The 555,734-nt window shown below is 44.9% G+C and overlaps 11 protein-coding genes, 1 long non-coding RNA gene and 2 pseudogenes across 39 annotated transcripts; 6 read left to right on the top strand and 8 right to left on the bottom strand.

Annotated features, from left to right (window-relative positions):
* The first annotated feature begins 80,825 nt into the window (after nt 1-80,825).
* Nucleotides 80,826-97,979, top strand: LOC123845500 (annexin A8). Its single transcript, XM_045876249.3, has 12 exons — nt 80,826-80,981; nt 85,631-85,721; nt 86,572-86,666; nt 88,038-88,151; nt 88,868-88,958; nt 89,713-89,792; nt 90,293-90,352; nt 90,885-90,978; nt 91,199-91,294; nt 92,983-93,041; nt 94,159-94,281; nt 97,185-97,979. The coding sequence occupies exons 1-12, from the start codon at nt 80,961-80,963 to the stop codon at nt 97,242-97,244; spliced, it is 984 nt and encodes a 327-aa protein (XP_045732205.1). The 5' UTR covers nt 80,826-80,960; the 3' UTR covers nt 97,245-97,979.
* A 42,291-nt stretch (nt 97,980-140,270) lies between these two features.
* Nucleotides 140,271-141,398, bottom strand: LOC123845499 (neuropeptide Y receptor type 4-2). Its single transcript, XM_045876248.1, has one exon. It carries the CDS (start codon nt 141,396-141,398, stop codon nt 140,271-140,273), a length of 1,128 nt encoding a protein of 375 aa, XP_045732204.1.
* A 40,950-nt stretch (nt 141,399-182,348) lies between these two features.
* Nucleotides 182,349-187,228, bottom strand: GPRIN2 (G protein regulated inducer of neurite outgrowth 2). The gene has a single exon (XM_045876247.3). It carries the CDS (start codon nt 187,226-187,228, stop codon nt 185,855-185,857), a length of 1,374 nt encoding a protein of 457 aa, XP_045732203.2. The 3' UTR covers nt 182,349-185,854.
* A 26,705-nt stretch (nt 187,229-213,933) lies between these two features.
* Nucleotides 213,934-222,043, top strand: LOC123846616 (synaptotagmin-15-like). 3 transcript variants are annotated; one of them, XM_045878268.3, is made up of 8 exons: nt 213,934-214,073; nt 214,984-215,176; nt 215,670-215,812; nt 216,998-217,293; nt 218,412-218,582; nt 219,170-219,290; nt 220,301-220,480; nt 221,323-222,043. In XM_045878268.3, exons 1-8 carry the CDS (start codon nt 214,067-214,069, stop codon nt 221,463-221,465), a joined length of 1,254 nt encoding a protein of 417 aa, XP_045734224.1. In that variant the 5' UTR covers nt 213,934-214,066; the 3' UTR covers nt 221,466-222,043. The 3 variants fall into 3 exon arrangements, 2 of the variants coding, with proteins under 2 accessions (XP_045734224.1, XP_064450994.1); XR_006791327.3 differs by lacking the exon at nt 221,323-222,043 and having other exon boundaries at nt 219,170-219,889; nt 220,301-220,439; XM_064594924.1 differs by lacking the exons at nt 213,934-214,073; nt 214,984-215,176 and having other exon boundaries at nt 215,671-215,812; nt 216,975-217,293.
* A 10,914-nt stretch (nt 222,044-232,957) lies between these two features.
* On the bottom strand, nt 232,958-321,471 carry SHLD2 (shieldin complex subunit 2). Of its 15 annotated transcripts, XM_064594914.1 has the most exons (12): nt 321,401-321,471; nt 292,040-292,086; nt 269,080-269,272; nt 267,157-268,686; nt 263,203-263,310; nt 258,625-258,819; nt 258,328-258,462; nt 252,411-252,617; nt 245,616-245,844; nt 239,416-239,531; nt 237,338-237,558; nt 232,958-237,115 (listed from the first exon to the last, which is right to left on the bottom strand). In XM_064594914.1, the coding sequence occupies exons 3-11, from the start codon at nt 269,213-269,215 to the stop codon at nt 237,359-237,361; spliced, it is 2,856 nt and encodes a 951-aa protein (XP_064450984.1). In that variant the 5' UTR covers nt 269,216-269,272; nt 292,040-292,086; nt 321,401-321,471; the 3' UTR covers nt 232,958-237,115; nt 237,338-237,358. The 15 variants fall into 15 exon arrangements, with proteins under 15 accessions (XP_064450984.1, XP_064450986.1, XP_064450987.1 ...); XM_064594916.1 differs by having other exon boundaries at nt 232,958-237,558; nt 269,036-269,272; XM_064594917.1 differs by having other exon boundaries at nt 232,958-237,558; nt 267,157-268,683; nt 269,036-269,272.
* LOC123847085 (annexin A2-like) lies at nt 300,010-301,606 on the top strand (annotated as a pseudogene).
* An 86-nt stretch (nt 321,472-321,557) lies between the features above and the next one.
* GLUD1 (glutamate dehydrogenase 1) lies at nt 321,558-358,496 on the top strand. Its single transcript, XM_045878261.3, has 13 exons — nt 321,558-322,281; nt 338,493-338,573; nt 339,040-339,095; nt 339,979-340,042; nt 344,576-344,670; nt 348,505-348,684; nt 349,405-349,542; nt 349,748-349,885; nt 350,291-350,371; nt 351,267-351,390; nt 352,565-352,656; nt 356,119-356,181; nt 357,083-358,496. The coding sequence occupies exons 1-13, from the start codon at nt 321,822-321,824 to the stop codon at nt 357,200-357,202; spliced, it is 1,692 nt and encodes a 563-aa protein (XP_045734217.1). The 5' UTR covers nt 321,558-321,821; the 3' UTR covers nt 357,203-358,496.
* Nucleotides 358,497-366,795: 8,299 nt separating this feature from the next.
* Nucleotides 366,796-369,511, bottom strand: FAM25A (family with sequence similarity 25 member A). The gene is made up of 3 exons (XM_045876246.3): nt 369,338-369,511; nt 367,923-367,985; nt 366,796-367,327 (listed from the first exon to the last, which is right to left on the bottom strand). The coding sequence occupies exons 1-3, from the start codon at nt 369,408-369,410 to the stop codon at nt 367,194-367,196; spliced, it is 270 nt and encodes an 89-aa protein (XP_045732202.1). The 5' UTR covers nt 369,411-369,511; the 3' UTR covers nt 366,796-367,193.
* Nucleotides 369,512-371,565: 2,054 nt separating this feature from the next.
* Nucleotides 371,566-377,692, bottom strand: LOC135364782 (uncharacterized). The gene is made up of 2 exons (XR_010412497.1): nt 374,268-377,692; nt 371,566-372,111 (listed from the first exon to the last, which is right to left on the bottom strand). It is a non-coding gene; the product is annotated as an uncharacterized LOC135364782 (long non-coding RNA).
* A 205-nt stretch (nt 377,693-377,897) lies between these two features.
* On the bottom strand, nt 377,898-380,266 carry ADIRF (adipogenesis regulatory factor). The gene is made up of 3 exons (XM_045878260.1): nt 380,102-380,266; nt 378,293-378,355; nt 377,898-378,091 (listed from the first exon to the last, which is right to left on the bottom strand). Exons 1-3 carry the CDS (start codon nt 380,160-380,162, stop codon nt 377,988-377,990), a joined length of 228 nt encoding a protein of 75 aa, XP_045734216.1. The 5' UTR covers nt 380,163-380,266; the 3' UTR covers nt 377,898-377,987.
* A 4,009-nt stretch (nt 380,267-384,275) lies between these two features.
* On the bottom strand, nt 384,276-389,143 carry SNCG (synuclein gamma). Of its 3 annotated transcripts, none has more exons than XM_045878256.3 (5): nt 388,631-389,143; nt 387,747-387,788; nt 387,290-387,417; nt 384,829-384,988; nt 384,276-384,586 (listed from the first exon to the last, which is right to left on the bottom strand). In XM_045878256.3, exons 1-4 carry the CDS (start codon nt 388,749-388,751, stop codon nt 384,833-384,835), a joined length of 447 nt encoding a protein of 148 aa, XP_045734212.1. In that variant the 5' UTR covers nt 388,752-389,143; the 3' UTR covers nt 384,276-384,586; nt 384,829-384,832. The 3 variants fall into 3 exon arrangements, with proteins under 3 accessions (XP_045734212.1, XP_045734213.1, XP_045734215.1); XM_045878257.3 differs by having other exon boundaries at nt 384,829-384,909; nt 388,631-389,122; XM_045878259.3 differs by lacking the exons at nt 384,276-384,586; nt 384,829-384,988 and adding an exon at nt 385,010-386,356 and having other exon boundaries at nt 388,631-389,140.
* Nucleotides 389,144-389,770: 627 nt separating this feature from the next.
* On the top strand, nt 389,771-408,205 carry MMRN2 (multimerin 2). The gene is made up of 7 exons (XM_045878252.3): nt 389,771-390,033; nt 398,126-398,254; nt 398,348-398,454; nt 398,555-398,635; nt 399,396-399,560; nt 399,720-401,450; nt 404,390-408,205. The coding sequence occupies exons 1-7, from the start codon at nt 389,870-389,872 to the stop codon at nt 404,773-404,775; spliced, it is 2,763 nt and encodes a 920-aa protein (XP_045734208.1). The 5' UTR covers nt 389,771-389,869; the 3' UTR covers nt 404,776-408,205.
* A 1,880-nt stretch (nt 408,206-410,085) lies between these two features.
* On the bottom strand, nt 410,086-554,948 carry BMPR1A (bone morphogenetic protein receptor type 1A). Of its 10 annotated transcripts, none has more exons than XM_054508253.2 (14): nt 554,815-554,948; nt 507,575-507,728; nt 475,947-476,061; nt 448,227-448,445; nt 441,181-441,343; nt 438,875-438,977; nt 434,254-434,350; nt 433,991-434,090; nt 425,878-426,022; nt 421,384-421,576; nt 419,606-419,903; nt 417,768-417,943; nt 416,382-416,512; nt 410,086-416,294 (listed from the first exon to the last, which is right to left on the bottom strand). In XM_054508253.2, exons 4-14 carry the CDS (start codon nt 448,291-448,293, stop codon nt 416,169-416,171), a joined length of 1,599 nt encoding a protein of 532 aa, XP_054364228.1. In that variant the 5' UTR covers nt 448,294-448,445; nt 475,947-476,061; nt 507,575-507,728; nt 554,815-554,948; the 3' UTR covers nt 410,086-416,168. The 10 variants fall into 10 exon arrangements, with proteins under 10 accessions (XP_054364228.1, XP_054364226.1, XP_064450982.1 ...); XM_054508251.2 differs by lacking the exon at nt 554,815-554,948 and adding an exon at nt 553,955-554,145; XM_064594912.1 differs by lacking the exons at nt 507,575-507,728; nt 554,815-554,948 and adding exons at nt 471,901-472,008; nt 553,955-554,145.
* On the top strand, nt 467,499-469,760 carry LOC123847084 (ATP synthase subunit f, mitochondrial-like; annotated as a pseudogene).
* Nucleotides 554,949-555,734: the final 786 nt, after the last annotated feature.

Below are 555,734 nucleotides of genomic sequence, written 5' to 3'. Positions count from 1 at the left end.
AAATCAAAAGGAAAACACAGAAACATTTTGAAAAACATCATTGGAAACACAGTATACCAAAATATATAGCATGCAGCAAAAGCAGTTCAAAGAAGGGAGTTTACAGAAATAAAGGCATATACCAAGAAAAAAGGAATACAGCATCTGAAAAACCTTACCTTACACCTAAAGAACTATGAAAAAAACTAGGTGCGAAGTTAGCAGACCTTATAAAGAAATAAAGATTTCAGTACAAATAAGTAGAGAACAATAAAACTGTACAAAAGGTTAAAGAAATGAAGACTTGGGTTTTTTTTGAAAAGATAAACCACATTGGCAAACCTCGGACTAACCAAGAAACTAAAAAGAGGACCAAAATTAAAAAAAAAAAATTATAAATGAAAGAGAAGACATTACAACTGATACAGGAATACAATAGATCATAAAACACTATGAACAACTACAAGCTGCCAAATTGGAAAAATTCGAAGAAGTGGAAAATACAACTACCAAGACTGAATCACAAATAAATAGGATATCTTAACAGACCAATAGTGAGTAAGGAGATTCAATCAGTAGTTGAAAATCTTCCCAAGAAAAGCCCAGAACCAGATAATTTCACTGGTGAATTATACCAAGCATTTATAGACTTAACACCATTTATTCTCAGACTCTCCCAAAACACTGCAGAGGAGGGAACACTCTTAAACTTATTTTTCAAGACCAGTGTTACCCTGATATTAAAGCAGATAACAACACTACAAGAAAAAAATAGACCAATATCCCTGGTGATTATAATACAAAAATTCCCAACAAAATACTAGCACAGAAAATTCAGCAGCATATTATAAAGATCATAAGCCATGATCAAGTGGGATTCATTCCTGGAATACAAGGATGGTTCAACATACATAAATCAATAAATGGGATACATCTCATTAATAGAATGAAAGAAGAAAATCATATGATCATCTCAATAGATACAGAAAAAATCATTTGACAAAATCAATATCCATTCATGATATAAACCCTCAACAAATTAGGCATGGGAAAACCATACCTCAACATAATAAAGGCCATGTATGACAAGCCCCCAACTAACACCATACTTCAACACTAAAACGTTGAAATCCTTTCCTCTAAGATCAGGAACAAGATTGCTAGCCCATTCTCACCACTCTTATTCAATACAGTCCTAGAAGTCCTAGCCAGAGCAATGAAGCAAGAGAAATAAAAGGCATCTGAATCAGCAAGGAAAACATAAACATGTCTCTGTTTGCAAATGATGTGTTATATGTAGAAAATCTTAAAGACTCCACCAGAAAACAGATTTCATTAAATTCAGTAAAGATGCAGAATACAAAATAAACATTCAAAAATCACTAGTGTTTCTATATACTAACAAAGAATTACCTGAAAAAAATAAAGAAAGCAATTCCATTTACAATAGTATCAAAAACTATAAAATACTTAGCAAAAAGTTTAACCAAGGACACGAAAAGATCTCTACACTGAAGCTACAAGACATTGATGAAAGAAATTAGAGCGTAAGACATAAATAAAAGCAAAAATGAACTATTGGGACTTCATCAAGATAAAAATCTTCTGCACGACAAGGGAAACAGTCAACAAAACTAAAAGGCAACCTATGGAATGGGAGAAGACATTTGCAAATGACATAACAGATAAAGGGCTGGTATCCAAAATCTATAAAGAACTCATTAAACTCAACACCCAAAAAACAAATAATCCAGTCAAGAAATGGGCAGGAGACATGAATAGATACTTCTCCAAAGAAGACATACAAAAAGCTAACAGACACATGAAAAAATGCTATACATCACTTGTCATCAGAGAAATACAAATCAAAACCCCCTTATACCAGGTAGAATGGCAAAAAATAGCAAGGTAGGGAACAACGAATGTTGGCAAGAATGTGGAGAAAGGGGAATCCTCTTAACACTGTTGGTGGGAATGCAAGCTGGTACAGCTACTCTGGAAAACAGTATGGAGGTTCCTCAAGAAGTTAAAAATAGAGCTACCCTATGACCCAGCAATTGCACTACTGCGTATTTATCCCAAAGATACAGATGTAGTGAAAAGAAGGGGCCCCTGCACCCCAATGTTCATAGCAGCAATGTCCACAATAGCCAAACTGTGGAAGGAGCTGAGATGTCTTTCAACAGATGAATGGATAAAGAAGATGTGGTCCATATATACAATGGAATATTACTCAGCCATCAGAAAGGATGAATACCTACCATTTACATTGACATTGATGGAACTGAAGGGTATTATGCCAAGTGAAATAAGTAAATCAGAGAAAGACAATTAGCATATGGTTTCACTCATATGTGGAATATAAGAAATAGTGCCAAGGATCATAGGGGAAGGGAGTGAAAACTGAAGGGGAAGAAATCAGAGAGGGAGACAAACCATGACAGAGTCTTGACTCCAGGAAATACACAAGGTTGCAGAAGGGGAGGAGGATGGGGAGTTGGGGTAACTGTGTGATGGGCATTAAGGAGGGCATGTGATGTGATGAGCACTGGGCATTATATGCAACTAATGAATCACTGAACACTACATCAAAAACCAATGATGTACTATATGTTGGTTAATTGAATTTAAATTTTAAAAAAAGAAACACAAATACCACAAAAAAAAGACATAAACACATGGAAAGATAACTTGTGTGAATGGATTGGAAGAAGTAATATTGTTAAAATGACTATGATTCCTAAAGCCATCAATAGATTCACACAATCCCAATTAAAATTCCACAGGCATTTTTCATAAAAACAAAGAAAACTTCTAAAATTTATTAGGAATGACAGATGATTATAAGTAGCAAAAGCAACCCAAGAAAGAGCAAACTGTGAGGCATTACAATTCCTGATTTCAAACTATATTACACAGCTATAGTAATTAACATAGTAGGTACTGGCTTAAAAACAGACAAAGAGAACAAAGGAACAGAATTGATTCCCAGTAATAAACCCTTGGGTGTACATTCAACTAATATTGAAAAGAGAGCCAAGAATACTTAATGGAGGAAATATAGTTTATTCAATAAATGGTGCTGGGAAAATTGGACATTCAGATGCAAAAGAATGGAAATACACCTCTAATTTACACCACTCACAAAAATGAACTTGAAATGGATTAAAGACTTAAATATATAAATTCTGGGGAAGATGGAAGAGTAAGAGGACCCTAAACTCATTTCATCCCATGGTTACAACTAGATAGCACATCAGAGCAAACAAACCCAGAAAAGGACCCAAAGACTGGCCAAACCTCCACAACTAAATGTAGAGAAGAGGCCACACTGAAGAAGGTAGAAAAGGCAAGGACTTGTTGGGAACCTAAACCTTGCCAGTCTCACCATTGGAGGGAGGGAGCCACAGGTGCAGAGAGGGGTGAGAAACAGACTAGCACACCGGTGAGCCTACATGTGGAAGACAAATTCCCATAGCATTTGGCTTTGAAAATCAGAGGGGCCAAATTGCAGAATTTCGTGAGTGCTTACAACCAGCCAGACTTAAAGCCTGGAACTTTAAATCAGCCTGCTTGGCTCTGAGAGAGCCCAAAAGGTGTTAGGAAGCTGAGCCCCTGCCCTTAAAGAGAAGAGACAATATTGCAAAACACCCACAGAGCTACAGCTCGAAGTGACTGTTTGGAAGACACCAAGGGCTTACAGGAGGGAAAGTTAGTTACTAATCTCAGAGTTCACTAAGGGACTTCTCCGGAAACGAAGGACCTGGTAGGTGCCGTTTCCCTCCCCCACCCCTCATCACAAACACACGGTCACCTGCGGGAACCAGTGCTGCACCTACTCTCACTACCTAACTTGCTTACACCACACCACAGCCCGCTAGCCAGGCCTACCTCAGTCCCAGTGCTACAGATGCCCTCCCCCCAGAAGACCTGCACAAACCTTGCCAAGGCTGCATCTCCTGACCTCCCATGGAGGACGAGTGCACCTTGTCAAAATGGCACACACTGCTCATGCTTTGATGAGCACCCCAGCTGGCCCAGGCCTCTGTGATGGCTGTGCATCCCTGGTGGAGGAGGAACATCACCACCTAGTTAAAGGTGCATGTCTCAACCACTACTTCGAGAGTAAAAGAGGTAGCTGACTTTCCTAACACAAAGAAACAGACAGAGAGGTAGGTAAAAGGAGAAGACTAAGGAATGTGTCACAAATAAAAGGACAGGACAAAACTACAGCAAGAGACCTAAGCAAAATGGATATAAGTAACATGCCTGATAGAAAATTTAAAGTAATGATCACAAAGATACTCACTGGACTTGAGAAAAGAGTGGAGGACATCAGTGAGACCCTTAAGAAAGATAGAACACCTAAAAAAGAACCAATCAGAGATGAAGAATATAATAAATTAAAAATGCACTCTGTGGAATAGAGAGCAGGCTGTAAGATGCAGAGGAACAAATTAATGAACTAGAGAACAGAGTAATGGAAAGTAAGCTGAATAAATGAGAGTAAAAAGAATTATGCAAAACAAGAGTAGACTTAGGGAATGCAGTGACTCCATCAAGCCTAGTAACATTCACATTATAAGGATCCCAGAGGAGAAGAGAGAGAAAAGGGGGCAGAAAACTTATTTGAAGAAATAATAGCTGAAAACTTCCCTAATCTGGGGAAGGAAACAGATGTCCAGGTCCAGGAAGCACAGAGATCCCCCAACAAAATCAATCCAAAGAGGTCCACACCAAGACACAAAGTATTCAAAGTAGCAAAAAGTAGTGATAAAGAAAAACACTTTTAAAGCAGCAAGAGGAAAGATCATTACTTACAAGGGAAACCCCATGAAGCTCTATCAGGTGGATTTTTCAGCAGAGACTTTGCAAACCAGAAGACAGTGGCATGATATATTCAAAATGCTAAAAGGGAAAAGTCTACAACCAAGAATACTCTATCCAGTAAGGCTATCATTCAGAATAGAAGGAGAGATAAAGAGTTTCTCAGACAAAAACTAAAGGAGTTCATGACCACTAAAGCAGCTCTACAAGAAATATTGAAGGGGACTCTTCAAATGGAAAGGAAAGATCATAAGCGAGTGTGTAAAACATGGGTAACAAGAAGCAGTAAAAATAAATATTTCTGTAAAAAATCAGTCAAGGGATTCACAAAATAAAAGGCTATAAAATATGACACCATATACCTAAAACATAGGGGAGTGAGGAGTAAAGAATGGGTTTGAACTTAAGCAACCATCAACTTAATCTAGACTGCTATGTGCAGAAGATGTTATATACAAACCTAATGGTAATCACAAATCAAAAACCACTAGTAGATATGCAGAGACTAAACAGAAAGTAATCCAAGTATATCACTAAAGGAAACCAGAAAACCATGAAAGACAAAGAAGATCAGAGAAAACTGCAAAAACAACCACAAAACAAGTAACAAAATCATAATAAATATTTATCAATAATTACTTTGAATGTAAATGGACAAAAGACACAGGTTGGCAGAATGGATTAAAAAACAATAAGACCCACCTATACACTGCCTACAAAAGACTCATTTCAGACTAAAAGACACCTACAAATTGAAAGAGAGGGGATGGAGAAACATTTATCATGTAAATAGACATCAAAAGAAAGCAAGAGTAATAATACTTCTATCAGACAAAATAGACTTTAAACAAAGACTATAAAAAGAGACAAAGAAGGACACCATATAATAATAAAGGGGACAATCCAACAAGAAGATATAATCATTGTAAATATTTATGCACCCAACATGGGAGCACCCAAATACATAAAACAGTTAATAACAAACATAAAGGAAGTAATCCAAAGTAATACAATCATAGTAAAGGACTTTACCACTCTATTTACATTGATGGACAGATCATCCAAACAGAAAATCAACAAGGAAACAATGACTTTTGAATGACACACTGGACCAGACAGACTTAACAGATATATTCAGAACATTTCATCCTAAAAAAGCAGAAAACACAATCTTTTCAAGTACACATGGAACATTCTACAGAACAGATCACATATTAGGCCACAAAACAAGTCTCAGCAAATTCAAAAAGACTGGAGTCATACCATGCATCTTTTCTGACCACAATGCTGTGAAACTAGAAATCAAGCACAAGAAAAAAATCTGGCAACAAATTAGACAACCTAGAAGAAATGGATAAATTCCTAGAAACATATAAACTACCAAAACTGAAGCAGGAAGAAATAGAAAATTTGAACAGACTGATTACCAGCAAGGAGATTGTCTCGGTAATCAAAAACTCGCAACAAACAAAAGTTCAGGACTAGATAGCTTCACAGGCAAATTCTACTAAACATTTGAATGCAAAAATCCTCAACAAAATACTAGCAACCAAATCCAACAATACATTTAAAAAATAATTTACCATGAACAAGTAGAATTTATCTTGGGACGCAAGGATGGTTCAATATTTGCGAATCAATATATATATCACATCAATAACAGAAAGGATAGAAACCATATGATCATTTCAATAGAAACAGAAAAAGCATTTGGCAATGTACAGCATCCATTCATGATAAAAGACCTCAACAAAGTAAGTTTAGAGGGAACATACCTCAACATAATAAAGGCCATCTATGAAAAACCCACAGCAAACATTATATTCAATGGGCAAAAACTGAGAGCTTTTCCTCTAAGGGCAGGAACAAGACAAGGATGTCCACTCTCACCACTTTTATTCCACATAGTACTGGAAGTTCTAGCCAAAACAGTCAGACAATAAAAAGAAATAAAAGGCATCGAATTTAGTAAGAAAGAAATAAAACTTTCACTATTTGCAGATGACATGATACTCTATATAGAAAACCCTAAAGACTCCACCAAAAAAACTAGAACTGATAAAAGAATTCATTAAAGTCACAGGATATGAAATCAATGTGCAGAAATCTGTTGCATTTCTATACACTAATAATGAAGCAACAGAAAGAGAAATTAAGAAAACAATCCCCATTTACAATTGCACCAAAAATAATAAGATACCTAGGAATAAACCAAAGATGTGAAAGAACTGAACTCTGAAAACTATAAAACACTGATGAAAGAAATTCAAGACAACACAAAAAATGGAAAGACATTCCATGCTCAGGGATTGGAAGAACAAATATTGTTAAAATGTTAAAATCTATACTACCCAAAACAATCTACAGATTTAAAGCAATCCCTATCAAAATACCAATAGCATTCTTCACAGAACTAGTATAAACAATCCTAAAATAAATATGGAACCAGAAAAGACCCTGAATAGCCAAAACAATCATCAAAAAGAAAAGCAAAGCTGGAAACGTCACAATTCTGGACTTCAAGTTTTATTACAAAACTCTAGTAATGAAAACAGTATGGTACTGGCACAAAAATAGACACATAGATCAATAGAACAGAATAGAAAACCCAGAAATGAACCCATAATGATATGGTCAATTAATGTACGACAAAGCAGGAAAGAATATCCAATGAGAAAAAGACAGTCTCTTCAACAAATGATGTTGAAAAAACTGGTGAGCTACATGCAAAAGAATGAAACTGGACCACTTTCATACACTGGACACAGAAATAAACTCAAAGTGGATTAAAGACCTAAATGTGAAACCTGAAAGCATAAAAACCCTTGAAGAAAGCTCAGGCAGTAATGTCTCTGACATCAGCCATAGCAACATTTTTCTAAATACGTCTCCTGAGGCAAGGGAAATAAAAGCAAAAATAAACTATAGAGACTACATCAAAATAGAAACCTTCTGCACAGCAAAGGAAACAACAAAACTAAAAGGCAACCTATGGTATAGGAAAAGATATTCTCAAATGACATATTCAATAAAAGGTTAGTATCCAAAATATATAAAGAACTTATAAACCCAATACCAAAAAAACAAATAATCCAGTTAAAAAATGGGCAGAAGATATGAACAGACATTTCTCCAAAAGGCACACAGATGGCCAACAGACACATGAAAAGATGCTCAATAGTACTCACTACAAATGCAAATGCAAATCAAAACTACAGTGATAGATCACCTTACACCTGTCAGAATGGCTAAAATCAAAAACACAAGAATCAAGTATTGATGAGGATGTGGAGAGACAGGAACCCTCTTGCATTGCTAATGGGGATGCAAACTCTTGTAGCGGCCTCAAAAGGTTAAAAATAGAGCTATCCTATGACCCACAATTGCACTACTGGGTATTTACCCCAAAGATACAAAAAAGTGATCCAAAGGAGCACCTGCACCCCAATGTTCATAGCAGCAATGTCCACAATAACCAAACTATGGAAAGAGCCCAGATGTCCATCAACAGATGAATGGCTAAAGAAGATGTGGTATATATATACACAATGGAATACTACTCAGCCATCAAAAAAATGAAATCTTTCCATTTGCAATGAAGTGGATGGAACTAGAGGGTATTATGCTAAGCAAATAAGTCAATCAGAGAAAGACAATTATATGATCTCACTAGTATGTGGAATTTAAGAAACAAAACAGAGGATCATAGGGGAAGAGAGGAAAAAGTAAAACAAGATGAAATCAGAGAGAAAGACAAACCATAAGAGACTCTTAATCATAGGAAACAAATGAGGGTTGGGTGCCTGGGTGGCTCAGTTGGTTAAGCGACTGCCTTCAGCTCAGGTCATGATCCTGGACTCCCCGGATCGAGTCCCGCATTGGGCTCCCTGCTTAGCAGGGAGTCTGCTTCTCCCTCTGACCCTCCCCACTCTCATGCTCTCTCTATCTCATTCTCTGTCTCAAATAAATAAATAAAATCTTTTAAAAAAAAAAAGGAAACAAATGAGGGTTGCTGGAAGGGAGAGGTGTGGGGGGATGGGGTAGATGGGAAATGGACGTTAAGGAGGGCACATGATATAATGAGCACTGGGTATTATATAAGACTGATGAATCACTGACCTCTACCTTTGAAATCAATAATACATTATCTGTTAATTAATTGGATTTAAATTTTAAAAAACCACAGTGAGATATCACCTTGCACCTGTCAGAATGGCTAAAATAAAAAACACAAGAATCAAGCATTGATGAGGATGTGGAGAGACAGGAACCGTCTTGCACTGTTAGTGGGAATGCAAACCAGTAACCACTGTGGAAAACAGTATGGAGTTTCCTCAAAAGGTCAAAAATAGAACTAGCCTACAATCCAGTAATTCCACTACTAGGTATTTACCTGAAAAAATACAAAAAAACTCTCTGTCAAATAAATAAATAAAATCTTTAAAAAAAATACAAAAAAAACTAATTCAAAGGGATACATACACCCCTATGTTTATAGGAGCATTATTTACAATAGCCAAGATATGGAAGCAGCCCAAGTGCCCATCAATAGATGAATGGATAAAGAAGATGTGGTGTAAGTATAAAATGGACAATTATTCAGCCACTAAAAATAATGAAATCTTGCCATTTGCAATAACATGGATGGATTTAAAGAGCATAATGCTAAGCAAAATAAATCAGTCAGAGAAAGACAAATACCCTATGATTTCACTCATGTATGTAATTTAAGAAACAAAACAAATAAGCAAAGGAAAGAGAGACAAACTAAGAAACAGACTCTTAACTATAGGGAACAAACTGATGGTTACCAGAGGGGAGGTGGGTGGGGGATGGGTGAAATAGGTGATGGGTCTTAAGGAGGACACTTGTGATGAGCATCAGGTTTTGTTTTGTTTTGTTTTTAAAGATTTTATTTATTTACTTGAGAGAGAGAGAAAGAGAGCACAAGCAGGGGAAGGGGCAGAGGGACAAACAGACTCCCTGTGAGTGGGGAGCCCAACACAGGGCTCAATCCCAGAATCCTGAGATCATGACCCGAGCCAAAGTCAAACACTCAACCAACTGAGCCACCCAGGTGCCCCATGAGCATCAGGTATTGCATGAAGTGTTGAATCACTATATTGTACACCTAAAACTAATATAACACTGTATGTTAACTATACCAGAATTAAAATTAAAAGACTTAAATACAAGCCTTAATACGAATAAATTTCTAGAATCAAAATAGAGAAAAAACTCCTTCACATTGGCATTAACAATGATTTTTTTGGATATGACCCCAAAAGCACAAAACAAAAGCAAAAATAAACAAGTGGGACTACATGAAACTAAAAGGTTTTATCCATGAATTGTTTAAGTTTTTCTTTGATTTCCTGGTTGACCCAAACATTCTAGAGCAGAGTTGTGGAAAAAGGGGAACCCTCTTACACTGTTGATGGGAATGCATGTTGGTACAGCCACTTTGGAAAACAGTGTGGAGGTGCCTCAAAAAATTAAAAATAGAGCTACACTATGACCCAGCAATTGCACTACTGGGTATTTAGCCCAAAGATACAAATGTAGGGATGCGAAGGGGTATGTGCATCCGATGTTTCTAGCAGCAATGTCCGAAATAGCCAAACTGTGGAAAGAGCCAACATGCCTTTCAACAGATGAATGGATAAAGAAGATGTGGTCCATATATACAGTGGAATTTTACTTAGCCATCAGAAAGGATGAATACCCAACTTTTACATCAACATGGATGGGACTGGAGGAGATTATGCTAAGTGAAATAAGTCAAGCAGAGAAAGGTAATTATCATATGGTTTCACTTATTTGTGGAACATGAGGAATAGCATGGAGGATATTAGGAGAAGGAAGGGAAAAATGAAGAGGGGGAATCGGAGGGAGAGATGAACCATGAGAGACTATGGCCTCTGAGAAACAAACTGAGGGTTTTAGAGGGGAGGGGGATAGGGGGATGGGTTAGCCTGGTGATTGGTATTAAGGAGGGCAGGTACTGTTGGAGCACTGGGTGTTATATGAAAACAATGAATCATGGATCACTACATCAAAAACTAATGATGTATTGTATGGTGACTAACATGACATAATAAAATAAAATTTAAAAAATAAAAAATAAATAAAAAGCTTTTATCCAGAAAAAGAAATGATCAAGCCTACAGAATGGGAGAAAATATTTGCAAACCACATGTCTGAGAAGGGATTAGGATCCGTAATATATGAGGAACTCATACAACTAATAATCCAATTTAACAGTGGGCAAAGAAACTGAAAAGACATTTTCCCAAAGATATTCAAATGGCCAATAAGTACATGAAAGCTGCTCAGCATCACAGTGGATCATCAAGGAAATGCAAATCAAAACCACAGTGAGCTATCAGCTCCTGCCTATTAGAATGGCTATCATTAAAAGTGGAGTAACAAATGCTGGTGAGGATGTGGAGAAGAGGAAACTCTGGTGCACTATTGGTAGCAATGTTAATTGGTATATGTACTATGGACAACAGTATGGAGATTCGTTTAAAAAAATATGAGTAGAACTACCTGCAATTCCACTTTGGCGTGTATCTGAAGGAAACAAAATCAATAACTCCAAGAAATATCTGTACCCTCACATTCATTGCAGCATTATTTACAATAGCCATGACATGGAAACAACCTACATTTCCATTGATGGAAAATGGATAAAGAAATGTTCATAAACACATACAATAGACTACTATTAAACTGTGAAAAAGAAGGAAATCCTGCCATTTGTGACTTCATTGGATGGATCTTGAGGGCATTATGATAAGTGAAATAAGTTAGAGAAAGAAAAACACTGTATTATTTCACTTACTGTAGAATCAAAAAAAAAAAAAACCCAACTCATAAAAACGAAATAGATGGGTGGTTCCCAGATGCAAGGTTGGGAGGTGGGAGGTGGAAGAAATGAACAAACATGTTACAAACAAGTTATAAACTTCCACTTATAAGATAAAAATTCTGGGTATGTAATGTACAGCATGTACAGCTCAGACTCTGAAAATACCCTTCCCTCAGGTGACGGATGGACCACACTGATCATCGCTTAAGAGGGCAGATCTGCCTAATGGGGGAATGAAACAAAATTGTCCATTGCAGTATCATTTGTAGTGGTGAAAATGACAAATCCCTAAATGCCTAAGTCCAGAGACTTGGCAGATTGTGATGCATATATCACATGGCTTCATGGGATTCACCTCCACATCTAGGTTCTGCTGATAGGTGTGGCTGCTTGGAGACATCCATATCAATGTCCTGTGCCCTCCCTGCAAAGGGTCTGAGAATTGAGGATTTAGCTTTCCCACCAGGGAAGCCAAGTAGAAGGGGTAACAGAGAGTTCTTAATTAAACCAATGGACAACTGCCAATGTAACACTGAATACAACTCACCCCACGAGGAGGCCAAGGGGACACAGACATACAACTCTGTCCCCAAGTGTTCTCCTCTCCCCCGCTATTCTCTCTGAGTCAAAGAGGGGTTTTTTTGGCATGTGGCCACTGGTGGTTTGTCATGTGGCCACTCAGTGGTTCCTGAGGTTTTTAGGAATTTTGTGAGCCAGCTATTTTAACACAGCCATTAGTAAAAACTAAATTATGTAAACTTAAAAAGGAAATTATATTTAAAACAAATGGAAGAAATGCTCAAAACTCAGTACTTCTTATTCTTTTGCTATATTTTACTATTTAATGGTTAAAATCCATGCTTGGAATGTTACTGCATCTATCAAGGTTGCTAAGCCAAGGCTCAGGGCTCATGGAGCACAGTCCACAGCAGGCCCTGACCCTGCTGTCACACTTAATACCCAGCTGGTTACTCTCCCCATGGAGAGAGACTGTGTGTCTCATTTATCTTTATAGTCCTGCAGGGCATCACAGTGTGGCTGGTAGCAGGCTCTCAGGAAATGTTGGCTGCAGTGGACAGAAGTGCCCCTTTGTGTATCCAGGTTCCTAAACCAGCAATTGGGAAGAAAGAACTATGTGATCTGTTTGACATTACAGCAGGCCTCAGGTGGTTTGCTTGCAATTTGTGCAATTTGGCATCCTTCTAAGCAAACTCGGAACTCTCTGAAGCAGCTCAATCCCCATGTTTTCCAAGCTTTGTTCTCCAGTCCTGCCATTAATACTGGGATCTACTCTCCCCTCCCCAGCCCCACCACACCTCCACCCTAGCCTTCTAATTAATCTTCTTGACTAAGTTTGCCAGTCAGTCTTTGCTGTGTGCATCCAAAGAAGCCTGACTACTAAGGATGCAGCAGCTCACCCTAACTTGGAGCACTATGCCACCTGCTTTCACCTCCAGGACTCCATCAGGGAGGAAGGACCATGCCACGTGACCCTGCCACCCAGGGGCGAGGCTCAGCACTGCCCCTGCACCTGCCAGCATCCAGGCAGCAGCTGCCGTGTTCCCACAGCACACGACGTGTCCACCGGGCAGTTCCGACCCAGCTGACAAATCTAACGTGTTTGCACCCTGACTTAGGAAAGTTTTCATTGTTTAGAGTAGTCTTGCTGCTCAGTGTGTCCATTTTTCTTCCACAGAATCAGACATGACAGGACACCGAGCACCTGGGAGTGGAGCTCCGGCAGCACAGGCGGCCAGAGGGTAAAGGCTGGACAATAAAATGCCCAGGCATGCCAGGGTGGGTCTGGGCCCCGCTCCCACTCCTGGGGGGCAGCCCCCTCTTCTCCACCTGGCCCCGTCCCTGGAGCAAGCGTGGGTCTGCCCCGTAGCCACTCGCCAGAGTGCCCACACTTGGTTTGCCTCAGACATTAATCCATTTCCTTCTCCTCTGCTCACCTGTCAACTGTCCTCTTGTGCCAACCTGCTGGACCTACTCAGGTAGACCAGCCTCCACTTTGCCCTGGAGGTGCTCAAGTCTTGGAGGAAAGACACTCACGGCCATATGTGAGGTGGCACTGAGGAAGAGAGAGTGCCATCAGCCCTGCTGGGGAGGCTTTCCTCCCTGCCCTTCCCTAATCAACTCCACCGGCCAGTTCTTGAAGCTAGGACACCCCTCTTCAAGCCTCCCCCCGCCCACTCTCCCCCAGCTGGTGAGCAGCACTGGCTGAACCAGACTCCACTGAGTGTTCTGTGTTTTCATAATTAGAAAATAGTTATCCTCGGGCCCAGGAGGACCCTGATGAGGGGGCAACCAAGCCCCTTCCTCATAGGGACATCCACAGGCTTGTAATACATAAACATCACTGGGCTCAAGTCAGCTCCTGCCCCACCTGTAAAAGGAAGCACAGGTACTACACCCTCCTCCTTTCTATCTCGGTGGCAGGAGTCTGGGACAGGGGCTTTGCATGTGATGCCTCCTTCCACCTTCACTACACCTGGAGGATCGTCACCCTCTTTGACAGAGGAGGAGGACATGGTTCTGGAAAGCTCAACACCCTGCCCGAAGTCCTCTGCAGTATGAGGCACAGCTGGCACTGACACCCAAGAGTGTGTCCCCAAAGCATGCTTTGGTTGAACTGCCCATGTGACCCTCACAGTGCCCCCAGTGGTGAGCACCGTGTCCAAACTGTGTGCCTCCAGGGTAATCTGAGCCTCTCTTAACATCCTTTCCAAATTAATTCTCAAATGGTGTGCCGTTGACATGAGAGTTTCATGCCAGCCTGTTTCTTGAAAGGGGCAGAGGCAACCACACCAGTCAGCGAAGTGACCCTGCCCTGACCATCCCTCCTCTCTCAGCCTCAATTCCCCATCTATATACTAGGATTGGTGCTAAATCATCTCACCATGATTTCCAGATCTACCAGAGGAGGATTACTTGAGACAAAGCCAATTCTCCCCCTTCCTAAAAGAATAGCTGGTCTTGGGCGCCTGGGTGGCTCAGTTGGTTAAGCAACTGCCTTCGGCTCAGGTCATGATCTCGGAGTCCTGGGATCGAGTCCCACGTCGGGCTCCCACCTCAGCGGGGAGCCTACTTCTCCCTCTGACCCTCTCCCCTCTCATGCTGTTTCTCTGTCTCTCTCTCTTTCTTTCAAATAAATAAATAAAAATCTTTAATAAAGAAAAAAAGAATAGCTGGTCTTCTCAAAGCCCTATTGCTGAGCTTCCATGAGCTCATGAAGACACATACACACCCAGATATACTCACACCCTCACACGCACACACACACACAACTTCACGTACACAATGAAATACACATACACTCACAAATACCAACACATACACACACATACATACTCTCACATATACACACACACATATATACACTCACACTCAAATACTCATACACACACACACACACACACACATATACACACACATATTCCCTCCCAATCCATCACTTTCTCTCCCCAGCTCTTCCTCAGGCAGCCCTCCAGATGACAATTTAGAACCACAGGATGTCTTTCCCAAGCCTGGGCAGGCACCCATGCTACTGTCTTCCGGGTCCTGCTGCACCCTGCACCCCTCTGCAGACAGCCCCACTGGGCTGCCTTCTCAGCTCGGGCAACCTCTGCCATCCACAGCCATGTAGACCCAGTCATCAGAAATGTCCAGAGTGCCCTGAGCCACAGATGTGACAACTCTGCTTTCAGCATTCAAATCTGGAACGTGGGATCTTACTGCACGATGAAATATTTACTACCAGGGATGCTTCATCATGTAAACATAGAAGTGACCATTTATAGACTATGTAGGTGAACACATGCCAGAGATGCCAGAGGCTTCATATGCCTTATTGCGTGGAATTTTCACAGTAACCACACGAGGAAAGCTGCATGATTCAACCCAAGGGCATCCATCTCCAACCTGCCAAATGCCACATTGCTAAATGCAGCGCTGCCTTCTAGCTTCTTGAGACCATTGTGGGTCTGAATTCTGCCAATCACTATATTAGATATCCATCCAACTCCATGTTCCATCAATTTTATTATTCAAATCTTAATAATAATAATGGCACCAACAGGAGGAGGAGAATGAAAAGGAGATATAATAATAATAATAATAATAATAATAATAATAATAATAATAATAATATTGAGAAAGAGAAGAAGAAAAGAAGGTGACAAGGGTACTGCACTGACTGGGGACCTTTGGCATGACCTAGCTCCCTGAGGCTCACCTCTCTCCCATGCATCAGCACTGCTGGGCTAAGGTCACTCAGGCAAGTGCAAATAATGTCCTACAACACTCTCTCTGGGGCTCCATCTAACCGGTCCACTCTGTCTGTGACATTGCCAGATGGAAGCCTCTCAAAGAGGAAAATGATGTGTGTCTGACGTGGCCTGTCCCAAGTGAACCTGTGCCAGCTCCTGATGCTCATCTCTTCCTGTCAAACGACTCACAGGCCCTTTCCCAGGGTCAACATCAGACTCTGGGTCTCATCCAGCTCCAGGCTTCATGCACCTCTCCTGTGATCCACCTCTCAGATGACCTGTGCAGATGCATGATGTCATCTCTGGGGTCACATCACGCTCTGGCCGGTGAGTTCTGGGTCAGGAGACCACATGCACAGCTGCTCAGTGGTGCCTAGCTCCTTCTTCCTATGTGGACTGACTAATGCCCTTTGCAATTGGAGGATGGTTCTCTGCCAGACATTCCAGTGAATCTATGCAGCCCTTGTTCTCCTTGCTCCCATGCAATATTAAGGGACCCTTTGCTGTCTCTCCACTCTCCTCAATAGTCTCAATTCATTCTGAGCTCTCACTCCCTGACACGATCTGCTCATCCTCATCACTCTGTTGTGTGTGTCCTGAAAAGGGTTCTCTTGTCCTCCTTGGATCTTTTCAGTCTGAGCTTAGTAAGACAGTCTTCTGAGTCACACAGATATGTTTCAGTACCACCCCATGATCTTCCTATTGAGAGATTTTGATCCCAGACTCTCCCAACATTTCTGAGCCCTTAGATCAAGGGATTATGAAGTGATGATCTCTGAAACCTTCTGAATCTGAGCTCCCCAAGTTGATGGGGTGTCTGACCACATCCAGCCTTCCTTATCATAGGGGATCCTTCTCCCTCAGGACACAACCCTCCTGGAGCACTAACCATTCTAATGACCAATATAAGAAGTACTGCATTCTAAGGAATAAACCATCACACACCCCTTGGTGTGAAAAGCACATGCTTTGTTGTTGTTGTTGTTGTTGTTGTTGTTGTTGTTTACACACTCCAAGGCTCTGGAGCTGTTCTGCTTCTCTGTTTTTCCTAAACCTCCTGCCTGGTGAAATGGCAGCACTGTGCCAGATACTGATGAGGTCTGTGACTTCACAGAATTCAAAGGTGTCATGGAACTTAACTACCCATAGAGGGTTGGACTGGAAAAGATAGAAATGCTGGAAATTAGATGGAATGGCTTCTGATTAGGCAACCTTTGTACCAGAGCTTGAAAAACCTAGGATTTTCCCTTATAGTGAAGGAAAAGAAATATGGAAATAAAGTCTCACACAACTGAAATTGTTGGTACAGTTGCAATCAAGCATGTGGGTTGTTGTTTGAGCTGAGCCAGGGATGCAGAGAAGATGAGGTTAAGTAAAATCCTGGAGGAACTGAGAGGAAAATCAGCCCTGAGTCCTTGTTCCTTCTTCAGTGATTCAGTAAATGTTCTGTATGGCACTGGAGCCTGGTCTGCTTCTACCCCAGGCATGGGAACTGAGTCATATCCCAGGCTACTGTTGAATGTAGCTCCCAGCCCCACCTGATCAGAGAGCCTGTCCAGAACACCTAGAAGCTGCATAGCCCAATAACACTTGAGCAGAGAGTATAGCAGGCAGACCTGATCATCTGCAGATCAAAGCCAGAGGCACCATTCAGTCGGCAAATTTGGAGAGCAAGTTGGCTTGATTTAATGCCACAAAGAACCCTTCTGGCCTGGAGCTACTTCCCATGCTCTGCTTAGTCGTGGAACTAATTCCTGGTCCTCAATCCCACCCAATACACTCTGCTGAGTGTAGCTCCCAGCCCCTTCTGACCAGAAAGCCTGCCCAGGAACACCTGGAAGACTATTCGGAGCTGGACCTTCTATTCTGCCCAGGCAGGAGTTCATTCATAGCCCCACACACTGCTGAGCATAGCTCTTTGTCCACCTAACCAGCTAGAAAATCTAGCTGGAATACCAAAAACCTGCATAGCACAGCAACACTTGAGCAGATATTCTGGCATGCAGAGCTGATCATCTGCAGAGCAAAGCTAGTGACACATTTTAGCAAGGGAACTTAGAGTGTGGGCTGAATTGAGCAGAGATCACATCTAGTAAGCCTGACTAGAGAACCCAGGCAACTGCAGACCCATCCCACAGTCTCACTTGGGGAGATAACTAGGCCAACAATCCTATCCAACTGTTCTCAGCCACTAGCACAAAACCCCTAATCTCAGAGCTCAGTCAGTGGCTTTGCCCTGATAACAAGCCTCACTTGTCCAAGGACATGACAGCAGACACATCCAGAAACCCAAACTGAGTTGGCTGGTGAAGAACTATCTCTGCCAAAGTAAACTAGTAAAGTCTGGAAAAGGAGATCACTTACTCCAATATGCAGATACTAACATAAAAAATCAAGAATCACAAAAAATCAGGTAAACATGACATCACCAAAGGAAACTAATAAAACTCTAGTAACTGATCCTAAAGAAATGGAGAACTATGAATGTCAGACAAAGAATTCAGAATAATCTTATTAAAGAAGTAAACTGCAAGAACACACAGACAATTAAATAAACTTAAGACAACAATGCATGAATAAAATGAGAAATTCAACAACAAAAAAATAGAAACCATCAAAAGAAATCCAACAAAACCTAGAGCTGAAAAATACAATGACTGAAATGAAGAATTCAGTAGGGACCTTCAAAAGAAGACTCCACCATGCAGAAGAAAGAATCAATGACCTAGAATCCAGGGCATTTGAAATTACCCAGTCAGTGGAGCAAAAGTTAAAAAGAATGGAAAGGAGTAAGGAAAACCTACAGGACTTATGGAACACAATCAAAATGTTACAGAACCTGGACTGGATCACTCAACAGAAGAACCAAGCGGCACTCGGAGATCTTGGAGGATAGGAGGTTTATTTAACGCCTGTGGGCTCAGAGGAGAGTGATCTCCAAAGGTCTGAGCCCTGAGCACAAACAAAGGGGGTAATTTATACACTTCTACCTCTGCATACGGGGCACTCTTGGTGCGTGCGTGAAGCGGGGCAGGGAGAGGAACCCGATTGGCATGCGTGGGAAGCAGAGCAGAGAGAAGAACCCAGAAGAACCCCGCCCAGGGCAGGGGCTGGGACTCCCTTGCTGGCTCGGTTGGCCATCTTAGGACACAGATTTTTCTTTATCATTCCCCCCTTTGATGCCCCTTTAAACAGCTAGTTTAGAGGGCATCATTTTCATTCTCTAAGAGGTGATAGTGAGTAAGGAGTAACTGGAGTCTGATCTTAGCAACTTGAGCAGTGATAAACCTAGTAAGGGCATTAAGAATACAAGGACCAAATGCTGTGAGGAGGAGCATTAGGAGGGGGCCGATGAGGGGGGTGAACCAAGGGAACCAGCCCTGTATCAGGTTCAGACCATTCAAAGGCAAACAGTGGCTGGCTCTGGGTAGCTAAGCAGAGGCAGAAGAAGGCATCCTTCAAATCTAGGCAAATGAAGCATCTGGCTGACCCTGGGATTTGTCCGAGGAGGGCGTATAGATTCAGGACCACTGGTGCAGAGAGATGGTCACCTTGTTGATGGCCTGAAGGTCTTGAACTGGTTGGTATCCCCCTCCTGGCTTCTTGACTGGCAGGAGTGGGGTATTCCAGGCCGACTGGCACTCGAGTAGAATACCTGCTTCTTTGAGTTTGGCCAGATGTTCTTGGATGCTGATCTTAGCTTCTTGTGGAAGGGGGTATTGCCTTTGCCTCTGAGGTTGGGCTCCTGGGATCAGTTCAACAATGATAGGCACCCAATTCCTGGCTAGTCCAGGTGGGTTGTTTTTAGCCCATACTGAAGGGAAGGCGAGTCTGAACTCCGGTGGGCTGGTCAGTTGGGCCTGAGCACAGAATAGCCTCCATTCTTCTTCCCTCAGCATGGTAATTGCTACCAGAGACCCGGTCTCCTCTTGCCTTGGGTTCAACTGGAGGCTAGTGTGTCCAGTGGGCTCAAAGGTTATCTGAGCCCTAAGCTTGGAGAGTATGTCTCAGCTCAGGAGAGGGATGGGGCAATCAGACAGATAAAAGAATTCATGTCGGACCTTGTGGCCCCTGAGTTTGCACTGGCAAGTCTGGCAAAAGGGCTGTTGTATCACCCATGTCCCGGTGGCCCCAAGGATGGTCGCAGTCCTTTTGCTGAAAGGGTCCACTGAGGAGGTGACAACAGAGTGCTCAGCCCCAGTATCAACCATAAAAATCACTGGTTGGCCCCCCACCTTCATTCTGACCATGGGCTCAAGGGGGCCAAGGAGGAAAGAGCCCAGTTCCCCTCAGTCTGAGTCCATTCCTGCAAGGCCTATGAGGTCTTCCTCTCAAGGTTCTTCCTTGTAGTGGCTGGTCTTCTGAGCCTTTCCCCAGTTGGGACATTTGTTTTTCCAATGCCCTTTCTCCTTAGAGTAGGCACATTGATCCCTTGCCAAGGGGGTTCTGGATCTCCCCCCTTTTGGTGGTCAGGGTCTGCCCGCCTTTGTGTTGTCCTTTTCTTTCAGGGTAGTGGCGAGGAGACTGACTTTTGTTTTTTTTAATTTATTTATGTTTTTTATTCTTATGTTAATCCCCATACATTACATCATTAGTTTTAGATGTAGTGTTCCATGATTCGTTGTTTGTGCATAACACCCAGTGCTCCATGCAGAACGTGCCCTCCTCAATACCCACCACCAGGCCAACCCATCCTCCCACCCCCCTTCCCCCCAGAACCCTCAGTTTGTTTTTCAGAGTTCATCGTCTCTCATGGTTCGTCTGCCCCTCCGATTCCCCCTGCTTCATTCTTCCCCTCCTGCTACCTTCTTCTTCTTTTTTTTTCTTAACATATATTGCATTAGGGCGCCTGGGTGGCTCAGTTGGTTAAGCGACTGCCTTCGGCTCAGGTCATGATCCTGGAGTCCCAGGATCGAGTTCCGCATCGGGCTCTCTGCTCGGCAGGGAGCCTGCTTCTCCCTCTGACCCTCCCCCTTCTCATGTGCTCTCTGTCTCTCTCATTCTCTCTGTCTCAAATAAATAAATAAAATCTTTAAAAAAAAAAACATATATTGCATTATTTGTTTCAGAGGTACAGATCTGAGATTCAACAGTCTTGCACAATTCACAGCGCTTACCAGAGCACATACCCTCCCCAGTGTCTATCACCCAGCCACCCCATCCCTCCCACCCCACCCCCCACTCCAGCAACCCTCAGTTTGTTTCCTACAATTAAGAATTCCTCATATCAGTGAGGTCATATGATACATGTCTTTCTCTTTTTGACTTATTTCGCTCAACATAATACCCTCCAGTTCCATCCACGTCGTTGCAAATGGCAAGATCTCATTCCTTTTGATGGCTGCATAATATTCCACTGTGTATACATACCACATCTTCTTTATCCATTCATCTGTAGATGGACATCTTGGCTCTTTCCACAGTTTGGCTATTGTGGACATTGCTGCTATAAACATCTGGGTGCACGTACTCTTTCAGATCCCTACATTTGTATCTTTGGGGTAAATACCGAGTAGTGCAATTGCTGGATCATAGCGTAGCTCTATTTTCAACTTTTTGAGGAACCTCCATACTGTTTTCCAGAGTGGCTGCACCAGCTTGCATTCCCACCAACAGTGTAGGAGGGTTCCCCTTTCACCGCATCCCCGCCAACATCTGTCGTTTCCTGACTTGTTAATTTTAGCCATTCTGACTGGTGTGAGCTGGTATCTCATTGAGGTTTTGATTTGGATTTCCCTGATGCCGAGCGATATTGAGCACTTTTTCATGTGTCTGTTGGCCATTTGGATGTCTTCTTTGGAAAAATGTCTGTTCATGTCTTCTGCCCATTTCTTGATTGGATCATTTGTTCTTTGGGTGTTGAATTTGATGAGTTCTTTATAGATTTTGGATACTAGCCCTTTATCTGATATGTCATTTTGCAAATATCTTCTCCCATTCTGTCGGTTGTCTTTTGGTTTTGTTGACTGTTTCCTTTGCTTTGCAAAAGCTTTTTATCTTGATGAAGTCCCAATAGTTCATTTTTGCCCTTGCTTCCCTTGCCTTTGGCGATGTTTCTAGGAAGAAGTTGCTGCGGCTGAGGGGAAAGAGGTTGCTGCCTGTGTTCTCCTTTAGGATGTTGATGGACTCCTGTTTCACACTTAGGTCTTTCAACCATTTTGAGTCTATTTTTGTATGTGCTGTAAGGAAATGGTCCAGTTTCATTCTTCTGCACGTGGCTGTCCAATTTTCCCAACACCATTTGTTGAAGAGACTGTCTTTTTTCCATTGGACATTCTTTCCTGCTTTGTCAAAGATGAGTTGACCATAGAGTTGAGGGTCCATTTCTGGGCTCTCTATTCTGTTTCATTGATCTATGTGTCCATTTTTGTGCCAGTACCATGCTGTCTTGATGATGACAGCTTTGTAATAGAGCTTGAAGTCCGGAATTGTGATGCCGCCGGCTTTGCTTTGCTTTTTCAACATTCCTCTGGCTATGCGGGGTCTTTTCTGGTTCCATACAAATTTTAGGATTATTTGTTCCATTTCTTTGAAAAAAGTGGATGGTATTTTGATAGGGATTGCATTGAATGTGTAGATTGCTCTAGGTAGCATTGACATCTTCACAATATTTGTTCTTCCAATCCATGAGCATGGAACGTTTTTCCATTTCTTTGTGTCTTCCTCAATTTCTTTCATGAGCATTTTATAGTTTTCTGAGTACAGATCCTTTGTCTCTTTGGTTAGATTTATTCCTAGGTATCTTATGGTTTTGGGTGCAATTGTAAATGGGATCGATTCCTTAATTTCTCTTTCTTCTGTCTTGTTGTTGGTGTATAGGAATGCCACTGACTTCTGTGCATTGATTTTATATCCTGCCACTTTACTGAATTCCTGTAGGAGTTCTAGCAGTTTTGGGGTGGAGTCTTTTGGGTTTTCCACATAAAGTATCATACCATCTGCAAAGAGTGAGAGTTTGACTTCTTCTTTGCCAATTTGGATGCCTTTGATTTCTTTTTGTTGTCTGATTGCTGTGGCTAGGACTTCCAATACTATGTTGAATAGCAGTGGTGATAGTGGACATCCCTGCCGCGTTCCTGACCTTAGGGGGAAAGCTCTCAGTTTTTCCCCATTGAGAATGATATTCGCTGTAGGTTTTTCATAGATGGCTTTTATGATATTGAGGTATGTACCCTCGATCCCTATACTCTGAAGAGTTTTGATCAAGAAAGGATGCTGTACTTTGTCAAAAGCTTTTTCTGCATCTATTGAGGATCATATGATTCTTGTTCTTTCTTTTGTTAATGTATTGTATCACATTGATTGATTTGCGGATGTTGAACCAACCTTGCAGCCCAGGGATAAATCCCACTTGGTCATGGTGAATAATCCTTTTAATGGACTGTGGGATCCTATTGGCTAGTATTTTGGTGAGAATTTTTGCATCCATGTTCATCAGGGATATTGGTCTGTGATTCTCCTTTTTGATGGGGTCTTTGTCTGGTTTTGGGATCAAGGTAATGGTGGCCTCATTAAATGAGTTTGGAAGTTTTCCTTCCACTTCTATTTTTTGGAACAGTTTCAGAAGAATAGGTATTAACTCTTCTTGAAATGTTTGGTAGAATTCCCCTGGGAAGCCATCTGGCCCTGGGCTTTTGTTTTTTGGGAGATTTTTGATGACTGCTTCAATTTCCTTAGTGGTTATAGGTCTGTTCAGGTTTTCTATTTCATCCTGGTTCAGTTTTGGTAGTTGATACATCTCTAGGAATGCCTCCATTTCTTCCAGGTTATCTAATTTGCTGGCATAGAGTTGCTCATAATATGTTCTTATAATTGTTTGTATTTCTTTGGTGTTGGTTGTGATCTCTCCTCTTTCATTCATGATTTTGTTGATTTGGGTCATTTCTCTTCTCTTTTTGATAAGTCTGGCCAGGGGTTTATCAATCTTGTTAATTCTTTCAAAGAACCAGCTCCTAGTTTCGTTGATCTGTTCTACTGTTCTTTTAGTTTCTATTTCATTGATTTCTGCTCTGATCTTTATTATTTCTCTTCTCCTGCTGGGTTTAGGCTTTATTTGCTGTTCTTTCTCCAGCTCCTTTAGGTGTAGGGTTAGGTTGTGTACTTGAGACCTTTCTTGTTTCTTGAGAAAGGCTTGTATTGCTATATACTTTCCTCTTAGGACTGCCTTTGCTGCATCCCAAAGATTTTGAACAGTTGTGTTTTCATTTTCATTGGTTTCCATGAAATTTTTTAATTCTTCTTTAATTTCCTGGTTGACCCATTCATTCTTTAGTAGGATGCTCTTTAGCCTCCATGTATTTGAGTTCTTTCCGACTTTCCTCTTGTGATTGAGTTCTAGTTTCAAAGCATTGTGGTCTGAAAATAGGCAGGGAATGATCCCAATCTTTTGGTACCAGTTGAGACCTGATTTATGACCTAGGATGTGATCTATTCTGGAGAATGTTCCATGGGCACTAGAGAAGAATGTGTATTCCGTTGCTTTGGGAGGGAATGTTCTGAATATATCTGTGATGTCCATTTGGTCCAGTGTGTCATTTAAAGTCTTTATTTCCTTGTTGATCTTTTGCTTAGATGATCTGTCCATTTCAGTGAGGGGAGTGTTAAAGTCCCCCACTATTATTGTATTGTTATCAATTTGTTTCTTTGCTTTTGTTATTAATTGGCTTATGTAATTGGCTGCTCCCATGTTAGGGGCATAGATATTTACAATTGTTAGATCTTCTTGTTGGATAGACCCTTTAAGTATGATATAGTGTCCTTCCTCATCTCTTATTACAGTGTTTGGTTTATTTTTTTTTAAGATTTTATTTATTTATTTGACAGAGACAGACAGCGAGAGAGGGAACACAAACAGGGGGAGTGGAAGAGAGAGTAGCAGGCTTCCTGCTGAGCAGGAAGCCCAATGCAGGGTTCAATCCCAGGACTCTGGGATCATTACCTGAGCTGAAGGCAGATGCTTAACAGCTGAACCACCCAGGCGCCCCTACAGTCTTTGGTTTAAAACCTAATTTGTCTGATATAAGGATTGCCACCCCAGCTTTCTTTTGCTGTCCATTAGCATGGTAAATGTTTCTCCACCCCCTCACTTTCAATCTGGGGGTGTTTTGGGGTCTAAAATGAGTCTCTCGCAGACAGCATATCGATGGGTCTTGTTTTTTTATCCAATCTGATAGCCTGTGTCTTTTGATTGGAGCATTTAGCCCATTTGCATTCAGGGTAACTATTGAAAGATATGGATTTAGTGCCATTGTATTGCCTATAAGGTGACTCTTACTATATATTGTCTGTGTTCCTTTCTGGTCTATGTTGCTTTTAGGGTCTCTCTGCTTAGAGGACCCCTTTCAATATTTCTTGTAGGGCTGGTTTCATGTTTGCAAATTCTTTTAGTTTTTGTTTGTCTTGGAAGCTTTTTATCTCTCCTTCTATTTTCAATGACAGCCTAGCTGGATAGAGTATTCTTGGCTGCATATTTTTCTCATTTAGTGCTCTGAATATATCATGCCAGTCCTTTCTGGCCTGCCAGGTCTCTGTGGATAGGTCTGTTGCCAATCTAATGTTTCTACCATTGTAGGTTACAGATCTCTTCTCCCAAGCTGCTTTCAGGATTTTCTCTTTGTCTCTGAGACTTGTAAGTTTTACTATTAGATGTCAGGGTGTTGACCTATTTTTACTGATTTTGAGAGGGGTTCTCTGTGCCTCCTGGATTTTAATCCTGTTTCCTTCCCCAAATTAGGGAAGTTCTCTGCTATAATTTGCTCCAATATACCTTCTGCCCCCCTCTCTCTCTTTCTTCTTCTTCTGGGATCCCAATTATTCTAATGTTGTTTCGTCTTATGGTATCACTTATCTCTCAAATTCTGCCCTCATGATCCAGTAGTTGTTTATCTCTCTTTTTCTCAGCTTCTTTATTTTCCATCATTTGGTCTTCTATATCCCTGATTCTCTCTTCTGCCTCATTTATCCAAGCAGTTAGCACCCCCATTTTTTATTGCACCTTATTAATAGCCTTTTTGATTTCGACTTGGTTAGATTTTAGTTCTTTTATTTCCCCAGAAATTATTTCTCTAATAAATTCCATGCTTTTTTCAAGCCCAGCTAGTATCTTTAAAATCATCATTCTGAACTCTAGGTCTGACACTGTACTAATGTCTGTATTGATTAGGTCCCTGGCAGTTGGTACTGCCTCTTGTTCTTTTTGTTGAGGTGATATTTTCCATCTTGTCATTTTGTCCAGAGGAGAATAGATGAATGACAGAACAAAATGCTAACAGGGTAACAATGTCCCCAGAAAATATACACTAAACAAATCAGAAAAGACCTGGAACTGGGGGAAAAGAAAGGGAAAGAAAGAAAAAAGAAAAAGAAAAAAAAAGATAAAAACAAACAAAGACAGAACAAAACAAAAAAAAACAGAATATGATCAAATAAGATCAGGCTGGTGCAGAGATCAGTACCACACACTAGATTTTGGGCATATTTTGGTCTGTTAGAAGAAAGTGCCTCCCAAAATTTTAAAGAAAGCAAAACTTATATATGTACAAAAATAAGGGTTAATACGATGAAGGGATGGAATGTGACTGTAAAGATGAAAATTATAAAAGATTTTATAAAAGGAATTGATCAGATAAGAAGTTGTTTGAAAAAAGAAAGAAGAGGATTAAAAAAAAAAGGAGAGAATGTGAGCAGGCAGGAGACTAGAACAAAGACATATACTAGAGATTTAGGGTATATTTTGATCTGCTAGAAGAAACTGTATTTCAAAATTTTAAAGTGAGAACAACTTATATATACCAAAAATAAGGGTAACTACTGTGAAGGGATAGAATATGACTCTAAAACTGAGAAATAAAAAATATTTTTTAAAAAAGGGATTGATAAGATGTTGGTTGAAGAAGGGAAAAAGAAAAATTAAAAAAATATATATTAACTTTGAAAGACTAAAGAATCATGGTAAAAAAGCCATGGATTCTATGTGCATTATCCCCTAGCACTGGAGTTCTGCCATTCTCAGTGATCGGTAAACTTGGTCTTGGCTGGCTGTTCTTGCTGATCTTCTGGGGGAGGGGCCTGTTGCCGTGGTTCCCAAATGTCTTTGCCGGAGGTGAATTGCCCCATCCTTGCCGGTCAGGGCTAAGTAATCTGCTCGGGTTTGCTCTCAGGAGCCTTTGTTCCCTGCAAGCTTTCCGTACAGCTTTGGAGGCCGAGAGTGAAAATGGCGGCCTCCCAATCTCCGCCCAGGAAGAGCCGAGAACTTGGGGCCCCACTCCTCAGTGAGCCCCCAGAGAAAAGCAGTCAATCACTCCCATCTCCCCAGTCTCTGGCCGCACTCTGTGCTCACCCGGCCTGTGACCGAGCGTTTCTATCTCTGGCACCCAACCCCATGTGGAGTCTCCAAACCCAGCAGATCCCTGCGGTGTGCTCCCGCGCCGCTCCTCCCTGGGGAGGAAGGAGAGTCTCCCAGGATCTGTCGCTTGTTGGGTCACTGCTGGAGGAGCAGTGGCCCGACTGTGCCACGGATCACGGTTTATGGCAACCCTGAGCTGAGAACCCACACCTCGGCTCCGTCTCTGTAGCCGGCTTCCCTGCTCCAATACCTGGGAGCTCTGCCGCACTCAGGCACCCCCGGTCTTTCTGTGACCCCAACGGTCCTGAGACCACACTGTCCCAGCGAGGGTTCCATCCCCCGCTTAGCCACTGGAGCGATGTCCCTCAGCAGACCCAACTTCTAAAAGTTCCGATTTTGTGCTTCGCTGCTCTATCACTTGCCAGAAGCGGCGGATGGAGGCCCCTCCCCCGCCATCTATCCTCCCGAATATCGCCTTGGATTCACTTCTCCGCACATCCTACCTTCCAGAAAGTGGTCACTTCTCTGTTCAGAGAGTTGCTGCTATTCTTTTCTTCGATCTCCTGTTGAGTTTGTAGGTGTTCAGAATGGTTTGATCCCCTATCCAGCTGAATTCCTGGGACCAGGCGAAATCCAGGTCTCCTACTCCTCTGCTATCTTGCTCCGCCCCCCCATAATGTTCAGTATATTTTAAATAAATGATGGCTCTAGTTTATTGACGTCCCATAAAGAAAACACACACAGATGATGTAATACCAAATATTCAAGGAGTAGGTTATTGTGATCATTTTCAAAGTCTTTCCAAGAGAAAAGAAAGTAAAAAACACTCTCAAGTGCATTTTATGAAGCTAGTATTACATAATATCCAAACCAGATCAGGACAGGACAAAAATAGGAAATTATAAAACAATCTCTCTCATGATTAGAGGTCAAAAATAAAGAAAAAATTCTAAACTAATAGTAAACTCAATCTGGGAGTGTTTAAAAAAATTACCATGGTCATGTTAGGTTTTGTTTGTAAAATGTTAAAATTAGTTTTACATGTATTGATGTAATTAATCATAGGAATAGATTACTGGTGAAAAATATATATTCACAAAATATGCAGAAAAAGAATTTAATTCTTTTGAGGATAAAATTCATCATTCATGCATAATTTGTAACAAACCAAGCAGAGCAAGGAAACTCCCCAATCTGATAAAGAATTTCCAGGAGACTTTTACATCAACCTGGATGGGACTGGAGGAGATTATGCTAAGTGAAATAAGTCAAGCAGAGAAAGTCAATTATCATATGGTTTCACTTATTTGCGGAACATGAGGAATAGCATGGAGGACATTAGGAGAAGGAAGGGAAAAATGAAGGGGGTGAAACCAGAGGGAGAGATGATCCATGAGAGACTATGAGCTCTGAGAAACAATCTGAGGGTTTTAGAGGGGAGGGGGGTGGGGGGATGGGTTAGCCTGGTGATGGGTGTTAAGGAGGGCACGTAAGGCATGGAGCATTGGGTGTTACAAGAAAACAATGAATCGTGGATCACCACATCAAAAACTAATGGCTGTATTGTATGATGACTAACATAGCATAACAAAATAAAATTTTTTAAAGATTTTATTTATTTATTTATTCATGAGAGAGAGAGAGAGAGAGAAGCAGGCTCCCAAGGAGCAGGGAGCCTGATGTGGGACTCGATCCCAGGACCCTGGGATCATGACCTGAGCCGCAGGCAGATGCTTAACCATCTGAGCCACCCAGGCGCCCAACAAAATAAAATTTAACCAAAAAGAATTTCTACAAAAGCTTTTCATAAATAGTATTCTTAACATTGATATGTTAGAAGTATACTTTTTAAAGTCAAGAATGCCTCCATCAGGGGAGCCTGGGTGGCTCAGTCGGTTAAGCGTCTGCCTTCGGTTCAGGTCATGATCCCAGGGTTCTGGGATTGAGCCCCGCATCAGGCTCCCTGCTTGGCAGGGAACCTGCTTCTTCCTCTCCCTCTGCTTCTCCCCCTGCTTGTGCTGTCTCTCTCTCTCAAATAAATAAAATCTTTAAAAAAAAAAAAAAAAGAATGCCTCATCACAGGTTCCAGACAACATGTCATTGGAGAACCAGAACAATGTTTTTTGGTTTCTGTTTTTTATAGAAACCAAAACTGCTCTACAGACATACGTGAGAATAAGGGAATTTAGCAAGCTGTATGAACTATCAATAAATTAATAAATCTGCCCACAACACCAATAAACAGTTTAAAAGCTTTATTCTAAAAATGCCATTTACATTAACAGCAAAAATGTAAGGTATTTAGGGAAGGCACTTGACAAAAAACATCAAGATCTTCATAGGGAAATTTATATGCAAGGCCCTGGAAAAGGTATAAATAAATGGAGACATTGCCAGGTTCGTTGATATTGGGAGTTCAGATAGCAGATTCAAATCGACCAAAGTGTATCTATAGATTTAATGTTACCGTAATCAAGTATTAAGAAATTTGGGAAAATTTTAATAAGATCAGGCAACTAAAACAAATGGCCAATGGCCAAACTGAATTTGAAATTGGACATGTTGAAAGTATAGCCCGTAGCAGTACTGTTCTCAGAGGCTGCAATGTGTAAAGTTATCCAGAGCCAATTTAGAAAAATCACAAGCCTGTGATCTACATGAAAAGTAAGAGGTCTGAAGAAGAAGAAGAAGAAGAAGAAGAAGAAGAAGCAGAAGAAGAAGAAGAAGAAGAAGAAGAAGAAGATCTAAAATTTATATGAAATTTATATAGTAGTGCTTCTAAAATTTATATGAAAGAGCAAATGGGTTTTCCATGTTTTTCCATGAAGCAGAGACAAGCCATCCCCAGTCAGACCTCTCTGCATTTCTGATCCACAGAACCTGTGCATGTACGAAATGGTTTTTGTTTTATGTCACTAATTTGGGGGTGGTTTGTTAAACAGCAGTAGACAACCAGAATGTCCCTCGTTCACAAAGGACTTTGGAATGCTTGTACAAACCTTCTAGACCTTCTAGATCTTTCCATGTCCATGAGTGGCTTCAGTGTTCACACCAATGACCATTATTGTACTCTAGTCTCCCAGTTCCTGGACCTCCTCACCCACAGGGATGTCCCCATCTAAGCCATCTCAGCTGCCTGCTTTGAGTTATAAAAAGGCAGGATCTTGAGGATTTTAATGGCCACCTGTGAGGGTTTAGGATAAGGGACAATGGCAGCCAAAGGGATAATGGCAGCCTCATCTTACCACCACCACCCCACCCGGGGCAAAGATCCCAGCACTCCTGCCTTGGGTTGTCAGCAGGCAGGACACTGAGCAGAGCTGCAGGTCACAAAGTCACCATGCCAACCCTCCTGTCCATCATAACAAGGCCTTTTGCCCCGGGGGCGTGGGGGAAGGGCCACGCAGGTAGTGGGGCCATCGCCCCAGAGCCAGCCACTTGCCTCTTCCGCCCAAAGGGCAGGTATCAGGTGGAGGCTTGAAGTGCGTCTTGGGAAAGGGCTGGAGAGGCGGAGGCCTCCTTGGCACGGGAGGAGTGCAAGGAGACAGCTGCTTGAGTTTACCTGAAGTGGCCAGCATCCAGCAGCGCCGCAAGGGCGGCCCAGAAAATGGGAAGCCGCAGCCTGGGCTTGCCAGGCCCCGCACTTTTCCTGATGCTGGTGCTGCGGCCTCTACCGCTGAGAGCCGAAAGCTTCCTGCAGACCGTCCAGAGCTCAGAAATGTATGACTACGATATGGACACTGACCTGGACCCAGAAATATATGACACTGGTCCGCAGACCGTCCAGAACCCAGGCAATCAGAACAAGAAAAACCAACACCAACACCTCCGCCCACCTGTGAAAGTCCCCAAGCCCAACAGCAACCCGAGCCAGTATTCCCAGGAGACCCCAGCAGAAGAGTCGAAAAACTGCAGAAGTGAATTTGATCTTTACTTCCTCTTGGACAAGTGAGTGGCCCTCCTGCCCTACCCAGTGCCCCAAGGGCAGAGCGGTCCCTGAGGTCAATATGGGCAAGAGGCGGCCAAAGGGGATTCCAGCTTCCGGGAGGGGGAGGGGGGGAGTCTTGGTCCGACCCAAGAAACCTCTGCAGCCTCCTTGTTCCTGAGGCAGAAGGAATGCCCCCAAAATTTGTTCTCTGGGACTTTTCCTTTTGGAAAGGAGAAAAGGCCACTATAGGGTTTCTGGCTGACTCTCAGTCCCTCCTCTGACATGGCCCAGAAGTGTGACCTGCATGCCCCTTAAACAGCTGGAGGGGCAAGTGATTGCTAGAAGCTCCCTCTCAGCAGTTATTAGAAGCTCGCTGGGTTTCAATTTCTGTTTGTGTGGTTTTTTGCTTGTGTTGCTTTTCACCTACGTGGATTCTATTTTTACTGGGCACCAGAGAGATTGCCCTGTTGTTTCTGTTGTGCGTTCCCTGAGTGTCACTGCTTAGAAAGTCCTTTGCTTTCCTGCCAAGACTTTTGCTTCTTTCTTCAACCACTTGGAGACCACATTCCGGATTGTGTGCACTTCCAGAACAGCTAGGTCTGACTGGGTATTGTCCTGGAAGGTTGGCTGTGAATGAGGCACCCTGTGGCCCTCAGAGAAGGAAAGGGGGTGGATCTTCACGCTTGGAGAGATTGGAGACATTGCCTTGTTTCCATTTCCAACTTGTCTGTTGGGTTGAGAATAAACTTTACTGGGTCAATACTATCAGTGGTATGACTCCATAATATCAATGAAGCACATTTTGGTTTCCAAAACCCTTCCACTGCACTTCCATCATCCTCAAAACCACCCTGGGATATAGAGTAGGGAAGACATTTGCACTTGCTATCTCCTGGGAGAGGGGTGGGATCTGGAGGTTGGATGAAGTAGCCCCCAGGCTCGTGGGGGTGACAGGTCTCAGGCTTCCTCTGTGCCCTGGTTATAGCATCCCAGGCTGTACTGCCTCTGATTCCTCTCATTCTCCATGGAGGCTGATGACTGGGGGAGCGTTGGGGGCGGGGGGGAATGTGTGCCCAGTCACCAGCTTCTAAACAAAGCCAACAGAGCTGAGAGGCATTCTAACCACTCTGCCCCCTGGAATAAGTCCCTCCTCACTGTCTCGTGGAGGGACTTCTGAATTGCCCTGAACAGGTCTTGCCTCAATGATATTGGCACAGCCCAGGGGGATGGTGATTTCTCTCTTAGGCATTAGGGTTGGGGGTAGGAAGACTATTGTTTCTTGGGAGATTTTTGATTACTGATTCAATTTCTTTGCTAGTTATGGGTTTGTTTAGGTTTTCTATTTCTTCCTGTTTCAGTTTTGGTAGTTTATATGTTTCTAGGAATTTATCCATTTCTTCCAGCTTGTCTAATTTGTTGGCATATAAATACTCATAATATTCTCTTAAAATTGTTTGTATTTCTTTGGTGTTGGTTGTGATCCCTCCTCTTTTGTTCATGATTTTATTTATGTTGGTCCTTTTCTTTTTCCTAAGTCCGGCTAGGGGTTTATCGATCTTGTTAATTCTTTCAAACAGCCAGCTCCTAGTTTCTTTGATCTGTTCTTTTTTATATATATATATATATATTTCTATATCATTGATTTCTGCTCTAATCTTTATTATTTCTATTATTTCTCTTCTCCTGCTGGATTTAGGCTTTATTTGCTCTTCTTTTTCCATCTTCGAGGTGTAAGGTTAGGTCTTGTATTTGAGACTTCTTTTGCTGTGTTGCTATATATTACCCTCTTAGGACCACCTTTGCTGTATCCTAAAGGTTTTGAACTGTCGTGTTTTCATTGTCATTTGCTTCCGTGTATTTTTTTTAATTCTTCTTTAATTTCTTGGTTGAGCCATTTATTCTACAGTAGAATGTTCTTTAACCTCCATGTATTTGTGGTCCTTCCAAATTGTTTCTTGTGGTTGACTTCAAGTTTTATAGCATTGTGATTTGAAAATATGCAGGGAGTAATCCCAGTCTCTTGGTACTGGCTGACACCTGATTTGTGACCTAGTATGTGATCTATTCTGGAGAATGTGCACTCGAGAAGAATGTGTATTCTGCTTTAGGATGAAATGCTCTGAATATATCTGTGAAGTCCATCTAGTCCAGTGTGTTCTGCTTTGATGATCTGTCCATTTCTGTGAGTGGGGTGTTAAAGTCCCCTAATATTATTGTATTATTATCAATAGGTTTCTTTAATTTTGTTATTAACTGGTTTGTATATTTGGCTGCTCCTAAGTTAGGGGCATAAGTATTTACAACTGTTAGATCTTCTTGTTAGATAGACCCCTTTATTATGATACAGTGTCCTTCTTCATCTTTTATTACAGTCTTTGTTTTAAAATCTAGTTTATCTGATGTAAGAATGGCTACCCCAGCTTTCTTTTGATGTCCATTAGCATGATAAATGGTTCCCTACCTCCTCACTTTCAATCTGGAGGTGTCTTTGGGTTTAAAATGAGTCTCTTGTAAGCAGCATATCAGTGTGTCTTGTGTTTTTTTTAATCCATTCTGATACCCTATGTCTTTTGATTGGAGCATTTAGCCCATTTATATTCAGAGTAATTATTGAAAGATATGAATTTAGTGCCATTGCTGTTCCTGTTAATTGTCTCTGTTCCTTTCTGGTCTTTGCTACTTTGGGGCTCTCTCTCTCTCTCTTTGTTACTTTTGGGCTCACAGGATCCCTTTAATATTTCTTGCAGGGCTGGTTTAGTGTTCACACATTCCTTTAGTTTTGTTTGTCCTGGAAACTCTTTATCTCTCCATCTATTCTGAATGATAGCCTTGCTGGATAAAGTATTCTTGGCTGCATACTTTTCAATTTAGCATGTTGAATATATTATGCCAGTCCTTTCTGGCCTGCCAGGTCTCTGTGGACAGGTCTGCTGCCAACCTTATGTGTCTGCCCTTGTAGGCTCAGGACCTCTTGTCCCCAGCTGTTTTCAGGATTTTCTCTTTATCTTTGAAATTTGCAGGTTTCACTATTATATATTGGGGTATTGACTTATTTTTATTGATTTTGAGAGAGGTTCTCTGTGCCTCCTAGACCTGAATGCCTGTTTCCTTCCCCAGATTAGAGAAGTTCTCAGCTATAATTTGTTCAAATAAACCTTCTGTCCCTTTCTCCCTCTCCTCATCTTCTGGGACCCCTGTTATCCAGATATTATTTCACTTTATGGAATCACTGAGTTCTCTAGGTCTCTCTTTGTGATCTAATAGTTTTTTTTCCTCTCTTCTTTTCAGCTTCCTTATTTTCCATCATGTTATCCTCTATATCACTGATTCTTTCTTCTCCTTCATTCATCCTCATTTTTATATCCTCCACTTGGGACTGCATTTTGGTAATAGCATTTTTAATTTTGGCCTGACCAGATTTTAGTTCTTTTATTTCTACAGTAAGGGATTCCTTAGGGTCTTCTATGCTTTTTTCAAGGCTAGCTAGTATCTTTAGAATCATTTTAAATTCTATTTCAGACATCTTACTTATATCTGTATTGATTAAATCCCTGACAGTGAGTACTACCTCCTGTTCTTACTTTTGGGGTGAATGTCTCCAAAAGAAAGAAAGAGAAAAAACAATAACAACAATAATTTAAAAAGACAAAACAAACACTAAAGACAAAAACAAACAAAAAAGACAAAACAAAAAAACAAACCTGATCCTGGGTGTGTTTTAGTCTGCTTGTTAAAGGAAACTAGATCCATTTACATTGACATGGATGGAACTGGAGGGTATTATGCTAAGTGAAATAAGTCAATCGAAGAAACACAATTATATGGTTTCACTCATATATGGAACATAAGGAATAGTGCAGAGGACAATAGGGGTTGAGAAGGGTGGAAACTGAATGGGAAGAAATCAGAGAGGGAGACAAACCATATGAGACTCTTAACTCTGAGAAACAAACTGAGGGTTGCAGAAAGGGAGGTGGGTAGGGGGATGGGATAACTTGGTGATGGGCATTAAGGAGGGCATGTGATGTGATGAGCACTGGGTGTTATACTGAACTGATGAATCATTGAACATTATATCAAAACCCAATGATTGACTATACCTTGGTTAATTGAATTTAAATTAAAGAATATAAAAATTAAAAAATAGAAAAAACAAAAAATGGGTAGAAGGCATAAACAGACACTTCTCAAAAGGAGACATACAAATGGCTAACAGACACATGAAAAAATGTTCATCATCATTAACCATCAGGGAAATTCAAATCAAAACCACAGTGAGATACCACCTTACACCAGTTAGAATGGCAAGAAACAACAAATGTTGGAGAGGTTGTGGAGAAAGGGGAACCCTCTTACACTGTAGATGGGAATGCAAGTTGGTACAGCCACTTTGTAAAACAATGTGGAGGTGCCTCAAAATATTAAAAAAGAGAGCTACCCTATGACCCAGCAATTGCACTCCTGGGTATTTACCCCAAAGACACAGATGTAGTGAAAAGAAGAGGCTCCTGCACCCCAATGTTCATAGCAGCAATGTCCAAAATAGCCAAACCATGGAAAGAGCAGAGATGCCCTTCAACAGATGAATGGATAAAGAAGATGTGGTCCATATATACAATGGAATATTATTCAGCCATCAGAAAGGATGAATACCCAACTTTTACATCAACATGGATGGGACTGGAGGAGATTATGCTAAGTGAAATAAGTCAAACAGAGAAAGTTAATTATCATATGGTTTCACTTATTTGTGGAATGTAAGGAATGGCATGGAGGACATTAGGAGAAGGAAAAGAAAAATGAAGGGGGAGGGGAATCGGAGTGGGACACAAACCATGAGAGACTATGGACTCCAAGAAACAAACTGAGGGCTTTAGAGGGGAGGGGGATGAGGGGATGGATTAGCCCAGTGATGGCTATTTAGGAGGGCACGTATTGCATGGAGCACTGGGTGTTATACACAAACAATGAATCATGGAACACTACATCAATAACTAATGATTTACTGTATGGTGACTAACATAACATAATAAAATAAAATTTAAATAAAAATAAAAAAATAAAAGAAACTAGATCCAAAAATAAGAAAGAAAGACATATAAGTGAAGTACAATGAAAGGAAACAAAAAATAAATATGTATACAACATATACATATAAATAAAAAATTTAAAACAATTTAAAAAACCAGAAAATATTAGAAATAATATATCAGTTTGTTTCTCAGAGTTAAGAGTCTCATATGGTTTGTCTCCCTCTCTGATTTCTTCCCATTCAGTTTCCACCTTCCTCAACCCCTATTGTCCTCTGCACTATTCCTTATGTTCCATATATGAGTGAAACCATATAATTGTGTTTCTTCGATTGACTTATTTCACTTAGCATAATACCCTCCAGTTCCATCCATGTCAATGTAAATGGATCTAGTTTCCTTTAACAAGCAGTTTCCTTTAAGGGCGCCTGGGTGGCTCAGTTGGTTAAGCGGCTGCCTTCGGCTCAGGTCATGATCCTGGAGTCCCGGGCTCGAGTCCCGCATCGGGCTCCCTGCTCGGCAGGGAGCCTGCTTCTGCCTCTGACCCTCCCCCCTCTCATGTGCTCTCTCTCTCTCATTCTCTCTGTCTCAAATAAATAAATAAAATCTTAAAAAAAAAAAAAAAAAAAAAACAGAAAATAACTGAAAAAATAATACTGAAAGACTAAAGAATAAAAATACCAAGAATGCTGTATACTGTTTTCCCCAAGAGCTGAAGTTTTGCAGCCCTCTATGATCAGTAAACTTGGTGTGAGACAGTTGTTTGTGCTGGTCTTCTAGGGGAGAGGCCTGTTGTACTGATTCTCAGGGGCACTTGCCCTGGTGGAAATGCACCTCCAGTGTGCAGGGAGTTAGGGCTCGGTGTAAGCAGCTCTGGACTCCACTCTGTGGCGCTGTTTTCCTCCCTGAAGGCTTTCAGCACTGATTGGCCCTGCTCTCTAGCACCAGAGCTGAAACTTCGCTGCCCCCACTCTTCAGTGAACCCTCACAGAAAAGTAGTCAATCACTCTAGTCTCCCTGGTTTCCTTCGTAACTCTGTTCACCCAGCCTATGACTGAGCACTTTTATTTCGGGCGCATGACTGAGTTTCAAAACTCCAAATTTTTCAGACTCCTGCAGCTCAGATTCATGCTATTCCTCTCCAAGGGGGGAGGGAGGGTCCTTGTCTCACTTTTGCCTTTTGCTGGACCCCTCCCAGGAAAGCAGTCACACTGTGCAATGGTTCGCAGTTTAAGGCATCACAGAGCAGAAACCCAGAACCTAGACTCGCTGTTCTCAGCCGGCTTCCTCGCTCCAATGCCTGGGAACTCTTCCACACTCAGGCACCCTTGTTCTTCCTGTGATCCTGGGGATCCTGAGATCACATTGTCACACCAGGGATTCCACCCTGCTTTGCAAACTGAGCACCTTTAAGCCAGGGACATACTCCTCTGTAACACACTTCTAGAAGTTCTGATTTTACACTCCACTGCTTATAAGACTTTGCGGTAGCCTCCTTAAACAGGCTCCTCCCCATGCAGTATCCTCGGCTATTTCACCCTGGATTCAAGTCTCTGCACCTCCTACCTTCCAAAAGATGGTCACTCTTCTACTTGTAGACTTGCAGCATTTCTTTTCTCAGATATTCGATTGACTTTTCAGATGTTTAGAATGATTAGACAAGGTGTTTTTGAGGAACCAGACAAACTTAGGATCGCCTACTCCGCCACCATCTTCTTTTTGTATATTTTCATTGGAGAAATGTCAATTGAAGTCCTTTGCCCATTTTTGAATTGAGTTATTTGGTTTTTATTGCTGAGTTGTAGGAATTCCTTATATGCTCTAGATATCAATCCCTTTTCAGATATATGATTTGCCAATGTTCTATCTCAATCTGTAGGTTATCTTTTCATTTTTTTATAGTATCTTTTGCATAAAAGTTTTTAATTTTGATGTTCGGTTTATCTATTTTTTCTTTTATTGCTTGTGTTTTAGGTGTGATATCCAAAATACCATTACCAAATCCAACATCATGAAGATTTTCCTCTGTATTTTCTTCTAAAAGTTTAATATTTTTAGCTCTTACATTTAGGTTTTTTATTCATTCGAGTTAATTTTTGTATATGGCATAAGGTAAGAGCCCAACTACATTATTTTGCATGTAAACATCCAGTTTTCCCAACACTATTTATTGAAAATAGTGTCCTTGCCCACATTGAATGTTCTTGGCATCCTTGTTAAAAAATTAATTGAACAAATATACGAGGGTTTATTTCTGTGCTCGTTATTCTATTCCATTAGTCTATATGTCTGTCTTTATGCCAGTACTACACTATTTTGATTATGTAGCTTTGTAATAAATTTTGAAACCAGAAAATATGAGTCCACAAACTTTGTTTTTATTCAAGACTTTTTTTTAAGATTTATTTATTTATTTGAGAATGAGAGAGAGAGCATGTACGTGGGTGAACACAAGCTCAAGCAGGGGGAAGGGAAGTGGAATAGAATCTCAAACAGACTCCCTGCTAAGGGCAGAGTCCGCAGGGCTTGATCCCACAACCCTGAGATCATGACCTGAGCTGAAATCGAGAGCTAGGCATTTAACCAACCAAGGCACCCAGTCACCCCAAGATTTTTTTTTTAACTATTGGAGGTCTCTTAAGAGTCTATACGAATTTTAGGATGGAATGTTCAGTTTCTGAAAAAAAAATTGTTGAGATTTTGAGAAAGATTGCATTGAACCCATAGATAGCCTTGGCTACTATTGCCAGCTTTAAGATATTAAGTCTTCCAGTCCATGAATATGTGATGTCCTTCCAAAGATTTGTGTCTTTTTAAATTTCTTTCAGCCATGTATTGTAGTTTTCAATGTACTAGTCTTCTGCCTCTTTGGTTAAGTTTATTCATAAGTATTTTGTTCTGTTTGATAATACTGTAAATGGATTTGTTTTCTTAATTTCCTTTTTGTTATCTTCATTGTTAGTGTATATCAAAATGTAACTGATTTTATATGTTAATTCTGTATTCTGCACTTTGCTGATTTCTTTTATTAGTCAATTTTTTGTGTGTGTGGAATCTATGGGGTTTTTTACATGTAAGATCATATCATCCAAGAACAGAAACAATTTTACATCTTCCTTTTCAATTTAGATGCCTTTATTTCTTTTCCTTGACTAATTGATCTGGCTAGAATTTCCAATACTCCATTGAACTGAAATGATGAAACTGGGCATTTCTGTATTACTTTTGATTTTAGGAAAAGCTTTTAGTCTTTCACCATTGATATGTTAGCTGTGGGTTTTTCATATATGGCCCTTACTATGTTTATCAATAGAACTTTTCTCTATTCCTAAAAAGAGTGTTTTTATGAAGGAGGTATGTTGATTTTATCAAATACTTTTTCTACATCAATTGGAATGATCATGTAGTTTGTTTTTTGATCTATTAAGTCTATTCTATTCTATTCTGTTAATTACATTGTTTGATTTTTGCATTGAACCATGTTTCCATTGTGGAAATAAATTCTACTTGGTCATGGAATATAAATCTTTTAATATGCTGCTAAATTCAGTTTGCTAGATTTTTTTGTTGAGGATTTTTGCATCCATATCCATATGGGATATTGATCTGTACTTGTAATATTAGTCTGGCTTTGATATTGGAGTAATGCAGGTCTCGTAGAATGAGTTTGGAAGTGTTCTTCAATTTTTTGGAAGAGTTTGGGAGGGATTGGTGTTAACTCTTCATTAAATGTTTGGTCACATTAACCTATGAAACCATCTGGTCCCAGGATTTTCTCTTTTGGGAAATTTGTGATTACTGATTCAATCTCTTTACTAGGTCTATTCAGGTCCATAGGTCTATTCAGATTTTATGCTTCTTCATGTTTCAGTTTTGGCAGGTTGTATGTTTCTAGGTATTTATCCATTTGCTCTAGGTTATCTAATTTGTCAATATATAATTATTCAGAGTAGTTTCTTATGATTCTATGTATTTCTGTAGTACCAGTTACAGTATCTCCTCTTTCTTTTTAATTTAAATTAAATTAATTTATTTCAGCATTAATTTATTTTGTTTCTTCTGCTAACTTTGAGCTTCATCTCATCTTTTTTTCTAGTTCCTTGACATGTAAAGTAAGATATTTTATTTGATATTTTGTTAATTCCTTAATATATGCATTTCTCATTTACATTTTTCTCAGAACTGCTTCTACAGCATTCTATAGGTTTTGCTATTTGTTTCCATTTCCATTAGTTTTAAGGGTTTTTTCTCCCATTTGGTTCTTTTTCCCATTATCATCTTCTTTTACCCATTGGTCATGCAAAAGTATGTTTAATTTCCACATATATGTGGATTTTCCAGATTTCCTCTTGTTTTTTTATTCCATGTTGTTGGAAAAGATAGCTGCTATGGTTTAAATTTTCTTAAATTTGATAAGACTTGTTTTGTGTCCTATCATAGGACCTATCCTGGAGAATAATCTGTGTGGACTTGAAAAGGATGTGCATTCTGCAACAGTTGGATGAAATGTCCTATATATGTCTTTTGAGTCCACTTGGTCATAGTATGGTTCAATTCCAAAGTTTCCTTGTTGCTTTTCTGTCTAGATGATCTATCCATTACTGGAACTAGGGTATTAAAGTTACCTGCTATTATTGTGTTGTTATCTTTTCTCCCTTCAGATCTGTTAGTATTGCTTAATATACTTAGGTGCTCAGATGTTGGGTATGTATATATTTATGATTTTTGTATCATCTTGATGTATTGACCTTTTTATCATTATATAATAACTTTCTTTTTTTTTAAGATTTTATTTATTTGACAGAGAGAGACACAGCGAGAGAAGGAACACAAGCAGGGGGAGTGGGAGAGGGAGGAGTAGGCTCCCCACTGAGGAGGGAGCCCAATGCGGGGCTTGATCTCAGGACCCTGGGATCACGACTTGAGCTGAAGGCAGACACTTAATGACTGAGCCACCCAGGGACCCTTATATAATAACTTTCTTTGATTCTGTTACCGTTTTTGGCTTACAGTCTATTTTGTCTGATATAACTATAATTTTTTTAGTTTCCACTTGCATGGAATACCTTCAGTCCCTTCACATTGAACCTACATGTGTCTTTAAAGCTGAATGAGTCTCTGGTAGGCAGCAGTTAGCTGGATCTTGTTTTTTTTATCTGTCATTTTGCAGATTTTTCTTCTGGTATTATGATGCTGTTTCTAATACCATGCTAGTACTGATGCTGTTTTTTGCTGTTTGAGATTTACTCATTCTCTATTGGCTTCTTATTATGAGGGAAGAAAATTTAGCTTTCTTACAGCTCAGGTTCCCTACATGACTTTCCCCATTCTTTCCACTCTCCCAGCATAGTTATATCACTAGCGTGTTTTGGCCTCAAGCTTCAATGATGGAGATGTCTTCAAATGTCTGCTGATCATCTTCATTCTCATTAAGAGTGAGACACTAGAACATGATTGGAGCTCTGTGTACTGGAAGCCCACATAGTTGCTGTTCCATATTGCCTCCTTCCTAGGGACCTGTAGTCCCTGCAGTATTTTCCACTGCCCAGAAGCACTCATGTTGGTCTAAAGGTTTCTTTTTTTTTTTAAGATTTTATTTATTTATTTGACAGAGAGAGTTAGCGAGAGCAGGAACACAAGCAGGGGGAGTGGGAGAGGGAGAAGCAGGCTTTCCGCCAAGCAGGGAGCCCAATGTGGGGCTCGATCCCAGGACCCTGGGATCATGACCTGAGCCAAAGGCAGACGCTTAACGGCTGAGCCACCCAGGCACCCCGGTCTAAAGGTTTCTAGAGTCTAAACCTTTCTTCAAACTCATCACAAACTGGAAACTTCCCCAGAGTAAGTGCATGAGTTGAAGATTCTTGTTTTCTGTAAATCTTCTTTGGAAGACCCTCTTCACTCGGGCAAAACAGAGAGAAAAGTAATGAGAAGGAGAGTGGATAGGGTTTCCATTAATTAAGGAAGTTGTCTTGCACTTTAGCATGGAAACTTCTGAAAGAAAGTCTGCATTGCGGGTTGGTTGTCAGAGTCTTGTACTTTCCTATTCAACAACTGTCCTACTCAGCCAGAGTCACCCTGATCTGCCTAGTGCAATGAGTAGAACATGGGTTTTGAAGCTAGATCTGGGTTCAGATCCATACTCACTATTGATATTGTGGCAAATGCCATGACCTGTGAGTCTCATCTGTAAAATGGGAATATGGCTGATATCATATAGGATTTTTCTGGAATTGGAAATCATGCATGTAAAGTGCCTGGTATATACTTGCTCCATGAATGATAATCCTGACATCATTAGAAACCACCCACTGAAAGTTTTAGATATAGTCTAGAGGAAGCAAAAGGAATGATATAAAGGAAAAGCCAGGAGCATTTTGTTGGGATGTGGTGCCAGAGAGCTCTGCCGCCCACCCAACCACACACACCTTCAAGGGGCAGGGGAGGAGCAGACATCTGGGAGACAATGGGCAACCAGGAGAGCCAACAAATCAGAATCACAGGAAGCTTTACCAACCAATGCATCCTCCCTCATTTCTTGTCCAACAGCCCCACCTAGCATGACCAAACATCCTGGTTTGCCACCAGAAGTCCCTCATCCTTGGAAGTTCCTCAGTCCCAAGCACACAGGTCTCATTAGACAACCTTCCCACAACTCACACTGATGAATGTCACCACCAGGGTGACCCACTGAGGTCACTGAGGGTGTGTGGCAGGCTTTGGTTATGTTGAGGCGAGTAGGGGTGAGGAGCTTGCTAAAGGGCCTGCAGGAAGGCAGATAAGGCAGTAACTATTCCTACACAACAGATGTGACTCATCTCTCTGACTCATGTTTCTTCATTTTCAGGTCGGGCAGTGTGAACAACAACTGGATGAACATTCACAACATGGTGGAAGATTTGGTCAATAAGTTTGATAAGTATGGCTTCTCTGTGTTAGTAGGGTGTTTTCTTCTGCCAGACACAGTACAGAGCTGTTTAGACTCAGTGGGCATGGAAGTCCCTCCAGTCAGGAACACGAGCCCAGAGTGAAGTTCTGAAGCAAGAAAGGACAGATCACAGTGATTCCAAGGTTCTCAGCACCTTTACTTGGCTCCTGCCTAAGAGTCAGGCCATATTGTTGGGGACACAGTAATATGCCCTGAGGACCCAACAGATTAGGAAATAGGCAAACCAGTAACACAGTAATTAAACACCTGATTAAAAGGTGTAAGGGGCCAAAAGAAAAAGGCAAAGGACTTATATGACAAGCTTAAGGAAAAGGGAAGAATTTTAATTCAAGGATAGCTTCCCAGAAGATGTGGCGATATTAACTAGGCTTTGATAGATGGGAAAGACAGGGTAACAGGAACCATCAAGGAAACTTCTTATGGAGTGAGTGGTCTGTTTGGCTGCAGAGTAGGATTACCTCAAGGGAGGGCTAGGAGATGAGGCTGGATATGTCAGCTTGGAGCCAAGGCCATAATAGCTCATAGTGCCAGGGCATGGGGCCTAGATTCTGTGCTGTGAAAAATAGGGAGCTACAGATGATTCTTGTTTAAGGGTCTGACATGATCAAGGTTGTGTGTCAAAGAGAAAAGTCTGACAGAAATGGGTAAAATGAGTGGGAACAAGAGCCAAGAGCAGTAGGGAGCTCAGCTAGGGACATATGGTGCCAATTTAGCCAAGGATAATGAGGGTCAGCAGCCCAGAAGACCAAGGTCAGGAGCAGGAAAGGGAGGGATATAGATGAATGGCTGCCAAGAGGGCAAATAATTTCTTTGAGAGGAGGGGAGATGAGGTGGGGAAGACAGGCAAGGAAGGAAGGGCAGTGAAGTTCCAAAGAAAGTTGGAGAAGAGAGGCCAGGTGGGAGACCCTCCTGCAGGAGTGTGCAGATGTTTCTCTATCTCCTTGTGCATGCAGCTGTCTGTATGAGCGTCTGTGTGTGTGTGCACCCACATGCACACACACATAAGAGAGACAGAGACAGAGAGACAGACAAACACTACTGGGGTGTTGTTAGTGTAAGGATGGATCAAGATGCCATTCTGACACAATCTTCCAGAAAGGCCAGGCATCTTACAGCCCTCTGAATTCTTTACTAAAGTTATGGGAAGTTCTGGGGTTTGGGAAATGGGCCCCAAAGGAGAAGAATTGGGGTGGGGGCAGGGAAACTGTCATGTATCCACTCCCTGGCTGCTCAATGGCATCATTTTGAGCCTGAGACTTCTCACAAGCACATGCTTCCTCTCCAGCCCAAATCTGCGGGTGTCCTTCATCACCTTCTCCACAGATGGCCATACCCTCATGAAACTCACATCAGGCAGGTAAGTGACATATTGGCCTCCAAGGCAGGCCCAGTAGGTGAGACTGCAGAAAGAGTCAGGGAGGAAATGGGTTCCCTGAGACCACAGTGGGGAGCCCACTAGAGTGCAGGCTGGGCAGGCTTGGGCTCCCCTCATTGCACTCTGACTCCCAGCTCTGGCTGCCCAACCCTCTCCTACCCCTGGTTGCCCTGACATTGGCAGCCCTATGCTACTAGATCTTCTCCCCCCAACCCCCAGCCCAAGCCCTGCCTTTCACTTGTCCTGAGTCCTTGTTTTGTCATTCTTCCTGTTCTTAGAACAGGCTGGCTGTGAGGACTCCCAAGACTGTAGGGAGCAGGTGTGTGGTTCCTTTACAAACAGTGACTTGCATTAAGAATCTGTTGTCACGTGTCACTCTCAGCCCTGGGTCAGTGGGGGTGACAGTGAAACTAAGCCATAACCAGGGAGGAAAGGATGAGCAGCACCAAATTATTGATGGTCTCAGCCAAGGGGATCCTGCTTCCATGGTGGGTCTGAGACAGGGGAGCCCATGAGTGGGGTCCTGAACATCAGGCCTGAGGAAGGCATGACATGCCCAAATCCTAGGTGGGCCATGGTGGGCCCAACAGTTTGCCCAAAAGCCTGCAAGCTGCTGAGTAGCTGGCTAAGGAAGTTAAGATTCTTGAAGGCACAAATGTCTAGAGCTCAACTCAGAGAGAGTTAAGCAGCAAAGAGAGGTTCAACATCCTTAGGACTGGATGGGCCCCGGAATTTGAGACATACAGCCGCCATTCAGGACCATGGAGAGAAGCCAGGAGCAGCAGAGTGAGCAAGAACGGGCCAGCCTGCAGGGGAGGGGTATCATAGTGTCAGTGCATGGAGACAGCACTCTCATGCCTGACTCCAGGACAAGCAGGGAGGGGGCTGGCTGCTCCAAGCACTAGTGGAGGCACGGATTTGTGCATATGTGTGGTTATGTGTTTAGGACAGAGAGACCTGAGTGCATATGAGGTGGAAGGAAGCAAGTCCATTGGGGGTGACGCTGGCAGGTGGCAGAGAGATGCAAGGCTGCTGGGCAGGGGGCTCTGGTGGAGGAGCTCCCCTTGGGGAGGAAGACCTCTGCTTTCTCCAAGGTGGGAGTCTCAGGGCCCAGTTGTGCGAAGCTGTGTGGGGGCTCAGGGAGGGCCTCCCGGATGTCTCTGGATGGAATATAATGACATCTTCCACAAGCGAGGGTTCAGGAGTGGGAGTGGTACCCAGGGGAGTGGAAAAGATGTGGAATTGGGGATGGGGCAAGATGTGCAGCTGGGAAGAGATCTCATACTCATATCAGGGCCCTAAGGCTACCAGCTCCTGAGAAACCCACAGGATCTTGACTGGAGCTGGGCTCAGCCTGGGACTGGGCCTTCCCAAATGTGCCCCACTGCCTAAGAGTTGAGGAGGCCTCTGGCCGAGAGCCCGGGTGGGCCCTGGCATGCAGAGAGAATCCAGGAGGGGACATGTTACCTGATACACGTGTGACTCTGGAGGGTCTACAGAGAATGTGGGACCAAGGCTAGGACCTTGCTTGGTGTTTTCTGAGCCCTTTCTGCTAAGATCGAGTAGGCTGAGGAGACACAGTCCAAGAGGGGTTTGTTCTGGATGCTGGAGAAGCCAGATGGCACAGGGGCTAGGAACACCCCAGGGGTGTTGGCCAGGAGGGTGACAACGAGGAAGAGATAAAGGACTCCAAGGAGTTGAGATGGGTATTAAAGAGGAAGAGAGACTGCTAGGGGACAAGGAGTCTGTTGTCCCCTCCATGGACAGAGCTGGGAGTAGGACTAGAGGGGCAGCACTCCCTGGAGGGAGCCTATCAGACCAGAACAATGCGTGGCCTGGGGGCTCCTAGGCCAGACACTGGGAAGAGCTGAGAGTTCCCCCATACTTGGAGTGCTGTCGCAAAATACAAATCTTCCAATGTGTGATGAGAGAGGAGGAGACAGTCCTTCTGCTGGATGAGCAGTGCCTGGTTTGGCCTCCACTGGCCACGGGTCCCAGGCCTCTCCTCCTGGGCTGGGCTGGGCTGGGCTGGACTTGACCCGGGGCTCTCAGGTCTCCCCCAACAGCAACATCTCCACTACCCACAGTGAAAAGCCTTCTCAGAGTCCACACTTTCCTAGCTTGACTGTGCCAGCTCAGCTCGTCACATGGGATTGGCCTGAACCTAAGCCCCCAGCCCCTCTTGTGTCCCAGTCCCACCCCTGAAATCTGCCTTCACAGCAGCTGTCTGGCCACATACCCATGGCAGCCAGGGGATCACTCCTTGTCCACCTGCATGAACAGCCCTCAGGGCCACTTCCCAGCCTTTGGCCTTTTTCTTCAAGAGCACATGAACTCAGGAGCTCTAGCACTCTCATGAAGCAGCTTGCTACTTCCTTTAGCACCAGTCCAGAAGGGGAAGAAGCTTGGGGGGGCCGAATCAACCTTGGGGGCCTGTGACAGGAGAGGATGGGACAGGGCAGGAGTATCAATCCACAGGATGACCTTTTCCAAACTCAGCCTTACCTGTTGGAGGATAGTGTGCCTTCCCAGGGGATGCGTTAGCTTCTAGCAGCCCTGCCAGTCACATCGCGAGTGGGGATTCACAGTGGCACATCCATGGGTGTGCCCCATGTTCACCGTGGATGGTCAAGGCAGGGCCTTGGGGCCCTGAGACAGTGACGAGTGCAGAGAAAGCCAAGCCATACCCATGGGACCATCAAAGCAGCATCTCTCACCCTCTGCTCACCCAATGGGGGACAGAGAAGGCCCGAGCGAGGCCTGTCAATATCAAGGACAGAGGGCAGAAGGTCATGACCAGACTACTTGACTTGTGTCCTGTCCCAGCCAGACAGGTCTACTCAGTGCACAGTGGCTCCAGGATGGCTTGGGGCTGCTTTATTTTGCTTTTCTTTCTTTTTTTTCTTTTTTCTTTTTTTTTTTTGAAGTGTAACTGACACACAAAGTTGTATTAGTTTTAGGTATATAACATAGTGATTTGACTATTCTATATGTTATGCTATGCTCACTACAAGGGTAGCTACCATTTATCACCATACAACATTATTACAATATCATTGACTATATTCCTTATGCTGTGCCTTTCAGCCCTGTGACTTTTTCATTCCATAACTGGAAGCTTGTATCTCTCACTCCCCTTCACCCATTTCACCCCTCCCTCCAAGCCCCTCCCCTCGGACAACCATCAGATAGTCCTCTGTATTTATGAGTCTATTCCTGCTTTTTCTTTATTTGCATCTTTGTTGTTTTTTTTTTATTTCACATATAAGTAAAATCATGTAGTACTTATCTTCTGTCTGACTTAATCGTTTAGTAGAATATCTTCTAGATCCATCCATGTTCTTGGAAATGTCAAGATCTCATGTTTTTTTATGGCTGATAATATTCCATTGAATACATAGACCAAACTTCTTTATCCATTCATCTATCATTGGACACTTGAGTTGCTTCCATATCTTGACTTTTGTAAATAATGCTGCAGTGACCATGAGGGTGCAGATATCTCTTTGAATTAGTGTTTTCATTTTCTTTGGGTAAATACCCCATTGTGGAATTACTGGATCATATGGTAATTCTATTTTTAATTTTTTTGAGGAATGTCCATACTGTTTCCCAGCATGACTGCACCAGTTTGCATTCCCACCAACACTGCACAAGAGTTAGCTTGGGGCTCTTTTGAATAATCCACACCTCATACCACCACAACCCTTTTTCTGATTTTTTCAGAAATGAAATACGTGAGGGTCTTGCTAAACTCCAGAATATAGTGCCTTCTGGAGCCACAAACATGCAGGAAGGATTTAAAAAGGTACTGAATCTAGAGCTCTGAGGACTTCTGCATTATGGGGTTCTTAAAGTATTCCTGGGTCCTCCTACTGCCCTCCCCCAACACTCCTTCATTTCCTTACAGGCAAATGAGCAGATTAAACAAGCAAACACTCGAGGTAAGCTGCGTGGTGACTTCACTGTGGGCAGGTGTGGGGACAGAGCCAGGCCTGGGCCTCAGGGAGGTCTGATGCAGTCGGCCCCTTCCTAGCACGGACTCTTGGAGCAAGGTGCTGTCCTCTCTGGGCTATAGGTCCCTCCTCTGTGCAGTGAGGATGAAACCACCCCCAGTGATATGTCTTAGAACAATATGGGGCCATGCATGGACCTTCTAGGTTCTTGGTAACTGAGAGGTGCTTGACCTACACTTGGGCTGCCTGAACAAGAAAACAGAAAAGCCAAGGGACCTAGAGCAGACAAGATTCTGTTTTCAGAAAAAAGCACTGGATTCCCCCCCTGCTGCCCACACTTTGTCTCCATCACATTTCTGGCCCTGGCTCCTTTCCCTTCTCTTCCTTCCCTTTGGCTCATGTCATCCTGTGCCTGTGTCTCCAACACTGGAAAAAGCTGTGCTCTGCCCACAACCATGTTCTTCTAGAGTGTAGGGCTGCAGCACTCGCCAGGAAGGAAGCATGGGCCTGGTGGGGAAAGGCACTGAGCTGGGCATGGGATCCGCAGCCCGAGAGTCTCTACCTCGCCTTCTGGACCCCTGGGCCCGCAGATAGAGCAGGACTTTCTGTGGGCTCTGCCCTGAGCCAGAGCCAGGCTTTCCACTGTGCTGTGAGACATCTGGTACAGTCGAGTCTGGCAGTCCGATCCTTTGCTCATCTGAAAGACTGACGCTTGTCCAGTGAGGGAGCTGGAGTTACCTTTCAGGGCAAAGGTTATACATACACCTGGTCATAGTGATGGTTCGGTGGGAAGGGCCGGAGCAGGGCTCAGTGCTGTCGTCTGTAATGTGGGTCCTGGCTAAGATCCCTTCTCCCTCCAGGGCTGGGCTGCTAGCCCTGCAGGCACCCCTGATGGTGGGTGCTCGGGTTGGGGTGCCTCCCCTCTGGGGAGGAGGTGTGGGGAGCAGTGCTATGGTTCCAGCAGCCTACAGAGAGTCACTCTGGGTGCCTTTACCGATCAGGCCACTGTGTGCTTCTTCTGCAGAAAAAAAGACTCCCAGCATTATTTTCGCTCTGACCGATGGAACTCTGCTGCCACAACCCTATGGAAAGACCAAGTCGGAAGTGAGTCCTGTCCACTGTTACCAGTATTTTGCTCCACATATTTGGTGATTTATGCTCAACACTTTCATTCTCTTAGGCTGACAAGGCTCGGAGGCTGGGGGCAATTGTTTACTGCATTGGTGTAAAAGACTATAGGAAAGACCAGGTAATTCCAAACAGGTAACCCGGTGCCACCTGTAAGCCTAGATGCAAAAAGCTTTCCCAGGGTTGCCTGAGATTGCTCCTCTAACCGCCCCCCCACCCAGTGTCTGGACAGCAGATAGCCACTGCAGAAATGAATGACAAGTGTGTAAAACCTGCCACGGGAGGTGCAGGTGGAAGGGCTTTCCCTTCCCTAAGGGTGGGCTGCTGGCCGATGCCAGGGTCTGGCCATCGGAGTCCAACATGGCATGAGGGAAGAGACTGTCTCCTGGGATGGGGACTTCTGTGTCCTCAACCCTTGGCCCTGGGCCCAAGGCACCTCCTCTGTCTTGTAGCTGTTGGACATTGCAGACAGCCCAAATCATGTGTTTGGAGTGGACAATGGATTTAAGGGACTACGAAACATCGTAGGAAAAGTGAGTGAGGGATGAGAGGAAGGGGATGGGGTGACTTCTCACCACAGCTGCCCGTTCACTGTGCTGACCTGCCATCCCCTCTCTCTATTCCAGCTCGTAGCTAAGTCTTGTATTGATATTACAAACTTGGAGCCTTCCTCTTTCTGTGCAGGAGGTAAGAGCGGGAGTCACTGTCATAAACACTGGGGTGTGCGTTGTACGTGCTGTGTGTGTGGTGTGTGTGGTGTGAGCATGGTGTGAGTTTCAGTGTGTGGTGTCTGTACGCATGGGGTGGTTTAGAGACATGTACAACGGGTACAGAAGTAGGTATATCTTTTTGTGAGGTGTGCATGCCAGGGATTTTGGTGCAGGTATGTGTGCGATTCTACTTTTTTAGTTTTTGACATAATAATATACATACGCCTCTCTACATAAGTTTAAGATATTACCATGATTTCACATACGCATATAGCAAAATGATTACCACAATAAGTTTAATGTAATAACTTTTTTAAACCTTAAAAGCAAAAGTTCAATATGTAACAAGAAAAAAATATATTTAAAAACCTTCAACAGAACACTGTAAAATGAAATCCGAGAACATATAAAAAGAATAGTACAAGACTAATTAGCCCTGCAATGCAAGGCTGATTCAGTATTTAAAGTATCAGTTTAACTTGCCACGTCAGCAACGTGTAGAAGAGAAACATGATTATCTCCATGGATGACTAAAGCATTGGACACAGTTCAATGGCCACCATCATACTAGGAACATAGCCAGACAAAAGGCGTCCATACAAATACAGCTAACATCTCATCCACTGGTTATATGGGGAACTCCTCTCTCTGACATCTGGAACTTCACAAGGGTGACTTCTCCCCCTCCAGGGGTCCCTGTGTCAGTCTGGTGAGGACTCCTATTCAGTGACTTCTGTGACAGAAACCCCCTCTTTGTAATGAGCTCTGTGTGTGCTGGCTTATATATCTTATCGTGGGGATTGGAACAGTGGAGGTGAATGGATAAGCACATTTCTTCCACTGCTAACAGCACTCAGCTGGATCAGCCAGATGCAGACCCAGAGGCTGGGTCTGGCCTCTGTGCTCTTAACTGTAAGGCCATAGTGCAACAGACCATGGGGTCAGACAGAACTGTGTTCACATCTGGCTGTGCTGCCCATGGACGTGCAACCTGGAGCCAACTACTGAACATCTGCGAGCTCCCCTCTTGTCTCCAAGAAGTAGAAATAACAACACCCACTAGCAGATGTGAGAGGTAAGGCTGGGGGATTTTACAAGGACTGGCACAGGATCTAGAAGCTGGTCAGCCTTAAGCAGGAGTAGTGGTACTAATATTCCCATCACCATGGTGCCCCCCGCCCCAGTGCTGAGGCCATGTGTGGAGGGCATGGTGAAATCATCAAGGATGAAAAGCATCTCCAGCTGAACCAGCTGTGGGCCGCAGCTCTCTGACTCCTCCTGTCTTCTGCACCGACCTGCAGTGAGAGGCTGGAGGTGGGCAACAGACCCCCACACAAATAGGCTCTTGTCCTGCTTCTGTTTTAAAGCACCGAGCCGTGTAGCCGACCTGACAGCTTCATTTCTCTGATTATGCCCCCTGGACACACACAGGCCATGGTGTCGCAACAGCATGTCAAACTGCAGGGGCAGATGTCAGTCATTGTGCCTCCCCCACGGCGGCCAGGCCGGGGTTACAGGTGCCTGCCACACACCCGCTGACAGCTTAACTCAGCATTTCCTGCTCTGACCTTTTCAGTTGTTGCCCTCTTGAGGAAGCTGTCACAATGTGACAGTCACTTGGAGGCCACGCTCAAGGCAGGAACCTGGACCCCAAATGAAACAGAAGGACACATTTCATCAGGCTGTCATTCGAAATAAATCAGTGGGTCAGGGAGCCTTGGGAAGCAGATAGGGGATGAGCATGAGACTCTGGGCTTTTTCAGCCTCTCGGGGTGCTCTCCAGGGTGAGGCAGAGGCCTCTGCTGGCCTTCCTGCCTCTACGCCTGAGCTCCAGCCCGTCCTCCGCTCAGTGCCCTCAGGCCCTGTCTTAGTGTGACTGAGTGTGTGTTTGGTGTTAGTGTGACTTGTGTGAGTGTCTGGTCCTTGCATGGTGAATAAATCCCAGGGCCAGAGCACCTAGAAAAGCAGACAGGGGTGAGCATGAGACTCGCAGCCTCTTCACCTCTGTGGCTCAGGCTGGCATCTTCTGCACAGGGCCCGAGGGCACGGAGCAGGCCCCTTCCCGAACCCCAGCCTGGCCTGGGAGTGTGAGGCCCCTAGCCCCCAACAGGGCTAGGCTGGGGGAGGGGGGGAAGGCACTGGGCTTCCTGCAAGCCCCTCCCTCCGCTTTCCAGGGTCCAGCCCACCCCTCCTTTGAGGCCTCACTCTCAGGAGTCTCCCCCTTGCCCCTTCCCTGGTTCACCGGCCCCTCTGGATTCCCACAGCCCTTGGTCTGTCCCTCTCGTTAGTCACTTGTCACTTTGTATGTGCCATGACTTCGGCTTGGCTCTGTCACGGTTTATTTTTATCATTCTGTTTGGTTTTTTGTGTTTTTTTTTCTGCTGCTTCTTTTTTTTTTTTTTCCCCAGCCTTTTGTGAAGGAAATTTCCAAACCTACAGCAAAGTGGAATAACTGTACAATGAACAGCCTTGTCTCCAGTACCTGGATTTTACAGTTAATATTTAGTATCTGACCATATTTTTTATCGTTGATCCATTTAGTGCACTTGTTCTCTCTCTCTCCCTCTCTCTCCATCAATCCATCATATTTCTGTTACATTTCGAAGTAAATTATAGGCATCTCAAAACCTTCATTCTGTATATGTTGACTAGGGACCAACTTTCGCTAAGAATTCTTTTCAGAAATACAGTCAACTTCAGTGTATTATTACACGAGTTCAGACAAATGAATGCAACACATGTGTGACCTCAACCTCTCTGTAGACACAGAGCATTACAGTACCCTCTAAAATCTCCTCAATCCCTTGACAGACAAAAGCTGCCTCAGGAACCTGAACGAGATTAATGTTCTGATTTTCCTTCCATAGCCTAGTTTGCTGTGCAAAAACATCTCCTAATGGACTCAGGTGGATCAACACTGTGTTTGGTTGATGCACTAGGCTCGGTGGTTTGGAAATTCATCCCTCCTGTGTGTGTGCTAGGTGGACTTGGATTTTTGTATCAGGGAGGATGGCTGGAGGGGGCACCTTGTCATTCTTTTTCCTGTCTGTGACTGGCCCAGAGAGAGTGTCTACGAGAAGCCCAACAGACAGGGCACATCCGTAGTGGCACATAGTAGGACCCAGGACAAAGGAGGGCTTTCCTAGAGATCCAGTGAGCAGGTCCTGTGGGGTGGCCAGGAGACTCACTGTGTGCAGAGGGCAGGGCAGGCTGTGTGGGGCAGGAGGACCCAAAGGGGGAAGGCAGGACCCACAGTGCAGTGCAGAGACACTTTACCACCAGCTTAGGTAGCTGCTGTCCATCTACGATGATCAAGTTCCCCTTTCATCCCATCCTCTGTCTCCCAGAGATACCTACCACAGACAGTTCATCGTGTATATATATACATAGCTCTCTACATATGCTTTTCAAGGATATTTTATATTAATGGGATCATGCAGTGCATAACATTTTCCAACCTTGAGCACATATTCCATTCTACAGATGGAGGAAATTTCTTTCACTCGTCTCTCTGGTCAATATTCTGGTTGTTCCTAACATGTGACTACAGCAGGCTGTGAGCACCATGAGGCTCACTCTCTGTGGGCATGGGTCAGGATTCCCTGGGTCAATCCCAGAAGTAGAATTGCAGCATGAAGAGGACACAGGTGAAACGTTGGTCAGGGAGCTGCCTGCCTTTCTAGCTCCTCTCTCTGGAGCTCCGGGAGGCCTGCTGTACAACTTCTCCAGAAGGAAAGTTCTCCATCCAGAAGGACCGGTCTCTCTGCTGGGGGCTACGGGTCCTCATGCCACTGACCGCTGCAATGCAGTGCCCCCCTCTGTAGGAAATGCAGCTCCCACAAGCTGACGTTAGTCTGTCCTTGGCTTCATTTTCTTCGTGTGCTTGTTACTGTTGGAGGAATTGGGTAAGGGGTGTTGGAGCAGAGGGAGCAGCTACTGGACAGAGCAAAATCCTTTAACTCCATGTCTCTTCTGCTCAAAAATCTGAAACCATCACCCTGCTTTCCACTTACCGAGTCTTGCCAAAGTGACAGGACCCTCTGAGAGTGGCAGTGCCTGGGGACACAGATGGCACTGCTTCAGAGGTGGAGTGATGACTGAGGAGGGCCCCGAGCGCTGCGGTGCACACCTCGTGGGAAGGGGGGCGTCTGGGCAGGACAGTGTGCAAGATTCCCAAGGAGTGCAGGCCCTGTGAGGTCCCGGGCTGTCAGGCGGCCCTGCCCTCAGCAGCTGCCCTACATCCTGGGCAACAGGGTGATAGCTGCTCAGAACAAAGAGAAGAGCAGAGGGGGCAGAAGTGAGACCTGCCTTAGTCACATGAGGTCAGATCCTAGCCCTGAATCTGCCGGGGCTCTGAGGAAAGCCACCTGCCGTCTCTTAGCCTCAGCTTCCCTCTGTGTAACCTGGGGAGTAATGCCTAGCTCCTGGGTTGGGAGGTGAAGGAAAGTATAGATCAGCCCATAGTATATGCTCAGTTAGTGGGGAGTGTCATTTTGGATGAACACCGGTGTTACATGCCTTGGCCTGGCACAGATTTGCCCACTTCTGGTTCCTTCTGCCCTTTTGCTAGTGGCAGGAAGACTCTACTCGCTGTTTTGGCCTCCTCTGGAGCCTGATCTCCCCACATGCAGCCAGCTGAATTTTCCCTTCTCTGCCTGTATCTAATAACAATGTGGGTTATGAGTTTAATAGTTCTGCCTTGCAAGGAAATACTTCTTTGCAATAAAATCCTAGAATGTAAATTGCAAATGACACTTCCATGAGACTGAGGGGCAGCAGCTCTGCTCAGGATGACCTTAGCTGCAGTGGCAAAGTGTTCACAGGAGACAAGTCCGAGTGCTCCTGCCAGGCCAATCTCAGAACTCTGTGTCATGGTGGGAAGGGTCCTTAGAGAGTGTGAGCAGTGAGCAGGCAGCTTGGCACAATCAAGTTCAAAGCATCATTGTGGCATTAGGCTACTGTGTGTGGGAGAGGACATGTCACTTAGAGACAACAAGCCAGCCCTGAGTGGGCCAATTCCATCAGGGGCTGTCAGGGGCCAGGCTGGTGCCATAGCAGGAGGGGTGAGTCAGGCCAAGCCAAGGATGATTGGCTGCAGGGGATGGTGTACTGGAGTAAGGCAGGTGCTGTCCTGGGGTGCAGCCCCAATCTGAGCAAAGCAGTGGCCCATGGCCAACCAGTGGTTGACATGCAGAAATACACAAACCCACTAATACCAGCTGTTCCTGTTTTCCAAGAAAGCTAGTGATCTGAATTACTAGGGAAAATGTGCAGGCTTTACAATGTTAACTCTCATTTTTGGAAAACACTTGAAAGCCTAAAAACCCACATCCGCAGGCCAGCGTCAGGCCATGGGTCTAGAATCTATTTTCTTCAAAGCAGAGCATTTACAGACACTGCCCTGATTAATGGGAGCTTCAGGGAGACTGGAAGAAGGAGGAATCAGGACAGCCTGGTCCCAGGTTCTGCTAGTGTGAAGAATTATACCTAGAGAGTAAATTGAGCTAGGGCAAACTGAACTTCAGGAAGGGGAATTAGCCCGGCTGGGACAGGAGGCAATGGTGGAGGCTAATGCTGAAGACTGCATGTTACCCTAGTGAATTCCCAGGGGGCCGGGCCTACAAGCTGCCCTCTTTGTAACCCCTGGTGTTTGCTTCAGAGGCCAAGAAGCACCAGGGGAGCCCCAGCAACTTGTTGAGAGTCTCAGACCTTAACCTGTCTCCACACTGATAGAGGAAGTGTTTGCTGAACCCCACATGGATTGGTTGTAGTCCATGAAGCCTCAGGAGGAGGCGGGGGAAAAGCAATCAACTGCAGACTTCCAGAACCACATTTAAGACAGGACTTCTCCTTCTCTGGGGGATTCTTCTCTGCAGGGTCACAGAATCATAGGATATGTAGAGCAAGAGACAGGGGCCTTTAATGGGTTCCAAATGTCAGGAGTGGAGGTGAGAGGCCCTCCAAGAACCTAAGGCTCCCTTGACACTCAAAGTGGACGCTTGGTGACACCGGGTGAGGATCTGGCCCAGGGGGATCACACATCTTGGTTTTGACATGTTTGCTTCCTCATAGGAATCCCTAAGAATTCCATTTTGGGGGTGACCTGCCATGGAAGACAGAGGTGCCCTCAGCCCCGCCTCACACAGTCCTTTGAATGTTGCCTTTGCAGAAAACTATGAATTGAAGGTTACTGGAACAGGCTTTAATAACGCAAGGAACAAAAACGAAGTTATTTGTAGATTCATCTTCAGCGAAAATAAATTCTTCGGTAAGTAGCCCCTTTGGTGCCTCCAAGTAACAAACTCCCCACCTCAGGCTGCCTTCCCCTCAGCCAGCCAAGCCTTCAACGCCCTTGCTGACATTGCACTGTGGACACTGTGAGGATAGATCTGTGTGGACAAAGGGAAGGAGGGACCTGGCTGGGAAGTTGGGAAGTCATCAACCCCCAAAGCACCAGAGCCTGTTGGAGCAGGGCTTTACCCCTAATGGCTCTGGGTGCTGGGTCTGCCCCAGAGCTGCATTCCCCCTCCCTTGGCTCAACACTCATTTGCCTTGAGCCACAAGGACCCGAATCCCTGGAGACTGCTGGTAGAAACGAGGCAGCCCTGGGGCTCTGAGTCTGGGCCAGGTGCACTGGTAGCTTCCTGGAAGGGTATGTGCACCTGGGATGGAGAGAGGGTGCCACCTGCCAGACCCAGGCCCTGGGATCTTGGCACAGGCACATGTCACATGTGTGACCTTCACCAAATGAGGATTCTGTTCTCGGCCTCTCTTTTCTCTACTGTAAAATGGGGCTAATATGATAGTTGAGCTAACTAAGCCATATTGCCTATATAAGCCAATATTTGGGGAAACACTCGGGCTCAGGTGTACCTCCATATGGCCGAGTGGCCTGAGGAAGTGCACGGGTGGGCAGGCAGATGTGCCCTCGGTGCTGAAGTGGGTGTGATCCTCCCCAGAGCTCTGGGGGACAGGAGGACTTTCTGTGTCTTCCTTGTCTCTCCCAGTTAGCCCCCTGATGCCGTCATTTGACCTCATTATAGTATGTTCAGTGACATCTTCCAGGGCCATCTGGTCAACCTAGAGCTACCTCCAGCCAACATATCACTGCAGGATGAATGTTTCAGTCCCCTAAGGGAAATGGTGTCTCTAAAGGTCAGGACAGGCCCCCCCATTCCTAAGCACCTGCCCCTTCCCCTCCACTCTCTGTGCCTTCCATTGCTTCTTGTTGTTCTCAGCACTTGTCACTCTCTGCATTTATTTTGTTCTTTGTTAGTTAGTTCTTTGTCTGTCTCCCTCCAGTCCCTCAAATGTAAGGCCCTTGGGAGCTGGGACTCAGCCTGCCTTTTCCATTCCAACCAGAGCACTGCACAGGGCCTGGTGCATGGTAAGGGCTCAGAGGAAGGCGGGCAAAGAGAAGCTGGTGTCTGCCAGAGTGTTCGCTCTCCTTGCCGAGGGCCGGCAGAAAGAGAGACGGATGAACGAACATGCCATTGACAGTATTCTCTTGTGATTTTCCCTTAGATAAAAAAGCCACCTCTGTGGAGGACACCACCATTATGTGCCCAGGAGAAACGATAGATAATCCAGATCAGTAAGTGCCCAGGTCAGGGGCCACATGTACCGTTTTGCAACTGTGAAGTATATAGAATGTGGGATGCCACCTCCACCGGGGAAGCACATTTCTCTCCCAGAAGGCTCAGAGCATTCTCTACACTTGACCTTGTTGGTGGTCACACAAGATGCTCACGGATTTGCTGTGGCAGGGTCTCTACGGAAGAGGGAGGATACTGGAGATGATGACTCCAGGAATGATACCTTTGCTCCAGACAGCTGTTGAGAGCTAAGCCAACATACTCTGTAAATGGAGAGGAATTGGGTGACCCCAAGCCACCCCCCCGGAAACTTAGCCCATGGCCACGAGGGCATCTGAACTCATGTAAGGCTCCTCATGCCTGGTCAGCCTTCACTGCAGAGGTTGACCTCAAGTGATTAGGGTGAGCCCCCCCAACCCATGCCATGTGCTCACTGGTGGCCCCAAGGTGTGATGAGCAAATCATTACAATGAGAAGAGCCATGGGCTGTGGTTTGAGCAGAGTGGAAGAACTGTGCCTATCTGGGCTGGTGGTCACTTTCTGTAATTTCTGTGCTTTAGGGTGGTCTTCATTGAAGTTAGCCTGAATAATGGCATCAACTTCATCAGCAACAGTGCTAACATCACCAGCAAGAACTGTGTGAGTGCCAGGGTAAGGCTGCAGCCTCCCTCCTGGGCTGTCCAGAGCATCTGCACAGGAAGAGCACACACCCGGGGAGGCAAGATGTGGGGGACACAGTGCCGAGGGCCTGAGCAAGTAGCTCCTGCAGACAGGCAGCTGGGGTCCCTTCTCACAGCCAGCTTGGGGCCCTCAGCGCTTCATCGGCAAGCCGTCCCCACACTCAGGCTTCTGAGGTGCCCTGGGAGTGCTTCCAGAAGATCCCCTATGGTGCAGCCACCTGTCCAGGCCCTGTAGAAGCTCTGCTCTCTGTGTGAACCAAGTGTCATTGGAGGCACATGAAAGGGGACAGTTAAGCTCTGAGGAGACTCCAGAAATAGTGCTGAGCCTCTGACACCTGCCTCTCCCCTTGCCACCTCTCCTGGCCCAGGTCTAGTGGTGGGGAACTCAGGGCTCCACCCTGCATTCCAGCTAGGCAACTGGGAGAAGCTGGGGGGCTGTGTGCTAGGAGACAGAATCCAGGACCTCTGGGACACTGGAACACTGCAAATCCAGGTCCCAGACACAGGGCATCTGGAGGGTGGGACCAGGTGTGTTTCCACTGTATGGATGCAGTTGCTGGTATGGCTGAACCCACACACGCCCATCACTGGCCCTGAGACCCAGCCCACATGAAGAACACCCACTGTCATTTTGCAGAGAACATCAGCCTCCCCTCTGCCTCTGCTGCTTTCTCACGCTCCTCAGCTGCCCTCTCTGCTAACTTTTTCTGACCTCTGAAGGACGGTGCTCTCCTGCAGTGGGTGGGGAAGCGGGCAGGGCTGTGGGGAGAACCTGGGGCTCAACTCAGGGACAGGCAACTCAATGACAGGTGGGAAAGAAGGTTCTGCTCCCAGGTGCCCCTTCCTCAGAGCTCTGTGTCACCTGGACACCTGGCACAGGGCAGCATGACATGGGCGACAGCGTCAGGATGTGGAAGACAGCTGCCTGGGAGGAGGGCCAACTGTGCCTAATTGCCACCACCCTATTGTCCAGTCCCAGCCTGGGAGGGTTCCAACAGTGCTGACAGTCCTCCGACTGTGTCTTTGCTTGTGCCCGGACATACACTCCTGGATCAGCAGACTGAACTCACCCATTTGCCCACCAGGAGTCCCACCAACTGACAGCCCGGCCTCAGCAGACACATGTCAGAAAGACCTCAGGAGGAGCCACACCACCATGGGCCCTACCCTGCCTCCCCCTTCAGCTGCTTTGTTTCCTGGACACAGACCCTCACCCCTCTCCTTCTCCTGCCTCTGGGAAAGCAGACCACTTGGCTTAGGGCAGGGCTGTGCAGCATGTCAGCCGAGGCATGCAGTGAGGACTGGCTTTGTGCCACCACGGGGATTCCACTCCCTTGTCAGGGCTCTAGGACAGAGCCTGTGAGCAGGGCTAGTGTGTGCTCTGTGGCCCGGGGTTCCACAGTGGCTCTCTGGTTACTGTCCCTGTCCTCCAGCCCCTCAGTGCTCCCTAGAGGTGGGGAAATCTGAGGTCCAAGGCAGCAGGGGGATGGAGAGGCCTCGTGTGGGGTACTAGGGTGTGCTCCCAGTGAGAAGTCATGCATGCCCACCCCAGCTCCGACACGTGTGCTTTCTGTAGAATGTGCCAGAAGAGACTCCAGTTCCTGTTCCAGATGTTTCTCCACCAACCGAGCCTCCCCCACCACCTAGCAAAACATATCTTCCAGATATCAACCCTCTCTGCTTGGCTTTGCTCCTCCCAGCCCTGTTCTTAACCCTGTTTACTATCTGGTGCATCTGGCGATGTTGCTGCAGAAGGGTAAGTAACAGCTTGAACATAGTCCCATTTCCTGGGACCATGCCAACAACTTGAGGGACTCAGCCTCCCAGACTCACCCCGTGATTCTGCCTGTGGGCAGGTTCCCATTAGCAACCAGGTCTTTGCATGAGCAAAGAGAAACACAGCCTGCCTTGTATTCCCGGGCAGAGACTCAACCTGTGTGTGAGGGACTGCCTGCCTCACACGTGTCTCTAGAGGGGACCTAAGAGCTGCCCTGGCCTCTGGGGAGAAGCCACCAGGGAGGCCACACAGCTGCCAGGCTTCTGGAAGACTCAGGGAGGCCAACACCAGAAGAGGCCTCTGGTGCTGAGGGAAGAAGGAGGGCCCTGCGGGAGGCACTGAGGGCTCCAAGGGAGAATCCTGCCAGCTGGGAGGATCCCTGACCTCTGGGGCAGCTGAGCCTTGGACACCAACAAGGATCTCTGCCCTCGTCCAGTGGGTCCGGCCTTCCTTCCTCAGCCATTACTCAGGGCCAGGGCACGCTGGGCCACAGAAGGACAGGAATGGAGCTGCCACCAGCCTTGCCCTCAGGAGCTCACAGTCTGGTGTCTGGTCTGGATTGGTACCTGGGGGTGGAGGGTAAAATGTCACCTTCATAGGGTGTGGCAAGGAGAGCCCTAGCAAAGGACAGACACTGGCCTTGGGGGAGGCAGGAGGGCAGATGCACTGGCTGCTGGGTTTGCAAGGGCCCGGGCCAGAGCTGGTGAAGGAAGAGGAGATGGCAGAGGTAGGAAAGGACAGAGCAAAGCTGCAGGACACAAGCAGGTCCCATTGCTGCGGAGGGGGAGCTCTGAGGACAGAAGGTGGGGTTGGGCGCTGCCATCGCACAGGAGGGGCCAGAGAGGGCTACGGGGACTTGGGAGGTAAGGGGTAGGAGGCGAAGTGGGGCGAGTTCTCCTGTCTTCGTGTGATGGAAGGGCTGCTGATGAACACTACCAGCTGGGGTGCCTCTGCCGGGGACCAGGCAGCCTAGTTCGGCTGTCTCCCAGTGCACCCTCCAGGGAGGTCCGATCCCCTTTGATAACCCAGGAGCCTGGGGCTCAGGGTGGTGCAGCTGGTTGGGCAGAGACCCATGGGCAGTGGGCTGGTAGATTGACACCCAAAGCCCACGTTCTGTCCAGCTGCTGCTGAGTAGGGTCCCCTCCTGTCTGCATGGTGGAGCCTGCAACCTCCATGCCACTCTAGCCTGTGTTCATGTCTCTTTAACATTCTAGACTGACAAGGAGCCACCACCAGTGCACATAATACAAAGGGTAAGTCATGATTTTGGTCCCGAAGTGGTCAGCATGCCCGATGCCCACATTGAACTTCACACGAAAGGGCCCCTGTTGCCTACGGGATGTTTGTACTCCCGGCCCCAGCACCTCCCAACTACCTGGCAGAAAGAAGAGGGTAACCGAGGGACAGGGAGGGGACTTGGGAGGACTTGGGACTCAAAACACCCTTCCCAAGTATGCAGCTCTGCTGATCCAGGGCCTTTGCCACCGAATTAGCAACTTGAGGTAGCCTGTTTCAGCAAGTGCTCTGATCCTTATTAAAATATAGGGACTTTGGGTCAATTTCCAGAGGACTGTTTGAGAGACTCAGGTGAACTTTTAGAAAGGGAGCCTTAGATTTCAAAATTTGGTCCTCTGCTCAGGCTCTGATGTATGTTGGGCTGCATATCATTGATCTCCATCCCGGTCCCCTGGCAGGGCCAGGGGCTTGGTTGGAGTTGGGGATGTTGGAGGGTGTCTTGCCTGGCATTGAGCTGTGAGGCAGGCCCAGACCAGGTGAGCACAGAAAGCCAGGGTCAGGGGAGCAGGCTGTGGATCCCCCAGGGTGGGGGCCCAAGCCAGGTCCCAGAAGAAGGAGTTATAGTGGGGACACAGTGTCCTGAACAGGGGCACCTGAGCCTGAGGGCTGGTGGGAAGCAGGCCTCACTGCCCAGGGCTGTGCAGGGACTAGGTGCAGTGCTACCTGCTGAGAATGGATCTGCCAGGGTCAGGTGAGTGCAGCCCTGTCCCCTGCAAATGCTCCCACATGGACAGCCCTCCTGTACACTGCGCAGTCCCAAGACCGGGCTTCTCCATTAAGGGCCAGTAAAGCATTTCTGCAAACCAAAGGAGTTTGCTTGTTTTCACATGGAGAACACTGTCATGGTGCAGGGTGCTCCTCATTTGTCCTTGAAAACTCCCTTGTGCCTTTTTGAGTGGCCAGTGCTTGACAGGTGCTGGAGCAATAGATGTCATGTGTCTGCACCAAGGAGCTGCCAGACGAAGGAGCAAACTTTGCTTTCTCTTCCTAGGAGCCGGTGAGGAAATGCATACAGCCATGCCCAACAATGATTATCCCCTGTGGGTGCCAAGATGGCGGGATAAGACGGATAGAGGTGAGAGGCACATTGGGGAGGGTGCTGTGACCTCCAGGCTGGGCTGAGGAAGAAAAGGGAGCAGCCCGTTCGTGGACCATATGAACCGTGGCATTCAGGGAGATGACGTTTATGGAAAGCGACATTGATCCCTTGGCACTAGAGAAAAAGCACAGGGCATCCTGATCCCCAGGCCCAGAAGAGAACAAAAAGTAAGGGCTCCTGCCACCACCACCATGTGGGGCCCAGCACTAGGGTCTCCCCCTTGGCACAGGCCCAGGTTTGCAGAAGCTGGCGGCTGGCTACAGCCTGCCGGTCCCGGGCTCTCTCAGAGCTTGTCAGCGGCTCCAGCAATGGCTTCAGTCTCACCCACCAGCAGGTGCATGAGCAAACACAGGCTCAATCATAAGCAGGCTCCTGTGGGTCAGAAACAACATTTTCTACAGGAAAATTCTGAGCAAGGTTTGTTCACTATTAAAAGTATCCAGAAACGCCCGTGGCTCCTGCGAGCCTTGCACGAGTCCGCTCAGCAGAGTGAGGGACTGAGCTAACTCCATTGTCCTTGGGGCCCAGTGACATGGAGGGACCAGGGCCTCATGGAGGAGGAGGCCTGAAGGAAATGTCCTTACCCCAGGATGCACTGGGCCCCACCCAGAGAGGGAGCTCCGAACCCTGCAGAGGGTGGTGTGAGGGCAGGGATGAGGAGGCCCCAGGCAGCACATCGAGAGGAAGACATGTTCCAGATTCCAAAGCAATCTGCAGTGACACTCCTGCCCTCAAACCACAAGGCCACCAGGCCCCTGCCCCAGGTAGAGGCTGCAGTGCTGTCTCAGTGTGTTCTTGGGGACAGAGCCCTCTGGGACCATCTCAAGTCAGAGAGGACTCTACCCCTCTCGAGGTGACCACCATGCCTAGAGTTTCCTCACGGCCACTTCTGCTTTTCAGGGCAAACTGGACACCCTGTATGACTTTGTTCAAAGCTGCAATCACCTGCCGTTGATGTGGTGTCAGCCTAGGAACAAGGTAAGCAGGGGCACAGGGATGCTCCCCATGGGGAAGGCCTTTGCTCTTTGCCCTTGACAGTTGCACTCAGGGACTGTGGGTCAGGGATTGTGTCTAGGCATCTGCCAGGGAGGATGCCAAGACATGGAGAGGTGGTGCTCAGGAGCCTCCCGGGCTGACTCTGGGCATGATGCCTGCATTTTCATGCATATCCTCTCCAGAATAACAGGAAACTTTCTTATGACCCAGGGCTTCCAAACTTAAGTCAAAGAAGCTGTAAAGGGAGGCCAGCCAGAGAGTTCTTCTGGCCCCTATCCATCATCCCTCCCTATTGAGTGCCACCACCCTCCCCTGGGGGGTCTGCTGGCTGCCCTCATCCACTGAGACTCTCCTGTGTGGCTCACTCTTATGCCAGGACTGGTGGAGAGCCTGGTGGAGAGCATGTTGTTGGCCAACGCTGACTGCTTGTACCAGGTAGTAGAGTCCCTCCTTATGTCATTGCCTGTGACCATAGGGAGAAGCCAGCTTGTTGCAGGTGTCCTCCATGGAACTGAATAGCAGTGACGGCTCCATGTTATAGAGCTCCTCCTGTGGGCCAGCTGCCAGTCTAAGAAGTTTGCATATTTTCACTATTTACTCCTGCGAGTAACTCTATGTGCAAGTACTACTAATATGCCTATCTTACCAAGAGGGGAGCTAAGGCACAGAGAGGTCTAATGACTTGCCCCAGGTCACAAAGCCTGGGAGTGGCAGAGCTGGACTTGAACCCCGGGGCCTGGCTCCGCCCTCTTCACTGCCCTACCCCCTGTCAGGTCAGCATCAAGATCTCATGATGGTTACCCCCACAGACCACCACAGGGTTCGGACCTAGGGCCCATGAAGAGCATGCTCCTGGCTCACCTGGCTTCCCAGTACTCAGACCTTTTGCTCAGACTGGCCCAGGTGCCTGGAAGACATTGTAGTCCCCAGTAGCTCCAGTGAGGGCTGCATTAGTCACTTCTTTGGATCAGGCGAGCATGGCTCTCCCTCGCTGCCAGGTGAGCATTTAGGAGGCCTGGGCAGGCCTGAGAGGCTCGGGACACTGCTGAGGTGACACCCCCGATGCATGCTGACACCCAGTAGGGCCAGCGTCTGGTTTCAGAGGTGCCAGGGCTCCTCTGGGGCTGAGTTCCCAACTCTGGGTCTGAACAGGGCTCTCAGTCCCAGCCATGCTCACACAGAAGCCCCTTCTCCATCTGATTCTCCTGGAGCCTCTTCCCAGAAGCCCAGCCCCATGATGGTCACTTGAGCACCACACCAGCCTCGTGCCCCAAACCCGCCCAGCGGTGCCCACTTAGGGCGGAGGGACAGAGATATGGAGAGAGGCCTGAGACCAGATGGAGGACAAGGGAGAGATACCAGAAAGGGCCGTCCTACCCATCCAGGTGAGGGCAGAGTGCTGACTGACCTTCCAAAATGGTCACTTTCCCAAGACCCCAGTGGGAGGGTGGCAGAATTCAGACTCATGCATTGTGGGGCACTTCCAGCTGCCCACGGCTCTGCCAGGCTCCTGCCATGCCAGCTCTGGAGTTGGCCCAGTCCTCTCTGGAGCCAGGAGGCGCCCTGTTTGTGTGCCAATGGCAAATAACCATCCAAGAGGTCAGGAAAGGAATGGAGGCCACCCGGAGAGCAAGTTTGGCACCCAGGGCTGTCTAAACTCAATCCGCTCATCCTGAGCAGAGCTGGGAGCCCATAACTAGGCCCTGTGGGAGGGGGCCCCCTTCCCACTCCTCTGTCCCCTCCCACCTGACTTTGTCCCTCCATCCATCCTCCTGGAGTCCCGAGTGTTGCTGGACCCCCAGGACTGCAGTAGGTGCAGGGTTCTGGCACCTTCTCTTTAAGCCTTCAGTGCACTGGTCCCAGGCCTTAGTCAACCAGGAACCAAAGGGTCTGAGTGTCACTGGGACCTGCATCTCTGCACACCAACTCAGTCCCAAGCCCAGTCCTGAGTGTGCAGCCCCAGACCCCCAGCCCAGGCTGCTTGGGGTCGGTAATGGGCGTGGCCTGGTGCTTCCATGTAGGAAAGCAGATACTTTAAATGTTTGTAAAATGACTGCGACTCTGTGCACACCCTCCCCCCGCCTTTAAATCCCCAGAGGACTTTTTCTAAAAATGTTCCCTTCTAGACTGGCTCTCCCTATACACATATACAAAATGACACGGCAAGACTCAGTCTAGTTTCTTTTTTTTTTTTTTTTTAAAGATTTTATTTATTTATTTGACAGAGAGAGACACAGCGAGAGAGCAAACACAAGCAGGGGGAGTGGGAGAGGGAGAAGCAGGCTCCCCGCAGAGCAGGGAGCCCGATGCGGGACTCGATCCCAGGACCCTGGGATCATGACCTGAGCTGAAGGCAGTCGCTTAACCAACTTAGCCACCCAGGCGCCCCTCAGTCTAGTTTCTTAATCTTGAGCCAAACCCTGGCTCCCCTCTGAGATCCTGAGTCTCTTCCTTTGTTGCCTTATCCCAGGGCAGCCCACTAGTTCACAGTTGGTGGTACTGCTAGATCCGCCAGGAAAATCAGGCCACCTTACCTTCCCCCACTGCAGGTGCTGCCCACAGTCCGAGAACTGTGTCCCAGTGCGTGTAATCTGCGTGTCCCCCTCGAGAGGCTCTATGCGCAGCAGCTCCTTTCCTTCTCACAGCCACCTCACCAGGGATGGCACCTGTCATTTACACAGAGCCCCCAGACAGCCAGACACTGTCCTCAGGGCTTTATACAACTAACACCTCCATGGGGGGAGAAAGCCAAAGCCACACAGTTAAGTCACCTGCCCAGACGGGCCTAGGTGTGAAGCTCTAGGGCCAGCACCGAAAGCCCAGTGCCTCGCTGCCATATGACCGCCTCTCTATCCTGCAAGGTGGTCACGTCTCTGCATGTCACAGCTGTGGGAACTGAGCCTCTGAATTTAGTGATGGACTCAATGTGACAGGGTTGTGGAGGGGTATGGCAGGGCAGTGAATGACCCCGGGGGAGGCTCACATCCAAGTCCATGCTCTGACCCGTGTACCATACTGTCAGGGTGATAGGGAAACACGTGGAATGTATTTCTGTTCACAGTGCAGTGTGTTAGATGTGCAAACAGTTGTGATGTCAACATCTTACTTTCCTAATACGCTGATTACAGACCTTGGGCATGTTTGCTGGGAAAGGGTTTCTCCAGAGAACAATTAGAGCTGGATAGAGATGGGCCTTATGATACATTCATGGTCGCGGAGCTCCTGAGCCTTTGACCCTACCTATAGAGGGAGCGCCACCAGGGAGGAGTGTGTGACAAAGCTGGGACACGACTTCCCTCCTCCAGGAAGGCTGAATTTGACAGCCGACTATCAAGCCAGTGAACTTTGGGAAGGTCTCAGATGATAACTCTGGGATTATGACGGCAGCTGGCTCCCCGGTGTTCTGCCACCCTCCCTCCCCCGACCCAGAACTCACACAATCTCTCTCGCACACACACACACGCAGAGGCATGCCCAAGCACGGGCAAAGACATGCGCACACACGTACACATTCCTCGTGAAGCAGCAGGAAATGCAGTAATGGAGCAAATACTGCAAAGCACTGGAGATTAGGGCTAGCGAGCCGCCACTGGCCAGCAGGTTCAAGGTTAGTCCCTTCACTGGGCACCCCGGAGCTGATGGAGGAAGGCATTGGTCACTGGCTTCGATCATCAAATAGTCGGAAGGCAGAGAGGAAGGAGATCCCCCTCAGCCCCCAGCCCCCCCCCCCACCCTGGACACTTGCACCACAGATTCAGGGTCTCTGTTTCCCTCCAGGGTCCCCCGCCACACGGGACCCCTCGCTCCTCCCAGCTGCCCCTGGCAGATCCGGCCTGCAGCTCCCAGGCACAGGCTCAGGCACTGGGGGGAGGATGGGCCTCAGCACATGTGCCCCACAGTCATCTCTTGACCAAATCAGAGGGCTCCCACAGCAGCTGCTAGGTCTAGAACAATCTATTCGCGTTCTGGAGTAAATAAGCAGAAATAAAGAAACTAGAAATAAAGATAAAAGATTCCAGTCTATTCTCGAAAGCAACACATCCATGCACCTGTACCATCCAAATGTACCGACCTATAATGAAACCATAAACCTTTACCCACTGCTAGGAAAAAAGATTTGAGAACATAAAAACCTAGACCCCAGGGCGCCTGGGTGGCTCAGTTGGTTAAGCGACTGCCTTCAGCTCAGGTCATGATCCTGGAGTCCCGGGATCGAGTCCCGCATCAGGCTCCCTCCTTGGCGGGGAGTCTGCTTCTCCCTCTGACTCTCCCCCCTCTTATGTGCTCTCTCTCATTCTCTCTCTCAAATAAATAAATTAAAAAAAAAAACAAAAACCTAGACCCCATTGTCAGCTCTTCCCAGAGGAACTCATGGGCTTAGTTCTCCTTTAGAGGAATTGTAACGAACATGTTTAGGGAAAACTGATTTTAAGTTCACGCACAAACACACACACACACGCACACACACACACACAAAAAAACAGTTAAGAATAGTTTAGGAGTTTTTGATGTGGTCCTGGGGCAGGGATGGTGAGGGTCCTGCCAGATGACCGAGGCCCTGCCCATGGACCCGAGACACACTGACCACAGTATTGAGAAGAGACGCACTGCAGTGTTGGAATTCAGCTCAGGAATGTGATGTGACAAAGGGGGCATTTGAGAACAGGTGGGTCTGGATGTGTGAAAAGGAGAGGCGGGGGGTGGGGGGGTACAGCCCTGGAGTTCAGGAGCGTAGAGGGCACAGCTCAGGGTTGCCTGGGTCCGTGCAGGGCAGCTTGGCACTACGCCAGGAGCCTGGTGCTGGCGAGCACGCCTGGCAGTGGGAGGCACAGGTCAAAGTGGGAGCTGGGGGGATCCTCTCCTCAGAGATGATCCTGTGCAGCCTGGACTAGGATAGTGCAAAGCCAGGTGACCAGGGGAACCGACACAGTTGAGTTGGCCTAAAAGGGAGCCTGAGGGCCTGGATGGTCCGTGGGTGCGCAGGAAGGTGAGAATGGATAGGTGGCCAGAGACACAGGTGGCTCAGGAAAGGGTCTGACCCTGGCCGAGTAGATCCTGAGGCTGGGCCTGGTGACCTGGAGGCTGGGAAGACCTGAGGAGAAGGAGGCAGGGAAAGTGAGCAGGGATAATGTGGGTAGCCAGGTGGAAGGTGGCCGCAGAACGCATGCCTGGGCTATGGGTCTGGAGGTGAGAATGGCCAGCTAGGGAGTAGAGATCATAAAAGGGATTGCTAAATAAATGATCAAAGAACTTGCTATATGCAGAGAGTTCAAGATTCTATTCAGAGTGGTCATCGTGGGTGGTTGGAAACAAGCAACTTCTATTTCCTCATGCATGTTTGTCTGTATTGTCTGGGTTCTCTGCAATGGGAAAGTGTTACTTTTATGATCAGGGAAAGCAAAAATACTTATCTATGAAAGATAAAATATTAACTTGATGGACACTAAGGTGATGTTACATAGAATGTGGCCTACAAAGTGACAGTTCACAAAGTATGTCCACCAGGGAAAGTCACTGAGAAGAATCCTTGCCCATCTCTGGGCTCGGCTCCACTCTGCACAGAGGGGTGCAGGTCCCCAAGTGTGTATTTCCCGAAAGTTTCATTGGCTCGACATCCTTGTGGGTGTGAAAAAGGACGAGGTCAGGCTCCAGGTGTCCCAGGTTTGTTAAGAACATACTTAGAAATCCAAGGGGTCTTAGGAGTTTTAGGTATGTTGTTTTTCTAATGTGGCTACATTAGGAGGGAAAAACCAAGATCATTCTAAGGGGTTCGTAAGGATTTTTAAAATTAGAGTGATGATGATGACAGTCTCAGTAAGAGAAAGCAGCAGTCGGCTCCCTTTTTGACTCACAGGAACTCAAGGTAACCCTCTGAATGAATGAATGAATGACAGGTTCACGGAAGCCCCAAGTCTGCCCACTACATGGAGCACCTGTGGGGACTGAAGGGGCTTTCTGAGACCAGCAGGTCCCCACAGATCCAGCAGGGGGATCAGCGGGGTTCTGGGCAACAGGAAAAGCACGGGCTTAAGTAGACAAGCTGTTCGGCAGGCCCAGCAGCTGGAGAAACCATAGCTTTCTGCTCCAGTGTCTCCTCAGCTACCGTCTCTCTCTTCTCTTCCCTACAGGGTCGGTTCTTCAACTTCACCCTAATGAAGTCCCCCTGCAGGCAGTTGCCCTGCTGCCCAAAGATCTGCCCTCCACCCACCCAGACATGCCTCCCCCTCAACAACTGTTGCTCACGGTACCAACACTCCCCACCCATGTGCTCCCAGATCCCCTCCAGAATGCTGCCGCTGATCTCTCCCCCTACCCGAGCAGTCTATGGGACCACTTTGTCACTCCCGCCCTCTTAGCCCAGCCTCTAATGCACCAAAACCCCAAGATTATTAAGAGCCCTTTGTGCACTGAATTAGACATACGTATCGAGTCTTGGTTTACAGTCAAAGGAGTTGGAATCTGTTGCTGATCAGCAAACGAGGTTGTTACCTGGAGAACATCGCTCCACTGTGTGAGACATACAGTCTATACTGCTCCTGCCAGGACAAAGCACCTTGGTGTCCTGTGGATGCAGACATGGATGCCTCCCACTCCCCACAGCCTGCTCTTCATCTGTCACCAAGGGCTGCGGCGCCTGGGGTTTTGGCCAAAAAAGTCCCAAATGTCTCTGAAATATGGATATGATGCTGTGTCTCGTTCCCTAACTTTATGCAAAGAGAAAGACTAGTTTCTCCCCTCCTTCACTCCACGTTCTTGGTTTTCATAGTTTGGCTACCCACTTTTGAATGTGTCCTAGAAAGAGGCAAACACCCCTAAAGCTCACCAAGCTGCCAGGGCAACTTCTCTTTCCAGACACCCCAAATGGTCCCTAAGCCCAGAAGAACTTTAGAGGATCCTCTCCATTTCCCTCGAGAACGTAAACCCTCCCTTATTTGCCGTTAGCTGTTGGCAGGACATAACCAGTCATCTCCAACCCACGCTGATAGGAAATTAAAGTCCTCTCCGCCTTCATCCTCATATCCTTGAATGTCAAAATTATGCTTTTCTGTGGAATTTCTGTAAGACAAACATAGGGAAAAATATGTCAGGTTTGGGTTTTTAATCTGTATGGATTAAAGTGGCTGGTTATCAATGACCATCATTTTTTTAAAAAAATAAAAGGTTTTCCTGGCATGGCTTGTGTGTATGTATGTGGAGACTGTTTGCAGCGTAACTCTCCAAAGCATTTGTATCTGGAGCTGCTCTTTCTCGTGGACCCCTTCCCCACCTCCCCGTCCCCCCCAGATCTGTGTCCCGCCACCAGCCAGGATGGGAACCGTGAGAGAGAACATCTCCTGCCCCATCGTGGGCTCTTTGCACATCCACCAGCACAACCGTCTCCCAAGCTGTTTATAATAGGGCTTTTCCTGGCAAAATGCCAGGCATACGGTGTCTCAGAGAAATAAGCCAACTCGAAATGGAGGAAGTAGAAGAAGAGGCTTAACCCTGTGGCACGGGTCTTGGTAGTTCCACTGGAGCCCCGTTCCGCGACCCGTTCCAGAGCAACTCTATAGGTGCTTGAAAGAGAGCAAGCAACTGCTCCATGACGTCCCTCATGGAATGTGAGGCCGTCGTCAATGTTTTGGTTCACTCTGGTGTTACAAGAGTGAAAATCACGGGCGGTGTAAACACAGAACGTGGTAAGGAGGGGCGCCAGACGCCTGGCTAGCAGGTGGCCCCACCCGGCTCAGCCACAGACACCTTGTGCGGCCCCGTGGGGAAGGGTCCAGACAGGTAGGTCACAAATGCCTGTGCAGTGTGGGATGAGTTCCACTGGTTCTTCACTGAGCTGCTGGTGCCTAGGGCTCATGCACAAATGAGCCAAGAGCCGCCACATCCAGCTTTAAAAAGCTGCCTCGACTGTCAGTCTTTTGAGGATTGGGAAAAGAATGTCTGTTGTACTCATGATACCAAGAAAAGTTTGTGAAACATTTTTTTATTGGACATAAAAGGAGTTAAAACAACATGAAAGTGTATAGAGAGATTTCATCTCTTCTCGAGAAGTGGAGTATTTTGTCTGTAACTGGTGAAAGCATGACCCCGGCCTGAGAGGTCCAAGGACACTTTTCTGAAACTAGCTCCGTGCTCCGACGTTATATCCATGTAGAACCATAAGGTGGCGCCCGTCTCAGAGCCTCTGTGACCCTGCGTGGAGAAAGGTATCGTCCTGACTGAAACCAACATGCCTGTTCGTTACCGGACGCTGAGAGCCTTCTTACTCTTAGCCAATATGAAATAGGGCTCATCACTCCTTCCTCATGCCTGAGCTGAGGAGGGAAGTAGGCATGGACATCTGAGAGGAACACTGGCCTGCCCCTGGCCCCCCCGCAGCCACTGACCCTTGCCTTGCTTCCGGGGCTGACAGTATCCGGAGGCAGCAGGAAAAGGGAGTCTCTTTGGAGTCCCCTTCCCGGGGCCCACACTCCCGCCCTGTCGTCCCAGGTTCTAGCTCAACAGATCTTCTGGCTTGTCATCAACCGGGGGCTCCTCGCCTTCTCAAAGGGGAAAGGGGCATAGCCCACCACTGACAGCTGACTTGCAGGTCACCTGTCTCCACCTCCTGCCCGAGGTTTTTGGGCAGGGTAGGACATTTTTAGAAAGTAAGTCTGACATCGGATCTGTCCTGAGCTGAAACGTGTACAAGGCGGAATATACTGGGCAATGCTTACTCCTTACTTTAGACATTTTCTGAGTGCCTCTTGGTGTCACGTGAAGTGGCCCCTGTAGACACAGAGTGGACCTCTGAGCCTGGGCCAAAGCGTGTGCTTCTGGAAGCCAGGAGCCTCCCTCAGACCCCACCCGGCTCAGCCACAGACCTCCTTCATGAGCGTGCAAGCCGCGGCGCACGCACGCCCGCCTCCATGTAAGAGGGTGCACACGTAACAACTCCTCCCCTGTCCTTGTCCGTGCAGTGGGCTCGGGATGTCAAGGCGGTCAGGGTGGCAGAAGGAAACTTTATTTCTCAAGCACTGCCCGGTGCTTCTCGCTGTGCTGTGCTCGGCGATCTGCTCCCGTGGTAAAGTAGTCTACAGAAACCTCCACTCAGTTCCCTCGCTCTCCCTGTTTCCCATTCCACACTCCAAGCAGGTCTCCAGGCCCTTGGTACGGCCTGTTTGCAGTGGGAAACAAGTGGTCTGAGATCCATCTGTCTTCCACCTTGTGTCAAGGCAGCAGCTCCTGAGGGGCGGTGCTTAGTGTCTCAGAGAGAGGGGGTAGAGTGGACAAGGAGTGAGGACAAAGGTCTGGGGCCATGGCCACCTGCCAGAGGGGAGGCTGGGTGGTGATGGGCCCTGGGACCCAGCCTCGCCAGCGCCACCAGGACAGAAGGCTGGCACTGGGTGGCTTGGGGACAGCCATGCAGGGCCTCCTGCAGGACAGGACTTTGGCCCAATGCTGGAGGAGGAGGAGCCCTCATAGCATATGACATCTACACTCTTCAATACGCAGAATTCTAGTGTGAAATTGTGAATCTTTCAGATAAACCACAAAGCTTACAAAAATTTCACAGACCACTTCAGAGTGTGCCCTCTGCTTGTTCACATCCCCTGTCAATCGAGGAATTTCCATGGAAAAGTTGGAGGCATCCTGCCATAAGGGCCCTGCCTGCAGGAGACCACAGCCTGACCGCACACCAGAGAGCAGCCAAACAGAGCAAAAACAGCTGCGGGTCCGGACCTGCGGTCAGAGAGGCAGCCAGGCCCCGCGGGAGCAGACCCTGGAAAGCCCGTGGGAACAATGCCTTCTCTCTCGGGCTCTCCTGCAAACGTGGCCTCCTCTGGGCCTTGTGGTCTCCGGGCTCTGTCCCTCCAGCACTCTCGCCCCCGTCTCCACCTCCCTGTGCACTTAGCTGTCCAACAGCCCCAGTCGTTGCCGGTCCTCTGCTCAGGTTGACTGGCTGCTGTCCAGTGTCGCGTGGATGCGGGAAGGATGTGCATGTGGGCACACGGCTGCTGTGAGGCCCAGCACCGGGTGTGGGAGCAGGGTGGAGGGTGTGACCATGGGCTGAGCAGGTGCTTCCAACGTTGTCTGCCACATGCTGGGCAGCCTGATCCAACTGTCCCTCCGTGAGTGGCGCCCTCGTTGCCCTACATCCTTTCTCCCACTTTCTTTGTCTTCCTGATGCCCCAAGAAGCTGAGCCATGTGAGCAAGTAAGAGCCCCTCGGGGTCCGCTCTCACCTGCCCCCGGCTCCTGCCCCTTCTCTTAGGGTCCCACGCCTTCCTGCTGCCTCTGACCTACAGCCTGGGCCTGTGCCAGCTGGGGGAGGGAGGCTGGGCTTACGCAGTGTGGGGAGACGGAGAAGTCTGGTCCCTCACGTGCAGTCTGAGCTCAGTTAGCCGCAGACGGGACGTGCAGTGCGTCTCCATCCAGCGGTACTGTGTTTGCACGGGCTGCATAACAAGGTGCCAGAGACTCGGCGGCTTAAACAGCAGAAATTCATTTTCTTACAATTCTGGAGGCTAGAAGTCCAAGATCAAGGTGTCTGCAGGTCTCATTCTTGCTGGGGCCTCTCTCCTTGCTTGGTAAACAGCCATCTCCTCCTGCGCCTTCACAGGCTTCTACTTTGTGTGTGTCCGTGTCCTCATCCCCTGTTTAAGGACACCAGTCATATTGGAACAGGGCCCACCCTAGTGACCTCATTTAATTTTATTATCTCTTTAAAGACCCCATCTCCATATAGTCACATTCTGAGGTACTAGGGGATTAGGGCATCCACAGATTAATTTGGTGAGGACACAATTCAGCCCATAACAGCCATTTACCAACTGATATTGTCAGGAGTCCCTTTTCAAGGGGTGGGTTCTGGGGGACACGGGGGATCCTGTGAAAAGATCCGTGGTTAAGGACAAGCTGGGTGACCACAGGCAGGTCACTCTCCCCTCTGTAGAGACGACAGCTATGTGGAGATTGAGCGTGATGATGTGCGTGGTGCCCTGCACTCACCCACCCAGTGAGGGCTCCCACGTGGCAGGTCCTGCGTGACAGCTCCCTGGGAATTTGAGGCAATGCTGGGTCGGGACCCAATTACTTAGGTCAGACAGCAAGATCGGGAAGGGACCCTGGGGACTCACCATCTCCTTTGACAAATGAAGAGCTGAAGAAGAGCGTGTTGGTGCCTCGACATTCTGGGGGCCCCTGCCCATGTTCATGACCCTTATGGCAATTCTGGGGCTCCAACGACATACAGAATGCCCAGTGTTGCAGCCTGTGAGCCCAAAGGTCACCTGGGATTCTCAAGTCCAAAAATGCAATTTCTTGTAACTAGAAATCCTGAATTTCATTTTTTTCTTTCCCGCTACCCATGGGCGGTGGACATCCCTGGGAAGCAAACTCTGGCTCAGGAAGCAGATGGCTGGCAGTGAGAGGTGCTGGCCACACAGACAGGAGGCCATAAAGGGGAAGAAGGTTAGGGACAGGGGCCCTGCTTTCAGTGGGCCAGGGCCAGGAGCACCCTCCAAGATGGGCTGGGGCTCAATCAGCGCAAGTCCCCTGGGCACAGGAGGCGATGTGCATCTCCTGCAGGGCCCCCCTCCCCAGGGGCCTTCCTGCCTTGTAGCCTCAGGCATTCGGTGCTCAGTTGCCTCATTGAGGATGGGCATGAGGATGACGGGAGGTCAGTGTGATGTGGTAGATTGTTCCAGGAGATGGCGCTCAGAGCTTACATTCGTTTACTAGTCCCATTCAACCGTCAGGGTTAAGAGAGCCGTAGAACAAATACGGAGACTTCTGTGTCACTACTTAGTTAATTGCATGTCCGGTAGGTGTCATTTTCTGTCACACCGTCAATGGTGACACTGTTTTTCTCTTTTCTGGAGACTGCTGATATTTCTTTAAAACCTGGAGAAATGGGAGGGTACTTGGCAGGGGGTGGGGGGGACCCTGCAGTGCCCTAAACCCTCAGCATGCACTTTTCCAGCCCACAGGCCTCCCACATCGCCTCCTGTTCTAAGAGCAGACTCCCAGCTGGGGCGGTTAGGTCTGTGCCAGTGGCCCGCTCCAGCCCCTGTGCCAGAGCCCAGTGGGCCCCAGGGCATGGACCCCGCTCACTGTCAAGGACTCAGGGAAGAACCCTGCCACTCTGCTGTGCCACTCTCTGCCCTCTTCCCCCAACCATCCCTCTCTTTCCCTTTAGCTGTAGACCTCATACTCAGCTGACACAGCCATGCAGCCCAGTGCCTGCTGTCATCCCAGCAAACCTTGACCACCATGGGATGTCCCTTCCAATGTCATGACCTCTTATCCTTGACCTCTCAGCCTCCACCTCCCTGCACTGCAAGCCACCTGCCCACCCCTGACCACACCCTGAGCCTTGTAATCCACTGACCGCACAATTAAGACACCTGCCTCTCACCAACACCATGTACACATCCAGTTTATTGACTTAATACTCCCACCCCGTTGTTTTTTAACCCCATCAGGACCTGCCACCCATAGTCATTCCCATTTTCTTTCCAGCACAGGCCCCAGGGCCCAGCGCCTAGGTCAATCTCACTCCAATATGCTGCTCTTCCTTGGCCCCATTTCTTTGTGTCACACACTCAGGGTAAAACCTCTGAGTCAACTGGATGAAACCAATTGTTTGCCTTTCTTGTGCCTGTCCTGGGCTACTGAACGCCACTGGGGGAAAACATACAGCCCTGCCAGGCTGGTGCCCTCAGAAGTTAATGCCCACCCGTCTCCACTGAAGCCTCAGTGCTTCACAAATTCCAGCTAAAAAATAAGAAAAGCCATTTTCTAACTGCCAGAAATGTAAGAAGAAGAGGAGGAGGAAGAAGAAGAAATCTGAAGTTAAGTCAATTCACAACAGTGAGTGGTGCTTAGGCATTGAACACTTGAGCACAAGACTTATGGCTAAAGAGTCAAGGCCCTCTGACCCAATGAGTTGAGAGGTGAAGTCTCAGCTCCCAGGCACATGGAGAGCTGGATCTGCTCCCTTTTATGTCAGAGCTGCTGAGGGCAATGCTCCCCATAAAACAGGATGAAAATCTTCAGCCCGAGCCCAAGCCAGGGCACAGAGGAGGGCCACGTGCCCCAAGCTCCAGTGGGAGATGAGGGTCCCAAGTCAGCAGTGCGGTGTGCGTGGTGTGGGAAACCTGAGCTGAGAAGCTAGCGTTAAAGTCCATCTGGACCTAACAGAATCTCCAGCTTCCAGCAAAACCAAATATGACCTTGTCCCTCTGGGATGCCTCCCCCAACCAGAGTACTGGGGGGTCTCATGGGAAACATTTCCTGCTAAAGAGGAGCTCAAGGGGGGGAAAGAATCCTAGGTATCTAGCCAAGGAGAGCCAGCAGATAAAAGAAACAAATTCAGGGCCCAGAAAGCAGAGATAATAGAGCAACCTAAAAGGGAAATTAAAATAAGAGTGGGTGAAACGTTCAAACAAAATAAAGAAATAAAAACTATAAGACAAGAACAACTAATTATGAAAATGGTAGAGTTTAAAGACGATCAAAGTTTTAAAATGGCACTAAATTAGAAATCTAATATGACTCGACATAATTGAAGAGAAAAAAATGGACTAAATCGAGAGATAGATCTGCAGATGCCGTCCCTGTTGACTGAGACGGAAACCAGAAGAGGGAAATTAATAAATGAGGAAAGAATGAGAAGCTACAGCCATGGCAGCTCATTCTTTTATCCCCAGTGGTCAAAGGATAAAACAAAAGCACTGGAGCTCAAACACACAAAGGAACAAAACCACATTTGCTGACTCACCAGGCCAGAGAGCAGACACCAGGAGAGAACCCCACTGAGTGGTCTGTTAAGAGGGAGATTCAGCAGACTCTGTAGAAGGTTCTGGAAGGACTGGTGGGGCTGATCAAGGATGGAGAACTAGCGCTCTGGATGGGACAGAATGAGTCCCTGGGTCTGTACACAACTGGTTAAAACAAGCTCCGTGTTCCTGGACCAGGGGTGTCTTCACTCAGGCCTGACTCATCAGGGTGACTCCAAGTCCACGATCAATACTCAAGATGGATACCAGCCATAGGTTAATTTTTTTTTTCCATAGGTTAATTTTTATCCCAATGATGATTTCAAACCTCTGCCTACCTCTGACCTCACTACTTCACCCCATGCTCAGCACCTGCAATCGCCCCCAGACAAAAACAACCTCAGAGCACATGGAAAGAATGCCCTCTCTTTTCTGACATGCCCCCATTCCCAGCCCATTTCCCTTAAATGTCACAACAGAGGGTTTGGGTTTTCCTTCCTAGCTAATGTCAGAGTCTCTGCTTATGCCCTGGCTCCCATTCCCCACCTGCTTCTTATGGAACTGGTGTCCCTGTTCTGTTCTCTCTCTTGCATTTTCACTCCTTCTCTACACCCAAAGAGCCTTTAAACACGTTTAATGCCCTCCTTCCTTAAAAACCCCTTCCTTGGCCCACACACCTTTCCAGAGAAGGCCACCCTCTGCGTGTGTTGCCTTCATACCAGCCCCAAGGCTCCCACGGCGCCCACGCCCACGCGGTACCCTCCCACACCCTCTCTCAGCTGAGTGGAAACACAGCAGCTCCCGTCACCCTTTGTGCCATGAGTGAAATATGCAGCCGGGGATCTTGGTAGCCCACAGGAAGATCATAACATTGCTCAAGAGAAGTCTAGCTCAGCCTGGCTAGGTATGCAGCACCCCCAGGTACTGGGCCAGCTTCTGCCAGCCTTGTGGCTGGGTGTGGTCTTCACACCGTCTGCCCGGGCTGTGGGAAGGACAGGCTACCATGATTTCCCCCATGAGGAGCCCGCACAGAGTATTCAGATAGGCACCCCAGGGGGTGCCTAGCTGTCTGTTCCATCTGACCCCCAGGCCAGGGCTCACTCATCAGGGCTCAGGGAGCAGTGTGGTTTCAGACACCCTTTTCCTGCCGGACTCAGTGACACCACGGGCCATCTCTGGCCAGGTGATCCAGAGATAGGGGTCCCTGCGGATGGGATGGAAGCCCACATCCAGGGCCAGCGAGCTGCCCACATCTACCCAGGAGTGAGGAAAGGCCATTCAGGAGGGGGAAATAAGCACAAGGGCAAAATGTGGGTACAAGTGGGCAGGTGAGAGGCTCCAGAATTGGCATGAGGACAGGGGCCCACGGTATGGGGGACCCAGTGGATGATCCAGGGATGGGGCTGTGGACCCCAGGGACCCTGCAGGGGCAGGTGGGGGTCTTGGGCTTTCGTCTCTGGGGTGGGAGGCGCCCAAGTGATTCCAAAGGGCAGCCAAGGTTCAGAACCACTAACAAGGAGAGGGAAGAACAGAGGGCCTAAGAAGGAGGCCTGGGGGCCAGTTAGGGTGGTAATAATGAGACTAAAATGGATGGCAAAGGGTGTGGGATATCCCAGAAGGGAAGCAAGAGATGGGCTTGGGAAAGAAGGTGAGGTCCTGGCTGCTGGAGAGGTCAGAACAGAGCCTGAGAAGAGAGCACAAGCACTGTTGGGGCCTGGTCTCCTCCAGTGACCTCCTGGGTCACTGTGCACCGTAGACCCTCAGAGGGCCAGGTCTCTTCTGCACCAATCTCTGTGGCCTGTCCTGGTCTCAGGGCCCGGCATGGCTCTCCGGGCTCTGCTCAGGGCCCACCAGGCTAGTCCTATCTAAGGTCATCCTCATAACTAGACTTTGACTACAGCCTCCTGGAGGGTACCTACTTCCCAGACACACTCATGCCATGGTGCGGGCACCTCCCCAACACGCACATGGGCATGGGCAGCTGAAGTCCCAAGACGCCCCACCAATGAGGGCACCTTGCTTCTGACCCAAGGACTGCCAAGGAAGATGGGGAGTCTGGGCCCCCAAAGGCAGGAGTAGGCCCTCGCTCATTCCGCGTGACCAGAGGCAGGCCGAAATCTTCCTCCTCTGACGGCATCCCACGATGCTGTATAGTAGCGATCCCTAGGCCTCTGGCCACTCTGGGTGGTGGCTGTCCTCCCCGCCTCAACCCCAGCCTATGCAGGCCGGCTCAGCTGTCCCCACCCACCCCAGCCCACACTTCCAGAAAGAACAGCCTGGAAACACTGTGTGTGTAGAGCAGAGTATTGGACTCAGGGTCAGGAAACCAGAGGATTTTGCATCAAGGGACAACTCTCGTCTGTTACTCTGGAAGGTCTCCCTGAATATAAAACCCTCACAGCACCATGGGGCTGGTTTTCACTCAGAGGCCAGGGCGTCCCTGAAGCCCTGGGGGCGCCTCCCCAGGATGGAGGGGCCTCGGGCGGTCCCTGAGGCACTGGCGTTTACCCTGAAGGGCGGGTTAAGAGTTGGCTAGAGAGAGTGTACTGCAGAATATTCTAGTCAGGGGACCCAGGGAGGGCAAACTGCAGACAGGAAAAAATTAACCTCTTCCCTGGGGAGCTGGCTCCCTCCCTCGGCTGGCAGCCGTGACGTCCTGCGGGACCCCGCACAGAGCAGGCCCACAGCGGGTCAGAGAGAGCTGGTGGGTGACAACTCTGTTTCTCACGAGCAATGGGGCTTGTGCAAAGTATCTGAGCACTGGAGCCTGTTTCTTCCTGCAGTCCACGGAACTCACACTTGCTTCTTAGGGTTGAGGCAAAGAATAAAGGGGACAGAAGGCACACAGTGATTAAAGAAGCTTCCAGACTTAAGAGACACCCCAATAAAGGGAAGCTGCTCGTACTTATGTCCTTTGCCGAGCTCCCCACTGCATGGTTAGTGGTGTAGAACCTGCACAATAAAAGAAAGGGAAACTTGCTGTCCTTCCTTTTTTTTCTATAGATCAGGTCCAGCAAAGATGGTCTGAAACTCCAGCCGCATTTACTAAGTGAGGCCGTCAAAGTTTGGGACTCAGAATTTCCAGTCTACATAACAGCGACAGCCCAGATGTTTGGCAGTGAGTGGCGGAATTCCACAAGCAGGCTCCGGGCAGTGCCTGGGTGCGGCCAGGGAGCCCCAGGAGGGACCCAGAGCCAGGCGGAACCCAGAGGGGAAGGGGTGGGGCCAGAGGCGGCGCTGGGTGGGGCTTGGGGCCCCCGCTTTTGCCACCACACCCAACATCCAACCCCAAGGACCTGGCGTGTGGGAGCCAGTCCTGTGGAATCTCAGAGTAGAGGGAAGGCTGACCGGTAGATCTTCATCTCCCTGGGGAAAGGCGATCAGGAGGAGAACAAAATGGCCTGGTGGAAAGCCTGGGTAAGTGGGGAGCAAGCAGTGGCAGAGGGTAGGGTTCCTGCAGGGTGTTGGTGGAGAGAGGTCTTGCTCAATCAACAGTCACGCTGTCGGCCGGCCAAGCACCAGGCTGCCCACTGAGGAGGCAAGAGAGAAGAAACCGCCCCAGCCCTAGAGATGCTCATGGCTAGGACAGACAGATAAAGGAAACTTTTTTTTTCTTTTTAAGATTTTTTTATTTATTCATTTGAGAGAAAGAGAGACAGAGAGAGCACAAGCAGGGGGAGGGGCAGAGGGAGAGGGAGAAGCAGACTCCCCTGCTGTGCAGGGAGCCCAACATGGGGCTCCATCCCAGGACCTGGAGATCATGACCTGAGCCAAACACAGACACTTAACCAACTGAGCCACCCAGGCACCCCCAGATAAAGGAACCTTGAAATGCACTGAGGGAAGCTGAGGGGCTGGGGGAGCCCAGAGGAAGAGCCACTGCAGGGAGGCGTTAGGCTGCTCGAAGCTAGAGGGTATCACGTTTGAGCGAGATGTGCATGTGTGTGGTATGTGTGCACATGCGTGTGTTTGACGAGAATCAGGCAGGTAATTCCTTGCAGAGGGAACAGTATGTGCAAAGGCCCAGAAGGGTGGGAAGCTTGGCTTCGGAGAGTAGTTCCTCATGGCTTTAGGGCCATGGGTGGAAGGGCAGAGGAATGGGGGGAGATAGACCTAGAGAAGCAGGCAGGGCAGGTCCTAAAAACCTCGCATGGCAGGCTAAGGGGCTTGGGTTTTACCTCAAGAGCAATGGGGAGCCATTGAAGGTCTTTGAGCTGGTGAGCAACATGATCAAATCGGCTGATGTTGGAGGCTTCATCAATGCCCACACCTTAGGGCACGGGAGGGCAGGCAGTCCTCCAGGAATCCATGGTGTTTATTTGTCAAGATTGAGGAGAGAGGGCAAGAGGACCTGGCCTACAGGGGTCTCAAGTGTCTGAAATCTATGCTTTATAGAGTGATGGAGGACTGAGATGGGGAAGACAGCACAGCCTGTCCCCCAGTCTCCCACCTCCCCGCTGAATGAACAGATTCTTGGGAGTGTTTCATCTGGGTTTGAGTCGGAGGCCATCTTGTGCTAAAGAGGCACAAGGAGGCTCAGCAGATGCCCAAGGTTGCCACACTAGCAAGCGTTAGGGTCTGGGTTAGAATCTGAGCAGCCCAATTCCAGAGCCCGAACTGTGGGCCACAGCCCATGGGAGAGCAGGCTTGGGGCAGTAAGATCACAGGCAGGGCCCGCCTGTGACTGGCTCAGGACCAGATGTCCTCTGGGCCCCCAGTTGGGCCAGGACCAGGACTGGTGGCGGGGGGGTGGGGAGGGGTGGTGCGAGGGTGTGAAAGATCAGCTAGAGGGGCCCCCTCTGTGCCTCTCTTACAGAAATGAAGGTCTGTCTCCCGGGTTCCCCAGGGCAGCCTCGTGACGGGGGGAGGCAAAGGTGTGGTCTCCCCAGAACAGAGCTCTTACCGACAGAGTCACAGGCAAGACTGAGTCACCTTCTCAGTGCAAATGTTCCTGTCTGGACAAGCCCGCTCCGGGCACGGGGCCCGGGTAGATTCTCTAACAGTGGGGCCTTTCAGATAGGAAGATCTGGAGCCCTACCCCTCCCTGCTGATATTCAGGGGTCTGATTCCAGATAATTGTACTTTCTATCCCCTAAAACCATGGAGTGGGAAGAGAGGCTGAGGCTCCTCAGCGCCTCAAAATCACAACCCCTCAGGGAGCGGGTTGACAACCATTCCCCACGGAGCCGACCCCGGACCTGCTGAACGGGCTGCTCCTAGTCACTCAGTCCTGTGGTCTGGCCGGTCCCTGCTGCACAGCGCCTCGTGGCGGCTTGGGGGGGCAGCGAGAGAGCCCCTCGCGGGTGGTCCCCAGAGCTCACACTGCCGGACCACCTGCTTTCCTGTGGGCAAGGCTTCCTTCAGTGCAGAGTTCCAGGAAAGTTCACTGTCCCGAAAAGGTTGAGTCATCAATAGAGTGGGGGGAAGTAGAGAGAGCTCAGCTTCTGAGTCAGGCTGTGGGTCAAGAGCTAGCGCCCCCAACTTACTAGCCATGTCGCCTTGACAAGCCTTCTGAGCCCAGCTCCCTTGCCTGTAAAATGAGGCATTCATGGTTTGGAGAAGTCAAGGAGTGTGAGCATTACACTTCTGGTCCCTGAAGCCTCTAATACAGAGGCCTGGCACAAAGGAGCTACTCAAATGGCTAAGGGTAGTAAGAGCAGCTCAGACTCCCCAAACAAAGGACACTGTGTATGCGTGCACGCAACTGGGCCACCTCTGGGACCACACAGGCTCTTTGGAGGGAATTTGCACAAAGAATTATTTCTAACACTTCTTGCTGAGAAACAAGGTGCTAAAAAATGAAATAAGAAAATTTCGTTTGAAATTCAAGCAAAGGAAATAGAAAAACTTTTCACCTCTTACTCAAAAGCAATATCCCTATCTATAGATAGCCCCACAGATGGTAATCGGCCAGGTATTTTCAGGATCTAATCGGCGCTTGAAGGATGCGTGGATGGATGGATAGATAGATATAGTGATTAAATGGATGGATGGAAGGGTAGTTAGATGGATGTATGGATGGATAGAAGGAGGGACATGGTGATAAAATGAATGAATAAATGGATGGATAGATGGAAAAGTGGATGTGGCCATTGAGTGTCTGGGTGGAGAATGGATGAATAGATGAGTGAATGAGTGGGTTGGTGGGTAGGTAGGTGGGAAAGCAGATGAGTGGATTAGGGCAGACAGAAGAAGTAGGTGAATAGGTGCATGGGACACCAAACACAATGGGACTAAACTCCTTTCCATTGAGGAATCTCTGAGTCTTCTTCAAAATCAATGCCTATCTTCAGTCTCCCTCCACTCCTCTACTATCCCTCTCCCAAAAACACATACTTAAGAAAGATCATCTGTTTTCATCTGAGAAATTCTACAAGGAACAAGTCTAAAGAGCCCTCAGACAAACCCTGGATTAGAGAGACTTGGCTCAGGTCAAGGGCCCAAGTATTTTGGTTATCGTGTTTATTCCACAATTTTCAGAGCATCATGCAGTTCTTTCTAAACCTAACCTTCTGTCCTCCATGAGCCTGTGGACTTGCAAAGGCCCTAGGCTATCAGGATGCTCAGCCGGGTGCCCTGGGTCTCTACATTCTTGTGACTTCTCAGAAAGAAGGCAGCTTGAGCTCAAACCATGCCTCTCTTCCCAAACTTGTTGCACACTCTCAAAGCAGTACACTCAGCTCCATGAAGCCTGTCCTTACTCGCTTATTGTCCTTGTGCTTTGGGGGTAGGTGGTTCTTTCCCACTGACGGCACTGCCTGTCGATGGTGTTGGAGGGAGCTCGGGGGGTGGGGGTGGGCAGGGCCTGCTGCTTGCCCTCAGATGACACTAGCTGGGAGAGGCTTGGCCTGATCCAGAGCCCACACCCCAGGGCGGAGGCAGGGGCAGGAGAGGTTTTGTGGCTTCTGTGGTTCTGGCTGGTGCCAGCCTATGAATCAAAGAGCCATTCTGTGGAGGTGAATAGTAGTCCCACAGAGCCCAGAGGGGAACCAGCAACCCCTCACAGCCAGGCCAGGCAGGCTATGGTCTCTCAGGGTACCCTCACTTAATGGTAGCTTCCCTACACAGCTGACTCCTCTGAATGGCTAGCCTGAGCCACAGACCCCCAGGAGAATTGATGCAGCCTGCCAAACCCCAAGAAAGCTACCTCCTAGAGGACATACTGCCCTTCATGTTCCTTTGTACCCCCTGCACTCACACCCTGCGGTGCCCCCACCGCTCCTCCTCCTAAGCTCCTGTTACTCCAGGTAAACCTCCCCCCAGCCTCCGAAGTCTCATCACAAAAGATCCAAGAACAGGGCTGGCAAGAAAGCTGAGGCAGGGAAAACTGCAGGCCCCTTCTGAAGACCACCAGGTGGCCAGGAGAGCACAGCCGTGCTCATTATTGTGCCTGTCACCCCAATAAAACCACTGCAGGTCCTCTCTCGGGCCAGCTCCCCCTCCTAGGACTTCCTCCCGCTTCTTCGCTCCTCCTGACGCCAAAGGCTGGGTGGTGGCTCTGAAAGTGGCCACAGTGTCAGCCACTTTCCAGAGTCGGCAAACCCCAACTCCGCAGGACCGGCGCTGGTGCTGAAGGCTGAGATTCCTCTCCCAGGATGGCCCTGGATGCTCACCAGCTTGGCCCTGCCTCACCCTCCTCAAGAGGCACCTCCTTCCTCCTTGAGGGCCGAGCTGACAGGACAGGCCTCCCCTTAGCCGAGGCAGCTAATGGGCACATGGGGCCTCCACCCCCACCCCCAGGCTTCCACAGCCCCGATGTGAGAGAGCCATATGGCAACTTGGTGCCAAGTGGACCAAGGTGCCCCTTCCTCAACACATATCTGTTGGTAACTGTCACATCCAGAAGCTGCAGACCCCCTCGGGCCTCGCTTCATCCAAGGTGGACGGTCAGGGAGAGCCATGCCAAGCAGGGGCAGGAGGGACACGAGCCTCAGCCGCTGGCCTGCAGGGGCTGAGCTGGTGCTCACTCTGCAGGACAGGCCACACGATGGGCTGGTGACCTGGTCTGCCCCCTGTGCCCCCACCCCCAGCATTCTCACTTTGAACAAGCCTGCGTTCTTTTGCAGATAGAACAGGAGGGGGTTACGGTGAAGGGCAGCCCCCACTTTAATCCGGACCCCGACGCAGAGACCCTCTACAAAGCCATGAAGGGGATCGGTAAGTGGATGTCTGCAGACCTTCCTCCGGAGCACTGGGCCTCTCTGGGGTCTGTCCGCTCTGCTCAAGACCGCGAGCCTCACAGCTCTGGAGGGGGGCAGCCAGGGGACACCATGCTCCCGAGACGGACTCCCAGCCCACGCGGGAGCCCCCACCCCAGTACTGGTCTACACCTCCCCACCAACGGCTGGAGAAGAGGGAGGGTGGCTGTGCCTCCCTGAGTCATAGGGGTGAGAAGGGGACGCCATCAGCTGTGCGTGCCCGTGCACCCTTATGTAGGCAACTTTACCCCACTTGTCCGAGCTTTCGTACTCACAGAATGGCCTCAGGAACTCTGGACCTGTGTGTCACTGTGAATTCTGGATGGGATGAGTTTGGGAGTTCTGCGGGGCTAAACTGGGCTTCCCGGCTCTGCTTGGGCTGGGCACAGGCAGCCTCCTTCCGGTCTCCAGGAGGCACATTCCTGAGGCCAGCCAGGGCTTGCCATCCTTTCTAGATGAACCTTGGCAGCATGTTCATGACCTCTACTTCCTGTGAGATCACTGCTGTTACCTCCACTTCCCAAAGGAGAGAGCAGATGCTCTGGGCGATGAGGCTGCTGGGCCAGGACTCAGATCCAGTTTTCTGGGCCCTCGGTCCTGACCAGCCACCACTGCCACCAGCACGAGAGAGGACCAAAGGCCCCGGGGGATGTCCGGAGCAGATCAGATGATCAGAGGGTCCTCAGATTCTACCCTTCTGAGCCTGGCCTTGGGCAGCACCTTACTGCCTGGCCACCAAGCAGCTGCCCTCCCTCCTCCTCAGCCCCCTTAGGGGACAGTGGGAGTGCTCACACTGTGCACCCCTGTAGGGACCAACGAGCAGGCCATCATCGATGTGCTCACGAAGAGAAGCAACGCCCAGCGGCAGCAAATCGCCAAGTCCTTCAAGGCGCAATTTGGCAAGGTAAAAGGGGGACAGGAGGCTTTCCTTGGGGGGCTAGGGGCACTGCTGCGGCCAGAGACAGCCCGGGAGGCAGCTTCGTTCTGGACAAGGCCCTTGTCTAGAGGCCAACTTCTAAAAGCGTGGGGCATATAGGGCATACTGATACTAAAAATATTCTTAACTGTTTATCTGAAGTTAAAATTTCTCAAGCCATCCTGTGTTTTATCTGGTTACATTACTTAGGGCTCCCCACAGCCCTGGCTTAGCGGCAGGCCTTCTGCGGTCCACTCCACCTCTCCGCCCCTGTCTCTCTCACCAAGCTCCTTTACCTTGGCTCCATGGCCCCATCCTCGAGCTGCGTCCCTGCCTCTGCGCTTTGCTCACCCTGTTCCCAGAGCCTGGGATGCTCTTTTCCCCCACGGGCAGAGGTGCCAGCCAGGCTCTGTTCCATCCTGTGGCGTGGAACGCTCTCTTCATGGCAGAGCTTCTGTGTCTGGGCCTGCTCCCTCTGCCTCAAGGGAGCTCCAGAGGCATGGAGCACACACGCTGGACCCTTTTCTCTCTTCCCTCCCTCCACCACCCCGGGATAGAGCCAGGCATTGGGGGTACAACCTAAACACAGGAACAAAGGCACACATAGCCGTGGCTGCCAGAAGCCTCTGTCACCGCGTGTCTTTAGTTTGGAGATTTAACGCAGGAGGGTGAATGAGGAAACCCAAACATTCCAGGGGGTGCCAATGTGCGCTTTTCTTTTCTTTTCTTTTTTTTTTTTTAATTTCTTTCTCTCAATCTTCACACCTGTGCATTATTCTTTACATTCAGCATTAGGGGAAATTGATGTTCTAAGAGTAAGCTCTAAGAGTAAGTGCCCAAGATCCCATAGCCTGTAAGCAACAAGGTTGGGATTTAAATCCAGGTCTGACAAGGCCCTTGGTCCTTTGCTGTGCTGTGCAGATCAGCAGGGTGTGGCCTTGTGGCTTCTTGTGGAGACCAGGGCCCTTAGAAGGAGGCACGCATGAGATAGATTCCTTAATTCATTCCTGCATTTATTGAGTGCCACGGGCTATGACAGGATTTGATGGTGAGCAACGACAAACATGTATTCCGGGCTTATACTGTGCCCAGCATCGCCTTGAGAGTGGAGTCGAGCCACACACATCTCTGCACCAGTCCCCTAAGAAATGGTATAACGCAGGAGTATCACTGTCTCCATTTCATAGGTAAGGGTAATGATGCTCAGAGAGGCTATGTTGCTGGCCCGAGAAACTCCAGCATCAGCTCATGGTAGAGCCCACAGGAGTTCCGCCTGAGCCTCCAGGACCGGTTGCTGCCCAGCTGCCTGCACTCAGGGGAGCACAATGTCCAGATCATTGCCTTTCCTTCTTGCATTAGGATCTCACTGAGACCTTGCAGTCGGAGCTGAGTGGCAAGTTCGAGAGGCTCATCGTGGCCCTCATGTACCCACCATATAGATATGAAGCCAAGGAGCTGCACGATGCCATGAAGGTAACTAAGCAGGTGGGGTAGGGGAGGATTGGGTGGGGTCACTGCTGGGGATGCCTTCCTCAAGAGAGCCTGGCACTGGGACCTCTGAGCTCCCCTTGAGCCACCCTCTGGAAGGCCCAGCCCGGGGACCCTGCAACGTGCTGACCAGGCGGGCCGCCTTCAGCCCTCATTCGGCCACGAGGAAGCCAGAATCAGCACTTCTCAGGACAGCGCCAGACCAGGTGTGCAGGAACGACAGAACGACATCTGCAATCTCTGTCCAGTCCCTCGGATCTCCTATGACCCCCACCACTTGTTGAGCACTCGCAGAGAATGAGGAGGGAGTCAGGGTCCAGCAACTCTAATTATCTCCATTGAAAGGACACTCACTGGGTGTGCATGCCCGGCATTTCCCATCTGTTCCCTCTAATCCACCTTTGGGGTGGGCTGGCCCCAAGGACTGACGAGGGCCCCTAGGCTCAGCAAAGTGGAGTGACGTGCTTGAGACCACCCAGCACAGAGGGCAGAGTTGAGACAGAACTCTGCCATGGCCTCACCTGCCCACAGGATCAGCCCCTGGAGACAAACACGGGCGATTTCCCCCAGTAACACCCCCCAGCAGAGGCCCCCATCGGAGGGGGCGGGTACTGACCGGGTCTTCCGGAGGCTCTTCCTCTTGCCTCTTGACAGAAGAGCCCAGGCAGAGCTCTCCAGCAGACAGAGGTTTTTGTCTATAGGGCTTGGGGACCGAAGAGGGTGTCATCATTGAAATCCTGGCTTCTCGGACCAAGATCCAGCTGCAGGAGATAATGAAGGCATACGAGGAGGGTAAGGGGGGTGCAGGGCCTAGACATAAAGGCTCTCTTGGGAATGGCCACAAGCTTTGGCAGACTGGTAGGGGATGAGGGACAAGCAGTGCACTGGGCCTCACTAAAAAAGACCCTTTCTGGGCCTTTCTACATATGGGTGCTGAGGACCTACTGTGTGCCCAGTCCTGTGCCTGATGGTCTCTAAGCTCCCTGAAGCCCACGGGCTGCTGGGGAAAGCGACATGTATCCTTAAACTCTCTGCCCCTCGAGGGCCTGGCAGCACTGTGGGTCCCGGGCTGTGTCAGTACTGGATGGGTCTGGCTCCTTCCTGGCCAGGCACACACTGACCCTGGGGACCGTGCAGGGCCCTGTTGCAGTGGGGGCTGTGGACCACAGGCCAGCTATCATGGAGCCTACGGGATGCAAGGCAAGCAGAGGCCAGCCTGGCCACCATGTGGTCTGCCTGGCAGACAATCTGCCTGAAGGTTCTGGCTTTGCCAAACCACAGATGAAGCAGAGCTCGGTAGGCAGCCCCCGGCGGGGCTCTCTGGCCTGACCTATCCCTGCACTTGGAGCCAGATTGGCAGTCTGTGTTGCTTCCTCATTCTGAATGACCGCCAGGTGGTGGGGCCTCTGCCATTCAGACACCTGGGCAGTGCGTCCACTCCACTGACTAGTCCTTACCAGACGCCTTTAACTGGGAGCAGTGTGGGAAAAACAGGGCTGGGAGGAGGAAAGTGGATCTGTGCCTCATGGTCCTGTTTCCCCTGCAGACTATGGGTCCAGCCTGGAAGAAGACATCCAAGCAGACACCAGCGGCTATCTGGAGAGGATCCTGGTGTGCCTCCTGCAGGTAGTAGAGCCCAGGCTCCTGGGAGCCCCTTGCCTGAGGGACCTGAACATCTGGGCTCCAGGGAGCAGTTCTTGGGGAGAGCTGTTGGGGTGGAGAGGGGTCAGGGCCTGGGTAGAGCCCCAGTGGCCTGGGCTTCTTGGATACCTCTCAGCGTGGCTGGAGGATTCTCACACCCGCGCGTCCCTGACACGGCCACATGGGGGCCCCCCAGAATCGGGAGGAGAGTGCCCTGTCACTTAGAAGGTCCTACACACCACACCCCATGCCTGGCACTCCGCTTACCTTAGCTCACTGAATCCCCCAGCTCCCTACGAGGCCACCCTTACTACTCTCATTTGATAGATGACAGAATCGGGCCCTGGAGAGGGTAATTAGCCTGCTAACATCCCCATGGCCAAAAAGTGGTCGAGCCCTGCCTGCCCTCCTGCCCGGCTCTCCCTGCTGCCCCAGATGTTCTGCTGGGACAGCCTGTCTCACACAGCCACCCCTTCTGCTCCTAGGGCAGCAGGGATGATGTGAGTGGCTTTGTGGACCCAGGACAGGCCGTCCAAGATGCACAGGTGAGGCTACGTACATACACCCTTGACAGCTTCCGCCCTGTGGGCCACCTGCCCCATCCTCTGGGGGCTAATGCCTGGAAGCCTCACCCAGCCCCTCTGTCCATGCGGGTTTTCTTTGACACTAGGCTTGGCTGAGACCCAGATCAGCTTTCTGCAGACCTTTCCCCTCTGGTGTTGCAGAAGGAAAGTGAAAGTGTTGGGGAGACTCAGGAACAGGAAGGGGAGTGACTTGGGAGGGGTCCACTGAAGCTCTGTCCTAGCAGGAACAGCCCACAAGCCTGGGGACCAGATGGGACTCTTCAGATCACTATAGTTCGGTCTGCTGGCAGAGTACTTGGAGATGTCCAGAGGCAGAGCAAAGTCCCAGGGGAGGCAGGGGAGTTCCCAGAGCAGCACCTGGCCCAGTATCCAGAAGGGATTTAACCTCTCAGGGATAGCAAGAGAGGAGAATGCTGACCTGGTGGGTGGAAGGGGGCTGACCCTCACCTCCTTGCTCTCCTTCACTGGCTTCTTGCGGCTGCCCCAATGCTAGGATCTGTACGCAGCAGGCGAGAAGATTCACGGGACCGACGAGATGAAATTCATCACCATCCTGTGCACACGCAGTGCCACGCACCTGATGAGAGGTACCGGGGAGGGAGGAGGCACGGTCCTTCACACGGGCCATCCAGTGTGCATCCTTGCCTGGTCATGATGCTGGGAAGAGAGCCAGGGAGACTTGGACCTTTTCCCTGGCAACCAAGTGGAGGTCAGGGGGTACACACTGATGTGCAGTCTCAGATCTGAGACACTGGGGGCATCACACTGAGATCTACATATCCCTTAAGAGAAGACGTCTCTCTACAGTGTTTGAGGAATATGAGAAAATCGCCAGCAAGAGCATTGAGGATAGCATCAAGAGCGAGACCCACGGCTCCCTAGAGGAGGCCATGCTCACAGTGGGTAAGAGATGGGGCTTGGTGCTCAGACACACAGGTGTCCGCAGCCACGGGGCCCGGCAAGGGGGCAGTTCCCTGGGGTGGCAATAGCAAGTGACTGGGTCCCTACGTCCGCCGTCAAGGGACCCCTCCCCCTCCAGGCCACGCACACACGTACCCTTCAGCCCAGGACACCGGGACTATCCTACCCTCGTGTCTTCCATATGCCGCGCCCTGCCCCCCATAATCCCTGCGCTGTGTGAGTATGCGAGCATGAGTGTGAGCATGGCGCATGTGAGAATATGTGAGTAGGTGAGTGTGTGTGCACATTTGCAGGATTATGCCTGACCCAGGGCCTGTGCTCATCCATAGCAGCCACACAGGGAACATTCTGGTTCTGATTATAAAGCCCTAAAGAAAGTCTCCTGTCTTGACCTTAGCCAGAGGCCTGGTCTCTCTCAGTTGCTCACTGAAGAAATGATGTATAGTTGGAATCCAAACTCAGTGATTGATGGTCTGACGCTGGGGAGCACTGAGAACCTTCCCTCAAGCACAACGTCAGGTCGACCTAGGAGGACCTGTTCCAGACCACATCTTGGGGTGCAGAACTGAGGTCACAGTGAGGAGAGTCATTGTGCAGTGAGGAGCTGAGGCCCAGGGGCAGAGGGACTTTTCCTCTCCTCCTTCCCATGATGGAGCCAAGGTCAGGGCCCTAGGGCTAGGGCACTCACCTCCACACCAGGCTGTCCCCATTCTGTGCTGGGCAGCCAGGGGAACTCCACGTGTCCAGGGCTTTCGGAGTGGACTGGGACATCTGACCGTCCCCAGCAGGCTGTGACTGCTGTGATAAAGACCAGTCTATGTTGGAGCAGCTCAGCATGCCCCCTGCTCCAATCTCAGCAAATCAGCCCCTGCATTGAGTTTGAACAACCTCCTGAATAAATCTTCAGGCAGGGAAAAGCAAAGGTGCGCAGTGCCTCCTGTACCGGGCATTTCCTATTCACTTCTCCTTGAAGACTCCCACCCTTCACCCCGTAGACAAGGACAGTGCAAAGCAGGAAGGTCAAAGAATGAAGTCACACCATGCTATCAGGGGAGAGTCAAACACCTGCCTCCTTCACGCAAAGCCCACGCTCCTTCTGCTGCCCTGAGCTAAAGTGCCAAGCTCCCCGACCCAGATGCAAAATCTCTGAAGCAGCATCCATGAAAGCAAACAGGGGCCCACCCTCTGGGCCAGATGTCCCTGGGTGCCCTAGTGCTCCAGGGCTGGACCCCATTGTCACGTGGAAATTCAAATGCAGGGACCTTCCTGAGAAGTGAGGAGTAAAGTGGACACCCCGAGGCCAGTGGTCACCATGACTATGGCTCCTCTGTGGAGCTGAGTGGCTGGATTCCTGGCAAGGCTGGCTCTGGGGTGTAAGAGCCCAGGGCTGCGCTAGACGGAGCCATGCTCAGAGGGGCCAGCCTCGCATTTACTCCTCACCCTCTGCCTGCCCACTTTGTGCCTTCGGACCTGTGCCCAGTGCCCCAGGCTTCCTTCCCTGTCCCACCCCACCCAACGCCAAGCCTCTCGTTTTGGAACTAGGCAACACATAAATAAATAGGCCAAGAACTGCATAATGCTCATGCTTAAGATCCAAGGCAAGACATCAATACACATGTACACAATGCCATCTACAACATCTAGTGTTAACAGAGCTTTCCTGTTGCCAGTGAAATGCACCCGGAACCTGCACAGCTACTTCGCAGAGCGACTTTACTACGCCTTGAAGGTAACTCTTCTGTTCGGTGCCCCCTGTTCTCAGCCCTCCTCAGCACCAGCTGCCAAACCCAGGCGCTCGGAGCCACCACTGCCTCTGACCCTTGTGTCTTCTCTAATTCTTGTGAACAGAATCCTAGAGCTCCCCAGGGGTAAAATGAGTCTGGGGAAGGGAAGCCACAGCTCCTGGGGGCTGGATTGGAGCAGGTTTTTTCTCAGGTGTGCATCGCACCGACCTCTTACAACAATCCTGTGAGACCCGTGTCGTAACTCCCACCCTAGAGATGGTGAAGCAAAGGCTTGTGGTCAAGGTCACCCAGCTGAGGACTGGCTGAGCCTCCATTTGAACCCAAGCCAGGCCAGCTGTCCTTTTGATCCCACCACGTGACCTCCTTGAGCGAGCACAGAAAGTCAAGGTGCCCTTGGAATGGACGTTCAGACGGAGATGGCTACACGTGGCACTCAACTTCCATGTGCCTGCCAGGGATGCCAAGCTGGCTTTATCTTTGTCCAAGAGGCTGTGCTGGGCATTCAAACAGACGTCCCAGCCATTTGTACTGGGTGGAGTTTCTGGCACCTGGAAGCCAGAAACTGGAAGAGAATCAGAGGGATTCCCTGAGCCTGAAGTCAGTGCCCACCTTCTGTGTGCTGACACCACTGGAGCTTAGAACCCCAAGTTCTCTGGCCAGGAAGTGAGAGAGGGCATGGGGTGCCCTTGGCCATTGGCGCCATCCAACAGGAGACTAGTCAAAGATCAAAGTAGGCAGAAGGTCCTGCTTGAGAATTGGCCAAGTAAGCTGAATTTCCTGACGTTGTTCCTCTAGGAAGAAGGCTTACTCCTAGAGCAGCGAGTGTTCTGTGTCTAGAATCTGATGTGGCAAACCAAACACACACAGCACTTTGGGGCATTTAGCTCCCAATAAAGACAGACATGTGGGCAATGAGGGAGAAGAGATGAAGGGAACAGAAACCCTGAGTCACTACAGCTCCCCTCCCAGTGCTTCGCCCCCTGAAGCAGAGGCTCATTCCCACATCTCCGGCCCCCTCTGAAAGCCCCCTGGCCCCAGAGCACAGATTTGTCCATCATCACAGAGGTGGGCAGTGACTGTTGATTGCTGTGTCTTGTCCAGGGAGCAGGGACTTGCGATGGGACCCTGATAAGAAACATCGTTTCGAGGAGTGAGATTGACTTAAATCTTATCAAGTGTCAGTTCACAAAGATGTACGGCAAGACCCTCAGCAGCATGATCGTGGTAAGTCAGGGGTTCCCAGATCTACCCCCAGTTTGAAGCAGAGGCATTACTTGGAGACCTGGATGCTGGGACCAGAGTCCTACGTCACATGTGTCCATCCCTTCCCGGTGGGGGTCACACCCATGCATTCGTGGCCATACAGTGTGTATAGAGATCAGCAAGGGGGTCAGTGTGGCTAGGGCCCAAAGGGGGCTTGGGCAGGCGCACAGAGACCAGACCATGGAGGCCCTGGACTTGGCGCCCAGAGTTGGCTTTGCATTTGAGTTATGGTTGCCCCTTTGGAAATGACACAACCAACTTTGCTGAGGAGACCATATCTGAATGTCAAGGACGGTAAAGAGTTCAGTAGGAATCAGGCAGCTGCCTTCAAAATCCAGATTGAAGTAGTCCTAGCAGCATGATTTTAAGGAGATAAATCAGACGGGCTCCAGTGGGTTACCTACCCAGATGCCAGTCAGTGAACATTCTGGAGCTGAGAAAATGTACCATCACACCATCGCACTGCCGTTATGGTGAGAGTAATAGTTCTTCTAGAAATTAATGCAAATGAGGCCTTGACCATTTCATCAAGAGAAGTCAAACCTCGAGAAGTAAATCCCAAGTCTTCATTGGCTCTAGTTAAGACAAGTCTCTAGTTACTCTACAGATGTCTGTTGTCAGCCACACTTTCCAAGACACACATAGCTCACAATATGTTAAAAAGACATTTCTATTTTAAGATGTTTCAGAAAGGGGCAATGGGTAGCTATTAGGCAGGTCCTGGTAGGTCTGGCTGGTCCGGGATCCACACACAGAGCCAGGGGAAACAGAGGAGGACATATCACCCAACTCCTTTTTTATGTGCTTGGGGATAATGGGAGCAAGAGGACACTGAGGGATGGTGGAATTATTCTTCGCTTTGTTTTTGGCTTTCCAGCCAGTCTTGTCAAAAGACAGGAGGGCTACCCGCAGACCAGCCCAGGCTGTTGATGGCTTTGCCAACATCCAACCCCAGCTGAGTGTTAGGAATTTTTTCTCCCATCCATAGTTTCTGTGGCATCAGGGAGATTCCTCTACCTTCTCACCATCACGGTTAGATTGAGCCAGAGTCAGACTTGAGAGGAACAACCACACTGAGTAAAAAGGATCACTTTGACCCATCCAGGGTGTAGACTTCACGATGGAGAAAGGCTTAGCAGGTTAATTAGCACATGATCAATATAATCAATAAAAGAGTGCCCTGTCTAGACATACAAGAAGCCCACCCTCTTTAGGTTTTGCCTACGATTTTTGTTTAAGAAAATTGAGTTGGAATTGTGACTCAGGTGGCCAAATATTTTTTTAGTATAGACCACTCTCTGTAGATGTCATCAAAGCAAACATGATTTCCAACAGTGATACCAGCATTAAAAACTCCTGCATAGAAATTAATAGGAAAATTTATAAAAAACCCATGCATAACTTTAGACCCATGCATTTAAAAAGATAGACAAAATGAATACAGTTTTCTAAAAAACACAAAACAACACAAAAACAAAAATACCTTATTATAAACATTGTGTTGAAGAAAGAAAGAAAGAAAGAAGAAAGAAAGAAAAGAAAGAAAGAAAGAAAGAAAGAAAGAAAGAAAGAAAGAAAGAAAGAAAGAAAGAAAGAAAGAAAGAAAAGAAGGAAGGAAGGAATGGAATTTAAAATGTGGTTAAAAATCTACCAGGAGAGGGGTGCCTGGGTGGCTCAGATGGTTAAGCATCTGCCTTCGGCTCAGGTCATGATCCCAGGGACCTGGGATCAAGCCCCACATCAGGCTACCTGCTCAGTGCAGAGCCTGCTTCTCCCTCTCCCGCTGCCATTCCCTCCGCTTGTGCTCTCTAGCTCTGTCTCTCTGTCAAATAAATAAAATCTTAAAAAAAAAAAAAATCTACCAGGAGATTTCAGGCCCAAATGATTGTACAGGCAAATTAGACTACAAGCTAAGGACCAGGTGATTCCCATGAGGCGTAACTGCTACAGCGCATAGGACAGTGGAACTAGCCAGTGCTATCACTTACCAAGTGGCCTTAATGAACGGTGTCCTCTTGCTCCCATTCTCCCCAAGTACATAAAAAAGGAGTTGGGTGATATGCCCTCCTCTGTTTCCCCTGGCTCTGTGTGTAGATCCTGGACTAGCCAGACCTACCAGGACCTGCCTAATAGCTAAGGGGGCCTGGTAGACCGCGGAAATGGGGTTCAGCCCTTGGCCATGTGGGGTCAATCCTATTGGGACACAGACACTGCCTGACCCCTTCGTGAGCCAGCTGCTGTGCAGGCAAGCCCACGCTTCTCCTGCTATTTATGCCTCACCACATCTCAGCAAGGCTCAGATCAGCATGAACATCATTTGATAGACGAGAAGGAGTCTCAGGGTGGTGACAGGACTCGTCCCAGCCACAGGGTTAGTGTGTGACAGAGCTTGGTCCAGGTTCTGCATGGACCCAAAGCCCGAGCTCTCCCCACTGCACCCCCTGCCTCCAGGTGTGGCACTGGCCACCCTGCTTTCTGCCTCGGTTCCCTGATCTGCAGCAGTAGGTGCTGAGTAAATGATGGGTCATGACGAATAAACGAATGGTTGGGCACTTTGGGGTCCTGAATGGAATATGGGGAAGAGCCCTGGGGCAGCCAATCAAAATGCCTTCCTTGCTCCAGAGCAGAGCTGTGTCTGCGATTCATTTCCTACATTAAGCTCCCCTGTAGTTAGTAAGAGAATCAAAAGGAAATACAGAGAAGTATCCTGAGATGGCAAACAAGAAGACAGGTGACACAGTGTGGGCCCGCATCATAGGAACCGCACAGAGATGTGCCAGGCTTCTCCCCAAGGAGCACGACTCCTAGTAATAACCGCAGCTGACAAATACCCCTTGTGACTCCCCTGTCCCTCCTGTCCTCAGGGAGACACCAGTGGTGACTACAAGAACGCCCTGCTGAACCTGGTGGGCAGCGACTCCTGAAGGCTCAGGATAGAGCAAAGGCCAAGAAGCTGGAGCCACTGGGCCCTGCCTGCTCAACCTTGGCCATGGACTGGGGGGGTGGGGGGACCAAACTTGCTTTTCAGTCTTCTATCTCCCAGCTTCTGGTGCTTTCAAGTCAGTTCCAGGTGTGAGCACAGGGCCAATCTTAGCATAATCTGGCCTGACAAACACCTCGGCTCGAAGGGGTTGTTTCTTCCTCCCGACCCAGGCGTTTTCCCGAGCTCAACTAGTCACAGAGCCGCCTGGGCCCAGCTTACACAGATACCCACCCCATCTATTAAATCAGGTCTGCAGAGAAGAGACCAGAGAATAAGGAATTTTAATAAGCATCTCAGCTGATGAGCCTCCTGAAAGGCCTCCAGTGAGGCTAGGAGAGCCCATATGTTTCAGAGCACACACATGTGAGCAGCTGAGAGAGAAACACATGCATTTGGGCCCACTGGGATGCCACTAACATTCGTTCGTCTAAACACGTTAGGCTACAGGCAGAATGAACATTCTCTCCCTGTCTAACTAACAGAGAAAGTTGCACATCAATGTCCCGACCCAAGGGCACTGTGCTCTAAGGGGCCCCGGCTTATCCAGTCCTTGCTCAGAGGAGCTGTTCTTTCCTTTCCTGACACAAGTGTGGAATATCTCTTATTCCAACCCGATGCCAAGACACGGAGGCGCCTCTGCTGTGCTTTTCAGAATAATAAAGTTTGTACATTCGAATCTAAGTGCCTTTGGATTTTTAGCAGTGACCAGAGTAGGACCAATTTAATTTGTCAGTGTTCATAAAAGAAATGTGATTATAAAAAGCTTTGGGGGTGGGGGGAATGAATCCAACCTGAGCACACAGGTGGGCATTTCCCCATGGGGACACGTTGAGCAGACTGTGCCCACTGTCGCCCTGGGGACAACTCGAGTAAATGAGGATCTTACCTATCACCTAAATCCTGATCTCTCAGAGGTGGGGGGTGGGGAGCTTTAAAAGTCTTGTGCCCCTATTCCAACCTGTGGCTTTCCTCGCTTCCATGGCATCCACCCAGGGGGGTCCAGCTGCCCTCGGCTGCCTCCAGGGATGGGGAATCCCAACCTCCCTGGACAGCCCCGTCTTCTTCCAACAGGAGTGATCAGCAGAAATCTTCCTTTAACTGAGTCAAACCCGGCCCCATACAGCCCTCTGCTCTCGACTCCCCATCTAGGGCCACAATGCCTCCTTCCTATCCTCCCTGCCTATCTGAAGACGACCCACAGATTCCACTAAGACATCTTCTATCAAAGCTAAACATCCCTAGTCCCTTCAACTGTCCCTCCTGGAGCCTGGTTTGGGGCCATATCCTCTGAACATGTTCTAGTTTGCAAACTCCCTCTTAAAGTATGACCCCAAGGAGCCAGGGATATCCAAGAGATGGAACAGCAGGGCCTTTGCGCTCATGCAGGTGAGAGGTAGACCTGGCTCTGTGACTGGCTGTGTGACTCTGACCTAATCACGTCCTCTCTTCCTCTGAGCTCAGTTCCCTCACCTTTAAATGCAGGAATGCAGCCCTCCTTACTTGCTGCATTTCAAACCACCCTAAAGCTGGTATAAAACCATCATTTTACAATGGTCATGGGTTCTGCAGGTCAGGAATTCAGCCAGGGCCCTGGGCAGATAACTCAGCTCTTCTCCAGCAAGTCTGGGGACTCAATGGGGAAGACTCAAAGGTTTGGCGGAATTCTACGGCAGGATCCGGAAATCATCTGGAGGCTTCTTTCACTCACTGGGCTGGAAGGCTAGGCTCAGCTGGAACTGTCCCCTAGAGCTCCTACGTGCAGCCTCTCTGGTATGCAAAGGGTAGTGGGGCTCCTTATGTGGCAGGTGAGTGCTGCATTGCCTTCTGGGATGCACCTCAAGAGTCACACAGATCACGATCACCATGCCCTATCTGTCAAAGACATCACAGGCCAGCCCATCTTCAAGGAAAGGAGACACAGTCCCCCGCTGTCCATGGGAAAAAGATCAAAGAATTAGGGGCCATTGTCCTAAATCATCAACAAGTAGTTTAAGTAACAGAACAACGGGTGCAGCACCCCCAAGCCCGAGAATGCAGCTGTGGGTGGGGCCGAAGCAGGGTTCCAGAGGCCCCGGCAGCATCCTTAGGGCTACCTGTGTGGTCCCAGGTCAGGCTCTCAGGTGGTCCTGATTCTTTAATTTTTTTTTTAATTCAAGTCCTGCTCTGAACTTTCTTTCAGTGCTGAGTCGTTGAGTCCCCTTATGCCTTTAGAAAAGACTTAGAGGATTTCTCTGCCCTGCAATCCCTTTGGAATGACTGTTCTCTGGGCACAGGATTGTCTTGAGGCTCACCCCAAAACTAGCCTGATGTGGCCACACAGGAGCCTCAAGAAAAGTTGCAGCCAAGGAGACAGTTCAGGAAACTCTGTTGTGTCCAACTATGCGCCCGGCAGGGGAATCTATTTTAGCGGAAACATGCAGTTCATCCATCATTCCGGAAGGAGAGAATGGAGCTCCCTCTGGCCCCATAGGGCAGAAGCAGGTCTCCTGAGATTAGAGGGATGCTCTCTGCCCCTGGGGTCACAGCTAGAGCAGCATGGGTAGTCGTGTGGCATCCCCGTGAGGTGGCTCCTGTCTAGCTGAGGGCGTTCACCAGCTGGGTGTTACCAGTTGGCTCTCATGGAGGCTGGGGGAGGGGTGCTGGCTGGCAAAGGGACTTAGCCAGGACACAACGTGTCCTCAGCACCTCCAAATCATTTTTGCTAGAATAACCTTATGGGCTTCTCTGATAAAACAGACAGGGTCCTAAGGTACTTTTACAATTGCTCTAGGATTTTTTTCTTTTTTTCTTTTTCTTTTTCTTTTTAATGCATCTGTGTCCTTAAAGATAATTTAGGGTCTGCTCAGTTTGATTTCAGCAAAAGAGAAAAATGAGAAGCTAGGAGCTCCCTGCTTGTGGCCTTGCCATAGGTCTATAATGAAAACTGTGGTTTCCAAACTCTCTACCAGAGATACTCGTTTATATTCATAAACTCCCCTTCTATCCTCAAATCCAAGGCGCCTCATCCTCGGACGCTAGACCTGCTCTCTCTCTTAGCAATGCCGGCTGGTAAGGGAGGAGGACCTGATCCAGTACACTGAGTTCAGGGTTTGTCATACGGCATGATTGAAGACATAATTTTCATTCGGTGCAGGATTCAGGGAGCTAACCAGTGGCTTTTCATAAATTCCTTTTCTGCTTAAACTATCCAGAGTGGATGCTCTTGTGAGCAACTCAAAAGTCTATTACAAAGAATCCATGCCCTTACAACATCAGAGGATAATGACTTACTTGTGGGTCTCCCTCAAAAAAAGCTGGGAGCCCAGGAGAGCAGGAACCTGGTTTTATTCATTCCTGAACATTCAGTGCCTATCATATAGCAGATGCATGATGAGTATTTTTGAATGAACAAAACCAAACAAGATGACAGTCTTTGGGGATGGAAGACCATCTTGCCAGGGCACCTGAGCCCATCCTTCATCATCTCTGATTCTGAGCAGACGCTGGCCTCTTGGACTCTTGGAGGAGGGAAGCCTACTCAGCCAGCCCTAATGAAAATAGTCCTGAAAAGATCTAAGGGGGGCAGGCAGCTTCTCTCCACTCCTACTTGGCACAGGCCCTATTTCAGATTAAACACTGCGTGACAAACAAGCCCAGCAGGATCCGTCCCTGCCTAAGCCCCTTTGGAAGCGCATGCCGCCCCCTCCCCCAACAACCACCAGTCCAGTGGGGAGTGCAGACAAGACCAGAACCAGACCCGTGTCCACCAGCATCGCTTCGGGCTGCCAGAGGGTGAGGACTAGCATATGGGGCTTGGCTTCTTTCAGGTTTATCCTTGAGCAGGGGAAGGATCACCTTGCTGAGGATCAAATACTTGGGCAAAATCAGGATCATCTCAGCAAAGGAGTAAAGGGGGGAATGGATTTGTCCTTAACACCCATCCTACACTTCTGTTACCACGGCCACGCATTGCACCTGCTGCCAGGTCGGGGCAAACCAGGGAAGGCTTTGTAAGGAAGGTAATGTTTGAGCAGAGTCTTGAAGGATGACTCGGTACTTATCAGGTAGACTAGACAGGGGAGAACAATTCAGGCTGAGGGAGGAATGCAAACACAGCAGGGTATCTGGTCTCCATCAGATTACAGGAATGGTATGTTCGGGCCTCCTGAGGTGGGAGAGTCAAAAGATAAAGGTGCTGTCAGGAGACAGGTCAGGGCAAACTTAAACTATCAGACTGAGAAGCTCAAAGTATTTCCAGGGACAATGGGAGCTTTTAAGGAGTCAGGCAGGGGAGCATCTGGGAGGGGTCTGGGGAAGATTCCTGGCAACACCACAGAAGAGGAGTTCGCCTGCATGAGTCTGGAGGTAGGGAGCCCAGCGCTGAGGCTGGTCCAACAACCTTCCAGCCTAGTCCTCTGTGATCCTGAGGCGATTTCCCTAGGAGGAGGCTGGCCTTGGCTACTTCTTGTCCTGGTTTGGGGCGGTCTTTCACATAGTTTTGATGTAGCCCTTAGCCACCCTACTTTTTTTTTTTTTTTTAAGATTTTATTTATTTATTTGAGAGAGAGAATGAGATAGAGAGCATGAGAGGGGGGAGGGTCAGAGAGAGAGGCAGACTCCCTGCCGAGCAGGGAGCCCGATGCGGGACTCGATCCCGGGACTCGATCCCGGGACTCCAGGATCATGACCTGAGCCGAAAGCAGTCGCTTAACCAACTGAGCCACCCAGGCGCCCCGTGAGCCACCCTACTTTTGACCCCGTAGTGAGGAGCAAGGCTGACTACCACAGCTCCCACTTTAGCATGTTCATCGCTGAACTAGCTCAGCGGGCCCTGGGCCTGTGTGTGAGGGTCCAGGGACTTTCATGGCCCTATGTAGGTGTCCAAGTTCCCCCATGGGTTTGGCCCAAAGTTGCCTAATGCCCCAGTGGCCTGTGACCACCTTGTTCCTCTCCTTCCTGGCCGTTGGGCTGTGATCCAGTACCATTCTGGGGCCACCGCCTGGGAGGGAACGCACTGGCTGGCCCTTCCACATCACGGGTGAAGCCACTGCTCCGGCCTCCCCCCCGCCTCCCCCATGTGACCATACGTGACTTAGAAAGCCCCCCGCTGCCGCTGGAGAGCCAATACTTCTTGCTGCAGGGACCCAGCACCGCATCCAGGCTGCCGGCAGCACCAAGCTGGCCAAGAAACCAGCTCACACAGTGCCCTCTTGTGGCTGCAAGGCTGACTGTCAGCCTAGGGCCTGATCCCCGCAGCCCAGCAAAGAAGGCTTCGGGGCCCTGGAGGAGGAATCCTGGCCCTCCTCACCGCTGGGTGGGGCATGTCTATGTTTTCTTGTACACCAGCTCTGGAGTGCTGCGTGCACTCAGCTTGCTCCAATTAGGTTGCAAACACACTTACCTGGGGCTTCCTGTGTGGCTCAGTCGGTTAAGTGTCTGCCTTCGGCTCAGGTCCTGATCTCAGGGTCCTGGGATCAAGTCCTGCATGGGGTTCCCTGCTCAGCAGGGAGCCTGCTTCTCCCTCTGCCTCTGTCCCTCCTCCCGCTTGTGCTCCCTCTCAAATAAATAAATAAAATCTTAAAACACACACACACACACTTACCTGTACTGACACTCAGTGAGTCATTGCTGCACCCCTTTGACCCATTTTGTTCCCTGGGGAGTGACCTGCCTAAGGCCACCTGACTGGACACTACCAAGCTACACCCTGAGCTCCAATGCCTAAATGCTGTTCCCACTGACTCTCCTACATGTTTTCCTCTAATTCGTTATTTTTTTAATATTAAATGTAACATCCACATCTGGTTAAAAAAATTCAGAAGTAGATCGAAGACATACATTTAAAAGCTTATAGAATAAAACAGAATATCTTAACCACCTTAGGATTGGAAAACATTTCTTCGATAAGACACAGAAAGCAGAAACTCCAATGTAAATCATTGATAAATTAGACCTTATCAAAATCTTAAATTTCATCAGTAAGAAAATTAATAGACAAGTCAATGACTAGAGGAAGGATTCACAAAATATACCAAATAAGGGATTTAATGCCAGAATATTTAAGAATTCCTACAAGTCTTGGTCAAAGAGTATAAACTCCCAACTACAAAATGAATAAGTTCTGGGGATCTCATGTACAGCATAATGATTATAATTAATAATACTGTATTATATACTTGCAAGTTGCTAAGATAGTGGATCTTAATGTTCTCATCACAAGAAAGAACTGGTAATTATGTGATGTGTCAGCTAATCCTAGGGTGGTCATCATTTTGCAATATTTAAGAGTATCAAGTCAACACGTTGTTCACCTTGAACTTACACAATGTTATATGTCAGTTACATCTCAAAGCTGAGGAAAAAGATTTTTTACAACTCAAAAATAAAAAGCCCAGTTAAAAAATGGACAAAAGACTTGAGCAAACACTTCCACAAAGAAATATATACAAATGGCCATATGCACATGAAAACGGCATGCTTATTAAAAATTTCAAATAGAGGGGGGTGCCTGGGTGGCTCAGTCCGTTAAGTGTCTGCCCTCAGCTCGGATCGTGATCTCGGGGTCCTGGGATCGAGCCACATATCAGGCTCTCTGCTCAGCAACGAGTCTGCTTCTCCCTCCCCCTCTGTGACCTTTCTCGCTCTCAGTCTTTCTCAAATAAATAAATAAAATCTTTTAAAAAATTCAAATAGGCCCATCTATTTTGCTGTGAGAAAGTAAATGATGTAAAAGCTTTAGAAAAAAAGTTCAGTCAGGGCACCTGGGTGGCTCAGTCAGACACTTGATTTCGCTCAGATCGTGATCTCAGGGTTGTGGGATTGAGCCCCCACCATCCCCCACCGTCAGCTCTGCACTCAGCGTGGAGCCTGCTTGCAATTCTCTCTCTCCCTCTGCCCCTCTTCCTGCTTGTGCTCTCCCTCTATCTCTCTCTAAAATAAACAAATAAAATCTTTAAAAAAAAAAAAAGTTTAGTCATTTCTCATAAATTTAAACATATGCCTTACTGTATGATCCAGCAATTCCATTCTTAGGTTTTTGTCCAAAAGAAGTGGAAACTCTTCTCTTACAAAAAGATTTACATGGCTATGTTCCTAGAAGCTTTATTCATAAAAGACAAAATGAGAAACAATCCAAACATCTATCAATAGGAAAATGAATAAATAAATTGTAGTGTATCCATGCAAGGAAATGTTAGCGGGCAATTAAAAAGGAAATTAGCTATTGATGCCCATTACAACACAGAAGAATCTCAGCTACTTGTTCCTGAACAAAAAAAGCCAAACATAAAGGAGCATATAGTGCATGATTCCATTTATATGAAAACTAATCTATAGTGAGAGAAATCAGACTAGTACTTGCCCTGAGATTTGGGGGTGGGTTGAAGGGGCAGAGATAAACTGGAAAGGACACAGAGGAACTTTCTGGGATATTAGAAATATTATAAATCTTATAAAAGTAGGGGATCCAGGCAGGCGTAAATTTGCCAAAACATATCAAATTGTAAAACCTAAGAATTGTGCATTTCACTGTATGTAAATTACCCATCAATAGAAATAATACCGATAAAGCTGTTATGAACATTTGTGTGCAGATTTTTGTGTGAACTTACATTAATGTCTCTGATTAATGCCCAGGAATGTGGTTGCTGAGTGACACAGTAAATACAAGTCTTTGCTCAATGGACATTTAGGGTGGTTTTGGTCTTTTGTTATCGGAAATAATACTACAATAAACATTCTTGTAAGAACGTCATCTTAACAATATCGAGTCTTCAAATCCATGAATACAGGTTATCTTTCTATTTATTTAGGTCTTCTTTAATTTATTTTAATAGTGTCATGTGGTTTTTAATATATTAAGTTTTGTATTACTTTTATGAAATTTACTCCTAAGCATTTTTTGATGCTGTTAAAAATGGAATCGTAGGGCGCCTGGATGGCTCAGTCGGTTAAGCGGCTGCCTTTGGCTCAGGTCATGATCCCAGGGTCCTGGGATTGAGTTCCGCATCGGGCTCCCTGTTCTGCGGGGAGCCTGCTTCTCCCTCTCCCTCTTCCTGCTTCTCTGCCTACTTGTGTTCTCTCTCTATCTCTCTGTCAAATAAATAAAATCTTTATTAAAAATTTTTAAAAAAAATAAAAATTTAAAAATTTAAAAAATGGAATCGTATTCTTAATTTTATATCTGGATTGTTTGTTGCTAGTGATACAAATACAATTACATTTCTTGTATTGATTTTGTATCTTCAAACTTGCTAAACTCATTTATCAGTTCTAATAGTTATTTTGTGAATTCCTTAGATCATATCATCTGTGAATATAGCTCTACTTCTTCCTCTACAACCTGGATGTAAATTATTTCTTTTTATTTATTCACTTACTTATTTACTTATTTATATAATTGCCCTGTCTTGGACCCCTAGCACCATGTTGAACAGAACTGGGGAGAGTAGATTTCCTTGCCTTCTTCCTGGTCTTAGAAGGAAAGCATTCAGTCTTTTTCCATTAAGTTGGATATGGTTTTTCATACATACCCTTTTTCAGGTTTCAGAAGCTCCCCTCTATTTCTAGTTTGTTGAGTGTTTTTATCATAAAAGGGTATTGGACTCTGTCAAGTATTTTTTCTGCATCTATGGAGATAAGGTAGTTTTGTCCTTTAACAGTAATTTCAATGTCTGGGCTTCCCCTGTGGCAGTTTCTAATGACTACTATTTTTTCCTGTGAATAGGCCATTTGTTACTGTTTCCTTGCATCTCTCATAATTTTTTTCTTGAAAATTGACATTTTAAATAGTATAATGTGACAACTCTGGACAACAAACCTCTTTCAGGGTTCATCTTATTATTATTGCTGCTGACACACTTTCTGTTTGTTTCTTTGTTTGTTCAGTGATTTTGCTGGACCAATTATCTAAATTCTATATCCTTTGTCACTTGTGGTTACTGATTCTTTTCTTGGTTAGTTTAGTGGTCACCTAATGATTGGACAGAGACTTCCTTTAGTACCTGAACCACTAAGTCCCCCGACTTTTGCTATGAAAGTGTGTGTGTGTGTGTGTTGAGGTTTGTCTTCAACATGCCAGCAAGCAACTTACAACCCTGTCTCGTCTTTACTTCCTGCTTGCTCAGAGCCTCAAGGTCAGTCAGAGGTTAAGCCCTATATAGGTCTTTCTTGGGCATGTGTACGCCCCAGCACATGCATGTGGCCTCCTAAAATTCCAGGAATATGCCAGAGCTTTTCCAAGTCCCTATGAATATTTCATTCACCTGTTTTTCATTTTAAGTGTTTTGATCAGCTTGTTAGCCCCGACTCGTATTGCTACCCTAGGCTGCTGATTGTTTTTGACAAATACCCTCAGGATAGGGCTGTTTGCACAGAGCAAGCACTGAGCCATGTCAAATAAAGATAATCCCTAAGAAGGGAGCTTTTCCAGGGAACTGTCAGATCAAATAGTGATAATTCTCTGGGAATGGGGTTTTTTGGAAAGCTCCAAACCCATTCTGTCCTCTCCAGTGATTGCCAGGCTGCTGGTTTTCCCTACCATGGCTGTGAGAATTTTGGTTTGCAATGCACCATGAACCATGAACCTTAAAAGGAGGATGGGAGCAAGGCAAGTTAAAACACCACAAAGCTTGACAGTTCTTACAACAACTCATCTATTTTTCTTGAATCAATTATACTCAGATAGTTGAAAGCCTTTGGTTAATTTCCAGAGCTCTGAAGAAGTTGATTTTGACAATTTTCATCAGTGTTCTCCTTGCTTTTATGAAGATGTATATTTTCAGAGGTCATTATTCTGCCATTTTGGAATGGCTTTTCTTGGTCTGAGTTTTTGTGTGATCTTTCGATTTGGGTTTTTGGTGGTGTTTTTTTTAGCCTGGATTTTGGAGGGATGGATTTTCACTACACCGCCTTGGAATTTTTTTCTTTGACGTCAAACATTCATTTATTAGTATCTTTTTCAGTGTTGACCACTCTGAATCAATTTTCCTTTCAGCCAATAAATTCAAGTCTACTTTTGTTTCGGGAAAGTTGTTTTGAATTTTGACCCTAATATTTGTTTTTCTATTCCATAGTTCAGGTTTCCCTAACCAAGGAACAGAATGTCCTCCTCTCTTTTGAATGGCTTCTGCCTTCTACTACTGAAGGTTACCTGTATACCACTTGCCGTTCAAAACAAGGCCTCTCTGTGGAGACTTCTCTGTACCCAACACAAAATTTAGAGACCCATCTGTGCTTCCACACCAATGACATTTATAATAGTAATCATTGTTATAAGGTAAGCATCTAATGTTCCAAAATCTGATGTCATTTAATGACCCACAACTACCTGATGAGATCAGTATTATCTTCATTTTACATTTGAAGATACAGTGGCTCAGAGCATTTGATAACTAGTCCACTGCCACCCAGCAGTTAAGTGTCAGGAGCAGGATGTGTATTGGGGAACATCCAATCCAAAGTCCACACGCTTCAACAGGATGGCATAGTTATACTTCCACCTGTCTCGACCAGGGCACCCACCATTGATCTGGGAACCCTTGGCAGCTCATCATCCCTGCTACACTGTGAAGAGGTTGAGGGCCAGTCCTATTTATCTTATTTAACGGGGCCCCTCTCAGAGCTTAGAAGGATTCAGTGCAAAGATAGCAAACAATGTGACCCCCATGCCACTACTCACCCTCTGGCAGGCGTGGAAGGCTTTGCTAAATGAACATGGCATTCCTCCCCTCTGTGCTCAGTTAGGTCAGAATCCTTCTAGACCCAGTTTTTAGAGCAGCCACTACCAATCTATTGGAGCTGACATGCAGGTTGAAAGATATCCCTTATCTAAATAGTTCATTAAATGAGGCTGAACCGGAGGCTGGGGGAAACGTAGCAGGACTACTGAAGCTCTCATAAAATGAGGAGGCTGAGCGCATGGAACAGATGTAGTCCGTCAGAAATTTCCAGGAAAAAAAATCCTCAATATTCCTAGAACTGGGGAGGTGAGTATGAATCTCAGAAACATCCCGAAACTTCTGGTTATGCCCTGAGGCCAAGTCATGGAGCCCTTAGCCAATAGCACATTTGCACTTTTGTATGAGTGTAACTGACTAAACCTCTTTGGGGTCTGCTTTCTGTGTTGTTAAAACCCTCATGTCTGATTTTCTAACAGTCTCTGCTTTAACATTTGGTGCCAGTAAGTAATCCACGCGGCCTCACGCAAATGGCTGTCTGGTGGGTGGGTTTTGAAAATACCCAGGACCTCCGAGACTATGTGGGATTAAGATAATGAAATTCCTCTAATCACTGACAGCCTGGGATTGTCCTGAGTGTCCCAGTCCCAGGGAGCAAGGAGAGCCCGGCCCCTCGAGCTCTGATTCCAATACCTGAGGCTCCTGTGAGGATGAGGAGAGCAGCCCAGGCCCCTGATGGGAGGGTCAGAAGTCCACCCTGCAGACCTCAGGGGGCCTTCAGCTGGGAAAGATGGATGGCTGGGGGCTGTGGAAGGCAGTGAGGGATAAGAAATGATGCAGCCCTTAACACTAATTGGATTCTGGGTTTCCGTAGAGTGTGCCATCACTGCTTACAAATGTGGCCCAGCCACTGAATTGAGTTATCAACTAAGCAGATTCCTGTGTCACGGATCATCCTGTCTTCCGCAACGTGATTAAAGACTGAACGACTGCTCAGGAAGATCGCAGCTGTGGCCTTGCAGGAATGTCTTTTTCTGCTAAAGCATGAGAAAAAAAGAGGCCAACAAATAGAATCCTAGGTCTGGCCATGTTTCTCACTAACCCCAAAAGCAGGTGTGTGTGTGTGTGTGTGTGCGTGCGTGCGCGTGCACGGGTGTGCATATGTGTGCACGTGTGTGCATGCACACGTGTGCATGCAGGATCATATAATCAGGGGGGTAGGGGAAGGTTGATTCCCTCTATACCTTCCCCACCTCCAGGTGTGTAAAGAGTGTACTTTGAGTATAAGTAAGTAGGAAGGAGCACATCTCCACACCTCAGCATTCATGCAATTAGCAAAGTGCAGCAGAGTGCCCACAATGGGCAAGGCCCTGAACTCAGACATCATGTCCCAAACAAGGGGATGAAAGGAAGGGAAGCAACCACTCATGGAGGCCTTGCCACGTGCCAGGCATGTGTAGTTTCCCAGTGTGTTGTGAGTATGCGGGGTCCGTGCCACACACATCACTCACTCCCACATTCCATGAAATTACATCCTTAGTGATGTATTCCTTTGTGCCCCTATAAGTTTGCCGGCAGGGAAAACAACCACAATAATGGAAAGAGCACTGGGGGACTCCTTGGGAGACGACCCCAGGTCAGCTGTGTGACCTTAGGCAAATCACTCACCCCCTCTGTACCTGTTTCCTCCTTCCTAGAATAAAGAGTGGTGTTCATAAGTTCTCCTTTACAATCTGACTTCTCCTCAGTCATGTCTCACTCCTGAGCCCACTGGAGTAGAGCCAGGAAAAGTTCAGGGAGTGCAGAGGGGGACAGGACACTGGACTCTGAGTTATTCCTTTGAAGGCTGAGGCTGGAGGCCTGCATGAGGCCCTTAACCTTCTCCACTGGGGCCACACACCCTACTGCCATAGTTTCTGCCCCAGCTCAGACCCTGGTCCCAACGGGTAGACCTAATGAGGAGGGCAAAGCAAAGAAGGACAGCCCATTAGCCCTGCTATGACCAGCAGGTGGCCTTAGGTAAGTAACTTCACTTCTCTGAGCCTCTGCTTCCTCTTCCTCACTCCTCCACAGAGACCACTGTTCATTGCCTTTTCCTTTTCCTTTTTTTTAAGATTTATTTATTTTGAAAGAGATAGTGCGCATGTGTGTGCCTGAGGTTGGGGGCGGGGGGGGCGGGGAAGGGGCAGAGGGAGAGAATCTCAGACTCCCCACTGAGCATGGAGCCCAACACAGGGCGATCCCTTGACCCCAAGATCATGACCTGAGCCAAAATCAAGATGCACACCCGAATGAACCACCCAGGTGCCCCTCATTTCCTTTTCTAAAGTCTAACCATCATTATTTACTCTCCATCTCTTGGTTTTTCTCTTCCGGGAAGTTACTACATTTTGTATTTGTCTGTGTGTTAGAGGAAGGGATATCTATCCCCACCTGGAATATGAGCCTCATAAGAGAGGCACTTTGCCTGTCATTCATGTTTAATGTCCAAGGCCCACCCCAAAGAAGCTCATCGTGTGTTTCCAATACTTGCAATAATATAACAGCAATAACAACCCTACTAGTTTTGCCCTCTCCCATCCTGACCCCCATACCTAGATGTCACTTTCAGAAGAGAAATAATTCCTGGCTTGGACCCACCCATGCTGGCAGGGGCACCAGGCGATAGTGACCCTGTGACTCTGGACTCTGGCCTGTGGCTCTTGTACCAGCCTGGCCTTTCTCCTGGGCCGCGTGCTGGCAGCCTGGGTATATTCCCAGACAGGGCCCTGTCTTCTTGGGCACAGCCCTCCCACACCAACCCTTTCAAACCCCCAGCAGGCCAGCCCGAGAAACAAACACAGGCAGAAGCTTCCAGGCCCACCTCTGCCTCCCTGCTGGGTCTCAGGAAGACTTTCCAACAGTGCCTGCTTTTTTCAAGCACCTTGGTGGGAGGCTGGGGAGGTTCCAGCTGGCTCTCTTTTCCCTTCACCCAAGGACTATCTCAGTCTCCCTCACTCCCATCAGCATGTGTCAGGCCAACCTGGAGGCTTAAGGCTTTAGTAATTCAGGAGTTGCAACAGGAGAGATAAATGGAATGTCTCCACTCCCAAAAAAGGGGTGTGACCCTCATTCTCTATAACTCAGCACCTTATCTTCTCTCTCCACTTCCCTTTGCCAGTAAGACAAAGGCACTTCTAGTGCAAGTACCCCTCATTCCTTCTGCACGGTGGGTTGGGTTTCCTCACAGCCTCAAAGTCAGAGTGAGGAGAGTATTACAGGAATCCCCCCCTTTAAGTGCACACAACCACCCATATTTGAGAAAAAGAATTAAATAAAGGGCAGCAACCAACTAACCAGAATCTCTTGGCCATTCTGATCCTAGAGGTTTTAGCAGTAAAAGGACCTTAGAGCATTCGAGGATCAGAGTGGGCAATAACATGACTAAAGCCACACAGCCAGAAGGTAACAGAGCCAGGATGTCAACTGCCAGTCCCCCAGAAGCCTTTCCTGCTGTACCTACTTACCAGCCAGTTGCTGCGGGTTCTGTGGGATCGGTCCAGCTGAAGGTGTGTTCAGCAAACTGATCACTGTGGCGCAATGTGGCAAGCACCTCAGCAAACCCGGCCCCCACCATCCTCCTGAGAACACCGCAGGGCTGTTTCATTCACCATGAACCCAAAATGCAGGGCCTTTTGGCTTTTCCAGGGCCTGTAAAAATGTCTGAGGCATGGGAAACTACTGGGAGCTCTGAAGTACTTAAATGAAACTGCGAAAAATACCTTATTAATGAAATGTCTTACAATATGTGGCATTATGTTAACTCGTGAACTTGCTTTATAGTAGTTATATATGTTATATATAATTTCTGTCATTATATATAAACTGCATTTAATGATGTTGGATGTGGTGGTTTTATGGGGTGGGTAGGGCTTCCCAAAGACAGTGTGTAGTGGCCAATGACTTTCTTGCAATGGCCTTAACCCACTCCCTTGCTCTCAGCTCAGCCACCAGGAAGCTGTCCTCTCCAAAGGGGGACATACCTCCTTTCCTGGGACATTCCTTGATACCAAAAGTGGCTAAGTCAGACCCGTTTCAGAAGCCAGTGGAAAAGGCCTGTGGTCACCCCACAGGGCTGAACTGCACCCTCCCAGCCCTCAGCTTCGAACCAGGGTGCAGGCATGTAGATAACGAGAGCCCTTTTTGAGCTGCTCTGTGCCAGGCCCCGAACCTGACTCTTCACACATGCCGTCTCGCTCATCTTCCTGCAACACCCTGTGCTGCCCAGGAGGACGCTGGAGCTCAGTGTGATCACACACTCACCCAGGCCACACAGTGAGGAGTGCTAGCTCTTGACTCACCAGGTCTGCCCAGAGCCAAAGTCCAGGCTCTTCCTACTGTCTGTCTTTAAAAGGGTCTTGGAGCTTTCCATTCCTTTAATCCTTTGCCTCTTATTTTTCTGAAGACATCACTGAAATTGAAGCTTATAAATTCAAAATGGAAGAAAAGCTCATAAGGCAGAAGCAAAAGGAGAGGAGGGCCATTAATAAATGAGAGAGTCCAACAGAGTTCTGGAAGACAGAAGGTTCACAAAGTGTGGGGGGAAGGCATAGAGGAGGGTCTGCAGTGCCAAATGTATTACTGAGGATCGCAGGGGAGGTGGTAGAGGCTCTTTTCACACACTCAACAGGCCTGACAACAGCTGCAAACAGGCAGGGTTTCAACGCTTCACTGGAAGTGGTAAAATGTGGAGACTAGTAGACTTTGATAAGACATGCGAGTGCACTGTAATGTCCAGAGCAACCACTCTGAAATCTGTACAAAGAGATATACTCTTAAACATGATAAATTAATCACGATGGAATCCTCAACAGTGTTCAAGTAACCCACGAGAAGACCCTTCAAAAAAGAGAAACAGAGGAATCCTAGGAAACAAACATAAAGCAAATAACAAGATGGCAGATTTAATCCCTAACATATCAGTAATTGCCCTAATGTAAATGGTCTGACTACAGCAAGCATGAAGAGAAATTGGCAGAGCAGACTTAAACAACATTCTATGCTGTTTACAAAAAGTCTCACTTCAAATTCAAGGACAGAGGTAGGTTGAAAATAAAACAATGGAACAAGATACACAATGCATACATTAATTTTTAAAAATTAGGTGTGGCTCATTAATGTCTAATAAAGAAAAATTACTAGAAACAAAGAGAAACATTATAAAATGACAAAAGGATCCATTCAGGAGGAAGATACAACGATCCTTTATGTATACACACCAAACAACAAAGCCTCCAAAAACATGAAACAAAAACTGATGAAGCTGAAAGGAAAAGTACACAAACGCAAAATTATAGTTGAGGACTTCAGCATCTGTCTCAAAGAACTGCTACCCAGAAAATCAGCAAAGATACAGAAGATCTGAACACCACAATCAATCAACAGGATTTAATTGACGTATATAGAACAATCCATCCAACAATAGCAAAATACAATTTTTTCATGTGTCCCTGGACTGTTCACCAAGATAGACCATTTCCTGGGCCATAAAACAAACAACAACAAATTTAAAGTAATTAAAATCTTAGAGTGTGTTCTCTAACCACAATGGAATCAAATGAGAAATCAAAAACTAAGACAACAGGAAAATCTTTAAGCACTTGGGGACTAGACAATACACTTCTAAATAATCCCATAGGTGAAAGAGGAAGTCTCTAAAGAAATTTTTAAAATACACAGAACTGAAAGGAAATTAAAATACAACATATCAAGATACCAAAAGACATAGATTACAGCATATTTTAAACAGTACTGAGAGGGAAATATATAGCACTAAACACTTACATTAGAAATGAAGAAAGTTTGGGGCACCTGGGTGGCTCAGTCGGTTAAGTGACTGCCTTCGGCTCAGGTCATGGTCCCAGGGTCTTGGGATCGAGCTCCGCATCGGGATCCGTGCTCGGCAGGGAGCCTGCTTCTCCCTCTCCCACTCCCCCTGCTTATGTTCCCTCTCTCGCTGTGTCTCTCTCTGTCAAATAAAGAAATAAAATCTTTAAAAAAAAAAAAAAAGAAATGAAGAAAGTTCTCAGCTCAACAATCGAAGTTCCTACCCCAAGAACATAGAAAAAGAAGATAAAATAAGCCCATAGCAAGCAGAAAGAAGGAAATAAAAATGAAACAGGAGATGCCAGTACAGACCCTATAGCCATTTAAAATATCAACAACTTGACACTCATAAATGTGAAGCTTAGAACAAATAGACCAATTCCTCAAAAATCAGAAACTATAAAAACTAAGCCAACTGGTAATAAACAATCTGAATAGCCTTATAACAATTAAACACATTTGATTAAAAATTAAAAAGCTCCAATAAAATAAATCTCCAGCCCTAGAAGTTTTTCTCTGAGTGCTCTATCAAACATTTAAAGAAAAATTAATATTGATTTCACACAATATTTTCCAAGACATAGAAGAGGGAACACTTCCTAACTCATTTTATGAAGACTGTATTACTCAGATACAAACCAAAGACAAAAAGAAAAAGAAACAGCACATTAATATCTCTTCTGAACTTACACCCCCAAATCCTAAACAAGACATGAGCAAATCCAATCCAACAATGTGTGAAAAGAATTAGACACCACAGCCAAGTAGGGTTTATTCCAGGTATGGGAAGGCAAGTTTAACATTTGAAAATCCACTGAGGATAACCACCACATCAGTAGGCCAAAGAAGAAAAATCATATGATCATACAAACTGATGCAAAAAGAGCATTTTAAAAAACCCACACACATTAATAATAAAAGCTCTAAGCAAGTTAGGAATACAGGGAAATAACTCAAATTGATAAAGTGCATCTACAAAAAGCTATAACTAACATCATATTTAATGGCCCAACAGAATATTTTCCTCTTAGGGTGCCTGGGTGGCTCAGTTGGTTAAGCGACTGCTTTCGGCTCAGGTCATGATCCCAGAGTCCCGGGATCAAGTCCCACATCGGGCTCCCTGCTCAGCAGGGAGTCTGCTTCTCCCTCTGACCCGACCTCCTTTTAGGCTCTCTCTCTTTCTCTCTCAAATAAATAAATAAAATCTTAAAAAAAAAAAAAGAATATTTTCCTCTTAGACTAAGAACAAAGCAAAGATGTCCACTCTCAGAACTGTATTCAACACAGTACTAGAAATCTTATGACTGCAATAACTCAGGGAAGAAAAGAAACACAGATTGGAAGGGAGGAAATAAAACTGTCTCTATCTCAGATAACATGACTGTCTATGTAGAAAATCTCAAAGAACCTAAAAAACAAATAAAAACAAACAAAAAAAAACCCTCCCAGAACTAATAAGAAATTTTGGCAAGATTATAGGATATAAGATCAACCCAAAATCAATCTCAAAACTCAACAATAAAAAAAAACTCAATTAAAAGTGACAAAAGATTTGGACAGAAGAGAAAGCATACAGATGGCAAATAAGCACATGAAAAGGTACTCAACTTCATTAGTCATTAGGGAAAAGCAAGTTAAAATCATGTGGTTTCAATGTCTAAAATTTAAAAATCTGATATTGCTGCTGGTAAGGATGTAGGGCAACTGGAGCTCTCCTATATTGTTAGTAGGAATGCAAAATAGTACAGTCATTCTGGAAAATGGTTTTCAGTTTCTTATAAAATTTAACATATACTTACCGTATGACTCAGAAATTCCCCTCCTAGATATTCACCATGCAGAAATAAAACTTTCATTCATCTGTGTACAGGTGATTAGAGAAGATGATTATGGTTGATCCATAACTGCCAAAAACTAGAAACCCTCCCCTCCAACATCCTTCCAGCAGGTACGTGGATAAGCCGTGCCACATCTGTACATGCAATTCTACTCAGTTAAAAATGAATGAACAACCGATACATGAAACAACATGGATGAATCTCAAAGGCATTACGCCAAGTGAAAGAAGCCATCTCAAAAAGTTACATACTGTATGCTTTCATTTATATAACAATCTAAAAAAGGGCAAAACTATAGGGTCAGGGAATAGATCAATTGTTGCTTGGGAGAGGTTCAGCAGACAAAGGGGCAGCACAAGGGAACTTCTGGGTGATGAAAGTGTTCCATGTCCCAATTGTGGTGCTTTAAAACTCATAGAACTGTAACTACCCCAAAAGTGAATTTTATTGTCTGTAACTAAAATGAATTCTAAACCATGAGTGACTCTGGACTCTGGGAAACAAACTGAGGGTTACAGAAGGGAGGCGTGTGGGGGGATGGGGTGACCGAGTGATGGGTATTAAAGAGGGCACATGTTGGGATGAGCACTGGGTGTTATACGCAACTAATGAATCATTGGACACTGCAACAAAAACTTATGAGGTACTTATATGCTGGCTAACTGAACATAATAAAAAAAATAAAAAATAAATAGAAAGTTAATCATATGCCTTCTGATGCAATGCAAAATTCATAGAACATCTATGAAGAAAAAAAGGTTAAATATACACCTGCCATATGCTCTAATCATTTCATTCCTAGGTATTTTCCCAAGAGAGATGAAACTGTATGTCCACATAACTGGAACAATTCAACATCCATCAAGAGCTTTCACCTTACATGGAATGCTCTCAATTTAAAAAACTAAAAATATTCATACAATGGAAAAGAATGTACATGCAACTACATGGATGAATAAATCTCAAAATAATCATGCTTAGTTAAAAAACAAAAAGACCAGAAAAACCGGCATACATATAGTATGATTCCATTTATAAATGTCTATAAACTTCTAAAAAATCCCTGTTGATAGGGGTGGGGAAAGGGGGAAGAATAGATTATAACTGGACACAAGGACACTTTGGGGGGAAATGGATATATCTTCATTTTTTTTTTTTACTGTGGTGATGGTTTTATGGGTGTATATATATGCTAACATTCATCAAATTATACGCTTTCAATATGTGCCATTTATTGTGTATCAATTTTATACCCAATGAGCTGTTTAAATTAAAAAAAAAAAAGAAAAGTAAATGTGTATTTAATGGGGGTTGAGATATGAAATTTCATTTAAAATGTGAAGTCTGGTAGGCAGAATAATGGCCCCAAGTTGGTGTCAGAGAACCAGAGATTTGGTGTTGATATTGGAGAATCAAAGAATTGATTGGTATTGGAAAAGACACCATACATTAGATGTCAGAAGCAGTGTCAGAAAGAACATCACAATGGCAAAGGGAAATTAAGGTAGCAGATAGAATTAGGTTGCCTAATGAACTGACTTTAAAATAGAAAGAGCATCCTGGATGGTCTAGGTGGATCCAATGTAATCCCGACGGTCCTTGAATGCGGAAGATGGAGGCAGAAGAGGAGCTGAGAGTGATACCATGTCAGAAGGACCCCACTCACTGCTGCTGGTGGTGGACATGGAGGGAGAAGTCCTCAAACCAAGGAAGCAGGCAGCCCCCAGAAGCTGGAAATGGCAAAAAATTAGATTCTCCACTAGAACCTCCAGAAGGAACATAGCCCTGCGGACACCTTGACTTTAGCCCAGGGAGACCCATTTCAGACATTGGACCTCCAGAACTGTAAAATGTGTAATGTTGTAAGCCACTACGTTTGTAGTAATTTGTTACAGCAGCCGGAGGAAAATAATGCAGGGAGCAGAGTTGTTGATTCTCATTTCATCTTATACATGATGGGGTGTTCGCTATGCTGTGATTAACGCTGTAGTAGTCAGAAAGCTAATACAACTGGTTGAAGTTAATAATGAAGTGTTCAGGATCTTGTAGCCGTGAAGGTCAAGAGGTGAACTAGCCTCCAGAAGAGATGGACCAGCAGTCTTTGTCATCATCAGAACTCATCTCTCTCCCAGTAGCTCCGTCTCTCACCACTGTTGACCTCTGGGTTGGTCTTCTCAGGCAGGATCTCTGTATGTCGTGGCCCAGAGGGACACTAAAACAGTGGGAATGTTCCATTTCCTTGCTGGAGGTAACCCCAGAGAAGAAGAAAGCAGTTTTAGTAGTGAAAGTAAGGGGGAGACGATTCTTTTCTTCTAATTTTTTAAATTCCCATATAACTAATGTACAGTGTAATATTATTTTCAGGTATACAAAGTAGTGATTCAACAATTCTATACATTACTCAGTGCTCATCACAACGAGTGTCCTCTTAATCCTCATCACCTATTTCCCTCATCCCCCCACCCACCTCCCCTCTGGTAACCATCAGTTTGTTCTCTATAGTTAAGAGTCTGTTTTTTGGTTTGTCTCTTTTTTTTCTTTGTTTTGTTTTTTAAATTCCACATATGAGTGAAATCATATGGTGTTTGTCTTTCTCTGACTGGCTCATTTCACTTTACATTATACCCTCTGGATTCTTAACAGCCTGCCTCGGGGAACATGCACAGGGTTCAGGCAGTTGCCATGGCTGGGGAGGTGGGGTGAACTTGATGGGCCAGCCGGGGGCACGCTCACACACACCCAACGCTCACACACACCCCACACTCGCACGCACCCCTGGGAGGGAAGGGAAGAGTCCTTCCCAAAAGAAAGAGGGGTGGGAAGTATGGGACCAGGCCAAAACGGCCTGCCATGGTCCATTACCCTGACTGAGGTTGACAAAAATGCAGAATCAAGGTATACTATACCTTGTATAGTATGGTATACATGGTACGCTATACCATGTATAGATTCTTATACATGAGAATCTAATGTATAAAGTGTAAAGTATAAAACTAAATAATGGAAGAAATAAAAATAATTGTGGGAAAACTACGAAAACTTGGGATAATGAAGGGAGGAAAGAAAGGCATATACATGGAGCAATTTCTCATTTTCCATTGTAGGGGATCCATAAGCTTTCTACAGACAGTAAGTCAAGAACTAAGAGTACATATACATATTATTTAGAGTTATGGAGGTGCCCACCAGAAGTACTAAAAATGGAATGTTTAAAAGAAGCTTGCTGGAGAGTGAGGGTGGAAACTGCTTTCCTTCATCATAAACATTTCTCTCCTGTTTGATTTGTCCCTATTTGTAGGCATCGCATCGATGACCAGACACTGTGATAGCAAAAGATTTTTAAAGCTTTGAAAAGGATTTGATCAGAATCTAGTATGGGTGACTCCATTTGGGATGAAATTTTAGGATCATAAGGAAAAATGTATAATTTGGAATGATCTTTATTAATATTTGAGTTGTGCTTTTTTAAATTTTATTTTATTATGTTATGTTAGTCGCCATACATCATTAGTTTTTGATGTTGTGATGCTCAGATTCTTGGCCTAGATCCCCTCCACTCGCCCAGAATCTAGGTCTGGCTTCCTCATACCTGAATCTCTTATTGACTCATAGGTCACAGTTTCCTGAAGCCCCAAGGTCATTTAGGTCCCAGAGGTTATCTGCATTCCTTCTTCATCAGCCAAGCTTCCAGAAGGCCTTGAGAACCTGCAGTGACAAGGACACTATCCCTCCCTCCCTGGTGGCTGCTCGTTCTCCAAGTAAGTCAATAATCATTGCCAGGTTTCCATTCAACCCAAGAGGCAGCACTAAGACCAAGTTGTGGAAACCACTGAGACAGAACTTGGCCTGCCCTGTGTGCCGACCCTGAGGCAGTCAGACCACAGCCCTAGGAGGCTCATACACCATGACCTAGGCTTGACGCTGACTTCCAGTTCCCCTCTGGATTCCCGTTCATCCACACAGGACTCTTGGACTAGACATTCAGAGGGTCACTCTCCACCCTCTTCCAGGGCCCAGGTCATTTACTTATACTGATGCTGGGTGCCATATAGAGCCGTAGTTGATCCCACCCGGGTAATCTTTGGTCACCATCCCAAAGGCAAGCCCCTGGCTACCCACCATCTCCTTCTCTCCATCCTGCTCAGGGACTCCTCTGTGCCAAGCTCTTCCCCCATGGCTGACTCCAAGTCCTTGTCACTATACCCTTGGGAGCCCCATTCCAGAGCAAACAAACCCACCATCATCAGCCTCTTTGCAAAGCTCCCTCCCTCCTGAGACTCTTTGCCCTCAGTCAGGGGTTTTCACTCTCCCACATCCAACTGGGTCAAGGATGGAATCGGGCCCAGAGCCTTCCCCACTTTCCTCTGTCCTTCTGAGGCATCATCTGCTCTCTGAGGGCTGGGAGAGACAGCCTCCCCTGAGCTCCCCACTCCCAGGTTCTCCCAGGTCCCCTGTGCTCTCCACCTGAGGAAGGACAGTGCCTATGGGGACAGCCTCTCCCATGTTCTGCCTGGAAGCCCCTGGACTTCCCTGGCTTCATGCCAGTCTCCCTAACCAGGAGCCCCTCTTTTGTTTCAGCTACAGTCCCTCTCCTTGGAGGACCCCTCCTCATGGGAAACCTCAGTCAAAAGTGGATTTAGCATCTAAATTATTTGGACTCATGGCAGGAAGTAGAATTCATCCCAGATGGTTCAAATCCTGAGACTTTAATGACAATACTCCAAAAGAAACGTGGGCAGGGTGCGGAGAACAAGTAAGGGATTTGGAGAACAGGGGGGCAATAGCTGTAGGGTGCTCTTACCACCCATGGGGCTGAAGAGACAAAGAGACAACAGAGCTCCCACTGCCAGGAAAGCTGGAGGTGTGGAGGGGGGCTGCCGGCTGGAGTGGGGTCTTGGAGGGACAAAGCCCTGACCGGTCTCTCTTGTTATCCTTTCACCCTCCAACCAGAGCTTCCCATTGGCTGAACCCAACCTACGCCCTGGAAGAAAGCCCTGGCGAGGCAGCCTGAGGAGGTCTGGTTCCCAGGCCAAATGGGCCAGAGAAGGACAGCAGGAGGTGGAACAAGGGCTGGGTAGACAGGTGGGAACAAAAGGGAAATAGCAGAAACTGGGGCCATCGAAACCATTCTCGGAGTCCAACTCCCTTGTTTCACAAATGGAGGATTGGAGCTGGGAAAGGGGAGCTGCATGAACTCCTAGTTGCACAGAGTTTGTGGCAAGGCTGAGCCCAGACCCTGGGTCATCACGTCTCCTGCTGCCTGTCACATGACCAAGTCCATGACTCCAGTTCTCCCTCCTATGTAGTCTTTTGAAGTGTTCTGCACTAAAAATAATTTTTAAACCATTTTAATCGGGTACATTGCTTTGAATCCCTTCCCCAACAGGAAATATGCTTGCTGGCTGGTGGGAGGCTTGGCAGCTGGCCTTGAACTCCCTTGACCTCCCCACGCCCCGGCTGAGGTTTTCCATCCAGTGCTGTTGCCCGAGCCCAAGCTCAACAGTGGGGCTGGGATTCAACAATCATAACCCTTCTAGTTACTGCTCTGTAGCCAGCAGCTGGATTAATATTCAGAGAGGATGGGAGGAGAAATCTAATTGAATTCAAAACATAATAAATTGAAGGCAACCCATTCGATTTATGGCAGTGTCTTCTGGCATCTTTTAATTTTGCGTCACATTCATTTGGAGCCAATCAAATTAGGGCGCTCATTAGCAGCTGAGGTGGGCGAGCCTGGAGCCATGCTCCCTCTCCCAGCGGTAATGAGATCTGTGCAGCAGAATAATTCAGGAGTCAGTTTGGGGGTGGGGGATGGAACGCCGTGAGGGCACAGTGGTCACGGACTCAACATTAGGAAAACTGACTTGGGGCGGGGGCAAGTGTGGACTCCAGATCTGGCTACTTGCTTACAGGATGGCCTTGGCCTTCACCTTCCATAGCTTCGCCTCCTCCTTGGGATAAGAGCATCCGCACCTATCTCTGACGGCTGAGCATGAAATGAGCTCAAGATGTAATAAACATCTTCTTCTCCAGTCCTCAGACTCTGACCTCTGCTCTCTCCTCCCACCGTGCCCCGAGGAGAACCATCGATGGGCTCCCTTGGTGCCTGATTCTTGCACACGGGCCTCTGGCTTCGGTGACCACACTGGATTCACCCCACCTCTCAAGAGGAGCTCTGTCAAAGATTTTGTGACCATCTTTAACTTTCCACAAGGACACATGACTTAAAGCAATCTTATTGGCTTGTCTAACTGGGAAGCCCACCACCAGGATTTTGAGGTAGAGTTGAGCCCAGGAATTCAAGGCACAAAAGGAATCAGAGTTCTTTTCCTCCCTGCCTCTCTGTGGTGTGGAGAGACAATGACTGAGATGCCACCTTTGGACTAGGAGTCCTCAGCTTTGGACGTCCATGTGGGCCAGACCCTGGCCTAGCACAAGGAAGAATGGTGGGGTCGAGTGAGGGGGAGGGTGCTTCTGCCCTGTGCTATGGATGGAAAGAGCAGTCCCTTCATATAAGGTAAAACCCAGAGTCTTCAGTCTAGGTGACCATAAGCCCTGCTTTGCTGGGAACAGTCCTGATATAATGTCTTTTGTCCCAGTATGATTATCAATAAAATCCTGTAGTGGGTTGAGTTATGTCTCCCAAAAAGTTGTGCCCATGCCCTTACTTCTGTAACCTGTAAGTGTGACCTTATTCAGAAAAAAAGGTCTTTGAAGATGTCATTAAGGATCTCAAGATGAGGGGCGCCTGGGTGGCTCAGATGGTTGGGTGTCTGCCTTCGGCTCAGGTCATGGTCCCGGAGTCCTGGGATCGAGTCCCGCATCGGGTTCCCCGCTCTGCGGGAAGTCTGCTTCTCCCTCTGCCTCTCTCTCTCTCTCTCATGAATAAATAAATAAAATCTTAAAAAAAAAAAAAAAAAAAAAGGATCTCAAGATGAGATCATCCTGGATTATGCAGTGGGCTCTAAATCCATTGACAAGTGCCCTTATAAGAGAGAGAAGAGAAGATGCAGACACAAAGGAGAAGACCATATGAGGATGGAGGCAGAGATTGGAGGGATGCAGCCACAAGCCAAAGAATGCCTGGAGCCACCAGAAGCGGGAAGAGTGAGCGAAGAATTCCTCCTAGAGCCTTTGGAAAAGACAGTCCTGCCAGCCCTTTGTTTGTAGACCTCTGGCCTCCAGAACTGTGAGAGAATAAATATCTATTGTTTTAAGCCCCCAAAGTTGTAGTAATTCATTATATAAGTCATAGGAAACTCATACAAATTCCCCTTTTATTTTCAAAGTATCCAATTTCGCATAATTTTATTATGTTCTCCCCCCTACACACACACACACACACACACACACACACACACACACACTCCAGAGGGAGTCTGAGGAGAGGGAACATGGAGCAGGTCTCCTAGGCCTGTGCCTACCTTACACGCAGGACCAGAGGCTCAAGGGGACCAGAGGCTCAAGGGGGGTGCTGGAGACTAGCAGGGCACCAGCTCAGGTCACCAGCACAGGATATGGGCAGGAACAAAAGAATATGTGTCTGACTCACACCTTCTGATTTCAAAACTCACTATAAAGCTACGATAACCAAAACAGTGGGATACTAGCATAAAGATAGACATATAGACCAATGGAATAGAAGTGACAATATCCAGAAATAAACCCATGCTTCTGTGGCCAATTGGTTTTGACAAGACTGCCATCAGTGAGGCCGTCCATTCAGTGAGGAAAGAATAATCTTTCAACCAATGGTGCTGGGACAATTTGATTTCCACATGCAAAAGAGTGAAGCTGGAACCCTACCTCCCACAATATACAGACATGAACTCAAAATGTATCAAAGACCTAAATGTAAGAGCCAAGACTATAAAACTCTTAGAAGAAAATATAGGGGAAAATCTTTATGACCTTGGATTTGGCAATGGATTCTTAGATATGACACCAAATGCATAAGCAAAAAAAAGGTATGAATAAACATTCTTCATCAAAGTGTAAAAACCTTAGAGAATCAAAGGACATTATTGATAAAGTAATAAAGCCTATAAGATGGAAGAAAATATTTGCAAATCATGTATATGAAGGTTCAGTACCCAGAATGTATAAAGAATCCTAAAACCCAACAACAAAGAGATAAACCCAAATTTTAAAATGACCAAAAGACTTGCATAGGTATTTCTTCAAAGAAATTATATACAAATGGCCAATAAGCATGTGAAAAGATGCTCAACATCTTCAGTCATTAGGGAAATGTAAATCAAAACCACGATGAAACACCACTTCACATCTATTAAGATGGCCATAATTTTTTAAATGGAAAATAACAAGGGTTGGTGAGGTTGTAGAAGAAACTGGAACCTTCATAGATCGCCAGCGAGAATATAAAACGATGCAGCTGCTTTGGAAAAGAGTTTGGTGTCTCCTCAAGAAGGCCAACAGAGAATTACCACATGACCCAGCAATTCCACTCCTGGGAGTATAACCAAAAGGACTGAAAACATATATGGCAATGTTCACGACAGCCCTAGTCATGATAGCTAGGTGTGGAAACAGCTAGCCAAGTGTCCATCAACAGCTAAACAGATACACAAATGTGGCACATACATATAATGGAAGAGTATTCAGCCATAAAAAGGAATAAAGTTTTGGGGCGCCTGGGTGGCTCAGTCAGTTAAGCATCCGACTCTTGATTTCGGCTCAGGTCATGATCTCAGGATCATGGGATCAAGCCCTGTATTGGGCTCTGTGCTCAGCGGGGAGTCTGCTTGGGATTCTCTCTCAGTCTTCCTCTCCCTCTGCCCCTCCCCCACTCTCTCTCTTTCTGTTTAAAAAAAAAGGAATGAAGTTTTTATACGTGCTTACCACATGGATGAACCTTGAAAACATTATGTTAAGTGAAATAAACCAGACACAAGCAGGCAAATATTGCATGAGTCCACTTGTATGAAATATCTAAAATAGGTAAACTCATAGAGATAGAAGGTAGAGATTGCCAGGGGCTGGGAGGAGAGCAGAAGAGGGAGTTAGTGTTAATGGGCTACAGAGTCTGGGATGATGAAAAAATTGGAGAATAGTGGTGATGGCTGCTCAACAATATGAATGTAGTTAATGCCATTGAACTGTACACTGAAAAATGGTTAAAATGGCAAATTAGATATATAAAACTACAATAAAAATAAAAAACAAAGGATATGTATGAGAGGAATATGTCACGCAGTCTTCAGGCACCTGGCAGAATTCAGCAGCTAGTTGAGGTCTTGGGGGTCTTATCCTCAGAGACCCAACTGACAAGCATCTTAGCCCATCCTTGGCCTGACAGCCCTGAAATCCCTCTCTTCTGAAAAAGAAAAGGAAGTCCAGGGCACAGACAGACTCATGAATATTCATAAGCTGGTATCAATGGCCCGCTCACTAAAAATACTGTTCCTCTGCACACCACCAGACCCTAAAGCCGATAAAATCCATGAATCTGCAGCAAGAATCTGCAGCAAGGACACGTCCACAGCCCAAGGCACCGCGTTCCACATCCACGATGTGCCTCCCTGGGGACAGTTGCTGAGACACCAGGGAAGGGCGGGGTGTGGAGACTTTGGAAAGATGGTTATAGCTGTGCCAGGAAATTCAAGGAGCCACTGAGGGGGGAACAGAGGGCTCAAGGCAGTTCTGGGCCTCCCAAAGGGAGTGGCATGAAAGCTGTCCATGGCAGGTTAGTTGGGGATGGGGAGAGTGCAGGGGATGAAAATCATTCCAGGCAGAGGGAACCGTGTATTCAAGATACGGGGGGGCAGGAGGGCGCATGGAGTGTTTAGGGAAGCCCACGTGGAGCTGGAATGGGGGTGGGGGAGACAGAAACCCAGGCGAGAAGAGATGGGGGAGGAGAGTCCCTAGCTATCAGGAGATCTGGCGGGACCTCCCCGCCCAGCCTTTCCAGGACTCAGACGGCAGCAGAGTCCAAAGGCCAGCACGCGGTTGGGGAGGGGCTGTGATGAATGAAGTGCCCATGGAAAAAGAGAATGTCTACAGCAGAAGCTTCGGGCCAGGCGCTGTCCCCCACGAGAGGCCTCCAGCCCTTGCCAAATGGAAAAAACAAGGCTCGGGGTTACAAGTGGCCTGGTGGACTGCCTTAGAGTAAGCAGCCGCATTTACACGGGCGACAAGTAGAGGTGCTGGGGCTGCTTACACGGCAGAGCAGGGCCCTGAGCCCACACCCAAAGCCCTCCCTTCCCACTGTACCAAGCTGCATCCCCCATCCCATTCTGTGGTTCAAGTGCAATTCAAGAAGAGACGGCAAGGCCGAGGGACCTGCTTCTAACCCAGGCAGCCAACCTGCTGGACACTTACGGAGAGAAATCAACTGCCGTCTCCCCACCCACAGCCCCACCGTGACACCCCAGGAGCTGCGTCTTAGTGGTGCCATCAGCCTCAGTGACCAGGCTCAGAGGGAAACACAAGAGGGCTGAGACAGCCCATTCCTGGCCCTCCCTCTCTTCCCACTTCCCGCCCCATGAATAGCCCTGGCCTTCCGCTAAGAGTCTGGCAGGGCCCTGGAGGGATAGTCCCCTTCTTTTCTTTCTGACACAGTCCTGGAGTTTCTCCTTGGGGGCTTTTGATCCCACAGCCCCCACACAAACCTCTTCGAGGCAGAAAGCACTTTGCTCATCTCGGCCTCATATGGCCAGCACATTGCTCATCACACATGTGAGGAAATCATGCTCAGAAGTCCCAGCTTGCTCTGCTCCTCCGCGGGAGGCAAGCTCAGACATGAAGTCTCAGGGAAGCAAGGTGGTGTGAGGGGCTCCACATGGTCAGGGGAGCCTCGGGTGTCCTCTCAGCTGACCTCCAAATGGCCACGGGGCTTCAGGCCGCTCCATTCTACTGGGTCTGTTTCCTCATCTGTAATGGGAGAGTCTTAACCCAGCCAGATCCCAAGCCCTAACTCTCTGAGCTCAAACAAGCCCCGATCTCTAGTCCAGGGCCAGCGAAAACTGGGAACCCTTAAATGACACCAAGCAAACCCAGTGGAGTTTTGCTGGGTCCCGGGGGTGCCCTGACACTTGACCTGGCATCTCCTTATACCAGAACATGCAGAACAGCATGTCACAGGTGAGGAAGCTATGGCCCGGGACAGGGCAGTCACTTGCCCAGGGTCAACGACCGCCTGGCTCCCCACTCCGGGTTGTTTCTGAGTGCCCCCTTTGCTTCCTGCCTCCTGTATTCTTAGGAGCATCTTAGCGACAGACAGCTGACAGAGCCAGCCTCCTGCAAACTTGATGTCGTCTCTCCGGACATAACAGACCATTCAGGCAGACTCTGACGCTTCCGACTGAGGCAGGGGAGAGTCCATAGCAAGGACAGGCAGGACAACTTTGCTCTGGGAGATAGTATGGCCAGAGGATGACTGAAGAGCGCTCCAGCCTTTTGTCAAAATGCATGTATTTCTGATCTCTTAACCAGGACTGGATGTTTGCAGATAAGATGGAATATAAGCAGGAGTCTTGGTGACTCGATCAGCAAGTGTGCTATGCGAGGCAAGTGGGCCTGCCACCAAACGTCACCCAGACAGAATACCTGTCCCCTCAGGACCAAGGCGTAGCCCCTTAGGCTACAAGACTTTGTACTTGTCCCAGCGGGTATTGGAGAAGGTGAATCAGCCGGCCTTGTTGGAAAGTAGTGTCGCAAACACATCAGAAGCTTCGAAATGGGCACATCCTGTTTGCCCTTCATTTTGCCTTTAGGTAGCTCTCCTACAGGAATTGTTAGAACCAAGTTCTCCTAACAGAAAAGCAGAACCCAAGAGACCTTCATGAACAGTCTTTTTGACCCAGGCACGAAGACTTGTAAGAGTAGCTTTTTCTGATTATAAATGCAATGGCTGCTTATCATAGAAACCTTGGAAAATGTGAAAAATATAAAGAGAACAAACAAAAATATCACTACAATCCCGTAATCACCGTAGTTTTTCCTTCCAGGGCTATGGTTTGGTTTTTTCTATGAATGCATAAGTGCACTTAACAAATAGTGGGAAGTATACTGTATGGTTTAACATCCTGATTTTAAAATATTTAACAGATCACGAACATCCTCGATGCTCCTTAAAAATCTCCCCTAGCAGCCAGTAGCCCATCATACCACGTTATTTAGCCTTTTCTGATCGCTGGACGTTTGCTTGTTCCCTACATACGATATAGTACACAGAAAGGCCTTTTCGTACATAAATCTTACCATCAAATATAGGTTTCCCTTACAAGCTCTGAATTCCTCCAGGCCGCCTTATGCACATTTGCAGTCCTACCTTCCTTGGGCCCAGGGCCCGGAATGTGCCTAGGCATTTAATGATGTTGACTGAATGACCCTCATTCATTGATGACTCACACAGAGTCCATTCCTTCTCACTGGTAAGTGAGAGAATACATGCATCTGGCACGCACCCGCTGAAGAACGTGTTAGCTTCAACGAACCTGACAATGACCATTGAAATGCTCAGAGCAACACAGGGGAGACTGATAAAAACAGATGGGTCTATTTTTTTTAATTGAAGTATGGTTGACCTATGATATCAGTTTCAGGTGTACAACTTAGTGATCCAACAAGTATATACATTACAAAATGCTCACCATAATAAAGTATAGTTACCATCTGTCACCAGAGTTATTACCATGTTATTGACTATACTCTCTGGGTTGTACTTTCATCCCTGTGACTTATTATTTTTCCCTGTGACTTATTTATCACTGGAAGTTTGTGCCTTCTGGTCCCCTTCCCTATTTTGCCCATCCCCCTAATCCCCCTTCCCTTTGGCAACCATTTATGAGAGTGTTTTGCTTTTTTGTTGTTGCTATTGTTGTTTGTTTCCTTGTTTTATTTTTTAGATTACACATATAAATGGAATCATATGATATGTCTTTGTCTGTCTTATTTCACTTAGCAAAATACACTCCAGGTCCATTAAAAAAATTAAATTAATTAAATACATTAACAAAGAATAGAAATGAAGAATGTTATAAAAGACTCTAGGATAAGTTAATTTTAAAAATCTGTGTGAATAAATAAATAGAATTCAAAAGGGAATATGGATATAAACTAAAATGGAACGGTCATTATCTATAGTTTAGTTTTCTTTTGGTGTATCTGTATTTCTGAATTTTTGTTTAAATTAGACAAAGTTAAATTTGGGTTTTTGTTTAAGAATAAATATAAATCATTTGTATAGCATTTGTTTCAAGAAAAGCTAACTTACAAAAAAAGAAACCAGAGGGGTCTGGGCACCTGGCTGCTTGGAGCGGGGTACAGCAGCTGACATCTCGTCCACCACCTCTATTTGTTAAGTATTTCTAAAGACCAAATATTTCTAGGCCAAATGTCTGTTTACCCCTGTCTGCATAAGGAAGTTTCCATATTTACACAGGAACATGTGCATTTGTTAATTGGTCTCTGTTGATATATACAAATGTTGTAGACTCCTGTGTCAACAGTTCTGCCTGGGGAAAAGTGAAGGAAGTGTGATCAGCTGATAAAGTATGGAGTCCAAGATCAAGAACTTGCTTCCATCATGCCCAAGGAAATTACAAGGAATAGTTGCTCTGCCTAGGTTCCTTTCTCTCTTCTCTCTCTCTCTCTCTTTATTAATTTATATTATAGTGTCCTACTTACTTAAATACAAAAAATAGACAGGCCCCGAGACCCCAAAGCCTAGTTTAAATGCTCTGTATGGAGAGTTGCTTTGTGCATGCTGGAGTTGGAGATGACTGTAGCCCCGATTCGCTGCACTGTAGGGGAAAAGAGTTTGCCAGCCCAGCAATTCCTGATCTCCCCCCTGAGGCCTAGCTCACCTCTGAATTTCCAAGTTCATTTGTCTGTTCTTCATGGGGCATTTACCCAAGGCCAGGCATTATGTTGGCTATCCAGGAGATGAAAGCAGTCCCTTTGCTTGAGGGGGCTACAGCCAGGTGGAAAGCAGAGAGACACCCTTTCCTCTGTCCAGTTCTAAGACTCTTCAAGTGGCCAATTGAGACACTGCAAGGTATTCTGGGCATACAGACAATGAGACAAGGCAGCTGCGGAAAGTTTTCAGAGAGAGTAAACTTAGACAGTGTGCAGGGATTCAACATCAATCTGGGCAAAGTGTGGCATGTTTGAGGGGCAGAAAATAAGGAGTCTGATGGACTGGAGCAGAGGGTGGGTCGGTGGGTGGGTGAAGGTTAGAACAGAGAATGAAAAGGCCAGCGAGAGGTGGACCACAAATGGCCCAAGGGCCATGTAAAAGCATTGGGACTCCATCCTATAGGTGGTGGGAACTACCAAATGAAAAAGTCAAGGTCAAATTTGTGACTAGAGTAAGATGAAACCACTGGACAGCAAGACTGAACATGGAGATACCATTGAAGGAGGTTCTTGCAATAGTCCAAAGGAACAGAAATGAATCAGATGCACTGGGTATTTACTCCAAAGATACAAATGTAGTGATCCAAAGGGGCACCCGCACCCCAATGTTTATAGCAGCAATGTCCACAATAGCCAAACTGTGGAAAGAGCCAAGATGTCCATTGACAGATGAATGGATAAAGAAGATGTGGTATATATATACAATGGAATATTATGCAGCCATCAAAAAAAAAATGAAATCTTGCCATTTGCAAAGACGTGGATGGAACTAGAGGGTATTATGCTAAGCAAAATAAGTCAATCAGAGAAATACAATTGTCATATGGTCTCACTGTTATGTGGAATTTGAGAAACAAGGCAGAGGATCATAGGGGAAGAGAGGAAAAAATGAAACAAGACGAAACCAGAGAAGGAGACAAACCATAAGAAACTCTTTTTTTTTTTTAAGATTTTATTTATTTATTTGAGAGAGAGAGAATGAGAGAGAGCACATGAGAGAAGGGAAGGTCAGAGGGCGAAGCAGACTCCCCGCCGAGCAGGAAGCCCGATGCGGGACTCGATCCAGGGACTCCAGGATCATGACCTGAGCCGAAGGCAGTCGCTCAACCAACTGAGCCACCCAGGCGCCCAAACCATAAGAGACTCTTAATCTCAGGAAACAAACTGAGGGTTGCTGGAGTGGAGGGGGGTGGGGGGATGTATTATTTGTTTCAGGGGTACAGGTCTGTGACTCATCAGTCTTACACAATTCACAGTGCTCACCATAGCACATACCCTTCCCAGTGTCCGTCACCCAGCCACCCCAGCTACCATGATGTGACAGGGCTTCTGTGACACCCGGTCGCCCCTCTGGACAGCAAACTATACCGTGTGTGGCTCAGAACTGGACACAGAGCCCTCTGACTTCTGGGCCGGGGGAGGCCTGAGGGCGAAGCAGGTGGACGCAACAGTCCAGGCCCCCACCCTCGAGATGCCTGTACACAGCCTCATCACCCTCCCCCATGCCCATGTTTATCAGGACTCAGTGTTTATGAGCGAGAGGGCCTCCCTTTAGCAAGCTAAACCAAAAAGCTATGGAAATGGCCTCAGGGCCCCAACTCCTTATGCAAACAAGGGAAAATTACCTGGCGGCCCATGTACTGCCTGCTGGAGCAGGGTTCAGTGGGGGAAACCCACAGAGATAAGCTCAGGAACAAATGTGTTGACCCATTCCAGGGCAGTGCATAGGGCTCTAGCTAGCTGATGTCAGACTCCGGGAAAGGGACCCCAAACCTCAGGCTTTTATGATTACAGAAGCACCAGCCCTCTCCTGGTGGGATCAGGACTTGGGGTCTGATCATGGTGTGATGTGGCAGAACTCTGGTCATCCGCCCTGCTCTTCTAGCTCAGCATTCCTAGTTGGGGAGCACCAGCCCCACTCTGGCATGGCCAAGGGTAGGGCTCCAACTTATGACAAAGCAGTGTTCCACCAAGATTGACCGCTCTCAGGATTCAGCTGGAGCCAGCCTCCTGGGAGCTCTGCAGGAGACCAGCCCCTCTGTGAGGCCAGCCTACAGAGAAGAGCTAAACCAGAAATGAGCTGAGTACATTAGCTATCACTCCCCTGACCCTTCTCCTCACTGCAGTCAAAGGCAGCTTTTCTAACCTCCAACCCAACCATGGTACCCCCTGCTAAAATGCCTTAGTGTCCTCCCCTCACCGGCCTGATATAGTCAAACCACTCAGCAGGGGGGATGCAAGCCTTCTGCACCGGAACTGACCTCTCCATCCAGCCTTGCCCTCAACACCCCCATCCCCAAACACACCGGATCTGCTACCTCCTGCGGTTGATCACTACTGATTTCAGCCTTTTCCATCCTGCCTGCCTGTGAACTTAAAGGCACATCCTCCCAAATGCCCTCCTGGAGAATGACTGGCCCGTCCTCCCCCGTGCCCTGACTCTGTGATGGCGCTCATGGCACTTGTTTTTATACTTACCCTTCTGAAGGTGTCTCAATCATGCCATCCGCAGAGAAGGTGCCAATGAGTCAAGATGAAATGCACCGGCTGCATACGCCTCTTCCCGAAACTCTGGCTCCAGGCTTTTCTGCCCTGTCCATAGCCATAGACCCCAGATTTCATAGATGGGGTCATAAACACCCACCACCTTATATAAACGGTGTTATATTTAACTGTTTTAAAGCTATGTACTGGGGAAAAAAAAAAAAGTGGTGCAGGCCATTACCTCTGAATTTTTAAACATACTGATAAGAGACCTCAGGACTCCTTTTGCCAGGATGTGACTGAGGCCCCACGGCCAATTAGCAGCACAATCTGACAGTGCCCAGGAACCCGGGGAAAAGACTGGTGCGCACACCTGCCCAGGTAAGATACAAGTCTCCCACTTGCCCCAGGTATGTGGGTTGAAGAAATGGGTCTGTAAAAGAAAAAGTAGGAAAAGGAGGTCTCTTTGGGGGAAATCCTTTCTGGTGCCAGACCACCCCCACCCTCCCCCACACCTAAAGTGATAAAACCCAGAAGGGGTTGCAAGTGATGTTTACAAGGTGGCAACGGGCTGCTGGCCATCACAAGGCACACTATCTGGGGGGGAGGGAGATAAGGCTATCACTGGGTTTTCGCCAGCGAGGTGAAGCTCTTTGTTCCGAATGCGTGCCCTACTTTCAGTATGGTTTCCTTGGCAGTCAAGAGAAAGACTAACCAAATGCCCATTAACAGCTTTATGAATGAAAGGAAATGTATTTTAAGAGAGCTTTGTGCTGATACACAATTGCAGTCTGTTTTCAAAGTCTGACAGGAATCAATTTCAAATAAATGGTGACACTTAAACAACTAGAAACCTCAAAGGTCATGAGTACACAGCCACATTCACAAGAACCCTCCCACTCTGTGATTCATTGGCAAGTTCACCCTGCAGATGCCTTCTCAGCTGCCCAGGGTAGGAAGTGCTGGGTTGCTGTCAGTGAGGAAAGCATCCTAATCTGCTCTGCAAACCCCTTCCCACTGTCTTCTCAAGACCTAGGGGCCCCAGGTTGGTCTATGTCTATGTATTTGCAGCAGTCTTGAAAAACATACCAGAACCTTGAAGAGATATCCTAGGGAAAAGTCCCACCACGAGACAAAGTCAAGCCAAGAGCTCTGTCACCAAAGGATGTCTGTCCAAGTCAGCATGACCCACTTTAAGACAGAGACGACGGCTACGTTCATTCCTCCACCATCAGACCTTCCCCTCCACACGCTGTAGGAATCAAAGATTTCTTCATTGAGAACTTCCAGATCTTTTCAGCCTTTTCTCAGGCATTATTGTATCCCTGCAAAGCTGGAAGTCACAGTGACAACTCCCAACTTCCAGCCAAGAAGCTCGACCTTAAAGCTGTCCTTGGTTCTCTAAAGAACTAGGGCCACAGAACAACTTACCTGGTGAGGATAACTTGCTTCATGTCATAACTTGCCAGGCTCAGCTCTGAGAAATAGCCCCTGTGTCTGACTGATGCTGCCCTGCCCACCGGGCCTCCTTGCTGGGCACTGTCCCACCCCATGTCCTAGGACCCCTTCTTGTTTGCTGACCTCAATGTCCTGTCACCAGATTCAGCTCCAGGTAACTGGAGTAACTTTTCTTCCTGCCTTCAGTCTTACCTCCTGTACTAGTCTGCTAGGGTTGCCATAACAACTGGGTGCTTTCAATAACAGAAATGTATTATCTCAATGGTCTGGAGGCTAGGAGTCCAAAATCAAGGTATCAGCAGGGTTGGTTCCTTTGAAGGCTGTGAGAAATAATGTGTCCATGCCTTTCCCCTAGCTTCTGATGGTTTGCTGGCAATCTTTGACCTTCCTTGGCTTGTAGAAGCATCACTCAGACCTCTTCCTTTATCTTCACCGTGTGTGTGTGTCTCTGGATCCAAATCTCCTCCTTTTATAAGGATACCAACCATATTGGATTAGGGGGCCACCCTCCTCCAGCCTGGCCTCATCTCAACTAATTATATCTACAATGCCCCTACTTCCAAATAAGGTCACATTCTGAAGTACTGGGGGTTAAAACTTCAACATATGAATTTGGGGGTGGGGGAGACACAATTCAACTGACGACACCAGCCATCCCTCCTCCAGCTCTGCCCCAAATCAGAAGCCGCTTATGCCCACCTTCAGATCCTCTAGTCTTCGCCTGCTGCTTGGACCAGTGGTCACTGCAGCATCCAGCTCTGCAGGGCTCTGAGCAACTTCCTGCAGGTGCAACCTGATGCCACCTCATCTTACACCCTCACAGCACATCTTCTCACCTCTCCCCGGAGCTGCTCTATTCATGTAAAGGTGTGTTCAAGGTCTATGAATGCACAACTCCATGGGGAAACACTTTGGCAAGTGAAATACAGAGATTAATGGTTAAATTCTTATTTTTTTCTCCTTCCCAACAGACTGTCCTGAGAGTTATACAAAAGATCGAGTAATCAGCTGCCTTTGAAAAACAGCCAGTTCAATAACACATCTTCAGATGGGCTCTCTCTCCTTCCCTATCTCATTTCCCGTGTCCTCACTTTGTTCCTTGGGATTGCATTCTCCAATAAAGGAAAAGCCTATAAGCCTCTGCCTCAGCTTCTGCTTTAGGGGAACCCAGGTCAATTCAGCTACACTGACCTCTCTAAATGTAACCTGACCATGCCATTCCCCTGCTTAAAGCCCTTTATGGTCCCTTCATTACCCATAAAGTTCAAACTGTCTAGCTAAAAGCTGGAAGGTCATCTGGTTAACCTTCTTCCCTGCTGTAACAGTCCAAGTCATGGACTTCGGAATCCATCAGATTGGGTTTCAAAGCTGGCTCTTTTTGAAAATTTGGATGAAGGTTTTTTGCCCCTCCACCCATTTCTTCATCTATCCACTCTGAGGGTTGAGGAGAGGCAATCTCTAGAGTGTCTAGCACAGTGTTTGGAACTCTAAGTACATAGTAGCCAGTGTCATTACAGATGGAGAATCAGAAACCAAGATGCAGAGGCGGCCTCTCAAGGTCACACAGTCAGCTAGCAAATACAACCAGCTGGTGCCGCTGGTACTAGACCAAGTATCAAAATCCTACAAAACCAAATGCCTGCACTCCACAAATAAGAAGTTAAAGTAGCACCCCCCCACTGATTAACTACAAAATTTTTTTAAATGTATTCACTCTACAGATACTTCTTCTGCACCTCCCATATGTAGACACTCTTCTAAGAACCAGACAGTGAATAAAACATACAAGGTCCCTGCCTTCATGGGGTTTACATCCTAATGGGGAAGTAAGGCACTCAACAATGGAACAATAAATGTGTGCAAGCATGTCACAGGGTGCTAAGTCCTATAGCATAAAGGAGGCATGCAGGGGGAGAAGGTTGTATTTCCATAGCACGGCTGAGGAAGTAATCTGCTGATAAAGGTTCACTTAAGGTGAAGGGAGCAAGGGAGTGAAAATGTTGATATCAGAGGGTAGCAGCAGGAGTAGGAAGTACAAAGGACTGAGGTAGGAGCAATTTTAGAGTGTTCAAGAGACAGCAGGGAGGCCAGCGCTGCTGAAGGGGGTGAGAGAGGGGAAGAGTGGTAGCAAGTGAGGTCAGAAACAAGCAGATGGACAACTCAGGTAGACCATGGACTATGAATTTGGCTCTGAGAGTGACAGAAAGCCAGTAAAGAGTTTTGAACAGAGGTGTTCAAAGGATCACTCTGCCTGAGCGAGAGCAGAAACAAGGCCACTTCAAGCATCTTGGTAGAGATGTTGATGGCTTGGACCAGGTGGCAAAGCCAGGGGAGGTGAAAAGTGGTCATTCCCAATACATTTTGAAGGCCGAGCTTACAGAACTCACTGTGGATTGGAGGTGGGCTGTGAATGGAAAGCTGATCCTAAGACTATGACCCAAGCAAATGAAATGAAAGAGTTGCCATTTAATGAAGGGGGGAGGGAAACTGAGGGAGAAGAGGCGAGGCAACAAATCAGGAGTCTGCTTTTGAACATGCCAAGTTTGATCCAGTCAACACAAAGCAGTGGCTGGATATACAAATCTGAGAGCAGAGAGAAGTGCAGACTGGCGATTCACATTTGGGAGCATTAGACACTTAAACATTCGGTGGTGTTGAAAGCCAGGAGACTGGGTGAGCCCACCTAGGGAATTAGAGGTGGGCCTTCATGTCTTCTGGGGATGTGCCAATATTCTAAGGGCAGGGAGACCAGAATCCAAGAAGGAATCTGAGAAGGACTGCCCAGCAGAACCATTAGTGTGGTGTCCTGAAAAAGCCACATGCAGAAAGAGATCCAAGGTGAAGGGATGGGCCAACTGCCAAATGCTGCTAATTGGTCACAAAAGACGAAACTGAGACCTGACCATGGGATCTGGCAACCTGGGGGTTACTGATGACCTTGGCAAGAGCTGTTTGGATGCACAGGTGAGTACAAAAGAACATGGGAAGAGAAGAAGCAGAGATGTCAAGATAAGACAAGCCTTAGGAGGAGTTCTGTGTAAAAGAGAGCCCAGAACGGAGGATGCTGGAGTGACATTCAGGAGGTGAGCAGGGACAGGATCTAGTGAACAACGGAGGTCTGCTTGTTAATGGTAACCCCTCAACCGTGGCCGGGTTACAGTAAAACAAGCACTAGCCACAGAGCACAAACCATTCCAGTCTCTCTGGAAATCAGTTTAGCAGTACACATCATGAGCCTTGAAAAATGTCCACGCCCTTTGATCCATTAATTCCACTTCTGGAAATCTCTCCTAAGGAAATAATTCCAAATACAGAAAAAGTTCTCTGCAGGCACCTGGCTGGCTCAGTCAGTAGAGCGTGTGACTCTTGATCTCCAGGTCATGAGTTCAAGCCCCACATCGGGTGTGGAACCAACTTAAAATATTTTTTAAAAATATTTTTTTTTAAATAAAAAATTAGAAAAAGTTCTCGCGGGGCGTAGAAGTTCATCACAGAACTACAAATAATAGCTCTAGAAACATCTAAATACGCCACAACAGATGATGATTAAGGAGGCAGGATGGATCTAGTCATTGGACTATAAACTCCATGAGAAGAGGGACAATGTCTATCTTATTTACCACTGTATCTCCAGCCCCTACCATGTGTCTGACGTATCTATTGAGTGATTAAAAATTCTTACAAGGTCAAGCAAAAAAAGATATTTAAAAATATTTTAATATTATACATAAATATGCAGACACTTACAGTATGATCTCAACCATGTTTTTCTAATAAAACTAACACTATGTACACAGAAACTAAAGAAATGACTCCCAAAAAATGTAAACACTGAATATGGTTGGGTGACAGAACATGATTTCCTTTTTCATTTTGTTGTTGCCTATTTCGTGTATGTTCAAGAATGAACATGATTAACTTTTATAATGGGGAAAAAACAAGCCAATGTCATTTCTGGGAAAAGGAAGTGCTGGAGTGAGGCAGGATTTACGTTCCCACCACCAGGGCTGGGTCATGCTTTGCTCCCTCTAAGGGTCCCCAGGTGGTGTTTGTGGGTGGGCAGCTCCAGTTCCAGCCCCAATGCTCCTTGGAAGATGGGCTCCTCCCACTACAGTCAAGGACATGCCCATGAGCTGGGACCCAGGAGCTAGAGCTATTTCCTAAATTCATAATCAGCCGTCAAAAATGATAGACAGCATCATGGAAAACCGTGACGACAGTTTTAAGTGAAGTCGAGCAGAATACAGAGGGGCACATTCACTAAAAATGTAACTGCACGAACTGTTCATTCAGTAAATATTTATTGAAGGAATGAAAAGGCGTCACATGAATTATGTCCACATGCAGAGATGAAACAAACAACCAGAACCAAACAACCTACCTTTTCAGCAATACCATTGTAAAGCCTAATCTCTGGAACTAGGATTCCTAGAGCTCTCTTCGAGATCCCAGAGTGGGTGTCCTCAGGGCTCGCTGACTGGCTCCAGGCTGCAGGGCACTCTGTTTCTAGAGCAGAGCCTCTCACACTTGAATGTGTACACCAATAACTTGGAGATTTTGATCAATTGCGGATTCTGATTCAATACGTCTCAAGTAGGAATAGAGATCCTGCATGTCTACCAAGTTCCAAGTGATGTTGAGGCTGCTGGTCTTCTGACCATACTTTCAGCAGCAAGATCCCAGGGTGCTGGGGAACCAGACAACTGCAAGGGGCATTAGGAACTGGGAGCAGGAGATAGCCATCCTGGCAGGTTGTGTCCACCCAAGCAAGGCGAGGGGAGCACAGAAGATGCTCAATGAAGTTTTCACCCACTACTCCAATTCCTAATGCCAAGCACCTTCGCCAGATGCCCAGCCCGGTCCCCCTGCCCTCAAGGGTGTGGGCACCCTAAAGTATCCTTGTCCCTAAGCATCCCCACTGAGATGGGCAATGAGGCATAAACTCTAGGCAATTGCACAGGCTCTGGACGGACCTGAGGCCCCCAAATTCCTTGGGAAGCTTGGTCAATGACATCGCACTGGGATGAGCCCCAGGGTCTGGGCTTTGCTGGCAGGTACCTGGAGCTGCCAACATCTGATGGCACCAGAGGGCCAGCACAAGCTGCGCCCGATAGAGTGGCTCAAAATCTATCCCAAAAGCCAAGGTAAAGGTCACCAAAGGAACAGAATGAACGCTGTCACCAAAAGCTGGGACGAAACAAACAGCTCCAGGAAGGGAGCTGGTGGCTCAAAGAGCACTTGACTTGGGTGTCGGCTGCACAAGTTCTTGGTCAGGGGCCAGGTCAGAGAGACAGTCAGACGTGGCTGTTCAACCTCCTGCTGCGTGGCCCTCTGCCAGACTTCCTGTGAACAGCAGTCCTAGTAGCCTGCCAGTGAGACTCCTCGGGGGCTCTGGGCACCTGAATACCCTGCCCCAGGAGGCCATGGTGGGTCTAGCCAGTGCCCACTCTGCCCCAGGGTGTGTTGGGTCTGAGCAGGCAAGAGCCAGACCTGGGCCTCCCATCAAAAGTGGCCCAGAGGCAATCTTGACCTGTCTGTCTAGTCCACAAAAAGATAAAGCCTTGGATCTGGGTCGGCAGCCAGAAGACTGGGGCATGACCTCCATGGGTGAGATATTCGTATTCATTGTAGCCCTTTCTCCATTTTCCCTGGTGGGCTGGAGGAAGGGGAACCCATACTCCTGTCAGCCAGTGTCCCATTACGCCAAACGAAAGAACCCCCTGTCCCTACCCCTACTGAAGGCTTGGCAAGGCTTTGGAACAATGGTGCCCATAACCTAGAGCAAGTCAGCTTAGTGGTCAGAGTGCTACTGGCCTTGGCAGTGGGTTAACGCTGGGGAGGGTCACAGATTTCCTGGACTGCTGCCTTGTCAAGAGAAGTCCTGCAGGTTAGGAAGGGGGGGTAAGAGCATGGCTGCAGCAGCCTGAGCCCTTCCCATGCTGGACCGTGGTGCAGGGCGTCTGTGCTCAGCTGAGTACTCAGCAGGGGCACGTTTGCCATCAGCCTCCCTTGCTGGAGCCCTCTCCCTGCACCAGGGCCTGTCCTCGGTATGGAGGACCAGCTCTAAGACAATGCAGATGTCCCCCTCAAGGTGCTTTTCAAGGGGAGATACTTGCAGGCTTGTTTCCACCTAAGGTGGCAGAGGCAGTGAAAGAGAAAGATGGAACAGGATGTGAATCCTGGGATTCCTGTTGCTCAGGCTGGACTTTTCCTCCTACAGAGGAGCACGAGGATCCAAGATTACCAGGATCCGTGTTCTCCAACACAATATGCTAATCACATGACAGTAATCCCTCTATCTTGCCTTCATAGACTTCTGTACCACCAACAACAGCTCTCCCAGAGGTGAGGGGTTGACCAAGGTCCAGAGCTCTGACCCCACGGGCTCCTTCCCTCAGCCCACAGTGACCTCACAGTCTCGCTGGCAGAGGTGAAAGCCTTGGGTTCCCAGGCTGAGCATCTGTTTGTGAATTACCAGAATGAACTCTGCCTGCTACAAGCGTCTCTGCTTCTGGCACCTGCTCAGGCTGCAAGGCATGCTGTGACCTGTGGAATCCAGACTCAGATTTCTCCCAGGAACAAACAGCTGGACCATCTGAATGTCAGGCTTCACAAGGCAAAGGGGTGCAAAAATAGGCTCTGGCCAGCCTCTCTGGGTTCCAGAAAGCCAGTAGTGATGGAGTGCCACCAGAATGCCAGTAACATTGCCAGTAATGATGCAATTGGCCCACTTAGCTAAATGGTGGAGCCTGTAATGAACATGGCAGGGAGAAGCTTTAGACCAGACTAAATGGGGTTAGACCTGCCACTGAGCCTCAGAGACACTTTGGAGACCTCCGTGTGCACTGTGGACAGGGGCAGATGCTCGCACTCTTCCACACGGGCACTCTGCTGACATGTCAGCACCAGGGCCTTGACCTCCTTCTTGAAGTTGGTGTTGAGAAAGCCATAGATGAAAGGGTTGACACAGGCAGAGGCCATGGCAAGCAGGTGGCACACCAAGAAGATGAGGTTGCCATAACAGATGGGGATGGCCTCATGGTACCAGTCCTCGAGGCTGTTGAACACGTGCAGGGGCAGCCAGAGCACGGCGAAGACACCCACCATGGCCACAAGGATCGCATTGATCCGCTTCATCTGCCACACCTGCGAGCTGTAGGTGCCCTTTCGGAACACCCGCTTCCGCTTCCGCAGGTGCCTGTAGATGCGCACGTAGCAGACCAGGATGAAGGCCAACGGCACGCAGTACTGGAAGAGCAGCAGGGAGGTGGTGTAGATGATGCGGTGGTGGTGCAGCGGCCATGACTCAGTACAGACCACCTTATCTGCCAGAAACTCCACAGCCTTGGAGTGGTTCCTGTGAAAGACTTTCTCTAGGACACTGTTGACCAGGAAGGGCAGGGAGAGGAAGCAGGCGACAAGCCAGATGACCACAATCCCCAGGTAGGCCTGGGAGACACTGGGCTTCCAGCCTGTTGGGTTGATGATGAGCTGATGTCTCTCCAGGGCCACAAGGACAAGCGAAAGGATGGAGACTGTCACCGACATACACTGGATGAAGGCGGACATCTTGCAAAGGGCCTCCCCAAAGACCCAGTAGTCCATAAGGGTGTAAATGGCTGTGAGTGGCTGGCAGATGAGGCACATGAGGAAGTCAGAGAAAGCCAGGTTGGCGATGAGCAGGTTGGTCACATTGGCCTTCTCCTTCTGCCTAATGGTCACGTATATGAGGCAGAGGTTGCCCAGGACCCCCACAACAGTCTCGATGCTATAAGAGGTGACAATGAAGACCATCAGGTCTACAGAATCCTGGCAGTGGTCCGAGAAGTTGTACGGGATGCTTCTTGATCTGCTCCTGTTTTGACCCTGAGGGGATCCTGGGAGCAGCAAGGCCAGGAAGTGCGAGATGTTCATGGTGCAGGTGAGAAGATTCTGGAAGATTCAATGACGATGCCTACAAAGCAAACAGAGCAATGGTACTCAGGGATCCTGCCTCCTGTGCGGAATCCAGGGAGAGGTGGGAGCCACATAGAGAGGTTCATAGCTTCTGCCATCCCAAGGCTGCTGGGACCTGGAGGACCTGAGGCTCAGAGATGTAAAGCAACTTGCCCATGGTCACACAGCTAATCAGTCAAAGAGCTCAGATGTGAATCCTGGTCTGATGCCAGAATTTGTCATACACATTGCCTTTGACCTCAGGCTTCCAGGCTGTTTTAATGATAAAGAAACTAGAGTTTTGTACGCAGAGTACAAAGACAGAACTGTTTAGGGAGTATGGGCAGAAATCCTCTTGTCACATTTTATCCAAATAGAGACAGCAGCAAATGCCACTGTGTGCTCAGGTCCTTCCACAGAGCCCCCTGCCCTTGAGGATAAAACCAAACCTCAGAGCTCAACACTCAGTACACCCTCCTGGTCTCAGGCCCTACCTGCCCTGCCAGCCTTGTTTCTCAGGTGACACACGGCAGAGTTGAAGACTGCCACGGATGCAAAGACTGGGTCATCTGCACACCAGGTCTCTCCTCCTGCCCATCATGCTGCACACGTGCAGGGCCAAGATTACGGGCTGCCCACTCACTGCGCTGCCCATGCTCAAGTCACCTGAACTAGCTTGCAGATCTCAAGCACACCAGCCTGGTCCACAGCTCCATGCCCTGGCACGGCTTATCTCTTTTCCCCTGCTGTCTCCTCAACACAAGGGACCCTCTGCTAAGACCAAATTGGAATTTGGACTCTAGAATCTCCAGGTGGTAATGCCAGTGACAGATACTCTGACTTAGAGAGTTCCCAGATCTTTCCACATACCACTGTGATTCACCTTCGTCACGGGGTCTCTAGCTGTCATTAATCCCCCAGGGCAGTTCCCAACCCTCAGGAAGCATCAGAATCCTTCTAGAGGCATGTCAAAAGTGCAGACTCCAGAGCCCCTCACCAGGAGATGCAATGAAGTGAGTCTGGGATGGGGCCCAGGCACCTGTATCTTAACAAGTGGCCCAGATGATTCTCATGAACGTGCTCCTCGAGTTCCACTGTGATATACACCGTTCACAGAGGAAGACCCTAGTTCAGATATTCTTTAAGTCCCACAGAATGCTCAACTCCATTTGTGAACATATATATATTCTTCATGATCAAGTGCTAATTTAAAAGCAGTTTTTACAGAGTATGGCCAAAATTAACCAGAGATCAGGAAAATCTGTATGTCTCGTGTCCTAAATGTCACTCACCATGCGTTTGATTTGGTTTATAAAGATGAGCTACATTTGGCCATTTACAAGATCAAGTCATAAATTCAACTGACAGTTTATAGTCTGGTTATTTTGGCTACTGAATATCAGAGGCAGGAGGATTTTTCTGGCACCATAGTCTTCTGGCAGAAAGGACTGTTTGGAATAGAACCTGACAAAATGAAATGTAGCAAGGCCAAATGCAAGGCCCAGTATGTGAGTCCAAAAGCAGCCAAAGCTGCACAAAACGGTGGTGGGTGCACTGTGCTTAGAAGCAGCCAATGGGAGAGACACCCCAGGCTCTGGCTGACCATCAACCAGGGCTGGGTCAATGGCAGGAGTAATGCCAGAGGCTCCAAACTAGCCAAGGACAGCATGATCAGAGCAGAGTTCGTGGATGGGGAGGGCTCCAGAAAGTCCTCACGTCTTCATTCACTCAATAAACATGTGCCAAGCCCCATGCTAGAAACAAGGGTGAGGATGACATACAGCCATGTCCCTCCCAGACCACAGAACTGCCCCCAGGAACACAGGTGAGCCTCAAGGTCATATCGCCATGGCCAAAGCCAGTATGAATGCAATGCCCGTGAGCTGGGAGATCGGAGAGGAAACAGGAAGATGAGAGAAGATGTGACATTGAGGCACAGCCCCAAAGTTGAAAAGGACTCAGCCATTCAGTGGACCAAATAGAGGAAGGAATTCAAGGTGCAGGGAACAGCATGCACAAAGATAGGGAGGCAGGGAAGAGCAGAGACTCCTCAGAGAACAGCAGGCTGTTCAGAATAACCGGAGCCCCGCGTAGGTGGAAGGCAGTGGTAAGCAATGAGACTGGAGAGGTGGGCCAGAGCAGGAATGCTGGCCAACAAGCCCACGTCCATTCTAGAAAAATCATTTGGATGTAAAGAATAGACTGAGGAAGAGGTCCAGGACAGGAGGAAAGGGAGGGCCGAAGAAGACAGCACTGGGGTTCTGCCTGGCTTGCAGGCCCCTTCTTAGAGAAGCCATAAAGGGCTAACACAAGGGATGGGCATGTGTGGCCCGGGACACCCCACACCTGTCACTGCTGACTAGACCACACGAATACCTGAATGCAAATCAGCCGATCCCAGCAGCTGGTGGGAACAGGCAGACGAGGGAAGTGCTGGGACTGGGAGAGCAGCAAGGCAGGAAAGTGAGCATGGGGACAGGACCAGAAAAGGAATGGAACTGTCAGCGGCCTCTGCATGTTTCTGCAGAGGCTGAGAGGGGCCCACCAGGAGGAGACTCCATGAGCCCCCACCCCAGAAAGGCCCTCTGTGCACCAGGACTGAGGATTTCCAGAAGCACACTCCAGGGTCAAGGTGGCAGTGACTCAAATCCAAGAGCCCCAGGTCAGCAGAAAAGCTGGATTTCTTTCATAGAACATTCTGAGAGGTGGGGGGTCTCCGGAACAGAGGATCTCTTGGGGGAGGTGCTCCTGAGCAGAATCAAGTAAAGAAGGAGATAGGACTTAGATGCCACCAGAGCCTGGTGAAAAGCTATCATGATCCAGCCACAACTCCACCAACTGGGACTTAAGAGTTCAGGGTTAAGAATGGTCCCAGTGAGACCATGTGGTTGAAAGGAGTGGATCACCTTGCTGCTGGCAGGAGAGGGGGAGCTTTTCACTCAAGAGCAGGCTGTAGCCCTGTCTCCCCAGTTGTCTGGGGGCCAAACCAACACTGGCATCTGGAAAAACAGTAGAGAAACATCAGGATCCTAGGGAGGCCAGCAGGCCATGTACTTGTCCTGGGTTCCAATTCCAGCCCTGCCACCTATCAGCAGGGTGGCTTTGGGAGAGTCACTGAACCTTTCTGAGCCTCAGTTCCCTCAGCTATATGGGGGGGGGGGAGCAATACTTATCTTACAGGAGGGCCTGGTTCCTTCCTAGGTCAGGGGATGAAATGGGAACAAAAGGAGTCTGAAAAGTAGGACCCTAGAGTTCTCCCTCCCATAGACTCTTTCAGGTTCAGTCTCCATCTTAGTTCCTTGGACAAATAATACAATTCAGTGGACCAGGTCCTGTTCAGGAACTCTCTCTGCCACCTCCTGGGAAGTTGAGCTGCCCATTTTGCAACAAGACCAGCCTGGCATAGAGCAGGTGCTCATCGAACGTCAGTTTCCTTCTCTTCCCACGCATCCCACCAACTCCACCCGAGGGGACCTCACTCTCTTCCACCATGAGGAACTGGCCACAGTGATCATACAAACCCATGCCCAGGCCTCCGAGTGCACCTGGCTCCAGCTCTGACCCAAAGCTTCTTTAGGAAGTCCTGCAGGGGGGCACAGAGCTGGGAGCAATCACCTGACTCTAATGCTTTGCCCAGCGCCCAGCCTCCAAACGGCACCAGCCCTATTGCAGAGCGCTCCTGCTCTGAGCCCCGCCCCACGGGGGAGTACCCGTCTCTATCCAGGGCCAGAAAGGGCCACACTCCCACTGCTTGCCTGTCAGAGCCCAAGGCTGTGCTGTCCACAGGCCAGCAACTAGCCCGAGAGATATTCATGACAGGCCTCACGCTGCCCCTCACTCACACTGCCCCGTCTATAGATGAGACCCCAGGATTCTGAGGGACACAGAGGCAGTCAGCCAGCATGTAGACAGATAAGACTCTGTTTTGAGATTGGTCCCCTGGACATCCCGGGAGATGCCCAAACAGCCCAAGAGGCTGCACCTGGGGAGGGGCAGGATCTGAGCCTGGTGCGCCCAGGGCAGCAGGGGTGGGAGTTTGGAAGGGCAGGCAGGAGAGGGCATGAGGGAGCCCAGTCTTAGAGGGGAGAGTCCAAGGAGGGAGGGGCTTGCCTCACCCTGGAGAACACACGCATTCCTGGGAGACAGAGGGCAGAAGGGACATCAGCTGTCCCTGAGCTTTGGGCACCTGATACCCCACTGAGCATTAATCCACACCACAGCCCTGCAGGGAAGGCATTACTAGGCTGAACCACATGAAATTGCCAGTATCCAACCATTGTTGCCCTGCAAACACGGCAAATTCATGTGGTTCAATCTCCTATCTGCTCCATTTTCAAGAGGGGGACGCTGAGACCCAGTTAGAGGAAGGGACCTGACTGACGTCCCACAGCTAGTAAGTGACGGGGTTTGAAACCCAGCAGTCTGACTCTGAAATCCCTGCACTGGGACCTGCCAGACAGATGTTGAAAAGGGAAGTGGAGCCCATGCTTAAGCAAGACACAAGCTAACATATGGGAACAAAGGGGCAGAGGCAGGGTTGGAGATGAATATCCAAGGTCCCTGACAAAGCTTGACAGAGCCCAGGGTCCCAGTGAGCGCCCAAGGGTGCTGGGAGGTGGCTCAGCCAAATGAGAAGGTACCCCAGGGGCATCTGTTGGTCAGGTGGAGTGCTTTGGCCCTTGGTCCCAGCATGCTGGCTCCCCTGTGGCGCCAAGGACCACCCAGCCCCTTCAGGTCCTCATCCTTCCCAAGGAGACCTGCGCTGGGGGTCCCCAATGTAATGACACTCTTAGAGTTGCCTCCTTACTGACACAACCTGGAACCTCAGAGGCCTCCCCCACAGTGACAGAGCACAACCCCCACCCCACCCCCCCAGGAGGAGACACAGGTTTGAAGGGCTATGACTGAGCAAGGACCCATACCTTCCAAGGGTCAGTCCCTCGCAGCCTCCAGGGGACCACATCCACTCCCCAGGGTTGCTGAGCTGGGGCCACAGTGACCACTTCAGACCTTTCTGGGAGACTGCGCCCCCCTACCCGCCCCCCCACAGGGGACCTCATACCAAGACTGTCCCTCACTCCCCACTGCATACCTCAGAGATGCCCAGTGAGGAGGACCAGAGCTCAGATCCTCCAGGTACACCCCAGGGGTGGTGATTCGGGGAAGGAGGGTAGGGGATCACTGGATGAGGGCAGTAAAATGGTGACTCCGGATTTAGTTTCCAGGCGGCTGTCGAGACAAGGCGGGAACATCTGAACCTCTGGGAGAGGTCTCCCCCCTCGCCTGCGTTCCCCATCAGTCAGAGGAAAACTAAGAACGAACACAAATAATATCAATTTCCTGTGAAGTAAGAATGGAAAAGGACGTCTATTTTGTTTCCTGAAATTTCAGCAGGCAGCTCCTGGTCTCCTAATGCCGCAGGTGCCCACTTTCCATGCGCCCCTCACTTCTCTCCTCGCAGCCCACAGGGTGAGCTCGGTAGCGGGCCATGCACGTTTCAGGTGAGGACACTGCGGGAGCCCGAGTCCACACGAGCGGCTGGGGGCTTCCCCCCACCCCCGCCCTCCACCCCTGACCCCACCCCCTCCCGGCCGTGTGGCTCCCAGCCCTGGGCTCATCTGAAGCCCACCCGGCGCCCCCTCCCCAGGCGCCCGGCGGCAGGCGGCGCGCGCGGCTTCCCGGAGGACTCCCGGCCCCTGAGCCCCCCGCACCCACGGGGCCCGTCGCGGGGCCCGCGCCCACCTACCCGCTCCCGCGGCCCCGGCGCTCTCTGCGTGCGGAGCCCAGCCGCCCTGCCCGTCCGCCCGCTGGCCGGCTCGGCTCGGTCCTGCGCCGCCCGCCGCTCCCGCGCGCGCCCCAGTCTGCCCGCCCACGAGGGAGCCGCGCCCGCGAGCCCCACCGCCCGCCCTGCCGCGCCGGCCCCGCACGCGGGCCGCCCCACGTCCCGCGCCCGCCCGGCCCCGCACGCCACCGCCTGGGACTGCGCTGCTCTCCCTGCCTGGGCCTCGGTGTCCTCATCCGAGAAATGGGCCTTTCGGAAACTGGTTCTCGAATACTAATTGCAGGCCTCCTATGAGCCTGGCTCTCCTGCTGGGCCCAGAACAAGACGGAGTCCCTGTCCTGTGTCATCCTGGAGCTCCTGGTCCTGGGAGGGAGACTAACAAGGGACAAGTAAATGAGTTTCCTCAGAATGGGGAAATAGGTCAGCTCTAGATGGGTGGTCCAGGCAGAGGGCACAGCAAGGGCACAGGCCCTGAGGCTGGAGGCCTTTGGCCCCTGGAGAGAACGGGAGGCAGTGTCGCTGGAGAATGTTAGCAAGGAGGCTTCCAGAGGCACGGGTGGGATGGTCAGGAGGGACTTAGGGGTGCTGGAAGGGCCTCCAAGGTAGTTGTAATGAGAATTAACAGAGAAAGCACTTCTCCATCAGAGCCCAGGTGACGCAGGACTTGGCCGGAATGGAACAGGATTAGTTTACAAGGGCTGCTCCTGTTTTAAATACACTAACTTGTCATTTTCTTCCCCGAGGAGGCCACACAGTAAAATTGAGTATGTGCTTGGAGGACCTCCTGAGAGTAACAGATCTGCTTCAAGGGAACGTCCTACATTTGGGACAGGCTCTCCTATAATATGACCCACACCTCCAGCCGCTCCTCCCACACACATACCAGGTAACCCCAGAGGTACCATTCATCTATGGACATGGCCCCGGAGCTGTGAGCAGTGGCCCTTTCTAGAATGGCACCTGCCATTTATGGCATGTGTGGACTCTACAAACATGGCCTTATTTGATCATCACAACAGCTCCAAGAGGTAGGCATTTTTATTCCTACTTTACTGATGAAACCAAGTGAGAGTCCAAGATCGAGCAACTCCCCCAAAGTCACTCGGCTAAGAAATACTCAGATCTGGCCTGCCAAACCCATGCCTCTGTTCACAAGGGCTTTCCAATGACCCTTCTGCTAGGATGCATTTCTGCAGCCCTCCATGCTCAATGGCAGAGGCAGGTGGCTCCCCAGCATCCTCGTCTCCCCACTCCCCATCTCGAGGGCACCAGTCTTTCCTCTGCCCCCCAAAGCCCAGCATGGGTCCACACACAGAGGCAGCATCCAACAAAGGAAGGAAGGTATGCATTTAACGGGACCTAATCATAATTGTGGCTTCCTGGAGTCTAAAGTAGAGAATATTTCCTATCCAGAAACCACTCACCTGGCAGGGATTTTTATAGACACCTGCTCTCTGTGCAGGCAAGAACTCAGACGCTGTGTCGGCCTGGGCTGCCTGTAGCCTCTGAGGCCTTGCTGGGGAGCTCTTCCAGGCAGGCTGCCACATGTACACATTTGAGAAGCACTGCCCGGGGCTCAGGAGTCTGAGCCCTAACCCCCGTGGGTCAGAGAACAGCCAAGCAGCTGAGACAGCAGGGAAAATTCAGGCAGCGTTGGTTCCTCTTCAGCCAGTGAAAGGAGCACCTGCTCTTACTCCCTCCTCATGCCCACCTGGTGAAGTGCGATCATCCCATTTCTCAGTGAAAAAACTGAGACCCAAAGAAGTAGAGTGACTTGTCTCAGTCACCCAAATTGTAGATGGCCAGCCTGGGATCTGAACGCAGTCTGAGCTCCTTCTCCAGCCCTGTAGTGCCCCTGAGAGGGGGAGGGAGCGCCTCACCGCAGAATCCCTAGTTAAACCAACACTACCGGAGCAGGCTGTCAGACTCTCTGCCTCTGCTGGGGAAGGAAACAGCACCCTCTGGCGGCAGCAGATCTGGGCAGCCAGCATAGCAGGAGCATCGGAAGCTCCCCCCAAGAAAGCAAAGGCCACAAGCAAGAAATGGGGCACTGTACTTCCCCTCTCGTGGGAGTCTGGGGCCAGGACCCCAGTCTGGGAGGGCCTGCCAGCCAGGCAGGCTACATTCTGCAGTCTCTGGGGAAGGGGCTCAGTAGGGTTCTTCCTGCACCATAAAAGTGGCTGGCTTTTTGTCTGACCTCCTAGACATTGAGCCTTCTTAACAGCCTAGTGATGGACCTCACTTCCCACCCCCTTAGGCATGTTCTATGTGAATCATCTTGGAGCTAAGTGCAAGCACTAATCCCTCAGGCATGGTCAGCCCTCCATGGCTTGCAGTTTGACCCCTTGGTCCACTGCAAGGTCTCCTCGGGCTAACGAGAAAGCTGAGGGTCAGGAAGGAGGGATACACCCCAACCACCCTCTTGCTGGCAATGTGCTGAGATTAGAAATCAGAACTGTTACTGTCACCACCTTAAGAGCCAGTATGGTGACTGGTCAAGAGCTGGGAGCAGGGACCAACTCTCCAAGCCTCAAATTCTCTTCTGTAAAATGGAGCTAATAATAAAATCCACCTCGGGGGCTGTTGTAAGCAGAAATGAGATGAGATGCAAATGGCTCCTAGCACAGGAAACATGCCCTCAAGATCTATTGCCCCCAGACCCCCTGTGCTCCTCCACCCCCCTGAGTGCCACCCCTCCCCCCAAAAGCTAATGAGCAGGCTCCGGCAATTCTAGTTTGAAACCTCTCCAGACCCACACTCCCACCTGAATTAGTCCAACATGTTCCTAACGGACCCCACGCTCCAACATGGTGAGTTTCTCAAGTCAGTCTGCTTCTCCTTAAACCTTCTAAGGTGTCTCCCCCAGACTCCTTCCCCACTCAAACTCTACATTTTAGGGAATATCATTGCATTTCACATATCCAGGTTTGGGTAGATGTTGCTCCCACAGCCTGGATTCACTGAGCTCATTCTCCACTTGGAAAACTCCTACTCATTCTTGGAGACCAAGCCCATACAACCAACCCTCTGTGAAAAGTCCCTGCCATTTCACCCCGCCACACATTTATTCTAAAGGGAGGCTGGCGAGTGTGTCCCCCACACAGAGAGCTTCCAGGCAGCTATCCTGACTTGTTCCTGGAAGAGCCATAGCAAAAGGAAGCCATGTTAGCTATCCAGGAAAATCAGCTTATTTTCCCATTCCTATGAACAGAGAATCAAAGAATCCCATACATTTAGAAAATCAACAGCACAAAGGAGATAGGTCAAGATAAATAAACAAAATAATTGACCCCACATAAAACTGAAGTAACTCAGGGACTGGAAAAGAACTTTAAGAGACCAGTCATGTTCATTAATCCTCAGATTAAAGAAGTTACTGTATTTGTAAAACAAGAGCAGATTGCTAGGAAAAGAGAGATAGAAAGCAAGAAAAAACCCTTCAATATTAAATATATGATTGCTAAAGTTGAAAAACATTTTATTGGAAGGGATGGGGGTGGGGACAAAGTAGGGAAATGTCCTATCATGTGGAGCCAAAACACAAAAAGATGGAAAACCTAAGAGCAAAAACAAAAGACATAGATGATTAATGCAAATAATCCATTATCCAATTAATAAATGTTCCAGGAAGGGAAAACCAAGAAAATGAAAGGTAGCATATCAGTCATAGACTCAGCAGGAAATGGAATTCACCCCCAGATAGTCAAATGAAGAGACATTAATTGAAAGGTAACATGGAGGAGTGGGCAGGAGTAAGGGGAAAGACAATAAATGGTGCGGCACCCAGACATTGGCAGGGCAGTTACCACCCTACAGCTAAAGAAGTGAGGGGGAAAAAAATCATATCATCAGAGCCAGGGGACTGTGGAGGAAAGGCCACCCAATGAGCTGCTAGAGTCTGGAGACATGCCACTGTAGCCAGAGACTCAGCATTGAAACAGAGTGAAGTAGGAAAGAAGTATACCAACTTCTCTCCATCCACTTCCAGTCTCCTATGGGTTCTTGCCATTGACCAAAGCCACCTGGAATCGAACCAGCAAAGAATCATCCAGCCTCTCTGGGCTTAAAGAAGGCCAAAACAATGGCGGAGAATGGATCTGGGTGGAGTGTAAAAAAGTACCCAAGTACTCAATAATAAAAGAAACTTTCCCAGAGATGTAGATTGAAAAGATCTACTGGGTGCTGCTCAAAATAAAAATTTCTGAAGCACTTATGCTGTCGCTCTTCCATTCCCTTCCTTTCTGAATATCCATATCCAGAATTAGTTCCAAATACTTCCATGGTACAGGGAACAATATAGTCCAAAAGCCATTAGGTAGAGCTGAGCAAGATGGTGTCCCATGAGGGTGAGGCCAGGGTTAGGGAGACTGGTGGCCAAGAACAGGGAGTTGGAGCCCAAGTTGAGTGAGAAGATGTCCCCACAAGGGGCAAGCCAACGGGTGTTGGAACCCAGCGGGCAAGGAGTACATCTGCACAGGATAGGGTAGCAACCCCAGCAGCCCAGCATGTCAGAGCCAAGTACAAGGAGAAGAGCATCCCATGGTGGGGGGGTGCGCGACATAGTGTGTCAGAACAGGACAAAGACAGTGTCCATGTGAGGAGGCAGGGAATTGGCAGCCCAACACAGGGTGTTAGAGCTCAAATACAACGAAGAGGGTATCTGTGTGAGAGAAGAGGACAGCCAAGGTATAGAGCCAGAACCAGAGTAGAAGGAGGTCCCGATGGAAGGGAGTTCTGCTATGGGAGACACTCCACGCACGGCAACCAACCAAGTAAAGCAAGTATATTAAAGATAATTGGAGCCAGTTTTCTCACCAATGGAGAAGGTAGTTACAAACACAGAAGGGGGAACAAAAACCAGAATGAGCGCTGTAGTTTTAAATCAGAATTGAAGGTATTGTGTAAACTCAGGGTTTTCAATAGACACATGGTACCCCACTTACAATGGTTCGACTCAAACAATTTTTCAGCTTTATGAGGGTGTGAAAGCCATACACATTCAGTAGAAACAGTTCTTTGAATTCTGCATTTTGAACTTTTCCTGGGCTAGCAATATGTGGTACCATACTCTCGTGATGCTGGGCGGTGAGCAGCTCCCAGTCAGCCGCACAATCACGAGGCTGAACAACGGCTATCCATACAACAATTCTGTTCTCATGTTCAGTACAGTATTCAATAAATTACATAGTATTCATCATTTTATTATAAAATGGGCTTTGTGTTAGATGATTTTGCCTAACTGTAGATTAATGGAAGTGTTCTGAGCATGTGTAAGTTAAGCTTAGCTAAGCTATGATGTTCGTTAGGTTAGGTGTATCAAATGCACGTTCAATTTACATTACTTTTAAAGCACAACAGGTTTATCAGGACATAACCCCATTGTAAGTTAAGGAAGATCTGTATATAAATAAATATGAATGCAATTGTGAGATACACACACACACACACGCATCTCCTTACTCTGTCCACTGAGAGAGCCTTGGAGTAGTGATCAATAAGGGTGAGCACTCCTAGCACCCATACTTGGCTTCTAAATGCCACTTTCCATTAAAAGAATTCAAGGGACAGGGAACATACAAGATGAGCCTGAAAGATCTTTGGAAGCTAGAAAACAACAGAGTGCTCTAAGAACAATGGAGCATGTTAAAAAGACCCAGAATCCAGCTGGAAGGGTCTCTTACTGGCCAAATCTGGAACAATGTGAGTATTAAAATAAATAATGGTAGTAATAGATACTAGCCCCTTGGATAAAATAGTAACCTGTGAGTCCACTCCAATATAAATAATTGAATGCGCAAAGTGAAAGTTTGATGAACAACAGGATATTTACATGGCTTCAGTGTACCTCACCATAAAATAGTTATTAATTACAAAGAGAAAATTAGTTACTTTTCAGTGGAGATGCCTGGAAGTCACCACGCTAATCAACATGATCAAAGCAACCACCATCACTAACGCTACAAACTGAAATCACGTGCCCATAATAGGATGCAAGAAGAACACATCATTGCTTCTGTCATATTTCTGCCAAAGGTGCATAAAAATGAACCCAATCCAGAGGAAACATCAGACTAGCCCAAAGTGAGGGACATGCTACCAATACCTGGCCTGTAGTCTTAGAACATGTCAAGGCCATGAAAGTCAAAGAAAGACAGGAGAACTGTTTCAGAATAAAGGAGACCAGACTCGTGAGAGCTAAACCTAAGCATCTTGGGACCACTGGTAAATGGAACCTAGGGGTGAGAGGGTAGTTATGTATCAGTGCTAATCGCCTGAATCATGATGGTTGTGTTTTTGGGTAAGCAGAAGAATGTTCTTCTCTATAAGAAATAAACAATAAAACTACTCTTTGGGGGAGATGAGCATCTTGTTGCAGCTTACTCTCAAATGGTTCAGAAATTTTTTTTAATGTTCTCTATACTCACTTGTAAGTTTTCTGTAAGTTTAAGATTGTTTATATATTTTTAAATAATAATAAAATTTTTCACCTTCATGGAATAAAACAGAAATAAAAGTTGAAATTTGCAACCTCTAGAAATAATCAGGGTGGGGGGATGTCAACATCATTTATCTAAGCAATAGGAATATAGCCCATTTCTTTCTATTAAAGAAGAATAATTACAATTATTAAAGAAAAGAATAAATAAAAGAAATGAAATAGCATCCACAGCACAGAGGATAAAGAAGCTTGGTAACAACCACCCAGCCTCAGTGTCATCATCTGAACATGGAGCCAAGACTGGTTCAAGCTCATGACAAGCTGGTGAGGATGCAAAGGTTGAAAGGATCGGGATGCATTCGAAGTCTTTTTCAAGACCACATGAAAGGGAGACATGAAGGAGAGACCTCTAGGTCAGGCAGCCCCTAAAGGTCTGGTCTTCCACAAAGCTCTCCAAGTGGCAGGCACATCTGCTGTGGGAGGAGGCTCCCCAGACCCTGAAGGATCACTTGTTCTTTGTTTGCCTTTGTTCCCTACTGAGGCCATAAAGAAGATGGGCTATAAAATAACCTCCTCTCTAGCTACAGGAAAGGAAGATAAGGGAAGTCAGCTGGCAGCCAACACCTTTCCTGCCTCCCACCCCAGACAGCTGGCCTTTCCCTGGCTCCCTGCCCCGGCCTCTCTCCAAGTGAAGCTAGACTTCCAGTGCCTTTTCCCTGCCCCTCCTTACCAAGGCTTCACTCCTCTACTCCACCTACGGCAATACAAAACATGCCCTCCAGCCAGAGAGAAAGGAGGAAGAGGGCACAGTTGCCACTTGTCACTAAAACTCCATTTCTCCAGTACAGTCTATGATCTTGAAGCTGACCAGCTGAGGACAGCATTTTTCCTCCTTAGCAGAGAGTAAGAGAAAGACAAGGACAAAAGGGCATCATTCCCCTAGAGACCTATAGTCCCTGTCTTCTGCTACCCCAGTGCATCACCTGCCCCTCTGTGGAAGACAAAGGAGAAATACCAAAGCAGTCCAGCCTACACTGTTTTTATCCCCTGCGTTCTGGGACCTTCTGGGACTTCCTGGGATGCATTCAAACAGTCCATAGTCAAACAAACCATAGTCTAATAGGTTTTTTTTATTTTATTTTATTCTATTATGTTATGTTAGTCACCATACATTACATCATTAGTTTTTGATGTAGTGATCCATGATTCATTGTTTGCGTATAACACCCAGTGCTCCATTCAATATGTGCCCTCCTTAATACCCATCACCGGGCTAACCCATCCTCCCACACTGCTCCCCTCTAAAACCCTGAGTTTCTTTCTCAGGGTCCATAGTCTGTCATGGTTCATCTCCCCCTCCAATTACCCCCCCTTCGTTTTTCACTTCCCACTATTTTTTTTAACATACAATGTATTATTTGTTTCAGGGGTACAGTCTTATACAATTCACAGTGTTCACCATAGTACGTACTCCCCCAATGTCCATCACCCAGCCATCTCATCCGTCCCACCCCCCACCACTCCAGCAACCCTCAGTTTGTTTCCTGAGATTAAGAATTCCTAATATCAGTGAGATCATATGATACTTGTCTTTCTCTGGTTGACTTATTTCGCTTAGCATAATACCCTCTAGTTCCATCCACGTCGTTGCAAATGGCAAGATTTCAGGGGTTTTGATGGCTGCATAATATTCCATTGTATATAGATACCACATCTTCTTTATCCATTCATCTGTTGATGGACATCTTGGCTCTTTCCATAGTTTGGCTATCGTGGACATTGCTGCTATAAACATCGGGGTGCACATACCCCTTCGGATCCCTACATTTGTATCTTTGGGGTTAGTACCCAGTAGTGCAATTGCTGGGTTGTAGGGTAGCTCTATTTTCAACTTTTTGAGGAACCTCCATACTGCTTTCCAGAGTGGCTGCACCAGCTTGCATTCCCACCAACAGTGTAGGAGGTGAACAAATAGTTTTAAGTTCTATGTGTGCTGGATGCTGGACATAGAGTTCAACTCCCCAAGACATGTTATAAAAGGAGTTTTGAGCCAGAAACTCCTCAAATGGGTGCAGATGGGATTTTAGGTAAAATAGCCACCAGATTACCATATGCCTTGGATGAAGAACTCACTCTATTCTATTCCTCATCTCAAACTGTGCTTAGCTGTGCTGTCCTAGCACGTTTACCTGATATAATGTTGTATGGGTCAGCTATTGCTGAGTAACAAATAACCACAAAATGGCATACAAACAGTGACATGCAAACAACTACAGGTCACCTGGGGTTTAGCTGACCTAAGCTGGGCTCAATGGGCCAGCTCTGCTTTGAGTTGCAGGTCCAACAGGACTTGGCTCCGAGGTTTAGCTTCCTCCACCTGTGCTCATTCTGGGACCCCCCCAACTGAAGGGCAAGTTCAAAAGCTTTACTCACGCAGACGGCAGAAGTGCAAGAGGACAAGCCTGGCTCTGCAAGTTCATTTCCAGTCCTATCTGAGTCACATTTGCTAACATCCATTGGCCATAGCAAGCTGCGTGGCTGAGCACAAAGTAAAGGGGCAAGGAACTGCATTCTGCCCACCCTAAAGCCAGAACAAGACACAGAGCTACTACCAACATTAATAGAAGCAAAAACTAGACTCTTCTGATGAGATGTGGGTGAGAAGAGTAAAATATATTTGAACAATAATTTATACCCCACCCCAAACAAGAAGAGAACCTTAATACCTAAGATAAACAAAATTCTGAATTGGATTGTATGTATAGAAATTCTCAAATGCACAGTTTTAATTGAAACTTTTATTTAAAGGGCGCCTGGGTGGCTCAGTAGGTTAAACGTCTGCCTTTAGCTCAGGTCATGATTTTGGGGTCCTGGGATCAAGTCCCTCATTGGGCTCCTTGCTAAGCGGGGAGCCTGCTTCTCTCTCTCTCCCTCCCGCTCCCCCTGCTTGTGTGCGTGCACTCGCTCTCTCTCTTTCTTTCTCTCTCTCTCTCACACACACACACATAAATAAATAAATAAAATATTTTAAAAAATAAAATAAAATAAAAAGAAAGAAACTTTTATTTGAGATCACTGTAGAGTCACATGCAGTTCTAAGATGTAATACAGAGATCCCTCATGCCCTTTATCTCTATCCCTCATGGTAACGTCTTGCAAAACTACAGTATAATACCACAACCAGAATATCAACATTGAAATAGTCAAGATACAGAACACTTCCATGGCAAGGGTTCTTCTGTTGACCTTTTATAACCACGTATACTTGTTTCCCACCTTCTGCTCCCACCATATCCGTAACCCCTGACAACCATTAATATTCCTCCATGTCTATGACTGTGTCATTTCAAGAATGTTATATAAATGGAATCACGCAGTACATAGGCTTTTGGGATTGGCTTTTGCGTTCAGCATAATTCTCTGAAGAATCACCTAAGTTGCTGCATGGAGCCATACTTTGTTTCTTTTTGTCACTGAGAAGTATTCCACAGTATGGATGTACCGCATATTTAACCAGTGACTTGTTGAAGGACTTCTGGGTTGGTTCCAATAGTTTGGGGTTATTACAAATAAAGCCACTATAAATATTTGTGTAGAATTTGGGGGCGAAAATAAGTTTTCATTTTGGGAATGAATATAGCAGGAGTACAATTCCTGGTCCAAATAGTAGTTCCAAGTTTAGCTTTGTTTGGTTGGTTGTTTGTTTGCTTGTTTGTTTTTTAAGAAACTGCCAACCTGTTTTCCAGAGTCCCTATGCCACTTTACGTTCCCACCAGCAATGCACGTGTGATCGAGTTTCTCCACATCCTCGCCAACATTTGATATTGACATCATTTTTTTCCCTTTAGCACTTGTTTTTAACTCAAGTTTATATTTAATAGATACAGCAGGGAGAACTAGCAGAATAAACGATTTCAACTCCCAGTAATAACACTGTGGGGAACCAAAAAATTCAGCTCTAAACTGGAAGGAATGAAAGGAAGTGAGTCAGTTATAGGTGGAGTCATTAACTATAGGTACAATTGTTGAACACCACTGTCTCCTTTGCTCGTGGTCATGTTTTACAAAATCGAGGAAAATATATTTCAAAAGCCATGATGTGCAGACGCATTTGTAAGTTAAGAAATTACACTTTTGATGAGTAAAGACATGCTTTGTGGAAAAACAACTGAATAATAAAGGACATCGTTATAACAAAGATAATTGTTGTATCTTTATATTTAGCCTCAGGAAACAGAGCAGGGAGGATCCATGACTTGTGATACAGTTAGAGCAGAATAAAATTTCATTTCACTTGAGTCCTCGACATCAATCAGATTTGTCAGCAAAATGATTTTATGTTTTAGTTCACAGAGTCATAAATATACTATATCATTCCATTTTCATAGTAACCCAGAGAAGGCAACTTATAATACATTACCTGAATAAACAAATCAATTTTAGGTCCAAGTGATTTGCTTCATAGTTTCCCTTTAATTAAATGTGACTCCTCTCTTAAAAAGAGACTTGCATTTCTGATTTCATATTTTTTCCCTTTTTGAAAAAAGGGGATTTTTTTTTAAGATTTTTTTTTTATTTATTTATTTGAGAGAGAGAGAGCATGAAAGGGGGGAGGGTTGGAGGGAGAAGCAGACTCCCTGCCGAGCAGGGAGCCCGATGCAGGACTCAATCCAGGGACTCCAGGATCATGACCTGAGCCGAAGGCAGTCGCTTAACCAACTGAGCCACCCAGGCGCCCATGAAAAAAGGGGATTATTATCTCCATTTTTAACACGTTTTTATCTTTTTCATCACTTCCCCCAATGTTGAGGTTATTTAGAATCTTTGTTCCAGGTTCTTATAATATTATATATATAATCGATATAGTATATTGACAGTATCCTTGATTATTTGGAATGACTAAGTCTTACTGGTATCTTTCATCACATATTTCTTGTAACACACATCTTTTTCTTGGATTCACATTTCATTTTGCTGAAGTACATCTTCCGGCAATTCTTTCAAATAAGATTCACAGACAATAAGGCCAGTGGTAAACAGAGCTTTCTGCCTTCAGATGTCTTTACTTCACACTCACACTTGACTTACAGATCAGTTCTGTATAGCCTTGTCAGTTCAAAGCCGTTGTCCCCCAGAATTTCAAAAATACTGCTCCATTGTCTTTTGTATTCAGTGTTGCCAAGTGAGAAAACTGATATTAGTTGAAAACTCATTTCCTGAGTTTATTTATTAATTTCCTCCCCTTCTTAGGATGTTCTCTCTCTCCTTGGTGTTTCGAAATTTCATAGCAAGGATTTAAGCCAGGATTTCTTTTCTTTTCTTTTTTTTTTTTTTCCTTTCATCCTGCTTGACACTGCGTGGGCCCTTAAATTTAGTCTTGCCTCTCTTCACCTCTTTGATATTTTCTTCCATTTTCTACTTGATGATTTCTTCTTCCCCACCTGGTGGTGAGAGAGAAAAGCAACAAAGAGAGAGACCCTCAGTCCGGAGGGGACCCAGCCCCTCCTCTTTTGCATTCATTGGACAGAATTCAGTCACGTGACCACACCTCGCCTGTGGCTGGGGACTGGAACCATGGTCCCACCCGTGCTCTGGAAAAGGGGGAGGCTGGAATTTGGTAGACAGCTGACAGTCTTTCTAGGATGTTTGCACTAGGTTCTAGAAGTATTCCCTGCCCTGTTTTTCCAGCTCACTAAATCCCCCTCCACTTGTGTTACGGTGGCTAGTAATCCCATCCCTTTAGTTTTTTAAATATATTTTGATAATCATATTTTTCATTGCCAAAACCTCATTATTTTACTATAATTTTTTTTTAAGTAGGCTCCATGCCCAGCATGGAACCCAGCAGAGGGCTTGAACTCAGGACCCTGAGATCAAGACCTGAGCTGAGATCAAGAGTCAGACACTTAACCGACTGAGCCACCCAGGCACCCCTATTTTATTTTAATTTTTAAAATAAAATTGCTTGCTCTTGTTTAATGGATTTGATAACTTCGTCCTTCTTAAGATTTTCTTTTTTTTTTTCCTTAATCTCCTGTTTGCTCATGTAACTCGATTTCCTTGGTGTCTCTATTTGGGTGTGGTTTTTTTCTGCAAATGTGTGGAGGGTGTTGTTGGAAGGCCCATCTTAGACTTAGTTAGACTATGAGCCTGCAGCGAGCATTATTAGTTTTGTTGCCTGGAGGTAGTGAAGGCGGCCTCTGGGGCCGGGGTGTGTGGGGAATGTTGCTGGACTGGACGTGCCAAAAGTTAGCCTTCTGGGGTGCGATGCTCCCCACTCCTCCTGGGTGCTACCCTCATGCTCCCACCCTAGTGTCCGCTCCCCCTTATTGCCTGCTGTTCGGGGAGGGAGGCCAGAGACAACGATCCCACGTCTGGTTCGCAGGCAGCCTGCCTGTTGTGTCTCCAAGGGCCGCTGCTCCCTCCGGGAGTGAGAGTTCTCCAGCTGGAAGCACGCCGAGAGCCTGCCCTGGCCCTCCTAGTCCTCTGCCGCACACGACATGGGTGGTGGTTTCCTCCACTCACCAAATCCCATCTCTTACAATTCAGGGAGTCCGCACACTTTCTGGGCCATCAAAGGTAACATGACATAATGATATCTGGGGATATAGGTAATGAGTCCAGGATGCCTCTGTTTTGATCTCATCTCCACCCCATAATAACGTTTAGACCAGCATTTCTTTTTTTTTTATTATTCTTATGTTAATCCCCATACATTACATCATTAGTTTTAGATGTAGTGTTCCATGATTCATTGTTTGTGCATAACACCCAGTGCCCCATGCAGTATGTGCCCTCTTTAATACCCACCACCAGGCTACCCCATCCTCCCACACCCCCCTCCCCTCTAGAACCCTCAGTTTGTTTTTCAGAGTCCATCAAGACCAGCATTTCTACCGCCAGCCAGACCTTGGTAAATATTTGGTGCCATGTTGATAAGGGGTCAGACGGAGGCAGTGAAAAGAGCTCCTTGGTATCAGCTTCACCAGGGTGCCAGTCAACGCATAGCAACTGCCAGGATCCCACCCAGCACTTGCAGGCTTCAAGCTCACCACTGGAAGAAATGTCCTATCAGGAGGATAATGGTAACATTTTGCCTTTATTCTGGAGGTCACTGTCTCCACTCTTAGAGAAAGCATCTGAAAGACTCCATATGAAACAATTTAGAAAAAATAATAATAATAAGGTTCAGAGAGGGTAACTCACTTGCTCAGAGTCACACAGCTACAATGTGACAGAACCCAGACTCAAACTTTAGGCCTCTTCTGTTTCCTGGTGGAACGCTCTCTCCACTCTCTCTGCCCTCTATGTTCAACATCCCATAATAAGGCCACGCAGAACCACAGTGCTGGTCACACTCAGGCATCATCCGTCTGGGCTATCTCCTCTCGGGGGTCAGGCGGAGAATACGGAAGGGCAGTCTCCGTGTTGCGAGTCTCTGTAATGTGCCAAGCGCTTCACACGGTATCTCTCACTTAATCTTCACATTATCCTGGGAGTTGCTGTGATTACCCCCATTTTACAGGTGGAAACAGACTCTGTGAGCAGAAGTGACGTGTCCAAGCACAGTCAGTAAGCGCCACCCTGGAGCTGCGGCACTTGGGGTGCCCCCCTTGGCCCACAGCACCAACAGTGTGCAACCCCATGCTGCCCGCACCCCTGCAAACAGTGGAAGCACCTCCCCTCTCCAGGGGCACTGCTGGCGCTCTTTCTTCCCACCTGGCAGGGCAAGTGCTCTGGAAAGAGCCCGCGTCTCCGCATCTGGCCGTGAGGAGGAAGAGCAGGATGCTGGGAGGGACCTTCACAGGATGCAAAGGGAAAAGATAGAGCACTTTACGCCCAGCTACAGGCGTGGATCTCCATGCCCCTGGGGTGCTCCCTTGTCCTTTTCCCTCCCGCCCTCAGCAAGGTGACTCCGTGCTCCTGTCCGGGTACTCCTGCCCAGGCCCTGTGTCCGGTACTGAGGACTCAGAGGGGAGCCCAAGGGCCCCCAGAGGACTCGTTGTCTGAAAGCAGAGACCTAGTAATGAACCGTTCACTCTAGAAGGTGCTCAGTGCCCCAGGAGAGGGGCAGGAGGCCCTGTGGGAACCGGGCCAAGGCCAAACCCAGCCAGCAGGTTGGGGCGGGGGAGGGGGCCGTGGTTCAAAAGAATTATAGCTAAAGACCAGTTAACAGAGCTGTCAAATGAGATTCCCTGATGTTCAAACCTGCAGACAAAAGGGACTCATCCTGTTCTGCATTCTGTCAGGATGGACAGATAAGAGCTTCCTTCTGTCCTAAACAAACCCCAGGAATACATGGTGTCTGCCACACTCTGTCACCACGGCAGAGGGTGGCTCGGCCGCTGGCCCAGGGCTTCTCCTGTGGCTCCTTCCTCCCGCTCCTGCTGCCTCCCTCCCCCGCCTCCACTGCACAAAGCCTTCTTTTCTCCCTTCCTCCCATTCCCGCTATTAAGTAGCATTTTCTCTGCAAGTAAAACTGCACTCAATTAGATGAACCAGGGGAAGTCCAGTCTGACTTTGAGAATGTGTGTGTATAGAAACACTGAAATACAGCACCTCGCTCAGAAACCACAGCCTCGGGATGGTCCCAAGGAGACTGCTCCGATCAATGGACGGTGGTGAGCTTCAGTCACCACCTAGAACTTTCCACCCTGCCTGATTTCTCCCCCGTGGCAGTGAGCTCCTTGTGGGTAAGGCCTCCCCTTAGTCATTTCCAGGCACACAATAAATATTTGCTGAATGAGTCGTTCGCACATAGGTCAACTGATTATTTTAAGAATAGACGTTTTGGAAAGAGAAGCTGTCATCAACTTGCACACGTTCCACGTGCAAACAACCTGCCCTTGAGTCTATATGGTGTATGGTCTTGCATGTGCCCGATTCAGATGGGACTCAGGAAGAATTCAACTGAAATGAGAGTCTGGGTCTTCAGGCATGCCAAAGCAGGAGTCCTTAGCCTCCCTTGCGGGCCCACGGGTCACACGTGAAGGAAAAGAATAAAATTAAAGCCTGTGTATGAAATGCCAGCAGTGCAGCCTTGAGTGCTGTATCCAGACGTGGAGGAGGAAGCAGGGACTGTATCATCTCTCATCTCTTCCTTACCTCCCTGAAAGGGTCCCCCTCACCCCCACACACATCAGTCTGTTCTTGTGTCCATACATCCACTTCCTGCCCTCTCTGTGGAGGCGGGCGGGGAAGCCCCGCTCCGCGTTTGAGGATTGCTCGTACCTGGGAACACATTACACATGGCCGGCTGTGCAGGGCTGTATACATTCTTCAGTTACTCAGTAAACCCTTTGTTTCTGGGGAGCAAAGGTCCCGGGCAGCCCAACCTCTGCCTGGACAAGCAGGAGGGCAGAGGTTGGAAGAGCACGGGACAATGGCCAGAGGCCACTGCGCAGAGCCCTGGGTCTGTCCCCAGGTGCTCGGGGATCTCAGGCGACTTGCTCCAATTCTCCAAACCTAGTTTTTCCCAGCCTATAAAATGATTACACAAACAATATCCTGTGTGGGTGTTAGAGGGATTAGATGAGATAACAAACGTGAAGCACTTTGGAACCCGTGAAGTGCCGTATCCATATTTGATCATGCTGCTTTCAAGTTATTCTTCTATTAATAACTCATCGCTAATCACATATTTATAGAGAATGAGTTTGTACCTCTACTGGGCCAGCCACTCTCTCCAGGGAAGCCAGAAAGATCTCCAGGGGAAGCTGGTCCTCACACCTCCCTGAGCGCCGAACGCGGTCTGAGTGGGCTCCCACCAGAGGGCTTTTACACCCAGATTTCTAATCCATTCTTTCCCAAAGCCAACCTGTTCTCGAGTCACTTCTCTCAGGCTTTATTTTATCATTTCTTGTTATTTTTGCAAACACTGTTTTTTGCTCTATGGAGGTCTCAAAATGATTAATTTTTTTCTTATTTTCTCATATTTCCATTTCCTTGGCAATGAATTCATCTCCTCGTGGTTGATTTTTATCCTCACTCTTCTTATGATTAGTTTTTCCGAGTACTTTGGGATTTTAGTCTGCAGGAGTTCTGTTTTCTTTGTTGTCCTCACTGTATTCATCTCCATGCCCATCCCCACCTCCCCAGATCTTGTCATTGCTCCCATCTGGCTTTCCAAAGTGCTCAGCCCCAAAACAAGTTTTGCAATGGCAGGTTAGGCTTCCAAAATGCCAATATGGAGGACACGGCCCATCCAGTCTTTGGCCCAGGGCCTGTCTTCCCAGCTTTCTCTGCACCACTTGCCCTCTTAGGGATGCAGGTTTTTCAAGCTTTAACCCCAAGTAGCAGTTCCAGTTTGTTCCAGACTCCTTTCACAGGTGACTGGACCTGCCCCACCTCCCAGTTCCTGATGTCCCCACCACAAACAAGCTGCCTTTTTTTTCCCGGTCCTGCCCATACCAGAGCCCAGAGCCCGTAAATCCATGTCCTCATTGCTCGTGCTGTGGGATCCCAGAAGACAGAAGCACTAACTGTGCAGGGGAGTCAGAGGAGGCTGAGAAGAGAAGGCAGGTTGGTATAAAGGTCCCTACTTTGAGCCATGGCCAAAGCAGCTGTGACCTGTGGAATGGACCTATTAGAAGCACACCAAGGGAGAAGATGTGAAAACCAGGAGTGCCTCTCAGTCCTTGGATGGGGAAACAGCATGAGGTGTTTGACACCCCAGAGTTGCGGAGGGGGGGGGGTCCACACAGGTTCCTTAGCCAGGTCATCTGCCCCAAGGCGGGAAGACGAGAAAAAACCTATAATTTGCGAAAGCACCAGGCGGCTAATGGCGACACCATGAGGCCAAACCTAGAATTGCACAGAGGGGCAGCCCTCTGCCTACCTGAGAACTCCCTTCATCACCCGGCACATCATCTTGGGCAGGCCCTCGGTCCCAGGTGTGTAATGACATCTGGGTTAGCTGCCCAGATCATTCACATCTGTACCGATCATGCATGTGTCATTGGTTAGTTGTCATTTGTATGACATTTTTCTGTAATACATGTGGGCCAACAACCATTTGGGATGGATCTAAAGGATAAGCAGGAGTTCTCTAGGTTTGGGTTGGTGCATGTCGGGAAGAGAGAACACCAGGACTTAGAATACTGGAAAGATGATGAGATCAGAGAGGAGTAGTGTGGGGTAAAGTGGTTCACAGCAGAAAAGCAGACATGATCCAGAATTCTGAGATTTGTCCTGCATTGTTGAAAAGCCTTTGGAGCCTTTTTAGCAGGGAAGGAACAAGCCAATATTTATGTCTTAGAAATAAAACTAGAACAATGGAATATTATGCAGCCATCAAAAGGAATGAGATCTTGCCATTTGCAACGACGTGGATGGAACTGGAGGGTATTATGTTGAGTGAAATAAGTCAAACAGAGAAAGACATGTATCATATGATCTCACTGATATGAGGAATTCTTAATTGCAGGAAACAAACTGAGGGTTGCTGGAGTGGGGGGTGGGGTGGGAGGGATGGGGTGACTGGGTGATAGACACTGGGGAGGGTATGTGCTCTGGTAAGCGCTGTGAATTGTGCAAGACTGTTGAATCTCAGATCTGTACCTCTGAAACAAATAATGCAATATATGTTAAGAAAAAAAAAAGATAGCAGGAGGGGAAGAATGAAGGGGGGGAAATCAGAGGGGGAGACGAACCATGAGAGACGATGGACTCTGAAAAACAAACTGAGGGTTCTAGAGGGGAGGGGGGTTGGAGGATGGGTTAGCCTGGTGGTGGGTATTGAGGAGGGCACGTTCTGCATGGAGCACTGGGTGTTAGGCACAAACAATGAATCATGGAACACTTCATCTAGAACTAATGATGTAATGTATGGGGATTAACATAAGAATAAAAAAAATTTTTAGACAAAAAAAAAAAAAGAAAACTAGAGGATGTGTGGGTGAGCTGCCAGAGGGGAGAGAGAAGAGGTAGGACAGCGGCTACGGTCTAGATGAAAGTGGATGAGAACCCACCGTCCTGGGGATTTGGGGAGAGAAGGAAGAGAAAGAGGGAAGGGGAAGGAGAAGTGGGAAGAAGAGGCAGGAGAAGAGAGAGGAGAGGAGACAGGATAAAGTGCCTGACCCTCCACCAGCATGGACAGTGTGTCCACTTTCCCTTGGTAACCACACCCTGTTTCTCCCCATTATCTCCAGTCTCCTGGCTCAAAAAGCAGCTTCCAGGCCAACCCTCATCAGGAAGTGGCCTGTCACATGCCTCCCCCGGAATCTGGATCTGGGTCACAGAATCAGGGCTGGAAGGGGTTGGTGTTTCTCCAGTCACTTCTTCTAGTGTCTCTACATCCTGACCAGACCCCTCATGAATGAGGCCATTCCCCAGGTTCCCTTCCGTAGGTGCCTTGGTTCCGACCTGGGGCCAAGGCCCAGTTCCCCCATCTCCCTGATGACTCTGTGAGTGAAATTCCTACTTAAATTCATCAACGTTTCCATGGCTCAAAGGCAAAGAGGTCTAACAGATACAGTGCTTTATGTATATTATCTCCCTTAACTGTCACGTCTTCACAAAGGAGGAACTCGAAGCTGTAGAGAGCTAGTCACTTGCCCAGGGACGCAGCTGTCAGACAGATGTGTGGGATTCTGAATCGTTGCACTCTTCCTCCCTCTCCCTGACGCTCATGCTGAGGACAGCAAGCGAGGGGTTTTCAATGATGATGTGGTACTGCTGTTGCAACCTCCGGCTCCTGTTCAGCTCCAGGCCCTGGTTTTGAACCAAGACCTAGGACAACTAGAGAGGCCCTGGTCAGCCTCCCAGCCTCCACTCCCTCGCGCTCATTCAGCCCCCGCCCCCAGCCCAGGCCACGTAGCTGCACCTCTGTGCTTTGCTCGGGTCCTCTGCCTGGGCTGCCCTCCGCATGGACCCCTGGAGAACTCCTGGATACCACAACTTCTATTTTCAGGCTCTGGAGCGGGGAGGTAGATGCTACAGATGTGGCCTCTGCGGTCGGAGAGATCGGAGTTGGAATCCCGATTCAGCCGCCAATGAGGGATGCAGTCATGGTCACGTGACTTCGCCGACCCTCAACCGTTTCATCCGTAGAAGAACAGCAAGAGCTCTCCTGGAGTGGTATTAAGCTGCTGCAAAGTGCTCTGTATTTGCTAAGAACGACTGGCATCTGCAGAGTTCAGGGTTAACAGCTTCGGTGAGCGTCCACTGTTCGCACACCCTTCCCCGACCCGCCTATGACTTCCTAAGAGACAGGAACCACATTTGATTCGCATTTACAAGGCACATACCTCGGAACTGCTCGTTAAACAAATCAAGAAAAGCACAAATACACAGTCAAAACTCTTTTTGTCACAAATACACCACCAGTCAAAGCACTGATGGTGATGCCCTTGGGAAAACGGAAGGCAATATGGTGACTTTCATCAGGCACAGGAACTAGAGTGGGTTGCTTCCTTCTGCGCTTTGATGGGTGAAGAGCAAACCTGGGCAGAGCTGAGAGCGAGGACTGCTCTGGTCCACAGGCTCCCCTTCAGGAGCCCTTCTTTCCCCCCTCATTGGATCTCTGGGAGCACATGCTCCAAGAAGGTTCTGGGCTTCTCCTGCTCCCCAACTACCCCAGAGTGACCAGCCTCCCCCAACTCCCACCTATGGAGAAGGTAACTGGCTCCCAATCTGTGTCTTCTCTGGGGTGGAAGAATTGCCCAGGCTGGGCCCTGACAGTCTCTGTCCTTGACCAAACTCTAGTCAGTCTCCCCTAAGCCCTCAGGGCCTGGACCTGTCCTTGTCCTTGTCCATCTGTCCTTGTCTGGCCTGCACTGCTCAGTTGCACAAAGAGTCTTGCTGAGTCAGTTCAGCAGGAATCCCACACCCTTGGTATCTGATCACCCTCAATATCTGATCAAATTCTTTTTTTTTTTTTTTATTTGACAGAGAGAGAGACAGCAAGAGAGGGAAAACAAGCAGAGAAGTGCGAGAGGGAGAAGCAGGCTTCCCGCTGAGCGGGGAGCCCGATGCGGGGCTCGATCCCAGGACCCTGTGATCATGACCTGAGCCGAAGGCAGATGCTTAACAACTGAGCCACCCAGGCACCTCTATCTGATCAAATTCTTGATGCCCTACCCTTGGTATCTGCTCACCCTGGCCTGCCTTCAGCAGAATCCTGTCAAGTTGGTTTTAGCAGAACTTCCCTACCCTGAGGCTTCTTCTCCATAACGTTCCATCCACTGACCCCCGCCCTGCTCCTTGGTGGTAAATCCCACTTGTCCATGTGGCACTTGGAACTGAGCTCACTTCTCTATACTAAGATCTCTTTTCCCCAATTGCAATAGTTCCTGAATAAAATCTATTTTTTTAACTACTGTCCAGCGCTGGTTGTCTCTAGCAACCCCCACAAGCCCTGCCCAAGAGGTCCTTTTGACAAAAGCACAAGTCCCTGCTGGCGTGGGATGCCCAGCCTATGGCCGGGGCAACTCCCTTCCATTGAGGACTCAGGTGAAGGCAGCCCAACCCTGCATACCGCACCCCGGGCTCTGGCAGAAGGGGCTGGCCTCTCCCTCAGGACAACTGAGCCACACTCCCTAACTGTCCAGCCGTAGGTACCCAGAGCAATACCGTCTTAGTGGCCTGCCTCCCACCCTGGCCCCATCTCCCAGCATCCATCCCCCCACCAGGTGTCCAACAGCCCATGGGCCCCCTTTCCCCCACGAGCCCACACCACCAACACACTGCACTCCCACTGGCCCTGAGCCTTTGCACTTTCTAGGTTCTCTCTTCAGAACCCTCCCCAGCCTATCTCTGCAGTCTACAAGCTTCTGTCTCCTCCTAAAAGCACGCTTTCATCAGCAGGACTGACCCCTACTTTCCATGTGGTCAGAACCTCCCTGGCATTGTCAGAGTGGAGATACATTTCTTTTCTTTTCTTTTCTTTTCTTTTAAAGATTTTATTTGAGAGAGAGAATGAGAGAGAGAGAGCACATGAGAGGGGGGAGGGTCAGAGGGAGAAGCAGACTCCCTGCTGAGCAGGGAGCCCGATGCGGGACTCCATCCAGGGACTCCAGGATCATGACCTGAGCCTAAGGCAGTCGCCCAACCAACTGAGCCACCCAGGAGCCCCATGGAGATACATTTCAATGTTTGTCAGGTGAGACTTGTCACCTTATCCTCCTCTCTGGAAGTCACCCAAAGCTTCAAATACCAGCAGCTTCCCTTTACCCCTGAGTGCCACATCTGTAGCCAGGGTACTATGGATAAGCCATAAAATATGTTTACACAGGGATTCCCTTTCTGGGATCTCAATGATCCCAGACACTCCCAGCTGGCTGGAGGTTGTTACGGCCCGCGGGAGTCTGGATACCCCTCTTAACCTAGGGGCTGTGACCATCACACCTGCTTCACCTGGGCATCCCACCTGATCATGCCACCTGGATATCTCACCTGGACTTCCCACCTATGCATCCCACCTGGGCCTGGCAGTCCTTTAATGGAAACTGTTAGCTCTCGTTGTCCTGGGTGCCATTTGCATTGAAATGAGAACCCCCCCCCCCCCATGCCTTCCATGTCTCTCTTCTTCATCTAAATGATTAACCTCATAAACCAAGTGCCAGCAGGCCCAACCCCAAGCTGACAAGGTGCCCCCTTCTGTGTCCCCCAAGCCCCTGTTCACCCCACATGGATCACCCCTGCGAGTGGTCAATCATGGGCACAGCTGCCCACAGATCATCCAGAATAGTCTCCCCATTGCAAGATCTTTAGCTGAATCCCATCTGCAAAGTCTCTTTGCCATGTAAGGTAGCATATTCACAGGGTCTGGGGATGACGACCTGGACACCTGCAGGGAGCCATTACTCAGCCTACCAGCTCTGAGTCAGGAAGCTTTAAAGATGGTGAAGGTTCCTAGCATGTCACTTCTCGTGCCAGGAATGTCTTTGCCTGGTGTCCTCTGCACCAGACTCTCCCCCTGCTGCCCCTCCACACCCACACGCTCTTAGCGGGGAATGGGGAAGAAGCCATCATGCACCAAGAGACTTCCACTTGCCAGGCATGTTAATACATGTTGCTCTCAAAACCACTGTCTGGAGAACCTTCCAGGAGTTCCCCTGACACCCCGTCCAGCCCAAGTCCAGCTGGCCTGCTCAAGCCAGCCCCCACGCACCCCAATAGGCCACCCGTGGGCCCTTGGCCTCCTCAGTGAATATCATAGCCAAGAATAGAGGAAGTACCAAGATGCCAAGCAAACACGAGCTGCCTCACTAAGGACCCGCTCCACCCAATCCCACACAGGATGCCTGCCTCGACGCCACAGTCCTGGGCTGGGCTTTCCAGCAGTCATTGTGAACCCCTTCTTGGCCCCCAGGCCCCATCTTCTGGGTGTTCTGGGCCTGAGAGCATCCATCATGGCCATGATGTGTGGGAAGAGCTGCAGAGAGACGGGAAGGGTGAGAGAAGGAGGAGTGGGGGGCGGCAGGGAGACACTGGGGTCTCTGACCCCGAAACTTGATGGAGAATAGAGAGAAGGGATCTCACATGGGCAGCAGGAGAAGGAAAGACTGGGGAGAAGAAATGGGCAAATAGGGGGTTTAAAGCACACGTTCACGTTGGGGGCAGTGGCACCCTATGGGGCGCCCTACAGCTTCAGTGAAGTCAAGCTTTCTCACCAGTGCTTTGGAGAGAAGAGCTCCTTCTGGAGACCGTGAGGAGAGGAAGAACCTGGTGCAGAGCGAGGCAGAAACTGCCCAGGGAGACATGGGGACCATGTTGCCCTGGCTCCTTAATGTCTCCCCAGCCCCTGGGAGGTGGGTGCATTTAGACCCATTTTACAGAATGGCAACTGAGGCTCACAGAGGTTTAGTGATTCATCCAGTTTCACACAGCAGTTGGGGAAGAGGGGGAGGAGGGCAGGATCCAAGCCCAGGGCCATCAGGCTCCAAAGCCTATGCCCCCAGCCCTGCACGGTGCTGCCTGGGACGGCTGTTTGAAAGATGTTTGTACAAACACATCTAGCAGGGCAGGTACAAAGTTGGGACCCAGGAATCCCTGCATCCAGCTCTGCCACTGCCCTGGTATCAGGTCCCACCAGAATATATCCAGCCCTCAGGAGGTACCTCCGAGTCCCCAAACCAGCGGACACAGGACACTGGGGCCAGGCTGGGGACAACAGATCCTGCAGTTTCCAAGGGGCTGTGCCAGGGGATCACCACTCCACAACTGGACCACATCCTGGGCTAGCCCCTGCAGATGGAAGTGAGTGGTCTGGAACCTGTTCTGTGGTGAGGGACAGTCAGAAAGCAGACAGTGATAAGAGGGCAAGAGCAGGACTGAGCGAGGGGAGGGGAGGAAGCCCTTCCACCCAAGGTCACAAAGGAACTGCACTGCAGCCCCTCCACCACTCCCTGAGAGAGGCCATGGGAGCCCCTCAGGCAACATGTTGACACGAGGATGCTTGAGCCCCACATTCATCCCAGCCTTCGGGGACTGGGGGCCACACCCAGACCACAGCCGCAGGAGGCCTTGATGTCAGAGGGTGAGATGACCCATCCCAGAGTGGGGGTCAGAAGCAGCAGCAGACCAAGGGGGAACCCCGGAGTACCCCGCCAGGGAGAGGGCTGAGCTGGCCATGGCGTGGGCTCACAGCCGCCTGAACCCAGACACCAGACCCCTGTGAGCAGTCCCTGCCGCCTCCACGTGCCAAGCGTCAGGACCTGAGCCTGCCTGTGACCCCGGCACTCCCTTAGGCCTGGGCCTGGGACCCCGAATTTCAGCTGTGGGTGGGCTGGGTCCTTGCTGCCTGAGACCCTGCCTGGGGTCTTGGCTGCTGGCAGAAGTTCTGCCGAAGCCCATAGGGGCCCCGCCCGAGTACGCGCCTTGTCTCATCGACAGAGACACTGCCAGCCACCTCTGTCTTGCCAGCAGAACCCTCCCCACCCATAGACAGCTCTAACTGGGCCCCAGGACTCCATCTGAGGCCGAAGTCACCGGTCCACTCCCGGCCAGGACCCCAGCTTCCCTGGGGCCAGCTTCTGACTCACTGGTACCTGCCACCCTACTACCAAGGGCTGATCCTCCGAGTGGCCAGCTGCTGTGGGCCCTGGCACCCCCACCTCTCGGGCTTGCCCTTTCTCCACCCTGCTGCCAGAAGGATCACTGCAAAGCCCAAACCTGTGTTTCTCCCCTTCTCCATAGCCTTCATTGACTCCCCATGTCCACAGAATAAAGCCTGGCTTTCAAGACGCTCTTGATCTGGCCCCTATCTACCTCCAAAGCTTCAGCTCCAAAGACTCCTTATTCCACCTGCTGCATCCTAGCCCCACGAAACATCTCCCTGGTCCCCGGAATCCGGAATTCTCTGAATCATCCTCACCTTTGCACATGCAGTTCCTCAGCCAGGAATGTGTCCTCTCCCTTCCCAACACATCCCTCCAACCACCACCCATTCATTTTCTCTATGACCAACTCCTGTTCATCCTTCAATGTCCTAGTCAAATGTCACCTCCTTTGAAACTTTCCCCAATAGCTTCAGAAATTTAGTGGGTTTTTTCCTCTAAGTTCCCACAGTATCCTGCTGGACTTACTGCTATTTTAGTGCTTCGGAGTACTGTTTCATTTTGTTTTCATTCCATCACCCCCTTAGAGTGAGAGCTCTAAGGATAGAAAAAGTTTATTTCTTATCTCTTGTTTTCAAGACCTAAGACCTTCCTCATCATAGTACCAAAATATAGAGTGTACTTGCTAAATGGATAGATGGAGAACTGGGACAGATGGGACAGAATGGATGGGTGGATGGGTGGATGGACAGATGAATGGATGGATGGATGGATGGATGGATAGGAGGAGAGTCAATGATGGATAGTGGATGGGGACATAGATGAATGGATGGATGAATGATGGTAGTTAGATGGGGATGGGTTGTTAAGTGATAAAGATGGATATACAGATGAATGTCTGGATTGTGGTGAATGATGAATAATGTATAGGTAAGGAGATGGATGACTAATGGATGGATTGTGAATAGATTAATGGGTAGAGAGATAATGGATGGATGGACAGATGGATGGATGATTGATGGATGGGAAGATGAATGATGGGTAATGGATGTATAAGTAGATGGATGGGAGTATCCATGGATGAATTGAGTGGATGGGAGAGAAAACAGCAATAATGAAGAGGGAGGGGCTAGCAGAGAAACTTTGGCTGGAGCCAGAGAATCCATCTATCATTGCCAAGATCCCGGCTAAATGGGATCAAACTCAGCACTAAGGCTTGGTGTTAGAACAAATCCCATATTTCACATCCAATATTTCAGAAACTGACTATAAGCATGCCCAGCACTTCCCAAAGTCGGTAAACAAAGTCAGAGAAGCTGAGCAAGGTCTGCAGGTTGGAATGATTTTTCTTTTTTTTTTTTGGATTACTAATCAACTGGTAATCAACAGCAAACAAGATTACATCACCAATAAATAAATCAAACAGAGAAAGACATGTATCATATGATCTCACTGATATGAGGAATTCTTAATTGTAGGAAACAAACTGAGGGTTGCTGGAGTGGGGGGTGGGGTGGGAGGGATGGGGTGACTGGGTGATAGACACTGGGGAGGGTATGTGCTCTGGTAAGCGCTGTGAATTGTGCAAGACTGTTGAATCTCAGATCTGTACCTCTGAAACAAACAATGCAATATATGTTAAGGAAAAAAAGAAGAAGAAGAAGGTAGCGGGAGGGGAAGAATGAAGCGGGGGAAATCGGAGGGGTAGACGAACCATGAGAGACGATGGACTCTGAAAAACAAACAGGGTTCTAGAGGGGAGGGGGGTGGGAGGATGGGTTAGCCTGGTGGTGGGTATTGAGGGCACGTTCTGCATGGAGCACTGGGTGTTATGCACAAACAATGAATCATGGAACACTACATCTAAAACTAATGATGTAATGTATGGGGATTAACATAAGAATAAAAAAAATGTTAAATAAAAAAAAAAGATTACATCACCAATAACCTGGCTAGGTCTGAGTATAGGAGGCAGGAACTGACAGGAATGTTAAATCACAAATGCACTCAAAAGAATAAGATTCTGAGTCCAGTGGCCAAAGGGGAGAGGCAGTCCCTGGCAGCACCCCGTAGGAGCAGGTGTGCATGCCAAAGATGGCCATCCAGGGCAGCATGCTGTAGCCCATGGGATCAGAGAAGCTGCAGAGAGACAGGTGGCACTGGGGCTCTGAGGACCACCACTCATTGCACTTGGGAACTGCAGGTGGGACACACGTGGGGTCTGCGTGGAATGACACAAGGCTCCAGGGAGGGCCCTGGGCTGGGATGGAGAGTGTAAGTGGGTCATAACTGGGAGAGAACTAGATCATGGACAGAAGCCAGCTGTCAGGAGAAGAAACAATGTGGTGTGTGGTCACTCCTACTCCTCGGTCCCCTCACCATCACTCTCCTTCCTGCCTATGACTCACTCCTCTCACTCTACCTCCATCTGTGTCCCTGGCCTCTGGGTGCCTCTCTCTGACTTCCCATCAGTTACAAACTGACCAGTGTCCCCCAACTTCTGTTGAAGTCCTAGCCCCCAGTACCTCCGAATGTGCCCTTATATGGAGACAGGATCTTTAGAGAGAAAATCAAGTTGAAGCGAGGTCATTAGAGTGGCCTCTAATCCAATTTGACTGGTGTCCTTACAAGCAGGGGAAATTTGGACTCGGAGGCAGACATGCACAGAGGGAAGATGATGAGAGGACACAGGAAAAAGCCCCTCTACACGCCAAGGAGGGAGGCCTGGAACAGATCCTTCCCTCATGGCCCCTGGAAGGAACCGACGCAGCTGAGGCCTTCATCTTGGACCTCTCACCTCCAGCACCAGGAGACAGTATGTGTCTGCTGTTTAAATGACTCAGTCTGTGGTGCTCGGTGACAGGAGCCCCAGCAGCGGAGTCCGCCACCTCTCAGTGCCCACCTCTTTGCTCTCTGTTCCTTGTTCTGTCTCTCCCTCATTGTCCCTCCTTGAGGAGTGGCTGACGGTTTCTGTTTTCCCGAGCCTGTGGGGGTCTTGGACCCCGGATCTTGGAGATTAAAACCAGGAAAACCAGGACAAGTTGGTCATCCTACATCTTTTCTCCCCTTCACTGCCTCTGTTCTCCATCTTTTCCCCTTCTTGCTCTTCCTCCTCTCGCATTCTCTTTCTCTCCCTGTCTCTCTCTCAGATGCTCATAAACCTGTACACACGGTGTCTAGGCCTGCAGGTGGTGTCCGGGATTATCAGTCAGATAGGTGTACCTGGAGGGCAGCAAGCTGACCAGGGCAGATGTTGTTATGCCTTGGTGACCACAGTGCTGCTCAAGGTGGGCAGGGCCCACCATATGCTTGCACTGCCCACCCACGTCCCTGCCCAGGACAGGCCTCCTTCACATTGCAACTCATAAAATGCTCTCTGATGCTGGTATTAGCAGACTCCCCAGCTGACGGGAACAAGATGGGCCTTGTATCTTAAGCTGAGGCCACTGTTTGCAAAAGGCGTGAGCTTGACATAACAAAAAGTGTTTATTGAATGAATGGATGAATGGATCCATTAACTCACTGGATTGATTAATAATATGGGAAATCTCGGGGTGCCTGGGTGGCTCAGTCAGTTGAGCATCTGACTTCGGCTCAGGTCAGGATCTTGAGGTGCTGGAATCGAGCCCCACATCAGGCTCCCCACTCAGCAGGGAGTCTGCTTGTCCCTCTCCCTTTTCCTCTGCCCCTCCCCCCACTCATGTGCGTTCTCTCTCTCTCTCTGTCTCTCTCTCTCTCCCTCAAATAAATAAGTAAAATCTCTTAAAAAATAAATAATATGGTAAATCTCTGTACCTTCCTCTCAATTTAGCTGTGAACCTGAAATTGCTCTAACAAATAAAATCTATTAAAATGTAAACAAAAATACTGGTAATATATGTAAAAGGAACATGTTATTAATATACAAAGAGCTCTAGCAAATTAATAAGGAAAAAAGAATCCAATGAAAATGGAAAATAGATATGAATGGGCAAATCATAAACAGACTCAAATTGTCATTAAATATATGGGCTAATAATAGCAAACATTTACTTAGCCCTTATTTTGAGCTAGGAACTCTGCTAGCAATTTATGCGTATGATGCTATTAAATCCTGAACACCAACTAACAAGGCAAGTACCATTGCTGTTTTACAGAGGAAGAAACAGGGGCCCAGGGAGGTACAGTAATTTGCCCAACATCACACAGCTTGAGAGCACCAAAGAGGAATTCTCACCCAGCAGCCTTGCTCAACACAACCTTACTCACAGTAAAGGAAGTGCAAATCAAAATAATCATCAAGATATTTTTTTATTTATCAAATTGGCCAAAATATTAACGTGTGATAACACTCACATTTGGCATGGGTGTGAGAGAATAAGCATTTTCATGTATTATTGGTGCAATCCTTTTGGAGAGCAATTTGCCAATTATCCATAGACATTTTGTATATACAATCTGATAAAAACTTCATCCGACAGGTATTCTTACATATGGCCACAAAACTATACATACAAGGAAATTTATTTTTATGTGTTTGTTATAAAAGTAAAAAAAAATATGAGAAATAACATAAAGTCCAGCAGAAGAGAACTGGAATAATAATTAACAATAATAACTTTTGTGTTCTATGCAATACAATATACCCAAGAGAACAAAGGAGGTGGACTCTATATATGGCAAAATTACTAGCAAGATGCATTAATTTTTAAAAATGAGTGCAGAATAGTATCTAAATTGATCTCATTTGTATAAAATATTTAGAAGCCTGAGCTTGTGACTACAGAGGAAATTTCCTGGAGGACTCACAGAAATTACAGTGGGTACTGCAAAGAGGGGCTCGAGGCAGATCTTCACTGTACCCTTTACACTATTTGAAATTCTTATCATGAACATATACTGTTAAAAATCCAAGGTCTGGATTGTTTGAAATTCTTATCATAAATATGTAGTCCTTTCATTTTCAAAAAGCCAGACCTAGGGTCACACAGATTGGAGTTTGAATGCCAGCTCCCTCATTTCCTGGTCAAAAAACAGGGCAAGTTACCAGACGTCTCTGAACCTCAGCTGTCATTGTGAAGTGGGGCTAATCATGAGAAGTGAAAAAGATAATGTATGCAAAACATAGTCACTGCTTCTGCCATTTGTTTAGGGTCAGAATATGTCAGCCTTCATTCATTGGCAGGCTATGAAAAGCTGATGTTTTCAATCAGTTGATCGTGTGCACCAATAACCTCTTGTGGCAGATTTTTGGCTTCTTCCTTCCTATCAGAATGTGATAGCTGGAGGTGCAGCAACCATCTTTTGACCATGAGGACAGCTCACTAATACTCTGAAGATGACAGAGCAGAATTATGGAAAGCACTTGAATCCTTGATGTCTTCACTGAGCCACTGAGCCTACTCTAAAAATGACCCAGTAAATTCTTAAATGAAATTAAGAATTAAGTGGGAAATTAAACATCCTAATTGTTTAGACAACGTTTGGTTCATAATTCAGTTACTTGGAGGCAAAAATGTCCTAAGGGATGTACCACCCCAGAGAGTCCCTGTGGGTATGGAATGAGAGAAGAGCACTTGTCGAGGACACAGCCACTCCCCTTCCCCTCCAGCCCCCAGCCCCATACCACTGAAGAAGGGAAGCCCAGCCCCTCTACTCTTTCAGTCCCATGCACACCCCTCAACCACACTTCAGTTATGAGGCTCTTCCTCCAATTTCTCTCTTGACTACCATCACCTCTAGCATGCCCAACTGGCTTTGGGGACCACACAGAGTCAGTGAAGACAGGAAATAACAGAAATAACAGGAAATAAGGGGGGGCTCTCAGGACAGCCCCCACCGCAGGGAACTTTAGACTCCAGCCCCTCTCTGACAGTCAACTCCAGCTCAGACTTCCCTTCTCAGCCCCCTGCCCCCCATCCTCCCTCTGCCAGAGAGGGTCAGTGCCCTGTGAGGGAAGGCACAATCCTGGCTGTCTACACCTGGTCTCCCCACGGCCCAGGAAGAGGACCCTCTTGGGGTGGGACCACCCAGAACGTTTAGAGGCTCCAGGTAAATTTTAAGACAAAGGCAAGCCAAAAAGGGTTATGAAAACACACCCGAATTTAGGGTGGAATGACAAAGGCTCCTACATCCAGCCCCCTCCGGTTGTATAACTCACAGCTGGAGTCTAGGGTGTAAGTAAAATGAGGCTGCATTCCCCTCCAAAGGCCGAAGGTGCCCTCCCTCCCCCAAAAGCACCCCCCTCGCCAACCTCCACCTCCGCCTGGACTCCACCCCCTCCACCCTCTCCATCATCCCTTCGGCAATCTTCTGCTCTGGTGGTCCTGAAGCATTCGGAGGAGGGGCGGAGGGGGAGTGGGGGGCAGGCACTGGGGCGCGACAGGCGGGAAGTAGCTCCAGGCTGCTCCGGGAGGGGACAAGGTCATTGGCTCCCAGCCTGCGTCCCCAGGTGCTTCTGAAGGGCGGGTCCGTGACCACTAGGGGGAGCCCGAGGTCCTCCCGCGGGCCGCACCGCGGGTGCCCTCCCAGCACTGGAGCCCTCGGGCGTGAGCACACCCGGCCGCCGGGGACCCAGGCCGCAGCCAGCCCCACCCACCAGCCTCTGAGAGCCCCCCCCCCCCCTCCGCCGCCCAGCACCTGCCAGAGGGACGGGTGTGGGGCTGGAAGAGGAAAGGGGGCCTCTTGGCCCTAGGACAGAAGGAGGACACCAGGCAGGGACTAGGTGCAAAATGCTCAGTAGTCAAGATAATGTTTTCGTGAATATTTTAAGACCAGAATTAATGCAAAAAATGAATGACAAAATATCAAAAATTCATATAAAAGCAGGATCCCACATATAAATATATCCCATATAAAAGCAGGAGCTTGGGGGTCTGCCCTGGTGCCTTCAGTAGTGCCCAGTTGGGTGTCCCAGCCTTCCTGGGACCACAGCCCTGCTGGTTCCTGTGCAGGGATGTGACCAGGAAGGAGGCTGAGCCACACCCTGGGGACTGTACCAGAGCAGAAGGGTGTTCAGGGGTTGGGAACTTCTCAAGAAGCCCTATCCCCTCTCCCTGAATTCCCCCAACTCTGCAGGGAAAGAAATCAAACCACATAGTCTTCTTCAAGGGACGTGGGCTGGGCTTACAAAAGCCACAAAGCCTGAATACAAAATGGCCCCCTTGGCCACCACCTCCCCAGACCCTTGACTGCTAAAAATGAGAAGTGGACAGAGGGAGGGCAAGGCAGAAGGCTACAAGTAAGGGGCCCTGTGGGCATGGGGGGGGGGACAACTCCACCCCTCCCCAGCAGGGCTCCAGCACCACAAATTCAGTTCCCTGGTGAGCCATGGAAAATGCCAGCCCCAACTGAGGCTCCCTACTTGGGCCTTGCTCAGGCTTTCTCAGTGGGCGTCTTCTCAGGTGTTAAAGACAGAAGTCTCCTCGCCCCTCCCCAGTCCTGGCTCCTAGACACAAGCCCACACAGGAGAGAGGCACAGAGATGAGACAGCACAGCGTGCCCCCACTGAGGCCCAGGCCATGCCCCAATCTAACTACAAGCCAAGCAAGAAGAGTCTGAAAACGTGAAAGAGGAGATGGCCTACCCAAAGCGAGCAGATGGGCACTGCACATCCAGTGTGCCCCTCAGGTGACTTATCCAGCCAGGCCGCAATAAGGGACACCAAAACTGAGGACTGATGGGGTGCCATCCAGCCTGAAGAAAGCTCCTCCACTCACCCAGCAGGACCACGAACAACTGATTTCTCTTTTTGGGTAAAAGTGATGGAAACTTGACAAAGCAACCCCGGGTTAGCCCAGGGAGGCCTCCTTCTCTGGGGAGAGGCTCAGAAGCTTTTTGGCAAGTTCAAATGATTTGGTTTTCACCCAGAGAGAATGGACAGGTGGGAAGGAAGAGCCCAGACTCATGAAAGTCAGGAATGCTGAGACCCAGACTCAGCCTTGGCAGGGGGAGAAATGGCACAGGCCGTAAGAAGAGCAGGACTGGGGCGCCTGGGTGGCTCAGTTGGTTAAGCGACTGACTTCAGCTCAGGTCATGATCCCAGAGTCCTGGGATCAAGTCCCGCGGGGAGCCTGCTTCTCCCTCTCCCACTCCCCCTGCTTGTGTTCCCTCTCTCGCTGTGTCTCTCTCTGTCAAATAAATAAATAAAATCTTTAAAAAAAAAAAAAAAAAAGAGCAGGACTGCTGTTTGCGGCAAGGGGGGGTTGGGCAAGGCAGACCCTTGGCCGCAGGGGATGGAAGCAGGGGCAAGGACAATGGGACAGTGGGGAGACACAAGTTTTCTGGAGGGCAGAGAGGACTTGATACAGAAAAGGAGAAAAAGGGAGAAACTGAGATTCAAGAAAAACAGGAGGTGGGAAAAACATACACCGAGGGCAGAGCCTTCCCACTGGGCCCTGTCTGGACACCCATGGAGGTACTGAACTCTCATGGTCACATTCATAGGACGCTATGTCTCTTCCCAGGAAAGTTTCAGAAATGGAAAGTTCTAGGCCAGGACAGACTGGGTGAGAGGTACATGACTAAAAGCCACACACCTTAAAATTGGACACACTCACCAATCCCAAGCCCCAGATGAGGGCTGCCATATTCCTATAATTCCCACACTCTCTCCTACAAAGCGGGGACATGAGATATGAATTCTAGGACACCCATTTGGGAGCACACGTTTCAGGGTACAGACCTGCCTCCTTGCTGAGCCACCCCAAGCTTGGAGGGGGAGAAAGGATGAATGAGTCACAGAAAGTCTCTGAAGAAGAGAGCAAAGACAGTGTTTATCCAACTCTTGGAGCAAGAGGGTCAGACCCCACCTGTCCGCCCCCAATCCCATAGGCCAATACAACTTTGATTTTATTTGGGTTTCTTTAACAAACACCTACTTTTCTGAAATGTTTTCCGTGGCTTATTATCTCTGTGTAACCACAGCAATACAAAACTAGCCCCACGTTCTCCCAATCCATCAGGGAGACCTCCACCCAGCTTCAGAAAGACTCTTAGCAAAAAAGGGTGAAAAGCCCCAGGGAAAGGCCCAATGAGGAAGGAGCTAGAGGCCAGCTGTGATGAGCACCATGCTCTCCCCCCCATCACTTTATCCCCCAGGAAGTGCGCAGGTGAGCCCCCAAGAGGGGAGGGGAGGCCTGCCGAAACAGCCTGGGGCGGTTTCCAATCTCCAAAAGGGTTACAATGTAGAGTCTGAATCTTAGCTTGCTGCAGATCTCAAACTTCTAGAACAGCTTGTTAAACAGAAATAGGATCTTAGAAAGGGAAGCAGCGATCACCAGAACCAGAACCAGCTATGCCGAGAGCAAGGACTTGAGTCAAGCCCCCTCCTCTCCATCCTTGTTTGGATGTGAGGGTCCCTGGGCCATGACTTGGCTCAGAAGAATGCTACCCATGTTGAAGACCCCGATTTGCACAAATTCACCTTAAACAAATTTGCCCATGATGCCCATGTTGATTCATAGGCACATGGGGCCCAGTGCTGACCTACAGGATGACTCGGTGACAGGCCCTGGGCCTGTGTGGCCCTGCTCTGACAAGTTGGATGGAAACTGATAAAGGACTAGTCATGGCTTCAGATGACAAAACTGGGTCAGTCCAGAATGACGACCGAGAAGGAATTTAGTGTGGGCAAATGCAAAGCTCTGCACTTGAGTAACCAAGGTCACTCGGCATGAACACAAATGAGACAACTGCTTCAGAGCAGCTCACGGAGACAAGTCTGGACACTCTGCAGGCCTGGGACTCCACGCACGTCTACTGGGTGAGGGGCTGCTCAGGGCATGAATGCATCTGTGGATGGGTGTGCCCCCAGACCCCACGGACACCCTTGCTTTCTGTGCACCCCTCCCCTGGGACAGGGCCTACAACCCCATGAAGACACCTGCCCCAGGGCTCCTGGAGCTTCGTAGCCTGCCTGCCCCAGCCAGTATGCCCCACCTGCATACCCCTGGTCCCAGTGGCCCTTACCTGAGGTAGAGTCTGCCCCAGGGCTCCCCTGTGGGACCTGGCCAAGGCCAGGGTTCTACCTGAAATTGCACCCTTGTTGGCTTCTATCGCTACCCTACCTTGCACTCCCCACTCCCCTTTCTTTAGTCAATCCAGAATCCTCAACCTAGCACCAGCTTCCGGGAGCTTCTGGGAGCCCAGCCACAGACTAGTCTCCATGGCCATGGCCGGAGTACACGTGTCCTAAGCAGAGTATGAAGCACAGGGTGAAGGACCTTGGAGGGGGCTCTGAATGAGGACTGGCCAAGGAGATGGGATGTGACCTCGATCACAGCCAAGTTGGCCAGGCAAGAGCTAGCCCCTGCCTGTGACCAGGGCAGTAGGTCCAAGGAAGTGGCACCCCACAACACTGGCACATGTGGTGAGCCCCAACTCGGTACCAGCTGCTTTATGTGGGTTATTCCATTTAATGCTCAGAGCAAGCCTACGAAGGAGGCATGATTCATCATATCATCGTGAGGACATCGAGGACAGCGAGGTCAGTAACTCACCCAAGCTCTCATGGCTTTGGATGAGAGCCAGGATTCGAACTCAGATTGTAGACCACTAAGCTGTGGTCTACACTGCGCCCCCACACACAATGTCCAAGGTGTCAGAATATGCACTCAGAAGGCCCCAAGGGACCCCCATGAAATAAGAACGCAGCGCTTCTGGGGACAGAGACCCAATCCAGCGGATATGGGCGGCGATGTCACCGTGTGACAGGACCAATCTCTGCTTTTCCAAACCACCCCCCCACCCCCGTACACACTGTGAGCTCCGGTGGGGAGTAGCCTACACTCTGGCAGCAGTGGCTTCTCCCTCAGGATGGACTAGGACTCCCTGTGAGGGTAACGGCAGCCTGGGGCTTGGCAAGAGATGCGTGCCTTGTGTCCTGGCCCCGCCCAGAGGTGATAAGCTCCAGGAAGCCAGGCTTCAGCTATTGGGGCCCCAAGGCTGCCAGGAAGGAGAGAACAATGGACAGAAGGGAGGAGTCCCTGGAGAAGAGGGGGCGGATTCCTGCCTGGTGGGGGAGCTCAGAATCTAGGGTGGATACTCCAAAGACAAAACCTACCAGAAAAAAAAAAAAAAAAGACCAGCCAGGACCGCGGACCCTTCCCTGGCAAAGCTCTGACCTCCAATACTTTATTTCAAATTCAAAACAAAACAACTGTACAGATAATGAAATCCACCACCTCCCAGGGCAGGGCCTGAAGGGGACCCAGAGAGACTGGTCGGACATCGGGAATCTGAGGGGAGATCTGTAAACTAAGCTGGTGGCCATGTCTTGAGTCCCTAACCACAGCTGGTCAGGCCTGGCCAGAGAGGGGCCACGGCAAGGGGATGGGGGTGAGGGGTTCGTTCTGCAGGGCAAACTCAGGGATTCCGCTGCAGTCCCTCTAGGTAAGCCCACTGGCCGAGGCTGTGCAGTCTGGCCTGTGGGGCCACGGCCAGGGCAGCAAGCCTAACCAGGAGGGTCTGATGGGGGCCCCAGCCACGCACAGCCCCACGGCCAGACACACCTGGATTCCAGTACCACCCTGCAAACATTTATCTCGGGCATGATGAGTTGGGTGGAAGGTTTGGCTAGCCCTTCCCATTCAGGGCCCAGCCCAGCCCAGCCCGCCATCCTGGCACGCCTGGTACAGCCTAGAAGCGGTACAGCTTGGCATCCATCAGCCGAACAGAGAATGCATATGCATATGACAGAGAAAGTCTCTTAAGGGTTTCACTGGTCCCAGCCAAATATCCTGGCATGTGACCCTTCACCTGCCTCCTCACCTCCTTTTGTTCAAATGAGAAACCTCAACCTCCTGGAACTCCTCCTCCTTTCCGAATCCACTGCAGGATGTGTGTGCGTGTGCAGGTGCGCGTGTGGCCCAAGCCCCAGCTCCCATCTCCCCAACAGGCCCCTCCTTGGCTCACACACCACATCCCCCGGGGCCCCTGCCTCCCACCTCTTCCATACTAATCTCTCCAGTGGCAGCCAAAGGGATGCTTCTAAAATGAAATCTGGCCCCACCACCCTTTCCACAGCAACCCTGAAGTCCCTTCCCTCAATCACACCTGGATCTTCACCATGGGGACACCCTCGCCAGTCTCCCAACCCAACAAACACCCCGACACAGCTGCACTGCGGTGACTCACCATGGCATGAGCAGGACAGGCACCTCCATGTCTCTGACCAGGCTGTCCCGTGTGCCTGGTGTGCCTTTCCTCACTGTCCACCTGCCCAGCCCCACTGTGTCCTCAAGACCCTGCTCAGCTGTGGCCCTGTGTGATAGTGTCCTCCCCACTCCATTTCATCCCGTCTCGTGTCCCCACAGCTGGGGCTCCTGGAGGCCCTGTATAGCACCAGGCATGAGGGCAGCCTGGTACCCACGCGCGTCACCGTCCCGAGTGTGATATACCTGCCCCATAGAACACACAGAGGTACAGACAGGCCCAGGCCCCCAGGCTGCACAGTGCCCAGAGCCGATGAATGCATGAAAACCTGCTTGATCGAATTTTAACAGGGGGGGAAGATCAGGTCCCCTCCTGCCCACACCAACCCTCTTTGCCCCAGCCCCACCCTCAGAAGCAGTACTGACGTGCTCTCATTTTTAAGCAACAGTTGGAAAGGCGTGTTTTGGGGTAAGAAAGCCCCATCCTGGGGCCTTGGGAGACACTCTGCCCTCATGCATACCTTCCTCACCTTGTTCCTTTGGCCCATTAGAGGGTCACCCCTGCTTTAAAAAGTCAACCCACTGCTGCAGGAGTCATTTCCACCAGCGTGAGGATGGGGGGCCTTGAGGTGGGGAAAGGTAAGCCAGTTGGCAGGTCCCGGGTTCCTCAGTGCAGAAGAAGGCCAGGGCCAGATCATGGGCAGGGCTGCATGTGGGCCGGGACTCCACCCTCCCAAGCCACGGGACCCTGAGCAGCACCCTACCCTGGCTCCCTCTTAAGGGTAGGTTGGTGGATTGTCCTAGGAGCTTAGGATCTTCAATGCTAAGCCCCAGAATGAGGACACAAGTCTGTGCCCAAACTCCATAGGAGTTTGGGAGATCCTTAGGCAATGAAGTCAGGCTATGCCAAGTCTGTGTCTTGAGCTCCCTCACCCCATGATCCCCGGTCTCCCATTGCCTGGCCCATTTCAACTCACAGGGGCAGGGCTGGGAGAACAGGCCCACAGGCCTCCCAGCTCTGGCCATTTCCCACCAGGTGGAAGACCCCACCCCAGGCTCTTTCCCTTTTCCCATCCGTTTCTCCCTTCCCTCCTTCCAAGGACCGCACCAGCTGAGAATAAATCCTTAAGCCATGGGAATGAGGTGACAATGGTGGGATTCCAGGCACTACCAACATATTTGGGGCTAAGGAGCTACCCGTTCTCCCCTTCTTGAGACCAGCCCCTGACACAATGACCAACAAGGGGGCTGGCACTTAGCAGCACCCCCGGCCCTTCTGTAATGCTCAGTGCCCTGGTCCTGATGTGTACCCCACCTCCCACATGCTGTCAGCTCAGCAAGAGTGCAGACAGCCTGTCTCATTCCCCAAGGAATCCACAGAACCCCGCACAGAATACTGACTCAATAAATTCTTCTCTTTCGTGACTGCACTGCACGGACCAGCCATGTGCTGCAGGGAAAACAGTACAGCCTTCAGCCGGCCTTGGCTTTGAATCTTAGCCCACCCCCTCCAGCAGGCCAGCCCAGGCCTGTGAGCTACAGCCTTGCCAAATATCCGAGGTTTCATCCAGAAACGGGGCAAAGAGGTGGGCGCTCAACAAGGTAAGGTGACAAGCACAGTTTGTGGCACATAGAAGGTCTGCAACAACGTCAGTGCCTTTCCCTAAAGACCCAACCAGTCCCTGTCACTTGGGGCCCCAACTTTCATGTCAGGAATGTGTCATAGCTCAGCACTGCTTTACGATAAAGCCACCAAGAGTCCTCGGGGGAAATCATGGCAGAGTTCTGAGGAGAGACTACACAGAACGTCGAGTATTTGTACAGAAGAATCGGGATCTCCCTTCGGCACAGTGCTGAAAGTCTGTCCCCAAGTTCGGAGCCTCGATCTGCAGAGATATGGCTCTTGGGAGTCAAGCCCTTCAAAACCAGCCCAGCTGAGAGGAGCAGGAGACCCCCAGGCTGCCAACAGCGGAGACACGTCCACGGCCGCCAGCAGGTCCAAGGATCACGGCGCCCCCTCCCCCCGTGTCCCGGGCCTGCGGCTGAGTCCACGGGCCGAGGATGGCTCTGAGGGCCATGGCCCCTCACTCGGGAGCCGCGCTGGGGCAGCCGCAGCAGCTGGGGCGCCGCAGGGACTGCATGACGGCTCGCAACGGCCCCCTCCGGCCCTCCGCCGACAGGCTGTCCTCGCTGGGGGGCGCCCGCTGCAGCTGCTCAAACTGCATCTCCAGATGCTTCTGGATGGCCACGCCAAGCACCTCAGGGTCCACTGCAGCTCCGTACACCTCCCAGGTCATGCCCTCGGCATCCCATCGCACATCCCGCACGGGGGAGGGTGCCTCCTCCAGGCCGGCCCCCAGGGTTACCTCTGGGAATGTGTGCAGGGCCACGGGGGCTTCCAGGGGCGGGCTGGTGGCCACAGCCTTGCAGACTGCCATGGGCGCTGCCTGCACACCAGCATCCTGAGCTGACAGAGAGGATGCCGACACAGGGGCCAAGTCACTGGCTGAGGTCATGGTCCACACATCCTTGGTCCTGGCACCAGGCTCTGTGGCTAACCCGGTGGGACCCCAAGGGTGGTGGGCACAACAGTGGGAATGCCCAGGGAGCTCCCCAGGTAACCTGCACTGGAACTTCACCCCATGCTGAGCCTGCAACCCAGACTCACTCACGGATGCCACTAGTTTGGGAAAGGCCAGGATCCCTGGGGCTGGTAGGGCATGGCAGCAGGCACTGGTCCCCACTTCCCTCATACCACAGAGTAGAGCTGCTGGGGACAGGGTGTGGCAGGAGGTGGTGGCCGGCTGCCCGGTGCCTCTGGGCCCGGCCTGGGGGCTACTGCTGTGGGGAGCTGTCCCTCCCAGCTCTAGGGGCGTTACCCTCACCTGACTCTCTCCCAGTGTCCAGGCTGAGTTCGAAGTCCCTTTCTCCGGAGCCAGGTCCCTTTCTAGGCCCGCAGGGGCCTGGCCTCCCTGGCCAGAAGTACGGCCAGGCTGCAGCCGAGCCCTGTGGACAGGCGAGCTGCCAAGGGCCGAGCAGCTGAGGCTGGCCTTTTGGGTGGCACTGTGGCCCCGCATCTGGGTGCTACGGACCAGGTCCGAGTGGCTCCTCTGCATGGCGGTGGCGCCGGGGGCCCTCAGGCGCCACAGATCACCGCCGCCCACAGTAGACACGTTGCCCACAGTGCTGCCTCGCCGGTGGCCCACAGTGCGGGGCCAGGGGCTGGAGGCCGGTGCCCGCTCCACGCTCTCAGCGGGCTGCCCCTCCTCCTCCGGGCCCGGCGGACCGCCGCTGGCCTCACCCGCCTGGGCCTGCCACACGGTGCTGCTGGCACTCTTGCGGAGCTCTGGTCTCTGCCCCCGGCCTTCACCCAGCAGGCTGGAAGAGCTCCGGGACAGGGGCCGTGGGCGGGGGCTCCGGGGGGGCCGGGCACCCGGCTCGGGGCGGCTGGTGCTCATGGCGGCCTGCAGGAGAGAGAGGGAGGGAATGGAGCTGAACTATGTGCAGCACCTCAGCTGGGCACCTCCGTGGGCTCACGCGGTGCTAGGCACACTGGGGGGACAGCCGCGGCCCCAGCTGCCTGACGGCTCAGAGCCGTGAGCAAAACAGTCACAGGACACCAGACACTTCAAATCAAGATCAGCACACATTATACTGCAAGATGTCCCTGCAAATATCTAATAACCGGTACCAAGCGATTAGAACCAGCCCTAGCATAGGGTCCTGGAGACCATCCACCACACAAGCTGCATTATGTGGCAAGAGCGGAACCCAGGGGAGAGGCCCAGTCTGCCGGGACCTTGGGGTGGGACTGCAGCACTGGGGGCAGGGGCTTTGGGACAGCAACTCTTAGTCAATGAGCACAGGAGTACTGCAGTATTTTAATAACCAGTAAAGCCTGACTGGCAAATACTAGCCTGGTTCCTCCCAAAACTGTCCATATCCATCTTGCTCTGGACTGGGGCCTCCTTGGTACAGAGCTGGGGCTCAAAGGAGGGCTGTGAGATGAACAAACAATGAACAGAGGACACGCTGAGAACAACTCTGGGTTCCCACTCCCCACCCCCACCCCCTTTCCCACCCTCTCGGGCCTGGCCTGGTTGAGCTGTCCTGTCTCTGGGACTCAGTCTTGGCAGCTGTGAAGGGTTAAGGGGTTTTCCGACTCCCACCTCTGGCTCTGGGAATAGGGAGAGGCCCCACGCATCAGCCCCTTACACACAGAACACGCTCAGCATACGTTCACTCATTCCACAGCCGTCTCCAGAGCACCCACCGCCCGCCAGGCTCTGGACTTGGGAGACACAGAACTAGCTTAGATCCGGCTGTGCCTCTGGGAATGTGGTCTAATATCACCAGTCAGACATGCCCTCCATAAAATTTCAATTCCCTCTTGCCCAAGCATGCCTGCACCCTCCTTGCCTCCCTCCCTCCCTGCCATTCCTGTCCCTTCCTCCAGCCATACAGACCCCTCCAGACCTGCTCACTGACTCATCCACAGCCTAGAGTCAGCACTGGCCCCTTCAACCTCAGCATCTCCTCCTGGAGCAGCTTTCCCAAGCTGGACTGGCTCCCTCTCTGGCTAAGCACTGTCTGGCCTGGAGGGAACAACCTGGCCAACCAAGGGCCTCCCACCAACCTGAAGCTGTCAAAGCAGGCCTGTGGCCTGTACCCTTCAGTCTACCCAGCACCCAGCACTGACCTGACACTGGTACTCAGAACGGCCGCCACGGGTCTGACTGAGAGAACCTGAGAACACAAGAGTAAAGCCACTGGGGAAAGGGCTGAGTGCCAAAAATGGGGTCTGAGAGAGGGCATTTCCAGGAGAGCTCACTTTGCATGATGGATCAGAAAAGGCCTGCTGGAGGCCCAGCCATGTACATGGGGCCCAGAGAGAGAGGAAGGAGAAGGGGCCGGGGGAGAAGGAATAGGACGAGCACAAGGCAGGAGGCACACGAGGGGAGGAGTGGGCTGGAGGCTGGACGGGGCCCCACAGGGAGTAAGGCGGGGGGGCAGGGTATCTGGGCTGGCCTGGCCCCAGCCAAAGCTGTGAATGAGGACTCTCCCCCCCGGACTCCCTGCCAGGCAAGACCAGCTGGAGAAACAGGGTGGGAGAAGAAGCACAGCTACAGTTGGGGCAATCCTGGTCCTGCCTGTCCACCCCTGGGCTGATAAGAACTACCAAGAAACCAACCGCCTTGGCCAAGTAAGCAAGAGAACATGGGAAGGGCTCTCAGGAACTCGGTTTCCGTATAATTACCAACTTCTTTTGCCCCAGCACTCAGGAGACGGCTGCTGGCTGTTCAACAGTGAGGATGCTTCTGGAGCTGCAGTCCCCTGAGAGCTCAAGGCTTGCTATGGAGTCCAGTTTGGCACAGTGTCCGTGATGATGGAAAGATTCTCCTCGGCACTGCCCAGTACGATCAGGCCTGGCCACATGCGGCTCCTGAGCCCTTGACAGGTGGCCTGCGTGACTGAGAAACTGGCTTTCTGATTTCACAGCAATGTAGGCCATTTAAATGTAAATGGCCACATGTGCTTAATGACTCCCCGACCGGACTGTGCAGCTCTAGACACAGCTCCAGCCTGCACAGGAGCATCCCCTCCTGGCTGCTCCTCGGGGCCGAAGCCAGACTGGTCCCTGGCATCAAGAAAAGGATGAACAGCTAAGGGAGGACTAGAACCCAGGCCCTGCCCTCAAGGAGCTCTAAGATGGATGTATATACAGAGAAGGGCGACAAAGCCAATAACAGTCACAGTGATGAGGATAATAAAGAACAGCTCCCAGAGCCCCGTCACCCACCCTGTGCCAGGCACGTGCCGCACCCCGTCTGCGCACTGGCTCATTTCACTGTAATTGTCAGAGCAGCCTCGTGAGATACATCATCAACCCCATCCTACAGATGAGGAGGCCAAAGCTCAGAGAGGTGTCCTGACTTGCCCATAGGCACACGGCTGGTGAGCAGCTAAGCCAGGAATCAAACCCGGCAGTGTCTGAGCCCGGCAGATCTCTCTCCTAGAAGCTAACACCCTCCACTGTCTCCATCTCCTTACTTTCCTGTTGCCCTGACTCGGCTGAAGCCCCAGCACCCAACACTTGCAGTGGTGCCCGTGACATGCCCATGGAACGAGGGAATGAATGGGAACAAAGCCCGGACCCCCACCTCCACCCCACCCACTTCTTAGCAGCTTCTTAGGCTGCCTGGAGTCAGGACGACAGGAGACGCCCCTGCTAGCTGGGAAAGCTGTGGTCACCAACAGCCCCCGGCAGGCAAACAAGCACCCAGCTGCAGGTCCAAGAAGGCCAAGAAAGCCCTATCTGGACAACCTATGCAGCCTCTGGCTGAACCCCACCGAGCCGAAACCCTCCTAGGGAGCAGGGCCAGAGAGAGCCAGGTCAGGCCCTGGCCCCCCTGAGGAAACAGGTGAGATGAGGTTGAGGGTATCCTCAGACCCCTCCGGGAGCTAGTGAGAGGGTCCTGCTGTGCCCCCCTCACCAGATGGCTGCCTCACCTGGACTAGGCATCACCCAGAGAGGGCAGTGACCACAGAGACCACAGGCCGGTGGCTATCTGTGCCAGGTGACAAACCCGAGGCCCGGAACAGCTGAGAAATTTCAGAGAGTCCACAGCTGAACCCCAGCGGGGTATTTCTCCTACAGCCTGGCCTTCCCAGCCTTGAAGGAGGGAAGCACTGTGAGGTGTGAGGAAAGTCACCCAGGTTATCCCAGGGAAAGGAGGTTTCCCACACCCCCATCACTAAGAAGAGGGGCCTCCCAGGGAGCGAGAAGAGCTGACCAAAGGAGCTTTGGAGCCGTGGGTGAGCAGGTGGGGCAAGGGGTCTGCTCTAACCCCGATTCCTCCCCTTCCTGTGCACGTGCCCTCAGGTGGACACCTACGCCCCCTGAGCCTCAGTTTGCCCAATCTGCAAAACAGAAGTAAATGCCCACTGCAAGGTTGCTGTGAGGAATGAGAAGATTATTATTAGCAGTCGCTATACAGGCTGAATAGCGACTGCTAATAATAATCTTCTCATTCCTCCCCCCATCAGGAGTGACCTGTGCTCAAGGTATCACAGGGACTAGGACTGGGGGGACAAAAGGCCCTTTTAGGAAGCCATCGAGATATCCCATAGGTGAGCCTAGTCTTGCTTCCCAGTCCTTCCTGTCTTCCTCTCCTCCTAGGACCTAGTCACCCCCAGGGTCCCCAGTGTCTCCATCACAGCACTAAGCTTCCCAATCTATTTTAAAACTAATTTGGGAGGATACACATGCCCACGCTTGTACACACACGTATGCGGGCACGCACCCAAGTGTGGAGTCTTCATTCAAACTGCCCTGAATGGCATGCGCATCGACCTTAAAAACCATGGGAAAGACTCTGGTTTCACCCCAAACAGACCCTAGAAAGATGTTTTGGCACAAAATAAATGACAGGCACATGGAGCTATCCAAGACCCCTAGTGTTCTTTGGATGACACCTTATTGTCCTCTCTCCTGCCCCATTTGATGCCAAAGTTGCAATGCGGCCACGTCTTGTGGCCAATACAGGACTACTGCTCAGTAAATGGAAGAACAACCAGCCTCATGCAGCAATCAACCAATGTTATTTTGAGTAAAACCTCCCAGCCCTGCAGAACCTTCCAAACTGGCCCAACCAACCAACCAACCAAACAAACAAACAAACCTGCTAGGTTGACTTGGTCAGAGATTCTAGCTCCTGCCATATCACCCAGCAGAGGGGCCCAGGCCTTTGGGAGTGTGGCCAGGGGGACTACCAAAGCCAGGGCAAGCAGGCCCTATCTCAGACCACCCTGTGGCGTCCATATACATCTCCTCTTGTTAAGAGATAGGCATTTGGATGATGACTTCTGCTTCCAGCAAAACCAAAACAGAAAAGCAAACCCACATGGTCAGGAGGGGAAACTGCTCCAATGTTAAAATATGGACCTTACCCCTCAGGGACCTGGTAGGGATACACACCACAGGAGTCCCTGGTTGGATAGTGGGGGTGTGGCAACCTCCTGCAGGTCATCTGATCAATCCCAGCAGCAAAAAGGGGCCTGACAGGACCACTCAAGGCCAAAGTTGGGCAAGGCAGCAAGGAGCATTCCTGAGCTACCGAGAGGGATTGTTTGGAGGGGACAAAATCTGCCCATCACAAGCTGTGCCAGTAAAGGATTCTAGGATAACTGTGGGCAAAAGCCCAAAGGACCAAACACTGCTCACCAGAGAGAGGCCCAGGCCCCCACCAGCCCCAGAGCTTCCTCCCCTGAGGATGATTTGCCCATACTTCCCAGGAGGCACCTGGGGTGGAGAAGGTAAACCTAAAGGCCCAGGTGCCCCAAACCAGAGGTAGCCCAGGTAGCTAGTGTGTCCCTACCTGCAGGCTCCCGGACACCCATGCACCAGCATGGGCCCGAGCCCCACCCGTGGCCACATCAAAGGCGGACGCACAGGCCGGTTTACTGTGGGAGCCTGCAGGAAACACCATCTCCACAACTGCACTCTGCACACCAAATGTACAGGCCGCCTCTGGCTGTGGGGCCAGGGGCCTGAACACACCACACCATACACTCTCCCTGAGAGCAGGGGTCCCTTCCCCGCCCCTCCGCCCAAAGCCCACCGGACTCAGGGAGAAGGTCCTCAACACAATCCCCCAAACTAGGCTACAGATCTTCCCAGGAGCAAAAGCAGTGACTGAGTGAAGATGAGGCTGTGGGGCAAGGGGGTAGGGATGGAGGGCAGAAGAAACGCGAGGGAAGGGAGGTTTGGGGCTGGGGGCCGCAGAGGAGGGGGGAGGGGGGAGTAGGGGTGGAAAAGGGAGGAGGAATGGGAGGGGACAGCGACAGCAGCGGGGGTGGAGGCGGAAGAAGACGGGGTCCTAGGCAGAGAGCTGGAAATGGGAGGATGGGCAGAGGAGACGTGGAAGAGGGGACGGGATAGGCAATGAGAGGAGAGATGGGAGGAGGGATGCAGCCATGGGGGACGCCGAGCACTAGGCGGGGGCTGTGATGCGCAGGGTCCGAGCGCACGAAGAGGTGAGGAGTGGGGTTCTGGGGCGCAGGAAGGGAAGGCGTCGCCCATCCCACCACCCTCCCCCTGCCACGGGCACGCACACAGCCGGCCTCTCACCCTCTCGCCCGCCCGGGGCCGCGCAGGCCGGCGGAAGCGCAGCTCCTGCGGCCGCCACAGGTGCCCGGCGCAGCGGCCCAAGATGGAGCCGGAGCCGGACCCGGCCCGGGCCGAAGACGCCGCCCGCCGCCGTCCGCCTGGCCCGCGGAGCCAGCGCCCGGGTGGCGCCCAGGGGTGGCTGGGGGGCCCGGGAAGGAGGGGCGCAGGGGGCGGCGGCCCCGCTCACCTGGGCCCGCCCCCGCGCTCCACCGCCCGCGTCGGCGTCCCGGCCCCGCCCCCTGCCCGCGGCCCCGCCCCCGGGACCCGGCCCGCCCCGCCCCACGGCCCCTCGGCTCCCGTGCTGTCCCCCGCCCACAGCCCCTCGAGCCCTACCCTTCTGTCCACGAGCCCCCAGTCCTCCTTCCCGACCTCAGGGCAGGTCCTCACTGTCCCGTCTCTTCGGCCCCGCCCCCACCACGATCCCCTGTTTTACGCGCCTGCCCAGCGAACCCCCAGGATACCCATCTTCCCGACCTGCCCCCCACCCCCAGTCTTATAGGCTCGGCCCCCTACAGCCCTCCAGCCCGCGACCCAGCCCCCAAGTCCACTTCCTCATTGCCCCGCCCCATCGGTCCCCGTTGTCCAGCACCACACCCCTCACCGAGGTCCACAGGTCCTCTGGCGACCCCCTTCCTCACGGCCCCGCCCCATGTCCTTCGTCATCCTGCACCCGCCCTTCACAAGTTTCCGGCTTCCGACCCCACCCTCAAGACCCCATTGCTCTAGGGCCACCCACCTTCGGACACCAGGCCGGGTCCCTCATAGTCCCGCCCCTAAGCGCCCCAGTTCTCCAAGCCCTGAACCTCAAAGTCCCATCCTCCCAGCTCCATTCTCGCGGACTCCAGGACGACCCTGGTGCTTTGAGCTCCGCCTCCACGGCCCCTCCATACTGCCAGCCTTGTCCCCAGAGCCCTCCACCCGGCCCCTACCAGCCCAACCTGGTAGATGCTGTCACCAAAATTGCGTCCCTACCCCCGTCCCCAAAGTCCGTATTCTCCCACCCTTTCCCCCCGCCCATGTCCCTATCTCCACCTTTGTCCCCCAACCCAACCCCACTCCCGGGCATTCATTCTCCAGCCCGCCCCCATGGACCTCAACAGCTGGCATGCGCAAGGACCATGAGAGGGTGAACCGACCCCATCTGAGCCCTCTCCCCATCCCGCTGCTTCCTGTAGCACCCAAAATGCCCTTCCTCGATCCTTTTCTGCCCCACAACTCCAGGAAGTGTCCAGGCCCTGGGAATGCCTGATCCTGCCACCTTTCCCTCTAAATCCCCCAATCTCTGACAGCCACTGGCCTGGCTAGGGGTTCACAGAGGTGCAAAAGGCAGCCACCCATAGGGGGCCTGCCCTCCACCCCTTCAGCCCTCCAGAGGTTCCTGCCACCCATCCCAAGGGCCTCGTTCTAAGAAGAGCATGTCCCATCTCTGGGCCCCAATCTTTGAGAATTGGGTCCCAATGTTGACTCTCTATTGATTCTAGCTCCAGGAACCCCTGATTTGCTTGCCCAACCTTTTGCTGAGGGTCTGCACCCCTTTGGGTTCAGTGTCCCCAGAAGCCAATGCCTCTCAGCTCCTCCTCCAGTTTGGGAAGACCTCAAAGCCCGGCCTCACCTCTCCAGCCTCTCCCAGCCCTGCTCCGAGGCCAGAGCATCAGGAGAGGGTGGGCAGAAAGCCCCCAACCTTGGAGCAATGTGGAGAGTGGAAAGCAGGAATGTGCACCATTCACTGCCCTTCCCCCAGCCCCTAGCCTGGCACCCAGCCCAGAACAGGGGTGTGCAGGGGCGCCTGGGTGGCTCAGATCGTTAAGCGTCTGCCTTCGGCTCAGGTCATGATCCCGGGGTCCTGGGATCGAGTCCCGCATCGGGCTCTCTGCTCCTTGGGAGCCTGCTTCTCCCTCTGCCTCTCTCTCTCTCTGTCTCTCATGAATAAATAAATAAAATCTTTAAAAAAAAAAAAAAAAAAAAAAAGAACAGGGGTGTGCAGCGCTCTGCAGCAGGTGTGGCTCGTACCTCACACCCAGCCGCCCTCACCCCACCACCTGGTATGTTCTCTGCATGTGAGGACCCCCCCCCCAGCCTTAGTATCCCTGTCTGTAGCTCTGAACTGCCCCTCATCAGATTGTCTCATAGCCCAAAGGGGACAACGGATACCTGTCACACACAGCATCTGGGGCCCGCAGGTCATGCCCTCACACTTCCCCACCTGACCTTCAATACAGGCAACCATGCCCCCCTATTCCCACCCCCTCCAGCCTAGGATCCTGCTGCTTAGGGCCTGGCTGGAAGCCTTGGCCCTACCTCCTCTGCCCCTCCCACCATGGTCAGTTACAGCTTCAAGTTGGGGCTCACTCACTGGTGGAGTGGGTGGGGTTCTGCTCAGGAAGACTCAGACTGCCCTAAGCACCCCCTTTCCAGTGGGGTCTTAGAGCACTTGCCCAGATGGTATAGAGGGGGTGGTGAGCACTGGGGGGTAACAGGATGTCCAAGTGGAGACCCCAGGCCCTGTCCTCCCACCACACACAGCTTGCCAGGGAGGATCCTGTCCCAAGGGGCCAAATGGGAGATGGTTTGCTGAGGCCACCAACCCACTCCTGCTCCTGCCTAGCAATTAGAGCCCCTCCTTTCACATCTCAGGAATCTTACTCATATTCCCTTTTTAGGGAAGTCAACTGAGCCCCAAGAAGGGATAAGATACCGGGGTTACACTGAGAGTTGGTGCGAGTCCCTGGGGCTCCCAGCTCCCTGGTCCTGCGAGAGCCCTCCGAGAACCTCAATGCGGTGTTTCAGGGAGGCGGCTTGGAGTCAGGTGTCTGCCTGCAGATGCAGCCTGGCTCGACCTGCCACCGGGGTCTCTGAGCATCACCCTGGCCTTGGGACCAGTGGGTCCTCTTCTTGCAACTGTGGTTTGGCAAAGAAGCTTCTCTGGCTGTGGTGGCTGCCCAAGGCGAGCCAGGATGGAGAGTCAGCCCTCAGTTGCAATCCTAACTCCCCCACATATTCACTTACTCTGTGATCCCACACCCAAGAAAACTGTTCACCTCTCTGGGCATTGGTTTCATCTGCGTGGTGACAATAATTACAACTACCTCCCAGGGCTGCGGGGAAGATGGGGTTTGCACAAGTATTCTGCAGAGGGTTCTCGCTGCTATCAGTCATTTGATCAAATATTTATCGAGTTCCTCCTGTGTCCGGTTCTGGAAATAAAAGCCAGGACCGCCTGGTGTGGGGCAGGAGTGGGGTTTGTTGACTGCTTTAGTAGAGAGGGGGGCTCTGGTTTAGGACCCCATGGGCCAAGGGCAACTTCCTGAGACTCAGAATCTGACAGCAGAGGAGCAAGCACGGTGTGCTCAGGAGTTCAGTCGGGGCATGCTGGGACACCCGGTGGAGAAGCGAGTTGCACATCTAGAACTTTCCCAGAAGGTCTGGGCCTCATGGGGACAGGGGTCCCTGAAGTCACAGGAGTAAGTAAGGTCTTCAGGGAGAGTGTAGCAAAGAGGGCCCAGGACCCAGCTGTGAGTAACCAACCAGGTGGCAAAGGACTGAGAAGAAGCAGCCAGAAAGGAAAGAGGGAAACTGGGACATTGCTGGGACTTGGGGCACTTAGGGCAAACAGCTTTGTCATGGTGCTGGAGGCAAAACCCACAGGAGTGCACTGAGCGAGGAGTCGGAGGGGAGAATCGAAGACAGCAAATGTGCACACAATTCTTTTAAGCAGGACCCTAAAGGAGAGAATAAAGAAAAGGATCGCTCAGGAAGGGACATGGGGTCAAGAGAGATTTGGGGCATTTGGCTCTGGTTTTTTGGTTGGCTTTTTAATATGCTGCATCATGGAGTAGAAGTCCTTGATTTCAAGCAACAGAGAACAACTTGGGTTGAATTGGGCAGAAAGGGAGTGTGTCAGAAGACTTCGGGGAGCTCAGAAAGGAAGCTGATGAGGAGAGCTAGCCTTGCTCCTCCAAGATGGGAGCCAGGTAACTTCAGACCTCAACAGAGGGAGCCACTCCCGTCTTGCCTGGTCACCACCATGGAAGGAAGGATTCTGGTTTTTTTTCTCCTTTGTGTTCTGTTCAAGATTCAAAGTCTCGGGGAAGCAGGAGCTCCTTTAGGTGAGCTATGGCCACACACCTTCTGTCCTTGGACAGTCGGGAATACCTGGCTGAGTAGATCTCTAGGAGTACCCACGGCCTCCCAGGACATTTTTCCCAGAGGGAGGGATGGAGGCCAAGTGGCCAGACGCAGACAGATCCACTAAACGTTGTAGCAAATTGAGCGAACTTGACAGTGAAAGTTCGGCTTGAAAGGAGCCATAGGGAGGGAGCGGATGAAGAGCTGGAAAGAGTGGAAACCACTGCTGGAGGTAAGGTCCCCAGGGGCTGGGATCCAGAGCATGCGAAGCAGGAGAGGGGGCAGCTTCTCTATGTAACTGGAAAGCAAGAAGAAATGACAGTGGTAGCACATAGGTAGGTTACCAGGTTTGGAAATTTAAGTTTGATGGAAAGGTTGGAGGGGTGAGGAGAGCAGAGGAGGTTTGAAATGGTCATTGCAGAGGGGCGCCTGGGTGGCTCAGTCAGTTAAGTGGCTGACTCTTGATCTCAGCTCAGGTCATGATCTCAGGGTCGTGGGATCGAGCCCTGCGTCAGGCTCCATGCTGGGCATGGAGTCTGTTTAAGGTTCTCTCTCTCCCTCTCCTTCTGCCTCACCCCCCACTCGCTAAAAAAATTAAAAACAAAACAAAAAGAAATAGTCATTGCAGAGAGGGGAAGAGCCTCTGTTGGCCAAAGAAATGCAGTAGAAGATGGCCAAGCAGTCTTGGGGCCAAAGCACGATTTGTGACTGGCAATAATATCCCGCGGAAAGAATCATCAAAGAAAAACAAGTTCTAATTAGGACTCACAGTTGCAAGAGAGAAAAAAGGAGTCAAAGACCACAGCATTCTGGATGCTGGCTGGGCTGGCTGGCTCTTCTGCCATCGGCGGTTGAGTTGTCGGCTTACCAAGAGTCAGCCGAGCTTGTATCAAAGTTACTTACTCGAACTGTACGTGTTGTAATTATGCAATTACATAAATAATTAAATCTAATTTAATTAAATAGCGCATGAACTGGTGGAATATGCATAAAGAAGTTCTGTTCCTATGAAGACTAGGTTAAATGCTTTGGACAGTGAGTCCCAACACCTGCTGTCAGTCGAATGTGGGAAAGGCAACTTGAAAAATCATAGCAACCTAGAAAATTTCTGTATCAGATTGCTTCCCAGCTGTCATAAAGTTAACTGACTTGCCTACGAACCAATCATTTATTAGACCTGAATGCTGGATAAAAGGGCTAATACTGTAGTTTAGGCAAATGAGAGAATTTTTTTAATCCAGCTTCAGGCAATTGCTAAAGCCAAAGACTCAAGAGATGTGGACAGGACTCTGTCTCACTTGCTCCTTCCCTCTGATTCCCTCTGAGGGAATAGACGCTCTCCTTTTGTGAAGCAAGATTGCTGCCAGCCCCACATCTACATCCTCACATCTCTGGATCCACAAACTGAAACTTACTGACCCTGCCTGACAATCCTGGGCCAGAGGAGAGAGCTCTTTGTGTCATGTGCTCTTCCCAGATGGTGGGGACCCTGTCCTATGACTGGCAGCCCCTCCAGGGTCTCAGAGAGGAGTGGACAGGCAAGACGCTGTTGCCAGACTAAAAGGAAAGCGACACTGAGCCCAGAGCTCAGATGACCACAGGCGGCAGCATCTCTGGGAGGCTCAGAAAAGGAGCCGCTGAAAGTTCAAATGTGTCAGTGTGTCATCAATGCCTAAGGAAGGGAGAGCTTTGACTAAGCGGAACAGTGTCTGTTTTTCAGACAAGAAAATCCCCGGAGTGTGAGAGACTCCTCTCACAGCCCTAAGACTCGTGAGGGAAAAGGCTGTGTCTTTCTCTCTGACCAAAGACACTGACTTCCCAGGACGCCGTATGCAATAGAAGCTGAAAGAAGGGAGGGAGGAAGTTTATCCAGGAATACCTACTACCTATTACCACCTCGGTTTCACCCACAGACATTTCACTGAGGTCCTAATAAGTGCCAGCCATACGCCCTGATCTGGGAATACAGGTTGCATCAGAAACGCCTTGACCTCAGAGCCTGTGTGATGGGGCATTCAGGGACAGCAGTGATAGACGCGCATACGCAGACAATTCGATCAGAGCGATGAAAGGAGACAGAAGGGGCTAGAGCACACAGAGGAGAGGCCCTGTGGTAGACATCTGTGCCTTGTTAGCTCCCCACAATCCACACCCCCCACTTCCTTTAGGGGATCACCCCCAACACTTATTCCCCCCTTCTATAGGCATAGAACTCGCCTCGCTGAGAGCACGCCTGCCCAGAGCAGAGACCACCTTTCCCAGACACCGTGCAGCGAGGCACCCTGTGTGCCCGGGCTCTGTCCGGTAACATGTTAGCAGAAGTGATGCAAGCAGCTTCTTGCTGGGCCCCTCAGAGCCCCTGTGCCTCGTCCTTTCCCTCTCCCCTGGCTGGCATGAAGTCAATATTGCTAGGCAATATTGGGGCCCAAGCAAGATTTGTGACCAGCAACAATACCTCCCAGAAAGAATCATCAAGGAAAAACAAGTTTTATTTAGGATTTACAATTGCAAGAGAGAAAAAGAGTCAAAGGCCACAGCATTCTGGATGCTGGTGGCCAGGAGGATACACTCTAGCTGGCGGGGCCTCTGCTCTCAGCAGTCGAGTGAACTGGTGTTAAGCCAATTTGTACCATTCAGATGAGGGCAAGACCTCCCAGGGATGTCAGTAACAGGATAGAAGGAGCCTAAATCCCAACACTACAAAGTTGTCTATCCGCCCTGGATTATTTGTGACCGGGTTTTGCATGAAAGAGAAATTAACCTATAGTCCATTTAAGCTGCTATTTGGGGTGAGGGGTCTCTTACAGAAGGAAAGCCTATATAATAATTAATACAGAATTTTGTACCTGCAAGAAAGGTACTGCAGGTAACAAAACTTAAAATATGTTCTCAACACAATGATACTGTAAGCCAGGAAGCTGAAGACCCTTGCTGTACCATGCGAAAGCAGTTGATAAACTCCCTCCCACAGTACTCTGGAAAGTCATCTGTAGCTGTAGGAAAATGGGTGAATATTTCAGAAAGCTCACGTTTGCTAGCTGCCTCTTGCCACTCTCAGCAAAGTCCTCCGTGAGCCAGAAAAATCTGAATAGAGCTAGCCAGAATGCAGGCGGAGATGGGAGGGAATGCAAGCGTGCTAGCAGAAGCTCTCTGTCTATGGTTTTTCAGAGTTGAAAACTCCAACCGCTTCTACACTGCAAACTGAAGCACATATAGAAGACGTTTTTGAAGAAGTAGTATTAGCAGGAGACAAGACTATGGACACTAGTCTTTCTCAGGCACTTTCAGCTAAGAGTTCTCACCCTGACAGTGACCGCCAGCACAATGGCAAAGACCAGACCAAGGATGTTGCCTTCCAGGCTAAGCTGAATGTCTTTGCTGGTCTCAAGTTCAGAGGGAGGTGATCGGGTATAGCAGACAGGCTGCTAAGTAAACGACCAGAGTTTTTAGGCTTAGATATTAAATATGTGCCCGGGAGAAGAGCTGGAAGCAAACGGTCAGAAAGCTAAGTAAGATTCTGAGGGATGTGCGTGTTACCAAAGAAAGCCTGAGCCCAGCCAGCACAAGCCTTCACTGCTGCCTCCTTAAAACAACCAACTGCCACAGGGTGATGTATGGAATTGTTGAATTATTATACTGTACACCTGAATATAAACTGTATGTTAACTCACTGGAATTAAAATAAAAACATAAAAGGGGCGCCTGGGTGGCTCAGTTGGTTAAGCGACTGCCTTCGGCTCAGGTCATGATCCTGGAGTCCCTGGATCGAGTCCCGCATCGGGCTCCCTGCTCGGCAGGGAGCCTGCTTCTGCCTCTGGCCCTCCCCCCCTCTCATGTGCTCTCTCTCTCTCATTCTCTCTGTCTCAAATAAATAAATAAAATCTTTAAAAAAAATAAAATAAAATAAAAATAAAAACATAAAGGAAAAAACAAATAACCTCTCCCCACCGAACCCATACCAGCAGGAAGCGGGCTGCCTAAGGGTACAGCCCCAAGAGATGTACACCTTCAATACCAGCTTTGGTTCTGGCCACAGAAGGTAGTAGACAAAGAGGGGACCACCGGGGCCCAGACCGACAGTCCGAGAGAAAGGACTGTCATCCAAGGAATTTGCTCTACTCCCTGGGACTCCTCACAATTCCTGCCCGGTAGGACTTGATGATGGCAGCCACAGTAGCTGCAGTGGGTTCCCGTTTTTCCTTAATGTGAACAGGGGGTCCTACTGTGTTATCCTATTCTTACTGACTGTCGTATAGGGGGTATGATGAGACAGCTTGTGTATGAGTTCACAGGGCACTGTTCCATAAAGAACCACATTCGGCCCTGACACTGAGGGAGGGGGCATTCCAAGCTTTGAGGAACAGGGCACACAGACGTTTGGTTGGCCCAAGGAATAGACTGGGATAGAGACTGCTAACGGCCCCCTAATGGTCATGATCTCCTTACATGTTTAAAGAATCTCTGCTTTAATCTAGGGACATGGAAATCCAGGGAGGGAGGAGCTATATTTCCTGGAAGCTATGTTTGGCCAAGTAACTGACCAGGAGGACTAAAGTGGGGAGAGGTGATGTCTTTAACCAGAAGTAGGGGGAGCCCTCCTCTTTTTTCTGTTTCCACTGGCTGGGTGGCAGACGTGGTAGAATATATCAGGCCACACAAATGCACAATACCTGTGAACAGTGAATAAACAAGAGAGGAAGGAACCTGGGCTCAGGCTGCTTACCTGAAGACAGGTGAGAGAGAAGGGAACTTCTGTCTTGCTTATGCCAACCTTATTTGAAGTCTCTCTTCGAGCAGTTCAACCTATATTCTCAAAGTTACTCACCCTTTCCTTTACGCGCATGTGCTTTGGGTGTGTCTCAGAGGAGGAGCACATAAGTAGGCTCAGGCCAATCACTTGCATCACATTACCCTTGCTCCAGAGATTGTTCAGGATAAGCATGTGTCCCACTTAGAGCCAATGACATGCAATAAAGAATTTCTCTGGGAGTCCAAAGAAAGAAACTCACTCTTTTCCTTAAGGAGATGTGGGGACTGAAGCCACCATCTTACACAAAGCCTGATGCTAGAGCCGACCCAGAGGCTGACAAGGTGAGGATGTGAAGAGAAGCAAGGTCCCAGGGACATCATCTGAGCCCTGAATGCAGTTTAGGCTGAGGCTGGTCTTTCCTTGATGTCTCAACTACGGAAGCCAATAATTATCCTTTTTGTTTAAACTGGTTTGGGTTAAATTTCCATCCCTTGCTACCAAAAGTAGCCTCAGTGATAGTCTTCAGCCAAGACTGAGGAGTATTATGGAGGCGGCATGGAAGGCAGATACCTGAGTTCAATCTTACAAGGTAAGTCAGAGACCACCTAAAGCTTGCTTGGGAAAACATGGATTTGTTGTAAGGATGCATGTGTATTTGAACTAGAATTGGAAAGGTCACAGGAACTAGCCAGACAGATCCAGACATAGCCATTGTTGCTTCACTTACTTCCTGGAGCCGGGGATCATCATCTCCCTCCAGACCTTCCTCTGCTCTACACTCTCCACCAACTAGTGCCCTCTACTGATGCGGAATTTCCGCTGTTTGGATACCTTGAACCACCAAGGCCCCAGCTCCTCCTGGTGGCATTTCTTAATGCATCCTTCTCACTTCTCCTGCTGCTAGCTGCCTCACTCCTGACATTTGTCCCAACTCCCAGTTCAAACAAGAGAAATCTGATAGACATAGGTCATCTTTAGTGCCAAAGGAAAGCACAAGTCCTGCCAAGTTGATGGATTCAGCACCTAGGTCAGGAGCCCTCTCTCACCCAATGGTCACATGGTCTAAAACATGTCCCCCTGCTGGTTGTCCCCCCTGCTAGGGCTGTGAGCATGGCAGGTGCCACTACTGATGTGTCTTGCATATCTACACAAAAAATATTATATTAGCCAGTACTCTTTTGACTTCAAGAGGCAGAAGACCAACTCAAATTGGCTAAACCACCCGAAGGACATTTCTCGGGCTCTTGTAAGTCAAGAGTCCAAGGCAGTCAGGTTTGGCTGGATGTAGATGTAAGGGATGTCATCAGAACCTGGCACCTGTCCATCACTGTTAGCCAGACTTCCCCTACATAGCTGGCTCTTAGCAGCTCCTGGATTATATCCTCACATCTATAAGTCCATGGAAAAGAATTTAAAGAGTTGAGAACAATGTCAAGTTATTGTATTAGCTACTATTGTTGTTATCACTCCCTACAGTTCCCCTCAAAGGTTTGAGTTACACTAAACTAATGTGAGTCATTGCCCAGCTCTTAACCCATCAGTAACCTAAGAAATGTGATGGTCTGAGTGACCAGTTCTGTATCAAGTCAAACTCTGGAGTTAAGAAGTTATCCCGCCCTATCACATAGTCTGAGATTAGGGGAGAACACATGGGTTTTGTCACCAGAAGAAGCAACAGATTCTGGATAGATAAAAACAACAGGCGTCTATGGCAATCTGCACCTTTGTCTGCCCAACAACTGCACATATCCTTCCTCCCATAAACATACTTGTGAATATATTCTTGCTTAAAATAATGCAATTATACAATATACCACCAAACCCTCTCATACCAACAGTAACAGGAGAAAATAGGGTCTAGATTCTCAATCAGTTGCTGCATCCAGCTCCAGTTCCAGAATCTCTGGGTGGTGTGTGGTCCCTTCGGAGAGCTCAGAAAGAATGGTACTAAGTGAAGCTCTAAGAACCTAGAGAGAGGCCCTAATGGATGATCTCTTTCAAGTGCCGCCATTGGCGTTAATAAATTCCTATCAGTTTCCAATTCATCTGGATTATTCCACTCAAGATTCAAGTTTCAAACTGAAAACATAGGATTGGCTAATATGCATCCCACATCCACCCCTTAACCAGAGGAGAGCAGGGCAGAGTGCGTCTGATGGAAGAGGGAACCTGGTTTCTGTTACTGTAAGAAGGAAGCAATGATGCAGGGCTAACATGGCAAATCCTTCACCTTTGTGGCTTGACAAAGTGATAGAGACACTGCCAGTGGGTGGCTGGCTGGCTCGGTGGGCTCAGATGGCAGCTCCAGATATGCAGCTCTCTCTAATGCCTAGGAATCTGTGGGCTCCCCATTCTTACCATGAGGCCACTAACAGTTTATTCTGGGGGACCTGGGACACTGTGCTAATTCGGACTTAGGTCTTGGCTCCTCACTGGTCTGATCGTAACATTGTCTGAGGACCAAATGGAGGGCTGCTAATTGCCTACCTGTGTCAGGAGAGGCTAGATTATGTTGCAATAGCAAGCTTTGTGAAAGTATCAGTGGCTTAACTGAACGAAGGTCGATTTCTCACTCTGGCTTTTTGGTCATCATAGATTGGCAAGGGAGCTCTGTTTCTCTCAGGAACCTGGGCAACTGGAGGCTCCTCGACACAGGCTTTTGCAATCAGCACCTTGATGGAAAAGAAGGTGGAGAATTAGGCACCAACTCTTAAAGCTTCCACCAGAGAGTGATACATTTCACTTCTGTTCATATTTCCTTGGCCAAAGTAAATCACACATCCATATCTAAGCCCAAGTAGGGCTTCATTACACCGGCATGAAAAGATGAAAGTCAGACACACACTGCACTAATGAGAACCACTACCCAGTTTCTCTCTCTTCTTCCTTCCTAAAAGAGTCACAGTTTTGTCCAGGATGAGAGTGTACCCAGCTAAATGTACCTTTCCAGACTTCCTTGTAACTAGAGCTAGCCATGTGACCTTGTTCTGACCAGTGAGATGTAGAAGGGAGCCACTGGGAAAGAAAGCTGCTGTGATGCCTGGAAATGCTGCAGCCATGCTGTGAGCATAAGGACAGAAGCTACACGATAAGGAAGGCAAAGGAAGAGGATGAGGGAGTCTGAGATCTTGATGAAATCCCTGAGCAGCTGCCTTGTCCAGGGCTGCCAATCTATAGGCTGCTTGTTACAGAAGAACAATAAACCCCTATCTCTTTGACCCACTGATAGTAGGGTCATCTGGTATTTGCATTCTTTACTGTTTACCGTCACTGTCTTTGAAGTTTCTGAAAACTTCAGTTTTGTTCAGTTAAAGACTGTATGTTCAGTCTTTAACATACAGACGATTCATGGTGCGGTGGAAAGAACATGGGCTTTGGATCACCCAACGCAGGCTTCAAATCTAGGGTCAACCAATTTCCAGCTATGTGTCCTTGAGTGGATAATGAAGGACATATAATTAAGGCTCTTTGGGCCTTGGTTTCCTCATCTGTAAAATGGGAATAAAAATCCTGTGACACAGACAGCCATTTCCCTTATTCGCCTCCCGCTGTGAGACAGAAAGGGTCAGATGCCCACTTTCTGGGCCCCCTTGAAACCAACATGGCCATATGTGGGTCTAGCCAATGGTGTATAGAGTCAATGGGCTAGGAGCTTTCTGATGAAAGGGGAGAAGTGAGTAAGGAGCGTGCTCCCTTCCTTCTTCTCCTGCCCTTGGACTTGGATGGCGGTATAGTAGCTATCCTGCAACTTTAAGGTGTACTTACCTGCTAAGATGGGCAGAGTAGAAAGACACGCGGAGCCTGGGTCTTGGATGATAACCTTCAGCTGCCAAACCAAATCTGAAGTCATCTCACTACAGATTTCTTGTTAATCCCACATTTCGCCAAACCTAAGATCTACATGCTTCTTTACACTAACACCTCTCAAATCAAGTCACATCTCACAGCTGATTGGACAGTAAAGAGTTGTTTCATAGGTCGACATCATGTTTTTCTGATGCAAGGAAAGTGGCACAATTGTGGTACATTTTACAATCAATAGCATCTTAGAGTTCCTGAAATGTGAAAATAAATCTCTTTACGGTTTAAGTCACATTAAGTCAGGTTTTCTGTAAACGGTGGCCAAAAGAACCCCTAACAGGGAAAAATATCCACTGTAGAATGTGGTTGTGAAGAATGAATGAACGTATAATACGTAAGCAAAGTACTTGACGTAGATCATTTTTAAAGGGATGGTATTTTGTCAGGGCCTCGATATCTAGTTATATAAATTATTTGTCCAACTGTAAACACACACACAACCCCTAAGACAGGTATGTCTAAAAAATAAGTCCAGGGTAAGCACTGAGTTCCAAGTCTAGACCACAGAGAACTCAAAGCAGGTGGCAATCTTGTATCATCTGAAACTTTTAATTACAAATGGCAGATACCTACTCCAACTGGCTTAAGTACAAATGGGAATGTGTACCTAGGGGAAAAGTCCGCAATGTTCTGGCTTCAGACGTGGTCTGATTTACTAGGACCCAGTGACTCTCTCCCTCAGTCCCTGTGCACCAACTGCAGATTCTGTTCTCAGTCAGGCTCTTTTCTCCTGCAAGATTCCCTGGTGAGATTCAAGGCCCTCCAGGAGGTTTCTGGCCCAGCATTGCGTCTCTTTGGCCCTGGTCAGTCCCTGTGTCTGTGTCTCCCTGAACCCATTACTGCTGCAGGAAAGGGAGCTTCGGAGGAATCAAGGCAGAGGGAGGGGTCAACCACACCTGAGCCACTGGCACTGAGAGGAGGGGGTGGGGCTCTGCCAGAACACATTTGGGGCACCATGTTAGCAGAAGAAGGACAAAGGATACTGTGGTACAACAACCCCAGATGTCTTCTCCAAGCCTTTTCCTCTCTCTCCCCTAAGCCCACTACCACCACCCAGGCCTCAGCACTCTATCACCCCCTCCACAATGAAACCTGGTCCAGAGAAGACCAAAGTCAGCCAGGAAGGAGAAGTGACAAGGCCATCCACCCTGGGGCCACAACTCCAAGGTGTGTGGAGGGGGAGAAAGGGTATGGCCCTCCAAAGGGGAGCCCTGCTCAGCTCATCACTCTGGTCTCACTAGAGTAATCAAAAAGAGTGACTGTAAGAGTAACTTTTGCTGCTTAGGGAATCTCTATGGCAATCATCCATGAGTGTTTATATCTCTCTCCCATGTCTGCGGGTTGGCCGGGGTCAGCTGGCGTAGGCTGGATCCATTGATTCCAGGCTCTCGGTTGGGTTTGGATCCGCTCTGCAGATCTCTCATTGGCCTGCAGCTACCTGGGGCATGCCTTTCCTACCGCAATGGCGGAAGCTCAAGAAGACAATTTCCAGTCTTGCATCATCTCTGCTAACATTCTGTTGGACCAAGCAAGTCATGTGGCCAAGCTCAAAGTCCAGCAGTAGGGATGTATGCTTCCCCACCATGTTGCAAGGATGGGGAAGTATAACATTAGTACCAAGAAGAGACGACTTAGGACCACCAATGTAATCTGCCACAGCAGGTAAACAAAGAAGGGCCTTCCCCACAGGCTCAGCACTTGTAATTGATTTGTTTGTCAGAGTGAAAGCTCAGCTCTAAGCACTGAAGCTGAACAAATTGGCCTTGTCCATGATTACATGATCTATTAAGGAGGAGGATATGCGAGAGCCCTGAACTCCCGATGGAGATCACACCTGGAATGGAGCGACATCCGACAGAGATTCTCCCTCTTCTGTCCACTGCCCTCGACAGTCCGGATCCAGTCCTGACAGGGCCCAGCCCGGGGAATCATCGTCTCTGACAGCTTGAATTAGAGTTAAGTCTTCCCGTCTCCCACAGCTCAGGCTGGCCTCAGGCAAGCCCCTGCTCTCTGACAGAGTGATGTGGTCAGCATCTTCTCTCCTCTGGCACCTTCCCTACACAGTCTGCTGAGGTCAGAGGACAAGGAGAGAGGAAGAGGAGGAAGTATGGAAAGTTCTTTCTTGATGGTCCCATAAGATGGCTTTATGCTCTCTGGATCTGGAAGAGATTAAATGCTGTCATGGGCACTTTCAAAAGTCTCTTACAGACCCTCCCTTCCCACTGCCACTCCCCACACCGTCATCTGCAACCCCGGCTCCAGGGCTGTAGTTCTCTGATCCCAGCCAGTGAATCAGAAGCCACCTGCTCCCTCCTCAGCCCCTAGAAAGCTCACCTCCTCCTCCCTTCTGCTGCACTCACACTGGTTCTGGGCAGGCCTGGGGTCAGGGTCACAGACAATGGCACAGCGGCTCTTTGGACCACATGGCCCATGCCTGGTCCTCCCGTCCTGACAAGCCCCTGGGATCGGGCTGGTGGCAACTGCCCATTCAGTTAGGTCCATTCTCCCACCACAAGCAGCTCCTCTGTCCCCGAAGATCAACAAGTCTTTGACCCCTCCATTAGAGAGAATGCAGTTGCTCCCCAATACATCAGCACCATGCCTATCCCTCTGCCTCTACCACCTCAAGCCCCAAAGCACAACTCCCTGTGTGCATCAGCCTCCAGCCAGGCTCTTTTCTGATCATGCAAGATTGCCTGTAAGATTCATAGGCCCTCAGGAAGAGCCTCTGGCCCAGCACTGTCGGGAAAATTGGCGTTGCGTCCCATTGGCCCTGGTCAGTCTCTGTGTCTGTGTGTCCCTGAACCCATCACTGCAGCAGGAGAGGGAGCTTCAGAGGAATCCCAAACTCCCAAACTCCAGCGGACACAAGTCAGGCTCTCAGCGAGGTCCTGTTCAGGCTCACCACGGTCTCTGGGCTTGAGAGAGGTACGGCTACTCCCCCTGCCCCCCAGGGTGGGGGGGGTCCCCATCTCAGCTCCAACCCTGGCCAAAGTCCCCTCCCTCCACCACTCACTCAGCCTTGTCTTCCCCCCACTGGGCCAGCTGTGAGGCTGGTTCGAAGCCCCCCTTGACAATCTGCATCTCTGCCTAGCACCTCTCCTTGGAGCTGGATAGCTAACTTCTTAGTGTCTTCGCCAAAACATCAGTGTAACGCCTTGGTACATTAAAACAAAATTTTACCAAAAAAAGTATTTCCCAGCAGCTGTCCTCACGTGTCTCACTGGCTAGAGCACTGCCATGTGGCCACCGTAGCTGCGAAGAAGGGTAGTCAAGTCAGAGTCTAGCAGAGGGGGCTGAGAGCACTGTGCACGGCCCAGACAGTCCAGATTCATCCTTGGGCCCCAGCGCACTGCAGTCCCGACAAAGTCTGGGTTCTCTGTTAGCAACAAAGCTGGAGGGGGTGCGGGTGAGCGCTGGGGCTGAGGGATAAATTAGCTGCTGCTGGCCACACTAACCCTGACTACTAAGACCTGCCCCTGAGTGGCCCACAATCCTTGGGATCGCTGCGGGGCCAGAGATGACAATTCAGAAATGACAAGCCTTGCTTCCATCCGTGGCTTCCTCACTGTCTGAGGGGCTGGTCAGGAGACCCAGAGCTAGAACAAATGATGTCAAGATAGGCCAGTCACTTTCTAGCTCAGTGGCCTCGGGCAACTCGTCACATCCGTCCGTGTCCCTCACTTTCCACCCGAGTGAGACGGGAATGAGCCTCATAGAGCCATTGCCTGCCTCAGCTAACAATTAATTAGGACTCCTAATTGCAAGTGACAGAAATTACCTCATACTGGCTTAAGAAAAACAATTTTTTTTATTTAATTTATTGAACCATCCGGGGAGAGATGGCTGCCGGCCCGGCAGGGCCAGAGGTCAGACAGCATCCTGAGGCTCCCGCTCTGTACTCTGGGGCTGGCTTTGCCTCACCCTCCTCCACACAAGTGCTCCCGACCACCCCAGAGGTAGCTCCTTCTGCTCCACCAGGCCTGAGAAAAAGGGAGTGTCTACACAAATTGATTCCGCAAAAATTCCGGGGCTGAACCCATCGCTGCGGCCAGGGAGTGGAGCACAGAGCATGATGGACTCTCATCAGCTACCATGTGAGCAAGGAGGGGAGAGAGTAGTTCCCAAGAAATAAAAGGCAGGCTATTGTTGCTAGTAGAGAGAAAGGCTGCCAAGCAGGGGCAGGAAGAAGAGAAAACCAGGCAGGGCAGCAGAGAAAACTCCTGGAGGCAAGCATGCGCCGTGGGCTCTGGGCTCCATCCTGGGACCCTGAGTGGTTGGCCACAGAACCTATTCGGAGCCAGTATGGTGGAGTGGGGGACAAGCAGGGAGCTTCTGACCAGATAAGGAAAGATACTTCCTCCGAGCTCCTCAAAAGTAGGAAAGTAAGGCCAACCTAGCAGAACCAGGGAAAATGTAGGATACTTCCCCAACTCACAGAGAGGGCCATGGGCTGACCAGGGTGGAATTTACATAACGGTGAGAAACACGGTCTTCCACATGTTTCTTGGTGTGGCCTTTATCCCGCTCTGGTCTCTCCGTTCCTAGGTGACGAGAGATGACACTTCCTCAGACAGGCTGATTCTTAAGGTTAATTGAAAGTGGCCTTTCTCATGAATCATCCATTGCACTGAATTATTAATCACCTGCAGGCATTTGCAGGCCTTTAAACACTTGGACTTCCTGCAACCCTCCTTGGAAATGCTTTTGCCAATTGAAATATGACTTCCTTTTGGCCACGGAAAAGAGAAACCCTGTCTGCCGCTGTTTCCAGATTTCCCAGCTCCCAGAGACCCAAGATCTGAAAACAGGAAGCTGGACCAGGGCTGCTGCTCGACCTGGAGGCCCTTGTTATGTGAGCAGGCTCTAGGTCAGTCGGGCTCAGGGCCCCTGTGAGACCGTGGACAGAGGGGATCCAGGGGCTGGGTCTAGCTCCACCACTTACTGGGTGGTCCGTGGAACTTCTTCGATTCGGTTTCCTCATCTGAAGGAGTGGCCCCAACTCTGCATGCTAATACAACATAGGGTTCAACAGGTCATGTACACTGAGCCTACATCATGATGCCCAAAACATAAAGAGCAGCAAGAAAGGTGAACTCCTCCCTGACACCTGCTCTCATCTCCCAGTGGAAGAAAAAAGACTCAACTCAGTGGGCTGGCTGCATGTGTAAGGTGGTCGCAGGCTAAGCTAGCAATGTGAGTGCAAGACCCAGCAGCCAGTCTACAGGGCAAGGCCAAGAGCTTCTGGTGGGCCCCAAAGTGTGGGCCCAGGATGTGTGTGATGCATGGATGACATTGGCAGAAACCAGGAGGCAGCTCATCCTGGGGGGGCAAGCCTTTCACCCACCATTCAGCACAGCCTCAGCCCCTGAGGCAGATATTGGGACGCTGAGCTGAAGAAGGCATGGCTCCCTGCCTTCATGACATCCTGATCTGCTGGGGAGAGTGAGATGGGGTGATAGTCATAGGCACTGAGCGCTGCAGAGGGATGGTGATGGGGGGCATCCGGGTGGGTAAGCATGGGGAGGGGAGCCTAGAAGACATAGCAGGGGAGGAGGTATCGGGTTGAATCTGAAGATTCAGAGAGGAAGTTGATGCAGTGCTCCAGGTTAGAGATGGCAGAGACCTGGGAGAAGTTTTTGGTGGTGACGGAGTTGGACAGAGAATAAAGAGCCGGCAGAAGCAGGCCATGCTTGGATGTGGGTGGTGAGAAAAGCAGACCGGGAAAGGAGCCAGAAGGCCTGAGAAAAGCAGAGCATGGGGCTGGAGGAGGATGGGCAGCTCTGGACCTGACACTTCCAGACTGGCCACAGGGCATTCCCTTTTCCAGAAGCACCCACTCATGGAGCTTCAGGCCAATCGTGGAGATGGTTGGGTGTGGATGGATGCCATGCCCTGTCGGGGGCATTCGGGCCAGGCGGGGCTGCTAGGGAGGGGGTCATGGCAGCTAAAACGTTACCACACAAAGACTACGTGGGCCTCGCTCGCTGCTTGGTCCCAGCTTGGGGCCCACTGAGAGTTTTAAGCAGCAGGGGGAAGAAGAATGTAAACCATCCCTCCCAGAGGGCTGCAGGACACTGTGTTTCCAACGATGTCCACGTCCTAATGCTTGGGACCTGGGACTGGTTTACCTTGCATGGCAAAGGGGACCTTGCAGAAGTGATTAAGGCAAAGATCTTGAGAGGGGGCAATTACCCTGGATTATCTGGGCAGGCCCCACCTAATCACAGAGGTCCTTATAAGAGGGAGGCAGAAGAGGTGATGTGAAAATGACAAGGATTGGGGCGCCTGGGTGGCTCAGTCAGTTGGGCGTCCAGCTCTTGATTTCGGCTCAGGTCATGATCTCAGGGTTGTGAGATGGAGCCCTGCGTCGGGTTCTGTGCTCAGCGGGGAGTCTGTTTAAGATTCTTTTTCTCCCTCTGCCTCTCCCCATGCTCGTGCTCTCTCTCTCTCTAAAAATAAAGAAAGAATAAAAAATAAAGAATATGACAAAGATTCAGAGAGATTAGAAAATGCTGCTGCTGGCTTTGAAGATGGAAGGAAGGGGCCACTTATAGGCAGCTTCTAGAAGCCGGAAAATGATGGGAAATGGATTTTCTCCCAGCTTCCAGAAGGAAGGCAGCCCTGCAGACCCATTTCAGTCTTCTGACTTCAGACTGCAAGACACTACATTGTTTTTAACTAACAGGAAACTGACATTCAACTCAGACCTTAGGGGAAAGATGAGGAGGCTTTGAGGGAGACGCAGACCCCATACCCTGAGATACCACCAGCATCACCAGCCCAGCAGAAGCAAAGGTCAGAGTCTCAGGTTCTCCAGACACTCCATCCAATACCGTGTGCGGGAGGTGAATGCTGGTAGAGGAAATTCCCTGCCTCCTCCAGGCTCCTAGCAGGCTTCGGGGGTGGAGTGGAGAGAGAGGCCCTACTGGGTAGAGATGCAGGGACCCCCTTCTCACCTGACCACGAAAAGAAAGTAGCCACACTTCCTCCTGCACCTGCAAAATGAGGGGGACCCCAGTTCACCACCCATCCCGCCTAGGGTCAACCAGCGCTCGGGCAGGACGGAGCTGCACACTGACAGCCTGGTGAGCTCCCCATCTTGTCTACTCAGCCTCCTCTGGACCGTGATAGGCGCAGGTGCCAGGCAGGAGCGGGGCCCATACTCCCTCTTTGGACACGACCTACAAGGCTGTAATATAAGACCGACCCTCCCTCTCCGCACACATAAATCCCTTTCGGTCCCCAGCTACAGATGCCGCCTCAAGGTCTCAGATGCTCCCACCAGAGCGCCCCGCAGAGACGCTGGGCGCTGCCCCAAGAAGGGGCGCATCCTCCAATGGGGCGCACGCCGGGTGGGAGCGGGCACAGAAACTGGAGGGCCCTTACTCGAGCCTGCCGTCCAGGCTGCGTCCACTGGTCTCGACGGGCACTGCCCCTGCGGTCTAATAATCATCACTACAATAATAGGGGTTGCGGGTGTCCAGGGGACCCAGACGACGCCACCCTGGTCACACAATCACCACTGTAGTGGCTGGCACTCGCTGTGCACCCCCAGCCCCTCACCTTCAGGCCAAGTCACCGATCTAAGCCGTGTCCATTACGTACTTTCACCCAGAGGGAGTACTCTTACTAACCCAACTGAGGACAGAGAGCCCAGAGTGCTGAAGGAAACTGCCCCAAGTGGGGAGCCGGCGTCGGAACCCAGGCGGGCCGGCTGCAGAACCCGGGCTCTCCGACGCCTCATTATTTTGTGTGTTTCGACCGCGGACGTGCGAACTTCAGCGCCGCACCGCGCGCCCCCGCGGCCGGACAGGCTGCGCGGGGACCCGGGACCCCGCGCGGAGAGCCCGCCCTGGGAGCCGGGCAGGGCCCCGCAGCCCGGGTGGGTGCTGGGCCAGGGGCGTTGGGGAGGGGGGCGCAGCCGCAGCCTGCGGGGGGCCGCGGAAGGTGGAGGCGCCCTCCTACACCGGCAGGTGGCTTTGCCCAGGCGGCCGGGCGTGAAGGGCCGGGTGCTGAACCCTCTATCAGACGCGGCGGCGAAGGCGTTGGCCCTGGCCTCCCGGACCCGGGGGCCCTCGCACCCCACCCCGCCCGAGCCGCGGGGAGCCCCGGGCACCCCGTGCGGCCCAGCCCGGAGCCCTGCAGTTTCCGGGCGCGCACCCGCGGCTCCGCTCTGGGGCGGCGAGCAGGGCCTGGCCGGGGCGGAGCTGCGGCGTCCGGGGGCTGGCTGCCTGCCCCCCGCCGTCTGCCGCCAGGGCCCGGGCGCGACGGGGGACCGCCCCCGCGCCCGCCTGACGGCCCCCGCCGGGCCTTAAAAGCCTGCCCCGCGGCGGCTGGAGGCGCGGAGACCTGGGCGCCCCAGCCCCGACAGCCGGCCCGAGCAGTCCCATGGCAGGTAAGTGCCCCCCGCCCCACCCTCGCCCCCAGCGCCGCGCCCGGGCCCCTCGGCCCCCAGTGGCCGCCCTCTGCCTCGCCCCGCCTGCCCCGCTGGGGCTCAGTCCGCACCCTGCGTGTGGCTCCTAGCGAGGGGCGGGGTGAAGGGGAGAGTGAGACCCTCTCCTCCCAGACGGTTGCGGGTCAGGAAGGGTGGGGGCCCCGCCTTCTCACCAGTCCCCTCGGTCCAGACCCCAGAGCCCGGCAAGCCCCTTGTCCACACCTGACCCGGAAGAGGCACCTTCTTCGCCCATAGAGGGCAGGCAGCCGGCGCCTGGGAACGAGCGTGCCAGGGCTCTCAGGGGGCGCTGAACGCGAGTGGATCCGGACAGGCCCCCGCAAATGATGGGGTGCAGGCAGCGAAGCGTCCTTGTGTCTCTGTTTCTCACACGCCCCTTTCCTCATCCACACTCCTATCGTCTTCAACTGACTCCCCTAAGTGGGTTCATCTTGATAGAGGGTTGAGGAAGGGATTGGGTTTTAGAGAAGGTTACAGAATTCAAACATGAGTCCAGCCTCTCAGCAGGTTCCAAGACCCCAGAGGATAGGGCCAGGAATGCAAACCCGGGCATCATCCCTTCCTGGGCTTTCCTTAAGTACATGATGCCCACACTCAGGCTTACTCTCAGCCTGAACAGGAACCCAGGGAAGATAAAGGTTCTGGTAAGAGCAGATTCAATGTCTACTCGGGAGCACAAGAAAATGGTTCATGGCTGCTTTCCAAAGGAACAGGAAGCTTGCTTCTCTGTCACTCCCGGGGTCCAACCCAGGGGGTGAGGTTGCTGCCCAAATTGGGCCCCCCAGCAGGCCAGTGGTGTGAGGGGGAGTGGCTTTCCCCAGGCATCACAGTCCTGGTGGTCTCTGCCCCCCAGAGCAGGTGGCCCTGGTCATTGGGGGCCTCGCCGGGGGGCTGCTGCCACTCCTGTTTCTCATCTGGGTGAGCTGCTGTCTCTGGAAGAAGCTTCGTGCCACGTTCACCTATGAGGAGCTGCCGGGGAGCACCGCTGCATCCGGCATTCAGGGGGGCAAGCTCTATCCACCACATGGCGGGACCCAGCCAAGCAGGTGAGGCAGGATGTGGGGCCAAGCAAGCTCCTGGCCTTGCTTAGGGCCCTCCCCGTGGAGTTTCCCTTGGAGTAGGGTGCGAAAGGGAGGTCTGTTTATGGAGCGCCTCCTTGTGCTACAAAGAAACCCCAGAATCATCACTACGAGCTATGGGGCAGGCATGATGAGGCTCATTTTCCAGATAAGGAAAGACATATGTGGCAGGTCCAAGGAGCAGGACTAGTAAGTGCTAGAACAGGCATTAGAGTCCAGGCAGAGTGACTCCAGAAGCAGTGCTCCTTCTGCAAGTCTCCGCTGGCTGCAGACAGACAGAGGTGTTGGCTTTGGGCGGGGGGCGAAGGGGGGGGCCAGAAAATGGTGCTCTTGCCTCCTCCTGGCTCCCACTGGCTTTTCTTCCTGCAGCCTCTGGCACTCAACCCCTAGGGCTGAGCGCACTGAGGCCACGTTGTTCTCTTGCCGCCAACACGTGTGTCATCTCCCCCCCTCGGAACAGGCCCCCAGGTGTGCCATTCGTGGTGCTCCCTTCCCTCCAAGACCGAGACTGGGTACCCCTACACCGTGGAGAGTGGGCCCAGGCCCCACGGGACCCCCGCCTCGCCCCGGAGCCCATGCGCCACCCCTCCCGCGGCAGCTTTGGTGAGTTCTCCTGCCAGAGCTCGCCTGGGCTCAGGCTCCCTTCAGGCCAGGGCGGGCCCATTTGCTTTCATGGGCCTGGCTCTGGAAAACAGCCTGGACCAGCAGCCCCCCAGCGAGGCCCCCAGTTACCAGGTCTGCTTGTTCTGGGGGCAGAGACCACCAGGACTGTGATGCCTGGGGAAAGCCCACACCGCTGGCCTCCTGAAGGCAGAATTTGGGCAGCAACCCCACCCCCCAGGTTGGACCCCAGGAGTGAACCAGAAGCAAGGCTGTTGCTGGCAGGGGTGTGCCCAGTCTCAGCAGTAAAGCCATTTCCCTTGGGATCCCAGGGCTCTGGGCAGAGTCTTCTGGTTTCCCTTGGAAAGAGTTGCCCAGGGACCACTCCTTCCAGGTACTTGGGTTTACCGAATGCCTGCTGCGCCCCCGGCCTGTGCCAGATACGGCCTCAGGTGCCATTGTGGAGTTAGACCTCACCATGCCTCTGTGGGAGAAGAGATCTTCACCCCATTTTATACATTCATAAACAGAGGCTCAGAAAGTTAACAGTGCCCTGCTCAAGGGCACAGAGGCAGTAAGCAACAGATCTGGGATTGGAACCCAGAACGCTCAGTGGGTTCTGTTCTAAGTTGATAGGTTGGCTGATCCAGAGGGCAGAATGGTAGGAGCTGGGCGCACAGCTTTCTGCCCACCCCTTTGCTCTGAAGACCTCCCAAGATACCTTCCCAGGAACCACCCAATGATCAGCTAGTCCCAGGCATATACCCTTCTAATTTGAAGAGGAAGGAAAGAGACAGCACTTTATCACTGAGACATCTTCTGGACCCCATGGACAGAAGCCAGGCCAGGTGCTGGGCACTGGGTACCCCCCAAGCAGGCCCTGACCGAGGTGCTGGGGTTAAATGAATACTGAACACTCTGCTGGGGGCCTCAGAGCGGAGCAGACCTGGATATGTCATGCCTTAGTGTTGTCAGGCTTCCTGGAGGAGTTGCCCTAGAGAGAGGGGCTGTGCTCAGTCTGGAGAAGGGCATGGGGCAGATGCGGTCAGGAGAGGCCAGTGAACTGCTTGCTGGAGGCTCAGTCAAGAAGAGATGGGTTGGGGCAGGGATGGTGAAGCCCAGAGCTTACTGTCCCCCACGTCCCTGCCTTCCTCTGGCCTGGCAGACCGCCCCACCCCTGTGTTGTAGGAAATGCAGGCATGATGGGGACCATCAACCCAGAGCTATACAAGTTCCTGGAGGACAAGAGTGAGACCGACTTCCCCGAGGGCTGCCTGGGGCGGCTGTGGTTCTCCGTGGAATACCAGCAGGAAGCTGAGCGGCTGCTGGTGGGCTTGATCAAGGCGCAGAGGCTGCAAGTCCCCTCGGAGACCTGCAGCCCCCTGGTGAAGCTCCATCTGCTGCCCGACGAGCGGTGCTTCCTCCAGTCCAAGACCAAATGCAAAACCTCCAACCCGCAGTTTGATGAGCACTTCATCTTCCAGGTACGACCTCTGGAGCAGACAGGGTCTGGCTTCCAGGGAAAGAGCAGATATTGTGCAGGTGAGCCCCAGCCTCCTGTGACGGCCAGGGCCCTGCAGCCCCCCGAGGCCCCTAGTGCCACCAGCTCTGCTTTACCTGTCTGCCAGGTCAGGGCCTGCAAGAGCCCAGAGCCCTGATGGTGCGGGTAGGGGCGAGACCAGGGAGGTGAGGGGGTAGAGAGCTGGGCTTCCTCTGTCAGGGAGAGAAAGAGAAAACACATTCTTGGAACACCTACTGAATGCCAGGCTCTGGCCCATGGGGCTCTGGAGAAGCAGTCCAAAGCCCTGGATCACTAGGGGGCTTCTGGCAAGGTGATCCCTGGAGCAGGGGCAGGAACTCGCCCAGCCTATCGGAGGCCAGCGCAGGCCCCAGGAGCCATGGTGCTGCAGGCGGTGCCTTGGCTGCCCCGAGGACAGGCAGGCTCAGGGTCTGGAGGTGCAGAGTCTGTCAGGGCACTGAGCCAAGCTCACAGGGGCCTGGGAGCCTGAACAAGTGACTGGGGGCCCTTATGGGAAACCAGCCATCAAGAGCTGCCTTGAGGCCTTAGACAAACATTTTCAAGAGCCGGGCAGCCGGCTGACTGGCCAGGTGAGGAGAGACCACTCAGCATCCGGGAAGAGTGTGATTGCTGAGGCCAGAGCCCTAATTCTTGCCTTCTTCTGGGCCCGAGAGCTGGAGCTGAAAAGGGAGCTGGCATGGGGCCCAGCTCCCTGCACTTTTGCTGAGGGTCAAGGCTGTGGGAATTCACAGGTGACCTTGCTCTTCTCAGGACATGAAGAGCCAAGGCAGTTAGCCGTTCTGCCCAGTGTGGCTGCACGTCATGCTCACAAACTTACTTCTGTTTACTCATCACTTCCCTGCCCTGTCCCCACCCCAACTTGATCCTAGCCTCTCTGAGCTTTATGGGGGAAGGGGAAAGAGACGAGAAAGAGAAGAAAATTTAGGATGCCTGGGTTTGAGGGCTGCAGGTTCCTGGCTGAGCCACCTCTCACCAAAAGCTCCTGTGTCCAGAACAGCGTGCCACACCCTCCCATCCCCTGTCTCCACGCCCGACCCCAGCCCAGACCCTCATCTCTCCCAGGTGTCCAGCAAGAGCATCACACAGAGGGTACTCAGGTTCTCCGTGTACCACGTGGACAGGCAGAGGAAGCACCAGCTCCTGGGCCAGGTGTTCTTCCCCCTGAGAAATGAGACTCTGGCAGGTGACTGCCCGCACGTCATCTGGAGAGACCTGGAGGCCGAGAGCAGGGAGGTAAAGGTCAAGGTCACCCGCCACATACCGCTGCGTGTCGGACTGCCGTGGGCAGCCGGTAGTGTGGCCCAGCGCCTGCTGGCCGACATCAGCCCAAGCAAGTGTGACTCGGGGTCAGGGCCTGGGCTGCAGCCGCACGGGACCGGGGGCGGGGTGGAGCTGCTCCTGGGCAAGGAAGGGCCGCCTGAGGTTCTTTTGCCCTGGAGACCAGATTACCTGGAGCAACCTGATTCCCATCCAAACCAGACACCTGTGAAAGGTGACACCCCAAATGGACCAGCCAAGGAAAATACCCTCTCCTCCTGCCCCCGCCTCCGAGAGGACCCAGGTAGCTTGGAAGGCTTTGGAATCCCCTAGACCTGGATTTGAACCCTCAGCTCTGACCCTCACTACTATGTGATCTTCAGCAAGGCCCTTCGACTGTCCAGACCTCAGTTTCCCCAACTGTAAAATGCCGGTGGGCTGAAAGGAGAAACCCTGTACCAGTGCCTGACTGCTGGGAGGAGGGAGGAAGGCTGTCGGGAAGGTCCCATGGCTCCTCCAGCACCTGCTGAGTGACGAGTGTGCTTTCCCCCCGGCCTCTCCAGCCTCCCTCCGAGTTTGGAGACCTGCAGTTCTGTCTCAGCTACAATGACTGCCTGTGTCTCCTGACCGTGGTCGTGCTGCGAGCCAAGGGCCTCCGGCTCCAGAAGGACCCGAGTTTCGTCAGTAAGTTTTCCTTCTCAGGGCAGGCCCTGTCCTGTGAGCCTGGGGCCCGGGGCTGGAGTCTGACCCTTCCCTCTGGCCCTCCAGTTTCTGCCTGCATGTGGCCCACCACGGAGTGCTCACTATCCCCTGTGATGTGGGAAGCCGCTTCCTTATACTGAACCCAAGACTGAATCCCTTTGGCCTCCACCAAGACCCCTAACACGCCTGAGACCAAGTCTGCCCCTCCCAAGGCAGTGTCTCGGCTCCTTGAATGGTGCTGTCCTTCTGCCTCCACCTCTGTCCTTCCATGAAGGAGTCCAGTTCCTCCAGGGCTAGGCCCCTTGCCCCACCGCCCCCAGGGAGGGCTCCCTGTACAAGAGGCAGGACGCTCGGCTGGAAGAAGACGCATCCCAGGCCAGCAGGGAGCGCGGTGCCCTGCTTCCTCTGGCCTCCCAGAACCCAGCAGCTGGAGGAGCGGAGCCGGAACGTCCTGCCCTTATGTGCACCGCGCCCCCCCTGCCCCCCGCAAGGTGGTAGCTATCTGCCACCTCTGCGTCTCCACATCCGGGTCACTGGAAGCAAGTTGTCATTCAACCTTCCACTGTGGATCCAAAACCCATGTGAGCCCCACCCCAAAAAAACTTGGCCCTCTGAAGGAGAAGGGGTTTGAGGGGCCCCAGGGAGCCTGAGCACTCAGCAGGCAGGGCCCCTCCCCACCAACGGGAGGGATGGGCGTGTGGTGTGGTGCCAGGCTCTGGGAAACAAGGGCCAGCCGAGCCGTGGATGCACTCAGGAGACACAGAGGAAGGAAAAGGAAGGGAGGGAGCCAAGCGTTTCCTCGGGCAGCCCAGCGTAAGCCCCACACACTAATCAACCCTGTTTCCTCTTGCAATGCCTTCTGGCCACAGCAGCTGGGAGAAGGGGGGTGCTGGCGCCCAGGGTGGGCGTGTGCCCTCCCAGCCAGACCTCCCACGGGCCAGAGGCTGGACTCTGCCTGCCTCTCCCAGCCCACGGTCCGCACTGCCCCTTAGGTGTGTTTGTCAAAGTGTCTCTGATGAACCACAACAAGGTTGTCAAGTGCAAGAAGACTTCGGCTGTGCTGGGCTCCGCCAACCCCGTGTACAGCGAGACTTTCAGCTTCAGGGCCGACCCCGTGGAGCTGGACACGGCCAGCCTCAGCCTGACAGTGGTGCAGAGCGCCAGAGGGGAGAGTAAGGCCGCCCCCCCACCCCCGGGCTGTGGGGGAAACGGGCAAAGGAGGAGCGTTCAGGCAGTATGGACCCACAGAGAGAGGTTTCTGCTCTCTGCCTAGGGAAACTAGAACTCAGAGAGGCTGAGATACTCGCCCAAGGACACAGCGCTTGCTAGCAGGAGAGCCGGGATTCACACCCCGCTTTGTTCCAGTTTGATTCTCCGTGGCCCCATACGGAGAGGTTAAAGGGTGGCTTCTGCTACCCACTCTTGGAGCAAGCCACCAGAGAGTTTGGGTGGCGGCCTGGCTGCCGGCCACCAGCCAAGTGACCTGATGCTGAGGGTCGTTGTGTGCCCTACCTTGCCTCGTACCTTCCAGACAAAACTTTAGGGTCCTGGGTGAGGTTCAGGGCGGGTGACAGGACACCCTGTGTCCACTCGCAGCATCTGGGGGAGCAGGGCCATCGGGCTAGCTGGCCTCATGGACCAGAACTTCCGGCCCTTCTCCACCATGGCACTTGGTGGGAGAAAATTGTTGAATATTCCCTCTGAACATACAGTGGGCTGATGGAAGAGGGCTTCTTTCTGGAGGGGCCCCTTTCTCCCTCAGCTCTTTGACGTGAAGTTGGCTTAAGAGTGGATGACTCCCAAGGGCTGGCTCTCCCCACCTGGGCGCCCTTCTCCCCCTATGTCCAATTCCAGAGCAAAGCCAGGATCCCTTTGGGGGCTGTCAGCTCGAGCTTAAAGAGGGAGGGGGCCGGCTCCGTCCTTTGAGAGGAGGAGTAAGAGAGAGAAAGAGAAGGCCCGAGGTGAGGTGGTTTCTGTGCTCCAGAGAATGATGGTGTTTTTCCCTCCCCCACAGCCAGCCACCAGCTGGGCCGGGTGGTGGTGGGCCCTTACATGTGCACCCGAGGCAGACAGCTGGAGCACTGGAATGAGATGCTCAGCAAGCCCAAGGAGCTGGTAAAGCGCTGGCATGCGCTCTGTCCCCCGCCTGAGCCCTGACTTGGCTGGGACCTCCGGTCTGCCTCCGGAGCCTGCCCTCTCCCACGGCAGCCGCAGGCCTGGGCGCTCCGGCCAGCACCTCACTGGGCTGCCAGGCCAGCCCGAGCCGGGGCAGCGTGCGTGCTGATGCACAGGAGAGAAGAGGGGACGAGAGAGCCCCAGCCAGGTCAGCAGTGTGGCTCGCCGCCATCTGCCAGCCTCAGAGACCCTCCCGACTCACTCCATCCTCCTCCACCCGTGGGGCTGCCTGGGCTGCGAATTCCACCCCCTGGTCAGCACAGTCTCCGCTGGACCGGAATCTCAGGCTTTCAGAAGAACGATGCTGGGAGGGGAAGAATGAAGCGGGGGAAATCGGAGGGGTAGACGAACCATGAGAGACGATGGACTCTGAAAAACAAACTGAGGGTTCTAGAGGGGAGGGGGGTGGGGGATGGGTTAGCCTGGTGATGGGTATTGAGGGCACGTTCTGCATGGAGCACTGGGTGTTGTGCACAAACAATGAATCATGGAACACTTCATCTAAAACTAATGATGTAATGTATGGGGATTAACATAAGAATTAAAAAAAGAAGAAGAACGATGCTGTTCCGTGATAGCATAGCTGTGTGTGCTGAACAGAGACCTGGGCTCCACCATCCCAGAAAGCTGACGGCAGCTTGGCACTGGACTCGCACCACGTCTCAGCTGTGGTTTCCCTAACTTTCACCTGGCAGAGAAAACAAACTGCTCTGGGGGCCTCATGGGGGGCCGGAGGTGCCCAAAGCACTGATTTTAGCCGGTCCACAATAAATAGCACAGTCTGAAAGTTGGGTTGGGGTTGGGCGTGTTGGTATGGAACAGCCCCCAGATGCCTGGGAGGCACAGCGTGCCCACAGCTCAGGAGAGAAAGCTCTCCGGGATCGAGACCCGCCAGCTTCAGGAGCTGGGAAAGAACACTGGGAGCAGTCCGCCCAGGTACCAAGGGGTGGACAGGTTCTCGGCTCCCGCTCCCTGTGCCAGCTGGGGAGGCCCTCACCTGTGTTGGGTCCCTCCCAGGGCTATGTCACATCCTGCCCATAGCCCATCCTCCCCAGAGCCAGTTTTTAATGGTATTGATATCATTCATCTAAATTCCACATATACCTTACACCTAGCAAGACATTACTATTATTACTGTGTTCAGTCAATATTCATTTATATTCACCCACAGAGTTGCTCTTTCTTTTGCTTTTCATTCTTTCCTGCATTTCTGGGATTCTACCTGAGATCATGTTCCTCCTACTTGAAGAACTCTTTTTAGTATTTCTTTTAGTGCAGATCTGCTCACAGCGCATTTTCTTAGTTTTTGAATAGAAATGTCTATTTCAAATTCATTTTTAAAGGATTTTTTTGTGGAAATAGAATTCTGGGCTGACATTTTCTTTTCTGACTGCAGTTTAAAAATGGTGTTCATTGTCTTTTTACTTCCATCATTTCTGTTGACAAGTAAGTTATCAATGCTATTGTTTCTCCTTGGAAAGTAATGCATCTCCCTCTCCTTCCCACCCTTAGCTGCTTTTAATATTTTCTCTTAATCTTTGGTTATCAGCAATTTGAGTATGGTATACCTTAAGCAATTTTCCTTTTCTTTAGTTTTTTTTTTAAGATTTTATTTATTTATTTTGACAGAGAGAGACACAGAGAGAGGGAACACAAGCAGGGGGAGTGGGAGAGGGAGAAGCAGGCTACCCACTGAGCAGGGAGACCGATGCGGGGCTTGATCCCAGAACCCCGGGATCATGACCTGAGCGGAAGGCAGACGCTTAACAACTGAGCCACCCAGGCGCCCAGGCAATTTTCCTTTTATTTATCCACCCTGGGAGTAATAAAGCTTCATCAGTTTTGGAAAATTCTCAGCCCATATTTCTTCAGATATGATTTCTGCCCCTTCTTCCTCTCCTCTTCTTCTGAGACTCCAGTCACACACCCGTTAGATCTTCCAGCCAGCTCCCACAGGACTCCTGCGCACCGTGCTGCATTTTCCACTCCCCTTACACCTGTGCTTCAGCTTAGAGTTTTTATACTGCCCTCTTACATTTTACTAAATCTTTCTTCTGCTAAGTCTAATTGTGGTTAACCTATATGCTAAGTCCTTAATTTCAATTACTGCATTTTTCAGTTCTAAATTTCCATCTGATGCTTTGTGATCAATTCCAGTTCTCTGATGAAAGTCTCTGTTTTGTCAATCACACCAATATCTGTGTCATCAGTGGGTCAGTTTTATTGTGTATGTTTTCTCCCTTTGGTCCCGTCACTTGGAATGTTTGACAATATATTGTCTAATGCTGACCATGATGATAAATTATAGTAGCTCCAGGAGACAGCATTCCTCCAGAGAGGGTTTACTATATCCTCTGGTTGACGGAATGGGGAGAGGTCACCTTAATCCAGTCTGGTGATGAACTAACTGGAGTCTGGGTTGCAGGGTTTTTGTTGTTGTTGTTTTTAAAGAGAGGGCACAAGTAGGGGGAGGGCACAGGGAGAGGGAGAGGCAGGCCCCACTCTCAGCGTGGAGCCCGACTCGGGGCTCAATCCCACAACCCTGAGATCATGACCTGAGCCGAAATCAGGAGGCAGACACTTAACTGACTGAGCCACCCTGGTACCCTTAGGTCGCAGTTTTTGTAACCACTTCTGGTTTTCCCCATTTTTAGGGTGTAGTCTTCCAAGGATACCATTTGGATCACCAAGTGAGGCTCTGGTATGTTTACTAGGCTTCTCTTCCTTGGTGGGTTCTAAACTCCAATTTTTATCCCCTCAGTGTCATGCTATTGTCAGAAAAAGAAAAGAAAAAGAAAAGCCCTGCCATCTTTCATGGGCTTGCTGCAAAAATAATTCACAACTTCATAATTCAGCGAATGCCTCAAAGGAAAAACCCCTAAGTGTCAGAATTACTCTTCTATCTCCTTTCTATTCAACATCTTGCCTCTTCAGTCCCAGCTGCTTCGGCAACCCCAATCTCCAATTTCTTGTCTCTCCAATTCGACACTCTGCCGCGGCCTTTACTGTCTCTTAGCCACGGCCCTCTGCCCAAAGGGACAGCCCCTCGATGAGAATCAAGGCATTTCCTGAAGGAAAAAGTGGTTCACAGAATGTCAGCTCCCCTCCTTGTGTTTTCCTTCTTCTGAGATCACGGCCTATCAGCTTGTCAATTTGGTGGCTCTCCAGTAACTTAAAAAGAGGTTTTCTGTATTTTATTCAGCTTTTCCAGTCATCTATCGGCATGAACATCACTCTACCCCACACAGAAAAGTAACATTTTTCTTAGAATTCCCCAAAAAGAATTCTCAGCAAAGACTGATTTTATATAGGGAATTTGATTACACAATTCGTGGGAAGCCGGTGACACCAAAAGGAGAAAAGTTGCTTCTGTCATCTGTTTTTGCAATAATCGCACAAAACAATCACAACGTCTGTGTTGTTCTAAAATGAGCATTCATTTCTCACCCATCTATGGCCAGCTGAGTGTGAGCCCACCTACATTAGGCAAGTCGCTTTCAAGCAGTGGGTCTGGCTGGGTTCAGGTCCGCTCCCTGCTCTGCATTTGTTCATTCTGAGCACAAGCTGAAAGGGCAACAGCTCCCTGGAGGGTGGGGGTGGGGTGGGGGGTTCTTTTCGTGGAGAAGGCAGAAGGGCAAGCACAGCTCTATCTTCTGCTGGTGTTTACTTAATATCTCATTGACTGAGCCATGTTGTACGGCCAAGTTCAAAATCAAGGGGCAGGGAGGCAAACAATGCCTTTTTATGAGAGGAACTGCAGCCTACGTGGCAGTGGCCATAGCTACAGGGAGGGGTGGAGAATTGGGGGGGTGATTCAGTGCACTTTACTGATGTGCTCTGGAAATGGGGACCTCCGGGGGCTTGTGTGTGGCTGTGCAGGGCTCTCAGGGTCGGGGAGACCTCGGGACTGGGCATCTGCGGCCAGGCCTCAAAGCCGCTGCTGTCCACTGCTACCCTCTAGTGGTGAGAGACTGGAACTTTCACAGCCATTTGCCAGTTATTTGCCCAGATTACTGTGAGAGCCTGGAGCATGCTGCTGGCCGAAGTGTCAGAGTCAAAGGCAGAAAAGGACAATTTTTACCTTCTTTCTGCTGTCTAGTCTCACCCTGTTATCTCACGTTTGGCAAACACAACCTGGAACCTTGTTCGTAAGAGTGTCTGGGAAATACAATCTCCAGACAATGTAATAAAGACCTTTAAAGGGGATGAGGACGGTGCTGTGTGCCATCCCACACCCCAGGGCACACTGGGGTCGGGGAACCTTAGGTAAGAGATTGGCAGAGCAAGGAGGCTCTTGAAGTACCCACATGAGTACTCCAGCTCATAACTGCACTGGTCAGGGAGGACCTCTCCTGCCCCTTAGGCGGCCTCCCGGTCGGGCCCCCTCCCTGCCCCTGCTAGGTTGAGCAGAAACCTCTGTTAGCAAGTTGGGGGAGTGTGGAAGCACACAAAAGGAAAACGGTGCTCCGTGCCCATCTCTGATTGCAGGCTGCGAGGGGCGCGAGCCGGGGTGAGGGCGGGAGTGAAGGGGGAGCTTTAGCTTTCAATGAAGTTGGAAGTTCAGACTACATGGGATTGGACATTTAAGTGCTGATCACAGCCTGCTTTGGAAAGTAGAAGGTACAGGAAAAATTTATTGTTACCTAAGAGTGATCAAAAAAGTCATGGGCCTTGCCCTAGATTTTATCCAAAGGGCAGGGAGAAGCTACCTGCTGAGCAGGTTTGAATGGGTCACTGGAAGGAAAAAAAAGGATGAAGTAGTTTGCTGATTATAGTCCATAAGCCGGGCTCTTTCAACATAATGGATCTATTTCTTAATTGAATTTAGTATGCTATTATTAAGACAGATCATAATATCTGCCTCTTGGTTTTTTCCTATTTTAAGCATGGAATCATTTGCCCAGGTCACTCCTCCCCTCCCCACTTGAAGCTTTATTTCGAGTGGTATGTTTCTCAAAGTGGGATGACTGTCAAGATGGGGAGCAAGGAACTGGCCCTTGGGAAATATCCTAGGGCTTTATACCTCAGCTTGTTAAATCTGCACAGCAGCCCTGGAGGAACTCCCCACATTCAGAAAGGATGAAAGTGAGCATCAGGCCGCCGATGCCATTTCTTGGGGCTCCAGAGCCAGGAGGTGTGGAGCTGGAATTTCGATCAGATTCCAGGTGTCCAAAATGGTATCACCGCTACATACTGCCAGAGAGACCTCCAAAAAGCCCTAGGCAACACCAAGTGCCTTCACACTCCCACAGCAGGGCGCGGCCGGGGCCGTGTTAAAGGCCCTTCGCGTGCCTAGTCGACAAGCCGCTTCTGTTTGGGCACCGTTAGCGGCCTGCAGGGCTGTCCATCTCTCCACCTTCCCCCCACCCCTCGCTCCCTGTCAGCTCCCCTCCCTCTCCCTTCCTTCTCCCTCCTTCCTCCCTTTTTCTCCTCTCCCCGCCCGTTTGTGTAAATTATGTTTTTTTCTTCACTAATGATAAAGTATAATCCTGCAAATGACCAGAATTTGATTGTCTTCCTTTTGTTCTTGATAATATGCTTTTATTGCTTTGCTGATTGACTGACCTGATACGACAAATTTCCAGAAGGCAGATGAGGTAAGCTAGACAGTGGGGGCACTGGAGAAGATGGGAGCGATGGCTGGAGCTCTGGTGTCCATGTCAGGAGGGTCATGGGAACATGACTGACGGGCCAGACCAGGACGCAAAGTGGCCGAGGGGCCGCGAGTCTGGGGCGTGTGGCAGGGGCAGAGCGCCATCCGGTGTCCTCACACCCGCGTCTTGACTGATGTGCACCTACTGGAACCAGCAAGAAAAGCGCCTACCTCCTGCAATGTGTCTCCGGCGCCCTCTACTGTTCAGCAGCGTGATCACTGCAGAGCATGTATTAAGGATGGATTTGGAGATGCCAGGAAATTGGTAACTGGTAAACCAGCCTCCCCAGAATCTTCCCTTGTGCACCCTCCCAAACACACCTCTCCCTCCCCACCAAAATAACCACTAACCTGGTTTTTGTGGAAATCACTTCTTCGCTTTGACTACGTAACCACGCAGCCTTAAATGCCACAGGCTTTTTTGTTTTGTTACGAAGTTCATATAGGGAATTGGAAAGGAAGCCCTCTTTTGTATTTGGCTTCCTTGACTCCATATGATGTATTGAGATTCGTTATACATTTGCGGGGGGGGGGGTATTAAACCAGAAGTAGAGTTGCTGGATCATAGGGTTTGCATATCTCCCAATTTTAGTAGATAAAGCCAAATAGTTCTCCAAAGTCAGTGTACCAAATTCACATTCTCACCAGCAGTGTGTGAGTTCCCATTGCTCTACATCTTTGTCTACACTTGATATCGTCAGTCTTTTTCAGTCATTCTTTTTAGAATGGAGAGGTATCCCTTGTGGATTTAATTCATACTCCCCTGATGGCAAAGGAGGCTGAACATGTTTTATATGTTACTTGGTCATTCTGATCTCCTCCTCTGTGAAGGGCTTGTTCATGGATCTTACCCACTTTTCTATTGGCTTGTGGTTTTCTTCTTGATTTGTAGGAATTCATTTCGATTAGAGGTATTACAATTGTTTTCTCCCATTATGTTTTTTAAATTTTTATTGTTATGTTAATCACCATACATCATTGGTTTTTGATGTAGTGTTCCATGATTCATTGTTTGTGCATAACACCCAGTGCTCCATGCAGAACGTGCCCTCTTTAATACCCATCACCAGGCTAACCCATCCTCCCATCCCCTTCCCCTCTAGAACCCTCAGTTTGTTTCTCAGAGCCCATCATCTCTCATGGTTCGTCCCCCCTCTGATTTCCCCCCCTTCATTCTTCCCCTCTTCTTCTTCTTTTTTTTTCTTAACATATATTGTATTATTTGTTTCAGAGGTACAGATCTGTGATTCAACAGTCTTGCACAATTCACAGCGCTCACCACAACACATACCCTCCCCGATGTCTATCACCCAGCCACCCCATCCCTCCCACCCCCCCGCCACTCCAGCAACCCTCAGTTTGTTTCTTGAGATTAAGAATTCCTCATTATCAGTGAGGTCATATGATACTTTTTTTTTTTAATTACCAATATATTTGTGGCTGATTTCCTCCCATTTTTATGGCTTTCTTTTGATAAATAGAAGTTTCTAATTTTAATGTAGTCAAATGAAGCAATCTTACCGTGTCCTCTTTTTAAGAAGTCCTTCTGTAAGCGTGCAGACAATATGGACTCCATCTTTGGCCCTCCATCTTGTTCACGTCCACACAATGACCTCTCTTGGGGCTACATGTTCCAAGCCCTCTGGAGGTTAATGTATGCCCTGACCGGAATGTGGGAAGGTTTGTTCTTGTCTTCCCTAAAGTTGTTTAGATAACTAATAGAGATAAAATAGTTTCTAGCCACCCCACCTCCCATTCTAGCACACAGTTGGCGCCACGAGGTCTGGTAAGTGTTAGACCTTTTGACCTCACCCAAGGTGCTCTCTGCACATCCCCTCACTCTAAAATTTGTGGACTTAGGTCTGGACTTTGGGGAGAATAGCTGTGCAGCTCTGGACTATCACCTACCTGCTCAATTCCCGCGTAAGTTACCCCGAATAAATCTGTGTAAACTGTATGGAGTGGCCTGTTTCATTTTCTGGTCTCAAAGTGCCTTCTCAGTTTGGAGGACACTTTACTGTCCCTCCTCCACCTTCTCACACTTTCCATACCTCGAGATCATGAAGATATTCTTCTATACTATTTTCAAGAAGCTTTATTATCTTGCCTTTCACATTTAGAAATCTAGAATCTACTTGAAATAGACATTTGTATAAGTTACAATATTGGATTCCAGTTTCTTTCTTTTTTTCCATAGGATATTGAATTATCCAAGCACCGTTCACTGAAAAGATTATCCTTTTCCCCATTAGTCTGCTGCAGCACCGAGGAAATACGTCAAGCATCTATGCACATTTGGGTCTGTTCCTGAGCTCCTTCTGCTACATTAGTGAATTTGCCTATCTTTATACTAATATCATCACGTGTCAATTACTCTTTCGTAATGTCAACATCTGTTTGAGTAAGTCCTTAGTCTGGTTCTTCTTCAAGAGTGTCTTGGCTATTTGGGCATGTGGCATTTCCATGTAAATTTTAGAATTAACTTGCTAAGTCCCACCCGCCCCACCCCACCCCCACCATCTCCCAAAGGGGAAGTCTGTTGTGATTTTGGTTGGAATTGCCTGGAGTCTCTAAGTCAATTCCGGGGGACCTGTGTTTAAGTATTTTAAAGTCCTCCGATCCCTGAACACAGCATACACTTCTATTTATTTTTTTTTTTTTAAGATTTTATTTATTTATTTGAGAGAGAGAATGAGACAGAGAGCATGAGAGGGAGGAGGGTCAGAGGGAGAAGCAGACTCCCGGCTGAGCAGGGAGCCCGATGCGGGACTCGATCCCGGGACTCCAGGATCATGACCTGAGCCGACGGCAGTCGCTTAACCAACTGAGCCACCCAGGCGCCCTGGTTATAATTTCTAATTTCCAATACGATTTCTTCTGCACCTCATAAACTGTTGCTAGTGTTGAACTTTCTTTTTTTTCAAGATTTCATTTATTTAGTTGAGAGAGAGACAGATCATGAGCAGGAGAGGGAGGGGGAGGGGCAGAGGGAAAGGGAGAAGCAGGTTCCCCGCTGAGCGGAGAGCCCAATGTGGGACTCGATCCCAGGACTCCAGGATCATGACCTGAGCTGAAGGCAGTCGCTTAACCAACTGAGCCACCCAGGCGCCCTACACTTCTATTTATTTAGCCCCTCTCTGATTTCTCTATACAGTGTGTGCTGGTGTCATGTGCAGGGGCTTTGTTTATCTTCATTATCTCTTCCCCTGGACACGTGATTTTCTTGTACCATCATAAACGGGATTTTTTTTACATCGTTTATCTTCTAATTCTTGCTGGTATCCATAAAGTGGGTCTTCCTCAATTGACCTTGTACCCAGCAATCATGCCAAACTCACTAATGCTAATCATATGTCTCTAGATTCTTTTGAGTTTTTAATACATACAATCGTAATTTTATATCTTGGTTCCAATCCTTAGATTTTAATTCAATGTTTTGCTTTATTAATCTGGCTAGGAACATCAGGAAAGTACTGAATGTAAGTTATGCCACTGGATATCCTTGTCTGGTTTCTGTTCTCAGAAACATTGCCTCATGAGGCGCCTGGGTGGCTCAGTCGTTAAGCGTCTGCCTTCGGCTCAGGTCATGATCCCAGGGTCCTGGGATCGAGCCCCGCATCGGGCTCCCCACTCCGCGGGAAGCCTGCTTCCCCCTCTCCCACTCCCCCTGCTTGTGTTCCCTCTCTTGCTGTGTCTCTCTCTGTCAAATAAAATAAATAAAATCTTTTAAAAAAAAAAAAGAAAGAAAGAAAAGCTGTAAATATCTTGATACCCGTGGCTACAGAATATTCATTTTCCCCTTCTTTTTCTATTAAGAATACGTAGCTGGACACATGACTAAGTCCTAGTCAATGATGTGTGAAGAGAAGCACAATATACCTTGTGGGTCCTGGCCTTCTAGGGATGGGTCGCTACCTCATCTTCCCGTTCATTCTATACTCTTTAATAGTGCAGACATGATAGAACATTACCACAGAGGAAGCTGGACTCTGACAACACAGCAACTTGAAATCAGTCCAGAGATAAACAGACAAGCACTGGTAAGCCCAAGAAAAAGAAGCTACCTATTCAGAAACTTACTTGGGATTTCTTTTATATTAGCTAAGCCAAATCCTAAAACAAAAACGTGAATAATCTGCAACTGAAAGTAGGACCCAATAATTACAGAGATGTGAATATACAACATTTTCCCAACACTGTATTTGTATATTTATATAACCTACACATACATAACTACAATTTAAGGGATGTACAAAACATGTAAGAGAATGGAGGAAGAAAGAAACTAAGGAAAAAATACAATCTAAACCCAACTTAAAAAAAAAAATTGTATTATGAGGGGTGCCTGGATGGCTCAGTTGATTAAGCGACTGCCTTCGGCTCAGGTCATGATCCTGGAGTCCCAGGATCAAGTCCCGCATCGGGCTCCTTGCTCAGCGAGGAGTCTGCTTCTCCCTCTGACCCTCCCCCCTCCCCATGCTCTCTCTCTCTCATTCTCTCTCTCTCAAATAAATTTAAAAAAAAAAATTGTATTATGAGGATAAACCCACAGAGTGATTTCCAAGGATTATTACCAAATGAAAAAAAGCAAAGTACAAAAAAGCATACAGAGGCTACCTTTTATATAAGAAGGAACAAAAATAAGAAAATTTGTGCTTATTTTTAAAAAGGAAATATGGGCGCCTGGCTGGCTCAGTCAATAGAGCATGCAACTCTTGATCTCAGGGTTGTGAGTTCAAGCCCCACAATGGGTATGTAGCCTACTTTTAAAAAATACATATATATTGCCTGAGTGGCTCAAGTTGGTTAAGTGTCTGCCTTCGGCTCAGGTCATGTTCCCAGGGTCCTGGGATCAAGCCCCACATCGAGCCCCACATCGAGTCCCACCTCAAGCCCCACATCGGGCTCCCTGCTCCGCGGGAAGCCTGCTTCTCCCTCTCCCACTCCCCCTGCTTCTGTTCCCTCTCTCTGTGTCTCTCTCTGTCAAATAAATAAATAAAACATTTGAAAAAAAATTAAAAATAACTTAAAAAAAAAAGAAACATTGCCTCATTAAGTAAAATGTTTCCTGCAGTTGTTAGCTCCTTAGGATAAACATTGTTGAAATTTGTTGATCTCCCTCCATTGACTTAATGTATGTCTTTACAGAAATGACATATGTTATATACTGTTTCAAGTGACTTTTCACTTAATATACTGTAAACAGCAAATCTGTGGGGTTTTTTTCCACTGCTTTCCTTATTTTTTTGTTTTAGCTTTAAAATTTTTTCTGCCTGTTCTTTTTTTAACAGCTTTATGAAGATAATTCACAAACCATACAATTCACCCATGTAGAGTTAAAACTCAATGGTTTTTAGAATATTCACATTGCTTTTTATTCTTCTCACTTAATTTGTAAATCAATTTGTCAACTTGTATATGCCATCCATCAGGGACTTTGGTTAATATTGAATCGGCTCTGCAACTCGGGTCTTCTCAAGCAGCAAGAGCACAGCCAATGTCTCATTGATTCTTTTCTCTTTATATTTCCCTCGTGGTTTTTAAGTCATTTCCTTTGAATACATAAAGCCGTTCGTGTTTCTGGTTTTATCTGTAAGCATGATTATTTTTATTATATTCAGAACTGTATATTATTGGTGTGTGGTAATATATTACTACATTTAAAATTTTTAAGTTTATGTTATGTTTAATTAATTTATGTTCTATGTAATTAACATGCTACTAATACATTTTTTGGTTGGTTTCCTAAGATTATTTTTCTGTGTATAACATTCCAGCCATTCAAAATAGTCACATTTTATTTAAGACTTTTTGTTACAGCTACACATTCTTTTTTTCTCCTGAAATCATGTGGCCATCATTTTTAATGCTGAACAGGCACTTCAAAAATATTAATAATACACATATCTGGCTTTTATGATCAGTAAAAAAAGACAAACAACCCAATAAAATAAAGGAACACTTCTATGGTCCACAAATGAAGATGCATAGACAACAAATAAGCACATGAAAAGTTGCTCAACAGCATTAGTCATCAGAGAAACACAAACTAAAACCGTGAGCTATCTCTTCAGACCCAGTAGAATGGCTATGTAAAAATGATTGGCCCCTCCAAATTGTGGCAAAGCAGAACAACTGGGACCCTCATACATGGCTTGTGTGTAAAGTTGTACAACTTTGGAGTGCTGTTCGGCAGTTTCTTATGAAATGAAATATATACCTACCCTATAAACCAGCTATCTCAGTCACAGGTATTTATCGCTCCCCCCCATACCCCAAACTGAAAACATATGTCCACAGCAAGACTTGCAAAAAGGATGTTCATAGCAACTATTCATAACAGCCCCAAACTGGAAACAACCCAAATGACCTTTGATCAGAAAATAGATAATGTAATATATTCATACACTGGCATATTATTCACTAATAAAAAGAACGAACTACCGAGTCACATAAAAATCTGGATGAATCTCAAAAAAAACACTGTTGTGTGAAAAAAGCAAGTCACAAAGGAATATAAACCACATGATTTTATTTATATGAAGTTCCAGAGCAGAAAAAACTAATCTGTGATGATCGAAATCAGAAAAGTGGTTGCCTGTATGGGCGGGGATTGACTGGAAGTGGAAATGAGGGAAATTTTTAGAGAGATGGAAACCTAAATTTTGATGGTAGTATTGGCTACATGAATGTATATATTTGTCAAAATTCAGCACACTGGGGCGCCTGGGTGGCTCAGTTGGTTAAGCGACTGCCTTCGGCTCAGGTCATGATCCTGGAGTCCCGGGATCGAGTCCCACATCGGGCTCCCTGCTTGGCAGGGAGTCTGCTTCTCCCTCCGACGCTCCCCCCTCTCATGTGCTCTCTCTCTCTCAGTCTCTCGCTCTCAAATAAATAAATAAATAAATCTTAAAAAAAAAAAATTCAGCACACTGTACATTTAAGATCTGTGCATTTTACTCTGCATAAATCTTTTTTTTTTTTTTTACTCTGCATAAATCTTAATTTAACTCTGGAAAAAACAATCTGATTGGCCCAGCTTGAGTCAGGTATCCTACTGTCTGTGAGTAATCGGTTTTTGCCAAGGAATCAAACCAAATATAGACATGGACCAGAGAAGCGGTATCATTGTGGGCTTGGCTGCCACCCCATGAAGTATCTACATCTAGTAGGTGGTGTTAATTTCTGTGATCAAAACCATATTACCTTTTTCTATATTTGGTAAGTAATCTTTTTAATATAGGGAATTTGTGTTCTTCAGAAATTAGGGAAATTTTCCTAGTAATTCCATCAGATAAAAACAATCATAAAGGAGAAAGTAAAACCAGGCCCCAGTTCCCCACCCAGAGTAATCATGATATCATTTTGGTGAGATTCTTCCACACGGTATGATCACAATGTTACATAACTTAAATTGCACTACACACATTATGTAAATAAGGGCAATCCCTCAGTTTGTCTGCTGTCCAGTTATGCAGAGAATTTGCTGACCTGCTGCCTTGTGCACATCTGGGCGTGGAGTGAAGTGAGTCAGAGAGAGAAGTTGGGGTGAAGAGAAGAGCTGACATCTGGAGGGAGTTGAGGGGTGGAAGAGATGAGGCAGGAGCATGATCTCCCCTGACAAGAAACGGTGCAGATGCTGTGTAAGAAGGAGAAGCCCTCCGAAGAACTCCAGCACGTGTTCTAGAAAGAGCAGCATTGGGTGCTTGCTGTTCAGAAGGCACCGGCAGTCAGGATCCCCCCAAGAGAGGACCATGATGGGAGCTGGTTTGTCATGAAACCCTTGTCCCCTGTCCTGTTTCCTCCCTGCCCTCAGTCCCTGCAGGAGCTGGGCCTTGGGGGACAGGGAAGGGACTGGGGAGAAGTGGTCTCACTGCCAGTTCATGCCCTCCTCCAGCCCCAGGCCGCCAAGTGGGAGCAAAGGGAGAGATGTCTTGGAAGCAGACAGCTCACCCTTAGCAAATGTATTCCTTGAGTGGGTGGAGTTCACTTCCTGATGACGAACCAGGTTTAAGACCCCCAAAGACAGAATAACAACTAACTGGCAAACCTCCTCCCTCTCACCTATTTCTCACCCTATTGGCCTTAAAACAGGGGCTAGGGTTAAAGTCTCAGAAAAGATGAACACTTTATTCTAATTGTTCCGATTTGGGAACCATATCGCACCATCTCGAGACCATCCAGGACACAAATTCATCATTTAAAATGAAAGACACAGGGATGGCACATTTTCTGTTTCACTCTATGTTGTTCTGAGAAAGTAGAGATATTTTCTTCTAAGAAAGCCATGTTAACAGCCTGTGGTCACCCATTCAGGTAAACCTAAATTAATGGAAGACTAGTTGTAAACAACTTAAGACCTGAGAACTGTCCCTCTCAGCTGAACTGTCAGATAAAAAATGCGATTTACCTAAAATGTCTGCCAGACATAAGACTGCTGGATTGGCTGACATTCTTAGGCTACCTGATTTTTATAAAAATTTGTGGAGTAGGTTAAATATACTTACCTGTACATCATGGGTAAGGAATCACCTGGGAGCTATGGCAGTTTAAATTAAATACATGATAATTTCCTCAGGACAGAAGGAAGTTATTTTCAGCCCAAATAAGGGTTCCAGAAATATGGGTTAACCTATGAACTATGGACCAAAATCTGTGAAGAGATATTGGTGTGACCTGGTGCTCTTGGTCTCACTTAAAATGGCTTAGAGACTTCTTCCCAAAAGGGTGTGAAGAGCCGTCTATTCCAGGGGGCTGTGTTTTGGTTGATAAAAGGATTAGGCCGCATCTTGAGGACAAAGTGGGGAAGGCAAGTTTAAGAGAACAGCGCTCTTGGTAGGCTTACACTGACTGGCAAATTTTATATCAGAATTCCAGATTTGCTTCTACTGTGCTTATAGTTGAAAGAGCATGGCTTAGAAGACATCAGCTCTGGGCTTGAGATTCGTCACCCATCACGTGAATTATCTGGGAGAGCCAACTATCTTGTTTCTCTACGTACAACACGGGGACAACTCTTTTTCTACCCACCTTACTGGGTGCAGGCAATCATTTGACTTAATCCCTTCCTTCCCCAGGAATTAACTCACCAAGTAGAGCGCTTGTTCCTACCCCACCTCCCTCGCCTTTTTTGGTCAAGGATCCTTCTGAGGATTTGCTGAGAATGACTGACCTCCTCCATAGAAAGATGTACTTGTGTGTGTGTGCACTCTCACACACATTTTTACATATTATTTTTGGGAGAATCACAAAACTCCTGAGGTTCAAGTTAAAAAAAAAAGCATCCCTAAATTAGAGAAAACAAGTACAATGAACCAAAATAATTTTTAAAAGCACATGTATGGTAAAACAAACATGTCCATTTGGTCACGAATTTAGTTTTTTTCAAGCAATATTTTTAACCTATTAACCCTCAGCATACTCCAGACTTCCAGGTTAGGCGCCCTTCCACATTTCCTCATCAGTGACTACTATTTTATACGGGCTTCTTCTATAATCCTAATGGGAGAACAAATCACTAAATGTTTGTTAATAAGTAAACTCAGTAAGGCACTGAGATCCTAGAAATGAACTAACAACATGACTCTTCCACGTTTTATAAAACGAGTTAAAGCAGGATCTGTTTCCTTCATTTTCATTGCTTCTTTATAGAAAGACATGCTTGTCTTGAACTTGTCTAAACACAGTCTTATACAAACTAACCCATTACCATGTATAATTATAACCGAGGAAATCATTTCACATTGACAGTTTATTAAAGGGAAAGCGCTGAGAGTTTGTGAGCATGACAGAAAGCCACTCCCGAGGAAATGTCTTTTGTCTGTGTCCTGGGTCCTTAGTAGAGCGCTGGAATGGAGCAGGGACCAACAGAGTGAGCTTCCCAGGGAGGTGCTACATATGGCCTTTATTGCCAGATACTTCCTCTAGAAGCAGGAAAGGAAAAGACCAAACAACAGACAGAACACCTCACAGAATGTTCCTAGAAAAAAAGTTTTAATTTATATATTTAATACAATTCTCTTTATAAAAATATATATATAAATATAATATATTTTAATATATATACATATTATATATATATATATATATATATATTTTTTTTTTTTTTTTTTTTTTTTTTTTTTTTTTAACGCCCAGGTAAAGCCCTGTCATTCATTTCTCTCGAAAAGGCAAATCAGTTCAGCCATCTTCCTTGAAGTACCTGCCACTTCCCCCTCCGGTCTCAGAGGAGGGCACTGGGTACAGGCTTGCCACTGTCGGGATAAAAATCCAGTAGGGAGAACTCTTGTTGCAGCGGGCAGCTGTTCTCATCCAACACGAAGAGGCTCTGCGCCTTCACCGCGCAAGGGGCGCCGCCGCCGGCCACCAGCGAGTGGATCAAGTCGGCGGCCACCATGGCATAGGTGATCTCTGAGGGAGGTGCTGAGGAACACGGAAACACGCAGCTCTTAGGCTCCCTGCCCGCACGCCAGAAACGCACACAGCCAAAGGGGTCGCTGTCCCCTTGGTTCTCAAGCCCCGCACCCACCGGAAATTTCCCTTTCTATCCCCTCTCCTTCTAGTCACAGGTGCTGAAGATGTTCTAGAATGAGGACCCTCCATGCCTGCTGATCGAGGACAGGCTGCTCAGAGTGACGGCATTTCCTACTACGGCACAGCTCTTGGCTTCTTAAAACAACAGAGGAAAGAACGACGTTAACATCTTCCTAAGTCAAGCCTGACACAGAAAGAGCGTGTCCATGTCAGAAAAGTCATCTTCTTTATCCAGTCGACAGCTCTTACCAGTTATCTAGATAGTTTATACAACAGAACCCTGAGTCAGTGACTTAATGAATATCAAATCTTGATAATATAAAAATACTGAAATTACAGATAGATGTTACTGTATTTTTGCACTTGTCTCATAGTCTTCCTTTTTTTTAGGCTATCAAGTCCAGGTCCTGAGCCGGGTGCTCAATGCTAGGCTGGCCAGGCACGACCAGCCACTCAAACTACACTCGTTCCCTGACCAACACCACCCACCCCTCTTGAGTTGGGTCTATGGACTCCCAGGCAGCCAATCACATGTTTTTGGAGGTGAGGGAATTCTCTACAATACTTAAATCTTTTGTATTTTCACTTGGATAAGCTAAAAAAGAAAATCAAGATTAGTGATAATTTGAATGGTCTGATGACCACTTTATAACTGGTGCCCACAATTTCACTTAGGGTTGCAATTTAATTAATGCCAGGAAGTACAACTTTGACTCGGGAATGGGCAAAACGTGAACATAGACTTGATCTGAGAACAGTCCTCCTCTGAGAAGTGGAGGCTAACTGGTATTGTGCCAAAAATGAAAAGTCAAGACTGAAAATACAACAAAGAACACTGACAGAGGGAACAAAACAGCCAGAAGAATGAATGGTAATAAAGACAGTGAATAAAAAAGGACAGACAGACTTCTGGTTAGGATGTGGAAAGCTGGAAAGAACATGGCTCCAACCTTAACAATTACTAGAAAAACTGAAGACACTACAAAATCACAATTTGTGGAGCCTCTAGGAGAGCCGAGGCAGTGAGGCAGCCAAGCCAACTGAAATGAGAGGAGACAGCAGGAGCACAGGGTTACCGCGGCGAGCTCAGAAAGAAGACACATCCACCCAACAAGCAAGAAGGAAGAATGCGCTACAATTTTTCATGACTTGCTGAAAGTCAAGTGTGGGCCAGTGTCTCAGGCAAGGGGAGTCTGCACCCTGGCGGGCTCTTCTCGTCCCCACCAGGTGCTCACAAGCCTGGACAGAGGGCAGGACATAGAGAAAGCTTCCAACCATGGTGAAGTCTGGAGAAAGGGAGGGAGAAGCTGCCACAAGGGAAAACACAAAACATCATTCTGGACGCTCCTTTAAGGAAAGAGAGCCTTAAACTGCTGGAGGAAGGTCGGCAAATCCTATTGCCCCAGGGCTGAACATGGAGGATAGATAAAAGAAAAATCCTTCCATCCCTGGGGGAGGGGCAGGAAACCTCCAAGATCAAGAGCATCGGTGGTGCCCTACTGCTGGGAGAAGGGAGGACTGCAAAAGACCTGCAGAGATGCAAGGCTGAGCGTGGCTGTCATGGCAGGTGTAGGGCAAGGCTTATCTTCCAACTTCATCCTCTTTGTTCCACTCAAGCTTTTGCACTGACAGGAAAAAAACCTTAATTTACAGTAGAGTGTTCTTTCTGTTCCAATATACTGTCAACACCCCTGAAACGAGTGGTTTCACCACCAACCACCTCTCGATGGTATGCTGCCATCTTACCTATAACTCTGTTGAGCCAGTCAGGAGAAATGTTGAGAAGAATCTTCTCAATCAGCTTTGATCCTACGTGGATGCAAACCTTATATATTCCATCAGCTATGGTCATTACAGCTGGCCTACAAAACAGTAAATAACATGTGACCTTCAATAACATGTTCAAATTAAAGAAACACGTAAGTACCATGTAATTTCAAAGAGCACTGGGTTTTTATGCAGGGTTCATCTTAATTCCTAAAACAACTCTAGGACGTTCTGAAACATCCTAGAAAAAAAAGAAGGGTTTTTTTTTCTTTTTAAGAATTTCAAATGACGGGGCGCCTGGCTGGCTCAGTCGTTGAGCATCTGCCTTCGGCTCAGGTCATGATCCCAGGGTCCTGGGATCGAGCCCCGCGTCGGGCTCCCTGCTCGGCGGGAAGCCTGCTTCTCCCTCTCCCACTCCCCCTGCTTGTGTTCCCTCCCGCTGTCTCTTTCTCTGTCAAATAAATAAATAAAATCTTTAAAAAAAAATTTTTTTTTCAAATGACAAATTAATAAATTTGATTTATTCCTTATTCATTTTAAAATTTCAGATACTAATATAAGAAAACATTTTTACACTGTTGTATAAATTATTCTTAGAAATAAAAATAAAGATAATAATCACAATATTTCACAATCATAATTTCAAGTTATTTTTCCCCACTGGATTCTTTCCTATCAAAACCAGACTGTTTTGCAAGTAGATCAATAGGGAACTAGATAAATCATTTTCAGTATGTGCTACAGTGCAGTACTATGTGGCTGTTAAAAGAATGATGAAGGTTTATAAGCGCTATTAGGGAAGGAAGGCCATGATGTACTCTATGGAACAAATACTATGAATAAAACAAAATGGATAATATTCTATTTTTATTTTTTTAAGGATTTTATTTATTTATTTGACAGAGAGAGAGAGAGACACAGAGAGAGAAAGCACAAGCAGGGGAAGCGGCAGAGGAAGAGGGAGAAGCAGGCTTCCCACTGAGCAGGGAGCCCGATGCGGGGCTCCATCCCAGGACCCCGAGATCATGACTTGAGCCGAAGGCAGGCGTTTAACCGACTGAGCCACCCAGGAGCCCCATATCTATGTATTTTTAAAGAAAGGGATATACATGCGCTGGTATGAAGAATATACAAAAACCTCCTACGAGCAAGGAAGTAGAACCGATGGTGGAGGGGTGGATGGGGAGAAACTTGTTGCTTTATATCTTCCTCTACAGTTTGCATTTTTACCATGGTCATATTACCTCTTTTAAAGATTAATTAATTGTTGGGCGCCTGGGTGGCTCAGTTGGTTAAACGACTGCCTTCGGCTCAGGTCATAATCCTGGAGTCCCTGGATCGAGTCCCACATCGGGCTCCCTGCTGGGCAGGGAGTCTGCTTCTCCCTCTGACCCTCTCCCCTCTCATGTGCTCTCTCTCATTCTCTCTCTCTCAAATAAATAAATAAAATCTTCAAAAAAAAAGATTAATTAATTGTTAAAAATAAATTGAGAACAGATTTTTTTTTTAATCTGAGAGAGAGGGAGAGAGAGAAAGAGTATAAGTGGGGGGAGGAGCAGAGGGAGAGGAACAAGCAGACTGTGCTGAGTGGGGAACCCGACACAGGGCTCGATCCCATGACCCTGAGATCATGACCTGAGCTGAAATCAAGAGTCAGACCCTCAGCCAACTGAAACACCCAGGGGCCCTGAGAACAGATTGTAGAAACAGACTCATTAATATAGAGGAATTTCATTTAACAGCTCAAACAATACTACTGATTTTCCCTCAAAAAACCTACTTCCCCTTTTACCCACATGATGATTCTAGGTCTTTCCTCTTTCTCCATGCTCTCTCTGTTCCTCCATTCTTTATTTCAGCAAATACATACTCAATATGTACTATGTGCCCAGCACTGTGCTAAGCACTGGGTACACAATAGCAAACAAGACAGATCTGGTTCCTTCACTCGAGGAGCGTAAGAGTTTAGTGGGACAAAAAGACAATAAGCGTTTTAACAATGGTGCGGTGCCAAGATAATTCAACAGAGATAGAATCATCTTTTCAACAAATCATGCTGGGACAACTGGATATTCGCACGTAAAAAAATGAAGCTGGACCCCTTCCTTACATTAATTCAAAATACATCATGGACCTATACATAAAGAGTTAAAACTATAAAATTCTAGTAAGAAAATAAAGGAGTAAATCTCCATGATCTTGGCTTAGGAATGATACCTTTCTTAGATACAGATACCTTTGAAAAGCACAAGCAACAAAAAGAAAAACGGATAATAAAAAATGTTGGCAAGAATGTGCAGAAACTTCATATATTCCTGGTGAGAATGTAAAGTTGTGCAACAGTTTTGGAAACCAGTTTGGCAGTTCCTCAAAAAATTAAACATAGAATTACCATACAACCCAGCGATTCTAAAACACATATCCACTAAAAATTTGTACACAAATCTTCACAGCAGTACTATTCATAACAGCCAGAATGTGGGACCAATCCAAATGCTGAGTTGGGGGGAGTGGGGGTGACTGCTAATGGAAATGGGGCTTCTGGGGGATGAAAATGTCTCTAAGAATGGACTGTGGGGACGGTGACAACCCTGTGAATATACTAAAACCAGGGATCATACATTTTAGATGGGTCCGTTTGATGCTACGTGAATTCTAGCCCAGTAAAGATGTTTTTTAGAGAAGATGGCATACAACTAGACAAGTACAAATTGCAGTGAGTACACACACGGTGCTGTCACAGAAAATAAAGGGGGTATTAAGAAGGTCCCTCTGAGGGCACATTCTGCATGGAGCACTGGGTGTTATGCACAAACAATGAATCATGGAACGCTACATCAAAAACTAATGATGTAATGTATGGTGATTAACATAACAATAAAAAATTTAAAAATAATAATAATAAAAAAAAAGAAGGTCCCTCTGATGTAGTGCCGCTTAAACTAAGACGTGGAGTCGTTAAGCGTCTGCCTTCGGCTCAGGTCGTGGTCCCAGGGTCCTGGGATCGAGCCCCGCATCTGGCTCTCTGCTCAGCAGGAAGCCTGCCTCTCCCTCTCCCACTCCCCCTGCTTGTGTTCCCTCTCTCGCTGTCTCTCTCTTCAAATAAAAAAAAAAAAAACTAAGACGTGGAGTCGAGCGGAGGGAAGAACATGCAAGAAAGCGCAAGGAAAAAAACATCGGGGTGACCAAGGAACCGAAAGAAGGCCAGGGGGCTGGAACACAGGGAGCAAGGGAAAGCATGGCAGCAGAGTGTAAACGGAAACTACCAGGAGGTGTTTAAGTCAGGCAGTGATCACCCCGTCAGCTGTGTAGAGAATGGACAGAAGGGGGCCAAGGCCGAAGGAGGCCAACTAAGAGACCACTACTCTGATAGTTGGAGCAAGACCTAGCAGTGGCCCGGACTAGGCCCATGTGCTTCGGGACCAGGAGGTCCTGACTCCCTGTTCTGGTTTCATGATAACTGAGGTTTTGGCAAGGCCAGGTAAACAAGATGCCACATGCTCTGCAATGTGTGGGGTACCCTAACAACGAGAAACTGTCCTGCCTGAAATGTCACTAGTGCCCCTGAGGTTAAGGAACAGTGGAGATGGAAAAAAGAGGGTGAATTTATGATACGGTTTTGGATGAAAATTCATAGGACTTGCCAGTAGATTAGACATGGGAGGTAAGGAAAAAGGAATAATTCAAGGGCTATGTGCAGGTTTCTAGGTTAATGGCGTAGACGGTGATGCCATGTACTGGGAAGTATGAAAATGGGAAGAACCCAGTTTGATATAGACAGGAATAATAAGAGAGCCGAGCTCAGGTATTTTTAGTGTGGGATGCCTGAAACACATTCAAGTGGGGAATTGAGTATCTAGCTACTGCAGCTTGGAGGAGAAAACCAGGGTGGAGATGCCAACGAAAGTCACCAGCACATAGGTAATCCTTTTTGCAGGTGGGAATGAGACTCAAACCATGGTATCTAATGTTGCCACTGGAAAATCAGTTCCAAGTTAAAAACAACCAACATCAAATGTAATTGGTCCACTCACAGCATGGGACTGTCATGCCATACAAATGTTTATTAGGTATTTCATAAGAGCTTTTGAGTACAAGAAGTATGCTTACATCAATCAGCATAACATCCACATTACTAAATATTGGGTGAACATATGTGGATACGCAACTTGATTGTTTGGGTCTTTGAAAAATAAGCAATCAGAGCTTTTTCTTATTCAGGTTGCTACTGACCTATGTAGAATCGTAAGTGATGACTCATGCAATGATTTCTGAATCACGGTACTTGATAATTTGAAGGAATCTGTCATTTAATCTCAAGATTTTCTTTTTAACAACAAAAAAATTTCTTTTTAAGGAAATCAAATAATCTGAATCCTAAACCTAAACACAATTTAAAGGCTTTTAAATAAATAACAAAAACAACTCTTGCTTTAGCATGTCTATCAACATTCTAGCAACACAAAAAATTTGCACATCTTCAATGCACTATAGTTTAGAACTATACCGTATATACCTCATACTAGGTTATACCATAGTCAGGTGATAATGATCTGTGAAGTCCTTCTCTTGAATAGTTATTCTTTTTTTTTTAAAGATTTTATTTATTTATTACAGAGAGAGAGATAGTGAGAGAGAGAGCACAAGCCAGGGGAGTGGCAGGCAGAGGGAGAAGCAGGCTCCCCGCCAAGCCACCCGATGCGGGGCTCGATCCCAGGACCCTGGGATCATGATCTGAGCCGAAGGCAGACGCTTACCCGACTGAGCCACCCAGGTGCCCCTTGAATAGTTATTCTTTAGACTGAAGATTCAAAGTCTGTCTTCTCCATAAGGGATATTTATTGAGTAACATTTTTGTCCAATAAATAATTACATTGATTAGGAACATTAAGAATGACATAAAATAACACACACATTCTGTAAGGAGCCTTAACTATTGATAAGAAATCAATTTTAATTAACTATATTTCTTTTTTTTTTTTTTAAGATTTTATTTATTTACGGGCACCTGGGTGGCTCAGTTGGTTGGGCGACTGCCTTCACTTCAGGTCATGATCCTGGAGTCCCAGGATCAAGTCCCGCATCGGGCTCCCTGCTCAGCAGGGAGTCTGCTTCTCCCTCTGACCTTCCCCTCCATGCTCTCTCTCTCTCTCTCAAATAAATAAACAAATCTCTTTTTTAAAAAAAAGGTTTTATTTATTTTTTGATAGAGAGACAGCGAGAGAGGGAACACAAGCAGGGGGGGAGTGGGAGAGAGAGAAGCAGGCTTCCCGCTGAGCAGGGAGTCCAATGCGGGGCTTGATCCCAGGACGCTGGGATCATGACCTGAGCCAAAGGCAGACGCTTGACGACTGAGCCACCCAGGCGCCCCTAATTAACTTTATTTCTTATATACCATGCATCTTAATTTAATTTTCTTTTCCATACAAGCAACTTTCAGAGTAAGAGCAAAATCTATTTACTTATTTATAACACACATATGTAAAGGGAAATAAGGTTTATGGATTAAGCTTCTGTTAATATTCTTAACGTACACCATGATAACATGCTGAATACATTTGCATTTAGTTTTTAGATACTGTAGTATTTAGAAACAGAAAAGAGCATAAAACACTGGTGGCTATTTTATAAAGGCATGCAATTTACCAGGTAAAAAGAAAAAATTTATCCAAGCTTTTGAACATTTATTATTTGAAAAATGTGTTTTTCACTGAGCTGGTTTGCAATTTTACCAAAGAACATTTGCAATCCTTAATTTCTAATGTGAAGCTGGGAAAACTGAGGCACAGAAAAGTTAAACATCTTATTAGCTTCCACACTGAGAGGTTAGATGATAGAACAGTTTTAACCTTTAAATTCCAATTAGATGCTAAAGTATGGAAATCAGTTTCTTATGAGCCATTTAGATCTTGGTTAAAAATATAAACCAAGTAAAAATTTTCTTCAATATAGCTGCTTGAAGATAATAAGTCTTCCAATTACTGCTTTTAAAAATCCCTGTTATGATTACTGGACAATTTTTGCTTTCATAAATAGCCAGGGGAAATTTTTTATTCTCTTGGATTAGTTCTAGTTAGTTCTCATTAGAAAGTAAGAATTGATATATGCAATTTTTCGGTCATGTCCAGTCATATAATAATAAATCTTTTCCATTCCAATGGCTTGCTTGGCTGCCTCACCTGTAGTATAACTTCTTCAGAGTAAATGGCAAGCAGCTATAACACTGTTTATAGATCTTGTTCTTGTCTGTTTCCAGTTCCAATCCGCATTTTGCACAGCCAGTATATACAATGTCCGGAAGAGAAGAGAAGATGCTCCTCAGAGAGCTGCGGGCATTTAGAGCTATCTTCTGAGCTGCTGGGATAGGAATCACTAACTCTAAAATCTGGGCTTTGATTAGAATCACTCCTACAAGAGACAAAAAGAAGTGTGTATAAATTATAGGACCAAAATCATAACTTTAATTTATGAACATAGTTAATGATAAGGTTGATTGAGTCACTTATAGTAAAGGATATGCCCGAGGACTCGTTCTTGGTCTTCCTTCCTTCACTCTTTCCCTGGACAATTTCACCTGCTTGCGGCTTCGGTGTTTACTCTGAAAAGTGAGAGGTAAGCTGCTGTTGCCCATAACTAAGAGTGAAGATTTATTTGGCTAGTTTGGCTGCACAGGTGGGTGTTTTCTTCCTCCCTGTCCTCTGGAATCATGCAAAATAAGGTCTCTCCCTCTTTCAGTAGAAATCCCTTCGAAACACCTGAAACTAGCTAACACCTCTCTTCCCATCCTTCTTTTTAATTGATCATTGCTGAAAGTCAAATAGCAGGTCAGTTATTCTTCCAGTCTCTACTTTATCCAAAACAAACATACCACTAGCTTATCCTCTTTTTAAACTTTTTTTTTTTTCAATTTCCCGCCCATCACCATCCATACTATGGGCACTGGTTGTAGAGTACGTGAGCACCGAGAGTTCTCATTTACAAAATGTGTGACTCACCATGACCTTGGGCATGTTCATTCACTCTCACTGGCTCATGCATTCACCTGTTAAACAAATACTGAGTTTCTTTATCTGCCAGACATTCTTTTTTTCTAATTTACCTTTGCCGTAAGGTCTGTAAGTTCATCTGAGTTTATCTTCTCCCTTCCTCTCAAGATTCAGTTTAAAGCCCTTTTTAAGTCTTTGGATTTGCTTTTCTTCATCCTTTTAGCAGGTGGTACATTTCAGGTCAGGAACTCATCCTTCTGGCTACCTATTCTCTTTTCGGGTTATCTCTTTAAGAGTCCCACTAATGGTGACTTTCCTATTCTTAAGTCCTTCTGTTTGCTTTAGTCTTTTGGCGCCCCAAGGTTGTTTTATCATCTTCTCCAATCATGCCCTGTATCCCTACATGAATTACAAGAGTGTGTAGTGGTCAGCATACCCAATAAACTACAGCACACTCTAAATCACACCTTGCCGCAGACATGTTGTATCACTATTAATGAAAGAATTCAATCATTTTAGAAGAACGTTAACATCACTCCACACATTTTATAAACTTACACACTTCTATAAAAGAATTAAAAGTTCATGATTAATGAGGACTCTGCTTCCAAGGGGCTTACAGCGTGCTGGGCACTGACATTCTGCTGATGGCAGGACCGGATGCTGAGTAAGCACTTTCATTTCTTGACGAGGAGCCGGGCGCAGCTTCACCCCATCCAGCTTCTGTTAAGCTTTGTTAAGACAGCAGACCCTCTTAGGAAATTCTCCCATGTTGAGCTCCCTATCTCACTCCTTTTATTTAATTATGAAGCAGGTTAGGAAAAAATTACTTGTACTCCCACATGCTCTCTCCATTTCTGTCTTAAAAACACATAAACAGGGGCACCTGGGTGGCTCACTCATTAAGCATCTGCCTTTGGCTCAGGTCATGATCCCAGGGTCCTGGGATCAAGCCGAATGTGTGCTCTCTGCTCAGTGGGGAGCCTGCTTCTCCCTCTCCCACTCCCCCTGCTTGTGTTCCCTCTCTCGCTGTGTCTCTCTCTGTCAAATAAATAAATAAAATCTTAAAAAAAAAAAAAAAAACACAGAAACTACGAATTCAGCCCTCAGAGCTGAACATAAAGAGAATGAAAATTGGCTAAAAGGCCCTCTCTGAACACAGCCTACCAGGGACTGACTGTAACAACACAAAGTTTTTGCGTGGTTTACCAATGGGGAGCCCATCTCCAGCATTTGCAAGGATATTCCCAATCCCCAGCCTCATTCCCCAAACCAAATCTTCAGAGCTGTGAGCATCTATTTTATTAGTATTCACGATGGTGATTTTTATTTTAAAATCTAATTCTACGTATTCAATTCCAGGAGGTAGCTGCTCGGTGTAAGCAGTAGCTAACAGAGCTGACTTCTCCGTGACACCAAGTTAAATGGAGCTCCCCACTGCCTGTGTGTAGTTAAGACCTTCCAATAAAGAAAACTCCAGGCCCACAGGGCTTCACTGAGAAAGTCTACCAAACATGTAGGGAAGAAAACATTCTAATTCTAAACAAACTCTTCCAGAAAACCGGAGAGGAGGAACTACATCCCAACTCATTCCATGAGCATTATTCTAATTCTATTCCAAAAGCAGAAAAAGCTATTACAAGAAAAAAAAACACTACACATATCCTTCATGAACACAAACATAAAAATTCTTAACAAATGTTAGCAAATTAAATCCAGCAACATAGAAAAGGGACACGTCATGACCAAGTGGGGTTTACCCCATAAATGCAAAGCTGTTTTAACATTCAAAAAGCAATCAATGTAATTACATTAAAAGATTGCAAAAGAAAAACTCTATGATCATCTCAATCGATGGAGAAAGAGCATTTGATAAATTCTAACACCCATTCTTGATAAGAAAAAAAAATTTTTCAGCAAACTAGGAATAAAAGGCAACTTCATTAGCCTTATAGAAAGCACTGAGGAAAACCGTAAGCCAAAGTCATACTTAATAATGAAATAACGAATGTTTTCTCCCTAAGATCAGAAACAAGGTAAAAACGCTTGCTCTTACAACTTTTTTCAATATTAGAGAAGTCATCAAGTGCAAAGGGGTGAGAAAAATAAATAAGGGGCATCCAGACTGGAAAGGAAAAAATAAAACTGTCTTTCTTCACAGATGTAGAAAATTCAAATCTACCAAAGAGTTACTATTGAGCTTAGTGAGTTTAGCAAGGTTACAAAAGACAAGATCAATATACAAAAATCACTATATTTCTACACAATAGCAACAAACAATTGAAACTGAAATTTTAAAAAGCGCCAATTATAATAGCAGAAAAACAGAAAATAGAAGTCTGAAGAAAGATATGAAAGCCCTATATTCTGAAAACTACAAAACGCAGCTAAGAGAAATAAAAGATGTATCTTGTTCTTAGGTTGGCAAACTCAATATTATGTCAATTCTCCCTCAAATTGATGCATAGCTTCAAAACAATCCCAGCAGACTTTTTTCTAGAAATTGACAAACTAATCCTAAAATTCACATGGAGATGCAAAGGACCTAGAATTGCCAAAACAACTTTGAAAAAGAACAAAGTTGGAAGGCTAAAAATATCTGACTTCAAGGCATATTATAAAAGCTACAGTAGTCAAAATAGTGTGGTACTGGTATAAAGATAAACAAATAGATCAATAAAATAGAAGAGAAAGCCCAAAAATAGATCATTTATGTGTGAACAACTGATTTTGACAAAAGGGTAAAAGCAATTCACTGGAAAAATAGTAATCTTTTCAACAAATGGGGCTTAAACAGCTGGATATTCATACGCAAAAAGGAAAAGAACTTCCAAGCATGCCTCACACCATACATAAAAATTAACTCAAAATAGATCATGGACCCAAATGTGAACCCTAAAACTCTAAAACTTCTAAAATAACACAAAGGACATAAATGTTTGTGATGCTGGGTAAGGCAAACATTTTCTAAATAGGAAACCATACAAGAACAAATGGATAAAATGGAATTCATCAAAATTCCAAACTTGTGGTCTTCAAAAAGCCTGGTTAAGAGAATGAACAGACTAGTAACAGACTGGAAGAACATATCTGCAAAGCCTATATCTAACAAATAATTTTTACCCAAAATATAAAGAACTCTCAAAAATCAATAATAAGAAAATAATCAACGCTTTGTTTTTAAATGGGCAAAAGATTTCAGTTGACACTTCATCAAAGAAGACATGTGGATGGCAACTAAGTACATGAAGAGATGCTCAATATCACTAGCCAATAGGGAAATGCAAATTAAAACCACAATGACCTGGGTGCCTGGGTGGCTCAGTCGTTAAGCGTCTGCCTTTGGCTCAGGTCATGATCCCAGGGTCCTGGGATCGAGCCCTGCATCGGGCCAGCTCCCTGCTCCGCGGGAAGCCTGCTTCTCCCTCTCCCACTCCCCCTGCTTGTGTTCCCTCTCTCGCTGTGTCTCTCTCTGTCAAATAAATAAATAAAATCTTTTAAGAAAATAAAAAATAAAACCACAATGACCTATTGTTACAGAAATTAAAAAGAAAGCCCATACCAAGTGTTGACAAGGATGTGGGAAAAACAGAACTTTCACACACTGCTTGGTGGAAATACAAAATGCTACAACTACTTTGGAAAACAGTTTGGCAGTTTCTTAAAAAATTAAACATATACCTACCATATAATCCTTCAGCTTATTCAGCTACCAGGTATTTACTCACGAATAAAGAAAGACTATGTCCATATAACACTTTGTACATGAATGTTTATAGAAGCTTTACTTAAAAGAGCCAAGAACTGGAAACAACCCAGATGTCCATCAACAGATGGACAGATAGACACATCATGGTATGTTCGTACAAGAGAATAAAAAGGAATGAACTACTGATATGCACAAAAGCATAGATATGTCTCAAAAGAACTTGCTTAATTAAAGATGCCAAACAAAACAGTGTACATAATGTAGATTCCATGTATATAATATCATAGAAAATTCAAACTAATCTCCAGTGACAGATTGATTGCCTCAAAGGATCAGGAGGGCAGGTACGCAGGGAAGGGAGAGATTACAAAGGGGCAGACTGGTGATGGTTTCACGACTGTGGTGATGGTTTCATGGATCTTGCGTCAAAACTCACCAGTGTGAATGTGGATACTTCAAGTAAGGGTGGTTTATTGTACAAAAATTACACCCTAAAAACTTTTATTAAAAATCTTTTTGGGCGCCTGGGTGGCTCAGTTGGTTAAGCGACTGCCTTCGGCTCAGGTCATGGTCCTGGAGTCCCGGGATCGAGTCCCACATCGGGCTCCCTGCTCAGCGGGAAGCCTGCTTCTCCCTCTCCCGCTCTCCCCTCTTGTGCTCTCTCTCTCTCTCAAATAAATAAATAAAATCTTTAAAAAAAAAAAAAATCTTTTTAAATTTAACACTCTGAGCCATATTAGAAAAGCACTCTGAGATATCATCCCTGCTTTACGACACAACTTTTACATTTCCATGGATGTACCAAAAGGGGGCATAGCATGCTAGCAAAAAGTTCCAGAAATATACTTGAGAATCTTAGCCTGTGATCTCTTAGGAGTTCCAACTCATTTCATTTTGGAACATTGTAAAAATAATCCTATTTCACTTAAACCACATTTAGCATTTAATAAAATCTAAAACCATCTATAAGAATGCAGAAAATTATTCATGCAAATGGGAGAATAAAATTAAAAGTTAGTATCAAAATCCAAAGTTCCTGAGTTATTCTAATAATTTAACCTATAAAAGCACCAAAAATGGTAATCTTATTTATACAAATTCTGAGAAAGAATTTTGACCAAACATTTTCCTCTTCATTAAAAAACTTAAATTATGTAACAATAAACCTATAGATAACCTCCTATTTTTTTCAACCCTCATTTCCCCTCTAAAAACAATTGCTATAATAGCCACCAGAAAACATTCTGTTAGTTTCCAAAATTGATAATCACTGGCATTTACTGATTATTGGCATTTAGCAACCTTAAAAATAGCTTCAAGTGCTGTTTAATTGGTTATTCCTTTAACTTGGAGTTAGCATACTTTTAGCATCATCTCTGTACTTAGGAATGTAATTTAGTGAAAAGTATTTCCCACTAAAATTGTATCAATTTATCTAGTTATTTTCACTATTTTACTCTCTTCATTCCAAAGCATATGGCATATTGAACCTAAGACATATTCCTTTTACTACTGCACTCAAAATTAATTAAATGGTATTAAGTTCATGGAAAGTGTGTGAGTATGTGTATAAAATCCATCACCAATGGGCGCCTGGGTGGCTCAGTCGTTAAGCGTCTGCCTTCGGCTCAGGTCATGATCCCAGGGTCCTGGGATCGAGCCCCACATCAGGCTCCCTGCTCTGTGGGAAGCCTGCTTCTCCTTCTCCCACTCCCCCTGCTTGTATTCCTGCTCTCGCTGTCTCTCTCTGTCAAATAAATAAATAAAATCTTTAAAAAAAAAAAAAATCCATCACCAAAGGCAATCTTCTATGTAGTATGTTTCTAAGGATGAACTTTATACACATACATACACACACACACACATATGTGAGTTCAGGAAGTATGTTATTACATTTCACTAAAGCAGTAAGCAAATTGCATGAATTCTGTATCAATGCTAAATTTTAACAACCATGTATAGGTAACAGTTTAATAACTTGATAAAATGCTTATCTCAACAGTGACTCTGGTTAGGGTCATTTTTCTATTTCTGGTTTATTAAGTGATAAGCTGCTTGCACATATATGCAAAAAGTATTTTTAAGTGATCCCTAATAATTACAGATTAACCTCAAAGGATTGTAGGCAGAAAGCTAACAAGCTATGTAAATATCTGGTTGAGCTGTTTACAGTGATCTATATTTTACTTTCATATTTAATTATACATTTTTTCCCATAAATGGTAGCTTCCCTTGCTTATATTAAAACAAGCACTATCTTACGTATATAAAGAACTTACCTGAACGCTTATCCTCCAGGTGTGTTGCTAAATCTGACATCTTCACAAAGGAGGGCATGCTTTTTTGAAATTTTGCTTTAAATGTAATTGCCCTTATATCATCGTCAAACAGGCACTCACAGGATGACCAAAATGTTGTATGCAATTCTAGGCTTTCTAGGATGTCATTGCGCTGAACAAAAAGATATTTAAATTCCCAAATATAATCTTAAACAAACAAACAAAAACAAAAAGTCACCGAAAAGGAAATAATCTAGGCTCAGAATCAGATTAAATAGATTGATCCAAATAATTCAATTAAGTACAACTTTTACCACTCTAAGGAATTTGGGTATTAAAAGACAAAATGTGAATTATGCTGTTTTAGGGCAATAGTATAAGGATACTGGAAATAATTTTAATAAAAATTTTCTCTAAAGATTTCTTGGTCTCTTAAACAGTCATAATTTATCATAACCAGCTGCTTTTCAGAGTAGCTAATTCCTGTTTTGATATCTACAGGCAAAGGTTTTTAAAACGAGTAAGGCATAGAAATGGAACGTGTCTGCCATAATCAATATCTCTCACTGATTTTTCAACACCTTCGTTTTCTTATTTAGCTAATTTCTCAAGGACAGAAAAAAAATAGCATTGAGAGACAATTGCATGTATTTTCAGTTCCCTCAGTCATAATTGTAATCCTTAAAACTGCAGTGGCACAGAGCTTCTTGCCAAATAATCCTATTCTATATTAATAAATTCAACTTTAAACTCTAATAAAACAAAAGATCTCTTAGCACTGAGTTTTCTAGTAATAACAGCTGTTCTTTTAGTTTCCACTTACTTCAGGCCATAAAGCTAATTCACACCCCTCCCCCACACTGCCTCCTTAGTTTTTTTTCCTTAGTTTCTTCTTGAAAAATGCAGAATCTTTTTTTTTTTTTGGAAGATTTGATTTATTTATTTGACAGAGAGAGAGAGACAGCGAGAGAGGGAACACAAGCAGGGGGAGCGGGAGAGGGAGAAGCAGGCTTCCCGCTGAGCGGGGAGCCCGATGAGGGGGCTCGATGCGGGGGCTCGATGCGGGGGCTCGATGAGGGGCTCCATCCCAGGATCCTAGGATCATGACCTGAGCCAAAGGCAGACGCTTAACAACTGAGCCACCCAGGCGCCCCCAAAAGTGCAGAATTTTAAAACAAGTAAGTCTATACAGTAAGTCTGTATAGACAGAGCATCATTAGAAAGAGCTAAAGCATATATATTCCAAGTCACTGCTTAAAAACAATCACTATTTTTAAAATAGTTTGCTTGTCCCACTACAAAATACATGCTTAGAAATCAGATTAAGTACATAAATAAAATAACAGCCATAATCTCAATACCCCCAGATAAACACAGTTAATACTTTTAGTGGACATCCAATTGTTTTCAACTGGATTTACATGTCATTAAATATTATTCTATATTATTTTAAAATACTGCATAATATGCCCATACTTTGGAACAGATATGCCAAAATCTTAAAACTCAATACAGTAATTCCTTGTTTGGGGGCATGTTGGTTATTTTTTGTTTTTTTACTATTATAAACAGTACTGTGATAAATATATCTTTAGCTACATCTTTATGCATAGCCATGATAAATTCCTAGAAGTGTAATTATTAGGCCAAAGGTATTCCAAATTCGGTTTTCATAATGCACTGTCAGTTGTCCTCAAGAAAGGTTTTGCCGGGCGCCTGGGTGGCTCAGTTGGTTAAGCGACTGCCTTCGGCTCAGGTCATGATCCTGGAGTCCCTGGATCGAGTCCCGCATCGGGCTCCCTGCTCGGCAGGGAGCCTGCTTCTGCCTCTGACCCTCCCCCCTCTCATGTGCTCTCTCTCTCTCTCTCATTCTCTCTGTCTCAAATAAATAAATAAAATCTTTAAAAAAAAAAAAAAGAAAGGTTTTGCCAATTTACATTTCCAATAGTTTATGAGAGTGGCTGTTCCCCTTTATGTTCTCTATCAATTACTCAGGAGAAAAATCATGTACTGTCATTACTTTATTTGTGTGCCTTCAATTACTAATAAGTAAATTTTTTTTCATACATTCATTGGCCATTTTTATTTCTTCTTTGGGACTTCCTGTTCATATCTATTGCCCATATATACTTACAGACATTTGTCTTTTGTTTACTGCATTATTTTTTGACAAAATGCAACTTTTTTTTCTGGTTTTTCACTTGCCTTTTAATTTGGTATATGATGATTTTTATGTATAGTTCCTGTTGCTACATTTTGTTTAACCTACCAATCTTTACATTCCAAATAAGTTTGCTTATATTTTCTTCTACTACTGTTTCTTCCTTAAAAAAAAAAAAAAATTTTTTTGAATCTCTAATGCATCTGGAATTTATTTTGGCACAAATATGAAGTATAAATTTAATTCAATTTTTTTTCAAATTGTTAACTAGCTATTCCAAATCTTATCTGCTCTTCTTTTCAAAAGGAAAAAGCTTGCTTTATTTCTTAATTATAAATAAAATATATTTACTATAAAATATTATACAGTAAAAGAAAAGAGTAGCAACAGATGAAATATGATTGGCCAATGTTCTAATATAATGGGTATAATGGATACCATAATGGGTATTTCATTATATTATTCTCTATTTACTAAGTTTGAAGTTTTTACTAAATGTGTAAAAAATAAATGCAGATTCACACAGGTACAAAATTCAAACTAAAGGCATAAAGAAAAAACACACATAGCCATTGCTAGCATTTTAATATCTGTATTTCCAAATTTTTCATGTATACACATACTCACCTACCTGCTTTATTAAAATGGGATTCTATTATACATGAAATTTTATAATCTACTTTTTAAATTAAAGAGTAACATCACATACGTCTTTCTAGGCTAGTGAACATTCATATCTTTGGTGGCGAATACCTTTGTGTGTCCACCCAGACCACAAATGACCCTCTCATCTGTCCCCTGACCCTCTGAAACAAGCTCAGGCATTCCTATTCTACTTTCCCACCCTGTCCCCGAGGCCATAGTTGATTGAATCAAATTCAGTCTGGGCAATCAGGTTTTCTTTGCTGGGAATTTGGAAATGGACTGGTCTCTTAAAAGGAAAAGTAAAATCAGGGGCTACAGAGTAAGCATCTTCTGCTGCCTTCCATATGGTTGAAAAGCAGAGAAAGTCTGCACCGAGTGAATAAAGCAGACAGCTGGAGAAGCTGCCCGGGGCCCACAAAGCATTTCAGCGCCTGGTTCTTAAGTACCCCTGAACCCATCAGCACTCTTGCCCTATGTACCATGAGATACTCCTGTATATGTCAAATATATGCCCCTTAATTGGTTAAGTTAACCAGAGAAGAGTTCTAGTTCAGTTCACTAAAAGCCCTCAGTGCCCAAGTTTAAATATAATTTGTTAATACATTCCATGGGTTGCCAAAACTTTGTGTGCATGCATTTTCAAACTGGTGATTTTTTATTATCATTTGAAACAAAGTTATTCCCTCCTCAAACTTGAGTCTCTTATTCCTTCAAGACTGGAGATTTTGAGTGGTTGCTTGATCTGTATTTTATTCTTCATTCGTTCATTCACAAAGAAAGCACTGCGAGGGCAGGCACAGTGCTGTGTAATGAGGATACAGGGCTGAACAAGCTTAGCAGAATGCTTGTATTCACAGAATTTATAATCTATGGAGAAAATTAGTTAATTAGCAAGCAAGCAAATAAGCTGGATAATCCTGATTGTGTTAAGTGGCACGAATGGACCTCAAAGAGTGCATCTGATAGTGATTATGTATGTGTGAGGCCCCCCTGAGGATATGACATTGAAGCTGAGAAATGAAGGAGACATCCATGTGGGTACCTGTAGGGGGGAGCACTCTAGGCAGAGGAAACATGTAAACTTAAGATCCCAAGGCAGGAAAAAGATTGGCAAATTCAAGTAACAGAAAGGAGTCGTGTGCAGATTAGACTACGAGGTCTGAAGGAGACTGGTATTGAGACAATTTCTAATACATTTCTATTATTTGAATCATGAATTAAGGATGTGAATAGATTTCAAACCTCCATACAGACATAACTATGATTTTGCATTAAGTATAATTACAAACGTTGGGATCATTTGCATTACTCTGTGCTTAATTAGTAATGTCACAGAGTACTTTATTATAATTTGTTATATTTTTAAAATATTAGACTTCTGTTAAATACTTCCAGAATATTGCATTAGAATGGCATTTAGTTCTGAATAGCTTCTTTTACGTACCCAATTATTCCTAAGAAGTGTAGTGTATACCCCTAGTCCACCCTCATTAGGACCTAAACTGTGATCAGTCCTTGCTACAAATTTCCATGCATATTTTGAAAGAATGTGAATTGGGGATTTCTTATTATTCCTCCCCAAAACATCAACTTTGTGATCTCCAGTATTCAACAATGACTACTTGATGATCATTTCTGATTAAATCATCTCAATGTGAGTTTGTTATCTTCAGGAACAAGGAAAACCAGTGCCCAGTATGGAGGTTAATACAGAGAACACCTCAAGAAACACGAGATGAATAGATAAAATGCTAACAGTTTCTGAAAGCAGAATCACTTACTTAGATGATCCTTCAAAATTGGTACTTTCCCATTTTGAAAAGAATAATTTTGAGGTGTTGAGGTGGATGTCAAAACTTAAAAATGATGATTATAAAAGTATGCTGAATGAATGAATGACCAAAGAACAACTATATCTTAATTCCTGGATTCACAAATTTCCAGTATTAACCTAAATACCATAGAATTGTCTAGAGAGAACTAGAATGTCTCTTCTATCAGCCAAATAACTACGACTTTTAGAAGAATATTCATAGTAAGCATGGAGCAGTCTGCTACAGCTCCATCACAAATGGAATAGCACCTTTGACCTACATTTTGTTCCACATGCACAGACTCATGTTCCCAGCTATGATATAGTGGTCAATAACGATGGTCAGTCTACCACTGACACATGTTTGTCAGAGTTCTCAACTGAGCAAATATTTGCCATTGTTTGATCCTAACATAAAAGTCAAAAGTCAGACTTACCTCAAATCCTGGTTATAGGCTATTAATGATTAAGAGAGAGAATGTGACAGATCCTATCCTTAGATAACCATTTTGTAGGTAGAAGTTTGGGAAGAGGCATTAACTCTTTCAGGCAAAAAAGAATCAGTCGCACACCTAACCAATCTCTGGATTAATTCAGCAGGATAAAATAACTCACAAGCCACTAATTAAACTATTTCTGACTGTTACAACGAAAGGATCTCACAATATAATATTGAAATGAAGATATTATACTATTTTATTGAAACATCAATGCCATTTAATTAAATTCATCATAAATTATTAGTAACTGATGCTTTAAAGAAAAGTGGCATCACAGGTCATATCTTAAACATAAACATTCTATGGATGACTAATAGTCCACACTTTTAAAACAACTGGTATAAAAACCTGGAAGACACTAATTTGTGAAACAGTAACATTGCGACTTGAAAGGGTTAATGCAGCTCCCCTAACATCTGCTTTATAACCAGAGAGACGTTTATTTATCAGAGTACTTTGGCTGGATAAAAACTGTAGAAGCGTCTCCAGATTTCAATTTTTAAAGAACGTTTCCTGAAGGAGATAAGATCTTCACTAAAAAGGTAAAGTCGTAAACCTGGGAATAAATGGAAACTTTTCTTTTGCCTCTGTTAATTAAAGAAGACTTTTTAGATCACGAAATTGCTTACAGGAGGTATAAAATCATAACAGAAGAAATCCGAAGACGAATATTCAATTATGATCACCTACTATTTCAAACGTCTATCTTAATCTCTTAAGATGCTCTTCATCTTCAGCTCATAAGCATTAATCATTTACCTAACTATAAACAGGCTAAAAGCTTTTTGGCATATTTACCTTTTTTCCTTTGAAGTTGAGGGTACCAGGCTGCTCCAGGACCCCATAACACAAGCACATAATGTTGACCTTGGGCCTGTTCCACTGTTAACATAACTTTCCTTTGCTTCTGTCCTCTATAACTGTATAAGGCCTCTGGAAAAGAAATATTTCAGCCAGCATTACTTCATCACATAGGACAGCTTACTTTCATGTCCAGTGATAAACATAATAGTGACAACCAAACGATACACTACAAGAGTCTGGTATCTTAATTATTTTATAAGCTAAAATTAAGACGGCGCCCCAAATACTTACCTGTCAGCACAGTGATATCAACAACTCTCAGCACTGCGTGGACCAATGCGTCCGGCTGTAGTTGCTCCAAATCTACAAATTCTATACTGTTCACCTTCTGAGGCTGCCTCCGAGGAAGATCCCTGAGATAGGAGTGTTTTGAAGACACATATGCCAGTAAGTCTCGAAGTACAACGTCATCAACTACATTGGAGTCTAAGAAAGAAAGACACACGCATGTATGAAAGATGGCAAAATCGTATTTTCTTAACAACACAGTATTTTCTTAGAAATGTATTTTATGTTGTAAAGTGTGATTAAATGGAAAATATGCTTTCATTTCTAAAAATATGTAACTTTTTCTTAAATGCTTAGGTGTACAAATAAGCTTGCTATTTTTAACCAAGGGAGTTAGAATTATTTACCATCTCCAAAACAACCTGCCCTGTTCCCTTCTCTGTTTTGTTAATAATACCATTTCTCTACCAATTAACCAAGACCAGTATTTCGGTTATTTCTGTTGACCCCTCCATTACCCTGCTTTACCCAATCAGTCCCCTAATCCCTGCAGTCTGATTTGCTCACACCTTCCCTGACCATCCCAACCACTGCTATTCTTCCTCAAGACTTTTATGTTCCTCATCCTCAATACACTTGAGTCACCTAATGACTCCCTCCCTGAACATGCTTTCCTCTTCCCCACTTCCAAGCCTCGGTCCTCACCACTCTCACTGGCTGCAACGCTTCATCCCCTCTATCTATGCAAATACTACACAGAAAAACAACCACCATAGAGCGGCTCCCAGTGACTTCTTCCCGTAGAGAGCTTTTCTCTCCAGCTTTCATGTGGCATTTGAACATATGCTACGTTGTAATATTTCTCCTGATTGTTAGATCAGTTGTTTAGTTCTTCGGTCATTATGTCATTTAGATGTTTTTGTCTATGTTTTAATTATTTGTTTCAATGTTTTCTCATTTTTTGAGATATACTTCACATATAATAAAATACACACATTTCAAATGGACAGATTGATGAGGTTTGCTGATTAAATTTTAATTTCCCTGAAGGTAAGGGAGGTGTATTTGAATATATAGTGGATTGTTGACCAAAATAAGATCTTAGCAAAAAGCAGTTAAGTACTTTTTTAGAAGGTTGGGTCTATTTCCTGATTTCAGGAGGAAAAAAACAAATGATTCTTCTTTCCTTCCATCAACATTTTCATCCTAATGTATTTCTTATGCTACACTAAAGCCTCATTATTCATTCACTCATCAGGGGACCATCCACTACGTGCCAGGCATTATGCCAGGTGCTAGGGATACAAAGACATATCTTGTCATGATACTCACACTGAAGGAATTATCAACCTTGAGATAGTCAATAACAAACACTGGGCTTAAGAGATGCATGTAAGCCTTCCCAAGAACACACAGAAACAATTGCCCAGGCAAGTTGGACGCTTTATTGAAGGAATATTTGAGCTGGGTTTTGGAAAAAAATGTCCTAGTTTTCTAGGTAGTAAATGGAGGAGGGGGTATATTTCCAAGTAAAGAGAAAGGGATCTGTACTCCCTTACATATTACAGCTGCTTCTGGTAGTCTGATGAAGCATATGATTATCAGAATAGTATTTTTTTTTAAGTTTTATTGAGCTATAATTCACATACATAAAATTCACCCTTTTAAAGTGTATAATTTGGGGCATCTGGCTGGCTCAGTTGATAGTGCACACAACACTAAATCTCAAGGTTGTGAGTTTAAGCCCCATGTCGGGCGTGGAGGCTACTAAAAAAAAATAAAATAAAAATAAATTTTTTTAAATAAAGTGTATGATTCAGTGTTTTTTAGTATTTCACAATGTTGTGCAACTACTACCATTATCTAATTATAGAGCATTTTCATTACAAAATAGTATTTTTCAATGTATAAAATAAGATTGCAAAACCGACTATATGGAAATACAGCAATCAAATATTTTTCAACAGATAATTTGTGCCTCATTAGTACATTAAATAACAATATATAATAGAGTATGTAACAACTACTGTAATTTCAAAGTAGTGACGAGCATAGATGATATTCAAGTTATCTTCGACAACTATAATATGTGATATGAAAATATACGTGCTTTCCATTGGTGACTAAGCCCCAAGTACTGCTAATATTACTGTGGATTGTTGCCTCATGGATAATGGAAGCAGAGCTCATTTTCAGTTAGCTATCAGAGAAAGTAAAGACGTAATGCCTTCCCATCCAAGCTCACAGACCCCTTAATGTGGAGGAATCAATTTTCACAGAAGAGAGAGTAGGAAGAACACTTAGGAGGCCAGGGGCCATCCAGCAGGAGACGATGAGTGCTGGGAACCAGGCAAGACTGCATAAAGGGACGAGGGGTGACAGATTTGTGAAACAGTTCAGAGGTGGACTCCAAGAAACAATGAGATGGAGAGGGTACAGAAAAGATGAAAGATGGCATCAAGATTCCTTGCACAGCTCAGTGCATGATAAAAACAAATGTTTTAAGGTTTTTAGAACCTGATACCTGAAATTCATTCTAGTTAAGATGACTCCATTTCTCCGTGACTTTTATGAAGCAAAGGTAATATCACTAACAAAGCAAGGAGCATAAGAGAAAAGAACAGATGGCATGAAAGGGGAATGAGCGCAAGAGAGGAAGAGAGAAGACCTGTTAGATTACAGCAAAACCCAGCTCCAAGCAGCTCCATCCGGGGTTCCAATTCATCCACCAGACGTCCTAATCCCTCTTTCGCAATATTTCCAGCATGTGTGGAATCAACATTCAAACGGGTTCAAATTCTGACTCTGTCAACAATGAGTTCTGAGAACTCGTACATAACTTCTCTGGGCTTCATTCTTTGTCTATAATGTGGAGCTTTTCGGGAAAAATACAAAGATCCCTGATATCCAAGTATTTATTTATCCCTGATTTATAAAACAGAAACATGGAATTACTTAGATTCCAATTAAAATCATCTACTTCACAAAAACATTGTATTAACCTTTGATTTATATACTTAATCATTTCAATTTAATAATACTTAAGATAAATTTATGTCCTATCACATGTTAACACCCCACTATAATGAGGAAAGAACAGAAGTCTTCTCTAAAAGCACAATATATTGATCAGAAGAATGTTTCATGAGCTGTAAGTACTTGTAAAAACAAAAACAAAAACCTAACCAAATTGATTTATTCTTTCAGAAAAACAATTATAATATTCTCAAAGTACCAACTGATAACCATTCCCCTACATCAAATTAAAAAGACTTAGATTAGCTACCAACTATGAAAAACAGGGCAATATAAATTCCTATATAAGTATAAAAAGAAAGAATTTGAAGTAACCTTTAAAGGTTCTCTAACTAGTTCAAGGTTCTTCTCTTTGTTCTACAAAAAACCTGAAGCTTCCCAGGGGTTCCATGTGATATTCTCCATCTAGAATTAGGTCCTAAGATTTTTCTGAAATGACTGCAACAGATCAGCCTTACTTGAATGTAAATCAGTCTTAAAACCAACTCTACCTATGACATTTATCTCCCCGATCCCTTGCAAAATATTTGCATACCATGTTATTTTCATGATTTCAAAACGTTTCTTACTCTTCTATTGTATTAACACCTATTGAATATGGTGAATTTTACTTAAAACTCATTTAGCTCCATGGAAATATGCTCTCCAAGATGCGGCAACTTCAAATACTCGTAACAAAGGATAACACTTACATCTTTTAAAGAAATCCCCAAATTGGAAATTGACTTTTTACATTTTGTTGCTTCCAGTTTCCAGGCTGTTGCTAACCCACGCCCCTCTAAGAAGCACTTCTACTAACCAGACTGCAGCACCCATGCCCTCCTTTTGTCCTTGGCCTTGCAGAATCCAGTGCATACACTGTTTTCCACAGTTACTGAGGTTTGATCTTGCCTTCCCCCACCCTCCTTTGTAATACGGTTGGGTTCATTTGTTAGTGGCATTTCTTTGGGGCTTCTCCCTCCACTGCATTTGGTGTACTGTGGGTATGGGAAGCAGCACTGTGATTCTCGGTGAATCAAAGCTACACAAAAAGATCCACTCAGAGAAGTGTTACTCCCTCCTCCTCAATGGTACCCTATTTCCATTCCCTCCTTCTTTCTTTCCCTTTTCCCACCCACTCTGTAGGTAACTCATGTCTTTAATTTCTGTTTTCTTTCCTGCATTTTTTTTTTTGCACAAATGAGGAGATACACATATATTTTATTACTCCCCTCTTTCTTATACAAAGGATAGCATGCTATGTATACTTTGTTGAGCTTTGTGTTTTTCACATAACAGTATGTCCTGGAAATCATTCCCTGTCACTTCACAGAGCTCTTTCTCATTCTTTTTCACGGCTGCATAGTATTTCACTGTGGAAATGTACCACAATGTCATCAGTCGTTCTGCTACGCAGGAGCATTCCGATTTTTCCCAGTGTCTTGCAATTATAAACACTTCCCTGAATAACCTTGTGCATATGTATTCTCACATTGTTGTAGCTTTTTCTAATATGTGTATATACTTTAAATACCAGGAAATTATTATATTTAAAATGTGTCTTACACTCTTCAGACTGGACAGATGAGTAACTCCCAAGATTTAATAACTGACTGGTAAATGTTGACTGTAGTACTGTCTCACCAACCCAGTGATCTTCATAAACAGTAACATCTGGAAAGGAGAAAAAAAAGTTCTTCTGATCATGTCAGAAATTCCTTCACACCGTAATGAACTTAGCAGTCATAGCAAAATATTATGCATGTCTCTCACATGCCAGGCAACTAAAGTTCAAGCGGGCTAAATGATCTGCCTAAAGACACAAAATAATAGAATAGCAGTAACAACATTGCTTCTGTATATTTGAACAATATCAGTATGGAAGCTCACTGCTCCACAAAGAATGGTTTAATGGCTTTTGTTTAAGTAAAAGAAATGTCCTAATGTCTATTTTGAGAAACTAAAAGCAAATCATTTAGAGCCAGGAAGCAAAGTAATGGTTCCAAAGCAGTCGTACCTAGAAGAGCAAATAATATTTCGTATGCATTTACCCCTTCTGCTATGAACACATATGAATATAAGGCATTCTTAAAGGACTTTGATTATTTTTTCCCTCAAACGCAATCTTCATCTCCAGATGTTAAAAGTGAAGGACTTGGGAGGTAAGGAACACTTTCCAATAGGAGAGCTCTATGATCTAAGATGCCTAGAGAAGAATCAGAGAGTGGAACTAAATATACCAACAGGTAGAAACAATTCCAAGTAGAGCAAAAACTGTAAGTTAGAGACAGAGACATATTGATCCCAGGCAGGATATAATCAGTGCATAAAATGCTAGAGGTATAAAGATATCCTAACAGCAGCAAATTTTTGAATAATAAGGATAAACAAGGATGCACACATTCCAAGTACTTACTTCCAAATTGATACCCAGACCCTCTCCCCAGCTTCAAACCCATTTACCCATTTCTCCACAACTGCAAACAGACATTCCTGACTGGATATTCCATTGGCTCCCCAGACTCAGCATTGCTCAAACCTGCTCTTCTTCTCATATGACCCATCTCATTTGTTGGCACTCTGGAATTCGCCAGGTAAATTCAAATGTGAAGTCATCCCTGGACTTCTACCTCTCCTTCCCCACCTTTGTCTCCAAACTCCCACCCGTTGGCTCTGCCTCTTGAGCCCCACCCCCCGGCCCTGCCAGGACTGTTTTATATCATACATTCCTCTCTCTCTTAGCAGGTCCCTTCCCACCTTCAGTCCACATCCCCCCCCCCCCCCCCCCCGTGCTAATGAGTGATTTCTCAAGAACATTAATGCGATCCATTGACTGGTTTAAAAAGCACTCAGCAGGGACGCCTGGGTGGCTCAGTCGGCTCAGGTCATGATCCCAGGGTCCTGGGATCGAGTCCCACATCAGGCTCCCTGCTCTGCAGGGAGCCTGCTTCTCCCTCTGCCTCTGTCTCTCTCTGTGTCTCATGAATAAATAAATAAAATCTTTAAAAAAAAAGCACTCAGCAGCTCCCCACTGCCTGGCCAGGAACAGCTAGCACAGCGTTCTAGACTTCTCATCATCTGACCATCAGGATGCCTGCTCTTCAGAAAGAAACAAATAAATTTCAAGGAGAGGCTTCAGAAAATTAGATTGTAAAACCTAGGTTGGGTTAGTGACTTGCTAATCAGTAGTGATAGGGTGGAGTAGAATTCTTGGCCCAGCCCTTGCCTCCTGGCTCTCCTGATTCCCTCTCACGGATATGCCCTAGAGCCTCTCCTGTTTGTTCTTGAAAATCTGTGGTTTTCCACAGTTCAGCGCCAGGTCCTCTTTGAACTCCGGCCAGCAGCCTCCCTCAGACAGTCCTCACTTACAGCACCTCTTCATGCTGTTGCTACAAGTATAATGGCAAAAGGTCGGCTGTGTCACGGAACACAGTGTGAGCTGGGATACATCTGCGGAAACACGTTCAGTTTGGGGGTGTGTGTCAGTAGACAGTACGAAATATCCAACGTGGAGATATAATAATGTACATGAATGCTGTTAATTAGAATGGGATTTTACCCATAAATTTCTATGTAAATACAATTTCAGTATTTAATTAGGACAATGGAAAAGTATAGATTTCGCTTTTTTCCATTAAGTTTCCATCTGTCCCACACAAACAAAAGAAACCCATTCAGAAATTAGTGAACCAGATTACTTTTTTACTAAGGAAATAAGGCAAAACAGAAAGAAAAAATCTAATTTTTTTAAAAGGTGCTCATAGAAATAATCTAAATATCCTATAATAGGAAAATGGCTAAGTAAACCAGTTAAGTCACTTGATAGAAGGTTACCGAGTTGCTAACAACTGTATGGACACTAGGAAAAAACAGGGATAGCAGGCTTGAGTTTCCATCTGCCAGGAAAAGTCCTCCTGTGAGGCTCACCCAGGGACAGTAATGGCCTTGGTAAAATAACCGCGGTCCAGGGCCCCGTTCTCTCCTGATAGTCTGGGAATCTGATTTTGTCGGCACCCCAAAAATAGATTTCAGCTCTGCAACATAAGCTCCCATTAAACAAGTTAATGAGACAAACAAAAAACACAACACCATTTTTTAATTTACAATGAGACATTCATTGCCACAGAAACAGCATTTGCAGCCGATTCTCATGTAGGCAGCTTTATACCTGGGAAGCCAAATCGTAAGAAAAGGGCTGCTTGGTGAGCACTGAATCAGAATAGAGGGAGCAAGATGAACTGACTTAGCAACAAATAAGATGACATTGCCAGTGGGACGGGACTCTGCTAACCATGTCGGTTATAATCCCACATATCTCTTTATGAGAGCATGCACCTGACACTCTTACCTATGCACCTAAGGAATATTAGGCAAGGCTCTCATTCCCCCAGCAAACCACTTGGTAGGAACCACCAATGACTGCCTTGATGTCTTCTTTTTCTAGGCTTCTAAAGCTCACCCACTCTTCTTCTCTACCACGTTCTTTCTTTAGGTAGGTTACTGAGCTTAATCAACTCCCTCCCAGTCTGGGACTCACCCTTAATATCATTGGTATCTCTGCTCTAATACACTGTGTATTTATTTTCAATTAATGAAGAACATGTAAAAAAAAAAATGTTAGACGTCTTATGTCAGAAAGAAGCAGGATAAAAACTCAATGCTCTTTATGATTACAACTATATAGTAAGAGTGTGGGTTCTGGAATCTAGGTGAGATCCTGGCTTCGCCAGTTCCTAGATGTGTGAAACTGGGTACACTGCTTTACTTTTCTGGGCCTCAGTTTACTCAAAGTGAAAAATGGGGCTAATAATCAGTACCTTCATACAGTTGTTGTAATGAATTGATATACATGTGAAGTTTAAAACAGGGTTGGACACAAAGTAAGTTCCCAATAAATATCAACTATTACATATGTATGTATACACATTTTAAGGAGCAGAGGGAAGATAACTGGAAGGTAACACTCCAAAACTCTACTGGAGGTGATATGAGGTTGCTTTAATATCAGCAGTTTTTCCTTCCCATATTCCCAAATGTGATAGTATAATTTTAATAATTAAAAACACAATAGAAATTCTCTATCTGTCCCCTCAATAAGAAGGTGATGTGCACAGCATCACTAGGGCTTAAGTAGTAGAAACGCTGTCCTTTCGTCATAAGACTGCTAATATAGCTCAAGAAAACACTTAAAAATAAGATATATGTAGCCAAAACCATAAGGAAACAAAGAAAGAGCCTGATGATATGACCTGAATGCTAACATAGTGAATGAAAGGGAGAAGCAATCAGGGAAGGCTTCTTCAAGGCCTCCCTCAAGGAGGACAGAACTAAGAAGGGCTAGAGCAGAGGCCCAGAAATGGCAGGAACATGGGACACCGGGCGACGGTAAGGGGACAAACCTGGATACTGGACAGGGATCGATCATGCCGCCTCCCACAGAGGCAAACGATGTAAGGCTGAAAGTGGGAGGTCGGGGAAGCCTATAGCTTGAAGCTATCACTACCCCATGACTGACCTTACCTGTAAGCAAAATTATATCTCCAGGAAATACTATAAGTGCCCAAAATGCTGCAGCCCTCCACAGAGAGACCTTCTTCTTAATTCCTGACTGGTCCGTTACCACAATTGTTCCTAAAGGCACTTTAGAGCCGGAATTTGGTCCAGATTTTATACTTATTTCTTTCACGTGACATGGAGATAATACCATGACTAAACAATTATACTTCTGACTCTTAGAATCACAATTTTGTATTAATGATGTTTTTTTAATCCCCTTAAATTTAGACGCATTCCTCTGGTCCATTGTTGCAGTAGGTTCTCCTGCATCAGAGACCAACTTAATTTTCTTGGATGGTTGGAGGACTTTAGACAGAGCTTTGGAATGGCCCAACTTGTCTTCAGAGGTCCAACTTCTTTTAACAGAACTTTTGTGGAAGGTATTTAGTTGGGAACACAGCATTCCTGAGCTATATGACTCGATACATACATCACTGGGTGGCAGTTTGTCTTCAAAATTGAACAGTGCTTGAGGTCCTCTATTTTCTTCGAGACTTTTATCAGACTTCATGTGAGTGTCGCTACTTTTTGCCTCAGGACAAACAGGACTAAAGAGTTCAAGGGAATGTGCTTGATTTTGTCCACTTTCACATCCTCCTGCAAAGTCATCATTAGGCTGAGTCAAATTATCTTCAAGTATTCTTATTTCCCTATGACTTGCCTTTGGTTCGCTTACAGGCCCTTTATTGATAAAATTCTGTCCTTTAGACTTCCTTTGAGATAAAAAAGCAACCTGGCTGGAGGTCATTATAGTAAGAAATTCAGTATCCGTAGATATTTTAAGGTCTGCGACCTTTCTAACAGCTTCGGACCTTGGCTTATCTTCTGTGTCAGAGGAAAAGAACTCCAGACCCTGGTTTTGTACCTCATGATGCTCTGTTGGCCCACACTTCATTTCAATCGCTCCCAGCCCCACATTAATCTTTTCCATACTACAGACCAAATCTAGCGTAGCTGCACACTTACGATCTAACTGAAAGAAGTTTTTCTGAAAGTTCCGACCACATGTATTTGACTGATCTTTATGCTGCCCATCTGCAATTTTCTTATTTTCACTGAGAAGATTTTGAAACTTTTCTTCTTCTGTTAAATGCTGAACTTTGCCCTTAAACCCACATATTTGCACATCAGAGCTGGTTCTCTCTCTCACTCCTAAAGGGGGACTCTCCTGGGATTTTACAGTCTGTGTTTCAGAAATACAATCTATAGAGTCTTCTTTCACATGAATAGGTTCACCCATAGGGTTTGTTAAAAACTGAGCACTAGGAAAATCTAGAGGGCCATGAGCTTCTAGAACTGGACAGTCTTCAAGAGTTTCATGCGTGCAGTTTTCATCCCTCAGATGTAAAGAATGTTGGTCGTATAAGAGCTGAATTTTTTTCCAGGGGTTCTCAGGAGACATTAAAGAAGTTGGTTCCGTTGATACTGTCGTGTTCAATGGACCAACCGGAGCACCCCAGAAAATGTGGACTTGAGATCCTCCACTCATAGCTTCTGAAAAAAATTAAAATGAGTATTTTGTCACTAGATTTTTTTCTACATTAACTTAATAATATGCCAAAAGCAAATGTTGTATAAACTATGAATCAAAAACATAATTAACTGGTATTCCATTTAAATACAAAATTCATAAATATATAAGAAATCATAAGGAGAAATCAAAATTGCCACAAAAATCCTCACATACAGACTCTCTTCAATAAATTAAATGAGATACTTAAAAAAAACACTCTAAAAAAAATAAAGCTAAGTATACTAACATCAAATGACGTTTAATAACATTTAAATAACGAGCTAGCAGAGAAGGAAAAAGAAAGCATTGGTTTCGTTGTCCTATAGTCACCTTTACTTTTCCTGTTTTCTTTACTCCAGAGATTATCTCAGTACCTTTGGGGCCTCCTTCCTTCAACTGTGAACCCAATTCCCAAGACCAAAATAGAAGGCCCCAACCGGAAGGGAGAGAAAATAAAAAACTGAGACTTGAGGCTCTCTCTTCAAGCTCTTGTAGAAGTGACCGTGTCATCGATGCTCAGGCCCATGTTAGCCAACTAGTGACTCCTTCTGTACTTTTCAGTCTTCTCTGCAATACAAGTAAAAAGATTAAGAGCAGTCATTCTGTAATAGCTGGAGAAAAGGAATCCGTTGTGATTTAAACTTTTTGTCATTAACTGTAGCACCTGACATAAGCACATCTAAGTAAGCATCATATTTGCTGAGATTAAAAATGAAGAATCAGGGAGCGCCTGGGTGGCTCAGTCGTTAAGTGCCGGCCTTCGGCTCAGGTCATGATCCCAGGGTCCTGGGATCGAGCCCCGCATCGGGCTCCCTGCTCCGCGGGAAGCCTGCTTCTCCCTCTCCCACTCCCCCTGCTTGTGTTCCCTCTCTCTGTCTCTCTGTCAAAATAAATAAATAAAATCTTTAAAAAAAAAAAATGAAGAATCACACCCCAATTTAATTGATAACTGACTTTCAAAAGGAATTTATGAACCAGATCTGGTCCTAGAGCTTGCTGAGAGCTTTTTCACAGTGCTTCAGGGACAAAGAGACAGATAAGGCTCTTGGCCTAAACAAAAAGGAGAGGAAAACAGTGACTATAAACTAATACTTTGAAAATAATGTACTAAATCCGACAGACTATAAGCAGGAAGCGACCATCCGCTGGGGAAGGGAGCTGCTGCGGCTGAGAGCTTTTAAACAAAAGGAACAGTGGCTATACAAGGCAGAGTCAGGCAAAACCGTGGCATGACTAAGGACTTTTGATCGGAGTACAGGGTCCTTTGTAAAAAGGTAAGAAGTTTCCACATCATGAAAAGTCCATCCGGCAGTACAAGAAGTCTGGAAGTACACAGAAAGGGGGAACCATCAGGAAATGACAACTGTGATCTCCAGTCACTCTCATCATCCTTGAGAATTTGCTCATTGTCACCTTCTCCAAATCTAATAATCTCCGATTATAATTCTTGTGATTTCAATGTCAATGTGGATGATCTTTCCAGTCCCCTGGCCTCTTGGCTCCTTGACCCCCTCTCCTCCAGTGACTGTATTCTCCACCTTACCCCAGTTACCTGTTCTTAGAGTCACATACCCTCCCATTATCCATAACTGCACATCCTTCCCTAATTTTAAGCTTTCAGTGCTCTGATTAGTTTCTCCCATCTTCCTACTTAGTCCCTTTAAATGCACAACTTCAGCAATTCCTTGAACATGCGGGACCTACGACTGACTGTAGGCACCACATCTTCACAGCTTCATTCTTCACTTCCCTCCTTAACCAGCTTCGATCCCATAGGCCAGTGTTAAAATCACTCTCTGGCATACATGGCTAATTCCACTGCTCTCCTCGCTAAGGTATTTGCCCAGCTGAACTCAAAACACTGGTTGGATCACCACCTACCCTGCCCCTATAGCCCAATGGCTAGAAGTAACTAGAAAAACAAAACAAAACAAAACAAAAAAACCTTCATCTGAAAACTAGTCTCATTTTAAATTCATTACCGCTAACCTCCAAGCGATACCTCACAATCTATCTTTCCCTATCCACTCACTAAGCTAAGTCTCCCATACCTCTCCACTCTTTAAATCTGCAGCATCTCTGGGGCGCCTGGGTGGCTCAGTTGGTTGGGCGACTGCCTTTGGCTCAGGTCATGATCCTGGAGTCCTGGGATCGAGTCCCGCATCGGGCTCCCTGCTCAGCAGGGAGTCTGCTTCTCCCTCTGACCCTCCTCCCTCTCATGCTCTCTGTCTCTCATTCTCTCTCTCTCAAATAAATAAATAATCTTAAAATAAAATAAAAAGAACCTAAAATTCTAAAAAAAAAAAAAAAAAAAAAAAATCTGCAGCATCTCTTCCCCACTCCTCAAGTGCAGCTGGTGACCATGCTACCATCTCTGCTTACAAGCTCTCACCAACAGACCTACCAACCCAGCCCTGTCGTATTAGATACTGTGCCCACCTTCCTGTTACTGTGGATGAACTGTCCATGCTTCTAGGTGAAGCCACCTTACTTAGACGTTAGATCTCACTCCCTTTCTCTTCCTCAGGTTCCAACATTTCTCCCCTTCTCTCCTAGGTGATTTATTTCTCTCTCTGTATTGGAGAATCTCCATGAATGTACAGACATGCTGTTATTTTTTTCATGTTGTTATTCCTCCACTCCTTTGCCCCTCCAACCATTCTGCTCCCCTCTGCAGCCAAATTCCTTGAAAGAACTGTCTATACTCCCTCTTCTCCCATTCTCTCTTACACCCACTCCCGTCAAGCTTTGGTCCCAACCACTCCACTGAAACGGCATATTTCAAGGTCCCCAGTAACCTCCACACCGCCATGCTGAGTCAGTTCTCCATTTTCAGCTTACTCAGCCTATCGGCAGCATTTGACACCACTGAACTCAGCCTCCTTGAATACTCTATTATTTGGCTTTAGGGATACTACACCCTCTTGGTTCTCATTCCACGTGATAACTACTTCACCAGGTGCTCTTTCTCAGTCTCCTCTGCTGGCTCCTCCTCATCTCCACAACTTCGTGCTCAAGGGCCAGTCCTTGAGTCTCTCTCTGGGCTCACTCCCTAGGTGACTTCACTCAGTCTCAAGGCTCTGAATACCTTCTCTGAGCTAATGACTGTCACATGTATACCTCCATCACAACCTCTCCTCTGAACTCCTGACTCCTTAACCAACTTTCTGCTTACTCTTCATCGCCACAAAATGTCTAACAGGCAGCTGTGCAGAAAAGAGTAAACACAGCAGGCCTCGGACTATTGTCCTTAAAAAGGTTGGCTTGCAAGGTGGGCCCAGGCTGGCATCTAGGAATTTAGATTCCAGGAGGATTCCCACCATTCTTTGATAAAAATGGCTCACCCTGCCTAAATGATCTATGTAAACAATGTTGTGATGAACACTTGCTTTCTTTCTGAGAAACTGGAATTTTGGTTTATGCTATGCAGATGATGACCATGTGGCCAGCACTCCTTAGAGAAATGGCTGGTTTTAGGTCTGGAGCAAGAAATGTACGAGGTGAATGTGAAACATCTCGTCATACCAGAAAGTAAGAAAACTATCAGAGACTACTAGGATGGTGTCAAAAGAATTCAGGAGCCCACTTAAAGAGGTTCCCACTGGCCAAAGTTGAGCAATCTGAGCATCATTTGGAATGATTACTATAATAGATTGGAACATACCAAATTTGTTTAAACCCATAAGTTCATAAAGATAATTAAAACAAACTCAGTGATGACCTTGGGAGGATACTGGCGACAAAGTAATTCCTTTAAAAGCTGGTGAATGAAAGGAAAGAATTTTATCCTTTCTTTCTTTACTAACAGTATCTCGAGAAGACCAGCTATTTGAAGAGAAAAAAAGCTCTCTTTACAGAGGTATCCTGCTGATAAACAAACAAAAAAGAAATGGCAGAATAGCACCATTTTGCAACTCCTGATGAACGAGTGTATTTCTTTGGCAATAATCATTAATACTGTTAACATCACAAGGTAGATGTTGTACGGGAAAACGGAGAGAATCTGTAGACTGAGATCAATTATAATGTATGAACCTTATTTAGATCCTGATTTGAAGACACAAATGTAAAAATATTACAAAACAACTAGAGAAACTAAATTTAATAACATTAAGGGATTGTTGTTATTTTTTAGTGGGATAATGCTACCGAGGCTATGTATGAAAGAGTTAGTGCTGGAGATGCATGAGTGTCTGCAGGCAAGACAGGGTGACATCTCAGATTCCTTTAGAACCCTGGGAGTAAGGTTGTAGATAAAACAAGAAGGGCCATGCGTTGATAAGGGTGACAAAACACATAGAGATTCACTGCACTGATCACTCTGCTCTCATACATGCTTTAAATATCCTATAATACAAGTCTTCTCTTTGCTGTTCTTAAGAGATACTGTTCATACTCGCAGGACTGCAGAAAGATTTAAGCAGTCTAACGATAGCCAAGACTGAGGAACTCTCACACTGCTGGTAGAATAGTAAGTTGGCATTCCACTTTGAAGAACAATGTGGTAAAGCTGAGGATGCACATACCACAAAACCAAGTAATTCCACTTCCAAGTTTCTGCCCCGGAGAACTCTGGGGGTTTTATTTATACATATACATATACATATACATATACATATACATATACATATACATATACGTGTATATATACACAAGAAAACATGTACAAGAATGCTCATGGAGACTTTTTAAGCAAAAGTTTAGAACCTAAAAGTCCATGAAGAGGAGAATGGATCCATCATGGAATATTCAGAGAAAGATTACCGTATAGCAGCAAAAAGAAGTTACCAAGAGTTACATGTCAACATGGATACATCTTACAAATACAATTTTTTTTTAAGTAGGCTCCATGCCCAGCATGGAGCCCAATGCCGGGCTTGAACTCATGACCCTGAGATCAAGACCTGAACTGAGATCAACAATCAGATGCTCAACCAGCTGAGTCACCCAGGCTCCCCACAAATATAATTTTACATGAAAAAAAACAATTTGTAAATAAAATATTTTTTAAAAAGGGGGGGCACCTGGGTGGCTCAGTCAGTTAAGCGTCTGGTTTCAGCTCAGGTCATGATCCCAGGATCCTGGGATCAAGCCCCACATCAGGCTTCTTACTCAGTAGGGAGCCTGCTTCCCCCTCTCCCACTCCCCCTGCTTGTATTCCCTCTCTCACTGTGTCTCTCTCTCTCTCTGTCAAATAAATAAATAAAATCTTTAAAAAAAATTTTTTTTAATTTGAGTATAGTTGACATACAATGTTACATTAATTTCAGGTGTACAACTCAGTGACTCTGATTCGACAAGTTTATACATTATGCCATGTTCACCACAAGTATAGCTGTCAGTATTAAATTATGATATACTGAATTTTTAAATATGCCTGAGAATAATACACCAAATTCAGGATTGTGGTTACCTTCAGGAGGGAGGAATGAGGATGTATAGGTAAAGTTACACAAAGGGCTTGAACTGTACTGAACATGCTTGGTTTTTTTTTTTTTAATGAGGTGTGGTTAAAGAAGTGTTCCTTATATTGTTCAGATATATTTTACTTTTTTTAAAGATTTTATTTATTTATTCATTTGACAGAGAGAGAGAGAGAGAGAGAGGAAACACAAGCAGGGGGAGTGGGAGAGGGAGAAGCAGGCTTCCTGCCGAGCAGGGAGCCTGATGCGGGCTCGATCCCAGGACCCCGAGATCATGACCTGAGCCGAAGGCAGACGCTTAACAACTGAGCCACCCAGGCGTTCCCAGATATATTTTATAATATAAAAAAATCCTAGAAAGAAAAACATTGAGAAGCAACATTAAGGATGATTTTTAAAATTTTTCTATGTTTTACAAGTTTTATTGTGATGAATAACGAATATGTATTATTTTCATAATAATCAAATCTTTTTTGCTTGGTAATCAGGCTTGTCTTTCACAATCTCCAAACTGAATATGATGGTCCAATAGCTGTAGAACAACGGACCTAAATCTAACACTGCAGAGTAAGAGTTGAGCACACTGATGGCAGTTAGTAATGTGTTAGTAACTAAACAAAGATATACTGCAATTTTCAAGGTTTATAATAGTAAATTATTATTATGGAAACAAAATTACAGCAAGTTTAGGTGTCAAGTTTTGACAGATAAAAAAGGACTAAGCCTCACTAATTACTATAAGCCTTACTAGTTACTTTCCTCACAGAAAGAATAATCTGCATAAGGAATTACTGATCTAGTGGATCAATCAACATTTGACTACTTATATGTCATTATTAAATTGGCCACTAGGGGGCTCCCAAATAGCACAGCCAAAACCTTCAAGTTGTAAAGATGCATTAAAATCAAGCAGAAGAGCGCGCCCTAATGGCTCAGTTGGTTGAGCGACTGCCTTCGGCTCAAGTCATGATCCTGGAATCCTGGGATCAAGTCCCTCTGACCCTCCTCCCTCTCATGCTCTCTCTCTATCATTCTCTCTCTCAATAAATAAATAAAAATCCTTAAAAAAATTATTTAAAAAAAGAGGGAGAAATAAAATATGCTGACATGCAGGTGAGAATACTTATATTCATATCAAATGCATAAAATTACTATGATAATGACTTTCCCTCTCTCAAATCTCTGGGTTTCTCTCCAATGGTTTCTTAAAACAAAACAAAAAAACAAACTTCTACAGCACCTGGGTGGCTTAGTTGGTTAAGTGTCTGCTTTCAGCTCAGGTCATGATCCCGGGCTCCTGGGATCCAGTCCCGTGTCAGGCTCCCTGCTCAATGGGGAACCTGTTTCTCCCTCTCCCTCTGCTGCTCTCTCTGCTCATTCTCTCTCTCGCAAACTCTCTCTCAAATAAAAATCTTTTTTGAAAAAAAGAAAACTTCTATGGTGTTTCTTTGTTCTTACTTCTCATTTATTCTTCAACCTCACTTAAATACGGCTCTTATTCCAATCATTTTGCTATAACGCTTTTTACTATGAAAACCAATGCCCTTTACTAGCCAAATCCAAAGGTCAGTTTTCGATTCTTATCTTACTGCCATTTCAAACTTTTTATAAGTCCCTCTTTCCTGAAACGTTCTTTTTTGATTCTGTGAGAGCATCAGATTGGAATTACTTTGTGCTTAAGAGACAGATAACTGTTGGTTTATTCATTCAATCCTTCATATAACAAATACTTAATACTATGTGCTGGGCATTATGCTAGGTAATGGGAAGTCAGCAACGACAACAAGGAGCTTTAAGGAGCTTATAGTCTAATGGGAGTGATAAAATGACAATTATAAAATAGTGATATTGAGCTGCCACAGGATTAAATGCAGGGGTGTCCCTAAAAGGCAGAAGGCGGGGGCAACCAACCAAAGCAGGACTGGCCATTATCTGCATTTTTCCTAGGCTCTTTGGACTACAGTTAGTGACAAATTTAAATTTAAATAAATTCAGAAAAAAAGGAGTACAATACAGCCCCCAAGTCCCCCTCCTCCACACCCCAGCACAGGAGCCAGGAAAGCAGCTTCAGTTGCCTTACCCAAGAGACACATGTGCCACAGGAAGTCTTGAGAACGTTTACAGAGACTCTAAGACACTCACTGCTTCTGCATCCTCACTTAACCTTTCCTCCTGAATGTCCTACAATCGGACTTCTATTTCTTACCTCTGTTGAGACAACAGTGAAGTCCAAATCGTCAAATAAGTACTCACAGTACTGGACGACTCTAATTGTAAAACTCTCTTCCCTCCGTTTCTGGAATGCTATGCTTTCCTATTTCCTCTACCTCTCTGGTTCTTTCTCTCTTTCTTCTTGGACCACTTCTTCTTTTCACTCCACACAACACTGCAGAATTTCATCCAGTCTCATTCATTTAACTACAAAATATCCAATTATGCTTTACCAATCTATATTTAACCAACCACATGCCCTAGTGTCAGATATACTTCTAATCTTGCTATATTTGATAAAATCACAGTAGATAAAAAAGCAATATTCTATTTAGCCTCTTTCTTGAAGGAAAAATCTAACTAAATGACACTGTATGCAGACCTGATTATACAGCCCTTGGACTCAACTGTAGTATGGTTTATGGTTACTAGGTCATGAGGCCATAGGTCCCCAAGATTCAGAGCCCTAGGTGCCCTCTGGGCAGGGGAAGATGGGGAAGCACACAGGGGTGACACAGGGCATCTTGAGAATTCAAAGAAGATCTCCCAGGACAAGAGATGTCTGAAATAAATCAGTTCTATAAAACACAAGGTTATCTGTCCCTAATAATTATTTCAGTATGCCTTTACTTGTCTAAATACACACTTCCTGTAAGTGTGGAACTTCCCACACACACACCAAAAAATGGACTAGAAAGTATGGTCCTGTTAATTCAAAAAAGAGGAATTTTTTTGAAGGTCTTTATATCAAAGACTGCTGCTACAAAATCCTATAATTGACAGGAGTTGTGAATGTGTGAACAGGGGAATAGGATGTGGTGAGGGCGGGGGGAAACAAAATATTTATCAAGCAAAAATACACGGAGTGGAAAGTTAAGTTACAGACAACTGATAAATTGCAATGATTCTAGGATTTGTTTGGGGTGTACTCAGAGGGTTAAAGCTCATTAAGATACCAGATGAAACTTGCAAGTACATATCCATTACCGTAGTTAATAATTAGCCAATTTCTCAATCTGCAGAAGGCCACTTCAGTCAGAAAGACCAATACAGCCATAACCCTTTATCTTTAGAGTGGTCAGAGTCTGATGAATGGGTCAAAGATTTATAAAACAGGATGAACTGTATCAGCAAGTTTTGTCTTTGCAAAACACTGCAACTAAAAATGCTTATTACAAAATATATGTGGTTAAAAGAGAGTGCTTTCTCCGCCTTATAAAACTCCCTGTTATAATGCCTTTCCATGTCCATTTTACCAAAAACACTAAGCATCATGAAGTTATTCAATAGCATTAAATGACAAAATGAAGAGGCAAGACAGGGTTGTGATCAGAAGCATGGGTTTCGGAGTAGGATAGATACGGTTACAACTCTGCAACTTACTAAAAATGTAAACTTGAAATTGTAGAAGGTAGGTGATAGTTACACGGGGCTCAGAATTACTATTCTTGCTACTTTTGTAGATATCTGAAAACAACTATAATAAAAAGTTAAATTTCTGTACATGTCAAATGAGAATTAAGTTTCTTTATCTGTCTGTTGAGAATAACATCATGCCCCGTCTTACAGTGTTGTTGTGAGATGGGCACACGGTACTCCCTCAGTAAATGTTAGTCTCAAACCTTAGAAACTCTACACACACATACTTGGTAAGACAAACAAAAACCAACCCGCGGTGTTTCCTCCAAAGTTTTGCTTTTTATGTGTATTTTTACATAGTTATAACCATAAAATTGAAATAATTTTGTATTCTGCTTCAGTGGTTTTATAGGGCCACCCTTTTATGTCAATCTATAATCTTCCTAATCATTTTTAGTGCTCACTTAATACTCTAATGATGAATCTAATTTAGTTAACCATTACTCTCCAATTCATTAATTTGTTTCTAACTTGTCATTAGTATAAGCCCTTGCTGCAATAAATGATTTGGGGCATTCAACATCACTTTTCAATTATTTTCTGGTAGTAAACTCTCAGGTATGGGATTATTGGGTCAAAGATATGTCCATTGTTATGGCTCTTAATTATGTATTATCGTGTTGTTTGCAAAAGAACTGAACAGTTTATAATGCCACAGATGACAACTGGAAGTTCCAGCTTGACACAACTTCGTTAGCACCTGAAAAAATAACTTTACTAGTAAGGGTACTGAGCTACTTTACTGCTGTTACATTTGCATTTCCCTAGATATGTCTGAATAGAAAAAAAACCAGTGAATTTTAAATTACATTTGGATGAATATCCTTAATATATGAGGAGTCTGCAAGCACGTGCACAAACGGGCACACAAAGTAATAAAAAAAAATGGGATGGGCGCCTGGGTGGCTCAGTTGGTTAAGCGACTGCCTTCGGCTCAGGTCATGATCCTGGAGTCCGGGGATCGAGTCCCGCATCGGGCTCCCTGCTCGGCAGGGAGTCTGCTTCTCCCTCTGACCCTCCTCCCTCTCATGCTCTCTGTCTCTCATTCTCTCTCTCTCAAATAAATAAATAAATAAATAAATAAATAAATAAATAAATAATCTAAAAAAAAGTAATAAAAAAATGGGGTAAGAAGATAGGCAGGTATATTGCACAGAAAAAATACATGGTTAGAAACAAAGAAAACATATGTCTTCCTAATAACATGAAAGAAAAATTAATAAGTTAGTGAGAAAACATTTCTACCTATCAAACTAGCAAAGATTCATTTCAAAGTTACAAGGGTGCAGGGAAATGACTTCTACCCATAGGGGTTTAAACTAGTAAAGCCTCTCTGGAGGGCAATATGGCATTGTATGTCAAAAGTCTTAAAATTCTGCATCCCTTTGGCCCCACAATTATACTCCTAAGAGTTTAACCTCAAGGAAGAAACATCATATACACTCTCACTGACTTAGCGACAAGGATATTTATAGCAGTATTGTGTAAAATGTTAAAAAAAAAAAAGGACAAAGTACATCCATTGAGGTCTGTTAAATAAGTTATGGCACATCCGTACAAAGGCAAACTACACAGCCACTAAAAATCATAAAGATATACAATATCACAAAAAAATGTCCTCTATATATAAAACAAGGAGACTATAAAAAATTATATATGGAAAGGTTGTATTTTATATTTTAAAACACTGTATTCTGGGGCGCCTGGGTGGCTCAGTCATTAAGCGTCTGCCTTCGGCTCAGGTCATGGTCCCAGGGGCCTGGGATCAAGCCCCACATTGGGCTCCCTGCTCAGCGGGAAGCCTGCTTCTCCCTCTCCCACTCCCCCTGCTTGTGCGCTCTCTCTCTCTCTGTGTCTCTCTCTCTGTCAAATAAATAAATAAAATCTTAAAAAAAAAATAAAAATAAAAAATAAAACACTGTATTCCGTTTACCACTATTTATACTGAAGCTAGAAACCATTTCCCCTCCTATGTAAGAAAAATATGTGTTCTCCATGGTAACTGATACAAGTAGTGGCAAAAAAGAAACAGCTCTTTTACGCTTTAACCTCATTGAATCAGTCCAATCTATTATCTTACGTGCTAAGAAATGACATAGAGTACCACTAACCCCCCTTATTATGTACATTCACGCTGATCTCTACTCTTAAAGAGTCACCAGTAGGCACTAAATGCTAGTACCTGAATTTCCCATTTAAAATGACAGGACAGGGCGCCTGGGTGGCTCAGATGGTTAAGCGTCTGCCTTCGGCTCAGGTCATGATCTCAGGGTCCTGGGATCGAGTCCCGCATCGGGCTCCCTGCTCCTTGGGAGCCTGCTTCTGCCTCTGCCTTTCTCTCTCGCTCTGTCTCTCATGAATAAAAAAAAAAAAAAAAACTATAGAAAAGAAAATTTTTTAAATGACAGAACAGTGCCACACTTTATGCGAGCTACGAAAGGATAAAAGATAGTATTTGTCCTAAAAACAAAAGCAACTGAGGTTTAAAGCTACTCCTCATTCTTGTAACTAAACTAATAGCTACTAAGGCAAACCCGGGAGAAGACAACCAATTCCTTAAATCTCTTTGCATGACCTTGATTTCCTTTGCAACGCACTGGTTTTCAAGTGAGGAACATCATCACGGTCCCACTGCCACCTCATGTTGGTGCAGTACAGTGAGCCTCCTTAGTCTTGCGTGCAACACGGTGGGAATGTCTCCTTCCCACACCCTACTGCAGGCAAGCGCCTTTCTCTCAGTGAAGTCCCAGCATTTAAACAGGAAGCGAGCCTTAATCTAGCTGCTTTTTTACCATCAGAATATAGTGACTAGACACTTGGATTTGCCCAGAAGAGTCTTAGTTTAAGCGTGCTATCCTGGTGGCCTGGTCAGTCAGTTTCCCTTTCCACTCTTCAAATGTCTCGGTTTAGAGACACATTATATACTCACCAAGTTAAAAGAACCACGCAAATACATGAATAAATGTTCTACTAGTGAAGAGTGTGCCTCTTAATACATTTTATCAGAAACATTATAATAATAGGAACAATTTAAGGGAGAAAGGAAACATTCTGTTCCGTTTTCCTGTACAATTTTTTTAAAGATTTTTCATTTATTTATTTTGAGAGAAAGCACAAGCAGTGGGGAAGGAGCAGAGGAAGAGAGAGAGGCAGACTCCCCACTGAGCAGGGAGCCCCAACGTGGGGCTTGTCCCAAGACCTCAAGATCATGACCTGAGCTCAAGGCAGACAGACATTTAACCTACTGAGCAACCCAGGAGCCCCTCCTCTACAATTTTTTAAATAATGAAATACTAATGGAAATAAGGTTGAACAGTATCTGAAAATTACAACATGCATTTGAGAATCTCACAACGGAGATAAGAATTAAATGACGTAGAGAAGAGAATTAATGTGTTTGGCAACCAAGGGGGAAAAAAGAACCTGGCCATCAGGTTCTGCAGACAGGTACTTATGAAACTGCAGACAAAAGGTATTAAACCTTTTGGATCCCAGGCCCCTGGGTGGCTGTCAGTTAAGTGTCTGCCTCCAGCTCAGGTCATGATCCCAGGGTCCTGGGATCGAGTCCCACATAGGGCTCCTTGCTGAGCAGGGAGCCTGCTTCTCCCTCTGCCTGCCACTCCCCCTGCTTGTGCTTTCTCTCTCTCTCTGATAAATAAATAAATACATAAATACATAAAATCTATCTATCTTAAAAAAAATAATAAACCTTTTGGATCCAGTCTTCCTGGAAAATGTCTCAGACAGCAAGATGTCAACTTGTCCAAGGCTCATGCTTTCTAAGGAATTCCAGTCAAATCCTAAAATATCGCACTCTGCTTCTCCCCCACCCACACACCACGTAATAGCAAAAGAACCGAACTCTAAGAGAGGTAATCACAATTTCTAAGCATAAGCTGGGCTCCAGAGGTCTGCCTGCCAACCCCTGGGCTTGCTACCATCTCCACCCATTCCCTAAAAAAATATGAAAAACAAACGAACAAACCAAGGGGTGGGGGGAAGAACTTTGCAGCCTAAGCCCTGACATTCCTTTGTAAAAAGTCACACTTAGCCAACGGGGACTCCATCCTTCCAGTTCCTCAAGCCAAAAAGCTTGGCGTTCTCACTGATTGCTTTCTTTTTCTCTTAACTCATCCCTTAACTCAATCCCTTTAGCCCTCCCTTTAAGATTCCTTTAGAATTTGTCTACTTTTATCCCCCTTCATCTGCCACCACCCTGATGCAAACCACCATGGTCTGGATGATTGGCAACAGCCTCCTGGCTGCTTTCCCTGTTCCCCACTCGGAACACTTGGCCCGGGTCACACAGCCTGGAGGTCATGGAGCAGGGGCTGGAGGCAGGACGTCAGAGCCTACGCTCCTCACCACTGCTCCAAACTGCCGTCTGCTTTTCTGTCTTCGCACATCCGTGCAGCTAGAACCCTGCCACTGAGTCACCAAGTATCCTCAAAGAGCACTGGCTTATCCAAAGAGGTGTGACAAGAACAAAACTTCAGTATAAAGAAGCTTCACTATCAAAGAATTCCACTGGGAAGGTTCACTATAAATTTCATAATGAGGTAAATAATAAATGGCTTTTAAGAAAATATCTCTTTTATTTATTTTTAAAGATTTTATTTATTTAGTCATGAGGGACAGAGAGAGAGAGAGAGGCCAAGGGAGAAGCAGGCTCCCCAAGGAGCAGGGAGCAGAACTCGATCCCAGGATCGCAGGATCATGACCCAAGCTGAAGGCAGACGTTTAACCATCTGAGCCACCCAGGCGCCCTGAAAACATCCCTTTTAATCCCTTGCTTCCTTACTATCTGACCGATTTTCTCTCTCCTTCCTTTCCCTCCCTCCCTTTCTCTCTCACTCCCCTTCTCTACCCTCCCCCCAACCAGGTCTTTCCCTCTCCTCTCTCTCTCTCCCTTCTCTTTCTCCCCTCTCTGTCACTTTTCGCTTTAATGAGCTGGCAGTGAGAGGCTAAGCTTCCAGGAAATTAAATATTCAAATTTTAAAACCTGTTGCTCAGAATTGAAACAGAACATAAATGTTAACGAAGTACAGATGACAGAGCTACCTACCTGACCTAACCTTACACTTTCTCCCTTTCACCTTCAATATCTTTAAGTGCGGGGTGCCTGGGTGGCTCATCAGTTAAGCATCTGCCTTTGGCTCAGGTCATGACCCCAGGGGCCTGGGGTTGAGTCCCAGGTCAGCAGCATCATCATCAACATCATCGGGCTCCTTGCTCAGCGGGGAGCCTGCTTCTCCCTGTGCCTGCAGCTCTCCCTACTTATGCTCTCTCTGTCTCTCTCTGACAAATAAATAAATAAAATATTTTTTAAATAGTAATAATAATAATATCTTAAAGCACCTAGGAGCACTTGCATTAACATTCTTCCCCTAGACTCCTGTTTACTAGTTTTTAAATTTTTTAAATTTAAAATGTTTGTAATTAAACATTCAATAATAGGCACAGGTCTTAAGATTCCTGTCCAATGACTATTCACAACTATCTGCACCCACGTAGCCATCAGCCAAAACAAGACGTGGCACATTTGCATGGACCTCAGGAAGTTCCCTCCGGTTCTTTCCTCAACACTGTCCCTCCCTCTCCAACCTACAATTATTTTCTGATTTCTATCAGTGTAGAATAGTTTTTGCCTTTTCTTGGACTTCATATAACCCATATAGTATATGTTCATTTATGTCTAGTTTCTTTGACTTCACACAGTGGTTTTGAGACTCATCTGTGTTGCTGTGTGTATCAGTTGTTGGGAACTGTGAACAACCACAATTTATCCATATTCCTGTAGATAGACATTTCAGTTGTTTCCAACTCTTAGCTATTATGAATAAGGCTGCAATGAACACTTTTGAATAATAAATTTGTGGACACATGTTTTCCTTTTTCTTCATTAAATACCTAGGAGTAGAACTGACAAATCAGAGGATAGACGTGTGTTTAATTTCATTAGAAATTGCCAAACGCCTCTCCAAAGTAGCTGTACATTTTGCACAATCACCAGCAGTATGTGGTTCCAGCTGCATCACATCGTCCCCCATGCTAAGTGAACTTAGTCCTTCTCTTGTTAGTCATTCTAGAGGGTGTGAAATGGTATCTCGTTGTGAGTGTAGGTAGTGAGTTTAGGTTGCATTACTCCCCTGCTGACTAAGTGATGCTGAGTGCCTTTGCAAGTGTTTACTGACCATTAGTATGTCCTCCTTTGGAAAGTCATGGCTTTTTCTCATTTTGTTGCTGGACTACACCTCTTTTGCTAATTTTGCTCTTGGGTTTTTGCAGTTCTTTATATCCCCTAGATACAAGTCCTTTGACACATAAAACTGGTAGAAATAGGGCGCCTGGGTGGCTCAGTTGGTTAAGCGACTGCCTTCGGCTCAGGTCATGATCCTGGAGTCCCGGGATCGAGTCCCGCATCGGGCTCCCTGCTCGGCAGGGAGTCTGCTTCTCCCTCTGACCCTCCCCCCTCTCATGTGCTCGCTCTCTCTAGCTCATTCTCTCTCTCAAATAAATAAATAAAATCTTTAAAAAAAAAAAAAACTAGTAGAAATATTTTCCTCCCCCTCAATTATTTGATGCTGGACATTTTAATTGCTGGGTGTTGGTTTTTACTGTATTCATTTAAAGAGTGTTGGATTCAGTTTTGGCACACGGCTGAGTTACTTACAATTGATTTGATACTTTCCAAACATGCTTCTGAGCTTTGTTAGGGTGGGTTTAGAGGGGGCTTCAGTCTATGGCTAATTTAACCCCACCCCGAGATGTCCAGCCAATGCCCATGTATGAAACAGTCCTCGATGCCAAGTAGAAACACACACTAGTCCAAGCTCTGTGTGAGCTCTCCTGGAATTATTCAGCATGCTGATTTCCAGTGTGGCTTTCCCCAGCATTGTGGGGTTTAATACTTTGCATATGCAGATGAGTATTCAACAAAAGATGCTAGAGGACCCTTCTATAGATCTCCTAGTTCTATGGATTCCTGTGTAGTGCCCTCTGCTCCAGTTTTTCATCCCACAAATTCTAGGTGCTTTGGCTTCTCTAAACTCTCCTGGGCTCTATCTGGGGTTCCCTACTCTGCTGCAATCCAGAAAGTGCCTACAGGCAGTGTGCTGGGGCACCTACAGTGCTCATGTCGTATCTTTCAAGGATTGCCATCCTGCACTGACTGTTCTCCAATGTCTGAAAGCAGCTGTTTCATATATTTTAATCCTGTATTTCAGTTTATAATAGGAGAGCAATTTTCAAGGTGGTTAATCCTACACAGGAAGATGTACCACTTTTATAGTATCCCTCTTTGTGTTATTTTTTAGTGGTTGTTCTAGAGATTAAAATATGCACCTTGAAGTTATTACAGTCTACACACAAATAAAAGCACACTAATTCAGTGTACAAAATTTATGACAGCATAATTCCATTTCCCTCTTCTGGCATTCTCGTGGTATTATATTCTATTTCTATATAAGCTGTAAACCCCACATATGTTAATATTTCTGCTTTAAATACCCAATAGTCTGTCTGTATCTATTATACATGAAGGTACCAGAAAGTTTTCCTGCATATTGGTAAAAGTATTTACCATTCCTGGTGTTCTTCATTCTTTTCATTCCAAGGTTCCATCTGGTCTCTTTATCTTTACCTTGAGGAACATTTTTTAGCATCTCTTGGCAGTTCACATCTGCTAGAGACAAATTCTTTCACTTTTTAATCTGTGTGAAAATATCTTTGATTTACCTTGATTTTTGTAGACTTCCTGCTCGAGATAGAATTCTAGACTGACAGGGTGTTTTTTGTTTTGTTTCCTTCAGCACTTTTGTGGATGTCATTCCCTTGTCTTCAAGCCTCTAGTTCTTTCTGGTGGGTATTTAGCCATAATTCATACTGTTATTCCCATGTATTTACTGTGTCTTTTATTCACTTGCTTGTGAGATCGACTGATCTTCAGTTTTCAGCAGTTTGATAATGATGTGCGTAGGTCTGGGATTTTTGTTGTTGATTCCTTGGTTTCTTTTTGTTTTGTTTTGTATTTAACTTACTTGGGGCTTGCTGAACTCTCGATTCTGTGAATTGAGGTCTTTCATCATCAATTTTAGAAGTTCTTGACCATGGTCTCTTCAAGAATGTCTTCTGCCACTTCTCTCCTCTTTCGAAAACCCCAAATACACATACATTAGACTGACATTATCCCACAGGTGGAGGAGCTCTTTTCTCCCTCTCCCCTCCTCTCTGCTCTCTCGTTTGTCACGTTGGAATGTGCCATCGACAGGGCTCCATGTTCACTGATCCTTTCTTCTGACATGTGAAGAGCTGTTAAGCCCATGTGTAAGCCCAATCTTCACTTCTAATATTGTAGTTTTCATTTCTAGAATTTCTATTTGGTTCCATGGTAGAGTTTCCATGACTCCGCTAAAAATCCCCATCTGCTCATGCATGTTGTCCACCTTTACCAGTAGGTCCTCTAGCATTCTTTTTTTCATAGTTTTCTTTAAGTCCCCGTCTGATAATGCTACCACCTGGGTTACCTCTGGGTCTCCCTCTCCTGCCTATTTCCTCTCCTGATATTTGGTCACATTTTCCTGCTTTTTCTTGTGTCTTCTAATTTTTTATTATAAGCCAGATATTCTGTATAAAAATACATTCATGGGGTGCCTGGGTGGCTCAGTCATTAAGCATCTGCCTTCGGCTCAGGTCATGACCCCAGGGTCCTGGGATCAAGCCCCGCATCGGGCTCCCCGCTCCATGGGAAACCTGCTTCTCCCTCTCCCGCTCCCCCTGCTTGTGTTCCCTCTCTCGCTGTGTCTCTCTCTGTCAAATAAATAAATAAAATCTTAAAAATAAATAAATTAATTAAGTAAATAAAAACACATTCATGATTGAAGTAAGTAATATTTCACTTCTTGAAAGAGACATGACCCTTCTGTCAGGCCACTGGAATGGGGTCTGAGTCAGTCTCATCTGTCATTAATCTGGGTCTGGGCTTTGGTGCAGCTTTAGTTTGATGCAGTCTATCACTGCCTTCAAATATTTAGAGGGTGGGAATCAGGACTTTTGCTAGAGCAGGGCCTGGGATCCAAGCTCAGGTAGGATTCCAGAGACCTGCCTGTGTTTCACAGCCAAGCCATGGGCTTTCAAAACCATGGGAGGGCTTTATATGTACACTGTGACTGAATAATTAAGTAAACAGGTGGCAGATGGTGTGAGCCAGGTTTCTCACTATGAGAGTAAGAGTTTACAGGTAAACAAGGGGAGGAATTTAGAATGTTCTAAGTTGCAATGGATTTGAGTTGGACATGTCATTATGAACTCATATTTAGCTTAATATAGATATAGATGGGTATACATAGAAATATTTATAGATATGCGTATATATACAGATTAGTAAATGCACATATATTTCCTGGCTCTGTCAGCTGAGAGGGCCTACAAGCACAACACCCCAGGAGCAACAAGCACATCTAACACCTCAATCTTGGTTTCCCCATTCTCTAATAAAAGGTACCAGGGCTCCTTGGAGAAATGGCTGACTGAAGGACCGTGGCAGGAAATATACAAATAAACCTGGAGCATCACATAGTGCCAAAAGTAAGAAAGTGCTCTCTCTCTCTCTCACATATACACACATTGATGGGGTTATATCAAAGAGACATAAGAGTCAATTGAAAGAGCTCCCAATGGTCAAAGGTGGAACAATTTCACCAACAAAATAAAGTAGTAATTGGATTATAACCTCAAGAATAAAATAAATATCCATGAGTCCATACTGTTAAGGAAAATGATTGACTAACTAAATAAATGAGGGAAAAGAGACAAATTTCCTACACAGGAGAATTCCAAATAATTTACAAAGATGCTCCACCCTTAAGGACAGAGAGCATAACTATCCACTTCTTAAGTGTGGGCTTTGAATAAGTGACTTCCTGCCACAGACTGCAGTATGGAAAGAGAGAAAAAGAGAGTAACTTTACAGTGGAGAAACTTGAAAAACACTACCTCAACCAGGTGATCAAGTTCAAATTCAACACTGATAAATCATGTACCCTTAACATGTTGTGATGAAAATGGCAATTAGCCTCTGTGGTCTTCCTCCCCAAACCTAAAACCCCACCCCAGTCATGAGAAAAATATGAGATAAATACTAATAGAGGGACATTCTACAAAACACCTCAACAATACTCCTCAAAACTGTCAATGTCATCAAAAACAAGGGAAGTCATAGCCCAGAGGAGCGAAAAGAGACATGACAACTAAATGAAATGTGGAACCCTGAATGGGATCTTGGAACAGAAAAAGCACATTAGGTAAAATCAAAGAATATGTGAATAAAGTGTGGACATTAGTTAAAAATAACATATCAATATTAGCTCATTACTTATAATTAATATACCACACTACTACAGGTATTCATAATAGGGGAAACTCAGTGTGGGGCATAGGGAACTTTCTGTATTACCTTTGCAATTCTTCTATAAAACTAAAACTATCCCATGGGCTCCGTGATCAGAAAGGAGTCTACTTGAGATTCTCTCTCCCCCTCTCCCTCTGCCCCTCCCCTACCCCCTTGTGCTCACTTGCACTCTCTCTCCCAAATAAATCAATAAATCTTTAAAAAACTAAAATTATTCCAAAAAATAAAGTATATTTTGAAAAAAGAAAAGAAAATGGGAGCTCTCTCTCTGCTTTAAGCATGACTGCCAGGTTTTTCATTTGCTAGGGATTCTCTTTGCTTTCGGGTCCCACACCTTGCTTTCTGAAGCCCAAGTGACCTCTCTCAAGCCTGTTCCTCCTCAGCCTTCCTGTCGGAGGGCAGCCTCCTATGTTGTGGGAAGACCTGGAATGAATTAGAGGAGTTTCTCTCACCTCTCCTGCCCTGTGTTCAGTCCTCAGGAATTGAAAGCCCAGAGTTGCAGAGTGTGGGGGTGGGGCGGAGGTCAACTCCAGCTCTTTCCCCACCTTCAGCCTTCCATAACTGAAAGCCTGAGGCGTATCACCCCTGAGCGCTCACTGAAGACCCATGGGCGAGAGCTGGAGTGGACTGGCTCTTTGGTGCAGGAGCAACTGGGGCGTCTCGGAGTTCTAGCCTGTCATACCACCCCTACTGGATGGGGCCACAGCAGGCCAGCCCGAAGTGTGGCAGGTTTCTCCTTTCCCCCTATCCGTGGCAGGTTCCTCTTCCTTGGGCTGTTCTACCCCAGAGCAGCCATGGGTCTCTTCTCTACTGCGAAGCTTTCATTACTTTCTGGAGGTTGTTTCATTTAGGTTTCCTTGTATCTTCACTCGCTGATGGGTTTTTAAAACTATGATTCTTATTTGGCTTCTGTTGGTTTTCAGGGTGACAATAATAAAACTTTGTAACTTTGTACATCTAAAGAAACAGCAGGATTCATTCCCCAACACTTCTGATGGTTCACCCCACACACACACCCCGGGGCATTAAGGTTTCTGCTCAAATATACTCTCTCCAAAGAAGCCTTGCCTGATTACCCTGTCTAAAAAAAGTCTCACCAGATATGGCAAATCCACAGAGACAGAAAGCAAATTAGTGGTTGCCAAGGGCTGGGGAAAGGGATGGAGGAGTAGGGAATGACTGCTTGATGGGTATGGGGTTCCTTTTGGGAGTGATGAAAAAGTTCTGGAACCAGACAGTGGTGATGGGTACACAACATCATGTATGTACCTTTATGCTATTGAACTGCACACTTTAAAATGGTTAAAAACTTTGTGTATTTTGCCACAATAAAAAAATGAATAGATACATAAATGCTTAAGCAAATGAAAAAAATCTAGCAGTTTCTGGGAAGATGGAAAGATTGAACATACATATTTAATTTCATTCCTTCCCAAAACTGAGCTAAAATGCTAATGAGGTATTTTTAAGGCATAAACAAAAGTTTGCAGGCTGGCAAGCAGATAGAACAGTGGTAACTAGTAGCAGATCCAGGAAAGCTGAATCTTAAACTAGGAAGGTGGAAAGCCAAAAATCAACCTGACTTAGTCCACAGAATTCTCAAAAGGCCCAGGAATCGGTAACAGATGGTTCCTCTGGAAACAGAGGTGAAGGGAACACCAAATAAGGCAGGTTGGTTGAAAGCTCTTTAAGAAACGGCTTAATTTCTCCATGCCTTCCTAAATTTCATGTGCTTGGGTTAACTCTGCCTCTTCCACCAAGGCAAAATGCTAGAGCATTATTCTCGGAAGAGGATTTCTGAACAAAGGGAACAGAGCACTGTGGGGAGATCTTAATGAAATCAGGGGATTAAGTAAACACATATATATACTGAATGCTGAAATCCTCAGCCTTTCTCCCTTACTCAGCTCCCAGAGAACCGGCTATAAATTTTCACCCACCAGGCAGGAGATTAAAAGACTTTTCTTTTCAGAAAGGGGAAAGAAATCAGAAAGAGTTATCAAGTGCTCCCCAGTAGATGGCAAAGCCAGGTCACCCGACAGTGAACTCACAGTCCACAAGTACCAGTGATGAACTCAAAGCTTCTAATCAACTTTTAGGACCACACCTTTCATAGCTCAGGATCACTACTCATCAGAGAAAAAGACAGAAAAAAGAAGAACTCAGAGGAATCACAGACAATGTTAACAGAAGAAATTTTTTTTTTTAATTTATTTTTAAGTAATCTCTACACCCAACGTGGGGCTCGAACTCATGACCCGGAGATCAAGAGTCGCACACTCCTGTGACTGAGCCAGCCAGGCACCCCATCGGAAGGAACTTTTAAATTTAAAAAAAAATTTAACCCAATCATTAATATCATTGGAGAGGTAAGAGTACATCCATGACAAAGAAAATACAATGTTTTTTAAAAGAGACCTTGGAAATTTGGGTGCGTGGGTGGCTCAGTCGGTTAAGTGTCTGCCTTCAGCTCAGGTCATAATCCCAGAGTCCTGGGATCGAGCCCCATCTGCTTCTCCCTCTCTCTGCCTCTGCCCCTGCTTGTGCACTTTCTGTCTCTCTCAAATAAATAAATAAAATCTTTTTTAAAAAAGAGAGACCTTGGAAATTAAACATAGGGATATTTATCAGAAAGAATAGAGAATAAAACATGATAATAAGAAAAAAACAAGGAAATTAGAGGTCCAGTCAAGATAATTCAATATCTGCACAGGAGAGGCTCTAGAGGAGCAAAATGAGGGAGTGAACCAAGAAAGAAGACAACACAGGAGAGAGGAAATAGAAGATCCAACACAGAGGAAGAGAGAGCCCCTAGAATGAGAGCTGGACACTCTGGGAAAGCAGAAGCTACTCAGTACCACAGCACTTTGCCCTGGGAGGGATTTCTTCAAGATAATGACATTAACAGAATAAATGATGTGACAGAAAACAGGAACTTTGGGCAATTGATAGAGACTCCTGAGTTCAGTTAGTGATAGGGACACAGAAAATCATATAAACAAGTTATGCCCTAAACTGAAAACTCAGGTGACATCAATTCAAATATATTACTTGAGAAACCACAGGTAAATCCCAAACAGCAAAGAGAGTCCAGAACAGTCACCTCTGAGAAGGGGGAATGAGGGTGGGAACTGAGAATCCCTGTTTGAACAATCACTGACAAACTACTTAACCTGCTGAGCTGTATAACCTTGAAAATAGTGTACATAAAAGAATACGGGGGGCGCCTGGGTGGCTCAGTCGTTAACCGTCTGCCTTCTGCTCAGGTCATGGTCCCGGGGTCCTGGGATCAAGCCCCGCATCAGGCTCCCTGCTCAGTGGGAGGCCTGCTTCTCCCTCTCCCACTCCCCCTGCTTGTGTTCCCTCTCTCAGTGTCTCTCTCTGTCAAATAAATAAATAAATAATCTTAAAAAAAAAAAAAAAGAACACGGAAGATGGGGAAAGAGTGCAGAAAACCCATCTCAACAACTAAATCTGATCTCTGGAAGCAAAGAAGTCCCACAAAATTGTCCCACAAAGGAAAAAATAACGAGAACAGATGAGTTTGAGGGGGGGAAAAAAGAGCAAGAAAGAAGTAACATTACTTTCACGCTATCACAACTCTTGTCAAATGCATGGTGTCGACAGCAGAAATCCATAGGTTTCTGGGCTTCAGTTCCCTAGTCTATACAGCGGGTGTAATAGTATCTCTCACAGGACTGTTGGTAGGCTTAAATCAGATAATGAACATGAAGTGCTTACAGTGATGGTAGACATAAATATTATTAACACAGTTAATAATTCACTCTTCTTTAAATAACTGGAATTCTTTTTTTGATATCAAATCAACCCATTCAATTGTCACAATACTGAAGAGTTTACTTGAATGGTTACCTTGTCTACTCAAACACCAAGGCTTCCAACCCTTTCACGTAGGTCTCCTGAAAAAGAGGGAGGGAGAGAAACTGACTATCCAAGAGAAACAGAAAAATTGTTTATAAAAATATTTATCACACTAAAGCATTGACTGTACCAGAAAAACTACTCAGGTCACCATGCTTTATCTTACACGTTCCAGTTGATTATGATCAATCATTCACTCACTAAGCAAGTCAGCAATTAGAATTAAAAACTTTGTACCAACTGTACATTAACTCAGTAATGCTGAGACAAGAATTTTTCCATTTCAAAATAGGCAAAGTCTCCAACTTATGCACAGACTATCTTCTCCAAGTTCAGTGATACTTTGTTATAAAGCTTGGGAAACAGTTTTCCAAAGAAATAAACTTATGAAATAAAGTTGAAGCCCTGGGCAATCACCAAAAACCAATTTAATCCATAAGTTCTCTATTTCTGGGCCTTTGGGTTTGTTTTGTTTTTTTTTTTAGATTCCACTTGTGAGATCATACAGTATTTGTCTTTCACTTAGCATAATGCCTTCAGGTTCCATCCATTTTTTATTTTTGTAAAGAGCATGATTTCTTTCTTTTTTATGACTGAATATTCCAGTGTATGTGCATGTATCACATTTTCTTTATCCATTCATCCACTGATGGATACTCAGGTTGTTTCTATGTCTTCATTGTAGATAATGCTGCAATGAATATGGGGATGTAGATAATTCTTTAAGATAGTGATTTCACTTCCTTCAGATATATACCCAAAAGTGGAATTGCTGGATCATATGTAGTTCTATTTTTAATTTTTTGAGGTAGATTTTTGATTTGTAGTTTCTGCTCTACTTCTAGTTAGTACAGAAGCTTATCAGCAGCAACTTAAAACCATGTCTCCCAAAATTATAAAAAAAAAAAAAAACACCTTTTAAAAGAGTCAGTATTCAGACAAAAAGATCTGATTAAAACCTAGTATTTCTCGGGCGCCTGGGTGGCTCAGTTGGTTAAGTGACTGCCTTCAGCTCAGGTCATGATCCCAGGGTCCTGGGATCGAGTCCCACATCGGGCTCCCTGCTCTGCGGGAAGCCTGCTTCTCCCTCTCCCACTCCCCCTGCTTGTGTTCCCTCTCTCGCTGTGTCTCTCTCTGTCAAATAAATAAATAAAATCTTTAAAAAAAAAAAAAAAACCCTAATATTTCTCTAGCTCAAATGCAGCTACCTATTCTTAGATATTTCAGAAGTAAAATAGATATAAAGGTACCCAACACAATAACAAATTATTTTAGGCACCAAAATAATTGCAAAAATAACTGAAAATTATAGGATAAAACTATAGAATTTAGTAAACAACATATTCAGTGTCCACAATGATACTGATTTTCATAGTTTAAAACCTGAGAGAAATTTACCTAAAAAGAACTCCTTTAGTTTTTCATTACTCTAAGAAAACAAATCAATCTCTATAATATACCTACACAGGAATAAAGATTAATTTATGAGAGAGAGCGAGCTGACTCCAAGCTTTTTGGAATGACTGATAATCTCATTTCTTCTTCCAAACACAAAATTCAAATAGACTGTCACCTTAAATGAGATATGGCATAAAAAGCACTTAAGCTCCAATCTAGCATCAGAAATTATTCCATAAATGTTATTTCTCTTGAGCACCCTTTCTGCTCTAAAATTCTATACCCCCAGTAAAACCAACTTACTTTATTTCTTCATAATGATTTCATTTTATGTAAATTTACTAAGGCAATACAAATATTTGCTAGAACAAATGTAGGAGGTTGAAGAGCTGATAATGACTACTGACAACAGAAGCAGAGACACAGGTAATGTCATCAGCCAAGGAGGTAAAAGCATCTCTAGACTACCTACTACATTAACACAATATTCTTGACATAAAGATTTTTAGGTGAGATCTTTATGTGATATTTTTGAAAAATATTTGTATATCCAAGAAAATTTAATCACAAGTAATTAAATCTATTTTGAATTTTGTTTCAAGAATGTTTTCTGTTAAAAGAATAATGTTGGGCACCTGGGTGGCTCAGTTGGTTAAGCGACTGCCTTCGGCTCAGGTCATGATCCTGGAGTCCCGGATCGAGTCCCACATCGGGCTCCCTGCTCGGCAGGGAGTCTGCTTCTTCCTCTGACCCTCCTCCCTCTCATGCTCTCTGTCTCTCATTCTCTCTCTCAAATAAATAAATAAAATCTTTAAAAAAAAAAAAAAAGAATAATGTTCATGGCACCTGGGTGGCTCAGTAGGCTAAGTGTCTGCCTTTGGCTCAGGTCATGATGCCGATCCCAGGGTCCTGAGATGGAGCCCCACGTCCGGCTCTCTGCTCGGTGGGGAGTCTGCTTCTCCTTCTCCCTCTGCCCCTCCCCCTGCTTGTGCTCTCTGTCTCTCTCTCTCTTAAAAAAAATAAAGAAAATCTTTAAAAAAAAAATTAAAAAATAAAAATAAAAGAGCAATGTTCAATATCTCTGCTAGTAATAAAACATGAAACCCACCAAGGAAAAGCAGAGCAGGAACCTCAATATATCACTTTTTATTTTATTTTATTTTATTATGTTATGTTAGTCACCATACAATACATCATTAGTTTTTGATGTAGTTCAATATGTCACTTTTAGAAACCTATACTTACGTGAAAGTAAACATCATCAATTCCAATCATATTCCAAACTTTTAGAAGAAGTGTGTGGGTAGAGGAACAAGAGGGCATAAAAATTTTGACACTATTTCTATGGTGCAGGTTTATATTTTAATGTTTTCATTCTGAAAAGCAAATAGGCAAATTGAGACTTCCATCTGGCTTGTCAGAAGGGCTGTCATGAGTACTAATAGTCCCAGGTTAACATTTTAATAAACTTTTCTCTCATTTCTTCAAGTATCTGAGACAGCATTAAAAACTACAGAACATGATGCCACTGCTTTGGAAAAAGTCTGGCAGTTCCTCAAAAAGTTAAACATAGAGGATCCCATGTGACCCAGTAATTCCTCCCTAGGTATACACCCAGAAGAACTGAAAACATGTCCACACAACAGTTTTCACAAATGGTCATAGTAGCATCATGCACAATAGCCAAAAAGTGGAAACAACTCAAACATCCATCAACTGGTAGATAAATAAAATGTGGTATATCCATACAATGGAGTATTATTCTGCCTTAAAAAGGAATGAAGTGGGACACCTGGGTGGCTCAGTCAGTTAAGTATATGACTCTTGGTTTCAGCTCAGGTCAGGATCTCAGGGTCATGAGAACAAGCATGGGGTCAGGCTCCAAGTTCAGCAAAGAGTCTGCTTGTCCCTCTCCCTCCCCCTCCGCTCCTCCCACGCTCACATTCTCTCTCTCTAAAATAAATGAAGAAATAAATAAAAATTTTTTAAAAATTTAAAAAGTAATGAAGTGCTGATATGTGCCACAACATAGACAAGCCCTGAAAACACGCAAAGTGAAAGAAACCAGACACACAAGACAATATATAGTATGATTCCATTTATATGAAATACTGAGAATAGGCAAATCCATAGACAAGTAAGCAGAGTAGAGGCTGCCAGGGGCAGGGAGAAAGGAGAAATGGCAAGTGACTGTTCAATGGGTACAGTTTCCTTTGAGGGTGATGAACAAAATCTGGAACCAAATAATGGTGGCGGTTCCACAAGATTGTGAACATCCTTAGCACCACTGAAACTTTTTCATTATGTGAATTATATCTCAATTAACACAAGAAACTCTACATCACAAAACATAGATGTTAACATCCTATCAGAGAAATGTGGATTATTTTGGTATCCCATTAAAAACCTTATGGTTAATTTCATAAGGGAATTATTAATATTTTATTATTATTTTATTAATATTTTAATTATAAACCTTTTTAAAAGATTTTTTTCAATTTTTAAGTAATCTCTATACAGGGTTCAAATCCACAACCCCGAGATCGAGAGCTCCACCCACGGCGCCAGCTAGGCACCTCTCAAAATTAAACCTTTTTCTATAATGTCAATGTCATCCTTAAGATTTCCTATTTGCTAGGAATTCTCATAAAACGCTTAGCACCAGCTTTGCAATGCTTAGTCTGCCAGGGTAGGAATCAATTTTATATAATATCTAGACAATTCAAGTCAATTTTTAAATGGAATAAATATCTTATTAAATTTGTCTTACCAATATCCTGTGTTAAATTTTAGTATAGGAGAGGAACGTGTTTATTTGTGATGAACAAGATCAGCAAAAGATAAAAAACTTTTTAAATAGCAAAATTTACCTGGTTTGCTTTAGCACTCATGAACTTATCTCTTGACATTTTTTTTTAATTTTACTATAAACGCAACATTTAAAAAATGCCATGTCAAATGCAATAGCAGCCCGTTAATTTATTTTACTTCAGATACAATAGAAAATGCCACTTCTGGGGGAGCCTGGGTGGCTCAGTCTGTTAAGCACCTGACTCCTGGTTTCCGCTCAGGTCATGGTCTCAGGGTCTTAAGATCAAGCCCCCCATCAGGCTCTGCACTCAGTGCAATCTGCTTGGGATTGCCTCTCTCCCTCTCCCTCTGTCCCTCCCCCTGCTCACGTGTGCTCATGCTTTCTCTCTCTAAATAAATAAATACAATCTAAAAAAAACGCCACTTCTGCTGAACCTGATTCTAGGTGAGGCCAACTTCGGTCACCTACATAACCATATGCCCAATGTTCATTCACAATCTTCCTGGCTGCTCTTAACAGGGTTTGAGTACAGTAGGCCCTCAATATACATGAATTAATTACATAAATTATCAGATTAAATCAAAGTCTCAACTTAAGATAATAAATCTCTTCTGCGCCTGTGCAAACCAGGCACTGGAACCAGATGTTTATACATATTATTACTCATTTCAACCTCACGATACTTTACAGACAGGTTAAGTAACTTACCTAAGGTCATAACATACTCAGTTGTAAAGCCAGAATTCAAACCAAGGTCTGTCAGGGATACACTCGGTTTTGCTGAAACATTCCAAGTTTTGGCTACAAAGGAATGTATTTTCAGTTTAATTGGCAAACACTCATATTCTCTCTTGAACATGGCTTCAAAGTGTTTAGAGAATGAGAAAGTGCTTGAAATGTGCTTGAAGAGAATATTATTGAAGAACAAAGTGAAGTGTCTGGGAGAACGTGCAATGCACTGAGTGCCCACTATGGTGCCACGTGCTGTGCCAGCTATTTTTTTTTAAGATTTTATTTACTTATTTATTTGTCAGAGAGAGCACAAACTGGGAGCGGCAGGCAGAAAGAGAAGCAGGTTCCCGCTGAGCAAGGAACCCAATGCGGGACTCGATCCCAGCACCCTGGGATCATGACCTGAACCGAAGGCAGATACTTAACTGAGCCACCAGGCATCCCTGGGCTGGCTATTTTAAATGCATGAACACTTCATTGTTAACAACAATCCTGGGACACAAATATTGGTACCTCATTTTTTACATAAGATGAAACTGAAGCTTAGAAGGTTCAAGAAGGTCCAAGTTTACAGAAGTCGCAAGGCACAAAATTGGGATTAGAAATCAAATTCAGTCCATCAAGAAGTATTTACTGAGTGCTTACTAGATATCAGGGCTAGAAGAAGCACTTAGGATAGAATACTAGAGATCCCCCCACATACAGCTCAAAACAAACCCATTTTCTTTTTGCTTAAGGAGTAAGTCATTGGAAATTGCAAAATCTCAATAGATTTTTCCTTTAATAGTTTTGTTTTCAGTAATTACTCATGCTTTGGTTAGATGTGTTAAGTACTGCCCCCTAAACTCCAAAGTTGACTGCCAGGAAGATTGAACAAACCTCCAGCAAATGTAAAAATGGAAGCGAATTCTGTCCTACGTGCATGATTTTGAACATACTGCTGGATGTAGAGGACCACTTTGGAAAATAAACTTCGCATGTTCTGGAGGATGGATTAAACCCTTTAGCATTCTGTGAAGCTTCTGAAGGTCTGGCAGATTTTAAATGACAACAATGAAATTTCAAAAAGAACAGGATAAGTCAGCACCAGAGCTAGTTTAACATTAATAATAAGTGATCTAATAAATAGGTCTATGTTTGCCCAGTCAGGTTTTGCTTATTATGTCAGTTGGAAAGCCGGAAGGAAACTGGTTTTAACTCCCATCAACCTGTATCAGGACAACATCACTTTATCAGAAATGTAGCTGATGTCAGCGTAACAGAGGCAGTTCAAATTAAAATTGACCTTTCTTTTCCAACTATTTTTGCAATTCATTCATGGTATAGAGTTGAGAGCAATTACCATTTGTCGTGAGCTTTCTATGTGCCAGACATTACATGAAATTTTCTCATTCGATTCTCACAGCCACCCTGTAAGATATTAACCTTGTCTTTTAGAGGAAAGAAGTTTTGAGAAATGAAGTGACTTTTCTAAGGCCATATAGCCTGTAAAGAGGCAGAACCAAGGTTGAAACTCAAGAAAGAGGTCAGTTACCATCATGTTCCATAGCACTAAAAAGCTGTCAGTTTCTTATCTTGTACAGAAAGCACAGTAAAATAGTGATTTGGATTATAAACTGTTTTAGTACCTCGAAAGTAGTGTAGAATGATGTTGACCTTTTAAAAATTCCTAGGAAGGTCATTGTAAAAGACAATATAAAATGCCTTGAAGTCAAAGTATTAGTCTTTCAATAACATTTAAAAATAACAAATAAATAAATAAATATAACACTTAATATTAGGAACAGAGAACCAAGTTTAAAAAAAAAAAAAAGTTCTATTCCAAAATAATGGTGTTTAAGAGACTGCACCAGCGCAGGCTGGCTCAAGACAACACTTCCCAGTTAACTCCATGGAAAACTAATCCCTATAAAATATTGAAAGACAATGAGCTTCCATTGTTAAACAAGCTTGAGAAATGTTGCACTAAACACTAAACCAGTCTTCTTTCCAGTTACAAATAGTACAATGTAGTGCTTGAAAATCCTCCGGAGCCAGTTTATCTGAGATGGAGTCCTGGCTCTTCTACCTGCTAAGCCATGTTAGTAACTTTGGGCATGTTATTTTACCAATGTGGACCTCAATTTTCTCATCTGTAAACAAAAGGAGGTAATTGCAGAAGACAGACTTGTAATATATGTGGGATTGCTAGAACAGAGCCTCAAAATACTAAGTACTAATGTTAAATTGTTAGTGGTAATATTATTTCCCTGAGCCTTTATTAAGCTGATGAAAGTTGATGTTTATGGTTAATCACCAAGTGGGAAAGGGATATGGTATGCAGCTTCTTCTCAAAATTATCCTGTGGAACCCACTTTTTCAAAGACCATCAAAAGACTGGTTAATGTCTTTAAAACAAAAACCAAAACACACACACAAAAAAAACATACTCTGAGAAATAATAGAGAATTCTAAAATAAAATCTGTTAAAAAAAAAAAAAGAAAACAAGGTTAGTGCTTCCCAGTTGCTGAACACATCAAGGTGCTGGAAGGGTAACACGTCCAGAGTGGGCGTGGAAGTGCTCCTTCCCCCATACCCTGTCCTACATGGCTCTTCCATTTGGCTGCTCCTGAGTTGTATCCTTAATAATAAAGCAGTAACATCTCCTTACATGGATTCAGTGCCCAGAACTTGTACATATACTGAAATGAAATACCATTTTGTTTTCTATTCCATAACTCACACTGGCTTCAAGCCATCATCTGCCTCATCAGATCAGTCATTCAATTATCCAAAATTCTGTGTGTTACCTAGTCAGTCATCATCCAGCCTAGAGGCATCTGAATAAGAAAAAAAAAAAAGTTTTCCATTATCAAGATACGGCCATCTCTTTAAGTCTCATATCCCCTGTATAGATTTGAAGATATTCAGATTGTGTTTTTTGCATTTGGTGTTTATTGTGCCCAGTTGCAAAATTTACAGTCATTGCTGGAAGCGCCAATTATGTTACCCTATCATTAAGAATTTTTCTAAGCGGCTCTACAACTGGGGACGCTCGCAGCTCTCGGCGCCAGGCCCAGCTTCCTTCAAAATGTCTACTGTTCACGAAATTCTCTGCAAGCTCAGCTTGGAGGGTGATCACTCCACGCCCCCAAGTGCATACGGGTCGGTCAAAGCATACACCAATTTTTTTTTTTTAAAGATTTTATTTATTTATTTGAGAGAGAGAGAATGAGAGACAGAGAGCATGAGAGGGAGGAGGGTCCGAAGGAGAAGCAGACTCCCTGCTGAGCAGGGAGCCCGATGCGGGACTCGATCCCGGGACTCCAAGATCACGACCTGAGCCGAAGGCAGTCGCTTAACCAACTGAGCCACCCAGCGCCCCAAGCATACACCAATTTTGATGCTGAGCATGATGCTCTGAATATTGAAACGGCCATCAAGACCAAAGGTGTGGATAAGGTCACCATTGTCAACATTTTGACCAACTGCAGCAATGAACAGAGACAGGATATTGCCTTCGCCTACCAGAGAAGGACCAAAAAGGAACTTGTATCAGCACTCAAGTCAGCCTTGTCCGGCCACCTGGAGACCGTGATTTTGGGCCTTTTGAAAACACCTGCTCAGTATGATGCTTCTGACCTGAAAGCCTCCATGAAGGGGCTGGGGACTGACGAGGACTCCCTCATTGAGATCATCTGCTCAAGGACCAACCAAGAGCTTCAGGAAATTAACAGAGTCTACAAAGAAATGTACAAGACTGATCTGGAGAAGGACATCATTTCTGACACATCTGGTGACTTCCGCAAGCTGATGGTTGCCCTTGCAAAGGGTAGAAGAGCAGAGGATGGCTCTGTCATTGATTATGAACTGATTGACCAAGATGCCCGGGATCTCTATGATGCTGGAGTGAAGAGGAGAGGAACTGATGTGCCCAAGTGGATCAGCATCATGACTGAGTGGAGTGTGTGTCACCTCCAGAAAGTATTTGAAAGGTACAAGAGCTACAGCCCTTATGACATGCTGGAGAGCATCAAGAAGGAGGTCAAAGGAGACCTGGAAAATGCTTTCCTGAACCTGGTCCAGTGCACTCAGAAAAAGCCCCTGTATTTTGCTGACCGGCTGTACGACTCCATGAAGGGCAAGGGGACTCGTGATAAAGTCCTGATTAGAATCACGGTCTCTCGCAGTGAAGTGGACATGTTGAAAATTAGGTCTGAATTCAAGAGGAAGTACAGCAAGTCCCTGTACTACTACATCCAGCAAGACACGAAGGGTGACTACCACAAAGCGCTGCTGGTACCTGTGTGGTGGGGATGACCGAGGCCCATGATGGATGAGCACCCAGCAGTGGTGCTCCTTTGTTTCCAGCTAACAGTTCTAGAAAATAGCTTGTGACTAACAGACCCCTTGTGCCTGTCCCCATGAGGATAGCATTAGCATCACCCTCCCCATCCTTATGTCAGTTGCCTAAGCATTGCCTGCCTCTCATGTCTATCTAGTCTCTCCTTTTAGCCAAAGAAATGAACATTCCAAGGAGTTGGAAGTGAAATCTATGATGTGAAACACTTTGCCTCTTGTGTACTGTGTCATAAACAGATGAATAAACTGAATTTTTACTTTAAAAAAAAAAGAATTTTTCTAAGCAATATGTGTTAGGATCTTCAGAAATGCTTATAGCCTTTGATCAAACAAATCCATTTCCAGAATCTATACTGTGGAAATAAATAAAGAATACATGATAGAATTTTATGCAAATACATATATTGCAACATGGTTTAATAGAAAATTAGAAATACAGTTGACGCCTGAACAAAGTGGGCGTTAGGGGCATTGACTCCCACACGGTCAAAAATATAATTTTAACTCCCCAAAGGCTTAACTGATAGCCTACTGTTGAGCCAATAACATAGTTGATTAAAACTTACTTTGTATACATATTATATACTATATTCTTATAATAAAGTAGGCTAGAGAAAAGAAAATGTTAAGAAAATCCTAAAAATGAGAAAATACATTTACAGTACTATATTGTATTTATTGGAAAAAAACCCGCATGTAAGTTGACCTGTGCAGCTCAAACTTGTATTGTTCAAGGGTCAACTGTACTCAAAAAGTCTAATTTTAGGGGAAGGATTAAATACATTTGTTGTATTATGCAGTCATCACAAATGATGTTATAAAGATTATGAATAATGCTATGTAAAAAAGCAGATTACAAATATAGGTTCACAGTATAGCATAGTTACCAAACAAACCAAAACAAACCAACAAAACAATCAAAATATAAGAGAAAAAACTAAATTTAAAAAAAAACACATCAAAACATCTACTGTGGTTGATTTGAGCCACAGGTGACCCTTCTTCCTCCTTTCCTGTATTTTCCAAGTTTTCTTTACTGAATAGGTCTTTCTGTTAAAATATTTCTTAAAAACTCAAAAAAATAAAAGGTCATATTTTTTCTCCAAAATTTTCATTAACTCTTACTTGCCACCATCTAGCCTTTGAGTTAAAGTTCTAATAGATAACAAAAAAAATGATGTGAGGTGGACTGGCCTAGTGGTTAAAAAGATTGAAAAGCTTAGGTCATGATCTCAGGGTCCTGGGATTGAGTCGTACATCTCGGGTTCCCTGCTCAGCGGGGAGCCTGCTCCCCCCTGTTCCTCTGCCCCTCCCCACCACTCGTGTTCTCCCTCTCTCACTCTGCTCTCTCTCCTCTTCTCTCAAATAAATAAATCTTAAAAAAAAAAGATTGAAAATACTATGACATGATTTCTTTCGAACATTATCTGTTATTTTGTGATAGGCAGAGATGGTTATATATCTAAGGAAGTAATGTTTTCTGCTAGCAGAATTGTTCCCAGTTTGCATAGTGAAATCATACACACCAATATTTCTTTTTTTAATTTATTTTATTTTATCCTTTTTTAAATTGAAGTATAATTAACATACAGTATTATACTGGTTTCAGGTGTGCAATATAATGATTCAACAATTCTACCTATACATTACTCAGTGCTTATCAAGATAAGTGTTCAAGAGCAAATACCAATATTCTTAGGGCTCTGTAAAAATGCCATGCATCATGATTCTAAGAATTCCTTAACCCGAGGAAGTCTGAAAGCATATTTTAAATATGCCAAAGATCAATGTAGTAGAACCTTTGGCTTTAAGACATTTTGGGTATTCATCGTTTCTGATGGCTGAATAATGAGGGCACGTGCTGTGATGAGCACTGGGTGTTATACTTAACTAATGAATTGTTGAACACTGCATCAAGGACTAATTATGTACTATACAGTGGCAAACTGAACATAATAATAAAAAAAAGAAACACATTTAAAAAAGAAAAAGAAAGGCATTTTGGGAGAAGTAAAACTTCAAGAGTATGGTCTTGAGACTTTATAAATTGACACATTTTTCTAATTCTAAAAACAGACATTAATATGTAGCATTTGGGGTTATAATTTTTAACTTAGATATGATTTAAATATTGCTGCAATAGTATTAAATTTTTAAGTCATCAAGGAGATCATGAATCATTCTTATTGCTATTCTCTCCTTTTGGGACTCAGAACTTTTTACATTCCCCCTCAAGCTGGCATCGGGCTTTTAAAAGGCCTGAAGACTTATGATTTCTCACCCCAATTTGGACTCAAGATTATCCCTACCCACCTACCCACCCCTTAGACACAAGTTTGTCAAGGTCAAAAGATCAGGTGAGCACCAATTGCTTTCACTCTGCCGTCCTCCTCACCAGGGCTAAGCCTTGCCAAAGAGGAAAACAGCCCCATGCTAGGGTTCTTTAAGACATGCTGAGCAAAGGCCACAGATTGCTAAACATTGCTAAGTAGAACTGAAAACAATGAAATCATCTAGCTCTGTGCATAACCCAGTATCTCAGTCTGTCAGCATAAATATGTCTTCCCATAAAATTAATAAAAATTTGGAAATCAGCTAAGACCACCATGTTTTTCATCATTACCACAATCATCCAAAACGTCAGCCCCTCCAAGTAATTCCCCTTTGTCGCTGCACTCTGATCTCATTTCTGCTATGTACTCTCCGCCTCCTTGACAATCACACATCCTCCAATAGCTATACTTCCTGATAACCCTTTACACTGTTCCACTGTAAACAAATACCCGAAACCTTGAACCAATTTGAGCACCATTCCAGCAGTCTTCTTGTCTAAACTAAAATCTGAGTGCAGCTGTTCTTTCTCCCCTCAGCAAATCTACAGCATAGAAGTCATTCCTTGTTCATCATCGAGGTTCTTCACCCTCATGTCAAAGTACCTCTTTTGAGGTGTCTATCCTGTTCCTACCTCTCTCTCCTTGTTTCTGTCATCGACTGACCTCTTGGCCACTCTCCCACATTCGCCAAAGACTTTGGAACCTAGTTCAGAATCTTCCCACCCCTTGCTCTAGAACCATTCTGAGCAATTCACTTTCTGTGAAGCTGACTCCTGTAACACCCTAGCTTTACACTTTCCTTATCTGCTCAACCCAATAACCTTCACTTTCTCTGCTTCAGAAACCCATTCCATGGCCAGCTCTTGCATTCAGTCATAACCAGCAACTGCTCCTCTTAGTTAAGCTTCAATTTAACTTAATCTTAAATTCCAATATCCAGTCTCAACCACTTCATATCCCAGCTGCCACTTTCTGGTTTCAGTTGGTCCCCATTGAGCTTCGACTCAATAGCCCATCACTTCAAACACCGTCACTGCTAGACTCTCTTGCCTCCCTTTCTGCCACACTGGCCCGTTAAACCCAGACCAAGATCAATCCACTTGTTCAACTTGTCTGCTCACACGCTCAGGTTGCTGAGCCCTGAGATGGGGGGGAAGATTACTCACACAACTACATACACCAGAGCCATGAAAAATATGTCAGTACAATTTTTCTAAGTAATTCTGTTCCGTTAGCCCTCTCATTTCCCCCAATGGCCTTCTCAAAATTCTCCCTTTCTCCTCAAACTCTCTCCTACGATCATCATCTCCTTCCCCTATAATCTCAGCTAATGACTTTATCTCCGCCCCCCCCACCTCATTGGAAAAATTCATCAAGTATACTGAGGCCCCAAATTCTTCACCTACCACCCAAATACTTCTTCATTGACACCATCCCTCCTTCCATTATTCCCACATCAGTGGAAACTATATTCCTACTTCTACTCAAACCCTGTATCTTTACTCCATTCCCTCTAATCCTAAGGATAATGTTCAGTCAATCCCACATACCTCCTTCTTCCTGTGTCAACTTCTCCCTTTCTACTGACTTCTCCTGTGAAGCATATAACCATGCTGAGGTCTCTTTCATCTTGATACAACACGTGCTCTACCTACTATCCTTTAAGCTTTTGGAAAAGAATGTCTGCACTGCCTCCACCCTCTTGCAACCATTCACTCTTCATCCTCAGCAATCTGGCTGTATCTCCACCATGGAGACTCCACTGACATTCTTCTGTTGAAGACAATCAATCATCTCCTCAATGCTCTGTCCTTATGTCAGGTGACCTCTTTGAGACATTGGACACTGCTGACCACTGTTTCTTAAGACTTCTCAGTTTTCATTTAACAACATCCACTGGACACCTACATTATGACAAGAATTGAGGATAAAATGATGAACATGGCACAGTCAAGCCTTCAAGGAGCTTAGAGTTAAATGGGAGAAGTTTCTATGATAATTCATACTCTTCTTTCAACCTCTCAGATCACTCCTTCCTTTCTCTACTCAACACTTAGAGACTGATATTCCCTCAGGACTCCTTTCTTTGCTCTTCTCACATCCATCCTGGGATTACCATGTTCACACTGCCTACTCACTGATGATGACAAATACAGATCTCTAGCTTAGAAGTCTATCCTGAACTCTGGACCCACTCACTCTCTATGAAAAGATATTGGTACTTCAATATCTCACTATCTTTTTTTCTTTTTTTTTTTAATTAAGATTTTATTTATTTATTTGACAGAGACACAGTGAGAGAGGGAACACAAGCAGGGGGAGTGGGAAAGGGAGAAGCAGGCTTCCCACGGAGCACGGAGCCTGATGCAGGCTCAATCCCAGGACCCTGGGATCATGACCTGGGCCGAAGGCAGACGCTTAACAACTGAGCCACCCAGGCACCCCAACATCTCACTATCTTGATAGTATCCTCTGATGCACAAAAGTTTTGAATTTTGATGAAGTCAAATTTATCTATTTTTTCTTTGTTTGTGCTTTTGGTGTCATATTTAAGAAACTGTTGCCTAATATAAGATCATGAATATTTACACCTATATTTTTTCTAAGAGTTTTATACTTTCAGCTTTTAGATTTAGGTCCTTAATCAATGGAAACCATAATTCTCAAAAGCTAAGAACTTCACTTGCAATATCTAAGGGTTTTTTAAATTCTAAGACCCTGGCTTTAAATTACCACAAGCCAAAGCAAGAAAACTTTGCTGGCAGAGTTTATACTGTAAACTACAGCATACAGGAAGTGGCAGGTGATGGCGTAAGTGTGTTCTCCCACAACAATCGAGAGGACATAAAAACTGGGGGGGGGGGGAGGGGAGGAGGAATACAGAGAGAAAGAAGAGGTAGAAAACAGGTAGAAGTTTGGAATTCTTACCTCCTATCCCATCTGAGGCTAAGTCTTGGAGTGAGAAAGGGTGAGAAAAATCTCTAGTATGTTTGTGGGGAAGGACCCAGAAGAGAAGATAACCATCTTTCCCTTTCCTAAGTTATGGTCCAAGGAACTGCAAGTCTTTAGCAAAACCTTGCACCTACCACTATATCAGTGTTAATAGCCAATGACATGCCCAGACCTGAAAAGCTGCCTCAGAGACCCAAGCACACCAGCATGGTGTAGAAACTGTTAAGAAGTTTGCTTTGGGCCAGTGTGCCCAAAAGAGCTTGGAATTAAGGCGGATCCAATGCACATAGACCTGTTGCCCAGAGGTCATGGTAGTAGCAAGGACATCAGCCTCGGACGCAGCAGAGCAGACAGTGCCATTCAAGACTAAGCCAGTTAAGGTACAGCTTAGCAATGGCCAAGGACAGAGAATGGCCCCGAGACAAGATGCCCAGTCCTCAATGCCAGGAAAATTTATAAGTCTTCTCTACCAATACCCTCCACCTCAGAAAAAAAAAAAAAAAAGTAGAGAACTATGTGGAAAAACTGAACTTATCCAAAGGACTGATTATTTACCCAAGGGTCTGAGTTAAGCTGGAATTAATGAAGTTAAACCAGAAGCTACTGACTTTATCCTAAACTGGCAAAATTGTCCTCTACTACCCAGTAGAAATAAGAAGCTCCAGAGCTAAGGAAATTTTAGTTATAGAGAGATAACTAAATTTTGTAGTTTACAAAATATATAACTATATAACAACTGGGTTTCCAGCTGCACAAAAAGTAAAATGTAAAGCCCTCGTCCACATGATCTATCTCTCCAAAGGTACAACATGCTGCACTAAACATAGACAACCATAATCACCCTGGTTTCCTCCCATTCCTAAAATATGCCAAGGTCTTTCCTATATTAGAGATCTTCACATGCTGTTTCCTTCACTTGTTCTCCCATGGGTCTTTATAGACGTTGCTCCAACGCAACCTTTAGCTTCAATTTATATGTTTCTTCCTTGAAGAGGCCTTCTCTGACATCCTAAAGTAGCACAGCACCTTATGATCTCCAACTAGTACACTCCTCCAAACCTCACATGCCTGCTAGAATAAAAGCTCTGTTCTTGCCTGTCTTGTTCACCAACTACCCCAGTGTCTGGTCAATAATAGGTGGTCAATGAATAGTTCCTACAGGGATTAATGAATCAGAGTAAAGTGTGATATACAAAATAAACTTTAAAATCTTCTGACAAATCCAAGTATTAAAGAATTAACAAAATTAAAAGTAGACAACCACCATATTTCAATTTGGAAATAAAAGTCAAATAAAAGACCATACATAAATATGTTTCTAGTTCTATTTTTAAAACAATGCAATTGTAGAATCTTAGAAAATGGTTATATGAAATTATAGAGTACCTTCTCCAGGCTAAAGCCTCTTAAAACAGAAACACAAAACAGAAACAAATCCAACAAACCATCAAGATGAATTTCTTTAAAAATAATCATAATCATAATCATAAAATTTGGCGCACAGGAATAAGACTGAGCCTACAAAAACTTTATTGAGGAATAAAAGAGACTGTCTGAGGGGCACCGGGCGGCTCCGTCATTAAGCGTCTGCCTTCGGCTCAGTTCATGATCCCAGGGTCCTGGGATCGAGCCCCGCATCGGGCTCCCTGCTCCGCGGGAGGCCTGCTTCTCCCTCTCCCACTCCCCCGGCTTGTGTTCCCTCTCTCGCTGTGTCTCTCTCTGTCAAACAAATAAATAAAATCTTAAAAAAAAAAAACTGTCTGAACATAAGGAGATGCTCCATACTCTCTTCATGGTTAAACAATAATGTAAGATATCAACTCTCCTTACATGAATCTATAAACCTAATGCAACTTCAAGTAGAATACAAAAGGATGTATTTTTTAAGTTAATCAGGATCAATATTAGACAAAGTTAAATATAAATAACACTATTAAGTTCCAGTTTTCCAAAATGAAGAGCTAGATTCACGCCAACTCTTCTTATGAAAACAACTAAAAACACAAGGTGAAACATGAAAACCAAATTCTTTGCCACCAAGAGATAACAATATAGTAAGGAATTAGCTAACTAAAACTATAAGAGAAAACCAAGAATCTAGAGCAAGTTAGCATTGGAGCTGCTTTTGATGTGAGGGCATTTGATCATGAGGGAAAATGTACATTTTTGTTTGATGGTGTCACGGCATACTAGAAACATAATTCAAAGCACAGGACCCACATAAAATGATGAGCCTAATAACAGAGTGTCCCCACAATAACCTGTAACTCTAAAGGGCAACATCCTCAGGTAACAGTCATCAGAAAGTAAACCAATGCCTGAAGTCTTATAACCAAGATTTGCATCGTCTGATGGTCCAGGAAACTGCAAACCTTGGATTAAGTGGCACCTTGCCTGACCCTGGGCACCTATAGAATGAAGCACAAAACAATAAAAAGTTGGAAAACATAAAAAAGAGTAAGAAATACAGAAGATAAAGTGAAGGAGGATAGAACAGGGTAGAGACAGTATTGGAAGAGGTAACAGTTGCAAATGTTCTAGAACCTGCAAAGATCTCCATCTCTAGATTCAAAATTGCAAAGAACAAACATCCAATAGAGGATACTGGTAGGGGTGCTGAGGTGGCTCAGTCAGTTAAGCATCTGCCTTTGGCTCAGGTCATGATCCCAGTGTCCTGGGATCCAGCCCCGTATTGCTCCCTGCAGAGCAAGGAGCCCGCTTCTCCCTCTCCTCCCCGCTTACACTCTCTCACTGTCTCTCCTGTCTCTCTCTCTCTCTCAAATAAATAAATAAAATCTTTAAAAAAAAAAAAAAAAAGAGGATTATTGGTAAAGCCATTAAACTGGCCCAATGAAGAGACTCGCTATCCGGTGAGCTGCCCCACCTAATCTCTTGCCATTTCTTCTTCTGTCTCTCCTCCCTCCCCAGCAGACCCACATATACACACACTCTGGCCACAGTGAACTATGACACAGTTACCTAACACAGACCATTCTGATGAGGCTTTTTTGGTTTAAAAAGAAGACATTTCGACCAGTTCTGAAAGTAGGGATAAGGATATTATAAAGGGATTAGAAATAAAACTAAAATTGGAAAGCCATTTTTCTGACCAAGTCACATCATGGGTTTCTGGCCAGCATTTAGACTGGACATGGCTGGGTACTTGCCCAAAAGGCAGTCCGTCATCTGTAGCCTGAGGAACAGGAGATGAAGGTCACAGGGTACCAAACATGACCATCAAAAAGAGCTGGGAGCATAGCAGTGATCATGATTAAGATCAATGGTAAAGCTCCAGGTAATTCGGCAAAAAGCTGTCAACACGACAATTTGGCTAAAATGACAGTTAAAAATCTACCTGTAATAATGTTAATTTCTTAATTTTGATAAATGTATTGTGGCTATGTAAGAGGTTATCATCAGGAAAAGATGGGTGAAGGGAACTCTGCAATATCTTTGCACCTCTTCTACATATCTAAAATTCTTTCTAAAGAAAAGTTATTTCGGGGCGCCTCGGTGGCTCAGATGGTTAAGCATCTGCCTTCAGCTCAGGTCATGATCCCAGGGTCCTGGGATCAAGTCCCGCGTCGGGCTCCCTGCTGGGCGGGGAGCCTGCTTCTCCCTCTCCTTCTCCTGCTCCCCCTGCTTGTGCTCTCTCGCTCTCTCTGTCAAACAAATAAATAAAATCTTTAAAAATAAATAAGTTATTTCAAGACAAATTATTATAAATAAAACTATTTCAAGATAAAAATACAATTTAAAAAGTGGAAAAATTGAATACATCTAATCACTCTTTTTTTTCAATTGTTAGTATCTTAAATACATCATAGAGTGCTTCTATGAGCCTAGATACATATTTTTAAGCATTATTCTTTCATATTTCATATTTTTCAGGTCTTATCTTACTCTTCTAAATTCAGATTCAGGGGTGCCTGGGTGGCTTAGTCAATTGGGCATCTGACTCTTGATTTTGCCTCATATCATGATCTCAGAGTCCTGAGATCAAGCCCCACATCAGGCGTCAGGCTCCGTGCTGGGTGTGGAGCCTGCTTCAGATTCTCTCTCCCTCCCTCCCTTTCTTCTGCCCCTCCCCCCTCACTGGCATGCTCTCTCTCTCTAAAATAAAATAAAATAAAATAAAATAAAATAAAATAAAATAAAATTCAAAGTCATTTTTTGCCAGTTATAACTGTTTTAACTGATAACTGTAGAGAAAAAGTAGGAAAACGTAGATGTTCCATAATGAGAACCAATATGAAAAAACAGTGATGTGAATTAGAAATAACATGAGTCTGCAGAGATAGGTTAAGAATAAATCTAAGCATCCCTTGTCCCATCTGTTCTGTTTCTGAGTTCAGACAGCAAGAGTTGGGTCAGCGAGGAATACCTGTAGTTGAAAATGCACAGTCATCACAGGCTGATGGGGCAGGCTTTCTGTTATTCTCATTCACACACTTTTTAGTTTTTCTCTAAGAAAATGTTAAAATAAATGAAAACCATAAGAGGCAAGGAACTGGAATTTCTCAGGGCTCAGGTTTTTTAGCCTTTTCCCATTTAAATTTTTTCTAGTTAACTTAAAGCCAATTGTGATTGCTTCTCTAACATTTCCTTCACTTTTTTTTTGGTGTTTGTATTATATAATGAAAGAGGAAAGACAGAATATGAAATTACAGAGGATAATCAAAGTCTATAATTCTTTATAATACTTATTAAAATATACCAAATAATTGTTATTCAAAAATAATTCCATTTTATATCTGACCTAGAAAAAACACATGAAGGTAGGGATACATACTTGCTTTAATTTGAGCCTCTCATCACAACTTCCCTTGTTCTGGAAGTCCTGACACCTCTTCTCTCTCTGTAATAGCACCTTCCCACTGACGTACTGCTCTTCACTGATACTACTGTCTTTTTTTTTTTTTAATAGCTGATCAGAACTTCACTGTGGAGGGCTGGTGATTCTAGAATCTAAGATGAATCCCTTTGTGTTTCATTGGTTTTAGATGGCCCTCCAGGAATATAATTATAAAGATTCCATCTTTGACAAGAAAACTGTGGAAGGCAAATATATGTAAACGGCACTTTTACATATCTACCCCATGCATCTTCAAAATAGTCTTACCTTGGGGCACCTGGGTGGCTCAGTCAGTTGCATCAGACCTTTGATTTAGGGGTTGGGATCTTAGCGTCATGGGACCACGCCCCCCCGCCCCCAGGGCATGGAGCCTGCTCGGGATTCTCTCTCTGCCTCTGTCCCTCCACCCCTTCCACCAACCCACCCCATCATGTGCACGCACGAGCTCTTTCTTGCTGTCTCTCAAAAAAAAGCAGTCTTGGCACCTGGGTGGCTCAGTTGTTAAGCGTCTGCCTTCGGCTCAGGTCATGATCCCAGGGTCCTGAGATCGAGTCCCACATCGGGCTCCCTGCTCGGCGGGAAGCCTGCTTCTCCCTCTCCCGCTCTCCCTGCTTGTGTTCCCTCTCTCGCTGTCTCTCTCTCTGTTAAAAAATAAATTAAAAATCTTAAAAAAAAAAAAAAAAGCAGTCTTATCCCAAACCGTGCTTCTGATATTATGTACTGTAACACAGAGACTCCAGTGAGACTGTCACACTTGCCCTTAGCATAAACACAAGAACTTTTGATTTCAACTGAAAGACCAGACAGATTAGCCCTCCTATTGATTTAACTCATTTGCCTGTGTGTTACACCATTGACAATAAGTTGCTGGTGGCAGCTTAATCTGAAGATCCAACGAAATCATTTAAGCATTTGATATTTCTTTATAATTCCCAGACTTTCCCCCAGAAGTTGAGGATGGGTTTCCAGTTTCCATTCTGTTTTCTCGTCTGGCAACAGAGTAAACACTGCAGCATGGAGATATTGCCTTATAAGCTTTTAAGCCGCAGCCCCCACCCCGCCCCGCAAAGAGGCATAGTCTTTTTATAAAATCTGAAAGGGAACTAGACTCAGCAAATGTCTCAAAGTAGAAAACATGAAACATAATGATAGTTTTCAAAGGGAACTAGACTCTAGATTTCTCAATGTAGAGAACATGAAACCACAAGCATAATTCCCACTGTTATATTCAGGAATGTTTCACCCCTCTTAAACTGTGCTTATATTGTAAGAGAATATATTATCACAATAAGAGCACAGAGCAGGGGCACCTGAGTGGCTCAGTTGGTTAAGCATCTGCCTTCAGCTCAGGTCATGATCCCAGGGTCCTGGGATCGAGTCCCACATGGGGCTCTTTGCTGAGCAGGGAGCCTGTTTCTCCCTCTCCCTGCTGCCTTCTCAACTCTGCTTGCTTGTGCGCTCTCTCTTTCTTTCTCTCTCTGACAAATAAATAAATAAAATCTTTAAAAAAGACAGAGAGAGAGAGCACACAGAGCAGGTCAGTTATTTTCTGTGGCAAATACAGCAAACACTGCTGGTTGTCAACTTCACAATTATTCCTCCTGCTCTTTCTTCCTCACTGGTAGCGCCTATCTGTATTTTAGAAGTTCAAAGTGTCAGAAAGTCCTCCTTCCGGCCTCCTTTACAGCAAGGGCATGGCATAGAACCCATTCCTAGCTACTGAGGCCCGCCTAAAAGAGCTGAAGCTGGCTGGCAGGCCTTTGGAAAAGGTTTTCTTTACCAACAAAGAAATGTGCATGGGAAGAAACCGCTGTTCTTCCACACAGCACTTAGTTGTGCCTGGATGTAAACCCTGGAACTGATGTAGCAATCTTCTTTTTTTTTTTTTAAAGATTTTATTTATTTATTTGACAGAGAAAGACACAGCGAGAGAGGGAACACAAACGGGGAGTGGGAGAGGGAGAAGCAGACTCCCTGCAGAGCAGGGAGCCCGATGTGGGACTCGATCCAGGGACTCCAGGATCATGACCTGAGCCAAAGGCAGTCGCTTAACCAACTGAGCCACCCAGGCGCCCCCTGATGTAGCAATCTTCTGACCAAGAGGAAAGATACCACCAACTTGCTGAATGTAACACTGAGAAAAGCCCTGGGCTCCCGATAGTATCTCTGAGCCCTATGTCAACAACGGGGAATAGGCTTGCCTCCAGGCTTCTTGTTAGATAATAGTTATCTCATTTAGTTTGTACCTTTAGTCTAAGCCACTTTTATTTGGGTATTGTTCCTTAAAGGCCAAAAACATCCCAACTAATACAGCTAGCAAATATCTGTTCACTTCAAGATCAGGGAGTTAGACCACTGCAACTTAGCTGACCCCAGCCACTACCAGCATCTCTGCCTTGATCCGTTCTGCCTCATTCATGTTTTTCTTTTCTACCTTTCACCAAGAGCAGACTCAATGTAATTATACTCACATCTGCGCTTCATGATAAAGTCAGTTTCTTCGCAACTTTTCCATGACAGTCAATGAGAAGGTACTCTTTTGCTTCTCTAGCATACAAATGTGCCTCAATTTTTAGCTTACACTTTCTTACTATTCAAACTCCAATCCCATATTTAGATCACAAGTGATCTGAAATTTCCAAAAAGGGGGGTGTGGAGGAGGACACCTGGGTGCCTTAGTTGGATAAGCATCCAACTAGGGCACCTGGGTGGCTTAGTTGGATAAGCATCCAACTCTTGTTTTCGGCCAGGTCATGATCTCAGGGTCATGAGATCAAGCCCACGTGGGGCTCTGTACTCAGCAGGGAGTCTACTTGAGATTCTCTCTCTCTAAAATAAATAAATAAAATCTTTAAAATTTCCAAAAAGAAAATGTGAAAGCATTTAGAATAAAGATTTGATTTTATAAAGAGTCATCTACATAGATTAATAAATGCAGCTGGATGGTGAGGCATCTGGAATGATGAATAATTAAATGTGCTATCTTTTTTACATATAAGGAAAACAAAAGATCTCAATTAAAAACAAAGGAAAAGACAGAGACATAATGAATTACATATAGGTGAGCTCAGAATCCCACCTTAGGTTAGTAATTTTTAAGATACCTCATTTGTTTCTTGCCTACTATGCTTAAAGAGATAAAAGTTCCTACAATGAGTTTTCACATTTACGCACAACATGGAAAGAACCCTTAAGCAAGAGTTGATAAAAACCTTTGTTGAATATTATTCAGCAACAGCAAAATGAAAACTTAACCAAACTACACAAGTAGATATAAGTGACATGTAATTTATTAGTAAAAAAGAGTTTTTAAAAGGAAAAAGACTATAAATTCTGAAAATTCCAGATCCTTTTCTTGGATATAGTTTGTTTTTTACTTACTAAAATAACATGCTCACTAAAGGGGACAAAAAATGAAAATTATAACTTTTCTGAAAATCAATTAGAAAACACAAAAGTATTAGAAAAAATTTTCCTGAAAATTACAGCACAAAGGCTTAAAAAATAATCCATGATGCACCAAAATTACCAATAGTGGGGGGGGGGGGGGAGGAACGAGGGGATATTCATTTTTCAACCAAAATGCTGTTTGTTTTTTGTTTTTAATTAATTTATTTACTTGAAGGGGAGGCAGAGGGTGAGGGAGAGAGAGAATCCCAAGCAGACTCTCTGCTGAGCGCGGAACCCAGTGCAGGCCCAATCCCACGACCCTGAGATCATGGCCTGAACCGAAATCAAGAGCCGGATCTTTAACCGACTGAGCCACCCTGGCAACCCTCAACCAGATTTCTGTTTAAACCAAACCATTACAATGATCAAATTGCTTTTAACCAAAGTGTATGCTACCCTATACTCTCAAATCATGGTCTCATTTACCTTCAGGCCTTTGCATATGGTGTTCCCTTAGTACAAGGTTCTCTTCTCTTCACACACTCAACTGGCTGATTAATGAAGTACTAATAAGCACTTGTGAACTAAAACCTATTGAAACAGGTTGGCTGTTTCAGTCAGTAGACCATGCAACTCTTGATCTCCGGGTCGTGAGTTCAAGCCCCACAATGGGCATGGAGTCTACTTAAAAATAAATAAAATAAAATGCTGTCACAAATAAAACCTATTAAGGGGCGCCTGGGGGGCTCAGTCAGTTGAGCGTCTGCCTGTGGCTCAGGTCATGATCCCAGGTTCCTGGGATCAAGCCCCATCTCAGGCTCTCTGCTCAGCAGGAGCCTGCTTCTCCCTCTCCTCCCTGCTTGTGCTCTCTCTTGCTCTGTCACTATCTGTGTGTCTCTCTCTCAAATAAATAAAATCTTAAAAAAACAAATAAAATCTGTTTAAAAAATATTAAAATAAGAAAGATGGTGACCTAATAAAAGAAATATCAAGATTCTTAGTTCCTGGTTTAAAAGCCCTTGTTGAAAAAGTTAAATATTTGACTTGTCTACATAGAGTAACAAATTATGTCAAATGAGAACTAAACAACTTTATAGGAAAACAAAATTCTGACCACTGTTAAATTCTTCCTAAGTTCAAATTCACTACTCATACTTGAGAAGGCAAAGTCGTCCTGAGATGAAAGTCTGAAAACCGATGTTCGATGTAATAGGTTTTTCACTGTAGCACTGCTGTAACTTCCAGGTATTGGAAGCAATTTACGTGTCCATCAATGAGGGACTAGCAAAAAGAAATTATGGCACACACATACAATGAAATACTGCATAATAACCAAAAAATGAGAAGTAAAATAAAATACATCTATTGGAAAGGAAGAAGTAAAACTATCTCCCTTTGCAGATGATCCTGTATATAGAAAATCCTAAGAAATCCACTAAAATAATTATGAAAGCTAATAAATGAGTTCAATAAAGTTAAAACATAAGAGATCAATATACAATAATCAATTCTATTTCTGTAAGATGAAAAGAAGAACTTAAAAAGGAAGTTAAGGAAACAATTCCAATAGCATCAAAAAAAATAAAAGCCTCAGTAATAAACTTGTTTTTAAAGATCTGTTTATTTATTTGAGAGAGAGAGAGAGAGAGTGAGAGCGCCTGCACGCACAAGCAGGGCAAGGAAGGGCAGAGGGGGAGAGAGAGAGAATTTCAAGCAGACTCCCCGCTGAGTCAGAGCCCAACACAGGCTCGATCTCACCACCCTGAGATCATGACCTGCGATCATGACCTGAGCTAAAATCAAGAGTCAGACGCTTCATGGACTGAGCCACCCAAGCACCTAATGAAAGAAGTATAGAACTTCTATTATGGGGCACCTGGGTGGCTCAGTTGGTTGAGCGACTGCCTTCGGCTCAGGTCATGATCCTGGAGTCCCGGGATCAAGTCCCGCATCGGGCTCCCTGCTCGGCAGGGAGCCTGCTTCTCCCTCTGGCCCTCCCCCCTCTCATGTGCTCTCTCTCTCTCATTATCTGTCTCAAATAAATAAATAAAACCTTAAAAAAAAAAAACTATAAAAAAAAAAGAACTTCTATTATGAAAAGACAACATTGCTGAGAGCAATTTTTAAAGACCTAAACAAATGAAAAAACATCTCATGTTCATGAGTCAGAGATGTGATGTCATTAAAATGGTGCTCCCCGAATTCATTCAACACAATCCCAATCAAAATACCAGCCAGAGTCTGTGCAGAAATTAAACACTTGACCCTAAAATTCATATGAAAAGTCAAGGGACTCAGAATAACCAAACAATCTTGAAAAAGAACAAAGTTTGAGGACTCGTACTTCCCAATATCAGAATCTACTACAAAGCTACAGTAATCAAAATAGTGTGGTACTAGCATAAAGAGAGACGTGAGCAAGTGGAAAAGAACTCAAGAGTCCAGAAATAAATCTTCACATTTAGGTCAATTAATTTTCGATAGAGTGTAAAGACCATTAAATGGGAAAAGAAATAGCCTTTTGGACAAATGGATATCCACAGGCAGAAGAATGAAATTTGATTCCTTCCTCATTCCATATACAAAAATCAACTCAAAATCCATTTTGAGACCTAAAACATAAAAGAACTAAATATAAAAAGACCTAAATGTAAAAGCTAATACTATAAGACTCTTAGAAGAAAACATAGGTATAAATCTTCATGACCTCCAATTAGACAAAGAAAACATTTATAAATTGGACATCAAAATTTAAAATTTTTGTGCTTCAAAAGAAACCATCACAAAAGCAAATAGACGGCGCCTGGGTGGCTCAGCTGGTTAAGCAACTGCCTCCGGCTCAGGTCATGATCCTGGAGTCCGGGGATCGAGTCCCACCCTACTCAGCGGGGAGTCTGCTTCTCCCTCTGACCCTCCCCCCTCCCATTCGTTCTCTCTCTAGCTTGCGCATGCGCGGGCGCGCGCAAATAAATAAAATCTTTTAAAAAAAAGCAAATAGACAACAGAATAGTAGAAAACACTTGCAAATCATGTATCTGATAAGGGATTTGTAACTAGATTATGTAAAGAACTGTTACAACTCAACAATAAAAAGGAGAAATCCAGCTTAGAAATAGGAAAAGGAGGGGCACCTGGGTGGCTCAGTCGGTTAAGCGTCTGCCTTCAACTCAGGTCATGATTCCAGGGTCCTGGGATGGAGCCCCACATTGAGCTCTCTGCTCAGCAGGGAGCCTACTTCTCCCTCCCGCTCTGCCTGCCGCTCTGCCTACTTGTGATCTCTCTTTCTCTCTCTCTCTCAAATAAATAAATAAAATCTTAAAAAATAAATAAATAAAGCTCTCTATCCTTTAAAAAAAAATTAGGAAAAGGAAATGAATAGGCATTTCTCCAAGAAAAGATATACAAATGGCCAATGAGCATATGAAAAGATGTTCAGCATCATTAGCCACCAAGGAAATGCAAATCAAAACCAAAATGAGCTACCACTTCACCCCAGATAATAATATGTGTTGGGGAGGATGCAGAGAAATTGCATCCCTCATACACTGCTAATAAGAATTAAAATGGTACAGCTCTGTGGAAAACAGTTTGATAGTTTCTCAAGGTTAAAAAACTTTTTTTTCTTAAAAGGTTAAACAGCAATTCCATTCCTAGGTATATACCCAAGAGGACTGAAAACATATGTCTACACAAAAACTTGTACAAGAATGTTCATAATAGCATTATTCACGACAGCCGAAAGTGAAAATAACCCAAATGTCCATGATGAATGGATTACAAAATGAGACAGAGCCATACGATGAATACCATTTAGCCATAAAAAGAAATGAAATACTGATCCATGCTATAACATAGATGAATCTTTACAACATTATCCTAAGTGAAGGAAGCCAGTCACAAAGGCCCACATATGGTATCATTCCATCTAAATGAAATGTCCAAAAAAGACAAATATAGAGAGACACAAGGTAGAAGGTATGTATTACTTTTTCAAATCATTTTTTTAAAAGACTATGGTGTTCTTTTATTTTTATGCTGTGTCCTTCTAAATCCTAAAATTCTTCTTCTGAAATATTTTTAAAAGCACTTGAAAACATAAAAGCATGCAATGGATCAAAGAAAAATGACCTGGAATTTTAAAACAGCTGAGGAAAACTCATACATGTCAAAGGTAGAAAATTGATTTGTCTTTGTTGAATGTAATCAAATGACCAAAACTCCCTTCAGTTAAATTCTGTCTTCCTTTTGAAATGGAAATTACTAATAAATTTAAACTTTAATTTGCAAAATAACTGTATATTTTATAAAGCAATCATCAGTGTAACATATAGAATTGTTGAATCACTATATTGTACACCTGAAACTAATATAACTGTATGCTAACTGTACTGGAAATTAAAATAAATCATCAGTGTGAAGCTGAAACTTACTAGACCTTACATCACAGTAGTTTAAACTAAATGCAACAAATACTTAAAATATTTCTTGGAATAGTAGCAATAGATAACTTTGGAGTCAGATACACAGGTTTGAATCTCAGCCTGCAATTTACCAGCTAGGTGACCATCAACAATTTACTCGGTCTCTGTGAGCTTTAGTTCCCTCTTCCATTAAATCAGGAATAATACCTACTTTAGTTTAAAAAGAAATACTCCAACTACTTACTAAATGGGGGAAGGAGGAGTACTGTTTGGAAAATTTCACTCTTTTCTTTAAACTTATCTGTAACATTTGGGGGTGCCTGGGTGGCTCAGTTGGTTAATCAGCTGCCTTCAGCTCAGGTCATCATCCCAGGGTCCTGGGAGGATCCAGCCCCACCATCAGGCTCCCAGGTCAGCTGGGAGTCTGCTTCTCCCTCTGCCTCGCCCCCTGCTCCTGTTTTCTCTTTCTGTCAAGTAAATAAGTAAAATCTTAAAAAAAAAGAACTTATCTGTACAGTCTGAATTTTTTTACAACTTATATATAATTTTAAAACATAATGAAGATTTAAAAAATAAAAGCATCTATTTTGGAGGTTCTTATGAAGCCATTTTGTAAGACATTTAGAGATAAGAGACTCTCAGTTAAAAATAATTTCCTCACTACTTCCTTTCCAACTTTTGAATTCAGATGAATAAAACTTGGGAAGAAGCAAAGTTAAACATTTATTTTTCTGAAGGCTATGGTTATCACGAAAGAGGTAAACAGGGCAATAAAACTAAGCTTTTAAGCCACTTTCCTCAAAACATAACAAAAAATTTAATCTGAAATGAAAAAATGTCCACATGTTTATGGATGCTAATTCACTTTATTCTAAAATTTTAGTATCTGGGGTTTGGTTTTCATGGGGTTTTTTTTACAGTGTAAAATGATAATATCATCAAGTGAAAAGGAAATTTGGTACCTGAATGTTTTTACCAACAAGACAAATTCAGGATTCAGTTCAGAAAATATTTTTCACTGAAAAACAACACACAAATATAATGATACATTTATCTAGCAAATAAGATAAAATATAATCTGCATCTTCTTTGCTTTGAAAGTACACTGAGATAGATGAATGTAATTTAACTGATCTACGTTACCACTTTATACTTCGCAGTATATTCTAAGAATTAAGAACATTCTCTTCCATATTCTAATAGATGAATAAAATGAATGTCAGGAAGTAAAGTAGTTTTGGAAGTCAAAAAGGTGTCATTTTATAACCACCAAAGTACACCCGGACTACTAAAGCTGGGAAGGTAGCCTTTGTTTGGTACCTTTTCTTCAAGACTGAGTCATTAGACTGAAACATGTGCCTAACCTACCCAAAGGAGCATAGGACTTTAGCATTTCTCAAGTATGCGTAAGTACAAAATTAACCCTCATGAAGCTTAATGTTTACAAATCCTACTCTGGACCACTCAATACATATATTACTGAGAATGTGCTGGAGTATTATTATTGCATTTCTGGAGTGTCTTTGTTTATAGACCATTTCAAGAACGTATTTCTGAAAAGGGGAAACACGGTGAGTAAATGTTAGAAACTACAATGATTCACATAACTTTTATCTTGACATTGATGAGTGGTTACATGGGGCAAAATTGAAAACTTCATTTTTTGTGTAAGGCCAGACGGTAAGGGATTCCCCAGCTCCCAGGCCTTCTCCTTTCCATTTCCCGCAAGCCACCTCAAAAACCTGTCTCGGATGACATTAAGTGCTTCGCATTCCCCGAGGGCAGAGCCAAGCCCACACACCCGCCTTCAACCGCAGCTCCTCGGTCTCGGCGCCCCTCGGCCGGCTCCGCAGAGACACCAGAGGCCGGGGTGGGAGGGGGTGCAGGACGGCCGCCCCGCCCGACGGCGTGCGGGCGGAAAGGAGGGACACCAGTGACTCACTCGGCCCGGCCTGCCGCCAGACCGCACCACCCTCACCCCTGCAGGGGCCCGGGGACCGGCCTCTCAGCGCCCCCCAGAGGCGGACAAGCACCTCCCCCGGCAAGCCCACTTCCCAAGCTGGCCCCCTCCCCACGCTGGCCCCCTCCCCAGGCCGAGGTCGGGGGCGCGCACAGACCTGAGACACCGCCTCCTGTAGATCCAGCCAGCCCGCGGAGTCCTCGCCCCTCCCCCTCCCCGTCCGGCGCGAGCATGCGCACTGGGCCAGCCCGCGCCTGCGCGCCCCCGAACGCCCCTGCAGGCACGCGCCGCCGCCTGGGAGGCCGGGTGAGGCCGCGGCAGAGGCGGAGGCCCGGCTCCCTGGGCGGCGCGCACCGACCCCCCCTCCCCCCAGCCCTGCCATTCAGAGGCGACTTGGGCCTGCGGCCCTCGAAGTACGTCCTCCCCGTTAGGCGGCGGGCGCCGGAGGGGAGGGGACAGCCCAGGAGGCAGGAAGCTGCAGCTTAAAAGGGCAGCCTGCGCCAGACCCTTCCTTCCTCCCTCCCTCGGTTCCCCGGCCTCCGAGAGCGCCTCTGCTCCGCGGCCTCCGCCCCGCCGCCATGTACCGCTGCCTGGGCGAAGCGCTGCTGCTGTCCCGCGCAGGGCCCGCCGCTTTGGGTTCCGCGGCGGCCGACTCGGCCGCGCTGCTGGGCCGGGTCCGCGGGCAGCCCGCCGTCGCCGTCGCCGTCGCGGCCCCGCAGCCGGGGCTCGCGCCGCCCACCCGGCGACACTACAGCGAGGCGGCGGCCGACCGCGAGGACGACCCCAACTTCTTCAAGATGGTGGAGGGCTTCTTCGACCGCGGCGCCAGCATCGTGGAGGACAAGCTGGTGGAGGACCTCAAGACCCGGGAGAGCGAGGAGCAGAAGCGGAACCGGGTGCGCGGCATCCTGCGGATCATCAAGCCCTGCAACCATGTGCTGAGCCTGAGCTTCCCCATCCGGCGCGACGACGGCTCCTGGGAGGTCATCGAAGGCTACCGGGCCCAGCACAGCCAGCACCGCACGCCCTGCAAGGGAGGTGAGCGCCGGCCAAGCCCCTCGCGCCCTCCCCCGCGGCCCTGCGCGGCCCGGCTGGGCACTGGCCCTCTCCCACACTCCCTCCGGCCTCAGCCGCGGATGTGTCAGGCTCGCGCGGACAGTGATTTTTCCTCCCCAAACCGCCATGTAGTGGTCCTATCTTCTGCCCCGTGAGCCCTCATCCCCGGCCCCTGCAGGTGGATGCTGTATGCAGAATAGTTGCTCCACTGCTCTTCTTTTCGGTCCCAGTGTAGGTGACATCCAGGGTGGGTCCTGACGAAATGGACTTACAGGTATGGGAATGACCGGCCAATCTGATTGTGCCTTTGCAAGTTTTTGTGAGCTTCTGTGACTCACCCGAATACAAACTATGAAATAATTATTTCCGGGGTTTTTTTCCTCCCACTCATTTTTACATCAGTGACAGATGATACAGAAACATACAAAGTTTACTGTCTTTTAGGTTTGAAATCTAGACAGTTTTACTAACCAAATGATTTTACTAATTACACGTTGGTCTTTTAAATCCTGTTATTTTCTGCCCTGACTGCTTCTGTTTTGCACACACCAAAAAAAAAAAAAAAAAGTAATAGAAGAGTGACGTAACATCTCCGACAAACAACACCGGGCGCCCTGACAGTAAATCTAAAGGGTGTAGAATGCAGGAAGGCCCGCCAGCCAATGGAATGAAATAGCCCTGGGGGTGTGTACTGGTCCTGGCTAGCACCAGATTTGAGCTTGGGGAAAAGATAAAGTACTGAAGAAAGGAGTTGAGTCGCTTACAATTTGGTAGTCACCAAGTTATCCTGTAGTTAAATTTTTGAGTATCTGTGGATTTGGCCTCTGCAATCAGATTGCATCCTTCGAGCAAATAAAAACTTTTAAAAATCTTTCCCCACTAAATTGTACAATACATGTTTAAAAGTGCTTAAGCATAACCTAGAAAAAGGGCACAACCACTTTTTTTCTATTAAAATAAATGATGTTGAATAAAGGACCCAGGGAGTTGAAGTCTTCTGGAGGTTGCTTGGCTAATAGGTAGAGAGGATGTTGGGCTGGACCCTTTGTCTCCATGAGCCTGGTACAGTGTTCTATTACACTAGCTGACTTCTAAGGATAATTTTTAGAAATCTACTAGAAAAATTTGAGCTCTGCTGGCATTTCCAAGCCGGGGACAAAGGTTGCCTGAAACTGTTTAATGATTTACTTGCTAAATTTGCGTTGGCCCCACCCTCTTCTAGGACATGCCTTTAAAGCTTAATTATCCTCTAGTTCTGTTTCCTCTTCTCAAACTAATGTTTAAACCACTTTGACCTCTAATTTCCCTTTGCACCTCCAAATTATATAAAAGTTACAGTCTCCTACATCACTTTCCTTCTTCCTACTACTCCCTTATTCTCTAAACCAAGAATGCAAGTTTATAGACTCCCAAGAAAAGCAAACAAGATTGTTGGAGGAAGAGAAGTTAGCAAATACTAAATTGCAGTGTTTCTTTAAAATGGCCATCTAGTTTATATTACTATCCTCTTGGCAGTATTTTCCAGTCACTTAAAAGATAAGCAAGTAAACCATTATATATGTTTTTCTGCAGGATCTGATTTTGTTTCCTTGAAGTTCTTTATAGTCCTCTATTCTTTATATGCCAACCCCTCTCCTATCTTTATAAATCACAACTCCACAAACTCACTAAAGCAACTAAAATTTAACATGGTATGTCAATCCTCCTCCTCTTGTTGCCACAGCAGTTTTAATAACAAAATATTGAACCTAGCAACAAATGGCATCAGCCATATTGAGGCACTGTTACTGTAGCATTTGCTTGTACTGAAGTGTGAGATATAATTCTCTCTTCAATTTATTCCATTTACGTTACAGAAGGCATGTACTGAAAGTGCTATTAACTCCCAGCTTATAAACATAGAGAAACTGAATTGCAACTAATAATTAGTAGCAGGCATTGCAAGATAACATAACATGAAAGAAAAATTGGCCTCTATAAAGTGATAAATGTATTAAGGAATTTGAAGGACTTTATGGAAATAATAGATTTGGGCAGGATTATATCTCTGTGAAAGCCCTTAAGATATTTTGGTGTGCTCAACATAATAAACAGTGTGCTAAATAGATGATCAGCAAAATTTGGGTAATGTGTACTTAAATGCTTTGCTTTCCTAACACTCCAGGATCTTTCTTCCCATTTATTACCTTCATCTGACTGCAGAGAATGTATATTCTACGAGCACCTTATTTTGAGTAGTTTTTGTCTCCAATTAAACTTTTTTTTTTTTTTACTTATAAAAATGTTGTTGACTTCCTTGGTTGCACTCTGGTCTTCGAAATACAAAACATATTAGATGACTGGAATTTTTCAGGATGCTTTGAATAATCCCTGTGACTTCAGTAAATCTTTCCCTTTTAAACACACTTTTCTCTCACTACCTCAACTGCCTTTTCTACCAATGTTCTTCGCAAACACACACACACACACACATACACATGAGCGCTTGCACACCTGCGCGCACACAGCCTTGTCTGCTCATCTTCATCCTTTCCATAACCCTCAGTGTTCTGAATCTAATCTTTTCCTCAAGAGTGACCTTCTGCCTGAGTTTTCCGAAATACAATTTTCAAGGTTGAAGCAAAGTAACAATCTAATTATAATCTGTGTAAGAGAAACAGGTGGTTTTAAGACCTGGGGGTGGCTGATGTGTACTTTATTCCAAGTAAATATTTAATAATACATTTTGGGGTTTTTTTTGCTTTTTTTCCCCACAAAGCATATTTAACTGAAACCATCAGATTTTGCATCTATTAAGGATTTGCAAAAGTATGCTATAGTCTCTGAAGGGAAATTTAAGAGCAGCCTTAATTTCATCAAAGATGAATATTGTGGGAATTTCTGCTTTGAGAAGACTTTCAAAGTTTCTTACATGTTTGAAAACATTATCAGTGATTGTTTCTGTTAACTTTCTCAGAATTAATTCTATATTTTATTGGCCCGTGGTTCTGAGACTGGTATGCAGTACCTTTTCAGAAAGAAGTTTATCATTTAAGTCAGTTTTGGGGGGCGGAGTCAGTTAAGCAGCTGACTCTTGGTTTCAGCTCATGTGGTCATCAGGGCCGTGGGATCCAGCCCTGCATTGGGCTCTGCACTCAGCGGGGAGTCTGCTTTAAATGCTCTCTCCCTCTCCCCCTCCTCCCGCTCTTGCTCCCTCTCTTTCTCTCAAATAAATCTTTTTTTTTTTTTTTTAGATTTTATTTATTTATTTGACAGAGAGATGACGAGAGAGGGAATACAAACAGGGGGAGTGGGAGAGGGAGAAGTGGGCTTCCCCAATGTGGGGCTCGAACCCAGGACCCTGGGATCATGACCTGAGCCAAAGGCAGATGCTTAACGACTGAGCCACCCAGGCGCCCCTCAAATAAATCTTTAAAAAAATTTTTTTAAATAAAAGTCAATTTTGGGGGAGAAGTACGGATTGATAATAGCAATTCATTGATGTAGGAGCAATTTAACTTTCTCTCCTAGCTTGTTCTCCCCCCACCTTACCTTAGAACTATTAAGTCAAAATTCCCTGTTACTGTTTCTTCCATCATAGAACTTTCTAAAATTACCATTTTAAATAAAGTTGGTGGACTATAAATGGAATAGCCTGATACACTGACCCTAAATCTTTTAACTGTAAATATCAGTACCAAAAAAAAAAAAAAAAAAGTACAAACTATGTTAACCTATCGACTTGTTTTTTAAGAGCCAAAATGCAAAAAAGAAACAGTGGGAGGTAGATGGTCTTTGTTCTTGGCTCTGAGGGACAGGATGCAGGGGTGGGGGGTATGGTATGGGAGGCAGCTGAGGATTGGAGTCAGTGTAGTGTCAGTCTTCTTGTCCTATGGGTTATAACTGTATGGTGAATGGTAGTGCTTTGGAGGAAGACTGTAAGAAAGTACTGATACTGTTTAAAAATGACACATGCTCTGCCTTCACTGAAAAAAAAATTGTTTCTGACTTACTTCTGCTGTGCCAGGTTGACAGCCGTCACAGTTTGGGTAACTTTGAATAAACTCTCGCACTCCCTAATCTTGAAGTGGGAGCATGTGTCCGCATCTGCTCCCACAAGATAAAATGTAGCCTTCGTAGATAAATTAAATTTAGGATTTAACTTAGTCTGAAAATTCCGTTAAAAGACAGGTAATTTGTAATGTGTTCTTCCCCCTAGCCCTCACCCGTGAGGGTTTTGTTGCTGCGGCTGCTGCTGTTGTTTTTAATCCTTTTTAATTAAATCCAGAACTGGGTTGCCATCATAGAGGCCTTTGAATTTCACGGAAGCCAAATGCCTCTGACCTGCCCCCCTCCCGCAAGTATACTAGAGAATGAAGAGCTAGGAATGTGGTGGAGACCAGTGCATCAGATGGCCATTCAGTCTTCCCCTCACTTGGGGCGAATCCGTGTAGCTGGCTGGCTCAGGCAGTAAAAAGCCCATATGCAGGAACACAAACACTGCCCACTCATTATGCAAAGTACACGTTGCAGGAATTGGGACATCAAAAATTGGAGGACAAGTACCAGTATATTAAACTTCAATGAAACTGGCAGTGTTTAAATTTTAAGTACAAGAAATAAAAATTGAACATGAACTTTCTGGCTTTTAGAGGGAAGAAATTGGATATACAGCTACTGATAATAACTTAGGTTAAGAAAATTGTTTTTGTCCAGTGATGTTTAAAGGTGCTGAGGGTTCTGCCAGGAACCAGTAAAGACCAAAACAATTAGCTTTTGGATGTTGAAGAATTCCTAGGCAATAGCCTAACATAGGACTTCAGGATGTTGTGGGGTTTTTTCCCCCATTTATCTTGCATAATAATAAGCTCTTCATAATACAAAAAAAAAAAAATTTAGACCTCTAATATCACTGCATTGAAGAACATCGATTCATAAATAGGTCATGATGGCTGTACCCAAGAAGCTCCTGTTAAAATAACTGTATATCATTCAGATATTCAAATAGCGATAACGGTTATAAAATGTAAAATGAAGCAGCTCTGCCCAGGTCTTCCCCATGAAATAACTGAACCATCTTCCATCCAAAGCTGTTACCTAAAACTGACCTAGCTATCCCAGTGAGGCAATGTTTTCCCCTTTCCAGAGGCAAAAATTAATGTAGATTACAGTACTCACTATCAAGACTGAAGCATTTGTGTATGAAATATTACGGCTGAAGGCAGGACAGCTTTCACCAAGCGCAGAGTCGCCTGCGGGGAGGGCTGCTCCAGACCTTAATTTCCTTTCACAAAGGCAGCGAGCGGTACCTGGGAGATCCTGTCTCCACACAGGTCAACTGGCAAAGCAAGGGGTAATCTAACAGCTAACATTTGTTGAACTCTCTGTGGACACCAGGCATTTTGCTAAGAGCTTTTCACGCATCATCAATTTTATTCTTCATAACAACCTCATGAACACACTGTTGTCCCCGATTTTCAAATACGGACACTAGGGTTGAAAAGCGAAGGCTCCTCCAGTAAGGTTACACCCCCAGTTAAGTAGCAGAGTTGGGGTTCAGGCTCCTGTCCTCTGGCTCCAGCACCCACCTCCTTAATCATTGTTGTCTGGGATTTATTCACATAAAAAAATGACAAGTTGTATTCTAAGCAGTGATTGAGAACCATGTCATGCCCTCAACACAGTGACTCCTCTAACACTTTGGATCATTTGAAATGTGTTAAAAGCTATTAGAAAGCCTCCTTTCTGTCTAGAAAATGCATGCATATTCCAACAACTGTGCGTATAAAACTCGCTCATATATGAAATCTTTACAGGTCCATTTATTCTGGTAGGCCATGAAAGAACATTCTAACAAGAGTTTTCCACTGAAAGGTTTGAAGAGCTGTGGTTTTGAACAGTTTAACACGTCAGCCAGAACAACTCCTTTCTGTACCAAAATGTTAGAAGGTGTATCTTTAAGGGTTTTCAAAGGAATCGTTTTAACATGGCTTTCTTCTGGGTGTCTTTTCCTTAAAAACTCAGAAGTTACGGTTTGTCATGAATTGCTGTTTCTCCGGATTATTCTTGGACAAAGTCTGTCAGACCTTTTAACTTCTCTGAATTGCTTCTTCGCTAGAGGAAAATGTGAAAGATGACACAAACGAAAATTGTAAATGTTGTCAGTAATGTGACTCCTTTTGCCATGTATTATTATCATAAATATGTGGACATGGACCTTAAAAAAAAAAGGCATTTAGTACATTTGAGCCTTACGATTTACATGAACTCTTTGTTGTTTTTTTAATCCCTTTTACCAAGAGAGAAACAGCAAGGGAATAATAGTCAAGGGTGATAGTTCCCATATTGGGGGGTTTACTGAATAAGGACTATGTTCATTATGAGCTATAGATTAGATAAATCAATTTTTCCATTATGTGTTAGTTTCCCCAAAGACAAGAGCTTTAAACTTTATGCTTAATTAAGAAGCATTCCTTAGCTCATGGGGATTTCTGATAGTTAACCTGTTCATCCCAGGCCTTTTAATTCCCTACTCTGTGTCAGGTACTATGCTCTTTGCTGGGGGAGCTATCCATAAGAAAGCTTTAACAAAACAAAGCTGTTGTTTTTTTCCCTCAAAATGTCTTTTCATTGATTTCCTCAAAATAGAACAGAATCCCAAATCTCCTATGGTATCTGTGTCATTCTCCTTTTGCTTTTAGCTCAGTATTCTACTTCTACATTTTCCTTTCCCAAAACCAGTCAATAAATGACATGGTTGAAAACACACTCAATGCGTTGCTACAGTTGGAATTCAAAGAAAATACCAGGGAACGACAGTCTTGATCTCTAAGCAGGGAGGCTGGATAGGAGTTGGATGGGGGCAAGATGATTTTAGATAAAGAGAAATAAAGGGGGTGACTGATCCAGCCCAGGCAAGAGGCAGGACTGTGTGATGGGGTCATAGGGACAGACTGTGTGTTTGTAAATAGTGGAAAGTGAGGTTTTATGACATGATAAATATTTATTTGGTCTCTACCCCTAGTTCTTGACACAGAGCTCCTAAAATCCTTGCACTTTCCTGAGTGATAGAGGTGCTGAGAGCCTCTTCTGTCCTAATATTTGGTCTTGACTCCAGTTCCTAAGACAGAGCTCCTAAATCCCCTCGAATTTCTGGGTGATAGGAGCATCTTTTCTTTTTGGGAGGGGGTTAAGATTTTATTTGTCAGATAGAGAGAACTAGCACAAGTAGGGGGGAGTGGGAGAGGGAGAAGCAGGATCCCTGCTGAGCAAGGAGCCCGAAGTGGGACTCAATCCCAGGACCCTAGGATCATTACCTGTGCCGAAGGCAGACACTTAACCAACTGAGCCACCCAGGCATCCCACCACCTTTTGTTTTCATGAGGCAACTCTTGGTGGGCTCCTGGATAGCTTCAGGATGGCAGCTGGCCACCAGAAAGACTAAGCCACGATGAGTAGCTTGGAACATTCAGCCCCATCCCCTATCCTCCATGGAGGTGAGAGGAGTTGGACATTGAGTTAACAGTCATCATGCCTACATGAGGAAGCCTTCATAAAAATCCCGAAACTACTAGGTTCTGAGAGCTTTTGGCATACATCCATGTGCCAGGAGGATGGTGCACCTGTTACACAGGGACAGAAGCTCCTGTACTCAGAACCCTTATAATAAAATAGTATACATGCATGAAGTGCTTACTTGAGTTCTGTGAGCCATTATAGGAAATTACCAAACCTGAGGAGGGAGGTATGGGAGCCCCCGGGTTTGTAACCAAGTTGGACAAAAGTAAGACTACCCTGGGCATCCAATACCTGTGATTAAAATGACGGCCAGTCTTGTGGGACTAAGCCCTTAATCTGTGGGGTCTGCGCTAACTCCAGGTAGTCAGTGTCAGAATTGAATTAAATTGTGTACGACAACCAGTTGGTGTCCACAGAGATTTGGAGAACTGGCTGTTGGTGTGGAAAACCCACATACTTGGTATCAGAGGTGTGCAAGCAGAAACAGCTTTCCCTTAATGGTTGTTGGGCAGATAATGATAAATCTGGGAGGGCCCAGAAGGCTAAGCAGCAGAGGAGCTGAGAAGGAGATAACTCAAATTTCTAGCCTGAGGCACTGTTAGAAAAAGGGTGGTATCAGGGACCAGAAAGTGTTATTAGGAAAAAGGACTGGATTTTTAAATTAATGGAGATGGGTATAAAATGATCCTTAGGAAAATTGGAAATACGGGCATATGTATTTTCTTGATCTTACTCTGGCAAAGTACAGTCATTCTACCTATGGTGCCCGTCTATTCCCTGTCTCCCTCTAATTCTCTCCCTGCTCTTTTTTTTTTTTTTAAAGATCTTTATTTATTTATTTGACAAAGAGAGACACAGTGAGAGAGGGAACACAAGCAGGGGGAGTGGGAGAGAGCGGAGCAGGGAGCCTGATGAGGAGCTCGATCCCAGCACCCTGGGATCATGACCTGAGCCGAAGGCAGATGCTTAACGACTGAGCCACCCAGGCACCCCTCTCTCCCTGCTCTTAAGATCCATCTCAAATGTCACCTAGATTTATTCATAATTTATATGAAACTGGATATCTGTAATGTCAATCCTTTACCCTTTGAACCTTTTTATAACAAGTTATTGTTAGGTTTTATTAAATGTCCAATTTTATATTCACCACTTATACTGGCATCGTTTCCAAGACCTGTTTGGTAGGAAGGTGGGACTAAGTTTACTGCTATTATCAGAATAAGCAATCTATGAAACCAGTGAACAAGACTCCCCCCCTCTTAATTCGTCTTTCCTCCATGTATTGGGCAGTAAGTTCAATACTTAAGCACAAGACAAAGCTATATGTTCAATAGATAGTATGTATTTATTTATTTTTTTTAAGAGTTTATTTATTTGACAGAGAGAGACACAGCGAGAGAGGGAACACAAGCAGGGCAAGTGGGAGAGGGAGAAGCAGGCTTCCCACCTAGCAGGGAGCCCAATGTGGGGCTCGATCCCAGGACCCTGGGATCACGACCTGAGCCGAAGGCAGAGGCTTAACGACTGAACCACCCAGGCACCCCCGACAGTATGTATTTAAATGCAGGGAAATAATTTGGAAGGATATATATAAATATATATACACACATAAATTGCTAAGAACGGTCACCCGTAAGGAAAAGACAGGGATTACAAAGTGATAGGGGAGATTTCAGTTTTTTCTATGTTTAAGTTTTGATGAACACATATACATATGTGTTATAACTTTTAAATGTTAATGAAAAGAAGAAGTGAAATATTTTCCATTTCATTTCTCCAACATCAGCTAAACATAGGCTTCCCAGAACTTATTAAGTTTGTCTCTTCAAAACACTTAAAAGATTTTGATAATGGGGCTTCCTTGCCTTCTGATACAGACATGGACAATGTCAAAAGCAGTTAAAGGTATGATTTTCCTTTGCTACCGAACGAAATGCTCCTTGCAGTGCCGAATGAATTTTTATCTGAGACTTCCCATATTTTCCGTGGTCATTACTTGCTGATGAGTGCTGGCTCCTCACTGCTTCTTGCTCTCCTCTCCTCATTTGTAATTAAGTTATGCCATTCTGTTGCACATTAGAAATTATATCAGTATTAAGTGAGGAAAAAAGATGTTCTCAGGGGTAAATAGTAACAGGGTTAGTGCATGCATTTTAAGAGTTCTAAGGTCTTTTTGTTTTCCTGTGTGTTCTGTGCTTGTGGTAAAACTCTTGGTTTTCTGAAAAGTGAGAGAATACAGTTGGAAATTGAATTTTTAATAAATCAAAGCCCATTTTTTTTTTTAGATTTTTTTTTATTTGACAGAGACCAGGAGAGAGGGAACACAAGCAGGAGGAGTGGGGGAGGGAGAAGCAGGCTTTCTGCCAAGCAGGGAGCCCGATGCGGGGGCTGGATCCCAGGACCCTGGGACCATGACCTGAGCTGGAGGCAGATGCTTAACAACTGAGCCACCCAGGAGCCCCATAAATCAAGCCCTATTAAAAGATTTTGGTTCAAGTAATTTTTAAAACCATTTGAATTTTCATGAATGTGTTTAGTTAATGATTCATCATAAAAAAACAATGGTGACTCAGTTGCTAGGAGCTTTTTTGTCTGTTTTTGGTTTTGAGTCAGCTCGCAGAAGGAAAAAAAATCGAACCTACTCAGTTGTAGTTTTCACTGAATCTTTCTCAAAAGTAAGGAGCTGGTGTGGTTTCTTCATCACTATAGCAACTTCAGCTAATCTTTGCTTTTGATTTTTATTTCTCCTAGAAAAACGTACTGTACACCAATCACGAGGCTCTTGAGGATAGTAAGGAATATCTTTGGTCATTAAGTCAAAAGGCAGAGAATTGCTTTGTTGTGTAGCATGCAGATGTCTGCATGTTATTAATGTTCTTTTGAAACATCTGGATACCAGTTAGTTCAAAATAACTGTATGATAAGAGTTAATTACTCTTCAGAATGAAGGGTCTGATTTCAAAGCTGTATCACCAACCCTTCCTCCAACTTTACCGGGTTTGATAAATAATAAACCATTGCCATGGGTGCTGTTTCTTTAGTTTCCTCTGGTGAACTGGAAGTACGAGTTACGCTGTGGGCCAGTCAGAATGTGGTCCTTGATTTTTAGACCCTGTTTCTAATGACACCTGGGTAATCACCCAGTTCCCTTTCTAGTTTGGCCAGCCATGGACTCCTGCTTTTCACTGCAAGTACTCACCCCCATTATAGCTGCCAGCGCTGTGTTGGGAGACCCAGTTAACCTCCTCCCGAACACTAGTAATGCTAATAGCAACACAGGCTAACAGCTAGTGCTGTAGGACTTCAGGACAGAAAAAAATCATAATTTGCTTTTCTCCGTTCCTGGAATAAAATTTTTGGTCCTCCTAGTTTCTATCCTTGTGCCCCCATCCAGTCCCAGCTGGTCCAGCTCACCTTTAGCCTTCTCTGCCATACTATCCATCCCACAGAAAAGAAGGAAAGGTGTGGTTTTGGAAAAAGTGAAAATATTCAGACTGCAAATAAGATCCTTCTTGTTTCATTTTGGTTTAAAACACTTTAAGTTTTCCTGGTTTTCTTGTATGTGTGTGTGTATTACATGTTATTTGGCTTTACTGAACGACTTTGTCTTCAAGTTCTGTATTTTTGAAATACAGGAGGCATTCAGAAATGCTACATTTTCCCCCTTTTAGAACTTTGAGGTATAACATGTGGGGTCTGTCCTAACTCGAGGTAGTCAGTGTCACATCAAGTATATGCCACATGACTTTGTCCCTCGCTCGCCCCAGTTGTGCTGATATCTCATATGGATCCACTGGATTTACAATACAGTGGAGAGCCATCATACTCTTTTTTTTTTTTTTTTAAGATTTTATTTATCTACTTGACAGAGAGAGACACAGCGAGAGAGGGAACACAAGCAGGGGGTCACAAGCAGGGGGTGTGGGAGAGGGAGAAGCAGGCTTCCCGCCGAGCAGGGAGCCCGATGCGGGGCTCGATCCCAGGACCCTGGGATCATGACCTGAGCCGAAGGCAGACGCTTAACGACTGAGCCACCCAGGCGCCCTGAGCCATCATACTCTTAATATCCAATAGAATGTGGGTAAGAATTTTAGGTGACAGTATATTCTTAGTAATTACCTTTGGTTTCCAGTCCCATAAGAAGGAAAGCAAGTAGCTTTCCCTTAGGTATGGGTGAACTGTACTGGGGCTCGTTTTGTCTCAAGTATTGGTACGGTACAGAGTAGTTTATGGCTCTACTTGGAGAGTTTTTTCCAGACCAACAGTTTAAATAACCCTGTGTTAGTGTGTCTGACTGCTTCCAGAAGTAAAAACATTTGTGTATCACTGATTAATTAGAAAGCTGAAAGGAAAACCTGTTTTTTCTTTAGTCCAGCAGTATCATGTGCGTTGGTTCCTGGGTCCCCCTCTGCCCCCACCTTCATCTGCTCCAGGGCTCATCCCCCTAACTCTTCTGCTCCTGCATCTCAGTTCACTGGAATCCTTCAGTGGCTCCTAGCCTGCCGAAAAGGCTGGTATGAAAGGTAATTGATCTAACTGCTTCTCTTCTAACTTGCAGCTGAGCTCTCTGACTGGGTGTGACTCGGAAAGAAAATTTCACTTTACAAACAAGAATTCCTGGCTTCTATCCAGCAGAAACATGTTTTTTTGCTATACATGTACAGTTTCTGACTCATCATTCTGGACTTCTGCAGTAAAAAAACATTTTGTTTACAGCGTTTTGTACAAGGAGGAGTCCAGTTTCTAATTACCCTCAGTGTCTAGAATAATAGGATCGCTCTCAGATTTGTGAATGTTACTGTTTCAAGCTGTTTTTAGTTTCCCACTGAAGGCATTAGTTTAAAGCACTGGATAAGGGAAAATAACTTTTCGCCTCCCTTAAGAAAGGAAGGAGAGTGGTACCTACACTGCTGAGCATAGTATAATGTATAGAATTGTCCAGTTACTCTGGTGTGATACGCCTGAAACTAAGGTAATTTTTTTTTTTTTAAAGAAAGCAAGGGAAATTAAAATAACTTAGCAACTACTTCCACAGGCTCTAAAAGAGCAATGAAAAAAGTGCTTTGTGTGTAATAGAAATACTATTCTTTTTTATGTTAGTCACCATACATTACATCATTAGTTTTTGATGTAGTGTTCCATGATTCATTGTTTGTGCATAACACCCAGTGCTCCATTCAATATGTGCCCTCCTTAATACCCATCACCGGGCTATCCCATCCCCCCACCGCCAAAACCTTCAGTTTGTTTCTCAGAGTCCATAGTCTCTTATGGTTCGTCTCCCCCTCCGATTTTCTCCCTTCATTTTTCCCTTCCAACTATCTTCTTTTTTTTTTTAACATAATATATTATTTTTTTCAGAGGTACAGATCTGTGATTCATCAGTCTTGCACAATTCACAGCGCTCACCATAGCACATACCCTCCCCAGTGTCTATCACCCAGCCACCCCATCCCCCCACCACTCCAGCAACCCTCAGTTTGTTTCCTGAGATTAAGAATTCCTCCTATCAGTGAGGTCATATGATACATGTCTTTCTCTGATTGACTTACTTTGCTAAGCATAACACCCTCTAGTTCCATCCACATCGTTGCAAATAGCAAGATTTCTCTCCCTTTTTTTTTTTGATGGCTGCATAGTATTCCGTTGTATATATATATACCACATCTTCTTTATCCATTCATCTGTTGATGGACACCTTGGCTCTTTCCATAGTTTGGCTATTGTGGACATAGAAACACTAATTCTTAATAGCAGACTATTTTTACTACCTTCATAAATTTATCTTGAGAAGTAATGAAATTGAATTTTATTGTTTGTTTAAGCTACTATCAGTTTAGACTTTTTTAAAACCTAAATTTCTTTATCTGCCACTACTCGGTAATACCTAGAAGGAAAATGGCTGAGATGGAAGCTATGGCCATGCGCAGCAGTGTCCTGCGCCCCCCAGGTAAGCAGGTACACGCCACGGCAGCTGCTGCTGAGCTGGGTTCACTTGGTTAGGAAGTGCCCGTCCCTGCACCCGGCCCAGGTCCCTGGCCTAGCTCGGTTTCTACTCGGTTACATGGTAACATTTTTATTGATTTTAAAAACACATTGTAGTGTTTGAGCAAAATTTTTTGTTTTAAAGAAATAAATGTTTGGTCTTAATATTACTTACAGGTTTATTTTGCTTTTTCCTGGAGTACTTTTTAGGACCTGGTACTTCTGCCTCTTACTACTTTCTAGCCCTTTCATAATATAAGCAGATACTTCTGGTGAATTGTTTAGAACTTACAGGCATGTCAGAATTTTAGTGACCATGGCTTTTCTGTCTTACACCTTAGTCAAGAAATATTCATATATTTATTCACCACGTATTTGAGCGCCTAATACTTGCATGCTATTTTCTATGTTAGGTACCAAGAATTAAAGCAATGAACAAAATAAAAGTCTGCCCTCATGGTGCTAGCTTCCCAGGTGGGGAAGCCAAGATGGTAAATAAATATATAAAGTCAGTGGTAAAACATTTAAATAAGGCAGAGGGGACTAGAGAGTGGGGATGAGGAAGGTGCTTTTTTTTAATTTTTTTTGTTTTTTTGAAATGTTTTAATTGTTATGTTAATCACCATATATTACATCATTAGTTTTTGATGTAGCGTTCCATGATTCATTGTTTGTGCATAACACCCAGTGCTCCATGCAGAATGTGCCCTCTTTAATACCCATCACCAGGCTAACCCATCCTCCCACCCCCTCCCCTCTAGAACCCTCAGTTTTGTTTTTCATAGTCCATAGTCTCATGGTTCGTCTCCCCCTCCGATTTCCCCCCTTCATTCTTCCCCTCCTGCTAGGGTGCTTTTTTTTAAATAACGTGGTCAGGAGGGGCCTCTTGGAGTGAAGAAAGTTTTAATAGAGGCCTGAATAAAACAAGGAAGCAAACTCTATAGCAACAGGTAGCCACTAGATCTTTAAAAAAAACTGTCATTTCTCATCTAAAATTTCACTAAGACATAAATTTGTTCCAGGATAATCTAAGAACCCATTATATGTAAGATCTATTTCTAAGAGCTCATTTTTCTAAATTTAATCATTTTATTTATTTTTTTTAAGATTTTATTTATTTATTTGACAGAGAGGGAACATAAGCAAGGGGGAGTGGGAGAGAGAGAAGCAGGGAGCCCGATGGAGGACTCGATCCCAGAATCTTGGGATCATGACCTGAGCCGAAGGCAGACGCTTAATGACTGAGCCACCTAGGCGCCCCGCATTTTATTTTTCTAATAGGCCAAAGAAATATATTCAGCTTTAGAATTTGCTCTTTATGATTGTATATACAACAGGTAAAATTCTCTTAAGATGTATCATTTGTGCTTAGATAGATGTTTTCTGAAATATATAAGAAGCCAACTTTTAAAAATGACTACGGAAGTTTTCTCAAACTGCCAGTTTATGAGATACTATATATTTCTATCTGAAAAGGTTTTAGTCCCAAAATTCTTTAAGAGATGTCCCTGAGGCCCCCCATTACTGTAACTCTCAGTGGAGGTTGTACCCAGGTTCATTCAGGAATCCTTCATCGCTCACAAACACACCCAGTGCCACGGAGCCCCAGTAGTATGCAAAACATCAGCCTCACTCTGGCCTTCTTCCTTGGGGTTGAGAAGCAATGAGCTACAGAGGATGAAAGGTGGCTTCACACTGCAAAACTCGGGAGGTTGAGTGACCAGGACCCCCAAAACCAAAGTAGTGGGCATACTCACTTTTTTTTTTTTTTTTAAGATTTATTTATTTATTTATTCATGAGAGACAGAGAGAGAGAGAGGCAGAGGGAGAAGCAGGCTCCCAAGGAGCAGAGAGCCCGATACGGGACTCGATCCCAGGACTCTGGGATCATGACCTGAGCAGAAGGCAGACGCTTAACCATCTGAGCCACCCAGGCGCCCGCATACTCACTTTCAATGTCCCCTCTACCAAACACCTAATCACTCCCAAGTACAGGGAGGGACAGTAAGACACAGATGCCTGTCGCTTGGCCTCCTTCCATCCTTGCAGAAAGAGCAGCTGCTCATCTCTTGGTTGACAGGCTAGCAGTGGATGAAGGGAGGAGGAGATAAGGATCTCTGGGTACCCTTGTCTGAAGCCAGAACCTCTAGCCATCTGATACCAAGTTGACTCTGTTGACTAACCATTTGCTCATATTTATATGCTATCAGAAAGGAAAATATTTTGAACTCCCTGCTACCAAATCACCTAAGCCAAAAAATAAAAGAAAAAAAGCCTTCACTGAGTTAGTTGCCCTCCTAAAAGCATAAAAAACATTCATTTGAAAGTAGTTTTTGTCTTGTGAAGTCATAGTTCCTGCTGTATCCCACTGGGTTGTAAGTCCCTCAAGGACAGGACTGTGGCTCATCTCTTCATCTCCAGGAACCCTGCCTGATGCTCTTATCTGCTCCTACCAGAACGCAAAAACTGCACTCCCACGCCAATCTTTTTCTCTTAACTATCAGAATACTTAAAAATCAAATTCAGGACTCATCCTGTAGTCTAATTAGCAGATTTTCCTTGACTTTGTATCACAAGCTACTTTAAGTGTTCTTGGAAGTAACCAGGGTGTAAGATGCAAAAAGTGTGGACATTTCAATTTCTAGCACTTTTTCTTTTAACCAGCCAGCAGGGTGTTCTAAATACATCCCCTTCTTTCTCACGCCCCACAGGTATCCGTTACAGCACCGATGTGAGTGTGGATGAAGTGAAGGCTCTGGCTTCTTTGATGACATACAAGTGTGCAGTGGTTGGTAAGGGACCCCCCTGTTGCTGCCTGATAACGCTTTAGGGAAATAGGTGCTTGTATCATTTTTTAGTCAGTCTTAATTAAGGTTTAGTCTTTTTAATGGAAAACTTTTTATAGGAACTAATTGGATTTTCTTCAAGTGTGGATCTTTTTTTAAATCCCATTCCATGCTCTTGTAGGTAAGACCAAATCATAGTAGAAGGAAAATAAATACATTTTCTCTTTCAGAAGTAGTAAAGCACAGGGATTAAATAGGCATCGGAACTTGCCTAGCCCTGTAATTCCTGTGCCACTAGAATTTTAGTTCAACTACATTTTAGAAGAGCTCAATGTGAGTTTATTTCTTGAATTTTCTGAAATTAAAGCTTAAAGTGTCATATTTGAATCATTGTAATTTTGCATGGTGCTTTCTGCCTCTTGAATTTTTTTGTCCTTTGTATGGAATAACAACTTGCAGCCTTCTCTTTCAGATGTGCCATTTGGGGGTGCCAAGGCTGGTGTTAAGATCAATCCCAAGAACTATACTGTAAGTATCAAACTAACATTTATGCACTTGGGACACTCACAAAGGACTTGAAATTACAGGGTTTCTGTGTGTCCCCCATACCAGTGGGATTAATGGCCCCTATTGTTTTTTAAAGGAATGGAAAAACAAGTAAATAATTAACTCATTGAGTGTGGTGCCATATAAAGGTCACCTGCTTAACATCAAAGTCGTTTTTCATTTTTACACTTGGTTAAAAGGTAATTAATACCTTCATATTCTTAGGCATTTATATCTATGTTATATATTGTACAATATAAATATAAAATGCTCTATATACATTTAACATGTTACTATGATCTGAGATTGTTTTTTAAAGATTCTATTTAGAGAGAGATTGGGAGAACGACTGGGGGGAGGGGCAGAGGGAGAAGCAGACTCCCTGCTGAGCAGGGAGCCCAACATGGAACCCTGGGATCATGCCCCAGCCTAAGGCAGCTGCTTAACCAACTTGAGCCACCCAGGCACCCTGATCTCATTTTTTTATGTTGGGATCTCAAGGTCTAGTGACAAATACCTTAATTCAGTAAAAATCTTGTTTGGCCTATCAATTCCAAGTTAATTTAAGCTAGCTGTTATATACCACAGGGATTGCTCAGAGGGTCCTGTATTAATACAAAGAGAGCAGACACTGGGATTTGAGCCCTAGTTGTACTGTCTGTTATTTGTGTAACCTAATTGCTGATCTGTCATTTTCTTATCTTCAAAATGGAAATGCCTGCTTTATGAGTTGTAAGGATTACACAAGAAGATATATGAAAATGTCCTATAGATAGAAAATATGATGCAGCTATTAACTCTACCAGTGGCTTTCTATCAAAAACATTTGTTTCATTGTTTTGTTTTCATTTTTTTTCCTTTATAGGATAATGAATTGGAAAAGATCACAAGGAGGTTTACCATGGAGCTGGCGAAGAAGGGCTTTATTGGTACGTGTTACCTTGTAGGCTTATGCATAGAGTAGGAACATCTAAAAAGCAATTGTCTTAAGTTAAACTCCTGTTTTTATCTATATGTACCTGGGTAGAATTGCCCCTTTACTTTGAGAAACTGGGTTCTGTTATAACTATGGTGGACGCACGTGGGCCTGTTTTTGATACACGTTTCTAATAGGTTCAGCTTCTCAGTATGCATTGTGGACACTGGGGGATCACTTCCACCTCGTCTCCTCGTACAATCCCTATTGTGATGCCCAGAAAGATTTTAGGAACTAAACAATTCCTGTATTATAAATGTTTTTTAAATGTGTAAAAAATCACTTTTACAATAATAATCCTGTTGTGAAAGCAGTGAGAGATCTGATGCCTTTTGGAATTAGAGCCTAAAGCAGGCTGCCCCTTCAAAGAGTGAGCAGAGGCTGGGAGGGGAGGAGGGCTCACACTATGGCTCACTCCGCCATTCATCACTGGCTGGTTTTGAGGATTCCTGGGGCTCCTGAGATTTGTCACGAGGCCCTTTGGCCAAACACTAGATTTCTGAGGGTGCTGATCTTCATGGGCTTGATGTTTTTGTATGGTACTGTCATCTGCGTCATAATGTCCTTTCTGCTATGATATATGAATATTCATCATTTAATCTTTAATTTTTCAAGCAAATTAAGTCTGTATTCCTTTTGTTGTTCTAGAAGGATTCTAATTTGTTCTAATAACATAAAAGTATTTAACAGAATGTTTGCCCTTGTAACATAAAGAAGACTGACTAAAGTAAGAAAGAAAAATCTACTTTTTCTGTTTCCTGCCGCTGTTTTTCTTCCCCAACATTGTCTCCACAGTTGACAAGTTCCTATGAACTTAAGATATCCTTACTTTGAAATTTGCCCTCTTCTTAGGAAAAAAAGAGCATAAAATAAACTAACATGGAAATAAATATAAGTAACTCGAGAACTTTACCAGATTTGATCTGTCGTTCCTCATTTAAAAGGCATTTGGATTCTTGGCATGCCTCCTCCTCAGCACTGCTGTGGACTTGTCCTGTCACTGAGCAGGGGAAGCACTGGGGAGGGGACTGCCTTCCTGACTGAAAGAGATTTGGTGACGTGTAGTCACGTGCAGCCTGTTGACAGCCTTCATGATTTTTATATCATATTTCCTCTAAGCTTAAATCGCAACATGTTTCAGTCTTTAGTGGTTTCAGACTTTATTCAGTAGTATTTACTGCCCATATCTAAACTATAACCAGCTTCATTTTCTCTATATTGACCAGTACCTTAGGATTCCAAAGGTTAAAAGAGATTGGTCGAAACAATGAAGGCTTGAAATATAGCAATTTGACTTCTTTTCTGAAGCAGAAAGCCTCATTGACTCACAATACAGCTAACCTGACACCTGGGCTCAGAAAGCTTTGTAGCATCCGGGGGAGGAATTCTCTCTCTCCCTCCAGGGCACAGAACTGGTCCTAGCAGACCTCTGCAACTGAGGTCATTTCTCCCTTATTTTGGTTGGGACTTCTCTTTTCCACAGTTTCAGAGTGTGAGTTCCACCTGGGTCTGAGTCCTGGCCCTGTCACATGGTATGCGTTTCAGTTTCTGCAAAGAAGTCAGCTGGGCCTTTGATAGGGATTGCGGTGGCTCTGCAGACCAGTCTGGCCAGTGCTCCAGTCCCTGAACACTGAATGTCCTTCCATTTGTTTCCTCTCCTGTCATTTCCTTCAGTGATGGGCTGTAGTTTTCAGCGCTTCTGTTAGTTTATTCATAAGTACTTTTTTTTTTTAATGCTATTCTAAGGGATATTGGTTTGTAGCATTCTTTTCTTGTGAGGCCCTTGATAGAGAATAAATACTGGCCTCAGAGAATGAGGTAGGAAGTGTTCTTTCCTCTTGTCTTGTTTTTTAAGTTTGTGAAAGGTTGGTGTTCATTCTATTGTGTGAGTTTAGATATCACCTTTGTAAACTGTAAAGTTCCCTTAACAGTAACCAGTGTGTCCGTCTCTTTAATTCCTCCGGATCTTCATGCACCAAAATTGGCTTTCCAGCTCCACCCTGTGCTCGTGTTCTGTTAAAGCAGCTCCGCTCTTTAGCCACTTTTTCGTCTTTTTTATACTATTGTGGGATGGAGTGATTCTCTGTTAGGTATTTGAGAATTTGTCTGTAATTCAGGATTTACCTCTAATCCGAGCATCCCTAGATTTTGTGTGGAGTAGAAAACTCACAAGCCTAATAATATTTCGGCTTTGGGTAGGGAGAGCTGTCTCACCTCAGGCTATCTAGATGATTGAGGTTTCTGAGAAGCAATTGTACAAATTGTATCTCAAACTTGCCCCTTGCCAAGTAGCCCCTCTCCAATAGCCCTTCTCCAGTTGGAATTGTGATTTGACACAAGCTTCCTTGACACTTGATTATTGCTAAAAAAAACTTCTGTAGATTCCTCTAGAAGGATTCAGAAGCAATTTGTCATATATACCTTGAGAGAAAAGCAATATGGTGAAAGAAATCTTTAAAGAACATTCTTGAAGTCTGTTGCTCTCAAGGAATGGACATTGCGAGTAAATGGAAATAGTAGAGCCCTTTTGTTAGGATGAGGCTAGGATGGGGCATTAGTCCTTCCAAGGAGGAAATTATATGGGGCGAGAGTGGTTTGGGGGAGTCAGACTTCATGTGATTTAGAAGCCACCTAAGGGAAGGGGTGCTCAGACACAGGAGTATGACAGATTGGCTGGGGGGCGGGGCAGGAGTGTGAAAGCAAGCTTGACCATTTCCAAGTTATCTTAGACCAGTTATGTATCTATTGCTTCACAACCTGCGCAGAGAAACACATCACCTTGGACCTGGGCCCCCAAAGTGTAGGAAAATATTAAAACATACGTTGTTCTGGGCGTCTGGGTGGCTCAGTCGGTTAAGCATCTGCCTTTGGCTCAGGTCATGATCCCAGGATCCTGGGATCGAGTCCCATGTCGGGCTCCCTGCTCCGCAGGGAGTCTGCTTCTCCCTGCTTGTGCTCATTCTCTCTCACTAAAGTATAAATAAATAAAATCTTTTATAAAATAAAATAAGACATACCTTGTTCAGTTGGCTAAAATGTAAAAAATACAGAACTCAAGTACAGCCCTTAGAAAGAACTTTATTTGGAAGACTTCATTGCTGAAGCATTTTTAAAGTTGTGTTTTGGGCGCCTGAGTGGCTCAGTTGGTTAGGCGACTGCCTTCAGCTCAGGTCATGATCCTGGAGTCCCGGGATCGAGTCCCGCATCAGGCTCCCTGCTCAGCAGGAGGTCTGCTTCTCCCTCTGACGCTCCCCCATCTCATGCTCTCTCTGTCTCTATCTCATTCTCTCTCTCAAATTAATAAATAAAATCTTTAAAAAATAATAATAATAATAATAATAAAGTTGTGTTTTCCTATTTATAAAGGTAATGAGTTTGTCTTAGGCAGCTAAAACAATATAGAAAGTTATAAAAAGGCCGAAATGGAAACATAGTGAGCAAGTGTGAGGTATCCATAGCCTTCCAAACTTCTGCACAGGTACTGTATATAAACATGGAAATAGATGCATAGATAATATACAGGGATCTAGCTATAGAGAAAGAGAATTTTATGTAAATGGGAACACACTCTACATGCTATACAAAACCTCCCTTTTTTCCATACAATTGTTTTGGTGAGGATTACAAGCTTTTTAATGGTTGCATAGTATTTCTTCATGTAGATACAGCGTATTTTCTTTAATTGACCCACTAAATGACTAAGTTGTTTTGATTCTTGCTGTTCCGCTAGGCATGTTTCTGTGTCTCCCTCCCTTGGCAGATTCGAGTGGGCATCGTGTCCCACATTTCTACCTGAGATCTCAGTGTGGCCCTCAGATTGGCGCTGTCGCTGGCCTTTGTTGCTGCCTGTGGACTAACTTATTATCCTCAGACTTTCTAATTCGCTGTGATCTGAGGAATTGAAAGCCGAGGCCTAAAGCTTTATGTACATTGAGTAAGCTTTGAATAACAGGTCCAAGCACGGGTGAAAGTATCATGGGGCTTAACGCAACTGCTTCAGCAATGTGTGCTTTTCCTTTTCCTACTTGGTGGGGAGGGCTTACACCCCCAGTAAGCGGTATGTTTCTGTGCTGTCTCATGCAAGGCGCTCCCCAACCACAACAGTCGTCCCTATGTAGGGCAAGATGGTATTGTTCTCTCGAATTGCAGTTCAAGGAACTGAGGTCAAAAGGAATACACTGATTTGCTTCTGCCCATGTAGTCAACAAGTCCAATAGAGTGGCTTACATGTGTTATGCAGAGCTAACTTCCAAACACAGAGCAAGGAAACGCCAGAGGGAGAAATTACCATGTAACATTGCGTGTGTATAGATTTTGTAGTGAAATGTTTAACAAGTATTTCTATGACTTCAAGTAGTTACCCAGATGAAATCCAAAGTTTTCTAACCACGGTAGCTTTGTTATTGTAGAAAATTACAAGGATCTATGTGTTTGAGATGAGTGGATCTTAAAAGCTGATGTGATGCCCTTTTCCTTGTGCCCCCAGGTCCTGGCATTGATGTGCCTGCCCCAGACATGAGCACGGGCGAGCGGGAGATGTCCTGGATTGCTGACACCTACGCCAGCACCATAGGGCACTATGTGAGTACCCACCAAAAGCCTGGACAGCCTCATTTGCTCTCTACAAAAAATAACAAGCTGATTGTATGTGGACAGAGAGAATTTACTGGGTTCTTCTCCCCTTTAATCATATCTTTATTTGCATATTATTTTACTTCTATCTCATCATAAACCATAAATGTAGTAAACATGGACTGAGCTTTCACTTACGTGCCGCCCCGTCCTGAAAGCTGGGGATAGGACCTCAGAAATGATCACCTACTAGGCAGGGCAGGACATGGTGCAAGACACTAGAAGGGAAATAAAGAAGCATTCAATTCTAACTTCCCTCAAAGAGCTTTCATTTAAAGAGGAATTAGGACACATAAGCAGATAAGGTATGGAGATGGGGTAATACAAGGTTGGAGTTACATCTCTGAAAGAAGGCTTCCTGGTTGAGGTATCTGGGCTAGACCTGGAAAATGGGTAGAGTTTAAACATGGAGATGAGGGACGTCGAGAGTAGGAGGAGAAACAGTAGAGCTCAGATTGTCTGGAGGTGAGGCCTATTTCAAAGTGTAATAGAAGAGTGAAGAAGTAGGTGAACCAAGACAAAAATACTCAAGCCCTAGTTTTTTGTTTTGTTGACTAGTGAGAGGGGAGGCTCTGGTGCTGACCTCTCTTACAGGAGGCTAGGCTGGTGGTGTTAGGCTTCACTGGAGCCCAGGGGCCATGGGGGCTGGGGAGAAGCGGTGGCACATGACAGAGACTCCGCAGGACTGGAGTGGATGTGTGTTAGCAAGGAAAAGAACCAGGAGGACTTGAGTCTGGAGGACCGAGCAGAAGTAGTGCCGCTAATACAGAACACAAGAGGGAAAGCTCACTTCCCACTCTTGAAATGGATGGAACCTTGAAAAACATTTAAGGGGTAGGAAGAGAAAGGGAGTTGAAAAGACATTCATTAAAAAAATATATGTATGGAGTGCCTCTGCCAAACAAGCAAGGTATTCAGTGCAGTTGGGGTAAATGGGAGCAGGGGGAGTTCTGATGGGGGGACAAGGCGTAACCGGGCCTGGCCAAGCCTTCACAGGTGAGATCAGAAAAGGCCTCCTTGAAGGAATAAGCTTCTGGTCTGTACTTTGAATGAAGAATAGGATCAACTGGGGAAGGGGCAGGGGTGCAAGTATTGGAGGCAGAAGGACCACTAGGTAAAGTTCTGGAGTGCAGAAGAGGTAAACTTGAGATTGAGGGAAGACTGGTAGCCAGAGTGGAAAGCAAGAGAGTAGAGCTGAAGAGAGGCCAGTTAGGGGAAGGTCAGACCAGATCATCACCCTGTGACTGACAGCGAAGACTTTGGTCTTTGTCCTGAAAACAGAAGGAAGCTGGTGGAGTGCTAACTGGAAGCAGGTGTGAGGCATTTTGAGCGTCACTCTCTGCAGCAGAGAATGGGAATGTTGGGGGCAGGCTACCATACAGAAGCCTAGAAGAGAGGGGATACTGGCCTGCCCTAGAGCTGGAGAGAAATGGCCAGATTGAAGAGTGATTTAGAGGGAAGGCAATCAGTTGCAGAAGAACAAGGAGTGCAGGGCTCCATGTGGTGATGTTGAGGGAGGGGTTTCTGGTAAGAGGCAAGTTCTGCAATTAGATAACCTGTGGGGCCACAGTTGGAGCCAGGCTGCAAGGAGGTGTTGAGGGAGGGAAATAGGGCATGAAGAGGAGTCTTCACTGAGAAAAACGGCACTGGACAGCAGAGCAAGAACTTGAAAGGTGGCTGTTACTCAAAGAAAGATTGTTGTTGTTGATGATGTTGGCAAGTTGACTGGCTGCGGGCCACAGATTCATCCATGCAAGAGACGATGCAAGAAAGATACAGGAGAGGTAGCAGAGTCTTCCAAGGTAATACAGGCCTCATGAATTGTCCTTTAAAGGGCCCTAGTGGAGGGGCGCCTGGGTGGCGCATTCAGTTAAGCATCTGACTCTTGGTGTTGGCTCAGGTCATGATCTCAGGGCCCTTGAGATCAAGCCCCGCATCATGCTCCAGGCTTGGTGCAGAGTCTGCCTGAGATTCTCTCTCTCCCCCGCCCTCTGTTTCTGTCTCTCTCTCACTCTCACAAATAAAGAAATAAAACCTTTTTTTAAAAGGTGGGGGGAGGCCCTAGTGGAAAGATGAGCCTTGGAGAAGAGGAGAACTATTCCCGCCCCCCCACAGAGAAGGAAGGGGGCTGCAGCAAGTAGTGGAGGAACTCCCACATTGGTCTGAGGTCCTGAGCGGGTGCAGTCTGTGGCTGGGGGCGGGAGCCTGGCTTTAGAACTGACTCCCTCACACACCAGCTCCGTGACCTGTGGCAGGTGCCTTGAGCTCTCTGTGCCTCCGTCTCCTCATATGTAAGATGACAATAGTAATCACAGCCAATGAGGATTCATTGAATAGTAATATAATGCATTTAGAATAGTACCCACTCCTTAGTAAAACACACAAAACAATAAATATTTATTAATAATTTTATCAGATAAATTGCATAAATTCCCTGAAATAAAACAAGAGCAGTATGAGATGCTTCGAAGAATTTTGGTTTTAACTGCCCAAAATGAGCTTTTTCCATGTCACCTTTTGATATTAAATGAGCTCTGGATATAGTCTCCCGCTCTTTTTAAGCAAGACACTAGACTGCATAGTGCAGAGTAGTAGGCAGTGCATTCGTTATTCATAGCTTATTCCCAGTGGGGCCACAAAAGAAAGTGTTGTGAGGCGCTGCCACCTAAACCTTGGCAGAAGACCTCCCTTCTTCTTAAAGTGATAGGAAATCCACAATCAAGGCCTAAGGTAAGGAAGCCACTGTTTTTCTTACTTACTTTCCAGATGTCAACCTAAACATGCCTCAACTTTTGTCTAATCCTACCCAGAAGCGCAGGCCTTGGAGGGAGGGCGTGCGGTCGCTGGGCTGCTGGGACAGTGAGGTGTGCTGGGGAGCCCGGCAGCAGGCACCCGGCCCGACCTCAGGCAGGACTGCTAGCGGCTCCAGGATTCGCATTTGCACTGTGGGAAAGCATTTGGCACTAGGTTCGTAATTCTGTGTTCGCAGTGTTAATTATTCATGAAGGGGAACTGTGGGAAAACTACTAATTTCTTAGATCACTTTACCGGACTGCTTTCTTTTGTTTTGTTTTGTTTTTAACTCTTTCTTTTTGTTGGCGATTTAGACCCAATGCAATTCTAAGTTGCCTCTGTAAAAATAGTTAAACAATACTTAAAGATAAAGACCAGGTTACTTTTTAACTCACCCAGCTACAGCATCTGTTGGGGGTAGGGACTATGGTGTGAAGTAAAGCATTCCATCTTGCTTTCCATGGGTGGCAGATGCCCCGAAAGTTTATTAAATAGTCCGTACTTTATCCACGAATTTAAAACGCTTCCTTCTTTTTATGTCGATTTCCTATTTATAAGAGGACCATGTAGTTTCTCCTGTCCCACTGGTCAGTCTGTTGCTTCTGCACCGTTCTGGTTGCTACAGTTTATGGTATATTTGGTATACCTTGGAAAGGAAGCTCTCCCGGGCCTTTTGTTTTTTCTAATGATAGTTGTTTCTGAATAGAGAGGAGAGGGAGAAACAGACTCCCCGCTAAGCAGGGAGCCCGATGTGGGGCTCGATCCCAGGACCCTGAGATCATGACCTGAGCCAAAGGCAGATGCTTAACCGACTGAGCCACCCAGGCGCCCCATGAAAATATAGTCTATTTTAGTATATATTTTCTGGGAACAGAAATCTGAAAAAGTGAGGCTTATCCCTGTTGGTGAAAGTGTACCCATAAGCACACATACAGTCCTCATGAGCAAATTAGTTAAACAAAAATGTGAGGTTTTAACTTTTTCTTGTAGGATATTAATGCCCATGCCTGTGTTACCGGTAAGCCCATCAGTCAGGGAGGAATCCACGGGCGGATCTCTGCTACTGGCCGGGGAGTCTTCCATGGGATTGAAAATTTCATCAATGAAGCTTCTTACATGAGTATTTTAGGAATGACACCAGGGTTTGGAGATAAAACATTTGTTGTTCAGGTAAAAATGTTTGCTCTCTTAAAGAATAACTTATATACATAAAGTAAGTTAGTTTTTCAGTGTTTTTAGATTTGCAGTTTTTAAAATGTCATTCGTTTAAATCTCTTAAGTGTTAGAGTGTTTCCAGAGTAGTACACGCTTTAATCTTTGAATTTTGGTATGATTCATGTGACTAGAACCACTTGAAGTATCTTGCAGATACATATGAAACCATCACCAACTTCTTTTGGTCAGTATTTAAATTGAAATTGTTTTCAGAAGGGGAGAAGTTTGCACAATGATCCAGATTTCAACTTTTAGGAAGAATTTGCTTGGTGTTTGGTTATTTTACTGAGTTGAATCTAAATTAAGTTGAATGCTACTTTAAAGTAGAATTCTTATTCCTCCCAATTAGTGACTTTAGTGTTTTTACAACCATAAGACATCTGGTCATCAGGGACTGAGGGGTGGTGTGACTGATGCCATTTGTTTATAAGCCAACAAGGCTACACCAAACTAAACTTCTTCAGGACTCACTATCACAGATAACAGAGGATTGGGTTCCACATTCATAAAGAGAAATTGATTGCTGAAGAGAAGCCACTTAGTATATTGTTTCTTGTGGCAAAATGATTTTTAGAATAACTTCTAAACTAATAGAATGTGTCTTGGTCAGAATAGGACTCTTACCATCTGTACTGAAACTTTGGCTTTTGTGTCATGTGTAATTGTTCTTTATAGGGATTTGGTAATGTAGGCCTGCACTCTATGAGATATTTACATCGTTTTGGTGCTAAATGTGTTGGTGTTGGTGAATCTGATGGGAGCATATGGAATCCAGATGGTATTGACCCAAAGGAACTGGAAGACTTCAAATTGGTATGTTAATCTAATATCTGAAGTCTGACTACCCTGAATATTGAAAGTTGAAATAAGTCTTATTAAAATCTATTTCCATTGTTTACTTTTTAAAATGTAACCCAAAGAGCTCTTAATAGATGTGTCATCATATCATGGGCGCTAATCATAAACATTGAAACTGTTGTGGTGCAGCCATTAATTCTGACTTCTCAATCAATTATAGCAACATGGATCAATCCTGGGCTTCCCCAAGGCAAAGCCCTATGAAGGGAGCATCTTGGAAGCTGACTGTGACATCCTGATCCCTGCTGCTAGTGAAAAGCAGCTGACCAAGTCCAATGCACCCAGAGTCAAAGCCAAGGTGAGAGCTTGATGGAACTGGGGCCTTACCACCGTGGAATGATCCTGAGGGTCGTAGAAAAGCTCTTAATTGGCTTTCCTCTTTTTTTTTTTTTTAACTGCTTTATTGGGCTATAATTCACATACCATACAATTCACCCAAGTGTAAAATTTAGTGCCTTTTTGTATATACACAGAGCTGTGCAGCCATTTATCAGCACGGGTTTCCTCTTAAACCAAACTTCCAAAAAGCAGTTAGGGCAATAGAAAGGTGAAAAATAGTTTTATACACTTTATTTATAGAACGAAATAATTCTTATTAATTAAATTTAAACTGGAGTTCTGCCCACACACACATACCTCTTGCACCCAGTGGAGGGATTCGAAGGCGTTGCCGGCATTTCTGTACGTCCTGACTCTCTTTCAGATCATTGCCGAGGGTGCCAATGGGCCGACAACTCCAGAGGCTGATAAGATCTTCCTGGAGAGGAACATTATGGTGATTCCTGTAAGTCATCTGTGTTGGCCAGGTTTTATGTGCACTTGGAATCCTAACTGTCTTCTGCAACAAACTGGGGAGACAAAAGGATCATCTTTAATTTCCCAAGCTGTAGTGAATTTTCATCTTTATTTTGCTTTTAAGAAAATAAAGTAGAAGTCTGGTTAGTGTAAAAAGCCTGTCAATTTCCACTTTGACCTGAACATTTTCTTCCAACTCTAGGCTCTTTCTTGAATATGTATTTAGCCTGCTTAAGAATCCAATTATATAAATAATGTATGTTGTGCTAGAAATATGAATTCTAACTTAAACTCTAAGCTTTTCTATAATTTCTAACCTTGTGCGTTTCAAATGTCCCTCGCTGCTTTATTCAGGAAGATAATAGGAAGAATGTGTGCAAAGGTTATCAGTGGGTGAGCATGGGGTCTATATCAAAAGGTTATTTGCAAGTGGAAATGAATGTGGATTTGTGATACATTTAAAGTTTTATCAAAAGCACTTAAGAAATTCAGTTTAAGTGAGACAGACTGCCCTTAGATAGTAGAAGGAATGCTGATCTTCTGGTGAGGCACACTGTGGACAATCCGGTGGTTAGTGGACAAGCAGTTCTGTCTAAAGACTTTTTTGGTGAAGACGCTCTAACCAAAGTTGATCAAATGCTTGTTAGTTAATAAACAAAAAAAGTTATTTTTTTTTTTCAAAATGGAAAAAACCTCAAGTGAATTGGAAAGGATGTTTGTTAAATTTCAGTGTGAAATTCCTGATACAATCTAAGATATATTTGGGAAGTTTAAAGCTTAATCTGCCTTGATATTAAAATGGAGCTCTGATGGTCATTGAAGGCATTTATTAAAACCATCTTGTCATTTCTTTGGTGTCTTCCCTGTCACATTTTTGTGTATAGGATCTCTACTTGAATGCTGGAGGAGTGACAGTATCTTACTTCGAGTGGCTGAAGAATCTAAATCATGTCAGCTATGGCCGTTTGACCTTCAAATATGAAAGGGATTCTAACTACCACTTGCTCAGTGAGTTCTGATGACCTTGTTCACCAAAAATAATCTTTGGGGCCAGTAAAAGGCTGGAAAGAAGCTTATACTTAAAAAGGACTAATTTCCTTTTTGTAATCCCAGAGAATTTAATCTCAGGATAGGAAATTATATTATTGTCTCATGAGTCTTAGGACCAAAAATATATGATTTCTTTATGGGTAGTCAACTTATTAACTCTCAGATATATTTCTATTCAGATGTTCACCTAACATAATCTGCAAGTTAGTAAATAGAAAGAGTATCCTTTTAAACCAGGAACTGCTATTGGTACTCATCCATTCCGATCTCTAGTTGCTCTTAGTTAAGGCCTTAATAGTGTCAAGAATTTTTGGAGTCTTCTGATGAGAATGCGGTTTTTCTTTGACTAGAGTAGGCTCCAGAGTTAACGGTCCAGTTTCGTCCAGCTGAAGTAAGACCAAGACCTCCAGCTGAGCTTCACTCAGCCCACTCTGAGAATCTGGGTGAAGTGTTCCATCCATTTCCGTTTCTTTTTCCCTCAGCATTTTCTTTTTAACAGAGCCAAGGAAAAACCCTGGTAATGGGTGTTATGGAAACAGAGCACTGACCTAAATACGCATTTATATAGGAATTTGGCAGAGTTCTAAATGATTAACCCATTATGGCATTAGTGTTGAAGGCTTCCCCCCCACCCCCAGAGAGAGAGGGAGGGAGCAAAAGGGGGGAGGGCAGAGAGAGAGGGAGAAGCAGACTCCCCAATGAGCAGGAAGTCACCCATGGGGCTCCATCCCAGGACTCCGGGATCATGACCTGAGCCAAAGACAGACACTTAACCGACCGAGCCACCCAAGTACCCCAAAGACTGCTGCTTTTTTTTTTTAAGATTTTATTTATTTGACAGAGAGACTGCCAGAGAGGGAACACAAGCAGGGGGGAGCGGGAGAGGGAGAAGCAGGCTTCCCGCAGAGCAGGGATCCTGCCCAACGCGGGGCTCAATCCCAGGACCCAGGATCATGACCTGAGCCGAAGGCAGACGCTTAATGACTTGAGCCATGCGGGTGCCCCGCCCCTAAGGCTTCTAAACTCTGTAGTTGTTTCTGGGTTATGGATATAGTTTGAAGCTACTTTTGGTTCTACTTGTTTTTTCCCCCCTACTAGCAGTATTTTAACTTCACCTCTTGGCTTTCTGCAGTGTCTGTTCAAGAGAGCTTGGAAAGAAAATTTGGGAAGCATGGTGGCACTATTCCCGTTGTACCCACAGCAGAGTTCCAAGACAGGATATCGGTGAGTGTGCCGTGATAGGGCCGCACTCTGCACACACAGCCCACTCCTCTGTAGACCCAGGCCAATGGCCGGGGTCACGGGTGGTCAGCAGCGTGAGCGTGTGATGACAGGATCTGTGTGTGCTTTGTACACTCCTCTCTTGTTACATGCTAGACGTGGAGTCAGAATTTTGGTTTAAAATAATTAACGGTTAAAATAATCCACAGTTCTTCTGGTCTTGATACTTTGTAATGCAGATGACTGAACGGGTGATTCTAACATAATTTTGAAGAATTACTATGTATTCTAACTCTTAAGCTTCAGAGAAATAGAAAGAAAGGAAAAGTGAACATTAGGGGCGCCTGGCTGGCTCAGTCAGAAGAACATGCGACTCTTGATCTCCCGGTCGTGAGTTCGAGCCCCACGTTGGGCGTGGGGGTTACTTAAAAATAAATTCAATTCCATAAACTTTAAAAAAAAAAAAAAAAAAAGCTTTACACAAAACAGAAACAGAAGAAAATGTGAACTTGAACTACATGAAGAATTGAAATTGCTATGTGGACATGAACAAGCATGAAAGGAAGCAGGTAGAAAAGGTAACTGAATTAGCTGTTGACGGGACAGTAAGAGCGCTCACACGTCACAAAGAGAATGTCGTCTGCAGTAAATGGCAGAGACGTGAAAAACAAAGTCATAGGAAATAGAAAAGGAAATGTTCAATCTCGCTGTTACAGAAACAAATTAAAATAAGGTTTCTTTAATGTGTTAAACTAGGAAAAACCATTAATGGATCTTATATGTACTGTGTCTGTGGTGAAATAGTGTACCTTTATTTTGAGGACGAGGCAGATTGGTGCAGGTCCTTGGAAAATCTGAAGCGCTGTGACCGCTTCCCTGCCCGTGGACACTATCATAACATCCCCTCTGGGAATTTATCCAATTTATCTTGAGAAAATTATTCTAAAGGAGAGGAATGGCTCCATGCATGATGATGTCATTGGAACAGTGCTTGCAGTCAGGTGTTTAAATTAGGTTTGCTTTAAGAGTCTACATGCACATGGCCGGGAAATGGCTAACTTACCATAAATATGTCTTTGTATGAAATACTCAGTCATGGAGAGTAATGTAAGACTAGATTGCAACATGGGGGGAAAGTTGGGCTTTTGTTTTGAAGAAGAGAAGGTGCTTAGCCACTCTGGGTATTAATCATTGCCCTAAATGAACCTTCATCTTTCCCAGAGCCGTGTCTCTGTTAGTTCTGGTCCCTCTGTGTGCAGTGCCCTGACCTGCTCCCTGCTTACGTGTCCCAGCCCTGGAGGTCCCGCTGTGTGCCGGAATTGCACACACCCTTCCATCCCACGTGTCCCTGCGCTGCCAGGACTTGCTACTGCCCTTAGACGGGCTTCCTGCTGCTCCCTGCGGCCGCCTGTGTCCCGGCGCACAGCTGACGACTGCAACCTGGAGAGGGAGTACGCAAAGAGGACCGCCACTTACGAAGGCAGCCACGACAACTTGCTTTTTATCCTTTTTTAAATAATCATTGCCCAGTATGTTGGTCTCCCAATTTCCACATGCTTTCAGGGGTTCAAATGTTGGACTTCATTGCTATTTCTCACCTCTTACTGACTGACTTATTGTAGGAGTCTTGTAGTGTCAGTTTAAAAAACGGGGGTTTTTTTCCAGCTCCTTCCCTCTAGTTCTCCCTTTCCCAGCCATGCTCTGGCCCTGCCAGGACCTACGTCATTGACCACCCCACCCCACCCCCTGGCTTTTCACTGCCCCCCATCACCCCCGATGTCCTCAGTCCTCTCTTTGTCTGACTGAAACTCCATGCTTCCTCATTAAGTCACTCCCTCTTCTGGTTTTGCCTCCGCATACCCCCTTGCTAACACCTGAACCCTGAAGAAACCCGAGTCTGCTCCCTTCACGCCTGTCCCCTGTGAGCTGGAGGACCTGCCTGCTGCTTCATCCTGACCCAAACCTCAAGTCCATGGCCGGTGCTGCCTGGCAGTTCTGCCTCTCCCCGTTCCACTTTCTCGTTCTCTCCTCTCTCCCCCGCACTCCAGCACATGGCCCAGGATCTATCCACGGGGGGGGGGGGGGGGGGGGGGGGGGCGGAGCGGAGGACTTCCCCAGCCTCCAGCTCCTGGCGCCTGCGCCCTGTCTCTTGTCATGTCTCCTCTGGTTCCAGAGCGGCTCTGGGTGCCTCCATCTAAGCCCAGTGGCCTGTTTTTGCCCCCCCAAAATGCGCTGCTTGAGCACTTCTTCTCTCCTGCATCAGCAGTCATTCCTGTCAGTGTGCTGAATGCAGGTTTGTTTTTGTAGGGTTTTTGTTTTGTTTTGTTTTGTTTTGACAGAGAGAGAGACAGCAAGAGAGGGAGCACAAGCAGGGGGAGTGGGAGAGGGAGAAGCAGGCTTCCCACGGAGCAAGGAGCTTGATGCGGGGCTCAATCCCAGGACCCTGGGATCATGACCTGAGCCGAAGGCAGACGCCTAAAGACTGAGCCACCCAGGAGCCCCTGAATGCAGTTTTTAAAAAAATCAGTCTCCTTAAGACATCCTTAAGAGTTGTGTATACTCTGTCTCCAGTTCTCCTAATGCTCACCTTCGCCGACGCCCACCACTCCAACCAAAACCGTTCTTGTCCAGATACACACCTTCCAAAGTGATGAGAATGCTAACTAGATGAGGGTCAGCATAGACCCCCTTGCTTGGTGACCCAGTTTTAAGTTTTCATGTGGCATAGCAGGATTTGTATTTGATAGCTAGGTAGGACATATTAGAATGGGGGCAATTGTTAATTCTCCTAAAATTTTAGAAAGCGTTCCAAAAACAAACTAGTTAGAGGAATCTATTGAAACAAACTGACTTACGGAAATAATTGGCTTGGGAAGGAGATGAGCTAACTTGGTGGTCGAAGACCCTGGGTTATAGCCCAGCTCTAAAAATAGCTGTCGGTGACGGTGGCCAGCTTCTCTGGTCATCGGCTCCCTCGGTGGAAGGAGGGGATAATGAGGAGCTGCTGAGTTGCGTCCAGCTTTCCACATTGGTGGCACTGCTGAACACACAGCCAGGATCCTACCGCAGAGCTACTATTGAAGATGGCCAGACTCCTTTCGGGGCCCCGTGTGGTGTCTCTGTTACAGTAGAACGTGCTTCTGTGGTCCGTCTGCTCTCAGAGGGGTGACCCGTGCTGGACTCCTACTCGCCCCCATGTTTCTTGATCCCAGCTTTTCTGTGTGCGTTGTTTAACCATGATCTTATTTCATGAGTGTCTGTTTGCTGTCAAATGTAATGAAAACCAAACTGATTAAAACAACTGTTTAAATAGCTATCAAGATATCTACAGAAATTAAATGTATCTTTACCAAAAGACAAAACAGTTCTGTCTGGCTGTATGTTGATTGAAGAATCCTTTGTGCTCTTATACATGCAGTGTCTCTGTGTGTGGTTTTGTTCAACTTCTGTTCTTTTTCCTCTCAGGGTGCCTCCGAGAAAGACATCGTACACTCTGGCTTAGCTTACACCATGGAGCGCTCTGCCAGGGTATGTGTGCAGATGCTCTTTGCATTTCTGCTCCTGACACAAAGTCCCGCTCAGCCGTGTCCTCTCAGCGGCCAGATGCCAAATAGCAGTCTGTTCACATGTTCTTCATGAATGTGTAGCAAAATGCATGCTTTCTCAGGCTCAGATGATGGGCAGTGTTTTCAGGGTCTTCAGTATGTTTACCAGGCTTTTGGAAATAAATAATAATAGCAGGTTAGGCGGGAGTGATGCTTGGCGGCTCGCTAAATACCAGTGAGTCCGCCAAACTGGATTGCCCTTCAGTACACCACTGTGGCTGTAGGAAACTGCCTCACTAGAGAATCTGGTGTAAGTAAAAGGTTTTTTGACCACTTGGTCCTTATTTTAAGACCTTAAACACAATTTGAGTCCAGTTTTCCTGATTTCTTCTTGAGTTCAGATTCTGTCCACGTGGCTTTAAGTTGAAATCGCATACGCAGACATTAATGGTGGTGCTTGCTGTTGATTTTTTTTAGTGAGATATCATTGACATGCTATAAATTCACCCTTTTAAAGTATACAGTCTGCAACCTTAAGTATCTTCACAAGACTATGTAGCCATCACCACTCCAGAACATTTTCAGCACCCCATTCTTAGTTCTGTAGAATTATCACCAAGTGTGACAGCGAGCTCACTCCAGATAAGAGGATGTCTGAAGGACAGAGGAATAGTTCATATTTGAGAGCATCTTCTTACTGCCGCCTAGTCAGTATATGCATGTATTAGTTCCAGAGAATTCATCCTTCCCGATGGGGTTCAGTGGCCAAGTCCTGCACTGACCCGGGCGCGGGTTCACCTGCACCGAGCCTGTGTGTGCCGTGAACACATGGCCCAGTTGCTTGGGTCGGGGTTGTCTTCACTGTGTTTTCTCCTGCCTTTCAGCAAATCATGCGCACAGCCATGAAGTACAACCTGGGTTTGGATCTGAGAACGGCCGCCTATGTCAACGCCATTGAGAAAGTCTTCAAGGTGTACAATGAAGCTGGTGTGACCTTCACATAGACGGAGTGTGGCTGACCTCTTCACTGCCCTCTTCACTGCCCTCTTCCCCTCTTCATCTGCAGACTCTTCACAAGTTTACATGTAACCACAGAAATCTCTCTCTCTCTCAACTTACTAGATAATGGACATCATTGGCAACAGGTCAGTCCAAATCAGCCCCTTTGAGAAAAAAGAAATTAAGGTTAGGGGATCATGTGCAAGCTGATGAACATGAAAGTAGAAATTACCTATGCCAGAGAGAGCCACTGGGGTATTTTGCCGTTAAATGAAAGGCTCTTCCGTCTGTCTGTGCTGCTTTGTTCCGTGGCCACTTCGAGTGCGGTCAGAGCTGGGGCCAGGAACACCCCCGTTGCCCAGGAGCAGCCAGCTGCTGACCGCTTCGGCTCTGGACGAGTCTGAGACACGCTCTAAGGCTGACACCTCTGAGCAGCAGGTGTGAGCATTTTCAGAAGGTGGCATGGTCCTCCAGTGAGTTACTGGTATTTTACATCAGCAAAATAACTCAATTTCACAGATTGCAACAAAAATAAAAGCTGTTTCTCTTTATGCATTTTATTCTCTTAGAATAAAATAAGTACATGCTGCTGTAATAAAATTGCCTTTAATCACTTACCAAGCCTAACCTTGACTCAAGCAGTGAATGCCTATAAACATAATAAATGAAAGAAAGCTAGTATTTTTATAATATAAAACAGTATCATTTATAGCTTATCAATCATGTATTGTTGTCCAGCAAAAATAAAACGTCCGATGGAGAAGTAAGTTATCTTCATACCTGCAAATGGTGGAGGCTATTTTTGTTAAGACTGTCAGAATATACTAACCACAATTATGACATATAGTCCAAAGAGTGCAGTGACCTCCTTATCATGTTAATTAATTGTTCTCCTTTGAAGATCTACTGTGTTGTCTAATTGAAGAATAATTCAAGTAGAGTGTCCCAGAAAAAAACCACTTGGGCTCCCACTTTGGAGTCTAGCTGGCGGCTCCGAGCCCTGCCAATGGCCCCGACTCGGCCTGACTTGGTGTCCTCTTTGAGAGGCCTGAATTCTGCACACAACTTCATTACCACTGGGCTGGAAACAATCTTGGGTTGAGTGTTTTGTTTGGGAGTTATTTCGCCAGGGCCTTTTGAACAGTAGTGTCCCAATGAAGTACTAGATATTATTTATGTAAGAATGAGCTTTTTTTTTTTTTTAAACAACAATATCCTTTCAGAAGTTTCTTACTACTTTGTAACTGCATGACTTAACCTGGTGATAAAAGCAGTTATTAAAAGTCTACCTTTTCCAAAGCTTAGGCTTCCTGTGTTTCTGTGTTTTTATATTTGATAGTAACTTTTTGTAAATAATAAAACTAAGTTGGGTTTCTTAATTTTTGAAACAACCACCTATATAACATTTTTTTCCACTATATTATGAGCTGCCCAGATTTTATTCTTGAATTCTTTGTGTTTGATTCTGTTAGGCAATACCAATGGCTGTCCTTGGGGAAGAGGTTCTAGTACTCAAAGCTGATCCACCCAAGTAATTTTTAGTGCCTTTTTAAATGAAGGACTTATTCATTGATTAGGGTTTTGTTTTTAATAATTGAGCCACAGCATGTAACACCTTAAGGCAGAATACTAACCATGATCATCAGCAGAACTAGATCCTAGACCTGACTCCATCAGTCACTTGGCTGCCAAATCTGGAGCTCAGCTTTCAGTTGGACTCTGTTTTGTCCCGATTCTGTCCAGAACATCTCTGTAGTTCTGAGCATCAAGTCAGGCAGTAGGTAAACAAGCCCCCCCCCCACCCCGCCCCTGCACTACGGACCGGGTGAGCCCTTCCCAAGCTGCTTACTTGCACTCTGGGTGGAGCACTAAATGTGGGGTTGGGGGAGTGATAGGGAAACAAGTCCTAGAATGCTTGGAACAATACCGGGTAGGGCAGTCAATTCAGGTCGTGTGAAAGGGGGATGATAAGTCTTCATGGTGGCCTTTGCCTAACATTGGGATTATTTGTAGTGGTTTTTTAAAGATTAGATAGACATTGCTGTGTGTTGCCGACGTTAATGTTAGAAAACCTTAATCACGCTTGCTAGCTATATGAAGACAACAGTACTGGGGTCAACTTTGGTTTCTGAGGGTTTGAGTTTGAAAATCCTGGTCAATTAGTCTTTCACCTTCACTGAAATTTTCTAGTTTATTTACTATTTATAATTTTAAAAACTTATATATAATACTCGAAAGTTAATTGCCTCTGAAATAGCCACAGATGGCTTAGGTTACATGTGAAGAATACTTCACTGTTGCCTTGTGAATCCCTACACCAGAATGTTCTAATTACCCAATAGGTAAAGTTTAGGGAAGTGAGATTTTGTAAAAGCTTGGTTTTCGGTTCGGGGGGTGGGGGGGCTTCTGTTTGTTTGGTTTTTTTTTTTTTAAAGATTTTATTTATTTGAGACAGAAGAATGAGAGAGAGAGAGCACATGAGAGGGGGGAGGGTCAGAGGCAGAAGCAGGCTCCCTGCCGAGCAGGGAGCCCCATGCGGGACTCCATCCAGGGACTCCAGGATCATGACCTGAGCCTAAGGCAGTCACTTAACCAACTGAGCCACCCAGGCGCCCTGTTTGTTTGTTTTTTAAGCAGTGCTTCTGGCAACTCAATTACTAGGATTGAGGATTTACTTTTTTTAAAAACCTTAGCATCTTAACTCCCCAGCTTTAAGTAAAGTCATTATTTCCTAAACCTCCCTGGTAGACTTCTGAGCCATGCTATATACATTCAAACAGTCGAAGCATGGCAGAGGAAGAAAACTACATCTATGGACCTTGCACAGAGACCCCTGCAAAAGACTTTTTTTTTTGCTTTGTAATATGAGTGTTAGGATTTTTTTTTTCTCAAATAATTTTTTATTGGCTCCTTTGTGTGGATCTTCAAAGCTTACACAGTGGTTTAGGCAGTTGCTATGCTATTGACAGTTGGGGCAGGTAGTGCCTTCTCCTGGGGACTGCCCTGTGCTTTGTAGGATGTTTAACAGTATCCCTGGCCTCTATTAGACCACAATTAGATGCCAATGGCGTATCTCAGATATGACAATCAAAAATGTATTCACATTGCCAAATGTCCCCTGAGGGGTTGAGGGGTTCCCTGTTGAGAATTACTGGACAGAGAGCCAAATAGTTCTACCAGTCTTGTAAACAACACCTGATGCCCCCAATCTACACACCCAACCTTCCCATTCTCTCCACTCCCCAGGGGTAGCCACTTCCAACAACTTGAAATGTTTCTTTTTCATTATATTTAAATCCTTTTCCCATTTTTTTTTTAGAAAATTTTATTTATTTGACAGCACAACCAGGGGGAGTGGCAGGGAGAGGGAGAAGCAGGCTCCCGGCTGAACAGGGAGCCCAACACAGGACTGGATCCCAGGACCCTGACATCATGACTTGAGCCAAAGGCAGACGCTTAACCCACGGAGCCACCCAGGTGTCCCCTTTTCCCATTTTTAATTGGGTTATTTTGTTGTTGTTGATTTCTAAGAGTTCTTTATATATTCTGGATGTGACCCTTTTCAGATATATGATTTGCAGATATTTTCTTTCATTCTGTTGGTATGTCTTCAATTTTTTGATGGTGTCCTTTAACACAAAGTTGCTTTTTTTTTTTTTTTTTGATGGAGTCCAATTTATCTTTGGTTGCTGTGCTTTAGGTGTTAGAACTAAGACACCATTGTGCAATCCAAGGTTACACAGGTCTGATGACTAATAATAAATGTTTAAAGAAGAATTAACAAGACTCCTTTTCAAACTCTCCCAAAAAACAGAAAATGAGGAAACACTTCCAATGAGGCCAGCATTATTCTGATACCAAAGCCAGACAAAGACATCACAAGAAAAGGAAAACCACGCCAGTTCCCTTATAATTGTGGACACAAAGATACTCAGCAAAATACTAAAAATCGAATCCAACAGCTCACTATAGGTATTACACATCATGACCAGGTAGGACTTAACCTCAGGAATGCAAGGGTGGTGCAACATAAGAAAATCCCTGTAATACACTCCATTAATAGAATAAAGGGAAAGAAAAAAACACCTAATCATCTCAATAGATGTGGGGAAAGTACTTGAGAGGGTTCAAGACCTTGTCATGACAAAGCATTCAGCTAGGAATAGAAAGAACTTCTAAACATGATAAAAATCTTTACAAAAAGCCACAGCTCCCATCATACTCAACCGGTGAAAAAGCAGTATCTACATGCAATGGAGTATTACTCAGCCATGAAAAGGAAAGGACTGGTGCTAACATGCTACAACTTAGATGACCCTTGAAAACCTGCTAAGTAAGTGAAAGAAGTCAGACACAGAAGGTCACATATTGTATGAGTCCTTTTACTTGCTGTGCCCGGAATAGGGATTCACAGATCAAGAAAGCAGATTCATGGTTGCCAGGGGCTGGGGGAGTGAGGAGTGATTACTCGGAAGGATGGGGTGTTTTTCTGAGGTGATAACAAAGTTGTGGTTTTTTAGGGGTTTTTTTTTTGGCTTGGTTGGTTTATTTTTTTTAAGATTTATCCATCTATTAGCCCACGTGCACAAGTCGGGGGGAGGGTAGAGGGAGAGATGAGAGAATCCCAAGCAGACTCCCCGCTGAGCACAGAGCTGATCACAGGGCTCAATCCAACAGCCTCGAGACCACAACCCAAGCCGGAACCATGAGTCAGGTGCTCAACCGACCGAGCCACCCAGGTGCCCCGAGGGGATAACAAAGTTTTAAAACTAAGAGTGATGGTTGCACAACATTGTGAATATGCCAAATACCATTGTACACTTGAAAATTGTTGCTATGTAAATTTCACCTCGATTAAAAATAAATGAAGGAATTTAAAAAACCCACCAACCTAGAGTTGAACCCCCGGAACCATCCAGGGAGTCTAGTTGCAAATAGGCCAAAGTTTCTGAGGAAGCCTGTTCACAGCAAGTATCCTGTGAGCGGAGTGGAGGTGGGTGCTATACCATCAGCACACCCTCCCCTGGGAAGCCCACAGTACAGAGTGCTAGCGTGAACCAGTGCGCTCAGGGAGTTGCAGGACCCTGGCGGTACTGGGGCCTTCATAAGCCTGCAGCAGGCCATGACGCTGGTGGGACAGGCCAAGGCCTGGGTCCACCAGGTCTCCCGTGATGACAGCAGGGTCGGCAGCATGAGTGGTGATCCAGTGCGTTAAGCGGACTGTGCCCATGTGAAGAGAAAATGCTGTGGTTGCTGGATATTAGAACTCCTGGTTGACCGGCTCTCTTGGCACTTTGAGTAGGTGATCCTCCTGCTTCTGGCCTCTGGTTTCTGATGAGAAGTCACCTGTTAATCTCATTGAACCTCCCTTTTACGTGATGACTTATTTTTCTGTTTCAAGATTCTCGTTTTGTCTTCGGATTTGAACAGTCTGATTGGGATATGCCTGGTGTGCATCTATTTGAGTCTTCCTACTTGGAGTTCATTGAACTTCTTGGAAGTATAGGTTTATTACATTTTCATCAAATTTGTTTTCAACCAATATTTCTTCAAATACTCTTCCTGTCTCTTTCTCTCCTCTCCCTCTGGTACCCCCATGGTGCACAGTGACACATGCATCTCTAATCCTCTTTATTTTTGTTCATTTGTTTGCTTTCTGTTCCTCAGGTTGGATAATCTCATTTGACATATCTTCAAGTTCACAGATTCTTTCATGCGCCTGCTCACATCTGCTGTTGAGCCCTCTAATGCATGTTTTATTTCAGTTGTACTTTCAACTTTAGAATATCTATTTCATTTTTTTCTATAATTTCTGTCCCTTCATGAAGTGTAATCTCTATTTGGTATTGATCTTACACTTTAATTCTGTAGATGTGGTTTCCTTTAGCTCTTTGAACATGTTTAGAATAATTGATTTAAAGTCTTTGGGGAAAAAAAATAAAGTCTTTGATAAGTCCACTATTTGGGCTTACCTAGACATAGTTTCCATTTTCCCCCCTTAAATGAGCCATCATGTCTTTCCTTGCACATCTTTTTTTTCTGAAAACTAGACATGTTGAATAATATAACGTGGCAACTCTGAAATCAGATTCCACACCCCTCCCCCCAGATATCTTGTTGCTTTTTGTTGTTGAGTGTTTGTTTAGTGACTTTTCTGAACTAATTCTGTAGTTTGTTTTCTTTGTTGTGTTTGCCATTGAAGTTTCTCCTCAGGTAGCTTAGTGGTTAGCTAATGACTGGACAGAGATTTCTTTTAAGTATCCAGAACCAATAGGTCTCCCATCTTTGCCAGAGAACTCTCTGTGCAGGTTGGGCCTCACCTTCAACACTCAGCTGGTTTTCACTTCCTGCTTGCACAGAGCCTCAAGGTTGTTTAGAGGTGAGAGCTTCAAGCTTTCTCCAGTCTTTAATGAGCACATGCACAGCCCTACACATGTGTATGGCCTTCTAGATTCCCAGGAATATATGGAATTTTCAAAGTCCCTAGGAACATTTCATTCCCCAGTTTTTCCTTTTAAGGTCTTTGCTTTGGTTAGCCTATTGATTTCCCAAACTGTTATCCACCACTTTAATGCAGCCACCAGCTTAAAAAATTGCCTCTAGGGAATGCCTGGGTAGCTTAGTGGGTTAGGCATCTGCCTTCGGCTCCGGTCATGATCCCAGGGTCCTGGGATCGAGTCCTGCATCAGGCTCCCTGCTCAGCGGGGAGCCTGCTTCTCCCTCTGACTGCTGCTCCCACTGCTTGTGTGCTCTCTTTCTCTCTGACAAATAAATAAATAAAATCTTTTTTAAAAAATTGCCTCTAATTGTTTTGTGACAAACAGCCCCAGGTAAAAAGCTGTTTACATTAGGTGAGCTCCTAGTTGCGACAAATAAAGGCAGGCTTGCAATGGGGTCTTCCTAGGAACAACCAGTCAGGTGAAATAATCACAGTTTTCTGGGAATGAGGCTTGGAAGGAACTCCAACCCTGTTCAGCTCTTTCCAGTAACTGCTAGGCTATTGGTTTTCAAGGCTGCAATGGAGCTGAAGAAGGTACCCGAGGGGTGGGGCATAGAATAGGGTAAGTTAAAAACATCACAGAGCTTGCCATTCTTAAGAAGATGTTGTTTGTTTTTAATTTGTTTTACATAAATGCTCCTTGATTGCTGTAAACCTTTGGTTAAGAATTCTGGAAAAAATAGTTGATTCTGACTATATTTTTGCCAGTTTTCTCATTACTTTTATGGAGGAGGGAATTTTTGGAAGTCCCTGCTCCACCAGTTGCTTGGACGTCACTGTCTATTGCTTTTTTTTTTTTTTTTAAAGATTTTTTATTTATTTATTTTAGAGAGAGAGAGCACATGAGAGGGGGGAGGGTCAGAGGGAGAAGCAGACTCCCTGCCGAGTAGGGAGCCCGATGTGGGACTCGATCCAGGGACTACAGGATCATGACCTGAGCCGAAGGCAGTCGTCCAACCAACTGAGCCACCCAGGCGCCCCTGTCTATTGCTTTTTATAACACATTTAGAGCTTGTCTGAGGCTGATGTTTTACCACTATTGTACAACACACAGTAAAGAGAAAGTGAGAGATAGAAGTACTTATTCTAGAACAGCACATTGCAAGGTGACGTTAAGGAACCATGGGCAGTACTTCTCCAGCTCTCTGTGGCAAAGGACCAATTTGTTTGTTAATCTAATACATCATGGTATGTAGTCCTACTTCATGTGACTAGTTCACATACAACTTGCCATGCAAGTTCAACAACCCAGAGCTGGTCTCTATCCTGTTCAATAAGCATCGTCTGCTAAGCACACTCCTGGAGGTCCAGGCAATGTCAAATTTTTGTAAAAGTTTCTAAATGCTCTATTCTTCACTTATCTTGTCGCCAAGTAGTAATAACAAGGTTTGCAAGCCAATAAACTTTGAGAGCACTTAACCAGCAAATGATCTTGAATAAGCTAATATGTGCCTGCCTCAACAACATTTAAAAATCTGTGTTGGTTTTCTCTTAAATTCAAGCATCATGGAACTGTGTCGCGTAGAAAATGAAGATCTCTCGGGATGCCTGGGTGGCTCAGTCGGTTAAGCGTCTGTCTTTGGCTGAAGTCATGATCCCAGGGTCCTGGGATCAAGCCCCATATCGGGCCCCTTGCTCATCGGGGAGCCTGCTTCTCCCTCTGCCTGCCGCTCCCCCTGCTTGTGCTCTCTCTGTCTCTGACAAATAAGTAAAATATTAAAGAAAAAGAAAATGAAGATCTTTCATATTCCCACGGGCACTGAGATGAACACGATTAACATATCTGCTATATACGTGCTACCGTTTTTTTCTCTTCTTCCACAAGTATGAGTTTGCTTTACAAAAATGAACTCTTCCTACATACGTATTTTCCGTAACTTATAATTCATTTGGATGTGTTCCCATATGGCGTATGTACATTTTCCTCATTCTTCTTGATAGTCATGGGGTATTCCATTTCATACAATTGTTAACCAGTCCCTTTTGATGTTAACCAGTTAACCAGTTAACCAGCTTCCAGCCAGTCCCTTTTGATGGCTATCTAGGCGCAGGTCCCATTTTTCAAGCTGGGATATGGTTTACAATACACTAGAAGTAAGAGGTGTCAACGCTAAATTAGGTGTCAAACCTACTAAGCAGAGCAGAACTTGCCATCCGAGTGATTTCTGACTGGCACGCTAGGATGTTTCCAACTCTTGCTATTACAAACAGGCCATGATGAATCTGTGTGTTCACCCTCTAGACATCTGTGTGTACCTGTGCACACCGGAAAAATAAGGTCTTGGTAAAAGGAATTGCTGTCCAAAGAGGGCTCCAGTTTACTCTGCCGTCCACAGTGCTCCCACTTTTTTTGAGCTAGGGTTTAGACTGGGGGAATTCAAAAGTCTCCAGGAACCAACCACGATATAGAGTCCAGAGCTGGACAGTGGCAAACGTCCCAAGCCAGGACACTGGATATTCCTGGGCTGTTCAAGACTTGGGAAGCCACTTTAAAAAAGCCAGAAATGTGGTGACCAACTGACATGCTCCTTCAAACACCTTTTCTTACATAATAAAATGAAATCAAATTAAAACAAAACAAAACAAAACACCTTCTCATTTCTGCGAAGAACAAGTAGCTTCCAGCCAGATAAATAGGCAATGCTTCTTCTTTAAGAATCATTCCCTTTTTAAAAATCCAAAATGTTAAGCTAAATGCCGCTTACACATATGTTTAACTTTATGGTGCTGACCCCTGATGGCAGGAAGGAGAAGAGGCCAGGCGTTCTTGGCCACGGCCAGCAATCAGGCCTGATAAGTCTCTGGGGAAAGATCCAACAGTGGCTTCCACAGCCAATAAGCAGTGGTCTCAGTTACTACTTGACCTGATTCTGTGGCTGTCCAGCTCAAATGCTTCTCTAAAGTCCCTTTCAGAATGTGAAGAGTCTCAAACTGCCTGAGCCCGCCCAGCTACACTCTCAGTCAGGTCGGCCCGTGATCTTCCCTGACGCCTATAAGAACATTTCAAGGAAAACCCAAAGAACGTGTGAGCCGAATTATGTTCCTCCCTTGGGATGTCCTGGAAGCACTGAGGTGTCTGAAAGCTATATATATAGTGTCTGGGAAAATAACCCTTTATGAAATGCAGCACAGACACTAACAATCCTTCCAGAGCTCCTTGCTGATGTGAGAAATCTTTATTTTTTATTTTTTATTTTTATTTTTATTTATTTTAAATTTTTTATTATTTTTTTATTTTTATTTTTTATTTTTTATTTTTTTTATTTATTTATTTTTATGATGTGAGAAATCTTAATGTGAGGGCAGCACAGCTGATCAATCCCAGGGACCTCCTGACCCCCAGAAGCTGCCAACATGCAGGTCCCCTGCCCCTGCAGAGGGGACACTCGGGACACAGGCAGTGTCTCCATCCAAACAGGAAAAAATCCAGGGCTCAGTGTACACATTTCACAGCTTTTTATTGAGATTCGGGAAGAGTCCCCTGGAGGCGGACGTGCTCACTGTCCCAGTTTGCCCAGGCCTTCCGCTGCATGGGTGACAGCATTTGTGACTGTGTTGGTCACCGTCTCAGTGACTTCCTTCACCACCTTGTCCCCTGTATCATGGGCCTTCTTTAAGGCATCGGCAATGGCTGTCAGGAAGAAAGAAGAATAATGTCCTGTGAGCTAAGTAAAAATTTCCAGCTGGTAGGGCCAGTGTCACGCAGAGTGGCCTGTGGGCTGTGGTGGTCCTACTGGATCGTGCCCTGGAGGAGCCCCGAGGGGACAGAGGGCAGTGGGGCTCCTGGAGGAATGCCTTCAAGGGTGGTTTTATTTCCCTCCACAACTTGCGTTTCTGCAATTCTGAGTGAGAGAACATTGGCTCTCCTCAAGGGAAGAGGTACTTTTACATCGCTGTGCTACAGCATCCGCACACGCATGGAAGTATTTATGTGAATGTATATTTATATAAAGAGAGAATTTTATGTCTGAAATGGTTTTTTGTCCGAGCCTGGTGCCACATAGTCGTTTGTGACACCACCTTAACATCCCACAGAAAGGACTGTCTGGATGGATCTTGCTTTAGCAAAGTGCCGTCTGTGGTCTCTGATGAGTGTTGGTGATTGCACACCCCCTGAAAGGATGCAACATCAAGGTCAGGGTTTGACCTGGTTAGGCAAAGAATGGCCGCTCCCAGCATCTAGCTTCTCTCCCTCCCCCCTCCCCCGGCCCCAACCTCAGCCGTACCTTTCTCTCCAGCCTCCTTGGCGTGCTCCACCACCTCCTTGACCACCCCTTCCACGGCATGAACTGCGAAGATGAGGAGCCCAAGTGAGAGCACTGTGCAAGCCAGCTTCTCCTCAAGGTGGGGCCCAGACAGCTCGGGATAAATCCTGGACGCCACCCCGGGGAGGTCGAGGCAGCCCATGAGAAGGAGCCCCAGCTGGCTTACTCCCGAGACTCCCGGGGGGCCTGGCTCTGGGAGACAAGCTGAGTGAGCCAGACAAGGGCACAGGGTTCTCCATGCCCCTTGGCCTGGCCTGGCGAGGCCTGGAATTCAGATGAGCAGGCCCTCCTGCCGGCTGGGGCCTGGGGCCAAGGCGGGGTCTGTCTCCCAGATCCGGGCACCTCTCAAGTATGCTGCTGGCCGGCCTCAGCCCGATGGAGGCTGCAGCAGGTGGCCAAGTGCCAAAACCTCCTACAGCAAGACCAAGGCCCCGGAGCGATTCCTCCAACAGGAGGGAACTCTCTGACCACCTTGGAGTTGTCTGAAGTTTGGGTGGCAGTGGCTAGAACCAGAAGATTCTGGAGTCAGAAGAACTGATTCTGATTCTATCTCCACTCTGTGCTGCTTGGTTCCCTCACCCGTGGACAGGGGATGAGACGGAGCTCAGGACCAGTGGAAGGTGAAGGGGGGCAGGGAACACCAGCCGCAGGTTAACCGATGACAGACAGACGTGTGCGCGGCAGCCAGCCAGGCAGAACCGAGCAGCTAACTCGGACGCGAGCTGGGGTTCACAAAACGCCTGGTGGGACCTGGACTAGCCTCCTGCATACAGTTGCGGGTGTCTGCACACAAAAAAGGGTTTCTGAGGACTTTGAAGAAATTCAAAATGTCCTTTAGATAAACCCGGTGGGGAGGGTGGTTGCTGACTTTGAACAGAATCAGACTTGGTGGTTCCTTAGTGAAGAAATCTTTGAAGCTCTGAAGTGATGGTAAAAATAAAAATCCATTTTTCCTTTTTCTGTAGAGGATATTCAGAATAGGCTGTTTTGATACAGGGCTCCCGGGTTTCCAGAGGGAAGGATTCTAGCCACCCAAGGCTCACCCAAGCACCTGGGCTCTCCTCCTGCCCCCAGGGGCCTCTTCAGAGCTGGAGTCCCTCCTGCCCTCAGTCACAGACCCCAGACATGGGTCTGACCCAGAGAGGCCTGTTAGGGGCACTGGACCCCTCATGACTCCACCCAAGCTGCCCTCCTCAGCTTCCATACCCCTCACTTCCATTCTGTCCTTGTGGGGCTGATCGGCCAGGGTTCCTCAAGAGGCCAAGGCCTACCTCCAATCTGCTGGGATCAGCTTCCAGCAGGCCCCACTGAGTCTGCCCCCAGCCCCCCAGCCTTAGGAGAAGGGCCCAGCTGGAAAGGAGCCTTGGGGTACTTACCAGCTTCCTCGGTGGCCTTCTCGGTGCGGTGGGCCAGGCCCTCAGCAGCAAGTTTCCCCAGGCCTCCCAGCATCGTGTGGTGACAGGTGGCAAGCAAGCAGGATGCTGGGGCCTGGTGCAGTGTCCTTTTATAGATGCCTCTGATGCCTGCCTGGGCTCTGGAGCACGGCCCCCGCCTCAGCCAAGTAGGAGATAGGTGGTGAGTCAGCGTAGGCGGCGGCAGGAGGAAGAGGTTGGGTGGGGCCGCCCCAATGCTGTGACTCCAGCCTTGCCCCTCTGGCAGTATGAGACCCCCACACGCCGTATTCTGGGCCCCGGTGAGGGTCAGGGACTGGAGAGAGAAGTCAGCTCTGGGACGTGGCCCTCCCGCAAAGCAGGAGGCCTGACTGCCTTATGGATGAGAGGCAATTGGGGAGCCCTGCCAGCCCCCTGGGCTTCAAGCTCCCCACAGCCCGGGCACGAGTGCACACCCAGACAAGGCCTAGGACTTCCAGCCTGCTGTTCAGGATCCCCAGGGGGGCTACTTAGGTAGGGGCTTGAGGGTCTGGGGGCCTGGGGACCTGGATGGCCCCTCAGGCCAGGAACACAAGTGGAGTGGGGGCTATTGGACCCCAGGATCTCAGCTCTGCAGCGTCTCTGCAGTTTTCACTGGAAATTTGAGGGGTGGGGGCCTCATCGTGGTACCTTGCCCAAGGCTGAGGAGGACACAGCATTAACCAGAAACCCAGTCACCCCTGATTTGCAGTCAGCCGCTTCTCACTCACAGGAGCACCTGAGCACCTGGACGGCCCTGCACAGGAGCAACCAGCCCAGGAGGGAGCCCAGCCATCGCTGCACCCTGGGGTCTGGCTTCTTGGAGAGGCCCAGTGCCCCCCAGGAGGCCCTAGAGGAGTAGATGGAGGAGGAGGACCTCACCACCACCACGGGAGGTGTGTCTGGTGGCCCTAGCCAAAATTCCAGAAAGCCACTCCACCAGCCCCTGACGCATCACAGGCTTAAGGGGCCAGGCTGCCTCCCTAGTTATTCAGGATGGAGAGAGATGCCTCAAGCCACGTGCCACATGCTGCATCCCTTAGTCACTAGCCCAACCTGAGCCTCAGTTTCCTCATCTATAAAATGGGGACAGCCATGCCTCCCTGGCCATGTCACTGAGAGTCGGTGGGATCATGTGTGCAAGCTCTTGGTAAACTTGTATTCCCTCCCCTTTGTCAGTGATGTGCCAGGGAGGGGCTGCTTGGCAGTGAGCCCTGACTGACCAGCGGGTGGGTCAAAGAGTAGCAGGGGCGGAGCTGGGGAGCGTGACCCCACTGGCTGGGAGTCACGGAAGAAAGGTCCTCCCAAGTCCCTGTTCATGCCATCCAGGCCTAGGGCAGGAGTCTGAGGCCGCCTCCCCGCGTACCTGCTCTCTCAGCCCTCGGAGCTGCTCGGGAGGGGGTGGTGAGCCCTAATTAGTGTTTACCCGACCAGGGGCCCTCACAGCCTGGGGGCTACAGCGCTGAGGCTCTCCCACACTCCTGACTGGTGTTAGGAGGCCTCAAGCTGTGGCTACCCCCCCCCGCCCTGGGGGAGGGGGGAGGGGGGCACTGTGGCAGCAGAAACCCTGGGTCACAGGGCCACAGCACCACTCGTGTCATTCTCCACTGGCAGGAGCGGTCGGGTCTGAAACAATTTGGAAAGGCCCTCTTTGAGGGAAAGAATACAATACTACTACTCTTGCAAGTGTTACAGACGGCTCTGTGTGACCTTATGGACTCAGAGGAGGCTGTGAAGTGAGGGGCTCTGGAGCTTAAGTAGGTCCACAAGACTCCGTTCTCCCCTTATCACAGCCAAATACCAGAGTGTTCTGCTCTGGCAGCGGGGAGGGGGGGGCGGTGTGGGCAAGGGGGTGCTACCAGGACGAAGCTGGTGGGAATTGGGCTGAGAGACCCACAGGAACTTCCCTGGATCCATCAAAGTCCCTTCTTCTGAGGTTGTGTGTGTCCCCCAGCCCCACAGGGGTCCTCGCTATGCCTCCTCCCTGACAGGATGGTGGTGTCACTCCACATTTCTGGGATGGCTTCCAGACCCCACAGACCCCTCCCCACCAGTGCCCATCCTAGGACACTCCTCCCTCTCTCCTCAGGAGCTCACTAGCCCCTCAAGAGGCCCTCGCTAGGGCTCAGCCCCTCGGCAGAACTCTGGTCCCAGTGCCAGTCCAGAGCTCAGCCCAGTACAGCCTCTGGATACACTTTTCTTTCCCTTTTTAAAGATTTTATTTATTTATTTGACAGAGAGAAACACAGCGAGAGCAGGAACACAAGCAGGGGGAGCGGGAGAGGGAGAAGCAGGCTTCCCGCGGAGCAGGGAGCCCGATGCAGGGCTCGATCCCAGGCCCCTGGGATCATGACCCGAGCCGAAGGCGGACGCCCAACCATCTGAGCCACTCAAGTGCCCCATGGATACACTTTTCTTCCACTGTCAGGAACGACGTTACTGCCTGCGTGCGGTTGAAGATGACTCAGGTGAGAACGATCCCATCTTGGAAGAGGCCTGGCTCACACTGGGCCCCCGTGGAGCAGCCCTTGAACACAGGCACCTGTGTCAGCCTGTCCTGAGTCAGAAGATCAAGTCCAGCCATTGGGGCAGGACCATCAGGCCTTCGGAGGAGCCGACTAATCCTCCAAGTGGAATCTGCTCAACGACCCAGTTTGGCAAAGGACCACCTGGGCTGTGTCACCAAGTCACGGAGAGCCAAGTTTTCAAACAACAATTTTCCAACTTAGCAATTACCAGTTCTGAAAAATAAAAATAAAGAATGTTTATTTTAAGTACTCAAATACTCGGAGCTGTCTTGTGTCTAAAGCAGGACAAGTTCTCGTGTGATCTGAACTGCGGATGTCATGAATGTCAAGTGTTATGACTGCCTGTCCTCCTTCTGCTTCATGGATTTGAGCTCCCAGTAGAGTCTGAGCCCACAGAGCTTGCACACTCTGACCCCTCCCAGCCACAGGGAACCAAATCCAGACTCCTGGGGACGGTCTGTGGACCAGGAGAGGAGGACTTCCTCAGCATGTCAACATTACACATCCCTGGGGGTCGGTCAGGGTTCTGGTGGAAATCAGAGGGCACATCAAAGGGATACCTGATGCCCACAAACCTGTGGGCAGATTTAAGAGAACCAGTAAAGGATGGCAAGGTTCCTAGGGACCAGTAATAGTGAGAGTGGTTACATCCCTGGGCCTGGGAGGGGCAAAGGAGAGCCCGCACAGACGCGGAGGAGAGCGTGGCTTTAGGAGGTCATCAGACAGGATCAGCAGCAGAGGAATACGGCCATGCCAAACCATGCCAAGCAAGGAGGGTGCAGGAGGAATAAATACCTCTCCTCTCCCTCTCTGCTCTCCTGGTATCTCCCCCATTGGCTGAACCTAACTGGGGCTGAGGGCGAGGGAGCTGTGGTGATGCAGTTCATGAGCGCCCGCTCCCAGGGTGAGGGCAGGGATGAGCAAGTGGAAAGTGGATGCGGATTTTCTGTAAACATAACACCAGCTCAGCCTGCCAGACTTCTGGGTCTGCTGGGAATAAAGCAGCAGCTGAATTCTAAATAGTCCCATTTCTCCTTCTTGAAACTACATGGAGGAGGACAAAGGCAGCCCATCACCAACACACACACATCAAACTTAACTTCAGAGAAACTAGGAGACTGGGAAACCATGCAAATGCAGAAGCAGGTGAGCCCGGTGGAACCAATGTGGGAAGACAGGCCAGTGCAAAAGAGTGGGGGATGGGGAGGGCCCAGTGGCAGGCATCTCAGACATTGCCAGCAACACTCATTCCCAGGACGAGAGGACCCTCCGAATGAGAACTCTTTGGGACAGAACTCAGAACCTGAGGAGGTGATGAAAGAAGCGGAATAAGCCCAAGGAACTGCAGGGATTTACTCCAGAAGAGGACCACCTTCCAAGAGAGGAGAGAGCCCTTGGGAAGGCAAGGGCTCAACCCCTGGAGCCCATGACTGGGAAAAGAAGGCTGCCTAGAGAAACTTCTTGAAGTCGGTTTGGTTCTAAGAGGCAGAGGGGTCACAGCTATGAAGGTGAGTCCAACACTTGTATGAGAAAGAAGGGCAGCCTCCTGAGCAGAAGAGCCTGTGTGAATCCCGGGCCCTGACCCTCTCCATAAGAATGTCCCACTGATGCCTGGGAAATTCTACTTCAGATTTGAACTTCGGATTCCTTACCAGCCTCCAATGTCATGAATACAAGGGCTTTACGATGAATAGGGTAGGTTTCTCTCTCAATTAACATTGAGTTGTAAAAGCAATAAAATTTTTGTATCTTGCTCACCCAGCCTTCCCTGATGGATGTTTGCATCTCACACAACCACAGTACAATGACTAGAAAGGAGGAATTAATAGTAGCATATTTAGCTAAATTAAAATTTAAATTATTTAACTAAATAAAATTATTTAATTAAATAAGAATAATAAAGTTTTTATTTTAACTTTTTAACTTTTTAACTTTTTAAAAATAGAAAATGCCATACACAAAAATAGAACACGATGAATCTTCATGGACCCATTGCAATAACCCACGGGGCCTAGCTATAGCAATTATGAGCTCAGATCCCAGATGTCTTCCCAGTGTGTAATTATCCCAGTGTAAATATTTCATTCTTGAGGAACCTTCTAGAGGACTAACTCCAACCAACCAACAGATAGCAAAAAATATTTTAGCAAAAAAATATATATATATATTTTAGCAAAAGGAATGGCAGAGAGCTTTTAATATCTTCAATTGCAGATCTAAGACAAAACAAAGGTGTGGCTCAGAGGAATGGAATGTAAATATTTCAAAAAGTAGAAATGAGGCAAATAACAGCAAAAAAAAAGAGAGAGAAAGAGAGAGATTGAGAGAGAGAGAAAGAGAAGGGGGTTGAAGGTGGAAAATAGGGGCACCTGAGTGGCTCATTCCGTTAATCCTCTGACTCCTGATTTCAGCTCAGGTCCTGATCTCAGGGTCCTGATCTCAGGGTCGTGGGATCAAACTCTGTGTTGGGCTCTGTGCTCAGCAGGGAGTCTGTCTGTCTCCCTCTCTCTCTCTTCCTCTACTTCTGCCCCTGCTCAGGCACATGCAAGGTCTCTTTCTCTCTAAAATAAATAAATAAATCTTTTTTAAAAAAAGAGTGAGAGAATGTGGAAAATAGAAAACTCTGCTTCTTGTCTCTTATGTAATTTGTAACTTGACAGGAATCAGAGCTGAGAATCCAAGGGGAACCAAAATGTAATGTTAGTGACCTTGTGTTTGGCTAGTTGAGGAACTGAAATCTGGAGAATCAGGAATTATTTAGGGAAATTGCTAATGGAAGAATTGATCTTTGGAGCCTAGATCAATACCCAACAGGTACAGTGGCCACAGCCGTCTCCTCTTCAGCCAGTCTGGGCTCAACTAGCTTCACGAACCTCATGGAGACAGGCCTGGGCTCCTAAAGGCTCCCATGGGTTCCCCTGGTACTATGCCCACTGTGTCCCAGTCATGGAGCAAAACCAAGTCCAACTTGGCCTTGCCTCCACTCGCATCCCCAGGGCTCACAATGTTGGGGAGAATAGAGGCACACAGAAATAAGCATTTGCATGGTGCCATGGGAGGGCCAGCTGCATGGGGCAGGAGGAGAGTGGAAGGGGCTGCACCCAATAATGGCACCCATGGTGAATCTGACAATATGTGAACTCGTTGTTATCCAGTAGGAGAACCAAAGAACAGTCATGGCTGTTTCGTTTGGCAGATGTTCCAGATCACCACTCTTGGCACTGGGTGTGCACTCATCAGTAGAAGGGACTTGGTGGCAGCCCCATGGACAACCATCACAGAGAAGCACACAGGAAAGGGACTCATTAGAATAACTGTGGAAAAGGAGTACGTGTGACAGTGTATCAGTGGTGGCTGGACCCATTCTGAGTGTATGTGTTGGAGGGTGGACAGGGGAGCTGGAACCTGAAGAATGAAAAAGTAGGTGCTCTAGACAAGAATGGTTTGTGGGGGAGGATGGAGAGCATTCCAGGTAGCAAAGACAGCACATGCAAAGACCCTGTGGTGAGCAGGAGCATGATGTCAAGGGGAATGAAAAAAGGTCAGTGTGGCTGAGGCAGAGAGGGACAGGGTGTTGAGAGAGGAGGCTGGGGAGGTGGGTGAGCCCGGCAGGATGCTGGCATCCAGGTAACATGGGGATTGAAGCTTTTGTTTGCAAGAGAAAATCTCATTCACAGTGGCTCAAACACCGAGGGAAACTGCATCCATTGCTAGCATGTGGCAGCTGAAGGACTGGTTAATTTAGGGACTGGATAAAGTAACTTGGGACTCAGGTTCTTTCTATATTTCTGCTCTGCCCTCATCAGCAAGTTGGTTTTTCCTTAAGCTTGTTCCTCCTTTGGTTACAAGTGGCCACCACAGCTCCAAGCATCGTTTCCAGCCGCAAAATGTCCAGTGGAAGAGGGAGGACTCTTTCCTCTTCATTTGTCTCTCTCTCTCTCTCTTTTTTTTTTTTTTTTTTTAAAGATTTTATTTATTTATTTGACGGAGAGAGACACAGCCAGAGAGGGAACACAAGCGGGGGAGTGGGAGAGGGAGAAGCAGGCTTCCCGCTGAGCAGGGAGCCCGATGCAGGGCTTGATCCCAGGACCCTGGGATCATGACCTGAGCCGAAGGCAGACGCCCAACGACTGAGCCACCCAGGTACCCCTCTTTTTTTTTTAGGATGGAAAATCTTTCCTAGAAGTTCCTTGGCCCTCAGATGTGATCTCCCCTCTTCTTAGCCAGACCTGGGTCCCACACCCATCCCTAAGGCAATTTCCCGAGTTGCAGTGGGTGAAGAGGGATTGCTGGGCCCATGGGGATTACTCTCTGAGTCACCGCGGAAGGGCGCACACCAGAAAAGATGTGAGGGCTCTGCCAATCCAGCCCCTCCGGCCTCCCCCTAGTGTGGCCCAAGATGGTGTCTCCTGACCCTGGCACCCACCTCGAGGCAGGGGCTCCTGGAGATGCTGGAAGCACCCCCACACTACCCAGTCATCTCTTCGAGGACCTTCCCTGTAGGCCAGAGGGAGCTGCCTTGGCCCATTTTGCAGATTAGGTGAGGCCTTCTTTTGGGTAGTCAGCAAACAAGAAAACAATGGAACAGGGCTTGGCCCTAGGGTGAGGCTGGGAGATGCTGAGGGTGAGAGGGAGAAGACCTGTCGCACCCTTGGGAGGGATCCCAGATGGGAGAAGAGAAAGGTCACTTGAGCAGAGCTGCACCCCCAGAGGGCCCTGGGCCAGAGCGGGGCGCCACACGACCGTTGCTCCCCGCCAGAGGGCCGTGGAAGACCCCTCGGGAAGCCGGCCTTGAGTCAACGCGGGAAGGAAAGACTACGCTTTTCCCTCTTGTTTCCCCAGAACTGGGAAGTGTAATCAATATTTTTGAATGGAAACGGCTTGGCTACCTATGTGCTCGTCCCAAGACAGTAAGATCCTCCCGGGTGGAGGGAATAACGCGTGCAAAGACGCGGAGGTGGGGAAGGGGCAGCCGGCGTCACCAGCCGCGGTGTGGCAGGGGGTCCGGATGAAGGGGGCCGCCAGCCCTGGCGCCAGGACCGCGCCTCATCCTGTGGCAACTGTGAGTCACCCAGGAGCCGGGCGTACCCAGGGCTGGTGTCGCGTGCGTGGACACGTGCTGGAGTTGGGGGGGGGCACTAAGTTTGCGGGAAGTCTAGTCCCTCTACGCCCCTGTGGGACCAAAAGGCCGGCCTCCGTCCCGGAACGGAAAGTCCTGCTGTGCCCAAGCGGGAAACGGGGCTCGCGGGCGGGGTCGCGCGCGCGCGCACACTGCCCGGTTCCCCGACTTCACGCCCACGTGCACCGCCTGGTGCGCCGCTGCTCCTCCCCCGGGGGGCGTGTCGTGGGCGGGGCTCCGCTCCCCCGGCGGCCGCGCGGAACGCTCTGAAGTGCAGCCGGCCGGGCGCGGCTGTTCCGGGCGCGTTCTAGCCTTCCCGGTCTTGCGCGGTGACTCACCGCCGGGTGGGGCCGGCGCACAAAAGCCCCGCAGCGGGTGGGGAGCGACAGAAGTCTCGCTCCTGCGACTCCGCGTCGTCCCCGAGAGCCCTGGCCACCCTAGGTCCTCGAAGGCGCCCGGCCCCGGGATGTTTCGATGCTCCCAGCCTCCAGGAGCAGGTCGCGGGGAGAAGTTCCCGAAGCCCCAGCCCTTGGAGCCCCTCGCCCCCACCCTGAGCTGAGCCCCTCGAGCATCTGGGGACCCAGCATCGTCTCCTAGCAGGGGCGGGGTTCCCGGAGCTGGGGGAGCGGTTTGGGAATGGGGGACGCGGTGGCTTCTGAACAGAGTGGGAGGCACACATACCTCTTTGAACTTCGGATAAGGGAGCGTCTGGATTTGCGTTGAGAACATGGAAAAAGAATTCTCGAATAGTCTGTCTGGGTTTCAGAATTTGGAATGCCAGAACTCTGGATGTCCGGGCTGGGTTTCTGGATACGGGGGCTCAGCTCCAGGTGAGAGAGAGCTGGGCCCAGCTTGTGGGGAGGTATGAAGTGGACACAAGTTAGGAACAAGTGCTTTAATAAGGCAGCAGGCCAACGGCCTGCCAGAGCTCAGGGCCTGGAGGGCAGTCATCCATGTCTCCCTTCTGTCATTACATGAAGCCTAATTTTTTCCCAAGACCTGAGAAAGTCTCAGAGGCCTGGTTAGCAGTCTTGTCGATGGTTTCCTGGGTGGATTTGGCCACCTGGTCCACGGCTGGGGAAGGAAAGGAGAAACCAGATGAGGGCCATGCCCTGGGAACCAGAGCCCTGTAGGGTTGGCCTGGCCTGGGTCTCCATCCCCAGGAAGCAATGTGGGCAGAGGGGCTCCGGAGGAGAGGGCATTTCTGGGTGAGGGCTGAATAGGGTGGGGAGTGTGCTGGGGCTGCCCACCCTCCTGCCCACCAGCCCACCAGACCTTTCTGTCCTGCTTCTGTGGCCTGATCCACCACTTGCTGAGCCGTTGCTCCTGCTGCAGTCGCTGGAACAGAGAGATGTGGCCTTTAGCCCCTATTGAGACACTGCTGACCACAGGGGCCCCACCATTGCTACCCCCCATCCGTTCTCTAGAGTAGTCTGTCCTACAGCCCCAGGGGACGAATGCCATCCAAGTAAAGTCCTTCGACTAAGGCTGGACTAAGGCCATCCAGCCAGCGAGGCACAGGAGCCCTTTCCATGCCTCTAGGGTGTTCTTAGTTATTTATAACTCTGGGCTCCTCGCCTCTGGCCTGCTTCTCTTCCCAACTCTAGGATTGCGGAGAAAATCTCCCAACAGAGGCTGGAGCTGGCATCTGGGCTGTTGCTGCTCCCCGGCATGGGCCAGGAGGAACCCTATCCCCCTTTCACAATGTCTCCTGCAGAAGCCTGGCCCAGATGCCTCGCTTCCCACCTGTAGTGCATGGGACTCCACTTTGGCAAGAGGCCCTCTCCTGTGCCTCATCCCAGAGGCACACAAGCCATGATGTTAGTGCCTCCGTGGGTGGGCAACTGAAGGCATTAGGAAGTGAAGTCCAGAGAGGAGGTGACACATCTAAGGTCAGGCCATGTCCTCTGGACCAGAGTTTGTGCCTATGGTGAACAGGTTTCCAGGGGCTCAAGTGGGTCCCACCTGCTGGGTGAGCAGACAAGTGGCTCCAGCCTCCAGAGATCTGACTCATCCTTGCTGCTGAACAGGAAAGAACCTGCTTTACTCAGACCCTGGGCCAGGGAGGTGTGGAGGGCTCAGGCAGGCCCTGGGTCTGTGGCTCACAAAGCCCCCCCTCCCCCCCACCTTTCTGTCTCCCTCAGGGACTTATATGACAGAACCCGTCAGAGCCACAGAATGAGCCTTTGCATCCAACCTACAGATGGGGAAAGTGAGGCCCAGAAGGAAGGGGCCTGTAGACAGGCTTCCTGGTAGCATTTTAGTTTCAGGGGAACAACCGTCCGAGTTCCCTGGGGCACTGGTGAAGGAGGGAGTTAGTTTGACTGTTGTCTGTTGACTGGGATATGTGCAGGACAGACTGGGAGCTGGAGTCCCTAGGGAGGCTAAGCTGGGATTGGAAGAGCTGCAGCTGGTGGGCCCAGGGGTCTCCTCACACTCCCTAGCCCCAGTCTACCCTACCCCATGCCGCTGGGTAACCTCAGGTCTGAGGAGGAAAGAGCTGGAGGTGGAGAAACAAGGCTGCGGACCTGCCCTCTGGGGTGAGGGTGGGGAGTCCCTCTGGGTGAAGACTTAGAAGGAAACGATTATTTTTCGGGGGGGGGGGGCGTGGGGGAAGTGGGGGAGCTCAAAACAACTCAGGGGTGGGGCAGGGGTCGGAAGCCGCTTCCACCATTCTGTCCGGTCCAGTGTGCCTCTGAGACCCCAGCGGGCAGAGGTGCATCTCGGGGTGCGCAGCCGCAACGGGCTCTCTCCGTGGACCTTCACCCTCCCCAAGGGACCGAGGGGGGGCCGCTCAGGATCAGGGTGGGGCCGGTCCCCGCCTGCTCAGCCTCCTCATATTGGCTCCTGGCAATGCCCAAATCGGCCCCGAACCCTCGGGCACCGCTGTTCCCCACCTGCCTCAAGGCATCAGCCCCTAGACTGAGTGGGGTGGGCGTCCAACCGGGTCCCTGCATCTCAGAGGAGGGCCCTCCCGAACCCGAGCCGCCCACCAGCTTTCGGGATGCGCAGCCCCGGGGCGTCTGCCTCCGTGAGTCCAGCCGCGTGCCCCTGCATGTGCCCCAGGTCGCGCGCCCTCCTCACCCGCTTCCTGAGCCGTCCCCTGCACTTGCTGCTTCAGGTCCTGCAAGCCCTTGCTGGCCATGGCTGCGGGGAGTCTGCGAAGTCGTCTAGGGTAGCCGCAGCGATGTTAGATCCGGTTCACCTTGCGGCGACCAGAGCGCCAGCTCTGGTTTTTAAGGCGCCCCGGGGCCGGCCCGCCCAGCGCGGGGCGGGGAAGAGGGGGGCGCGGGGCGTTTCCCAGCAGAGCGGCTCCGGGGACTGACCCGGCCCTGCTCCAGGCTCCACCATCCGGAGAGCACGTGCCGGCCTCCGGCGGGCGGTGTTCAGAAAGCGGCGGTCCCCACCAGGGTCTGAAGAGGGGCGAGGGGCTGCAGAGGGGTTGGGTCGGGGTCCAGAGACGGGCTGGAGTAGAAGGGGGGCGCACAAACCCCCCTCCCCGTCGGCCCGACCCTTCGTCCGTGACCCTGAGGATCCGGTGGGCGCTGGGTCAGCGCCAGGTCAGAATCTCAAGGCTGGAATTGACATTAATAATAGCAGCGGCCTTTTACTGAGCATTTACCTAGTGCCAGGCGCTGCCCTAAGGCTTTACAGCCTCTTGTATAATCTTTACAACAGCTTCGTGAAATGGGTGTTATTAGCAGTTTATAGGAAGAAACTGAGGCACAGAGGGCGCGTTAGGTCTCACCCAAACTCACATGGCAGGCAGGGACTCGAATCCGCGTCGGTGGGCTGTAAACCCTAAGGCCCCGACAACCGCCAAGGTGGCTGTCCCCACACACTCGGCCGGGACACTGCAGACTGGCCAGCTGCCCTGATGCTACTGGGACCAGGCAGGGGCAGAGGGGAGAGTCGAGGAAATCCCTCTCACAGAGGGCGAGTCACTGGCGAGCGCCTCTGGGGAGGAAGCAGCCCAAAGTGGAGGGGGACAACCAAGAGGGCCGCTGTGTGCGCCCAGACCAGGCAAGGAGAGCCCTACCTTAGGTCACCAAACCCCTACGAGTTGGGCGGGGGGCAAGGTTCAGAGAGGGCAGGGACGCTCCCCAGGCCACACAGCGAAGAAGGGAGTAGCCGAGCCTCAGACCACTGAGGTCACCTTTCCCAGGATGGGGCGCGCTCTGGATGTGGTGACCACCCCGGCGGCGCTGGGAGAGGCGTTAGAGGCCCAGGCGCCAGTCGGGGAGCCAGGAATCCCGAGGACAGCAAAATGACCCAAGAGGCATGACCGCCTGGCACCCAAGTGTGCTCGTCAGGCCTCCACCCCGCCCCGCGTTCTTCCACTCCAGAGCCAGCCTGCGGAGCCTGGAGGCCACCGCCGCACTCCCTTGTGCGTTTTGGTGCGGCGGCTTGACCCTCTCTCTAGTGCTTACTCTCTGGTTCTCCCCCCGCCGCCCCGGGCCGGTCTCTGCGCCTCTGTGGGAGTCTTCCCGATTCTGGAGCCCTGGGAAGACCTCGCCTACCCAGGTCCACTCTGCTGGCCCATACCCTGCCTCTAGTCCGGGGGAGGAGGGGGGGGGGGCAGAGGCAGGGGGCGGGGGGGTAAACCGCGGAGCGTCAGCCACGGCGTGGAGTTATCTGGAAGCACGCGCGCGCACACAGTGAGAATAGATTAATGGAGATAACTCTGGGCAAGTAAAAGGGACAGGCGCTGAGCTCAGATGGGGGGAGGGGACACCAAGCACCGATGAACCAAGCGGCCGCCACGCCCGCTCCTCCTGGCCTGAAGCCCGGCCAAGCCCAGAGCACAAAGGCGCGGTGGAAGCAGCCTTCCTGCTGCCTCGGGACTCCGGGGAGCCCAGCCTTGCCCACATCCTCCTGAATTCCCACCAGTAGCACCAGTCTCTTCGGCCAGGAGGGTCTGATCACCACAGCAGTTAGCTCATGGCTGGCTGTTAAGGCTATTTGCTGCCGGTCCCAGTGGGCGAGAACAAGACAGGGAGGCAGCAGGCTCTGTGCGAGGCACAGCGGGGCCCAAGCAGGTGATGACAGAGAGAGCTGAGTGGCTCTAAAGCAGGAGGCACTGCAGTCAGACCTCTTGGGGTCACATACTCCCCAGGGCAAGTCCATCTCTCTGAGCCCCAGTGTCCCCATCCTTGATGGGCGGATGGGGGCAAGAGAATCTCCAAGTGCTATTGTGAGGGTTAAATGGGCTGAAGGATGCCCCACACTCAGCGGGGTCCCTTCAACAGGGGGCCATTCACCTGGGGCTTCTCAGGTAAGGAGAGGGACAGGGAGAGACCAATTGTTCCTCTAGGGAAGGTAGCCCCAGGAGCCCAGAGCACATAATAGAGGGTCTGGTTTTTTTTTTTTTTTTTTTTTTAATGTAGGCTCCATGCCCATCGAGGAGCTCAACACAGGGCTTGAACTCACAACCCTGAGATCAAGAGCTGGCCCCCTAGCCTAAACGACTGAGCCACCCAGGTGCCCCAGTAGGGGTTTTGAAGGCTAGGAGCAGTGCAGGTGCCATGGGGTGGGAACAGGCTTCCCAGACAGGGCAAACCTAGATGTTTGGCATTTGACCCCAAGAACAGGCCCTGAGTATGTGCCTAGGGTGGGAGTCGAGCAGCAGGGACCCTTCCAGGTTCCTTCAGCAGAGGCAGAGGGCCCTGGGAGTCTGGTGATGCACTGTCCGCAGGGGCTGGGTCTAGGAGTCCTCCTCCCCCTGTCACCTTATGGGACTCGCTCCTCCTCTCTGTCTCTCACAGTCCAAAGAGCTCTCAGGCACACCCAGGCCCCAGGTGGACCCCTCCTGGGCATGCACAGGCCTGCTTGTGTGCCCGCATCTGGGCCCAGGAGCATTAACACCCCTGACGGCCCTGAACCTTTTCCAGACCTTTCACTCCTCCTGTGGCAGGATTTGGGGGCCTGGGGAACCAGCAGTCTCCTGTTCCTTTCTGCCTCCTCGGCAGTGGATGCCCATGGGCAGCAGGCTGGAATACAACCCTGCTCAGCTGTGCTTGACTGGGTTCCCAGCCCCCAGGGCTGGCCTTGACCCCTGCTCCCACCACTGAGGCAGGATGGGAAAGTGATGGTCTCGGTAGTATCTGAATTCGGGGGCGGACTCAAGCTCTGGCTCTGACACCCAGGGCTGGCGGCTTGGGGCAAGTCACTTAGATGCTCTGAGCCCAAACTGTCTGGGTGCCAAAGGGGAAGGAACCCCTCCACCACTTCTGAACAAGACCCCAGGGCATGATGCCAATAGCCTTCATGTAGGACACCTGCCAGCCTGATCCCCAGGTTACTTTGAAATCCCGGGGGTGGTGGCCTCTGCCGTAAGCACCTGGGTCCACACAGTCAGTGGGGCTGTAGCAGAGCATGGGAGTTAACTGGGTGGCTCTGGAGCCAGGCGACCTTGGCTTCTGCCCAGTCCCCAAGGTTCCTTGCTCTGTGCCCTTGGACAAGTTATTTAACCTCTGTTCTTCAGTTCATTCTCAGGGAAACTGGGATCATACCAACAGTTTGTTCTGAGGATTAAATTACGTAAAGCACTCAGGCCTGGGAGGAGCTCATTTTTACTACTTTCAAGGTGGAGGCTCACTTTCTTGCATCTCAGCTGTCCGCTTTTCTAATGACACTTGACAGGACTTCTTTTTTTTTTTTTTTTAAAGATTTATTTATTCACTTGAGAGAGCGAGAATGAGAGAGAGTACATGAGACGGGGGAGGGTCAGAGGGAGAAGCAGGCTCCTCGCTGAGCAGGGAGCCCGATGCGGGACTCGATCCTGGGACTCCAGGATCATGACCTGAGCCGAAGGCAGTTGCTTAACCAACTGAGCCCCCCAGGTGCCCACTTGACAGGACTTCTGGCGAAGGACAGGAAAGCCCAGCTCCCAGCTGGTGGGAGCTTGAAGCCGGGTGGGGTCAGGCAGGAGGAGCTATGGGGTCATGTCCTTCTGCCCTGAGGAGGACTCAAAGAGGTCTTGCTATGGGTCTAGACGTCACATCTTTGAAGGTTACCATCTGTTCCAGGGAGGGGTGTGAGGTTGTCTGGGGGAGCCAAAAGCAGGGCAGCTTTCTCCATGTTAAAAGACAATGGTGTGGGCTCCCTGAAGGCAGTGCCTACTCTTAGAATGTTCTCGAAATGCCTAGGGTCTGCCCGAAGTGTATCTGGCCCCGGACCTGCTTCCCAGACCCACCAGCCGGCTGGCCGGGTTCCTGTTCCCAGATGAGGCAGCACAGAGCAGAAGCTTGGGCAGGTATGGCCAGGGGTGAGGACTTGAGTTTTATTTGGAATCTTTAAAAACAAAATTTCACCTCAGCATCTGTGAGGTCAGAAGGACTGGGGGCGGAGGCCTCGAGGGAGGGAGTGAGGGAGGTGAAGGCGTCAGAGGCAGCTTAGGAGGGCAGGCCTGTGGGTGGCCGGGTGTGGGCATGGGAACATGGGCAACCCAGGTCGCGCTCCAGGGCTGGGCACTCTGCGTGCCAGGTGGGGGTGGGGTCCCAGGCAGAAGGCTCTTCCTCGAAGCCTCCATGGCCAACTGGCATCCCTCTAGTCTCCTCCACTCTTGGCCTGGGAGAGAGAGAGAGAGAGTGACTTTCACACACAGCTCCAGGCCCCAACCCTCAGCGGCCACCCCAAGGGCGGTGGGGCTGGGAGTCATCTCTGCCCCTCCACCCTGAGGGAGTCATTCATGAGGGGACCTCACACTCAGGCTGAGGGGGCTGCAGAAGGTCAAGAGGCGGCCCTGAGGGCTCTGGGTCCCTGGGAGGGAAGCAGGCTTGCCCAGGGGAATCCGGGAGCCCAGCACCTACCTCCTCAGCCACTTCCTCTTCCGCTTTGGCTGCCTTGTCCTCCTTGTCCTCCTGCGGGGGGGCAGGTTGCTCCAGGTCCTCCTGTGAGGGAGCGAAGGGGGACCAAGGCGGTGTGGAGTGTGCAGAGGCTCCCACGGCTCTGCAACCAGGGCTCACCCACCTGGCTCAAAGATGAGCAGAGGCCCGGAGGTGAAGGAAGTGTGAGGACCAGTCTGACCATGGGAGTGACAGAGCCTCATGTAAGGGCCCACAGTGGGGGCTCTGTCCGATGATGCAAGGCCTTCTGGGGGCACCAAGTCTCCTGGAGCCCCGCTTTACACCCCCTAAGCTAATGCAGAGTCTCTGGGCAGTCTGAGTTTGGGCCTCTGCATCAAGGAGGACTGGTGAGGTGGGGTGCAGTGGTGTGGGGGAGGGCTGTGGCCCTGAAGCCTGAGACGTGACACCACCCTCAATGCCCCCAAATCACATGATCATACAGCCCTGTCCGACTTAACTCCCAAATAACCCTAGGTGGAGGGGTATGCCATCAGTTTGTACAGCGACCCTGAGGCCAGGGAGGCCAAGTATCCAGCTCAAGACCTCAGAGCTCAAAGCAATGGAGTTGGTAAGGATCAGGTTCGGCTTGCTCCAGGCCCATCCCTATCCCTAGTAGCATCTTTCTCTCTCCCTACCTCCTGGATGGGCTCTGGGCTCAAGCTGGTCTGGTTGAGGTCAGTAGGGGTTATACAATCCTCCCCACTACCTGTCTCCTGCTCCCTTACCCCCAGCCAAACACTTGCCTAAGGTGGTCTGCCTGGGGGGTGGTTGAGTGACAGCTGTGGGCAGGACCAGACTGGATGATCAGCCTGGATCCCAGTCCTAGCATCTACCTCTAGAGGATCCTGCCATCTCCGTGCTACCACTGGGACATCCTTGATGGGTTGGGGCTTTAAAAGGGCACCAAACTGTGTCAGCTAGAGTTGGGGCAGGCCTTCCAGGCAAAGGGTAGGTGGCTCCCTGCCTAGTCCTGCCGCCCCAGGGCAGGTGCATGAGGCCAGCGGAATGGAAGAGCTGTCAGACTGGCAGTGCTGCATCCTTCCGTGGTTCACTGGAGAGGCAGTGCGACTGGTTTTTAAGTGTCACCAGGAAATGTCCCCTTGGGGCAGCCACCCGCACCCTAGGACCTGGGGTGACTCCATGGGTTCACCGGCCCTCCTTCGAGGCCAAACAGGAGTGTCCAGACTCCCTCTCGGAGGCCCAGAGGCAGCCTGGCCCCACCCCAGCGCCTCTTTTGCTGGGGGGTGGGAGAGGGAGGGGCCTGGCGTCCCCTGGAGCACCTATGGGTCCTGCCCAGAGGCACAGATGATGATGATATAGTCACCTGCCTCTGTTGGGTGCTCCCCATGATCCAGGTGTAACGGTATCCCGGGGGGCAATTTCCCTGCAGGATCATACATCGTCGCGGGAAACGGGCCCTCTCAGCCCCTCCATGTTACGGATGAGGTAATGGAGGTGCCAGGGGGTTGAGCAGCTTCCCAAGGTCATACAGCTAGCAAGGGGCAGAGCTGGGAATGAGGACAGGGAGCAGTTGCCCGCCCCAGGGACATGGGGACCCTGTGTTGGTGCTGAAAGTGGGTGCCTAGGTGGCCCCCTTCCCCCCACCCTCTCCCCGAAGCAGGGATCCTCATTGCTGGGGGCCCGGAGCGGCCTGTACCTGCCCCCCATATAAACCGGGCTCCCACCCGCTACCTTACCCTCCTGCAGAGTCTGCCCTGGGACCTTGGGCACCTTACTTAACCTCTCTGGGCCTCATTTCCACACCCTGTTTCTGGGGATTTTGTGCCAATTAAATGAATTAGTAAGTGTGACGTGCTTCAAGCAGAGCGTGCTCTGTGGTGGGTGCTGGGACAGCTCACCCACGGGCCTCCCGCTCCTGGGAGCGCCCTATTGCTCTCCGTGCTCCCAGCAGCGGCAAGCCCACCGGCGCATGCGCGCGCGCGCACACACACACGCACACGCACACGCTAGCACCCACGAAGGTGGAGGGCGGGGTCAGGACCCTCACTGCTTTGTCACGAGGGGGCGCTGCTGCCCTGCTCCTCCTGGGAGGTGAAGGCAGCCCACCAGGCCCTGCAGGGAGGCCGGCCACCAGGCCTGTGAGCGGTGACTTGGCAGCTCCAGCCCGATGTCTATGGCCTAGGACGCTGCCTGTCACCACTGGGGGCCCACAGGACCCTGCTTTCACTAGTGAAATGTGATGCCTCCCAAATGCTGAGCATCAAGGGGACGTGGTTTTGAGCCTCACTTTCCAGTTGGGCCCCAAACTGCCCCCTTCACAAGGGTCATTGGGAGGATCCTAGGCGTTAATGGGTGTGAGAAAAACCAAGCACACATCATGGGTCCCTAAGTCTCTGCTTCCTTATATGTGTCATGAGGCAATAACGCCTCCTCCGTAGCTAGCCTCTCCGGGACCCAATCTCACCTTTCGAACCACTCCAGAGGTGATGGCAATATTCTCGGCCTCCTCCACCGTCTTGACGGCCACTGTGTTGACGCTGGTGACCACGGCCTCACTCACAGCGTTGGCCTGCTCCTTGGTCTTCTCAGCCACTGCAAGAGGACTCTGGCTGGCCTTGGTCCTCCTGCCCCTTCCCCGCCTGGGCCTGGCCTGCCCAAGTCAGGCTGAGCAGCCCCTTTCTCAGGACACTCAAAACTCTGGCTCTACTCCCCTTTCTCTGACTCCAGGGGAGCCCTGTTGCTGATGGAGGAATCAGGGGGCCCACCCTGGGTCTAACCTCAGGGTCTGGTGGAGTCTGGATCCATGTACAGCTTGGGCTCCCAGTTGGGGGGTAAGGAGGACCCTGGGCTCAGGTGTTCAGTACCAGGTTGCAGTCCCTGGAGGTCCCAGCCCCCATGTCCCCTGGTCCTGGCCTCCTCACCTGAGGTCACGCTCTGCACAACATTCTCCTTGGTCTTGGCTCCTGGGGAGGAAATGGAGGCGTCAGTCTACTCCTCCTGGTGTTGGGGAGGGGGGTGAGGGCAGATACACACAGAACAGCTGGACAAGCTGTGGGGTCGGTAGGGGGTGAGGATGGTGTCTGGGGGCCAGCAGTCCCTTCAAAGGCTGCTTCCGGCTGCGTCTGGAGGAAGGGGATGGATGGGAAGTGGACAGGACAGGACAAGGGCGAGAGAGACCAGGCCTGAGGTAGGGTGCAGACCTGCCCGGGTGAGGCCTGGGCCTCGGAAGGAGCAGCAGGACAGAGCTGAGTCACCGGCTTCCAAGGGGCTGAGGGGTGGCGGGGCTGCCCTGGACCCTGGGGCTTGGGCTCCTCTCCCTTGCCCACCCCTTCCCTCGGAACAGGGTGGGGGCCTGGGACGTGGCCGCTGAGCACCTGCCTGCTCATCCCACAGAGGCTCCAGGCTCAGCGTGGCTTCTCATCTGAGTCCAGGGGCCTGCAGGTGGTGCTGGGGTGGGGCACGCTGGGTTGCATCCGTGCACTCGCACTCACACGCGTGCGTGTGTGCATGTGTGTGTGCACAAACAGGTGTGTGTGAGGGCTGAGTGCCCTCTTGCTGTTCTGCCCCAGAGACCCTGGGGCCCTGAGGAAGTCAAAGCAGACACTGGGGGGCTTGGATGGGTGGTGTACAGGGGGATGGGCGTGCTCCAGGGCCTGGAGACCCTGACTCAACAGCCAGGTCCTCACGCCCACCCAAAATGCCTCCCTGGGGCTGGGGGATAAGGTTGGCCCCGGGAAACTGGGCACCCCCGCCTCCGGCGTCCCGGCTGCTGCACCCTGCCACGCCCTGCGTCGCCCACACTCACCCACATACATGACCCCCTCCTTGGTCTTCTCGGCCGCTTCCGTCACCCCCTGCTTGGTCTTCTCCACGGCGCCCACCACACCCTCCTTGGCGATGGAGAAGCCCTTCTTGAAGACGTCCATGTGGGCAGGGCAGGGAGGCTGACGCTTGCCGAGCACTGTGGCTAGAGCGGGCGAGAATGCTGCTGCAGCCGCCTTCCCCGCTGCCTCTTACTGACGCCCGTGAAATATTGATGATGCGGCGGCTGCTGGGAGCGAGGCCAGCGGGGCGGGCGGGGCGGGGGGAGGGCGCCTGCCCTCACCTTCCCCCCAGGGCGGGGCAGCGGGGGTCCGGCTCCCCTGCGCCCCTGCTGCCCAGCCCTCCCCTCCTGCCCCCTGCCCTCCGGGGAGGGCGGCTGCAGGGGGCTGCGCACGTCCTTATCTATCACTGCCTCTTATTCATCAGCTGCCCTGCCCACCCGCAGCGGCCGCCACGGCTGGGGGCTCTCAGGCCCCCGGCCTGTCGTGTCTGATCCATCTGGGACAAAGGGGGTCAGGCAGGGGAGGCGCCTTTGCTACCAGCGTCCCAGGTAGGGCAGGGGTCAGGGCCCCGTGGGGCCTGTCAGGCAACAGTGGCCAACCTCCCAGACCAGCCTGGGCTGCCTGGTGACTCACCAGCCCCGTGGATGACCCCATCCCTGGGCTCTAGCAAGGGCAGCGGGGAGCTGGGGCAGAGGAGCCCGCAAGGGTTCTCCAATGCCCTAGCGACCCTAGGACAGCTCCTTTCTCTCTCGAGTCTCCACCCACCTGCTGGCTCCCACAGCCCTGGGGTGGAAGGTGCTGAGTAGGCATGAAGTGCCCCCCACTTCCTGACCACCAGCATGGATGGGCAGCAGGTTTCCTGAGACTGACCCGACCGCTTCCTGCAGCCCCACCTCCTCGCTTGGGCTCTCCTAGCTTCTATGGGGACGTTTGGTGGGGCCGTCTCCCTGTGCGTCCCACACCTCCAGTGTCCCTGACCTAAGTCCTCTTGAGGCACAGGAACCAGCCTGAGTTGTTGGCTGCCTCTGTGGGGGACGGTGGGGGGGGGGGGCACTGGGGGAGGCCGGACGAGGCTCACCGGGTGGGCCGGCCCAGGCCACTTCCTCTCTTTGTTGTCCCTGTGCTTTCTTTTCCTTCTGAGACTTAACTTGAAGACGACGTCACCCTCACCAGCAGTTTGTGGAGTCCCTTGCTGCAGCTGAGCCTGCCCCACTGCCAAGATGATCCTGACACTGCTGCTCGGCCTCGGAGGGCCCCTGGGCTGGGGGCTGCTGGGGGCCTCGGCCCAGGCCCCAGGTAGCGGGCTCTCGGATCCACACAACCCAAGGCTGCCTGGGGTCTGGAGGGCGGAGGCTGAGGACACCGGCAGGGACCCCAGCAGAAGGTAAGGAGGACCTCGACCTTGGGGGAGGTCATGTACATGATCCAAGTCCCAGCTCAGCCAGGGCAGGTCTCTCGGGACCCCAGTTACCCATCTGTGAAATGACCTACTACTGTCTACCTGCTGGGCCAGCTGTGAGGCTGAAGGAGGTGCCAGGTGCCAGGCTCCCTTCAAGAGGCCACCCCCAGGCAGCCCGGACTGGGCACCACAGGAACTTCCCTGCCTGGCCCATGGCAGGGAATGGACCTGGAGGTCGGGCAGGAGCATTTCTTGCCACCAACCGCTTAGCATGGGGTGATGAGGGGCAGTAGTTCCAGAAGTTTCCAGCTGGCCTGGCAATGGCTCCTGTTCTTCGAAATAAGTAAACTCTGACAGTTGAGCCTAGGTGAGGCTGGCTTGGCCTAAGTCATAGAAGACAGACACTCCTGGGGACTGGATTTTTGTCTGATTGCCCCCGGGGGACTGGTGTGGGTCCTCAGGCTGAGGGACAGGCAGCGAGCAGACAGGGTGCTCTGCTCTATTTCCAGAACAAGGAGGAGGCCACGGCATCCAGGGAGCTCCGCTTCAGTGCCCCTCTGGATATGGGTAGGATGGTCTTGGGACTGAACCAGGACACCATTTTCCAGCCTTGTATTTGTCCAGGCCCTGGGGCCCCTGCCGATAAGGTGCTGGGCCCGTGGGTCCCTCCTTCGGGTCCTCCACCGTCAGAGCAGTAGGTCCTTTACTGGGTCCCTCTTGGGCTAGTCACCTTGCCAAGTGTTATCTCAGTGAATCCTCCCAACAGCCCGGGTTGCCGCAGAGCCCGAGGCTCAGAGAGACTAAGCAGCTGCCACAAGATCACGCAGCTAAGGAGAAACCACGATCTCAGTCTGACTTCAGAGCTCATGTTCTGGTCCCTGAACACTCAGAGGCAGCCCCAACCCCCAGATGTGCCTAATGTGCCTACCGCCCCCCTGACCACACACACACACAAACCAGGCTTGGTGAGAGTGTTTATATGGATTTAGAGGGTGAGAGGGGTCAACTTACACCCACCCAGAGTCTTCCATTTGGCTCTCTGAGATTCACTGTCACGTTGGCTTACAGAATGAATCCGCCTGGGACAGTTCTATACAGCTCTGACGCTTCAAGGTGAATGTGTTTGTTGGACACTTTCCTGAAAGCAGATTTGCCCATGGAGAGGAAAGAATAAGCAAGTGCATGCCGACTCTCAGTGAGGGGGCTGCTGGCCAAGTGGGGAGCCGCCCCATCTCTGCCCCGCCACCAGGCCGGCTCGGTGCTGGATGGTGTGGGTGATTCTTGGTGGGGGACTCCAGCCACCCAACTCTGATTTCACGTCCAAGAACCAAGCCTCCCTTCCCCAAAGCCACTAGCTCCATGCCCCTTTCTTTGGGCTGCCTGCTTCCTTTTGATAAAAGAGAGGCTCAGGGTTCCAGGTGGATCAGAAGAAGGTAGGAGACATTCCTCTTTTTCCACACCCCCTTGGCTATGGGGAGGGACTTGTGGGCTGCCCCATGGAGCTCACTCATCCATTCCCTGGTCGGTCCCAGTGTGTGCAGAGCATGTGCGGATGTACATAGAAGGGCGTCCCAGCCCAGGAATACCCTGGTCCCGGGGAAGCCTGGGGGTCCCAGCAGGCCTGCTGGGTCTCCTGCCCACAACCCAGAAGCTGTGGTCCCCACAGGCCCAGCCCAGGTTGTCAAGGCCTCCGGAGGGGCTGGTGTGAAAGGAAGGAAATGCTGCTCAGCTTCCTCGGGCTGATTGCTTCCCATGCTCTGTGAAGGGAGAGGCGGAAATGGTGCTCCAGCCTCCCTCCTGCAACAGGGGGAAGGGCAGGTGGGGCCCGGCAGCATCAGGGACAAGCCTGGTGGACCCTCAGCCCCTGGCTGCCAGAACCAGGCCTCCCAGCCTGCATTTGCCCCGCCCCACACCTGTTTCTGGTAGACCCTGGACATAGGCTCAGATGAGACTATTTCCAAGGAGAAGTTCGAACAGAACAATTTGGTGCCAGATGCCAGGTCCCAGGGTGGAGGCGGGACATGGTTGGGTGCTTCCCACAGCTCTGGGACCCCCAGCAACATGTGTATTTGGACTCCTTGGGGAGGAGGCTCTTCTGATGCTCCCTGGTTTTGGTGGGAGTGGGATTGAGCAGCGGTTTAGCAGGTGGGCTCCTCAGAGCCCGCATTAGCACCCCTGCAGGGCTGAGCCTGCGTTGGGGACCAAGCTGAGCCCTGGGCAAGGTGCCCCATCTCCACACCGTGGTGACAAGGCAGCTCCCTCGGCTCTCTCCATGCTGTGAGGCTCAGAGGAATGGGGACGCCACCCAGCTCCTAAGTGACAGGTCCGAGCATCCAGTGGGCTGCAAATCCCGGGTACCCGCTGTCCTGGCCCCCCCAGGATGGGCGGTGGTGTAGGAGAGGCTGCTCCCAGCTGTCCAGCTGGCCCTGCCCGCCAGCATCAGCTTCTCTTGGCCCACGCACAAGTAGCATCTGTGATTGAGTGCAGCTGAGCGCTGGTGGCCCAGGGCAGGCCTGCACACGGCTGGAGGTCACACAGGACGGAGCCCAGGCCACGCGTCACGGCCGTAGCTGCACCTCCTGCACCTGTTCCTGCCGTCAGAAGTACAGGGCCCTGGGCGCACTCGGGGAACCCCCACTCTGGACATCGAGTGGGCCTCAGGCTCCTCTGCCAAAGCCCCTTTCCAGCTCAAAGACAAAGCCCCGCAAATTCTCCCCTGGAGTGGTCGTATTCAAGGCTGCATTCGAGGTCTCAGAAAGCAAGGGTGCAGAGAACACGCCCTCCTTCCCCAGAATGACGGAAGGGACAGTCCGAGGGGGGCTCTGTTGGCACTGAAGTGTCTCAGTGGACAGTGGCAGTGGCACATCCATAATTCGGGGGGCTCCAGCTCACAGCCCTCTCCTTGCTGGAAGCTGGCTCAGCTTCCCCCATAGCCCCTCCCTCTGTCCCAAGGGAGGGGCCGGAGGTGCCAATCTTCTCCACATTGCCAGGACTGGGGAGGGGGGAAAGGCCTTGCTCACGGTCACCCTGAGCCCAGGAAGGGGGACGGCAGGGGGGCGCCCAAGCTTCTGAGCTTGCATTAGAAGCTCCAGAGGGGCTAGCACTCTCCTGACTGGGGCAAAGCCTCAGGTGGGGGCCATGTCAGAGGCCCAGGGCAGCCCAAACTCGCTGGAGGATCCCTGCACTCATTTCTAGGCTGGCCCCAGGGGATGAAGGTGCAAAGGGGGCGCAGTGAGAACAATGGGAGCTTCGGCGAGCCGGGCTGGGGGCTCAGGCTCAGAGGGCCAGCATGCAGCTGCCAGGAGCTGGAGGAAACCAAAGCAAAGGTCAGGAATGTTCCCAGGGTTTCTGGGCCAGCGGCCTGTACTATGCCAAGGGGATAGGGCTGCCAAGGGTTGGGCGGGGGGGAGCGTGGGCAGGGAGAATAGTTGGAGCCTGAGGTTTGGGCAGGTCAGGAGAGAAAGTTCCTAGGCAGGAAGGGTGGGCGGCACCACTTCTGGTTCCAGGAGCCCGAGGTGGAAAGTCCCAGTCACTGGCTGGCAGGCTGGACCAGACCCAGCTCCCCTGGGCACAGGCCTTCTGGACCCTCCACAGCAGTTCAGAGGGTGAGCAATGAACAGAACTTTGTTTTGAGTGGGTGTTTCTGAACCTCGGCACTACGGGCATTTGGAACTGGCTAATTCTTGGCCGCGGGGGTGCTGGGCTGTGCTGTGTGCCTTGCGAGGTGTTCGGCAGCATCCTCGGGCTCTGTGCATTAGATGCCAGGTTCACGGCCACCCTCCCAGTGGAGGAAGTCCCTTCCCCCCTACACCCGCCGCCCCCCCCCGCGCCCCTCCCCACCGAGAACCACTGGTTAGAGAAACGCTTTTCTACAGGCCCATGTTCCAGCATTTCCATGGGGCCCAGGGTGGGGGTAGGGTGGAGGCTGGAGTTTCTGGTCCTGGAACAGTCTGTACAGGTGGCCATCTCACCCGTGGTCCCTAAACTCTGGGCCTAGCACTGTCATAGTCGCTCTTTCCGTGTTGAGTGAACATTCTTTGCCTAAAGTCAGGGCCAGCTCCATGGGCGTGTGACCTGAGCCGTCACACAGGGCACGCCCACAGAAGGGCCCCACACTTGGTTTAATCTCTATTGTTGTCCCACATTGTCATTTTGCACTGGACACTACAAATTATGTAGTCAGTTTCGTGTAAAATATTTATTCTCTCTCCCTTTATGGAAAAACTGTGCTCACCCTCTGGGTTAGAGTCAAACCTTCTGCAAAGTTCGTTGAGACAGTCAGAAGGCCCTGCCCCTACTGGTCCCCAAAGGCAATGCTTTGAACTCTTTAGGTGAATCCTTTGGCATTTACCCCTGTGTCTCTAACTAACATGTTTATATTGCTACTTCTTGGGACGTAGCATTATCCATGATTCAGCTCTCATTCCCACTCCATACTCCAACCCCAACATGCATGCATAGGCGTGCAAGAATGCGTGCACGTGCATACTTGGGCACACACACACGCACTGCCTATCCATCATCCTCCCATATTGTCATTTTAAGTGTTTACATTTATACGACTATGTATGCTACTCAGAGTGAAGACTCGAAAAAAACCTATGAATCCTCCCTCCCCCTGCCCACCCCCCGCCCCGCACACTTCATATTTTTGGTTTTCCCTGGAATAAACAACTGTCTTCATTTTTTTGTTTCTTTGGCTTCATTCCCTGTGTCTCTGTCACTACTCAATCCTAAACTCTTGGCTACTTGTCCACATCTGCTCTCCCCTTTCATCCGTGTCAGGTGTTTGACCACTGTGTCTTCTCGGTGACATCACTCCCAGAGCCCCAGCTGTGCTCCAGTCTGGACGCTGGCCCCACACCCACTGCCCACCACTCTACTGGGCTCTCCCTTCCCCCCGACTCCCTCCTGGAACATCTGTCTCCTGAGGCCGTGCCTTCCTTGTGCTTGGTTCTCTGGCCTGTGTTGGTGGAGTACCTCTGGCACAATGGTACTCTGTCCTAGGCTGTGACTTAGGATGACCCAGAGAACTTTAAAATATTGATGCTCAGGCCACAATCCCAGAGACTCTTGCTTCATTGATCTGGAGTGGAGCCCAGAGGCTCTTCTTTATAAAGTGCTATACAGTGGTTTTGATGTGAAGATTTGATGGCAAGATTGCAAACCACTGTTCTAGTAGCTCCCTGATGAGGGATCCTGGGGTGTGCAAGGTTTTGAAATCTGATTTGTTGAAAATGTCTTTATTCTGCTCTCTTCACTTTGATTGATAGTTAGGCTGGGTATAGGATTCTAAATTGGAAATGTTTTCCTTCTGTATTTTTTTAAAAAGATTTTATTTATTTATTTATTTGAGCGGGTTGAGGGGGGCAGTGCGAGCAGGGAGAGGGACAAGCAGACTCCATGCAGAACATGAAGCCCAGTGTGGGGCTTGATCTCACAACCCTGAGATCATGACTTGAGCCGAAACCAAGAGTCAGACGCTTAACTGACTGAGCCGCCCGGGTGCCCCCATTCCCTATTTTGAAGGCAGTTCTCCACTGTTTCTAGTGTTGCTGTTGAGGGGTTCAAGCCATTCTAAGTGCTAATGTGTGTGTGTGTGTGTGTGTCTTGATTTTTCTCTCTAGAAAGTATAGAATTATTTTCATTTCCAGAATTCTAAAATTCCATGATACTGAGTTTTTTCCATCATATTGCAGGTAACTGGTGGACCCTTTGAATCTGGAGGTTCAAGCCCTTCACTTCCGTAATATTTGTTTGATTTTTTTCATCAATGATTTCCTCGCTCTGTTCTCTTTATGGAACTCCTATTATTTGGATGCTGGATTTCCAGGATCTATTTTTCTGATCTTTCCTCTCCTGTTTTCTCTTTCTCTCTTTGCTCTTTTTTTAGGAAAATTTCTCTAACCTCTAACATTTCTATTAAATCTCCTTTGCATTTCTACTGTTATATTTTTAATTTCCAAGGGTCCTTTTCATTCTCTGAATGTTCTTCCATTTTTAAAATAGCTTCCTGTTCTTTCTTGGCTGTAGTAACTTCTCTTATAGATCTGGGGCTATTATTACAAATTTGAGGGACTTCTCTTCTCTGCACAGTGTTGGGTTTGTCCAAGTTGATTTTTTTTCCAATTGCTTGTTTTTGACCTCCCTCTTTTGTACTAGAGATTTTTCTCAGGAGTCATCTTGGACGTCTGCCCACTTGAGAGTAGACAGACTAAGAAGCTGATTGGAAGCTGGCTGTACGGATGGAGCTTTCTGACTTCTTTTGTCATAATATGTTCTGGGGCTATTTTACTAGGGGAGCCCCTGATGTTATTTTTTTTTAGCTCTTTCCTCTTGAGTGGTGTCATTTTCCTGACAAGCTTTTTCAGTCTGCTACCAAGAGGCTAAAACCTGCCCACCAGGCTTTTAGGATCCAAGTGGGAAATCAGGCTGGGGGTCCTCAGCTTTCAAAACAGATATGGTCACTCAACCCCCGTCAATCCTTCCCCCTGCCCTACCCCATCCCTTTGTGCCTGGTAGCCCCAGTACAGAGACCAGCTCCAGAGAGTAAGATCCCAGCCCGATGGCCACTCCATCTCCAAGGCCCTGAACACTGCCTCCTAATATCTGACAAGTGTGGCCATTCCTCTCCATACCCACCACCATTACCCATGGAACCTGCCAGCATCTTCCACCTAGATCCCTGACACAGCCACCTACCTATACCTTGCCCCTTCTTGTCCTTTCTGTACCCAGGAACCAGGGTGGCTCTGTCATGTCACTCCACTGCTCAACCCCCCCCCCCCACCCACCACACACACACTTTCCGTGCTTTCACTGCAAGGTCCAGCTCCTCAGCTAGCACTCAGGCCTCCACAGCCTGGCTTCCCCTTACCTCTGCAGCCCTTCCCTGGCCCAGCCCCTGCATTTCAGCGGGCCATAACCTCTATCACAGCCCCTGGTGCCAAATTATCACCTCCTTCTGAAAGTCTCCCCAGCTAGCACCTTCCACATCATCTGAGATTGCCTGCTTTTTCCTGGGGACCCTGGGGGGAAGGTCTGTTCCTCCATATTGGCGCTGAGTGCTGCTGAGCTTTAGCCCAGCACCCAATCCCGAGGAGGTGCTGAGCTGAGCCGAGCCATGGAAGTCATTGCCGCTTGCAACTCTGGAGAGCTCCGTTCTGGGAGCTGATTACCAGGCGAAGGACCCTCTGACCTATTGTACTGAGCCCTTCAAGGCTGTCACCGGATCAGTGAGCTGGGGCTGTGCCAGCCATGAGCACCCCTGCTCCTGGGCATTTGCAACCATACACACTGGTAAAGGGCAGAGGTGGAGAGGCTACCCCTCTGGTGTTCAGGATGCTGAATGTGACCCCCTAAGCACCCTGTAGGATCTTGCCCAGAGAAAGGACTGCTCAGCTCAGCTGCCTTGTCCCACAACTGTTTGAAAGCCCATTTCCATAATGGCCATCACGGGGAGCGGCCAGGGAGCAGGTGCCCTCCCCGCAGCCTGGTCCCTGTGAGGAAACGTGTGAGTGGTGATGGGGCAGGGCAGCAGGGTTCGCTGAGCACTTGTCAGGAGCCAGGCCCTTGATACTCATCCGCACACCTGGAGGAGGGTATTAGCATCTCCAGCTGAGGAATGGGGAAGGGGGAGCTCCCTAAGTGCCTCCCTCAAGGTCACACAGCTGGAGTGTGAAGGATTTGAACCCAGGACCCTCCAGCCCCAGCAGCATTATGCTGCCTCCCTGGCACCAAGAGAAACAGTGAGAGGCCCTCCTAGCTCCATGGGTCATTTTGCTGTGTGATTTGGAGGCTGCTCTTCAGTGTCTCTGTGCTGGCCCCTGCTCGAGGGCCTTCCTGGAAGGCATGGAGTAGATGCCCTTGCAGGAGGGTTTGCGGAGCTTTTGTCCTGGAGTCGAGGGATGAATAATGCAGAGTGCTCCCCTCTCAGGCTAATGGATTCTAGAATCCCGGGCATTGGGTGGGGCCGGGAGGCCGGGGTGGGGCGCTGGTATCACTGTTGACCTCTAGGAAGGGTCCTATGGGACCTGGGCGTGGCTCGGCAGCCCTCTCTTCTGGCTTGTTTTTCCAGTAACTGGTGCCCTTACCAGAAGTCCAGGCTGGTCACCTTTGTAGCTGCTTGCAAAACGGAGAAATTCCTCGTCCACTCACAGCAGCCATGTCCACAGGGGACTCTGGACTGCCAGAAAGTCAAAGTCATGTGAGTGGGGGTAGGATGGCGCAGGGCGGGCCGTCCATCCGAGGCCCACGCTGGCGCACCCTGGAGTCACTGAGCTGGCCCCTCTTTCCCCAGGTATCGCATGGCACACAAGCCGGTGTACCAGGTCAAGCAGAAGGTGCTGGCCTCCGTGGCCTGGAGGTGCTGCCCTGGCTTTGCGGGCCCTGACTGCCAGCACCACGGTAGGGCTCCCCGGGGCTCCCTCCCCTCCAACCTCTGACCCCAGAGGTCAGGCAGTTCCTCTGACCTGTGGGGTCACTATCTGTTGCCTCCTCTCCGCAGATCCCACGGCAATCCCTGAGCCTGAAGATCTAGGTGATGGCCTCCAGGAGCCTTGGGATGGGCCAGTCGGCTTTGAACCTGGTATGCTGCTTCCCTAGAAGCTGCAGGAAGGGCAGGCAGGCAGGCAGGCAGAACCCATGTGCCCAGGCCCTTTCTCTTTTGATAGGGTGGTGCCATTTCGGGAAAACTCTGTGCCCAGAATCAGCAGGGGCCCTTCCGGGGCTCTGTATCAGCCTACCCTCACACCAAGGAGGCCAGAGTCACAGGGCCCTCTGTTACTACCTGCTGGCTAAGCACCACACCCTTTTCCTTGACTCCATTTTCTGAGGACAGCTTCATCTGGCACCTTCCCTGACCCTTGAATGGCACAAGATCCCATGGCCTGGAAGAAGCTTTCCCACATGTGTCCTACTGGGGCCGGGAAGTCATACTATCCTTGGTCTAGAGTCAGCACAGAACCACCAAGAGGCACCATTTGTGCGGCCTTTCAAGGCTGGGCCACGTCCGGGATGGCGAATGAGTTTCATCATGTGGTGAACTCCTTATCTTCTGACAAGGGCTGCCTCAAATGATGTTGAGAGGCCATGTCCACACAGCTGAGGAGGAAAGTGTGCCGTGATTGATTAGTCATGTCTGCTATGGGTGCTGGGATGGGGGGTAGGGCTCGTGGGCATGCATTTCCTCTTCTGGAGCTAAAGGCTGCTACGCTCCTGCTCGGAGGACATCAGCACACACCTCCCTGATATTTCCATCTGAACCTGGAAATTTCCTTCTCTGTACCTCCTGATCTGCCCAGGCCTGGGGAGTTAGACCTCCACGCTTCTCTCTCATGTGTCTTCAGGCCACCCGGCGGCTGAGCCCAGCAACATCATGGAGCGGCAGGAACACTTGCTGGGAGATCTCCAGAATGACGTTCACCAGGTGGCAGACAGCCTCCCGGGCCAGTGGAAGGCCCTGGCAAGCAATCTCACAGCTGCCACGATCGAGGCAAATCAGACAGAGCCTGGTGAGTAGCAGGCTCCAGGGGCTGAGGCAGAGCCTGCTCATACCCGAGGGGACAAGAGGAAGGCCCAAATCTCAGAGGACCCCCCACCCCCGCCCAGTCCTTGCCCGGGGAGGGGTGTCTGCTCCTGCAGGGCTGTGTAAAAGCGTGTCTCTGTTGCAGAGGCGCCTGGCAGATCCTTGGAGCAAGTGCTACTGCCCCACGTGGACGCCTTCCTACAGGTGCATTTCAGCCCCATGTGGAGGAGCCTCAACCAAAGTCTGCACAGCCTCTCCCAAGCCATAAGAAACCTGTCTCTTGATGTGGAGGCCAACCAACAGGCCATCAGGGGGGTCCAGGAGAGCTCGGTGGCCAGGGCTGACTTCCAGGAGCTTGGGGCCAAATTTGAGAGCAAGGTCCAGGAGAACGCCCTGAGAGTGGGGCAGTTGCGGCAGGATGTGGAGGAACGCATGCACGCCCAGCACCTCTCCCTGCAGCAGTCGCTCTCCCAGGTCGAGGCGGACGTGGACGCCAAGTTGAAGAGGTTCCTTAAGGCCCAGGAGCCGGTGGGGGCCAACGGCAGCCTGGTCCCGGCCGCGGCAGGGGCAGGGGCAGGGGCCAGGCCAGAGCCGGAGAGCCTGCAGGCCAGGCTGGGCCAGCTGCAGAGGAACCTGTCGGCGCTGCACGCGGCCGCGGGCCGCAGGGAAGAGGAGTTACAGAGCACCCTGGCGGACATGAGGGCCACCCTGGCGCAGCACGTGGATGAGATCAAGGAGCTGTATTCGGAGTCCGATGAGACCTTCGATCAGATCAGCAAGGTGGAGCGGCAGCTGGAGGAGCTGCAGGTGAACCACACGGCGCTGCGCGAGCTGCGCATCATCCTGATGGAGAAGTCGCTGATCATGGAGGAGAACAAGGAGGAGATGGAGCGGCAGCTCCTGGAGCTCAACCTCACCCTCCAGCACCTGCAGGGCGGCCACGCCGACCTCATCAAGTACGTCAAGGACTGCAACTGCCAGAAGCTCTACTTCGACCTGGACGTCATCCGCGAGGGCCAGAGGGACACCACGCGCGCCCTGGAGGAGGCGCAGGTGAGCCTGGACGAGCGGCACCAGCGCGACGGCTCGTCCCTGCAGGCCCTGAGCGGCACGGTGGCGGCGCTGTCGCGGGCGGTGGACGCGCAGCGGGCGGAGGGCGAGCGGGCGCGGGCCGACGCGGCGCGGCTGCGGAGCCAGCTGCGGGCGCTGGACGGCGAGGCGAGCGCGCTGCGGGCGGCGCACGGGGAGATGCGGGCCGAGGTGGGCCAGCTGCACAGCTACTTCACGGCCCTGCTGGACGACGCGCTGCGGCACGAGGCCGTGCTGGCCGCCCTGTTCGGCGAGGAGGTGATGGAGCAGATGGCGGAGGAGGCGCCCGGCCCGCTGCCCCTGCGCTACGAGCAGATCCGCGCCGGCCTGCGGGACGCCGCCAGCGGGCTGCGGGAGCAGGCGCTCGCCTGGGCCGCGCTGGCCGCGCGGGTGGCGGCCCTGGAGCGGGCGGCCGAGGCCGGCGGGCCCACCCCGGCGGGGCTGGCGCAGGAGCTGGAGCGCCTGGACGCCGACCTCCGGCGGGTGGGCCTGTGCTGCGAGGCTTCGGGGGCCTCCCCCCGCAACCGCTCCCTCGAGGGCCTCCACGAGGCGCTGGCCGCCACCGAGCGCGACTTGGAACACCACCAGCGCCTCTTCCACAGCCTCTTCGGAAACTTCCAAGGGCTTGTGGCTGCCAACGTCAGCCTGGACCTGGGGAAGCTGCAGACCATGCTGAGCAGGAAAGGGAAGAGGCAGAAGGGTCCGGAAGCTCCCCGGAGGAGGGACCGGAAGCAAGCGGAGACTTGGACGGGTGAGCCTGTCCGAAGGCGGGTGCTCTGGGAGGCAGGTGAGTTCCCGAGCCGCGGGAGGCTGGGTGGGCCTGGGGGGGCAGGGCTGTCTGCGGGCAGCTTTTCGGCCTCCAAGAAGGCGAGGTGGAAGAGAACGGGGAGACCAAGGGTCAGGACCATGCAGGGCCGGCTTTGCCCTGATCCCGCTTTCATTCAGGGCCAGGGGCCTCTTATGGTACCTGAAGTATAAGCAGGTAGAAGTCACAAGAGCCAACTGTCAGTGAGCGGGCACAGGCCGGCCATGGGATGCTTGAGGCTCCTAGACACACGGCTGGCCACTGCCACCCCGCCTGTAGAGTGGGCGGGGAGAGCCTCCCTTTCCTGCCAGCCCCAGCCTCCAGTCCCCCCATCGCAGCTCTTCCTGTCCTCCCGACTTCACCCCGTGCATGTTGAATCAGCTCCCCTGTGTACAAATATGTGAACGGGGCCTGGTGTGGCCTGCCATGGGCAGTACCCACGCGCGGGGAATCCAGGGGAAGGCCGTGGGCCCTGAAGGGAGCTTGCTGTGCTGACATAGTTGGTCCGTCTCGCTGCTCCGCGCCGGGTCGCCTTTCTCGGCCTTCGCCGTGTTGAGTCATCATAAACCCCAGCGGCACGTCGTCACTGCTGTCCTCCCTGCAGCTCAGTCAGGGGAAGTGTCCCGTTCACACAGCCAGTAAGTGTCACAGAGAGCCCTGAACCCTGTCCAAGCTGTCTCTAGGGTGCTGGCTCTTGCCCTGGGCCCTGGGCAGCCAGCTCTGAGCCTTCCCCGCCCCTCCCTGAGCGTGGCCCTGGGAAAGCGACCCCTAGACTCCGTGCCCCGGGTGATTCTCCCCTGCCGGAGAGGACCGCCTCGGGGCTATGGCCACCTCCTCATCCAGACGCAGGACCGGGTACAAGGCCGCCATCCGGGCTTGTCTATAGCCCGGTGTAGCCTGGCATGTGGGAAGTCTGAGGCCTGGCTGAGGATCCCATCCCAAGCTCTCCCTGCTCCTGCCGACTCTCCATCCTGGCCCTGGAGGCCTGGGGGCCTGGGGGCGGTGGACAGAGCACGGTCTCTAGCACCACTTACTCGTCTCAGTTTCTCCCTCTGTAAAATGGGAGAATCGCTACCTACATCGAAGACTTGTTATGAAGACTAGCAGATACATTTACCGAATACCTGACCTAAGGTCTAACATTTAGTAGAAACCGGTCAACGTCTCCCCGTTTCCCCAGCATTTTCAGGGCCAAGGCTCTGCACTAATTCTTCCAGCTTTTTTCCTCCTGCGAGTGGTGCAAGGCCTCAATTGCCTGAGGGTGTCTGAGTTTACCACTGCAGTAGTTTATTTCAAAAAATGTTTTTCCTTAAAAATAAAAATTCCCGCTTATTTGTCTTGTAGAAAGACCACAGGTCTTGAATCTGTGCCCTGCAGGGAAGGCCACTCTCAGTTTACCTGCTAGCAAATCAGAGAAGCACAACCCTTGAGCCTTCTGAGGGGCAGGTTGGACCCAGGGGCCAGTAGGGTCGGCCTGGAAGGCGGGACTGAGCGGCCGGCAGGCTGGCTGCAACGGGTGGAGAGAGAGCCAAGTACCGGCAGAGGGCGCGCTGGGCAGGCATCCCTTGGGCTGGGCGAGCGCCCCACCTCCTGGCTGCTGGGGGAACTGCAGAGCCAGCTGCGGGCCTTTGACGGGACACAATCTTACTACAAATGGGAAAGTTATTCTGAACTCTCCAATTCTCAGAAAATCTTCCAGAACCAAAGAAGAGCAAAATTTTGATATTCACAAGACTATTGCTGGACCGGGAGCCAAAGAGGTGGGGCTGTAGGTGGGATTAAGGCACCAACCACGATGCAAATTGCCCCTCCTTTAGGCCTTGCTTGGTTTTATCCCCTAAGAAACGGGGAGTTTGGTCTCAACCAAGAGACGCAGAGAGAGAGATACAGAGAGACACACAGAGAGTTGAGGGAGCACATGGGGAACATGACTTCATCAGTGCCAAGGCCAGTGTCATGGCCAGAACCCCCTGGGACTCACCCTTCCCATTTCCTGGCTCTGTCCCCCACCCCGCCTGAGAGTCACGGCCAGGTAGCTGGGTTGGCTCCTTCCTCACTGTACACTCACCCTCTACACGGAGAGGCTCCCTCTGGCTCCACGCCTGCATGTGGGCCTGGCGGGCCTGCCATCTGTGTTCTCTTCATCTCGCTTGTCCTCCCATATGGCTGGCTAAAATGCTTTTTTACGTGGGAAGAGCACTGGAAATCAGGAGATCCAAGGACAGCTCCCAGTGTGGTAATTTGCTATCTGTGTCTTCTGGAGCCGGCTTTCCCTTTCTGGGCCTGTTTCCCCATCAGTAACCCTAGGGCTCTGTGCAACAGTTTGAAAACATTAAGATGACCCGCTTGAAGAATTTTCTTGTCTGGTCCCACCTGCTCTTCTCTCTCCAAGGTCCCGTGCCAGACATCCAGTAGGAAGGATGCTGCAGTGTTCTTTCCCTCACCAGTGTTAGCATTACCACCTGGAGGATAGGTAGTATTTTCTCTCTTGCCCTTGGGCATCTCAAGATCCCAGGAGGTGGCAGTCGTGTGGAAGTCAGAGACCCGGGTGCCTGCCCCATCTTGCCCTGGGCAAGCCACGCAGCTTTGGACAACCAGTTAAGCACTCAGGACTCAAGGTTTCCTCAGGGGGGCGGTACTTACCTCTCAGGATGTTGGAAGGAAAGGGGAACAAATGAAAAAGTGCTTTTTAAAAATGTACACTTGTAGAGACAACCGACTTGTATTTTCCTCTCAATTAGTGACCCAGTGAGTGTTGGCCAGTTGGCTCCCACCCTCTGAGGCCGCTATTGGGAACACCTGGGTTATCTAGAAATAGCTATTCCTACTGTTAATAAGGTGAGAAGGGCAGGTCTCAGGGTTTGGTTTCCCACCGGGGGGAGTGAGAGATAGTCACTGAGCACTTTCCTCCTGCATTCCAGGCTCCCCTGTGGCCTTCTATGCCGGCTTTTCAGAAGGCACGGCTGTGCTGCAGACAGTCAAGTTCAACGCCACTTACATCAACATCGGCAGCAGCTACTTCCCTGACCATGGCTACTTCCGAGCCCCTGAGCGTGGCGTCTATCTGTTTGCGGTGAGCGTTGAATTTGGCCCGGGGTCAGGCGCCGGGCAGCTGGTGTTTGGAGGTCACCATCAGACCCCTGTCAGTTCCACCGAGGAGGGGAGGGGTAGAAGCACGGCCACGACCTTCGCTATGGTCGAGCTGCAGAAAGGTGAGAGGGTGTGGTTTGAGTTAACCCAGGGATCAGTCATCAAGAGAAACCCACCAGGCACTGCATTCGGGGGATTCCTGATGTTCAAGACCTGAACGCCGGGCACAGCCCTGACCAGACGTCGTGGACTCACCCAGCTCTCCTTGGCCTGGAGCTCTGGCCAGGGTTGGTCTGGAGACCATCCAGTTGGTCTAGTTCTTCCTGGAAAACTTCTGCAAAGACGATGCGGTATTTGGGGCCTTCCTCTAGATGCACTGGGTTTGCCTGTTTCTTAATGACGAGAAGAACTGGAAGGCTTCTGTCTGGGCCGAACCTGGCCCGGGGAAGTGTGAACCTTAGCTTGGCGTGCCGTCTGAGGCAGGATGGCATCGTGGGCTTCAGCTCTTTGCCACACCCTGGGTCCTGCAGCTTCTTTGGTGTATTGCTCCTCCTGTGGTTGGAAACTTTAGAACTTTCTCCCACTTCTTCTCCCTAATCTTATGCTAGAAAATCATTCCTCCCCAGAAGGACTATGTTTAAAATGGAGGCGACATCTTGGACAATGTTGGAAACCAGTCTCCACCCACTACAGGGCAGTAGGGGAAAACCGACCTGTTTGGCTTCTATTAGAAATGGGGACAAAGGCCTCGTTGAGTTAACCAAAGGAGACAAAATTCCCTTTCCCTCAGTTTCGGTCCTTCCTCGAATTTATCTGTAACCTTAATTCCACTTCTTTTTCTCCTTGCCTCCACATGGTAAAGGCCAAGACATGTCAAAACATGAACTAAAATGTGTACAGCCTTCACCCTTTTTACTTCCTCCACTCGCTGATGACCATCCTCATTCTCATGAGCATCTCTAACCAGGAAGGAGGCTGAGGGAGGTAGGGAAGGACGATTGTCAAAATCTCCTTCGGTAGTGATCAGCTCTGGAATAAAGCAATGCCCTTCAAATCTCGGCCTGGTTTCTTTATGGAGAGCGAAAGGATTCGGTAAAGGAGGTAGAAATATGGGACAAAATGAAACGGTTTGGGATAAATGTGACTCTCATGATTCCAGGCTGTATTTGCCATCACAGTTCCAGTAAGTTCTGCGTGACACGTTCAGAGCCCCCCCAGCAGGCTGCGGGGAGAGTACTGGCTTAGACAGTTACACTTCGGAGTTGCAGCTCTTCCCGCAGTATCCGTGTAGGGTTTTCAGAACATTACGGTCCCTGCAGCAAACGGGCTTGCGAGAGCAGCCCTCTGGTTGTCAGGACGTGTTCGTGTTGTGGTAGTCAGGTACCCCATGTGTGGGGAACATACTCTTCTCCATAACAAAACTGGATGGGACGGGGCAGTGAACAAGGACAGGAGTTGGTTGTCAGGGCTCACAAGGGTCTCAGCCCTTCTCCTTGTTTCCTAAGGGTCATTAAATCAAACGGTTGTCCCCCAGAACTTATTTCCCACTAAGCTTTGTGTGCTCGATATGCTAAAACATCAGCGTTAAAAGGAAGAGTATGCCAGGCCACTCTGGTGCGGACGGTAAATCACCACCTCTTGAACCGTTTCCATCGGTGGTATGAGGCAGTCGGTCGAATAGCTTTCATTAAGTATCTTGGTGTTTTATTACCTTGACCACAGGGTTGACTCTGGCCTTCCTGCCCTTCCCTCCGGCCAGAGCCTCTTGCCCGGTGCAGCTCTCAGCTGCCGAGACTAATGGCAACCCAAGGCATGATGTACTGGGGCCGTTCTCGCCCAAATTTGGAGAGCCGGTAGCCCGTCGCCCTGGCCGCTAGAAAGCCCTTGCCGTGTCTTCCTTCTGCTCCATCTCGCTCTTACTGGGCAAGCTGTACTGATGACTAAGTGGAGATCTGAGGGTGGTGCGGTCTTACCATCTAAGATTTTCGCTTGGAATGGCTTGCACATAATAAGCGGAGTGAACTGATCTCCATAAGGGGCACCTGCCCCCCGCTGCTCACGTGGCCACTGCTCTTAACGGGGTTATGAATGCAAGCGCTAACTGGTAAACTCGGCCAGCAGCGTGGACGAGTCCCTCCAGAAGTTTCTGGGATGAGAACTAGAGAAACAATGGTTCTTTTAAATAGGATGCTTTCCATTCAACAAAACCAATTTCACAAAACCTTAATACCCAGTTTAAGTGCAAATTTCCTGTTTAAACACTTCTATGATGAGGACACCAGATTAACAAGAATTCTAAAGTTCACTTGACAGGTTTCTTATCTCCACTAAGGCATCTAATATCTCTGGGTGCAGACTCTTTGCCAGTGCTCCCTAAATAGACCCCCGGTTACCCAGGCCAATGTTAGGACACCCTTCACTCGTGGCATCCAGAACAAGGCAATGGACTGAGCACAGAGTGGTATCATACCTCCCCAGATCTGATGGAGAAACAGATTCAAAAATAATACTGAAAAACAGGAAAGGGTGCCATAAGCCGATCAGAAAATTTTCATAATTTCTGCAAAAAGGGAAGTAGAAGGATTGACTATAAAATGAAATAGCAACAGGAAACCATAACCCAAAACATTTGAGACTGTTGGAGATGGGAGCGATTTCAGGGGAACCCCAAACTCAAACTCAGCCCCTAACACGCTTGGGGGGAGTGAGTGGAGGAGGAGCAGCCGAGGGGCAGCCCCAGCGGGTCCCGGCTGTCGCTTGCCCCTGCTAAGCGGCTAGCAGCGGTGGCCTCTGCCTGGAGTCCGGCAGCGCGGGTCCATCCTGGGCCCCCAGCTGCAGGCGGCCACGGACTCTCTGGAGGCAGGAAGCTCCCAGACGACATGCACAACCTAACCGAAGTCTGGGCCCGCGGCAGTCAATCCCGAGGTGTGTCCCCACACACAGCACAATGCCAAAGTAACACCTGACCTCTGCTTTTATTTCAGAAACAACTTGTAGTTTAGAAACACTGTGGAGAGGATATGTATGGTCTGTAAACAATGTTTCTGAAAGCTCTCCTTTCCTCTCATGCTCTGCCACTCTGCTGGTATCCCAGGACATTTGTCTCGAAAACATCCACAACTCCAGTCCAGCTCTAGCCTGAGCGGGATTGCTCCATCCTCCTCTGTCAGGAAAGCTCCCCCAAACCTGGCCTAACAATGACAAAACTCGCTGAGGTGGGGGTGGGGGGAGGTAAATACGCAGAGTGGGAAAAGCCTGAATCCTAGGCAAGAAGAAAGGAGCACTTCTTAATTGTTGCTCTAAGAAACCGCTGTTGCCCCATCACTTCTTGATAAAAACAGGAAGCCGAGAAACACAGAACTGAGGGGAGCAGGGGTTCACACCAAATACAAAGGTGAGCAACTATGCCAAAGTGCCAAACATTTGTGGAAAACTAGTGTCATGAAGAAGAGGATCCAAAACTCAAAAAACTGAAGATTTTGGAACATACACGTCTCTAGAAACAATACAGGAAACTGGAAATCTTATTTGCCACTCAGGTCCTGGTCTCTAAATACCATCCTTCCTGAGGGAATCAGAGAGCCTTGGAGAAATGGCTGACTCCATGGCTGGGGCAGGGAAACTACCAGATGCCCTTGGAACATCTTTTAAGTGCCAAAAAGTAAGAAGTGCTCAAGAAAAGATGAGCACGTGGAAAAAGGACTCAAGAGCCAACTTGATGAGCTTCTAGTAGCCAAGTCTGGATCAATTTGAGCATCAAAACAAATAATGACCTAATAGACTCTAACTCATTGCATAGAATAAGAATCCAGGAGTTCCTAGTGATAGTAAAAAAATAAACAGGAGAAGACAGACCTCTCCCTTACAGAATGCCAATTAATGAATGTAGATGTAATAATGCAAGTAGAAAATCACTACTTTATAAGCACTGATTCACATTAGAATTACCAATGGCTAGAACACAGTCTCAAATTATCTCCATAACATAGTAATTACAAAGGGAAAATCACCACTTTACGGTAAAGAAACTAGGTTTCACCTTGAACAAGGGGTTGACAGTGACATCATTAATAATGGGACACACGCCATGGCCTCCCAATGGGATGCCCTGAGAAGGACACAAATATGTCCACAGAAACTCTGGCCTTTTACTCTAGAAAATGTATCACAAAAAAACAGAAACTGGAGAACTGTTTCAGATTAAAGAATGAGACATGACAACTAAATGCAATGCAAGATCCCGGACAGACTCTGGACCCGGGAAATATGCTCTCAAGGACTTTATTAGAACTGGGAAAGGCCTGCAGAGTATCGTGTTGCTGATAAGTGTTATGGTATCAATGTCAACTTTCCTGATTTTGAAAATCGTATGTAACTGGTTTTGTAATGGAATATCCTTGAAATACTTAAAGAGGCACAGCTCTGTAATCCAAGTAGTTCAGAAGAGGTTATGTGTGTGCTCAAACATTCCAACACCACACACACACACACAGACTAACAAGGCAGTTGTGGCAAAATGTAATCGTTGATGAATCTGGGTGAAGTGTAAATGGCATTCTCTGTACTTTTCACAACTTTCCTGGAATTTTGAAATTATTTCCAAATAAAAAAAAAATTTGGTTGAAATAAACTTAGTAAATGGGCTGGAAAGCAGAAGGTAAGATGGATCATAACAGACATGTTAAGAAATATGGAAGAAACACCCAGGGGACCTAATATTCGTCTAATAGGAGTTCTAGAAAGAGTAGAGTACAAGAAGGGAAGGGAGGAAATAAATAGTGGAAGCTCCCAGGTCCAAGGAAAGGTTAAAAGTACCCAGTCAGTACTAACACAAAGAATACATCTAGACATGGCAAGCTTAAACTTCAAAACATCAAAAAGAAAAAGAAAATTCCGTTTTGTTTTTTAAGATTTGAGAGAGAGAGAGAGAGAGAGCCCTTGCAGGAGCATGCACAAGTGGGGAGGGCGGAGGGGCAGAGGGGGCGAGTCTGAAGCAGACTGCCGAGCACTGAGGCCGACATGGGACTCGATCTCACAACCTGAGCTGAAGCCAAGAGTCAGATGTGCAACCGACTGTGCCACCCAGGCACTCTGAAAATTGTTTCTTGAATGAAAAAGTAAGTTAAATGATGAAGGACTGAATTAGACACACATCAGACTTCTTACTGGCAACAGGGATGCTGGAAATATCTTCCGTTAGATTCGATCTCCAGCCAGTCTAGCCAAGAATGAAGACAGAATCAAATTGTAAGTTTTATTTTTAGGTGTTTGATTGAAATGCCTTCCATTGCAGTATTATTTGTGCCACAGCCTTTCAATTCTTCCTTTTTAATGTCTTTCAACGTCTTCTTGGATTTGAGTCCTGCAGCAGAGCGACAGAGAACAGAACGGCAGGTGCACTTCATCACCCTGTCATCAGCCAGATTTTAACTTTGCTTTACAGATGGCTTCCCTCTCAACAACAAAGGCCCTAGTCCTTTCTTCCTCTAGCCTGAAAATATTTCCAACATAAGCATTTTATACCGACTTTTGACTTTCAAATAATGGTAACATTTCCGGTTCCCTGTATAAAATTTGCGATATGGGAAGTGGGGTGGAGGGAGGAAGCAGCATCTAGAATCACCTTGAACTTCGTTCTGAGCATACATGGGACACTTCAGAGTAAAAGTGATGAGACAAAGGCCAAGAAGATACAGTTCAGAGGAGTAACAGGTCGGCCACATGTATTCCACCCAAAAACGAGAATCACAATCTCCACCTCCAAGGGCAATCACGGATGAACCTTTCAGCCCTAGCCTCTGCTTCTAGCGGACATATTTTGCGTGTGTGCCTTTGTGCCTGAACTAAGTCTCCTCCTTCTGATTTCCAGCTTTCGTTCGGGTGACTTGCCTGTTTCTGCTCTTGCCCTGAGCTCGCAGTATTTAACTCCCCATGACCCGTAGAGGGCCGCTGCCATTAAGTGGCCTCTCCGAACACGACCGACTGGACACCTTCAGTGCGCCGTGTCCACTTCGTCGGGTACTGCCCTGAGGGTTGAAGCAAGGCTTTCTAGGAACATGCATCTAACTTTAGTGCCAGAAAAGGTCTGTGCGCTAGCAGCAGGGAGAGAGTTCTCCAAGTGAATGAAGACTTAATGACTAAATTAGCATCTGCCTGAAATTCCCTACAAGGATCAGATTATTCTGGAAGAACAGTGTCCTCATTTCTTAATGTCTTCTGTACTAGTACAACTACTCCTATGAAAGAAACCTTGGAAATTGTCACTATTACAACCACTCAGTGAGAGTAACAGATTATGCTGGGAAGGAAAAATGAATATGTTGATCCAGGTTTGGGGTCAACCTTTTACAGACAGAAGGAAAGCTAGCAAGTATTTGACAGGCCCAGGAAATCCCTGATTCTTTACCAAGCTGCATGAGAGTGCATGCTCGTTTCAAGAAACCATCTTACGGGTCACTAAACGGGGGTTCCTGTGAAGAATCTCTAACAAGCTATTCCTAAACATGCATTTTGGGGGGGAGACATCAACTAGTCCCAAATCTTTCGTGACGATTTAGTATGTCCAGCTGCCTCAGGCATACCAAGGTTCGCTGACTGAATGAATCGACACACATCCAGAAACAGCTCTGATAGGTGGTGGGAGTGCAGGAGGGGAGGGGATACTGTTGCAGAACAGAGGGCAAGCTACCTTCCGCCCTGAAGTTTCAGCTCTTCACAAAGCATTTGCTGCAGCAGGAGCACAGTAGAGCTGGATAAATGGATTCCATGACTGTAAGTAACAGAAACCAGGCGCTATGCCAGCAGAGAGAGAAGGCAGTTGGAAGCAATGACCTGTCCAAGTCGTGAGATGAACACTCTTGACACGGGTAGGAGTGTGCACGAGAAACCCTCTGGGCAGTAATACGGGCCACACTTAGCAAGAACCTTAGGCTGTTTTCCATCTTAAATAATCTTTTAAAAGTTCCTATCCACTAGTCCCACTTTCAGGAATGTAATCTAAGACAATAAATTTATGATTTAAAAGATTTATGTACAAGGATGTTCACTACGTTCATTATATTTTTTAAAACAATGGAAATAACCCAAATATTCAATAGGGAATTACAAAAATAAATTATTCCATCTACTTGGTAGGATATTATGTAGTTAATTTTTTAAAGTTACATTCTCAATGGATATTAATGACATACTATGACCTCAAATTTTGTAAAAAAAAAATATGCAGCAGAAAAAAAAAGATTGAAAAGCAACATTCAAATGTAAATAGGGGTACATGTGGCAAAAGAATTGTGATTTTATTTGCTTCTTTATTCTTTCCTGTGTTTTCCAAAATTTCTGCAAGGAGTACATATTTTTAGATTCAGATTTTTTTTTTTTTTAGGGGCGCCTGGGTGGGGCTCAGCCATTAAGCGTCTGCCTTCGGCTCAGGTCATGATCCCAGGGTCCTGGGATCGGGCCCTGCATCGGGCTCCCTGCTCCGCGGGAGGCCTGCTTCTCCCTCTCCCACTCCCCCTGCTTGTGTTCCCTCTCTTGCTGTGTCTCTCTCTGTCAAATAAATAAAATCTTTAAAAAAAGAATTTTTTTTTAAAGGGCAATAACCCTTCACTGTAATAGGTTTTCAACTGCTCTGTGTACACAAAGGAAAGTGTGTGGTCACTTACCTGCCTTGTGTTCCATACTCGATTTCTGGCATCTGAGATGCACGTCTCAGGGATGCATGTATGTATACTAACTTATCTGTCATAAAATCTCACCAGACATGTGACTTCTAATACACAATACAGTCCGAGTATCACAAAACACATCACTAAAGTATACTAAAATAAGGTTATTTACTTAAAAATGATACATTGGATGTAATCTATATATAGAACAAAGCAATTAATGGTAAACTTAATAAGGCACCTTTTAAACCAGATGCTGTACAAAATACATTTAGTGTGTTACATATCAAAGATGAATCTATATTTTTGGTGTTTTACAATTGCATAATAAAATTGTTTTTAACCCTTCTTTCAATGTCTATGTACAACTTCCCTAATTAAGCTTATATAATGATATTTTCATTTTATACAACATATACTACATTTTAGTTTTTAAATGGGTAAGGACAATGGTCACTAAAAGGGCTTAAATAATTCCACTGAAAGCATAGTACAGAGCACGAGCTAAAATTACAATAATATATTTAATCCTTTGCAAAAGCAGTATTCACATACTTTCCTTATGGGATGACCATTACATGTGGCTTTGTATGCTGCTGCCCGAGATTTAATTCAGTTTTTATGAACATGTCAGTTCTCTGCAGTTTTCACTGTGACTCTCATAATAGCATTAAGGCAAGAGAATGAACTGCTACCCTATTTTAACACCTGACCGAAGCAAATAATAAATACTACCCTTTAAACAGTGTAAGAGCTACAATAATCTTTTTTAAAAAATCAATTAGTATTTCATTGAGATTAGATATTTGCAACATTTCCAAACAATGTGTATGCAAAGAAACACAAGTGATTTAATTTATAAAATCCTGCCTGGAATAAATTATTCATTATCAAATTTGATCTTGGGCCAGTTTAAGAGATAACAGGATTCTTTAAAAGTTGCGTTATATTTTTTTTCTAAACAGAAGAAAAGCATATGAAAGAAAAAGGTACTGAGTATTTTAGAGTGAATAAATAAAAAATCCGGCCCATTCTAGAAAAACATAATTTTCAAAAACTATAGGCCACTTTCTAAGTTTAGGGACACTTCCAGACATCGGAAATGCAACATAAAATGTTGACTGAAAGATCTTTTGTGAAAACATTTCCAGAGAAATTAGATTCAAATTTTGTACTTCAGAAACTTGTTCAAAAGAAAGCACAGGGAAAGCTCAGAATGAATGCACTGAGGCGGATCCTGGTGTGCCTTTAATTCTGGAGGTATTTACCAGTATAAAGGGAATTCAATAAAAGGAATTTTCTTCGAGGGCTAACTTCTGTTGTATTCAGGTAGCTTTGGGTTTTTGCTTGTTTTTATGTTTTACTTATTTAAAAGGATGACAGACAGAAGCCACACATTTTTAAAATGTTTAAATTTTAAATTTTTAAAATTTTAAATTTTTAAATTTTAAGTGGGGCCAAATAATGGCTTCTAGGGTTTTACAAATTAATAACTATAAGGTACTATGTAATACTTCCTCAGTCTTAAATATTTCACTTACTGGATGAACTTAGAAATTTAACAGTGAGAGTAAGGAGAAGAAAATAAGTTTCATGCATATTTTTTGGACTTTGGGATTTCAAAATGGCATCATTTGCTTTTTAAAGAACACGCTACCTTAGAAAATATTTTTATTCAACAAGTTGCTAAAGTTAATCCTTGATACGACTCTTAATAGATCTATTTAAAAAAATCAATATAGTGGTCTCGTACTTATATACTATCTGTAATTGTCTGCTTCCACCCACTATTTCAACATTCTAAGAATAAGTTTGCCTTTCTTTACATACGTTCTTTGTTAGTAAGACGACAAATAATGTTCAGGATTTACAGTTTAACCAATAAAAAATAAAGCAAGATTAACCTTAGATTAAAATCAGAGCTGAGAAGTGTTCTTAAGTCACAAGGCAACATGGATTACAATCTCTCTCAGTATAGGGGAGGACATTCTGAAAGAACATGTTATTGGGTACTATCAATATGCACATTTACTCATTTTCGTGAACACTTCAAATTTTAATTATGTTAGATGAAAATTACTAAACTTAGTCAAAACTATTAAAGCAGATTTCAAATTTGTTAAGTTTGATATATAAATATGTAAGAGTTTCATCCTTAAATGCCAGTCAGATTTTTGGTAATGGATGGATACATGCTCTGGATTCCTCCCCTTTAAAGACTTCTAACTATGTTGTGATGTAATCACATTTATTTTATGTTACATTCAAAGAAAACTATTTCACTTTATGCACCCATGAGTTGTTTACTCAGGATAAGACAATATTTAAAAGGCATTGGAGAAGTATAAGTTTAAGTAAATCAGAATTATTCCTTGGGATAACAAGGCATCCATAAAATATGTAGCATTTTATTGAATAACAGCTATATGGTATAGATACAGGTAATGAGTAGATACTGAACTTTTTTGCCTGACTCTTCATTGTCTTCACAAGTTATAGAACAGAAATCATAAAACCAAAAATCTCAAGTGATTTAAATGCCCCAAACAGCTGTTGATAAGTTTATATCAGCTCTGAAACAGAAACTTCTAATTGGAGGATCCTTTGATAAAGAAAAATTGAGATGACAGCATCTTAATGAAAGTATATGCCTGAATAACAAAGTCCTAGATTTGATATACTACTTTGAATGCATTAATTCTGACAATTTACAAGTAGTTCTACATTATAACATTTTTTTCTGATGATCTTTTAATTTTCTTCCCTTAAGAATGGGATATGAGGTACACATGAGAGCTGGTTTCTACAGTATGAATGTATGTACATATATAAAATATGGTTGTAAAGGAGGTGTTTTGCAAATAAAGCATATTACACACAAAATATAAATAACTTCCCTTTTAAAAGTTACTGAGAATAAAGAATATAGAACATGATTATAGGCACTTACATTGCTATCAAATGCAGTAATTAGTAATTCACTTCAATAAGAAGTGTTCTCTTTAGAAGGTTCATGGCATTGGAAGTTCCAACTTTGGATAGGATGCTTTTCATGACAAAAGTAAGAATTACCGAAAAGAAAGAAAGAGAAGGAAGGGGGAAGGGGGGGAGGGGAGAGGAAGGGGAGGGAGTAAAGAAGAGAAAGATGGTGATGAAAGGAAAATAGTCCAAATTAACAGAAACTTTAAACTTCTTTTGGCCTTTATATCAACTTTTATGTTAAAAAATAAAGTTGGCAGAGAAGCTATCACTTGTAAGGTAAATAAATGGTTTTTATGTGACTGGAGAATCTTGGTCAGATAATGCATTTTTAAAGCACAAAACCAACAGCCACCAGCATCTTCCTGTGCATTCATAAATCATTTTCTTCTAATTCAAATGGCAACAGAGGAATCCTGGTGTGTGCGTGGGTGTGTACACACACATACCAATATCAAAGCCTGACAAACCATCAAACTACTGTATCCCAAACAGATCATAATCCATAGGCTGTTTACAAAGGTGGAATACAAATAGATTAATTTTCCTCAGGTAGAAGGCAAAAATGTGTATTTCTCCATCTCTGCTGAATTCATTTATCTTCTTAAGGCTTTCACAGAAAGCACCATTTTATGAATAGGGAATTCAGTACCCAGAGTTTGACTGGAGACTTATTAATAATCAGGATTGAAGTCTTGATGCAGTTCATAAAAACCCAATAAAAAAAAAGGCATCAAAAACCACATTTAAAATAAAGCTGTCCGTATATAAAGAACAAAGTGTTTAGAAGTTCCCAGCTTGTTATTCTACAGAGTACTGAGAGGTTTAGTATTAGCAGCCTGTGAAGGTGTAGTGAGGAGAGAGTCTGAGAACCAAGTCAGCATCCGTATTCTACTCTAACTCCACCCGCTCCTTGGGTGAAAACAGTTCTTGCAGTCTAGAATTGCTCCTCATGACTGTTTCACTGTCAAATCTTTACATCCTGGGATTCAACCATCTTGGCAAGTGTCTTCTTGATTCTCAGAGCTGTAAGTCTGGAGGCTGGATTGTGGGCCCAGCATTCTGACATGAGCTTCAGAACTGCTCGTAGACACTGAAAAGTAAAGAGAATATAGTGAGCACATAAAGATCTTTGATGACACTTACCAATCACTTCCTCAGGGGATGGAGCTCCACTTACTTCATCACTGTTCCATCGATTGGACACAATTGGCCGCAAACGCTTCACACACACAACCTCACGCATATCTTCGTATGATGGATCATTGGGCACCATATTGTAATATGGCAACTGGTACTCTTCTACTATCCCTGTAGGGAGTGAGAAAACACAGTGGGCACAAAAATGGCTGGACAAAATATATCAACCTACTCAGCACCTCTTACTGAACTATGGGAGATAAAATGGATTCCTACATAAAGAAGAGAATTATAGAGTGAATGATTCACTTTTAATAGTAAATGTGTCTTCTTCTCTTTTTCTATGCCTAAATATTTCCTCTACCTCCATCAGGGTCCCCATCATACCTGTGGACATACCTATATCCCTTAAGAAAAGGTGAAGCACTCATTTACCTCCAATTTTTATTTATTTATTTATTTTGCGTGTGCGCATGCGTGTGCATGTGAGAGAGCAAGCAAGCCGAGGAGGGGCAGAGGGAGAGGGAGAATCTTAAGCAGGCTCCATGCTCAGCATGGAGCCAGATGTGGGGCTTGATCTTCCAACCTTGAGATCATGACCTGAGCTGAAACCAAGAGCCGGTCACTTACCCGACTGAGCCACCCAGGTGCCCCTTCGATTTTTAATTTGATTACTTATATACATAATTGTTCTTATTAACGAATGTGGCTTTTGTTTTTTGTTTTGTCTTATTTCGTTCTGCAGTAGAAAGACAACATGATATGCAGAAAAAAGTTAACACAGCAGGCTGGAGACTGCTATCCTTTGAAAAGGCCTGCTTGCAGGGTTGGCGCTGGGCCGGTATCTGGGAACTTGCTGGGTTAACAATTCCCTAGACACTCATATAAAACCTTCCCTAAATGATAAGTGTCACTCACTGTGTGCCTAGACTATTTGTACAAACAGTATGGTTTATGCTGAACACCTGCTCTCTTTCTAGGAGTTTGGAATTCTGGTACATGCTAGGTGGAGGGTGCCCATGTGACCAGCCTCCAAAAATATCTTTGGCTACTAGGTCTCTAATGAACTTTCCTAGATGACAATATTTCACATGTTGTCATAATTCACTGCTGGAGGACTAAGCACATCCTGTGTGACTCCACTGGGAGAGGACTTCTGGAAGCCTGTGCCTGATTTCCTGAACTTTGCTCCATGCACCGTTTCCCTTGGCTGATTTTATCTGTATCCTTGCACTGTAATAAATCTTAGCTGTGAGGACAACTATATGCTGAATCCTGTGTGTCCTTGTAGTGAAATCAAAGAACCTGGGAGTGGTCTTGGGAATCCCTGACATATATGACATCTAAATTATATAAATGAAGCTGTTACTTTTTTTGAATAATGAGGATACAAACATAACCGGAAACCCACTACCTAAAGTCTTACCTCCTGTGATACAACGACGAGCCATTTCCCAAATGATCAGGCCAAAGCTATAGATGTCGGCCATTATGTAGGGCTGGAAATGGCTTTTATTCAAGCTCTCATCCAGCACTTCCGGAGCCATGTAGCGTTTGGTACCCACCCTGGTGTTTAAGGGTACGTCAACTTCATTCGTGTCGCTGAAACAGAAGACAGTGTTCAGATTGAGGGCCAGGAACAAAATAGTTTATCTTGTATTTGCATCTCATTTTGTAAGCCAGACTCTTCCCTCCATGTGTACACACACACACACGCACACGCACACACACACAAACACATAAATATATAAAAAAATAAAAAAAAAAATCTATCTAACCTACTAATCTTACATCAACATTCCCTTAACAGAATTCCTTGTGACTGGATTAGATTTTAAAATTTAGCATTTCCCAGATTTTAGAAAAGTAATATTTACCCTTTAAATACATGTTACACATTACACAAAACCCCAGCAGGGTCCGGGGCGGCACTCAATCAGAATCATTACTGTCTGCAGTGAAAAGCTAAGTATGAATATTCATATTATCCTGGATAAAGACAATAAACACCTCACATTAGTTCAAGTTTCGTCACCAAACAAGTTTAGTGCCTCTCTAAGAAAAAGGACAGTACTGAATATAAGAAAGAGCAGTAGATAATTATGTCCCAGAACAAATGAATGTAAAAATAAGCTGAGAGGAATCAATGCTTTTACTGTTCTCGCGTGATAAACTCAGTGTTTGTGACACAGGATTACATTTTCTTTTTGGGTCCAACCAACTTAGTTCTATTGTGAGTAATGTTTACATAATCATATTGACAATCAGTAATAAATGATGCTTACTGGTTTTTCAATTTTGGGACTAAATTTTAGAGTTGGAAGACATAAATACTTTTGCTATTTAGGCCCCCAATTCTGGCAGGTTCTGGAAACTACTCCGAAGCCAAGATTAATATAACGTATTTTAGATTTTCTTAAACAGTACCTGATGAGTATGTGAGCCAATAAACACCACAATGATAAAGAACAAAAGGATCAGAACACTGTAACAACTAGGGAAGAAGATTTAAATTTTAACATTCGCTTTATTATGGACTAGTACTTTTATTTTATAAACCTGAAAATGAATTCTGAAATGTAAATTGGCTGCTATATCCTAGAGTTGTAACAATATTAAAACAGTTTCAGTGGTTTCCTAAAATTCTGATAATGCTGTTTAAAAAATATCGACAATTTCAAGTGGTGATGGAGAAATGGCATACTTCTCTGTTTATGGGAGTGTAAACTGACGAACGCTTCCTAAAGGAAGAGCTTGCAATTATACTATACTTTAAAAGGCACATACTCTGTTTAGCCCCTTCTCTAGGAATCCACTACGAACAAATACTTAAGCAGTCAAGGATATTATATATGGGTAAGATACAATTAAAGCATTTTTTAAACAATAGAGATAACTTGAATGCCCATCAGTTGGGTCATAGATGAAATAAATTATAGTACATCCACATAATGGAAAACTGCATCAACACTGTTAAAAAGAATGAAGCAAATCTACATAAATTGCAATAGAATGATGTCTAAGACAATAAAAGCAGGAGATGAGGAACTATGTAGAGTAGGTTGTAATTTTTGTAAAAACAAAACAAAACAAAACAGAAAAACCCAGAAAAACAAAACACCAAGACATAAAAATCCCAACTATTTATTTATATAACCAGATAAGCCCAAATACATGTTTGGAATTCCACTATCTTGAATCCAAATAGGCAAATATCTTTTGGAGGTTACAATGATTTCAAAACACAGGCAAAGAACCGCTTACCTATTGAATTTAACAGCAAGGCCCAGGTCAGCAATACAGCAACTTCCATTTCTCTTAATGAGGATGTTTTTGCTCTTTAGGTCTCGATGAGCAATCGCAGGCTTTCCTTGGGTGCCATAGATTTCTGTGTGGAGATGGCACAGACCACAGGCAGCTGAATAAGCCAACTTGAGCAGGGCTCTGGTGTCTAGTGTAGCGCATTTCAGGAAATCATAGAGAGATCCGTTTTCATGGTAATCAGTAATCAAATAGAGCTGAGTCCAGGAACCTGTACCTTTAATGTCTGCCGCTATGAAACCTGTTCAATTAATGGGTTTAAAGGGTTAGTTATCAGAAATGGGTAAGAAGAATGATGAATGCTCACTTAGGATACTGAGAATAACTCTGGTATCTTGTACAGATAATAAAAATTTAATTTGCCTAGCAAAATCTCTTGAATGTGTACCATTCTTTCCTGCGATTTTCAGATAACTCTACATTTCTGCAATATATTTAAAATAATCTTAACGATAATGATGAAAATGACAATCATATGACTAAGAAAAAGATCATATATCAGAAAATAACCTGGGGAAATGCTATCTATCTCCATGATTCTCTAAGCATGAAGAACTATAAGAAGAAGGAATGTAGAAAAGCTCTCAATTTCAAATTGAAAAGTGGACACATTAAAATAATAAAGTTAAAATGTTCAACCATGAGTTTGCTCCTAAGCCAGCTCCCACTTGCCCATCAAGCCTCAGCCCACCTGCCTATCTATCTGGCTCACTGATAAGCAGGGCCATGATACCAGCCTCCTTTCTTTCTTTTTCTTGTCCCTTTCCCTTCAGAAGGTCAGTGAGTGCTGGGTTGAATACTGCGCACCCCCCACTCCATGCCAATTCACGTCCACTTGGTACCGGTATACGTGACCTTATTTGGAATAGGGTCTTTGTAGATATAACCAAGTTCAGAGAAGGTCAATACTAGATTCAAGTGGGCCCTGATTCAGTGACCATTATCCTTCCAAGAGGGGAATGTGGACATACAGGGGAGAAGGCCATGTGACAACAAGAGAGCAAGAGTGCTATCTCCAAGCCAAGAAGTGCCAAAAATTGCTGGCAGTCACCAGAAGCTGGGAGGAGGTAAGGAAGGGGCCTCTCTTAGAGCCTTCAGAGAGCATGGCCCTGCCGACACGCTCCTTTTAAACTTATGGCTTCCACAACTCCGGGAAAATAAATTTCTGTTGTTTTAAGCCACCCAGTTTGTGGTAATTTGTTGTGACAGCCCTCAGAAAACTAACAGTTAAGTGTCTGGAATACTTGCGGCACTCTCTAAATTAAAGGGTAGGGAAATAGTAGCTGAAAAGTCAGGAAAGCTAGAGGAGTTTCTGCACCCTACCAATCAGATCATACATAAATTATTTTTCTATTTTGTAAATGAAGGTGGGGGGGTTCAGTTTATAAAAGGCAAAAGGCACATATAGTTAAAGTTACACTAGAAAATTGCTTAAATTACCTTTAAAAAACTTGGGCTGTGTTACTATATGAGTAAGTCCAATAAACTAGCACTACTTCGAATTTGAAACTCCCTATTGTTTTCCTAGTTGGACAGTAAATAAAGTGGTTGGTGGGCATTCAGGATTGTTTTGTAATTAAACTGTATTCTCGTGGGTTTCCTTTAGCCATATGCACATAATGGAATTCACGTATGTTTTCAAAGCCCGTGTGGCAGGCTTCCACCGCACCCCACTAACCCTGTCAGAATATGGAATCGGCCGAAACCAAATGTGTACCCACCAAGTATGTTTTCGTGGCGCATCAGCACAGTTTGATAGATTTCCGTTTCTCGAAACCAGCTAGCTTCTTCAGTGGTAAAAAACACTTTGACTGCCACCTTTTCACCACGCCATTTACCCATCCACACTTCTCCGTACCGGCCTTTACCGACTTGCCGAACCATCTGAATCTGTTTGGCAATAGTTCGCTGAACCTTCACGATAAAAGCAGAATGTTTGTGGAGTTCTTGATGAAAAGAACCGGCTAAGACTGAGAAAGTGGCCCAATAGCTTGTCCCATCGAAAAGGATGGGATGTACAACCAACCCACCCCAATGGTGGAATTTATAAAGGATTTAAAACAAGATGAAACAACGTACAATATACATTGTGAAATCGCACACTAACGGGTTAGTTGACGTGATAGATTGTTTGCAGAAATGGTCAACATAATTCTGCTCCCAGTCCCAGTCCACATCCTTGGGTAGTCTCCTGTGCAGACTCTGGGCGTGGCGACAGGATTTGCTTTTGGCAATGGAACAACAGCAGATGTGATGCAAGTAGAGACTTTAAAAGTGTTTGTGCTCTGGGGCTTGCCCTTCCTTGCTGTTCTGGAGAACTCTATAAGGGGTGAAAAAACCCTGGGAGCCCCTGGCCGTGTCCGTGAACTATATCATCTAGCTCTCTAGCTGAGCAGGTCCAGAAAAGGAACTGCCCAGCAGACCCACAGAATCATGAGAGATAATAAATGTTTGTTACTTCAAGCCACTAAGTTTAGGGATGCTTTATTGTGCAGCAAAATCTAAAGAGAGCAAGAGTTACAAATCTTTTTTTACAGTTACAAGAAGAGTACCATTCTTTCCTGCGATTTTCAGATAACTCTACATTTCTGCAATATATTTAAAATAATCTTAACGATAATGATGAAAATGTTACATCTTCCACTCAAGTCATTAAGATTCTACATTACATAATCTGGCCCCTGCCTGACTCTCCAGCCTCATCATTTGCTCTCATGACCCACCTCTTATTCCCCTTACTTCAGCTTTTAGAATTCATTCCTGCATATTCTTGTCTCAGAGTCTTTTTGCACGTGCAGTTCCCTTTACTTAAGAGGGTCGTTTCTGTGAAACACCTTCATAGCACACGTATACCTCTCAGCTGCTGCACTTATCACAATTACAATTTTATTATTATTTATATATGGATTTGTTTGAATTCTATTCCTTCCTACTCACAGAATATAGGGGTTTGTTTAGGGGAACACTTGAAATATAGTAAGTGCTTTCATTAATTTTTGTTGACTCAAAGATGCACATTAATTGCTACCTTTCATTTTCAGAAGCACTAGTGGCCATTCTAAATTAAAAAGAACCCTAAGGTCCAGGTTGGAAATGCAGTTAAAATGAATTAGATTCTGTGCATACCTAAACTGACTTATTTTATGTATCAGTTATTTCAGAATCCTTTGTAATTTTTAAAGAAGACAGGATTATTGAGGTAGTAAGTTACATACAACAAAATCCACTCTTTTTGAGAACTGTCTGACGAGTGTATACAGTCATATAACCACCACCACAATTAAGATAGAGAATGTTTCCATCACCCAAGAAAGTTCCCTCTTGCCTCTTTAAAGTCAATCCCCTCCCCACCCACCCCCAGGCCCTGGCATCATTGATCTGTTTTCTTTTCCTACAGTTTTATCTTTTCTAGAATATCACGTAAGTGAAAACATACAATATGTAGTCTTTTGTGTCTAGCTTCTTTCGCTTAGCATAAAACACTTCAAATTCATCTATATTGTTGTTGCCTGTATCAGTAGTTCCTTTTTTATTGATGAGGAATGTTCCACTGTATGAATGCACCACGATCTGTTTATCCATTTACCAAATGATGGACTTTTGGGTTGTTGACAATTTATGTCTTACGAATAAAGCTGCTGTGAACATTCACATTTGGGTCTTTGTGTGGGCATGCCTGCAGATCTCTTTGGTAAATACTCAGTGGAAGAACTGCTTCACTGTATAGAAAGTATATGCTTAACCTTTTCAGTCAACTGTCAATCCACTTCCCAAAGTGCCTGAAATGTTTTCATTTCAATCAGCAATGTATGAGATTTCTAGCTGATCTATACTCTTTTCCGCACTTAATATTCTCAGTCTTAGTCATGCTAGTGGATGTACAGTATCTCACTTTAATGTTTAACTTGCAATTCCCTGCCTTTTCTTGTGCTTATCTGCTGCAATTCCTTTCTCTTCTTTTGGGAAGTATCTGTTCAAATCTTTTATCCATTTTAAAAAATGGGGTTGTCTTATTACTGAATTGTAGACATTCTTTATATATTCCGCAACACAAATTCTTTCAGATCTGTGTTGCCAGTTTGTGACTTATTTTTTCCTTTGCTTAAGCTAAGTGTCTTCTGAATAGGAAAAGTTTCAAATTTGGGGGCGCCTGGGTGGCTCAGTCGTTAAGCAACTGCCTTCGGCTCAGGTCATGATCCCAGGGTCCTGGGATCGAGCCCCGCATCAGGCTCCCTGCTCTGCGGGAAGCCTGCTTCTCCCTCTCCCACTCCCCCTGCTTGTGTTCCCTCTCTCGCTGTGTCTGTCAAATGAATAAATAAATAAAATGTTTAAAAAAAAAAAAAAGTTTCAAATTTTAAAAAAGCCTAATTTATCATTTTAAAAATGATTCATGCTTTTTGTGTCCTAAGAAACCTTGCTTAACCCAAGGAAACAATGATTTTCTAAAACATTTTCTTTTAAAGGTTTTTAGACTTTAAATTTTACATTTTACATTTAGGTCTATGGTCCATTTCAAGGTAATTTCATATTTGGAGATAAGGGTCGAAATACACATTTTGGGAGGGGCGCCTGGGTGGCTCAGTTGGTTAAGCGACTGCCTTCGGCTCAGGTCATGATCCTGGAGTCCCTGGATCGAGTCCCGCATCGGGCTCCCTGCTCGGCAGGGAGTCTGCTTCTCACTCTGACCCTCCCCCCTCTCATGTGCTCTCTCTCTCATTCTCTCTCTCAAATAAATAAATAAAATCTTTAAAAAAAAAAAAAAGAAATACACATTTTGGGAAACGGATGCTCAGTCTTCCCTGCACCATTTGTGGAACAGACCATCTTCTTCCCACCGAATTACTCTGGCACCCAAATCAAGTGACATTTGTGTCCATTTCTATGCCCTCTATTCTCTTCCACTGACACACATATTTATTCTTATCCTTAAGGACCACACTAAGCTGATAACTGTAGCTTTATGGTAGGTCCAGAAAGCAGGCAGTGAATCCTTTGCTCTTTTTCAAAAGTGTTTTGGCTCTTCTAGGTCTTTTGCATTTCCATATAAATGTTAGATCAGTTTATCAATTTCTATAAACGTTTGCTCTGATTTTGGATTGAATAGAACTATAAGTCAACTTAGGATAACTGAAATTTTAATACTGCGTCTACTGAGTCAAAAACAGGATATACATCTCCCCTTATTTAGGGCTCTGTTAATTTCTCTTGGCAGTGTTTTCTAATTTTCAGTGCCCAGGTCTTACATAGATTTTGTTAAGCTTATTCTAAAATATTTGATGTTTTTTGAAGCTATTTTAAATGGTACTGCTTTTAACATTTTAATTCCTAACTGCTCATTGCCAGTGTACCTATATTCAATGATTTCTGTATAGTGACCTTATATTTTACAACCCTGGTAAACTCACTTGCTGGTTGTTATAGCTTTATGGTATCATCCTTAAAATTTTTCTTTGTAGATAATCATGTTGTCTGCACATGAAGACAGTTTTACTTTAACCTTTCCAATTCAATTACAGAATTATTTAATTCAATAAATTAAAAAATTGGGCGCCTGGGTGGCTCAGTTGGTTAAGCGACTGCCTTCGGCTCAGGTCATGATCCTGGAGTCCCTGAATCGAGTCCCGCATCGGGCTCCCTGCTCAGCAGGGAGTCTGCTTCTCACTCTGACCCTCCCCCCTCTCATGTGCTTGCTCTCTCTCATTCTCTCTCTCTCAAATAAATAAATAAAATCTTTTAAAAAATAAATAAATAAATTAAAAAATTAGAGATCAATGTACTTACTTTAAACAAATGCAATTAAACAATTAAAAATATGTCTGGATATCTAGTATTTATTAATTTGAAATAGTTATACTTCTCTCAACTAATGAATTTAATCTTAGGTGCAAGGAATTTATACCTGACTCCTTCAAGTTGGCTGTTAAAAGCAAAACTTGTGAGCTAACTCTAGCACTTATATAGAACTTCATGATCACATTTTCTTTCCTCTTTGCTTGTGGCTCTATCTTACTGCCTATTCTATTCTTTTTGTCTCACAGTTCTTACTTTTAACTGATTTCTTCTTGTATGACTGCAGCCATCTTTCTAAATAAGAAGGAAGAAAAAAATGTGTCTAGTAATGTTCCCTAATCTATAACAATTACGCTGCCTACCAACATATAAGGACACAATCTGTACCAATAAACCACTCATGTCTATATGACATTTTATCTTACCAATAAAGGTAGTCCGGATCCACTACCAGAACTCTGTGACTGGTCAATGAGGTCTTTTAATGATTCTCCGACTGGAATAAATGCTTCATCTTGTTCCAAATCACGATTATAACGACGTCTGCTTGAGATGCTCTTGCAATAATGTCTTTTAAAAAAGCAGAAAATAACCTACATTAAAATTCCCAAACTACAAATACAAAGTTCTAGGGTAAGAAAAATCTTGAGGCTGTCGACACCATCATCCTTCCTTCAGATAGAATCACATCCAAATTAGTCTTACGGGATAATATCTCCTCTGTTAATGTCTAGGAATGGAGTTTATCAGGTAGAGTTCTATGTACGTGTTAAAATGGAAAGATGTCCACAGTGCACTGTCTAGTGAAAAAAAAAACAGCACGCAGAAGTGTGATCCTAGCTATACAATTTTTAAAAATTATATATATCTACATATGTCTAAAAAGATCAGAAGAGATATATAACAAGTTGTAAATAGCAGTTATTTCTGGGCATGTTGGAGTACCCACCTTCTACTTTACATAAGCTTTCCCGTTTGAATTTGTCAGTATTTTGAATTTTGTTGTATCAAAATGAACAATGAATATAGTTCCATTTTAAAAAAGGGAAAAGGAGCTGATGCAAAGAAATCAAACAAGTTCTCTGAACTCATTCTGACAGTTTTTTGGGTTTTTTTTGAAGATTTTATTTATTTGACAGAGAGAGATAGCGAGAAAGGGAACACAAGCAAGGGGAGTGGGAGAAGGATAAGCAGACTCCCCGCCAAGCAGAGAGCCCGATGTGGGGCTCGATCCCAGGATCCCAGGACCATGACCTGAGACGAAGGCAGACCTCTAACGACTGAGCCGCCCAGGCGCCCTCATTCTGACAGTTTTGAAGGTTTTTTTTACAGTTTCAAATTATGAAATACTTCAAACATACAGGAAAAGTAGAGATTTAACTGCCACCCATGTGTAGATCATTAACTGAATAAATATTAACATTATATTTATTTTAAAGACAAAACATTAGAAATATTTGAAGCTCTTGCCATCTCCCTGATAATTCCATTTCCTTCCTTTACTCCTCAGAAACAAACACTATCCTGAAAGGTGGTATGTCCTTCTTATTTGAATATCTTCATAAACAACACTGTTTCTCTGGATACAAAGTGACTCAAATGGCATATGCTGTATTACTACTTGATATCTTCCTTAAAAAAAAAAAAACAACTTCCTTATGTTTTATGTATTTATCCATGCTGATACCTGTTTAAAAACAATAGCTCATTTTTATTGATGCTGAGTGTGTCATGCATTGTTCTAGGACTCACTTCCTCTTCACAAAACTCCTAAGAGGTGAATGCTATTGCGAAACCATGGCCCAGAGGTTCATCATTTGTCCCAAGTCAGACACCATCAAGTGGCAAAGCTGGGATCCAAACCCAGAGGCCTGGGCCTGGGAGCCAGTCTCAGTCACTACTATTCTGCCAAGGAAACGATTTAAATGGTACCTTGGGTTCTTGTTAGGAATTTACCCCAATTTATTTTGACAGTCATATCTGTTAATTCCAAAAGTTTGTTAATACAAATAGTAACGCAAAAAATATTTTTGTGCCAGTCTCTTGTGCAGGAGTATAAGAATTTCTCAAAGGTACACACACTTTCAATTTTAGTGATATCACTTAATTGCTCTCCAAAGTGGAATAATATATAAAGTATAATAATAATATGCTATAAAATATTTATATATGATACTTTATAATACTATTTTAATATTTTATATAATATATATTACTATAATTACAATTAATATAAATATAAAACATAATACAATATTTTATATTATACTACTATAGTATATAGTATATACTATACTATAACTATGATTACTATTTATATTATACTACACTATACTATATATTATACTATACTATACATTACACTATATATAATACTATTACAATATTTTATAATATATTATAAAGTATAGTATCACAATGTGCATTTCCCCATGTTCCAAGTTTGCACTAGAATATGCACATTTTTATGCTGTTACCAACCTGATGGGTATGAACGGACTCATTTTCCCCAGACTTCTAAGAAAGTTCGTATTTTTTCCTATGGTTCATTTTCTTCTGTGAACTGCTCCTCATATTATTTTGCCTATTCTGTAAAGTGCCTATTCATGCTATTTAACAGGGATGTTTTCTTTTTTTCTCATTGATTCATTAGGAGTTTCTTATATAATCTGGATGCTAAATCTTTGTTAATTATGCTACACGAGTCTTCTCTCAGTCTGTCAGTATCCTGTCACTCCACTTACTGTGCTTTGTTTTGTTTATTTTTATTTTTTAAAGATTTTTATTTATTTCTTTAACAGAGATAGAGAGCACAAGTAGGCAGAGTGGCAGACAGAGGGAGAGGGAGAAGCAGGCTCTCCGCCGAGCAGGGAGCCCAATGCGGGGCTCGATCCCAGGACCCTGGGAACATGACCTGAGCCGAAGGCAGCCGCTTATCTGACTGAGCCACCCAGGCGCCCCTGTTTTGTTTTTTTAATGTTGTCAATTTAAACTTAACAATTCCCCCCTCCCTTTTTTTTAAGATCTTATTTATTTGACAGAGAGAGACACAGTGAGAGAGGGAATACAAGCTGGGAGAGTGGGAGAGGGAGAAGCAGGCTTCCCACCGAGCAGGGAGCCCGGTGTGGGACTCCATCCCAGGACCCTGGGATCATGACCTGAGCCGAAGGAGATGCTTAACGACTGAGCCACTCAGGCGCCCCAATTTCCCCCCTTTTTGATACATGTTTTTTGTGCCGTGTTTAAAGACCATCTTCTCAACCCTAATGTCATTAGCACATTTTAAAGGTGTTAAAATTCTGATTCTCTCATTTAGTCCTTTAATCCATTTGGCACTTACAGTAAAGGATGGAAATTACAGAAAACATCAAGTCAGGTTTGTTTTCTCTATGGACAGCCCAATATACTTAGCCATTTTTGAATTTTATTTTTAAAACCTTCTATGAGTAACTGACTCACAAATGGTTTAAAATTCGCAGAGAAGGATGTGCAGTGAAAAATCTTCCTCCTGCCCTATCCCTACGCCATCAAGGAGGAACTGGAAAAAGCCCGGAACTGGAACGGTTTCCACAATCTGTTCGGTAATCTTCAGGACAGCCTTTATGTCTATTTAGATAAAAAATATATATACTGCTGTTCACCTCCCCCGTTTCTCTTTTTTCTTCCAGAAATGGTAGTATGGCCATACACGCCATCCTGCAGCTTGCGTTCTCACTGAGCCCTCCATCTGCATCCATTCCACAGCAGTACATAGAGCCTCCTCTTCCTTTCATGGCGAACAGTACTCCATTGTATGGCAGTTAACCATTCCCTCACCAGGACCATTTACACTGTTTCTAGTCTTATATCATACAAGGCTAAAATGGAAAAAGTTCCTGGCATATCTGTATACACATTGCTAGAAGTTAGAACTGAATTTGGAATTTTGATGGCATGCTCTACTGACCTCCTCCTTGAAGGTTATACCAGTTACAAACCCTCCACCCTTATAGGACAGCCCATCTTCCCCACACTCTCATCCACCCCCTTATAACACTTTTAGAACTTTGTTTTTAATTTTATCCAAGTTCTATATTCATCTATTTTTTTTTAAAGATTTTATTTATTTATGTGGCAGAGAGAGAGAGCCCAAGTAGAGGGAGAAGGAGAAGCAGGCTCCCCACTGAGCAGGGAACCTGATGCGGGGCTCGATCCCAGGACCCCAAGAGTATGACCTGAGCCGAAGGCAGACGCTTAACTGACTGAGCCACCCAGGCGCCCCTTTCCTTGAGTACTTTAAAGATGCTGCTCTGCTCTAGGCATTGTTTCCCCTGAAAAGTTGGCTACCATCATCCTTACCTTTCTTCCTCTATACCTAATCTGCCTTTTTTCTCTGGCTGCATTTAAGATTTTTTTTATTACTGGCTTTGAGCAATTTGATAATGATGTACCTTGGTGTAGTTTTGAGTTTCTTGTACTTTGGCTCTACGGGTTTACAGTTCTAATTAAATCTGAAAAAAATCTTGGTCATTATTTCTTAAAATATTTCACTCTCTCTCCTCCTCTTCTCTCCTTTCCTTTGGGAACTCCAGTGTATATACAGTTGACCCTTGAATGACGGGGTTTGAACCGCATGGGTCCATTTATATGTAGATCTTTTTTTCAATACAGCATAGTACTGTAAATGCATTTTCTTTCCTCATGATTTTCTTAACACATTTTCTTTTCTCTAAGAGCTTACTCTACTCTAAGAATATAGCATATAGTACACACCAGACAAAAAATGTGTGTTAATCAGGCGTTTTGTTTTATTGGTAAGGCTTCCAGTCAACAGCAGGCTATCAGTAGTTACGTTTTGGGGGAGTCGGTTATGCACAGATTTTTGACTGCACAGGCATCGGTGCCCCTAACCCCTGCAGTATTCCACACAAATACACACACGCACACACACACACACATATTAGGCTGTTTGAAGTACCACAGCTCACTGGTGCTTAATTCCTTTTTTAAGTTATTTTTTAATGGTTTAGTTTGTAGTTTCTTTTTTTTTTTAAGATTTATTTATTTGACAGAGCGAGCGAGCACAAGTAGGGGGAGCAGCAGAGAGAGAGGGAGAAGCAGGCTCCCCACTGAGCAGGGAGCCCGAAGCAGGACTCAATCCCAGGACCCTGGGATCATGACCTGAGCCAATGGCAGGCGCTTAACTGACTGAGCCACCCAGGCACTCTGTTTGTTTAGTTTCTATTGCAATGTCTTCATGCCTAATCCTATTTTCTTCTATAGTATCTAATTTGCCATTAATCTCAGCCAGTGTACATTTCATCTCAGATAGTACAGATCTCATTTCCTAAAGTTTGATTTGGGTCTTTTTATATCTTCTTTGTCTCTATTTCACTTTTTGAACATATAAAATACTGGTATAATAACTATCTTAATGCCCCTGTCTACTAATTCTAAAATCTAGATCAGTTCTGGGTTGGTGTTTTTGATTCTTCATTATTGGTTGTATTGGTTGTATTTTTGCATGCCTGGTGATTGTTGACTGGATGACAGACACTGTGAATTTTACCTTGTTGGGTGCTGGGTATTTTTGTATCCCTCTGAATATTCTTGAATTATGTTCTAGGATACAGCTATTTGGAAACAGGACAATCCTTCTGAGGTGCGACCAGTGTCATTTTTAGTCTAGGGCTAATTATTTGCAATACTGAAGCAAGACCCTTCTGAGTACTCTAACCAAAGGCCTGTGAATTATGAGGTTTTCAAGTCTCACAGCTGGTGGGAACAGACACTATTCCCAGATTGTGTGAGCATCGAACAATGTTTTCCTCAGTCTTTTCAGGCACTCTTTCCCAGACTTGGGTAGTTTCCTCACTTGTACGTGCTGATCAAGATTCAGCTGAATATTTGATGGGAACTTTCTGAATATATCCAGAGTTCTTTCCCTGTGAAGCACTCTCCTCTCCAGTACTCTGTCCTATGAACTATAACTGCTATTCGTACCCCCGACTCAGCTACATCTCCTGGAGAGTCAGAGCCTTCTGGGCTACACCTGGGTTCCTCCTGTGTCCTATAGCTAGAAACTCTGGGCAGTAAGGAGGGCAATCATAAGGCTCACTTCATTTATCTCCTGTTTTTCAGGGATTAGTGTCTTTCACTGCCTGATGGGCAGTTATTAGTATGTGAGTGGGGTTTACTGATTATAGGCTTCACTGTAAGATGACTGCCTGGGCCATTTCATTGGGTCCATTGGGGTCAGTATACTTAGGTCTTTTCTCTTGGGCTGGACGGATTTCCCCAAGAAGATTCTTCCAATTTGTTATTTGAACAAGCCTGGCTGACAGGGTTCTGGGATAGTTGAGGGGCCCACCAATCAGTATGTAAATGTTCACTGTACCTCCATGTTTTCACTGTAATACCTCACTCTCGATAAATGGATGCCACACTAAGAATCTTATCTTTGTTCTTTCCAGAGAATACACTTCTAGCCTTCTATTAGGGAGATGGTGGGGAAGTGACTATTCAGAACAGGAGTAGCGAATCTCATCATCTGTGGTACTTGCCATCCAAAATGGCCCACAAGGACCCTCACCTCCTGGTATGCATGTCCTTGTTTAGTTCCCTTCCATAACACAGTAGGGCTGACCTGTGTGACCAGGAGAATGTGGCAGAAGTGATGGTGTGACTTTTGAGTCTAGATTGCATGTAGCTTTGCAGCTTCCACCTTAATCTCCTGGATCACTCACTCTAGGAGGAAAAAGCCAGGCTTCACGCTGCAAGGACACTCAAGCAGCTCTGTAGAGAGGCTCACATCAGAGAAACTAAGGCTTCCCGCCAATTTGTGAGCCTTAGAAGTGAGCTACCTTTATCTTGGAAGGTGATCTACCAGCTCCAGTCAAGCCTTCAGGCGAACACACCCTCTGCTGACATCTGACTGGATGTTATGAAAGATCCTGACACCCAGTCACTCACTCCTGAATTTCTGACCCACCGTGAGAGACAATAATTGCTGTTTTAAGCCACTGTGTTTGGGAGTGATTTCTTAATGCACTATTGCGTAACACACACAGCATCTGACTTTCTAAAAATAGACTTTCAAGCAATCCTCTTGGTTTTACTGCCACTCTCAACTTTACTTCCAGAGATAACTGGTACCGCCGATTCTTGAGCTTCTTGGAGAATTCTATGATATAAACTGGTTGCTTTTTTACTGTCTCAAAAGTCTAGCCTAGGAGTCTGATTTTTTAGGTCTGCAAAGTCACTTACTACTTATCCAAAAGCTTCCCAAGTTCCAAAGTTTTTTGCTGTTATCTCCTGTTTTCCTCGTCCTAGTTGGACAAAGAAGTTAAAAACTATTGCTTTTTTACTGGAGGCAGCAAGAGTAAGTATGCTCAACCTGCCTCTTTATCTAAGAATTTCTGCCAGTATAACAGGTGAAAAACAGTATCTCAGTATGATTTTAATTTGTATTTTTCATATGGTGAGTATTCTTGGGTCATCTTTTTATTTTGCTTTTAAGAACTCTAAGTATTTCCTTTTAGGTAAATATTCATTTTCCCACTGAACTGTTAAGGTTTTTTTCTTTTTGATTTATAAAAGCTCTCTATATTTGAGAAATCAGCTCTCTGTAATATAAGATGCCGATATTTTTCACTGTTCGCATTCTGTTTATGGTGGTTTCTGCCACCTAGTAAAGTTTTATTTTTACGTAATTGACACAATTTTTTTTTTTTAATTTAAAGTTTTGTTTTCTGTGTGTGTGGTTTTTTTGCTTTTCAGTTTTGTGTCAGACTCAGAAAGGGCTTCCACATCCTGAGATTATTTTTTAAAATTCTTCCACGGGTTTGTTCCAGTGCTTTAATCACTTCATTTTCCATATATCTAGTTCCAAGCTGGGTAAAATTTATTCCAGTGTAGGTAACTGATTAAACTTCATCTTTTTAAAAAAAAAAAACTTTATCTTTTTCCATATAGCTACCTACTACCAAATCCATTTATAGAATTATCCCCAGTGATCCGAAATGTTCCCTTTACCATATACTAAATTTCTTTATATACCTGGGTCTATTTATGGGTCTAATAACCTGTTCTACTGATCTCTTGGTCTATTCGTATGCCAGTAAGATGAAGCTTTATTACTGAAGTTTATCCCCTCCTGTTGCTACTCTTCTCTTTTGGCAACTGTCCTCTGAAATCACAACTAAACACAAACAATTCTGAAGCCACAAATAACTAATGAATGATAATGTACTTGGCTTTTTGAGACAGATCTTCAACACTCATATATAAGAAAGTTCAATATTCTATAAATAAGAAAAATCATAAGAACTCATGAATAAAACAAGAAGTATAAAGTTGCGTTCAACTAACTGATTAGTAGTAAGGTTCTCTTTTCCCTTAAGAAAATTATAATCTAGTTAGGAGATTATAACCTAAAGGAGATAGAACCAGAGAATACAAGTTAATGGCGTCTCAATAATTTCTTTGCACTGGCTTTTAAAGAACTGCTCATACGTAATATTCAACAAAATATATTTTGTATCAAAATAATTATCTTACTTGTAACAAAAGCAGCTGGAGAAGATGATCATAGCAATTATGCAGACAGCCATAGAAATGAGCACAACCAGCCACCGAATGCTGCCATCAAAAAATGGACCTGACAAGGGGAGTAAACAATAAAGCATACATATTATCTTTCTATCACATATTAGAGGGGAAAAACAGTTTGTAGTGTTAAATTCTAGAAAGCTTGCTTACTGTTAAAGCCAGAGAAAATATTTTACTGAAAATCATGATCATGCTCTTCTCGGCTAACCTACCTATGACAACAGGGGGCAGTGTAGGTTGTAAATACTGGTTACATAAATTGGTCCGACAACATTCTATCGTCCGGCGTAGCTGGGCTTTTGGCGAATCCTAGAGGAAGAGTAATGATAAAATTAAAAATGGCTTGATATTTTAAGTTGATAATGAGGTTTTTTTAATATTCATAAATATAATTTTTAATTCAGCTGAAAGAACAAGACCTCCGAATTTTATGTGTAAAAAAGGATTACTGAAAAATTAGAATCTGTGCTGAAATAGTGAAGACTGTGAAATTATTTTTCCTAAGGAGAACATATGTATGTGGATGGTGTGTTGGAACACTGAACTATAAATTACAAACATAAGTTCATAAGTATTTTACACCAAAACTTTGGCATATCTTAATATATTACTATTCATTTGTTTTAATAAAAATGTAAGTCATGGGATCTTTTCCTTAAAAAACATGGATAAGACATTTTATCACAATGATGAACTAGTAGGGTACACAGGATCTCATAGCAGTACTTAAATGGAGGGTATCCCAGTCTAAAGAAAAGACATGTCAGAAAAAGTAGTCAAGTAAGTAGAAGATACTGCAGAGTCTGCTTACAACTTCGCTGTAACTAATGAACCCCACACAGAAGCAAGTTAAAGCAGATGCAGTGAGGACAAAGGGAAAATATAGAAGCCATATTCCTGAGCTTCTTAGAGTCTACCACCACCTAGATATGAGATGTGTCCCTAATAGGTCAGAAAATGAGCAGAGGAAAAAACCGTAGTCATGAGAACAGACATCAACAATTATGTGTGAAGTTTGACTTGACTGGTACAGTACTTGACAAGTTATTAACTTGAATGCTGACATTTCAGCACTGCTGGGAAAACTGCCATTCTGAACCAAAATAGTAACAGAAAGGAATTGCTTGTCATTATAAAAGTAGCAACAATATAAGCAGAAATTGACCATGCTATTCTTAAATATCAGATGGCCAGAAAGGAAAAACTTCAGTATGCTTGAGCATGACTTTAAAAAGGTGAACAGGAGTCCATGACTTGAGATTCTGTCAGGGAAGGTGGGTCAAGAGTATTTGGAAACTTTCAAAACCACAAGTTTTACACTTTAACTGAATTTTTAACATTAAAACAATTTTTACTTTTAAATGATCATAAAAAGAGAAAAGACAGATATGTTAGGAGTTATACAGGTGACTCTGAAATAATCCCAGATCGAGGACATTTACACGAAGGATGGAATGAAGAGTACATAACTAAAGATGAATACAAGGACTACGAAGCATCCAAGAACAGCTGCAGGAAGGCTAACGATCAAAATGAGCTGAGCCTTGCAGAAGAGAAAATACAAAGAAAAACGAAGAAAGGGTTTCTCTGGCAATGCTAGAAAACCGACCACCAAGCAATGGATGTGCTGCTGACAGAACAGATGAGGGGGACAAAGATCAGCACCATGCAGTGGGAGCCGCTCTCCCAGACACAGGAAGAGATCCTCCAGGGCTCCTGTGTTCTGCATGAGTGCCTGCCCTCAAAGCTGAAGCCAGGTGATCACACCAAGCAAGGGAAGAGAGAGGCCTGGAAGGCTTGCGTGATGGGAAGATTTTAGCAAGAACAAGTGTTGGAGACTGAAGGGCTAAATGTTATACTTTTTTTTTTTTTTTTTTTAAAGAAAAAGAAAGCAGACTTGGCCAACTAGAGTTTGGAGGCCGCATGGTAATATGGAAAAAGCAAGGGCTCTGGAACCAAACAGTTTATTAAATCCTAGCTTTGCCACTTACTAACTTTGTGAACGATGAACTTCTCTCTGGGCTTTCGTTTCCTCTGCTGTAAAATGGAGGACAAAAAAACACCTGCCTTACGGGGCAACTGCGAGGAAATGAGGTAGCATATACCAAGCACCTAGCATATTAAATGCAAACAGTAAATATTCGATAAATTAATTCTTCTTGCTCTAGCAAATGTGACATGATCCTAGTGGGGATTCTAGAACAAGCCAAAAATGCTTATAAACTCCTAGAAGAGCCAAAGTGGCTTCACCAAGAACAGCAATAGCAGCCTCCGCTCCCTCCTCTCTTAGGTAGGCTACCTGGGTGGGCAAAGATGAGATGGTCAAGTTGGGGGAGGGGACCTTTCCTATTCCTACACTCCCCCACTCCCATCTGCCACCCATGTCCATTTGTGTGATTTGTCCAGAGTCATGTGAGCTTAGATACTTAGATTTGAATTACAACACTGTTTGGAAATGAGGTTTTCGGTCCCAGGCCTTTAATCTGTAAACCAGGAGGGAGATGGGTGGTTGTGCAAAGGAAAAAAGGAACAGAAACTGCCTGGGGAGCCCTGTTCTCAGGCAGGCCAAGAGGACTAGGCTCTGGAAAGCAACTCCCCTGAACTATCCACTAGCCTATGCGATCCTTGTGTGACACAGTCTGTGTGTACCTAGGGATGCACATAACTGGCTTAGTGACTGCTCAGTTATATCATCAGAGCTAACATTTATTAAGCCCTGTGTGCTAAACTCTTTACATATACGTTATCGTATCATTTGATCCTTACAACTCCTTTACAAGTGAGAAAACAACTTTAAAAAAGAAAAGTGCCCCAAAGTTCTGCAGCTATAAGCAGCAGCACACGGAGTGGAACACACATTATGAAGTTTTAGCAACTAACTTATATTAGGGAATTCAATTTGTGATACACCTAGTTTAGGGGGCTTTCAGGATACTGGTTATTACTGCTGAGCTCAGTGCTCTAACCACAGTTCTTTTTTCAAAATTTTCAGTGATTAAAAAAATGTATAGAATTTGTGGTTTATAAACATGCAAATGGCATAAAACTGGAAGAAATAATCAAATTAGCATCCCCCCAAAATCCTGACAAATTACAGAAAAGGACTAATTCTAACATAATAAAATTTAACATAGACAAGTATGTAACAACTGTTTAACAAAACCCCATTCCATTCCCATCCTATTTGTGTCAAGAAACCAAAAGAACCAATAAAGAATGGAAGAGGTGTGGTTCAGCAGTAGCATGAGTGAAAGGTGGGTATTTTGGCTGACCGGAAGCTCGAGAGGTTTCAACAGTGTGGCATGACAATCCGATATCTAACATGAGATTTGGCTGTATTTAGAAAAAGGGAAAGGAGTTATTTATTCTCTGCATTTTTTGTGTGTGCCTGGTCAAACCACACTTGATTCTGCATGTAACACTGAGAAACCGGAGTAACTGAAGCTGATCATACACGGAGCAGTTGAGGTGACCAGGAACTAGCATTTTCACGGGCAAAGACAAGACGGTATGGGGAGGAACAGAGGACCACACAAAAAACTTTCTTCACACAGTAAAGGGCTATCTTATTAAAGAGGCTTTAGAGGGGCGCCTGGGTGGCTCAGTTGGTTAAGCGACTGCCTTCGGCTCAGGTCATGATCCTGGAGTCCCGGGATCGAGTCCCGCATCGGGCTCCCTGCTCAGCAGGGAGTCTGCTTCTCCCTCTGATCCTCCTCCCTCTCATGCTCTCTATCTCTCATTCTTTCTCTCTCAAGTAAATAAATAAAATCTTTAAAAAAAAAAAAAAAGAGGGCGCCTGGGTGGCTCAGTTGGTTAAGCGACTGCCTTCGGCTCAGGTCATGATCCTGGAGTCCCTGGATCAAGTCCTGCATCGGGCTTCCTGCTCAGCAGGGAGTCTGCCTCTCCCTTTGACCCTCCCCTCTCTCATGTGCTCTCTCTCATTCTCTCTCAAATAAATAAATAAAATCTTTAAAAAAAAAAAAAAGAGGCTTTAGATTTGTTCTCTGTGGTCCAAAGGGGCAGGAAGAGATTTATAGTCATTAGGAGGAAAAGCTTTCTAAAGTTCGTACAGATGAAACAGGTGGTCTTGGGAGGCAAGGAGCCCCTGTCACTACAGGCATTGCGCTAAAAAAACAGATGGGATGCAAAACGTGTTTGGGGGGGGGAAGGGGGATGTATAGAGGAGACGTGTGGATCCCCAACTTTAGCAGAGGTCGGAACATAGAACCTTTAAAGTTTCTATCAATCCTGAGAATTTCTTAAAATGGGAATAACTTCCTAAAATAGTCGAACCCTAAATCTGTGAACAAACAGTTCTGTCTGAAGCTGTTTTTCAAAAACACTGGAAGGATTGCTGGGGCAAAATTACTATACGGGATTTTGAAGAGAATAGGTTTATACCCGAGAGCCATCAGGATGTTCATAAACTCTTTATTACCAGCTCTCTGATGCCTTTGCTGCTACTGTTAAAATAGCTCCACTGAGATTTCCTTACAAGGACTGAATTTGTCCCAGGGACACAAAGGTTACTGCCCATCACCCTAAAGTCCTTCCAGTCAATTTTATAATCCATGGGTGATACTGTGACAATATTTTTTGCAGTCATGACAATTTGAAAACAGGATGATTTAAAACTTTTTTTTAAAGTAAAATAATCTGGAACTTCAATTACCACAATCCTACTACTTGAAGCAAGAGCTAAGCTTCCTCCAATATATTTGATTTACAAGAACATACAGTGATGAGCAGATCAGGCACATTTCTCCTGGAGAGAGGAATACTTTCACATGGCCCCTCTCTTCTTTATTGCATAGGCCCCAAATGAGATCTTACCTTGCACTGAAAGTCAGATCCTTCATATTTCATACACCCTGAAGCTAATGTGGTTTCTCCCTGGTCATCTTCTTCTATGATGGCAAAGCAATGCCCATTAGTTCTAAAAGAAAAGACCCCCCAAAAAACAAAAAACATAACTTCACATCAGAAAGTACCAATTAAATCTCAATTTGAATGTGACTGGGTACTAATGACCTTTAGTACCTTGTTTTTTGAACTAGAACTGCATTCACATGTTATTTATCAGCAAAATTCTATGGGTTTTCAGGCAAATGAAAGAGTTTCGGCATCTGAACTAAAACCTAATGGTCCAAGGTGGAAAAAGATTTCTTTTAAAATGAGTCCTCCAAATATGAATTATTATGTAACTTCTCTTTGCTAATCACAGCCATGTGATCACAGGAAGCTGATTTATAAAATTTTACAAAGTAAAGAATCTTAATGTTTAAAAAACGGCTGTCTCTTTAGGGCACCTACGTGTCTCAATCAACTGAGTGTCTGACTCTTGGTTTCAGCTCAGGCTCAGGTCACGATCTCGGGGTCGTGGGATCAAGCCCCGTGAGCAAGACTCCATGTTCAGTAGGGACTCGCTTGAGACTCGCACGCTCTCTCTCTCCCCCGCCGCCCTTCCCCCAACTCGTAAACACTTGTTCTCTCTCTCTCAAATAAATAAGTAAATCTTTTTTAAAAAAGACTCCCTCTTTTTATCCATGGGATTTTCAGTATTCACATACCATAGACAAATAAAAACAACTTTTTTATGAAACACAAAACCAGACTAAACGACAAAGAAAAATATACTTGGGAATAACAGACTGACTAAGATCCTGAGAGGTGCATTTTACTGAATGTGATATGAAAAAAGGGATAACTTTTGAACAGCTTCAAGAAATTTACATATATATGTATTTAACGAAATGTTGTCATTTTAGTATTAGTATGTTGGAGTTTACCCCTAATATATTCATTTAGACTTTAAAGGGCAGGAAACCACTTGTAAAAGATTTTTTTTTGTGGGATGCCTGGTAGCTCAGTCGGTTGTGTCTGACTCTTGGATTCTGGCTCAGCTCATGGTCTCAGGGTTGTGGGATCAAGCCCTGTATCGGGCTCCATGCTCAGCTGGGAGTCTGCTTGAGATTCTTTCTCCCTCTCCCCTCTGCCCCTCCTCCCACTTGCGTGCACTCTCTCTCTCTCTCAAATAAATCAATAAAATCTTAAAAAAAATAAAAACAAAAGCTTTTTTGTGTGCTCTTACTTATTCATATCAGTAAGTATATTGTTTCTACTTAAAAGACTTGCAGAATTATTAATTTTTTTGTAAGGAAAAATGCTAAGTGTGGGGCAAAATTCTGTTAAAATGAATGATTTCAGTTATTCTGGATTACTAAGCCACTAACAGCCCACACATATCAGGCACGTATTACGGACAATAAGTTTGGCAAGAAATTACCTGGTGACATAGTGTGGAACACTCCCCTATGACAGATTATCCAGGCTGTCACAATAAATTCAACTACCACCAGAGGACAAACAACAAATCTAAGACATGGTGAACTATCATATAATTTCAATATTTTACATGTATACTTTTTGGCTTTATATCTGGTGACATTCAAAGAGCATACAATCATTAGGAAAGTACAAAGCAGGACGTTATTACCTTCATAACAGGGACACAGTTAATTAACTGATGAGACTGTGTTGTTCAGCGAATTTTTTTGGCTAGTAAGCCAATTCTTCAATGTCCCCAAACAATATGGAATAGAATTATATGATCATTTATAAATGTGTTGAATAGTTAACATAAAATTAAGTAGGAAAATTTAAAACTGTCATATAAATCAGATTTGGATTGGGAGCTCACTTGTAAGAAAGTAAAATAAAATTAAGTATCACAGTATCAACTTCTATCTTTCTGTAAAATATTTCAACCAATTCAGAATTATAAGATTTTGGGTGAATTTCTTTTTTGGTAATCTCTAAATTTTCTACAATAAGTATCAGTAAACTTTATGATAAAAAGATTATTAAATAAACTCAAAATGTTAGACAAATACCAGATTCCTTTTACCTCCTTTAAAAAGGATATTACAGTGTTACTGTAAGAAAAGAACCATCAATCATGTAGTAGTACTAAATATCCCCATATACAGAACAAGAAGCTTTTTGGCTCTTTGGAAAGATACCATATAAAATTAAAGAAAAAAAAACCAACAACCTTAAACAATGTAAACAATTCTTAAAATAGCACCAAATGCGCTCCTATTCTCATAACTTTAAGAAGGACTGCATAAAATACTTACATGCATGTGTTATTAATAGCATCATCTGGGCAGTGTCCTGAGCAATAGCACTTTAAAAAAGGCAAGGTATCTTCTGGTGCTAAGGTTACTCCATTTTCTGATTTTTTCTGGTCAGAGTCCGATTTCATCCCAGTACCGTGGAGCATACTGTCTAGATTCTGCCCTGTATTCAAATATGAAATCTGTGAATAAACCATTTCTGAAAAGCTAATTCTTTCAATTTCAATTTCCAATGAGAAGTTTCTAGGTTTTCTTATTACAGTATGACAGCTACTGTGTTTAATTAAAAATACACTTCATTCATACATTTAACATTTGTTAATAACCTATTATGCACAGAATAACCGTCCCAGGTATTGTGGGACATATGGAGAGGACTATGTCACAAATTTTGCACAGTGGAAAACAATGTGGCAAAGGTAGAAGATTATGGTCATGACTTTAAGAAAGGTACAAAATGAGAAGCAATTTCAGGGAAGTCTGAGATTGTTTCCGATCATTAAAAAAATACACAAATATGGTTCTTAAACTCCTTGGCTGAAGACTTGGAACTAGCTTAAAAAAAAAAATAAGTCCTTTATTTGTGCCTCTGCGTGGAAGTGCAATTACTAAGCATCTCGCTTTGGACTTTAATTGCTTAAGTAAGGGAACTGTGAGAGCATGGGGACTAATCATATTATCTGGTGCCTTTTATCTCAAGGTCATTGGTTCAAATCCAGCCTATGCTGCCAGAAACTGAAGGTTACTGTAGGGCAGTCGTTAGCTTATGAAAATAGAACTGTGTTCTTGCATTAGAGTCAAGTAGCCTCAAATGACAGATACTGTCATATTTGGTACTGAATCTTTCAGGCTGAAAGCAGAAAAGAACTAAAACGTTTTAGTAATTCCTCCCTCTCTCCGAATCAGCTGAAATTGGCTAGCCTACTCCTTGTAGGGTTGACCTCCAGGGAATAAAATATTAAGAGAATTGTGTATAAACATTTCATTATAAATGTTAAATAAGTGGTTCAAGCATAATGTGGACTTGACTTTAGGTCTCCCACTCCTCTGCCATCTTGCTCCTCCAATGTGGACTTGACTTTAAATTTAGCCATGATGAACTATTGAAAAGAAAAAGTAACACACAAACACACACTGATAACAGGAAAAGAATGTGCTGCTAATTTTTTTTTTAGTGACTCCATGCCTTGAATTTTAATAATCTTCATTTAACCCTTTAAATTGATAACAAAGCTTAAAGACCTCATTTACGTTAGGAATGTCAACTGTAAAAAGTAACAAAAGGGTGGGATGGCCAAGAATAGAAGAAATCCACTAGGCTAAAAATGAGGCGACCTGGACCGTGGTCTACTATGGTCCTACGATGGTCCCACCACAGTTTAGTTAGCTGGATGACCCGGACAAGCCCTGTCACTTCTTCAGACCTCATTTACTCAGTAAGACTACAGGACTAGAGGCCACCTGAAGTCTCTTCACCAGCTTTAAAATCCACTACGATAACAGAAGGAAGCACTAATTTAAGTATGGAGAGCAAATGGTAAATAATATACTACATGCAATTAATTTTTCAAATATCTAGTGATACACAGAAAAAGCAGTATAGTGTGATAGAAATGACACAGAAATAACAGTGTGAAGGTAAGGGTTCAACTCCCAAATATATCCATAGATGTTACTCTCTGAACTTCTTCTATCTCTAAAAAATGGCGATAATAATTCCTGCCCAATTCAACTCAAGGTTATATATAGATGAAATGAATGTATAATAAAGGGCTTAATTACATATAAAATAGGGTACAAATGAAGAAATTATTTAATAACAAAGATCATACTAAAAGATCACCAATACCTAGAATATTCAAAGTTATATCATGGTTAATACACATAATTTCCCAAAACACTATCTGAATTTAGGAAATTAAAAATCCTAATTATAATAACTTGCATCTGGGGTTTATATTACCTCAAATATTTACTTAACAAAACATTAATTAGGGGCGCCTGGGTGGCTCAGTCGGTTAAGCGACTGCCTTCGGCTCAGGTCATGGTCCCAGGGTCCTGGGATCGAGTCCCACGTCGGGCTCCCTGCTCTGCGGGAAGCCAGCCTGCTTCTCCTTCTCCCACTCCCCCTGCTTGTGTTCCCTCTCTCGCTGTGTGTCTCTCTCTCTCAAATAAATAAATAAATAAAATCTTTAAAAAAAAAAAGAAAAACATTAATTAGAGGCCAGCTACGTGCAGGCAAGTTACCGATTGCTGGAAACTGATCTGGTCCTTGAGAAATGGGGAAGGACAATAAGCACATAAATAAACACACTGTGAAAAGTGATATAATACAAAGGTAAACGAAGGAAAGAGCCTGTAACACAAAGTCGGCCTAGGTGTCAAAAGCAATGAAAACTAAGCTGTATCTCAAAGTTACAAGATTTCCCTAAATAGAGGCATGGATGCAGAGAAAAATAACTAAGCAACAGCCTCTCTGCAGTATCTCCCTAGGTGACAGCACCCACCCCATGGTCTAAACAAATCTCCTTGCTGATAGTTCCTAGATTTACCCCTCCAGCCTTGACCTGCTTAAGTAATCTCAAAATTAACTTGTCCAAAATGGAACTCATTAACGTATCTCCTCAAACCCATCTCCCCAAGTCTTTTTGGCTCAATCTCCAAAATAGATCTCAAGTTTTTCCACTTTTTTCCAACTCCACTGCTATTACCTGGCCCCATCATGCCGTGCCACTTCTGAGATAGGAATCTCCACACTCACCTCCCTACTTCTGTTCTTGGGCCCTCCCATCCATTTCCCACATCGGAGCCAGAGTTATCTTAGAAACATAAATCTGATCCTGTCACTCTCTGCTTAAAACCAATTAATGGCTCCACATGCACTCAGAATAAACTCCAATCTCCTTCACCATGCCCACCGCCAGTAGGATTTGGACCCTGTGTACCTCTCCAACATCAACTCACAGCACCTACCCTCCACCATGCTCAGGCATGCTAGCCTTCTGTCAGTTCCTACAATATGCCAATCTTTTTCTACTCACTAGTCCTGTGTTTACAAAGCATAAAATTATGAGGTCTGGGGTGGGCTGAAGCTATAGGTTGTATTTCAAACAAATACATGCAAAAAAATACTTAAAGTTTACATGCTCAAGTGTAACAACTGAGAAAAAACCACAAATATATATAAATACAGAGATGAATAGCTAAAAGATACAAGTGACTATATATAGACACATTTATACCAGCTTCCTTTGTCATTAATGGCAATTTTTGGCATCCATGATTTTACAATTTTTTTCCTGACTAAATAATTTTTCTTACTTTCCCAGTCATCTATGGTCTTCCTTTGTACAAAGCAGAGAAAGCCCTCCCCCGTCCTTAAGACAGAATGTCTAGAATAGGAATCAGAAGGCAAAAGGTAGGGGAGCTGGAGAGACCAATGGGACATCGATGCTTTGCATGTACGAAGTGATCAGTAACAATTCTCCTTAATCTATGTGCTACGGAGTGGTGACTACTGAAGGTGGCTTCCAAGTTGTCCTTCTGAATGGGAGTTCATATAGTACTTATCCAATTTCTTCTTCATCACTGAATACTGGGTGTGTTGGGCACCAACAATTTCTCTCTTAGCTACCCACTGCTAGACCATGAAGAGGCCCATATGAATCTGGTGGACAAGGTTACATACTACCCAAAAGTCTCGGATGAGTGGCCGAGTGCATTAAGTGGATAAACCTCTGGGTTATATATACATATATACCTTTGAGGAGGAATTGAGTATTTCCATTGACACGAGCACTTCTAGCATATGCATGCGAGAAGGATATGTATGAGATTAGGTAGACGGGTGTAGTACCCTGCAACAACTGTTGTTAGGTGTTCTTCTTCCCTTTACCTTGCTAAACACACACACACACACACACACACACACACACCCTTTTTTAAATATTTGCCCCCTCCTCCATGTGATTCAGGGAAGCACAGCCCTACCCTCAGTAGAGACAACTGTTTTGTCTAATCCAACAATTTTAGTTCTAGTCCCCTTGCCACTGCTGACACAAGAGCATAAATTACTTCTGGCCAATAAAGTTAGAAGGAAGTCCACTGGAAAAGGAAGGGGAAGGAACAGGAGAGATGCCTGGGGAAAGATTTCTTTACCAATTAAAAAGAGACACGAGAGACATCCATTCCCTCTTCTACTGAATGCTGCCAACTCAAATTTGCCCTATCTATATGGGATCTCTGGCCCCACAGCAGCCACATTGTGGCCATGGAGTCAGTTTAACCTAGGGCTAAATTAATAGGTGGAGGAGAATACAGTTGAAAAAGAGAAAGAACTTGATGAGAGCCAAGGAATTAACTTACTGAAATCCCCCTACCGTCAGACTTCCTGTTTTGTAATACATTTTCCTTATTGTTTAAGCTATTTTGAATTGGGTTTTTTGTTGTTGTTGTTACTTAGAGCTGAAAACACCTTAACTGACAGAAGAGAAAGAATCTGTTCAAGACTTTTTAAGTTGTCCCAAGGATATCTATTTTCCCTATCTTCCTAACTGACCAAACTGATTTTGTCTGGCGGGACATGTGTCCAGCCATAGGCAATGGACTTAGATTAATCTACGCTGACTGTGACAACCCCATCTCCCAGTTTTCCAGTAGCCCTAGCAACTGTCTCAGTTTATCCAACAAAACACAATAAAATCTGCCAGCAGAAGGCTGGTTTCTGGGGACATTTTGCTTTCCTGAAATAACATGCAGTTGAAGTCAGTGCTGACCCTTTCCCCATTTTTCCTTCCTCCAATGCAGATAACAGCAGCCGTTTTGTAACCATTAGGGAAAAGCCAAGAAAACTACAAATGTCAACCTTGACACCACTCAACTACTGAATGAGCACCAGCAAATATCTACCATCTACATCAAAAAATAAATCTGTTTGTTTAAGTCACTGTTTGTTGGGTAATCAGTTTCTTAAAGCTAAAATCCATTTCTAAAACTTGTGACCAAGCCAAAAACAAGAACTAAATAGCAATTAGATGTTAGTATCAGGTGACACATTCTTTGATTCAACTTGAATAACTTTATCTCAATGTAAAGGACTTAAATCTTTATCAAAACATCTAATGCTCCAAAAATTCCTGTTTACATCTAGGATACATGTTATTGTTTCTATTTTACAACTAGGAAACCAATAATATGGAGAAATTTACTTTCCCGTGACACAACTGAAGCTAAAGTTGAAGCTAAAGCCATTTCCACTAACACCACTTCTAATCCTTAGTAATCTCTAAGAAATAACATTTTCTTCTACATTGGTTTTAGTTTTAAGACTAAGTATTTTTATTTTATATAAAGCAACTCTCAAACTAATCTTTTTGAAAGGAAATGTAACACATTTGGCTATTCATCACAGAAATGTAATTCTTACCGATATTTTTTGCTTATATCTAATAACTAATGACCAGTTTATTTCATCTAATAAAAGTTTATTACAGAATAATTTGAATCAGGGTGGGGAAAGAATTTTGAATTACACTGCCTCTGTGTGATCTATATAGATTTTTAAAAAAAATTTAACATCAAATACTAATTATCTGGGAGTGAGGTAGCAAATATGCTATTAATTTAACTCATCTTCAAAACAGCTTTGGCTGGTGCTGATCAACAAGACATATAACAAGAGCTGTTAAAGGTGTTTTATTAAATAATTTGGCATCTCACCAAAAAAAAGTGGCTTTTGGAAGAAGGCTCTCTGTATTCTGAGCAAGAAAATACTAATGGTATCAATTACACCTAAGACAAAATATGAAGCTACAGATTTTATTTTTATCTTTAAAATGAAAACATCAGGGGCGCCTGGGATGGCTCAATAGGTTAGGTGTCTGACACTTGGTTTCGGCTCAGGTCATGATCTCAGGGTCATGCGGCTGAGCCCCACATTGGGCTCCATGTTCAGCAGGGAGTCTGCTTGGGATTCTCTCTCTCTCTCTCAAATAAATACATTAAAAAAAATGAAACTGTCAAAAAATTTGTGCTGTTAACTGTATTTCTTGCTAGTAGATATTAATCTTTATCACTCCGAACAAAACTTTATGAAAGAACAATCTGTGATGACATAAACTTAAGAGAATGAAGATACCCAATAACTTTAATCTAAAATCCTTTTGCAAAACAGTACTCTCCCTTCAGTTTGAAATAATGTCCTAATTAAACCATTTGGGAAAAATCCCATGTGCAAATATAGCCTGTCTGATCCTCAGAGTCATCACAGTAATTTCCTGTTTGGGAATTCCAAGCTATGAACACAAAATTACAATGCTGTTCATAAATAAAACTTTTGAGTATTCTATGAAGAAATTTTAGTATTTGGCATATACAAATGCAACTTACCTTTCTGAAGTTTTTTAATGATGACAGAATGATTTTTTAAATTATTTACATTTATTCTGTATTGTATTTTAAAGGAGAAAGGAATTTTAAAACTATGTCTTGAGTACCTATTACCCTGTGTCCTAGTCTTACTAGGACAGATACTTTATTTTATACTTTAATCCTCACAAGATTTAATGTTGCATATCATAATGCCTATGTTATGGATAAGAGAACAGATTCAGAGAGGCTGAAATTTTACAAATATCTGAAAATGTTTCTATCACAATCAAGTTCAAAATTATCTGGCATGTATTTGTTCTTTGCCTTTTTACTTAAAAGTTATGCTGGCGGGGCGCCTGGGTGGCTCAGTCGTTAAGCGTCTGCCTTCAACTCGGGTCATGATCCCAGGGTCCTGGGATCGAACCCCACATCGGGCTCCCTGCTCCGTGGTAAGCCTGCTTCTCCCTCTCCCACTCCCCCTGCTTGTGTTCCCTCTCTGGCTGTCTTTCTCTCTGTCAAATAAATAAAACCTTTAAAAAAAAAAAAAAAGTTATGCCGGCATACTGAGCCTAACTGTTCAAAAAGGCACATAAGTAGAAGAAGCAGTTTCAAGAATGGTTATTTTAAATATAGAAATAAAATATTGAAAAAGATTACTTAAATGAACACTGATTTACCTTGAACACAAGAAATGATGACCAGATAGGCTCCCAATAATTTGATGTAAATATAAAGCTGAGTCATTGTTCAATTTTAATGTTTCCTGTACACTGTCACCTCTAATAACTGGTCTTGTTATGTCACTAATTTAAATGACTTTTATTCAAAGAGATTTTCTTGCAAAAGGTCTCAATCACTTGACAATGACTCCAACTTCCACTGCTTTCTCTTGACTCCTGAAAGATAAAAATATAAAAAAGGTAATGAATATAATTGTATTCTGGGAAATTTTCAAAACTAAGAGAGAAAAACAAATGCTCAAACATTCCTTTAAATAATGAAATACATTTCGGGGTGGGGGGAGAGGGAGAGAGAATGGGGGGAGGGGGAGAGGGAGAGAGAATGTTAAGCAGGCTCCATGCCCAGCATGGAGCCCAATGTGGGGCTCAATCTCACAACCCTGGGATCATGACCTGAGCTGAAATCAAGAGTTGGAAGCTTAACCAAGTGAGCCACCCAGAAATGAAATACATTTTTAAAGATTAAAGCTATCTTTATTTACAATAACAAAAGGGCACTGTAATTCAAAAGCTTAAATAATTCAGTAAATAGACTGCCACCTCTCCTGATCTCAGATTAAGCATATGTAAAACAAGTACACTAAATAATCCCAATAGTCTTTTCTGGCTACTCTAATTATTTTATTAGTAACAATTTCTAAATATACGAAGAATAAAGCAGGAAAAACTGAATTTAAAATATGAAGTTATTCAACAATAATCTTTCAAATCCTAATAGATGTGATAAAAACACCTCAAATCTTTGCAATAAATAATTTATTCTATAGAAGAGAAAGCCTAGCTAATCACACATATTTAAATAAGCAGTGTGCTTCATCATTAAAGCAACAGAAATATATCTTAAAATTATTTTCCTAAAATATTGCAAATCTGGCTTCATTAGTATAAAATTGAGCTTTTAATATGGATGATGTGAAATCTAACCTCCCCAGTTAAGATTTGGCAATTATAAAATAGTTGAAATGGGTAACAAAAAAACCCTCACTATTTTGTATATAGATGAATATAATTCTGTTTTTTCTCCCATCCTATTGGTTTAGACAATTCGATTTTATTGATTTCAGCCTAAACTATTCCTGAATGAAAAAGATTTTATTTATTCATGACATAATTACCCCCAGCATGATTTCTACCATAAACCACCTGAGCTTTCTATTTTATCAACCTAAGAATTTTTCACTTTACTTAGCTCTTCAAAGGCACTTACAGTATTGAGGAAATAAGGTTTACAGAGTGTCATTTATATTGTGCATTTTAACATCTGACTTCTAAAACCTCTACAATTTCTCACTTCTCTACTATATAATTAAATTGCTTCCCACCTACATAATGCTGAGACAGTAAGACGTAAAATCTAAAATAATCACAGAACAACATCCATAATGTGACTTAATAGCATTTCTTGGGAAAACTCCCTTCTTGAAATTACACAATTGCGATTCTAGGGATACTTGTTCAGGTTTCAAATTCAAAAGCAGTCTGCAGTGTAATTTCAACCCTGTTCTCCCGTCATATTTCTATTTGCCTACTAAGTATCTCTACTGGGATTACACACCACTCATCTAAATCCAATGCATTCTCTCTCCTTCTTAACCCTCTAGGCCTGCCTCCTTCTCCTGCATTTGCTATCACAGAGGGAGGTAGTGCCATGTCTTCAGTCACCCGTGACAAAAAGCCTGGCATTATTTCGGCCTCTCCTACTAGCTCCGCCAGCTCCATACCGCCACCCACTCACCAACAGCACTTTTGGAGTGCCTATGACACATCAGTGCAGGGTGCTAGGATACAGATATGAGTATGGCAGTCCCCGCTGCAAGGAGCTCATGGTCTTGGGTGAAACTGATTGCTAGGACTGGTTCCATCTTCCAGAGTCATTGTTTCCTCATCAATTGATTTAAAGCTAATATGTGGTCTAGTCTCATTAGAGGGACAACCAAAGCATCCTGCAGAGCAGCTGAGGAGACTCTAAGCACCTGCCACAGTCACAGTCCATTTCACTGGAAGGGGATTATGTGTGATTTCTTCCCATAAACATCTATGACTGCTATGCTGGGCACAAGTTCAAATCCTGATCTGCCTGAAATAAGTAACCTACCCTCTCTGGATGAGTTTCCTCATCTGTAAAACTGAAATTATATTATTAACTCATAATTATTTTAAGATCTAAATGAGGTAATAGCTAATACATATTCACCTCTAATTATGTGCCAGCACCATTATAAATGCTTTGAATATATTAATATTAATTTATCAAATCATCACAACTACCCTGTGAGGTAGGTGAGATTATTATTTTAATTTTACAGATGAGGAAACGGAGGCAAGCACAGTTTAAGGAATTTACTGGTAAGTGGCAGGGCTCTAATTCTAATCAAGGAGATCTCATTCAAGAGTCCATGTGTTAACTGCTACCCTAGACTGCCCTGCTGGATATTTTATGTATGTTACACAATGTAAATTATATATTATAAAGTAGGAGAGCCTGGTATAGAATGGGTGCTCAATAAAGTTTCCTCCTCTCATACATGTTTATAACATGGCACAGGAAGTAACAGGTGTGATCTACAATAACTTGTATAGAGAACAGCTATCAGCCAATAGAAGGCTAAAGGTAAAATGGCTTCAACTGCCTCATTTGTAACCCAACAATGGAAAGCCTTAATCTTTAAAAGAAAAATGTTAGGTTTTAGCTGACTACCAGCTCAATATGCATCAGTGCTTATGACAACTGCTGAGACATGAAGGCAATCTTATCAAGCAGGGATGGAGACCTACTGCTGTAATCAAAGAGGGTCACCACCTTACTTTATTCCACCTGGTCAGGCCTCTTGAACACTTTAGAGAGGAATGACAGGAATGCAAAGGATAGGGAAATGACTACACTTGAGCTTACAACTCAAAGATCGGGGCCTTTGCTCACAGCATATCAAAGGAACAAAGTGTGAATGCACCTCTGTCAAGGACATGACGGACATGACAGACATGACAGACATGACGGAAAGGAGACTAGACCAATTAAGTGATTCATCGGATTCCTTCTAATGCTGAAGTCCTGCAGGAACAGTGTTCTTGCCACTGACTATTAATTTATTCCCTAAATATTTATTAAGTACCTATTATATACATGATTCTGTACTAGACACTGAGAATAGACTGATGAGGGCAAAACGGACCCAGTCTTCACGGAGTTCCTAGTCATTAAACAAGACAATTAAGATAGTCAGGCACTAAACAAGACAGTACAAATCATACGTAATCATAACTTGTGCTAAGTGTGAGGAAAGAAAAGTGCCAAGTCCAAGAGAGGCATGGGGTAGTGACCTAATCTCATCTGGAGAGACTAAGGGAAGCCATGCTAAAAAGCAACATTTAAGATGAGATCTGAAGAATTAGAGTTAGCCAGGTAAAGAAAAGGGGGTGAGTTCTAGGCATAAGGAACAGCCTGTACAAGAATCTTGAGGCAGAAAAGAGCAATGGAAGAATGGTATTTCTGAAATGGTGAGCATAAGGGGTAGTTGATGGGATGTGAGTTTGAAGAAATAGGAAAAACAAGGACCAGATCAGGCAAGAGCGTATGAAAGATCTGGGATTTAAATCTAAGTGGGATGGAAAGGCAATTATCTGGTTTCTATATAATGGACTGGAGGGGACAAAAACAGAAGTAAAGAAACCAGTTGAGAAGGACAGTATAGTAGTTTAGGAGAGGGACAATGGTGGTTAAGATTTGGGTGGTGGTGGTACAGTGGATGGGTTCAAGGTATATTTCATAAACAGACTCAACAAGGCTTAGTACTGGATTAGATTGTGGGGTAAGGGAGAATGAGAGTCAAAGAAGATCTCTACATTTCTGGCATGAGCAATTACTGGAATGAGGACAAGCAGATTTTGAAAGGAGTGAAGAGATCAAGGGTTCAATTTTAGACACTTGAGATTACCCAAAGGGAATGTCTAATGGGCACGAAGCTTAAAGGACACATTTGGTACTGAAGATACAAATCTACTACGTCAACAGCATAGAGTATTTGAAGCTATGGCTTTGTATGAGATGGCCTTCTAAGAATGAAAAGAGAAGAGGGCCCCAGAATACCAACATCCATTTAAAAACTGGATTAATAAAAGCATTAACACCATATATATTTATTTGGCATTCACTGATAAATTAAGTTTACGGTCTAGGACCTATCGTGTGCAATATCAATGTAGTGTATATTACCACAGCTAGAATATAAACTAGTATTCACAAGTGATACTTTTTCACAGGTTAAAAAAAACAACAACAATCTACCAAAACATCATTGTGCTGATCTAAAATATGTCCACAAGTGCTCTGACAGTACCTTCAATAGGTGGATCCTACTTCTCTGTCTAGAATTCCCACTGGTCTTAATGAGTCACTTCTAACAAATAAAATGAGATGGAGACAACAGAGTGTGACTTCAGAGACTAGATTATAAAAGGCATTTCCAATTCCACCTTGCTCTTTCTTGAAACACCCACTTTGCAGGAAGCTAGCTGCCATATCATAAGGACACTCAAGCAGCGTTCCAGAGAGGGCCACGTGGTAAGAAGCCGAGGCTTCCTGACAGCAGCATGTGCGTGAGCCATCTTGCACATGGATGCCGCAGCCCCAGGGAAGCTTTCAGGTGACCGCAGCTTAACCGGCACAATTCAGGAGACCCTAAACTAGACCCAGCCAGCTAAGCCCCTGGTGGATTCCAGACCCTCAGAAAATGTAGGGGATCATAAATGCTTGTTTTAAGCCGCTAGGTTTTGGGGTAATTTGTTGGGCAGCAACAGAAAATACACACTGCTATATAATATACTCATGAGAAATTTGCTAAAATAATAAAAAGCCTAATCACTGTAAGTTATTGCACAGCCAACCAAAAAACAAGAGTCTGGAAAGCATAGTCAAATCAGAGCATAACAACAGAAGTATAAGATAGTCACAATGCCCAAAGAACTAACTGATATATATAAGTAACATCTTTCTTTCAAAGGAGTAACCAAAAGTATGCTCTTTCTTTTAAAATTACCTCAACAAGTAAGGTTCATTTTTGTGGGGAGAAAACCATCCCTAGTTCTACTCTCTATACTGTTACACACGTGCCCTTTTTAACTATGAGTTGCAGAAAGATGACATCAATTTTATGTTCTAGGTAGAGGCACTTTTCATATAGTATCCTGGCAAATTTAAGAGAGTGAATTCTGATGTAAGTCTACGGGTTTCAAATATCAGCTCCAGTATTTATCTGCGATGTAATTTGGGAGAAATTATTCAAGCTGTCTAGATCTCAGTCTCCTTAGCCACAAAATGGGAATGATACTACTAACCCAAATGCACCTCGGTATTAACCATTCGGTAAGTAACAGCCGTCTGTTGTTACAGTTGTGATTACTGTTATTAATAATATAAATACTGATGACTTTCCCTTTATTTGTCCCATCATATTAACTGTTTCTGTGATCATGACATAGCAAAACAGTAACCATATTTTACAACCATTCCTGAAACAGAGTATTTTATAATTCTAACATCTGAAAATAAAGTATTTTTTAAATTCTTGGAATAACTCATTGGAATTTTTATATTAAATTTAAAATACCTAACCTTGCAAAGCTAAGGATATAAGGAAACATAGACCTTTGAAATGCTACATGATCGAAATTTCAAAATGATGCTGGTGTTTAAAAGTTGTTCAAATAGGCATCTAAATAAATTTATTTTCCATTGCTATATACATAGATCGGTGCTGTTTCTTCTTCAGGAAAATAAAACTAAGGCAAATTATTCAATAAAATATAAATAATTTCTTTTTAAATAAAAAATTACAAAGCTTGGTAAACAGAAATACGGCTAAACCAATAGTTGATTCAGAATAAAAAAAAAAACAGGAAAAGGCTGAAGTCAGCTGAAAAAACAGACTAAAGTCATTCTTTCCTCTTCCCGTTAAGCCCCCCACCCTTAATTTTTACTCTCTAGTAGTGAGGTTTGGGAATTTTCAACAAGCTGGCCAGCTGCCAATTCCATAAAGTGGTGAGGAGCAACTCCCCCTTCCAGCGGTCCCTCCCCCTAGGCAGCTCCAGGCGCCTGGCCTGACAAGCTTTCTGAGAAGGACTAGACTTACTGCAGACTTTCTGGCTCCACAGCCATTGTTTGCATGGCTGCTTTGCTCCTTATCCAGAGCTTGGATTAGCATAAGAATATTGTCTTTTCTCTTAACCAGCAACCCATCTATTTCTTCCCCATTTCCAACCTCTACTCCCATCAATCCCTGAGCTAATATATACACAGACAACTGTAGTAACACCGCTCATGGCTATTTTTATATCAGTGTGAAAAACAATCTCACCCAAATCTAAACATAAACCCTTAAGAAAATAACATGCTTAAATAAATAGTTATATAAGTGTATCTGTGGTAATACACAGGAATCTCACCAAAAAGTCTGCCTTGGAGGCTATGCTGTGAGAATTTGTGATGGGTGAGACGTTCATAATGAGGTCTTTTGGAAAGTCTGAAAAAGGAGCAAAGAGAACCAACCAAGTTCCACTTTTCAGAGACATTTCTAACTGCCATGTCTTCAACACCTTGAGGTCACTAATTTCATCGTCACCACTGAAGTTACTTCCTAACTAGACTTAACCTTTTCCCAACACTCAATTATTTATTCAAAGCAAATTTAATGCATTTAACCTTTGTATTTCTGCTAAATCGTCCCCTCTTTATTCAAAACCTTTCACTTTCCTTCTGAGCCAAAAGACTATTCTCCCTAACACAAGTATGAATTCTTCCAGGAACAGAAAGGCAAGACAAACTAGTACAGCATTATACATTGCAGATGCATTTATACGTCCTATATCCCACACCAGGGGTCTCAATATTAGATGCACAATAAATGCTTCCTGGTTTATGAAGTATTTTTAAAAACAGGAGATAATCTATTTTTAACTATTCAACTTTGTACTACAAATCCCCAACCTAGTTACTCCAAAGTTTTTTTTGTTCATTTATTTCTATTAAAGGAAAAAGCTCACAAATAATTAGAACTAGATTATGCTACACATCAATCTTTGGCACATCTACGCTCAGAAGAGATTCTTACTGGCAGCTGTGCATTGAGGGGGTCTGGGTGTTGTTCTGTCTCTCCCCTGGAATAAGCACAAATGACCAAAAAACAAGCCAAGTGGTTGCAGAAATGCCTGGGAGGCGCAGCGTTTGGTCATCCCTGTTTAGGTGTATTAGGGGTAACGGTGAACAATACCGTCTGTGTTTTCTGCACAGTATTTTTACTCAGATAAAATCAGTATAAAATGGTAGTGAAGAGTTCAGAGTCTAGCATACGCTAGGTCTTCTGTGCAGATTAAATGAGAGAAACTCATAAATATTACTTAGTGGTAACTTCATGTTAGCATATCACCATCTTTATAATTTGCAAATTAGTTTTATGTGCATTATACCATCCGTATGACCCTTACGGTAAGTAAGATTATTCCTACTCTGACAGAGAAAAGACAGGCTCAGAGAGCTAAAGCGACTTGCTGAATTTCATATAGCTAGCAACCTGAGGAACAACTAAACCCAGGTCTTTGAACCCTAAGGGCCATGTTTTATCAGTCGGTACGTGAGTAAGTCCATCAAAAAGGAAACAGGAAGTTATTTTTTATTGAGCCATGTAAGATTTTATTTCATCTTCACAACTCTGCGAGGAAAAAGTGAAGCTCAGCAGAGTTTCAAAACTTGCCCAAGATCACACAACCGGTAAGAGGCAAGTCTGTTGTGACAAAGCCCAAATTTCACTCACTAATGCAAAGTCAGAAGCCAGTAGGTAATGAGAAAAAACCCCGAAAGTGGTAGGCTCCTCATTACACACCACTGCTGCTCAGAAAGGGAAAAAACTCTCAATGCTCTACAGTGTGGCACTGAGCTGGGATACTGCTAACATGTCTTTTACCAGCTAGCTCCCTCACAGGCTCTGCCAGCAGGGGACTGAGAGAAAGCTGGAGGAGGGAGAAGGGACTTGCTTCTTCCTCACCTTGCTGTTCCCTGTCAGCCACCTGAGCCGCACCCGCCGCACAGGCAGCAGCAGTAAGTTCCTAGTTTCCAACTTGCTGCCACACTTCCAGAACCAGCTTCATGGCCCACATTCAGACCCAGGGGTGCCGGCACCTCAAGGTCTGAGAGCCAGCTCCTCAGGACCTATGCTCTGAGCTCCTCAGGGGCCAGCAGCAGCCGGGCTCTGAGCTGCCGCCACAGGGGCACACATTTCTCCAAGCATCTAGGTTCTGAAATCTCAGTCTCTTCGGGGTGGTAGCTGCTTCCCACAATGACCATTTCTGCTTAATCCCAGTGCTCCACTGGCTTTTTCAACTCTCTAATACCTGTGTAGTCAATTCCCTATACCAAATTCTTCCTGTGAAAACAGCCACTGTGGTTCCTGACTGGGCCCTGATTGATACAAATACTTCCAGAAAACGGACCTCAGAGAGTAACAGACAGACTATACACACACACCACACACATATTTTTATATATATTCACTTCACCAAAGAGAAGCCAACAACATAGCTAACATTTCCTAAGTGCTTATAAACTGCATTTTAATACATATATTCAAAGAGTTCTAAGATATTCTGACCTTAGGAATAAATTCTTCTAGACTCAGCAAATTTCACTTCTTCTCCCACAAATAAAACCTATCCAAGTTAGAAGTTTGCTCAGGATTGGCTGGGCTTTCTATTCTAACCTATGTGACCCAAAGTCAAAATGCTTGAAAGAATACCAAAATTTGGTTATCAAAACAGATTTCTCATTTCCTTAAGCAACACTACATGTAATCAAAGACTTTCGCTGTGGCCAAAAAACTAATTCAAATGTTAAATCAATCTTTAAGTGGAATATATTCAACTTCCAGAACTAAGGAGAAAAAAAAAAAAAGAACAAAGCAAAACTTTAAAAATAACAACAAAAAACCCCTACCCATATTTCACTCAGGAAACTAAATCACAATATATCTGTATTTATGCCCTCAATATGAAAAAACAACCGTTCAAAAACAGTCATGAGCTTTTGCAAGTGTGTCCCTCCCTAAGAAGATCTGGAAATATGCGGGTGGCTTTTTGGTTGGTGACAAATGACCAAAATAGAAAATGCAATGCAATTGTGCAGGGAGAATCCCTCAAAACAAAGAACTGTCTCAACCAAATGTCAATAGTGCTCTCCTTGTTGAGAAATCCGGATTCTTAACTAAATGATCTACCATTTTTCATTATCTAAAGGCTCCTGTGTGGTTCTAGATGTTCAAGAAGCAATAGTATTAGGCCTCTAGGAAGAGAAAGTATCTTGATCAAACTAATGTCTGGATGCAATTTTACTTTTACTTTACTTTTTTTTCTTCTCACTTGACCACTTTAAAAAAGAATCCCAGGGCGCCTGGGTGGCTCAGTCATTAAGCGTCTGCCTTTAAGCTCAGGTAATGATCCCAGGGTCCTGGGATCAAGCCCCACATCGGGCTCCCTGCTCAGCAGGGAGTCTGCTTCTCCCTCTCCCTCTCCCTCTCCCCCTGCTTGTGTTCCCTCTCTTGCTGTGTCTCTGTCAAATAAATAAATAAAAATCTTTAAAAAAAATAAAAATAAAATAAAAATAAAAAAGAATCCCATTCTTGCTGTATTAACCACAGTGCCTGCACAAGGCAAAAACAACTGAAAACCATTTCTCTCCACTTTTGTCTCTATTTACAATCTTTTAAAAAAATTCAGAGCACACAGGTTTCCCTGAAGCTCCAGGAGTAGAGGCTCTGTCCCAGACTAAGCCACTCAGCATATTCCATCCTCCATGCCAGAATGAAAAGTTCAGGGGAAAGCCAGTCTAATATAGTCTCAGGACCGTGGCTAGGCCTGCGGAGACACCGTCCCTCTTCAGACTGAATAGGCCTAAGAAAACAGCTGCCCAAGAAGCTTTTGGCAGTTACGTTGGCACCAGAAGGGGAACCAGAAGGCACAGCCAGGAGACTAAAAGAAGCCAGGTCCTTACAGCCATCAGTGAGTAGCAACCTTGCCTGAAGCCTGAATAACAGGCACTTTTCAGTTTACAGTCCCTTTTAATTTAGTTAAATTCCCTTTATTTTTTAGGTCAGAAGGAGTCAGTTTTTCCTTTAGAACCAAAAACGTTCTAGTTGATAGGAAGGTTTAAGGGAAAGGCACACTTGAGTATTCTGGGCTAGATTAGCATAAAATGAGTAATTCTGAATAAACTAAACAACAACATAGACTGGTATGAGAAAAGAGTTCCTTTAAGATAGCTCAAGTAGCATACCAATTTACTTAATGAGACCAGCAGCTACATAATTTATTACTCCTGGTCCTTCCCCTCTTACCCCCTAAATCTGCTAGCCCCCTCAGTCTTTCTCACCTCAGCTAATGGCCTCTCTACTTTTCAAGTATCTCAGGCCTAAAATCTTGGGAGTCATTTTTTTTTTTTTTTAAGATTTTATTTATTTATTTGACAGAGAGAGACACAGCAAGAGAGGGAAGACAAGCAGGGGGAGCGGGAGAGGGAGAAGCAGGCTTCCCGCGGAGCAGGGAGCCCGATGCGGGGCTTGATCCCAGGACCCTGGGATCATGACCTGAGCCGAAGGCAGACGCTTAACGACTGAGCCACCCAGGCGCCCCTCTTGGGAGTCATTCTTGACCATTCCCTCCTTCCTTCTCATATTCCATATCCTATCTCTCAGCAAATCCTGCTGGTTCTACCTTCAAAATATACCCAGAACCTATGTGCTTCTCACCACCTCCACTTCTCTCTCTCTGGTCCAAGACACCAACACTGTTTGCCTGGATTACTGAACAGCCTCCTAACCTTCTCCCCACGTCCACCCTTGTCCACCTACAATATACTCTCAACACAGCAGCCAAAGGAGCGCTAGGAAGCACATTAGGTCACGTCAGCCCTCTGTTCACTCCCAGTAAGAGCTGAAGTCTATGATGGCCCACAGGACTCGAGCTCCTCCACTCCAGCCACACTGGCCTCCTTGTCCCTGACACATGCCAGACCTGGCCCTGCTGCAGGACCTTGCATTCGTGGGTCCCTCTGCCTAGAACATTCCTCCCCTAGACATCTGTATGATTTGCTACCTTACCTCTTCCAAGGGCTTACTCAAATATCCCTTTCTTATTTATAGTGTTCTTGCTCACCCTATTTAAAATTGTAATCCCATCTTCACCCCTGGCACTCCTATCCTCCTTCCCTGATATCTGTTTTTTTCTCTTTAGCACTTGTCATCCTATAATTTGATATACAATTTACTATTTATTTTGTTTACTGCTTGCTACCTGCTCCAGAATGTATGCTCTATAAGGGCAGGGGTGTTAGTCTACTTTTTTACCCTGTATTTCTAGCACCAAGAAGAGCGGTTGGCACATAGTTGGTACTAAATAAATATTTGCTGAGGCAATGACTTGAATATAGCAGAAGGAATTAAAACATCATGCCAATTTCTTTTACTTTTATATACAAATGAGACCTTCCCAAACAGGCTGTACTGTGGATAAACTATTCCATTTCCTTATCTCAACACAACTGAAATGATACAAAAACCACACCACTTCCTCCTGCTCACTTCGAGCCCTGACTTGTGTCAAGACCCTGTGAGGAAAATTTTCCACTGTTCTCACTGCATATACTCGAGTTTGAGATATAAATTAAAAGGTCTTAAGAAAGTCTTGTATAAGTAAACATAACTTCTCAAGATCTAAAATATTGCTTAAGGCAAACAATGGCTTGGGTTATACTTTGACAGTACCACATAGTTAAAGCAAGTTAAATAACTGTGGAAATAATCACAGACAAAAAGAAAATACAGCCCTTTGGTACAAACAATGGTCTGACAAAGGGAACTTCAAAGGACTACCTAAAATCAACTGCAATATTTCAGTAAGTAGACACAAGTAAAGGTTCAAAGGTAATATCTGTATGTAAACTGTAAGTCACCAAAGGCCCTGAATAAGACCAGAGGGTGTTAGAATCAGATCGTTAGTAATTCTTCCCTGTATTTAACCACAAACTATAGGAAACTAAACCTTGCAAACCTGTAGGTCTATGAAAGAATACCCTCGAGATTACAAATTCCAGCTTATTAAATGGGAAGCACATGGAAACCCAGGGAGCACTTCTGGCCTGTGGATGAAACATCTACTTTTTATTTTGTTACTCTGTGTCAGAATATTGTTGTCAGTTAAAATGCGCTGGTTTAGAGTGCTTTGCTGAAGAAGTTCTATGGCATGGGATGGGCTTTTTTTTCTCCTTTTAGTATCTTTCAGCTGAGGTACCTAGTTTAAATATTTATCAACTTACATTTTTATTTTAAAGAAAGGTAAAAAATAAAATAAAATAGAAATTAAAAAACAAAATTTAAAAGGGGTGCATGGGTGGTTCAGTAGGTTAGGCGCCTGACTCTTCAGCTCAGGTCATGATCTCAGGGTTGTGAGTTCGAACCCTGCATCAAAAAAAAAATTTTTTTTAAATAAGGAAAGGGGGGTGCCTGGGTGGCTCAGTCGTTAAGCGTCTGCCTTCGGCTCAGGTCATGATCCCGGGGTCCTGGGATCGAGCCCCACATCGGGCTCCCTGCTCAGCGGGGAGCCTGCTTCTCCCTCTCCCACTCCCCCTGCCTGTGTTCCCTCTCTCACTGTCTCTCTCTCTGTCAAATAAATAAATAAAATCTTAAAAAATAAGATAAAATAAAATAAAATAAAATAAATAAAATAAGGAAAGGACTGTACATAGCATCTTCGGCTTAGGGGACCTAAGAGTTAGTTCTAATTCTGCCTTTACCGGCTCGCTGATCCAGGCCAATTCACTTCCCTCTCTGGGCCTTAGTTTGCTCATCTGTAAAAGAAATAATGCCATGAGGTCTTCCATTCGCTGTGAGTCTGCAAACTGTGCTCACTGAATACAGTGCTTCAAAGATTTCACCTAAGAATTACCTAGGTGTTATTGTACACCTGAAACTAAGATAACACTGTATGTTAACTATACTGGAATTAAAATAAAGTGGGTTTACCACCGCTGCTTTAAAAAAAATTACTTAGGTGCTGAGTAAAGCAAGGCAAACACCATAAAATCTGAAGTAACCACTATTCTGAATGTGGTATTTAACATCCATGTCTCCATAGGCTTTTGCTGTATGTAGTATGCATCCCAAACAATATATAGAATTGTTTTGCCTATTTTTGAATTTTTTATACCTGTATAAAAGCTGTATTGTTCTATATGTATATTTTTATATTTGCTTATTTTTCAATCAACATTGTGAGTGATTTCCATGGTAGATACATGTAGTTCTTTTTCATTCATTTTCATTGTTATATAGAGCATTCCATCCTATGAATATCTTACAGCTGTATTTATCCATTCTCCTACTGGTCAACATTGTAGGTTGTTCCATATTTTGGTATAAGCAATGCTTACAATAAGCATAAGCATAATAAGCAAAGCAATACATAAACTTGAATGGCTGCTTCTGTTGTTGCTTGAGCAAATAAATCTGCAAGGCAGAATCCGAGAAGAAGGAATCTGAGTCTAATGGTAGTCTTGGTAGACATTTTGGTAATTTCACTGGGACTGTACCATTTTGCACCTCCAAATACACAACACTGATATAAGGACAATTTTTAAATACTCCTGAAGGACACAGTATACACTTAAACACAGGGAAAGACATATTGCATTATGTATAGAAAGCTTCAATATCATGTATGTCAATTCTTCCTATGTTAATTATAAATTTACTGATACTCTTTATCACATTAAAGTTCCCTTCTAAGTTTGCTAAGAGTTTTCATCATAAACGGGGTTCAATTTTATTGTGTTTTTTCTGCATCTAGTGATATGATCAGTATTTTCCTCCTTCAATGCGTTAATGGATAAATTAATTAGTAATAATCCATATTAAGAGCTTTCTTAAACAGTAAACTATCTGTGGTAGTTTTTTAAAGATGTCCACAAATTCTTTCATATTCCTTTTTTCAAGAGGTGGAGCCTAATTACTTGGAGAGTGTATGCTAGATTGAGTAACTCCCTTTTAACCAACAGTAGAAAGTGAAAGTGACAAAGTATGTGTTCTGAGAGTAGTTTTAAAAGGCAATGCAGCTTTCTCTGCTTTTTCTTGGGTCATTCACTCTGGGCTGAGGAACTGAGGCCTCCTGCCAATAGCCATTTGAGTGTACCATCTTGGAAATGGATCCCCCCACCCCCAGTCAAGCTTTCAGATGAATGTAGCCCCTGCTGACATCCTAACTACAACCTCATGAGACACCCTGAGCCAAAATCACCCAATAAACTGCCCTTAACTTCCTGTGTTTTTATTGTTTTAAGTCCCTAAGTTTTGGGATAAATTGTTATGCAGTAATAATTAACACACTATCCTTGTATTCCTGGGATAAATTCAATTTTTTCATTATTGAATTATAAATTGTCTGGTCTTTGTCCCTGGTTCCTAGAAGGGAACCCCTAAAGTAAATCCTTGGAATTTCCTGGGTAATAGGAGTATCTTTGTTATGCACGAGTCTCACAGATCATACCTGAGTTTATGACTCAGGATGGAGGGTGGTCACCAGAAAGGCCAACCATGTGATCAGAGGGTTGGGGAGGGGTCAGGGCTAAAGACTGAGTTCAATCATGTGGCCAATTATTCAGTCATGCCTACACAATGAAACGCCAATAAAAACACTATACACCACAGTTCAGATAAGTTTCCTGGTTGGTAAATATATCAATGTGCCAGGAAGATGACATACCCTGATTCCCAGGGGAAAGGAGGCTCCACATCTGGAACTCTCCCAGATCTCACCCTATGTGTCTCTTCAGACTGATCCCAATCTGTATCCCTTAGAATAAAATGATCATTGCACATGTACCACTTTCTTGAATCCTGTGAATCATTTTAGTAAATCATCAAATAAAATCTGAGGGGAGCATGGAATCCTCCTGGATTTGCAGCCAGTTAGTGAGAAGTCCAAGTAGCCTGGAGACCCCCAAACTTGTTACTGGCATCTCAAGTAAGGGCAGTCTTGTTGGGGACTGTGGCCTTATACCTGTGGAGTCTGACATTAACTCTGGGTAGGTATTATCAGAACTGTACTGCAGTACTGTAGATACAATTATGTTTGAATATACTCCTGCATTTGTTTTGCTAATATTTTGTTAGGTTTTGCATCTATGTTCATAAGTAAGACTCGCCTATTATATTATCCATGTCTGGTTTTGGTATCAAAGTTATACTAACCACATAGAATAAGCTGAGGAACTTTCCCTATTTTGCTGTTCTCTGGTACAAGATGTATAAATTTGGACATATCTACCACTAGAATAGTTTGACAGAACTCAGTTTTAAAATCATCTGGGCCATGGGGTGCGTGGCTGGCTCAGACGGTGAAACATGTGACTCTTGATCTTGGGGTTGTGAGTCTGAACCCCACACTGAGTGTAGAGATTATTTAAACTCTTTAAAAAAATAATAAAATCATCTGGGCGAAGGGCTTATCTGTGAGCACATGGGAGGGAGATGATCTTTCAGCATAAATTAAATTTCTCTGATAATTATAAAAATATCCAGATTTTCTATTTAGTCAATTTATTTTCTTTTTTTAAAACTGTCATTTTATTTAAATTATAAAATTTATTGATATAAAGTTACTCAAGGTATTCTCTTATTTTTAAGAAAAAAATCTCTTTTATATTTGAAGTTACACTCCCCCCTTTACATCCCCAATACTATTTGTGCTTTCAGGGTTTTTCTTGATCGTTCAAATGGTTTATTTTATCAGCCTTTTCAAGAACCAATTTTTGGTTTTTGTAATCCCCTCCTATGTATCTTAAAAAATTTTTTTTCCATTAATTTCAAACCCCAATTCTATCATGGATTAGCTAGAAGCTTGTTTAAGTTTCTCTCTGTGCCTCAGTCCTTTCATCTATAAAATGGGAATAATAACAGTACTCACCGCACAAGGTTGTAAAGATTAAATAAGATAATCCTTGTAAAGCATATGGAACAATGCAGGGCTAGATATTAAGTGTGGACTTTTTTTTAAGGTTTATTTATTTATTTGAGTGAAAGAGTGCGTGCACATGCACAATGGGAGTGGAAGAGGGAGAAACTCCAAACAGACTCCCCACTGAGCACAGAGCCCAACACGGGCTTGATCCCACAACCCTGGGATCACAACCCAAGCTGAAACCAAGAGTCGGACACTCAACTGACTACATAACCCAGGTACCGCACAAGTGCTGGCTTTTACCTTCATCATCTATTTATTTCTCTTGAATTTATTCTGTTGTTCTTTTCCTTATTTGTTAGATGCTTAGCTTATTAATATTTTTATTTTTTAATATGAGTATTTAAGGCTTCAGTGTGTCAGACAAGTATTAATATCCAAATTTTCTTTATTGTTCAGTTCTAGGTATTTTCTGATTTGTATTGTCATTTTACTTTTGACCTGGAGGATTTATAGAAGTATATTTTTAAATTTCCAACCATGGGTTTGTATATACTGTTTGTTATTCATTTTTAACTTAAGTGCATTTGTTGACAGAAAATATGGTTGATACGATTATTTGAAATGTATCAGAACTATTTATATTTTGAAATGTGTTAGAATTTACTGTACAGCCTAGTAAATGGTCACATTTAATAAATGCTAACAAATGAGCTTGTCATGCTCTCTGCTTAAAAATCTATGAATATTCTCATTGTAATAGGGTGGAATTAGCAAGACATAAGAAGGATTGTTAGAATCTGGCCCCTGCAGGGTTTTCTAACACCATCCTCCCACTCTTCCATATCCTTCCAATGCTCCAACTATACTGAAATCACCGTAGCACTCTATCTTCATACGCATTCCCTTCAGACTTCCATTCTTTTGCACAGCCTCTGGGCTTTACCAGGTTAACTCTAATTCATTCTTCAAGACTTGATCTAAGAGTAATCTTGGCAGGCAATCCCTGATCCTTACTCATCAGGCTGAGTGAGGTGTCCCATCTCTGTACTTCTGGTGCACCCAGAACAGGTACCATAGCTGTTTCACAGCTCTTAGCTAACATTCATTTAAAAACTATTTATTAATCCTGTGGTATGTGCTCTACACTGATTACACAACGGTAAATGAGGCAGACTTAACTCCTCCTATTAGAGATGTACGTAGTCAGGCGATGTTTGGACTTATCTTGCAGCTTTTGTAATCTCCATTTTCTGGCACATTACTAAGCAAAGCAATACATGTTCAATAAATGAATAAAAGGAATAAAAGATACATTAATATCTTAACGGAAACATAACTGAGGAGTTAAAACCACTACAAAACCACATAATATACTCTAATATTCTTTATAAGTATACTGGCATCTGAAAATGCATCTCCAAACCTTACAGTTATAGCCAGTAACTACCAATCCAACAATCTCTATTCAAGTACTAGCTCATGAACTTCACTCCTATTATCACCTCTGGTGATTTCTAGATATCAGAGAAAAGAAATGTAGATCCAAGTCCTGAAATAGGGAACCTTAAAATACTCAAAAGTCCTCTTCCTAAAATATTTCTGGCTTATTTCATGTTTTGAATTATCTTAGCTCTAAGCTCATTAGCTTTTTCTTATCATACTTTTTTAATAGTATGAAATAATAATACAGTCTACATACTTTATATATATTAACTCAGTTAATCCTCTTACTAACTTTATGAGGCAAGTATTCTCATCATGAGTAATTTTATGAGAATAAATCTGAAAATAAAGCAGTGTATGATTTTGTTTAGAAAGGTATTAAATACCAAAATTAATTCAAGAGGAAGAAGAATACCTAAATACACCAAGAAGGTGACTATAAAGTAGAGGTCACCAAACTGGAAATGGGATGGAGGAGAGGGTAGTAAGGAGGGCAGTGGATGGCAGTCAGGAGGAACACAGGCTTTGGTGTATACTGTTCAAGATTTTATATAAGAAGAGCTCATTAGGGGCATCTGGGTGGCTCACTGTCTGCCTTCGGCTCAGGTCATGATCCCAGGGTCCTGGGATCGAGCCCCGCATCGGGCTCCCTGCTCCACAGGAAGCCTGCTTCTCCCTCCTCCATTCCCCCTGCTTGTGTTCCCTCTCTCGCTGTCTCTCTGTCAAATAAATAAATAAAATCTTTAAAAAAAAAAAAAAGAATAATGGTATCTCAGGGGCATCTGGGTGGCTCAGGCGTTAAGCGTCCGACTCTTGATCTCAGATCACGTCTTGATCTCAGGGTCGTGAGTTTAAACTGGGCATAGAGCTTACATACATACATAGATACATAGATACATAAATAAATAAGAATAATAGTATCTTAGTTATGAGAAGGCAGTCTTCACTGAAGACAATGGGAATAAATTTTATCTGGCTGCCTTGCGGGGATGGGTAGCATAATAACCCAAGAGCCTGAGGGCAAGGTCCACAGGATGTCTATAGAATGAGTTCTAGATTTCTCTACAGAAGAGAGTAGGTGTGGGGCGCCTGGGTGGCTTAGTCAGTTGAGCGTCTGACACTTGGTTTCGGCTCAGGTCACGATCTCAGGGTCAGAGATCGAGCCCTGGGTCAGCTTCCCGCTGACAGGGGAGTCGGCTGGAGATTCTCTCTCTCCCTCTGCCCCTCTTCCACCCCGAGCTCTCTCTCTTAAATAAATCAATCTTTAAAAAAAAAAAAAAAAAGAGGAGAGTAGGTGTAAGATTAAATTTTCAATGGTGTGCTGGGAGATACCAATAGAAAGGGTAGAACTCAACAGTAAGGATAGAACTCATCTTTTCTTCAAGCCTGGAGTTCTAACTGCTTTTCTGCAGTGCAAGGTTTTAAAAGGCTGTTAGTCTAACAGATCTGCTACATTGCTCAAGAATCTAGCAGTTGCCAGTGCATGGAGGCACTGAGGAGACTCCTCCCAGAGCTCCAAGGAATCAGTAACAATTTGCTGGTTCCACTGTTATCAGTCCACAGGACAGAAACAACTCCAACTTCCACGCTGACTGGTTTGCCACTGAACAATGAATGCCTACAGCCAGAACTAAATGAGTGCTTAGGCAACCCAAGGCCCCCAGAAGTGGGTGCAAAAAAAATGCAATTTGCTTAAAGGGAACTCAGCAAGCAGAGGAAAAGCTAAGCTCAAAATAAGAACAGGTGGCTTCTACTTCAGTAGAACAGAAGAGAATGGGCAACAATGCACACGCAAGACACCCAGAGGCATCAGTCTTATCAGTAAAGGGGAAGCAACTCATGGATGTCAAAGTATAGGAGCTGCCAAACCAGATACCGATGCAAGATTTCACCCCCAAAGACAATGTCAGTGCATTTCAAAGAGGATACCACCATTATGACAACAGTATGCCAACGTGAAGAAAGGGAGCATCTCTGGGTTTCGATGGTGCTGGCAGATGATGTGCTTTTCAATTACTGCTTTTCTCCTAAGGAACTCAAACACGAACAGCTTAAAAAAAATCTTAAAAGAAAAAAAAAGGGGGCACCTGGGTGGCTCAGTAGGTTAAGCATCTGCCTTCCACTCAGGTCATGGTCCTGGAATTGAGCCCCACGTCGGGCTCCCTGCAGGCGGGGAGCCTGCTTTTCCTTCTCCTCCCCACTTGTGCTCTCTCTCTTGCTCTCTCTCTCTCAAATAAATAAATAAAAATTAAAAAACAGGGGCGCCTGGGCGGCTCAGTCGTTAAGGTCTGCCTTCAGCTCAGGTCACGATCCCAGGGTCCTGGGATCGAGCCCCGCATCAGGCTCCCTGCTCAGCGGGAAGCCTGCTTCTCCCTCTCCCATTCCCCTTGCTTGTGTGCTCTCTCTGTGTCTCTCTCTTTCAAATAAATAAATAAAATCTTTAAAAAATAAAAATAAATAAAAATTAAGAAAATATGAACAGCTACACAGCCACTGAAGAGCCACTGAAGAGGGCCCAGCAAGAAGGGTACACTCTGCATTCCTTATCATGACCTTTGCCCTACACCTCCCCTTGAGGAACTCAATCTTTGCTGAATCCTTTTATATCCTAATTGAGAATTAATGCTCAATGAAAGATGACTGTACATTTAGAAAATTTTTTAAAAAATTCTGGGGGTGACTCAGAAGGCTAATTAGGACCTAGAAAAGAAGAGGCTCTCAGCAGATTAAGCTCCAGTGCAAAGCTGCCCTGATGTTCAATCAACTCAAAGGTACTAAAGAGAATCTGTGGTGGACAGAGATGCCATGTAGATTCTCTGGCAAGTTCCAATAGAAGAGATGGAGGATACACCTCTAGAACACTGTATGAAAAGTGTAGCTCCTGGCATAACATTGGGCCCCAGTAAAGAACCCAACCATGGAACATCAAGGATTTAGTGACCAGAGCTACCCATCATGATCCATCAAGTCCCACGGTCAGGTGCAGCAGCAACTTACTTAATGATGGAAACAGTATTTTTGTAATAGGACCTAGGCAGTTCTAGAGGGCACTAGTAATTTACAAGTGGTAGCCCAGAACCTCATGTCACTAACTCCTATCACATGGATGTCTTTACTTCTGCTCACAGCAACAACTTTATGGTAGGTTCCCGGTGACCAATGACAAAAAGAAAAACCTGGGGCCTGGCTGTGAGAGACAAGTCAAAACTGGACTACTCCTGCTCTGCAGCCCTCCTTGAATGACTCTGAAAGACAATGAAGAGGAAGAGATTCTCTTGGCAGGCATGGTAAAGGGAGAAGTAACCAGAGAAGAAAAAACATGGACTCCTTGGGAGTGGCGAATGGTATGGCTGACAGGTTAGGGAGATGGAAGGAACAACACTGGAAAATAAGACACAAGGCATCTGGAGAAAAGGCATATTGATGGTTCTACAAGAGTCAGCCCAAAGTGCCAATCTTTATATCTTACGGTAATGCCCACCCCAAAGCACTAATAGAGGAGGTGCATTTAACTACTTTCCCAACTACAGAAGAAATCACTCGTCAGTTGACTACAGCCAGCTTTTGCTGTCGGCCACCTCAATGCTTGACCAATAGGGCCATGAATAGAGGAGCCTTACTGAAAGGAGCCCAACAGCACGGGCTCCTCCGTATGAACGTGACCTAATTACTGCCACTGCCACTCCAGATGTGGGTTTCTCTTCCTTGCCCACAGTATACCTTACTGCCAGCACCCCTATCCCAGGGTTTACAGATTAACTCATGAGGAATATCAATTATGGCCTCAGAACCAGCTACAGTTGTGGGGATTCCAGCTTGTTCCACTAACCCTCCTGTTCTGGAGATTTCTTTTAGCAGTTATACCCAGCCCCCAATTTGAAGCAGACAGAGTGGGCTTAATGGAACATGAGGCAATATGAGTAATAAAAGGGGCAGCAAACACTTGTGGTGCTCTGCAACACGATCCCCTCAGCCTGCCTGCCGCCTCATTACAGCTACAGTGGACAGTTCTCTGCACTGTCCGACAGCATCTGACATCAAGTGTAAGCCAAGGCACTGCTGTTTTGCTCCTCAGGGTTTTTTGAGACGTTTTCTAGTGTTAAGCAAAACAGTGGAAAAAGGGGCAGACTATATGTAGCAAAACCTAACTAAGTCAATTAAATACATACATATATATGCACATACCAGTAACACTATAGGGATACACTCATTCAAGGACATAAAGCAAACAAATCAGAGTGGTTTCCTATGGCAGGAGGAGATGAAAAAGAGATGAGATCAAGAAGAAAGGAGATAAAATAAATCAGTTGTGGGACTTTATAAAGAACAAAACCATTTTACTGCCATAAACGGAAGACATGATTAACTCAGGTTTCTGAATCACAGTCTGAACAAATTGTCACAATATTAAATGGGAAAGTCGATATTACTTGTTATGAATCAGAGGTTCTCAAAATAAATATACAACTATGAAAATATTTTTAAAAATTCAACTGTGTATGATCTGAAATCATTCTGAATACTACCAGCAGTATCCATTTCAAACTTTGGGAAACACTGCTGTCACTATTCTGGGATAAAAATGATAGAGGGGCGGGCGCCTGGGTGGCTCCGTCGTTAAGCATCTGCCTTCGGCTCAGGTCATGATCCTGGGGCCCTGGGATCGAGCCCCGCATCAGGTTCCCTGCTCCATGGGAAGCCTGCTTCTCCCTCTCCCACTCCCCCTGCTTGTGTTCCTGCTCTCGCTGTCTCTCTGTCAAATAAATAAAATCTTAAAAAAAAAAAAAAGTCATAGCAATTATTAATTTTAACAGGCAACAAAATTTACCCCACAAAAGTAGAAATAACTGATGTGATCCATTTCATTGTTTACATTCCAAAGAGCAGTGTTTCCCCACAAGGATCATGATAAATGAAGATAACAATGATATGGGTGGAACTATAGTGTATTATGCTAAGGGAAATAAGCCAGTCAGAGAAACAAATACCCTATGATTTCACTCACTTGTGGAAACGTAAAAATGTAAAACATGTAAACATGTCAGAATTATACCTAAAGAAATATTTTAAGCACTCTTTTTATTCAATAGTACATAGTATTTAAAACTATAGCAAAAGAGGTAAATATGAACAGAATAGTATTTCTTTTTTCTTTTTTTGAAGATATTTATTTGAGAGAAAGAGCGAGAGGGAGAGAAAGCAAACACAAGCAGGGAGGAAGGGCAGAGGGAGAGGGAGAAGCAGGTTCCCTGCTGAGCAAGGAGCCTGACGCTGGGCTCGATCCCAGGACCCTGGGATCATGACCTGAGCCAAAGGCAGCCACTTAACCAACTGAGCCACCCAGGCGCCCCAAAACAATATTTCTTTCTTTAAAAACTGCTCTTTTAAAAAAGGCAATTACTTTTTAAAAATTAATTTACAAAATAAGAATAAAAACGTAATACTTTGCTTTTTTCATAATATCTCCCTTACAATACGCTAAGGCTTGAAAAATAATGTACAAAAATATTTGTTGTATATAAACAAACGAAGAAACCAGTAAGACAGTAGAATATTTATTTTAAGGTTTCTTTAAACTTAGATCCAACCAGATTTGAAAAATTACTTATGTTTGCTATTGACACTGCCCAACATTATCTGTACTATCCAGACAGAACGCATGGGCATCATCACCTCTTTCCAACATCCAATCAGAAATTACTGTTCCTTCTTCCTTGACAATATCTATTCTACATGGTCTTTCTTTTCCATTTCCACTGCTACTACGTGGATTAAATTCTGATTACCCCATACCTAACACCTCCTACAACCTTCTGAGCTCCCTGACTCCTCATTCCATTTCTCTAATGATGCACATTCACACATCATTGCTAGAGCGATTTCCCTAAAGTCAAATTTTATGTCACACTTCCTACCCTCTCCAAGACCTCTACCATATTCCGAGGGAAATACTCATTTTCTATCAATTGGCTTTTCTAGAAATACCTTTTAATTCTTTCTTTACCTATCCAAATTCTACTCATCTTTCAAAACCTCAAATAATCCCTCCTATGTTCTGTCTGTATTTCTCAGTGCTATAGAACCCTGATTAAGAAGTAATGATTTACTCTCCTGGCATTTATCACTTTTACCTGGCAGTGTTGGTTATCATTACTCATATTACTTATATACATACCTTATAGATACGACTATAAACAGAGGATGGGGACCATGTTCTTTGTTTTCTGATTCCTCCTTTGTGACTTGCTGTTATAGTTTAACAAGGACCAAAATAAGTAATATCCTGTAGAACAAAAATAAGTGCTCTGGGGCCTTAAACTAGGAAGGAACATATTCTTAGAGTCAAAGAAATATAGATCGGGGCACCTGGATGGCTCAGTTAAGCGCCTGACTCTTGATTTTGGCTCAGGTCATGATCTCAGGGTCATGAGACTAAGCCCTACATCAGGCTCCACATTGGGCATGGAGACTGCCTACGATTCTCTCTCTCCCTCTCCCTTTGCCCCTACCCACTCCCCTCACCCCCAGCACTCGTGCACCCGCACTCGCTCTTAAAAATATATATGTATTTTTAATATATCTATATATACTATTAAATATTAAACTATTTCATTTTAAAATATTTTTATTTAATTTTTAAAAATATTTTAAATATTTAAAATTTTTAAATATTTTTACTAAATTTTTTTTTTTAAGACTCTTATTTATTTGACAGAGAGAGACACAGTGAGAGAGGGAACACAAGTGAGGGAGAGGGAGAAGCAGGCCTCCCACCGAGCAGGAAGCCCGACGTGGGGCTCAATCCCAGGACCCTGGGATCATGACCTGAGCCGAAGGCAGGTGCCCAATGACTGAGCCACCCAGGCGCCCCTTTACTAAACTTTTATTAAATTTTTATTTAATATTTTAATAAATATTAAATATTATAAAATAATATTCAGATATTATTTTATATAGATATAGATCAGAAAGGACATCAGGGATGAATTGGCACTTGAGTCCGGTCTTTTAAAATTGACAGGCCTTCCACAAGAAAGAAAAAGTGGAAAAAGCATGTCAGGAGAATAATTATGAACAAAGCAGAGAGAAGTACAAGGCAATTTCCAATCACTGGCAGAGGGGTATCAATGTAGGGGTAGAGAAGAAGAAAATTAAACATTTGCTAAATAACCAGTACTTACAGATTTTCATAATTTCAGGTAAGTCAATCCCTTAATCAAGAGCCTCATTATTTCTTGCTTGAAACAATTAAGAGTATCCTAATTGTCTCTCTGCTTTTGGTATCCCCCTCCCCCTTGCAAACTATCATCCGTATCACTGCCAGATTAATTTTGAAGATTTTATTTATTTACTTAAGAGAGAGAGAGACAGAGATAATGAGAGAGCACGAGCAGGGAGGAGAGGGAGAAGAAGGCTCCCTGCTGAGCTGGGAGCCTGATGTGGGGCTCAATCCCAGAACCCTGAGATCATGACCTGAGCCAAAGGCAGACACTTTAACTGACTGAGCCACCCAGGCGCCCCTGCCAGTTTAATTTTAACAAAACACAATTATGATCCTGAAATGCCTTTGTTAAAATTTTTCAGTGACTGCCAACTATTCACAAAATAAAGCCTAAACTCCTTACCATAGCATTTGGAGTTCTTCACAATTAAGATCTCTCCCAGCCTTGTCCCTCAAAGCCTCTCTCACATCCTTAATTCAAACCATACAAAATGATTTCTCCTGTCTTTTGTACATTTGATACATCTCAAGCTTCCCTTGCTTATGATGGGTTCTGTGCATGAAATTCTCTCACCTCCCAAATTCCACTTAGCAATCTTTCACTCATCTTTCAAGAGTCTACTCAAGTATCATTTCCTATGTGAAGCCTGTCTGACAATTCTCTCCTCTAACAGTGTTGAAACTTTTCCAATTTCATATAGCACTTTTCCAACTGCACTTGAATTAGCTGTTTGCATACTCCTCTCTAAGCAGACTACATCAAGAGCAAAGCAAGGAACCCATCTCACTGAACATTTTGTATTCTCAGTGCCTAATAACATAGTGCCTGACAGGGGCGCCTGGGTGGCTCAGTTGGTTGGGCGACTGCCTTCGGCTCAGGTCATGATCCTGGAGTCCCGGGATCGAGTCCCACATCGGGCTCCCTGCTCGGCGGGGGGTCTGCTTCTCCCTCTGACCCGCTTCCCTCTCGTGCTCTCTGTCTCTCATTCTCTCTCTCAAATAAATAAATAAAATCTTTAAAAATAAAAAATAAATTTAAAAAACCCATAGTGCCTGACATAGAGTAGGTATTTAATAAATGTTTACAAGGAGAAGGAAATGAATGGATGCAGGCAAAGGTATTACTCACTTAATGCTATACTGTTAAGAGACTTTACTACTAGAGTAGTTTGTCCTTACCTTGGCAGGCCAAAAAAGAGTCACTGACAGTACATGCAGAATTATCTTTCAGAAAATTTCAGCTGGCAGTAACATGGAGAGGGAAATGGAGTGAAGAGAGGCACAAAGCTGGGAGAGCCCTGCAATATTTTAGGTGAAATGTAACAGAAGGGCCTAACCTTGGATGGTGATGCGGGGGACTGGAAAAGAGAGGACGGAAACATTCACGGCACACTACAGAGGTCAATAGATGAGAATGGATCTCAGACTGAGGGCAGGAAGGAAAAGATGAGGAATCAGATTCAGCACTGAGACTCTGAACATGGGTGACAGAGAGGTCCAGTAACAGACATGGGAACCCTGGTGTGAAGCAAGCAGCTGGAAATATGGGCCCAAACGTTAGAGAGAATGTCACAACCGAGATGTAAGGTTGAGAGAGATCACTTTAGAGGTGACTGTTGAAATGAGATTAGGAAAAACCTAAAGAAGAAACAGAAAAATTTCAAAGATAAAACCTTGTGGAGGTTGTTATTTAAGAGTAGGAGGAGAAAAAAAAATAATTATGAAGGCGTAATTGAAGAAGTAGAACTAGAACACAGGGTCACAGAAACAGAGAGAATTGCAAAAAAGGGAAAATGGCAACTACTACAGTGATCAAAGAGTATGAAGCCTAATAAAACACAATTAAAAAGTCATAAGTATTTTTCAAAAGAGCAAAGACACCAGTGGGGCAGGGTGAGAAAAAAGAGTGCGCGCTAAGAAAGCATCAGCGGGGAGCAAAGCCAACTACTCCAGGAAGAAAAGAACAGACCACTTCATAGTGTATGTCCTATTCATTTTTCCAAAATACAGATCCCTGAAGAATTCAAACCTTTTCCCTGATAATCTGAGTCTGTAAATTGATTGAAAATAATGAACTTGACTTCTCCATACATACAGTCTTAGAATAGCTTCTTCTCTCCCATCCCTGGTGTTAATGCAGTTTCCACTTCTTTAAATAAATTCTACCTCCAAAGATCTACATTTTACGACAACATTTTTATTCTGAATTCTATAATGTGTGAAAGTTTCAAAATAATATAAACATGCATTTTTTTATATAATCCACCATTCTGAACTCTGCTTGGTCATTTTTAGAGGGAATAAATATATCTCTATATATCATCTAATGCTTATTTTCTATAATTAGAGTGAAGAAAGTGCTATCAATAATAAATAAGTATCTTTTATTCCTGAAGAGGTTCAACATTTATAAGAAGAGAAAAAACATATTAGAACTACTTATGAACTCATAAGGAGGTCATTAAAGAAACTAAAGAAGCTAAAATAAAGTTGCCGCAGTAATACATACAGAAGGACTATTTTCAATTTTTTTCTTCCTTCCAAGATTTTATTTAAATTCAAGTTAGTTAACATATAGTGTAGTACTGGTTTTAGGAGTAGAATTTAGTGATTCATCACTTAACACGCAACACCCAGTTGCTCATCCCAACACGTGCTCTTCTTCTTAATGCCCATCTCCCATTTAGCCCATCCCCCCACCCACCTTCCAGGACTATTTTCAATTGTTAACAAATGAAAATGTCCACATTATTCTAATTATTTTCTTAAAATTCTTTTCCTGGGGCACCTGGGTGGCTCAGTCGTTAGGTGTCTGCCTTTGGCTCAGGTCATGATCCCAGGGTCCTGGAATGGAGCCCTGCATCCGGCTCCCTGCTCAACGGGAAACCTGCTTCTTCCTCTCCCACTCCCCCTGCTTGTGTTCCCTCTCTCGTGCTCTCTCTCTGTCAAATAATAAATAAAATCTTTTAAAAATAAATAAATAAAAGTCTTTTCCTTACCTCAGAGATGTGGCTGGATAAAACTGTACTTCCAATTTTCTCCAAACAGCTTTGACCTATGCTTCCATCTCATGAATTCCAAGACAGTATTAAACTGATGCATATTTTCATCAATCTGTTAAAAAAAAAAAAAGAACTTAAACTAAAAGAAACATGTGGAAGCAATACTAAACATTTGTCAGGTGTAAAATTATACACTTTTGATGTAAAGTCAATGAAAATTCTAAAGTACTTTAACCTATCACTTTACCATTTTCCCAACCTCTGCACAAAGAAGTTTCCCATTTTGCATATTTTCAACTTCACAAACGTAACAATAGTTCTGTGGAAAAAATTACTTGCATGTAAAATTTCTGTATTAGCTTGAAAAACAGGAACAGCTAGAAGCAGCACTAAAATTTATAATTCTACAATATTCAAATTCCTACTTAGGCAAAAATATATTTGACCACTCACCTAATATCCCTATTTTCACTTTTTATCACCAAAATCTCAGTAAGCAGTTTTAATTCCAGTCAACCTTCTACCTCGAATATTAAGAACTGGAGGGGTCAGGAATTAATGGCACTGCTTGGTCTAAGCCCAGGGGATAGGTTACAACTACATTACCCCTGACATTTAGTTCCCCTGCTGCTTTGAGACAGAGTTCATAAATCTAAAAGAGGGAAACAATAAAAAATTTTGATTTAAAAAGGCATGTTGTTTACTTAGAGATTCTAAAAATAATTTTGTTGAATGTATCTTTTAACTGAAACTTCAAATAGCAAAGTACTGTTTCATATTTTAAAAGGAAAAATTTTAAGCTGTGTGAACACTACCTGTGTCCCACTGCAAGGTCAAAATGCCTTTGTCTTCAAGTCCATTTAGAAGTATCACTTGTGTCACACTAAGGTTTAGTAGTCTTGGCAATAATGACTGAATTCATGTAAACTGGGGCAACCTGAACCGGTCTAGCATATCAGGTAGCAGCCTTTCTTAAACACAAGAGTCTCCACTCGGCAGACAGGCTGCCACAGGACCATGCTAAATCTTTCATGGTCCAACTAAAGACAGACTGACCCTGAAAGCAATTAGTAATGCTTTGTCTGCATGCAGGAGCCTTAAACAGTCTTCTCAATGCACCAGTTACCCACAACTTAACTGGGTACTCACAGGACTATAAAACTCTGAGACCATCACTCAGAGAAGTGAGGGCAGGAATGGAGATATGGTATTTAGTGATTTTTTCCTGAGATGGTCACAGTCTTAAAAAATGTCCCTTAGATAATCAAAAAATAAATGCACTGTGTTTTCATTTTAGAAATGACAAATATCTTCCTCCAAAGCCACTCTCAGCCAACAACTCCATTCTTCCCTAACAGTGTATGTGGAAGAAAAGAGGGAAGGCAATCACCGTATTAAACAAAGCTCAGATTAACCCATCCTCATAAAGGTTAAAACAATCCATCAAAAGGACTATGTTTAAAAATATATGGCCCGATTCTAATTTTACTAGTTATTTCCAATGGATCAAATAAAATTTGACCATCTACTAATCATTGTTTATCACGGCACTACTTATTACAACACTATGAACTTGTGTTTAACCACCACAAAGATCTAGTCAAAACAAAACACTAAATGAGTATAATAATAATTTTCATCAAAGATTTTGTGTCTAACAACAGAATAAGTGAAAAATCAAACCTTTCTAGATATATTCTAATGTTTTATAATTGAGCTAACATTAGAATTTCCTCAAAGTTCGTAAATATTTGCAAACAAATATGAAAAGTGCATTTTAATCCCACATTACCTTTACAAAATACCTTTATTTGCCATCAAAATGTACACAACCCTCTTGGGCTTTCAAAATTATTAAAGTCGTTAAACTTTAAACCACCAAGGTACTTAAAAGATCATTAACCATACAGAACCCATCAGTGACAAACGTCAACTGTGGATATTATAGTTATCTCTGACTCTGAGGTGTTAGAACACCACCCATTCACTTTTATATTAGTAAGATTTGCTTTATAGAAAAGAACAGTGTACATATGCTTTTGATAAATACACTCAGTCTAAGATAAAATTTAAGATTACTTTTGAGTCTGTACCAGATGTCAAAAAGTAGTCATTTCCTAGTATTCACAAACTCAGCAATACTGACTGCATACTTTTTCTTTCCACCACTCCAAACACCCTCCTCCTCAACAGCATTTCTCTTCTCTAAGCACCCATAAAAAGTACCCCAAATATCATACAAATACTGCTGTTAACACTATCACTGCATTCATATAACCCTTTAAAAAAATCAGAACCAAACTACAGAATATTTGACAAAACATCCCAGCTGGGCTCTTAAACTAAAGGCATTACTGTTAAAATTTTTAGTACATTAACTGGAAAATTCAAACATCATGCTTCAGAAAAATATAATACAGTTTTAGCTGTAAGTAATTCAAATGAACAGTATAATTTAGGCTTATCATGCACTTCTATAATAAAGCAGGTAACCACATAACACAGAAGGGGAGGGTCAACTTATGGATGGGTTGTGTTTTTTTATTTATTTATTTATTTTAAGATTTTATTTATTTATTTGACAGAGAGAGACACAGCGAGAGAGGGAACACAAGTAGGGGGAGTGGGAGAAGCAGGCTTCCCGGCGAAGCAGGGAGCCCGATGCAGGGCTCCATCCCAGGACCCTGGGACCATGACCTGAGTCGAAGGCAGACGCTTAACGACTGAGCCACCCAGGCGCCCCGGATGGGTTGTGTTTTAAAAGATCACTTATAACTTGAATGTAAGCTTGATTTTCAAACTTAAGATGCCTTTCTCATAAAACCAAAAGTATAAACAGTAATATTAAACCTGTAATGCAAATGAACTACAGTACACAATTCTATCATAGCACTCTTCTTAAGCATATTTCCATACCAAACTCTAACTTTTTATTCATTGTTGTAATTCTAGAATCTAGCACAGCTGATGACACAGGGTAGGACTTTTTGGTGAAGTACTGAATAGCAACAACTCAATGTTATGAGAAACTGGCTTGTCTAGAAAATCTTACCTATCTTAATTTTATCAGACAACCAAAAGACAAGGGGGAAAAGCTTCTTCCAAAAGAGATACGTGAAAAAGATTCTTAACACCAGGGTGAGAAAGCTCTGATCTAAGCCAATTGTGGCAATTTCCATTCTACCTGCCAATGAGTGGCTTAGCTATAAGCATCTGATGCAATTCCAGCCAGTAAGACAAGAGCCTAAGTTTGCTGGGAAACTAAGCACTGGGAAAAGTGTTTCTGGGAAAGGTTTTTCTGGTTGATGAGAAAAAGACACCTAAGTGGGAGTGCCTGGGTGGCTCAGTCATTAAGCGTCTGCCTTCGGCTCAGGTCATGATCCCGGGGTCCTGGGATCGAGCCCCGTACTGGGCTCCCTGCTAGGCGAGAAGCCTGCTTCTCCCTCTCCCACTCCCCCTGCTTGTGTTCCCTCTCTCACTGTCTCTCTCTCTGTCAAATAATACATAAAATCTTAAAAAAAAAAAAAAAAAAAAAGACACCTAAGTGAAATCATCCCCCCACCACCACCCTTTTTTCCGGGCAACTCTGGGTTTGAGTTTGTCAAGTAAAATGATGGCAGCCATCAAGACCACGAAGGAGGCTACAGCCTAAGAAGACAACCCAACAGATTAAGAATGGTTGCATTAAACGACCGAAAGAATCTGGGTCTTTGGTGATGTTATGCTTGAATAAATCCTAAAACCGTATTACGACGTTGGATCTTTTTATTATTTTATGTTATGTTATGTTATGTTATGTTATGTTATGTTATGTTATGTTATATTATATTATATTATATTATATTGAGTCCTTTTATTGTTTAACCTTTTATTGTTTTCAATTACCCAAAGTAACCCAGCAAATACCATGATTCAGGAACTAATTTACTACATTTATTTCCATGAATTCAACTGTTATTTATACAATGATAACTCACCTAAATATATATCTCAATCCAGATGCTTCTTTTGACCTAGATACATATTTCTGAAGTACTAAATATTAGAAGAAATCAAACAATCAACATACTCAAATCAAACAATCAAAATACCCAAAATGTGGAATTCCACAGAAACAGAAAATAGATTAATGGTTGTCTGGGACTGGGGGTGGAGGGTGGGAATGGAGAAAGACACCAAAATGATGATCTACAAAAGAAAGAAAGGGGCAAATTAGAATTCATCAAAATTAAAAATATTCCTTCTGCAAAAGGCCCTGTTAAAAAGATGAAAAGACAAGATACAGGATGGGAAAAAGATATTTGCAAGCCATATATGTGACAAAGGACCCAACTAGGATATACCAAATCTCAAAACTCAACGTTAAAAAAAAATCACCAAGAAACTGGGCAAACAATATGAAAAGAGATTTCACTGAAGATGATATCTGGATGGCAAATCAGCACATGAAAAGATACAGTCAACAACACTAGCCATCAGGGAAATGCAAATTAAGACCCGGCTGAGATATCACTATATACCTACTGGAACAACTAAAATAAAAAACATGGCAAGAACATGAAGAAAATAAATCTTTCAGACATTGTTGGTGAGAATGTAAAATGGCACAGCCACTTTGGAAAATAGTTTGGAAGTTTCTTTAAAATGAAATACACACTCACATGTAACCAAACACACTCATGGTTGCAAAGAAATGAACATGAATATTAGCAGCAGTTTTATTTTTAATAACCAAAAACTGGAGAAAACAAAACGTCCTTCAAAAGGTGAATGGTTAAACAAACTGGTATATCCACACAACAGAATCCTATTCAGCAATAAAAAGGGGTAAATTTAGTGATACACAAAACAACTTAGGTGAATCTCAAAGGATTAGGCTGAGTGCAAAAAGGTCACATACTATATGATTCCATTTATAAAACACTCTCTAAATGACAAAATCATACAGATGGAAAAAAAAAAAAACCCTCATGGCTGCCATGGTGGGAGACAGCTGTACGTGCAGCACAAGGGAGATCTTTGTGGTGACAGGATCTGTGTCTTGATGCTACACATCTACATGTATTTTTAAATGGCACAGCACTATATATATAAAATGAGCCAATACCAGTTTCTGTTTGGATACTGTACATCACATATCATTATGTAACCACTGGAGGAAGGTGAAGGGTACAAGGGACCTCTCCTTACTATTTTTGCAATTTCCTACGAATCTATAATTATTTTTAAGTAATTAAAAATTTTTTAAACCCTATTTCCTAAAAATGTTCTCCCTCTGCTTAGAATTAGACTGTGAATAACAAAGTAACTGTTCAGACTATTCAAGATACATTCTTTCTTTCAAATCAGCTAGGGAACTTCAATTCTGCAGTGGTTTCTAGTATCCTATGGAAATGAGGAGTCCCCATAACAGAAGTCTAAAGAAACCAATAGTTCCTAGACCAAATTCTGGGTCTTCAGTCCTCCCTGTATCCCTCTCCCTCTGGGTCTGGGAAGCAGTGACTACTATTACATGAGTGCCCATCTGTTCTAAGAGTAACAAACACAACAAATTTGACGTAGCCACCTGCAGCAGGATGAACCCCCAAATAATCATCTATCATATATTCTTTCCAATTTATCCTTCCTGACAAAGAAGCATGAAACCACTATTTATGTTTTCCATTTTAATTTTTCTCTACAATTTACTAGACAATTTACACAGTATACACAGACATTTAAATTACTTGATACATCTTCTACCTCCCAAGTAAACCTAATTCAGTCAGTGGAGAAATACATATCACCCATTTATTTCCTATAAAATGGTAAGAACCTATCAATAGAACATTTATTTTATTAGCTGATAGGTGAAAGTACCCTGGGCAAGTTCCTCTGGAGAGTTTCACTACATTATGTAAAGAAGAAAATTTCTACTCTCAGGAATTACAGAAATTGATTTTATTTAGCATGGAGCCCTCCGTAGGGTTGAACTCACGACCCTGAGATCAAGACCTGAGATCAAGAGTCCTACCCCTAATTGACTGCGCCACCCAGGCATCCCAGAAATTGATTCTAGATTGCTAAAGGTTCAGCAATTCTTCTAAAAACATGCATTGTTTCTACTTCTCAGTAAAGTATAAATACTATTTAGAATTAACATTATGAACACCAATTACAGAGTTATGCTGCAATATAGTGAAATCATCAGGGACTAATTAATATAGTGCTATTCGCTCCAGTTTCTAAATGGTCCCAGAAGAATGCTGTGTTTACTTATTTGTGTACTTGCTTGTTTGCTTGTTTTAAATTTTAGCTTGCATCCCTCTTTTTTTTTTTTTTTAAGTTTTCTTCCTTTGCTAAAAGCTACTTAGGATGCATACTTGCTAACACAGTAACAGCCCCCTCTATCCACTTTTCTTTTCAATTTTTTTTTTATTTATTTGACAGAGAGTGCACGCAAGCACAAGCAGGGGGAGCAGCAGAGGGAGAGGGAGAAGCAGGCTCCCCACAAAGTAGGGAGCCCAAGTGGGGCTTGATCCTGGGACCCTGAGATCATGACCTGAGCCAAAGGCAGATGCTTAACCGACTGAGCTACCCAGGCTCCCTTATCCACTTTTCATTTACATTATTCCTGAAAACCAGAAAACTAGTTTATTGAAGCTCTGTTTCAGGGTCTATAGAAATAAAAAGGCTGCATAGGACAGCCTGAAACTGAGGGTATAAAAATTGAACACATCTTCCATTATGATCCAGTAATTTTTATGCTGTGATATATATATATATATACACACATATACATATATATATATATACACATATATATATACATATTTTAAGTGCTGTGATATTTTTAAAAGACCACTTCAAGAAGAAGGGAAAGATAGGACACCTCAATGAGTCAACTCAGGAAAAAACAAAAATGGGAGGAGCTAAGAACTGTAAACATCTCAACATTTCTAACAAGATCCTGTCTCAAACTGTTCCTCTTGAATTCCTTATCTGGCTTAATGTACAATTGTTTACAAAGAAGTCTTTTTTTTGCCACCCGCTAGTAAAGGTGATAATGTACATACCCGAAACCCCAAAAATTTTAGCTCTGGGTATATAACCCAGGAGACCTTTTGCATGTATCTACCAAGAAGCATGTACAAGAAGATTCACAGCAGCATTTTCTTAATAGCAAAAACCAGAGGAAACCCAAGTGTCCAACAACAATAAAATGCATAAATTGTAGTATATTCATACAATGGAATTACCACATAGTACTGAAAAGGAATGTACCTTAGATAAGTATGTTAACAAGAATGAAATCTCAATACCATAATATTGAACAAAAAAGAAACAGTCCAAGAAGAATACATATATACAGTGATTCCATTCATATAAAGCTCAAAAATAGGAAATTCTGTCTATAAAGTATATTAAAGGAAAAATACAAAAGTGGGAAAATGTAAGGAAAGGTGATGGAGTAACACCAAACTTAGGATGATGGTTTCTTCTGGGAAGAAACAAGCTATTGTCCTGAAGCCTAGAGATGTTCAAAGAATGCCATTACATTTCTTGGGACAGGAGGCTGGGACAGATGCATTCATTCATTATTATTACTCTAAAATGTACATCTATGTTATATATATTCTTGTATATAGAATAGATTTTAGAATAAAAATTTTATTTTAATCTAAAGTAAATATGGCTAACTATAGTTAACTGCTAATATTTTGTAAATTGGGTATTAGGCATACAGGTGTCACACCACTTCCTTTATTTTTGGAATGTATCATAACTTAATTTTTAAAAATTAAGAGTGAAGCACTATTAAATTGTATTTTGAAATTTAAGGACAGAATATCACAAACCTCTAGCAGCAATAAATCAAAGCAAATACTAAGCTATTATAAAATGAAAAAAATGTAAAAAAATATAATCTGATAGAAAATACACAATGCTATCAATATAGCATTCATTCTAAAACATTTTAACTTTAGTCATGAAATACAAAAATATAAGCAGCAAATTGAAGGGTATCCTATTCAAAAAAAAAAAACAAGATAAGTTTTTATAAAAGACCATTGTAAGGGGGGGTGGGGGGGAGAAGGACGAAGGGCAGTGGAAATAGTGATTTATTCTCAGTTAAAGGAAACCAAATAAATATGACAACCAAATGCAAGATATATTCCTTAACTGGTTCCTGGATCAAAAATCAAAATAGGGGCGCCTGGCTGGCTCAGTTGATAGAACATACGACTTTTGATCTCAGGGCTGTGAGTTTAAGCCCCATGCTGGCTGTGAAGCCTACTTAAAAAAGTAAAAATAAAAATAGCTATAAAGAACACTTTCGGAAAGAAAATAGAGAAAATTTAAGTAAGGGCAGTATATTACATAATAGTATACTGATATTAAATCTCTTATGATAATGTAGCTCTTAAGGAAGGACAATCTTGTTCGTAGGACACACTTCCTAAAATATTTAGGGGTGACGTGTCAAGATGTTTGCAGATTAGTTTCAAATGGAGGAAAAAAGTGTACGTGTTTTGGTTTATTTTTTTTTTTTTAATTTTATTTATTTATTTGACACAGAGAGAGAGACAGCGAGAGAGGAAACACAAGCAGGGGGAGTGGGAGAGGGAAAAGCAGGCTTCCTGCTGAGCAGGGAGCCCCATGCGGGGCTCCATCCCAGGACCCGGGGATCATGACCTAAGCCGAAGGCAGACGCCTAAAGACTGAGCCACCCAGGAGTCCCAAAAGTGTATGTGTTTTTATAAGCAGAGAGAGAAAGCAGATGAAGCAAAAGGTTAGTAAGTAAATAGGTTTTTACTATTGAAATAGTAAAATTTACAGGCGAAATAGGTTTTTACTATCTGTTCAAATTTTATTTTAATTTAAAAGTTCATAAATAAAAAATTGGGAAAAAATATGTACTTTATCAGCTGAGTTATAATTTCACACATGATTTTAGGAAACAATGTCAGTTTGACAGAGGTTACTAAAATCAAATATTGACAGATCTATAAGGAAGTCCCAAAGATCTTCTCTCCATCAGCAAATTTTAAAACTTTTTCCCTAGAAATTGTAAATTATGACTGCATAACAGGATTAAAAATTATGTTTTGCTTAAATGGTCAAAAATTATAGCTGTGCTTCTGAAACAGAGCATTATAATCAGTCTGAAGACATACGGGCTTTTAAAAAAATTGCTTGGCAAATCACTCGTACTATATATAATTTACAAAGGTTTTATTTGATACTGAAGTAGATATAATCATACTGATATGTTAGAACATAATATTTTCAAATGTCCTATTTAGCAAATAGAAGAATGTTTTAAAATTTCTTTCTCAAAATAGATCTATTTCCTAATGATGCATACCCATAGTTTTCAGGATTGCTAAAGCAAGGTAATAAGGATAGAATGAATTCCTCTAAAACACAGGTAGTTTCCCAAAAAAAACTAATACTTCATGAAAATGGGTAACACTTATCACCTCGAGGATGTAGTGGTTATGTTGGACTTTAATCCAATTAATCTTATAAAATGTTTGGCTTAATTATTACTTACTAAAAACAAAACTACATTCACTAAAAACCCAACTTTCATTCATCCAAATGTGAACATCAATGAGACTAAATAAATGACATTCTAGAAATTACAGAAAATAAAATTTTTGATTAACGGCACCCACATAAAATCCATCACTTGTACAGGGATATGCAAACAAACCATGTCCAACAGGATGGGAAATGGACTACAGATATTTCCTCCAAAGGCTGGGTGTGGGACAGTGTTGCTACATGCCCGTAGGTGGGTAAACACATAGGGAAGAAAGTTTTAGCTGGGAAACCTGCATTTAAATTCTCATCTCTATGAAATGAGAGGCAGGTAGTTAATTACTGAACAGCACAGTCTTTTAAATTTGTGAGTCACATGCCTAAGGGAAGAGCTTATAAGCAGGATGAGCAACAACCAAGGCAATCAAGTAAGATTTCAAAAAGAAGCAACAACAGGTTTTGAAGACTTTCAGACAGACAATTAGAAGCACCTATCTCAATATAATGCACATAATCCAACAGCCTGACTATGGACTAACCACTTTCTGCAAAACATGTCATGTACATTTGGGGCTATGTTTGTAAGGTTAGATATGTTTGAATTGCAGAGAATAGCTCTATTATCAACAGGCAAGAGAGACTGAAAGAGAAAGGAGAAAAGATCACTTGGTAATACTTCTGCAGGCACTATAGTGTATTTTAAAACATTTAAGATACAGTTCCCTGCTGGCAAGCAACATTTAATCACCTTCAGGAGTCATAATAAATACATTAATAAAAATATATTAATATATTAATATAATTAATAAAATATTAATAAATTTCTATGAATATATTAAAGCTCAAACAACAGCACCAAGATGGCAATGCAAATATTGCCATACCACCACACATGATTATCTGAGAAGTATCAAAGACTACTGCTCCACAGGTGGAGAGATCACTGGGGGCTGAATTTAAATTAGCCTTCCAAAGACTGGCAGGGTTTGACAGTATGCAAAGAGGGAGTGGTGCAGGTTAAAATGGGCATTCTATCAGGGGAACCCAGGGATGGTGCACTGTGCCTGGCCATTGTCCCACCTGAGGCCTGGATTCTAGAGTGGTGGAGCAGGATAATCCATGTGTGGCCTGCCCCAGATGATAAATACACAGCCACCCTGAAGCTCATGTCCATAGCAGACATCGATATTCCTTTTAGTTCTCTTTCCAATCAAGCATGAAGACTTCTGGATATAGAAAAGCCAAGATGTCAAGATGTTTGAAATCCAACCACCATTCTTCCAGAAGGAGAGGATTAAGAGAAGAATACAGGATTACGAGCATGGCCTCTGCAGTCAGACTGAGTACCAAGGTTAGAATCCTGGCTCCACCACTTACCTGTTATAATACTTTGAACCCAAAGTTGCTTCACTTCATCCATACCCAATCTGTAAAACAGGGAAAATAATTGCATGTGTCTAAAAGGTGAGGATCAAAGGAGTTAATGTAGGTAGAGCACTTAGAACAGTGCCAAGTAAATATATTCTAAGTGTGACGTAGTGTTAGGCTACTGACCTGACGTCTGCTTCCCAACATGGGTTTACCATAGGTCACTGAAAGTGCAAAAAATGAAACTGTGGATGAGGGGGGACTACTGTACTTTCTCTTTCCAAATCCTCGACCAACTGGGCATGATATAACAGCAGAATAAATATAAAATACTGTATTAAAATAAAATTATGGAAGGGAGGTGACAACTAAGGGTATGAGGTTTCACTTTGAGGGGATGAAAATGTTCTAAATGGCTGGTGATGGTTGCACATATTTGTGAATGTATTAAAAACCACTGAAGAATCATGGAACACTACATCAAAAACTAATGATGTAATGTATGGTGATTAACATAAGAAAAAATTTTTTAAAAACCCACTGAAGTGTACGTTTTAAATGGGTGAACTGCGCGATAAGTGTATTAATTTCACTAAGAGAGATTTTTATATTTCACCAATAAAAATCTACCAAGAATCGTGATGTGCATTTAGCTATATGGATGGTCTTGTAACATTTTTAATGATAACAAAACAAAATAGAAATAATTAAGTAAACTATAGTAAATTCATATTCTATAGTAATGATAGCTAACATTTATTAATTGCCAAGAATTATTTTTTATGTATTATCTCATTTATTACTTACAACAATCCTAGGTATTAGGAAAGAATGCCATCTTCATTTTCCAGATGAGGAAACTGAAACCCAGAGTAGTATTCTGCTCAAGGTCACACAGCTAGTGCGGACCTGGAGCCAGGATTCCAACCTGGGCAGTCTCAATACTGCCAGTTTGTATGGCCACTATTTATACTGCAGAAGAATAAGTACTTGAAAATATACTCACAATATATTAAAATAGAAAAATAAATCAGGTATCAAAAAAACAATAGATACATGGGCGCCTTGTGGCTTAGTCAGTTAAGCATCTGACTCAGTTTTGGCTCAGGTCATGATCTCAGGGTCATGAGATGGAGCCCCACCTTGGGCTCCTTGGTCAGCACAGAGTCTGCTTGGGATTCTCTCCCTTTTCCTCTCTCCTCCTCTGCCCTTCACTGGGAGCTCTCTTTCTCTCTCTCTTTAAAATAAATAAATAAAATAAATCTTAAAAAAAAACAAACATATACAGTATGAACCTGCTTTTGTTGTAATACATTAAAAAAAAAAAGATGGAACAGATATAGCCCCAAATTTAATACTGGGTATCTCTGAGAGGTGGTATTACAATGGATAATTATCTTCTTTATACTCTTCTGCATTTTCCATATTTTGTACTGCAAGGCAAATTTAAGTGAAGTTCTTAAAAAAAAAAAAAGGTAGAAAGATAGTAACAATTCCAAATACTGCAAAAGGGACAAGTAATAAAATATGGAAGAAGCTGCTCAATTTGCTAAATGGGTCACAGACAAATTCAGTGACAATGGAAGGGTAGATGTAAAAAAAAAAAACAAAAAGCAGGTGCTATTCAGGTACAAACTGACATTTTGAGAGGTTTGGAGGTGAAAAGAATGGCATATAGCCTCGAGGTAATAGCAGTGTCAAGGGAAGATTTTGCTGGTTTGTTTTTAATTTGAAGGGAATTTGATCAGGGTTGTAATTGAACTGAAAATTGTCAAAGATGTAAAGAGAGATGAGAGGAAGGTCTCAGAAGATAAAGACTTAGCCTTAGAAAAAGGGAAACACTACTTGTGAAAGAGAAGAGAGAGAAGGAAAAAAACTCATAAAAAGAGATCTTTGAGATGGAGAAAAGAAAGCAAACGTACATTTGCCACTTTCAAACTTCTCTAGAAAATATAAAGTGAAGTTATCTTCCAAAACTGGAAAGGTGGAGATTAGGCACAGGGAGAGAGGTTTGGAGTAGTGGTACAAAATGCTGGAAAGCAACTGGATCCACTAATTTGCCAGAACTCGTAATAACGATCTAACGACCGCATGACCATAACAGAAAGCACTGCAGGAAGCTGGGAAAATCCCTTCTTCCCCGCAGTTAGTATGCACATGAAGCTGCACCACTCAAACACAAGAGAATCCATGGTATGCCTGGAGATTATTCCCCTATTAGTAATCCCTAGGATAACAACCACTGTAAGAGTCTATGAAGTTGATGTGCTATCACTTCTAGGAGATGACATGAATCATCAAAAGAAGCATCAGAGTTCAAGCATAAATTTCAAATTTGACAATAACAAGGCAGTTTTCTAGGGAAAATCAAGTTGCAAAGATCTTTGCATATACTTTTTTATATACATATAAACTTTGTATAATTGAAAAGTTTTCCTTAAACAGGTTGATTGTTACAAAACATGGTATTTTTAGTACAAATACCTTTCTAAAGCAGCTTTAAAAAAAATAAGTAGCAATCGGGTACTGTTCACGTAAGAGTGAAACACAGGGACCCTGACTGGACAACACTGTGGGTACAGGAGGGGCTTGTTAACTAGTGGGCTTCCCCATAGTGTAACTGGGCCGTCACCTGCCTATGCACATATGGAGACCCTCAAATGTCGGGCTCTGTTGCTCTCTTCTCTGGAGTCATTCAGTTTCTTAGAAATGAGTCCTCCAGTCTCCTCTGACTGCCAGTGTTCTACAAATAGGTAAGGAAAGGGACATGGACAGAAAGTAAGGACAGAGCTCATGATCCAGCAGATAGACTTCTGCTTAATCCCATTTATAGAGTACTCTTCTTCTGTATTCTCTCCAAATCTGGGATCTCACTGGTGTAGTTTCTCTAGACAATCAAACACCCAACTTCTGCTAGGACACTAAGTCCAGGAAGGGTCTAGCACTGTTCAAGATAAATATAATGCTATAGGGGCACCTGCGTGGCTCAGTTGGTTAAATGACTGCCTTTGGCTCAGGTCATGATCCTGGAGTCCCGGGATCAGGTCCCACATCGGGCTCCCTGCTCAGCAGGGAGTCTCCTTCTCCCTCTGACCCTTTTCCCTCTCATGCTCTCTGTCTCTCATTCTCTCTCTCTCTCAAATAAATAAAATCTTAAAAAAAATAAATAAACAAAATGCTATAAATGCAACCACATGAATAACTTTAAATTTTCTAGTACCATCATGAAAAAAGAGAAAAGAGTTGAAATTAATTTTAATATATTTAACCCAAGAGATCTAAAATGGTATTTCAATGTAATAAATAAAAATTATTATTAAGATATTTTCCATGTTTTCACACTTCCAAATCTGGTGTGTACTTTACATTTAGATTTATACCTGAGATTTAGCACCATCTCAATTAAGACTAGCCACATGCTAAGTATTCAACAGCTACATGTGGCTAGTGGCTACCATATTAGATAGTATAGTCCAAGTCATGCTAGGGTAACAAATGACTCCAAAATTTCAATGGCTCAACGTAACAAAAGTTTACTTGTGTCTCATGTGAAATGTCCAACACGGGCAGGCAGGGTCTGCTTCATAGTCATCCAGGCTGACCATCTTGTTCTTGTTTCAAATGAAACACATGGCTAAGTACTTCTTAAGTTTAAAGAAAAAAACAAAACAAAACAGAGAATCTTCATGGGCCTTTCACTATGTCAACCTAGAAGCAACACGCACTTCCCCTCAAAGACCACTGGCCAGATCAGTCATGTGATACCACCTAACTTCAAGGAAACAAAGGGATTAAATGTTCCCATATGCTTGGAATGAAAGGAGAAGTGGATGTGAAAGAGCACTAAAAAGTCATTTTCACAGGCAGGCACCTGGCTATGTGGACAAATGTGAGACAGAAGATCTAAGCCACAGATTCCAGGGCATAACTGTTTCTTATACAGATTTTTAAACCAGTGTTTAGCCTGAACTCTTACCCTGTTACATAAAACGAATACCTACAATTCTGGGACACTGACAGGGGTAAAATCCAGTTTGCTTGTTAGCATGTACCTCTATAAGCTAAACAGCAAGTAAGTATTCACTGGAGAGAACAGCAGGGAAATGTGAAAGTACGTATAAAACTGGGGAGGGTGCAAGAGTTGATGATCCAGAGCCTAACAGCAAATGGTTTGAAGCTGACATGGTAGCCAAACCTTTCTGAACTGGGAAAATACCCAATGAGGCCTCCCTTCCAGGACAGAGCCTTGCACTAAAGAAGAAACTGCTGGGAGTAAAAACAAAATTGAACAGAAAAAGTATAACTGAGACAATGGAAAGAGAAGGCTCAAGGAGGAGTAAGGGACAGTGATAGAACTAGGACTGGCCATCTTCTCAAACATAATCGAAAACAATTCTGTCAGGTTAAAAATGCTTTCCTGAATCATTATATTTCCTTCTAACACTCCAGGAAAACTAATTTCAAAATGACCCATGAGAAAGCTTCCAGATTCAAATCTCAAACAAGTTATTATAAGGCTAAAAAAACATCCTTACACACAACTAAAGCAAAACCAGAAGAGCAGCAACACAAAACTGATAATAACTATAACCTACTAAAAAGGTAGAAGCATTAAGTAAATTATATAAGGCATGAAAAACAACATCAGAACTGGAGAAACTCAGAAAAGTAAAAACATGACTCAAAAAAGAATTAGAATTTTAAAAATTTTAGGGTGCCTGGGTGGCTCACATGGTTAAGCGTCTGCCTTCGGCTCAGGTCATGATCTCAGGGTCCTGGGATCGAGTCCCGCATCGGGTTCCCTGCTCAGTGCAGAGCCTGCTTCTCCCTCTCCCTCTGCCACTCCCTCGGCTTGTGCTCTTCTGTCTATCTCTCTGTCAAATAAATAAATAAAATCTTTATATAAAAAAAAAGAATTTTAAAAATTTTATTTCAGATATAAAGACTAAAAACAAAGGAGCACAAGAGTAAATTAACATGACAGGTAATGTGAAAAGGAGTCTAATCCTAAAAATAAATTTCAAAAAATTTAATGAAGAAATAAAAGGATTCTAGGAAAAGTGACAAAAATTTTTCTAACTTTTATATAAAATAGTAATCACTGAAGAAACCCCAAGAAAGGGAACTAAACACTAAAAAACTATACAAAAACATTAAAAACTAATTCAAGCAAATTTTCCTAAAATAAGATTTAAAACTATATGCTTGGGGCACCTGGGTGGCTCAGTCATTAAGCGTCTGCCTCCAGCTCAGGTCATGATTCCAGAGTCCTGGGATCGAGCCCCGCATCGGGCTCCCTGCTCAGCAGGAAGCCTGTTTCTCCCTCTCCCCCTCCTCCTGCTTGTGTTCCCTCTCTCGCTGTGTCTCTCTCTAATAAATAAAATCTTTTATAAATAAATAAATAAATAAATAAATAAATAAATAAAACTGTATGTTTAAGGCATATACAATACATACACTTGAGGATATGGACGGAAAATAACACCAAGAGATATTATAGTAAAATTACAGAATTTTTAAAAGAAAAACTATTTGAGCATCTGGGCCAAAATGTCAAGTAACTTATCAGAAAAGAAAATTATATTATCAACAGATTTTCCAAAGCAACACTTTATGCCAGAAAAAAAAGTTAAGATACTCAAGGAAATAAAATGAGAGCCAAGAATTTTACAGCTGGTAAAACTAATTTTCAAGTATAAACAATACACACTATCATCATGAAAAAACTCAGAGAATAATGCTTTCATGAGTCTTTCTAGAGAAATCTACTAGAGAATAAGCTTCAAAGAGCCAATATAATTAGAGGAATATTGACATGAGGGCTAGAGATGAGCATTAAGTAGTAACTTGTAGACCAAAAGATGATGAAAAGGAAGAAAATTATAGTACATAATGGCAATATGACCTGATAACTTATAGAGCATAATTATCAAGAAATGAAGAGCATATGAAAAAAATGTTAACTCTTTTCAGTAATAATGGTGATGGATGTATTAGTTTTGTTATTATGAAATTGTCAGATATATAATATGATAAAATAAGTGAGTAATTATGGAACATTCCATCGCCCCTATATCCTTGAAAACCATGATTCCCAATCTCTATTTTCTATTACTATTCACTGAAAAGACCCAGAAACAAAGACCAAACAGTAGCAATGAGCATCCCAAGAGTCCAGATCATAGTTTTGAAATACTACTTCCCAATGAAAGAAACCAGACTTCATGGAAATATTTCATGTTTGAGACAGAAATTTTTCAAGATGTTCTTGGGTTTTATAAGGCAATAAAGAAACTAATCAACAACTATTTGAGTGATGTCAAAAAGACTCAGGAGCCAACCTGAAGAGACTCCTAATGGCCAATGATGGGGTAGTTTGAGCTTTAGCAAGTATAAGAATTGCAACAGACTGAATCCCATCGAATGTGTTTAAATCCATGGTGAAGGAGAAAAAAGAAGGAAGAAGGAGGGGGAGGAAGCAGAGGAGGAGAGAGAGGGAAGGGAAGGGAAGGAGAGGGGAGGGGAGGGGAAGGGAGGGAATCAATCACCTTCAGAGAAGATAGGGAGCCATTTCAGTATTTTAAAAACTATTATGAGGGATCCAGTCATAGGGGGACCACCACACTTTATGAGTTTAACCTTCAAGAACTCTACCAGGCCATCACAGTGAATATCAGAGAAAAACCCCTTTTTGATTCTTCCAGAAAGAGGGGGAAAAGTACCATTCTGAAATACATCAGAGTACTGTTATTCTTTTTTTTCTTAAGTAGGCTCCACTCCAAACGTGGGGCTTGAACTCATGATCCTGAGATCAAGAGTCAAATGCTCTACCTACTAAGATAGCCAGGCACCCCAGGAGCATTCTGTTATTCTTAAGGCCTGCCTTTTCCTTTTTTTTTTTTAAGATTTTATTTATTTTATTTGACAGAGAAATAGAGAGCGTAAGTAAGCAGAGAGGCAGGCAGAGGGAGAGGGAGAAGCAAGCTCTCCGCTGAGCAGGGAGCCCGACGTGGGGCTCGATCACAGGACCCCGGGATCATGACCTGAGCCAAAGGCAGCTGCTTAACCGACTGAGCCACCCAGGCGCCCTAAGGCCTGCCTTTTCAAGAAAAACTATTTTAACAGAACCTAAATTATGGGGATTCTTTCAAAGCCTAACAAGCCTAGGTTAAGGGAAATACCCAACTCTAGCCCAGGCTAACCTTCCATGTGGGGGAGGGAGAAAACTACTAAGAAGCACTTATGAAGTTCACAGTCCAGAGGTACAGGCTCACTAAAAAAATGAGACCTCATCATGAGACTATAGAACACTTCCATTTGCCCCAGTACCTTAACACCACATTAATAAAGGTCTATTTACAGCAGCTTCTTTTTACCCAGTATATCATGTATAGCCAGCAAGAAAAAATTATAAGGTGTACGAAAAGGCAAAAACCAGCTTGAAGAGACAGAGCAAGCATCAGAACCAGACTCTGATATGGCAGAGATAACAGAATTATCAGACTGGGAATTTAAAACAACTACAATTAATATGCCATGGACTCTGATGGGCAAAGTAGCCAGTATGCAAGAACAGATACATAATAAGTCCAGAAAGATGGATATTCTAAGAAAGAAGCAAAATGAAATGTGTAACAAAAATGGAAGAGTGTCTTTGATGGGCTTATTAGTAAACTAATCATGACTAAGGAAAAAAATCTCTGAGCTTGAGGATGTATTGCTCAGTAAAAATCTCCAAAACTGAAAAGCAAACCAAAAAAAGACTGACAAAGATTTTTTTTTTTTAAGATTTTATTTATTTACTTGAGAAAAAGAGTGAAGGAGAGGGAGAGAGAATCTGAAGCAGACTGCACTGAGCACAGAGCCCAATGCGGGGCTCGATTCCATAACCTCAAGATCATGATCTGAGCTGAATCCTAGAGTTGGATGGTCAACCAAATGACCCACCCAGGCACTCCTGAAAAAGATTTTTAAAAAGAATAGAATATCAAAGAACTGTGGGACAACTACAAAAAGTGTAACACATATGTAACAGGAATATCAAAAAGACAAAAAACAGAAAAGGAAAAGAAAAAAAAGGAACAGAAAAAAAAATATTTGAAACACTAATGACTGAAAATTTTTCCAAATTAATGTCAAACACCAAACCACAGATCCAGGAAGTTCAGAGAACACCACGCAGGATAAGTGCCCAAAAAACTACACCCAGATAGCTCATTTTCTTTTTTTTTTTCTTTTTTAGCAGTCCCCCCACTGAGCTAGTAGCCTGATGCAGGGTCCAATCCCAGGGCCCTGGGATCACGACCCGAGCTGAAGGCAGATGCTTAACCATCTGAGCCACCCAGGAACCCCGACAGCTCATTTTCAAACTACAGAAAACCAAAGATAAAGAAAGAAAAACGTCAAAGAAGACATAGGGAAAAAACCCACCTTACCTATATAGGAGCAGAGGTAAGAATTATATCCAACTTCTCAGAAACCATGCAAACAAGAAGAGAATAAGATGAAACATTTATTTTTTTTTTAATATTTTATCTATTTATTTTAGAGACAGTGTGTGTGCACGTGCACCCGCAGGGGTTGAGGGCAGAAGGAGAGGGAGAGAGAGTCTTAAGCAGACTCCAAGTTGAGTGCAGAGCTCCACACAGGGCTCTATCTCACAACCCTGAGATCATGACCTGAGCCAAAACCAGGAGTTGTCGCTTAACTGACTGCACCATCCAGGCCCCTAGAATGAAACATTTAAAATGTAAAAACAAAAAAACCACTGGGGCGCCTAGGTGGCTCAATCAGTTAAGCATCCAATTCGATATCAGCTCAGGGTCCTGAGTTCAAGGCCTGCATTGGGCTCGATGCTGCGCATGGAGCCTACTTAAACAAACAAACAAACAAATCACCAATCTTGAATTCCATAGCCTGTGAATTATTCCTCAAAAGTGAAGGAGAAATGGGAGATTTTATCAGATGTGCAAAAGTGAGGCAATCTGTTGTGAGTAGACCTGCCTTGCAGATAGATAATGTTAAAAAGAACTTCTCTAGAGAGAAGGAAAATGATATAGTTCCAAAACCCAGAAAGCAAGAGTACTAGAGAAGGAATAAGTGAAAGCAAAATTTAAAACTTTATTTTTCTTATTCTTAATTGATCTAACAGATAACAAGTTGTTCAAAATAATAGCGACAACGCAATTATGTATGCTCACATATATGTATGCATATATATACATGTATATGCTATATATAAATGAAATGAATAAAAGCATGACACAAAAGACAGAAGGGAAGAATTAGGATTATATTTTGCTATTGTAAGGTACCTGCACTATCTGTGAAGCATAACAGTATTATTTGAAATAGTCTTGGATTAATTGGAAATGTATATTAAAAACTCTAGGAAAACCACTAATAAAAGTTAAAACGAAAAAAGTGTAACAGATACAGTAAGAAAGGAGAGAAAATGAAGTAATATAGTAAGTACTCAAATAAAACCACAAAAGAAAACCTAAATATGAGACCTGAAACCATAAAACTCTTAAAAGAAAACACAGGCAGTAATCTCTTGGACATTGGCCTTAGCAACATATTTATGGATATGTCTCCTCAGGGAAAGAAAACAAAAGCAAAAATAAACTATTGCAACTACACTAAAATAAAAAGCCTTTACATAGCAGAGGAAACAATCAACAAAACAAAAGGGCATCCCTACTGAATGGGAGAAGATATTTGCAAATGATATATCCAATAAGGGGTTAAGATCCAAAATATACAAAGCAGTTACACAAGTTAACACCAAAAAGATAATCCAATTAAAATGGGCAGAAGTTCTGAATAGACATTTTTCCAAAGAAGACATACAGATGGCCAACAGACACATAAAAAGCTCAACATCACTAATCATCAAAAAAATGTAAATCAAAAGCATGAGACACCACCTCATACCAGTGAGAATGGCCACTATCAAAATCACAAGAAATAACAAGTATTGGCAAAAACGTGGAAAAAAGAGAACCCTCATGCACACCTGGTGGCAATGTACACTACAACCAGTGTAGGAAACAGTATAGAGGTTCCTCAAAAAATTAAAAAGAGAAATACCATATGACCTAGTAATTCCACTACTGGGTTTCTACCCAAAAAAGATGAAGACACTAATTTGAAAGATATATGCACCCTTATGTTTACTGTAGCATTATTTACAATAGCCAAGGTATGGAAGCAAGCCAAGTGTCCATCAATAGATGAACAGATAAAGAAGATGTAGTGTATATGTATATACAGTGGAATATTACTCAGCCATAAAAAAGAATGAGTTCTTGACATTTGTGACAACATGGATGGATCTAGAGGGTATTATGCTAAGTGTAATAAGTCAGAGAAAGACAAATACTATATGATTTTACTTATATGTGGAATCTAAAAAACAAAACAAACAAACAAACAAAAAACAGAAACAGACTCATAAATACAGAGAATAAACTGGTAGTTGCCAGAAGGTAGGGAGGTGGGGGGATGGGTAAAATAAGTGAAGGGGATTAAGATGTACAAACTTCCAGTTATATAATAAATAAGACGGGTGCCTGGGTGGCTTGGTTAAGCGTCCGCCTTTGGCTCAGGTCATAATCACAGGGTCCTGGGTCGAGTCCTGCATCAGGCTCCCTGCTGAGCAGGGAGTCTGCTTCTCCCTCTGCCCCACTTCCTGCTTGTGTGCTCGCTCGCTCTCGCAAAAATAAATAAATAAAATCTTTTAAAAAATAAAATAAAAAAGTCACAGACTAAAAGTGCAGCATAGGGAATATAGTCAATAATATTATAATGATGTTGTATGGTGACAGGTGGTGTTTACACTTACCATGAAGAGCAGTGAGTAATGTACAGAATTGTCAAATCAGTATGTTGTACACCTGAAACTAATACAACACTGCATGTCAACTATACTTCAATAATAAAGATTTTTTTTAAAAAAACACAGAAGAGAGAAAAAGAGTGAGACAAAATAGGAACAAAGAACGTGGGCAATGAATAGAAAGCAGTAACATATATGGTAAATATTAATCAAGTTACTATAACTATATATATACTATAACTATAACATCAATAGTCTAAATACACAAATTAAAAGAGTGTCAGAATAAATAAAAAAACAAGATCCAATTATATGTGGTCTACAAGAAAACCACTTTTTAAAAGACTTTATTTTAGAGAATGAGAGAGAGAGAGCATGCACATGAGGAGAGGGAAAGGATCTCAAGCAGACTCCCCACTGTGCGCAGAGCCCAACACAGGGCTCAATCTCATAACGTGAGGCTTGATCTCTCTCTCAAGCTCATGACCTGAGCCAAATATATAGACAAATATATAGATTAGATAAAGATCGATAATTATAGATAAATATAAAGACATATGTAAATTAAAAGTAAATGGATGGAGGGGTGCTGGGTGGCACTGTCAGTTGAGGAACCAACTCTTAGTTTCAGCTCAGGTCTGATCTCAGGGTTGTGAGATCGAGTCCCACTTTGGGCTCCATGCTTAGCGTGGAATCTGCTTGAATTTCTCTCTCCTTCTTCCTCTGCCTCTCCCCACTGTACTCTCTTTAAAAAAAAACTTTAAAAATCTTTTAAAAATCTTTAAAAAAATCTTTAGGGGCACCTGGGTGGTTCAGTCGTTAAGTGTCTGCCTTCAGCTCAGGTCATGATCCCGGAGTCCTGGGATCGAGCCCCGCGTCGGGCTCCCTGCTCAGTGGGAGGCCTGCTTCTCCCTCTTCCACTCCCCCTGCTTGTGTTCCCTTTCTCACTGTCTCTCTCAATGTCAAATAAATAAATAAAATCTTAAAAAAAAAAAAAAGTGGGAGTACCTATATTAATTTCAGACACAGTAGATTTCAGAGCAAGGAGAGTTATCAGAGATAAACAGGAGAATTACATAATGATAAAGGAATCAACTCTCCAAAAAGACACAACAATCCTTAACGTGTATGTACCTAACAATGATGCATCAAAATACATGAGACAAAAACTGATAGAATTGCAAAGAAAAACAGATGAAGCCACTATTACAGCTGGAGACCTCAATACCCCTCTACCAGAAATGACAGATACGGAAGGCAGAAAAAACAGTAAGAATATAGTTGAATTCAACAGCACAATCAATAAGCTGGGTATAACTGATATCTATCAACTACTTCATCCAACAATGGCAGAATACATATGGCTCTCAAGCTCACATGGAACATTCACCAACATAGATCACATATTCAGGGCCATAAAATATACCTTAACAAATTTAAAAGATCAGAATTCATATAATGTCTCTTCTTAGACCACAATGAAATTAAACTAGAAAAAAAAAACCAGAAAGAGAAAATCCCAAAATATTTGGAGATTAAACAATGCACTTCTAAATTATAAACAGGCCAAAGAAGTCCTAACCAATGGAATAAAGCAAGAAAAAGAAATAAAAGGTATATAGACTGAAAAAGAAGAAATACAACTGTATTTGTTCACAGATGATGTGACTGTCTATGCAGAAACCCCCCCCCCAAAAAAAATCAGTAACAATGACAAAAACTCCTAGAATAATAAGTGATTATAGCAAGGTGTCAGGATACAAGATTAATATACAAAAGTCAATTGCTGTCCTAAAAATCAGCAATGAACAAGTGGAATTTGAAATTAAAAACATAATTTACATTAGCATCCCCCCAAAATGAAATACTTAGATACAAATCTATTAAATATGTAAAGGATCCAAATGAGGAAAACTACAAAACTCTGATGGGAAAAAAAAAAAAAAATCAAAGAACTAAATAAATGGAAAGATAATCCATATTCAAAAAAAAAGATAATCCATATTCATGAATCAAGAAGACTCAATATTGTCAAGATGTCAGTTCTTCCCTACTTGATCTATAGAGTCAATACAATTCCAGCCAAAAGCCCGGCAAGTTATTTTGTGGATCTTGACAAAATGATTCTAAAGTTTATATGGAGAGGCAAAAACGCCATACTAGTCAACACAAGATTGTAGGAGATGAATAAAATTGGAGGACTGATGCTACCAAACTTCAAGATTTACAATAAAGTTACACTAATCAAGAAAGGATGGTATTTGCAAAAAGAATAGACAAATAGATCAATGAGAAAGAATACAGAGCTATGAAACAGACCCACATAAATATACATTCTTTAGAAAGAATTAGATGAGTTTGTTAGTATTAATAACCAAATGTTTTTCATATACAAACCTTATCAAATATAATAAATGTGGGTTTTCCACTAGCAGACTGACTTCTAATCATCAGTGGATTAATTTGGACACTTTTATATTACTTTATATGATTAATCACCTCTATTTGTATATCACTCACTGTGCTATATTCTTCCTCCTAATCTAAACAATTTCTTCATTCAGATGCTAAGTCACTCAGATACAAGAATCATCACCTTCACAACCCTTGGATGCATTAAGAGCTGCCTTCATTTCTTATGCTAAGCATGCTTTGAAAACTCATCCATTCTAACACCTTCCATTAGATTTGTAAAGCTATTAGAGTTAGGTTTTTAGTATTTAACTAATGGATAATTTGTTTTTGGAATCCTATAGGAAAAAGGCTGGCTTTTTACTCACTACTGGTTCTTCTACCATAATTATTACATTTTTGCCAATTCTTTCCCCCTACCCCCTTCTGGTCATTTCTCTAGTCCTGCAAAATCTTACCCATCTGGCTTTACAGAGTCAGCTATAAGATTAATTCAAAGAATCAAACAGATTCTCCACTCTAAAATACCCTTTTTAAATCAAACTTATGTCTCCTCACTGAAAATTAGTCAACTCTGTCCATTCCTGTTCCACCAGTTAAAAAAAAAAAAAAAAGAATGCTGTTGAAAGTTATAAATTTCTGTGGACAATGCCACCAATTGATAGAAGGGTTCTAAGAAACACTTGGCAAAACTCCAGAAACCACAATGTACTTCACCCACTCATAAGGAAATGCACACTTTGTTTTCTTCACCATCACAATTTGGATTTAGAAAAATGTAGTGATACAATCCTTAAAGAAATGTCAATATTTCTGCAGCCCAATTCTAACAAAATAAAATGTAAATGACAGTTGAGAAATAATTATTTCTGTATTAAACCACAGAATATGACCTTTTTTTGTTTGTCTGTTTCACTGGTGTAATACCAGTAAAATCACTTACACTTATGCCTGTTCAACTGACATGCAAATGAATTTGTGAATGAGCACATTCAAGAATCAAGTATCTTAACGTTAATGAATATTATGCACAATGAATAATCTTCTTTAGAAAATTATAGATCAGTATCTTGATAGGGGTGTGGGTTACAACAATGTGTACATTTTTCAAAACTGATTGGACTGTACAGATAAAACCTGTGCATTTCACTTTATATATATGTTGCCATATACATACATCATACATCAATTCTTAAAACTTAATAAGTTAGAATATGGAATGAGAAAAAGAAAAAAAAAATCCTGTGGGGTTGGATTAGAATTGGAGGTTATTTGTATAAACTAAAATTATTTTTTTAATAATTTAAAAATGTATTTCCTAAATATGTTCACTGAAAGGGACTAGAAGCAATGACACCCAGTACCAATAAAAACGCCTAAGGCCCAGATCTTGGTTCCTATATATTCTTTCCAGTTAATGCTAGGGGTGAGTTAACTGGTAACTGGAGATGACCATTTTCTCCCTGTCTCTTTACATGGCTGTGTCCTAACTTCCCTTTTTTTCTTTTTTTTTAAGATTTATTTATTTTAGAGAGAGAGAGCAGGGGGAGGGGGAGCGGTAGCGGGAGAGGAAAAGAATCCTCAGGCAGACTACCTGCTGAGTGTGCGGAGCCCAACAAGGGGCTCAATCCCAAGAGCCTGAGATCATGACCTGAGCCGAAATCAAGAGTTGGACACTTAAATGACTAGGCCACCCAGGTGCCCCTCAATTTCCCTTTTTATAAGGACACCCTTTTATAAGGACACACATTCTGAGGCACTAGCACTATTTTATGAGGGAATAAATGGAACTTTATAGAGAAACTTTATAAGAAACAAGAAATTTGCATGGTCTTCAAGTATCTCCCCATAGATAAACATAAACATTAGTTTTAATGGGGAAAACAGTAACTATACCAATGGAGAAAATGGACATCTTGACCAGGCAATCAAAATTCGCATCACCAATGTAGGACAAGCATATTATGCCTCTGAATATGATACCCTGAGAAAGGACACATCATCATTTATGGAGAATTTGGGCCAGAGATGCATCACCTAAATCCAATAATGAAAAAATGTCAGGTAACTCCAAATGGTGGAATATGGCATAAAATAACTGGCTTATATTCTTCAAAAATGTTAATGTCATACAAAATAAAAGATAACTACAGACCTGCTCCAAATTAAAGAGACATGAGGATGTCTCTAAACTAAATACAGTATGTGATCCCACATTCAATCCTCTACTATAGTAGAAGGAAAAAAATCTAAAAAGAACACTTGAGACAACTGATGACACAGGAATAGAGATGTAGATTAAAGTAATGTATCAATGTTAAATTTCCTGAATTTGATAACTTAAGCATGATTACATATGAGAATATCCTTGTTTCTGGAAAACAGAAACTGCAGCAGAAAGGGTCAAAGCCCATCATATATACAACTGTTACTCTCTCAAACAGTTCATGAAAAATTGTGTGTGTGTGTGTGTGTATGGGAAGGTGAAGGAATGAGGGAGAGAATGAGAGAATGACACAAATGTGGAAAAATATAAAAAACTGACAAATCTAGGTAAGAATATAGGAGTTCATTATGCAATTCTTGCATCTTTTCTAAGTATGAATTTCAAAATAAAAACAAAAATGAATTAAGTTCCTGTGTTGTAGTCCTAAGCCCCAGTACTTCAGAATGTGACCTTATTTGGAGACAGTGTCTTTGCAGAGGTCATCAAATTAAAATGATGTCATTAGAGGGGGCCCTACTCCAGTGTGATTGGTATCCCTATAAAAAGGGGAAATTTGACACAGACATGTCCAAAGGAGACAGGGAGAAAACGGCCATCTACAACCCCAGGAATGCTTGAGGCTATAAGAAGTTAAGGAAAGAGGTCTGGAACAGAGCCTTCCCCAGTGCCTTCAGAGAAAGCACGGCCCAGCAACAACTTGATTTTGGATGTGAGCCTCCAGAACCAGGAGAAAATAATTTTCTGCTATTCTAAGCAGAAACAAAAAACCCAAAAGAATTAGAACAGCAATAAAACCACCTACAGAATATTATGCTAAAATAAAATACTTTTCACAGATTTCTGAGATATGTTTTCACCAAATGAAGATGTTTAAAAAAACACAAATACTTGTATTCACTGTGTTTACCAAAGATTGAAGATATCATCAAACACCAACATTGTACTCTAAAACCGTGATATAAAAAAATTAACCAAACTCAATGCACTATCCCTAGAATACGTGCTTTTAATATAAACTAAATCCCAAACTGACAATATATTAAAACTGATCTAGCAAAGTTATCATTAAAGATCACATTATATATATTTTAAATCCCCCATTAGGATCAACAAAGTGTTAAAACTAAAAAAAAAAAAAGTTAAAGCTTGAATGGTTTAAGTATACAATAATTAATTAGCTGTTTGTATATTAATAGAACAGTTTATAAAATATAATGGAAAAATAATCTCACAATGGCACTTAAAAATATACTTCAAAACTTTACTGAAAGTCAAAAAAAAGATTAATAAAAGAAGGTATGCCATTTTTTGAGTTAGAAAACTATACACTGTAAAAATGTCAGTTCTTTCCAAGTCAAAGTATGCCATTTTATGAGTTAGAAAACTACATACTGTAAAAATGTCAGTTTTCTCCAACCAAATCAATCAATAAATGTTAACAGGCTTTTGAAAGGAATCAGACAAAAGGACTCTGAAGACATTTGGAAAAATAAACTTTGGAATATCCCACACTTTTGGAAAAAAAGGATTTACCTCACCAAGTTTTAAAAAATAGTGAAAGACGGGGCACCTGGGTGGCTCAGTTGGTTAAGCAACTGCCTTCGGCTCAGGTCATGATCCTGGAGTCCAGGGATCGAGTCCCGCATCGGGCTCCCTGCTCAGCAGGGAGTCTGCTTCTCCCTCTGGCCCTCCCCCGTCTCATGTGCTCTCTCACTCTCTCTCATTCTCTCTCTCAAATAAATAAATAAAATCTTTAAAAAAATAAATAAAATAAAATAAAAAATAGTGAAAGCTACATCAATATAAACAGTGTGATTCTACTATCAAGAGACAGATTATACGGAGACCAAGAGTAGATCCAGAAATACAGAACATAATAAAAGTGGCATCTCAAATCAATAAAAGGTGTTGAGAGAACTTGCTAACCATTTGGGAAAAAACTTAAGTTGGATCCTTACCTCATGTAACAAAATTAATTCCAGATAAATAAAAGGTTAAAATGTAAAATAATATTGCAATGGGGAAGGAATTCCTAAGTTTGACATCAAAACTAGAAACCATAAAGGAAAGGCTGATGTAAATTGTTACTGGAGATAACACTGAATACAATTTTTCCTGTTTTATGTAGCAATCTTAATAAGCCTACAACATTATTACAATCCTGGTGTGCTTTTAGAGTTGTGGCTAGGGCAGTAAGATCACAGTATTATATTCTACCCATTTGACTTCATTTTAAAGAGAACAATTTTCCACTCTGATTTGACAACTGGCTTCTCCTGTAATGGTTAGGAGGTTATTGAATAATAAAAAGTACTTACCTCCTTTTTTCACATTTCTGTGATTGCTATCTTTAGTTGGAATGAAAAATTATCTAATTCCTATAAGCTGGTACTGAGTTATTAAAATAGATACCAATTTTTAAAATTAATATTCTAAGTAAAGAAATAATAACTACCTACAAAAACTGTTTTTCTCCCTGGAGCTAGTACCCCTGGATCCGAGTGCTACTTGCACCCTGACTGGTTAAATCACCTACGTTATAAGCAAATGCTTGCTCTGCAGAAAGAAAACAAGCCCTACTTATTTAAACAGGGCATCTCCTGTCAAATCCCTAGTTCTTCTCCCTGTCCTTCACATCACAGGTCATTCAAGCGTTTGTATCTGCAGTAGTATTCTTAGTATGTCAAGAAGTACTCCTAATATGGGCGCCTGGGTGGCTCAGTTGGTTAAGCGACTGCCTTCGGCTCAGGTCATGATCCTGGAGTCCCGGGATCGAGTCCCACATCAGGCTCCCTGCTCAGCGGGGGTCTCCCTCTGACCCTCTTCCCTCTCGTGCTCTCTGTCTCTCATTCTCTCTCTCTCAAATAAATAAATAAAATCTTAAAAAAAAAAAAAAGTACTCCTAATATAGTTCAGACTTTTTAACATCATTATTTTTACTTTCCAAATCCTTTTGTCCTTTCATAAATTAGCCCCAAAGGCAGCATTATAAGATATAAAACCTGTTATAATAATGAATTTACACAGGGCTTAAGGGCTTAAACCAGCAAGAGTCCATCCTCAGCGCCAATTTAGCACGTTCCTCAGCCACCACTTGGGACTTAGGCCAAAAGATGTGGAAGGCAGTAGAGTCCTATCACAGCAGGTAGGACTTTCATTCAGAGGAGTATTGAGACGTTGAAGAGGAGGGCAGAAAACCCCGCAGCATAAAGTCCATCAACGACACCAACAAGAATGGGTTTTCAAACATGAATGGTGGTGGGCAGTTAGAATAGTGATTGGAGCGAGTTAAGGGAAGGTGAGGGAGAGGAGGTACTGCAAGTAGACAGCTAACTCTCTGAAGCATGTGGCTACGCAGTGAGAGTGAAAGATGACTTTGTTACTGAAGTCTCTACTTCAGATTGTTCGCTGATGGGAATAAACCAATGAGGAGGCAAGGACTAAAGAAGAGAGAGGAGAAACAGTGAAAATTCTCCTAGACACCACAAACAAATAGAGCTAATGTGGCGATATTTATCTCTGTGCTTATATAGACCTCAACAAAAACAATTTTGGCATTTTTGTACAAGCTGCCCTATAAATTTCCTGGTCATACTGGGGAGGGGGGAGAGGGAGAGGGAAAAGCTTAGGCAGGCTCCATGCCCAGCGCAGAGCCCGATGCAGGGCTCGATCAGAATCAAGAGTCAGATGCTTAACCAACTAAGCCACCCAGGTGCCCCTCTTGGTCATATTTTTAATTGTTAAGCAACAATATTTTCATACAGACTCGTTTATGAATTACTGCTGTTCAAAACATATTAATTTCTTTGTTCTCTACACACTCTTAACTTCAACATATGTTAAGAGATTTTACGAACAGGAAATTTCTTTTCATATATATGCGTGACTTTTTTCTCACAGCAGCATCACTAACTTTATTTCATTCTCATTTTCTATTTTTTAATTTTTTTTTAAAGATTTTATTTATTTATTTGACAGAGAGAGACACAGCCTGAGAGGGAACACAAGCAGGGGGAGTGGGAGAGGGAGAAGCAGGCTTCCCGCCGAGCAGGGAGCCCGATGTGGGGCTCGATCCCAGGACCCTGCGATCATGACCTGAGCTGAAGGCAGATGCTTAACGACTGAGCCACCCAGGCGCCCCTCATTCTCATTTTTTAAAAATTCCTGCTGATGTTCGAGCTCTTTTGTAGTAAAGTTTTTCATTACACATCTTTTTCACATATTGCGTTAATCATAGTTCTTACTATAAATTAAGTCCTAAACTGTGGTCTTTTGACAGACACATGTAAAAATGTTCTTTATTTTCACAAAGAATTATACGTTTTTTCCTAAAACACAAGCAGCTCTATCTTAGGTTTCTCCCTTTTGACAGAGATATCAGCAGTCAGTTTAATACTGGGGAGACACCAGGGAGTGCCAGAGATCAGAGCACCCTCTATTTAGCTCGTCCGACTGCTGTTAAATGGAGAACAAAAGACCTGTGCCACCTATTATCCAGTTTTTCAGATAAGTAAAAAATCTGGATTTTCTTTTGCATAATCTCCCAATTTTTAATTGTGTGCAACTAATTAGAAAAAATACAGTATAAACCAAAAATAAAATGCCTGCAGGCCAAATCGAGCTGACATGCCATTGGTTTACAACCTCTAGGTTAAGGGATCATAATGGGTCTGCTTATTCATTTTTCTTTCACTTTTTTCTTGATTTTAGGTCATTCTTCCTTCCAAGAAGGGGTATCACAAGTCTGTCCTTTTTTTTTTTAAGATTTTATTTATTTATTTGAGAGTGAGTGTGAGAGAGAGCACTAGCGGGGGGATGGTCAAGGGCAGAGGAAGAGGAAGAAGCAGGCTCTCCGCTGAGCAGGGAGCCCGACGTGGGGCTCGATCCCAGGACCCTGGGACCATGACCTGAGCTGAAGGCAGACATTTAACCGACTGAACCACCGAAGTGCCCCCACTAGTCTTTCTTTAAAATACTCATTCAGAGATTCAAAGTGAGGTTAAATGACTTACCACCATCACCAAGTGCCATTAAACATTTCTCTTTTTTAAAGTAATATAACACCATATTTGCATTTTGATACTAGTTTGGGGTTGGAATGAAATTCACCTTTAAATTTACACTTGTTCTTGAGACGTTTCATCTATGTACAGAAGTACGACAATTAGCATTTATAGAGCACCTACAGTGTGGGCCAGGCACATTACTAAGCATTTTCACACTTTGGTATTTCATTAAAGCCAAAATTACCTTGTAAAGTAGATTTTATTATCTCATTTTACAGACGATTTGCAATAGTTCACGAAGTGCCCAGTTTTTGTTTCTCTGCCCTTAGAATCCAGACGAAATGGTTGGTTAAGGCTTGCTCTTTTGACAGGTATCATCAATCAAGAATTACAACCACCTTAAATAAATCACAATGAGAAAAATGCAAAGTGAAAGTATTGAAGGATGATATCCTTTGAAAAAACAGCTAAACCTTCATTTCAACTCCTTAAATTCCTTAGGTCCACTGATCTTCCAGTCACTGAAAGAGTCATAGTTGTTTTCAAGACAAGTAAAATTGAAGTCAGCTCTTCTTTTTGGTTCATGTTTCTTTTCTAGGGCCTCTAAAAACACTGACCATTTTACAAAAAAACAAATCTTTTCATTAATTAAAGAGGAGCACAAAAAGAGCACAGGCTGCTGTCACCAAGAAATTACTGAGCATATGTGCTCGGCAAGGCCGAGTGCTAGGCCCTGTAACACAGAACTAAGTACGGTTCCCTACTCACTTGGAGCTCACAGTTTCTAGGAAGGGAAACAGATCTTAAAGAAATGTCCATACAAATAACAATTTAATTACAGTCATGGTAAGTGCCACCAAGGAAACTTAAAATGGGGTGCTATGATAGCTTTCATAAAGTTGTGCAAGTCTAAGTAAAAATTGGGCAGAATCTCAATATAATCAGGAAAGTAAAAAGACAAACTTCTCTTGTTCCTGTGAAGTGGCTCCTTTAAAAACATACAGTCTGAAGGATTACATTAAATCTCTACAAATACCTGATTCTATTTATATTTTATATATCCTAGAGTAAGTTTCTTTAAATTCAATTCTGATGTCTTCAAAGCCACTCACTCCCCTACAAGACAAACACACATAAATACTGAACTTCAGTATTTTGAAAAGCAAAACATTTATCAGCATTTAAGTCCAAGGCTCAAAGAACATTTAAATATAACACACATAATATACTTATAAAAATTAAAAACAGACAAAACCAGTAACATTTATCAAATAATGTGGAAAGAATGGTTAAAATGCAACTTGTAGTGAAACCATGTAAAAAAACCCATAATGTTAATTTTTTAAGTATATGGAAATTAGGATAAATGGGCCAATTACTTAGCTTTTGAAAAAACATAAGAATAACATGGGTTAGGGGGCACCTGGGTGGCTCAGTCGGTTAAGCATCTGCCTTCAGCTCAGGTCATGATCCCAGGGTCCTGGGATTGAGCCCCACACTGGGCTCCCTGCTCGGCCGGAAGCCTGTTTCTCCCTCTCCCACTCCCCCTGCTTGTGTTCCCTCTTTCACTATTTCTGTCTGTCAAATAAATAAATAAAATCTTAAAAAAAAAAAAAAAAAAAAGAATAACATGGGTTAGGAAAGTACAAAAGCAGCAAAGCACTAAAACTGGTCATAGTCTTCCAGTAAAAAAATGGCACCTAATATAAGGAATAAATTTTAAAACTTTTTTTTTTTTAAGATTTTATTTATTCATTTGAGACACAGAGATACAGAGAGAGAGAGAGAAAGCATGAGCAGGGAGAGAGGCAGAGGCAGAGGGAGAAGCAGGCTCCTCGCTGAGCCAGAAGCCCGATGTGGGGCTCGATCCCAGGACCCTGGGATCATGACCTGAGCTGAAGGCAGACGCTGAACCATCTGAGCCACCCAGGCGCCCCCAAAAACTTTTAAAATATGCTTAAGAAAATGTGTCCAAAATGTCTCAAATCTCACTAGCAATTAATGATTTTATGTCAAAATAATAAATAACAAATGTACAAACTGTTCAAATACAATAAATATATATAAATATAAATACATTAAAGATCTCTCAAGGGGTGCCTGGGTGGCCCAGTCGTTAAGCATCTGCCTTTGGCTCGGGACATGATCCCAGGGTCTTGGGATCGAGCCCGGCATCGGGCTCCCTGCTCAGTGGGAAGCCTGCTTCTCCCTCTCCCACTCCCCCTGCTTGTGTTCCCTCTCTCGCTCTCTCTCTCTGTCAAATAAATAAATAAATATCTTTTTAAATTTTTTCTTAAAAAAAAAAGATCTCTCATGAGATTTATCTCCGTTTTCCTATTTTCTCCAAGGTTTACCTGCATCTAATTTATATATACATATGTACTTAATGGTTCAAGTAACATCCTACAGCAGTATACATATCTCACCAGTCACTTTTAAACATCTTCCCTGTTTCATTCAGTCATAAATTTGTTAGTAATATAGGGAAGCACATGACAATCTTTTTGGAACAAGGTCCACACTTAGACACATGAAGTTCAAAAGTAAGGCCCATATGGTCCTGAAAGTATCATGTGACTTGAAGAATGAAAAATTCACAAATCCTCACAAACTCGGCTTTTCTTGCTCCTTCCAAAAACTGTCTTTAAAAGGACAAGTGAACAGGGGCACCTGGGTGACTCAGTCGTTAAGCATCTGCCTTCGGCTCAGGTCATGGTCCCAGGGTCCTGGGATCAAGCCCCACATCAGGCTCCCTGCTCAGCGGGAAGCCTGTTTCTCCCCTCCCACTCTCCCTGCTTGTGTTCCCTCTCTTGCTGTGTCTCTCTCTGTCAAATAAATTAAAAAATCTTAAGGAAAAAAAAAAAAGGACAAATGAACCATAACAGGAGTCATCTTATCATCCCATATTTATTTAAAATCTAATACATTTAGGAGCAACTGAGCCACACATCTGCCTTTGCTCGGGTCATGATCTCGGGGTCCTGGGGTCGAGCCCTGCGTTGGACTTCCTGCTCAGCAGGGAGCCTGCTTCTCCCTCTCCCTCTGCTGCTCCCCCTGCTTGTGCTCTCTCGCTCTGTCAAATAAATAAATAAAATCTTAAAAAAAAAATCTAGGGTGGGAGGATGGGTTAGCCTGGTGATGGGTATTAAAGTGGACACGTTCTGCATGGAGCACTGGGTGTTATGCACAAACAATGAATCATGGAACACTACATCAAAAACTAATGATGTACGGTGATTAACATAACAATAAAAAAGTAAAAAAAATTAAAAATTAAAAAAAAAATCTAAGGATGCCTGGGTGGCTCAGTCATTAAGCGTCTGCCTTCGGCTCAGGTCATGATCCCAGGGTCCTGGGATCGAGTCCCACATCGGGCTCCCTGCTTGGCAGGAAGCCTGCTTCTCCCTCTCCCACTCTCCCTGCTTGTGTTCCTGCTCTCGCTATCTTTCTGTCAAATAAATAAATAAAATCTTTAAAAAAAAAAATCTAATACATTTAAGGTACTCCATATATATGATGTAATAGGAGCCAGACAGAAAGTGATGTAACCAAACTTCCAGCACAGTGTGGCTGGCTTTCACTTTCCTTGTAAGCTAATACCTACTTTACCAGGTTATTTTAAAGATCCTCCCCCAAAACGGCACAGTATTTGGCATACTGTATGTACACAAATGGTGGCTAGTATAATTATTTTAAATCAGATTAGAGACAGGAAACAAATAGAAAGAAAATGAACAGTACAAACTGCCATTAGAAGCCCTACCAAAGCAGAGAAAAGGAAGAAATGCCCAGGAGCCCAGCTGAAATTAAAGCTTCACGGAGAAGGTAAGAGACAGGCTCTGCCTATCAACAAGTCTCGGACTTATCAGACAAGAGGGAGAAGGAGTGATTAACAGAGAAGCAGAGATAAGACTACAGAATTAGGGGCACAACATAGAAAACTAAATCCAGTATCATTATTAGTGAGCAAAAAAAAAGAAAGAAAAGAAAAAGAAATTAGAACTAAATCATGCACTAGAAAGAATAAAACCTGTATGAACAGGACAAAACAGAACAAGTCCCAATGTCTAATCACAAATTTTTATCACAGGTTATCTTTTCTCTTTTAGAAAAAAAAAGGGTGTTGAGACAACAGTCTGTTTAGAAAATACAACACCTACTCTCAAAATACTAAAAAGACTGATACAAATGTGACTACCTACTTCTATAATATAATCTGACTACTGATGATAGTGACTTTTTCAGAAGAGTATTAACCAAATCAATGAACATTACTAATACTTAAAATGACCTAGAAATGAGGGGGGAAATGCAATACTTTTTATTGGGCTGATAATGTTTAGCAGAGGTATAAGTAGTTTACAAATAATGCTTAAGTTTCTTAAACCCTCAGAAATGGGACTAGTTACATATAAACGTATTTATGAAATATAAGGATCCCCCATTTTTTGAAGATCAAACTAGGCCACTTCCCTTTTTTGAAAGACCTACATGAGTACCTATTTTCACTAACTGAAAGACATCCAGAGAGGATTTTCGCTTTTATGAAAAAGGCAAAAAGCAAACACAGCATTCAGTGTTTGTTTCGCAGCAAGCCATTACAGAAAGAGTGCGCGTGCAGCAGCTAGAGTGGCGCCACCAAGCTCCTTCCCCAGGAACTGCACTCAACATCTCAGCAGCAAGGTGCCTGGGGTTTGGAACAGTGTGGGTAGACTTGTGCTTTATCTCGATTTATTTTGTGCATTCATTAGCAAGATGTGTCCTAAGGTACCAGAAAAACCTAAGAGAAGTTATTTTTGGGGTCTGGGAATGCTCAAAAAATTTCCCATATAAATTAATGGTAGCTGCTTCACTTCATGCCATTTTGGTTTTTACCAGGAAAGGTCTCATAGGAACCCTCTATCTTCAGATAGCAGGGGAAACATGCACATTCAAATTTTAATAACCATTTTTTTTAATGATTCCTTGAAGGTTTAAAAAAAAAGTTTATATTCTTACTAAAACTAAACTGGGAAAAATTACAACATAAGTCAAATTAACATTTAGTATATGGCACTGGGATTTTTATGACAGTTTTTATGTGAACAATCTTTTTAAAGTCTTCATTTATCTAAGAGCAGCAAGGATATAGAACAAAAGAAATATTGTAACTGCTTTGGGGATTTTTTTACCACCATATTTCAAAAACACACAGTCCAATTCATGCCATTTTGTGCCAAGAAAGCTATTTTTCCCCTCAAAATACAATTTAAAATACTCTCTAAATTTAACTCAATATTAATATGATTTAAATTTACATTTAACTGCAATATAAAAATATAACTTGTAGGCCTTTCAAAGAAAGTATCTTTTTTTAAAATACCTCTGAATATACAAAGAAATAATCTTTAGGCTTACTTGGAAGCTAAACTATATAAAAGTAAAGCCTTTAATAGAAAAAATAGTGACTTTTACAAATATTTAAGTTAAAATGGCTCTCTTTTGGAGCCCTGTCAGAGAAAATATCTAAGTCTGTTGCTCCCTAAGTGGGGGCAGGGTTGAAGATAATGCTGCAAAAGCGATCCTAGCCTTACCAGTGCGGCTGTAAACTTGAAGTGCAGTGGTAGGCTCTGGAACAAAGAATGTGTAACTTGATCTCTTTTCCTTCTCTCCTCCTTCACAGCAACATTTAGAAAGTAATTTAACTTCTCAAAATGGCATCTTTGTGCTGCTTAGGGGAAAAACATCTACTCACTAGTACAGCGTAAAGGAAAAAAATAAGAAATCAAATCACTTTTTTAAAAATGGGTTTTCCTTTACAGTGGTATTTTTGTGTCAAACATTCAGTATATATAGACAAGCCAATTATAAATGAAGACTATTTTTGCTACGTGAAGGCCCACAACACAAGATTAAAAAATGCGGCTCAGGTTTTAAGAACAACTTGTCAAACACTCAGTATACAGACAAGCCAATTATAAATGAAGACTTTATTTTTGCTGCGTGAAGGCCCACAATGCAAGATTAAAAAATGCAGCTCAAGTTTTAAGAACGATTAGTCTTATTAATACAAGGTGGAATTAGTATTTATTTTGCTTCTACAACAAAGAGTCATTAGCTCCAAAGAAGTTTCCAGAAGAAAAAATAATTAAGAATACAAGTAATCTGGATAAATTTGAATTTAAAATCTTTGTGTCTAAAAGAATCATGCAAGTTATATATGCTTTTAATTTTAATATCTCTTCATTTACCCTAATTTAATAAAGGAGACAAGTCAGTTTGAAAATCTGGAGAACAATAAAAACCTGAAAAAAAAATCTGCTAGCCAGGTATCAAAGGATGTACTGAACATTCTCACCACGGTCAAAATGTTTAAAGGTTTCCTAAAATACCACCAAAATTTTATATAACTTTTATACATCTCAAAGCACTTCTACATTCATGACATAATTTGATCCTCACAACAACCTTGTGAGTTAGGTGGTCACGAATTTGCTTAGTTGAGACAGTCACAAAAAGGTTGGTGGAAGTCTCTCGACTCCAGTCAATAGCCCCAAACTATTTCTATTTCAGTACATACCAGTAAGCATTATTACCCCCTTTTCACCAGAGAGGAAGGAAACAGGCTCAGAAGTAAATACCTTGCTAAGGTCACAAGGCTGATATACTAAACTGTAATCCTTACACCTATCAAAATAGACAAAACAGTTTAATGCAATGTAACCAACAAAAAAGCCAACTGTGGTAGAATCATGGTCCCCTCAAAGACATCCAAGTCCTAACACCCTTGGAACCTGTGAATGTTACCTTATATGCAAGGGACTTTGCAGATGTGATCAAGGGTACAGAAACTGAGATAAGATTATCTGTTGGTCTCAATCGAATCATGGTCCTTAAAAGCAAAGAACCTTTCCCAGCTATGGTTTGAAAAAGACAGAGATGACTTGGAAAAGACAGAGATGATGGTGGGTCAGAAAGACGAGAGACCATGTTGGCTTAGAAGATGAGGAGGCAGGAAGCCATGAACCAAGGATTGTGGTTGGCCTCTGGAAGCTGGAAAAGACAAAGAATCAGATTCTCCCCAGGAGCCTCCAGAAAGGAACACAGTCCTGCAGATTCCTTGATTTTAGCCTGGCAAGACCTGTGTTGGATTTTTGAGCTGCAGAGCTGTAACATAATAAATCTGTGCTATTTAAACCACTAAGTATGTGGTTAATTATTACAGCAGCAACAGAAAACTAATATGCCAATTGTACTATATAACCAACGGCTATAGACTGAATGCCTGTATCCCTCCAAAATGTGAGAAATAAATGTTTGCTGTTTATAACCCACTCACTTTATGGTATTTTGTAACAGTAGCCTAAACAGACTAAGACAACTGACTATTTTGTTTTTTAAAATCTTACAATACTAAAAAACAATCTGCCAATGAGGAGATATGTCAGCAGAAATCCTATCCTGCATACAGATGAAATAAAAGTACAGGTATCCATCACTACACAACTAGGTGTGGTTTTGCTGCTAATGACATTCTGGCCCAATGTTATACCTAGAAAGTCTATTAATTAATCATTCAGTCATCCATGTCTACAGTTTAAATGGAAATTTTTTTTTTTTTTTTATTAACAGACAATGTACTATTTGTTTCAGGGGTACAGGTCTGTGATTCATCAGTCTTACACAATTCACAGCACTCACCATAGCACATACCCTCCCCAATGTCTATCACCCAGCCACCCCATCCCTCCCACCCCCCAGCACTCCAGCAACCCTCAGTTTGTTTCCTGAGATTGAGTCTCTTATGGTTTGTCTCCCTCCTGGTTTTGTCCCGTTTCAATTTTTCCTCTCTTCCCCCATGATCCTCTGCCTTGTTTCTCAAATTCCACATATCAGCAAGATCATATGATAATTGTCTTTTCTCTGATTGACTTATTTCACTTAGCATAATACCCTCTAGTTCCATTCACATGGTTGCAAATGGCAAGATTTCATTTTTGATGGCTGCATAATATTCCTGTGTGTTGTGTGTATCACAAAAAATTTTCCTTTGACCACAAATAAGCTTCTAAGTGCTTAAAAAGTTACTTGGAATTCAATTATCATTACTATTAGGATACACAGTGGATTTAAATGACAAACATATTACAGATTTGATAAGAAATTAACAACATTAAAGGTAAAAATTTTACCAGAAATATTGATGAGATAGATGGGCCTTTGCTAAAATTAGACGATGCGGCATATTCTTGTTTTTTTTTTTTTTAAGATCTTATTTATTTATTTGAGAGAGAGAGAGAGAGAGAGAGCAGGGGGCTGCAGAGAGAGAAGCAGACTCCCTGCTTGCAGGGAGTCTGATGCAGTGCTGGATCTCAGGACCCTGGGATCATGACCGGAGCCTAAGGCCAACGTTTAACCAACTGAGCAACCCAGGCACCCCCGTTTTTTCATTTTTTAAAAGAAAGCATGGAGAAATTATGTTCATACAAATAGGTGAATGGGAATAGAAGGTATTTTGTCAGTAGTCACATAAGTTTTAAAATTCCTTCTTATTTGTTGAAAAATCCCATAGTGATTTACCATCAAAAATGTTTTTAATGATTTAGCAGCTGATTATTTCTGAAAACTGGAATTGAAAAATCCTTCAATTTCATTGGAAGCAAAAAATTGGAAGCCATTAATGGATTTACTCCCCAAAGATTAAAGCTATTTACCTTCTCAATGCTAACATCAACATTTGGAATTGTCACTTTAGTGATCCCTGAGGTTTTGTTTAGTTTTGGGGAGATATATTTAACATACCATAAAATTCACTCTTTTAAAGTGTTCAATTCAGGGGCGCCTGGGTGGCTCAGTTGGTTAAGCGACTGCCTTCGGCTCAGGTCATGATCCTGGAGTCCTAGGATCGAGTCCCGCATCGGACTCCCTGCTCAGCAGGGAGTCTGCTTCTCCCTCTGACCTTCCCCCATCTTGTGCTCTCTCTCAAATAAATAAATAAAATATTAAAAATATATATTTTAAAGTGTTCAATTCAGTGGCTATCAGCATATTCACAAACGTGTACAACCATCACCACTATTTAATTCCAGAACATTTTCATTACCCTAAAAAAGAACCTTATGACCATTAACAAGCACACACAACTCCCTCTCTACCTAGTCCACTAAGCCATTTTCTGTCTATGTCTATGAATTTGCCTATACTGGACATTTCATATAAATGGAATCACACAATATTTGGTCCTTTGTGACTGGCTTCTTTCACTTAGCATAATACTTTGAGGTTAATCCATGATGTAGCATGAGTCAGTAGTTCACTTCCTTTCATGGACGAGTATTCCAATGCATAGATAAACCACATTTTATCTATTTATCAGTTGGCAGACATTGGGTTGTTTCCTCTTCTTGGCTATTATGAATAATGCTGCTATAAACTTGCATGTGCAAGTTTTTGTGTCAACATACATTTCTAATTCTCTCAGGTATATACCTAAGAGTGGAACTGCTGGATCTTATAGTAATTCTATGTCTAACTTTTTGACAAACAGCAGATTGACTTCCCTAAGCAGCAGCATCATTTCACATCCCCACAAGCAGTGTGAGTACTCCCATTTGTCCACATCCTTACCAACACTTGTTATTAACTGTCTTTTTTTATTCTCACCATCCTATTAATGGGTGTGAAGTATCTCACTGTGGTTCTGATTTGCATTTCTCTGATGACTAATGATATTAAACATCGATCTATCGTTCTATCCATCTTACTAGCCACTTGTACATCTTTTTTGAAGAAACATCTATTCAAATCCTTTGCCCCCTTTAAAATTCAGGGTATTTTTTTGTTAGTTATAAGTGTTCTTTTCATATTCTGGACACAAGTCACTTATCAGACATATGATTTGCAAATATTTTCACCTATTCTGCGGTTGTCTTCTCACTCTTGACAGTGTCCTTTGATGTATGCAGGTGTTTTTTTTTTTTTAAGATTTTATTTTTATTTTGAGAGACAGAGAGCATGAGAGAGAGGAAGGTCAGAGGGAGAAGCAGACTCCTTGCTGAGCAGGAAGCCCGATGTGGGACTCGATCCCGGGACTCCAAGATCATGACTGAGCCAAAGGCAGTTGCTTAACCAACTGAACCACCCAGGTGCCCCCGCAGGTGTTTAATTTTGATGAAGTCCAATCTATCCATATTTTTCTACTGATTGCTTATATTTCTGATGTCGTATCTAAGAAACCACTGCCTAATCCAAGACCACAAAGATTTACACCTAAGTATTTTTCTGAGAGTTTTATAGTTTAGCTCTTACATTTAAGTCTTCAACTTACTTTGAGTTAATTTTTACATATGGTATGAGGTAGGGATCCAACTCCCTTCTTTTGCAATTGAATATCCAGTTGTCCAGCACCACTGTCTTATTGTCTTAGAATTATCTTGAGATCCTTTTCTCCCCTGAAGTACTTCCACCACAGGGCAAATGCCTCATGGTAAAAGCAGGGACAGAGGAAGCATTATGCCATTCTTTTGTAAAATGAAGAAGGACAGCAGTGGAGAGGAATGTGGGAAAGAAGTAACTGCCTGAAAGACTGGTTCACAGGAAGATCAATTTTAAGAAAGAGCACATGCAGAAGTTTAAGGTCTGGACACTGATTCACTTAAAACTATCCATGTGCTTGTGTACCTCCAGGAGTTTGTGTCTCCACTTGAACACTGTGCTACACTCCTGCCTCAATTCTGGGGGGAAAAGTTATCATTTGTGAACAATTTTTTCATATTTCAATTGTGTAAATAATGAAATAAAATGGGGCTTAGGATGAATCTAGTGATAAAAAGAAGTCTACAGGTTTTTCACCCTATACCACTCAGCCAAATAGAAAAATTCACTTCTGGGGCACCTGGGTGGCTCAGTGGGTTAAGTGTCTGACTCTTTGGCTCAGGTCATGATCTCAGGGTTGTGAGATCGAGCCCTGGGCTCCGTGCTGGGCATGGAGCCTGCTTAAGAGTCTCTCTCTCTCCCTCTTCCTCTGCCCACCCCCCAAAAAAAGAAAAGAAAAATTCACTTCTATTCCATTTTACATGAAACATATTTGGTTCAAAGCATGAATTAATGGAATGGAATTTTTCTTAATCTTATTTTATTAACGCAAGAGTAATAACAAAAAAGCACTAAGAAATCCTACCTTGAGTCTACTAGTTTACTCACTTTATGCCTAGGCTCCCTTGAAACAAACTCTACTAGGCTAGGGACACAGTATGGCATCGCTGAACAGAAATGTTACAGTCAAACCCTCAGCTCCATGGTATGCCACTTCTCTTTCCCCTAAAATGTATGTTTAGTCAAATTCCTTTCGCCTGAGATTGGTCCAAATTACGATACTGGCAAACAGATATGCTATTTCCTCTTATCACATAACTGACAGTTTCATAGGTTTGTAGTGTAACCCTGGGGTGATTTCATTTCCCATGACTTTAATTGGAATTAAGCACAGACAGTATTTTCACACGTGATAATTTACTAAATATTTCTGCCCATGTTAACTAACTGTTCACCACTTTTGAATCCTAATCTAAGTACTTACCCAATAAATTTGAATATTTTATTTTGGATTAAAAGCTTCCATCTGTTGTTGTATATTTCATACCCCAGTGTTGCCTTCCATTTTACATTTTATTGGTTTTTATTGTGTAAAAGTTAATTATTTTTCAAGTACCCAAGGATTAATTAGCGGCCCTTTTCTCCACTGGTGTGTTGTTCCTGGTGCTAAATTTAAAATGGAATTGTTTCTGTACTCTTATACAATTTGTTTAATTATTCCATTTTTTAACCTACTATTACGTGGTGTGGTCTGAACTGAGATATGTTTTAAAAGAGTGTGAAATCTAGGGGCACCTGGGCGGCTCAGTCGTTAAGCACCTGCCTTCGGCTCAGGTCATGATCCCAGGGTCCTGGGATCGAGCCCCACATCGGGCTCCCTGCTCGGCGGGAGGCCTGCTTCTCCTTCTCCTACTCCCCCTGCTTGTGTTCCCTCTCTCGCTGTATCTCTCTCTGTCAAATAAAGAGTGTGAAATCTATAATGCAAACATTAAGTGGTATTGTTATGTGCAACTTTTAACTCCGATATCATTTGCAGAGTGATAGAGATGACATGTCAACCAGGTAAACACTGATTATTCAATAGTGCTGAAAAACTGGCTGGCTGTCTGGCTTCAAAGAAAAAAAAGAGCCTTATCTCACTCTTTAAACCAAAAATAAATTGTAGATAAATAAGATATTTAAAGTAGAAGAAAACAGTTTTGTTCTCAATTTTTAATTATTCTCAGACAAGGGGAGGCCATTCAAGGGGAGGCCATTCTAAGCATGACACACAAAGTTACTGAGGGAAAGAATGGTAAGTTCCTTTTAGGAAAAGTGACACGTCAGTTGCCCATTAGACATCCAAGCAAAGCATAAATCCATATTGCTTAGGAGGGGTTCAGGCTGGCGATTAAAAGTTGGGCATCATCAAAACACAGATCGTTTCAAAGCCTGGAGGTAGGATCAGATCAAGGGAATGAATGTGGCGAGGTGAAAGGACTGGGTCCTCAAGGCACTCCATGAGAAACAAAAGACTGAGAGGGAAACAAAGAAGACCAGTCCTGGAAGCCAAGTGAAGAGAGTGTTTCTGTGGGGAGAGAATAAGGGACCACCTGTGTCAAGTACAGTTAACAGATCAAATAATTCAAGAGTAAAAAAGGAAGAGTCATGGGTAACCTTCACAAGAGCAGTTTAGGCAGGTGCTGGGAGGGAGAGCCTAATTAGAGGGGGCAGACTCAAAAGATAAGAGAAGGAAAAAACTGGAAACAAAATATAAATATATCTTTTGAAAAAAAAGAGGTGGGGGGATAGAGCAACAGAAGGAAAAGTGGAGTTAAGAGAGGTTGTGTTCAGGATGAGAGATGGAATTAGATGCAGCACAGCACGGGGCGTGGCCCTTGCTACCAGGACGGTCAGGTCATTCCTTAAGATAGAGGAAAGGCAGAATACATGGCGTATCTTCTTAAGGCATCTACTTTCTCAGTGAGATAAAAAGTAAATTTGTGTACTGAGAGTAAAGAATGCTGAAAGTAATGTCAGAGGTCTGAGGAGGAAGAGGTTTAAATGACCAGCTAGGTCAGACTAGCAGAGTAAATGGACTATTGTTGAGCAACATGAAGGGCTCATCTGACTTGATAGTCATTAACTGGAAGTAAGACCAATCGGCAAAGCTAATTCTCCAGCCACTTGATGCAGCAAAAGTCCAAGTGCACAACCAAAGCACCCAAATGAAAAGCAAACACTGAACTGAAGGGAGAAATAAACAGTAACACAACAATAGTAGATTTCAATATCCCACTTTCAATAACAGATAGAAGCAGACAGAACATCAGTAAGAAAACAGATTTGAACACCACTTTGGACCAAACGGCCCTAACAGACATACACACAACACTCCACCCAACAGCAGACAAACACACATTCTTTTTTTTTTTTCTTTAAGATTTTATTTATTTATTTGACAGAGAGAGACATAGTGATGGAGGGAACGCAAGCAGGGGGAGTGGGAGAGGGAGAAGCAGGCCTCCCGCGGAGCAGGGAGCCCGATGTGGGGCTTGATCCCAGGACCCTGGGATCATGACCTGAGCTAAAGGCAGCCGCTTAACCGAATGAGCCACCCAGGCGCCCCCAAACACACATTCTTAACCACACATGGAACATACTCCAGGACAGATCACATGTTAGGCCACAAAACAAGTCTTTACAAAGTTAAGAATACTGAAATCATACCAAGTATCTTTTCCAACCACAAAGGAATGAAACTAGAAATCAAGTGTAGGAAAACTGGAAAATTCACAAATATGTGAAAATTAAACAACACACTCTTCAACAACTAATGGGTCAAAGAAGAACTAAGGTAATTTAGAAAATATCTTGAGACAAATGAAAACAAAAACACAACATACCGAAACTTATGGGATGCAGCAAAAGCAGTTCTATGGGGGAAGTTTACAGCAGTAAATGCCTACAACTAATAAAGAGAGAGTCTGAAGTCAACAATCTAACTTTACACCTCAAAGAACCAAAAAAAGAAAAACTAAACTCAAAAGTTGTAAGGAAGAAACCGAAAATGATTACAGCAGAAATGAACAAAATAAAGGACAGAAGAACAATAGAAAAAATTAATAAAAGACTTTATTTTCTGAAAAGATCAACAAAATTTACAGACCTAAGAAGGACTAAGAAGAGAGAAGGCTCAAATAACTAAAATCAGAAAGAGGAGACATTACAACTGATGTCACAGAAATAAAAAAGATTTAAGAGACTATGATGAATCATTATACATTAACAATTTGGATTGCCTAGAAGAAATGAATAAATTCCTAGAAACATACAACCTACCATGAATCATGAGAAAAAGAAAACCTAAACAGACCTGTAACTAGTACAGAGATTGAATCACTCATCAAAAATCTTCCAACAAAGAATAGCCCAAGACCAAATGGTTTCACTGGAGACTTTTACACATTTAAAGAATTTACAGAATTAATGCCAATCCTTCTCAAAGTCTTCCAAAAAACTAAAGAGGAAGAACAATTCTAAACTCATTTTATGACCTCTGATACCAGAGCCAGACAAAGATACTATTAGAAAACTTTAGACCAATATCCCTGATAATACAGATACAAAATTCCTCAACAAAATACTAGCAAACTGAGTTCAACTGCACATTTAAAATATTACACACCATGACCAAATAGGATTTATCCTTGAGATGCAAGGATTGTTCAGTGTAAGAAAAGCAATAAATGTAATATACTACATTAACACAAGGAAGAACAAAAATCACATGATCGTCTCAACTGGTACAGATAAATCATTTGACAGAATTCAACAATCTTCCATACAAAAACACTCAACAAACTAGAAAGTATTACTTCAACATAATAAGGTCATATATGAAAACATCATACTCAATGATGAAAACTGAAAGTTTTTCCTCTAAGATGAGGAACAAGACACAGGTGACTGCTCTCACCACTTCTACTCAACATACTACTGAAAGCCCCAGCCAGAGCAATTAGGCAAGGAAAGAAAAAAGAAGGCATTCAAAACAGAAAGGAAGAGGTGAGCTTTCCGTACAGCTTTGGAGGCCAAGAGTGAAAATGGCGGCCTCCCAATCTCCACCCCGGAGGAGCCAAGAACTCGGGGCCCCGCTCCTCAGTGAGCCCCCAGAGAAAAGCCATCAGTCACTCCCATCTCCCCGGTCTCCGGCTGCACTCCGTGCTCACCCGGCCTGTGACCGCGCGTTTCTATCTCTGGCACCCGACCCCGTGTGGAGTCTCCAAACCCAGCAGATCCCTGCGGTGCACTCCCGCGTGGCTCCTCCTGGGGGAGGAAGTACTTCAGAATGTGAACATGACTTGGCCTACTAACAAACATACGAGAAGACATCCACAACGCAGAGTACTAACCACTATACGATCACGGCCCCAAAGAAGACATCCAAACGGCCAACAGACACATGAAAAAGTGCTCAACATCACTCGGCATCACGGAAATCCAAATCAAAACCTCAATGAGATATCACCTCACACCAGTCAGAATGGCTAAAATTAACAAGTCAGGAAATGACAGATGTTGGCGGGGATGCAGAGAAAGGGGAACCCTCCTACACTGTTGGTGGGAATGCAAGCTGGTGCAGCCAGTCTGGAAAACAGTATGGAGGTTCCTCAAAAAGTTGAAAATAGAGTTAGCATATGATCCAGCAATTGCACTACTGGGTATTTACCCCAAAGATACAAAGGTAGGGATCCGAAGGGGTACATGCACCCCGATGTTTATAGCAGCAATGTCCACAATAGCCAAACTGTGGAAAGAGCCAAGATGTCCATCGACAGACGAATGGATAAAGAAGAGGTGGTGTATATATATACAATGGAATATTATGCAGCCATCAAAAAGAATGAAATCTTGCCATTTGCAACAATGTGGATGGAACTGCAGGGTATTATGCTGAGCGAAATAAGTCAATCAGAGAAAGACATGTATCATATAACCTCACTGATATGAGGAATTCTTAATCTCAGGAAACAAACTGAGGGTTGCTGGAGTGGTGGGGGGTGGGAGGGATGGGGTGGCTGGGTGATAGACATTGGGGAGGCTATGTGCTATGGTGAGCGCTGTGAAGCATGCAAGACTGTTGAATCACAGATCTATACCTCTGAAGCAAATAATACATTATATGTTAAAAAAAAAAGAAGAAGAAGATAGCAGGAGGGGAAGAATGAAGGGGGGGAGATCAGAGGGGGAGATGAACCACGAGAGACGATGGACTCCAAGAAACAAACAGGGTTTTAGAGGGGAGGGGGGTGGGAGGATGGGTTAGCCTGGTGATGGGTATTGAGGAGGACACGTTCTGCATGGAGCACTGGGTGTTATACGCAAACAATGAATCATGGAACACTACATCAAAAACTAATGATGTAATGTATGGTGATTAACATAACATAAAAAAATAAAAAAAATAAAATCCTTTGTCCATTTTAAAATTGGGATCATTTTATTTTTATTTTTGAGTTGTAAGAGTTATTTATATATTTTGGATATTAATCCTTTATCAGATATATGATTTGACAATATTTTCTCCCATTCTGTTGTCTGTCTTTTCCATTTATTGACAATTTCCTTTGAAGCACAGAAGCTTTTAATTTTATCAAATTTGATTCATCTATTTTTTCCTTTGTTGCTTATGATTTTGATGTCATTTCTAAGAAATAATTACCTACTTTGAGATTACAAAGACTTATGACTATATTCTGAATAGTGTTATATACTTTTACTTCTTACATTAAGGTCTTTGATATTATAGTTTCCATTTCTGTCAAAATTTTGTATTAATTTTTGTACATGGTGTGAAGTTGGGGACAAACCTAATTCATTTACATGTTGATATACAGTTGTTCCAGAACCATTTGTTGAAAACACTGTTCTCCCCCCTGCCCCACTGAAAAGCCTTGACACCTTGGTCTAGAATCCATTGACCGTAAATGTCATATTTTACTGCTGGAATCTTGATTCTACTCCATTTATGTGTGAGTATTTATATATATATGCCTATATATAAGCCAATCTTTATGCCAGTACAATACAGTCTTGATTGCTGGAAAAAAAGAAAAAAAAAAACCCAGAAAGGAAAAAGTAAAATTATCTGTTTACAGATGACATGATATTATATGTAGGAATCCATAAACATTCCACACAGGGGAAAAAAACCTGTTAGAATAAATGCATTCAGCAAAGATATAGGATATAGAATCTACATTCAAAAACTAGTTGTGTTTCTGTACACTAACAATAAAAAATCCAAAAAGGAAATTAAGAAACCAAACCCATTAAAAAAAAGAAAAGAACCCCATTTACAATAGGGAGTGGGGGAATGGGCAAAATAAGTGAAGGGGAGTGGGAGATACAGGCTTCCAGTTATGGAATAAGTAAATCACATGAATAAAAGGCACAGCACAGTGAATACAGTCAATGGTCTTGTACTAGCATTGTATAGTGATGGATGGCAGCTACACTTGTGAGCATAGCATAATGTATAAACTTGTCTAATCACTATGTTGTACACCTGAAACTAATGTAACTTTGTGTGTCAACTATACTTCAATAAAAATTAATATTAAAAAATAAAATGGAAGAAAAAAAGAAAAATGCTGAAATAATTTTGTTGTTTTGAAAGATGTATATTTACAGGTTCACCAACATAGAGAATGTTTTCAGCTTAGGATCATTTCAATGCTTTGTAATAATAAATTGACATGAAACAGATTATATTAAAAAATAAGGGCCTATTAAAAAAAAGGAAAGAAAATACTTTGGAATCAAGTTAATCAAGGAGGTGAAAGACTTGTGCACTAAAAACTACAAAACATTGCTGAGAAAAATTAAAGACACAAATAAACAGAAAGACAATGTCCATACTGCCCAGAGCGATCTACAGATTCAGTGCAATTCTTATGAAAATCCCAAGAGCATATTTTGCATAAATAGAGAAAACTATCATAAAATTCATATGGAATCTCCAAGGACCCTGAATAGCCAAAACAATCTTGAGAAAGAACAAAGCCAGAGGCCTCACACTTTCTGACTTCAAAACATATCAAGAAGCTCTACAGTAATCAAAAAGTATGTTACAAGCATAAAGACAGACATACAGACCATCAGAATAGAATAAAGACCCCAGAAATAAACCCTCACATATATGGTCAAATTACCTTCAACAATGGTGGAAGGCTAGTCTCTTCAACAAACGGTGCTGGGGAAACTGGATAACCACATAAAAAAGAATGAAGATAGATCCTTACCTTACACCATGTACAAAACTTAATTCAATATGGGTTAAAGAGGGGTGCCTGGGTGGCTCAGTCGGTTGAGCATCTGACTCTTGGTTTCAGCTCAGGTCATGATCTCAGGGTTGTGGGATCAAGCCCTGTGTCGGGCTCTGTGCTCATCAGGGAGTCTGCTTGGGATTCTCTCTCTCCCTTTTCTTCCCCCTCTGCCCCTCCCCTCATTCATGCTCCTGCTCTTTCTCTCTCTCTCTCTCAAATAAATAAATAAATAAGATCTTTTTAAAAATGGATTAAAAACTTCAGCATAAGATCTAAAACTATAAAACTCCTAGAAGAAAATACAGGGAAAAAGCTTCATGACATTGGGATGAACAATGATTTACTGAATATGACTCCAAAAGTAGAGGTAACAACAACAACAAAAATGGACAAATGGGACTATGTCAAAACTTAAAAACTTTCACAGCAAAGGAAGCAATCAACAGGGTAATAAAAAGGCAACCTACAGAATGGGAGAAATACTTGCAAACCATAAACTGGATAGAGTATTAATAACCAGAATATACAAAGAACTCCTACTCGTAACAAAAAAATAATAGTAACCTAATTAAAAATGGGCAAAGGACTTGAACAGACATTTTTCCAAAGATATACAAATGGCCAACGAGCATCTGAAAGATGCTTAACATCACTAATAGTAAAATTCATCAGTGAAATCCAAATTAAAACCACAATGAGATATCACCTCATACCCATTAGTATGGCCATTATCAAAAAAACAGAAAATAACAAGTGTTGCAAGGATGTGGAGAAACCAGAACCCTTGTGCACTGTTGGTGGTAATGTAAAATGGTGCAGCCACTATGGAAAAACAGTATAGAAGCTCTTCAAAAATTAAAAATAGAACTATCATAGGATCCAGCAATTCCATTTCTGGGTATATATTCAAAAGAATTGAAAACAGGATCTCAAAGAGAGATGTGTACACCTTTGTTCTTTGTGGCATTATTCACAAACCAAGAAGCGGAAAAAACCTAAATGTCCATCAACAGATTCATAGGTAAAGAAAATGTGGTCTACACATGCAATGGAGTATTATTCAACCTTAAAAATCAAGGAAATCATGTCCTATGCTACAAACATAGATGGATCTTGAGGACATTATACTAAGTGAAAAAAGCCAATCCCAAAAAGACATGTACCGTATGATCTCACTTACATGCAGCACCTAAAGTAATTAAACCCATAGAGACAGAAAGTAAAAGGGTGGCCAGTTGCCAGCGGCTAAGGGGATGGAGAAATGGGAAGCTGCTGTTCAATGAGTATAGTTTCAAAGCTGAAAAAAGTTCTAGAGAGCTGTTGTATAACAATGGGCACATAATTAACAATACTGTAGTGTACACTTAAGTCATTAAGAGTGTAAATTTATGTTACGAGTTTTTTACCACACACACAAAAACATGCAGGGTAGGCACAACTGGATTTATCCAACATTGGAGTTTCTCAACTAAGCAATGAAGCAAGTGAGGGCAAGGGTGTTGGGGAATATTTGCAGCTGAACAATTATGACTGACCACAGAATTCAAACTGAATAAGGAGCAGAGTGAGAACATAAGGGGGAGTGGGTGAGGAACAGTAAAAAAGCAATAGGGTCAGTGGGTTGTAGGTCCCAGTGAGATAAAAGGATTGTTTATACTAGAAGGCATGAGCTGGAAGGATCAGAAGTGATGATCAGAGAGTAGGGTACATGAAATTGAAATTACAGATTTATGATTATGATCACATTATTTTTTTTTAAAGATTTTATTTATTTGACAGAGAGAGACACAGCGAGAGAGGGAACACAAGCTGGGGGAGTGGGAGAGGGAGAAGCAGACTTCCCGCCAAGCAGGGCGCCCGATGCAGGGCTCGATCCCTGGACCCTGAGATCATGACCTGAGCCTAAGGCAGACGCTTAACAACTGAGCCACCCAGGCGCCCCTTTTATGATCACATTATTATCATATAACAGATCTGAGGCCGGGGCGGCTGAGGTAGAGAGGAAGACACTGGCAGAGGTCAAGGAAACAAGAGACCAGGAAAGTAGTGGAAGAATCAGCCACCTGGATGTTGAGATGGATCATCAAGAATTAAAATAAACTAGTATTGGAGATAGTGAGCCATATAAAGTAAAATCTTCACAGAAGAGAGAGGGTTGGGGAGAGGATGAAGGAATAAGCCCAGGTCCCATGGAAAACTGCAAGGAGCAGTAGATAGTATTACCGAATGAGGAGACTGAAAAATCATGTTTTCTGTTTGATGTTAAGTAAAGTGAGAGGGAGAGTGGTGTGGGAATAGCGAAGAGGGGCAAGGAAGAGAATTCATTTCCAAGTCCAAAGAAGAGTTGTCTGAAAGAGAAAACCCCACCGATTTAAGTGGGCTGCAAAAGAAATCAGGGTTTTCCAGTGTGAATCAAGTTTTAGTTGCTGGGGTTCTTAATCAGAGGCCCATGACCTCACAAAATTCAGGAGGTCCATGAACTTGATGGACTAGATGGGAAAAATTACATCTTTAGTTTCATTAACCTCTAACTGAAATATAATTATTTAATTAGGAGAGTAGGCAAAACCCACAGTAGTATGAACAGTACCTGCAACTTTGTAACCAAAAGAAATTGGATATTCTCATCAAGTTACATTGCTGCAGATAATTTAAAATATTATTTATGCCTCATCATTTTTAAAAAATTAGGGTAGTTAAAACCCACCATTGGGTTACTTAATGAGTTAATAAAAGAACATATGTATTACTATATTTAAAAAGGTTTAGGGGCGCCTGGGTGGCTCAGTTGGTTAAGCGACTGCCTTCGGCTCGGGTCATGATCCTGGAGTCCCTGGATCGAGTCCCGCATCGGGCTCCCTGCTCAGCGGGGAGTCTGCTTCTCCCTCTGACCCTCCCCCTCTCATGTGCTCTCTCTCTCTCAAATAAATAAAATCTTTAAAAAAAAAAAAAAAGGTTTAACTACTTTAATATCTGTATTTCAACATAATTGGTTTCCTTAGAAAACCAATGTGTTTTATCTTACACATTTAAAAACACTGGTCTGAAAAGGGGAACAGACTGCCCAAAAAACTTCAGAACGCTTGAGAGCAAGAAGATGAATAGAATGGTCAGAAAATGAGGCACAACGGAAAGGCTCCAGGGGTTGGAGGGCAGTGGAAGGAAAGGGTCAGCTAAAGAGATTAAACACAGCCTTAGGTCCCCGCAAGTTCAATGAGAGGTTAAACAGAATGAGGGAGACATAGAAAATGTTAAGTGGAAAAGGCAAGTTGCAACACAGAATGCATAATGCCTAATGCATAATGCCAAAACACACAAAAATGGAAATATACTTTTGTAAAGGGAGAGAAAATTGTAGAAGGATATATAAAGTGGCAACCGTGGTTAAGAGAAATAAACTGAGAGGGAGAGAGCAGCAACAAACGCAGAAAGGGGAAAGCTCACTTTTCCATATTGTTTGAAAAGTTTGCTGCCAAGTATGTATTACATTAAAAAAAAAATCTAGTTATTTTTAGGGGAATCCTTTTTCTTTTCCTTTATATATTCTCTTGTATTCTTGCAGGACACTAAGGGCTAGGTTTCTGAGCTCTCCAGAGAACTTAGTGATGCATTCTTTCAGAGAATGCTGTCTAAAAACAAAAATTTTTTCGGAGCCCCTGGGTGGCTCAGTCATTAAGTTAAGATTTCCTCTGGAAATCTGTGTAACACAGGGATCATCAATTACTTTAAAGTCTTGTAAAAATATCTGGCCCTTGGGCGCCTGGGTGGCTCAGTTGTGAGCAACTGCCTTCGGCTCAGGTCATGATCCTGGAGTCCCTGAATCGATCCTGCATGGGGCTCCCTGCTCGGCGAGGAGCCTGCTTCTCCCTCTAACCCTCCCCCCTCTCATGTACTCTCTCTCTCTCTCATTCTCTCATTCTCGCTCTCTCAAATAAATAAATAAATCTTTAAAAAAAAAAAAATCTGGCCCTTTTAAAGGGTATATCTTCAACAATTTTTTCTATTTCTTTTTTTTTTTTTTTTAAGATTTTATTTATTTATTTGACAGAGAGAGACACAGCGAGAGAGGGAACACAAGCAGGGGGAGTGGGAGAGGGAGAAGCAGGCCTCCCGCCGAGCAGGGAGCCCAATGTGGGGCTTGATCCCAGGACCCTGGGATCATGACCTGAGCCGAAGGCAGACGCTTAATGACTGAGCCACCCAGGTGCCCCAATTTTTTCTATTTCTTCATCAGCTACTGGATTACTGAGCTTAGTGTTGCTCTTTTTTTCAGAGAAAATATTTTACCAGTTGGGTTTACTACACGCTTTAGGTAGTTTTACCCCTTATCAAGTTGAGGAAGTTTCCTTCTTTTCCTAGTCTACTGGAAGTGGTTACTGAATTTTATCTGGTATCTTTTGTTATCAATTGAAATGATATTATTTTCCTTTTTTGATTTACCAATATAGTGTAAATGACACTAAAAGGTTTGCTAAGATCAAATCATCCTTGTATCCCAGGGTGAGTTTTTCCCTACACAGTTTTGACATACTGTTGGGTTCAGTTTCCTACTATCTTATTTTGGATCTTACAACTAGGTGATAAAGGAAAATAGCCTATTGTTTTCTTTTCCTGTGCTATGTTTTTTGCTAACAGAATTATGATCGCTTCAAAGGGCATCTTCTCTTTTACATTTTTTTTCTTTCCTCTGGAAATCTATGTAACACAGGGCTCATCAATTACTTTAAAGTCTTGTAAAAATATCTGGCCCTTTTAAAGGGTGTATCTTCAACAATTTTTTCTATTTCTTCATCAGCTACTGGATTATTGAGCTTTTCTATTCCTTCTGAAAATTTTATTAATTTATATTTTCCCAGGAAATAATCTGTTTCATTAATTTCTAGAATGTGTGGCATGAAGTTATGCATGATATCCTCTTCTGAGGCTCTCATCTCAGTATTTGTAGAGGTGTCCCTGACTTGTTTGTAATGTTTGCCTTCAGCTTGTTTCCTTCTTAACCAGGCTTGCCCAGAGTCTGCCAGCTTTGGTTTTACTGTCAAGAGCTATTTTATTTTGGGAGCACAAGGCTGGCTCAGTTAGTGGAGCATGCAACTCTTGATCTTGGGAGTTGCAACTTCGAGCCCCATGTTAGGTATAGAAATCACTTAAAAATCAAATCTTAAAAAAAAAAAAAAAAAAGTTGTTTTATTTTTCATTAACTTGTAATTTTATATTTATTACTTCCTTCGTTCTACTTTATTTGGGTTTATTTTGTTTTTAATCAGTTTAAACTGAATATCTTGTTCATTCAGCTCTAATCTTTCCTGTTTACTAGTTAATATTTAACTGCTATGAATTTTCCATAAAGTTTCACATTGGCAACATTGATATGTAGCGCTCACTGTAATTAACTTGTAAATTGTGTGACTTCAGTTATGATCGTCCCTTTAAGCTACTTAAAAGGAATTTCTCTTCCCTTGCTCCCAAAGAAAGTAGATGTTTTTGTTTATTCTGTATGGTTCTGTTTTTTGGGGGGAGAGGGGCATCCTACTTACGCTCATTTCTATTGCACTATGGTCAGAAAATATAAATATAACCTATTTTATTTTTGCTTTCTGAAAATCTACTGATTTGTGGCACAAAACATGCTCACTTTTTTGACTATCCCACATGTTGGGAAAGCATACACATTCTTAAGAAATCTCTGCAGGAACAACCAGTCTTCATTAATAATCCAGAACTTAGAAATGTAAAGCCACTGAATACCAGTAGTTCTTTTTCCTCCCCATAGCCACACAATTCCTTATTTCGGCAATGCATCTGATTCACTGTTCTCTCTATAGATCAACTTCCGATCACTCAGCTACTTGAATCCCACCCTTGAATCTGTGTCTATTGACCTGAGCACTCCAGTACTAACTCTACTCAGTCTCTGGTTATGCAAAGCAAATTCCTAGGCCACACAATCCAACTGGCCCCACCTGGATCAGGGTCCCATCCTCACTCTACTCAACTACAGCCAAGGAAAGCAAGGTCACTGTTGAAAGGCTTTTTAAAGCTCACCCACAGCCAGGCTCCTCCACTTCCAGGAGCATGGGAGAACTACACTCCTCTACCCTCTTGCAGTTAGATAAGCCAAATGACTAGTTCTGACTGTTGACGTTACATAATTACTGGTTACAAGACCCTCCAATGTTTTCTTCCCTTCCACAGCAACCAAGAAAGCCATGTGTTCCAGAGGTACAGTTACAAGAGAACAGAACCTCTGACAGGCGTTATCTCAACTGCCTACTTCATTCAAGCTGTACATGGGATGAGAAATAAACTTTTTGCTCCATCTAGCCAATGAAATTCTAGGACTTTGTTCATTAATGAGGCATAATTTAGCCGATCCTGATTAATACTGTCCTGCTGACCATTAGCTCCCAGAGCTGTGGGGAAGTCCAATTCTCTGATATATTCACTATTTATAATAAAATTGACCTCTCTAGTACAAATGAAATTTGGGGGAAAGAGTCTTTCTTTTCTACAGTCTTCAAATTTTTCTAAAAATAATACATGTGGTTTTCATAATCAGAAGAAAAACACCCTTTAAAGTGCTAATAAAAGCTTCAATGGACTTAGCACTTTGGAACTGGAAACTTAGCCATCATCTAGTTTAGTCCTGATCACTTTCATACTATAGAACAGAGAACTGAGACCTGAGACCTGAAGCATGTCCTGAATAAGACTACCCAACCAGTCAGTACTGGACTAAGGGTAATTACTCAGGCCTCTGGACTGCTGAATTTAAGTCAGTCACGATAACACATTTTAAGATTTATGATCTCTTTCTTTTAAAACACACTTTCTGTGAATCTCCATGGGTCTATTTCCCCACTTTATCATAATCAGCTTTGTACATTACCTCACCACATCCTCAACATAAATAAGCTTAGGTTTCCTATTATCCACTCTCCTAGTCCTCTAACCTTTTCTTTCCTAGCACCAGTATCACACTGTAATCATATACCTGGGTGGGTTTGTGATTTTTTTTTTTGATGCTGGTCTCCCCCACTAGAGCATAAGCTGGATCCATGAAAGTAGAACTCAGGACTATTTTATCCACTATTAATAATAACCAAGTATGGACAGTTTGGGGTCTATAACAGGTACTCATTACATACTTAACAAGTTAAATTATACTTTCCAAGTCTTAAAGACAGAAATAATCACCAAGACTAAAACTAATCATCTCAAACTTGTTATCGGTTTCTTCAGAAAGCCTGTTCTCCTTAGAAAAGTTAAGGGTTCTATGGAAGGGCCAAGAAAATGGAAGGTTTTCAGAAAGGGTACTGAGATAAAGCCTCCTAGAAACCAAGAAAACTAGGAATGAAGCTCTGGGCAGAGGAAGTCCAAACATACTAACAGGAAGGGCGCCTGACTGGCTCAGTTGGTAAAGCGTGCGACTCTTAATCTTGGGGTCATGGATTCAAACTCCACGCTGAGCGTAGAGCTTGCTTACATACATACATACATACATACATAATTTTAAAAAATACTAATAGAAAAACAAAGTAAACCTATTTCAATCATACCTTTCCCCCTTATTAAAAAAGGAATTTGATGTAAAATATAAAACTAAAAATTTCCCATACTCTATCCAATCAAAATTAAGAGGAATTCTCAATCATTTTAATTTCTTGAGATGGACATTTGAATCGTTGACTTTTAGCCTTTCTACTTTTCTGATACATATTTTTAAAGCTGTAACATTTCCTCTAAGTAAAAAATTAACTGTATCCCAAATTTTGCTATGACATGTATTTTCACTATTATTGAATCTTATTAATTTCTAATTCCTCTGTAACTTTTTATTTAACCCATGGGTTTAGAATTAGAAGTGCATTGCTTAATTTCAAATATTTTTTTTTATAATTGATTTCTAACTTAATTCCACTATGGTCAGAGGACACTGAATGATTTCAATCCTTTGATATCTGTTGAGGCTTGCTAAATTTATGACCAACAAATGGGTCATATTCTATCCTCACTGGGTGTGGTGCTCTACATTAAATTTTTCTTTGTGTTGTTTGGTTTTCTACATCCTTACTAATTTTTTGTCTGCTAGTTAAATCAGTAGTGATATAATTATGTTCCCTGATCTAAAATTTTAAACTTATACACTGATTATGGGTCAGATACGGTTTTAAAATATAAAACATATAGGTATGTCATATATATATAAATCTTAAAACCACTCCATGAGTTAAGGAGCATTATTCCCATCTTACAGATGAGGAAACAGGCAATGATGTTTGTCAAATCAATTTGCCAAAATTGCTAGTTGCATAGCTAGGAAGAAGCATCTGGGATTTAAACCCAAGAACAGCTGCGTTAATTTAAACCCAAGTGGAGTCTGTGCTCTTAACCACTATATAAATAACATTAAATTTTATAGGGGCGCCTGGGTGGCTCAGTCAGGTAAGCATCTGCCTTTGGCTCAGGTATTGATCTCAGGGTCCTGGGATCAGCCCCGCATCCGGCTCTCTGCTCAGCAGGAAGTCTGCTTCTCTCTCCCTCTGTGCGCACACTCTTTCTCTAATAAATAAAATCTTTTTTAAAAAGTATATACAGGGGCGCCTGGGTGGCTCAGTTGGTTAAGCGACTGCCTTCAGCTCAGGTCATGATCCCACGGTCCTGGGATCGAGTCCCGCATCGGGCTCCCTGCTCTGCGGGGAGCCTGCTTCTCCCTCTCCCACTCCCCCTGCTTGTGTTCCCTCTCTCGCTGTGTCTCTCTCTGTCAAATAAATAAATAAAATCTTTAAAAAAAAATTTTTTTTTAATTTTAAAAAAATAAAAAGTATATACATATTTAAATAATATGTATATAAGCACATATACATAACATGGACTTTAACACACAGTCATATATACTGGTTAAGAGCATAGATAGAGGAGCACCTGGGTGGCTCAGTTGGTTAAGCGTCTGCCTTCAGCTCAGGTCATGATCTCAGGGTCCTGGGATCGAGTCCCGCATTGGGCTCCCTGCTCAGCGAGGGGTCCTGCTTCTCCCTCTCCCTCTGCCTGCCGCTCTGCCTACTTGTGCTCTCTCTGTCAAATAAATAAATAAAATCTTTTTAAAAAATAAGAATAAAAATAAAGAGCATGGATATATATATCTGCATATATATATGTCTGCATATATATATATGTATATGTTATATATACGTCATAGATATACACAGAAATGATGATGATCCTGGGATAAAACGTTTTCCCTCAAGTAAGGAAAAATTTCACTGAAAGAGCACCCAAAAAAATAAGAGCAATTTTTTTTTTTAAAGACAAAGATTTTATTTATTTTAGAGAGAGCGTATGCATGTGTGTAAGTAGGGTTGGGGGCAGAGGTAGAGGGGAGAGAGAGAATCTCAAGCAGACTCCCCGCTGAGCAGGGAGCCCTATGCGGGACTCGATTCCAGGACCCTGAGATCATGACCTGAGCCAGAGGCAGACGCTTAAGCGACTGAGCCACACAGGTGCCCCTAAGAGCAATTTTTTATTAGAAGTGCTCAAGATGTGAATTTGAAAGAACACAAATATTGCATCGGCAAACTATACAAAAAAGAACAGAAAAAGAAAACTGAAAAGAATTATACTAAATATGATCAATGGTTATTATGAGATGTTGGGGACTTTTATCCTTTTTGTTCTACTTTCCCATCATTTCTTAATCCTGACTAGCATCACCTTTAGAGGGAGGAACAGAAAAGCTTACTACAAGCCCTAACTGAATTAACAGTGTTCTATCTTAATTCTCAAGTTAAGAGTAATGTTAGCAAGACACTGAAAATCACAGGAGATAATGGATATAAAAGTGCTTTGTAAACTATAAAATATACAAATGTTAATAATTACAAAGCATCCTAGGACTAAATAAAAGCTTCTTCATGCCTCTCCCCTTTTAAATTTCAGCTGCTTTAAAGTGCCTAACTTTTTGAAAACATTTTGTTTAAACAAATTCAGAAGACTTGGTTTTTGAAGGGCAGAACATTAAAGGGCCACATATCTTTGAATACTGACAAAAAGGAAAGCAATGACAAATTTTACATAAGCATCACTCTCTCTCAATATCATTAAAAATATCCCGATCTGTAACTTAATAAAATGTTGATTCAGGGCTGAAGATATAAATAGGAAATCTACATTTAACCCAAAAAAATGATGTTATTTCCAGAAAACAAAAATAGAGGAATAATTCATTTAAAGATTAATTAAATATACATTGTATAACTAAAAATGTATACATCATAATTAGTGATAAGAATATATGCTCAGTCTATTGAGGATATGCTTTCCTTTCAAAGTTTCTTTTGCTATTTCTGCACAGAATCTATGAATAAAGAATGCACAGCTGCCTAGCAGATGTATAATTTCAGTGTTTAGATTCCATTCTTTCTAGCTTCATTCTGCTAGAGGTTTTGGATTTTCTACTTCCATATGGTTTTTGACCTCCTTCAGTTTAGGTTCTACCTCCCCACATCTTATTCTATTTTAGTCCATTATTACAGATCAACACATTTGAAACATCTTAACTTTACTTTTAAAGCTTAAAAGTTGCAAAGCTGAAAAAAAGGAGAATATGCAGAAAAAAAGATAATCAGGTAAGTAGAACAAGACAGCCAAATTTCCAAAATTTCCTATTTAGATAGCCCCGCCCCCCTCCGGAATCAAGCCCCACCTTAACTCCAAGTTTCTTCTATTTCAGTTTAGACATTCACGCTCAATGCATGAAGAGAATTCCAGTTTTGCTCACCTAATTTCCTCAAACTCTTAAGTTATGGTAGAAACATTTAGTAAAAAAGAAAGAAAAAAGAAACGTTAAGCCTTTTTTTTTTTTAACTTACATTGCATATACCAAAATGTTTAGAGGGGTTATCTTTGCATAATATGAATATGAAGGATTTTTACTTTTTTCTTGGAACCTCTCTATGCTTTATATTTGTTCAGTGAGCATTACTTTTGTAATCAAGAGGCAAAAAAGGCTTTTGTTTGGTTTTGAAGAAAAACCTGTAAAGAAAGGGGTTATTTTTAAATGTCTACATGTCATAATCAATTATGTTTAAATAATTTCTATGAAACAACACTAATATTCCAGGGGACAGTCTCGGTATCATTAACAGGTAAAAATCAGGTTTCATTTCTCAACCTCTTGACTCCCAAAACTGCCCCATAGATGCGCTTATTCACTTTCATTTTCAATTAATGTGGCAGTATTTTTTAATCTTTTTTTTCTTCCTGTTCTTCAACAGGGTAGATTTTAAATGTATTCTAAGAAATGATACAAATCACATAATTATGCTAAGCAAATATCTGCCCAGTTTCAACTACTTTGCAGTAACAGCCAAAGTAAAGCTGTGAAAAAAGGCCTGTATGTGTGATCATCAACAATTAAACTTGTATATATCTCAGAAATGAGATATATAAATACAACACTAATTTTTTAATAATACTTATGGGAAGCATTCTGGATAAATGCTTAAAAAGCAACTGCATTCCACTGGCCTTTGAATACTGGTTTTCTCTACAATGTAAAACAAACATCAAGGAAGTCAAAAAATACCAACCAAAAAGTTACCATGAAAAGTTTATCACAAATTTTAAGTATTAAGAAGACAAGTAGGAGTTAATTGTCAAAAGTCAATCAAATTTAACCCATCAAATACGTATATTTAGACCGTGAGTGGAGAGAATGTTTTACCAGGTACCTCCATTAACACACTAACAAACAGAGGCAAATCCATTTCCTGTATGTGAACAGGCAATAGAAGCAGGCAAAAATAAAGTCAAACATGTGTGTGAGTGTGTGTAGAGTACACATCCTCATCTTAAAATGATCCTACTCTCTGTAAGAACGAATAGAATTCTGTGGTTAAGAACATGGTCCCTGGAGTCAGACGACCTGGGTTTGATTCCTTAGCTCTCCTACTTACTAGCTGCACAACCCCTGACAAGTTAGTTCACCTCTGGGGTTTCATTCTCCTCTTGTGTAAAAAGGAACTAATAACTATACCATATCATAGACTACTTGTAAGGATTAAATGAGTTAATATGTGTAAAGTCTTTAAAATAGGGCCAGGGGCATTAGTAAGGACAATATGTTATGTTTTATCTAGTCCCTCCCGATCTTTTATTTTATTGCTCTACAGTATTTACACTAAAACTCACTTGCCTTTTCTATGTGAACAATACTGAAAGTTAATTTAAAACTTCATGAATTCAAAATCTCCTATACAGAGTAAAATATATTAAAATAAGGCTTTTTAGGGGCACCTGGGCAGCTCAGTCGGTTGAGCGTCTGCCTGTGGCTCAGGTCATGATCTCCGGGTCCTGGAATTGAGTCCTGCATGGGGCTTTCCAATTGGCGGTGAGTCTGCTTCTCCCTCTCCCTCTTTGATCTCTCTCATTTTCACTCTCTCAAATAAATAAAATCTTTTTTAAAAATTTAAAAAAATTTTTTTTTCAAATAAACTAAGGCTTTTTATTGACTACTTTTTATTTTATTTAATGTTTCCGAGGTTTGATAAACTCCAACTCCATAAAAACTAAGGAATACCATACTTTACTTAATGTTTCAATTAAAAAGGTCATCATATACAGTTTATAAATTTGAAGTGCACTAACTAGAATTAAAATACGCTTAATGTTAAAATGATATTGCACAGAATTGGAATGTACTTGGAAACAGAACCATTAAGAAGATCAAAGGGTCATGTATAATACTCTAACAGCTTTACACAGAAAAAAGAATGGGGGCTGGTGTCAGAGGGGCTTTAGTAGGAACTTAAGCTGATACTTATATGACTTTATTTTTTTGTTTAAAGATTTTATTTATTTATTTGTCAGAGAGAACGCACACAAGCAGGGGGAACAGCAGGCAGAAGGAGAAGCAGGCTCCCCACTGAGCAAGAAGCCGATGCAGGACTCGACTCCAGGACCCTGGGATCATGACCTGAGCTAAAGGCAGACGCTTAACCGACTGAGCTACCCAGGCATCCCGATACTTATGTGACTTTAGTAAGAGGTCTGAAAGTGGTACAAACATGAGAAAAGGTTTTATTTTTCTCCAACTTCTGCCTCCAACTATGGTTTGTCCAATCTCCCTATCCCACCCTTTAATGACATCTGGAACAATTCTTACAGCCTTCCCAGTAGTTTTCAGTCATACAAAAGTCCAGTCCAGTTTATTGCTATTTAAAACTTTAATCTTCAATCTTACAGTCATCTCTTTCCCTCCAAATTCAGACTTGGCCCATGGTCCAAGAAAGTTCAGCTAGGGAAGGGGTGTAGGCTGATCTGTTTGGGGAGGAGAGGGCGATGAGGGAAAACAGAATCAACTGTCTCAACATGTGAGCACTTCTGTAGTCCTCTGTGGTGGCTGCCACCGCCCCGGCTAATTCTGACTGTGTTACAGGCAGCCAAATGATGGCTTTTCTTCTGGGGACAGGCTGGAGCTCTTTGGTGACTGAGGGGTGAGAGGCTCTAATCCAACTGCCCATTTCCCTACCCAAAGATCTGCTTCAGCTCAACCTCTTCTATTTTCGCTCCCCTCTCCAACAGAGCCAGCCCTGTCAAGATGGCTAAAGCCTGGTTACCTTCTACATTACCCACCTGAACAGAAATTCAAGACAAGTACAGGCTGGTCCACTGCTACCCTCTGTCCACACTGAGATTTCTCTCCACTTTTCTTTATCCCTTACTCAAATAGGCACAGATAAACCAATCAATTGTATAACAACTACTGTCTAGGTAATGACAGTGCTGGTTCTGCTCCACTTCTCCCTAACTCCACGTTTCCTAACCTCAGAACTGGTTCTCTTAAAGCTTCTGAGGAAAGGCCACCTCAAGGGAGCAAGAAGGGAGCAAAAAGTACAATGATCCTCACCTAGGCAAGCCAGCCAGGTAACTAGTAACTAGTTACCAGGTAACTACTGTGGACAATTCCCCTCCCCTCCATCCTCTGAAAGGTTTCTATCACACCCTAATAAGCTCTGGAAAGGATTCAGGCCACTAAGTGCTTGGGCTTTCTTTAGAATGTAGAATCCTTGACTTACACTTAACTCTGAGGTCCTAGTCCCCATTCTGAGCTAACTAGGAAAATCTGATGCTACTTACTTTTTTCATATTTTTTTTTAAGATTTATTTATTTTAAGAGAGAGAGCGCGCAGGGCTGCAGGGCAGAGGGAGAGAATCTCCAGCAGACTCCCTGCTGAGCACAGAGCCCTACCCTGATGCAGGGCTCAATCTCACCACCCTGATATCAGGACCTGAGCCGAAATCAAGAGTCAGGTGCTCAAACAACTGAGCCACCCAGGCGCCCCTGCTTACTGCCTACTCTTACTTGTTTGACCTTGGTGGGACAATTAACCTTCATTAGCCTCCAATTCTTAACATATAAAACCAAAAAAAGCAACAAAACCTCCCATTATCAATTTGCCAGTACTGCTGGTATACAAAAGTACTTTACAAATTCAAATGTTAATAATGTGAATAAACATAACACGCACTTCCAGAAGGTATCAGGACCCTATATATGCAGCCATTCAAACTGCTTTTGAAGATAAACCTGACCTTATCTTCTCCCACACAAATACTCTCTCACACAATACTCATCCCTACCAACATTTATTAAGCATTACTATATGGCAAAAATAGTGTTCAGTACTTAATTGTACTCATTCATTTAGTCTTCACAGTAACTGTGAGAAAACTATTATTATCCTCATTTTACGTATGAGGAAATGAAACTTAAGAGAAATTAACTACTTTGGTGCACAGTCACAAACCCAGTAAACAGAGAGTAGTAAGGGATGGAACACTAAATATAGACGTATACAAACATATAAATAATTCAAGATTTCATAAACGTTTCAAGTTATTTGGAATCCAGAAGTCTCTGTAATCATATCAAGATCCCTTTGTCTTCTTAAGCAATTAACAGCTTCTTTGTATAAAAATTTCACTATTTAACTGTATGACTTTTTGTTGTTTTTTCTGAATGATGTGACCAGTGGAACCTGTCACAAACCATCTTCTACACAAACTGATAAGATGCTAAGAAAGAGGGCGCCTGGGTGGCTCAGTTGGTTAAGCGACTGCCTTCGGCTCAGGTCATGATCCTGGAGTCCCCGGATCGAGTCCCGCATCGGCTCCCTGCTCAGCAGGGAGTCTGCTTCTCCCTCTGACCCTCCCCCCGTCTCATGTGCTCTCTCTCTCTCTCTCTCAAATAAATAAATAAAATCTTAAAAAAAAAAAAAGATGCTAAGAAAGAATAAGAAATAGTGAATAACTTTAGAAAGAACAAAGGCTTAGTCAACACAATTAGAGTAATGATGCCACTTAATTAAGAGACAGCATTATTATTGTAGGAATATATTCAGGAACGGGGGGATGTCTCTTTAATAGTATATTCCACTTCATTTCACAAATTTTTAGTTTTGAAGAATACATTTTGAAAATGTAGTTTAAAGAAACTTGACTTACGTTCTTTATATTTAAAATATTAAACTTTGTTTTTAGACAGAGAAACTTCTTTTGCTTATCATCCCTTGCCCTAGCAGCCAGAAACAATCAACCTGGCCACTGCCAAGAAGGAAAAACTTTTCTTCTACCCTCTTAAATTCTGTATTTGGGGGACTGAAAATTAAACTGACAAAAAATGGATTAGGAAGAGAAAAGACAGATTTTTATTCGCTTAACAGCGTTTACAGAAAAATGTGACTGAAAGAGGCAGTTAGAATTTGAGGCTCATGTGTTAACAGGGGAGGAGAGGGGAGGAGGGCACTTACGGGAAAACAAATGACTTTTAGGAAAGATAAACAGGCCCTTAGGAGAATGGATATGATATATGTGACAATGTCAGTTTAGGTGTGGAGCCACTTTTTCTTTCTTCTACTGTCTAGTGATAAGAGTCAATCTTCCCTGGTTTCGAAACTCCGGAGCAGCTTTGTGACAAGTTCTTCTGCGAGGCTATGCTTTTAGGCAGATAAGGAAGTTCAGAAAAAAAGCCTATTCTCAAATACCTTCAGCTCAAAATAATTTTTATGCCACAGCGATATATTCTGGACCCCTTCACCATCAACACATAAAAGTGTCTGAACCCTTACTGTATATAAAGCACTGAATTGGTACCAAGGGCAAAACAAAATATTTTAAGACAAAATTCAGTCACCAAGGAGCTTATAAAATAAATGGAGAGTATTAGTCAACTTAAACTTTTTATTTTTTGTTTCTAAACATTCTTACAATGGCAAAGGAATTTTTATATATCCTGAACAAAAATAAAAAATCAAATGACAAAAAAAAATGCAATATGCCAAGGGAAGAGTTAATATCCATACCCCAAAAAAAGAATTTTTGCAAAATGAGTAAGAAAAAAAATTAGAAAAATAAACAAAGGAGAAAGAAATGCAAAGAACCAACAAACATATAAACTCTGCTCAACCTTAATCAAAGAAACCCAAATTAAAACTATAATACTGTTTTTTCAGCTGGCAGACTGGCAAAGATTAAAACAGACTGATGTTATTATGTGTTGGTGAGGGGGTGGGGGAAATATCTCAAACACTGTTCGTTGGAATGTAAATCATTACAAAGATTTTGCAGAGCAGTTTGGCACTGTAGCAGATATGCATGGCTTCTCTTACAGTAAACACATTTCTAAGAATTCATCCTATAAAATAAAAATAGTCTCACAGGATATATACAAGCACCAGAGCACTGTTTACAATGAAAAAAAGAAAAAAACCCACAACAAACTGGGAACAATCTAAATAGTCATCAATAGGGGACTGGTAAATAAAATGAAGGTATATTCATAAAAGGGAATACTACCTTCATTTTATTTACCTGTTCCCTCTCTCGCTGTGTCTGTCTCTGTCAAATAAATAAAATCTTTTTTAAAAAAAGGGGGGGGGACTATTACTTGGCTACTAAAAAGAATGAGTAAATCGACATTTAATGACATAAAAAGAGTCCTCCTATTTATTCAGTGAAAACAAAGTTAAAGAAAAGGATGCATAGTATCACCTCATTTTTTGGAAATGGGGAGAGGAAAAGAAAAAGAAATAAAGACAGTAGAAAAGAAAGATTACATTTATCCGGGCGCCTGGCTGACTCAGTCCAAAGAGCATTTGACTCCTGACTTTGGGGTCAGGAATTCGAGCCCCACTGTGTAAAGATTACTTAAATAAATAAAAGTTTTTTAAAAAAAGGGGGTGCCTGGATGGCTCAGTCGGCTAAGTGTCCGACTCTTGGTTTTGGCTCAAGTTGTGATCTCAGGGTTGTGAGATCCAGCCCCACACTGGGCTCTGAGCTCAGCAGTGCGTCTGCTGGAGATTCTCTCCCTCTGCCCCTCTGCGTGTGTGAGCACTCTCTCTCTCTCTCTCAGATAAATAAATAAATGAATCTAAGGAAAAAAAGAAAGATAACATTTAGCTCTATACTTTTTTTTTTAAAGATTTTATTTATTTATTTGACAGAGAGGCACAGCGAGAGAGGGAACACAAGCAGGGGGAGTAGGAGAGGGAGAAGCAGGCTTCCTGCCGAGCAGGGAGCCCGATGTGGGGCTCGATCCCAGGACCCTGAGACCATGACCTGAGCCGAAGGCAGACACTTAACGACTGAACCACCCAGGCGCCCTGAGCTCTATATTTTTAACACTGGTAATCCATGGGGGCAGTGGAGGCAGGATTACAGAAGACTTTCACTGTCTACTATATGTCTGAAGTTTCAAGCAAATATGTGTAACTTCTGTAAAGAGAAGAAACTAAGGGGGGTGCCTGGGTGGCTCAGTCAGTTAAGCATCTGCCTTCAGCTCAGGTCATGATCCTGGGGTCCTGGGGTCCTGGGATCGAGCCCCATATTGGGCTCCCCGCTCAGCAGGGAGTCTGCTTCTCCCTCTCTGTCTGCTCCTCCTCCTGCTTGTGCTCTCTCTGTCAAATAAATAAATAAAATCCTTAAAAAAAAGAGAGAGAGAAGAAACTAAGGAAAGCTCTATGGTAATACAATTAGGGAAACTATATTGGGGTGTTACTAGATTAAAAGCTGAGAAGGCTTGTAATAAAGAAATGTGATATATTAATAAATGGTACAAGAAACACCAAAATACTGCCTTTGAACAGTGATGCAAAAGAGCTAACTTTTAGGTGTGAACCACTGACGAAGGTTTCACAGAGGAGATAGGATTTTGAAGCATTCTGATAAGCAAAGAAGAGAGGGAAGGAGAGGCAAGGTAGTACTGTCCACTATAATGCATAATTTTAAGTTTTTTACTAGCCATATTAAAAAAAGCAAAAAAAATCAGGTGAAAATAATGTTACTCCTACTTAATTCAACATATTCAAAACAGCATCATTTCAATAAGTAATCAGTATTTTAAAAGCATAATGAGATATTTTACATTTCTTTTTTGTACTATCTTCAAAATGTGGTGCATAATTCAGACCAGCCACATTTCAAATGTTCAACAGCCACATGTGGTATTGGCTACTGTAGGGGACAGCAGAGGTCTAACAATTCTGAACGGAAACCCAGAACTGGATATTTAGGTGATGTAGGCTAATAAAACAGTAGTTTGAAATGAATAAGGCAAAAAGGCAGACTGGGCCAGAGCAAAAGGCCAGACTGAGATAATTTGAATTTCATATTGTAAGCAGTAAGAAACCAGAGGAAAATATTTAACAAGTAGGAATGATGACTAAAGCATTTTTTCAGGAAGATTAACTTCTTTTTCTCTATTCAGATACATACATAAACTCAACACAGTTTTTTCCCCAACATTTTTATTACGTGAAAGATTACTGAAACAAAAATATAAAGAATTATCTGTCATCAAGCAAGCACATTTTGTTGATTTAAGATACTTCTGAATAGGGGCGCCTGGGTGGCTCAGTCGTTAGGCGTCTGCCTTCGGCTCAGGTCATGATCCCAGGGTCCTGGGATTGAGCCCCACATCGGGCTCCCTGCTCCGCGGGAAGCCTGCTTCTCCCTCTCCCACTCCCCCTGCTTGTGTTCCCTCTCTCTCTGTGTCTCTCTCTGTCAAATAAATAAATAAAGTCTTAAAAAAAAAAAAAAAAAAAAAGAGGGTGCCTGGGTGGCTCAGTTGGTTAAGGAACTGCCTTCAGCTCAGGTCGTGATCCTGGAGTCCCAGGATTGAGTCCCACATTGGGCTCCCTGCTCAGTGGGGAGTCTGCTTCTCCCTCTGACCCTCTCTCCTCTCATGCTCTCTCTCTCTCTCTCTCTCAAATAAATAAATAAAAGATCTTTAAAAAAAAAAAAAAGATACTTCTGAATATTTACTGCTGAAATATTTTCATTTCATGACACTTTTAAACAATTTTTTGGAAAAATATGTAAGTTTGAAGAACTTTACCGAAGTTTAACAGCCGTTAACGCTCCCTATCAAGAGTTTCTTTTAGCCAGAAATCTGAAATATTCTTAATTAAATGCAAATTTAAGATACTTAAGATCTTAAACTGCTGGAATACAACACAAAAAATACTAATTGCTAATAGGAAAACTACCTACAAATTTTAACATACATAAAATGGTATCACAACCATCCAAGTCTCCTCCAGATTTCTTAACTTCAAAATTGAGAGCTTCTAACATTTCAGATAATTTACCCAAATGCTAGAGGAAAAAAAAAAAATTAATGCTCAAGAAATGAGATAAGAAAGCAGGGCATGAAAGAACACCACTGGCCACAAGCCATTCCCTTCGTTACTTACAATGACTGCCGAGGCAGGAAAAGGGACTCTACAGCCAAAGTCAGAAACCCAGTGATGTCATCACAACCAAAAGCATTACATGACCTGCAATTTCAGCAAGAAACTGCTCTGCATTAAAGCCATGGCATTTTCTTTCCTTTTTTTTTTTTTTAAAGTAGAAAAAGATCTTAAGGTTCACCAAGTACACTTCACTTTTTAAGATAAGGAAAGGGAGTTCCAGATAAGTTTCGCATAGTATCCAAGACTGCACAGCTAACTTAGTGGTCAGAAGCCAAAACTTAAGTGTTCTGTTGCTTCTTTATAATTTTTCACATTTCCCAGGTTATCCACATTACCTGCCTTTCCTTTTTTTAAAAAAAGATTTTATTTTATTTTATTTTATTTTATTTGAGAGAGAGAGAGAGTGCGAGCCCGAGCGGGGGGCGGGGGGGGAGGAGCAGAGGGAGAGGGAGAAGCAGACTCCCTGCTGTGCAGGGAGCCCGATGCACTGAGGGGCTCGATCCCAGGACCCTGAGATCACGACCTGGGCGGAAGGCAGACACCTAATCGACTGAGCCACCCCAGGCGCCCCGATGCATTTCTTTTATAATTTTTAAAAGTCAAAAAATGTTTGCTTTAAGAACTACTGAATACTCCCAGAAACATTCTCCTCCTGCTTTCTGGTCGGATACAGTCTTACTCTATAAGCCACTTTCTCAGGAAAGCCTTCCAAAGCAACTGCACCCTAAACAGACACGTTTATTACACACTCTTACAAGCTCCCTGTACTTCCCTTGTATAGATCTTAATATAACTACAATTAGACAATTATTTGTGAAATTATTTAATGTCTATCTTCTCTACCTAAGTCTTAAACTGGTGTTTCTCAGGGCTGTTCTAGGCTCTTTGCTGTGTACAGCAGGATAACATAACCATGTAATTATGCACAAAATTGCTATTATGTGTGTATTTTTCTTCAGATACTCAAAAAATGACCTTAAAAAGGGTGAAGAACCAAAGATAGTGGATTTATGTTGTTCACCTGCCCACAGTCATCCTTTCTTTGGGGGAAACACCACTTTTCCCAACTCTCATGGTTCTAGGAAGGCATTCAGTGCTGGTGTTTAACTGGCTCTCTGACTGCTCCGGGGCAGTAAGCTAGGCCTGGCCAAGATGGTACCCAGACTCCGTATAGTCCCAGTAAGAATCTCTCCATGAGACAGAATATATGCATCTGGGAAAGAGATGCCCTTTTTACCTCTTGAATCCATAGCAGTAAGAGCCGTATAAGCCTGGAGTTGCCAGTGGCTATCCTCTGCCAGATCAAAGTCTCTGCCTGAAAATCAAACCCAAAGAGTGGAGAGCAGATAAAACAGACCCCCCCAATTACATCATCTGAACACTGAGATCCAAATTTCTAGTCTTTTTAAGAACTCGAAGGGGGGATGACAAGCCTTTTTCCCCTTTAAGCTAATTTGAGTTGTTTGTCATTTGCAAGCAAAAATCACTTGAGAAAGCCACCCAATTCTCATTGATAGAATATACAACCTACATGGAATTGCTCCCAAATATCTACCTGCAGTCCAAACCTCTCTCAAACTCCAGCCCCACACATGCAACTGCCAAGTGGAAATCTCTACTTGGTTGTTAAACTCCGTATTATCAAAACTAAACTGTTTTCCTTCACAAACCACCTCTCATTTTTCGTCTCCACCCTATCAGGTTTCCAAACTAGAAATCTGCCAGTCACTCTTGCCAATCCCATTCCTTCTCTCACCCATAGCTAATTACCAAGTCCTGTCCATTCTAGACCCTAATTATCTGTCACCATCCTAGTCTGGGCCAAGATGGAACAGGTTTCAGTATCCCTACAATTTTCAGTGTCCTCAGTCTTCCTTTCTTCAAAATGATTGTCCACTACATAACTAAACCCCGTAAAAACTGCACATCTGATTATCTTATCCCTACACTTGATATACCCCATCCTCCTTCTTAAATCAGTAGCCAATTGTATACAACTAGAGCAATAGCTAAGCTACACTGTTTCACACCTTATTAGTAGTATAAACAAACGTACAGCCTAAAGAAAACAAAGTTCATCCAGGCACCTGGGTGGTACAATCGGTTGAGTGTAGGACTCTTGATTTGGGCTCAGGTTGTGGTCTCAGGGGTGTGAGAGACTGAGCCCCATGCCAGGCTCTGTGCTCAGCAGGGAGTCTGCTTGAGTTTCTCTCTCCCTCTCCCTCTGCCCCTCCCCACCCCTGCCATGTTCTCTCATGCTCTCCCTTCCTAATAAATCTTTAAAAAAAGGTTCATCAGAAACATAAAAGTAAAAAAATGGAACAACATCCACGATATCAGAGTAGCTCAAATTCACCTGTTTTTAATAAAAGATACTAAAAAATAAGTTCCTTATCTAGTCAATGTCTGTATGAACTTGGTTTGGGGACCCACTGGGCCCACCATGATCTGATCTCCTAAAGCCCTACTCAAACCTAGTGCTGTCTTCAAAAAACACTACTGGGGATCTCTAGACACATCATTTTGTTTCTATTTTTAAACAACTGATAGCCTTTAAAATATTGCTATAAAAACTGATATATGTTACAACTATGATTTAGTAAAATATCCAAAAATTTACAATTATTTTTGTATTTACTTTTTAAAAAACTAAGTATATGATGATTGTTAATGATGACATAAAATTACTGGGTATTCTCTTTAAAATAGTCCATAAAATTGGCTATCACAACTCTCCCACAATTCCCCCTTTACATTATCTGTGCTATTTTGTGAAAATTCAGCTCTTAGAGAACCTGTATGTTAGGAAAATGAGCAAAAGAAATTAAGGGGGAAAAACTACTGAAAGCTGGGGGTCAAAGTGCCTCACAATCAGACTGGCATAACTAGTTGTAAGAGACCCCATCCAAAAATAAATATTTCTCTATACTGCCTAAAATGCTTTACTTGTTAAAAGGGTTTAACAAGCATCCTCTTTAAAGAATTTTTTTTTTTATTTATTCATTTGAGACAGAGAGATACAGAGAGAGAGAGAGTAGGAGCAGTGGGGAGAGGCAGAGGGAGAGGGAGAAGCAGACTCCCCGCTGAGCAGGGAGCCTGATGTGGGGCTCGATCCCAGGACCTGGAGATCATGACCTGAGCCAAAGGCAGACACTTAACTGAGCCACCCAGGCGCCCCACAAGCATCCTCTTTAAACACACACACACAGGGCGCCTGGGTGGCTCAGATGGTTAAGCGTCTGCTTTCGGCTCAGGTCATGATCCCGGGGTCCTGGGATCGAGTCCCGCATCGGGCTCCCTGCTCAGTGCAGAGCCTGCTTCTCCTTCTCCCTCTGCCATTCCTTCTGCTTGTGCTCTTCTATCTCTCTGTCAAATAAATAAATAAAATCTTTAATAAAAAAAAATTTAAAACACACACACACACACACGCACCTTTTCATACTACCAACAGAACTACAAGTCACTTCCACATAAGTGTGGTTTAAATTCTTCTTCCCAACATCTATACTAAAGGAATGGGACCTTTGATTAACTGGGAAAAACCCTATTCATCAATTCTAAGGCACATATATTTTTCATATTTTAGCATCTCAAATTAGGATGCATCTTACAACCGATGGCTTCTTGAAATTAACTAGAAGCAGATTTTCTTTATGAGTGGCCCATAAAAGTATGGTGCATCTTATAACTGATATAATTCAATACAACTCAGCATTTAATCTTACAAGTGTTAAAAAGTTAGACTGACCTGGTCAGAATAAACCTTGAGATATTAAAAGGCATTCTAAAAACATAAACACTAATAAAAAGTGGAAGAGGGAAGGACTTTCTAGTTCAAAATGTAGCCTGAGGGGAAACCCATTTTCCTTTCTCTCTGTGGCTCTCTGCTCCCCAAATCTGAAAATCAGATCAGTACTACTATAACGGATGTCCAGCCACTGCTAGGCTAGACAGAAGCCTTTCTCCATTTATTCATTTTAAAATGCAACAAAGTCAGTTACAGACCCAGTGGGCAGGTTAGTAACAGAACTAACATGTGTACACAAATCTCTATAAAAGACCAAATAACTCACAGAACTGCATAATTAACAAGTGCATACCACTATATATAAATGATACTACAATAAAGTTGATTTTTTTTAAGATTTTTTTTTAATGTTTTATTTATTTATTCATGAGAGTCAGAGAGAGAAAGAGACGCAGAGGCAGAGGGAGAAGCAGGCTCCCCGCCTAGCAGGGAGCCCAATGCGGGACTCGATCCCAGGACCCCGGGATCATGACCCGAGCCGAAGGCAGATGCTTAACCATCTGAGCCACCCAGGCGCCCTTTAAGATTTTATTTTTAAGTAATCACTACAACCAACGTGGGGCTCGAACTCACCACCCAGAGATCAAGAGTCACACGCTCCACCGACTGAGCCAGCCAGGCACCCCAATAAAGTTGATTTTTTCAAAAGACAAATAAGTGCAGTAAGAAAATATTAGATAAAAAACTAGCCTTTAAAAAAAAAAAAACCCTTCCTTAAGAAGGAATTCCTTCAGAAGGGATTTCATCCAGAAGAAAATGGGAAAGACTTCAGAAAGGGGGAAAAGCACATGTGCAGAAAACAAAAATAGTGGGACATATGAATAAAGGAAATCTGAGGTAAATCCCATGGAAAGGACTTCATTTAATAGAAGACACTGGAAACTTCTAAGTAGAGAAGTGACAAAATGGGCTTCAAGATTAACTTAAGCATGGGGTGCCTGGGTGGCTCAGTCGTTAAGTGTCTGCCTTCGGCTCAGGTCATGATCCCAGGGTCCTGGAATCGAGCCCCGCTGTGGGCTCCCTCCTCCGCAGGAAGCCTGCTTCTTCCTCTCCCACCCCCCCTGCTTGTGTTCCTGTTCTCGCTCTCTCTCTCTCAAATAAATAAGTAAAAATCTTAAAAAAAAAAAAAAAAAAGATTAACTTAAGCAGAACCGCATAAGATAACCCAGATAAAGGTGAAAGTGAAGGCAAGAAGATTGTAACATTAGCCCAGGTGCGATGAGAACCTGATTCAATTAGCGAAAAAAAGGAAAAATCATCAAATATACAAATATATACACAATATATACTGTTGCATACAAATATATATAGAATCAAAAAAATTTAAAGAAAAAGAATTATGTGAAAACAAAGTTAACAGATTTGAAAATTCAATAAATAAATCTCTGGAGAAAATATTAAACACTAAAACTCACACAAGAAATAGAAAACCTATGCAGACCAACAGTTATTATATAAACTGAAATGGTATTCAAAGTCCTCTACAGAGAAGAAACAAACAAACAAACAAACAAAGCCTGAATGGTGTTATAGGTGAGGTCTGCCAAACTCTCAAGATAATTCCAGTCTACAATGCTCCTAAGGGGGTGCCCGACTCTTGGTTTCAGCTTAGGTCACGATCTCAGGGTCATGGGATCAAGCCCTGTGTCAGCTCATCGTGGAGTCGGCTTGAGATTCTCTCCCTCTCCCTGACCCTCCCCCCATGCTTGAGTGCCCTCCCTCTCTCTCAAATAAATAAATCTCTTTAAAAAATAAATAAAAATAAAATGTTCTTGAAACAAGAAAAAGGAAAGCTGCCCAATTCATTTTATGAGTCTATTAACCTTCATACCAACATGTATCAAGACTTGTATCCACATCACCAGGAATAAAGAGGAACAATACAATGACAGTAGAAGCAATAGATGCTGACTACAGATAAGATGTGACGGAATGGAGAAAGGTCTGGGTTTGGTATGACATCAACAGAAATAAGGAACACCGGGGAAACAAGTTTGGTAAGGAAGAGTTCAGTCAGAACCAGAACTACCAGGTAGAGGTATGTATAAAGCAAGTGGGAAAAACAGGGATTCGCGTGCAGAGGAGAAACAGAGAATGAGATCTGAGAATTATTCAGACAGAAGGGTCTGAACAATAAAAATGCTAAGGGACTAGTGACATACAGAGAAGTCATCTGAAAAGTGAAACCTGGAGAACACATACTAAGCAGGAAGAACGGAAAGCGGCAAAGAGGAAAGAAGTCAGTATGTCACAGAAGTCCTTTGTCCTACTCCTATTCATCCTTCAGAATGGTTCCAAAGTGATGTTTTTAAGGCCTTCCCCGACTGTCCTAGCACCACCAGCACCAGGTCAGGTCCCCATTTTAAGCTCCTCTAATACTATGCACTTTAATTATAATCAGTTACAGTTAGCCACAGAATCCCTTCTTCAGGCCATGTCTCCTCCACTAGACGTTAAGCTCCATGAGGGCAAGGACAACGTCTGTTGTTGCCTCCACTGCTCTGCAAGGTATGTCTGAATGCAGCTAAGTATTCGTTGAATAAAATGGATACATGAAAAAAAGGCCAAGGACAGGCATTTCAAGAATGTGAAGCTGATGTTAAATATCACAGCGCAAGGAGGTGATTTAGAAAAAGGGCTTAGAAATGTGTTATTTAGGTTATAGGTAACCCTTGTGAAGGTGAACGGCAGATAACAAGGGGTTAAGTGAATGGATGGTCAGGAAGTAAATGCAGGAAAAGTAAACTACACTTGGCAATCTTCAGAAATGAGATTATGGACGACTGAATTTTAATTACTTCAATCTTGCTCTACTTTACGATTTTTCTTTAATGAACATGTATTATTTTACAAGGGGACAACTTTTTTTAATGTTAATATGATTTGAAAAGGAAAAGCAGCAACATAAAAGCTTGAGGGAGTAGCATGCTCAAGGGAAGGTTTTTGTAAATTGAAAAAATCTTATGCACATTTATACTTTCAAGAACCCTAAAAAAGAGTAACTCCTACTCCATTAAGTAGGAGAGAGAAAAAAAAGAAAGAAAGAAAGAAACAAGGTGTTAACTAGTAGGAAGGACAAAAAACATTCCACTAAGATGGAAGGAAAGCAGATGATAGAAGTAACCCAGTACATTCTGGAAGGAGCTCCCACTGAATGCTTCAAGCTTTTCAGTAAAGGGCGTGGAGAAGTGAGAAAGTTTTAAATGAGTTCCACGAACACTGTGCCGGGAGGGGGCGGGGGGGGGGGGGGACACCCGAAAACACGACTGGAATACTGGTTCTATGAAGGAGTATTCTAAATTTCAATCACCCTTTTGTAAACTCAACCCCTTTCTAGCTCAGAACTGCCCGTATTTTTGCTTTAAGTTCAAATATTTAAATAATTCTGGTTCACAAACTTTTTATTTCAACTGAAAACAGTGATAAGCATTAAGTTACATTCTACTGCAATTCTGAGTTGAACTCCCCTTATTAAATAAGTAAATACAATAAAGGAGTTGTTTTCAACTCAAGCAACAAAACAGCAATCATTTCAAGTATGAGTAACTGCAAAGTGCCCCTAAACGTAAAACTGTTTGCAGAAAGAGGCTTTGTTGTTGTTTTCAAACTCATCTAAGTCTCACTCTGACAGTTCCTGAACAGCAGAGAAAACCCTGGGTTCAAATCCCAGCTCACTCATACAAGCTACTCAACTTCTTTGCGTCTCGGTTTCCTCGTCTAAAAAATGAACACAATAACCAGGGTTATCACAAGGATTAAATGACGTCACACAGGTGAATGTGCCAAGTTCGCACTGTGTACTCAAAAGAGTTTGGTAACCATTTGAAAGAGAAAAACTGCAGCACCCTGACCAAATTAAAACATTCGAGAGCATGAAAGAGTATGCAAGTCACAAAACGCCAGACCCTTAACACATAGCACATTATTTTTCTTTCCTGACGCAAGCTATTTTTTTTTTACTGCCAAATCTTTCCACTAGGAGTCTGGAAAGAGGGGGGGGGGGGAAAGGGTTACATCCAATCCGGCAGAAAGTTTTCAGAAACTGAAGTGCAGAATCACAACAGACATGGCAGCGGAGGCCGCGCAGGACAACAGGTGAACCTCCGAGAAACCTGGCACCTTCCCGCGGGCAAGTTTTGAGGGAGGGCTTGGAGCTCCCGCTGGCTCTACCACCCCACGAAACAGACTTTTTTTTTTTCTTTTTCCTCCTTCGCAGCAGCGGAGAGAGACAAATCGCGAATATCCAGCCTCGCAGCTCCTGGGAAGAGAGGTGAGCGCCTTTCCCATTTAAGGATTCAAGGAGCGTCCTTGGAGGCGGCTTTCGCCCACACTGCCTCCCCAAACTCGGCCTGAAACCCGGGGGTGGGGAACAAAAGAGGGGTCGAGCGGCGGAGCCTCCGCGGGGGGCTGCAAGGAGCCGACGTCGGGCGTCCGGAGGGCCGGGGTCTCCGGCGGGGCCCGGCCCGGGGTGGGGGCGCCGGGCGGTGGGGCCCAGCGGGCCGCGGCCTGACACAGCAGGGACGGCGGGGACCCCGCGAAGCGGCCGGGCCGGGCCGACCCCCTCTCGGGCCTCCCGCGCGCGCCCGGCTGCCCCCGAAACTTCGCCCCGCGCCCGCGCCGGCCTCCCCGCCGCCGTCGCCGGCCTCTCCCGGCGCGCACACGCACTCACGGACGAGCCAACTCACCCGGACCCCGGGGAACTCATCGTCCAGCCCTCGGCGCGGAGCGGGGTGGGCGCGGCGAGCCGCCGGGGCGCGGCGGGGGCCCGGCTCGGCCTCCGCCCTCGGCGTGCAGCGGCCCCGGCCCGGTCGCCCCTCGCGCGGCCGTGCGATCCTCGTCTCGCGCGGACCGACGCGCCGCAGTCCGAGCCTTCCTGCCCGCTCTCCCCGCCCTCCTCCCTCCTCCTTCGTCAAGCGCCAGCAGGCGGATTCCAATCTCGGCAGCCGCCGCCGCCGACACTCGCACGGGGTGGGGGGGGGGGGGAGGAGCGGCGCGGGCGCGGGGACCTGGGGGGGAGGGGCGGGCCTCCGCCGGATTCGGCGCCGCGCGCGCGCACTGGGAAGGCGCCCGCCCCGCCCCGGACACGAAAGGAGCCGAGCGCACGGCGGAAGCGCCCGAAGGGTCCGCGAGGCCCGGCGCCCCCTTGCCGGCTGCGGGCCCTAGTCCCCGGCAGCGGGGCGCCGGGCTGCCGTTGGGGGGGTTTCTCCTCTGCGCTGCCCCACCGGCCCCTCCCCACCAAGCAGCCCTACCGCCGCCGCCGTGGCGGGGCGGCTTGTCTCTGGCAGCCGCGTCCCACAGACGCCGCGCGCGGGACGCACACGACGGAGCGCGGTGAAGGGGCGCGGACACCGCGGGCGCGGGCTGGGCCCTCCGGGACCGGCCGGCCTCCCGGATCCCTTCGCGTGGACCCCGTCTCCGACGCACTGTAATGCTCCCCGTGAGCGCCAGCACTCGCACACCACGGCAAGGACTTGCCAGGTCGTGGTAGTGGTCGTGGCGACAGAGAAAGGAAAGCGTAGCCACACTCCATCCATTATCCACCCACCGCGCCCCGGCTTCTGGGTCTGGGCTCCCTGCCAGTGTGCCGAGGCCTAGGTAGGCCGGCGCAGGTGGGCGGGCTCCGCGGGGCGGCGGGGGGACGAGACATCTCCGCGTCGGCCCCGCAGCTCCGAGGCCCGGCCGCCCGGAGCCCTGTGACCTGCGAGCCCGTGAACTCCTCAGGCAGGAGAGGAGCGCCGGCGTTAACCCGGGCCAGCTGAAGTCAGCGCACTATAAATATTGCTCCCGCCTCGACCTTGGCTCACTTTTAGGACCTCGCGTGCCCTCCGGAGCCTCCTTCCCGCTCTTTGGAAAATGCAAATAATTGTCACTACTTCTTTTCTAACATTGCCCCCTCATTCTTTGAGGAAAATACTGTTAAACGTTTTCAGTGTCCTGTATGCGAAGAAAGAATATAGGTCCCCTTTTAACCAAATGTGACCTTAATCTCTTTGGTAAGTGTTGCAACAGTATGTATCGTGTTAAGTCTCTACAAAAGATAACTCTTTTTAAGGTCCTTTTATAAAATCACTTTTTCAGCTAAGTAAAAAGAAAGAGGGAAGAAAAAGAATGTGCCGGGCGCTGGTATTTGTTTTTATACGCATTCTCCCTGAAGAGATGTTTAGATTCCAGAGTATTCCCTTTTAATCTTGTTTAAATGTCTAAATTCTTTTACATTCTTGTTTAAAGACTTTTTTTTTCTTTTCTCCTCCTTTTACAAACCACGTTTGCCCTTGATGCCTCAGATACCTTCTGTAATTCCAAGTTTTTTTCCAATTCTGGCAATTCTTCAATTTTTTTTAATGAACTCTTGAGCTGCCTCAGGTTTGAGAGTCAGGGGTTGTAGTATCTTGCTGTGCGGGGAGAATGTATGATAATAGGAGTTTTCTTGCATCAACCACGAATTTCCTTGCATCAACTAAAACT

Source organism: Mirounga angustirostris, unplaced genomic scaffold (assembly GCF_029215605.1).
Source record: "Mirounga angustirostris isolate CCGP_5_RB_7025 unplaced genomic scaffold, mMirAng1.0.hap1 SCAF_6, whole genome shotgun sequence".
NCBI lineage: Eukaryota > Metazoa > Chordata > Mammalia > Carnivora > Phocidae > Mirounga > Mirounga angustirostris.
This window is presented reverse-complemented; position numbering and strand designations above follow the sequence as displayed.

Coding starts and splice junctions, on each gene's coding strand:
- SHLD2 (XM_054508260.2), bottom strand. CDS start 269,215: ATGACACGGTCACTTCTACAAGAGCTTGAAGAGAGAGCCTCAAGTCTC. Junction 263,311..267,156: donor AGATATAATTTTGCTTACAG/GTAAGGTCAGTC, acceptor TCTCCTTTCCAG/ATGTTACTGTTTATGAAGAT. Junction 258,820..263,202: donor ATCTGTCCAGTCTGAAGAGT/GTAAGACACATT, acceptor TTTCTTTCTTAG/ACTCCAATGTAGTTGATGAC.
- ADIRF (XM_045878260.1), bottom strand. CDS start 380,162: ATGGCCAGCAAGGGCTTGCAGGACCTGAAGCAGCAAGTGCAGGGGACG. Junction 378,356..380,101: donor GGGGACGGCTCAGGAAGCGG/GTGAGGAGGGCG, acceptor TCTCTGTTCCAG/CGACTGCAGCAGGAGCAACG. Junction 378,092..378,292: donor CACAGAAGCAGGACAGAAAG/GTCTGGTGGGCT, acceptor TTCCTTCCCCAG/CCGTGGACCAGGTGGCCAAA.
- LOC123845500 (XM_045876249.3), top strand. CDS start 80,961: ATGGCCTGGTGGAAAGCCTGG. Junction 90,979..91,198: donor TGCCACGCACCTGATGAGAG/GTACCGGGGAGG, acceptor GTCTCTCTACAG/TGTTTGAGGAATATGAGAAA. Junction 93,042..94,158: donor GACTTTACTACGCCTTGAAG/GTAACTCTTCTG, acceptor TGTCTTGTCCAG/GGAGCAGGGACTTGCGATGG.
- MMRN2 (XM_045878252.3), top strand. CDS start 389,870: ATGATCCTGACACTGCTGCTCGGCCTCGGAGGGCCCCTGGGCTGGGGG. Junction 398,455..398,554: donor CCCTGACTGCCAGCACCACG/GTAGGGCTCCCC, acceptor TCCTCTCCGCAG/ATCCCACGGCAATCCCTGAG. Junction 398,636..399,395: donor GCCAGTCGGCTTTGAACCTG/GTATGCTGCTTC, acceptor ATGTGTCTTCAG/GCCACCCGGCGGCTGAGCCC.
- GLUD1 (XM_045878261.3), top strand. CDS start 321,822: ATGTACCGCTGCCTGGGCGAAGCGCTGCTGCTGTCCCGCGCAGGGCCC. Junction 322,282..338,492: donor CCGCACGCCCTGCAAGGGAG/GTGAGCGCCGGC, acceptor CACGCCCCACAG/GTATCCGTTACAGCACCGAT. Junction 356,182..357,082: donor CCATGGAGCGCTCTGCCAGG/GTATGTGTGCAG, acceptor CCTGCCTTTCAG/CAAATCATGCGCACAGCCAT.
- FAM25A (XM_045876246.3), bottom strand. CDS start 369,410: ATGCTGGGAGGCCTGGGGAAACTTGCTGCTGAGGGCCTGGCCCACCGC. Junction 367,986..369,337: donor GAAGGCCACCGAGGAAGCTG/GTAAGTACCCCA, acceptor TCATCTTCGCAG/TTCATGCCGTGGAAGGGGTG. Junction 367,328..367,922: donor CAAGGAGGCTGGAGAGAAAG/GTACGGCTGAGG, acceptor TCTTCCTGACAG/CCATTGCCGATGCCTTAAAG.
- SNCG (XM_045878256.3), bottom strand. CDS start 388,751: ATGGACGTCTTCAAGAAGGGCTTCTCCATCGCCAAGGAGGGTGTGGTG. Junction 387,789..388,630: donor GGAGGGGGTCATGTATGTGG/GTGAGTGTGGGC, acceptor TTTCCTCCCCAG/GAGCCAAGACCAAGGAGAAT. Junction 387,418..387,746: donor TGTGCAGAGCGTGACCTCAG/GTGAGGAGGCCA, acceptor GTCCTCTTGCAG/TGGCTGAGAAGACCAAGGAG.
- LOC123846616 (XM_045878268.3), top strand. Junction 217,294..218,411: donor ATGAGCACTTCATCTTCCAG/GTACGACCTCTG, acceptor CATCTCTCCCAG/GTGTCCAGCAAGAGCATCAC. Junction 220,481..221,322: donor GCAGAGCGCCAGAGGGGAGA/GTAAGGCCGCCC, acceptor CCTCCCCCACAG/CCAGCCACCAGCTGGGCCGG.
- LOC123845499 (XM_045876248.1), bottom strand. CDS start 141,398: ATGAACATCTCGCACTTCCTGGCCTTGCTGCTCCCAGGATCCCCTCAG.
- GPRIN2 (XM_045876247.3), bottom strand. CDS start 187,228: ATGAGCACCAGCCGCCCCGAGCCGGGTGCCCGGCCCCCCCGGAGCCCC.
- BMPR1A (XM_054508253.2), bottom strand. CDS start 448,293: ATGACTCAGCTTTATATTTACATCAAATTATTGGGAGCCTATCTGGTC. Junction 434,091..434,253: donor ACTGCCCCCTGTTGTCATAG/GTAGGTTAGCCG, acceptor TCCCCTTGTCAG/GTCCATTTTTTGATGGCAGC. Junction 416,295..416,381: donor ATCGATGGAACAGTGATGAA/GTAAGTGGAGCT, acceptor TTTACTTTTCAG/TGTCTACGAGCAGTTCTGAA.